The sequence below is a fragment of the Puma concolor genome, chromosome E3, assembly GCF_028749965.1.
Source record: "Puma concolor isolate L17-30 chromosome E3, mPumCon1.1.hap2, whole genome shotgun sequence".
Taxonomy (NCBI): Eukaryota; Metazoa; Chordata; class Mammalia; order Carnivora; family Felidae; genus Puma; species Puma concolor.
Window position 1 is genome coordinate 27071258 of NC_141682.1, and position 487587 is coordinate 27558844.

At 43.4% G+C, this 487587-nt stretch overlaps 7 protein-coding genes, 2 long non-coding RNA genes and 1 other non-coding gene across 29 annotated transcripts; 5 read left to right on the forward strand and 5 right to left on the reverse strand.

Annotated features, from left to right (window-relative positions):
• Window positions 1-32679: 32679 nt before the first annotated feature.
• On the reverse strand, window positions 32680-32751 carry TRNAA-AGC (transfer RNA alanine (anticodon AGC)). Its single transcript has one exon. It is a non-coding gene; the product is annotated as a tRNA-Ala (tRNA).
• A 35793-nt stretch (window positions 32752-68544) lies between these two features.
• On the forward strand, window positions 68545-120398 carry GPRC5B (G protein-coupled receptor class C group 5 member B). 2 transcript variants are annotated; one of them, XM_086692941.1, is made up of 4 exons: window positions 68545-68702; window positions 76865-77878; window positions 117657-117710; window positions 120145-120398. In XM_086692941.1, the coding sequence occupies exons 2-3, from the start codon at window positions 76873-76875 to the stop codon at window positions 117692-117694; spliced, it is 1044 nt and encodes a 347-aa protein (XP_086549067.1). In that variant the 5' UTR covers window positions 68545-68702; window positions 76865-76872; the 3' UTR covers window positions 117695-117710; window positions 120145-120398. The 2 variants fall into 2 exon arrangements, with proteins under 2 accessions (XP_086549067.1, XP_086549066.1); XM_086692940.1 differs by lacking the exons at window positions 117657-117710; window positions 120145-120398 and adding exons at window positions 86507-86619; window positions 87981-91175 and having other exon boundaries at window positions 68546-68702.
• Window positions 91788-214446, reverse strand: IQCK (IQ motif containing K). 4 transcript variants are annotated; one of them, XM_086692944.1, is made up of 9 exons: window positions 214224-214444; window positions 206278-206342; window positions 204791-204920; window positions 202997-203094; window positions 182825-182877; window positions 182612-182689; window positions 160702-160786; window positions 129344-129455; window positions 91788-91981 (listed from the first exon to the last, which is right to left on the reverse strand). In XM_086692944.1, the coding sequence occupies exons 1-9, from the start codon at window positions 214408-214410 to the stop codon at window positions 91947-91949; spliced, it is 843 nt and encodes a 280-aa protein (XP_086549070.1). In that variant the 5' UTR covers window positions 214411-214444; the 3' UTR covers window positions 91788-91946. The 4 variants fall into 4 exon arrangements, with proteins under 4 accessions (XP_086549070.1, XP_086549071.1, XP_086549072.1 ...); XM_086692945.1 differs by having other exon boundaries at window positions 206289-206342; window positions 214224-214355; XM_086692946.1 differs by lacking the exon at window positions 160702-160786 and having other exon boundaries at window positions 214224-214446.
• On the forward strand, window positions 141171-144199 carry LOC147573081 (uncharacterized). The gene is made up of 3 exons (XR_015245447.1): window positions 141171-141415; window positions 142013-142169; window positions 144071-144199. It is a non-coding gene; the product is annotated as an uncharacterized LOC147573081 (long non-coding RNA).
• KNOP1 (lysine rich nucleolar protein 1) lies at window positions 214394-231637 on the forward strand. 6 transcript variants are annotated; one of them, XM_086692935.1, is made up of 5 exons: window positions 214394-214559; window positions 217555-218471; window positions 221820-221888; window positions 228341-228418; window positions 230903-231637. In XM_086692935.1, the coding sequence occupies exons 1-5, from the start codon at window positions 214409-214411 to the stop codon at window positions 231212-231214; spliced, it is 1527 nt and encodes a 508-aa protein (XP_086549061.1). In that variant the 5' UTR covers window positions 214394-214408; the 3' UTR covers window positions 231215-231637. The 6 variants fall into 6 exon arrangements, with proteins under 6 accessions (XP_086549061.1, XP_025772683.2, XP_086549064.1 ...); XM_086692939.1 differs by lacking the exon at window positions 214394-214559 and adding an exon at window positions 214590-214753; XM_025916897.2 differs by lacking the exon at window positions 214394-214559 and adding an exon at window positions 214947-215082.
• Window positions 231638-240416: 8779 nt separating this feature from the next.
• LOC147573082 (uncharacterized) lies at window positions 240417-278570 on the forward strand. Its single transcript, XR_015245702.1, has 3 exons — window positions 240417-241349; window positions 242300-242346; window positions 275433-278570. It is a non-coding gene; the product is annotated as an uncharacterized LOC147573082 (long non-coding RNA).
• On the reverse strand, window positions 247755-366178 carry VPS35L (VPS35 endosomal protein sorting factor like). 2 transcript variants are annotated; one of them, XM_086692934.1, is made up of 31 exons: window positions 366111-366175; window positions 355136-355235; window positions 352763-352918; window positions 350367-350489; window positions 348066-348090; window positions 345084-345157; window positions 341454-341582; window positions 334573-334657; window positions 327734-327793; window positions 319949-320045; window positions 319202-319249; window positions 317691-317784; window positions 313081-313158; window positions 312459-312581; window positions 302891-302937; window positions 302023-302134; window positions 301376-301492; window positions 298198-298251; window positions 295116-295196; window positions 292651-292713; window positions 291451-291536; window positions 289898-289978; window positions 287904-287967; window positions 285095-285193; window positions 283487-283564; window positions 282535-282649; window positions 267269-267408; window positions 260426-260591; window positions 254567-254685; window positions 248566-248712; window positions 247755-248064 (listed from the first exon to the last, which is right to left on the reverse strand). In XM_086692934.1, the coding sequence occupies exons 1-31, from the start codon at window positions 366125-366127 to the stop codon at window positions 247966-247968; spliced, it is 2877 nt and encodes a 958-aa protein (XP_086549060.1). In that variant the 5' UTR covers window positions 366128-366175; the 3' UTR covers window positions 247755-247965. The 2 variants fall into 2 exon arrangements, 1 of the variants encoding a protein (XP_086549060.1); XR_015245701.1 differs by lacking the exons at window positions 247755-248064; window positions 248566-248712 and adding an exon at window positions 257843-257902 and having other exon boundaries at window positions 254578-254685; window positions 366111-366178.
• A 3107-nt stretch (window positions 366179-369285) lies between these two features.
• On the reverse strand, window positions 369286-394857 carry CCP110 (centriolar coiled-coil protein 110). 7 transcript variants are annotated; one of them, XM_086692929.1, is made up of 17 exons: window positions 394629-394856; window positions 394425-394511; window positions 392654-392799; window positions 390252-390407; window positions 387506-387634; window positions 382973-384617; window positions 380781-380911; window positions 380140-380311; window positions 379237-379376; window positions 378874-378990; window positions 378407-378508; window positions 378105-378221; window positions 375959-376032; window positions 375153-375215; window positions 374397-374456; window positions 373818-373903; window positions 369286-371231 (listed from the first exon to the last, which is right to left on the reverse strand). In XM_086692929.1, exons 4-17 carry the CDS (start codon window positions 390390-390392, stop codon window positions 371179-371181), a joined length of 3030 nt encoding a protein of 1009 aa, XP_086549055.1. In that variant the 5' UTR covers window positions 390393-390407; window positions 392654-392799; window positions 394425-394511; window positions 394629-394856; the 3' UTR covers window positions 369286-371178. The 7 variants fall into 7 exon arrangements, with proteins under 7 accessions (XP_086549055.1, XP_086549056.1, XP_086549054.1 ...); XM_086692930.1 differs by lacking the exon at window positions 394425-394511 and having other exon boundaries at window positions 380781-380908; window positions 394629-394857; XM_086692928.1 differs by lacking the exon at window positions 394425-394511.
• A 1506-nt stretch (window positions 394858-396363) lies between these two features.
• Window positions 396364-416773, forward strand: GDE1 (glycerophosphodiester phosphodiesterase 1). 3 transcript variants are annotated; one of them, XM_086692943.1, is made up of 7 exons: window positions 396364-396787; window positions 397003-397089; window positions 405754-405929; window positions 409514-409619; window positions 412022-412114; window positions 414224-414435; window positions 416147-416773. In XM_086692943.1, the coding sequence occupies exons 1-7, from the start codon at window positions 396527-396529 to the stop codon at window positions 416292-416294; spliced, it is 1083 nt and encodes a 360-aa protein (XP_086549069.1). In that variant the 5' UTR covers window positions 396364-396526; the 3' UTR covers window positions 416295-416773. The 3 variants fall into 3 exon arrangements, with proteins under 3 accessions (XP_086549069.1, XP_025772714.1, XP_025772716.1); XM_025916929.2 differs by lacking the exon at window positions 397003-397089 and having other exon boundaries at window positions 396366-396787; XM_025916931.2 differs by lacking the exon at window positions 397003-397089 and having other exon boundaries at window positions 396648-396787; window positions 405758-405929.
• A 6595-nt stretch (window positions 416774-423368) lies between these two features.
• Window positions 423369-472213, reverse strand: TMC5 (transmembrane channel like 5). Of its 2 annotated transcripts, XM_025916829.2 has the most exons (20): window positions 471237-472213; window positions 468847-469016; window positions 464112-464201; window positions 458807-458906; window positions 455847-455934; window positions 455127-455375; window positions 451526-451677; window positions 449653-449797; window positions 448038-448193; window positions 444810-444961; window positions 442356-442434; window positions 441510-441607; window positions 439730-439825; window positions 436388-436463; window positions 436067-436200; window positions 433542-433715; window positions 431240-431318; window positions 425998-426102; window positions 424404-424446; window positions 423369-423661 (listed from the first exon to the last, which is right to left on the reverse strand). In XM_025916829.2, exons 1-20 carry the CDS (start codon window positions 472136-472138, stop codon window positions 423615-423617), a joined length of 3135 nt encoding a protein of 1044 aa, XP_025772614.1. In that variant the 5' UTR covers window positions 472139-472213; the 3' UTR covers window positions 423369-423614. The 2 variants fall into 2 exon arrangements, with proteins under 2 accessions (XP_025772614.1, XP_086549074.1); XM_086692948.1 differs by lacking the exons at window positions 464112-464201; window positions 468847-469016; window positions 471237-472213 and adding an exon at window positions 461073-461596.
• Between the last annotated feature and the right edge of the window lie 15374 nt (window positions 472214-487587).

Below are 487587 nucleotides of genomic sequence, written 5' to 3' on the forward strand. Positions count from 1 at the left end.
TACGCGTTCCATAAATATTTCTTGAAATAAATAAAGTACATACTGAGGAAAATGTGGTGGTGGAATTCCCAGAGTCATTCCCAATAGCTTATTTAACACTACCATAGCTGAAGTCCTCCATTTTATAACTTTTTAAATGGTAGAAAGCAGTTCTGGCAAGTGGTACTAATTCAAATATTAAACAAGAGACAGTCTTAGGTCAGAGGCAAATGTCCTGCATACAGTAGGAAGTGCATCAGTAAGAAGGGCAAAAACCAGGTTTAATTCACAAGGTCACAGAGAAATCAAGGAAGGCATTTGTGTAGATTCTGAACAGAACCCTGAGCCCTTTCAATGGCTTTTGAGGTTAAGAGGATGGTTCTCTTTGACACTGCTACTGCCACTTCAAAAATGAGAGATTTTCATCAAACATAGAAACAGAGTGTAGAATGGTGGCACCAGGGACAGGGGAGATGCTGGTCACAGCATATAAACCTTCCACTGTAAGATGAAGAAGTTCTAAGGAGCTCTGTGAGCTTCATTACAGCATTGTGAATACAGTACAGCATTGTGAGTATAGTTAATAATACTGTGTTATGCACTCAAAATTTGCTGAAAGGGGCACCTGGGTGGCTTAGTTGGTTATGTGGCCAACTCTTGATTTCGGCTCAGGTCATGATCTCACTGTTCCTGGGATCAAGTCCTGTGTCGGGCTCTGTGCTGAGAGCACAGAGCCTGCTTGAGATTCTCTCTCTCCCTCTCCCCAACCCTCTCTCTCTCTCTCTCTCTGCCCCTCCCCCACTCATGTACATGCACGCACGCTCTCTCTCTAAATAAACAAATAAACATTAAAAAAATTTGCTAAGAGAGTAGATCTTAAGTACTGCCCCATAAAAGGAAAAAATGGAGGTGCTTGGGTGGCTCAGTCGGTTAAGTGGCCAATTTCAGCTCAGGTCATGCTCTTGAGGTTCGTGGGTTCAAACATCGGGTTATGTGCTGACAGCTCAGAGCCTGGGGCCTGTTTTGCATTCTGTGTCTCCCTCTCCCTCTGCCCCTCCCCCACTCACACTCTGTCTCTCTCTCTCTCTCTCAAAAATAAACATTAAAAATTTTAAGAGAGAAAAAGTAACTATGTGAGGTGATGGATGTGTTGATTAACCTGATTGCGGTAATCATTTCACAAAGTACACATATATCAAATCATCACATTTTACACTTTAAATATATACAATTTTATTTGTCAATTATATCATTAAAAAAGCTGAATTTTTATTAAGGAAAAACTAGAGATTTTCCTTCACCTTAATACAGACATATTACCCATACCACTCTGCCACTTAGCAAGCCTGTTTATGACCCTTTAGGGCTTTTACATGAACTGGAAAGAATAAAAGGAAAGAAAGCAAGAGATTTGCCTAACATCAAAGAGCTAGGCAAGAGATGGAAAAGAAAGTGGTGGTTAAAGGGACATGTATGTGGTATGTGGACCAGCGAAAGGCCCAAAGTAAAACTAAGGTTTGTTTCAAAGAGGACAAGACTGCACAAAATTCCCTTGCAGGAGCAAAATGGAGCCAGTAAGAAAACAAATCTGCTGTCAGGACAGCCAGTAGGAAGTGCTATGGGTCTAATACAACTTGGGTACCATCCAGTTTTACTGGGAACCAAGGGAAAATTATGGTCCATGTTGGAAACTGTCAAGCCACCTGTGTATCACATCTCCACTATCACCTGATGCACCTTCTTGTCTCACTAAATGACCCACGCCAGGCACATGCTGCATCCCATTGCGCAAATCAGGAAATCTATTAGGAGCCTCCAGCACTGAAGAACAGCCTTTTTTTTTTTTAAACTTTTATTTTATTTTTGAGACAGAGACAGCATGAACAGCAGAGGGTCAGAGAGAGGGAGACACAGAATCTGGAACAGGCTCAAGGCTCGGAGCTGTCAGTACAGAGCCCCACGCAGGGCTCGAACTCATGGACCATGAGATCATGACCTGAGCCGAAGTCAGCCGCTTAACCGACTGAGCCACTCAGGCGCCCCTGAAGAACAGTCTTAATGTCAATTGTTATTATTCATGCCCCATGCCTGCTTCTTGGTCTCAGTCCAGATCCAAATTATCCAGGCCCTCACTGAGTACTTGTTCCCTTTGTTGAGGTCTATCTATTCCTACACTGTTGATTTGAGCCCTGGGTCCACCTCTCAGTCCCACCACATGCCTTGCCAAGGTCTTTACCTCCCAATTCCCATTGCTATCATCTCTTGCTTGAGATACTGCAGCAGCCTTTTATTTTTATTTTTTTTTTAAGTAAGCTCTATGCCCAATGTGGGGCTTGAACTCATGACCCCAAGATCAAGAGTCACATGTTCTACCAACTGAGCCAGCCAGGCACCACTGTTGCAGCCTCTTTATCAGTCTCTCTGCCCTTACTCTTGCCCTCCATTCTCCAAATATCAGCCACAGTGATCCTTCAAAAACCAAAATTAGTTGCTTAAAACCCTCCAGCGACTTCCTGATGCAATTAGAATAAAATTGAACATCTTTACCATGGCCCATGGGGCCCCAGATTATTTGGACCCTGACCACATCTTTGCTACATGGCCATTCTTTCTTTTCTTTGCTTACACTTATTTTCTATCTCAAGATCTCTTCATGAGTCAGGGTTGGTCCTGAAACTTGCTTGACTCCCAGGGGACATACCTTTGGTCCAACAAAATCTATGGCTCTACTGCCCAATGCTCTCTGTATTAACTTAGTACCTTGTCAGGATGACCTTGGAGGATGCACTGGGGACTGATCTGGAAACCAATGCCCACGTACCAAGCTGAGTCACTGGTGCCCTCCCTTTGGGTTACTAGACAATTCCAACCACCACACCTCTATCCTCAGCTTTCATGAGACATAAATCAGTGGCCCAAATCCATCACCTTCTCTGGATCTTCTGAGTATACTCATCACATTGGTATGTGTCAAACCTTTTAGCACTACTCACTTAGAAAGGAGAGAAGGCCAGAAATTGGATGGTGGGGACAAGGGGCAGCAGTTAATCAAGAAAAGATGAAATTACACATGCTGTCTGCAGAGTTCTTTCTCCTGAGCTCCAGGAATGGTCTATGACCTTGTCCTGCCAATCTCTGTTCCTTTGCCACCTGGGAACAAACATTTTCCAAGGAAGGGGCTAAAGTGAAGGGACGAGAGAGACAGAGAGAAAGAGAGAGACAGAGAGGGAGGGAGAGATCCTTGCAATAAAGGTCCAGCCAATGGGGCGCCTGGGTGGCTCACTCGGTTAAGCCTCCGACTTTGGCTCAGGTCATGATCTCACAGTTCATGAGCTCGAGCCCTGTGTCGGGCTCTGAGCTGACAGCTCGGAGCCCGGAGCCTGCTTCAGATTCTGTGTCTCCCTCTCTCTCTGCCCCTCTTCTGCTCTCTCTCTCTCTCTCAAAAATAAATAAACATTAAAAAAAAAATGTTTAAGGTCCAGCCAATGCACTACTATTTGACCTTTGCTCTTTAGATGACCTCCACTGCTCATTCATGAGCCAATGGAAATAAACATTGACTGCTGTCTGCCAAGGCCCCTCTCTTCTTTAAGAAACCATGACCTCACCTTTTGAAAAAAAAATTCTCCTTCCTATTGTGAAAACTAGACAACGGACCCAAAATGGAGTCACTTATGCTAAGCCCTATGTCACCAAATTGAGACTTTTTTACAGCTTTGGCTCTCCCAGAAATGGAATCTCAAGCCTGTCAATCAGGCATTGCTTGATCAGCATTAGTTGAGTAATGTGCCTGATAGACCCTTACCATCTTCTAAGGAAAGTGACCTTGCAATAACAGTCCATTTTTTTGCCCAGTGTAACTTCTTCATTCCTCCTCTTTTCTACCTATAATAACCTTTCATTTGTACAGTTCCTTGGAGCTCCTTTCTTTCTGCTGGATGGGATGCTCCCAATTCATGAATTGTTGAATAAAGCCAATTAAGATCCTTAAAATTTACATGGTTGAGCTTTTTAATACTGTGAAACTCATTCCTAAGAACCTATGCCACAGTCTCCAGACTTCTGTACTGCACACCCCATTAATAAAATGTTGTTGAGCATGCACTCCCACTATCTACATACATGTATATACAGATTATTTGCATGTCCTATTGTATGGATACATCAGATGATTATAAAACATCCCCAGAGGTGGGGTGGGGAATTTTTAAGAATGAAATGAAAAACAAAGAGAGAAGTCTAATTTTTTTCTCATAGCCCAAGAAATGTCTCTATTTAGAAGTCCAGTGCCCTGAACAGTGAAGGTTCCTGCCCCCCCAAAAAAAACTCAATATAAATCATTTATGCAAATATATATTCCTTTTTTTTTAATGTTTATTTATTTTTGAGAGAGAGAGAGAGAGAGAGAGAGAGAGAGATTGGATCCAAAGCAGGTTCTGTGCTGAGAGGGCAAAGCCCAATGAGGGGCTCGAACTCACAAACCATGAGATCATGACCTGAGCGGATCTTGGATGCTTAACCAACTCAGCCACCCAGGTACCCTTATAAATAAATATTCCTCAAGGGGATTCATAATTACCTAGCAAACCTATGCAAATCACCATCTCCTTAAACCTCTAACTTCCAATAAACCACTTAGACAAACTAACATATTCTTTTTTTTTTTTAACGTTTATTTATTTTTGGGACAGAGAGAGACAGAGCATGAATGGGGGAGGGGCAGAGAGAGAGGGAGACACAGAATCAGAAGCAGGCTCCAGGCTCTGAGCCATCAGAGCTGACGCGGGGCTCGAACTCACGAACCACGAGATCGTGACCTGAGCTGAAGTCGGACGCTTAACTGACTGAGCCACCCAGGCGCCCCCAAACTAACATATTCTTAAAGACCCAACAGTTTAGCAGCTGCAGTTCCTTAAGTGTGGTCCATGGACCAGCAATGCGAGGATCACCTGAGAACATATCAGAAATGCACGATCTTAGGCCCAACCTCAGACCTGCTGAATCAGCATCTGCAAGTGACTAAGATATCCAGGTGAGTCTTGACAAGCATTAATGTAAAATATTGTTTCCCAAAATCCCCCATTATAAGAACCACCTGTGATATGTGAACACTACATCCTCCATTCCCACTCCAGACTTCTTGAACCGGAACCTTCTGTGGCAGGCCCTGGGAAACTGTATTTTTGTAATTCTTGTAACTCTCAGATCAGGCAAGTTGGAAACAGTTGCCTTTAAGGGGCTCCTAGCTATGTCAAAGCCTCTTCATTTTTCGGAATAAAGAGTCTATAAGGGGCAGGTGCACAAGAGAATTAAGTATGAAGCCAGAGAGGCAACAACCAGTCTCCTACCTATGCACCCATCTGGCAGAACTCAAGGCTACAAGTTGGGAAAGGATGGCAGGGGATGGACACCCTCCAACCTCAGCATTCACTGCAGGCAGATTGTGGCTCACTTTAGTGAACACCTTCACTTCCACAGGGGAGCAAAGGTTGTTTTTTCTGTAATCAGTGATTAACAGAACTTAAGATGTATATGACATGAGTTTTATGTAAAGCATCTATAATGAAATCACAAATATGGGCTTGAAAGGGAAATAGAATAAATTATTCACAAGGGAAGCCTCAGCTTTGGAAGTCTGAATTGGGGTCTGTCATCTAGTGGGCAAGATCAGTGAGTGTGTGTTCACTTGCTCTAACTGGATATATCAGATATCCCCCAAATACACTGCTATTTAGACCAAAATAATTTAAGTGGATAAAATAAAATCCAAGAAAGCCAGTATCTGAAATGGCATTCAACTGCTACTGTGTCAAAGAACTTCAAGATTTACAAATAATGAGCTTTGATGTATGGGGAATGTTTCCTCTAAAGACTTTCTTTACCTGGTTTATTGTCTCAATTTTACTGTGCAATAGCATGCCATTTCACAAAAAGAAAAATGGTTAACCATCTAGCAATCATAGCAGTTACCATTTATTGAGTGCCTACTATGTGCCAGGCATTGCACTAAGTCTTGCATGAGGAAGATAGTATTATTACCACCACCATCCCCATTTTGACCTCTGAGGCTCAGTGAGGTTAAGTAATTTGCCCAAGGTCATGCAGCTGGTCAGGGGCAGAGCCAGTACTGGAATGCACATTTCCTGATTCTAAAGTTTGGGTTTTCAATCCCTATGTTATGTTGCCTGCTTTTCCCAAAACTCACACACCAGGGGATATCAAACTCTGTCCTCACGTGATGATAACTATCTGGAAGCCCTGTCTTTGATCGGCAAAGATGTATTGAGTGTTTACTACTTGCTATGTACAATGCCAACTGCTAGGAACCCCATAACCTCCACCCTCAAGTGTTCATGGGTAGATGCAGAGATACATAAGCACCTAAATAAACTGTACAGGTACATAAGTATAAGTTAAATGTTGACGCACAAAAAGAAAGCAGATAACTCTCTCTGGATTGGAGGGACTGAGACAAATTTGTGGAAGAGACCTACCTGAAAGATGAGAGAGTGAGTGCTAGACAGAGCACAGACTGCATTTGGGGATCAACTATGCCAAAGTCGGGGCCTCACAAGGGTCTAAAAAGCAATTTGTGCTGCAATATCTGGGTAGAAGGAACAGCAAGAAGTGTGACAGATAAACCCATTGTAGACTATCTACTGTTTTGTCTTCCCCATAACTTTCTTCCTCTGGTAATTGGTTCTTTCCCAGCTCTGTCTGTAACATTTCCATAAGAGCTGCCAAGTTCTTTGCCCTCAAGCCACAACTGATTGGTTAGATGGGCACTTGACCCAAGTTGGGTCAATCAGAGGCCACAAGGTGGCCTCTCTCTAGTTGGTACAATCATGATTTCAAAGTCAACACCTGTGGCCACCATGCTTCCTACTACATGGAGAAAACTCATCCATCATGAGAGAATTAAGCTAACAGGTGGACAGGAACAGAAACAAGAAAACAATAGTCCTGCTTCATGAGGCCCAACTGCCTCACACCCTGCCTGTGGGTATTCAATAGATCCCTATTGGCCTAGGCAACTTTGAGTTGTGTTTCTGTCACTTCCAATCAAACCACTATATATGTGTTATGTAGTTTCCAAAAGATGAATCAATTATTACCAATTCTTGATTCATCTATTCCCTATGAATTCAATTTCATTCTAAAATATCTGTTGAGCACCTAGCATGTGTCAGACCAAGCTGTAACTAGGATGAGGTGATTGAAATTTGCTCCAAGGCACCAAAACTTAGGTTTGAATATCAATGGATTGAGAGGGCTTTGGAAAAATGGGTGAAGCTCTCAAACCTTAAAAAAAAAAATACTCTTTATGATGGTGTTATCAGTCAAATGTGAAGAGAAAGATGTCATATTGTACTGTCACTTAATTTTGGTAGAGAAATATGTATAAAAAAAGGTGATGAATTTTTTGTTTAACCTAAGATTTAGTAGAGAGTTGTCAGTAGAACCAAAATCATATTCAATACATCAAACATAACATAAAACTTAGCTTTCCCAATTCTATATCTCCATCTTTCCATTTTTTCATTGTTGTTGGCCATTTTTCCCCCACCGTCTATAATGAAATCTTGGTCCCCTTTTAAAGGAGATTCACTTTCAGTGGGCTGACCCAAGCACAAATTATCTTTGGATAACAAGGACCTCCTATAGTTAAAATAATCAGTTACCAGATGGTGCATGATGGGAACACATCCTGCTTCTCAGGATAACAAATGACAAGTTCAGCCGGTACTAATGGATCCTGTGGATCCAGAGTCCCTGCCCTCATGGAGCTTTCAGTCTAGCTAGAAGACTGAAACCCCTTCCACTTAAATTACTCTTTTGGTGCTGAAGCTATTCAAAGAGAGGACGTTTGCCCAGGACTTCCACTGTGTCACATCCTTTCTCCACCCTCCCCCATGAGTCCCCAGGCCTAGCAGACTCCCTGGGGGCTCCTAGCCTGCCTTTTTATATAGGGAGGCATTTTTACCATGGATACCTTCCTCTAGAGCAGGACTTTTTCTGCAAACTTTTTCTGCAAAGGGACAGGTAGCAAATATTTTAGACTTTGCAAGCCATATAGTCTTTGTCGCAACTGCTCAACTCTGCTGATGCTCCACAAACGCAGCCATAAGCAAACAATATATAAATACATAGTGTCTGTATGCCAATAAAACTTTATTTACAAAAACAGGTGGTGGGCCAGATTTGGCCCTCAGGCCATAGTTTACTGACCCTTCCTCTAGGTCATTTAGGGAACGGAGATGTGCTAGTCCTAGGCCTGTTTCTGAGACACTCCCCCTACTCCCAGCAGTGCTGACCCCTGCAGGCTATTTCCCAGGCTCCTGAATCAGTTAGAAGTTGACCACAGTTGGCAGGACAATGGATGGTGGGAGGAAGCACAACGCCAGGATAGCTCTCCTTCCCTGCACTCTGGATTCAGTCACCTTCTCCAGCAGCAGCTCTGACGTCTCTGAGGCTTCAGCCCGCAGAAGACGTATGTGCCACTGTTCTTCTAGAAGCTTCTTCCATTGTTCTTCTAGAAGCTTCTTCTAGAAGAGCCCAGCCTTGGGCTCTGCCAACCCTACTCCCTCCCTTTGTCCTTCCAGCCCTGCTGATGGAGGTAGCTTCCTGCTTTGGGTTGCATCACAGTGCTCTGCTTGGCTCCCAGCTCTTCCTTCTCATGTATTATATACCCCCTGAGTATATAAATTCCCTCAGTTTAAAAAAAAACCTGGAGTAGTTTCTTTCTGTCTCCCCCCGTGATTTGGACCCTGGCTGATCCAGGAAGCAATGATTATTATGCCTTTGCTCTCCAAAAGCAAACAGTGCTAAGAAACATTGCTGGCTGGGCCTGAGCAGGTTTTAAAGATGATATCCTTTCCTGGCTCTGTTGGAAGAAATAATGAGTTTAGCAGAGAAAGCACTTTGCTTTGAGAGCGAATCTTTCAGCAGTGCTTGACCTGAGCTGATGGATGGGTGTGTGCACGGAAAGCTGCACCATTCGGCTACTGAGGAAGGATCCAGAAAGCGGGTGGAGAAGTGAAAGGAGGGCTGAGTGCAAGTACCCTGTCCACAGGAGACCGCCTGAACACTTCCCACAGCCAGTTTCTGTTTGATGCAAAAAACAGTGACTGAGATAACGCTGTGTGTTATGCACTATAATTATTAAAATGAAAATAAATATACAGAAAGCTAAGAGTTTTGCATACTTATCTTGGTATTTCCCAAACTTGCTTATTAAAATCACCCATTCCTGCACCCCACCTCAGTTTTATTGACTCCACAGATAAAGCTGACAAGCTGAGTTTTAATAAACAGCTAAGTGATCCAAGGACCAGGTAAGTTAGGGGCAAAAGGAACCATGTCATTTCATTTTACATCATATGTGTGAATTAAATTACTCTTATCTTCAATTTACAGATGGTGAAAATAAAGCTCAGAGAGGCAAGGAGACTTCAAAAGGACCACACACCTAGGAAATGGTAGGGCTTGATTCAAATCCAGTTTTGTTTGGCTCCAAATCCCAGAGTACATGTTCCAGGTAGTTCACTGGCTACCTCCAATGAACTATATGCTTGTCATGCATCTTTATCTTCACCATAACCATGTGGAGTAGGTATTACTAACCTAAGAATAACTAGGAGGTAAAATGGGGATTTGAACCCAGTTCCATCCAGCCTCTTGCCCATGTCCTCCTACACCTTCCTTTTGGCCCCAGCTTTTTACCTACAGTTGTGGCTTCTCTGCACTTTCAGGGATATGCCCAATGTCAACTGTAACAAGGGGCAGGTGTCTGTCTATCTGCCTGTCTATCTATCTTTCCATCCATCCATCCATCCATCCACCCACCTCAGGCAGGAGATGAAGCCAACACAAAGGAGAGGACTGTATGTCAGGTGCTAACCTTTTCCCCACTACATGCATGATCATATCAGTCCTCACAAGCCCATGAAGGAAGTGCTATCAGGAGTCTCATGTCACAAGTGAAGAAAAAGAGGCATAATTTTTTAAGTCACTCAACCCAAAGTCACACAGCTGGAAATGAAGCCAGACAGACCAGCACCCAAGCCCACTCTATGGTATGATGCCTTGGGGACAGGATGTGTGAGCAGGCCAAGGGTCAGAGAATGTGATGCTGAAATAAGGGAAGCCACAGTCAGTCTTCAAGCTCCCTTCATGTCTCTGTCTTTATGGTGGTTCCCAAGCCTTTCATAAAATGTGTCCCAAACAGTCCAGCCTGACATCAGCCACACTACGGAGGGCATCAAAAATGGGGTCTCCTTGGTAGGCACTCAAAAGAAATGAAAACAGGGGCTCTTCTGGGGGTGGCTCAGTAGGTTAAGCATCTGATTGTTTATTTTTGGCTCAGGTCATGATCTCCCAGTTTATGAGTTCAAGCCACGTGTCAAGCTCAGTGCTGACAGCACACAACCAGCTTGGGATTCTCTCTCTCCCTCTCTCTTCCATGTTCTCAATCAATCTCTCTCTCTCTCTCTCTCTCTCTCTCTCTCTCTCTCTCTCTTTCTCTCCAATAAATAAATTTTTTTAATGAAAATATTTCCACACAAAGACTTCACATGAATGTTACAGAGCAGTGTTATTCATGATGACCAAGAAGCAGATGTGATGTAAACACTGATCAAGTGGTAAACAGATAAACTGGGGTACACACACAATGGGAAACTACTCAGCAATAAAAAGGAACAAACTACTAACACACACAACAACATGGATGAATCCCAAAAACATTATGCCACGTGAAAGACAGATGCAGAAAATACACATGTCGTATCATTTCATTTATATGAAATTTCCAGAAAGGGCAGATCTACAGGGAAGGAAAATACATTAGCGGCAGCTGGGGCTGGAGGTAAGAATAAGGATTAGCTGGAAATGAAGGATCTTTGGGAGATAATAAAAATGATGTAAAACTGGGGTGCCTAGCTGTTGGTAGAGCATGTGACTCTTAATCTCAGGGTTGTATGTTCAAGCCCCATGTTGGTTGTGGAACCTACTTAATTAAAAAAAAAATCTAAAACTAAATTGTAATGATAAGTATTAACTAAAAAAATCATTGAACTGTATACTTAAAAAAGAGGCATAATTTTTTAAGTCACTCAACCCAAAGTCACACAGCTGGAAATGAAGCCAGACAGACCAGCACCCAAGCCCACTCTATGGTATGATGCCTTGGGGACAGGATGTGTGAGCAGGCCAAGGGTCAGAGAATGTGATGCTGAAATAAGGGAAGCCACAGTCAGTCTTCAAGCTCCCTTCATGTCTCTGTCTTTATGGTGGTTCCCAAGCCTTTCATAAAATGTGTCCCAAACAGTCCAGCCTGACATCAGCCACACTACGGAGGGCATCAAAAATGGGGTCTCCTTGGTAGGCACTCAAAAGAAATGAAAACAGGGGCTCTTCTGGGGGTGGCTCAGTAGGTTAAGCATCTGATTGTTTATTTTTGGCTCAGGTCATGATCTCCCAGTTTATGAGTTCAAGCCACGTGTCAAGCTCAGTGCTGACAGCACACAACCAGCTTGGGATTCTCTCTCTCCCTCTCTCTTCCATGTTCTCAATCAATCTCTCTCTCTCTCTCTCTCTCTCTCTCTCTCTCTCTCTCTCTTTCTCTCCAATAAATAAATTTTTTTAATGAAAATATTTCCACACAAAGACTTCACATGAATGTTACAGAGCAGTGTTATTCATGATGACCAAGAAGCAGATGTGATGTAAACACTGATCAAGTGGTAAACAGATAAACTGGGGTACACACACAATGGGAAACTACTCAGCAATAAAAAGGAACAAACTACTAACACACACAACAACATGGATGAATCCCAAAAACATTATGCCACGTGAAAGACAGATGCAGAAAATACACATGTCGTATCATTTCATTTATATGAAATTTCCAGAAAGGGCAGATCTACAGGGAAGGAAAATACATTAGCGGCAGCTGGGGCTGGAGGTAAGAATAAGGATTAGCTGGAAATGAAGGATCTTTGGGAGATAATAAAAATGATGTAAAACTGGGGTGCCTAGCTGTTGGTAGAGCATGTGACTCTTAATCTCAGGGTTGTATGTTCAAGCCCCATGTTGGTTGTGGAACCTACTTAATTAAAAAAAAAATCTAAAACTAAATTGTAATGATAAGTATTAACTAAAAAAATCATTGAACTGTATACTTAAAAAAGAGGCATAATTTTTTAAGTCACTCAACCCAAAGTCACACAGCTGGAAATGAAGCCAGACAGACCAGCACCCAAGCCCACTCTATGGTATGATGCCTTGGGGACAGGATGTGTGAGCAGGCCAAGGGTCAGAGAATGTGATGCTGAAATAAGGGAAGCCACAGTCAGTCTTCAAGCTCCCTTCATGTCTCTGTCTTTATGGTGGTTCCCAAGCCTTTCATAAAATGTGTCCCAAACAGTCCAGCCTGACATCAGCCACACTACGGAGGGCATCAAAAATGGGGTCTCCTTGGTAGGCACTCAAAAGAAATGAAAACAGGGGCTCTTCTGGGGGTGGCTCAGTAGGTTAAGCATCTGATTGTTTATTTTTGGCTCAGGTCATGATCTCCCAGTTTATGAGTTCAAGCCACGTGTCAAGCTCAGTGCTGACAGCACACAACCAGCTTGGGATTCTCTCTCTCCCTCTCTCTTCCATGTTCTCAATCAATCTCTCTCTCTCTCTCTCTCTCTCTCTCTCTCTCTCTCTCTTTCTCTCCAATAAATAAATTTTTTTAATGAAAATATTTCCACACAAAGACTTCACATGAATGTTACAGAGCAGTGTTATTCATGATGACCAAGAAGCAGATGTGATGTAAACACTGATCAAGTGGTAAACAGATAAACTGGGGTACACACACAATGGGAAACTACTCAGCAATAAAAAGGAACAAACTACTAACACACACAACAACATGGATGAATCCCAAAAACATTATGCCACGTGAAAGACAGATGCAGAAAATACACATGTCGTATCATTTCATTTATATGAAATTTCCAGTGATACCTCAATAAAGCTGCTTTTACAAATAAGAATAGGTCAAAGGCCATAAAGAGGACCATTGTCACCCTTGAATCAAACCATCTAGCTGCAGCCTCCAGAAGCCATCCAGGGCAAGACAAATCTCCCAGAACAAAAGTTGGGGAAACAAAGGCTGATCCTCCCCACTGAGACTCTCTCTCTAACAGGGGTTCCAGACTGTCTTTTCTTTATTTTTTTATATTTATTTATTTTTGAGGGAGAGAGATAGAGCATGAGCAAGAATGGGGCAGAGAGAGAGGGAGGCACAGCATCCAAAGCAGGCTCCGGGCGCAGGGCTTGAAATCACAAACCACAGGATTATGACCTGAGCCGAAGTGTGACACTTAACCAAATGAGCCACCCAGGTGTCCCATTCTTTTTTTTTTTTTTTAATTTTTATTTATTTATTTTGAGAGAGAGAGAGAAAGAGCATGCACACGAGCAGGGGAGAGGCAGAAAGAAAGAATCCCAAGCAGGCTCCACACCATCAGCACAGATCCCAACGCAGGGCTTGATCTCATGAATTGTGAGATCATGACCTGAGCTGAAATCAAGAGTCAGATGCTTAACCAACTGGGCCACCCAGGCACACCCAGGCATTATTTTCTTAAGAAAGGTAATATGCCCTCCCTCCCTCTCTGGTCTCTCTCCCTTGGGAAATTCCCCAGTGTCCCAACTGAGCAATGTTTTAGAAATCTCTCTCCAGATGAATCAGCTTATCCCTCAGACAACAAGTACCCAGCAAGTGTTTCCAGTGTATGTTCAGATGTCTTTCTCCTCATTGTGGGGGCAGGTGGCCAGCCAGGTGGTAGAGGAAAGCCAAGGGCTCTGGGCTGGAGAGGCAGGCCTCTCATGCAAATCAAGCAGAATACAGACTGAAAAGTGTCCACTGGACTTCAGGCACTGAGGTTACTGGCAAATTTAATGAGAGTGTAGAGCTTACATTCTAGGAAAGGAGTATATTAGTTATCTATTGCCATGCGTTAAATGACCAACAAAACTTAGCAGCTTAAACATCTCACACTTAATAGCTCATAGTTGCTGTGGGTCAGAGAGTCCAGACACATTCAGCTAGCTCCTCTGCTGTAACTGGTCCCTCACAAGCTATACCTGAGGTGTCAGCCGGGCCAGAGTCTCCTCTGAAGACTCAAATGGGGAAGAATCCACTTCCAACCTCACATGGTTGTTGGCAGAATCCCATTACTTGCTAGTTGTTGGACTGAGGGCCTCGGTTCCCCTTGCTGGATGTTGCCTGGAGGCTGGTAATTTCCTTGCCACCAGAGACTTTCCACGTGGCTTCTCACTTCATCAGAACAAGCCAGGTGAGAAGGCAGTAGAGAGAGTTGGCTACCAAGTTGGAAGTCACAAACTAATCATAGAACTGACATCCCCTCAATGTTGGTGCAATCTATTGTCTAGAAGCAAGTTAATCTCAGGGGATTACACAAGGGCATGAATACCAGGAAGTGGGGACCACTGGGGGCTTTCACAGAGGCTACCTGCCACAGAAAACAAGACAATAAGCAAGAGAAACAAGTGAACTAGATTGTATACTGGGGATCCTGTGGATAGGGGAAAATATAGCAAGAAATAGGGATGGGCAACATGGGGGTATAATGTTAAATAGAGATGTCAGTCAAGTCCTTGCTGAAAAGGCAAGACTTTCAGGAAAGAGTGGGAGGAAGTGATGGTACCAGCCTGGCTAAAATCTGGGGACATAGCCTTCTGAGCACAGAGGACAGCAAGCGCAAAGACCTTGGGGTGAGTATAGGGTTGGAGTGTGGAGGACCAGCAAAGAGGCTGGATGGGAGTGAGGAGAGGATAACAAGAGATGGTTCCAGAGAGGTAAGGCCAGATAATATGACCTCACAATGAGACAGTAGCTGCTGCATGGCTTTGAGAAGGGCAGCAGGTGGGTGCTGGGTGATGCACCTATCACAGGGAACCCCTGAGTTCTCCTGTTCTACCTCCCACTGTCACTGGAAAGCATGGCAGGTAAGGCTGGCCAAGGTCCAGAAAACCAGCTGCAAGCAGGCAAACAGGAGCCATGCAGGACCAGGCTCCAGAGGTGGCCTCAGTTGCCTTGGCAACAGGGGCTTCCAAAAACCTCCCCAGGGACTCCTCAGGGCAACAGCAGGCCTGGCTCATTTCTTGTAATCCAGCAGCATAAGGACATAAAGAAATCAATTTATTGGCACAAACAGTCCTTCAGGCTCCTGTTCTTACTCTCCCTAGAATTCCATTCAGTGCAGAACTCATTGGATCTCAGTGTGCAGTGAAATGGTGAGCATTATTACTCTTGGTGGGAATGGGCCTCTCATGAAAGGGACAGGGTGGTCTCCCTGAACTTCACGGACTAAAGAGCCAAGGCTATGTGTGATGGCTCTGCATTTCAATCCCCTCTCTGCCATCTGCTAGCTGTATGACCTCAAGCAAGTCACTTAACCTCCCTGAACTCCATGCTTCTCAGTCCAGTGTTTATGAGAAATAAAGAAGCTGATGCATGTCTTGTGCCCACCTCCTCCCATCATATATGACCAAGGCCCCTATGTGTCCCAGATCCTGACCCCTCCCACTTACTCTCCCTTTTTCCTGAATCATCTTCATCTCCATCAAGTCTTTTCTCAAATGTAACCTCCTCAGTGAGGCTCACCCCTCATTCCCTATTTTAAACTGCAGCATCTGCAATATCCAAATGACCTATCAAATATGGAGAAGGGGCTCAACTTAATTGTGATCAGGAAAATGCAAATTTTGTTTTGTTTTGTTTTTGTTTTTTCAGGAAAATGCAAATTAAAACCACAAGGCACACAGCCCCTTACAACCAAGCTTCCCCAAAAAAGGAATTTACATGTATTTCTATTTTCTACCCTCTCATCCATTCCTCAGTCCCCTGCAATCCCACCTCAGTCTCTAAAGGAACCCTTCATAAAGACTGTCAATAACCCTAAGGTTGCCCAAAGTTACTGATCTAGATTTGAACCCACCTTAGATTCTCCTTGTACAGTGGAGTGAGATATAAACTCTACAAATGCTTCACAAGGAATCTCTTCCCAAGGCCTAAGTGAAAGTCATGCGAAGGTCTCATTTGAGAGCATTCAAAATCTTTCTCCTGTTCATGTGCCTACCACCCACACCCACACACCCACACACCCACACACCCACACCCACACACACACCCTGCTCCCTGGCCCTACATGAAACTAAATGTCTCTAAGTGGGGGAGACACCCCAGACGTCCTCTAGCTGGGCTCACCCTTAATCAGACACCTCTGGTTGAGCTTCATAAACTGCCGCTGCTGCTGTCTGGTTAGATTTTTGTCAGACAGCTCCCCATTAACGCTCATAGACAGTGAGACAGTGCACCACAACATTCCCACGGGGGCTCTCTGCCCCCAGGCCCCACCTTCCTCACTGTGTGCTCCCCTCAAAACCCTGCTCTTTCCTCCCAGCTTCTCATAACAGATGAACAGACTACACATTATCTCAGAACTGAAGGCAACCTTTTATTCAGCAAACAGTTATACCCAACAGACCCAGGATGGATATTGGGACTCCAGAAATGGATCAGACACAGGCCTCAGTTTCTCTATATGGCAGTGGAACTTATGACAGCACCCGCCTTATAGGGTCGCAGTAAAGATTAAATGAGATAATGCACTTAGCACAATGCCTACACATAACAGGGGCTCAATAAACTGAAGTTCTAGTGTACATCTATAGAGGGGCAGGTTGGCACCATTAAGGCTAATGGCACACATGAGCAGCAGAGCCCACGGTCTGCAAAAAAGAACTCCTACCAGGTTCAAATGTAATACTATACACAAAATGCATCACACACAGCTTGGCACTAGTCATTGTTTTATTACTATTACTACGATTTTTAACTAGTATTTCTTAGGCACAGTTACCCAACACTGTTCCAATCACTTTATATATATTGACCCACTTAATTCTCAAACAATCCTATGAGATGAGCATTATTACTTTATTTTTTTTGTTATTATCATAATCTTCCCCATTTACAGGTATGGAAATGAAAACACAAAGAGGTTAATTCATCTACGGTAACTCAGAGAGTAAGTGACAGAGCTAGGATTTGAACCCAGGCAGTCTGATTCCCAAACTCTCAGTCTTAACTGTCATGCTCTGCTATCATGATTAGTCTTATAAACCCTGCCTACTTCACCAGATTGGACAAGGATCAAATAAGACACAGTAAAGTCCAAAATCACATGGAGACTCAGTAGAAATGTTGAAAAATCAGTATTTAAGGCAAACTCATATATAATCTAAAATTTTCCTTGAAAGATATAGGATCCATAAAGTAAGCATGGTTCTGAGTATTACTGTACTATCTCCCTGAGCCAATTTTTCCTCTAGCAACAAAACAGAATGCTGATCCTTCAGTTAAACACACACACACACACACACACACATACACACACACACACACACACACACACACACAAATCCGATTGGGGGTTGTTTTGCTGAGTGAAATTTTGGCCAAGCTTGCATGGTTTAATTCCCACTAAGTAAAATGGGTGTTTAATGTGATGTGTTTCCACTGTACTGTGTATGGATATGCTGCATAAACTGTACAACATAGTAACAATACTGGCTAACACCTATTGTCATGTGTCAGGCACCACTCTGCATATTTTACATGTATGGATGCACTTAATCCTCCTAACAGCCCTAGGAGATAAGTACTATTGTCATCATCCTCATCTTACAGGTGGGGAAACTGAGGCAAAGAGTTTCAAGCATTTGCCTTGATATCACCTAACTGGATTTGACCCCAGACACTCTGACTCCAAGGGCCATGTGCCATGCCATCTCTCCAAGGATCCCAAGATGAAGTGTATTTATGACTGTCCCTCCCCCTCTTCCATGCCCCCAGCCAGCTTCCTCCATGATCCAGCTGCCTCCAAAGAGCCTGTTGGTCTCTGGGAAGAAACAGTCCTGGTGAATCCTCTCTGAAAGCTAATTCGGCCATTTACTCTCAATTTGTAGCGGATGCTGTCGTCTCTCAGATTTCAAAGAAGATGAATGCATGGGTCAAATTGAATTAAAAAATTTAATTGAATAAGACAGAACCAGACAGCTTGATGGAAGACTTTGATCTGATAAAGGGAGAGGAGAAATGCGTGCTCCTAAGGCTGGGGTGTGATGGGGAGCTGTCTGGACCTTGTCTAGCCTCTTCTCATCTGCAGGAAAGCCGGTTATGCCAATTATGGGTGTGATTGCCCTGAGGTGGTGTGGGGAAGACTGTTCCAAGGCATTTACCAGATTACCATGTCCCTAAACAGGCTGAGAGCTCGCCCACCTTCCTGTCTATCCCTGCCTCCAGACCAATACAGCTCTGAGCCCCTGAAAGTCAGGGAGTTTGTCACAGACCTCACAAGACCTCTGTGTCCTGGCCAAAACAGGAACCCTACAAAAGAGATATTTAAAGAGAGATACACAGAGAGAGACAGAGAGAATTAAACCAGTAGCCCACAGGGAGACCAGCACACAGACTTGTTTTAGCATACCCAATGGTTTGTTTTCTAATTAGGAGATTTTCCACTTTAAAATCCGTATTTGTAGCTTCTGTTTAAACACTGCCACTCAAAGTGAGGCCACGGACCAGTAGCACTGGCACCAACTGGGAGCTTTTCAGAAATGCAGAATTTTAGGTCCCATCCCAGACATTGTAAATCAGAATTCACATTTTAACATTAAAGTTTGAGAAGGACTTGCTTTAGAACAGTGGTTCACACCCCTGGCTAAATATTATAATGACCTGAAGAGCTTTTTAAAAATCTAGATACTCAGGCCACTTTCCACCCTTTTCATTCAGAATCTCTAGGGGTAGGACCCAGGCATCAGCATTTTTTTAATCTTCCAGGTGATTCCAATAGGTGGCCAAGGTTGAGAACCAATAGATTAAAATCAGAATATGTGGAAACACTTGGTGTCCTATTCCCATGCGACAGAGTGGCTGAGGCTGAGGAGCCATTCCCCAATCCCACCTGGCCTCAACATGTATTTTCATACATGCAGGTGCCACATGCCTATGATCCATGACTTATTTATATGCTTAAGGTCCTTGAACCTCCTCTGCTCCGAGAACTCTCTCCCTACATTCCCCATCTCCCCTCTTTTAGGAGGGCCATTAGCAAGAAGCAGCCAAGCAGTTTCTAATAAAGCAAATATGCATGTAGCAATTCCACTTCTAGGTTTACAGCCAACAGAAATGAATGCACATGCCCACAAAAAGACTTATACAAGAACATTCATACAACTTTATGAACAATAGCCAAAACTGGAAACAACCCAAATAACCATCAACAAAAGAAAGGATAAACAAGCTGTGGTACATCCATTCAATGGAACACATTTTGGCAATAAAAGGGAACAAACTATTGATTCATGCATAACATGGATTAATCTCAAAAACCCTATGGTGAAGAAAGAAGCCAAACACAGAAATGTATATGCTGTATGATTTCATTTATATGAAATTCTCTTAAAATGCAAAACAGGGCTCCTGGGTGGCTCAGTCCATTAAGTGTCCAACCCTTGATTTTGCCTTCACATCATGATCCCAGGGTCCTTGGATTGAGCCTCACATTGGGCTCTGCGCTGAGCATGGAGCCTGCTTAAGCTTCTCTCTCTCCCTCTGCTCCTATCTCCCACTTGCACTCTCTCTCTCTCTCTCTAAAAAATAAAAAATTTAAATTAAAAAAATTTTTAATGAATAAAATGAACAGGTGTAGCTGACGCCATCTTTCCCTCTCCCCCTTTTTTGCTTTGAAAACAGATATGATGCCTGGAGCACGGAAGCTTTCTTTTGAACATGAGGCAATAGGCAGTTAGAAAAAGCCAAGGGAACTCTGAGAAACCAGTCCTGACATTGCTGAGGTGCTAAGTCAAGGTCAACAGCTAGCTGCATACATCCAGGCTTCTTCTTCCATGATATAAACAACCCCCTGTTTATTTAGACCACTGTAAGTCAGGTTCTAAATTCCTTGTAGCCAAAAGCATCCCTAACTACCCATCACCAATGACTTCCAGGAGAAGTAAGTGAAATAATCTTTATGAAATCAAAAAACTATGTATCAGACAACATTCATGTTCAGTACATACAAGCTCTCTCCTCCCAAACCTCCTTGCAGAAATCTGGACTGCTTAAAGTGAAAATAGTATAATGAGTTAAGGTGGATTTGTTTTTTTCCCTAATTAGTGAACAGGTTAATATAGGCATGTGTGATAGCCAGAATAATGGGGTCCGGGCCATGATGTCCACATCCTACTCCCCAGAATCTGCAAATACATTTCATGGCAAGGGAGGATTAAAACTGCAATTGTGGGGGGACACCTGGGTGGCTCAGTCAGTTAAGCATCCAATTCTTGATTTCAGCTCAAGTAATGATCTCAGTGTTCCTGAGATCAAGCCCTGTGACAGGCTCTGCACTGACAGAGAGGAGCCTGCTTGGGATTCTCTCTCTCCCTCTATCTCTGTTCCTCCCCTGCTCATGTTTTCTCTCTCTCTCTCAAAATAAACAAACACTAAAAAAAAAAAAAAAAAAGAAGACTGCAGGGATGCCTGGGTGGCTCAGTCGGTTGGACATCTGATTTTGGCTCAGGTCATGATTTCACAGTTGGTGAGTTCAAGCCCTGTGTCAGATTCTGTGCTGACAGCTCAGAGCCTATAGCCTGCTTCAGATTCTGTCTCCCTCTCTGCCCCTCCTCTGCTTGTGCTCTCTCTCAAAAATAAATAAACATTAAAAAAAAAAAAAAAGACTGCAGATGGGATTAAGTTTGCTAAACAGCTGACCCTGAAATGGGGAGATTATCCTGGATTATCTGGGTGGGCCCACCTTAATCACAATGGTCTTTAAGTATAAAAGAGGGAGGCAAAAAGCATGAGTGTCAGAGGGATGCAATGTAACAGAGTCAACTGGCACCAATTGTCTGAAGATGCAGGAGCCATGAGCTAAGGAATGGCTCTAGAATCTCTAGAAGCTGAAAAAGCAAAGGAAACAAATTCTCTCCTAGAGTCTCCACAAGGAACACAGCCCGGCTGCCACCTTAATTTTAGCTCAGTGAGACCCACTTCATACTTCTGACCTCCAGAACTGTAAGATAATAACTTTGTGTTGTTTTTTTTATTTTTTTAATGTTTATTTATTTTTGAGAGAGACAGAGCATGAGCAGGGGAAGGGCAGAGAGAGAGGGAGACACAGAATTAGAAGCAGGCTCCAGCCTCTGAGCTGTCAGCACGGAGCCCGAAGCAGGGCTTGAACCCAGGAACCATGAGATCATAAGCTAACCCGAAGTCGGACCCTTAACCCACTGAGCCAACCTAGGCGGCCCCTAACTTTGCATTGTTTTATGCCACTACATTTGTTCTCATGTGTTACAGCAGCCATAGGAAACTAAGGCAGTGAGATTTGGAGGCTGAAGTAAGCAAAACAACCAAGGTCTTCTCTCAGGAGGATGAAAGAAATTCAAACGTTCTAGCCAGATAAACATGCCAAATCTCGATTTGGCTGGCGGTGTACACACATGTAAACATATGTAAATTTTGTTTACCATGTATTATACATCAACTAAAAACTCAAAAAGGCAGTGAATGACATAAGCATACTTTTCCAGAAAAATCCCCCTAAATCCAGCAACTGAGTCAGCAGGCTGGAAGGGGGCAGAGTACAATTTACAGAGGAATGGCCAAGTCCCACTATCAGGTGGTAGGGACTTGAGGCAGAAGCCAGCTCAATCAAGAATTTTCCACCCTCTTACTGCCCTCTCTTGCCTGACACACATGTCAGTCTTGCTTTCATACCACCTTTGACATCATCTTTCCACAAGCATGTTGCCACCCTTACCTAGGAGGATCCTCCAACTCTGTTTGCCCAGTAAAATCTTTATTGCCAACTGTTGTCCTAGTGCAATTAACAGTGTGACCAGGTTAGGATGATAAATCGTACAGCCACCTACCTTAAACAAATTGTTGAAAAAGTGTCATCTGGGGAGAACAAACCCAGGGGAAGAAATCACTGCCCCTATTATACCCCGTTGCAATGCTTCTGAGTTATGGCAAAATAAAGAGGAACAAGAAACCTCACTCACTGTTTGGGTCTGACCATGCTGATACCCTCTGTCCTACTGACCACACCAGCCTCAACATCACAAGGATGAGCTCAGAAGAGCCGTAGATATGGATCTATAAAACCTCACTCACGTCCTGCCCCTGGCCCAAACCAAAATGCCCACTCCATCCTCCCTGGGCAAAAGCCATGTGCTTAAAAGCATCACGTGGGACCCATTCAAGGTAATTAACAACCTGTTAGATGTCATAAACCAGTCCCACTCCCCGGATCTTTCTCCAACCTTGGGACTTAGATGAAAGGCAGACAAATTTGGTTTCCACTTATCTTTGGGCTGAACTTTTTTTTTCTTGAACTGACTAAATGACATCCTGCCTTCTCAGGATCAGAAAACACAGTCTATTTTGTGTTCAATGACTCTGGAGTCCCTGTGAAAGTCACCTTGCAGGAGTGGTCTGGCAAATTCAGCCCAGTGAGGGCTGGTTTCCTAGTAGTGTGAGGATGATTACACTCTGGTCTGTGGCTCAGACACTTCCTGAGGCTAGAGACACACAACAGTGCCATTAAGCTCACCTGACAGCCAGCATCAACAACCAAACATGTGGGCGGATGAGTCTTCAGATGATTCTAGTCCCCAGCTGTGAAGTCTTCCAGCTGATAACACAGTCATCCTAGAACAGGGACAATCCATCCCACTGTGCCTGTCTGAAGTTCTGACCTGCAGAAACTGTAAGAGATAATAAGTAACGTTATTATTTAAACCACCATATTCTACAGTAATTTGTTACATAGCCATTTATAACAAATACAGAAAGAACCTGAATCTTGCCATCTCGTGTGGCGTGCAGACATAAAATCCTATGGAAGGACAGGGATTGGTACTTTTTGAGGCATATAACCACCTCTGGACCAATCACTGAGTCCAGGAGAAAGCTACACTCTGACTGGCCCACCTGGCCAAAATGGGACACCATGATAGACAACTCCACTTGCAAAGCAAGGAGGAGGAAAGGGGTCCTCTCAAGGAAATGATGCTGACAGACAAAAGCAATGTCAAATACAATGACCTCATTGCTTATCTCTTTTCCACTCCTGCCTTTTCTGCTCCTGTTAACTATAGTGATGTCTTCTGCTGATCACAAAACTGTTAGCCCATTCTTATTAAAGATATCTCTACTGATGATTCCCACAGATAACTGTGCTAGGGCCATGGATGCCAATGCCATTGTCAAGGTCAGTCTCTCATTGAAGCTGGAACTCTCAACCCACTGATGCCTTGAGCTGTATTTTTACCTTTTTATGGTCATATTATTGTATTCTTTGTCTTAGGAATCAAGTGTTATTCTGAACTGAACTATACCATCAAACCACTAAATTTCGGTTCCAGTTACTGTGTTGGAATCCAGCACATGATCCTCAGTGATCCTTTTACTTAAAGAAGTGATTCTCAACCTTGGATGCATATTAAAATTACCTGAGGAGCTTTTCAAAACAATACAAATGTCCAGGCCTCACTCCAAGCCAATTATATTAGATTCCTGAGGGGAGAGACTGAGCATTTGTATTTATTAATGCTCCTACAGAAGATTCCAGAGTTACAGCCATGGCTAAGACCACTGATTTAGAGTGAATCAATCATATTCCCCAAAGGTTGGCAGGCCCACTCTCACGGCCACCACAGCTCCCTCCCTGTCCTCACCAATAGTAAGTTTTATCAGTTCTACCTTCTAAACCTCTCTAGTATCTGCCCTTTTCAATCCAGTTTCATCAGCACAAGCCACCATCATCACTTGCCTGGACCACTCTGAAAACTTACTTAGCTTTCCCCCTTTTCTGCCTCTTCCAATTCTGCCTCTTTGCCATGCTTCTCCACACAACAGCCAGAGTGACCCTTTTAAAACATAAATCCGGCGATGTCATTCCCTTGCTTAGAAACCATCAACGACTTCCAACTAGACTTAAAATGCAAACTCTTTATCATGACCTTCATGGGTATAGTCCCTGCTCCCCTCTTTAGCCTCACCTCCTGACATTCCCCCTGATCGCTAACTTCCAATCATCTTAGAACAGCCCCACCCAATAGAACTTTCTGTGATAAAGTAAATTTTCTATATTTGCACTATCCAACATGGGACCCCATAGCCACGTGTGGCCATTAAGCACTTCAAAAGTGGATAGTGTAAGTAAAGAACCAAATGTTTTAGTAATTTTCATTCATTTAAATTTAAATAGCCACATGTGGTTAGTAGGTACCATACTGGACAGTGCAGTACCTAGATTTCAAGCAGGGCAAATTCTTTACCTCATCAGGGTTTTAAACAACAATTCTCTCTGCTTGGAGCTGGACATGAGAGAGGAGTGATTCTCCAAAGGAAAACCTGAGAGAGATATTCCCACACTAAGGGATGGTGTAGAGGTAAAAGCAACAGGTGTCCACCTCAATGAGGGAGAAATCAGGGCTGACTCTAAAAAAAAAAAATAGGGAATGGTAAGGGGACAGCCCAAAATGCTGTGTTCAAGTTACAGCAGTGCTCAAATGTGAATGTGCTACAACATACTGTGGAAAAGAAACTTGCAGACAAATATATACAGTGAGCCCACTGACATAAATTCAGAAATCCACCAATTAAACAACACATTTACAGCTACAAACATATTAGGCAAAACCAAAGAAAAGCAACAGAATGATAAACACAAAATTCACAATAGTGGTGACTTCTGAGGGAAGAGAGGAGACAGAATCAGGGGAAAAACAGGGCATTCCACCCTGGGCACAGGTATGGTGTTCATTGCTGCAGGAAATTTTAAAATAAAACAAGTGAAAAATCAATTGGTCTGTTTTTTACTTTCACCAAGCTCCAGAAATTCTAAACAATTTCAGTGACAAAATACTCTTCCCCTAACTAAAAAAGCTTTTGTTGGTTTAAGTGCTAAACATTGCTGCAATGACTAGATATACAGATATGTGCACATATATACATAGGTAAACTTCAAATTTTCACATTTTATTGCTTATCCTTTGTGCCAGTTATCAATTTTTTGCCTATGAACTCCAAATTTATCCTTCTCTTACCTGCTATGAGATACTGAAGCTGGACCCTGTGAATATTTTTCCTTTGCCAGCTGGCATAATATTAGGTTATGCCAGTAGAGGACACTAGAGGGATACTGCAAAGGGGAGGTGCTTCTGTTACTGGTTCCAAAGTTTTTCTTGCTCCTTGTGCATGGCAGCCAGCAGGTGGCTTCCCAGGGAGTTTCAGGAGCACCCCAAGTGAGAGGATTTGGTGAGTTTTGCCAACATCCCAATGGACTGTCTTCTACTCACCAGCCCTGGCCTTCAGAACTTCAGTGAACTTTGTCACTGTCCCACAAGGTCCAAATCCCTGCCTTGGGGAGTCAGCATGTTACAATTTGTTCCTTCCTTTGTGTGGTAAGCAAAATCCTAAAGTGGCCTCCAGGCAGCCCTCCACCCGCGCCTCCCTGCGATCCCCAGTATACGTGCCCTATGTAATTCCTAACATTGCGAATATGATGAATGCTAATCCTGTGATTAGATTATGTTTTATGGCATAGTTGACTTTAAGGGAGATTATCTGGGTGAAACTGACCTAATCACGTAAGTCCTTTAAGTCTGGGTCTAGAGGTGAGAGGAAAAAATAAGGAGTCAAAGCACGGAAGGATTTGACTTGCCACTGCTGGCTAGAAGATGGAGGGGACCCCATGGTAAGGAATGTGGGTGGCAGGCAGATTAGGGTGACCCCCAGATGACAGCTAGCAGGAAACGAAGACCTCAGTCCTACAACTGCAAGGAAATCAACTCTGACAAAAACAAGTATGATCTTGGAAGTGAACATTCCTCTACAGCCTGCATTCAAGAACTCAGTCTGGCTGACACCTTGATTTCAGTCTTGAATTTCCCTTACCTTGCCATACCTATAGAACTGTGAGCTAAGAAATAAGTGGGTTTTTTTTTTAATTCTTTAATGTGGTAAAATAACATAATATGAAATTTACCATTTTAATTAAGTGTACAGTTCAGTGGCATTAAGTACATTCACATTGTTGGACAGCTATTACATCCCAAACTGAAACTCCGTCCCCATTAAATAATAAATCCCCATGCCTACCCCTTCAAAGCTGCTGGCAACCAGTATTCTACTTTCTTGTCTCTATGAATTTGACTACTCTAGGTACCATACAAGCGTGGGCACACGGTATTTGTCCTGTGACTGGCTTATTTCATTCAACATGTTTTCAAGGTTTATCTACATTGTACCATGTGTCAGAATTTTCTTCCTTATTAAGGCTGAAGAACAGTCCATTACATAGATACACCACATTTTGTTTATTCCTTCATCCACTGATGTATACTTGACTTGTATCCACCTTTTGGTTATTGTGTATGCTACTGCTGTGAACCCAGGTGTACAAATAACTCTTCAAGTCCCTATTTTCAATTATTTTGGGTGCATTCTCAGAATTGCTGGATCATATGTAACTCTACATTTAATTTTTTGAGGAACCACCATGCTGTCTTCCATAACAGCTAAATAGGTATTGTTTTAAACTGCTTTGTGCTAATGTGTTACCCAGCAATTGAAAACCCATATACTTGAGTACTCTCTTTCAACCCTAGAGATAATAACTGCTTCCTACATGTGCTAGTCCCATACTTTCTTTACCTCTCTTTGTAGCTAATCCCCTCTACTAGTTAATAATTCTTTATAAAATTTTCCCTATTCAAATTACTAGTGTGGTGTGTGTCTCCTGAGTGGCCCCTGACAGACTCTTTAATAAACAGTGTGTTCCATACGGAAGGTAATTTGGAGAACCAGTTTCACAACAGCCTCTGACAGTCACAGCAGATTCAGCGATATCCTTTCATTTTCAGGTGTAAGTTATGAATTTGAATTTGTTTGGGTTTGTTTGGGGTGCAATTCATATCTCTAACCTCCATGATATTGTGTATTCCTGTTTTTAAATAACGTATTGGAAATAAATGATAGCACAGTGATCCAAAGAAAAAGACAGAGAGGGATGCCCATGTGGCTCAGTGGGTTAAGCATCTGACTTTGGCTCAGGTCACGATCTCGTTGTTTGGGAGTTTGAGCCCTGTGTCAGGCTCTGTGCTGACAGCTCAGCTTGGAATCTGTCTTGGATTCTGTGTCTCCCTCTCTCTTTGCCCATCCCCTGTTTGTACTCTGTCTCTGTCTCTCTCTCTGTCTCTCTCTCTCTAAAATAAATAAACATTAAAAAAAAAGAATTGAAAAAGAGAGAAAATTTGAGTCTCATCAACTCTGTCCTTCAATTTGACCACTTGGGAGTTTTTGTGTTTAAAATCTAAAACACCAAAAAGGTATGAACTATAGATGTAAATTTTTTTTGGTGGTTCCGAATTTTGATTCATATATTGTTAAATTTGAATACTATGTTTAAAATAGAATTTCACATTTCCCTTAAATTATTTATTTTAAATCTAAGTATGGATCAAGAAAATAGTGATTATTACTGAATATTAAATCTTTACTGAAAATAGTTTTGTTCTATAAAGAAAGAGGGTATATTAAAAAACAAATCTAGCCAGGGCACATGGGTGGCTCAGTCGGTTAAGTGTCCAACTTCAGCTCAGGGCATGATTGCATGGTTTGTGAGTTCAAGCTCTGTGTCAGGCTCTAGGCTGACAGCTCAGAGTCTGGCACCTGCTTCAGATTCTGTGTGTGTGTGTGTGTGTGTGTGTGCGCGCGCGTGTGTGTGTGTGTGTCTGACTGCTCATGTTCTGTCTCTCAAAAATAAACAAATATTTTTTAAATGTTTTTAATTTAAAAAATAAATAAATAAAAATAATCTAGCCCAATTGTGAAACACTAGGTATACCATTGGGGGACTATCCCCAGTAATGGTAGCATTAGATTTGTATTCACTGTATAGTTACAAATATTACTTTGTCTTTATTCAATATATTAAAATAATTTAAAGTCAAACAGCAGAAAGAACTACAGGATAGGTCTAATTCAACTTTCTAAATTCCTTTCCCTAATCTTGTGCTCCCTGAATTTATTTCCTTCAAACTTTCTGTACAGACTCTTCGTTCCAAGCTCTGCTCTTAAGACAAAACAGCAATATTAAGGTTTTAAGTTTCCCAAACTTTCCTCTTCTTGGCTGCTTATTTTTTTTTTTTACATATTATTACTTTGTTGAATATGTTTGCCTGTATATCCAGAACTTTTTCCTTCTTCAAACTGGGCTCTAAGTCATTTACTACTCACTCCTACCCAATTCTTAAGTAGCTATGCCGTTTGAATGAAAACCCCTCTTCAGTAAGCAATCACCATAGGAGATCTCTCCAGTATCTGCCCTTGGAATCCTTACTTTGTCTTGCTTAAGTGCTGAGCCTTCCTGTTGGAGTTTGATGTTGTACTTGATGTTTCAGACTATTCCTTGTTTTCTAGCAGCCTCACTTATTAAGACTGGCTTCAGCTTATATTCTGCTAGGTCTGCAGCAAACAGCCCATTTCATGTACCCCTATTTCTTTTTTTTTTAATATGAAATTTATTGTCAAATTGGTTTCCATACAACACCCAATGCTCATCCCAACAGATGCCCTCCTCAATACCCACCCCCCAGCCCCCATCAACCCTCAGTTTGTTCTCAGTTTTTAAGAGTCTCTTATGGTTTGGCTCCCTCCCTCTCTTTTTTTTTTTTCTCCTTCCCCTCCCCCATGGTCTTCTGTTAAGTTTCTCAGGATCCACATAAGAGTGAAAACATATGGTATCTGTCTTTCTCTGTATGACTTGTTTCACTTAGCATAACACTCTCCAGTTCCATCCACGTTGCTACAAAAGTTGGCTGTTTATTTTAAAATAAAATGATGGCAGGGGCGTCTGGGTGGCTCAGTCAGTTGAGCGTCTGACTCCAGCTCAGGTCATGATCTTGCACTCTGTGAGTTCTAGCCCCGTACTGGGCTCTGTGCTGACAGCTCAGAGCCTGGAACCTGCTTCGGATTCTGTGTCTCCCTCTCTCTCTGCCCCTCCCTGGCTCATGCTCTGTCTCTCTCTCTCTCTGTCAAAAATAAATAAACATTAAAAATTTTTTTTCTAAATAAAATAAAATGATGGAAGGGCGCCTGGGTGACTCAGTTAAGTGGCAACTCTTGATTTCAGCTCCGTTCATGACCTCATGGCTCTTGGGATCAAGCCCCATAGTGGACTGTGTGCTGTCAGCATGGATCCTACTGGAGATTCTCTCTCTCTCTCTCTCTCTCTCTCTCTGCCCCTCCCCTGCTCACATACTCACTCTCTCTCTCTCAAAATAAATGGATAAACTTTTTTTAAAAAGGCAGATTATCCTTAAAAAATAATAAATAGTAAAAAAATAAAATAAATGGAAGCACTGAATTCCTCCAAAGAGAAAGAGAGGAGGAAAGTAGGCACCTTTTTTTTTAAAGTAATCTCTACAGCCAAGGTGGGGATCAAACTTACAACCCCGAGATCAAGGGTTGCATGCTCTACCAACTGAGCCATCCAGGTGGCTTTATACAGTTTCTGGCCTTTATACAGTTTGCCTTTATACAGTTTCTGGCCATGGTCCCTTTGAGCCAGGGGCTTGATCCTCCCAGATCTGTCCTCCGGGAACTCTTTTGGTCTCTGAAGACCCAGCTGTCTGTCAACCTCATGTCCTATCAGGCCATGAAGCCCAGAGCAAGCACACAGAGGCACCAATTCCCAAACCAAGTGCCCACATATTGACTGGCTACCATAGCAACGAGAGCTGAGCCACATTAGCCCCTGAGCCACCTCGTGTGCAAGTCCCATTGAACCCCACAGCAAGGAGGGTTATCGATTCTCTCCCTGCATAACTCTCTCCTTCCTGCCACTGCTGAATACTTACTCACAGCAATACTGAGCAGAAAAAGGCCCCCAGATCACCCATGCCCCCCATTCATAACTAAGGGAACACATCGGAATCAGCCTGGAGGCTCTTTAGAAGTGCCTGACACACTGCACCAGAATCCCCAGGGCTGAGGGCTGCATTCATGTATCTCAAAGATGGTGATCCTCATGCACAACCTCAGTTAAGAACCACTGCTGTACAGAGCATGCACAGAGTTTACAGAAGGAAATACCAATGGATTTCAGACACAAGATGTTAACCTCACCCAGAGACAAAGACCTCACAAAGTGAACCTATATTTTTTACCCATCAGATTTAGATCTATCCAAATATCAAAAGTTTGATCATCTTAAGACAAAGCTAATCCCCCTAGTTTATAAAGTGTTTCTACAAATGAATAATGAAAAGACCAATAACCTAATCTAGTAATAAAAAGACAAAGAAGATGAACAGATAATTGACAGAAAGGAAAATATTTCATTCATAATAAGAAAATCTAATGAAATAACCCATCCAAAGGTACCAAAAGCGTGGTAATACACTGATAAAGTCATAGATGAATAGGTGGTAAGAAGGCAAATTGGTACACCCCATGTAGGCAGTACCTATGAAAATTACAAGCACTTTTCATCTTTGAGTCATTAATTCTACTCCTATGAATTTAACCAACTGATATAATTGCACATGTGTGAAAAGATTTAAGTACAGGGTTATTCATATGCAGCATTGTCTGTAGCAGCAAAAGATCAGGAGACCAGTTAAATCAATTATAGTACAGCCATTCAGTGAAATACTCTGCTAGACAACCATTTAAATAAAAGAAGTGAGATCAATGAAACAATCCCAAGACACCTTATTAAATGAAAACAAATTGGGGCACCTGGGTGGCTCAGTCAGTTAAGCATCCGACTTTAACTCAGGTCATGATCTCACGGTCCATGAGTTCGAGCCCCACGTTGGGCTCTGTGCTGACAGCTCAGAGCCTGGAGCCTGTTTCAGATTCTGTGTCTCCCTCTCTCTCTGCCCCTCCCCTGTTCATGCTCTGTCTCTCTCTGTCTCAAAAATAAATAAACGTTAAAAAATAAATAAATGAAAACAAATGATAAGGTTAAAACGGTATGTGATTAATAACAAAATTATTTTCAGTAATGGTCACTTAATAATCACTAATAATCGTTATTTCCTTATAGTTTAGATTTAAAACAATTAACTATTTTTAAAGAATAAATGTCTATTTTAAAAATATTCAAATTCCATACATACACATATAAGCATATGTATACTTGTATTATACAGATAACCCTGAAAGATAACTTGTATTATACAGACAACACACACACATACACAAACTGATTCCAGGGCAGAGGATCTGAATAGACATTTTCCTAAAGATATACAGATGGCCAACAGGTACATGAAAAGGTATTCAGCATCATTTATCATCAGGGAGTGCAGATCAAAACCACAGTGACTTATCACCCCACACCTGTTAGATCGCTATCACCAAAAAAAAGTAAAATAAAATAACAAGTGTTGGCAAGAATGTGGAGGAAAGGGAACCCTGGTGCACTATTGGTGGGAATGTAAATTGGTGCAGCCACTATGGAAACAGTATAGAATTTCCTCAAAAAATTAAAAATAGAACAACCATATGATGCAGCAATTCCATTTCTGGGCATTTTATTCAACAGAAACAAAAACAATAATTTGAAGATATCTGCACCCTATGTTCATTGCACCATTATTTACAATAGCCAGGATATGGAAACCACCTAAGTGTTCATCAACAGATGAATGAAAAAAGAAAATGGGGTGTGTGTATATACAATAGAATGTTATTTGCCCATAAAAAAAGGAGGAAGTCTTGCCATTTGTAATGACCTGAATGGAACTTGAAGGCATTGTGCTAAAGAAATAAATCAGAGAAAGACAAATATCCTATGATCTCACTTATATGTGGGATCTACAAATCCAAGATCATAGATACAGAGAACAGATTGGTGGTTGCTGGTGGGGGCAAAATGGGCAAAGGGAGTTAAAAGGTACAAACTTACAGTTACAAAATAAGTAAGTCATGGGGATGTCATGCACAACATGGTGACTATAGTTAATAACACTGTATTGCATACTTAAACTTTTTTTTTAACATTTATTTATTTTTGAGACAGAGAGACAGAGCATGAACGGGGGAGGGTCAGAGAGAGGGAGACACAGAATCTGAAACAGGCTCAGAGCCCGATGCAGGGCTGGAACTCACGGGCCACGAGATCATGACCTGAGACAAAGTTGGCCACTTAACCGACTGAGCCACCCAGGCACCCCTGTATTGCATATTTAAAAGTTGCTAAGAGAATAGATCTTAAAAGTTCTCATCACAAGAACAATGATTTTTTTTTTACTATGTATGGTGACAGATGTTAACTATACTTATGGTAGTGATAATCTCACAATATATACAAATATGTAATTATTATATTTGTACACCTGAAACTGATACAATGCTATATGTCAATTATAAGCAAATTTAAAAAAGAAAACAGAAGAGTTACAAGCAAACCAGGAAAAAAACATAAGTGCTTACCTCCAAGCAAGATGATTAGTTTGCAGATTGTAAAGTAAGTGGTGTGGCTGTAACAAAGAAATCTATTTCCCCAAGCAAGGATACAAACAGGATGGAGATGCTGGGGATCGAACCCAGGACCTCATGCATGCTAAGCATGCGCTCTACCACTGAGCTACATCCCCACCTGCTGGTAGTACTGCTTTGCTACACTGCTTTCATGAAAGAAAACAGAAATTTGCTCCCTTAAAAGAAAACTACTGGTTACAGTGATAGCCAGGAGAGTTTCTTTTTTTTTGGGGGGGGGGAGGGGGGAGTGGGGAGTGGGTAATGCAGAGAGTGTATATGGGGAGGTAGGAGTTAGAAATGAAAGTAATTTACTTTTCTTTCTATGCTTTTTGTATACTTGAGTATTTTATCATGCAGGCATTACCTACTTAAAGCAAAAAAAAGATGTAAAATAAAATAAAAAAGAAAATAAAGGTTACACAAAACCACTTTTCTGCAAAAATGCCCTCACTTTATAGATGGAAAACTGAGGCCAAATAAGAGAAGGGTCTCTCCTATCCACAAATCCTCCAGCTCCCCCAAAAGTGGGACCACCTCCCTCTGAGCCCCAGAATCTTTGTTCTTTTCAGGGTTAGAGACTCCATGCCTTGTTGCCATCATTTCCAAGCTTCATCCAACCCTCTACCCTCAGTACCCACCTCAGGGCATCCATAATTTTTGTTAATCCTTTCATCCTGCAAACAAAGTTTGTTGAGGATTGACCATGGCCCAGACATTATGGCTACACACCAGGAGTACACTGATAAGCTTCAAGGTCAAGGTCCCTCCTGACCTTGTAGATAGGACTGTGCTGTACAGGCTATGCATTAACACAATTTCAGGAAATGCCATCCACATAAACTATTATTTAACTGGTACCCCTTAGATTTGTGTCATGCAAATCTAACTATACCCAGTGGCCTTGCCCATATGTCCAATAGTCCAGTGGAGAAAATAAATTAATAAAAATAATATGTATATATATTTCTTTTCATTGGAATCAGGGCAATGAAAGAAAAGAACCAGGAGTTACAAGAAAGAACAAAAGGAAGGACCTATTTTGAGTTTCACATAAGTAATTATGAGAAAGTGATATTTAAGCCAAGAAATTGGATTAGTTAGGAATTTTTTTAGTTGCTAGTAATAGAGACACAACTTAGTAGCTTTAACAAAAGTTTCCAATTTGTCTTATTCCATGAGAAGGCAGAAGGCTAACAGCCTAAAACTAATTTGGCAGCTCCATCAGTTCAGGGGCCCAGCCTCCTTCTGTCTTTCTGCTTTACATTCCTTAATATGCGGCTTCCATTCTCCTCAGGGTCCAAATGGTTGCCAGACCTCCAGACACCACATTGGCATCATAAACACCAGGACAGGGCAAGGACATTAGACAAATAAGGGAACACACCCCCACCCATTTAAGGAGATGAATCTTCTACTTCCATCTCATTGGCCAGAAGCTGGTCCCATGAACACACCATGCTGCAAGAAAGGCTGGAAACTGGAGTCTCTAAAGCATCACCCAGAGTTGTTATTAAAAAGGGCGAATTGTGGCACAAAAACAGACACATAGACCAATGGAATAGAATAGAAACCCCAGAACTAGACCCACAAACGTATGGCCCACTCATCTTTGACAAAGCAGGAAAGAACATCCAATGGAAAAAAGACAGTCTCTTTAACAAATGGTGCTGGGAGAACTGGACAGCAACATGCAGAAGGTTGAAACTAGACCACTTTCTCACACCATTCACAAAAATAAACTCAAAATGGATCAAGGACCTGAATGTGAGACAGGAAACCATCAAAACCTTAGAGGAGAAAGCAGGAAAAGACCTCTCTGACCTCAGCCGTAGCAATCTCTTACTCGACACATCCCCAAAGGCAAGGGAATTAAAAGCAAAAGTGAATTACTGGGACCTTATGAAGATAAAAAGCTTCTGCACAGCAAAGGAAACAACCAACAAAACTAAAAGGCAACCAACGGAATGGGAAAAGATATTTGCAAATGACATATCGGACAAAGGGCTAGTCTCCAAAATCTATAAAGAGCTCACCAAACTCCACACCCAAAAAGCAAATAACCCAGTGAAGAAATGGGCAGAAAACATGAATAGACACTTCTCTAAAGAAGACATCCGGATGGCCAACAGGCACATGAAAAGATGTTCAGCGTCGCTCCTTATCAGGGAAATACAAATCAAAACCACACTCAGGTATCACCTCACGCCAGTCAGAGTGGCCCAAATGAACAAATCAGGAGACTATAGATGCTGGAGAGGATGTGGAGAAACGGGAACCCTCTTGCACTGTTGGTGGGAATGCAAATTGGTGCAGCCGCTCTGGAAAGCAGTGTGGAGGTTCCTCAGAAAATTAAAAATAGACCTACCCTATGACCCAGCAATAGCACTGCTAGGAATTTATCCAAGGGACACAGGAGTACTGATGCATAGGGGCACTTGTACCCCAATGTTCATAGCAGCACTCTCAACAATAGCCAAATTATGGAAAGAGCCTAAATGTCCATCAACTGATGAATGGATAAAGAAATTGTGGTTTATATACACAATGGAGTACTACGTGGCAATGAGAAAAAATGAAATATGGCCTTTTGTAGCAACGTGGATGGAACTGGAGAGTGTGATGCTAAGTGAAATAAGCCATACAGAGAAAGACAGATACCATATGGTTTCACTCTTATGTGGATCCTGAGAAACTTAAGAGAAACCCATGGGGGAGGGGAACAAAAAAAAAAAAAAGAGGTTAGAGTGGGAGAGAGCCAAAGCATAAGAGGCTGTTGAGAACCCAGAACAAACTAAGGGTTGATGGGGGGTGGGAGGGAGGAGAGGGTGGGTGATGGGTACTGAGGAGGGCACCTTTTGGGATGAGCACTGGGTGTTGTATGGAAACCAATTTGACAATAAATTTCATATATAAATAAAAAAAATAAAAAATAAAAAATAAATAAATAAATAAACTCCACATTAAAAGAAAAAAAAAAAAGGGCGAATTGTTTTGGGGAGGCAATAAGCAGTTTCTCCCATGGACTGGGAGAATAACAGGAGTTAACTATGTGAAAGAGTTGGTGAGGGGGTGCCTGGGTAGCTCAGTCGGCTAAGTGACTGACTTTGGCTCAGGTCATGACCTCGCAGTTTGTGAGTTCAAGCCCTGCGTCAGGCTCTGTGCTGACAGCTCAGAGCCTGGAGCCTGCTTCAGATTCTGTGTCTCCCTCTCTCTCTGCCCCTACCCCCTACATGTGTGGGTGTGTTCTCTCTGTCTCAGAAATAAATAAACATTAGGAAAAAATTGTTTTACTAAAAAAGAGTTGGTGAGGGCAACTTACAGGCATAGGAAACACAAGTACAAAGTCTCCAAAAAGAAAAGGAAGTTGGTGTTCTCAGAACTGAAAGGAGGCCAGGATAGCCAGAGCACACTGAGTAGGAGGAGGAGATGAGGAATCAAAAAAAGGCGTAGGAAAAGGACTCAGCCCCTTATGCACAGCAGCAAACCCGGGTGTATACCACCAACAGTGGGCAAAGCCTTGGAATCACACACCCACGTTCATATTCTAACTTCACTTCTTCCTCACTGAGAGCCCTCGGGTAAGTCCTTTAACTTGTCTGGGCCTGTTTCCTTACTTGTAAAACAAGAATTATATGAAAACAATCTATAGATGTAGTGTGTGGATTAAATGAGATAATGTATGTAAGGAAGCTAGCACAGCACCTAACACATATTTAGCACACATTATTATTTATTAATTATGTCTTTGACCAAAAAGACTCACATAATTGTGACATAGTTAATAGTCAGGGTTGTATCCCCAGCTTTGAACAAATCACCTGGCATATAGTTACTGCTCAAAAAATGGTAGCTTTTCCTATTGTGACCAGTGCCAAGAACGGTCACAAGGATAGCTCGTCAGAATTTCTTCCAGGCTCTTTCTTGACTCCTCATCCCATGCCAGCCAACTACAGACCTATCCAATCTTCAGATTACCTACCTTAATGACAAACTAGAAATAAGGGTATGGAGATGGGGGAATGCCATCCCAGGAAGCTAACAGACCCCATAGGTGACTGGTTCGAGTCCCAATCTCTCTGCTTTGTTCAGGTTCTAAGAGTAAATAAGCTCAGCCTCAATGCAGAAATGCTTACTGCATTGAACTTTAATAAAACCCACACTTGGACTCCAGGAAATACTGCCATTTATATCCCCATTGATTTTCTAAGCCTATTTTATTATTCTCCTTCCCGGTGAGGGTGGTATATATTTTTGGGCTATATTCCTTTCATAAATAAGTAAATATGTAGGTAAATACTAATAAGAGCTAACAGTTATTAAGTGTTTGGTCCCATGCCAGGGATGGTGCTGCAGGGCTCTGCCTTTGTTATTTTATTCCCCCATCACAACAACCCAATGAGGCTGGCACTCCAATGGCTCCCATTCTATGGAGGAACAGACTGAGATTCCAGAGCTGAAGCCACTTCCCCCCAAAAGGAGCAGGGAGATGCTATAGAAACAGTCTGGAAGTTCCTCAAAAAGTTATCCATGGAGTTGCCACATGAGCCACCAATGCCACTCATAGGTATATAGCCAACAGAAATGAAGACATGTCTATCTAAATAAAAGGTGCACAAATGTTCATTGCAGCACTAGTCATGATAGTCCAAAAAAGTGGGATAAATCCAAATGTCCATCAGTGGACGAATGGACAGACAAAATGTTATTTATGCACTCAAGGAAATATTTTTCAGCCATAAAAAGCAATGAGAGACTAAAACACGCTACAACATGGATGAATCCTAAAAACATTAACTGATAGAAGCCAGACACAAAACGTCACATATTGTATGATTCCACTGATATATCCAGATTGGTCAAATCCACAGAGACAGAAGCAGACTGGCAGTTGCCAGAGGCTGGTGGACAGAAGGAAATCAGGAGTGGAAATGGAAAATGGAACCAGGGTTTCTTTGGAGGATGATAAAAACATTCAGGAATAAGATAGTGATGATAGTTATACAAATACACTTAAACCCACTGAATTGTACACTTTTATGCTGTGAATTTTATGGTAAATGAATTATACCTCAATTTTTACTGAAAAAGAGGCAGAGCAGAGATTTAACCTTATCTGATCCAAAACCTGGATTACTGCATTCTGAGCAGCCCATGTGGACATGAACCCAAACTCCACTTCGGTTTCTAAGCGCCCTCCTTCCTTCAGTCCCCACAGGCCAAGCTTCTCAAGTCAATGCCCGGCCGGACAGGGAAATGCTGAGTGCCTAAACTAAGGCAATGGTTTGAAAACGCCAATAGTCTTTCATTTCCGCTAACCCCCCCTCTGCGCATGGGGCTGGCTTCCTCCCAGGCCTGGGACCCAGAGCACAGGGTAGAGGAGCTGCATTAATCGAAGCTTTATGGCATGTGGGAGCCAGTGGGGCTGAGGTAATCTCAGTGGTCAGCGTTAATCACAATTGCCCAAGTGAGGCCCATTTACCCATTAATACCAACGAGCCAGTTCCAGAAGGAAGAGGCAAGATGGCTGACATAAATGAATCTTCTGTTTATTCAACAACTACAGTGGCCTGAACACCCAGACTACATCTTCACTGATATAAAATATTTTGTATTTCTGCAAGTGTTCCCAATACACACACACACACACACACACACACACACACACGTCTGAAGGAGACCCCAAGCAAAGAACATAGCCTGGCACAAAGGGCAGGGGTTTTAAAGTTTGAGAACCCTGGGTTCAGATCTTGATTCTGCCACTTAGGGGCAGAGTGACCTTAAGTGAGACATGTGATGTCCCTAAGCCTTAGTTTCCCTATCTGTCAAACGGAGCTAATATTTCTACCTCGTTCATGGTTATACTGGGAACGAGGAGATGCTAAATCTAAATGTTCCAGCTTGCAAGGGGCTCAGCTCATGGTAGGATTTGGTCATTTTACACATTATTGCCCCCAAGACACAGAAGTTTGGGGAGGGGACAGTGGCCATGTGACTAGATTCTCTAATTTCAGTGCATCTAGGATACTTAAATGCAAGAATACTTTAAATATTCTTTACTTTAAAATGCAAGAATCAGGGGCGCCTGGGTGGCGCAGTCGGTTAAGCGTCCGACTTCAGCCAGGTCACGATCTCACGGTCCGTGAGTTCGAGCCCCGCGTCGGGCTCTGGGCTGATGGCTCAGAGCCTGGAGCCTGTTTCCGATTCTGTGTCTCCCTCTCTCTCTGCCCCTCGCCCGTTCATGCTCTGTCTCTCTCTGTCCCAAAAATAAATAAACGTTGAAAAAAAAAAAATTTAAAAAAATAAAATGCAAGAATCGGTGCGCCTGGGTGGCTCAGTCGGTTGAGCGTCTGACTTTGGCTCAGGTCATGATCTCACAGTCTGTGAGTTTGAGCCCTGCGACGGGCTCTGTGCTGACAGCTTAGAGCCTGGAGCCTGCTTCGGATTCTGCATCTCCCTCCCTCTCTGCCCCTCCCCCACTCATGCTCTGTCTCTCTGTCAAAACTAAATAAAGCATTAAAAAAAAATTTTTTTTTTAATGCAAGAAACCCCAGGGGTGCCTAGGTGACTCAACTGGTTAAGTGTCCGACTTCGGCTCAGGTCATGATCTTGCCATTCGTGAGTTCAAGCCCCACATTGGGCTCTGTGCTGACAGCTCAGATCCTGGAGCTTGCTTCAGATTCTGTGTCTCCAACTCTCTCTGCCCCTCCCCTGCTTACACTGTCTCTCTCTTTCAAAAAACAAAAATAAAACATTAAAAAAAGGTTTTAACAGGGGCGTCTGGGTGGCTCAGTCAGTTGAGCGTCCGACTTCGGCTCAGGTCATGATCTCGCAGTTGGTGACTTTGAGCCCCACATCAGGCTCTGTGCTAACAGCTCAGAGCCTGGAACTTGCTTTGGATTCTGTGACTCCCTCTCTCTCTGCCCCTCCCCTGCTCACACCCTGTGTGTGTCTCTCTCTCTCTCAAAAATAAATATTTAAAAAAAGGACAAAAAGAAAAAAATGTTTTAACAAAATGCAAGTATCCCCAGCCCCAGGGTTTCTGACTAGGGAGCGGTGCGGCTGAAGGTGTTGCATCTTTTAATAACCAACTGAAGGTTATTAAAGGTTATAACTTTCAGATAATGGAGGTGTCTGGCTGGCTCAGTTGAAAGAACATGCAAACAACTCTTGACCTCAGGGTCAGGAGTTCAAGTCCCACCCACACTGGGCGTAAAGATGACTTAAATAAATAAACTTTTTTAAAAAGAGAAATAAGGGTGCCTGGCTGGCTCAGTTGAAAGCATGTTTGACTCTTGATCTTGGGGTCATGAGTTCGAGCCCCACACTGAATGTAGAGATTATTATAAATAAATAAATAAATAAACAAACTTTACAAAAGAAATCAGATGCCATTTTGATTTCTAAAAAAAAAAACAAAAACTAAAAAAAAAACTTTCAGATAATGGTTCTCATCCCTGGTTACACACTGGAAAGGTTGGGCTTCTTTGTTTCAAGGCCTGGATCCCACCCCTACAGATTTTGACGTGTTGGGACCCTTGTGTTACCAGGACATTGGTATTTTTTAAAGTTTCCAGATGATTCTAACATGCAGCCAGGGCTGAGAACCCCTGCCAGAAGCCAATGCTTCTCAGAGTGTGGTCCAGGGACGCATAGCATCAGCAGCACTGGAAACTTTTTAAAAATGCAAATTCTCTATCTTTCCCCAGGCTACTGATTATGAAACTCTGGAAGTGGGACCCAGCACCCAGTGGTTTGATAAGCCCGGGGGGGGGGGGGGGGTGCGAGGGGGAGATTCTGATGCACACTCAGGTATAAGAACCCCCACTATAAGGCATGCTATCCCTTAAACTGCATGATGATAAGAATCACTTGAGGTGTGCTTATCACTCACGCAGATTCTGAGAGGCTGGAATGAGGCCTGGGTATGTGCATTTTTTAACAAATACGCCCTTACTCTCTTGCTCAAACTACCAGAGGCTCTCAGGGCCCCCAAAATTAAATCCAAAATCCTCTCCTCACGCTGCTGCCCCTTCTAAGCCTCAGGCAAGTCCGGGCAACTCTGGTTTAAAGAAACAGCCACTTAGGTAACTAAAATCCCCCCACCCTCGCCCTCACGCATATCAGCACCGCGTCTTCAGTCTCGTGGTTTTCTTTAAACTGTTACAGAAGCTGCACCCAGTTTCTCTGAAGAGCTTCTCTGGCAAATGCCACAGCCCTCCCATCCCGGGGGCACATTCGGGACCCCCAGCACACACCTGACCCCGAAGACAGCCCTGAGCACTATAAATACTACGTCTTCTCCATATACACACCTATGAGAAAGTTTACTTTATAAATTGGGCACACTGAGAGATTAACAAAACTATAATAAAATGGAACAATTATAACAATACCCTGTAACAAAAGTTGTGGGAATGAGGCCTCTCTCTCAATCCTCTACTCACCCTTCTTGTGACGACGACGTGAGGTGATGAAATGCTCCCGCGATGAGGCGAAATAAGGTGAGTGACGCAGGCGCTGTGACGTAGGTGACCTGACGTAAGTGCCGTGACGTAGCGCTAGGCGCCTATTGACCTTCTGCGGATTCGTCATAAGGAGGATCATCTGCTTCCCGACTGCCTTTGATCCCCGGGGAACTGAAACTGTGGAAAGCGAAGCCGCTGATAAGGGAAGAGGACTACAATAATTACTATTGCACCCAAACCACTATTATCTCTGCCTCCTGTTTATTTACAAATAACCTCAATCAGGGAATATTAAAATATATCTACATACAGCATCTACATATACACACCACATGCACATACATACACATATACAAATACCCGACCACTTCCTGGAAACCAGCTCTGCCCCTGTCCTACACACATTCACACCTCTGTCTACCCATCTGCATACTCGGTTATCAGAAGCTTTGCTCTTTCCAGCCACCCTAGAGCTTGAGATCTTTGCTGAGATGCTGGAATCCACCATCAGCGGGGAACAGACATCTACGGTCTTCTACCCAACAGCAACCCCCTTTTTCCCTGCCAACAACTCCTCACTTTTGCACAGGGATCAAATGGCCAAGCAGTCAAGAAAGGTGCCCCATCTCCAGGAGATACTTCTAAGCTAAGGGGTCACACTTTCAGTCCCAGTAGCTCCCTTTTTTTTTTTTTTTTTTTTTTAGTTTTGGTTTTATTTCTTTTTAGAGAGAAAGCACAAGTGCGAGCAGGGGAGAGGCAGAGTGAGAGGGAGAGAGAATCCCAAGCAGGGATTCTCAGGGCTCAAACTCACGAACCCACCGTGAGTTCATGACCTGAGCTGAAATCAAGAGATGGACACTTAAGCAACTCAGCCAGCCAGGGACTCCAGCTCCTTTTTTATAATAAAAATGTTTATAATCCCCCCATTACTCTTCCTAAAGGGAAATCCAACACATTGGTTTTTTTGTACATATTTTTTTTTTGTTAAATCGATGTAATGACCTGATTGTAATATAAAGAAAAAATAATAAAAGGATATGCATAATATAAATAATAGGCATTTTAATATATAAATGCTTAGACACCATGACACAAAAAAACATAAGAATGATGCAGCCAGATACTTATAGCTAGACTTAACTAGAAAAGCAACAGCCATGTAAACACGGACAGGCATTGGACCCTGTTGATGGTCCCTTAAATACCACTAGCAGGTTGCCACCAGTGATGTGTGTCCGTGAAATAGACAAGGAGCAACTCTTGTCAACATTCTCAACAAAACAAAGTACAGACTTCCTTTGTTACAGTCTACAGCTGCATCCCTGGAAAAGTTGGTCTATATTAAAACCCTCAAAGCAAGTTGTGTTTATATGAAAGTGGAATTTGGTTCTTGGCTCAGATGATTATAATGAATGTCTAGTAGAGATAATCATCACTGGAGGAACTGACCTGTACATTGCAGGATATGTAACATTGACCGCCAACACTCTAAATGCCCCTGTCACCCTCTGATCGTTGTGACAACAAAAATGTCCTCATATATTTCCAAAGTCACCCTCTGTGATCGGTTCCATTCCTGTGGAAAACTGCAGGTTCAGACAAGGAGATGACCCTCTTGCTCCTTTCCTCCCACCCTTTCTGTTTTGAAAGCTGTTGTATTAGGACATGATGCTTGGAGCTTTGGCAGTCATTTTGAGACTATGCAGTAAAGACTGAGACTTCACAGAGGTACCACCCTAGTGCCTAGCAATCATTGAGTCACTTCCCCAACTCTCTGCCTACCCACAGACTTCAATTACATAAATTAACCAAATGCCCTTATTGTTTAAGCCTTATTATTTGAATCTTTTTTCACTTGCAGTGGAACTTATGTTTGCTGAGAGAGGTAGGACCAAAGGCACCAGTGTGGGTGGGTAGAACAAATTTAAAAGATCCAGGCTTCAGGGCGCGTGGGTGGCTCAGTCAGTTGGGCATCAACTTGGCTCAGGTCATGATCTTGCAATCTGTGAGTTCAAGCCCCAAGCTGGGCTCTGCGCTGACAGCTCAGAGCCTGGAGCCTGCTTCAGATTCTTCAGATTCTGTCTCCCTCTCTCTCTGCCCCTCCCCAGCTTGCACTCTGTCTCTCTGTCTCTCAAAAATAATGATGATGATGATAATAATAATAATAATAAAGATCCAGGCCATAATATGATTTGATTCTTAGAGATTTAAATACTCTCAGCAAAAACAAACAAACACGCAAACAAACAAAAAAAACTGATTCCTATTTATAAGATGAATAAGTTCCAGGGATGTAATGTACAGCACGGTGGTTATAGTTACCTATATTGTATATTTGAAAGTTGCTAAGAAAGTGGATTTTCAAAGTTCTCACCACACCAAAAAAAACTGTAACTATGTGAGGTGATTGACCTCATTATTGTCCAACCTTATTATATTATATGGACCAACCTTATTATGTAATCATTTTGTAATATATACATAGAGCAAATCAGTACATTGTATATCTTAAACTTGCAAAATGTTATATGTCAATTGTGTCTCAATTAATTTGTGGGTTGTAGGGGAATGTGTGGAGGGAGGAGTGTGGTGAGTTCCCCAAAATTTTTTTAAAAGTTAAATCTTGAGAAATTCCTCTTGAGAAAAAAATTTGAATTTTGCTTTTTCTTTTTTTAATGTTTATTTATTTTTGAGAGAGAGAGACAGAGTGTGAGCGAGCAGGGGAGGAGCAGAGAGAGAGGGAGACACAGAATCCAAAGCAGACTCCAGGCTCTGAGCTGTCAGCACAGAGCCCAACTCAGGACTTGAACTCACGAGCTCACATAACCTGAGCTGAAGTCAGACATTTAACTGACTGAGCCACCCAGGTAAACCTAGACTTTGGCTGTGGGAATAGATTCAACAAGACAGCAAATGTTGATAACCCTTGAAGCTGGGCAATGAATATACTACCTACATATGTACTTTATATAATTGTGAAAATTATACTTTAAAAGTGAAAATAAATAAAAATTTTAAAGATTCATTGTTTATTTTTTTTTATTTTATCTTATTTTTAATGTTTATCTATTTGGGGGGGTGGGGCAGGGAGAGAGGGAGACATAGAATCTGAAGCAGGCTCCAGGCTCTGAGTTGTCAAGCACAGAGCCTGATGCAGGGCCCAAACCCATGAATCAAGAGATCATCACCTCAGCCAAAGTCAGACACTTAACTGACTGAGCCACTCAGGCGACCCAGTTCATTGTGTTGTTGTTGTTTTTTTTTAATAAAAAATTTGGTTCACTTCTCTCCTGAAGCCAGGCTATAGTCTTATTTTGTTTTTTTTAGGAGAATTGGAGACTATCTATGAGGGTGAATGGTCAGAATCTGTATCACACAATGGGTCCCTGTAGATTTTATCATCCCAGGGGTACAAATTAGGAAAGCTGAGAGACATTATAGCACAGTGGCTGAGCCCAGTGTCTTTAACATCCTAAAGTTCAGGCTCTGCTGTTTATCACTTGTGCCACCTTAAGCAAGTTACGAACCTCTCTCAGCCTTGACCCCTGCTGTAAAGTGGGTTTAGCAAGAATGCCCACCCCTTGGATGGTTGTGAGACACGAATGAAATAACAGACATACTTAAGAAACAGTAGCTGCTGTGGTTATTATTTTATCTTTATTTCTAGTCTAAAGCCTGGATTTTCAGCCTTCCCTTGCCCAACTAGGGAAATGACCAGGTGTTCCCAAACTTTTTATTTTTTTTTTACATTTATTCATTTTTGAGAGAGAGAGACAGAGCACAAGCAGGGGAGGGACAGAGAGAGAGGGAGACACAGAATCTGAAGCAGGCTCCAGGCTCTGAGCTGTCAGCACAGAGCCCAACACGGGGCTCAAACTCAAAAACCACAAGATCATGACCTGAGCCAAAGTCAGCACTTAACCGACTGAGCCACCCAGATGCCCCTAAGGGTTTGCAAACTTTTACCTTGAGTATATTTCTGAGCCCCACCCTACCTCTATTCTGACCTTAGCTACTCTCCCCTCCCCACTCCAACCCAGTATTAATATATAATGCACAGTTTTAACATGCCAAGGACTGAGCTTTCTCTTTACTGAATTTAATCCATGATTTTATTAGACCCATTTCACTGAGGAGGAAATTGATCCTTAGAGAGGTTAAGATCATACAGCTAGGAAATGGGCTCTGAGGCCAGGTGTACCTGATTCCCCAAAGGTACAGTCATTTTAAAAGTTCTCATGGTGGCTCAGTCAGTTAAGCATTTAACTCTTGATTTTGGCTCAGGTCTTAACAGTTGGTGAGATCAAGTCCCACACAGGGCTCTGTGCTGACAGCATGGAGCTTCCTTGGGATTCTCTCTCTCCCTCTTTCTCTGCCCTCCCCTTGCTCAAGTTCTATTTCTCAAAATAAATACTTTTTTATTTTTTTTAATTTTTTTTAACATTTATTTATTTTTGAGACAGAGAGAGACACAGCATGAGCGGGGGAGGGTCAAAGAGAGAGAGGGAGACACAGAATCTGAAACAGGCTCCAGGTCCTGAGCTGTCAGCACAGAGCCCGACATGGGGCTTGAACTCAGGAACCACGAGATCATGACCTGAGCCGAAGTCGGACGCTTAACCGACTGAGCCACCCAGGCGCCCCAAAATAAATAATTTTTTAAAGTGTGCCCCGGGGTCCATGGGTGGCTCAGTCAGTTAAGCGTCCAACTTGGGCTCAGGTCATGATCTCCCAGTTCATGGGTTCAAGTCCTGCATCAGGCTCTGTGCTGACAGCTGGGAGCCTGGAGCCTCCTTCAGATTCTGTGTGTGTGTGTGTGTATGTGTGTGTGTGTCTGCCCCTCCCCTGCTCACACTCTCTATCAAAAATAAATAAACATTATAAAAAGTTTTCCCAACACAGGTATTGAGGGGTCAAAATAAGATATCACCCCCAAGACTAGTCCACATTTGATCTCTACACACAGGTACCACCCCATTATTTATTCCCATTTTACAGATAGGAAAACTAAGTCCCAAGGTCTACCCCAGCAGCAAAGACCACCTTTCTGACTCCACCACTAACTCAATCTATGTCCCAAGCCTGGGGAAGAAGGTGGGGTGGTACAGCGGGCCAGAACTGGTTCAGAGATCAGAAAGTACAGTTCTGGCACGACTCAGCTGTGTGATGTTGAGTCACTCACTTCCCCTCTCTGAGCCCCTAGTTCCTCATCACAGTCGCAAACTCTCCATCTGTGATCATCTCATCAGCCCCTGGTGGGAAACCCCCACTCTAACAGTCTGAGTCCTGGTTCCCCATTCCTCACCCTCACCTTCAGAGAGTGGAGACACAAAGGGCTATAAAACACAAAGAAGTCTGCTCTTTGGAGCCAAAAGTTGCTGTCCTTTCAAGGACAAAGAGAAACGGACCTGCATTAACCGCTTACTGAACTCGCCCGAGCTGGGTGAGGAGCCATGACTACGGGAGGCACTGCCACCCTGTGGCCACTGGGCTCCACAGCAGGCCACCTTCAGGGGCTTGCAAGGGTAAGTCCGCCATCAGCTCAGAGGCTGTGACATTCAAAAGGAGGGGAGGAAGGCACAGTTGGGCTTTGGTGGGTGTCAAAAACCAACGAACCCTAGGGGAGAGAGAGGGCAACATGGCAACTGGGAAGCACAAAGGCTGTTCCCTCACTTGGAATGCTTTTCCCCAGATACAGACATTGCTCCCTGTCTCAGCTCTCCAAGCCTGGCTCACATGTGCCCTTCTCTTACCTCCCTATTTAAAATACAATCTTGGGGCGCCTGGGTGGCTCAGTCCATTAAGCGTCCAACTTCAGCTCAGGTCATGATCTCATGGTTCATGAGTTCAAGCCCCACATTGGGCTCTGTGCTGATGGCTCAGAGCCTCGGGCCTGCTTCAGATTCTGTGGTTCCCCCTTTCTCCACCCCTTCCCTGCTCACAGTCATATTCTCTCTCTCTCTCTCTTTCTCTCTCTCTCAAAAATAAATAAACATTAAAAAAAATTTTTTTTTAATACAATGCAGGGGCACCAGAGTGGCTCAGTCAGTTAAACACCTGACTCTTGATTTCCACTCAGGTCATGATCTCATTATTCATGAGATCAAGCCCCATGTGGGGCTCTGCACTGACAGCAGATCCTGCTTGGGATTCTCTCTCTCCCTCTCTCTCAAAATAAATAAACAAAATGTAATACCTGCAACTCCATCCCCTTGTACTCCATATTTTCCCCAAAGTACTCATCTCTATCTGAAAGTCTACATGTCTTACTACCCTAGTATCTTAGACCATTACCTCTCCCCTGACTACAATGTTAGTCTTTTTTTTTAATGTTTATTTATTATTGAGAGAGAGAGAGAAGGAGAGAGAGACAGAGCATGAGTGGGGAAGGAGCAGAGAGAGAGGGAGACACAGAATCCGAAGCAGGCTCCAGGCTCTGAGCTGTCAACACAGAGCCCGATGAAGGGCTCGAACCCACAAACAGTAAGATCATGACCTGAGCCAAAGTTGGATGCTTAACGAACTGAGCCACCCAGGTGCCCCTACAATGTCAGTCTTAACAGGACAGTAATTTTTGTCTGTCCTACTCACTGCTATATCCCCAGCACCTAGGATATTGCCTGGCCCATATCCCATTTATGTATTAAGTGAATGGGTGAATGAATGGACTGGTTCATTGCCTTGGGCATGTGCCTAAGGATCTCTGAGCCTCAGTTTCTTCAACTGTAAAAAAAGGGTAAGAAACAACCCCTTTGTGGGGCGCCTAGGTGGCTCAGTCGGTTAAGTGTCCGACTTCAGCTCAGGTCATGATCTCACACTCCATAAGTTCAAGCCCCGCGTTGGGCTCTGTGCTGACAGCTCAGAGCCTAGAGCCTGCTTCAGATTCTGTGTCCCCCCCTCTCTCTGCCCGTCCCCTGCTCATGTTCTGTCTCTCTCTGTCTCAAAAATAAAAAAATTAAAAAATAAAAAAAATTTTTAAAAAAATTTAAAAAAAATTAAAAAAAAAAAAGAAAAGAAACAACCCTTTCGTTATCTTCCTCTCAGGGCCGCAGTGAAGAACAAATTAGTTCTTATTCAGTGGCTTCTGCAGTAGGGTGAATAGTGTCCCTCAAAAATTCACATCCACTTAGAACCTCAGAATGAGATCTTCTTTGGAAATATGGCCTTTGTAGATGCAATTAGTTATATGAGGTCACAGTGGATTAGGATGGGCTCTAAATTCAATAAGTGGTGTCCTGGGGCGCCTGGGTGGCTCAGGTGGTTGAGCATCCAACTTCAGCTCAGGTCATGATCTCACAGTTCGTGAGTTCGGGCCCTGCGTCAGGCTCTGTGCTGACAGCTCAGAGCCTGGAGCCTGTTTCAGAGTCTGTGTCTCCCTCTCTCTCTGCCCCTCACCTGCTCATGCTCTGTCTCTCTCTGTCTCAAAAATAAATAAAAACATTAAAAATAATAATAAGTGGTGTCCTTACATGATGAGGAAAGGACACAGAGAGACACACAGGCACAGAGAAGAAGGCCATGTGAAGATGGAGCAGAGGTTGGAATTACAACACCAAGAGCTAAGGAGCACCTTGGGGCCACCAGAAACTGGAAGAGATGAGGAAGAATTGTTCCCTTTATTTTTTTTTTTTGTTTTATTTAAAAGGCTTTAAGTTTATTCATTTATTTTGAGAGAGAGAATATGCACAGAGAAGGGGCAGAGAGAGATGGAGAGAGAATCCCAAGCAGGCTCTGTCAGTGCAGAGCCCAACACAGGGCTCGATTTCACAAACTGTGAGATCATGACCTAAGCCAAAACCAAAAGTCAGATGCTCTACCGACTGAGCCACCCAGGAGCCCCAGGACTCTTCCGTTTAGAGGGAGCACAGCTTTGCTGACACCTTGATTTTGGAGCTCTAACCTCCAGAACTGTGAGACAAAAAATTTCTGCTGTTTTAAGCCACCTAGTTCATGACACTTTGTTACAGCAGTCACAGGAAATTTGTACAGGTTATTATTTAAAACACTGGAATTACACACATATCCTGTTCAAAGCACTAGTCAGCATAGATCCCCTATGACAGTATTTCTCACCACACTCCAGCCACCCTTTCCTGCTTTCTGTTTCCCAAACACATGAAAATCATGCCCACCTCAGGCCCTTTGCACTTGCTGTTTCTACTATGTGAACCTCACTTCCTTCTCATCTTCCACCTGTGGCTCCTTGTCACCTGTGGTCTCTGCTCACAGAGACCTTCTCTGACCACTTTATCCCTTCCTATCATCTCATTTTACTTTATTTTCTTCATAGCACTGATCAATCTCAAGTTATCTCATTTATTTTATTTTCTTGCTTATTTTTTGTCTGTAAAGAAGGTAAGCTCCCTGGGATCAAGAACCCCTCCCACCTATGCTGTTGCATCTCCAATGCCTAGAATGGTGGTTGGCAAGTAAGAAGTGCCTGTTGTATCAGTGAGTCTTACAGGTAATAATATTTATAACCATTATTATTACCCCTATTTTAGAGATGAGAAAACTGAGACACAGAGAAGTTCTGTAACTTGTCCAAGGTCACAGACCTATGTATTAGCTTCCTAGGGCTGCCATAACAAAGCATCACAAACTGGGTGATTTAAACAACAGAAGTTCATTGTCTCACTGTTCTGGGGCCTGGAAATCCAAGATCAAAGTGTCGGCAGGAATTATGTCTTCTAAAGGCTGTGAGAGACCAGTATGTTCCAGGGCTCTCTCCTTTGCTTATAGGTGGCTCTCTTTTCTCAGTATCTCTTCATATTGTCTTCCCTCTGTGCTTGTCTGTGTACAAATTTCTCCTTTTTATAAGGACACCAGTCATATTGGATTAGGGCCCACCCTAATGACCTCACTCAATTTGATTACCTCTATAAAGACCTTATCTTCAAATAGGTCACATTCTGAGCTCCTGGGGGTTAGGACTTCAACATAGGAATTTGGGGGGAGGGGAGGACACATTTCAACCCCCAAGAAGCTAGTATGTAGCAGAGGCAGGATTCAAACCCACATCCATCTGACATGACATCACTGAAACAGAGATTGAGGTGACCATAGTGGACTATGACATTGGTGACCTCTGTTGGGCTCCTCCTCCTGATATCACACCCTTGTGCAGTGTCCTCCCACTCTGAATTGACCTGACCACATGACTTGCTTCAGCCAATGGGACATTAGCAAGTATGAAGCTCTTAGAGGCTTACATTATGACTTGTCCTTGGGACGCCTGGGTGGATCAGTCACTTAAGCCTCCGATTCTCGTGAGATCGAGCCCTGCATCAAGCCTGCTTAAGATTCTCTCTCTCTCTCTCTCTCTCTCTCTCAAAAATAAATAAACATTTAAAAAAGTGTGTTTTTGTTGTGTCTCAGACCCCAGAGATCCACGGGTCTCGGGGGAGCCCTGAGTAGTGCAGGGCTGTCAATCCATAAAGCTGTTAGGGGTACTCTGACTTCTCCCACTCGATCCTACCTACTCATTTATAACAAAGCCAAAAGCCTGGGACATGCCAAAGATACTGTCAAGATAAAATTAAAGAAAAAAAGAGATGTCAGGCCAAAGCCAAATGCAACAGGACAAAGAGAGATATCTCCCCCAAGTGGGGATTGCAGGAAATGCCTCCCGAGAGAAAGGAGTTCTCTGAATGAGAACCTGAGAGGTAGACAACAGTCCGGATCTAGACCAGGGATGCAAACTCAGTGCCTCCTGGGGCAGGCAGGGGATGGACATGGGGAGGCACGCTGCATGGGGACCAGGACAGCCACCGCTCAGCTGCAACTCCGGGCTCTGCAGAAGGTGGGGTCTTGGCTCCCAGAGGGGAAACATCCCCACCAGGGGACACAGCAAATATCCCATTAAATTTCAAACTGCAGCTGCCATCTGGTCTCTCTGGGCTCCTCCTGGCTCAAGATGAGCAGGCAAAGAAAGAAGCCACTGTCCTGGCAGGAAGAATGGCCTTGATCAGTGGGAGAAGACAGGGCTGCCTTCCCACAAAGGGGTCAGAAAGATGATTCACACTCAGATGATTCCACCTGGGCATCTCTTGCCTGCTTCTGGCAGTGTCTTAACTTGACTATACCAAAGTACCACAGAGTAGGTGGCTGATAAGCAACAGAAATGTATTTCTCACAGTTCTGGAGCCTGGAAGTCCAAGATTCGGGCACCAGCGAGATCAGGTTCTAGGTGAAGGTCCTCTTCCATATTGCAAACTGCCAACTTCTCCTTGTGTCCTCACTTGGTAGAAAGAGGGAGCTCTCTGGGATCCCCTTTAGAAGGACACTATTCCCATCAAGACTGCTTAACTTTAATGATCTAATCAACTCCCAAAGACCCCCCTCCCCCCCACACACACACCTCCAAATACTATCACAGTGGGGGTTAGGATTTCAACATGTGAATTGGAGTGGGGGTAGGGGACACAAACATTCAGCCCATTGCACTTGGGAAGGGTCAACTGCATCAGCCACAGCCTTGAGTAGTGCAAGGAGACCAGGTGTTCAAGAGTCTTGAGGATGAAGATCTTGGTCAGTCCCAGGTAAACCACTGAGGCAGGCAGGCAATACAACCAAGGGCAAGGGGTCAGAGCCAACGGCCAAGAAAGAATTTTTAAAGACAGCTTTGGTGCAAAAAGGTGATTTTATGAAAGCACGAGGATAGAACCCATGGGCAGAAAGTGGTGCCCGGGCACCATGAGGACAGACTGGTTGTATACTATGGAGCTGGGGAGCAGTAAAGTCCAGGGGAAGTTTCCAGTGAGATTTTCATACACTAAAGAAGACTCCCAGGGTACTGGAGGCCTAGCTCTTGTCAAGCTAGGGTTGTTTGCCCTCTAGCAAAGCGTTAGCATTAAGACACTAGGAAGTTCCTGGAGAAACATTTTACTCTGCCGGCCTCAAGTATCTATCAGTGGGCTGCAGGTTGTAAGGAAATTTAATTTTATCTGCCATTTCCTTCTGCCTTTGTTTCCCACATCAAATGGTATCAGAATTGAGTTGAATTGTAAGACACCCAGCTGATGTCAGAGAGTTGCTTGGTCTGGGGAGAAAACATACACTATAAACACACGCGTAATTGTTAAAGCAGATGTGATATACTCTCTTACCCTTTTCACCTATTTCACCTAAGAACATATTCCTTCTCCTAACGTGGGAGGTTCTCCCATGTATTAGGGCACTCTTCCATGAAACTGGAGTCTGGGTTGTATCCTGGTTTCCTTATCAGGGCTAGGATTTGGGAGTAGGGACTCTTTTGACACAGTGGGTGGTTGAGGCTGAGTCCCTCTAGCTGCTGTGGTGTCTGAGTAGGTGCACGTGTGTGTGGGATCCAAGGAATTTAACAAAAATTCCCTACCCCTGGACAAGCAGAGCAAGACTAATTCCATTTTGTGCTACACCCACCATCTCATGTATAACCCTCACATGACCTGCTTATTGCTTAAGACACTCCCCCACCCTAGTCAAGCCGCTGAGTACACCCTTACTGGAAACCGGCTCAAACAGGAATGAGGAACCCCTAACCACCAAAGAACGTAAACCCCGCCTTTTGCCCGCCAAACTTGCGCCAATTTTGACCAGAGTGATAGGCTAGTTCAAACAGTTACTATAGGGTAAATTGTAATTCAATTGGCCACCTGCGTGTGGACTGACATGACTATGCAACTTTCTGTGTGTGTTACAATCTCATTGGCCACTGGCCCCTATAAAACTGCTACGCCTCTTAACCTAGGGGTCCAAGTCCCTGCTCCGCTGTGTTGGGTATACTTGGGCCCAAGCTCGAGCTTGCAAATAAACCCTCGTGCGTTTGCATTGGTATGGGCTGCTTGGTGGTCTCTCGGATGGATTTGAAATCGGGGGCATTACAGTGTGGGGCACTCCCCAGCCCTGGGGGAATATGGCAAGGAAGGGCAGTCCCCTGTACGGTGCTGGGGGGGTAGAGTGCAAAAGCACCTTTTCAGGTCTCCTGGTGTATTCGTTGAGATTTCTCTCTTAGCTAAAGAAAAGTGATCTCCACTTTCTTTTTTTTTTACGTTTATTTATTCTTGACAGAGCATGAGGGGGGGAGGGGCAGAGAGAGGGAGACAGAGAATCTGTCATGCTGTTGGCACAGAGCCTGACTCGGGGCTCAAACCCACGAACCATGAGATCAGGACCTGACCCAAAGTCAGACACTTAGCTGACTGAGCCATCTAGGCGCCCTCCTCTCACTTTCCTTTCTATCGGCCATAAACTTTGTTCTTGCTAAATCAATCCCACCTTCCTTATTCGTTGGCTAAAGGAGGGGGCCTTTGGTAAAAAGAAGTGCTGGGTGAACGGAACTGGTGTCAGAACTGCCTTTCTACCCCCACATTGAAGCTGGCTGACTGCGTGGACTCTGGGTGCATCTATCCACCCTCTTCCAGAAGGGAGGAGGCTGGGAGTGATGTTGGAAACAAAGAAGGAAATGGCAGATAGAATTAAATTTCCTTATAACCTGCAGCCCACTGACAGATACTTGAGGCCAGCAGAGTAAAATGTTTCTCCAGGAACTTCCTAGTGTCTTAATGCTAATGCTTTGCTAGAGGGCAAACAACCCTAGCTTGACAAGAGCTAGGCCTCCAGTACTCAGGGAGTCTTCTTTAGCATATGAAAATCTCACTGGAAACTTCCCCTGGACTTTACTGCCCCCCAGCTCCATAGTATACAGCCAGTCTCTCCTCACGGTGCCTGGGCAGCACTTCCTGCCCACGGGTCCTATCCCTGTGCTTTAACAAGATCACCTTTTTGCACCAAACACGTCTTCAAGAATTCTTTCTTGGCCATCCCCGCAAACCCCACCCCCAAAAACTTCATCACCATTTACCTGGAGACAGCTCAGATTCCACAGATTAAGGTCTCAGTCCCATGAGACTGCCCCTCCACCCACCTCCACTTCAGACGCCAATTCCAAGTCTGCTTATAACCTGGGCTTCTGACCTACCAGCAACGGATGGGAGATTCCAGCGACTCTCTCCTTGTGCTCAATTAATTTGCTACAGCAGCTCGTAGAACTCAGAGAAACATTGTACTTACTAAATCACCACTTTATTATAAAAGGGTATAGCTCAGGAATAGCCAGATGAAAGAGATTCATAGAGCAAGGTGTGGGGAAGGGGCTCAGAGCTCTCTTGCCCTTTCCAGGCCTACCACTCCCCCCACACCTGCACGTCTTCACCAACTTGGAAGTTCTCCAAAGCCTCTCTTTTTGGGTTTACAAAGGCTTTGTTACACAGTCACGATCAATTCAATCATTGGCCCTCCGTGACTAATTCAACCTCCAGCCCCTCCCCGCTCCCCGGCCTCCAGGCAACCAGCCCCCATCCTTAGGTGCGGTCCAAAGGCACCTCATTAACATAACAAAAGACACCTGGCTGCTTTCATCACAGGAAATTCCAAGAGTTTTAGGAGCTCTGTGCCAGGAACAGGGATGAAGTCCAAATATATATTTTTATTGTAAGTCATAATACCACAGCTTGTACTTGAATAAAAAAAATAATAACCTCTGGAAGCAAACAGAAAAAAGGAAGAGCAGTGTTTACTTGTGAAGGAGATTACCTGAATTGATGGCAGCAGGGACAGAGGACAGAGCCGCCACAGACAGGGAGACTGAGCTCAACACGAGATGAGGTTGTGAGAGGGGCTCGGGTGATGCCTGCAGGGCCCCCACCAAGCTTGGTCACCAGTGCAGAGTAAGGTCTCCCAGAAGAAAGAGATGCTTTTTTCCTCTCCCGAAGCACCTGGCTGCATCCACCAAGGGGAATACCTGTCTTCACCCATGCAAAAATTCTGCAGCCCCTGAAGGCAGAGATTTTACACTGGGTATCTCTTTACATGGCTGTTTTTGAACCAGGTGAATATTTATCCACCAAAAGTAAATAAATAAATTCAAAATACAACAGTAACTGGGGTGCCTCAGTGGCTCAGTCGGTTAAGCATCTGATTCTTGATTTCAGTTTGTGAGTTCGAGCCCCGAGTTGGGTTCTGTGCTGACTGCTCAGACCCTGGAACCTGCTTCAGATTCTGTGTCTCCCTCTCTCTCTGCCCCTCCCTCTCTCTCTCTCTCTCTCTTTCTCTCTCTCCTCTCTTTCTTTCTTTCTCTCTCTCTCAAAAATAAACATTAAAAAAATTCCACACTTTTAAACTACTTCTCATAAAATTTAATTTGCAAAACTCGTTTTATGAAAATGTTGTCAAGAGATAACAAGTATTGGCGAGGATGTGGACAAAATAGAACACTTGTGCATTGTTGGTAGTGACGTACATTGGTGCAGCCGCTATTAAAAAAAAAAAAAAAAAAACCAATAAGGAAGAGGTTCCTCAAAAAGTTAAACATAGAACTAAATATGATCCAGCAATCCCACTTCTGAGTGTATAAATGAAGGAAAAGAAAACAGAATCTTTGAGAGATATCTACCTTCCCATATTCACTGCAGCATTATTTGCAATCACCAAGACAAGGAAACACTCTTAAGTGTCTGCTGACAGAAGAATGGATAAAGAAAACGTGAAATGCATACACAATAGAATATTATTTAGCCGCCAAAATAGGAAATCCTGCCTTTTGCAACAACATGGATGACATTGGAGGGCATTATGCAAAGTAAAATAAGACATACACGAAAGACAAATACTGTTTGATTTCACACGATATATGTGGAATCTAAAAAAACCCAAACCCCTAGAAACAGAGTAGAGTAGCAGTTGCCAGGGCCTGGAAGAAGGGGGAAATGGGGAGACATTGATCAAAAGGCACAAACTTCCAGTTATAAGGTGAATGCATTCTGAAGATCTAAGGTATAGCACGGTGACTATCATTAATAATATAATATTGTATACTTCAAAGTTAAGAGAGTAGATCTTAAATGTTCTCACCATAACAACCACGACAAAAATGGTAATTATGTGAGATAAAGGATGTGGTAAACATTTTGCAGTATATACATGTATGAAATCATCACTTTGTACACCTTAAACATGCACAGTGTTACATTTTAATGATATCTCAATAAAGGGGAAAAAACACATTGTCAAGTTAATTGTCTGTCTAGGCTGGTAATTGAATATGATGCAGTCACTGAAGTGTTTTCAAATAACATTCAACCATGTGTCATGATGTTCAGAACATAGTGTAAATTTTTAAGACTAGAATTCAAAACCATTCATAAATTATTTCAAGTATAGACATATAATATAGATAAAATAGTGTGTGTGTGTGTAATAGAAAAAAATATCGAGTCTTTCTGAGTGGCAGGATGGTGTTGAATTTGCTTCATTTAAAATTTATAATATTTTCTGGATTTTCTATAAAAAGCATATAGTTGTTTTGAAATAGAGGAGCTATTGTACTATAAGCTATATTAAAAATAAAATAAATGGAAGGAAGTGAAGGGGTCAGGGGTCTTGGTCTTCCCAGGACCTCCTCGGTCCCTTTGCAGCCATGTTGGTCTTCCCTGTCAGGCGAGATAGACTGTTGACCAGGTGAGATTTGCTAAAATCTAGACACATCAGCTCCCTGTTCTCTCTCTAATTGCAGAGGAGTCAGTCCCCAGTCCATCTGTGCCATGGACTGAATGTTTGTGTCCTCCCCAAATCCATGTGTTGAAGCCCTACCCCAAAATGTGATGGTATTAGAAGGCGGGTCCTTTGGGAGGTGATTAGATGAACTCATGAGGGTGGGGTGCCAAGATGAGATTAGAGCCCTTATAAGAAGAGGGTGACACACCAGAGATCCCTCTCTCTGCCAGGTGAGGACACAGCAGGAAGGCAGCTGTCTACAAGCCAGGAAGAGACACCTCACCAGGAACCTCACAGAACCCATCTTGATCTTGGATCTGCAACCTCAGAACTATGAGAAATAAATGTCTGTGGTTCATAAGCTACTCAGTCTGTGGCATTTTGTTATAGGAGCCCATGTGGACTAAGACAACCTCCCTCCTAACAGCCAGAGTAGAAATTGCAGAACATGAATTAGATGGTGTCACTCAGCTGAAACCACTAGGGGGCCCCACTGCCCTCAGCACAGACCTATACCCCTCCCATAGTGTCGAGCCCTTTCTACCCTTCTGCCATCCTCTAGGGTCACCACCTTCTCTGTTCCAGCCACCTTGGGCTTCTTTCAGCTCCTCAAATGCCATCTAGGCCTTTGTCCATGTGGTTCCCTACACCCACAGTGCCATTTTCCTGATCTTTCACCCAGCTAGCTGCTGACCCCAGTTAGCCTCCAGGGATCAGCTTCGGTGTCACTGCCTCTGTAAACTTGCTCTGACTTCCCAAGTCAGAGAGAAGAATCTTCCTCTGAGCACCTGGGCCCATGCTACCTCTCTGAGCAGGTACTAAATCTCTTATAACTATTCATGGTAGAATGAGCCAGAATCCCAACAAATGAGATGACACTCTCAAAATAGGACAATGTGGAAAATGTAGCTGAGCTGGGCTGGCTGTCCAGGTGGCTCACTGACACAGCTGTTGGCTACAAGCTCATCAGGGGCTGTCAACCACAGCACCTCAATTCTCCAACATGTGGCCTCTCCATGTGATTTGTGGTTCTCAAAGCATGATGGTGGGGTTCCAAACGAGTGTCCCAAACACATGAAAGCGGAAGTTTCATGTCCCTAAAAGTCCAGCCTTAAAAGTTACACAGCATTATTTCCACCACATTCCACTGGTCAAACAAAATTCAAGGCTGGCCCTGATTCAAGGGGTGGGGAAATAGATTTCACCTCTTGATGGGTGGAATAGCTGGAATTTAGAGCTTATCTTTTTTTAATTTTAATTGAAATGCATCTGACATACAACACTGTGTAAATACAAGGTGTACAACATGTTAATCTGACATGTTAATATATTGTAATATGATTTCCATTGTGGTGATAATTAGCGCTTCCCTCATATGGTATAATTATCATTTTTTTCAGTGTTGGCATAACTGAGTTCTAGTCTCTTTGCAAGTTTGCTGATTATAATGCAATACTGTTTTCTATGTTCACTGTATTGTATGTTAGATTTCTAGGAAGGGGGTGCCTGGGTGGCGCAGACATTTGAGTGTCCAACTTTGGCTCACGGTCTGTGGGTTCGAGCCCCTTGCCAGGCCCTGTACTGACAGCTCGGAGCGTGGAGCCTCCTTCAAATTCTGTGTCTCCCTCTCTCTCTGACCCTCCCCCACTCGTGTTCTGTCTCTCTCTCTCAAAAATAAATTAACATTAAAAAAATAAAATAAAGGTTCTAGGACTTATATACTACTCATTTTAAGTCTGTACCTTTACACATCACCTGTCCTATCCCGCCCATGGTAACCACCTGGTAATGACTATTTTACTCTTTGTTTTTTGTGAGTTTGGCTTTTTAGATTCCACATATAAATGATAGCATACAGTATTTGTCTTTCTCTGTCTGACTTACCTAGCTTAGCATAATATCCTCAAGGTCTTTAATTCACTGCAGGGGTTTGTTTACAGAAGGGTTAGTAACAAAGACATAGTTTAGGGAAGCCATCTATATAGGACAGTGTAGTCACTGGGGGTTAGTGGCACCTGAGGTGTCACCACCCCAGGTCTGAAGGGTCACGAGGAAGAAGCGGTTACCAGAACCCAAAAAATAAAGATTTGTGTAGAAATGACTGCCTCACAAAAAGATTGACTTTCAGCAGAGGACCACAGCCAGCCCAAGGCACAGCAAGGGAGCCAAATGAATAAACACTTTGATCTCAGTCTCCTCTCTCTCTCTCTCCAGTTTTCTGCCAGGGCTTCCCTTGGCCAAACCCAACTAGAAGCCGGAAGACAAGGAGCCCACTGAGGCAATCCACACAGCTCAGCTTCCTGGCTCAAAGAGCAGGGAGGAGAGTGGATCTGGGAGGACAGACAGAAAAAAGCACATAGGGGGCGCCTGCGTGGCTAAGTGGGTTAAGTATCCAACCAGCTCAGGTCATGATCTCATGGTTTGTGAGTTCAAGTCCTGCATTGGGCTCTATGCTGACAGCCCAGAAGCTGGATCCTGCTTCGGATTCTGTGTCTCCATCTCTCTCTGCCGCTCCCACGCTCACATTCTATCTCTCCCTGTCTCTTTCTCTCAAAAATGAATAAACATTAAAAAAAAAAAAAGGAGAAGAAAAAGAAGAAAGAAGCACATATGTCCACCTTCTCTACCAGACTGAAAACTCCTGGAAGACTGGCACCATTTGATCAGTTAGGAGGGACCAGACTATGCTGCAGAAACAAGCCTCAATACTCAGTTGAATAAAAGAGCAAAGTTTATTTCTTGTTCATACAAATGTACCTCCTGGGTGTCTGCTCAATGTGGTTACCAAAGCACACAGAACCTCAGAAGAGTCCCGAGGCTGGCAGAGCAACCACCCTCTGCATGATGTCGAGAAAAGAAACCACTGGAAAGTCTTGAACCAACCATGAAATCTTTCTCCCGGAAGTGACACCAATCATTCCCTCCACAACTCACTGATCAGTAGAGGTCACCGGACCTTTCTACCCACAAAGAGCCTGATGGTGCAACCCTACCACATGTCCAGAAGGCAACAAGCTGGGAATTTGGGGTCAAAAGCACTAACATCCTGTTTTCAGTTACATTCCTGGCACTTAGCACAGTGCTTTGGTATGGTTTGTTGACCGACTAAATGACTATGGTAGCAGGTGCATTCTCCTGTTGGCCACAGAGAATAAAAGGGTGAGAGTAACCCACAAGTTTACTTGCCCACCAAAGTGATCTTCAGATAGAGAAAGTATAACAGTAAAACTATTACAAGAAAATGGGTAAATATCCATTGTTTACTTTTTCACTCAACATGCATATAATGAGTACCTACCATGTGCCTGGAAGTTTCCAGACCCCCATATATTCTAGGATTTGAGTAGGAAAGATCTCTGTATCACTCAAGATTCTTGTTTGTAAGCAAGATCTGATTAATTAAGTAGTAAAGGTGTTTGGCTAAAAGATATTGGGGAACTTCTGGAATCATCTATACCCAATGAGGCCACAAAAGGAGAAGCTGAAGTCTCCCAGGGCAGAGCTACTGGGGAGGTGACAGGACACAGGAAGCCCCACCCTTGGCCTTTTCTAGTTGTCTCCTGCAAGGCAGCTGCCCTGGCTGGTGACGGACACGTTTCCTCTGCCCAGTCCTTTTCTGTCTCCTCCCCCAGCTCCTGGTTTCTTCCCTTGCCCTGACTCGCTTCGCCATCTCTGCCTGCCTCCCCCATTACATAACTGTCCCCCGTCCGAAGGGCCCTTATGTAACCCATGTCACCTCAGGCTTCCATCCCCACCTCAGCCTCGCCTGTCTGGTACAATCTTTCACAGTTGGCTGAACCAAGCCCTCAGCAAGCGTGTGGGGCTGGGGAAAAGAAGGAGGGAGGAGGAGGAGAAGGAATTCCTCATGCCCACAGTGGGACTAGACGAAACTTGACCGGCAGCAATGAGCTCTGGAGGAAACTTTCTGCACACAAAGCCTTGGTGCCTGGACTGTTGTCAGAGGACTCAGCCTGGTTTCTATGCTTCATCTTCCACTTTGGCAAAATGTCTGCACCCCCAAGTTCACTGCAGCACCATCCACAATAGCCAAGGCATAAAAACAACATAAGTGTCCACTGACAGATGAATGGACAAAGAAAATGTGGTGTATATATATAACGGAATATTATTCAGCCTGAAAAAAGAGGAATCCTGCCATTCGTGACAATGTGGATGAACCTGGAGGACATTATGCTAAGTGAAATAAACCAGACACAGAAGGACAAAAACTGTATGATCTCACTTACAGGATGAATCTAAAAATACCGAACTCCCTAGGAGTGGAGAGTAGATTGGTGGTTGCCAGGGGCTGGAGGGTGGGGGGCAATGGGGAGATGTTGGTCAAAGGGAAACTTTCGGTTACAAGAGTAATAAATTCTGAGCGTGGCCAGATCATGCTGACTATAGTTAATGATACTGTATTGTGTGCTTGAAATTTGCTAAGAGAATAGGTCTCAAGTGTTTTGACCACCGAAAAATAAAAAACAAAACAAAACTATGCAAAGTAATGGATACGTTAATTATCTTGATTGTGGTAATCACTTCATAATGCAGACATATGTCAAATGATCATGTTGTACACCTTGAACATTACAATTTTATTTGCCAATTATACCTCAATAAAGCTAGAAGAATAATTTTAAAATAAAATGGGGATATATATGCCTCATAGGATTGTCACAAGGATCAGAAAAGTTTCTATATAGAGATATATAGTGTTTAGAATAGGGCCTGGCTATAGAGCTGTTTGCTATTCTTTTTGGAGAGATGGTTCTAGATAAGTGGGCCTTGATTGGTGGTTCTCAGACTTAATGGCCTCAGAACCCCTTTACCCTCTTAAAATTGACAGAAGACTTCAAAGAGCTTTTTTAAGGTGGGTTATACCTACCAGTATTTACTGTATTTTAAATTAGAACTTATAACATATTTTTAAAACAGTTATTCATTCATCTAAAAATAAGCTCATTACATGTTAACATAAAATCTTTTTATGAAAAGTAACTGTATTTTCCAAAATAAGAAACTCTTAGTAAACAGCACAGTGATATTTTACATTTTTGAAAATCTCTGTAATGTCTGACTTAATAAAAGGCAGCTGGGTGCCACATCTATGACTGCATTCAAGCCAGTCGAGGTATCACATGTCTTGAAGCCACTGGAAAATTCCACTGGATGCTTGTGAGAGAATGACAGTGAAAAAGGCAAATAAGATGTTAGTACTATTATGGAAACAGTTTTGATCTTGTAGATCCCCTGAGAGCTTCCCTGGGCCACACCTTGAGAACTACCTGGTAGGTGGAGGAGATGGAGAGAGCAGAGACAAACGGGAATATTTTCATGTTTTCACCCAATTTGTATTCACCAAGGAATACTGAGGAAAAGTCACTAGAGATCAGATTTGCTCTCTTGACCCAAATCTCCTCCAGTCTTTTAAACTAAAACAGCACCACCAGACCAGTACTGGGCACTTCCTCTGTCCAGGCAGGATTCAAAGCCATTGACACACATTGTTACTGCTCACTCAACTCTAATGGGTGCAGACTGTTATGATCACCGCCCCCCTGACCCCCGCACAGATGTGGAAACCAACCGAGGCATCCGACTGAGTGACTTTTTCCAAGGTTGCACAGAATTCCAGAGATTCCGTGTCCAGTATTTCTGATTCAGGAATTCCTGCTCTTAGATACAGAGTTCAAGAGTCTCCCTCCACCCGGCTTAACAATTGTTCAAGTGGATGCCGAAGTCTTCATACAGATCCCTGGGCATCATCCCCGGTGGTTCTAGCTTAATTGGGAAGGTCCCAGGCACCCATTTTGCTTAAGGACTCAGATGATTCTAAAGGGTAGCCAGGATCGAGAACAATTGCGCTAAGGCCTTGCTACCCAAACCACCAGGGAGGGTTTTAGTTTGAAGAATCCTCCCACACACCAGCCTCCAGCAAGACTCTCTGAAGTGAAATTTGCTTTTGACAAGAGCCCCAGGTGATTTGCATTCACGTCACAACATGCATTCAGCCTGGGCTAAAGGAATGTGAGCTGAGATTTCTGCCAGAGATGAGAAGGCAGGATGGGGTAGTGGTTAGAGCCCAGGCTCTGTGACAGGTGCAGCTGTCCTTCTGTCCACAACCCACCCCCACCTCCCATGGCTTCTTTCTTAACCTAGGAACCCACACCACTCCGAGCTTGATAGCTAAGTAAGGACAAATGCTCCTAAAGTTTTTGAGACCTTCACTGCGAAGGTTCATAGAAGCCTGTAAAGAAATAATCTAGGGGCACCCAGGTGGTTCAATCGATTGAGCATCCAACTTCAATCAGGTCATAATCTCGCAGTTTATGAGTTCAAGTCCCATATCTGGTTCATCACTGTCAGCACAGAACCTGCCTGAGATCCTCTGTCCCCCATTCTCTCTGCCCCTCTGCTGCTTTCACTCCGTCAAAAATAAACATTAAAAAAAGAAAGAAAGAAAGAACGAACCTAGGACTTCAACAATTCAAACAATTCTTTGTTGTATTTTAATTCCTTGCATTTTATTATTATATTTTTGTTCCAGTTTTATTGAGATATAATTGACATGCAGCACTGTGTATGTTTAAGTTGTACAGCATAATGACTTAGCTTACATACCTTTTGAAATGATGACCACAATAAGTTTAGTTAAGATCTTATATAAGACCATCTTATACAAATACGAGGGAAAAAAAGAGGGGAAAAAAGAAAAAAAATTTTTTCTTTGTGATGAGGTTTCTTAGGATCTGCTCTCTTAGCAACTTTCAAATATACCATTCAGCTGTGTTTACTGTAGTCATCATGTTGTACATTGCCTCTCCAATTCTTATTTATAACTGGAAATTTGTACCTTTTGACCACTTTTAGCCAATTACCCCTCCCCCACTCCCTGCCTCTCATAACCACAAATTTGATCTCTTTTTCTATGTGGTTTTGTTTTGGTTTAGTTTTGGCTTTTGGTTTGTTTTGTTTTCCTTTTTTTTTTAAGTTTATTTATTTTTGAGAGAGAGGGAGAGAGAGAGAGAGAGAGAGAGCACCTGTGAGCAGGAGAGGGGCAGAAAGAGAGGGAAAGAGAGAATCCCAAGTAGACTCCATGCTGAAAACACTAGGATCATGACCTGGGCTGAAATTGAGTGGGACACTGAAAGACTGAGCCACCCAGGCACCCCTCTTTGTTTGTTTAAGATTCCACATATAAGTGAGATCATACAGCAACTTTTGGGTCTTTGTTTTATACAGAGGTGGGAACTTGAGTTTGCCTTTAGGAGCAAACAATTCCTTTGTTTTGGGTACATGGCAAGGCACCTTCTAGCAGTGAAATGGTGAAGCAGAAATCTTTTCTTGAGAGAAGAGAGCTGCTTTTGTGGAAATGAAGTTGCTTCAGGAGAAACTAAAGGGTGGGGGGCACCTGTATCCCATCCAGCCCTGGGATTGGGGTTTGATCCCTCTGAGGCACAGTGGTGACATTCAGAAGCTTGGAAGCCCCTTTCCTGGGTAGCTAGCTGAGACTCTCAACATGCACGGCTCCCTACCTGGAAGAGACACACCTGAGACAGACATTGAAGTTCCGGTCTCAACCACCTTTCCCTCACCATCCTTCTTTACTGAGTCTCCGTGTGCCAGGTGCTTGGTTCCCAAGTCTCCCTTGCATCAGGAGAGGCTAGGTAACCTGTTCTGGCCAATGAAATGTAAAAGGAAGTCTACAGCTGGGAAGAGAGGGGGAGAGGAGATAGTTCTGGTAATGATTTCCCTCCTGGGTAACAGGGAGGTCATGAGGGGAGCTCTCTTCCCTGAACACCTTCTGTCCTCCATTTGGGGACCATCAAATGAAGACCTGATGCTTGATGCTGTGGCAACCATCTTGTGACCATGAGGTGCCAAGTTCAGAATGGTAGAGTAGACGGCTGGAAAGAGCTGGGCCCTTGCTGACATTGTTGAACCATGAATCAACAGTGAGATCACCCACATCTCAACTTATCATGTGATAACAAAAATCCCTATTGTTTAGGCCATCCTTTGTCCTGTTACTTGAATATTTCCTAACTGACAGCTTTGGGGGCATTGGGATATCACCATGGCAGCCTCACAGGGGACTACAGGGGTTATCATGAGACTACTCTAAGCAGTCTTATGGACCACAGACAAGGAAAGACCTGGGGGAGCCAATACAGGAAAAGAAGAAAAGGTGGCTACCACATGGTGATTGCAGCTAGCACTCTGATTTGTGAACTTCTCTGATGTACCCTGTTGGGGACTCTGGAAGTAACTGATGTGCCCTTTGCAAGAGTGACTGAATCTTCCAGTAATGAGTGGCATAAGTTATAGACCAAAGACATTAAAAGCAGTGTGGTGATCAACTAGTGATGTATGTCACAGGCACAAAATAATAGAATGGTAACAATGGTGTGTCCACATTTGTTTTTTCCTAGCCACTCACTCCAAAGATGTCGATGCCCAGAGATGTCGATGGCCTGAGTGTCCCCCATTCCCACTCCAGAGGGAAAGTCAAGTGCTGGAGTCTCTGAGCCCTTTCCTGAGCTTCCTTTCAACCTTGCCCAGCAAGGACCCCCGTGACTCCATTAATTAGGAGGCCTTCCCACAACACTTTGTGTTAACCACCTCTCTCACACTCTGCTGATAGCAGGACCCACCTCATGTCTATCTGTGAACCATAACAGAATGAGGCACAGAGCCTGGCACTTAGAAGGCACCCAAGGAAAGTGTTAGTGACACCATCAGGGTTCAATATTCAAGCAGTCGCTTGCCTGAGGCTATTATAGAAGTATTGAAATTTCATCCTACCAGGCACCTGAATCCCCATCAATTAAATTCATTCATCCTTAGACTTGCACTGATATTTCTGGAAACTTCATCTGCAAGACAGTGGGGTAGAGTGGAAAGAGCATGGGTGGCTAGGCTTTCATCCTGCCTCTGCCACTTACCAGCTGTGAGAACTTGGAGAAGTCACTCAACTTTTCAAGCCTCGGTTTTGTCACAGCAAGATACAGACACCCACTTCAGAAGGTACCGTGGTTAAAGCAACATGACCTGTGGAAATGAGCTTTGGCAACTCCAGAGCCCTGAGCAGCACTCATCTGGGAGTTGATCTACTTTGCAGAGAAAAGAGGATCTTGACAGGATTGAATACAGAATAGACATACTCTAACAGGAGAAACAAGGCTGGAATTTACCTATTCATGTAGTCAACAAATACCTGATGAGCCATGCCCTGTACGGGGCAAGGAAAACAAGGATGAACAGCAGACATGGCTCCTATTCTTGTTAAGCTTAGAGCTACACTGTCCTTACAATAGCCACTACCCACCTGAGGCTACTTAAATTTAATTTTTTTAATTTAATTTTAAATTTAATTTAATTAAAAACTGACATTTCATTTCCACAGCCATACTAGTAAAATATAAAATGCTCAACAGACACATGTGGCTAGTGGCTACCATAGCTGACAATGCAGATATAGGACACTTCCATCCTTGTAGAAAGTTCTTATTGGGACAGCACTGAGATATAATCTAGCTGGGGAGACAGACACTAAACAAAGAGCCACACAGACACCTAATGACACACTGTGACATTTGTCAGTGGGAATCCAGGGGCAATGCTCTTGTCACTTTTCAGTTGAGGAATAGAGCCAAGGAAGCCTCTGTTCTTCGTTTGCCCAAAGGGGACTGAACATTTGAGAACCTGACACAGCTCCCTATACCTCCTAGAGCTGTTCTCTTCAAGGCTAGAGACTGAAGGAGCCTTCAGGGACATGAAGCTCATCTCTGAAGATGTCTGACCTTGCAACAAATTACACCAGTTTAGCCAGTGGATAAAAGAAACAACCCGGGTTGAACTCCCAGCTCTGACAACTGTATGACCATGAACTGGTAATTAACCCTGCTGGGCCTCAGTGTCTACATCTGTTACACAGGGTGACTAATAATATCTGGTCTAGAGGATTACTGGGAAGCTTAAATATTTTAAAGAACGTTAAGTACTTAGAACAGCGCCTGGCGCACAGTAGCACTCATACCTTATCATAATGGTGATGATGATTATCCATGACTCCTTGAACAAGGGGTGGGGGAAGCTCAAAAGCTTCCTTTATTTTCACTCTTTGCTTCCCAAAGTATCATCACCCAAAGCTAAACGAATCATCCCAGTGAAACTCCATCTGTAAAATAAGTCAGAAAAGGAAATATAACCATATATATATCAAGATGCCAAACTCTACATGGATCACTTTACATGTATTATGTGTTTAATCTTCACAACAACCCCATTAGGCATGTACTGCTAAAGTTATCTCCATTTTGCATTTTTGCAAGAAATTGGGGCTTAGAAAGGTGAACTTGCCCACGTTTACACCGGAAAGGATCTCGGTGTCAGTTCCACTAATAACCACCAGGTGGCGGTGCCTATCCACTTTCCAATTACGCAGTCCGGCTGGAACGCAGAAGAGGGGTCTTCCCGTAAGTATTTGAAGATCGCCTGCTGTATGCCAGGCATTGTTCTAGGTGCTGAGGATACGTAGGCAAATAAAACAAGAAAGTTGTTTTGCCTTTCCCTTCCATTTTTCCTTAAAAATAATAAAAGGTATTCGCGGAGATGTGTAGTTGTCCTGACCAGGAGAAAATCGGCTTGTCTGTGCAAGAAGTGAGGAGACCACAGGCTCTCGGGAAAGTGATGAAAATATCTGAAAGGTCTGTGGTCTTCAAAGATCAGGGCATACACCTACCCCCAGAAGGGAGTGTTATTCTACAACCCACCTCCCTGCCTCTCTATCCCCGCCCCCCTGCAGGGAGGTAGGGAGCAGGGATCATCTCCCCGCAGTGTCTTGTAGGACCCGGATGGGGTGGAGGAAGGTGGTCTCATTCTCAGAAACAAGAATGGACCGTCCTCAAAGTCTGGGTTGGGGGAGGGGGTGCTTGAAAGTCTGTAAGTCACCCAGGGAACCAACCCCTTGGGTGTGCTGGACTGCAGCTCCCCAGGCCCCATCTGAGCAATGCTGATCTCCCGACAGCCAGGTGGACTAGGAGCCAGACTCAAGTGCCCAGGGACGCTGCTGCCTAGGACCCCTCCTTCAAGCTGGTGCTGGGGCCGTCCTGTGGACGTGCATCCCGGCTGTGCCCTGAGAGTCTGCGGAGCGCAAGGCCAGTGGCCCCAGGCGGTTGTGTGCCGTGGGTGTACGTAGATGATGTGTGCAGCGTTCGTGGTGGGGATCCGGCGTAAGGACCTACGTGAGGGGTGCGCAGTGTGAACGTGTATGTTTGGGGTAGCCAAGGACACAAGGGTTGAGCGGTGTGTGCATAGGGACAAAGACACTTTGGGGCGGTTGGGAGGGCGGGGGAGGCAGTGGAGAGAGCCCAGGCGGGAGAAGGCTGCGTTTCGACCAGCTAGAGGAGACCAAGCCGCGCCTGTGTGCCTAGTTGTATACTTTGGGACGTGCGCGCGAGGATCCTGTCTTGCGTCCAGGACCGGGTGTTTGTATGTTGTGGGGAAGTTACTGTTTGTGAACCCACGTTGGAGAGTGTACTGAGCGGAGGAAATCCCCCGCACTAGGACACTAGTGGGATTATCCCTCTGTGTATGTGTTCCTGCAAATGAATCAACTTGGGTATATGTCCGGTGCGTCTGGACTGCTTATGTGCTTATGGGCGTGGATGTGGGGGACGTGTCCCCAAATTTGGGACCTTGGAAGGGGGTCGTCTCAGCGCTCCGGGCAAGGAGCTAGGGGCTTGCAACGGGTGGAGAGGATGGAGAGGCGCCGAGCAATTGGCGCGGGGTTCCGTGAGGTAGAGCCTGTGGGGCAGGGGCAAGGGGCGGAGCTGGGTGCCCCGGGGGCGGGGCCGGCCAGGGGGCGGGGCCGCCGCGGCTGCAGCTGCAAGCGCGGGGCCAGGGGGCGCCTCGCGAGGCATCGGCTCGCGAGGGCTATGCAGTGAGACAGGACCGGCGGGCGGGCGGGCGCGCGCGGGGCGGGGGCCGCAGCCGCGCTGCAGAGATGTGACTTGAGGCCGAGAACCAGCAGGAGCGTCGGCGCTGCGTGGCCGCGGGGGTCGGTGAGTGCAAGCCGCGCCGATGGGGTGGAGGGAGCTTGGACGACCCCAGAAACTTTTCCCGCCGTGGGCTTAGGAGGATTGGGAGTCTGCTTCTTGTGCCCTTCTGAGCGGCCCCGGGGGTTAGTCTGCTGGGGGAGATGGGGGTCGACAGTGGGGGGGTACCACAGTGCCGCGGGAGAAGAGCCGTAGAGGGCGGGGCGGGGGGAGGGGAGGCCTGGAGACCTTTATGGGGGGGGGTGCTGTGTACACGGACCAGGTGGAGATCCGAGTCTCTGAGGAGGGTCTGGGGGCGACCACAGGTAAAGGGCAGCTGGGAGTAGTGGAAAGGAGTCCAGCCGTACCCGAGTAACTCGTCGTGTGAGGGGAGCCGCGGGCAGGTCCGGGGGCCGCGTGGTCAGCGTGGGGGCTGACCACAGACAGGGCAGACGAAGCTGGGGGCATAAGGACCCGGCTTTGGGGGTGAGCTGCCGCACCTGCTGCAGGGGTTGGGGGCCAGGCTCGCAGCCGACAGTGCCTGCGCACTACGGGACAAGGGGGGAACACTGCGGGGGAAGAGAGGCAGAGCCGAGACCTGGGGCCGAGGGACAAATGAGGGGCGGCTGCATACAATGGCGAGGGGTTGGCGTTTCGTTCAGACCCGGCTGGGGCTTAGGACGAGCCCTGTGCTGTGGTGCGTTCGCTGTCCTAGGGGATGTGCCCAGCCCCGCACATCCCGGGATCCCTACCGTCCGCACCCGCCTGGGCCCGGGGGAGCGAGTTAAGCAGGCTGGGAGCGGAGCGCCGACCTTGCCACCGAGGACGGCCCAGCGCAGCTCGCGAGTTCGTTCCGTGGCCCTTGCTCTGTCACACACAGGCCTGGCCAATCTCCCCCTCCCAACTCGCCCCCGGTTCGCTAAGGGGGCGGCTCCTTGGAGCGCGGACAAAGGCCCCTGGAGTGTGGCGGGCAGCGGCGTCCCTGTCTGGGGCCCCGGCCCACGAGCCACACTGGCTGCCCAACTGCGCCAGGATGGGGCGGGGGGGGGCACTTGAGCAGCGCCCAGGAGGAACCGGGGGTCCTCGAAAAGACAAGAGAAGTGAGGGAAAAGTGAAGGAAGGGACCTGGCACAAAAGCCACGGAACTTCAGCCAAGGAACCTTGATTCAGAAGTTTCTTCGGTGGGGTGGGGGGCTTTCGGAGCATTCAAACTTCGAGTTAAGCTGCATGCAAATAGCATGTAAATAGAATGCAAATCATCATCTGTTGGTTGGGAGCACTCCACGAGGCCAGTTTTGTAACTAGGCTGTGGAGTGAAGGGTTTTCTATCTGTTCCTGCTCGAAGTCTGAAAAGGGGTCAGCTGAGTTGAGAAAGAGAAAAATGGAAGGGGAAAGAAGTCGCCATTTAGGGCAGGCAAGCAGCCTTGTTAGAAAGGGCTCAAAATCTTTATTGCTTAATTTGTTCTTTTAGTAAATGTACCACCTACAGAACTGGGTCTGGGGCAGTACAGTGTAGAAAATGGACAAGCCCCCGCTCTCGGGGCACCGGCCAGGTGGGTGAACAAACACTACATAAGTAAATGAATAGCAAGTAGATATAACTTCTAATTGGGGTAAGAGCTGCCAGGAAAATAAAACAGGAGGATGTCAAATAAAGTGACTAGTGTTGATGTGGGTATGGAAGACCTTTCTTGGGAGTGATATTTTTGTGGAGCCTGGCAAGATCTCCCACAGTGGGAGATCTTGGGGGACCACTGTGCAGGCAGAGGGCACTGCAAGTGCAAAGGCTTGGAGGTGGGAATGAGCTTAGAACTGAACAAAGGCCATTGTGGCTGGAGCTCGGAAGCAGATGTGGAGGGGGTGGGTGGGAGAAGGAATGGTACAGACCAGCCAGACCACGATCTTTTGGGCCACGGAAAGGAGTTTAGGTTTTATTCTCCTTGGGCCAGTGAACCCTTGGAGGGTTTTGAGTGGGAACCAAGGGATGTTAATTTTTAAAACTCCCCTGACCTCAACATGGAAGTGGAAAGCAACTCCCCTTTCGTTCTGCCTCTGGGGATGTTGAGGTGCGGGGAGCCTCTGAGGGTCTCCATACAGCCTGTGGGGACTGCTTTGATCCTGGCCTGCCCTGTGAGCCCACTTGAGGAGCTGCTCAGGTTTTAAAATTCACTCCCCACTTTGAGGTAGTTCTTGCCCATCCCCACCCAGAGCCCTTGGCCCCATAAGCACTTCACGCTGAGCTTCCTGGGGGTTCTGAGTTAGTCACATTTTCTTCTCGGAATTGCTGCCCAAGAGGAACCATCCACCCCGGAATGGACAGCCAGGGATGCAATTTGCATTTAAATGATTGCTTTTATTTACAGGATTGGAGCTGCTTTGCATATTCATGGATCACGGAGCTTGTGTTCTGACAGCCCTGTTTACTAACCTAGGAGGCTTATTAAATTCAAGGGCCCCCAAATAGGCTGGTGGTCTGGGCAGCGTTGGGAATGAAGATTATGAGATGGTGTAACGTGGAAAAGGTATCAGATGGTGGGATTGTGGGTCTGGGAAAGAGTTTAATGTCAGGAAACCTTGTAACAGTTTAATCTCACAGAGCAGGAAATGCACCAGCACCATCAGCTCTAACAGGAGTGGGCTGGGACACGGTGTCATGCTGGGGTGTGTGGGGAGACTGGCTTCACAGCCTCATCCTGGCCTTCTGCCAGACGTGGGGTGAGGGCTCAAATCAGAGATGCAGTGGAAAGCCTTGGGTCAGGAGTTCGGAGAAATGGGTTTTTGTCCATTTAGAGAAATGGCCTATGAATTCCAGTAAGCCTCTGGCCAAGCTGCCTCACTTCTCTACCTCCATTTTCTCAACAGGAAAGACAATGGAATCATGATTGTCTTTTTAATAAGACAATTATTTTGTGCCCAACCCTTTGCTGAGTATTTTTCGTGTACTTTTCACACCAGCTTTGTGAAGGCAGCCGCTATCTTTGTTTTATAGAGGAAGAGACTGAGAGTCAGAGAGGTTAAGTAATGCCCCATGTCACATAGTTATGTCTGGCTTCACTCCCACTGCGGTCTTCCACTCTGGATGAGATTGATGGATGGGTAAATTCTGTGCCAGGCATTCATCCACGTACCGAACTACTAACTATGCCCGAACTACTAACTATGCCCGGGAGTGGGACAGCCCCCTCCCCGCCTGCTCAGTTTTGTTTTCTTTTTTTTTTCTTTCCCTTCCATGCTCTAGCACCTCCCCACATCTTTAAAGAAGATAGGTTTAAGATGCCTCTGATCTGCTGGGCACTGGAAGGGGCCTCAAGGTGGAGGATAAGTGGTCTCCTTAGAGCCCTGCTGGTAGTAGCTGAAGAGAGGCTGGTCGGAATGTGTGTTCAGAGTGGTTTTATACATCTTGTATCTCTTTTCATATGGGTAGTGGGCAGATGAGGACACTAGTTTCCCAAGGGAATGGCCAGTGTCTGGTCCCTGGATGTCCTCCCTCTGACTTCTTGACAGAGAGACTGGGCTTCAGGGCACCCAGGCTGGCCTGGGTTTCCCGTGGGAAAACCACCTTCACAGGGAGGCTTCCACTTAGAGCACCTGCTTTGGGTATCAGGTGAGTTTAGAGGTTCTTAGGGTAGACTACTACCAAAGATATCTCCCCTTCTACTCAGGGATCTCTTTGCTTGGCATGATGGGGAAGGCTGGAAACCAGTCGTGGATAAACACTTGGGTGAACCCCCTTCTTCCCCCATCTCCATGGCAACTGCTCCTCCTGGAAAAGCAGTCAGGAAAGTTCATAACCTCAGTTGAAGGAATATTTACCAACCATTTCTATTTATTTAACAGACAGCATACCCTGTGTCAACTACTGTCCTAAAACCTACTATTTTAATCTTCACAACCACATATTGGGTACTGTTAACGCCCCTATTTTGCACATGAGGAAAACTGAGGCAAGATAGGTTCAATCAGCCACCCAGGGTCACCAGGTACCAGCAAGTGGCAAGGGCAGGACTTGAAACCAGAAGACCTCACTCAGCAGTTCACCCTGCTTGATGGGGATCGGGGCTGGGAGAACCAGCCCTGAATGTGGCCTTCAGGCAGGCAGCGCTGTCCTTTCTCACGCAAGGAAACTTGCCTGCATTCTTTCCAGCCTTTACAGGCCCCAGCTCGTGGAGAGATGGAGAAATGGAGCGTGTTCCTCCACCACCTGCCAGAGGCTTCTGGCCCCTCTGCAGGTGGGGGTGGTGGACAGAGAGAGAGAGAGAGTGTGTGTGTGTGTGTGTGACACAGAGAGAGAGATAGTGTATTTAAGGGCCTCTGAATGAGTCACATTTCTGGGAGCCCGGCTGGCAGCAAAGGTAATTAGTATGTGAGCCGAGGCTTGTGCAGTCGCTCACATTTGTTCATTACTCCTTTTGAGGAGCTGCACGCCTCCATCCCATGGGTCTGTTGCCATATATTCATCCCGTCCCAATCAGCCTTGCCTGCGGCTGACTTGAAACCTCTAATCTGGCATTGTTCAGTTTGGGATTCCTGGAGCACTGCTCTTTTCCTGGGGCGGGGATGCAGAGTCGGGGGGGGGGGGGGGGGGGGGGGGGGAGGAAGCACTAAGTGGCTGATGCAGCTGAATGGGGTGCATCCTGACAGTGGGTGCCTCCCGCTTGCTCTCTGGCAGGGTTGGTGAGGCAGAATGTACTGGGGCCGTGGGTCCTGGCTTACCCTGCTGCATGTATGTCTGAGCTTCTCAGCCCTCCGTGTGCCCAGTCATCTGAACACACTTGGAGCTTGCTGCAGGGGCTTGTTGAAACACAGGGGGCTAGGCCCACCCTCTGCGATTCTGCATTTCTAGCAAGCTCCCAGGCGACACTGCTGCTGTTGGCAGTCTGAGGATGAAACTTTGACTTAACCCTCTCAGACCGTCAGTTCTTTCCTCTGTAAGACAGCAATAAGAACATCTGCCCTACTGGGGTCACATGACGGTTTGAGACCATATACTTAAAAAAAATTTTTTTTTAATGTTGATTTATTTTTGAGAGAGACAGAATGCAAGCAGGGGAGGGACAGAGAGAGAGGGAGACACAGAATCCAAAGCAGGCTCCAGGCTCTGAGCTGTCAGCACAGAGCCCGACACGGGGCTCAAACCCATGAACCGTGAGATCATGATCTGAGCCAAAGTCGGACACTTAACTGACTCCGCCACCCAGGCACCCCTGTTTGAGACCATATTTATCCATTCATCCATATTTATCCAGCAGCTGGGTTGTGAGCCCTGCCCATGTGCCAAGTACTAGAGTCTGTGCAGAACAAGACAAACAAGGGCTTGGACATGGGAGAGGGGGGAAACAGACCAAAAGGGTAACAAAATATTTGGAAATTATGGCACATGCTACAAAGATGAAAATCAAAAGTACTGGCATAGAGCTTAAGGGAGGCAGGAAGGACCTAATTTAGACAGACTGGCCAGCAAAGGGCTCCCTCACCAGGTGACATTTCTAGAGCCCTGGTCTGTCATAAGAAGCCCAAGTAACAATAGTACAATTGTTTGCCTCCTGGCTCCACCACTTTCTAGCTGTGTGACCTCGAACAAGCCAGCTGAACTCCATGTTTTATTTCCTGTAAAATGGAAATAGTAATAGTACTTGCCTCGTAACGTCACTGTGCAGATTATAAGTCATTACTATATGTGAAGTTCATAAAAGTGTGCCTACAGTGTTGCAAGCACTAAGAGTTAGTTACTGTCATTGTCACTATGGCAAAATAGAAAACTCTGGAGGGCAATTCTGAATCCCACAGAAATCCTACATGAGCCAGACTCTGCTTCATACTGAGGCAGTGTGTAGCCGTCCAGATCATCCTAGACATTGTTCTGTAGAGTGGGGTGGCTGTCCCCTCATGGGCATCCTTGACAATAATAATAATCCCACTTGAGACAGCTGGATCCCACTAAAACGCCTGGCTGCCATTGGTTGCATCCACATGCCTAGATGTTGGGGAGGGAGGACATCCTGGAAGAAGGGGGGCCACATGATGTGGGAGGAATAATAGAACTTCTTTGTTGGCAAGGAACACAAACCCAGCTCAAACTGGCTTAATACAAAAAGGGAAGTTAATTGGCTGGATGAATAGGGGCCGGACCATGAGTCTGACTGCCAGCCTCTGGCGTGCATCCTCACCCCTAATTTGCTTGGGTGGGATGCTGGGATGCATTTAAGAAACATCTCTTGCCATGGGGCACCTGGCTGGCTCAGTCGTTCGAGCGACCTGAGAATCTGAGCCTGCTTCAGATTCTGTCTCCCTCTCTCTCTGCCCCTCCCCCACTTATGCTCTGTCTCTGTCTCAGAAATAAATAAACATTAAAAAAAAAAAAAAAAAAAGAAGCATCTCTTGCCAGATGCCTTCTGTTCTGAGCCTGCCTTCTCTCATCTATAGGCAAAGGTGACGATCCGTATAGCACCAGGCTCCTCATCCAGTGTCATCAATAATTTATCCCAGTCAATGGCTTCATGGCCAAGGCAGGATCAGTGCTGCTCATGGGATCCCATAAAAGAGCAGAAAGAGAGAGAGAGAGAGAGGGAAGTCGATACTGCATTTACTTAAGGAAGCCCCAGGGATGAGCTGGAGGTGGCTGGAGGTGGCTGGTTATAGCCTCACTCATGTGCAGCCAAGGTGGTAGGTCCAGCCTGAGCCCCCTGGAAATGACCAAGAGAGCACAGCTGTGTAGGCCATGGCTTTCTGTGAAGGCCAGGCTCCCTCCAAAAGCAAGAGCTGGTGCCAGTGGGGTAGAGGATAGGGTCCTGGTGAATAAGTCTGTCGTTCATTCAACATTTACTAAGCATCTATTTTGTGCCAGCACTGTGTGCTGGTGCTTCAGTCTACACCAGTGGTGTTCATCCCAGCGATCTTGCATCCCCACCCCCATGGGACATTTGGCAACGTCAAAAGATTTTGGGGTTGTCACAGTTGGGGGAGTGGGTGTGCCACGGGCACCCATCTAGTGGATAGAAGCCAAGGGCACTGCTGAACATCCCACAATGCACAGGACGGCCCTCACAGCAAAGAATGGTTGGCCCAGAATGTCAGTGACCCCAAAGTTGAGAAACCCTGGTCTACCGTGATGACCTAGACAGTGTCTGTGTCCTCCTGCATCTTGAAGTGGAGAAAGGCAGGGAAAAGAGGAAAAAGAATGAGAGAAACAAAGTAGACAGGGAAGAAAAAAAAATACAGAGATGATTAGAGCAAAGAAAGAAATAGACAGGCTCTGGTGAAGAGGGATGGGGCTGTGACCTTGGCCAAGGTCTCAGAGGGTGACATGGTCAGGGAGGTGGGGGGGGGGTGCAGTTTTCCACTCAAGGGGTCAAGAGTGTTTAAGCAGAAGGAGCAGGAGGGGCAAGATGGGACTTGGGTTAAGCCCATTTGCCATGGCTGCTGTGGGGAGTCCAGAAAGAGTACCAAGGGGAATCCTGCAAGCACCTGGGGAGGGAGGGATGGAGGTGCAGTGAGGATGGGTTCCCTGGTGACCTTTGGGGGAGGTGTGAGGGCAGAGGGAGAGGGGGATCCCAGGAAGATAGTTCATATTGGATATGGCATGTTGGAAATGAGGGCATGCTTCTAGGAGCTTGGGCGAGTATCCTAACCCCTTGGAGACCCTGTTTTGTCACCAGGGTAAGGACTGGATGTGCCTAGTGCCTGGCTTCGAGTGAGTCATGGGTAAATATTAGCCGTTACCATTGAGAGACTGAAAGGAGGCAGTACATACCATTCTCAGCACAGTGCTGGGTTCATGGCTGTCTCTTTAAAGTTTTGCTTTCATTCCCTTATTTTTGAAGAGGTCAGACACAGCACAGAATATAAAAATCAAAGAATACAAAAGAGTATACAGAGAGAGTGAATCTCTCTCTCACTCTCTTCTCCAACCACTAGCAATGATGATTCATGATTGTTCACTGTGCCAGACCAAAGCAGCAGATGGGAGCTGAAATCCGGGTCGTGCACCCCACCCCCACCCCAGGGGCTGTGCTGTCTGGAGAAAGGGGTGCCTTTTTCTGACCTGTCAGAGGTAACTTATGGGCTAGCAGGTTTGAAAGGAGGTGGGTCTTAAAGAAGTCAGGAAAGTGGGAATCTGACAGTGAACTGGTCTTTTTCTCCCTCCAAACATCTCCTCTATCCTCAATATTCTGGAACATTTCTGGTGTCAGAGGGAAAGATGAGAACCCACCAGGTGCTCGCCTTCCTCCTGCTCTTCGTAATTGCCTCCGGGGCTTCTGAGAACTCAAGCACGTCCCGGGGCTGCGGATTGGATCTCCTCCCTCAGTACGTGTCCCTTTGCGACCTGGACACCATCTGGGGCATCGTGGTGGAGGCGGTGGCCGGGGCAGGCGCCCTGATCACGCTGCTCCTGATGCTCATCCTGCTGGTGCGGCTGCCATTTATCAAGGACAAGGAGAAGAAGGACCCCGTGGGCCTCCACTTCCTCTTCCTCCTGGGGACCCTGGGCCTCTTCGGGCTGACGTTCGCCTTCATCATCCGGGAGGACGAGACTATCTGCTCGGTCCGCAGGTTCCTCTGGGGCGTCCTCTTCGCGCTCTGCTTCTCTTGCCTACTGAGCCAGGCGTGGCGTGTGCGGAGGCTGGTGCGCCACGGCAAGAGCCCATCCGGCTGGCAGCTGGTGGGCGTGGCGCTGTGCCTGATGCTCGTGCAGGTCATCATCGCCATCGAGTGGCTGGTGCTGACCGTGCTGCGCGACGCGAAGCCGGCCTGCGCTTACGAGCCCATGGACTTTGTAATGGCCCTCATCTACGACATGGTACTGCTTGTGGCGGCCCTGGGGCTGGCCCTCTTCACGCTGTGCGGCAAGTTCAAGAAGTGGAAGCAGAACGGGGCCTGCATTCTGGTCACGGCCTTCCTCTCTGTGCTCATCTGGGTGGCCTGGATGACCATGTACCTCTTTGGCAATGCGGAGCTGCGGCAGGGAGACGCCTGGGGCGACCCCACCTTGGCCATCACACTGGTGGCCAGCGGCTGGGTCTTCGTCATCTTCCATGCCATCCCTGAAATCCACTGCACCATTCTGCCGGCCCCGCAGGAGAACACGCCCAACTACTTCGACACGTCGCAGCCGAGGATGCGGGAGACGGCGTTTGAGGAGGATGTGCAGCTGCCGCGGACCTACATGGAGAACAAGGCCTTCTCCATGGATGAACACAACGCAGGTAACGTGATCGCCACCCCACCCCCTGGCGCGGGGTGGCCTCTGGGGCCATTTGCCCCAGAAGGACTCCCTTCTTTCTCTCCAGTGGGGATGGGTGATCCGGGCGGGGGTTGGGGGGAGGGTGGGGGTGGGTGGGGGAGGGCAGTGTCCTGGCAGATGGGAGCCCACAAACATTGGCTCCTGTGCTAAATAAAACTGGCCCAGAGATGGGTTTTTATTTAGCATGTTTTCCTATCAATTGCCAACTTATTTAAATATAAAACCCAGGTTTCTCACCTCTTTTGAAAAGTCAGCTCTGGCAATGCTGGGTCGACATTCCCACCTGGCAACGATTGTCTGGAGCTGATGGACGGTGTGTGCAGGAAGGCCCGACCTCTCACGAGTTGTGGCTGCTCCTTTTTTTTGTTTGTTTGTTTTTAATTCCAGTGTAGTTAACATGGCAGTGTTATATTAGTCCCAGGGGCACAATACAGTGATTCAACAGCTCCGAATAATTGCTCAGTGCTCATCAGGACAAGGGTACTCTTAATCCCCTTCAACTATGCTACCCACCCTCCCACCTCTACCCACCTCCCCTCTGGTTTGTTCTCTATAGTTAAGAGTCTGTTTTTGTTTTTCCGTTTGTTTTGTTTCTTACATTCTACATAAGAGTGAAATCATGCAGTATTGCATTGACTTAGCATTCTACTCTCTGGATCCACCCATGTTGTTGCAAATGGCAAGATTTCATTCTTTTTTATGGCTGAGTAATATTCCATTGTATACATACACGTGTTCTTTATACATTCATCTACTGAGGGACACTTGGGCTGCCACTGTGGAAGACAGTATGGAGGTTCCTCAAAAAATTAAAAATAGAATTACCCTATGATCCAGTAATTGCACTCCTGGCTATTTACCGAAAGAATATGAAAACACTAGTTGGAAGGGATATATGCACCCCTATGTTTATGCAATATTATTTACAATACTTAAATTATGCAAGCAGTCCAAGTGGCTGCTCCTTTACATGGGGATCCACTTTGTGTTTACCACACTCCCCACCACTCCCTGTTGCCCCTAACCCAGCCACTGTAACATATTAACATTAATTCTCTGGCTACCTGGAAGTGTTTGAGTTTGTAGTCCAGGTGCTAGACGGATGCAGGGGATATTGGGAGCAACGCTTGTGTCTCCTCCCCACTTTCGTCATCACGAGTGTATGAATTGGGCCCTGGAGTCAGATGTCTGGATTCAAATCCTGCCTTTGTACTTCCTCGATGTGTGGCTTTAAGCAAATTGCTTTACCTCTCTGAACCTGTTTTTCTCATCTGTAAAATACAGACAATGAGAGAATGTACCTCTCGAGTTGTGAAAAGTAACATACTGAGTGTCACATGCTGAGGGTCTCCCCCAGGACCTGGCATGCTGGATGTGTATCTTGTTTGGGTTCCCCTGAAAGCAAAGCCCAAGACTTGGGTACAGCTGTCTTACCCAGGAAGTGTTCCCTGCAAGGGAGAGGGACGGATAACGAGACCAAGAAGGCAGAAATGCCCAAACAAGTAGATCAATATGTTGGTCACTGCTGTGGGCAGCTGGGACTCGGTCCTGCCAGGGATGCATGTAGAACAAGCCTCAGACTTGATCTTTGAAATCTGGAGCCTGTAGCATCTGCCACCAGTTCCTCCATCACTCACCCTCATGTGTGTCCTCGGTCTCCTACTCTCATTGTCACATCTCCCACTACTCTGGCTACATAAGTTCCATTGGCTTCTGAGGCACAAAAGCAGAGATTTAGTGGGCACTAGAGGTGGAGGCTGTCTGGGTACCCAGGACTGTCCACACTGCTGTGGCGGGATTCAGAGGTGGGCCTAGAGGATGTGATGCAGGCACTCAGAGCCCCTATAGATGCTTCAGAAGTATTTCTTAGAGTCATTACTTCAAGTGAGTCGGCTAAGTTCCCAGCACTTGAAATTAAATAAAATTGCCTTTTCTCAGTTACCTGAAGATTTATCAGGGGCTATAATAATAATAGTAATAATGACAGCATTAATAGTAGTAGCAGCAGCAGCAGCAGTAGTAATTATTACCTAGTATAGTCGTTGTTTATTGAGCATTTACTATGTGCCAGGCACTATTCTAAGGCCTTAACCTCTGTTTTCTCTTTAGGCCTCACCTCCACCCACTGAGATAGGTCCCATTACTATCTCCACCTTATAGATGAATTAAGTGGAGACTCTAAGAGGTTCAGTCACTTGCCCAAGGACATACAGCTGGGAGATGGCCCATTCCAGATGGTCACAGTCCCCTTTTCAGTGATGCTCACCAAGGTACCTGGGCAATGTTCACCAGCCAGCTGTATTGCAGAGTCTACTTTTCTGGGTTGAGTGCTAAAGGCAGCCTGCCTGTGCCCTGCAGGCAGGGGGAAGCACATCGAACCATCAGGTCCTCCAAGGCCACCCAGTGCCCTCCTCCCCACCTGGATGTGCCCAGCTTCATCTGTACCCCCGACTCCTGGCCAGACCCTCTGGAGGGAGGCCCCACCTGTGGACAGGGCTGGAAACCCTGGTGTGGTATTTATCAGAGCTGTTTCATTCTTCCTAGAAAGCCTCAGGCCAGCAAGCCCATGTTTGTCAAAGGATTTAGCAGGAGTGTCAGCTCTGGTGGCACTGGTTCACCATGTTACCAGGAAAAGATAGGAGTCAGGATGGGGATAATAACTGGGAGCCCAGAGGGCTCTCCAGGGAATGTGATAAGCAGAGGTCAGGAACCTGGCTAATTCGTGGGGTCCTGGTGGAGCCACCTCTTCCCTGGCTCCTCCTGGAACAGGATCCTCTTTATATGAGACCCATAGACTCCCCTTGGACCTCAAAGGTAATAAGAACTCCTGAAATGGATGTACATTTTTGTACATTCATTGGGGAATTTTTGTCTGTCACTTTGTCAGATTCTCAAAGCTGTCTGCGAACCCCAGATGGTTAAGACTCAGTGTTGTTGAACCTGATGGTCTAGTTTACTTGTAATAAAACAGAGATGCTAGAACTACCCAAGCATTGGGGTCTTCAAAAATAAGAACATTTAACCTTAGTAGGTGTTTACCATGGACCAGGTGCCATTCTGAGCATTTTAGTGGCTAATCTCATTTAATCCCTACAATAACCCACTGAGGTCCATTTTGCAGATAGGACACTGACGCACAGAAAGTCTACACATCTTGCCTAAGAGGCAGAGCCAGGGTTTGAGTCCACACAGGCTGGATCCAGAGGCCACATGCCTGATTAGTCTACCACAGAATTACTCATCTCTCAGGGCACCTGTGTGGCTCAGTTAAGCATCCAACTCTTGAGTTCGGCTCAGGTCATGATCTCACAATCATGAAATCAAGCCCTGCATCAGGCTCTGTGCTGAGCGTGGAGCCTGATTAAGATTCTCTCTCTCTTTCCCTCTGCCTGTCTCCCCCATTCATGCTCGCTCTCTCAAAACAAACAAATCAGTATCTAAAAAAAAAAGAATACTCCTCTCTTCTCGAAGCACTTGAGTGGCCCTTATCTTACTGATGTGCCTGGACAACTTTGTGCCTTGAGGATACAGGGTTTATCAGTCCCCCATTTTATAGAGCAGGAAACTGATGTCCAGGAATATCGGGCAACTTGTTCAAGCTCACACTATAAGAGCAGGGAAGAGGGGGGATGTTGGTTCTCTACTACATGCATCTTTTCTTGTGAAAATGCAGCCAGTACTTCATATGTACGTAAGATCCAGGGACAAAGGTATCTGGGACCCAGGTCGGTACCAATAGTATCAGGCCTGGCACATTGGTGATGAGGGGTCTAGGGGTACGTCACACCCTCCTCTATTTCACGCTCTGACACATTCCCAAGCCAAGTGAGTTGTCTTTCTGTCACCTCTTTCTTTTCCAAAACAAAATAGCTTTATTATTCCTTTTTGATGACAAAAACCAACAATAATCATGTAGAAGTTTCAGCAAGTAAAAATAACAAAAATTGTTCAGAATCCCATTGCCCAAAGGGAGCTGCTGCTGACTGCTCCCATCTTGCCAGACATCTCTCAGTGAACACACACAGTCTGTCTCTCTCCCTCCCTCCCTCCCACTCTCTTTCACACACACACACACACACACACACACACACACACACACACGAGACAATCCCATAGAGCGGTTCTTAACCTAGCTGTACGATAGAATCACTTGGGCAGCTCAAAAAAATTACCAGGGCCTGCTCCCTTGTTCTGATTGGATAAGTCTGTTTGGGCTTAGGTTTTTTGAGCTCTCCAAGTGACTCACAGATGTAGCCACCAATGTATGCAGTGTTCTGCAGTGTGCTTGCTTAAATCAGCATTGTCTCAGGGACAGAGGCCCTTCCAGGCCAGTGACTGCGGAGCATAGTATCCTTTTCATGATGCCGAGCTTCCCATTAGGCACAATCGTTTACTTTTCTCATCCTCTGCTGATGCATATTCATTCCACTTGTTTCTGGCTTTCCGTATAAGTAATGCTGCAGTGAACATTCACCTCTGGGCCCATGATCAATTAACTTAAAAAAAATTCCTAGACATGCATAAAAGAGTCTCTAAATCTTCATATATACAGCCAAATGGCCCCCCAGAAGTTAAACTAATTTACTGTCTTCCCCCTCCCCCGGCTTAATAACTCATGAGAGCCCCATTCCTGTTTCCCCACTTCTTCCCCAACCTTGGATGTTGTCAGACTTAGTTTTAATAGCCCTGTTTTGGATCATCCCAAATGTGTGTCCACCAGAATTCACCTGGGACCAATGGGACCAGGCAGGGTGAGCCCCGGGCAAAGTTCACATAGACTAAATTGGAGTCCTGGCTAGGATTGCCTTTGTTCTAGAAACGCTTGCTTTGCTGGCTGGGGAACATCTGGGTATGCTTCCTTGTCACTGTGAGAACAGCTGTTGTCTTTAGTGCTGACCTCAGCCAGCTTGTATTTTAGGGAACCAGGCCCCACAAAGGGCCTTGCCTAGGAGCTACAGTTAGCCCTGTTTCTTTTGAATTTTAGCCAGCCAGCCTTTTGGGCTCTCTTTCCTTGCAGGTCAAGTCCCAGTGCCCTCAGCTTCTGTATTTCCTTCCCCAAAATGAGACCCTAGGTAGATACCACTTCATCAGCCTCTCGCTTATTAATAAGTATCAACAAGGCATGAGGTATGTGATAAAAGATTAAAATGCACTGAAGGATGTAGCACCTCAGATCACATCTGGGAAAGTGTTAACAAGGCATATTAAATGTTCACCTTTCAAAGGAGCAGTAAAGAAAAGTGTTCTTTCTTTTGGGGGATTTGGGCTCTCAGATCTCATTAGGATGAAGGGCTATTTAAACTCTGACTCTTAGCTTCCTAATGGAAGGCCCTGAAATCAGCTTTTAGGGGAGGGCCAATCTAGCCTCACTTTCAGAGTCTGGGCAAGAGAAAGCCGGCATTCAGCCTGTAAACTTAGATTCCTGTGGGGACACTCTTATGGATGAGCCCTGCTTGTCTTTCACAGCTGACCCAGGTCAGAGTGGGGTGTTAGTTGGGACACTTGACATTGCAAGCAATAAAAAATCTGATTTGAACTGGCTTCAGCAAAAACAAAACAAAATAACAACAACAGCAAAACACTAATGTACTGCGAATCAGGCTTCAGGAATCATTAGATCACAGAGACGTGAGTGATGACTACAGTTGGTCTTTCTCCATGTCTTGGCCCTGTTAGCATGATGACAGCCCCAAACTCTGGGCTTGCACAGAGTCCCAGTGGAAAAGAGGACCATTTCCCAGGATGCTTGAGCAAAAATCCCAGAGTTAACTTTGATTGGAACTTATTGGGCAGGTTGAAGTCACATGCCAACCTCAGGCCAGGGTAGAAGGCAGTCGTAGCCAACACTCAGAATGTGGGAGGGATGTTTACCAGAGGAGAACCACAAATAACTACTACAGAGAGGAGCCCTTGGGCTGAGGCACCCCACAGATGGCCAGTAGAGTCGAGCCTTTGTTTCTTGGAGGAAATGTGTTGGGGCCAGATTCTCCCACCGCAGCTGGCCGGTTCTCTGCATTATCAGGAGAGCAGTGCTGTTTGGTGTTCCCTCTCTTCCAGCAGGTATCGGCTAGGAGTTGAGACTAGTAAGAGTCCTCTGATGCCGCTCCCTGGCTCCCCCTTCTCTACTTCCTGGGTAAGGTACCTCCGTGCTCAGCTCACGCATAATGAGCTGCTTGAAGGCGTGGAGGGAGACGTTAAAGCAAACACTGGCGTATCTATGTCTGGGAACATTTGTTCACCCTACCTCAGTTTCTTCGGTCCAGCTTGGGCTGAGCTGTCACTTAAGTTTAAGTTGCTTCTGGGGCCCCTGCGTGGCTCAGTCAGTTGAGTATCTGACTCTTGGTTTCCGCTCAGGTCGTGATACCAAAGTCGTGGGATCCAGCCCCATGTCAGGCTCTGCGCTGAGCATCGAGCCTGCTTAAGATTCTGTCTCTCTGTCTCTCCCTCTGCCCCTCTCCCTAGCTTGAGTTCTTTCTTTCCCTCTCTCTCTCTTAAAAAGTTGCTTCCAGGTAACTGAATGTGATGGTTAAAAACAGTATTTGGAGCCAGTATGGCGTTAAGAACACAGATTCTCAGGGCGCCTGGGTGGCTTAGTCAGTTAAGCATCCGACTTTTTTTTTTTTAAGTTTATTTATTTTGAGAGATAGAGCAGGGGAGGAGCACAGAGAGAGAGGGAGAGAATTTCAAGCAGGCTCTGTGCTGTCAGTGCAGTGCCCAACATGGGGCTTCATCCCTCAAACCATGAGATCATGACTTGAGCTAAAACCAAGAGCTGGACACTTAACCAACTGAGCTACCCAGGTGCCCCAACCTGGAAATGAGTGTCTGACTCTTGGTTGCTCTGTTTGGGATTCTCTCTCTCTGTCTTCCTCTCTCTGCCCCTCCCCTCTTCACATGTCTCTGTCTCTCTCAAAAATAAGTAAATGAACTTAAACAAACAAAAACCAAAAAAGATTCCCTGCCTGGGTTTGAATGCTCGTGTAGCCTCTTTCCAAAAGTGGGACCTTGGGCTAGTAACTTAATTTCTCTGTGCCCCATGCAAAGTGGACATAATGAAAGCACCTATCATGCTATGAAAATTAAATGAGTTAATATATAAAGTACTTTACACAGTGCCTGGCTCCCAGCTGGCAGTCTATGACGGTTCACTATGTTGCTAAGGTGATTTTGGTCCCTGCCTCAAGTAATTTGTAAAAACCCCAAGTTCTCGCGCTACTTTTCAGGCAGACAAGTGACTCCCTTCAGGGCAGACTCTGAAGTGAGGCTTTTCTTAGCAAAGCAAGATTAGTGCCTTCAAGGAGAATGAAAATTATGACAATGCCATGTTGCTGCTGAGATGGACTTTTGTTTTTATAGTGCCTCTACCTTCTTCATTAGTTTTTAATAGATTGTTTTTCAGAGCAGTTGTAGTTTCACAGAAAAATTGAGCAGGAACTACAGGGAGTTCCCGCATGCCCCTATTATCAATAGCCTGCATTAGTGGTACATTTGTTGCAGTTGATAAATCAATATTGATACATTACTATTAACTGAAGTCCACCATTTACATTTTAGAGCTCACTCTTTTGTTTGTGCAGTTCTATAGATTTGGACAAACGGGTAATCTCATCTATGTACCATTATAGTGTCAGATAGAATTGTTTCCCGGCCCTAAAAATGCCTTGTGCTCCACCTGTTCCTCACTGCACACCGCATCCCCCCCCAACCCCTGACGCCCCTGGCAATCATTAGTCTTCCCACTGTCTCTATAGTTTTGCGTTTAGCAGAATATCTGAGTTGGAATCACAACAGTATGCAGCTTTTACTGACTGGCTTCTTCAACTTAGCCTTATGCATTTGTCCCTTCCATGTTTCTTTGTGTAACTGGGGCTTTCTTTACAAAAAAAGGAAAATTAGATCTCTATAAGCAGAAAGCAAATAGAAACACCATTTACCCACCTTTCTTAGGTTAAAAAGTGCTGACATATTCTGCCCTCTGTGCTACCACACTCCCTTTTTTCCTGATTAGAAATACCCCACCCTGGTCCTTGGGAGTCCCTCTGTTCTCTCCCCCGTCACTTTCCCATGAAGATGACCTCTACTGTGTACTCAGTGTCCACATTCTTAGGGTTGTCTGCCTGCATGTATCTAGAAACAGTGAACAGGGTTGAACGGTGTGGTATTGAACTTGACATGAATGACGTTTTGTGGGGAGAGAGAAAACCCTTGAGGGATGCAGAGGTGCTTCCTTATCGCCCATGGGCTGCAGAGGCTGGGGGTGGGGGTGGGGGGGCTCTGGTAGAGGCTCAAAACCCTGCCCCCCACCCCAGCAGCCTGGCCCTGGATTCTACAAACTTCCCAACCCCACTGAGATGGGTCATGCTCCAAGAGAGCCAGAGAACAAAGCCCCTTTGTGACTTTTGTTTTGAATCTGGCTTGTGACAATGGGGAGGAGTAGGGAGGGGGGTGGGGGATGTGTGCTGGGAGCACGGTGTTGATGCAGGGGAAGAAAACAAAATTGTGGGGTTGTTTTTTTTTTCCTTTTTTTTTTCTTTTCTTCTTTTTTTTTTTTTTTTTTGGTGTTGTGTTGCGGCTTCCCGCCTCCCCTCAGCTCTCCGAACAGCGGGATTTCGCAATGGCAGCTTGGGAAACAGACCCAGCGCTCCGTTTAGAAGCAATGTGTATCAGCCGACTGAGATGGCCGTTGTGCTCAATGGAGGGACCGTAAGTATCAAGAGGTGATGTTTTGGCCAGAAGCCTAAAGAGCAGTCAGTGTTGGGGGACAGTTTCACCGGGACACACCGCTCTGTGGGGGCTGCTTACGGGCCCTGCAAAAACACTGGCTCAAGTTGACGCCCCTTGCGGCTAGAATGCATGCAATGCTTCCATTGTTCTTTCCCTCTCTATCCCCTTTCTCCACGCACGGAAGACCCACCTATACTTAGTTAACTTAGTCTGTGGATTCATTTGAAAACATCCCTGTTTCTTGGGGCTCTTGTACCCAATGAATTATCTGGCTTTCATTATGCACAAGGTACCTCTCCCTCCCTGGGAGGTGACTTTTAGGAAAAGCCCAGAGTTGTGAAACCCTGACAGATTTTGCTGACATCCAACCTAGTGTAACCAACCCCCCCCCCCCCCTCTGCCGCCTGCTGCAGGCCCCTGTCTCTGCCCCAGCTGGGCACCGGATTCCCCCACCTCTACTCCTTAAAAGATGTCTTCAGAAATTGGAGTGATTATCATTTCTATCCTGTGAGCACAAAAATAGGTTTTACTATCTGATGCCAAACAGACCTTCAGCAGAATTGTCATTGTTTACATCTTGCCTCCGTAGAATTACATCATTTTGTTTCTCCAGCAATCCAAAGACACACTGTCATTCCCACATTTAATTTCCAAACATAGCTACATGCTTCTTTCAGAAACAATGCATACCAGTTTACACATGTAAATTGGACTTCCATTCTTTATATCATGTGCCAATTCCATAACTCAAACTGAGCTTTTTTTTTTTTTCCTTTTTTTTTTTTTTAAACGTAAGTCAGGGATGGTCTTTGATCTCTGGAGGGAATTCGGGTTTTCCTGGCCTTTTGAATGGTATGCGAAGCATTGGTTTGCACTGGTTTGGAACAGGCTCAAAGACAAATAGACTCACAGATTTGCTTTCTGAAAACCCCTTGCCATCCACTGGGCTGTTTTATTATTGGGTGCCAAGAAAAGCCTGACTCAAAAGCATTTGGCCTGTGTGTTTTAATAAATATGGTTAGAAAATGGCCCCATCAGTCACTCTTAAGCCCTCCTGGTCTCTTCAAGACCAGTGTCTATAAATACACCCCGGACTTAGAAAGTGAAGGGGGTTTCTGGGTAAGGAAACATCCATTAGGGGTGCGTGATTATAGAAAAAAGGACATGACTTCCCAAGAACAGCGCAATATAACACACAGTGCTTGCTGCTTTTCTTGGGAATTACTCAGCCCATTAGGAGAAAGCAAGGGGACTTCTCTTTGGCACATTGTTAACACATTGGTTTTTGATGTTGACTTTGCAAAGCACAGAGTTCTTAGCTGTGTTATCCTTGTTTCCAGATCCCAACTGCTCCGCCAAGTTACACTGGAAGACACCTCTGGTGAAAGACTTAAGTTCCAGAGAATAAGAATCTCTCTTACCGATTTTATTCCCTGGCTGTGTCTTTCTTGAGGGAGAAATCAGTAACAGTAGCCAAACAAGGCTGCCTCACAGCCAGGAGATCTAGAAATCCTGCACAAGGGGATTTCGTGTAAATGTGAACACTGCTGAACTGAAAAGCTAACACTGACTGCCCTCTCGCCCCCTGCCACACACACACACAAACACGTAATACCAAACCAACCTCAATCCCTGCAAACTAAAGCAAAGCTAATTGCAAATAGTATTAGGCTCACTCGAAAATGTGGCTGGGCAGACTGTTTCATCCTCTGGGGGTAGAACAGAACCAGATTCACAGCCAGTGGGCCAGGCTGGTGTGGGTTGGTTGTGGAGGTCCCCCACACCATTGCCCTCCCCAGCGAGTAGACCCCAGGTGGCCTCTTGGAGATGACTGTTGCGTTGAGAGGACTAATGGGGACTGTTCCATCAGCTTGCCTGTTTGCACGTTTCAGGGGGTCAGGAGCAGTTAAGGAGTTGTGGGTGTGATTCCAAGGTGAGTCCCAACCGAATCACGGGGTGAGCTTTCCAACCAGTGGTGGTGGAGGGATCCTGGCATGTGCCAATACAGAGAAGGCTATCTGGGAATTGAAGTGACCATCACATTTAGAAAGTGGTGACCCACCACCGTGCCCTCTGTGGGCCTCCTGCTCCAGGTTAACGGCCGGAAAACAAGCCCGCCTCCCTGCTTGGTGGAGTCACAGCAGTATTCCGGCTTGGGGCAGCAGTTTCTTTTCCCCCCTCCGCCCGAGCCCTTTCCCAGGCTTTTATTCCCATGTTCATTTCAAAAACTTAGATGGACCATCAGCTTCCAGCCCCCTGGGCTGGCAGGCCAGAAGGCAGGTGCCACAGCAGATTTTCTGTGATGATGTCGCGTAGCAGGGCCTCCTCGGGGAGAGAGGACACGCTGCTGCCTAGCACGCAGCGAGTTCTCCGATCTCAAACGTTGATGGAGTGCAAGTTCCAGGGTGGGGTGGAGCACTTGAGGGGCTCTTGCTGTCTTGGAGGGTATGTGGGGCATTTTTGACTTGTTTTTCTGTAAGTTCCATGAAAATGATTCTCTTCAAAGCCCATTGTTTCTGTCATAGTTTCCATCCGTCCTAAGCAAGTCATTCCTTTGTTATTTGGCATTTCGAACATCTCGGCCATTAAAAAGCCCCATGTTCTCTGCACTGTTTGGCCAGCATAATCACTAGCAGTGATTCGAAGCAAAGAATTTTAACCTGATGGCATGAAATGTATAAGTGAGGGTGAGCCCTTTGGCATCTACGCTAATGACTCTGTTGCTTTTTCTATAAAACAACCCATAAGCCTTTAACCTTTATAAAGAAAATGAAAAAGGTTAGTGTTTGGTGGGGGGGGGGGGGGAACTGACCTCTTCATAAGCCAATATGTCTGAGCTGTTTTAATAAACCTGATTTTTCTCAAGGCCCTAGTCTCTGCTGTGTCCCGTCCTCGTCACAGTCCCCCTCCCCCCCTGCAACCTTGCAGAGCAGCGGGGTAAACAAGGCCAATTTGGCAGTCCCTATGCGGTCAACTTCGAGTTTTCCTTCCAGCCAGCGTACTTCCTTGAGTTGCCATGCATGGGGAAGAAAAAGCATGGCAGCAGAATGCCACCTGTACCTGACCTTTGGGAAACAGCCCCACCCCGGCCCACAGCATGTGCTTGCTTCTAGAGAATCAGATTCCAGTCCTCTCTCAGAGGAGCATCATTGGTGGACTGGAAACCTGGAGTACTGGGGAGGGGAGGGAGGGAAAGAAACTAGGACCTGGGGTGGGGATGGGGGCGGTTGCATGCAGTCCCAGGATTCTGAGAATACAGAAATCTCCAAACACCTCGGTCCAGTCCAGTGAAAAACGACAGCATTACACATTCTCGTGCCAGGAAATGGTTGCTTACCCCCGCTCTCTGGAGTCCTTTGGAGCTCTCTGATCCCATCAGTGATTCCGTCTGCAAGAGCCCCCCCTCCCTTGCAGAAGGGAGCAATTCACCTGAGCGTTTCCCCTCTCAGTTCTTGGTCCGGGCATAGAAGGTGAGCATGGTATAAATGGCTATAAAGGGAAAGTAATGTTTCACCAACATAAAAATGGAACCAGCTTCGAGCCACAGGAAACCTCACTTGATGAGACCTTTCTCCCCCCCTTTCTTTTTAAATCTATGATATGTTATCGTGCTTCTGGGTTTTGTCTTATTTTGGCTTTAAGGTTGAGAGTGGGCTGGATGCCCTCTCAATGGGGCGGGGGGGGAGTGAGGGCAGAGAGCAGAGAATGGGTATTTTTCTAATGACTCCACCTGAAGGGTACAAAGAGACCTCTTCGCCAAGAGACTGTGGCCACTAGCTGCCCCCACGGAGCAAAGTTTAAATACGAAATCAAATAGCACCTCTGTTTAAGATCTATTTATGTAAACAACACTTGTTGAGGGAACATAACCTGGAAGGACAGCATCTGTGATCAAAATACCTAATTGTAAGCACAAATCTTTCTGTGTCCGGTTATTAAAATCACTTTGGGACTATAATAGCCACTCTCGTCCCCCCTTTTAATAGAAAATGGTCATTCTATCCTGGATTTCTCCACTGGATATGGAGGGTGGGGAGTGAGGGAATCAGCTCAGAGAACTGACAAAGTGGGAAGTTCTGGGGATCCAGTGCTTTGAGTACAGATTGTGTCAGGGCCCACTGAACAAGTGTAAACTCGGGGTGATCTAGGTTGGCCAATGCTGAGTTAAACCCCAAACTGAAAGGGAGCGTTGTGGCTTTTATAATCCAATGATGCAATGATTATACCAGCTTACAGGAGTTCTCAGCAGGTGCTTTTTATTAATTGATAAAGAGCTAAGGCTCATTTTTGATAGATAATATATATTTATTAAATGTATTAATGTGTGTTTTATAATGTACCTTTATCCTCCCCTGGCTGACTGTTGCATACTTATTAAAAAAAATCGTTAAAGAAATTTCAAGACAATCAATGTGTACCATAAATGACTGTATATAAATATTACAAATTTAAAGGTTGTAAAGCATGGGCAGATAGGTTTTATTTTCAAAATGCTGTTCTTAACACAAAAATAAAGGCATTACTATTTACTTAAAGATGTGTGGTAGCTTGTCAAAACACTCGGTAGAACTACTAGGCTTTCTTTCGGATCTGCCTGGAGGCTAACTCTGTGGCATTGTGAATGGGGGAATCCTGGATAACAGCAAGCCCCAGAACAAATGAGGGTAATAAGTTAGCTTACCCATCAAATGAGGAACTTTTCTATAATATCCTGGGGACTTGACAACAAACCTCCTTTGTTACTGTTGTTTGGGTTTAAGTGTCTCACCTTGTTGGATCTACAGTCAGAGTTAAGAGTCAGTCTCCTTTGGAAATGATCGCAGGCAGTATGTCTTTTTTATGAAATGAGTAACTTAAAACCAGATCAACTTAAAACCCACTGCAGAGGTTTGGGACTTAAATTTAAATAGTGATTTTTGCAAAGGCAGCCCAGAGTGGGAAACTGGTAACTAAAGCATGTCAACATCTCTTGGAAGCCAGAGTTTGTTGTACATTTTAGTGGTGGCTGGTGCAGAAGAATACACCTGAAACACTGAAGAAATAATATGGATACAAGAATAAAATTTGGAGATACTGCAGAAAGTTAAGATCAGTACTGTCTTAGGATAAACGATACGCACTAAAACATGTGTGCCACAAATGCTATCTTCTGCAGAAAAGATTCTGTATTCACATGTACCAAATGTAGTCATTAAGAAAGTTAACAGAGAGGAAGCATAATGCGTACATTTTCCTCACAGAGGGTCACTGAAGCTCCGAAGGGAAAAGATCCCACCAGTGGCTAAATAAGGTGGTGGAGTCTTAGCTCAGGCCTCCTCCTCTGTCTCCATTTTGCATTTCACTGCAAAGAAATGAAAGAGAAAGTCAGGATCGATTTGCATATCTAGACAGACTTGTCATTTTGAAAACAGCAAATTTTGATGTGTAGAGTCAATGACACCAAAGCCCAATGAGCACCTGCTATGGTTCTGGCGCCACGGGAAGGACGCAGGGCCATTGTGCTCCACGGACAGAACCTGAAGTTTCAAAACCATGCAATGTTGATAGCCATTCTTTCTTCCCCCAGTTTTAATGAAAAAGAATTGACATGCACTACTGTATCAGTTGAAGGCATACAGCACGATGGTTTGATTTACGTAGATTGTGAAATGGTTACCACAATAGGTTCAGCTAACATTGATCTTCTATAGGTACAATAAAAAGAAAAGCAGAAAAAAAACCTCTTGTGATAGAATTCTTGGGATCTACTCAATGACACAGCAGTGTTAGCTATAGTCATCATGTGTGCGTTACATCCCTAGTTCTGATTTATCCTGTAACTGGAGGTTTGTATTGTCCCTGGTAACCACAAGTCTGATCTCTTTTCCTGTGAGTTTGGTTTGTTTTTTGTTTGTTTGGTTGTTTGGTTGGGCTTTTTTAGATTCCACATATAAATGAGATCATACAGTATTTGTCGTTCTCTACCTGACTTACTTCACTTAGTGTAATACCTTCAAAGTCCATCACAGCCATTCTTAATTTAGTTCAGCAGAAGGTCAAAAGGGTGCTTTGCAGGTCAGGGGAACTGAAGAAAGGAAGTTTTACTGAAGATGATGACAGATTCCAGGCTCTTGACTCAGCCCAATCTGTCACCACTCACCTTGCTCCCCCCACTCGCCCAAAATTAAAAACTCAGGGTTACACTGGGGTGAATACAAGGTCAGAAAAGAATCTTTTCACGGTCTGGAAAAGAATGTGATATGGGGGATTTCCTGCATTGGCCAAACAGGAAAGTTCACAGAACACAGGATGGCACTACTTGTCCCAGTAGGTACAAGCCCCTCCCCTGGAAAAATAGGGAAACTCAGTCCCCTGGGGGTTGGGGGTGGGGGTGGGGAAGGAGATGGAATCCTTTCAGAAAGACCCTCTCATTTTTAATAAGTCTTTGCTTCTAAATGTCCAAGTGCTTGTCCTGGACATTAGTGCCTGAAGGTTCTTCTGAACAAGGTCGTGGGCTCTGGTTACACGTGGAGAGCAGTGTCCTAGCAGAAAGGGTATTGGGGCTTGTTACCACGTAAGGCGGATGTTTTGATCCAGCCAGGCCCACGCATGGAGTGAGGTGTGGACACCATCACGTGCAACACAGTTACTTCCTGTTGGAAGTGGGGCGAACGCTTTCATCAGCCCAGGCTAGCCCAGCAGTCTTCAAACTGGAGCTACACAAAGGCTTTCTAAGGGTACTTGGTCATGGTTTATTCAAAGAAAGTCAACCTCTAAATCTGCAGCTTCCCACCGTGGACTTGCAGTTGTGGGATGTATACCAACCCCCTCTCCTACCTCTCCCCGTCCTGGCATTGCCTAGTGTGTACAAAATCCCCAGGTGTCAAACAAGGAGGCAATTTGTCCAACGGAGTCTCCTTTCTATGCTTAATAACTACCAAGAATTATAATGTATTTATTTGGCTTTGTGAACTATTAATGATCGTATTAATAACTCGAACCAGAAAAAGTATTTTTAATACTTGGAACCTGTGGTCACTGGAAAATTCAAAGAAATGTTTTCAATGTGTACATCTTTTTTGTTCTATATATATGGAAGATCTACGGGTAACCACCATGAACACCCCATGTGCATCTAGACCCTACTGATGACAATGATCCTGCATAGCCAAGGATGCTCTACACCCCTGAAGGTGCTCTCCCAGTATCCTGCTGATCCATGATGTGATCCGGATGTGAATGTTTAGCAACTGAGTGGGGATGGCAGAGTCCTGACTTGTAGTATTTGCTGATTTCCATAGTTGATTTTAAGCTACCAGCCTGACCAGGCACAGTACATGGCTGATCTAAGTCTCTACAAGTAGGTATACAGGGAAACCTCAGGAGCAAGATGGTACTCTAGGTGTGATTGGGGGGGACTAGCAACGTTTGCAACACTGGCAACCTGTTAGAAATACAAGCCGACAGCTCAACCCCAGACCTATAGAATCAGAAACAGTGGAGCCCAGCAATCTAGGTTTTTAACAAGCTCCCAGGTGATGCTGATGGATACAAGTTAAAGTTTGAACCACTGTTGGTGGTTCTCTACCCTGACTATGTCTAAGAATCATTCCCGGGCCCCTTCAGAAGCCTGTGAGTGCCTGGGTCTCACCCCAGACATTCTGATGTAGTTGGTCTGAGGCACCAGTATTTATTCAAAGTTCCCATATGTTGCTACTGTTCGCCAGGGTTGAGAAACCCAAACTGCGGTTGGAATGCCTTTAAAAAAACATGACCATAAAGATCCTGACAGCAGTTTAGAAGAATCAAGAATTCCCCTCTTTGTCTCAAAATTTAAGCAGGTTAAATGACTTCTCTAGCCTATAACTGACAGATGCTAGAGGCTACTAATAGCCACACAGAGAAGGAAGGATTGGCTTCTGTGAAGAATTCCCAGCCCTTGGATTTTCTGTAGTTTCTCAGACCTGCCTGAAGTTAGAATTCATCTGCTCACTTTTGTCCCAGTATCTTTTTTTTTAAGTTTATTTATTTATTTTGAGAGAGAGAGAGAGAGGCAAAGGGAGAGAGAGAGAACCCCAAGCAGGGTCTGCACTGTAAACACAGAGCCTGATGTGGGCCTCGAACTCACAAACCGTGAGTTTAATCAAGAGTTGGATACTTAACCAACTGGGACACCCAGGTGCCCCAGCAGTATCTTTTCTTCTTTTTCAAGTTTTTTTTTTAGAAAGAAAATGAGCAGGAGAGGGGCAGAGAGGGAAAGAGACAGGGGATTCGAAGCAGGCTCTGTGCTGATAGCAGCAAGCCTGACGCAGGGCTTGAACGCAAGAACTGGGAGATCATGACCTGGGCCGAAGGCAGACACTCAACCAAATGAGCCACCCAGCTGCCCCTACTTTTGTCCCAGTATCTTAATGAATTCCTGTCCATGCCTTGACAACCTCTCTTAGCCAGCCCACACTTTGACTTCGCCTGGGAAAAAGCCATGTTAGCTCTTTCAGATTATTACACAAAAATCTTCAGAGTAGAGAGCAGAAAGGGATGCTAGGACCACTCCTCCAAACTGAAGAATCAAAAAAATACTTTCTAGAGTTGATGGACTGGAAACAAAGGTGGACATGGAGCCTCATGATGGAACCATCTGGGGAGCTTTGAATATTGTCAATGCCCAGCCCTGCCCTAGCCAATCAGGTCAGAGTCTCTGGAGGTGGGGACTGTCCATTAGTGCAACCACATCAGAAAAGTGGCATTATCAAGTAAAACTGAGTATGCACGTTCCCTGCAATGCAGGGATTCTGCTCCTAGATCCACTGCCTGGAGAAACCCTTGCACACATGTTCTGAGTGACTGAATAAAGATGTTCATGATAGCAGAAAGCTGCAAACAACCCAAATGTCCATCAACAGCTGACTGGATAAATAAACAGTGGTCTCCGTGAATGGTGAGTGTACGGCAATGAACATGAATAAACCACGGCTACACCTGTCGGCTTGGAATAGCTTATCGATGTTGAAGGAAGGGTATAAGGCACAGTGTGATACATGTAGTGTGATTCTATTTACAGCAAATCTAAATGCTGAGGAGTGCCTATAAAGATCAGAAGAACTCTAAAGAAAGGCAAGGGAAAACTGAGAACAAACTGAGGGTTGATGGGGGGTGGGAGGGAGGGGAGGGTGGGTGATGGGTATTGAGGAGGGCACCTTTTGGGATGAGCACTGGGTGTTGTATGGAAACCAATTTGACAATAAATTTCATATATTAAAAAAAAAAAAAGCAAGAGAAGTTAAAAAAAAAAAAGAAGAAAGGCAAGGGAACAATGAGCATAAAAGTTAGGGTGAGCGGCTTCACTGGGTTGGGGAGGAGCTTTAAAGGTGTTGACAGTATTCTATTTTCTTAACTGGGATGGTACTTACATGAGTGTCTGCTTCATAGGTATATATGTACTCTAAAGTCACTATTGTTTGTATACCCCCCATTGTATTGTATGTATACCCAAAAACAAGTAAAAAGAAATAAAGATGGTAGTATATTACTTGAAATTACAAAGTCAACTTGTAAAGGAACAGAAAAGAACAACTTAACTGTTTGGGGAGGGTACAGATGGGGTGTAAGTGAGCTAACCCCCATCTGTCGTAGCAGAAAATCAGTAGATAATGTCAAAAACCATATCTATCATATCTAAAATCATAACCGTCCAGAGAAACAGCCCAGAGTTCAAAGTTATTGCCATAGCAGAGGGTGCCACAAAGATGATGCTCATTCTGTCCTTCTGTTCATCCTGTACAGCAGTCCCCCTGCCGTGTCCTTGGGGAACACGTTCCAAGAGCTCCAGTGGATGCCCAAAGCCACGGATAAGGTGGGGGGGACTACTGTATATCTTTTTAACCGTGGGAACAATGTACAAGGATTACTTTGCTAAAAATTAAGAAACAGATTGAAGTCTCCCCCCTAGTGGTTTTCCTCCTCGTCTTGGCAGGACAGAGCCTTGCACAGGTGGGACCACAGGTAGGTAAAAGGATGGAGGTAGGGAGGAGCCCCAGGGGAAAAGCAGGTAGTGATGACTAAATAAAGGAACCTGGCTTCCATTTTAGTTTTAGAGACATCATCATGGTTGGCCTCCAACACCAATGGACAGATGCCTCCACACCCCTGCACCGTCCTTGTCCCCCTTAGCAGGCTGGTGTGCAGCCAGCTCCGGAAGGGCTAGAGAGTGGAAAATCCCAGAGAGATGCGCCAGCCCTTCAGCTTCAATTAAAGGCAGTGTGACAAGAAAGGCCCTGCATACTAATGAGAGTTGCTTATGGTTTCCTCCTCTTGGTCACCATCCTTCTTTCTTGTTCCATTTAGTGACAAGGCTGAGAACTCCAGACAGTTGGGAGAAGCTGCCCAAGGCTCGAGACGTAGGAAATTCGGGACCACGGGGTAGTTGGGATGTGGCTTCAGCATAAAGGATCATCTGGGGCAGATACCCGGGCTACTCCAGACCTTTAGAATCAGATCTCCAAGAGCCAGGCCTGGGAATCAGCATCCTCCATCTCTGTGCCTTGAGTGATCCTTTTGATGTGACAAGTTTGGGAAAGAGTACTGCATCACTCAGCCAGCACGCGGTGCCTGTCTCCTGGGGGCCCAGGTGTGAGACGGTGCTGGGAGGAGCAAACAAGACAAGGCCTGCAGAGTGCTGAGCACTGAGTCTGATCTAGAGTTAGGCACCCAGTGAGTACTACCTGTTATTATTTTCAGGGCATGCTCTTTGATCTCAAGGAGCTCACGGTCAAGAGGGGGAAACAGAAAAATAAACAGGAGCTTGTAAGAACCAAGAGATGTGCACACACTGCAGAGAGAAGTTGCTTCAATGATATGTTCATCCATCATACAGTTATGGACTCAAAACAGTACTGCATGTTGAGTTACAAAGAGGAGGCTGGTTCACAATCTCAAGTCACCAATATACTTAAGAAATCTTAAAGTTTAATTTGTTATCCAATGAGCACCCAGTTTCTAGGATTCCAGGTAAATAATAAAAGCAAACACTTCTGTGGCACAGACTGGGCCCTTCACACACAGGAAGCGATGGGGAGGTGAATGTTGTGATTTTGCCCAGTCTGACAGGCAAGGAGATAGGGGTGCACACAGGTTATAGCTTGTCCGTGGTCACACCATGGCTGTCTGGCTCCTACATTCATGCTCTTAACCCCTGTAGGGTCATGGTCTCTCGTGGGAGATGAAGATTTCTGTACTCAAAGATACCAGAACGAAGTATGCAGACAATGGTGTTCACTACCACATCATTTACCACAAAAACGGTTTGGGAACAATCTAAAGGCCCAACAATCGGGGAATGATTCAGTATCTGATTTCTTTTTAAGTTTTATTTATTTATTTTTAGAGACAGAGAGAGCAGGGGAGGGGCAGAGAGAGAGAGGGAGAGAGAGAGAATCCTAAGCAGGCTCCCTACTGTCAGTGCAGATGCAAGGCTCGATCGTACCATGAGATCATGACCTGAGCTGAAATCAAGAGGTGTGTGCTCTGGGAATGCAAGCTGGTGCAGCCACTCTGGAAAACAGTATGGAGGTCCTCAAAAAACTAAAAATAGAACTACCCTACAACCCAGCAATTGCACTAGTAGGCATTTATCCATGGGATACAGGTGTGCTGTTTCCAAGGGACACATGCACCCCCATGTTTATAGCAGCACTATCAACAATAGCCAAAGTATGGAAAGAGCCCAAATGTCCACTGATGGATGAATGGATAAAGAAGATGTGGTATATATATACAACAGAGTATTACTCGGCAATCAAAAAGAATGAAATCTTGCCATTTGCAACTACGTGGATGGAACTGGAGGGAATTATGCTAAGTGAAATTAGTCAGAGAAAGACAAAAATCATATGATTTCACTCATATGAGGACTTTACGAGACAAAACAGATGAACATAAGGGAAGGGAAACAAAAATAATATAAAAACAGGGAGGGGGACAAAACAGAAGAGACTCATAAATATGGAGAACAAACTGAGGGTTATGGGAGGGGGTGTGGGCTAAGTGGGTAAGGGTCACTAAGGAATCTACTCCTGAAATCACTGTTGCACTATATGCTAACTAATTTGGATGTAAATTTTAAAAAATAAAAAAAATTAAAAATAAATAAAAAATAAAAAACTGAGCCACCCAGGCTCCCTGGTATCTGATAATTTATAAACTTGGTAAAACATACAAAACCATTAAAAATGTGATGCTTTTGCAATGTTTGAAGGAACAGGTAGAAACCTCAAGGGGAAAATACAGTGGGGCACATTTGCTATAAATTTTGATGAGGCAAATTTGAAATTGCTCAATACCAAAAGCTAACAATGTCTCCAAGGGGAACACTAAAGCTCTGTCTGTTGGTGCTGGAAGTCGACCACGATGATGTTTGTAAAGGTAAGGTGGAAACCAGGTTCTTTCATTCACCATCTCTGCCCCTTTTTTCCCTCCTATCTTTCTGTAAAAAAGTATTTTGGAAGAACAAATGACTCTTGTTTTACATCTATTCCTGATTGAGGCCTTCCACAGTACGTCCTTAAATGTGACTGCCTTTTACAAAATCCAATCATGTCCATTACCGCAACTAAGTTATGGCCCAGCATCTTGACTATGTTTAAAAACAAAAAAACAACTACACGTAAAATGATTAAGAGGAAATGGGTGAATTTTTGTTTTCCCAAATGTCTACAATACACATGTATTGCTATCCAATTGGGAAAAACTTTCTTTCTAGAAGAATTATAAGAAAATATACCAGACAGGGGCGCCCGGGTGGCTCAGTCAGTTAGGCTTCTGACTTCAGCTCAGGTCATGATTTCATGGTTTGTGAGTTCGAGCCTTGCGTCGGGCTCTGTGCTAACAGCTCAGAGCCTGGAGCCTGCTTTGGATTCTGTGTCTCCCTCTCTGTTTGCCCCTATCCTGCTCGCACTCTGTCTCTCTCTCTCTCTCAAAAATAAATAAACATTGAAAAAAAAAAAGAGACAGAAGAATAAGAAGGACTATCAAGAGAATGAATGCCTATATAATATTAGTGCAATCAGAGCTAAAAGATTGGGAAAGGTAGGAAGGAAAAAATTGGGGTCAAATGGCCAACAGGAAGTTAGCTGCAGGAGTCCGGGAGTTGCAACCCTCCCCAGTATGGCTAGACCCGGCACTGGGAGACCCTGAGAGATCCACCTGAAGGTGAAGTTGCCCTCATAGAGGTGACCATTCCAAAAATATTAATGAAATGGGCACTAGGAAGTTTCTGACTGGAGAAATGCTAGAAAAATAATGCTTCCCCTTCAGTTTGCTTGAATGTAGAAGAGTAGACTTTGAAGTCAAGCAGACCCAGTCTTCAAATCCTGGCTCTGCCATTTAAGAGCTGGGTGACCTCCACCTCCAGCCTAATTTGCTCAATTGAACTGAAAGTATAATCATCTCAACCTCACAAAGTCCTTATTAATGTACGGGCACCTGGCCGGCTCAGTCAGTGTGACTCTTGATCTCAGGGTTATGAGTTCAAGCCCCACATTGGGTATAGAGATTACTTAAAAATAAAATATTTTTTAAAAATTAAAAAAATAAAGGATATAATGTATTTAAAGTGCCGGGTGCAAGGATTGACACGTATGTAGTGGGTACTCAACTAATGTGACATCTTTTCCCCTACGTGGACTGTAGAAATATAAGCTAAAATGCTGCTAGAGAGTTCACTTAGCATTTAAAAAAATTCATAAGGGGCTCCTGGGTGGCTCAGTCAGTTGAGTGTCCAACTTCGGCTCAGGTCATGATCTCACAGTTTGTGAGTTCGAGCCCCTCGTCGGGCTCTGTGCTGACAGCTCAGAGCCTGGAGCCTGCTTCGGATTCTGTCTCCCTCTCTCTCTGCCCCTCCCCCACTTGTGCTCTGTCTCTCTGTGTCTATCAAAAATAAATAAAATGTAAAAAAAAATTTTTTTTTAAATTCATACCATCTCACTCATCTGCAAGGTATTTCTCTTGCAAGCTCGCTATCAAAGAGAGTTAAGAACTTGAAAGTAAGCAGAAGCCAGTGTAGATGTTCAGAAACTGTTGTTTCAGTCATAGGAGAGCCTCTGCAACCTCTCTCAGAACAATGTGTGCTCGTTCATTCTTTAAGCCTCATTCTGGCAAATTGAGCTATCAGATATCCCAAGAGTATAACTGAGTTTAGGAACGCAGTGGTGTGTCCCAATGGCTGATAATTACATTAAAAAGTGTGCAACATCATTAGTCATCACGGAAATTAAAGGCATGATGAGAGAGCTAATGCACAGTCACCAGCATGGTTAAAATGAAAGAGATTCACCATACCAAGTGTTAGCAAGGATGCAAGGAAGTGGAACACTCCTGTTTCATGAGTGTGAATGGGAAAATGGTGCAACCACTTTAGAAAATGATTTGGCAGTATCCTCTAAAATTAAATATTATATATACTCCCGGACCCATCAACTCCACTCCTGGACAGTCTGCCAACTGAAGTGAATATTTAAAGCCAGAAAACACATACAGGGATGTTCATAAAAGCGGCATTTTTCATAATAGCCCAAAACTGGACACAACCCAAGTGTTCATCAGTAAAGCAAATGGATATAAAAATTGTAATCATATTCATATGAAAGAATACTACGCATCAGTGAAAAAGCAAACCACTATTACCCTCAACAATCTGGCTGAATCTTCCAGAAAAAGAAGCCAGGCACAAAGAAGTTCATACTGTGTTTTCCATTTATACAAAGTTTGAGAATAAGCAAAACTATTTTATGGTTTTAGGAGTCAAAATAGAGTTTGCCTTGGGATTTGGGGCTACTGACTGGTTGCGGGCATGAAAGAGCCTGCAGAGGTGCTCGGGCATGTTCTTAACTTGATCTGGGTAGTGGTTATGTGGGACATACATATGTCGAAGTTTGGTTAGGACCAGGGGTGCCTGGGTGGCTCAGTTGGTTAAGCGTCTGACTTCGGCTCAGGTCATGATTTCAATACTTGTGAGTTCAAGCTCTGTGTCGGGCTCTGTGCTGACAACTCAGAGCCTGGAGCCTGCTTCAGATTCTGTGTCTCCGCTCTCTATGCCCCGCCCCTCCCCTGCTTGTGGTCTCTCTCAAAAATAAATAAACATTAAAAAAAATTTAAAGAATTTCACTTAGGACCAGTGTATCCTACTGCATGTAAGTTTCACCTCAACAACAAATAAAATAAAATAAAATAAAATAAAATAAAATAAAATAAAATAAAATAAAATAAAATAAAATAATTAAATTAAATTAAATTAAATTAAAATAAAATAGGAAAATAGGTCTCTGAGGACCTTTTAATTCAGATCCAGGGCCAGAAGTCTTAGGTGCCTCAGCAAGCCCTAAGGGCCCCATACACTTGCAAGAGAATATTAACAATATCACATAATTAATCAAGAAACTTGCATTAACTGAATGCTAGACATTATGTTCATTTATCATCTCATTCAATCCACCCAGCCACTCTGGGAAGTAGATGCGATCATTATTTCCCTTTTACTGATGAGGAAACCAAGGCTTAGAGACACTAAGCTACCGAAGATCACAGAGCTGAGTAACTGGCCATGCCAAGATTCTAAGCCTAGTCTATCTGAGTTCAAAACCCATGGTCTAAACCATCAAGTCATAGCACTAAAAAGTAAGAAATGAGGTCCCTGATCCCGACCCAGAATCATCCGATGGAGCTTATAGTCATGCCCCATACTTTCCAATTAGGAAGGCAAGGCATGTATAATATATATTACCAAGACTTTATTTCTCTTGTGTCTTACTGGAGTGAATTTTATTTTGGTGACATGGGGCTCAATCTCGTGAACCATGTGATCATGACCTGAGCGAAATCAAGAGTTGGACACTTAACTGACTGAGCCACCCAGGCACTCCTGGACTGAATTTTATTTTTTTTTTTAATTTTTTTTTCAACGTTTATTTATTTTTGGGACAGAGAGAGACAGAGCATGAACGGGGGAGGGGCAGAGAGAGAGGGAGACACAGAATTGGAAACAGGCTCCAGGCTCCGAGCCATCAGCCCAGAGCCCGACGCGGGGCTCGAACTCACGGACCGCGAGATCGTGACCTGGCTGAAGTCGGACGCTTAACCGACTGCGCCACCCAGGCGCCCCTGGACTGAATTTTAAAATGAGATTATTTTGGGGGGCTCCTGGGTGGCTCAGTCAGTTAAGTGTCCGACTTCAGCTTGGGTCATGATCTCATGGCTCATGGGTTCGAGCCCTGCGTCGGGCTCTGTGCTGACAGCTCAGAGCCTGGAGCTTGCTTCGGATTCTGTGTCTCCCTTTCTCTCTGCCCCTCCCCCACTGGTGCTCTGTCTCTGTCTCTCAAAAATGAATAAATGTTTAAAAAAATGATATTATTTTTCCATTACAAAAAAACATAGCCATTATGGAAAATTGGAAGAACACAGAAAACGTGTGGAAAAATCAATAAAAAATAGCTCCATGTACCCCCAGTGGAGGAACAAATGATGGAAGGTTTTTTTCCTAACAAGAAATAAGTGTTGACATTCGAGGGGTAAATGCCAGTAGTCTGATAATCTCCCTTTCTTGAGAGTCAGATGTTGGCCTGCATTATTTTAAGGAAAGTTGAGCCCTGGAAACCATAAGGCATCGGGGAGAATCTGACAGTCTTGAATGTGCAATAATTAAGGCATATTGCTGACTTCTAAACAGTGTTACTAAAGTAAACTCAGTGAAGTCTCCTTGAAGGCGGTATTTTAAACGGGAACATTTGGTGCTAAAAGTGACAACATTGGTTATATTGAGACAGAAACATGGGGATTATCAAATTCTGACCCTGGAAAGGATCTTGGTTTTTGGAAAGGGAGACATTTAATAAAAGACTCATTTTTTTATAAGTGAAGAAAGCTGAGGCCCCCAAGGGGGAAGGGAGCCACCAAGGCAAAATCAGTGACAGGGCCATTGGAACAGAGCTTAGTTGCTCAGAGCATACCTTCTAGAAGCAAAATCTTACCATCATTTACCACTGGGTGACCTTGAGCAAGTCTCCTAACTCCTTTGAAGCCTCAGCTCCCTCAGAGATAGTGAGACCTTCCTCTTGGTGGCATGAAGGATGAAATGAGATGATTCATTGCCCGGCACACAGTAGGTCAGTAGGTGCTTAATAAAATTCTTCCTTCCTTCCTCCCTTCCTTCCTTCCTTCCTTCCTTCCTTCCTTCCTTCCTTCCTTCCTTCCTTCCTTCTTTCCTTCCTTCCTTTTCTTTCCATCTTTTCTTTTCCTTTCCTTTCTTTTCTTTTCTTTTCTTTTCTTTTCTTTTCTTATCTTTTCCTTTCTTTTTCTTTCTTTCAGATTTTATTTTTAAGTAATCTCCACACCCAACTCACAATCCCGAGATCAAGAGTTGCAGGTCTTCCTGACTGAATCAGCCAGGCACCTCTCAATAAAATTTTTTTTCATGTTTATTAATTTATTTTGAGAGAGAGAGAGACAGGGTGTGTGAGCTGGGGAGGGGCAGAGAGAGAGAAAGAGAGAGAGAGAGAGAGACAGAGACAGAATCCCAAGCAGGCTCTGCACTGACAGTGTGCCCCAATTTGGGGCTCAAACCCACAAACCATGAGATCATGACCTGAGCTGAAATTGAGTCGGATGCTTAACTGCCTGAGTCACCCGGGTGCCCCTAAAATTATTTCTTAATCATACAAGTAACACAGTGTCTGTAGAAAAACTGGAAAATATGCTATTTTTAAGCAAATATTTAAATGATTTTCTTTAAATCATTTTTTCTAAAAATCAAATTTTATCTGCTATTCAGATGTTTATATATCTATGAGCATTTTCTTTCCACATCTCAATTCACGAGGCTAAGTCCATTTCACAGTTAACTGAATTGCATCAAGACTGGAGTTCCAACAATTTAAACAGCCACCGTCTGCTAGGTTGTCCTTCAAAATTCAGTGTCTTCAAAAGCCTAGTGAGTCATGGGTGTGAATGAACAGACAAACCCCATCAGCCGTGTCTTGTGACTTTTTTTATTTATCTCTACATTCTCAGCTGCTGCTGCCAAGACTGAACCTTTAGAAATATCCCAAGCATTTTGAATGAGCCTGGGTATAAACAGTTCTCATCCAGTTCAGACTGGCAGAGGCTCTATATATTAAATGTTGCCTTTAAGTGAAAAGGAAACAAATCCCCCAGTTTATTTTAAAACAGTTCCTTTACAAGAGTAACAATTTAATAACTAATCAAGAAATCATTTCAATCTGTACTGAGGGACTGGGGCAATATTCACTCATTATCTTAGCGCTTGATCCAGAGCCCAGGGCAGGCTGGGCTCAAGTCAAGAAACTCCAAGGACTAAGAAACCAAACTTATCAAACATTAAGAGGAGGGACTGGGATTCTGTTTCTCTCCCTCTCTCTGCCCCTCCTTTGCTCATGTTCTCTCTCTCTCTCTTTTTTCTCTCTCGAAAATAAATAAACTTAAAACAAATTTTTTTTTTAAAAAGGGGCGCCTGGGTGGCTCAGTTAGTGAAGCATCCAACTCTTGGTTTCAGTTCAGGTCATGATCTCACAGTTCGTGAGTTTGAGCCCCACATTGCGCTCTGTGCTGACAGTGTGGGGCCTGCTTGGGATTGTCTCTCTCCCTTTCTCTGCTCCTCCCTTGCTCATGCTCCCTCTCTCAAAAATAATTAAATAGGGGCGCCTGAGCGGCTCAGTTGTTTAAGCGTCTGACTTCAGCTCAGGTCATGGTGAATTGGAGCCCCATGTCAGGCTCTGTGCTGACAGCTCAGAGCCTGGAGCCTGTTTCAGATTCTGTGTCTCCCTCTCTCTCTGCCCTCCCCCACTTATGCTCTCTCTCTCTCTCTCAGAAATAAAACAAATAAATATTTAAAAAATAAATAAACTTTAAAATTTTTTTTGAAGAAAAGAAAAGAGGAGGGCTTGGGAATTAAAAACCCAAGAATTTCAACAACAGGGTTCTTCTTAATAAGAAGTCCCCTGGTATACTGAAAAGAAAACGTGAATGTTTCCAACCACAGACAGTGAGAAACATATTTACCTCCAAACAAAATTGCATTTTAGAAAGGATCATTCATATCACCTATGTCATTCTTACCCCCAAAATGTCTCCTAAATGCATCCACTTCTGTCCATTCCCACTGCCAACAGGTCATCTAATCTGCTCCCCACCTGCAGCCACATTCATCTTTTTAGAAAGCCTATCTGATGATGCCACTGCTCAGTTAAAACCTTTTAAAGGCTCCCTGCTGTCCACAGGATCAAGTCCACAGTCTTTAACTGCTCTCTCTTGGCTCCACGGTCACCCTGCATCCTGCTTGTGCCACACAGGCCTTTTTTCAGTCCCCCTTCCAGACTCAGGGTCTTTGCTTAGGTACTTTTCTCATCCTAGAAAGCCCTTCCTGCCATTCACATCTAGTTAATTCCTAGCTCACTTCTGATCTCAGCCTAAGGGAACCTATTCAAATTCCCCTGCTGATCTCTCATGGCACCCTGAACTTCTTAGAAGCACTGATCACAATTTGTAATCAAGTAGTTATGTGATTACTGGAACAGTGTCTGCTTCACCCCTAGACTTTGAGTTTCTAGTAGAGCAAGGTATTGGCTTATAGTCTCCATTGAATACCCCAACACCTGGAACTATCCAGTCCTACACCCAGAGCAGAAGCTCCATCAATCTTTGTTGACCTAATTAATGAATCCTACTCTAGCTTCCTTTTGTAAGTCCCAATCACCCTCTCTCTCAGCCGCTAGGTTGTCGAAAGGACACACATCTTTCCTGGGAAAAGAACACCCAGACTTTAGTATCAGAGAGGTAAGTGTTTGCATTTGAGCCCCAGCACTTACTTACCAGCACCCCCTCAGCCCAGTCATTAATCCTCTTGAAGCTTCTGTTTCCTTGCCTATAACATTGGGCTCCCCATGGATCTCACTACACAGGTAATCTTGACATTTAAATATATTAACTGAGATTGCATATAAAAATCCACCAGAAGAATGACCAACACACAACGGACGCAACAAGTACATAATAAATGGTGGTTCGTATCGTGACTCAAACTACTGTGTGCCTGGTGTCCTACCTTAAGCCCCTTTAGCCCCTGCTGCTGCCACAACGTAATCCAAAGCAGCAAAATATGTTGGGGGCCTCCTGTTTTCCTTCTAGCATTCCTCTGTCAGCATCTACTGTGTGTTTGTCGATGCTAGACCTAAATCGTAAACAGGCCAGACACAGCCATTGCTCCCTCAGAGCTAATCTATGCTTTAATGAAAAGATAAGGGTTTTCAATATGTAAACAATATCTTCCATAGCTACACAAATGGAATTAAACCATCTCACAGTCATTGCTAAGAAACGATTCTAAGAAACTAACCTTAAATACATACAAAGATTTAGGAATGAAGACATCTATTTGCTGCATGATATTAAAACACTGTTCTTGGGGTGCCTGGGTGGCTCAGTCAGTTGGGCGTCCAACTTCGGCTCAGGTCATGATCTCGCGGTGAGTTCAAGCCCCGTGTCGGGCTCTGTGCTGACAGCTCAGAGCCTGGAGCCTGTTTCAGATTCAGTGTCTCTCTCTCTCTGACCCTCCCCCATTCATGCTCTGTCTCTCTCTGTCTCAAAAATAAATATATGTTAAAAAAATTTTTTTAATTAAAAAAAAACCTGTTCTTTGGTCAATGTGAGAAATAGTTAATGTCTACTCATTTTTTAAAATATACTCTTTAAAAAATTTTTCTTTATTTTTTAAAGTAATCCCTATGCCCAACATGGGGCTCAGACTCGCAACCCTGAGATCAAGAGTAGTGTGCTCCATCAGCTGGGCCAGCCAGGAGTCACTAATGTCCATTTATTATGACTGCAATTCCCAGGCTGATAAGAAAGACCTGAATGCCAGCCCACCATCTCCATTTCTGCTACCTGTTGCAACTTCTAATATAGCTAGCAACAGTAACAACAATGATGAAAATAAGAATGATGATTATTATAAGTACTATTTATTGGGTCGTGTGTGCTAGACTATACATTCCTTTAATCTTTAAAACAGCTCTATTTTTTTTTAAGTTTATTTATTTTGGTGGGGGGGCAGAGAGAGAGAGGGAGAGAGAGAATCCCAAGCAGGCTCCAAGCTGTCAGCTTAGAGCCCGATGCAGGGTTCGATCTCACAAACTGTGAGATCATGACCTGAGCCGAAACCAACAGTCACACTTAACCCACCGAGCCACCCAGGCGCCCTTCAAAACAGTTCTATTATTATTACTATCTGCATGTGTCAGATGAGAACACTGTGGCTCAGAAAGATTAGTGACTTTTCTAAGCTGCAAATGTGGGATTTGACTCTTTTTTGTGACCATTCTACTACTTTTAGGGAAATCACCTCAGAGTTTGAGTTAAAAGATTAATGTTTTCAGTATGTAAAAATATCTTTAATAGCTTCACAAATAAAATTAAACTCTCTTAGGAATGAAGGCAGCCATGGAGGCAATATTTATAATGATGAAGTTCAGAAAGAAGTGTCTGATAGGAAGATAACTAAATTATGTACTATGCATATGTAAAATAAGTTTATAATATAGAAGGATGTTTACAATGTAGAGTTAGGGACACATGGAAATAACTGTTATGGGTGATGATTTCATTGACATAAAATTAAAGCTAGAGTTGCATTTTCAAAAACATTGACAATAAAGACGACAATTGGAAATTCAAAGGTCCCAGAAGTGCCAAAACAATCTTGAAATAAAGAAGGTTGGAGGATTCAAATTTCCTGAATTAAAACTTATTATACAGTTATAGTAATTGAGACTTTGTGGTACTAGCATAAGGATAGACATATATAAAATGGAATTAAAAGTCCAGAGATAAACCCTTACACTCATGTTCAACTGATTTGTAACAAGGGTGCCAACATCATTTCACTAGGGAAAGAGGAGTCTCTTCAACAGATGTTGCTGGATGCCTGGATATCCACATGCAAAAGAATGGAGTTAGACTCTTACCTTATGCCATATACAAAAATTAACTCAGGTCACCTGGGTGGCTCAGTCAGTTAAGCATCCAACTGTTGATTTTGGCTCAGGTCATGATCTTACTGTTCGTGAGATTGAGCCCTGTGTGAGGCTCTTCTGTGCTGACCGAGGAGCCTACATGGGATTCTCTCTTTCTATGTCTCTCTGCCCTTCTTCTGCTTGTGCAAGCTCATGTGCTCTCTGTCTCCCTCTTAAAATAAATAAAGTTAAAAAGAAATAACTCAAAATAGGTCAAAGACTTAAATGAAAGCACTTGAATCATACAACTCTTAGAAAAAAAATAAACAAATCTTCATGACCTTGGATTAGGCAATGGTTTCTTAGATAGGATACCAAGAACACAAGCGACAATTGAAAAAATAAATTGGACATCACCAAAATTAAAAACTCTTGTGCGTTAAGACACCAAGAAAGTGAAAAGACAGCCCACAAAACTGCAAATTATATATCTGATAAGAAACTTGTGTCTAGAATATACAAGGAACTCTCATAACTCAACAACAAAATGATAGTCCAATTAAAAAAAGGCAAAGGATCTGAACAGACATTCCTCCAAAGAAGATATACAAATGGCCAGTAAGCACATGACAAGATGCTCAACCTCATTAGGCATCAGGGAAGCATAAATCAAACCACAATGGGATACCACTTCACACCCACCAGGATGGCTATAATCCAACAGACAGATAATAACAAGTGTTAGCAAGGATGGGCAGAAATTGGAACTCTCCTTCACTGCTGGTGGGAATGTAAAATGGTTTAGCCACTCTGAAAACAGTTTTGCAGTTCCTCAAACAGTTGAACCTAGAGTTACCATATGACCCAGCAATTCCACTCCTATGTACACACCCAAGAGGATTGAAAATACATCTTCACACAAAACTGGTACATGAACGTTCGTGGAAGCATTATAGAAAATAGCCAAAAATAACTCAACATCCATCAACAGGTGACTAGATGGATGAGATGTGATATGTCCACACCATGGGATATATTCAGCCATGTTATGAGCTGAATTGTGTCCCCCCCCTCAAATTCACATGCTAAAATCCTAATCCTCTCAAGTGACTGTATTGGAGATATGGCCTTTAAGGAAGCAATTAAGGTTAATGAGGTCTTAAGGGTGGAGCCCTAATCCCATAGAACTGGCACCCTCATAAGAAGAGGAAGAGATACCAGAGCTCTACCTCCCCTGCTTGAGGATCTTAGCTAGAAGGCAGCTTCTGGAAGCCTGGAGAAGAGCTCTCACTGGCACCTGACCATGTTTGCACTATGACCTCAGACTTCTGGCCTCCATCACTGTGGGAAAATAAATGTCTGTCGCTTACACCAGCTAGTCTGTGGTGTGTTGTGATGTCAGCCTAAGCTGACTGATACAAGCCATAAAAAGAAATGAAGTATACGACATGGATGGACCTTGAAAGCATTGTGCTAAGTGAAACAAACCAGTCACAAAGACAACTCTATAGAGACAGAAAGGAGACTAGTGATTATCTGGGGCTGGGAGGAATGGGGGTCTTGGGGAGTTATGGGTAAGGGGAATAGGGTTTCTTTGCGAGGTGATGAAAATATGCTAAAACTGATGGCAGTCATGGTTGCAAATTTTGTGAATTTACTAAAAGCCACTGATTTGTATGCTTTGAATTGTATGACATATGAATTATGTATCAATAAAGCTGTTTAAAAAAATAAAGCTATTTCAGTAGTGGTCATCTCTGGGTGGTGAGACCTACAATGACCAACTTTTTTTGTTCAACTTTTCCACAAAGGGCAATTATTACTTCTTTTTGCAATTATTCTTTTTATAATCAGTTAAGAAGAAAGTTACTTTAAAAAATTCGTTAAAACAAAGACCAACAGTATTCTTTTCTACAAAGCTGATAAAACTTCACACCTCTGCAAGAGTTGGATACACTGTAATGACAACTCCCCCTGGACCAGGCTTCTCAGTGTTTAATGTTCTTTTGCATACATTATCTCATGTGAGATTCACAGCCTCTGTGTTGTAAACAAGGCAGATGTCTGTTTTCTTTCTGAATATATTTATATCTTGCTTTCTCCCTAAAAGGATTTGAGATAATTCACAACAAAATATAGTAATAAAAGTGGAAGGAAAAAAAAGAAAAAGAAAGAAAACCAAGTCTGAAGAGAAACAGATACGCTTAACCAGAAGAGCCAATAAGCTGTTATACAAGAGCTTTGAAATGAACTCTGAGGTTCCTGGCAGACAAGGTAAACAGGGAAAGTTAGGGAAGAAGCAAACTATTTCCTCAAGGGAAGCAACATTTTTCCTGGCACTATCTGCTGGATAACTTTTCTCATATGAGGATTTTTTTTAATGTTTACTTATTTATTTTGAGAGAGAGAGAGAGAGCGAGTGAGGAAGCAGGGGAGGGGCAGAGAGAGAGCGAGAGGGAGAGAGAGAATCCCAAGCAGGCTCTGAGCTGTCAGTGTAGAGCCCATCTTGGGGCTGGATTCCATGAACTGTGAGATTGTAACCTGAACCAAAATCAAGAGTCGGACACTTAACCAAATGAACCAACTAGGCACTTCTGATGGTTTATTTTTGTAGAAGGATTTAATGGAGTTTGACTCAAACTTTTTTACAGAAGATGCAAAAGTACATTTAATATGGCTATTTCCTAGAGCTACCTTGGTTTTGTAGGCCAAAGATATACCACTTTGGCAAATTCAGGTTAAATCTAAGATCAGAGGACCCAAGTTTATCTGCTCTAAGCCAGTGTCTTCCATACTCACAAACTGCCACCTACAATAAATACAACTTAGGGGCACCTGGGTGGCTCAGTCAGTTGAGCATCTGACTCTTGGTTTCTGCCAAGGTCATGATCCCAGGGTCATGGGATCAAGCCGCTGAGCCTGGAACCTGCTTGGAATTCTCTCTCTCTCCCTCTGCCCCTCTCCCCCACTTGCATGCTCTCTCTTTCTCTCTCTAAAAGAAAAAACAAGTTAAAGAAATACAATTTACATGGGGCACCTGGCTGGCTCAGTCGGAAGAGCACGAAACTCTTGATCTCAAGATCATGAGTCCAAGCCCCATGTTAGGAGTAGAGATTACTTAAATAAATAAATGTTTAAAAAAAGGGAGGGGGGGATGCAATTTACATCGTTTTTACAGTACACAAAACTTTCACTGATGAAAGATAAGATATAGGAAGAGCATTTCTCTTACTATAAGCAACACACACTAATATTTTCTAGGTCTACTCTTTTGTTTTTTAAATGCAGGTGGCAACCCACTAATTGATTTCACCATCCACAGTGGGAAAATGGCTCCAACATGCTTCAAAAATTGTTTGGTTTACAGTAGTCACTGATCATTACTGAGCACCTAATATGTATGAGGCATTGAACTAAGCATGTTATATGGATTGTCTCATACAGGTCTCTCAAGGATCCAGTGAGGGGAGTCCTTCTATTATTTCCATTGTACAGATGAAGAAACTAAAGCATAGAGAGGTTCAATAACTTGCTCAAGGTCACACAGCCAGTGAGAATCTACAGGTAGGCCTTAGTTCAAGTCTTTTAACTCAAATAACCTCTCAGTTGGACTTTTAAAGGGGTATTCATCTCATTTTACAGTTAAAAGATGGAAGATGAGAAAGGGTAAGTGCCTTGCTCAAAGACACACAGTTAGGAAGCTTCCAAGCAGGGTTTGAAGGTAGATTTGGGGACTCCAAAGCCCGGACTTTTTCTGCTATCATTAGCTGCTCTCTCTGAACAGCTTCAAGCGGTCACTTTGAAACCTCTTAAGAGACAAGTCTTTAGATGACATGAAAAGCAAATGAAGGCAACTCCAATGCGCATAGTAACAGGAGGACATTACACAGGACTCAGTTTCTGCTGCCTCCCTCCTACTCAGATGGGACAAAATAAGGCACCTTTCAAACGTTTTTCTATATACCAAAGTATCATCGGTGACAGTCTTGCTGGGTAACTTTTTCTGATGTCTTGATGCTTTTCTGCATTTTCATCATGAGAATGAATGTATTACTTCGATAAAGGGACAATTTTTAAATCCATGTAAAAGGAATCAGCCTGCCCTTCTTGACAGCTACCTTCCAGAGCTCTTTACCTTGAAAATTTTCCATGTCCTGGACTAATGAGAGTTGAATCTGGAAATTGGCAAGACACTTCAGCTACTCAGATACTAAATTTAGATCCTAAGGCGAATACCATGAGTCAACAGGGCTGGACTGGTGCTCACAGAGTGGAGTGGGACAATTAGGCGGGTGGGACCACTGCCCTTTAAACCAGGCTAACAGGCGTAAAGGGACATGAGCTTCTTGCCCTTGGCAGTTTAATCAGAGGTTGGATCCTGATGGATTTTGTATGAAACCAAACACCAAGAGATTTCTCCTGAGCATTTTAACTCCATAAATAACATCTGTACATTGCAGCATAATGAGGTGGGGAAGAGGAAGGACTCTGGAATCAAGCTGCCTGGCTCTGCTACTTCTTTGCTGTTGAGGCCCTGGGTACATTGTTCAACCTCTCTGTGCCCCAGTTTCTTCATCTATAAAATGGACACCACAGTAGTACCTGCTTCACAGGGCTGCTCTGAAGACTGAGTCACTGCTAGGGAAGCACATGGAACAGTGCTTGCCTCATAGTAAGCACACAGTCAATAACCTTTGCTATTATTCTAGAAAACATAAATAATCAAAAAAGGAAAATAATCACCTGCATTTCTATTTTAGAAAAAAATTAAAACAGGCAGTAATCAATCAACCCATCAATCACCAGCATTACTACCACTTAGAAATAATCACTACATAGTGGCACCTGGCTGGCTCAGGTGACGAAGCATGTGACTCTTGATCTCAGCATTTTGAGTTTGAGCCCCACGTTGGGTGTAGAGATTACTAAAAAAAATAAATAAAGTTTTTAAAAAAGAAATAATCACTAGTAGCATTTTGGGGTTATATTCTAGTAGACTTTTCTTTTTGTGTAAGCATTATGTCTCCCGTTTGTTTGCTTAGAAACAGCTCCATTTACTTGTCCTTGGAGTGTTCACTAGGCTAGATAATTTGGGAGGGGGATTATGAAACACAGATCCATTCATTAATCAACAAATATTTCTTGAGCATCTACCATGTGCTGTGCATTGTTCTAGATGCTGGGGATACAGCAGTGAACAAAACAGGAAGGAAAAAGAAAGCCTCTGCTACTACAGAATTTACACTGCGTGGTTACACGGACAATAAACAAAATAAATCTTTAAAATCCTGGGTGATTCAAAGGAAATAAACACTTGAAAAAATTATTAGTGACTAAGTTATGTGTATCATATAGTCAAAGAAAATTAAAAATTTTTTTATTTTATTTTTAATTTTTAAAAGTATTTTAATGTTTATGTATTTTTGAGAGGGAGAGAGACAGAGTATGAGCAGGGGAGGGGCACATTGGGAGAGAGGGAGACACAGAATCTGAAGCAGGCTCCAGACTCTGAGCTGTCAGCACAGAGCCCAATGTGGGGTTTGAACTCACAAGCAGTGAGATCATGACCTGAGCTGAAGTTGGATGCTCAACCAACTGAGCCACCCAGGAGCCCCCTCCTCTTAAGATTTTTTAAAGGAACCACTTTGGCTATACCATTTTACATTCCTACCAACAGTGCATGAGGATGCCAATTCTCTACATCCTCACAAACACTTATTATCCTCTGGGGGCTTTTTGATAGTATTCATCCTATTGGGTGTAAGGTGGTCCGTGCCTTCAATTAAATTTTTTTTGTAGCAGCTTTATTGAAACATAATTCACATACCATACAATCCACCCATTTAAAGCGCACGAAAACTCAATAGTTCAGTATCGTCACAGATGTGTGGAGTCATCACCACAATTGATTTTATACTTCCTCACCCCAAAAATGAAACCCCGTACCCTTTAGCTATTGCCCTCCTTTCCCCCAGCTCTAGGCAACCCCTGATCTACTTTCTGTCTCTGCAGATTTGCCTATTCTGGACATTTCATATAAATGAAATCATATAATATGTGGTCTCTTTGGTGTCTGGCTATTTGCACTTTGCATAACGCTTTCAAGGTTTGTCCATGTTGGGGCAGGCATACATCCTTCAATCCTGTTCAAGGTGTGGCCTTCAATTCTGTATTGGGCTCTTTTTGAGCTTTTGGACACCATGAATTCCAGACCTCTCCCTCAGCCTACCAGTCCATGGACTGGCTGAAAGGAAGGCTGTGAGAACAGCAAGGCAGTATGAAATTGTGGAAAGTTCTAAATTTCCTCAGCTCTGCCACTTATTGGCCTGTGTGACCAAAGGTGAGTGACTTAACCTTTGGGACAGTTTCCTCCCCTGAAAGATAGGGTAATAACAATATGTATTAATAGAATTTGTCATGAAGATTAATCAGAAATAATATATGTAAGGTGCCCAGCACATAGTAGGCCTTCAATAAATTGAGCTCTCATGAGGACCATGCATCTTTGCAGACAGCCAAGGTTTGGCAGTTAAGGACATAGGCAACACTACTCTCCAGGCCGGGACACCACACAGCAGGAGCAACTTCCCATTGCCTTCCCTTCATTAGCTCCAACTTTCATTCAGAGTCACCCCTGGGTGTGACAGACCCAAATATGGTGACAGGAAAGGCCCTCAGTCTAGGGTATATGCTTATTCTAATACATGATCGAACAAAAATCTCCTTTAAACATCCCTGCTCCTTCCCCACAATCTCTCCTAAATGGCCAAATACGCAATCCACCCTTTCCTCTAACCCACCTCAACATCTAAACCTCCCCAGTTACTCTCTGGCCCTCAGCTATCCCACACTACTCTCCCCAACAAAAGCCTACAATGTTCACCATCTTATTGTTCTTGCCCTCAGTGTTGAGACCTACCCCCCAAGCCCATCAATCACCACCAAGACAACCGCAAGTTTTCCAAGGTCTACGTTTGCTCTGCAATAGGCCTCTTGCCCAGGGGGCAGGCGATTCTATGGCAACACCAGTTGGAATTCTTGTTTAGAAAGATTTCCTGGTTTACTCTTTCCATTTTTCAAAGGAGAAAGCAAAGTCCATCTACTTGGTAAATTGCACAGATGGGCCAGGAACTCAGATTCCCTGAATTTTAATCCAAATGAAATTGCATTAGTGAGAAGAGCCTCAAAAGGAAGACTTTGAATCCAAAACCTATCACTGTTGCTGAGACCTTGCAGCTTGTCCACCACAATATTAGGATTTTGCTGATGCGGTTACAACACATTCTCTACTAAGAATAGATCCGTGTAATCACTTTCTCTGGCCTCTAGCCTGATGTATCCTTATAAATTTCTCCCAGGGGTTGCTAATCTGCAGCCAGGATTGAGAACCATTGCTATCAGTAAATTACTTGGAATAAAAATTTTAGGGGTGCCTGGGTGGCTCAGTCCGGTAAGCGTTCAGCTTTGGCTCATGTCATGATCTCGAGGTTCATGAATTTGGGCCCCACGTTGGGCTCTGTGCTGACAGCTCAGAACCTGGAGCCTGCCTCTGATTCTGTGTCTCCCTCAATCTCTGCCCCTCCCCCACTCACGCTCACCCTCTTTCTCTCTCTCAAAAATAAATAAAAAGACATTTAAAAAATTGTATACATATTTCTTGACAGTTTAAAAAATATTACTAAAACCAGCCACCAGGTATTCACTTTGGACTAGGGGTCTATTTAATAGCATACAATGGTATTTAATCTTACTTAATCCTCACAGGAGCCCTCTGCAACAGGCCCTAATTGTCCCCGTTATAACAGAGGAGCAAACTGTGCCTTGAGAGGACGAGCAACTTGCCCCTGACCTCATTGATGAAAAGGGGCAGGACCCCGGTTCTGTCAGACCCCAAAACCAATATCCTTTTTTTTTTTTAAATATCTATTCATTGATTTTGAGAGACAGAAAGAGAGCAAGTAGGGGAGGGGCAGAGAGAGAGGAGAGAGAGAATTCCAAGGAGGGTCTGTGCTCTCAGCGCAGAGTCTGATGCAGGGCTCGAACCCATGAACCATGTGATCATGACCTGAGCCAAAATCAAGAGTTGTATGCTTGACCAACTGAGCCATCTAGATGTTCCCCTCCACCAAAGCAATATTCTTAGTAACAACATGTATTACCCACATATTACTAGTCATTTATTGATATTCTTATTATGAGCCAAGCACTATTCCAGTTCATTTAATCTTCCCAAAACCCTATGGGGTTGTTGCTAATATCAGTATTTCCACTTTATTGCCGTGCCAACTGAGTCAGTGACAGAGATTATGCAACCTGCACAAGGTTATACAGTTGATAAATGGGAAACTTAATCCAATCTGGTTCTGAGAGATCTCCAGAAGTTGGTAGATTTATCCAAATCCTACAAAAGCACTCTGCATCTATGTAACTTCAAAGAAGAATACTGAACAATCAGATGAAGGAATGAAGCTAAGGAGGTTGGAAGCATCCATTTACATAAACTTAAATTTGGGATCTTGAACTTGTGGGGCAAAGCACTTTAATTTTTATTTACTTATTTATTTTTTAGAGATACTGCAAGTGGGGGGGAGGGGCAGAGGTAGAGAGAAAGAATCTCAAGCAGGCTCCATACTCAGTGCAGAGCCCAGTGCAGACCCCGATGCAGGCTCCATCCCATGACCCTGGACTGTGACCTCAGCCAAAATCAAGAGTCAGATGCTCAATCACTCAATCGACTGAGCCACCCAGGTGCCCCATGGCACCCAGAGCATTTCAAAAAAAGGAAACCCTCTTTGATTTACTTTTTAATTTCAGCAGAACAGTAGGGGATCTTTGAGCATTTCAAAAGAAGGCAGTCCTAGCTATGCAGACGTGTGCACATTTTTAATGAAAAAATATGTACGAAAGTTGATGTCATCCAAACATCTCCACCCACGGGTGAGTCTTAAATTAAAACCGATGAAAGTAATATCGAGGCATGAAGTCCCTAGATTTCTTTTAATCAAATTATTATTTCTTTTGCAGGTTCAAATGGAGAAGGAATAAAGTTTGAGGAGATATGAGAGAAAAAATTAAGATGTAAGTGACACCTTAGAGTTACTGATACATTTCTTCTTAAAGAGTAAGCGTATTATCAAAGCAATGACTTCATTTAGAATTACTCTCAAGGCAATAATCATTCTCATTTTACAAGCAGGGAAAATGAAACACCAAGATCACATCACCCATCAACAGTTCCAAAGTGGGTTGGTGGCATTAAGTGCAAATGCAAGCAACAATTTTGGATGACAACATGGCAATCGCTGTCTAAACGTAGTACATGCATGTCCTTTGAACCAGCAATTTCATTCCTAGGACTTTATCCTATAGAAATACTTCTATGAGTAAGCAAGGACAACTCTACAAAAATATCTATGGAAGCATTGTTCACAATATAGGCTGAATATTCATTTATAGGGATTGTTTTTTTTAAAAGCATGGTACAGACTGATTCCCATTTTTATGGATCCACAAAAAAATAATGAGATAGATCTATATATATTGGCATGTGTGATACTGTGATTTATAATAAGAAATATATATTTGCCTTTGTCCCCACTTCTGGCATACAGCTCCTAAAAACCCTTGGAATTTCCCAAGTGAAGAAAAGCTAAAGGTGTCATTTGTTATGTTGATAAAGTGACTTTTGGATCCAAGTTAGGATGGGGGCTGGTTGCCGGGGAAAACCAACCGTGTGATTAGAGGGTTAGGAACTTTCCGTCCCACCGCCCAGGCCTCCAGGGTGGGGAGGGGGGACTGGAGGTTGAATCTGGCACCCTTGGCCAATGATTAAATCAACCATGCCTATGTAATGAAGCCTCCATAAAAACCCAAAGGACAGGGTTCAGAGACTTCCAGATGGGGATACCAGAACAATTCCCCATGCCATCATGCCAGGCCCTAAGCCCCACGAGGACAGAAGCCTCTCTGTTCAGGACCTCTCTCTCTCTCCCTTTTATCTCTCCATCTGGCTGCTGACTCGTATCCTTTAATGTAACCTCTGTAATAAACCAGTAATCTAGTGGGTAGTTTCCTGAGTTCTGTGAGCTGCACCAGCAAATTAATTGAACCCAAGGAGGGGGTTGTGGGAAGCTCCCAATGGCAGCCGGTCAGTCAGAAGAGCAGGTAACAACCTGGATTTGGGATTGTCTGCGGTGGGGACAGTCCTGTGGGTCTGAGCCCTTAACCTGTGAGAACGGATGCTACCTCTGGGTAGACAAGTATCAGAATTGAGTTGAATTCTCCAACCTAGCTGGTGTCAGAGAATTATTTGATGATGTAGAAAAACCCCACAATGAAATTTTTATTAAAACTTTTAGCATGGAAAGATGTCTATGATATACTGCCAAGTGAAAGAAAAAGCACATTGCACTACAGCATTTATAATATGTTTCCATGTTTATAAATATATATGTGCATATATTTATACGTAGATAGATGAAGAAACCCTATGGGTAGACACCCTCAATAGTAACTGCCTCTGGAAAATAAGCCATTGATTATTTTAACATATATCATTGTTAGGTGATCAATTATGTTTATTAGTTACAAAGGGCTACAGCTAATGCCAGAACCCACCTCCTGAGTCACAGGCTTGTGTTCTCTGTACCCGGGTATCCTCTTTGGTGGCGAAGCCCTTCCCTGCTCCTCATCTATGGATGGGTAGGATATTTGGAAGGAGGGAGAAAAGAACATCCTCATCCCTATCCACTTACCCCTGGCTTCCTAAAACATGCTGACAGATCCTGCAGCCTCTGGACAAGGGACTCAGCATCCCCTCTCTCCACACCTCCCTATCCAGTGGCCTGTGGCTATTTCAGTGTTAGCGGGCAGGGTGGGAGGCATGGCCAGATGCTGCCCACTGCCCAGCCTGGGGGTCCTGGTACCCTGTTGGGAAGCTCTGCCCTGGGCCAACATGCCCAGTTAAAGTAACTGGACAACATGGCATGAAATGGCCCTAGGATCCCCGGCATCAGGCAGATCTGGGTTCAAATCCCTGGTTGGGTCCTACTGGCAGTGTGGCCTTGTGTGAGTCATGTTCTCCCAGCCCTGGTTTCCTCATCTGTACAATGGAGATAATGTCCTCTGTGTGACAGAGCAGGTGTGAGGACTACATGGCAACAAAAGGTGCTTAGCGTGGTGCCTGGCACATGGTATGTGCCCAATAAACTACAGCTACTACTTAGTTTCAGACATCCTTCTCTGCTCTAAAACTAAGTTCCAGGGGTATCATAAGGTCATAAGCATGTGGTGTGGCCAAGATGAGATGCTTAAGACTGTCCTTAAAACCCAATCCTAATATAGTTAAGGTTTGTCATTACAATCTAAACTTAAAATACTAGATTAAAAGTCAGAAAAAAAAAATATAACTTATCTGGTCCCTACCCACCTCCCACCCCTCTCAGGCTTTGTTTTTTCCTAGTGCCCTCTTTTTTTTTTTTTTTTTTTTTTTTAATGTTTATTTGTTTTTCAGAGGTGGGGAGGGCAGAGAAAGAGGGCAACAGAGGATCTGAAGCAGGCTCTGCACTGACAGCAAGCAATGAGGGACTCAAACTCACAAACCGCAAGATCATGACCTGAGCCAAAGTCAGACGCTCGAAGGACTGAGCCACCCAAGCGCCCTTCCCAGTGTCCTCTTAATGAAAGAAAAACTTCAGTTCCAGGAATAAATGTGCTTCTAAGAACCTTCTTAATCTTAAAGACACAATAAACAATATAATGATCCTATTTCCTTCATTGTTGTGGCTTCTAGGAAGCTCAGAACCATAGTTCTATTTATTTAGGAACATTTTTGAGGTTATTATTCACATTGCATAATGTATTAGGGAAGGGCCCAGTGTTTCCTGAACAACTAGCTTGTCTTTTTTCTTATAGACACTATGAACTATTTAACAGATCCTATTTTCCTCTTTGCTTTGTCTCTAAGAAATCTCTAGCAAGTGTAGGACTTAGAGTATTTTGCTTACTGCATTTTGTGGCTTAACTTTTTCTCTCCTTTTAATTTTTCCCCAACCCAATTACCACATTTACCTAAAAATGTTATATTATACAAGTTTCTGTAAGCTACTGAAAATGGCTCTTGGAATGAGGTAGGGAATAAACAGGTAAGCAAAGAAAAGTAAATAATCTGTTTCCTTTGACAGGTCAACCTCCTCCATCATTTTCTTTAAAATATCAACAAGAAGTGATAAAGTCATTTAAAGAATACTTAGATGGGGCACCTGGGTGGCTCAGTTGGTTAAGCGTCCGACTTCAATTCAGGTCACGCTCTTACAATTTGTGAGTTCAAGCCCCACATCGGGCTCTGTGCTGAAGGTTCAAAGCCTGGAGCCTGTTTGCAATTCACGGCTCCCTCTCTCTCTGCGCCTCCCCCACTCATACTCTGACTCTCTCTCAAAATAAATAAACATAAGAAAAAAATTAAAGAATACTTACATATATATAAAGAATACACACACAAATATAATCTGATGTTTCATACACATATATGTAAATATATGTAAATATATGTAAATACACCCCAACACACACACACACACACACACACACACACACACACACACACACACACTGTAACCTGATAGTATAGGAACAATTTCTATGGCTTCTTTCTTCCTACATACTAGATTTCCAAATAAAATATCACCATTCAACTACAAAGCACATTTGAAAACAATTACTGAGTATATACATAGCTAAAAATACACTATTAATTGAGAAGGGATTTTTGACCACATCTCAAAAATGACTTAGGCATCTTGTTTGGAATTATATTGGCTGCAATTCTTGTCACACACATTTAAAAATAATTCCTGCAACTGTCCCAGTGGATAGAGACTTAAGGATAACTTCACACCATTTCTGTCCTAGAAGAAAATCCTGTTTGGGAGGGCCTCTGACTCAGTGTAACATGAGATGAGCTATATATGACCACAACTCTACGCTGACAGCGGACACTATTCTCCCTCAGACCTCCTGTCTGCATCAAGGTTGTTCCAAGAAATGAACTTGGCAAAATTTATTCATACTATAAATACCAGAACATAATATGGATAATATGGCATGCACTCAAAAAATATATTACATATGTTTATTGGATTTGTACATAGATCAGTTTGTGGGTTTTTTAGATAAAGTTGAAGAACTGTTTTTATTTGCAGTCATTCCATTTTTTTTCTTTACTGCAAGTCTAAAGGAGAACTAGCATGTATCTAACATAAATTGCTTCATCAGATGTCTTTGGGGTCTAATGATAGTGTCACCTTGGTTGGGGGGATTTATTATCCAAACTGCCACACTACCCTAATTCATAAGGTTTAAAACAGGAAGTAACTCTATAGTGCCTGAGTGTAAGAAATGATTCAGCTTGGGGACTCTGGGTGGCTCAGTCGGTTAAGTGTCAGACTTCGTCTTGGGTCATGATCTCATGGCTCGTTGGTTCTAGTCCCACATCCGGCTCTGTGCTGATAGCTTGGAGTCTGGAGCCTGCTTCAGATTCTGTATCTCCCTCTCTCTCTGCACCTTCCCTACTTGCACTCTCTCTCTCTCTCTCTCTCAAAAAAAAACAACAAAACATTAAAAAAAATTAAAACAAACAAAAAGAAACGATCCCACTCAGGGACACCTGGAGGAAACAAGGAGTTCTACTTCCCCTGGTGAGCAGTCTGTGTGCTGCTCCTAGCAATTCAGCCCTGACTTAGAGGCTTCAGTCAACACAAACAGCAGGAACCCAAAGCCCAGAAAGTCCAGGTCATGAGAAATAAGATAAGCAGGATGTCACGTTCAGGAGGATTCCTGAGGGAATTTGGCTCTGACAGTAGAATCCAAGGGAGCGTCTTAACTCTCTGTGTCTTTCCTCAGATATGTGTCAGAAAAGTGGACAGAAAAAGGGAACGCTTGGACCCCGGCCCTAGGCCCTCCTTTGGCAGTGTGCCCTTAGACAAGTCTCGACTTTCTTGGGCGTCTACTAATTCATTTGTAAAATGAAGCCCAGAGCTCTGTCCACCCTGTATGTGTAGACTGCATGCTCTATGCCAGGCTCTGTGTTAGGCTGGAGGCACCAGGAGTAAGAGAAAGAGTCCCCTCCAGGGAACCCTATGGCACTTAGAGTCTAGTGGAGTAAACCAACAGAATTGTTTAAAAGCACACAGATATTTTAATTATACTAAAATTGTGACAGTAACCAGCCTTTATGGGAATGATATGCCAGGACTTACTCTAAAAATCAAGTCCTGTAACCTTTTAACAGCCATATGAGACAGGTACTGTCATTAGTCCCATTTTGTACATGGGAAAACTGAGGCTTAAGGAAGTTAACTAGATCAGGATCACACAGAGAAAAGTAAAAGGACTCTCTGAACAGGTCTGGCCAATTCCAAAAGCCAGTCCTTTACCCACTGCACTGTACTGACTTCCTTCTTAGCTAACCACAGTTCTGGAGACAGCGTTTAGAACTGGCTTTTTTTTTTTACCTAAGCGCCATTTCACAGTCTAATTGTAAGTGGAAAATTTACCCATGAATTCCCACTGGAGCATTTACTGAACCCCATCTTGCCTGGAAAGGACTGCTCCTTCTGGAGCCCTGGAAAGGCCACAAGGGACACGAGCAGCAGGTGGCTGAGATGGGCGGGTGGTGGTGATGGTAATGCTTTCACTCTGCCCCTCCACTGCTGGTTGGGTTACACACATCAAATCCCGTCTGCTCTCCCTGCTACACAGCAAGCTAAATCAATCTGTCAACCAACAGCAAATCAACTCAAAAGAATAAGAAACAACAGAACTAAATAGGCACGCTGCACTTTCCCTGACCTTTAAACTGATTACAGCCTTGATTGTCTTCCAATTTTGAAGTGAAATGAAACGGCAGTTGTGCACAGAAGAGAGGCCTGGGCTGATCCTGCCAGTTTACAGCTCAAGCTGCTTCTTAGCAAGGGTTAAGTGGTAGCAAATCTTTAAAACCACCAATTTGATGAGCTCTTACTCTGCACCAGGCACTGTCTGTATTCTGGCTCATTTAAGCCTCAGGACTCTACCCATTCATTCATTTATTCACTCACTTACTCATTCAACCAATACTTATTTGGCACTCACTTTATGCCAGGTGCTGTACTAGGTTAGGTCTTTGTCCTCATGAAGCTTATACTTTAACAAGGAAGACAGGTAACTGCCAAGTAAACAAATAACAGATGGACTTCTCTTGCCCGGGGCTCAGGGCATGCAGGCTTAGAGGACTTCACATTTTTAAATTATTACTTTAGAGAGAGACAGAGAGAGAGAGAGCAAGCTGAGGAGAGGGGGCAGAGGGAGGGGGAGAGAGAGAGAGAGAGAGGGAGAAAGAGAATCTCAAGCAGGTTCCACTGTAGGTGCTGAGCCCGATGTGGGGCTTGATCCCACAATCCTGGGATCATGACCTGAGTGGAAATCAAGAGTCGGACACCCAACCAACTAAGCCACCCAGGTGCCCTGAGGACTCCCCATTAAAATTTTTTTGTAACGTTTATTTAATTTTGAGAGAGAGTCACAGAGCAGGAGTTGGGGAGGAGCAGAGAGAGAGGGAGACACAGAATCTGAAGTGGGCTGCAGGCTCTGAGCTGTCAGCACAGAGCCCGATGTGGGGCTTGAACCCACGAACCGTGACATCATGACCTGAGCCTATGTTGGCTGCTTTACCAACTGAGCCACTCAGGCGCCCCTGAGGTCTCCCCATTTTAAAGAGAACACGAAACAACTGCAGATCCAGTGCCTCCTTAGAGTATCAACTCTGGCTGACCATTAGAACTGGGAAACTTAGCATTAACATGCACGCCTTGGGGGCTCATCCCAAAACCATCGGATGAGAACCTGTGGAGGTGAGGCACTGGAATTTTTTTAACTGATAATTTTGAAATAATTTTGAATTTACAGAAAAGTGGCTATCATCATCCAAAGAACCCCCAGGCTCACCAGTTGTTTATACTTTGCCATACTTATATTACCATTTTCTCTCTATGTATGCATACATATACATGCATGTTACACATTCTTTTTTTCTGAATCATTTGAGGTTAAGCTACATACCATATCCACTGATCGTTAAAGTCTTCAGCATGTATCTTAAGAATGAAGAGGCTTCTTATATAGCCCAAGAACATTGTTCAAAATGAGGAACTTTGATAGTGCCATGTATTTATTTATATAAAGACTATATTCAAAGTTTGCTAATTGTCTCAATAATGTCTTTCATAGAATTTTTTCCCATACAGGAGCCAATCTAAGATCATGTGCTGTGTTTAGCTGTCATGCCTCCTTGTTCCTTCCTTGGCCTTTCTTGACACTGCCATTTTTTAAGAATCTGAATCAGTTATTCTGGTGTGTGTCCTTCCTTTTAGGTTTGTCCGATGTTTCCCCATGATTAGATTCAAGTTATGAATTTTGACAGGGATAGTGCATAAGCATATATGATGTGGGTCCTTGGTACATCATACCAGGAGGCACGTTATATCAGCTTGTCCCAATATTGGTGATATTAATTCTCAACACTTGGTGAAGGTGGGTCTGCCAGGTTTCTCTAATGCCAAGTTAGCATTTTCCCCTTTGTTTAATGACTAATTTGCAGAGGGATATTTTGGAATTCTAGATATCATATTCCTCATCAAACTTTCACACAATGGTTTTAGCAAGTACTGATGATTTTTGCCTGAGATAATTATTTACTAATATGGTTACAAGATGGTGACTTTTTAATTTCATTAGACTTTCTTGTTTTTAAGTTTATTTATTTATTTGGGGGGGGGGGTACAGAGAGAGGGAGAGAGAGAATCCCAAGCAGGCTCTGTGATGTCAGCACAGAGCCTGATGTGGAGCTTGAACTCACCAATTGTGAGATCATGACCTGCACTGAAGTGGGATGCTTAACCAACTGAGCCACCCACGCGCCCCTAATTTCATTATACTTTCTCTGTGTATTAGTTGGTATTCTAATGTAAGGAAAAGCTTCCTCATCTCCCTCATTTGTCAAGGAGTTATAATTCATTACTGTCCTATTAATTTTGACACTTAACTGTCCCAGATTTGCTCAGTGAGACTCCCATCAAGCTATAGCCTATATTCTTTTCCCATGTCCCCATCTTTATTTTCTGGCATAAGATGTTCTAGGCTGATCTACTTTCCTTGCCCCAGGCTTGTGATCAGCCATTTTTCCAAGAAAATTTTTTTTTAAGTTTATTTATTTTGAGAGACAGAGAAAGCACCAGCAGGAGAGGGGCAGAGAGAGACGGAGAGAGAGAGAATCCCAAGCAGGCTCTCCACTGTCAGTCTTGGGGCTCAAACTCACAAACTGTGAGATTGTGACCTGAGCTGAAACCAAGAGTCTGACACTTAATCGACCGAGCCACCCAGGCATCCCCACTTCTCCAAGAAACTTAATTCTGTTTAGAGTAAAGTGTACTTAGAAACCAATATCTGGACACTAAGAATGCTCATTACTTTTAGGATTTTCTGTCAATGGCACTGGTATTTTTAGAAAGCTCCCAAGGTGATTCAAATGTGCACCCAGTATTGAGAACCATTGTCTATGAAGAAGGCGCCCAACCACCACCTAAGTAGATGGCTCTAGGAAGGGAAGGGAGAGAAGATATTTAGGAGCTGTGGAGTAGTGGACCAACGCAGTATATCTCAAAGCATGGGTAAAGACACATTAGTGGGCCATATAATTCATTTACTTGGTCATGTCTAGCATTAAAAAAATAAAAATAAAAAACAAAACCTCAATAGAACAGGAGGGCATGTACTAGATTATAATATAAAGCTATTTCTTACTGAGTCACAGTCCAAAAAGATTGAGAATTGCTGGTCTAAAAAGTGCTGGGCTTTTTTTCTCCTCTGCTAGATAAGAGTGGGTGTTTCCCCCAAGCCAAACCCTAATCCAGGGAAGGGAAGAGCCAAGAGAACACCTCAAAAAGGTTGAGGGTGGGGTGCCTGGGTGGCTCAGTCGGTTAAGCGTCTCACTTCAGCTCAGGTCAGGATCTTGTGGTTCATGAGTTTGAGCTCTGCATCGGGCTCTGTGCTGACAGCTCAGAGCCTGGAGCCTGCTTCGGATTCTGTGACTCCCTCTCTCTGCCCCTCTCCTGCTCACACTCTGTCTCTCTCTCACTCTCTCAAAAATAAATAAAACATTATTATTTTTTTTTTAATTGAGGATATCTCAGTATTTAGTTGAACATTTGCTTTAAGGGCAGATTGACATACAGATCATCCCCCTTGCCTGTCTGAGAAGGTTCAGTGTGACCTGGGTAGTCACACTGGGGCAGAGAGAAGGAGAACCACGGAGAGGTCTGCATGTCCACCCATGAGAGTGAGTCAGGTGGACACTGGGAGGCAACTTGAACTATCTTCCTGATGCCTCAACCAAGAGGGCTGGCCACTAGGTAAGGAGATCCCCAATAGCAAAAGGCTGGGAATGGACTGGCAGAGGTGAGATCTGGGGTGGCGGTGGAAGAGGCAGAGACGGATCCAGATCCTCACAGGGGTGTTCTGCCACCTGTTGTTTCCCCCCAGGAAGAACGCATATGAAATACAGGAGTCAGAGAGTCAGCATGGAGATGCCTGCCCAAAGGACACAAATGGTAGCCTTAGCCGGAGAAGCAGTGGCAGCCAAAAGAGGATCACAAGAGACAGTGATCTGTATCTCCCTCCTTCCCACCCGTCCCACCAGAGGAGAAAGGGATTCTGACAAGAAAAGTGTGGAAGTGTGAAAGATCTAATAGTTCTTTCCCTCACTCCCACCCCCACTGATGAAGGGTGGAGGGGGCTGGGTAAGATTTCAATGGGATGTGACATTGAAATTTAAACTAGACTGGGCTTTCTGAAATTAGAGCATACAGAAAAGACATGGAATCCACCCAATATGCCATGAAGGGACTGGAAAGACAGATTCAAGAAGGCAGGATTGAAGACAGTTTCTGGGGAGAAGAGAAAGCTTTTGTTTAGACCCCACCATGTTGAGAGTGTTCAATAAATACTATTTCAAGGAGGCCTGGAAGATGAGAAGCAGCTGAGGATGGGTTATCTGGCAGAAAAAAAAAAGAAAGAAAGTACAGTGTCCTCTGGGTGAGGGAGGTATTGGCATATGGAAAGGACGGAAAAGTCTGGAGGGACTATAGCCTAGTGACAGGGGACAGGCTGGATGGGGAGTTGAGTTGAGAGGACTCAAAACATGGATGGCCTGTAGCCTGCTGAGGTGAGTAGGGTTATTTTTTCATAAATGGTAAAGTACTATGTATTTATTTAAAAGGTTCCAGGGGTGTCTAGATGGCTCAGTCAATTGAGCATCTGACTCTTGATTTTGGCTCAGATCATGATCACAGGGTCATGGGATTGAGCCCCACGTTCAGCTCCACGGTGAGCATGCAGCCTGCTTGGGATTCTTTCTCTCTCACTATCCCTCCCTCTGCCTCTCTCCCTAGCTCATGCTCTCTCTCTCTCTCTCTCTCTCTAAAATAAAAAAAAATTTTTTTAAAGATTCCAACAGTGCACCTCTCCCTACCTCGTACAAATTCTAAAGGTACCATGTATCATTAATGTATTCTTCCAGGCTGTTTAGACGTCTCCGTGTTTCCATGTATATATTTTTAATATATGGATGAAAACTTACGGTTCTGCTATTTTTTCCGCTTGATTATATATCACAAATCTCCTTCCATGTTGTTGGTTGAATAAATGATACTAAATCCATACCATGCACCTGTTAAACTTCATGATGCTGCTCTTTAGTTGTTGACCAGAATGATGTTCTGAATATGTTCAGTGACAGATTGTAACGATGTAAAATCCTATTTTTAACAAAATATCTATAGACACTCATTTGTACCTGTTTGTACCAGAAAAAGTATAGCAGGATATACACCAAAATATTAACAGTGGTGGGATTTCTGTTTTTTTCCCTGTTTTGGCTGTTGTTTTTTTTACTTTCTTTAAAATAAAAAATATATATATAATGTATAATAAAAATAATAAAAAATAAAAAAATATTTTGATAAAAATACATTAAGTCAATTCTAGACCCACATGGGGCTTGCACTCAACCTCAACCGAGATTAAGAGTCACAGACTTTACTGACTGGGCCAGCCAGGTGCCCCTTGGTTGTTGTTTTTCTAATTTTCCTATTGTAAATAAATAGTAAATTAAAGTTTTATAACAAAAAATGTGGAAAGTAAATAGGATGAAATGGTGCTGCTATTCTTTGTTCTTTGTGTGTATGTGTGTGTGCACGCGCGCGCACAAATGTGTGTGTGTAATTTCTCACAAAAGGGGAGAGAACAAGCATAAAGCATCATTTCAGTTCAGACACACAATCAACAACTTAAAAAAAAAAAAAAGCCACCCATCACACCGATGGACACTGTATTTCCAAAATGAGGGGTTATCCTTGATGTCTTATAGCTTGAACAAAAAAGACATGCAGACACAAGATGACCCTGAATTTGTCCCTGAGTGAGGCAAATAGCCATATAAATTATATCACATCACCTCTGGCATTCTAGAGCAGAATCTTAATATGCAGCCACCTCCCCCCAACACAGACTGAGTTCCCTGCAGACACAAGGACCCTATAAGAACCCAGAGGGCTTCTTTCTGAGTCTGGGCTAAGACTCAGGTTTTTCCTAAATAAACTAAGGACTGTGAATCAACTAACCTTTCTGTTCTTGTTTGGCCCAGAAAATCTTGACTCGCTGGTGAATGTGGTTGTCTTCACGCAGTTTCTTCTGCCACTGACGCAATTCTTGAATCTCAGGATCACACCGAACCTGGAAAATGCCCACAAAGCTTTAGTTTCTTTCCTACAACTTCTATACATTAGCTTGTTAACTCTGCATGGGAAATCCTTTACAAACCAACTGGATATGCTTTAGGTTCTAAGTGAATCAGTGTTTTAAAGGATTTATCTAAACTCCTACAGCTTATGTAGTATTTGAGTGTAAATGACGTGTGAAGATTTGCTATACTAATGGTAGGTTGAGAACATTCTAGATCTGTGCTCTTCAGCAGAAATACAAAGTAGCCTCATGTGAAATTTTACATTTCCTTGCAGTTCCATTTTAAAAAGTAAAAGTAAGTTAGTGAGATTATTTTTAAGAACATATTTTATTTTGGGGCATCTGGGTGGCTCAGGTTAAGCGTCCAACTCTTGATTTCAGCTCAGGTCATAATCTCACCATTCGTGGGTTCGAGCCCCATGTTGGGCTCTGCGCTGACAGTGGCAGAGCCTGCTTGGGATTCTCTCTCCCTCTCTCTCTGCCTCTCCCCGACTCACACTCCCTGTCTCTCCCAAAATAAATAAACTTAAAAAAAGAATATATTTTATTTAACCTCAAAGATCTAAAATATTATTTCAACATGTAATCAATACAAAAATCATTTATGAAATATTTTACTCTCCATTTTCCATACAGTCTTCAACATCTAGTGTGTATTTTACAGTGACATCACAGCCCAATGTGGGCTAAACACATTCCAAGTGCTCAATAATAACACACGACTGGTGGCCAGTATATCAGTTCTAGAGGAATCACAGTCAATGTATTAGTTTAATACCAATTGACTAAGCATCTACTGCAGACTGGGCTTTGTGCTATACCTTGGCAATAAACAGATTACTGATGATAATTTTAATTAAGTTTTAGTTTTATTATTCTGTAGCTCATATTTATTGAGCACTTAGGTCCCAGGCATTGTTTAAGTCTTTTACAAGACGTAACCATCAAAACAACCCAATGAGGCAAGAATGATTATGCCCATTTTACGGATGAGGAAACTCAATTGAAGCAGCTTGCTGAGTCAAAGATCTAGGAAATGGTTTTGAGATTTCCAGGTGCTCTTGAGGGGCTGAGAATCTAGTAGGAGACATAGAGTACAGGAATAAGATCACCAAGGTGTGGTAAGAATAAGGATATCAGTGAGTACAAGGGAATACAGAAGGGGAACTGAACTCAGCCTGGAGCAGTCAGGAAACACGTCATGGAGGAGATGACTCCTGGAGTGAGTTTTGAAGCATAAACTAGTGTTAGTCATGGAGAGAGAGTGGGTAGAGTGTCATGGTGGTCCAGTTCTGCCTTACTGTGATCATGTCACAAAGCCAGGGCCCACCCTCCTGCTTTTTCAAACAAACACTGGATCTTGAAACTTCCTGCTCTGGTCATTGGGATATAGCCTTCCTGGATGAGTTTCCAAAGGGTCCTGTTGTCCTCTAGAAGCCTCACAGGGCTTTTTAGAACTAGGAACCTTAGGGAGCAATGTTGGGGTCAGGATGATCTCAGTCCCTTCCCTTCCAGAAAGATCCTTGGTTCTTTATGCAGACTGATCCCATGCACATCAGAGCACTACTCACCACGAGGCATTTGGAGAAATGGCCTTAAAAAACTCAAGAAAAATAAAGTCCTTCCTATTACTTCATTTCTCAGAGCATGGGGTGCCTTAGTTATCTTAAGAAAACTACTCAAGTGATTTTTTTTCCCAAGATAAAAAAGACTGTTTTCTTCTGAACTTCTAAATGGCAGCCACTCTTGTTTAAAGAAAAAAAAAATATACAAATTATCTATAAATGTATATTTTTAAAATTATATATACAAAGTACTATGTATGCAAATACTTTATATGTATATCTTGTGTACACATGTATGTATAGTACTTTGTATATAATGTATACACATATACCAGCATAAAGTTATGCAAATTTCAGAGAGTAAAATGGCCCTTTATTAATGTCATAGAACATAAAGTAATTCCCCAAATCTTTTAAATTACAAACAAATGTTTTTAGTGTTTCCTAAAGTCTTATGTTCAAAAGATTAGGTACCTTCAACATCTCTGTTCTGAGGCTAAGCAAACTCAAACCCTCATGGGCAGCTAAAAAGGAGGTTATCCACATCTTTTCCAGGAACTTCTGTTTATCTGGATCCAAGCACGCAGAAACCCCCACATTTCTGCACCATGACAACTAATACTCATAATGCTAATAAAGATGAAAGATCTTCTGAACCACTAAACAAAGGTTAACACTAATTATAATCAGCAAGTTGACTAGATTTTATTGTAGTCAAATTCTTTCTGTATAACTGATGTATTCGTATAGTTTGGAAGAAGACACAGAGTGTGGGTTCCTCTAGGAAGGAAGTAAAATGGGGGAGGGAGCTTTAGCTTTTTACTCCATATTTTTCTGGATTGGATTGTTTGGGACCTTTACAAAGAGCATATATTGTTTTAGGAATACAAGTGTTTAAATTTTAAATTAACAGGCTGCTGAGAGGCAAACACGAGTTCTTTAACTTAAGAATAACTGATAAATTTCCCCGACAATCCCCTGAACTCTCAATTACCTTAATATTTAACAAACAGAAACACCATTTCCTTCATCATTCCAGAAGGCTACAGATGTTCTCAGGATTCTGCTGACCAGTTTAGGGTGATTTTCCTCTGTCTGGCCAGAGACCCTTCATGTTTTTCTTGATTTCCTTCATTTGGAAAGCAAGGACTGCTATTTACTAAAGTGGAGCATGGCAGCCTTGTTAGTTAACTTCTCATTACCAGGAAAGCCTGGATCCCCAGAGAAGGCTTTTGTGAGCCCTGGGGAAAGCATGCACCCATTGAACAGGGCTAATCCCGGTCATTATAGTCATGATTACGGAATCAATTTAAATGGCAGTGGCTGTGCCAATCAGCAAATACCGTAGAGTGCAGTGTAATGTTTAACACATCAACAGTTTCATTGCTTTTAAAAAAAGAAGTCTCCTTTACGAGTGGCTTCCTACTTTTACTTGTTTAAATTACCACATGGAGTCCATCTGCTCTTCCAAGATACGCACACCGAGTAATACACACATTATTGTGTACTTGACTTTGGGTAAGCCAAGAAAGAAAACTCCATTAAGTGGAAGTGAATTTAAAAAAAAAAAAAATGCCCATGAACCAATCAAATTCTCCTAATTGTCTATTACTCTGATGAAAGCCAAAACAGGACACCATATTGGTTAAGAAATCCAACTCTCTATCGGAAAGACTGAAGTTGAATCTCAGCTCTGCAAATGACAAGCTGAGGAACCTATGAGCAAGTTACTTAAACTGTCTGAGCCTTGATTTCCTCTCCTGTAAAATGGAGGTAGTATACATATTTCCTTCATTGCACTGGTGTGAAAACAAGATGAGATATTGTCTGGTCCATAGTAAGCCCTCCCTGTTTTAGCAATTTCTTACATCAACTAATAAAGTAGTAAGAATAATCTGAGTTCAGCTCTGGGGTTGCATCCTACAACCGCTGGTAGGACACGGAGCCAACTGGCTGAAGAGCCAGTGATTCATAAAATTGGAAGTGAGGTCTCTTCCCAAGGGCTTACAGTTTATTGAATACATAAATGATCTTACAATTATATAACTGTAGGCATTACTCAACCAGTAGAGAGATATCAGGGCCGTAGGATGGTGACTGCAGGCAGGGAAGAAGAGAGGGGCCCTATGGCTGGGACTTGGAAATTACCCTTCATACTTCTGAATTCCTCTTAGCTCAGTTGTTTTCTTTGCTTCTTGGCAAAACAGACAATAACATAGCAACGCCTATTTTCTCTGGAGGATTCCTTGGGGTTTTTCTAGTTGCTTTGGAGGAAGAAACTTTCAGTATAGTACAGTTCCTGGAAAGATGCTGGAGAAACAACACAACGGTCAGCACTTCAGTCGTGTTGGCAAGAGTCAGCCTCCAACTGGGTGTGAGACACCTCAGAAGGTCCTTACCACATCCTTGCCATGACTTGATGTACTAACGATAATACTGAAGGATTTTATACCCAGGAAAAGTGGATTTCAACAAGAAGGAAATATATGTTTGCAAATTCTCTTGCAAATACCTAATGAAATATTCACAGTTCCCAACTCTCTCATACGTTCCATTTTCTCTCTGCAAGTAAGCTTCATTTCTTCATTTCTTCTTTATTTCTTCTCAGATCTTTGGCAAAATGAAACAAAAGTTGGTTTCTCATTCTGGTAGTTATGAGTGTTCCATATTGTTTTTAGGAACAAATTATAAAAACCTGTAGATATAACATATTTCCTGGTATTGTGGAAGTGTCCCAGACATTCATCCATACTAAGATAGTATGCCTCTTAGAAGTTGCTGGGGGCTTTCAGGGAGGAGCAGAAATGTGTTCTAGAGAAATATATACTTTTTTAACTTTTTAAGAGAGAGAGCGTGCAAGCAGGGGAGGGGGCAGAGGAAGAAAGAGAGAGAGAGAGAGAGAGAGAGAGAGAGAGAGAGAGAGAGAATATTAAGCAGGTTCCACACTAAGTGTGGAGCCTGATGTGGAGCTCAATCCCACAACCCTGGGATCATGACCAGAGCCGAAATCAAGAGTTGGATACTCAACCTACTGAGCCAACCAGGCGCTCCTAGAAAAATATTTTTTAAACAGTTGGTTCAGCACTTTAGCGAGTAGTAAGTTCACTTTAGTGGGTTGTGAATAACATTTTAAAAAGTCTAATCCAATAGAAAATACCAGATATTCTTTTATCATTAAGGACCCACTTTATCTCTGAAAATGTTTTTTTCTTTCAAAGTCTATTTTATCTGATGTTAAGAATGCAAGATCACTTTCCTTTTGGTTGGTATTTGTGCCGTATATCTTTTTCATCTCTTTACTTTCAACTATTCTGGATCATTTTGTGTTACCTGTACCTCTAGCATAGAGGCAGATTTCTTTTTAATCCAATCTGAAAAATCAGAGTTTATTCTATTTACACTTATTGTGATCAGTAATCACAATATTATTGTGATTAATAATATTTTATTAATCTAATTCACCAAATGTTTTTATTTATCATGCTTTTACGTTTTTTTCCTTTCCTGCTTTCTATTGCATTGGATTTTCTTTTTTTTTTTAAGATTTTATTTTTTTAAGTAATCTCTACACCCAACATGGGGCTGGAACCTACAAACCCGAGATCAAGAGCCGCACACTCTACCACTGAGCCAGGCACCCCTGAATTAGATTTTTGTATTCCATTTTTCCCCTTCCACTGATTTGTTAGTTCATATTATATATTTTTTGAATATGTCATTATAATGTAATAACTTAAAGTAAAAAATGAGTCTGTCCAACCTCCCCTGAAGCACTTACGGGACTTTAGAAGACTTTAACGTCCCACTCTCATCTCTCATGATTGTTGTCCAGTATTTTAGTTTCCCCTCATTTATTCCCCCACTGGTGTGTGTATATGTGTGTGTTGTGTGTATATATGTATACATATGTGTATATATATGCACATGCAGTATATGTACATAAGTGTACATGTGTGTGTATGTGTATATATATATATATGTGTGTGTGTGTGTGTGTATATAAAATAGTCAATGTCTATTTAGATGTAGTAGCTTCCTCATTCACTATTGTTTCTTGCATTCTGCTCCCACTCCTTCCTTGTGGATTCAATTTCCTTCTAACTCAAGTACATCATTTAGTAGTTCCTCCAGTGAGAGATGTGTTTGAAAATGTATTTAGCCATTGCTCTTGGATGATAATTTAGTAAATTGATTAATAATAAGTTGATTAATAAAATAATTTAGTAAATAATAAATAATAAATCTATTATTAGATAATTAATTTAATATAATTCTCTGTTGAATGTTACTTTCCCATAGAGTTAGAACACACTTCACCATTTTCTGGCATGTGCTACTGCTGCTCAGTAATTTTTTTTTTAAGTTTACTTATTTATTTTGAGAGAGACATAGTGTGAGCAGGGGAGGGGCAGAGAAAGAAGGAGAGAAAGAGAGATCCCAAGCAGACTTCATGCTGTTAGCACAGAGCCAATGCAGGGCTCAGACTCACAAAATCATGAGATCCATACCTGAACTGAAACCAATAGTCGAATGCTTAACCAACTGAGCCACCCAGGCACTCCTGCTGATCTGTAATCTTTTCTTTTAATTTTTTTTAATGTTTATTCATTTTTTGAGAGAAAGAGAGAGCATAAGTGGGAGTGGGGCAGAGAGAGAGAGGGAGACACAGAATCCAAAGCAGGCTCCAGGCTCTGAGCTGTCAGCACAGGGCTTGAACTCATGAACCACGAGATCACGACCTGACTGAAGTTGGACGCTTAACTGACTGAGCCACCCAGGCGCCCCTGATCAGTAATCTTGATCAGTCTCATTGTTCTTCCTTCGTAGTCAATCCTTCTTTCAAAACAGTTTTAAGACTTCCTCCTTGCTTGTGGCATTCCAGTTTCACCAGGTAGCATTTTGCTGTGATTCTGTCCTCATGTATCTAGTTTGGGATTCATGTTTCTTCAACTTTGGGATATTCTCACCCAAAGATCTCTATCAACACTGCTTCTCACCCACTCATTCTGTTGTCACCCTCTGCAATTTCTATTAGACTTGTGTTTGACCTTCTCCTTGTCTCAACTGCTTTCCCCAATTTCCCACTCTAGCTCCCTGCTGCCTTCTTTCTCCCAGATCTCTCTCTGAATAGTAATTACTCCTCCAGCTGTGTCTGTCTACTATTTAATGCACACCCAAAATATGGTCCATGGATCAGCACCATTGGCATTACTTGAGCTCATTAAGACATGCAAATTTATGGGTTCCACCTAAGACCTATGAAGTCAGAACTGAATAGAGAGAGGCCAGGAATCTATGTTTAACAAACTCTCCAGGTGATTCTGAAGCTTACTGGAGTTTGAGAGGCATGGCTTTAGCCTGTTTGCTGAATTGTTTTCTTTTCTTTTTTTTTTTTAAACTTTTTAAAATGTTTATTTATTTATGAGAGACAGAGAGTGTGTGTGAGTGGGGAAGGGGCAGACAGAGGTGGGGACAGAGGATCTGAAGCAGGCTCCACGCTGTCAGCACAGAGCCCAATGTGGAGCTCGATCCCATGAAACGTGAAATCATGACCTGAGCCAAAGTTGGATGCTCACCAACTGAGCCACCTAGGTGTCCCTAAATTGTTTTCATTTCTAGAGGTTGTACTTAGTTCTTTTTCAAATCTGATCCTTTTTTTTCTTACTCCCCTATTTAGCAAGGCTTATATTCTTTAAAAAAATTTTTAGTATATTTCTATAATCATCTTAAACGTACTTATTTCACAGTCTCAAATTGCCACCCTTGAGGCCTTGGATTCTCCAGTTGGTTGTACTTACTAGCTGCCCCCCCCCTTCCCCTGCCTCCATTCCTTGTTGGTTTATTTTTTATTATAAGCTCATAGTCACTGAGGGCCCTAGTTCCATTTCCAGGTCTGAGGTCATGTTTTTTATGCAGGAGTCAATACAGGTTTTTTTTAAACATCAGATAGTAAATATTATTTTTTAATTTTTTTAATGTTTATTCATTTGTGAGAGAGAGAGAGAGAGAGAGAGAGAGCCAGTGGGGGAGGAAGAGAGAGGGAGACACAGAATCTGAATCAGGCTCCCGGCTCTGAGCTGTCAGCACAGGGCCTAACACAGGGCTCACAAACCGTGAGATCATGACTTGAGCTGAAGTCAGACACTTAACCACTGAGCCACTCAGGTGCCCCAATATTTTTGGTTTTATGGGCCATATAGTGTCTGTCCCAATGACTCTGTCATTATAGCACAAAAACAATCATACCCAATATGTATTTTTAAAAATGGGCATGGCTGCATTCTAGTAAACTTTATTTAAACAGTGGGCCAGAGTTGGTCCACAGGCTATAGTTTGTCAGCCCCTGCTCTTATCCTTAAGTGGGCATTAGAATTGTCGCCCCCAGGGGCGCCTGGGTGGCTCAGTTGGTTGAACGTCCAATCATCTTTGGCTTAGGTCATGATCTCACAGCAGTCTGGAGTCTGCTTTGGATTCTGTGTCTCCCTCTCTCTGCCCCTCCCCCGCTTGTACTCCACCTCTCTGTCTCTCAAAAATAAACATAAAAAAAAAAAAAAAAAAAAAAAGAATTGTAGCCCCAAGCTTCCCTTGGTGCCCCTTCCATTTTTCTGTATGTATTGCACACACATTATTCCTTTAAGACAATTCTCTAAATTTACCTGATGATATTGAGATCACTTAGGGCACTTGTTAAAAGTGGAATCTCACGGGGGCTCCTGGGTGGCTCAGTCGGTTAAGCATCTGACTCTTGATTTTGGCTCAGGTCATGATCTCACAGTTCATGAGTTTGAGCCCTCTGTCAGAGGCTTGGGATTCTCTCTCTCCCTCTCTCTCTGCACACCTCCCCCCCCCCCCAATAAATAAACATGAAAAAAATAGAATCTCAGGATCTTGCCTTGTAGGCTCTGATTCATTGCATGTGAGGTGGAACCAACATGTATGTTTAGTAAGAACCCCAGGTGATTCTAATGATCTGAAGAGTTTGAAACTGCTCTAACCAAGGAATATGTGAAGAATGAACTTAATGTTGAGACTGACATCTGCTTTAACACCCGCAGATTTTTATCTCAGTTCTTACACAATGCCACGTTGATTATTCAAATTCTTAAAATCAGAGTCAAGAAGGACTTCTCAGGCTATTAGTGTGTGGTCAGGAGACAGGATCTGTATGACTCATGAACAGCAACTGCTTTTTGGTGGGGTAGTCTTTTCAGTGCAATTCTAGAAAGGCCTTCTCCTAGGAAGCCACACCTATTTTTTATACTAAAGTTCCTTGAACAATAATATCATATTGCAGTATATACTTGGAAAAAGCGGAATTTCCCCCAACAGCTCGGGGATGACAGTTGAGATAAAGTTCATCCAACTTTCCTTGGTACTTGTTTACCCAAATAATCAGGGAATTATTAAGTTGCAAAAGTATTTAAGGGATTTGATGAACTTTCCAATGATTTATGAATTACAGCCAAGTGAATGATGTCAAAGACCATATTATTGCACAATGCTTTGATCTTCTTCTTACCATTGATACCCGTAACTGACATTTATATAGTTATGGCTGCCCAGATGTTTCTAATGTGCAGTCAAGGTTGAGAGCCACTGCTCAAAATTGTAGACACTTCACCCCTCCACCAGTGGCACTCAAAGTGGGGTCCTTAAACTAGCAGCTTCAACATCTCTTGAGAGCTAGTTTGAAATGTAAGTGCTCAGGCCCTGTTGCAATCCTACTGACTCTGATACTCTGGAGTTGAGGCCCAGCAATCTGTGTGTTTAGGAAGCTTTCCAGATCATTCTGATGTAGACTACTGTATGAGAACTGTTGCATTGTTCCCCTAGTGAATCCCAGCTCCCTGGATCCCTGCCCCTTGGAAAACTGTACCACTCTTCTCATTAAGCAGGGGAGTCTAGCCCCCCTCTTTCTTTTTTTTTTTTTAATTTTTTTTAACATTTATTTATTTTTGAGAGACAGAGAAAGACAGAGCATGAGTGGGGGAGGGGCAGAGAGCGAGAAGGAGACAAAGAATCTGAAGCAGGCTCCAGGCTCTGAGCTGTCAGCACAGAGCCTGATGCAGGGCTTGAACCCATGAACCGTGAGATCATGACCTGAGCCGAAGTCGGATGCTCAACCGACTGAGCCGCCCAGGTGCCCCTATCCCCCCTCTTTCGAATCTAGGTGAGCCTCATGACTTGCTTTGACCAATAGAAGGTAACTGAAGAGCTGCTGTGCAAGTTTCAGAGTCTGGGCCTCGAGAAGGCTTGAAGCTTCCATTTCTAGAATGTTTTTTCCATAATGTAAGGAAATTGGTCTGGCCCACTGGAGGATGACAGGCCATGTGGAAGAGAACTGAAGAGCCCCAGACATGTGCCTGGGGCCACCTTGGAACTTCCAGCCCAGCCCAGGAGGTCATCTAGGCCAAGAATACCACAGAGCTGCTGGAGAGGTCCATCATGGCCAAAGGGTGCATGCTGAAAGTGGTACAGATGAGGTTGGAGCGCCAGACTCAGAGCCCCAGTGGGGAGCCATGTAGGGACATCCCACACACAGTTGAAGGTCCTGAATGCAGCATTCACCATTAAATGCACCAACCGAATGCAGCCATGTGAGTGAGTAGAGGAGAAATCAGCAGAAGAACTACCCAGTTAACCCAGAGGGCTGTGAACAAGAATCAATTGCTGTGGTTTAAGTCACTAAGATTGAGCAGCAGGAGGGCTTATATTACAGCTGTACAATTTACCCACATACTTTGCCTTGAAGGGAAATTGATTAGCCCTTTAAAGAGAAACACTCTGGAAAAGTTGTAATTTTGGCCAGTACTACCACCAGGCAGAGTATTGGGTGCATCAGATGCAACTAATACATAGGGCTGGCTTCACGGGCACCCTGTACAGTCACACAGGCCCTGTGCTTAGAAGGGCCTTACATTGTTTTCACACCCTTGTTGTCACCATCTAGAAATTCTTAAAACTTTGAACCAAGGGCCCTGTGTTTTTATTTTACACTAGGCCCTGCAGATTATGAATCCAGTCCCACCAATACATAGTTCCATCATTTATTCATCACAACACCCCCAGAATTTGGCTTATCAGTTTTCACCATGTATTTGGGATGCGTTGCGACTCAGCAAATAAAAAGGGGGGCAGGAGTTGCAGACTGTCTGGCCACAGACATAGCATGGCATAGCATTTTCTGAGCATATTAAGGAAAATCCACTTGCAGAAATAACCCAGAGTATATTTAAACAACCACAGGACGAGGCAGGGGGAAGGGGAAGAGACTGGCCTGGGAAGCTAGGCCCCAAGCAGGCTAAACTCACTATTAATAGTGCTGTGGCCTATTTTGGCCTGCCTGGTGGCCCTGAAAATTGCCCTGAGAACTGGGCCTGGGAAATGACTGTGGAAATCAGGTGCCTTCATTCTGGGGTATCACTGGAACCATGCTGGGCACAGACAGAGGTCTTTCTGACAAGCTCAAGGACATTTTGCAAAACAGGATTTTCTTTGACAGGGAATTAAAAAAAAAAATTAAGGTTGGGACACCTGGGTGGCTCAGTCAGTTAAGCATCTGACTTCAGCTCAGGTCATGATCTCATGGTTCGTGGGTTCAAGCCCTGCATCGGGCTCTGTACTGATGGCGTGGAGCCTGGAAACTTCTGTGTGTTTCTATCTCTCTCTCTGCCCCTCCCTTGCTTGTGCTCTCAGTCTTTCTCTCAAAAATAAATAAATAAACTGGAAAAAACATTAAGGCAAACTATCAGGAAATGATCGGGAATATTAGGGAAGAAAATGCATTGATGAGATCAAGTCAATAAGGAACTAACAGGAAACCCTAACCACGTGTTAGGCACTATGCTAAGCACTTAACATACACCATTTCATTTATACCCTCACATATAACTCTGTGAAGGCAGCACTATTATCCCCATTTTACAGGAAAGAAAACTGAGGCTTGGGAAAATGTGACCTTATTAAAGGTCACAGGGTTGATGAGCCAGGATTCAAACCCACATCATGGTACTCCAACTACTCAGGCTGTCCCCTACAGCTCTTCCTCTCAAACTTTCGTATGCAAAGACTCACCTGGGAATCCTGTTAAGATACAGATTCTGATTCTAGAGGTATGGGGTGGGGCCTAGATTCTGCACTGCCAACGATTTGTCACGTGATGATGACCCCACTGGTCCTCAGACCCCAATTTGAGTAGCAGGGATGTGGATATTACAATAGTTTTCCTGCTTCTACTTCTAACCTCCTACAGTTTGGTTTCTCTACAGCGGCCTGCGTTATTGTGTTCGTTTCCCCTGCTGCATAGTAAGTGACCTCCCAAAATTTGGCAGCTCACAATGGCAATGAACACTTATCTCACACAGCTTCTGAGGCTCAGGAATCCAGGTGAGGCTCAGCTAGGTGGTTCTGGCTCAAGGTCTCTCACAAGGTTACAACTAGGATGTTAGCTGGGCCTGTAGTCAGTCACCTGAAGGTTTGGTGGGGCTGGAGGAGCTGCTTCTAAGATGGTTCACTCATGTAGCTATTGGGTGGAGGTCTCAGTTCTTGTATGTGGGTGTCTCTGTAGAGCTGCTCGTGACATGGCAGCTGGCTTCTCCCAGAGTGAATGATCCAAGACAGAGAGAGAGAGAGAGAGAGAGAGAGAGAGAGAGAGAGACCAAGGCTGCAATGTCATTTATAACCTAATCTTGGAAGTGGCATGCCATTCTTTCTGCCATATTCTATTGGTTACACAAATCAACCCTGGTATAGTTGTGGGAAGGGATGCTTCAGAAATGAGAATACCAGAAGGTGGGGATCATAGGGGAGTCATTGTGGATGCTGGCCTGATGGAAACTAAGTGAGAGAATGCCTCTCTTCTCAGCTTCATTGATGTTGGCCTTGGCCATGTGACTTGCTTAGGCTACTGGAATGAGTGGGGAAGTGGCACATCCCAGACTAGGCCTTAAGACTTGTGTGTGTTTTTCCTCACCCCTTTGAGAGCTTTTGATCTCTGATGTAAAAAGAACATGGCCTTGGCAGCTGCTGATCTCAGAAGAATGACAGACCCTGGACAAAACTACATAGAACCCAACAGCCTAGAGCCAAGCGCAGCCAAACACAATTTGGAACAGCTGAAATCTGGCTGGTCTGCTGGCATGTGAGTAGGAAATAAATATATGTTGTGAGCCACTGAGTTTTGGGGTGGTTTGTTAAGCAGCATTATTGTGACAATAGCTAGCTGACACACTTCTTGACATTATGTATTTATTTTTATCTGTATAGTCTATGGCAAGAATGCCAGTTCCATGAGGGCAGGGACTTGGTCTTATTTCCTGCAGTACTCGCAGCATCTAGACCAACGCCTGCCTGCCCCATAGCAGGTACTCAATAAACACTAGTGAGTGAATATCAGTGAATGAATTGATCTAATTGTAGACCATGCCTGCTTAACCTTTATGCTATTAGACTGCCTTCGAGTTAGCCTAGAAAATTACCAAGTAGTAGAAAAAGAATTGTCTTGAATAGGAGTTCTAGGCAGCATACCCTTTACAAAGAAAATGGGACATGCACCAAGTTGTCTGCCACTGTCTCTGTGCCAGATGCCATCCCTCTTCATCTGGGCCACCCAGGTCACCCCGGACTTCACCCAGAAGCGGACCCTGGAGTCACCCAGAAACCACAATCACCCTCTGCCTGAGAATGGAAGCGCTGCTTTAAATGACACTGGCTCACCTGGTTGGGTGGCTGTCCCCAGAGGAAAGCCAGAGTGATGGCTAATGACGCACACAAAGAGAGGAAATCACCCCCCCCACCCCTGCCCTGAACAGCTGCACCAGGAGACACCCCCCTCTGGAAAGGAGGAAGAGGAAGTCAAGAAAGCTGTAAAGCTGACTAACAATCTGGGGAAGGCAACAGTCACAAAAAAGCAGAAGGAAAAAGTCTGGTCCTTAAGTCACTAATTGTTGGGCTGACTGACAAAATACAAATCAATACCCACTCCTCAGGTTTTCCTCAGGTCCTGCCACTTCAGGGCTCACTTTGGGTTGGGAATATCTTGAATGCGAAACTGGCCAAATTCGTACCTTCCAACTACATGAACAGTGTGTTTTCCTTCAAATACAAATGCTCAGCGGGCACCTGGGTGACTCAATGGGTTGAGCATCTGACTTTGGGTCAGGTCGTGACCTCACGGGTTCATGAGTTCGAGGCCCACATCAGGCTCACTGCTGTAAGTGCAGAGCCCTCTTCAGATCTTTTGTTCTCTTTTCTCTCTGCCCCACATCTGCTTGTACTCTCTCTCTCAAAAATTAACATTAAAAAATCCCACAAATACAAATGCTCAGAATAGATCTACATGTGCTGATGTGGAAAGCTATCCTCAATGCTAAAAGAAAGGCAGGACTCAGGATGTAGAGTGTGTGCCCATATTTATAAAAAACAGAATAAATATACATAAATGTTCACATGTACAAAAGAAAAACACTAAAAAGACACACACCAAATTGTTAACAGTGGTTTTATCTGGGAGACAGGTTTAGAGTAGGACAAGAATGGAGAGTTCCACATTTAACTTTAAAGTACTTGTTACAAAAAATAAAAAAATAAAAAAAATAAAGTACTTGTTATATATAAACTATAAGGTACCACCTGGGTGGCTCAGTCAGTTAAATGTCCAACTTCAGCTCAGGTCACAATCTCACAGTTCACAAATTCAAGCTCTGTGTTGGGCTCTGTGCTGACAGCTCAGAGCCCAGAGCCTGCTTCAGATTCTGTGTCTCCCTCTCTCTCTGTCCCTCCCCACTCTGTCCCTCCCTTGCTCGCACTCTCGCTCTTTCTCTCAAAAAAAAAATTTTTTTTTTAATTAAAAAAAAGTACTTGTTATGGACTGAATGTGTTCTCCTCAAATTGTAGCCCCCAACATGATGAGATTAGGGAGTGGTAATTAGGATTAGATGAAGTCACCAGGATAGGATCCTCATGACGGGATTAGTACTCTTGTAAGAGGAAATCAGAGAACTTGTTCTTTCTGTCTCTCTCTCTCTCTCTCTCTGCCATAAGTGGACACAGCAAGAAGGCAGCCATCTGCAAGCCAGGAAGAAGTTTCTCACCAGACACCAAATATGCCGGCACCTTGATCCTGAGGCTCCCAGCCTTCAGAACTGTAAGAAATAAATGTCTGTTGCTTAAGTTCCCCGATCTGTGGCATCCTGTTATACAGCAGCCCAAGCTAAGACATTATTTCTGTATGGGTTTTGTTTACCATGACTATCTTCCATTTTATAATAAAAATATCAATGAAAGACTTTCTTCATACAAAGATGGCCATCCATTTCCATACCCAAACTGACATGCTCCTCCTTGCAATATGTTCTGAGGTGGTCAGATGTGGTTGTAAAAGGACCTCTTGTTTCATATGACGTTTGCCAGTGACAAGGAGGCCTCTCCTCCATTGCTCTGAGGTGAGGACTGTTATTGAATCCTTGACGCCATGCCTCTGCTTGCCTTGTCCTTTTAGTTACATCAGTGTTTACTTGCCACAAATTAGTGCTGACTTAACCCATCCGGCAGAAGATCGTGGTCTACAGCCATGCCCAGATCTGCCCACATCACCACCCCTCGGGAATGGGTGTGTTTATCCCACTTCTCATCTCCATCTGCTCCTTGGCGTTCCAGCTACTCTCATACCTCAAGCAATCTTCTAATAGCACACATAAAACTGACAGAGAAAGACTACTCTCTCCATCTGCTCTTGAAAACCTCTCTGATGTGTTTAGGAAACAGAACCTCAAATAGGGTACTTTTCAAATAGGGAAGACACTGATAGATAATTACACCCATAGTGATACCATTCATTTCTGCAGCTAGAATTCACAGGACACTTTCTTGTGTGGTGCCACTGAAGAACATTTTGATCTTTATGCTAACGTGGTGAGCTGGGCAGCTATTATCAGTCTCAAAGAGAAAGAAACTGAGATTCCAAGGATAGTGATTTGCACTGGATCATCTAGGAGATAGGTAGCAAAGTGGATTCCAATTCACTGGTGGGTCTTAAATCTGGCTGTACATTAGTGTCACGTCAGGGGTCTTTTAAAAACTGCCAATCTCTTATTCTCATCCTGGCCAGTTGAACAAAAATCTCAGGGGAATGAGGCCTTGGGTATTAGAATTTAAAAAGAAAATCTTTCCAAGGATGACCTTGATATACAGTGAGGCTTGAAACCATTGCAATCCATAGGTAATAGATAAGCCAGTCTTTTGTTAAACTCACATGTGCTAATTCATCACCAGGATTAAGAGCTCTCTCTTATTGGGGTGCTATATTGGGGTGCTATACCACTCAACAGTAAAAAGGAAGAGACTACTGATCTCCACAACCACATGCAGGAACCTAATGCATCAGGTCCAGTGAAGGAAGCCAGATACAAAGGCTATATTTTTTATGATTCCATTTATCTGAGATTCTGGAAAAGGCAAAACCAGAGGGGCAGAAAACAGATCAGTGAGTATCCAAGGCTGGTGGTAGGAACAGGGGTTAACTACAGAGGGACAGCCTGAGAGAATTTTGGGAGATGATATAAATGTTTCTATGCCTTGATTACGGGGGTAGTTACACTATATGCAGTTGTCAAGACTGAAAGACTATACACAACAAAAGGTAAATTTTACTGTATGTAATATATATCTTGAGAAACTTGATTAAAAAACACGTATACACAAAATGAGATTTACTACACACCCACTAAAATGGCTAAAACTAAAAAAGACTGACCATACTAAGTACCGGTAAGGACATAGAACAATGGGAACTCTCATACATTTCTAGTAAGAATGCAAAAAAATAAAAATAGAAATAAAAATAAAAGAGAGAGAGATGGGATTCTGAGGACAGTCAGACCTGGGCTTAAACTCTGGCCTTACCACTTATCACTGTGTGATGTTGGGCAAGTCACTTAGGGTTTCTAGGCCTTGGTTGGTTCATCTACACATGAGATAATAGTAGTACCTACCTGCCTACTTTATAGGATCAGCATAAAGCATAAAGGAGATAATGCTTGTAAAACACTTAATCCAATGCCTGACACACAGCAAAAGAAGCAATAACACTAGATTTTGCTATTCTTCTTTTTTTTTAAATTAATTAATTTATTTTGAGAGAGAGAGAGAGAGAGAGTGTATATATGCACATGCACACAAGCATGCAAGCTGGGGAGGGGCGGAGAGAGAGGGAAAGAGAGAATCCCAAGCAGGCTCCATGCTGTCACTGCAGAGCTCAACATGGAGCTCAATCCCATGAACACTGAGATCATGACCTGAGCTGAAACCAAGAGTCGGATGCTCAACCGAATGAGCCACCCAGGTGTCCCTAGATTTTTGCTATTCTTAACATTATTATCATTCTTCTTGTTATTGCTTCCTCTGAGCTCATCAAGAGGTGGATGATGTTTCTAAAGCACCCAGCACTGTTCTTGGCAAGTTGAAGGTCCTCAATACACATCTGTCAAATGAGAGAGTGAACATATGGAGCCACACGTCAATGGAGGAAGTAGGCCTCTATTTGAGTGGAACCGGCAGAAGGGATACCCACAGCCATCCTTGGGGGCACTCCACTTCACATGCTAGAGGTCTAATATCGGGATCCCCACCTAAAACCAAGACCTCCAGAATGTTGAGAAGTACAGAAGTTTTACTCTACTTTATCAGCTCGTATACATGACCTAGATCTCCCTAATAGCTTATAAACATTCTCCATGTGTTAGAAAATGCTCACAACCAATTTTACTATGGGGGAGGTTCACAAATACCTGCAATACAGCCTAAAGGAAAGGGCATTTGGGGATCTTCTGGTTGGGAAGGTAAGGTGATAGTGAAACTGAAAAATAGACTGAAAATGTATTCATGGGCCAGCAAACACCAAGAAGATTCCTTAAGAAGATAAATCTGTCTATGTGGAGTTCCCACTAGAGGAACCATGGGCAGAGATTTCTTATCAAATCACAAAGGTCGTGACCAACCCTCTGAGGCTATCAAGAGATGGCTGTGCACCATCAAGAGGAAAGCTGAGGGTAATCTGATGCAACGCCCATTTTTAGCATTCCTTTTGCACAATACAATGTCTGACTTTTGCCAGGGAAGTCTGCCCACCTGTCAGGAGATATCAGCACTCAGGACAGAAATTCCGAATGAAGACAATCTTTTCTGTCCAATACTCAGATGAATTAAACACACCCCATTAGCTTTCAGCTGGTGCTCTCCTTTCAAGCCTGTTTGGGGGACCGTAATTTCCCCTCGCACACTTCATTTCTTCACCTTACGAGGCTTGGTGCAGAGGTGGTTCACAAAGTCCAATGCTAAAATGAATACACTTTTCTCAAGAGTGATCTCTTGGGGATTAACAAGCACAGCTGTTGAGTTCAAGGATCCTGGTACAAAAGTACCTTCCCACAAAAGTCTGTGTGTAAGTGCCTGTGTCGATCCCAGAGAAGGGCTTTTAAAATGGAACAGAACAGTTTGTTCTTCTTTGTTTTCAAATGCCTTCATTAGAGAGATAATTTAAGGGATTCAGTTATTCACTAAAATATTTATTATGTACCTAGTATGTGCCAGACAGTGTTCTAGGGGCTGGGGATACAGGATGAACAAGTCAAGCAACCTCTACCCTTACGGAGCTCACATTCCAGTCAGGATGACAGGCAAGAGACAAACAAGTGAATATTCAGTATGATGTCAGGTGATTGGTAAGTGATAGGCAGAAAACAAAGCAAAGTAAGAAGCTGGAGAGTGATGAGGGGGTGCCATTTTGGAAAGGGTGACCAGAACAGATATTCAAGAAGAATCCTGAATGAAGCAAGAGAAGGTACTGTGATTGAGAGTTGCCAAGTGCAAAGAATAAACAGCAAGTGCAAAGGCCTTGAGATGGGAGCATGCATGGTGTCCCTGATGAACTATATAAGAAGGCCACCTGCTGGTTTTTTAAACAGATGCCCTGGGATGCCTGGTTAGCTTACTCGGTAGAGCATGCAACTCTTGATCTAAGGAAGATGGAACCAGTAATAATAACAGCAACAACATCAGCTAATATTTACTGTGGATTTACTATGTGCCTGGCACTGTGCCAAGGCCCAAATGTGGACTAACCATCCAATTCAATCTTCACAGGTGGGAACTATTATTATTCCTGTTTTATGAACAGGAAATTGTGGTTCAGAAGTTAAAGAACCCACCCAAAGTTATCAATAACCTGACATACAGATTCAAACAGATCTGTCTGCTGCTAGAGCCCATATTATTAACAACTGGCCATGAAGCATGTTTTACACAGAATAAAACAAGTCTTTCCACTCACCCACAACATTTAAGAACAAGAAAGTTAAGGCTAATGATGAGAACTTCAAGTTCTCATTTGGGGGGGAGGGTCACGCCTACCAGCCCAGCCAGCTGCCAGAAGTGGATGAAATTTTCTCTTCCCCTAAGTGCAGAGCTTCAACTTGGAATTTCTGATGTCTGCATAAAAATATGGGAGGAACTACAAAACTTTTTCTTTGTATTCTTTGAAGGGCCTTTTCATAGTTGCTTGGCTTTTATCCTGCACTGTTCTCCTCATCCATTTTCTACCTAACTTAAAGAGAAAGGAGTGGTTTTTCAGGGGGAAAATATCAAGTTCAATCAAATCAAACACAGTTGAACACCCATCTCTTTCTTTTCCTCTTATTGTGGTAAAATACACATAACATAAAATTTACCACCTGAACCATTTTTTCATTTTTTTTTAAGTTTATTATTTCGAGAGAGACAGAGTGAGTGGGGGAGGGGCAGAGAGCAAGAATCCCAAGCAGGCTCCATGCTGCCAGCACAGAGCTCAACACGGGGCTTGAACTCACAAAACTGAGATAATAACCTGAGCCGAAACCAAGAGTCTGATACTTATCCGACTGAACCACCCAGGCGCCCCACCACCTTAACCATTTTTAAATGTACTATGCAGTAGTATTAAGTACACTAAGTAACTGTTATGCAACAATCACCACCATCCATCCCAAGACCCCTTCACATCTTCTAAATCTGAAAGTCTGTACCCACTGAACACTCCCATATTTACCTTCTCCCCAGCCCCACAACCACGGTTATACTTTCTGTCTTTATGATTCTTACTATTCTAAGCTCCTCCTATAACGTGGAATCATACAGAATTTGTCTTTTTGTGACTGGCTTATTTCACTTAGCCTTAGGTCTTCAAGGTTCATCCACGTTGTAGCACATTACAGATTTCTTTCCTTTTGAAGGCTGAACAATATTACATTTCATATATATAGCACATTTTGCTTATCCATTTGTCTATTGACGGACACTTGAGTTGCTTCCACGATTTAGGTATTACGAATAATGCTAGGAACATGGGTGTACAAATATCTATTCGAGACCCCACTTTCAGTTCTTTTGGAACACACACCACTTTTTATTTAGAATCTTCAGAATGGTCTAAAGAGGGAAATGCCGGGGCGCCTGGGTGGCTCAGTCGGTTAAGCGTCCGACTTCGGCTCAGGTCATGATCTCACGGTCTGTGAGTTCGAGCCCCGCGTCGGGCTCTGTGCTGACAGCTCAGAGCCTGGAGCTTGTTTCAGATTCTGTGTCTCCCTCTCTCTCTGACCTTCCCCCATTCATGCTCTGTCTCTGTCTCAAAAATGAATAAACGTTAAAAAAAAATTAAAAAAAATAAAGAGGGAAATGCCAATATTTCTCCCCTGCCTTTTAAACTGTTGGCTGATCCAATGGGTTTTTCTCTAGTGAAGTCTAACACATGTGCTGTGAAAGGCTTTCTTTGTTCATGAAATCAAAGAGTTCTCCAAATGACTTGTGGTCTGTTATTTCTTGTTAATTAAGACTGTAACAGGAGAGCTATAGGCAAAATAATCAAACTTCCTTACAACCCAAAAAAATCATTTGAGCCTAGTTCTTTTCTACACATAGACACAAGTGTGTGTAAACGTGCACGCACACACAGACACACACACACACAGAGCCCTAAAGAGGCTGAGGAATAATAGTTTAATGATGCCAAATTTGAAAAGAGGAAAAGGGATCATGGTTAAATGTAGGGTTCCAAGTCTTTATTTAAATAATGTTTTTACAGGTACTTGGGTGGCTCAGTCGGTTAAGCGACTGCCTCTTGGTTTCAGCTCAGGTCATTATCTCATGGTTCATGAGCTCGAGCCTGGCCCTTACTTGGGATTCTCTCTCTCTCCCTCTCTTTGCCCCTCTCCTGCTCACGCTCTCACTCTCTCAAAATAAACATTAAAAAAGAATCATTTATACATGTTTTTATTCCACTGTAAAAATAACATATAATTTTGTTTCTATCTATAAAAACAATATATAATTTGAAAAATAAAAAAAAAAGTAGAGGGCAAAAACGTCACCCTCATCCCACCTCTGAACAACTACAATATTTTTTATATATTTGTTTCTTGTGCATTATCTACATGCACTTGTTTTAACATAATTATAAACAATATATATATACATATATATATAAGACATTTTATTCTTCCTTCACTTAATATACTATGGCAATATCCATCTTGTCACTATGCTCTTTATTATTTTTAGTGTCGGCATAATATTCCATTGAGTAAATGCCCAGTCTTTATTTTATAATTACTACATTATTGAGTATTGATTATTTTACATTTTACTTAATCTAAAAGATGTCATACACTTTCATGAAGAAAATTCTGATCCTGTATCATAACTTTGGTTCTGGTAGAGCTTCACTTATTCAGCCTCCAGCTACCAGAGTAGGCCAAGAGATATGTAGATATAACAAGTGGCCGCTCAATCATCACTTTTCAGGCTTCGTGAAGCCTCAGAGATCTGCTGTACTGGTTGCAAATGGTGTTCCCTAGACAGAGTTGTGCAGTGTACAACTCACACAACTGGTCACACTGCCTTTACCTGTTCATACCCTCTTGCACAGTCCATGCAACTTCAACTTCCCTCGACATACTTTATGGTCCCAATCTCTTACTCTTCCTCTCTTCACTCTCCTGTCTAGACCTACAGCAGGGCATATTTGTCTATATTGCTGGTGCATGTAAATATATCTACAGGCTAGTCTCCAGCCTCTCTAGAGAATAATATAGAAATAATTGTCAAAACTCTGAAAAAAGATGCTTACTTTTTGAGCCATCAATTCTACTTCTAGCAATTAATCTCATAGAGAAAATCAGATAAGGGTGCAGACATATGAACAAGGATGTTTTTCATAATGTATGTTACATAGTAGAGAAAACTAGAATGTCCAGCTATGGTTAAATAAATTATGTATTATAGAGCCATTATAATTTGTGAAACTGACTTTTGTGTGCTGACAAAGAAGGATATTCCCAATATAATCATTAAGGGGAAAAAGCAGGCACAAAACAGTGATTATCATCATAATTTTGTTTTAAAAACTTCCTAATGAATAGGAAAAATTCTAAAGGGATGAATACATGATTGAATTTTTAAAAACTTATATGTATTATCCTTTTTTCCACAATGGAAATCTATTACTTAAGCAATAAAAATAATATATGTGCCTAAGAAAATTTTGCTCCTTGGGGTAGGCTTCCCCTTCCCAACTACGGGCAAGCCGATATGGGCCCCAGTCTTTCCCTGGGACAAAGTGGCACCCAGATTTCTATTTTGTGTCCATATCCTCTTTAATGTGCAACTAATCAAGAGTCTAGAACTTTTTATCTTGAAAATTATCATTGTCAGGACTCCTACTGTGACAGAAACCCTTCTGGAAGAGACTCATTTGTACAGCTGAATCCAGATGTTCCACAGCCTTAAAGGCTCAGCTCCCTCCTGTCTCTCATCTCTCTCGCCTCTGCAGTCACTTCTCCATTGGGTTCTTCACACAGTGGCAAGATGTTTGCGGACAGCTGGGCCTCCCAGAGACCCCCATGCAAAGCAAGCTGCTGCACTGTGTGAACAACTGTAAGACTCCCAGAATGGAGTTTCACTAGGTGTGAGTGGCCTCATTTAGGTCTTGCCCATCATGAACTAATCCCTGTAGCCAGAGGGATACAATATTCTAGTGTCCAAGCCGACACAGACCCACCTGTGCGGTGAGGGGGCGGGGGACTGTCCGACTTCAAACATGCGCTCTTCGTTTACAGCAAGCTATTTCTCCTTGGGGGCACCTCATCCACCCCAGGTCATTGCACAACAGACAAAGGTATAAATGCACAGATTCTCATTGTTCTCTGCAGGTGGAGATCAGGATCTCCAATTTTTTTTTTTCCTGCAAAGCCACAAAGGCGCTGCTGGAGCAACCTTGCTCTGTATTGTTCATCAAATGAACAAAAACGGTAATGATTAGTAGCCTTTGTGATTGTCGGTTGTCACAGTGCCTAGAGGGGAAGTTGATCCTGGGAAGAGGGAAGACTGTGTGCCACACTGGAGTCTAGGCTGAGTTAGACAAAATAAAATAAACAAATGGGCAGAAGGCATAAAACACCTGGAGCTTATTTAGACAGAACCAATATTCAATGGATTTATCTGGTCTCTCTGTCCTAAATCATTAAGGAAATTTCAATCCTTATGGCCCATGAGAACTTCATTTGAACTTCACAGGAGAGCAGAGTTTTCTCTATTAATTGTTACCTATTCTATCCAGTATTTCATAAGCAGAAGAACCATTGATGTGGCAGCTTATGACCAATCACACTTCAGAAAGGAGAGTGTCCAGAGGACCAGATTTCATTCACAGTATCCAAATGGATTTAAAAAATTCAGTTTGCATGTTGAAACAATCTAGACTAACCATTACTCTAGTGTTCTGAAAGAAGGAATAAGAGCATGTCTCCTTTCACAGACATGTTTAATATCTAGTAATAACTACCAGGAATCTATTTATATGGCTAATTATAAAGTCACAGCTACCAAGAATAGTTCAGTACACATAGCTTTTCATACCATGTGACATTTCTTTTAATGTGGTTGGTTAAAATATATTTTTATGATATGTCCAGCTAGTTTTATGATAAGTGAGGATGTCAGATTTCTGGATTTTAAAACTTCCTGCCAAGAATATTATTCAATCTTAAAAAGGAAGGAAGTTCTGGGGCGTGTGGGTGGCTCAGTCAGTTAGTTAAGCGTTGACTTCAGCTCAAGTCATGTTTTCTCAGTTTGTGAGTTCGAGCCCTGCATCCTGCTCTGTGCTGACAGCTTGGAGCCTGGAGTCTGCTTCGGATTTTATGTCTCCCTCTCTCTCTACCCCTCCCTCGCTCATGCTCTGTCTCTCAAAAATAAATAAACACTAAAAAAATTTTTAATATAATAAAAAAAGGAAGGAAGTTCTGACACATGCTACAACATAGATGAATATTAAGGACATTATGCGAAGTGGAATGAGCCAGTCATGACAAAGACTATATGATTCTACTTATATGAGTTATCTAGGTAGTCAAATCCTAGAGACAGAAAGTAGGAGGGTGGTTGTCAGGGGCTGGGGGAAGGAGGGAATAGGGAGGAGTTATTGTTTAGTGGGCACAGAGTTTCAGTTTAGAATGATGAAAAAAGTTCTGGAGATGGATGGTGGTAACGGCTGTACAACAACGTGAATGTGCTTAATGTCACTGAACTCTACAACTAAAAATGGTTAAAATGGTAAATTTCTTTTTTATAGTTTTTAAAAATTTATTTGTTTGTTTTTAGAGAGAGAGTGAGCATGAGTGGGGGATAGGGGCAGAAGGAAAGAGAGAGAAAAAGAGAGAGAGAATCTTAAGCAGGCTCCACGCTGAGCGGGGAGCCTGATGCAGGGCTCAATCTCATGACCCTGGGATCATGACTTGAGCCAAAATCAAGAGTAGGAACGCTTAACCAACTCAGTCACCCGGGCACCCCAAAATGGTAAATTTCATGTTATGTGTATTTTAGCATATGAAAAAATTTTGTGGGAGACTATATTTTTCCTTCATGGTGTTTAAGAAAGTACAAGTAAAGGTTTTCATTAATTGCAAAACCTTCATGGTAAGTGCAGTGAAACTACATGCGAGTGTGTACGGAAAGAGAGTTTGTACCATTGCCAGCTATGAGGTAACACTTCACGAATTCCTGAAAATCCCTTTTTCTGGTCATAGGATACCTCACTGTTATTCACAAATCCAGGCCCAAAATCAAGAACCTGTGTCAGAAGAACACATGGTTAAAAGGAATAAAGTGCCTTGCTTTGTATTTTTCCCCGTAATATTCATGTGTTTATTATTTTTTTAAGTTTATTTATTTGTTTTGAGAGAGAGAGAGAGAGAGAGAGAGTGAGTGAGCAGGGCAGGGTCAGAAAGACAGGGAGAGAGAGAATCCCAAGCAGGCTCCACACTGTCAGCACGGAGCCAGATATGGGGCTCAAATCCATGAACCATGAGACCATGACCTCAGCTGAAACCAAGAGGTGGATGCTTAACTGACTGAACCACCCAGGCTCCCCTCATTTGTTTCCTTATATAGAATTCACATAACATAAAATTCACCCTTTTAAAGTTTACAATTCAGTGCTTTTTATTCACAAAGCTGTACAACCATCCCCACTATCTAATTCCAGAACATTCTATCACCCAAAACAATGCCATTAGCAGTCACTCCCAGTGCTTCTCTTCCTCCAGTCCCTGACGACCACTAATCTGGTATCTTTTTAAAATTTTTTTCTTAATCTTTATTATTTATTTTTGAGAGAAAGAGAGAGAGAGAGAGAGAGAGAGAGAGGCTGAGAGGGAGACACAGAATCCGAAGTAGGCTCCAGGCTCTGAGCTGTCAACACAGAGCCTGACATGGGGCTCGAACTCATGGATTGCAAGATCATGGCCTGAGCCAAATGGGACGCTTAACAGACTGAACCACCCAGGTGCCCCTAATCTGGTTTCTGTGTAGGGATTTACCTATTCCGGACATTTTACTTAAATGGACTATGTGGCCTATTGTGTCTGGCTCCTTTTACTTAGCATAAAGCTTTCAAGGTTCGCCCATTTTGTAGCAGGTAACAGTACTTCACTCCTTTTGATGGCCGAGCAACACTCCATTACATGGATGTACCACGTTTTATGTATTCATTCATCAGTTGGTGGACATTTGGATTATTTTCCACATTTCGGCTACTGTGAATAATGCTTCTGTGAACCTTCATGTACAAGTGTTTGGACAGATGCTTTCCATTACCTTAAATATACACCTAGGAGTGGGAATGCAGAGTCATGGAGTGGTGGCTCAATTTTTAGATTTTTGAGGAACTGCCAAACTGCTTTCCAAAGTGGCAGCACCATCTTCCATTCTCACCAGCACTGTGTGAGCCCTTCCAAGATCTCTACACTCTCACCAACATTTGTTGTCTTTTGGATCCTAGCCATACTGGTGGGTGTGAGGTGGTGTCTCACTGTGGTTTTGCTTTACATTTCCTACATCTTTTCATGGGTTTGCATATAGTCTTTGAAGCAGTGTGTATTTGAATCCTTTGCCAGTTTTGTAATTGTGTTATTTGTCGGGTTGTGAGAATTCTTTATATATTCGAGATATTGAGCCCTTATTTGATACAAGATTTGCAAATATTTTCTCCCATTCTGTGAATTGACTTTTTTATTCACTTGATGGTGATCTTAGGAGCCAAAAGTTTTCCATTTTGATGAAGTCCGATGTGCTTTTCTTCTCTTGTTGCTTGTGCTTTTTGTTATGTAAACTGTTGTTTAATCCAAAGTCATGAAAATTTACACCTATGTTTTCTTTTCAGAGTTTTACCGTTTTTGCATTTTAATTTAGGTCTGATTAATTTTGGATTAATTTTTGTATATTGTACGAGGTGGGAGTCTAACTTGATTTTTTGCATGTGGATATTCAGGCGTTCCATCACTATTTGTTGAAAAGACTATTCTTTCCCCATTGAATGGTCTTGGCACTCTTGTTAAAAATCAATTGACCATAAATTTAAGGGGTTATTTCTGGACTCTCAATTCTATTCTATTGATCTATGCCTGTCCTTATGCCACTAGCATTTGGTTACTGTAGCTTTATAGTAAGTTTTCCAATAGAGAAGTGTGAGTCCTCCAACTTTGTTCTTTTTCAAGACTGTTTTGGCTATTTGGGGTCTCTTATATTTTCACATGAAACTTAGGATCTGCTTGTTGATTTGTTAAAAAAAAAAAAAAAAGGCAGTTGGGATTTTGATAGAGATTGCATTGAACCTGCAGATCAAATTGTACCGCCAGCCATCTTTACAACATCAGGTCCTCCAATCAATGGACACAGGCTGTCTTTTCTTTTGTTTGGGTCTTTTAAAATTTCTTTGCAGTTTCCAGCGTAAGTCTTGCAGTGCTTTTGTTAAATTTATTCCTAAGTATTTTATTCTTTTTGATGCTATTACAAATGGGATTGTTCTGTTAATTTCATTTTCAGATTGTTCATTGCTAAGTATGTACAAATACACTTGATTTTTGTATATTGATTTGGTATCCTGCAACCTTGTTGGACTTGTTTATTAGTTCTTTTGTGTGTGTGTGTGTGTGTGTGTGTGTGTGTGTGTGTGTGTGTGAATTAGTTAGGAATTTCTGTATGGAAGATCATGTCTGTACAGAGAATAGAGATAGTTTTACTTCCTCCTTTCCAATCCGATGCCTTTTATTTCTTTTCTTGCCTAATTTCCTTAGCTAAAACCTCTAGTGCTATGTTGAACTAAAGTAGAGAGAATATCTTTGTCTTGTTCCCAATTTTAGGGGGAAAACACCCAGTCCTTTTTCCCTAAATATATTAGCTGTGGAGTTTTATGACCACCCTTTATGAAGTTATTGAGTGTTTTTATCATAATGTAATATAATCATGTTTACTAATTATAAATTAATGGTTAATTTATTAATTATAAATAACAAAATCATTGGATTTTGTGTTCTGCATCCATTGACATGAAAACATGGTTTAAATAAATTTGAAATTAATGAAAATTATACTATAGCCTGTTTGTAAAAACTGTTCAGTGTATATAAGGCTACGGTCTCTCAAATTTTTCCCAGCTACTCCAAGTTATCCACTGTTGTCAGATTGCTCTGTTTCCCTTTAGATATTTTCCTATCCTTTGTGTGTGTGTGTGTGTGTGTGTGTGTGTGTGTGTGTGTGTAGTTGTCAAAAATATACAGTACATTTAAAAAAATTTTTTAATGATTATTCAGTTTTGAGAGAACAGGGGAAGAGCAGTGAGAGAGAGGGGGACACAGAATCTGAAGCAGGCTTCAGGCTCTGAGTTGTCAGCCCAGAGCCCTACACAGGGCTTGAACTCACAAGCCACAAGATCATGACCTGAGCTGAAGGTGGATGCTTAAATGACTGAGCCATGCAAGCACCCCATAAAAATATACAGTATGTTTTAATAAAATTGGTATTTCACACACACACACACACACACACACACACACACACACACACACACACGCAATTTCCTCCCCTTGGGATATCATCTTGGTCCCAGCAGACAATCCAGTGTTCCATCTTTCTTTTAAGGCTAAGACCAAGTCCTTCCTTTTTTGTGGAAGCTTCCAAGGTCATCCCATATATCAGACCTCTTTTCCTTCTGGCAACAACTTAGGATCTTCCCCCCTCACTTGGTGACCTTTAGTAATATATTTTTAGCACAGGAGATGTTTGGGTTTGAACAACCTGAACTCTCACACAGTATACACTGACCTGTAAACATCTTTTGTACTGTGAGGTACTATATCACTAGTGTGATGATGGTACTATAGCCATGGTTAAATATTGGGCCACTTTGACATCTTTTTATATGGCAGTGTTTGTTGGTGTGATAAGCTGAATTCAGCTGTCTTAAGGACTACAGACAGTCCCCAACTTACGATTACACTTTATGATGGCATGAAAGCCATATGCCTTCAGTAGAAACTGTACTTCGAATTTTGAATTTTGATCATTTCCCGGGTGAGTGATATGCTATACAATATTCTCATGAGGCGGCAAACCACAGCTCCCAGTCAGTCATGTGATCCCAGGGTCAATAACCAATACACTGAGGATAATTCTGCACCCAAACAACTATTCTGTTTTTCATTTTCGGTACAGTATTCAATAAGTTACGTGATATATTCAACAATTTATTATAAAATAGGTTTTGTGGGGGATGATTTTGCCCAACTGTTGGCTAATGTAAGTGTTCTGAGCACATTTATAGGTTAGGCGAAGCTAAGCTATGATGTCCAGTGGGTTAAGTATATTAAATGCATTTTCAACTTACACTAGGTTTATCAGGATGTAACTCCATGATAAGTAGAGGAAGATCTCTATGTTTCTCATGCTGTGTCCATAACACAGGCCCCCTGTGTGTGAAAGTTTTATTACTGCATGGGAGAATCAGGGACAGAACATCCCCTTTTACTGTTAACACAGTGATTACAATTTAGGCTTCTGAGTATGATTTGAAGAAAGGGTTTTGCTGTTTTAAAGAAACAAAATCTGCAAATCACTATTTTATTGCATTTGGCTCTTACTGTCTCATTAAAAGGATCAGAAAATGGAAAAGTAAAACTGCTAATGCTAGTGTAACAAGTTCAAGTCTCACAAATGAAATATGCTGACGGCAAAGGTGGAACTCAAAAAGCATGTGGAAGCCAGGAATCTTTCACCTTGGTTGGACATCACTGGACTTAAACTAACCTGCTGATGTTCAATTACAGAAGGACAAAGACCATATCTATAAAATATGTAGGAAATGCTGAAAACCTATGTAGTTAAAAATTATATCTAAATCGTGACATATCACAGAGGGTTTTATTACTGGCTTTTAACTCTTTGGGAACAAACTGCTCCTTATAATGTGCAAGTCTATTATTTAACCTTCACACTTGACTTTGAGCCCTGTGTTCACTGGACAATATTTCCTGAAACAGTAAGCTGCTTATAAGAAAGGACAGTCCCATTTAACATTTAAATTCTTTTTTTTAACGTTTATTTATTTTTGAGACAGAGAGAGACAGAGCATGAACGGGGGAGGGTCAGAGAGAGAGGGAGACACAGAATCTGAAACAGGCTCCAGGCTCTGAGCGGTCAGCACAGAGCCTGACGAGGGGCTCGAACTCACGGACCGTGAGATCATGACCTGAGCCGAAGTCGGATGCTTAACCGACTGAGCCACCCAGGCGCCCCAGTCCCATTTAACATTTAACAAATATTTTGCTTATTGATTTATTAATGGTATCTCATTAGAATTCATCTAATTTCTTCCTGGACAACCGTTTGCCGGCATGTTCACCTCAGGCTACTTCTCCTACAGCAGCTCTGAGGAGAGCGTCAGGATGGAGATGTTGGCCTCCGTGTAAGTCCACTGAAACCTTTCTCTGTGGCAATGTTCACCACCTCTGAAATCAAATCTAAACTAGTTCCATTGATGTTTAACACTCAGACTTGGGTAGAGACACGCTTTTACCTAGAATAGGAGCTTCATGTTTATTGGAAGCTTCTTAACATTGATGTATGGCCAAAAAATTGGGGAGAATGTATACTTTTTAGCACAAGATACACAGGCCACTCTCATATGTATATTTGGTAAGAATTTTTCAAAGTACATCCTCTGGAAGGGCCACATGACAATATGGATCAGGAGCTTTAGAAAAGAACTCACCTTTTGACCCAGAAATTCCACTTCTAGAATTTGTCCTACATAAACAACCAGACAATTGTGCAAAGATGGCTGCACAAAGATATGTATTACAGCATTTATTATAATAATGATAAACTGGGAATAACCAATAGGAAAATGGCTACAAAAGACAAGTTTCAAAAGAAAAGGTTACTTCTAGCATATGATAAGTGTCTATATGTTATTCTGTCTTCTAAGATTTTTCAAATTTTATATTTTTCATTTATTCATTTTAAAAACTTTTAAGGGGCGCCTGGGTGGCTCAGTCAGTTGAGTGTCCGACTTCGGCTCAGGTCATGATCTCGCAGTTCGTGAGTTCGAGCCCTACATCGGGTTCTGTGCTGACAGCTCGCAGCCTGGAGCCCGCTTCAGATTCTGTGTCTCCCTCTCTCTCTGCCCCTTCCCTGCTCATACTCTGTCTCTCTCTGTCTCTCAAAAATGAATACATGTTAAAAAAAATTTAAAAAAATGTTTAAGTCCCGTTTAGTTATCATAACAGTGTTATATTAGTTTCAGGTGTACAATACAGTGACTTGACAGTTCCATACATGACTCAGTGCTCATCAAGATAAGTGTACTCTTAGTCCCCTTTACCTGTTTCACCCATCAAAATTTTAAGGTTTGGAAAGTTTTACAGCAAAATGCCAACAATGATTATTTTGGGGTAACAGTTTCAGCAATTCAAATATTTTTTTTTTGCTCTAACTGAATTAGCTGAATTTTCTTTTTCTAAAACGAACATGTATTGCTCTCTGTATGTAAATAATATTATTTTTTAGGTAATACAGGCTAGTCGATCCAACATTAAAAGGCTGTAGAGTACTTTTCATGATAATTGCAAAAGAAGCTTTGGTAAAAATACTAAACCACTCTTTGAGATGTATTTTACAGAGAATCCTATTTCTGAGGTTTGGATGTTAGCTATAATACCCTCTGTTTCAAATTCATCTAACAGTTTTCCCATGGGCACTCTGCATCACAAAAATTCCCCACCAGGCCAAACGCCATAATTGCACAAGACTCTTACCAGATAGGCTCTCCAGAAGGACTGAATGATCAGCGCTGCCTCTCCTTCTGTCAGCAGGAGGGAGAGTGGCATTGCCGGCCGTGGGCTGAAAAGCAATAAAATGGTCATATGCCCCTGAGAATCCATCCTTCAGTCTCAGCAAGGCCTTTGACAACATAATGGCCTCTCTGATTAAGTGCCTCATCCATTTCCATTCTTAGAAAGCAACAATGCCATTTTTGATAGAAAAGTTTAAGCTGGGTTAGCGTGTTTTGTTTTAAAATCGAAGATGGATTTTGTTTTGTTTTGCTTTTAACCAGCAAAATCTTAAATCACTATTAACCTGCTCTGCTTTGAAAGGCTCAGGTTGCTAAAGCTGCATGTTACTCCTAAAGGTGCCACATACATAAGGCTGTGTAGACACAAAACAGGAGACACAGCAAGGGCGACTTTTAAATACTGCCTTATGACTGACACTTAATAAAGGGCTCTTTTTCCAACTTCCTATGGACGGGAAATGAAAACAAAATATTGGCATTTATCTCTGATAAATTGTGTGCACATTACAATTTAATGTGGCTTAAATTCAAGCATATTTTTTAAAAAGAATGTTTCATTTATTTAAAACATTTTTAAAAATTTTTATTTACTTTTTGAGAGAGAGAGAGAGCAAGCATGAGTGGAGGAGGGGCAGAGAGAGAGGGAGACAGAATCTGAAGCAGGCTCCAGGCTCTGAGCTGTCAGCACAGTGCCCGACATGGGGCTCGAACTCACGGGCTGTGAGATCATGACCTGAGCTGAAGTCGGACGCTCAACCGACTGAGCCACCCAGGCACCCCAAGCATATTTTTAAGTTAAGTTCTGCTACTACATCTTAATAGGCAATAAAATATGTCAAGTGCTGGGTCAGTTGATACTGTTTGCTCTTTTTGGATTGTGCAGATTGTGATGCGATTTTTGATCACAGATACTACATTTAAAAATCACGGCTAAATGCTCTTTTCTTCTCTTTTCCCTACAAGTTTCATAGAGATACTAACTCCTGACAAGATCTTATGAGTATGACTTAATTCTGGTTCCTTATGTTTCTCTAAAGCACAGCTACCGCTGAAAAGTCAAGTTAAGTCTTTTTAGATATAGTACAAACAAATGAACTTCTGGAAGTATGTGGGTCATAGAGGCTGATCTCAAGGCAAGAACCCTGGAAACGACTTTGCAAGTGAGGGGTTCTTAAGTGCCCTGGCCTCAGAGCTCTCCCTAATAACAACCATCATTTGAATTTATACTAACTCCCATTGTGTAGAGAGGTTGACTAAGCTACCCAAGGTCATACAGCTTGTAGGTGGCCTAGTAGGGATCTGAGCCCAGACCCATCTGATCCCAAAGCCCAGGATGCCCTCACAATGCTCTGCTAACACCAGACCTCAACTGAGCAAACACACGCAGATGCCCAGCTTGGCACAGAATGCAAAGCATTATCAGGCAATAATGCGTGATTCTCCAGGATGTGTGGTTTTATTTCCCCCTAAACTCTGACTTAAAAACAACAACAACCCACCCTTCATACAGTATATTTGTTTGAATGAACATGTGTGCTTTGAAGTATTCCAGAATCGAAGAAATCAAAGCCAGGAAGAACCTTGAGGGTATTAAGACCATTTCTAGGGAGCACAGTGTTGTTGCCAGGTTCTGGGTCTTGGGCTGGGCAGGTCCTTTCGAAGAGACCAAGTCAAGAACAGTCTTCTACTTCTTTGGAGAGATAATTACACCCTCAAAATGACAGAAACCTTTCCCTAACGTCCTGTTTCCATTTTCACTTGCATGATGTGGTGGCTTTTTTTATTTTTTATTTTTTTTGGTTCTGTTTTTGTTTTTCACTTCTTCTTACCTAATATCTGGCTTTCTGGGCTGCAATGGAGCATTCATATTTTGCTGGAGGCTTGCCACCGGAGACACATCGGCTCCCTGCTTTCCACATCAAGTGTCTCTACTCATCCACTGTCCTTATTCTTTAAGTCTCAGTTGTGTGACACCAACAAATCACATCCCTGAAGCAATTCTCCTTCACTAATTAAAAATCAATGGCTTCTAGAGAGACCTTGGGGTTTCTAAGGAGACCTTGGTGTGTTGGCAATGGATTTATGAGACTAATATTATCATGCATTAATACTAGCTGATATCTACTGAGAGCTTTCTGGACTTCCTTCCTATCAGCCTGGCTCCTTGTGCTCCAGCCATGGTGGCCCTTTTCATCTCTTCAAAAGTGCCCTTCCACCCATGGTCTTTGCAGACCCTGCCTTTCCTCTGCCTCCAATATCCTCCTATCTGCAGCCGTATAGCTGTGCAGGTTGCTGTTTAAGGACACCCAGCAGATGGGCCAGAGGGCACTGAAACCCAGCCCATGCTCTGCCCGCTAAGCCATGCTCATGGCCTGGGGTCACATCTGCCCTGGGGTAGGAGTACCTTTTCCTAACTTGCTCAAAATCTAAGGTTGGGGATGAGAGGGCTGACACTCCTCCTGGTTCACTCTTAACTCTTTCTTCTGATCTCCATTCCAGTGTTATGGAGAGGTGTTTTTTGTTTAGGTTAGGACCCAGTGGAGCTCTGTGTAATTTTCCTTCCTAGTCCTTGGCCTAATTCAGAGATAGAAATCTGTGTGGTTATCTAATTAATGCCCTAATCCTCAGCCGGACTGCAGGCTCCAGGAGGGCAGAGACCAGGCCCGTGTCTGCGCCTCTTGGCAGTCCCAGCACTTAGGAATTATTCCAGAACCAGAGAAGTCAAAGCCAGGGAGAACTGACATTTCTAGTGGGTAGTTGATAAATGTTTGTGGAAGGAGCTCTCTGCCTGGCACAGTGTCCTAAGCACTTTCCATACATTATTTCATTAAATCCTCACAATCTTAGCAAGGATAATAAATAAAAGTAATATTAGCTGTGGTTATCCTTCTTTTAGAACAAAGAAACTGAGGCACAGAGGTGTGAAGTGACTCATTCAAGGTCACAGACCATTTCCTGCTGAGAATCTTTTGGCCCAGGAAGCACAGGGAGTGGCCTAAAAGGGGAAGAGAAGACAGCTCAGAAGGTCACTGATGTGGAATTCAGGGTCTCGCAGCTGTGCGTGTTTAATAGAAGAAAACAAGGTCATTTGCCTAGAAGAAAAAACTGGGGAGGGAGAAAAAAGCCGTAATCATAGAAGATGCCCTCTTCATTAATTCTTACAGTAATAACTTGGCAGGTATTCATTTGTCTGATGCTCCACAGGGAAATCCGATGTCAGGACAGCAGAACAAAGTGGAGTTTGTCACTTGTATCGGAGGGGAGATTTGATGGCGCCTTTCTGTTCGGCTGCAATTTCCCTGCCTTAAGTATGTTTTTCTCTGCTGATGTCATGAAATCCTCAAAGTAACAGTATTCCTGTTTTGGAATAGCAGTAGGAAAGGAGACCTGCAAATCTGGGGACAACAGGTTGGGCCAGCCCAACAAAGGGCTTTCACCAGTAATGAAACCTCGAACCACTTTGCATGACAATGAATCTCCAAAAAGCAAAATGAGATTTCTAATAGGCCTTTAAGCAGTAATATGAGGCCACCTTTAGTGACATCCTTGCTTTCATGGCTAAATAATGGGGTGCTGTCTAGTTCCCAAACCAAGAATAAGTATGAGAGAGCCAAATGAAAAGGACTTAATCTTCTCAGTGTAGTCCCTGGGAATTATCAATCATTTCAGCAGGCCAGCGTGAAGGGATAGAAGCCATGTCAGGCCCTTTTCTCTCTTTTGGAATCAGTGCAACTGGCTTCAGGTCAAATAAAAATAGAGATCGAGTAGAGGCAGCTTCTCATCATTGGGGAACTGGGAAGGGGGAGGAGGTGCCATGTCAATCACAGGAGAAGGCGGGCAGGCTCCCTCCTCAAGGGCTTACATGGGACATAACCCAGAGCAGACAGGTTTGCATGTTTCAACGGGCAAAACAGTATCACTGAGTATGTTTCCAAAACTTGTCTTACTGGTCATGCTCATTTGTCATGTCTTTTTCCTTTTTTCTTAAATGTGAATCAAATATATTTGAACATAGGAATCGATGCTATAATTCTGAGAAAGAACAAGCATTTATTTTTCTGATTCTGTGTGTATGCATAAACACACACACAATTCTTTCCCCCTTTTTGGGTGCTAAGTAAAAGATTTGCAGGACCTAAAAGAGATACAGCACGATTTCAAAATATACAAGGGACTCTGAAAAGTTCATCTTTGTTAATTTCTACATCCAGTTCTAAAACAAGAGGGACCATCCTAAAGTGGCACTTAAACAAAATAAAGCAGAAAGCAGAAAAGCTTGCTTTATATTGAAACTTGAATCTTGGAATCCAAATTCTATCCACTTTTCATTAGGTAAGAGACTAAGTTGTTTTCTTGGAACACGAAAGCACAACCCTGATGCCAAGCCATTTACAAAATGACACAGGCCCTAAATCAATCATCATTTATAAAGCCCTTCTAGGGCCTAAGTATTTAATAACAACTACCCATCCTATCCAGCAAAAGAGATTATCCAGTCCCTGCCCAGCCTTAACTGGTTTCCCAAACATTCTGTGTTAGAGGCATCATCAGTCTTGAGTAATAAATTTCAAATATTTGGAAGAAGTACAACAAAGGTTATCTGGAATGACGCACCCAGATATATGGTGACCAGCCATTAGGATGGAATCTCATAGGATTTTCTGTGATGTCAGGAACAACTCTGAAAATCAGTAGCGTAGAGCCAGCTGCATTACTCTCTATCGGCCTTAAAGTGCATTCAGAAACCATGGTTACTAGGATGTGATCTGGCTTCTGCCCCCTCACTAATCACCCTGAGAGACCGACAAGCAGGTATTACCCTGGCATCAAGGTGAATCACTCTCCTAAGTTAAACACAGAATCGACTGCCATCTTACCAGCCCCATCACTGGACGTCGCATATGGGTCTAGCCAACAGAGCTCACCTAAGAATGAGACAAGGCCAGGTGCCCACCCTGTAAAGTATAACCGTGTTGAAAGTCAGGGTTGTGATACTTGATGCGTTTTGATAAACGGGTCCAGGTTGCCGTGTTGTTTAGTCTCTTTGTAACAGATTACATGTTTTCTTTAACGTGACTCAACGAAAACCTGAGGGAGACCTGCCTCCTTCCCAATCTCCCTTTTCCCCCTCCAGAGAGTGAGCCTGAGCAAGGTGGGTATATCAGAAGAGCAGACCACCTCCCTCTTCACGGCTTCCAAATCTCTGGCAGGGGATCTTAACTTGGTTTGTGTCATGGATCCCTTTTTACACTGGCAGTTCGGATTTCTTTTCTAAATAACATATATTTTTTTTAATTTGAGAGAGAGAGAGGGAGAGAGTACACAAGTGACGAGGGCAAGGGGGCAGGCAGAGGGAGGTGCGAGAATCTCAAGCAGGCTCCAAACTCTGACATGGGGCTCACTCCAATGACCCTGGGATCATGACCTGAGCTGAAACCAAGAGTCGGACACTCAAGTTACTGAGCCATCCAGGCACATCGCCACCCCCCCCCAAATAATACTTTTTTTAAATATGAAAGTAAATATATAAGATTTCAAAGCAAACCAATTATACTGGAATACAGTTTTCAAAATACTAAAAAAAAAAAAGACCAAAAACAGGTGGTGGGTCGCCTGGGTAGCTCAGTTAAGTGTCCAACTCTTGATTTTGGCTCAGGTCATGATCTTGCAGTTCCTGAGTTCCAGCCCCTAATGGGCTCTGCACTGATGGCATGGAGCCTGCTTGGGATTCTCTCTCTCAGCCCCTTCCCTGCTTATGTGTGCACATGTGCTCTCTCTCTCTCTCAAAATAAATAAAGAACAAAACAAAACCAGGAGGTGACGTAATAACATATGTGTTTCTAGAGTATGCAGTAAATAGGAAGAGCTAATGGCATGTCAATTAACTTCTGTAATTTAGAAGAAGTGACATGTGTAAACGATATTTCAAGACCATTGCAACTACTGTATCGGGATGTGAAAAAATCTGATCACTATTAGTGACCAAGACACAGGTACCATGGACTCTTCTGAAGCTCGTTGCCCATGCTCATAATTAAAAGTGAGGCTAAATTTCAGTTAAAGGGTAATGAAAATAGAGAGGCAATGTGTCCACCTTCCAAGTTCAGGGACCCCCGAGTCATTGACAGCATGGCTGGAGCTAGGGAAAGGGGAGAAGACGAGGTTTACATCCAGGATGAGACTGAGAACTAAAGATTTAAAACTAAACAGGACGAATTCAAACAGTGAAATGAGACCATCTAAAAACAAAGAGTGACCAGGAAGTTAGGGAATTCGGCCAAAAAGTTATTTAAATGGCTGCCTCCCAGACAGAAGGGAGACCCACCATGATACAGCGGGTCAGTTAGTGGGGAAAAAATAAAAAGAAAGCTTCATATTTTTACTCCCCAAAACTTGGGATTTATCCATAAAGCCGTTAAATTTTCAAAACAGAACTCTAATTTCTGCCACTCCATTTCAGTTTTTTTTTTTTTTTTAACATTTATTTATTTTTGGGACAGAGAGAGACAGAGCATGAACGGGGGAGGGGCAGAGAGAGAGGGAGACACAGAATCGGAAACAGGCTCCAGGCTCTGAGCGGTCAGCACAGAGCCTGACGCGGGGCTCGAACTCACGGACCGTGAGATCGTGACCTGGCTGAAGTCGGACGCTTAACCGACTGCGCCACCCAGGCGCCCCTGATTGTCTTTATACTAAAATGTAAACTCTATGGGGGCCAAGACTTTCTCTTGTTCTCCACTCTATCTACGGTACCGAGAAAAGTATCTGGAAAAGAGTAGGCATTCAGTAAGTGTTTTTGAATGAATGCATATTATTACAGATAAGAAAACAGAGAACTTTCTTTAATGTCAGGATTTATCAGTGGCGGAGCAGATATTTGGTCTTTCTCTTGCTTGGTTACTCTGCCCTCCACGTTTCATACTACTAAAGTAGTGACTGCCATTCTCCTCAGATTAAGGACACAATAAAAGCGATCATTCTTTGGAGACCTCCTATGAGCCCTCGGCAATGGATGTCTTTAATTTTCATCTGCTCAACAGACCCTGCCCCTTCTTGTGGTATCTATCAGCCCTCAGATTTTGCTTTGACAGTTCCACCTCCCTCTGCTGGGGGGTGGGGAACGTGGGTCACAGCACCACACCCTCCAGTAACCGAGGGGTGTACCTGACAGCCAAGCTTAGCCAAACAGATGTGGTTTCCCTAGAACGTGAATCTTGAGAGGACCGGCAGAGACTATAGTATTCTTCCCAGCACTGTTGTCTAGAAAACATGGGTCTATGATTCCTGGATCACCACACCTGCTTTCTAAGGCCAGGTCCTTGCCTTTTCCTTCACGTTTGTGAGTAATCTTTTTTTCTTTCAGTATATACCCTTTTCCTTAAGTAGCCTTTAAATTTCTGTTGCTTGTGACAATTTCTCTGATACCATCTTAGACCTCACGGCAACCCTGCAATGTCATCCCCAAGTAACAGGAGAGAGGAGCACGGCTGGTGAACGGATTATTTCCAGGTTGCCCGACTGTGGCAGGCTATATAACAGTTCCCCAAGATGTCCTCATTCAATCCCCAGACTCTTGAATGGATACGTCCCCTTATATGGCAAAAGGGACTTTGTAGAAGGAAAGGATTTTGAGATTATCCCAGATTATCTAGGTGGGCCAATGATGTAGTCCGAAGGATCTTTGTGACAGGGATGCAGCCGCAGATGGCACCACAGGAGTAGCTGTGATGATGGACACCAGAGGTCAGAGTGAGGCAAAGAAGGGGCCATGGGCCCTCCAGAGTACAGGCAGCCTCCAGAAATCAGAGAAGGCGAGAAAACAAATTCTCCTCTAGAGGCTCTGGAAGGAATTGGTTTTACACTTCTAGCCCCGAGAACTGTAAGAGACGATACCTGTGTTGTTTTGAGCCATCAGTTTTGTAGTAATTTATTAAGCAGCGATGGGAAACTAATACCCCAACTAATAAATGGCAGAGCTCAGGCTGGAACCCATGCTGCCTCCAACAGGCTCTCTGGGCTTGTTACCAAAGAGTCACCTAGAAACAACAGGAAGAAAGGAAGGAAGCAGGACTGTGTGCCGCAGAGAAAAGGGCTACCCACATGCCAAACCTCCAGCGAGAAAGAAGCACATAGCGGATTTATGCATCCCAGTGTGTCCTGAATTCAGGAAACAGCTCTCCTTCCTTCCTATTTGAAGACAAATGCTAATATAAAGAGCAAAGTTGATTTATTATCCTCACGAGGCTCCTAGCCTCTGAAGTTACCCATCTATAAGACAAAATAAAATTAAAAGATTTTTTTCCTTTCAACAGGACACGACAGCAAATTTACTGCCATGCCACCTTTTAATTATGATCCTTAGTGCAACATGCATGCTGTTTCCTGTGCCATTTAGAAGGCACGAACATTTTCCTTCAGATTATTAACCTTCTTGCAAACAGACCATCATACGAATGGCTGGTGCTTGTCCTCAAATGGCACGGTGACACTTTTGTTTTCACCTCAGCTTTTGGTCATAAGATACCTTTCATCGACATGAAAGTATTGTAGATTTTTTCTTTTTCTTTTTTTGTCCACGGGCTGAAATTTGCTGAAAAGACATTTCACCCAAAGCAAGCTTTTCTAAAACACAATCTTTGTTTCATTGAAGGTCTCAGCTTTAATGATGTCTTTCATGAGCCTTCTCCCCTGAGACATGGGACCAGATAGACAGCAGGGCACTTTTGTTCCTTGTGCTTGTGTAGTGATTTCTTTTTGCAAATGCATCTGACCAATTCCTTTTGGTCAAAATAAAAGTGAAACTTTTTTTGTTCTCAATATGATAGCAAATAATTTCCTTGTTTCCAATTGGCTGGTTGAGTCACGACTCTATAACAAAAAAGAAGATGATGCCAGATTCATAAATAGGAGGAAAGGCATCAGAAGATATGATGTAACCCACCACTGTTGAAAGGTAGGGAAGAAAACACCCTCATTAAGCTCTCATGGGAGCATGTAGCACATTGTGTTACTGGTCCCAGTTATTACTCTTCTCCCTGGAAAAAAAGAATTGTATATCTCTGCTCTGCCATATGCCTTGCAGTCTCTGCCGGGGGTGGTGTCAACCTCCCTATAGCACTGCTATTTGGCTTGGCCATGGACTTGTATCGGCCAATGAAACGTGAGCAGAAGTAAGGTTTGCCACTGCGTAGATGGGCCATTGCCCTTCTCTCTCTGCCTGAGAGGGAGGGAGTGGGCTGTTCCTTCAGCCCGGGTCCCAGAATGAAAAGATGAAAAGGGACATGGAGCTGAGCCAAAAGTGATATGCAGCTAACATAAAAAAGGGGGAAGAAGAAACATTTGACATTGTAAGGCACTGAGATTTGAGGGTTGTTTAGCAACAGAACCTAGACAAAGCTACGTTGGAATACTGGAGGCTAGTTGTGGCAATACCATGTCAGAGCACGTATCAGGACTCTTTCATTTGCAAGTAATAGAAACCTACCTCAGGGCACCTGGGTCACACAGTCAGTTAAGTGTCCAACTCTTGATTTTGGCTTAGGTCATGATCTCATGGTTCGTGGGTTCTAGCCCTGCATCAGGCTCTTCACTGACAGCAGAGAGCCTGCTTGGGATTCTCTCTCTCTCTCTCTCTCTCTCTCTCTCTGCCCCTCCCCCACTTGTGTGTGCTCTCTCTCAAACATAATAAAATAAGATAGATAAAACTTAAAAAGAAAGAAACTTAACTCAAACTGGCTTAAGCAAAAAAAATAATTAAAAAAAAAAAAAAAAGGATTAACTAAGAGGGAAGGGATAGAGTCAGCTTTAGGCATGGCCAGATAGAGAGGCCCAAAACAATGCCATAGAAACTCAGGCTCCGGCCACCTCTCAGTTCCACTATTATCTCAGGCACAACCTCTTTAGGTGCTTGCCCTCAGCAGCTCAAGGCTTATAACTTCAAAGCTCCAAGTCTAGAGGAAAAGAGAGAGTCTAAAGTAAGTCTAAAGGAAAAGAGCTTCCTGGTTGCTTCCTAAAAAAATCTTGGAGTTATCGGTGACTCAAACAATTTGGGAGCAAGTATAGTAGTCAGGGGGATTCAATGGTCTGACTGGCCGGGCCTGGGTCACATCCCCAACCCAGAGCCAGAGGGGGAATCAGCTCACTGTCCACATGGACTGAGAACAGGAGAAACGTGATCCTCTCAGTGTCACATGGAGTTCTGTACCCAGAGGAGGAAGAGGAAATCAATGCAGGGTGGGGAAAAACATAAATGTCTACCACAGGAAGCAAGAAATGGAATAAAAAGAAGTAGAATAGAGGTGCCTGGGTGGCTCAGTCGGTTAAGTGTCTGACTCTTGATTTCGGCTCCGGTCATGATCTCATGGTTTGTGAGATCGAGCCACGCATCAGGCTCTGCTAATAGCACAGAGCCTGTTTGGGATTCCCTCTCTCTCACTTTCTTTTTGCCCCTCCCCACTCTCTCTCTATGTCTCTCAAATAAACTTTAAAAATTTTTTTGAAAAGTAGAATAAATACCCTTTAGTTTTGTAATTGTTTTTAATTCTTAAAGTAACTCTGTAGACAATATGAAAGCTACAAAATAATTTAGAAGACAAAATAAAGGCCGTGTTCCTGACTTTGGAGTGAAACATCCTTTTGAAAGATTTTTACGTGTAGAGTTATTTAATTCTATGATTATCCTTGATTTTAAACATTTCCTTTTCACTGTATAGTTTATTTAACAAATATGTTTATTTTCTTTGTGATAAATCTTAGTTATCTTCATAAACCTAAGAAAAAATATTTTTTAATGTTTATTTATTTATTTTGAGGCGGGCAGGGGCAGAGAGAGGAGAGAAAGAGAATCTCAAGCAGGCTTTGTGCGATCAGCACAGATCCTGACATGGGGCTCGAACCCATGAACTGTGACATCATGATCTGAGCTGAAACCAAGAGTCAGGCGCTTAACTGTCTGAGCCACACAGGTTTCCCATACCTAAGAAAAAAATTTAAGGGTTGTCAATGTCTATATAAAATAGCTACAAAAAATGCAGTTACTTGGAAAAAAAGTTATGGAAAAGAAATGGGTAACTGAGAACGCATGGACAGAGTGAAGAGTATGCTAAATTATGGGGAACCTGTAGGAGAAGGGCCTGTCATTTATGTGAAAAGCGATCGGCAGCCATCCGTGACAAATGATCCCAACCTACCAGCTGTGATCTGACAATATAATGACATCACACAACAAAGACAGCTGGGCTTGGTAGAATTTGTCTTACCAAGAACGTTAAAATAAAGCCAAACTCACATTTTAGATGGTTCCCCTGGCTGGTAGATAGGATTCTCTGAGGCAATAAATGCTAACACACACATAATATAAAGAGGAGTTCTATCTTCTACCACAGCTGTACTCTGAAATCAGCACATAAGATGAAAATCACATCTAGTCAAAATTTCCCCTTCACGGCATCCTTCAATCAATGTCACATAGCCAGTGTTCTCCCTGTCTTAGCACTGATCACTCTAAGTAGCAAGTGATCTAAGAGGCAGGTTCTTAAAGGCATGGACTCGGGAGCCAGGTTGCCTGGGTTCAATCCTGTCTTGTTTGCTAGCTTCTGACCTTGGGCAGGTAAGTCATCTCTGCGCCTCAGTTTTTTCTCTGAAATATGGCTGTCACTGGGACAGCCAGTACTCGTGGAATATCCAGTGTCCCTTAAGGATCTCAGCCTCCCTTGCAGTTGGTTTGGAGTCAGGCTCTGTCAGGAGACGGGAGAAGGTTAAGAACATTCTAGGCTGAGAAGGTTTAGAACTAAAATGCCTCTTCCACTCTTTTCTTCCTTTGCTTTAGTGACCTCAAAAATCATTATGTTCCAGATAGCTATAAATAAAAGGGCTGTCTAAACTGTGTCAGTCTTTGTATGAGCAAGAAGTAAACTGTTACTGAGTATTTCAGTATTGTTTATGATTGCAACTCACTCTAAAATAGCCTGACTACTACAACGGGGACAATAACATTTCCTACTCTGTAGGGTTGTCATACAAGTTAAATTAGGTTAATATTTATCAACTGTTCAGAATAGTACCCGAGTACATACTATATAAATGCTTGGTTGGCAGGTAGTTATGTGGGTAGGCAGACATACAAACAGAAGCATGTAGTTGTCTTATGAGCTGCCCATGTTATGAAGGGCACATAACACTGGGAACAACTAAGGAAAGAGCTGAGTCATGTGCCCTATTTATGCTTTTGCCTATAGAGTGGAATGGCAAGGGGGAACAGCTTGGTTTTTTAAAAATCTTATTTCTCTCTCTTTCCCCCAAAGGCATGTCATTGAACTAGTATAAATTAAGTACATGCATTTTGTAATCCAACTATACACAAAGACTATCCATGAAGACAGGTACCATGTTTCTCTGTGTTATATTTCCATGGTACAAAGTACCCAATAAACGGTAGCCAACCAGCTTATGAATACGTCTGTGCTCTATAATTTTAGAGCACATTTGAGCATTCAATAAACATCAGCTAAATAAATGAACAAATAAATAACTACTTTTAAATAGCTGGAACATACCTATTCATAAACATATCAGTACTGGAAAAATGGTATCCCCTTAATGGTTGGCACTAGAATTCCTCTTAGGTAAGAAACTAGCTTTGTTTACTTGAAAGACCATTTTACAGATGGAAAATCTGAGGCTGACAGCAGTTAAGTCATCTTCGTCCAGAGTCACACAACTGGAAATGGTGAAGCTTGGTTTGGAAGGCAGAGTTGTGAATCCAGAGTCCAAGTTCTTTTTTTTTTTTTTTAACATTTATTTATTTTTGAGACAGAGAGAGACAGAGCATGAATGGGGGAGGGTCAGAGAAAGGGAGACACAGAATCCGAAACAGGCTCCAGGCTCTGAGCTGTCAGCACAGAGCCCGACGCGGGGCTCGAACTCACAGACTGTGAGATCATGACCCGAGCTGAAGTCGGACGCTCAACCGACTGAGCCACCCAGGCGCCCCCAGAATCCAAGTTCTAACTCCTACACTTCCACTCCCGCCACTTCTTTGTCCTCTAGGATATTCCTACACCACCCTCGACAGCTCCAGGATTTGACGTGCTGTCATCTTCCCCAACCCATCCCCCACCGGCCTTTTCAGATACTTCATTATTCATACTGATGACACCTCCAACACCATGGCCTCCAATCCACGTGACTCCGTGACTCCCATCTTCCCTTATGTCCATCACTCAATAGAATGGTCACATCTTAGAATGGGCTTCAGATTCCCTGAAGACTCTCATATCTCAATTTTCCAAATTTCTGCTCTGATCGTAACCTTATCCAACCTTCCATCTTTCTCACTCACGCTCATTTAATTGTTTTTAGCTCTTATGCAAAACTAGGATTTGAGAACGTTCTTGGTATCTAGAACAGGGCTCAGCAAACTATAGCCCATGGGTCAAATGTGGCCCATCACCTATTTGTGTAAGTAAAGTTGTACTAGAATCTAGCCATGTCTGTTTATTCACATACTGTCTATGACTGCTTTCCTGCTACAATGGTGGAGTTGAAGTAATTGGATCAGCAATTTGCAGGCCATATACAGCCTGAAAAGCCTAAAAGATTTACCATGTTCTACAAAAAAAGTATTTATTGTAAGAAAAAGTACTAGTAGAACCATGTTCTTTAGGGCAAGCCCAAGGCTCTGATCATGTTAATCCTCCTTTCATTGTTGCTGGGGAGAAGTGGGTTTGGCACCAGAGGAGAATGTGAAGGGAGAATGAGGCTGAGGTAAGGGAACTGGTTGGTGCGTCATGCGCATTCAGAGTCAGGTCTCAGGAAGGGTGACCAAGGCCTCTCCAGCACTAGGCTTTTCACATGTCCCACACCTGCTACTCTCGCCTTGCCCCAGGGCCATTTTCCTTCCATGCCATTTGAGTTTCTCAGCATGATCACATGAAAATTCAGTCTCCTCCACTGTCTGTCACTCCAGCAAACTCCAGTGGAGAACAGCCCCCAACCCTCCCGGCTGACAGCCAGTCAATAAATACCTCCTTGCCCATGGCTCATCCATCATTCAAGTGGTCATGAGGAGCTTTGAAAAAATCTCATTGTTTCTTTTCCTTTTAATTTTTTATTATGGAAAATTTCAAAGATATAAAAAAGTAGACAAGAAAACAAAAATGAACCCACGTCACCATCAGCCAGCTTCAATTCTACTGTTCTGCATGTCAGTTATTCAATGTAACTCCCCGCTCCCAACCCTCCCAGAGACACCATACCATTTCATATTTCATTCATAAATATTTTAGCATATTTCTCTAAAAAGCAGTAACTTTTTTATTGTGACTATGAAATTATTATCATACCTTAAATAAAAGAATAATTCTTTACATCATCAACTATTCAAAAAATTTTTTTTAATATTTTGTTTTTTATATTTGAGAGAGAGACAGATAGAGCATGAGCAATGGAGGGTCAGAGAGATGGAGACAGAATCTGAAGCAGGCTCCAGGCTTTGAGCTGTCAGCACAGAGCCCAATGCAGGGCTCAAACCCATAAACAGTGAGATCATGACCTGAGCCGAAGTCGGACGCTTAACCGACTGAGCCACCCAGGTGCCCCTATATCATTAACTATTTATTAAGTATTCAAATTTCCAATTGCCTCCTAATTTTTCTTTTTATTTTTCCTTTGAATCATGATCCAAATAAAATCTACCTATTGAAATTTCAAAAACCACATGAACCCCATTTTAGTGTCTCCAAGTTTGGTATGTTTCTCACTTCTAAAGTGAACACATAATGTAGTATTTCTTTCTCTTTCTTAAAATTGGTGGTTAAATTGTTAACATAATTCAAAAAATATGGTAGCTTTTGAAAAAAAAAAGTAAGATATTATTCTTAGAAAAGTTAATGATGCTTCCCCTTTATTTAAGATCCCCTAGGTCCAGTCTAGACTTTCCACTTAATATTAGCTTTGCTAGTCTTCAGCCCTGATTTTACCCAACCATCTGCTTTCTCCACCCCCTTTCCAGGGTTGCAGAGGGTTGCTGGTGATAATCACATAAGCAGGCTGTTTACATGCACCACAAATTCAGGCCATCAGCTGGGCCATCCCTATTTATCCCTAGTTGATTCCCTACCAATTTCACCACAGCAGCTGCTGCACACCCCCTTTCCTCCCCCACAAGCCTCCAGAACCTGCCTGGGCCTCCCTCACAGCAGATGCCTCTACACCTAGATGAACAATCAGGATGACAGGACCCACCATGAACTTGCTCAGTTTTTCCGCTTCACCCCAAATTTCCTTACTTGTAGTTCTGGTCTCAGAAGAAGACATACATCTTCTTATACCTAATATATGTGTATATATGCACATAGAAGTCTCTGAAAAGAAGTTCACTAAAATGTCAACAATGGTTACATCTGAGAGGCAGGCTCTTAGGTGATTTGTACCTTTTCCTTCATACTTTTACTTTTTTCTCTGAGCATGTATCATTTTCGCAAAACCCATAATACCATTTCAAAATGTCAGTGATCCCCAAGGAAATGTAGGTGATCCCTACCAGTGAGGGACTTCCAATTTTCCCATATTCTCCATTACTCTTTGAGGTAGGCAGAAAAATGGCACCCAAACATGAAAGAATCATAATTCCTATAACCTATGTTATGTTACAATGGCAAAAAGGACTGTGCAGATGTGATTAAATTAAAGACCTTGAGATGGGGAGAATATTCTGAATTATCTGGGTGAGCCAATGTAACCTAACAAAGAGGGAGGCAAAAGAGAGTCAGAGAAATGTGACTAAGGAGACAGGATCAGAGATATGTAACACTGCTGGCTCTGAAGATGGAGGAAGTCACCACCAGCCAATATAGGCAGCATCTAGAAGCTGCAAAAGGCAAGAAAATGTGTTCTCCCCTAGAGAGACAACACATTTTCCTCCATGAAAGAATGCAGCCTTGCCAACACCTTGATTTTAGCCCAGGGACACCCATGTCAGGCTTTTGACTTCCAAACTGTACAATAATAACTTTTGCATTGGTTAAAAACTTTGTGGTAATTTGTTATAGCAGCAAGAGAAAACTAATATACCCTACTCCCTCCCCACTGAACAACTCAACATAACCTAAGTGGAAACAATGATTTGCTTTGCAGACAAGACAAGGCATGGTCACCATTGCCAACCACATGACTTAGAGTAAGTGCCTCCTTCATTGAACCCTTGGACCAACTCTGGGGCACTCCAAAGTTCAGCTGTAGCTGTACATTTGACATGGGGATCTTGATTCCAAAATCAATGTTTCTCTCCAGACTCCACTTCTGAGCTTCAGACCGATATTTCCAATATGGACGCCTCAATCTCAATGTGCCCAAGACAGAAATCCTCATCTTTACCCTTGAGCCTGATTTTCCAGCCACGTCTCTTTGCTTCTATCATGGGCTTCCATTCACCCAGCAAATCTCCCCTTTTCAGGCACATTTATTCACCCCCAAACTCATCATCCTGTGCCATCCATCCACTGGACCTATCACAGGGTCCTCCTTTCCATTCCTGTTGTCCCAGTTCAAGATCTTAGGGCTGGAACCAGGTGGTCCGCTGCACTCTTGGGAGTTATCCTGCCAAAGCAGCTCGCTCACAGTATGCCTCTGCTCCAAAATCTTTTAATACTCTCTCGTGCTTATGGAATAATGCCCAAACTTGATGGTTTTACATTAAACCAAAATCCATCCCCTGACTCCCTTCCAGCCTTATCTCCTATCCCCTCCCTATATGTCGGCATGCTCTATGAGTCAGCTATGCTGGTTTCCTGTGCCTAGACCAAGTCCTGCCTTCTCCCACCTTCCTGCCTTTGGCCATGAGTACCCTTTTCTGCTGTATGTCTCGTCTAAAGTCCACGGTGTCCTCTGATGGCAACAGTGGCCACTAGGAAGGCACATGTTGCTCCAGACTGGGCCTGTTCACGATTTCATGTGTAGGTGCATCATTTCACCGCACCTTCATGATCATCAATCACATTTCACTAACGAGGAGATACAGGCCTAGAGAGTGACCTGCAGGGGTGCTTTTAAAATATGTCCGCGTGTGGTTTGATACTCCTTCTTTCAAAAGGTGGAGCCTAATCACACTCCCCTTGCATGTGGTACATGAGCTGGACTTAGTGACTCACTTCTAATGAACAGAATGTGGTGGAAGGTGCAGGTGTTTGGCTTCCCAAGTTGGGTCACAAGAGGCACTGCAGCTTCCTTCTTGGTCTCGAGTCTCTCACCCTGGAAGAGGCCAGTTACCATGTGGTGAGGACACTCGAGCAGCCCATGGAAAGGTCCGTGTGGAGAAAAACAGAGGCCTTCAGCCTGTGGGTGGATGTGGCACCGTGTGGTACCGTGTGGATAAGCCAACTTGAAAGTGGCTCCTGTAGGCTCAGTCACGTCTTCAGAAGACTACAGCCCCCTCGACGTCTTGACTGTAGCCTATGAGACACCTTGAAACAGAACCACCCAGCTGAGCAGCATGCACCTCAATTCCTGATCCACAGAAACTTAACAAGTGTTTACTGTTCCAGGCCACTAAGTGCTGGGGTAATTTGTTACACGGTAAGAGAAGCTAAAACACTTACCCGGGGTCATACGACTAGTAAGCTGGTAGAGGAGACATTTGAACACTGGTTTGTCTGTCCCCAGAGCTCATGTTCTTAACTCAGCCCAGAACTGCTGGAAGTGCTAGTTTATATTTTGCTTCCTTTAGAAAACTTTGACAAAGTCTACCCTCAAAATTCATCTTCCTCCAATCTGTACCCTTAAGCCCTACTCAAAATGCCCATTTATTTTGCCCCCAACAATCCCCATATTTGCCCAAGACCAACCTTACTTCGTTTGCAACTTCCAGCTCCTTTCAGTTTTGGGACCTACATCTTAGTGTTGGCACTAAGATTAAATGAGATAATATGTGTAAAAGTGCTTAGCAGAGGAATGGCGAAATTATACTATTTACTACTTCAAGTATACTTTTTATTAATAGTATAATATAATTATATTATTTATTTGAACACAGTATTTCTTCTGCTCTATGGATGAGGTCTCAACTCTGGGTATATATTAGAATCACCCAGGAAGCTATTAAAAACAAACAAACAAACAAACAAACCAATACATGGGCCATACCCTGAATTAAGAGGTCTGATTTAATAGGTCTTGGGGAAGCCAGGCAACAAAAACTCCCCAAATGACTTTAACGTGCAGCCAGGGTAGAAAACCACTGGATTAGGTCAGAGGTTCTCAACCAGAGGCTATTTTGTTGTCTCCCTGCCCCACTCGATCCCTCATGCCCCTGATATTTGCTAGTGTCTGGAGATATTCTTGATGGTGATGGCTTTAGGGAGGTGCTATTGGCATCTAGTAGGTGGAGGCCAGAGAAGCTGCTGAACATTCCACAATGCACAGGCCAGCCCCACATCAGAGAATTATCTGGTGCTAAATGTCAATAGTGCTAAGGTTCAAAAAACCTGGATTAGATATTGTTTCCAGCTCCTGCTCTCATTCTCTTTTTTTTTTTTTAATTTTTTTTTTTTCTTCAACGTTTTTATTTTATTTTTGGGACAGAGAGAGACAGAGCATGAACGGGGGAGGGGTAGAGAGAGAGGGAGACACAGAATCGGAAACAGGCTCCAGGCTCCGAGCGATCAGCCCAGAGCCTGACGCGGGGCTCAAACTCACGGACCGCGAGATCGTGACCTGGCTGAAGTCGGACGCTTAACCGACTGCGCCACCCAGGCGTCCCTCATTCTCTTTAAGAACATTGGTTCTTACTTATCTCTCTGACTCTTCTGGTATCTTTGAGAAAGATACAAGACCTGAGTCCTTCCCTCTCAAGACCAAATGTGGGCACCAACCAGCTTGGCTGCTGCCCCAACTGGGTTGGCTCCAGGCCTGTCAGGAGGGTCTGTGAATGGTCTTGTGCTTCCCCATTTCCCTTCAGTGCTTTAGCATCTGTATTAGAACACTTGCTACAGAAACTATACTTAGTTGTAAATATGTCTCTCTTACTCCCAAAGCCAGAGCCCATATTTTATTCATCTCTATTTATTCCACAATACCAGGCTCTGTGCATTGCACTTGGTAGGTGTTCAATAAAATACTTATTGCATCAAAGTAGATTAATATAATTTAAAGTTTTATCACACTTCTTGGCATCTCTTTGAAAGGTTACAGAAATAGAGGATACAAATGCCAGTTAGGAGAGAGCTCTTATATTTCTGTTCTTGTGGAGTTAAAGTCAAATGGTCAGTTTTGCTACTTCTTAGTGTATTCATATGAGTTGCCAGAGGACGTGAGCAACCATTTTAAATTAAGATATATTTAAAAAAAATTTTAATGTTTATTTTTGACAGAGAGAGAGAGACAGAACGCGAGCGGAGGGGGGGGGGGGGGCGGGCAGAGAAAGAAGGAGACACAGACTCTGACGCAGGCTCCAGCCTCTGAGCTGTCAGCACAGACCCTGATGTGAGGTTCGAACCCACGAACCGTGAGATCATGACCTGAGCCAAAGTCAGACACTTAACTGACTGAGCCACCCAAGCACCCCAGAAGATATTTTTATAATAAATGACTAGGGATTTGAGAGGACTCTTATTTAGAGAAGTTCTCATATCTTTAAGATTCTTTTTCATTGGTTATCAGAAGTGAGAAAATGCTTCATTTTCAAGGCAAAGCAATAACTTGGAGAATGATACTGAAAAAACCTTGTCTTAGAAAAATATATGCAAACTCTTCCACTTATTAATCATTTATACTCAATACATTATGGGCCTTCCACTTTCATAGTGGGCAAAATTAGGCACAGGTTTGGAAGCTAATTAAAAAAATACGGTTTTCCAATATCATTCATTCTCCTTTCAATGTTTTGCTAGTCTCAGATTTTTATTTTTATTTTAATGTTTATTTACTTTTGAAGGAGACAGACAGCACAAGTGGGGGAGGGGCAGAGAGAGAGGGAGACAGAATCTGAAGCAGGCTCTGGGCTCTGAGCTGTCAGCACAGAGTCCAACATGGGGCTGGAACCCACAAGCTGTGAAATCATGACCGGAGCCTAAGTCAGATGCTTAACCAACCGAGCCACCCAGGCACCCCTGATTTTTAAAAAACTGATAACGGGTGCCCCGCTGGCTCAGTTGGTACAGCATATGACTCTTGATTTCAGGGTTGTGAGTTTGAGTCCTTTGTTGGGTGCAGAGAGTACTTTTTCTTAAATAAACAAAAATTTTTTTTTTTACATTTATTTATTTTTGAGAGACAGAGAGAGACAGCGTGAGCAGGGGAGGAGCAGAGAGAGAGGGAGACAGAATCAGAAGCAGGCTCCAGGCTCCAAGCTGTCAGCACTGAGCCCAAAGCGGGGCTCAAACTCACAGACTGAGATCATGACCTGAGCCGAAGTCGGACGCTTTGACTGACTGAGCCACCCAGGCACCCCCAGAGAGTACTTAAAAAAATCTTTTAAAACCCTGGTAAAATCTGGGGTATATTTAATTCTCCAAATTAAGAAAGTCAGTCAAGAGTCTATTCAACTTGGCATTCTCAAGAAGGGCATATCTAAACAAACAAACAAAAAAAAGTGATATTCGAGGGCTAAAGGCCTAATTTAAGGTCTTTCATTCTGTTTAATATGAGGTTTTACAAGCCTTGCTTAATTTTCTAATGCCTTGGTTTCCTTACATTGTTTTCACAAAGGGCTGGCATGAAAACATTTCAAAGCAACAAGTTAAATATACATCATTTTCTCTAAATTGATCTTTCTTCCACCTATGATCTAAAATAGTGGACCACTGCTTAAATGTCATCTTTCAGGTGAGATCCTTCCTGAACACCCTATGCAAAATTAAGCCCCTTCGATATTCTGCATTCCCCCTCTCTGCTTTCTTTTTCCCTATAGCACTTACTTGTTCATTGTCTGTCATCCCCCACTAGGATATAAATTCCATAAAGGCAAGGAAGGTGCTTTACCTCCAGCACCTAGAATGATGTTTGGTGCATCGTAGTACTCAATAAATACTTATTGTATGAATGAGTGAATTATGCAAATCTAGAGATGAAATATACTATAACACCATCAAAGGCAGGAATTAGGTGTGATTGAATCAACAGGGTTAGATCTCAAAAGCATGTATTTGAGAGCAAACAAAAGCAAGTTGCAAAATAATGCATGCATTTCCTCATCTGCAAAATAGGGCTGGTAATGGCATTGTTATCAGGATCAAGTTAGTTCATTAGTGTTAAATGCTGAGAACAATGATATAAGCACTCAATAAATGTTATTTGCCATCATCATCATTACATTGATGAGAAATCACTCACAGCAAATAATACTACTAATTTTATGTGATATAATCTAATTTTACATGGTTAACCAACCTTAAGAACTCTGGAAGGACTATATAGACTAAACTGATTACTTTTGTGAGGAGAGAAGAACTCATATGATGGTCAAGGAGAATTTTAAATTTATCTGTCATGTTCTAATATTTTAAATGTAGAATCAATCCATATAACTAAAAATCAGTATTTTAAAAAGTTTAGTCCTATTTCTTGAGACATAATAACCTTGAGAGGGGGCAGGGAAGAAGGGAGGAAGAGAGAAAGAATGAGGAGACAGAACGGAGAGATGAATTACTTAGGATAAGAATTTTTTAACTTTTCTGATTTATTTCTGAAGTGCTTCTAGAATAATCACCACGGATAGGATGCTCTTAGCCTGGACTGAAAATAGCTAGAGACAAGAACCACGAATAAAACTGACCTGGAGTCCTGGATGGATTACATGAGTTATTTGGATTGGAGAAAACTATCATTAACACAGTCTTAAAATAGGAATAAATTATTTGAGGCCTTGTGTTGGTACTTACTGATGCTTCAGCCACTGCTCCACAAATGGAATGGAGAAGAATTCCGTGAAAGACTCCCCTATCCTCTTTGGATTTTGACTGGTAACGATGCCATATTTTGATTGACAAGAAAACAATAAGCAAAAATTCAAGTCAATTGTTGCTATTCTGCTTGCGAATGAACACTATTGAATCCTTAGGGTCATTGAATATTCAAACACATGCAAAACTTACTTGTATAACCACTCAGTCAGAAAATCACAGGCAATGAATTTGGTTCTTTTTCTCTAAAGAGAAAAAAGAGAAGAGAGAATTAAATTATACTCTTTGTCCACATGTCTGAGTAGGACAAAGAAAGAGAGGTTAATTGATTTTTTGGGTTAGATGAAATATGCATGAGTCTTTTATGAGGTTTATAAGTACATCAACAAACAGTAGCTTGGGGTGATGTAAAGAATTCTGAAGACTTTTCTCTAGTCATCTTTATTTTTTTGTTTTTTGTTTTTAATTTTTTTAATGTTTATTTATTTTTGAGAGAGAGACAGAGTGCAAGCAGGGGAAGGGCAGAGAGAGAGACACACAGAATCTGAAACAGGCTCCAGGCTCTAAGCTGTCAGCACAGAGCCTGACGTGGCGCTGGAACCCATGAACTGTGAGATCATGCCTGAGCTGAAGTCAGAAGCTTAACCAACTGAGCCACCTAGGCACCCCTCTCCAGTCATCTTTGGATTAGCACATTTTCTGATAGCAGGGACTAATAAGAGACAGTGCACATAGTAGGAGGCTTACTACATGCTTTTGGAATTGTCACAGAAGGATTTTATTTAAATCTGGAACTTGATTCTGAGTAACTGTACTTACTGCTTTCTCCCAGTCCACTCGAACCCTCCCAACAGCACTACTTCGGGTCTGGGTACCATCTTGCAATGTGGAAACCAAGCATGCAGGTGCCATTGGCCAGTGTGGCTGACCCTGCCAGTTGTCCACCCAATAGTGGCTCCAGGTCTACACTTCTCCCACCCAGTTCTGTGCCTCAGGAGGCTGATTTTATGGTTCACTTCCACCAGGCTCCCTTACTCACTAGGTGGGTCCAGCCAGTGGGAGGTACCAGCAGGAGATCCGAGACAGGGAGGATAGACAGGGTGTAGTGGATTGAACTGTGTGTCCTCCTCGACCCAAATTCATACGTTTAACTCCTAACTCCCAGAACTTCAGAATGTGACTGTATTTGGAAATAGGATCATTACAAATATAATTAGTTGTGTCCAGCCACTCCTGAAGGGCACAGCAACTCCAAAGAAAATGAATAAATTTGGGGTAATATAGCAAGTAAGAAGGGAGATGCTATTGGCTAAACCATCAATGGCAGATTTCTCATGACACTGTACTAGACCCTAGATCCTGCTATAACCAAATTCCAAAGCCCAAATTCCCTGGACCTTTCAGGTACATGAGCCACTATATTCATTTTTTTTTTAATGCTTATTTATTTTTTCAGAGAGAGAGAACAGAGTGAGTGAGCGAGCATAAGTGGGGGAGGGGAAGAGAGAGAGGGAGATAGAATCCTAAGCAGGCTCCAAGCTCTGAGCTGTCAGTACACAGCCTGATGCAGGGCTCAAACTCACAGACTGTGAGATCATTACCTAAGCCAAAGTCAGGCGCTTAACTGACTGAGCCACTCAGGCATCCCTAGTCTCTGATTAAGCCAGTTTGTATTGGGTTGTTTATTGCTTACAACAGGAAAAGTTTTAACTCCTATTCCTTTTTCTCTCCAATCAGCTAACCCCCACTTGTCCTTCTAGATGCCTCCAGGAAGACTTTCTGACCATTCTCACCCTCCACAGCTTAAACTCCCCAGCCCCCCACCCCCAGTTCCTCATTTGCCACTCTGTCATAGCACCTCAGACATAACCATAACATAATACTTGCCCACATGTCTATCTTCCCCACTTAACTATAAACTTCCTGAGGACAAGGCACATGTCTCTTCTCTTTATATTCTCTTTATATTCTTAGTGCTTAATTGAGTGCCTTGCATGGAGTAGGTGATCAATGGGTGGTAAGTAAATGAATGAATGAATTCACCATTCAACTCTCAAACATCAAAGCAAGAAAGAACTTATTTACAAGAATTCTGACATCTTTTTTTTAAAGTTTATTTATTTATTTTAAGAGTGCATGCAAACGGGAGAGGGGCAGAGAGAGACGGAGAAAAAGAGAATCCCAAGCAGGCTCGGCACTGTTAGTTCAGAGTCTAATGTGGGGCTTGATCTCACAAACGGCGAGATCATGACCTGAGCTGAAGTCAGACGCTTAACCTACTGAGCCACCCAGGCGCCCCAAGAATTCTGATATTTAAAACTAGCGACTGCTTGGGGCGCCTGGATGGCTCAGTCAGCTGAACGTCCGACTTCGGCTCAAGTCATGATCTCAGTGTTCATGGGTTTGAGCCCCACATGGGGTTCTATGCTGACCGTTCAGAGCCTGGAGCCTGTTTCAGATTCTGTGTCTCCCTCTTTCTCTGCCCCTCCCCTGCTCACACTTTGTCTCTGTCTCAAAAATAAATAAACATTAAAAAAAAAAAAACCCAACTAAGGATTGCTAATATAATTCTGGACAGTTTCTCTTCATTTTCTTCTCCTAATATTTTATCATGAAAATGTTCCTTCTTTTTTTTCTTTTTTCCCCCCTTCACTTCAAAATAGCCAACTCAGCTTCATAATCTTAGATAAGGTTGAAAAAAAAAAACTGTTGTGAAATTGATTCTCACCCAAAAGGAAAGTGCTGCTTAAAATTTTTTACTGAAAGCTTTACTATAGCCGTTAGTCCATAAAACAGAGCAGTTCCCGAGTTGCTGGAGATTGTTTGCAGTCTTCTACCTCCTTGCTGATAGCCTTTTATTAAAAAATTGAAACACTGCTGGCCGGGGTAATAAAATTAAATGTACTGCAGCATGTAACAGGGTTTTCTAAGTCTGCCTTGCAACAGTAGGGTTGCCTTCAAAAAGCCATCTTTAACCCAACTAAGAAAATACTTGTACAACAATGCAAATATGTATCTAGCATGGATTGCCGTATAATTTAAACAATTCAGCAATTGTAAGATGGCAGTGTCTCTTTCTTTCCTGTCCATAAAAGATGCATTGTTCCCTTGGCATTTACTGCAGTGTTTGGTGGTAAAGATTCCTTCTACCAAGGGAATGCAGTTTGACTTACTCTATTAAATAGACTTTTAAAATAGCCCAATGGTCTGATGTATGAAGGTCATGCAGACAGATTTAATCACTTTTGATGCAAAGAAATAAAATGGAAGAAATTGTGTTTTCCTTCTGATCTGAGCAAGTGTGGACGTGCCGTGCATACTCAGACACGTGGAACAGTGAGGATATTGTTCAGCTGTTGTTTAGTTTAAAAATTATCTGCCAGGGAGCTGAAAGAGAGAAGGGAGAGCAAATGAAAAGTTGTGGTGAGTGAAGAGATAAGAGAGGAAGTAATAGAGAGAAAAATTAAAGAGTGAGATTAAGAAAGTGTGGGCACCCAGGGTTTATGTAATGCGGACAAACATACTGAGTTCATGATTGTTAAAGGGTGAGTATGTGCAAGTTTCGGCAAGCAGAGGAAACAGTTAAGACAACCTCAAACAAGGTTAAAAAGCAATTTTTAAAAATCCAGAATTAAAAGGAAAAAGACTAAATGACAAAGACATCATCATGTCATCATGAGTCTGCAACTTACTTTAAAATGCACCCAAAAAACAAGGTAGATGGATAGACGGATGGACTGATGGATTGGTGGACAGATATGCAACCAATCCAATAAGCAAAATGGTAACTGTAGAATCTAGGTGGTAAATATGTGGATGTTCCCTCTGAAATTCTTTCACTGTTCTATATTGCTGGAAAAATTTTGTTATAAAATTCGGGGGTGGAAAACATCATCATAAAAGACTGAAACCCCAAAGAGAGAAAAGGCAGAAATTGGAGTTCAACACAGACAGCACCTTGCACCGATGTTCATGTTGGGTACGCCCATAAGAAGCAGACTAGAAGTGCAGAGACTAGAAAGAGAAACTACTTGCATTGGAAAGTCACTGAATCTGCATCTGTAGATTCTGCATCTGTAATGAATGTAATTCCACCCCAGAAAGGTCAAAAGCACATGCTGTGAGGTTAGTGCACTGAAGTGTGGCTTGCTATGGCATTGTGTTTGTTGAGATTCTTTGGGTTTGCAAGGTTTAGAAATCTGTTCGGGTTACCTTGGTTACTGGGTATTTTTCACAAATCAGTTTAGGATAGATTTTGCCGCAGCAAACAACCCCTAAATCTGAGAAGCTTATATCATCAATGGCTTTTTTTTCACTCATGTTACATGAACATTTCAATCAGCTATAGCTCCCTGCTCCACGTTGTCTTTACTCTGGGATTCAGGCTGACGAGCTTCTCTCTAAAATAGCGCTAGTTATCACATTAAGTGAATACGACATGGTGAACCATGCTTTGACTCTTAGAGTGTGTATTTGGAAATGACATATGTCACGTTCACACATTGCTTTGACCTAAGCAGTCACATGGTCAAGCCTCCCTTAGAGAGAGGCCACAAATATTTTTGAACACGAATATAGTCTCGCACACGGGGTTAGTGTAAAGGCAGAAGGTGTGGAAGGAAAATGGGAATTCCTCTGACTGGGGGCAGGTCTCAGGGAGAAGTGGACCAGGGTCCATGGCTGTTCAGGGCGCAGGTCTGGCTAATCACAGTAGCCTCATCTACCTATAGCTTTGTGGCTCAACAACAGTTCTGGTTCTCAATCTACGTGGGACTCAGCCCTGTGGCATCGCTACTCCCCAGAAGGAAGAATCTGATTGGATTGGTAAGATACTACTCAGAATGGGCCATCCCTGTTGGGCAGAGCAATTGTACCAGATCATTTCATAGCCACTTGGCATTCTCAAGTGGCTGCCCATAGGGTGTGACACTTATTCTTGGCTCAATCACTTGTAGCCAGGGTAATGGGGACATGGACAAAGCAGGGACAGAGGGCTGAAGTTAAGGCTGTGGGTGTGGCATGCACTTAGAATGTCATAGCCTCCTTTCCCACATAGCTATTCTCTACAGTAAACTTCCAGACGCCTGAGAACCAGCCCCCCAAGACAAAAGTGATAACTGATTCTAGAAACGAGCACTCACTTGGACTACAGCCAGATGCCAAAATACTTATCACAGCAAACTTCAAACAGAAGTTACATTTTCCCCGACTGCATTGAATTTCATTAAAGAAAAATAATACTTCTCAAAAGAACTTAAAAATACACACTCATGGGGCACCTGGGTGGCTCAGTTGGTTAAGTGTCTGACTTCGGCTCAGGTCATGATCTCACAGTTTGTGGGTTCAAGCCCTGTATCGGGCCCTGTGCTGACAGCTCAGAGCCTGGAGCCTGCTTCAGATTCTGTGTCTCCCTCTCTCTCTGCCCCTCCCCAGCTCACGCTCTCTCTCTGTCTCTCAAAAATGAATGTTAAAAAAATTTAAAAAAAATACACTCATAACACAAAGTATAGACCAAGACTTTCAGCACGGGCCACGTGCTCATTTCTAAAAGTGTTCTGAAGTAAAAGGAATAACGCTAAAATAATTCTACCACACCTTTCCTGTGACAAATCTATTTTTTCCACTCCTTAGAAAAGTTTTTCAAACAAAAGTGGATGGTATTTCTAATTCCCTTATTGGTCAAGGTCAGGAAACAGAGTTTCTTCCTTCACTGACCAGAGCCCTTGTACTTTTTAAAAGATATTTGGGTATTTTATTTAAAAAATTTTTAAAAGACTACAATAAATGACTGTAAGATAGCACAGGACTCTAAGAAGAAATAGATTTGTTTTACTGAATTATTCATAGTAGCAAATTTTAGTGTCATGAGATCATCAAATGACTTATCAGGAGTTAGAAATAGTTTCCTGATACTAACTTTTATTTACAATAGTCTTCATTGTAATGGAATTTGATGAGCAACCAAAGCAAAAGGGAAAATTTTATGCCGTGTGGGATAGAATAGGAAAAGAGGCAGAAAGTCTTATCACCTCTATCCAGACCCTGCATTTAATCCATATTTAAAGCTGAGATAAGATTTATTTTCAGGCATCATTTTAGTCATGCAGAAAACTCCTGATTTCTTTCTAAATTATGCACAGTGCATTGTTCCGGTTTAGTCCTGTTCAGTAAACATTTACTGAGGACCTACTAAGTGCCAAGCCTGTGTTAAACACAAGAGATAAAGAAATGAGTAAGCTATGGCTGCACTGTGGTTATTAATTCAACATCCAGCAGCCAACCTCCGGCTGGAGGTTGCTGTGATGAGTATGGAGGATTAAGTCCATCTCCAGCTCCAGGTATGAATCCCGATTAGGCAGTCCAGATAAGCCCACCCCACCTGCCACCTAGACCTAAACCTGGTCCACATTTATCCTGGCCCGAGGGATTTGCTGAATGGAGAATGGGTGCATAATCAATTTCAGACTGATAAAGTATGAGGGAGACACAGAATCCAAAGCAGGCTTCAGGATCTGGAGCTGTCAGCACAGAGCCCAACGCAGGGATTGAACCCACAAGCTGCGAGATCATGACCTGAGCCGAAGTCGGACGCTCAACTGACTGAGCCACGCAGGTGCCCCAGGTTGCTGTAGTTGCCGGGGCAAAGCCTAGGCCAGTGGCAGTATCTGTTTGGCCACTCTGAGGGAAGCCAGCCTGAGGATAAAACCAACTTTGCAAGAGGCCACCCAGAGAGGCAGAAGAGAACCAAGTCTCTGGTTTTATCATTGAGTTCTCAATCAAACCCATCCTGAAATCTTCCTTCTTTACCTCAGGACCTTTTAGTTTCCTGAACCAAAGAATCCCCTTCATTATTTAAGACAGTTTCCTGCTGTTCACAGCACAATGAGTCCTAGCCAAGATAGCTGCCCAGTATCCTTTCTGCCTTCTTTTGGTAACAGCACCTTGAGTTCCTTTTGGGGATCTGTCTTTCCCCAATTCTAAAGCTATGTGCACTGGGTTAGGGATCCTTCACTTTGCCCAACAGCCCACTGCCCACTAAATTCCCCTAGTTCCAAGGATTGATTCCAAAGTAGGTCATTGACCTGAGTCAGTTCAATTAGAAACTCAGGAAGAGACTTTCTCTAAGGCATGAGACATAGGCTAGTGTCACAAGGCAGGGACCATTTGAGGGTGGAGCCACGCCAGAGGAAACTGAATCAAGAGATGGAGAGGGAACCAAATCGTGAAGACATCATCTGGGTCCCCAGATCAAGCTGTGGAAGATCTCCCCACGGGAGAGGACATATATAAACAAACAAACAAACAAACAAACAATCTTTTTCATTGAAGTCAGTTCGAATGGGGTTTTCTGTCATGTGAGGGACTGGCCCCCAGAGTTAACTAGCAGATACGGGAATAGTGAGTTCTGCATACTTAACACATCCAGCTGGAACAAACTCTTTGAGTTCATCATACTTTTTACTGCTGACAATATAAACTTTTATCAAAAATTGCTTATAGCAAAAATTATTAACTTAATTATTAACCAAAATATTTTCAGAGCTGCATTGGAAAGAAATCCCAAGTGCAGTTTATAATAGCCACTAAGCCAGCTCTGTTCAGTATATCTGTCCAGTTATGTTCTTATTAAGTTCTCACCTCTCATGTTCCAATTAAGCTAATCCAAAGGCAGGGCTAGATGTCAGTGGATCACCAAGAACATGGAGCCAAATGTAATGTCTAATCTTAAGATGATGTTTACATGTCTCAAACTTAATTTGCCACTAGAATACAACCCAATTCATGACAGAATAGGAATGGTATTATGGCCTTTTAATCAATGTTCAGTCTAAGAAAAATGCTATCTTAACAATTGCATAGTTGATTTTCTTTTCACCTCTTCCAAATCACATAGACTCCGGGCTGCCCAGGGATCCCAGGAAAGGCAGCTATAAATATAAATAGAAGATCAGGAAGGTCAATGTCAACAAAGATGCAGCAAGGAACAGGCAAGTCTTCATGAAAATTCTACAAAGACCTGTCTTGGTATAAAAATTATTTGCAACCTAACTTCACAGTTATGCCTCCAAGAGATCAAGGGGTCTCTTGCACTCCCTTCAAGGCCTGCCCTCTGCTCAGAGAAGATGGAAAAATTGATCAGGGCCTATGCAAAAGGAAGCTTCTGGCAGAGGCTCTGACAATCAGGGCTTTCTTAATCCATCTCACTATCCCCGTCTGAAATTGGGTTTATTCTTTTCTTCACTTTCAACCTGGACCCATGTCTCCTCCCTCTGTTTTCTCACTTGTTGCCAGCTGCCTCTCTTCCTGAATCCCTCAAGCACAATCTTGAAAGACAATGGCTACCCCCTACTGAACACTCACCCTGTGCTAAGTACCATACACAGAACATCTTAATCCTCCCAAAAACCCTGGTGAGGTGGGTACTATGGTTATCACCCTCCCCATTTAACAAATAAGAAAACTGAGACCCTTAGAGTTTTAGAGTTTAAGGAAACTTCCCAGATGCCCAGAGCTAGCAAAACTTGGAGGAGGGAGGGCACCTGGGTGGCTCAGTCAGTTAAGCATCCGACTTTGGCTCAGGTCATGATTTCACAGTCTGAGTTTGAGCCCTGTGTTGGGCTCTGTGCTGACAGCTCAGAGCCTGGAGCCTGCTTCAGATTCTGTGTGTGTCTCTCTCTCTTTGCCCCTTCCCCGCTCACACTCGGGTCTCTCTCTCTCTTTCTCTCAAAAGATGAATAAATGTTAAAAAAAAAATTTTTTTTAAAGTTGGAGGAGGGGATTCAAGCCCACCCTTTTGATTACAGCAACCCTACCTTACCTTTCCTTACTGTATTCTCAGAGCCCTCCACATGTCTGAGTTTAACCTCCCACTACTCTTTAACTCCCCACATGGCCAGTCTCAACCCACCTCTTCGTTATATACTGCCCTCATTCTTAGTTTTCCATTCCAGGCCTAAGGAACATTTTTCCAATTCAATTTTGTTCTTATTTTATTGCTATTTTTCACTGCAGCTGTGCCAGTCACTGAGCTGAACACATTATCTTATTTAAATTCTCTTACTATGAATGATATTATCATTATATGTAATAATATGTATATCATTATATATATTATAATAATATATATATATATTATTATTACTATTTCTATTTCACAGAGGAGTACACTGAGGCTTAGAAGGTTAAAATTACAAGGTCCCAGTGCTAGCCAGGTCCAAAGTCACATACCTAGAAAGAGGTAGAACTGGGCTCTCAATTCAGGTAAGCATAGCTCCAAACTCTATGCTTAATCATTAAGCTTCCCTTACACTGCCTCCCACATAACAACAGCAGCAGCTACTACTACAAAAATCTGGGTGTTTTTAGGATTTCAGAACAAGGGTTGGCAAACTTTCTTAAATGGCCAGGTATACATATTAGGCTTGTGTTACAACTATTCAACTTGGCTACAGTGAAAGAGTGCAAAAGTGCACTTTCAGTGCAAAAGTGGCCATAGACAAAAATGTAAAGGAATGGGTGTGGCTGTGTTCCAATAAAATTTCAGTTACAAAAAGAGGTAGCTGGCCCTACAGGCCATAATTTGCAGACCTCTGCTTTAGAACATTATCAATCACTGATAGATGCTTTTTCATGCAGAAGCATGGAAAAATCCATAGTACTTTATTTCTGACCCAGAAATTTGATTTCAAGAAAGCTCAGTTTCACCCATTTCCTGGACAGTCCTTTTATTATTCTAAGGGATTAACAGTTTAAACATCTTTTGGCTCTGGAAGTAGTTTATGACTTGGGTTTTCTTGTTCCTAAAAAGTAGCAGGAGAAATGCAGCTCTCTAAACAACCAAGAGGGCCAAAAGAATCAATTGAACCTTATTTTCACTTTTTAAAAAATGGTTTCCAATCCTTTAGACATTAATTCTCAAGAGAATTTTAGGATACCTTGCAGTCTTTCTTTCTTTTTCGGTCACTATGGCTGTGATTCGAGCAGCTTCTTCAGCATTGGAGGGCCCTTAATAGTGCATTCTCAGGTTCTGAGCTCACCATATTATTTCCAAGGGTTATGTTTAGATTTTTACAAATATATATTACTTTTTAAAGGCACTAGTATTTTTAGAACGATGAGGAAAATCCATCCTTGGCCATCTGTAATACCCAGAAATTAGTAACAAGGATACTCCATTTATTCAAGCAACAACTGGTCACTCAGCAGGGACCATGGGGAATAACATTCCTTTTACAGACTCGCTATTTTCTAGGCATCATGTTAATCATGTTAACAACAGTTAATATGCATTGAATGTTGTCACGCTGCCAGGCACTCTTCTAAATTTTACTTAGCTCATTTATCCTCATGACAACTACGTATTATTAGGTTACTATTCTTATTATTCCCATTTTACAGATTAGGAAACAGGGGCACAGAAAGGTTAAATACCTTGTCCAAAGTCACTTACTAGTAGATGTTCAGAGTCAGAATTTGAACTCAGTTGGACTCCAGAACTTGCTCTTTCACACATTACCTCATTTAACCCTGTCCATAAGCCCACCAGTGGTTTACAAATGAGGGGAGGAGGGAGTTGCAGACAAGTAACTTCCCTGAAGTCACTAGGCTAGAGCCAGAAGTCAAACCTGCCACCTGCTGCCAAATCCATACTATTTCTAATACAGTATATGAGGTGAATTGCAAAAAGGGCCACCATTCTTTACCCCTTCCTGGATCTACAACCTTTGCAGTGTAGTTTTATAGCTCTTCCCATCAAGAGGTGGAGTCTATTTTCTTACTCTCTGAATCTGAGCTGGCCTTGTGACTTGCTTTGGCCAACGTAATGCTGTAAAAGTAGCAATATGCCAGTTCCAAACCTCATCAGGCTCAAGAGGCCTTGAGAACTTCTACTTGAACCCTCGCACCCCTGCCCAGCTACGATGTGAACTCTCCAGGGTTAATTTGATGGAAGCTGAGTGGCCAAGTTGAACAGAGGTGATACATCCCAGCTAAGGCCTTCCTAGATCCAGCCTGACCACAGACACAAGAATGGCCCCAACCAAGGCCAGAAGAACCTCCCAGCTGAGCCCAGCCCAACTGCTCTCTTGCAGGAGAATGAACTAAATAAACTGTTGTTTTATGCCACTAACTTTTGAGGTAGTGTGTTATGTAGCAAAAAATCAACAGATGCCGTGTATAATAAGTGAAATGCAATTTATAGCCAAATGCTCTCCCTATTTAGCAGACAGTCAAGACTGCTACGACAGCCCCCTGGCATAGAGCCATGCCCCTGAAAGCAAGAGGACAAAGCTTCAGAGCAGAAAAGGAAAATCCTGTCACAAAGCCACTGCCCTTTATTTTATAAGGCAACCATGGGGTCACCCTCAGGTCAGAGCCTGTTGACTTTCTTTCTAAAGCCTTGTCTTTTGAGGATGACTTTGATTTTTAGAAACAAAAGCAACTCCTAGCCAAGTTTGGGAATGAAGTGATCAATGCTGCCATTGTTACAAAGAAGAAAGAAAAGAAGTATGACTATCAAGTTATAATAAGATTTTCTTGTATGGTTTACAAACTGGATCGGACAGCAATTCCAAGAGCCTCAGAGCGAAGTATTTTCAACACTAACAGCCTTATTGGCATTCAGCAGTCCCCCCTTATCCACAGAGGATAGGTTCCAAGACCTCAGTGGATGCCTGAAACTGCCGTGAGTACCAAACCCTGCATGTAGTATGTTTTCCCCGTATATACATACCTATGACAAATTTAATTTATAAATTAGGCACAATAAGACAACAATAATTTCAACAATGTTTTTTAAGTTTATTTATTTATTTTGAGAGAGAGAGAGCAAGCTGGGGAGGGAGGGGGCAGAGACAGAGAGGCGGGGGGAGAGAGAGAGAGAATCCCAAGCAGGCTCTCGCTGTCAGCACAAAGCCTGATGCAGGGCTCGAACTCACGAACCGTGAGATCATGACCTGAGCCGAAACCAAGAATCAGACGCTTAACTGACTGAGCCACCCAGGTGCCCCCATGGGTACTTCTTGAACCTCTGTTTCCTTATCCATAAAAGAGGGACAATAAAACCACCCATTCAAAGGGTTACTGTAAGTAACAATGCGATCACAATGTGAAATAATGCCTGGCATATGGAAAGTACTCTACAAATGATTGCCATCAATCACCATTGATTAATCACTTAGAAGGTAACTGTTGGCTAATGGTAGATGATTAAGAAATAGCTCTTACCTTAGAGCTGTATTTCATATTTAGGTACTAACTTCCAAAATGTGAAATTGGGATCTGCTATCTGGACCCACTTAAATGCTGTGACATTCAATCAAATGTAATAAGATCAGGTAAAAACCCAGTTTCCTCTACTGAAAATCTATCCAAGCAATAAAGATGAAGTACTGATACACGTACAACACAGATGAACCTCACAAACACTGTACTAAATGAAATAAGCCAGATGTAAAAGACCATATTATGTGATTCTAGTTATTTGAAATGTTCAGATAAGGTAAATCTATGGAGATAAAAAGTAGATTTGCTGTTGCTTGGGGGTAGGGGTGGAAATGAAGAGTAACCAGAAATAGCCACTAGAGATTGAGATGGGGAGAGGTTATGGAAATGTTCTAAAATTAGATTGTGGTGATGGCTGCACAACTCTAAATGTGATTCAGTTAAAATGAGTGGACTTTTTAAAATCCTTTTTTTAGAGGCACCCAGGTGGCTCAATCAGTCGAGCATCTGACTCTTGATTTTGGCTCAGGTCACGATCTTGCGGTTGTGGGATTGAGCCCTGCATCGGGCTCTGCAATGACAGCATGGAGCCTGCTGGGGATTCTCTCTCCCTCTCTCTCTGCCCCTCTCCCCTACTTTCACTTGCTATCCTAACTCCATTTAACATACAAACACAGGTGGGGTCTTTTTTTCATGGTTTTAATATATATTGATTTTTCCAGGAAAGCAACCACCACATATACTGAGGGAAAAGTGTACTTTGTTCTATTCAGAACCTAAGAGTTTCTCACCATTTCAGAAAAATCCTAATACCATGGGCAATATCACTTACAGTATCTGAATGACTGATACATCATGCGTGATGCAGTCTGCCTTTTGCAGCTATCATATTCATGGTGATTCTTTTTTTTTTTTTTAATGTTTTTATTTATTTTTGAGACAGGGAGAGACAGAGCACGAGCAGGGGAGGGGCAGAGAGAGATGGAGACACAGAATCAGAAGCAGGCTCCAGGCTCTGAGCTGTCAGCACAGAGCCCGACGCAGGGCTTGAACTCACGAACTGTGAGATCATGACCTGAGCTGAGGTCGGACACTCGACCGACTGAGCCACCCAGGAGCCTCTGATTCTATGTATATGTACAAGCAAGTCACTACTCATATCTTCTAGTATAGTTTTACCTGAGATTTTAAAAAATTAAAAAATATTACATATGTTGTAAATGGTTTCCATTTTCTTTCTCCTTTATGCTATAGTCTGCTATAGTATAAACAGCCACTATATATATATATATATATATATATATATATATATATATATGTGTGTGTGTGTGTGTGTATACGTATATATGTGTGTATACATATACACACACACATATATATATATGTTTGAAATTATTGCACAGATAGATGCAATAGATTATTAGCTAATGAGCACCTAATGAATCATGCCTGCTAGGTCCATGCCCCTTATGCCCCTTTGCAATGTGACTTTGCTAATTTTTCTAGAAGGAGTCTATTTCTCACCTACTTATGGGTTGCCATGTGAGTTGCTGGCTTTGTGAATTGCTTTGACCAGTGGAACGTGGTAGAAGGGTTGCTGTTGGAGTTCCAGAGCCCCAGCCTCACATTTCTGCCTTTGCCCTCTTGGAAATGTCCTGAAACCACCAGGCTGTAAAGAAGCAGGGCTGGCCTGCTACAGGATAAGAGCCATGAGGAAGAGAACTGAAGTGCCTAGCCAACACCAGCACTGAGGCCCCAGCCATGTGCCTGACACCAGCTTGGACCTCCCAGCCCTTCCCAGTCACCTGCTGAAAGCAGTCACATGAGTGAGTCGAGGTAAGACCAAGAGAAGAACATTCAGCCCACAGAAATATTAAATCAATGTGTTAAGACGTGCAGTTTCCAGGTAGTTTGTTATAAACAACACACACAGCAGGGGCACCCAGGTGGCTCAGCTGGTTAAGTATCTGACTCTTGATTTTGGCTCAGGTCATGATCTCATGGTTTGTGAGTTTGAGCCCCACATCAGGCTCTGCAAAAAGACTGCGGAGCCTGCTTGGGATTCTCTCTCTTCTCTCTCTCTCTGCCCCCTCCCAGTTCACATGCACTCTCTCTCTCTTTCTCTCAAAATTACCTAAGCATTTCAAGATATGAAAAGGCTCTTTAAAATGTGACAAGGGGGCACAGGGCCCAACAACACAGAGAACCTTGTGCTGATGAGTTCCCACTGCTCCTAAAATAAAACCCTCACTTTTTACTGGCTTATATGATGTGGCCACTGTAGAGCGGCCATCTTACCTCCCACCTCATTAGCTTGCTCTGCTCCCCCCATACTGGCTTCCTTTTTGTCCCTGGAAGAGGTGACTGAATTTGGCAGTACTGGGTCATTAAGAAAGCTTAAGAAGAGTTGTGCTGGAGGATTTCAGGGTCAAAGCACCACAAGTAAAAGAGAGAATAAATGGTGTAAAAAGATGGAGGTGAGGTGTGTCACTGTTACTCAATGTGTCAGTGAAAATGGAAAAGAAAGAAAATCACCTAAATTGGGGCAAGGGCCTATTTATTTATAACATTTTTTATAATTACCAAAGTAATTGACACTTATTTTCAATTTTTCAAATATTATTGAAATACTGAAATATAAGAGAGAAAAGACCTCTAAATTTGCATTTCCCCCCCCCCCCCCCCCCCCCGCTTATTTGTGATTTTCACTTATGGGCTGACAGGTTTAGATACTATCATTTACCTTTGGCTTGGTCTATGTACTGTGCACGTCAGTATATACACAGGAAATGCCTGTGCAGTATCTATTGTCAATTCAGATATAATTCCACCAACTATTTGTACCAAGTAATCATTTCCCACTCTTTATCTTTCACAGAGTATGTTTGTTTAACACAATATAAAATACTGCTAGCAGCCAGCTAATTTCACAGCAACACTAAAAGGTCCATAGACTTTCTTTTTTTTTTTAATTTTTTTTTTTCAACGTTTATTTATTTTTGGGACAGAGAGAGACAGAGCATGAATGGGCGAGGGGCAGAGAGAGAGGGAGACACAGAATCGGAAACAGGCTCCAGGCTCTGAGCCATCAGCCCAGAGCCCGACGCGGGGCTCGAACTCACAGACCGCGAGATCGTGACCTGGCTGAAGTCGGACGCTTAACCGACTGCGCCACCCAGGCGCCCCCCATAGACTTTCTTAATAGATGGTCACTTTAGTGTCCTACAGTTGTCACCTACATCTTCTCTATGACCTTTTTACATGTAGTTGAAAACAATGATCTGGGAAAAGAATGAATAAATTTATTCCACTTGCTAAGAACATCTTAGGACATGCACAGGGTCTTTATCTAATCCTAAGGCTGAGATAATTATTGCAAATCATTCACTTAAGGTTTAGTCTCCCAGTTGTAATCTCCTCCAAAAAAATCAGGACTAGAGAAATAAAGCTGAATTTTATTCTGAGCACTTAAAAGATTAAAATATGAGAGCATCTGGGTGGCTCAGTTGTTCGGGCATCCGACTCTGGATTTAGGCTCAGATCATGATCTCATGGTTCACGGGACTGAGCCCCACGTTGGGCTCTATGCTGACAGTGCAGAGCCTGCTTTGGATTCTCTTCCTCCGTCTCTCCCTCTCTGCCCCTCCCCCACTCCTGTGTGTGTGCGTGCACATGTGCATGCTCTCTCTCTCAAAATAAATATTTAAAAAAACAAAAGATGATAATATCCCATGATGAACAAACTGATTAGGATCTTTATGAAAGTCACCAGAGTTCAATTTATAATATTTAAAATGACACGTATAAAGGAATTGAATTATGAATTAATCAAAATCAAAATCATCAAACTTACACAGCTTGTGTGCGACAAAGTCAGACTAGAAGCAAAGTCTGCCTGATTCTGGAGGCTGGGTTCTGAAGCACTGGATGAGGTACCATAGACTTCCTCTTTTGTGTGTGTGTGTGTGTGTGTGTGTGTGTGTGTGTGTGTGTGTGTGTTTAATTGGCCAGGTGCTCTATGACATAGTAATTAGGTATCACTGATGCTTATCTCTCTCTCTCTCTCTCTCTCTCTCTCTCTCTCTCTCTCTGCTTTATTCCCTCCAGTTTTTCAGTTTTTCTTGGAGTGTCACAGTACTCACGGGGCCAATCTAAATAAACGATCCTGCCCCACGATGTCTACATGAGGGCTCTGTCTGTGTGACTGACTGCCCCAGATCTGCCTCATTTCTTACTGCTCTTCTCCACAGCTTCCAGACCCATCTTTCATATCAGAATCTGGCCTGTGCTTTTGGCAAGCCACTGGACTGACACCAGTGTCAAACTCCTAGTCTCAGGAAGCAGACTGCTTGGCTTGAATCTTGGCTCTACCACATACTGGTTGTTCCCTTGAGCTTGTTGGTTAACCTTGGTGCCTCATAGTCCTCATCTATAAGATAAGGGCACATACGTTGGGGTGCCTGGGTGGGTCAGTTGGTTGAGTGTCCGACTTCAGCTCAGGTCATGATCTCCAGTCTGTGAGTTCAAGCCCTGCGTCGGGCTCTGTACTGACAGCTCAGAGCGTGAAGCCTGCTTTGTATTCTGGGTCTCCCTCTCTCTCTGCCCCTCCCCTGCTCAAGCTCTGTCTCTCTGTCTCTCAAAAATAAATAAACATTAAAAAAAAAAAAAAAAGAGCACCCACATTGGAGGGCTGCTGGGAAGATGAAACTTTCTTCAGACAAAATGCTTAGAACAATGTCCGGCACAAAGCAAAGGCCCTAAAGCGCTAGAAACTACTATTCTTCAATTCCAGCTTCTTGCTCATCCCCCTGGCTCTCCATTGGCTAGGAGGTCCCTTCAATTTTAGAGGAGGGGCTCCTTATTCAGCTCTAGCGCTAGGGGCAGCCTCCCTACAGTCTACCTTCCTCCAGAGGCAGTAAATCCAGACACTGCAGGTATGGTTAGTAAATTACTTCTGGAATGTAATAGCTAGGGCAAACTGACAAGTGTTCCCATAACTTAACTGCTATCTTAAAAGTTGGCTCTCACTTTTGAGGAACCGTATTAATTCATTCATCCGACAAATATTTAGTGAGTCCCTACCACGTACCAGGCACTGCTGGAGCTACATCATAGAACAAAACGGAAAATAATGAAAGCAAGGGAACATAACTATAAGCCAGCATTTTAAGGGCAAAATACAAATCAGCAATTATTTCTTGAGCGACCTAATATGAACACTGCTTCAAGATATAATTTGAATGGTTCCAATAAACAATGAATTACGCTGCTGTTTAAGAGTCATTTGGATGCAAGTTCAGTTGTGGGTGACAGATAAGAATGCTTCAGTTATGTAATTTTGGCTGGAGGCTGGTTATCATTCAGTTTAGCATCTATTCCCACTGACAGGATGTGAGGAACAGCTGAATTGAGAAAATGCAAATCTGTTGTGCAGATCTGGATAAGAGGAGCTCCATTTGGGTCTGACAAATGCTGATGTAATTTTCAAGGCTTCAAAAATAACCCACAAAAGGCTACATGACCAGGGGGTGAAAAAAGAGGGAATCACATTTAATTAACAAATCCCAAGTCAGGAAATGAAAGAAGTAATTCACCCATCTTGCATATTTGTAGCACTCAAGTTACTTGAGCTTCTGGGAAGAGCCTGAGGGCAGGCAGGGCAGGAAGCTAACCTTCCTTGGTGCCAATGAATATCATTAAATACTTCCCCTCATCCTCCTGGTCATCCTTTTAAGAGGTGAGGAAACTGAGGCTCACAGATCCCCTAGGTTTCCCACTGCAAGGAAGTGGCTGAGCAGGATATTGGACTCCAGTGTGTCTGGCTGCCTTTAAAGTTTATCAATTTTCGCAACCTAACAGTTTTAAGAACTCATTTTCTACATTCCCTGATCGTTCATTACAACATTTAAACTTTAATGCTCCATTCAAGCACCCTGCAGCATTTGATGTTTAGACTAGTTTCACTTAGTCCCAGTGGCAGCTCATCTGCAGGATGTCGAAGATGAAATATGAGCTGGCATGAGGATGCCTCATTAATCTCTAATACAAACAGAAATTTTTCTGATTCTTTAAAAGGATTTTATCATTGCTTAGAGGCTGGAAACTGTTTCTAGCCCCCTCATTACAAAACTATTTATGGACAAACATTAGATATAGAACCCTCAATGTAAAATCTTAATTACTGCCCTTTTAGCTGATTTTTGTGTGCTCTGAAGGGGTATAAATTAGAAGGATAACAGCTGAAGAAATTAGAATAAAGTCTGCACGATTCAATAGAGCTGTGCCAAGTCTAGATGTGCATTCACAGCACCTAGATCCCTTCTTGTTTTTTCTCCACGTCCATTCTTATTTCAGAGGCTCAAATAAGAACAGAAACAAAGGGTAGGGAAAAAAGAAACTCCAGCTACTGAAGGCTTTACTGCTCGTTTATGGTTTTCTTGAGGACAGGGCCATATCTGGTCCTCTCTGTGTCTCTCCCTAGGGTCTGGCCCCATAATCAGCACATAGTAGGGCTAAACAAATATTTGTTGAATAGAACTTAATTTGGGTGACCTAATCTGTCTGCAGATATTCCTTACACATATTCAAACAAAGGTTATTCCACTGTGCTCATTTCATTGTTTAATCATTGTGATCCACCCTTTGTTCACTCTAATAAAAGGCAAAGCACACTTAATATACTTTGGCCAACAGCAAGATTAAAAAGAAAAATCCCGGAAATGTGACTTGCGAGACTGTGTGGTCTCCCTCATTTAGCAGCAGGACCTGAGGCCAGAGAGACAAAGCCACTTGACAATGGCAGGGTCAGGCCAAGGCTCTGCTCTCTGGCCCCTGGCCTCACTACCAATCCACATGGCTGCACCTTGCACCTGTTAACACCACATTGAGGAGGGGAAGGTCAGTTATGAATAGGGGACAGGAATGAAGTCCTCAGGAGAAGCCAAATGAGCAAATGAACAAATGCAGGAAGTGGAAGCAGTTCAGATTTTATAACCTGTGGCAAGTAACAATCTGTTCTTCACACAACAGATATGGATTTAAAAATCAGTGTTTCCTAGAGCTATTTAGAGGACAGTCTCCAACTCTCATTGTTTGGGAGGGATGAAATTAGGACTATCTGGGGTTTGGGTGTCTCCTCAGTATATAAAAGCACTATCCAGGCAGTATCCACTTCTCAGAGAGAGGCTCTGTGCTGAAGGGCAACCAAACAGTTCAAACCATTAACTGCGAATGCTCTCAAGATCCTGGGATGTGTCAAACTGATTGGGGTTTGCACTGTAGTTACTGCCAATCTTTTAAGTATCATTTTGAATCATTTAGCCTGGATTTGAATCCCAACTCTGCCATTCATCCTTGATCATCATTCTAAATGTCCTTGTTCTCCTGTTGCCTCATCTACAAAATGCAGACGGCACTAATAGGAATCTCACAAGGCTGTTGCTAGGGATGCATGAAATCATGGATGGTAAAGCACTAAGAAAGTACTTGGTCAATATTAAATATTGTGGCTATTTTATATTCTTCATGTGGGCCATGCCCAATTCTAGGATTCAAAACTGTGCAGGGAACACACACGTCCAAAGTATCCTGTCAGCTGTAGAAAAGAGGGAGCCTCCATAAGGGTGTTTACAGGAAGGTGTGCAGGACTGGGACTCCATTCACACACATAACTGGCTGCAGCGTGACAATGACTACTGCTAACGGAGCACTCACTATGTGCCAAGCCTCTCCTGAAGCAAGCTACATGCACGGTGCTGGACACGAAGTGGAGTAGCGAGAGGCCAGAAGTGGGAAGGCCAATCCAGAGTCAGATAAAATTTAAGGAGAGCTTTAATCTGCACACAAACACAGTCAAAGGGAGTGAAAGATCCGACAGACCTGGTAGATGCCAATTACCCAGGAGAAAGGCAGGCAGGGAGGCCAAGAAGGTGGAAAAGCTCTCCGGAGCAGATGGCAGTGCGTGTGTGTATGCACAACTAGATGTCATGGCTGGAGTGGAGTGAGTGACCAAAACACAGCCTTCCCTCCCAAAGGGATTGTTTTGAGAACAACCACTGGATGGTACTGAGATAATGAAGTACCATCTGATAAAAAGAAATTACTGAGCATTCAGAAATAAAGAAACCCCACAAAGCAACTAACCTCAAAACATTTTTCTTTCTTTGCTTGGTGAAGCAGGCTAGCCATTCCAGGAAGCAGAACTGGAAAGATGAATGTTTCCAAATATTCCTTGGGGGAACCTAAACCAAACAAAAAAATCCCACTGAAAATCCCAAATGGCCCAAATGAATCTGGGAGAAACGTTTGCTTCTGAACCAAAAAAAAAAAGATACCATCCATGAAATAACATGACCTTAATGTTACATTTTACTCCAGACTGCTGAGTCGGGCTGTATTCTTGAAGAAACTTAAAATATCTTTGAGCCTCTGCAGAATGGCAAGGATGGAGATGGGGTCTTGCACAGGGCCAGGGCCACAGGCACAGACAGTAAGGAGGCCAGTGTGGCTGGAGGGAAAGCAAGGCAAGTGTGGTGGTGATGAGGCCAGAGAGGAACAGGGTGGGGGTACGACGTCTAGGGCCTTATGGCCATAGTAATGGTGGTGGTGGTTGTCAAGGCCCGAAGCACACCAGCAGAGATAACAGAACAGAGCGATAGGAGAGGTCTGGCACCAGGGAGGGCCAGAGGAACTGGGCCCAGGGAGATGGAGAAAGTTTAGATCTCTGGCTCCAGGCCACAATGCAGGGCAGTATGATATTTTCTTCCACTTCTTACATTTCCCTCTCTTTGATTTTAATGTAAAATCAAAGTATGCTTGGCTGTTAGTTATCGTCTTCATTATATTTTAACATTCAAGATAAATCAGTGGGATAAAAGATATTTGTCTTAAAAATAAAAATTAGCAGTGCCTGCATGGCTCATTCAGTTAAGTGTCTGACTTCAGCTGAGATCATGATCTTACGGTTTGTGAGCTCGAGCCCTGCGTTGGGCTCTCTGCTGTCAGCAGAGCCTGCTTCAGATCTTCTGTCCTTGTCTCTCTCTGCCCCTCCCCAACTCACTTACTTTCTCTCTCTCTCAAAGATAAAAAAACATTTGGGGCGCCTGGGTGGCGCAGTCGGTTAAGCGTCCGACTTCAGCCAGGTCACGATCTCGCGGTCCGTGAGTTCGAGCCCCGTGTCAGGCTCTGGGCTGATGGCTCAGAGCCTGGAGCCTGTTTCCGATTCTGTGTCTCCCTCTCTCTCTGCCCCTCCCCCATTCATGCTCTGTCTCTCTCTGTCCCAAAAATAAATAAACATTGAAAAAAAAAAATTAAAAAAAAAAAAAGATAAAAAAACATTAAAAAAAAATAGGGGCGCCTGGGTGGCTCAGTCGGTTGAACGTCAGACTTCAGCTCAGGTCATGATCTCACAGTTTGTAGGTTCGAGCCCCACGTTGGGCTCTGTGCTGACAGCTCAGAGAAGCCTGCTTCATATTCTGTGTTTCATCCTCTCTCTGCCCCTCCCCGACTCATGCTCTGCCTCTCTCTCTCTCATAAAAATAAATAAACATTGAAAAAAATTAAAAAATAAAATTAAGGGGCGCCTGGGTGGCTCAGTCGGTTAAGAGTCCGACTTCGGCTCAGGTCATGATCTCATGGTCCGTGAGTTCGAGCCCCGCGTCGGACTCTGTGCTGAAAGCTCAGAGCCTGGAGCCCGTTTCAGATTGTGTCTCCCTCTCTCTCTGCCCCTCCCCTGTTCATGCTCTGTCTCTCTCTGTCTCAAAAATAAAAAAACGTTAAAAAAATTAAAATTGAAATTGAAATTAAAATTAAAACAAGAGCATATTCTTTCATACTTATGTGGTCACCTTGAGGTCTGTCCACCCCATCCCCATCCTGTGGTTTTGCAATGTTACAAGCCCCAAATTACAAAAGACAAAATTTCACTTCCTTACTTACATGTTTTTGGATGGATTTTTTCCAACTTAACTTGAGGACAGGGTACATGTGAGTCCATGGTCAAATGAGGAGTTGAATAAAGGTGCTCTGTATTGAAGCCATGGAAAATCGTTTCCTCCAATGGTGAAACCTGATGGGGGGTGGTATTGGGGAGGGAATCAATTCATAAAATTGTTTAAATAACTGTATTTTCTTTATAACCTAACAAAGGATAAAACTCTGTATTAACTTCAGGTTCAAGGGCATAATGAGCACAAATCTCTGTTCCTCCTCCCTTCTGAGACACCTAAAATGACAATCAAGGAATAAAGCCCTCATAGAGAAAAGAGGACAACCAGAGGATGAAAGATTTGCAAGCATTTCTAAAACAAACAGGTAAAGCCTGTCATCAAATTAAGAAAGAGAAGGAATGGCAGCCCACGATCCACAAGAGGAAATTGCCCCAGAGGATGGGGGTCCCTCATCCCATCAGAACTCCAAAAGGCTTCAATGATTTGGAGGCTCCCTGCCTGCTAATCCCGAAGAAAAGTCTTCCAGTAGACAATCACTTCCCAAGGGCTCGCAGTCAGTTTTTCCACTGGTAGAAGAGACTCATCCAGAAGACAACCCCACATGCACAATAGCAGGAGAAAATCATACCAAAGAAAAATCCACTCAGACCCCTATTTTAAATTTTGAATAAATAATCCAAATTCTCCCACACAGATAAAACACATCAATAGCACAAGAGACAAAGATCAAGACCTACAAAGAACTGACTCTGGAAGAAGCACATACAATTTAGGGAAGAGAACTGTAGTTGGTATCTGCAGAGCAATTTGAGAAAGCATTGCATCCCTAAAGCGAGAAGAGGATGCTATGAACAAGGAACAATCACAGACCAGGAAATTTCTTAGACACAAGAATCTCTAATAATGGCAGCTGCGATAATGTACTAGAAGTGTAGAGACTTAGGTTTGGTCCCATCCCTGTGACCCTGCTCAAGTCGCTGAATGTCTCAGAACCTTGCTCTTTTATTTTAAACTCCATTAAGTCCTGTTTTACTCCAAGTATACTGCCTGAGGGCCCCCCTTCCTAGCTGCCTTGTCCTTGGCCCTCTTAGTACAGTCGTTATTTTGCTCATGCTGGCATGCTTAGGAAACGTGCTCTATCACCTGCTGTCCCCAACATGGACATGTGTTGACTCCTTTGTGAAGACCTTTCTCATCCAGGATCTCATTTGAACCCCACAGAGGTCCTACGAATTAGTCGAGGATCATCTGTTCCATTTAAAAGATATGAAAACTGAGGCTCAGAGAGATTATATGAATGATGCCCTTTAAGTCACACCATTAGGAGTAGAGTTAGTATTGGCCACCATTTCTGGTTTTAACTCCAGTGCCTTCCCTCTCCCACCTCCCTAGCTCATGACACTGACATTCACCAGCCATTGGCACTGTTCTCACGTAAGAACCTTTTATTTGGGTCGGGGTCTGTGTGATACTCACAGTAATCATACCTTCTGGTTTGACTTTACATCCCTCTGGAAAGGGAGGCAGCTCAGCTTCATACTCTAAAGAGTGGGAAAAAAAAATCCTCAATTCCACACTTCATTGCAGTTTGCGATGCAATTTCCCTTCCTCTGAATAAAACATTCTTAAATTTTATTTTCCTTGATGATGTATAGAAATGACAACAACTGGCTATTACAGGTTAGTAATTATCGTGAGCCACCTTATTTAAAATGGGTAAAAGAGGACTGTTCTCTTGCATGACAGAGTCAGGCTTTATGGAAGAGGTTGAGGTTCTTTTGCTGAGAGGGTACAACTTTAGATTTTGCCCCCAAGTTATGGTAACTACCAGGAATGAAAGAAGGAAGAGAATGGAGGGAAGCTAAGGGAAGACATGGATAGCTACAGAGGGGAGGGGAGGGCAGAATAGAAGTGACAGAGAGATGGGCTGTCCTTTGCAGTCATGAGGATGAACATGAAGATGGCCCGGTTGGGGTATGCATTTGGAAGAGCAATCCCATAAAGACCTTGCTCCTCAAAGTACACTCAAGAACGAGCAGCACTGGGCATCCCTAGGAAGTTAGAATTGCAACACCTCAAGCCCACCCCAGACCTGCTGAATTTGAACCTGCATTTTAACAAGATACCAGCTGACTTGGGCACACAAGTGGTAGCTCTGCTGTAAACTCCAGTAGTTTCCTATCCTGGCTGCACACTAGCATCACTGGGAAGGGGAGCTTTTTGAAAATACTAAAGTCTGGGCCTAACTCCAGAAATTCTGATTCAACGGGTCTAGGGCAGAAATGCTCATGGGCTACATTAGTTACATGCCTAAGAGTGGTAAAAATATTTCTGGAATAGTCAATGTTTTAAAGGCAAATGCATAATCACTTTGTAGCGAGGAGGAAAAAACAGTTTCTGGGCAAGATGGTATTGATGGAGTATAACTGAATTGGACACATGCTTTCTTCTACCACCTGGTTCCTTGTAAAACATCTCTTGAATTTTTTTTAAAAACTCCTAGGTATCAGGCTGTGATGAGTATGATACGCTGCAGGAGCAATTTTGATTTCCAATACTAGCTATATTAGTTTTCTACTGCTGTGTAACAAACTACCACAAACTTAGCAACTTAAAACAACACAAATTTATTATTTCACAGTTCCTGTGGGTCAGCAGTCCAGGTATGGGTTAGTCTCATCAGGGTGAAATCAAGGTGTTGGCCATGGCTGTCTGAGGGTTGGGTCTTCTTCTAAGATCATTGGTTGTTGGCAGTTCTCAGTTTCTTGTGGTTGTAGGTCTAACGTCCCCATTTTCTTATTGTTGGTGGGACTCCCGGCTCCTAGAGACCACCCTCGAGTTCTCGCCATGGACAGTTCACACAGGGTTAGTTGCTACTTCGAGATGAGCAGGAGTCTCTTCTGCTTTAATGTCTTTGACTTGTTTTAAGGGCTCATCTGATTAGGTACAGTCCACCTACCATGATCTTCCTAATTTAAAGTCAACTGATGACGAACTTTAATTACATCTGGAAAATCCCTTGACAGCAACGCCTAGATTTGTGTTGGATTGAATAACTGGGAGGTGTGTGCAACTGGGGAGTGGGAATCCTTGGATCTTAGAATTCTGCCTACTGTAACAGCTCGGGCTCTACCACTTTGTTTTTCCTCTCAAGCAAATAAATTCACTCTTCTTCCCCAAACAGTTTGAGAAACACGAACATGGTATGAAAACTATTTATTTAGATTTAAGATATATACATTTAGAGCTCGGATTACAAAGGCAATACATGCTATTGTGAGAAAATTCCAAAGAATACAGACCTGTCTTATGTAGGGAGTGTAAGTCACATCTGATCCCATCACAACCATAATAACCACTGTATTTACTAACATATGTATATAATATGCAAATACATTTATTTACATTACATCTCCTACACCAGGTCAGACCATCAAAGTATAGAACCTCATAGCACAGTCCTTTTTCTTCTTCATTTATATCAGCTTTATCCTTATTTGAAGTTTGTAAAAATTAATGACTATCTCTTCTAATAGACTGTGTATTTTGTGAGGGAAATTGTCTGGGTCTGCTTATGCTCAGTATCATATTCCCAAAGAATACTTGCTGAATGAATGAATGAACAAAATAAAGAGTATAGCAAGTTACTTTTGACCCTTTATCTATCAATTTGTTCATATTTATTGACGGCCCGCTATGTGCCAGGAACCATTCTAGATGTTGAATGTGTGACACCCTTCAACGTTGTTATATACAGGATATGCCACAATTATTTAACCAGTGTACTCTTAGTGGGTGTTCAGGTTTTTTACAATGCTTCATTATTACAAACAATGCTGCCATGAGCATCATTATATATACATCATAAATTGGAAGGGAGATATTTTTGTAGGATTAATTCTTAGAAGTGGAATTGTTCTGTTAAAGAAAAAAAATAATTTAAAATTTGGGCCCAAATGCCAAATGTTCCTACAAAAAGTTTACAACAATTTATACTCCTAATAGTAAGACTCTCTGTTTCTCTGGGTTATTACCAATCCTATATTTAAAATGATATTTTCCTTTTATCTGCATTTCATTGTCATTTATTTTTATTTTTTCTATTTAGATTTTTTCTAAGAAGGCTTCTTAGGAGTTCACTTAAAGTTGATGGAAAAAATGCAAATTTTTTCATCATACAACCACAAAAGATAAACAGTTGAAATGATTATGTAGAAGCATGGGAAAATACATTATCTTCAGGACAATCTGATATGTTTGTGATTTCAAGTCTGTAATATTTAAGAGAATCTGGCATATTTGAGAACTTGTCACTTTTGCCCTGTGATTTCAATTTAAAATATATAATTGATTACAGACTGATGCTTTTTTCCACTGAAAGCCACATGAGTTTGTATAAATTTGATTATGTTTGTAAAGAGTATTGAACTCATTAAAACAATTTGATTCACCATGGTTTGACTCATTCAATTTATTTTTTGAAATAATTTTTAATTAAAAAATTTTTTTTGTGTTTATTTACTTTGAGAGAGAGAGAGAGAGAGAGAGAAAGACAGAGCAAGCAGGGGAGGGACATAGAGACAGGGAGAGAGAATCCCAAGCAGGCTCTGAGCTATCAGCATGAAGCCTGATATGGGGATCGAGCTCACAAACCATGAGTCAGATGCTCAACCGACTAGTCACCCAGGTGCCCCCAAAACATTTTTAATGTTTATTTTTGAGAGAGAGAGAAAAAGAACATGCACATGCACGTGAGAGAGCATGAGTGGGGGAGGGGCAGAGAGAGACAAAGACACAGAATCTGAAGCAGGCTCCAGGCCCTGAGGTGTTAGCACAGAGACAGATGAGGGGCTTGAATTCACAAAACTGTGAGATCATGACCTGAGCAGAAACCAAGAGTTGGATGCTTAACTGACTGAGCCATGGAGGTGCCCAGGAATAATTTCTTGTGGCTAAAAATACACAAGACAGGACAGTAGTACTGTGCTTTGTACCTCACTTGGAGAGCTTATTTAAAATGGAGAGCTTGCGGACTCACCCCCATGAAGTCCCACCTCATTAGGTCCAGTACAGAGCACAGGAATCTGCATTTTAATAAGTAATCTAGATTTGATGCAGGTGCTCCTAGTCTACACTTTGAAGCATGCTGTATGTTGCCTAAGGGTTTGGACTTGAGTGACACACACATCAGAGTTCAAGCCTGGTTCTGCCACTTGCTTCAGGCAAGTTTCCTAAACTCTATCTGCTTCAGTTTCCTCATATGTACAACAGGCAAAACCCTGAGTTCTTGTGAGGTTTAAATGAGAGGAAAAGCATCTAGCAGAGTGCCTGGCACATAAAAAGCAGCTCAATAAATGTTGTCATTAGGATGACTTGAACAAATGGTAGGTGATGAAACAAACAAACAAACAAACAAAAGATCATTAAAGGGCTTAGGTATTAAGGTAAAGAGTTTGTTTATCATGAAAGCTATGAAAATCATTGCAGGTTATGGCATAACGTAATCAGATTTGAATTTTAAAGACATTCCTGTGGAAGATGGTCTGGATGGTGGCCTTCTGCAAATAAAAAGCTACAGCAGCAATCCAAATAGGAAGTGGTAAGGGCCTGATCTAAAGCAGCAGCCATGAGAATCAAGGGTGAGGAGTTGGGGGTTACAAATGTTAAGCAGGTAGAATTTGTAGGGACTGGGGATCATGGAAAGCAAATGGGAAGCATGTTAAGATGAATCTCTGATTTCTGGACTGGGTAGCCGAGTGAATGATGGTAACACTCATTGAGATGGAAAGTTGTTGGTGTCTAGAATAGTGCCTAGAGTCATTACTGGCCCAGCATTTAAAACAGTTCCCAACATGGGTAGATATGTTGACAATATATGAGAATAATTTCATTGGAACCATGAGGTAAGTAGGAGCTAGTCTGTGCTGGGTTAAGAGAATAGGAATGAAAGTGGTATGAACAAGGGCAGTGTCTTCTTTCCAGAAGCTTGGATGAGAGAAGAACATGGGAAGACAAGGGCTAGAACATAATAGGGGCTAACGGAGAAGTTTTTCTTTAAGATGACAGACCAAAGGATGTTTGCAAGCAAAAGCCAGTAAAGAAGTTAGATGTAGGAGAGGGGGTGACAGAGCAGGATCCTGGGATCGCAAGAGGATGGTACCAAAGCACAGATGTAGGCGGAGCTGTGAATAGCAGGGTAAACACTTCTTCCATGCATGCAGATGCAATTATGTTTATTGGTAATATGGAAGTTGGAGGATCCCCTTCCTGCTTCTGATTGCCTTACTATTCTCGGTGAATGCCTCCTACATTTACTAAGTGGTATCACACAATGTTTGAGGAGGGCAGTAGAAACTTGGGACTAGCAGATGGGGGCTGTTGATTGACAGGCACTGTGAGAGCCTCTTGGTGTCATTTTGCTCCAGCTGTACTCAGCTGCTGCGCTAGGGTTACAAGCAGGCATTCAGAGCTGGTCCATACTGGTATCTGGGAGGTGGGATGGAGGAACTTGGTTTTACAATAGCTTTAAGGATTGAGGCCAGAGAGGGTTTGGAGTGATGAACCAATGGCAATAATGAGGATGCTGATGAGAGTAGTAACAGCAATATCAAAATAGAAGATGGGAAACTCGCGATACTTTGACTCAGTCTTCCTTAAAACTATAGTTAAAAATCATGTCACAAGTAAGATTTAACCAGAAGTCTTGGCAGTGAAGGAACTTTATTTATCAATAATACAAGTGCCTTTGAGAATACAAAGGTCAGAGGTAGTCGTCACTGTTAAGATGAGACAGAAAATTAAAGAACATTTACAAGTAAGTTGTCAACTTATACACACACACACACACACACACACACACACACACACAGCAGCAGCAGCATAGGACAGTCTTAAGTCAGATATTTACCTGTTCTGTATTTCATTTTCCTGAAACTGAGTTTCTGACAGGTCTGATTGCTGTGATAATTAGCTTAAAAAATTTTTTTTAACGTTTGTTTATTTTTGAAGGAGAGACAGAGTGTGAGCAGAGGAGGGGCAGAGAGAGAGACACACACACACAGAATCAAAGCAGGCTCCAGGCTCTGAGCTATCAGCACAGAGCCCAACGCAGGGCTCAAACTCACAAACTGCAAGATCATGACCTAAGCCGAAGTCAAATGCTTAACTGACAGAGCCACCCAGGTGCCCCAATAATTTGCTTTTTAAATGGAGATATACTAATAGAATGTAATACTTAACTTCAAACATAGAATTACCACAAAGTCTGTTTTTCATGTTTGTCATGAGACACTAAATCTTACTATCTCTTATAGAAAATTGCATGTTAGAATGTTTAAGAAATTGGGTTCATTCACCTGGGTTGTAATAATCATCACAGCACCTGAGTATATAATTCACCACCTTTGACCTCATTGACTTCTTTAAAAAAAAAAATTTTTTTTTTTAATTTACTTTTGAGAGAGAGACAGAGCACGAGCAGAAGAGGGGCAGAGAGAGAAGGAGACACCGAATCTGAAGGAGGCTCCAGGCTCTGAGCTGTCAGCATAGAGCCCAACATGGGGTTCAAAATCATGAACTGTGAGATCATGACCTGAGCCAAAGCTGGACGCTTAACCAACTGAGCCACTCAGGCACACCAGACCTCATTAACTTTTGGATGTAACTCTGTCACTTTGTGAGCGGCATCAGTTCACTTGCTTTTTAGAGAGCACCAAAACCTTTTGTCTTTGCTTTCTCCCTACAGGGCTGTTTGACCAAAATAAATCCCATGATTCTAAAACACAGTGCAAACCATGTTTCTTTGTTAACAACAACAAACATTTATTGAGCACTTTCTAAATGCCAGACACTGTGCTAAGCATCTTCACATACATTTTCTTATTCGGTCTTCACAACAGCCCTGTGAGGTAGGTAAGCAGTTTCCCTAACAACACACGAGCAATAAACTGTATTATGAAGAGCTGTTTGGCTTGGAGAAGTCAAAATATCTTTCACTTTCCTGGGGAAAAGAGAGCCACAACTACCTTCAAGTAAGAGTGGATTCTTTATGGTAGAGCGAGATCAACTTGGGCCATGGCACCAAGGGGGCAAGGATCAAAGGATCAAATTATAAGCAGGACATTCAAGATGAAACAGATTTTTCTAAATATAATGTAATGCTGGAGAAGGAATTCAAACACTGGATGCAGGTGAAACAGACAGCTGCTGAGGTATCGATCAACTGTGTCCACTAACTATTCTCTTTCTCCTCTGTATTTTTCCACTTGTTTCACCTCCTTGCTCTCTCTCCTTCTATCCGATCCCGTATACTGATGCATTCACTCTTTTTTCCATTCAACATTTACTGGCTTGCACTGTCCAATATAGTAGCCACTAGCCACAAGTGGCTATCTAACTTTGTTAAACTTAAAATAAAAAAACTGAGTACTAAAGTTACACTAACTACATTTCAAGTGCTCAGTAACCATGTTAGTAGCTACCACATATTTTTTTTATTGAGATGTAACTCATATATAACATTAAATTAGTTTCAGGTGTACAACATGATGAATCAGTAGGGCTACCATATTGAAAAGTTCTACTGGGCAATGCTGTTTCACACAGCTGAGGTAGTGACAGTAGCCACAAGAATGAAAAATCTTGAGTTCTTGACCTTGAGGAGCTTACAACCTACAGGAGAAAAAGACCCACCCAATATTATTTTTTCAAGAGCTAACAATGAGCTCTTGTTGGAAATCGGGCAGTTTGCTAAGCACTTTCTAGGACTGTTTAGCTGCAACGCTCCTAATACCATAAAATAGGTGTCATTATTATGCTCATTTTACAGAGAGGGCAGTAACTTGCCCAACATGTGAAGAGTATTGTAAGGCCTCATGACCAAGCCTATGTGTAGGGCCACAAAAGAAGTTGAGCTAACCTCCATTTGAGGATTTTAAGGAAGATTAGAAATGGGAGAAGGATTAAAACCCAAGTCTGTATAGACCACGCTTACCCAACATGTGGGCTACAGACTACATCAGAATTACTTAGGATGCTCGTTAAAAGCACAGATTTCCTGCATCTGATTAAGAGATCTGGGGGCAGGGGCTGGGAACCTACGCTTTAATCGAGCTCGCCTTCTCCGCCCCAAGATTCTTTCCTATTCATTAAATGAGGTTTGAGAGCCACAGTCCCCATCACTGGGTCCCCTTGTTCCGCTTTCCCCTGTCTTCCCTGCCTTTAATCTGACTACGGATCAAGGTTGGAGACTGTGCTGCGTAATCTCGGACAAACCTCTCGGAGCCTCAGTTTCCCCATGCGTGAAATGGAAAGCCCGGCGGGCCTGAGGCGCGGCTGCTAGAAAGCCATTCAAAGTAAGCGCCCAGAAAACGCGGCTCTAGCCTGACGAGCCCCGCCCCTCTCTGCCGGCCCGGACTGCCTACCCTCGCAGATCTGCTCCCACAGGTTCTTGCCCAGCGGCTCCGCACCCTGTCCGGGCGAGACGGGTAGCTCGGGGGATACGGGGGACACGGTGGGCACTGGCGTCCGGGTAGCATCCGACGACTCTGTAGAGCCAGCCGGTTCCTCGCGAGGACCGGTGCTACTGCTCACCCGCCCCGGGGCCGCCATGGCCACGGTTTCCAAGGCAACCGCCCTCCCAGCAGGGCTGCGACCCGGAAGGACCCAGAATTCATGGGGGCGAGCCAGAGACTCGAGATTAACTTCCGGGTCGCGGCGGAGCTGGCTTTCACGTGGAGGCGGGGAAGATTGGCCTGAGGGTGAGTGTTGAGGGGCGGCCCAGGCGGGGAGGCGCGGGGTCTGGAGATTCGGCTTGGGGACTTGCGGGGCAAACTAAGGGAAAAGCGGGCGACTTGCACCCCAAATCCACACCACCAACCACCAGCGCACGCTCCGGCCTGAGGCCGCCGCCTTCTGGAAGTTCTCCCGCCTTGGAGTGGGGCCAGGAATGTGGGTAATCCCTCCGCGCGTGTGTATGCGCGCGGAAGCTTTGGCGCTGCCGGAGCCTTAGAGGTTCCGTTTCTCCTCCCGGCTCCCTTGCTTCCCGCTAGTGAACCTGCCGTGGTGGTGGGGTGTTGGTTCCATTGTGCAGAGCACAGGCTCTGCGGGCTGGGTTCGAATCTTTTTTTGTCACTTGCTGGCTTTAGGACCTAGGACTGGTAAATTGAAGTCTCGAAGCCTCAGCAAGTCTGTGCGATGGGGCCTTCACACCGGTCCTCAGGAGGCTACCGCGAGATTTTAAAAGCGCTTTTGGAGAAAGTGCTGGTTTTTACTGGAGACACTGTAAGGAACATTCCTCTTCCCTTAGAGTGAATACATCTGGGCTCGCTGGGTTAAGGAGGAGCGTATTCAGTGCTAAAGAGGAGGGAAGCTTAAGGGGATTAAATTGACCACAGCCCCCCTTTGGCTTCTTTGTTCCAAACAGGTCTCTTGACTATTCCCCCCACCTGAGGCGCTCTCCGGTCTCTTGACTCCACCCTCTCTAGGTTTGCACCTACTTCTCTTCCTTTGCAGGCCCCTCTTCCTCTGCCCTCCTGTTTCCCTAAGGTGTTGTCTTAGGCTCGTTGTATTTGAGGCTTAGTTATCATCCATGCATTTCTAAGTTTTTCTTATCTATGTCAGCCCCATCACCCCGAGCCTCAGACCCACACCTGTTCACTGGACAGTCTTCTTTTGGATATCTCAAGGCATCTATGCACACCAGCCTGTCTCCTGCAGCCCCTAATCACCCTCCTTCAGTTCCTTTTTCTTAGGATTTAACACCACCGTCCTGTAGTTGCCCAAGCTGGAAACTTCTGTACTAGAAACTTTACTGACAACTGATGGGTCGGATTAGATTTAACTCCATTGCCCTGACCTCACCACTAGCCTTGATGTTATCACTTGTGTCTTCATTATCACACATCTTTTCCTCCTACACCTTCTTGAGAGCAGGTGTTTTTTTTTTTTTTTTTTTTTTAACAGTTTTTAAGTGTTTGTTTTTGTTTTTTGTTTTTTACTTCTGAGGGAGTGCGCGAGTGCGCACAAGTGGATGAGGACAGAGAGAGGGAGACACAGAATCCTAAGCAGGCTCCAGACTCTGAGCTGTCCACACAGAGCCTGATGCAGGGCTTGAACCCACAAACTGTGAAATCATGACCTGAGCCAAAGTCAGATGCTTAACTGACTGAGCCACCCAGGCACCCCATAGCAGGTGTTTTATCTTGTTCATCTCTGTATCTCTGGCATTCATTTTTTCGGTGAGTATTTATTGAACACCTGCTATGTGCCAGGTACAGAGCTAGGCTCTGGGAATAGAGCAGAAAACAGGATAGGAATGAATGACAGGGTTCCCTTGACTTTCCAGGTGCTCCTGGCATGAGTTACAAATGAATTTGAGTCATAGTTTGGTCCTGGCCTGGCTCCTTGAAGCTGCTAATGGTGAGTCAAGTCCAGTCTGCAGGGTTCTGAGCCTGGAGAGCTTCAGGATGGAGAGCCTTTTGAACTATGCCTCCCACTGTCCAAACCTGGGGGATATTTTGTTTCTGGATTCCCTGGGTGTCTCCATGTCACCTAGTTCAGGGAGCAATAGGAACTGGGGTGTGATGAGTGACAGAAGTAGCCTAGCTGGAAGCTAAAGTGTACTTGAGGGCCCTCGCACAGTTGCCTACATGACATTTCCCCAAAAAAGCTGGACGTTGTAGGTTGCTCTGTGTCATCTCCAATTGTTAAATATTGGTAATTTGAAAATTTAAAAACAGTGAAGCAGGCAAGGTGTGGCCCCCACACCTTCTCCCCCTGGCAGCCTTTGATCTGGTTCAGTCCCTGATGATGGATAGGGAAACTGAGGCCCGGATAAGCCAACACTATGTGGCAAGAGAGTGTCAGTCACCATTTGAACCCAGGTCTTGTCTGTCCTAGCTGGGGCTCCTTCCATATCTTGCTGCTGCTCATACTACTAGCCACATGGGAAGGTAATTAGGAGGGTAAGTCATCCAGCGTGCAGGTGGGGGAAGTTAATTTCCACACACAAAGGAAAAGCTACTTAGGTGAACCAAGGTAAGGAGTTAATTGTGCCACAGTTACTGCCTCTGGTGGGAATTGGCAGGAAGAGTTCACCTCAGGATTTCTGTTCCCTTCAGAAATTGTCTGTCTGATTTGACTGCAGTTGTGTCCTCCCTGGCTGGCACAGGGTAGGCAGTAAATTTGTTGGAATGGGTGACTAGGCTCAGAGATCTGAGAAGGGGGGTTAGGAAAAGGAATCAGCAGTGTACCACTTTGCATGGATCACTTCTCCCTTTGAGAAGGAAGTGTTATTTCCCCCCATTTTCTAGATGGGGAAATTAATGTTCAGGGAGGCTAGATGATTAGCTTAAGGTGAGGGAGCAGTTTCAATTTGAACTTGGGCCTGTCTGAATTTAAACTCCATTCTACTTCTTTGATCACATTTTTCCATCCCTTAACATTTCAGACTAGCCACTCAGAAACATGGCTTTTGGGGCACCTGGGTGGCTCAGTCGGTTGGGTGTCCGACTTTGGCTCTTGTCATGATCTCACGGTCCGTGGGTTTGGGCCCTGCATTGGGCTCTGTGCTGACAGCTCGGAGCCTGGAGCCTGCTTCGGATTCTGTGTCTCCCTCTCTCTGACCCGACCCCCCTTTCATGCTCTGTCTCAAAAATAAACATTAAAAAAAAAAAGAAATGTGGCTTTTGGTACTACCTAACTGAATTGTACACGGGGATTTGGTAGGGGATAACGTGTACCATTTCTTTTCAGGAATGATCACTAAAACCCACAAAGGAGACTTGGGCCTTGGGCTCCCAGAGAAAAAGAAGAAGAAAAAGAAGGTGGTCAAAGAACTAGAGACTCAATACTCAGTTTTAAACAGTGACAATTACTTCACTGAGATCTGTCCCACAAAAGCCACATCCCCCTCAAAGAGTGTGGTCCTGGGACAGGCGTCTGAGATGCCTCTAGTGAAGAAAAAGAAGAAAAAGAAGGGACATAGCACCCTCAGTGAGCAGCACTTAGAACCTGAGACCACATTACGTGCTGGACGGACAGAGAAGTTGCCGAGCCCCAGGAAGCAGGCTCTTGGTTCATCTGAGTTCCAAGGTGGGGAGAAGAAAAAGAAGAGGAAGTCCTTATGGCCTCCAGCCATGTCCCCTGGCTCGAGAGTGAAGACCCCGGACCCCAGACAGGGCGAGGAGGTGACCAGCATCGGCAAGAAGCCCAAAAAACACAAGAAGGAGAAAAAGGCCCAGGAGGCTGCAGCCTTTTCAGCCAAGGACCCTTGGTTCTGTGAGTCTGGGGATTCTCTGTATGCTTGCTCGGTGGGGAAGGATGGAAAGGAGCAGACAGCCTCAGGGCGGAAACGGAAGCAGGAGAGCCCCAGGGAGCACAATGTGAAGATGAAGAAGAAAAAGAAAATCCACCAGAAGGGAGACACCTCCCTAGGGCACCTTGAGCTCTCCAAGTCCATTGAGGGCATCCCCAGGAAAGGAAGTAAGAAGCCAGTCAAAGTTGAGGCTCCAGAATACATCCCAATAGAACATAACCCCAAGTCCCCTGCAAAAAAGAAAATGAAGGCCAAGAAAAAGGCAGAGCAGCCAGGCACTGAGGAGCCAGCTCTGAGGAGGAATAAAAAGAAGAAGGAGAAAGAGAGCAGAGTAGCAGGAGAGCCTTGTAAAGAGGTAAGCTTTTCTTCAGAAGTAGACTCTGCTTGGGTGAATAAGGGTGGAAGTGGGGAGTGTGTGTGTGCATTCGTACACAGGCACTCCCCTTTGTAGCTGCCAGAACCCTGATTGAACTGACTTCAGCCAGAAAAGGGTATTTGTTGAGATATGTAACTGGAAAGGTTAAAAGCTATTTAGTTTCAGGTATGGCTGGATCCAGGTACTCATGCACTATCCTCAGTAATAAAGGTATCCCTTGCTATTGAAACTCTACCCAACTTCTCACTATCTTCACTTAGGGTCTGAATAGATACAAATTTTTCAGATGAATCACTCTCTTTCTGAACTCTTGCCACTTGCTGTCCAAAACTCAGGAACCAAATAGTTTGAGATAACATGGTGTCCAAGCCTATCTGAGTTTATTTTCTGTGCTCTGTTTACATGATTTAGAGACCAAATAGGTTTGGATTGCAGGAGATGCCTGTGTGGCTTTCCCCAGCTCTGGGCTTTGTATTTTTTTCTTCTAGTGGGTTTTAGTTACAGACAGGCACCTCCCACCTCCCACCCATAGCAAGACAGTCTCAGCAGTTCCAGGATTTCATCCTAGTAGTTAGACTACCCCCAAAGGGAGAACTGTAGCCCCTCTGAAACGATTACAAGAAAATTCTCAGGGCTGCTGTCACGTGCCTCAGGTGATCATCCAACCTGGAAGCCCTGATCTGAAGCTGGGGGGAGGAAACTAGGGTATTAGTCCCACTGAACCCCACTGTTTGAGGTCGGGGGGAAGACAATTCCTGGGAGGAAAACCCAATCCTAATTACCCGGAGGAAGAGAATAGTTGATGGTCTGGCGAAGACAACAGAGATACGTTGTCTCCATCCTGACAGGCTTCCTTGAGTGGGGGAGAGAAGGGAGGAGATGAGCCAGAGCACTTGGACTCCACAGGTCCACATCTGCCTCTATTTGTGTCAGGACCACACCTTCATTCCTGTTTTTGGAATAAGTGAGTGGATGTGCAGGGGGAAATGAGATGGTATGTGTCCTACTCCAAGCAGATGTCTGGCCTGTTGGGGTAGCCAAGGCTGATGTTGAACACTTACTGTGTGCCTGGCGGTAAGCTAATGCTCCCCATGTATTAACCCGTTTAATCCTCACATCAGTCTGGTGAAATGGCTGCTGTCGTTTTCCTCGATACTAAGGGAGGAGTTAAATACCTTGATCAGGATCATCTACCTGTCAGGGTGGGCTTTCAGCCCAGTCTGGCTTTGGAACTGAAGGTTTCATCCTTTCTCAGAAGCTGCCCTGTAACTTCCTGTAGATGGTAGAGCCATTAGAGCCCAAGAAGTGACCGTCTTCTATTAAACAAGCCCTGAGTTCTCTTCCCAGTTCTGCACCGACCAGCTAGGTAAGCTCAGACCAGCCACTGCCCTGTGGTCCTCAAGTAAGAATGATGGCTAACGTGTATGTAGTTGTTACTGAAGGATGGCCCTGGCACTGGCGGGGGCTCCGTTAATACCAATTGAAGGATGAGCCCCCTGGAGCAAGGTCATCAGGAAGTGTCTGGGCACCCTCAGCTCAGCTTGATAGGGTTGAGGAGGGCAGGGGCGGCCTCCTTTTCAGGGCCTACAAAAGGCAGTTCTGGTTTCTGGATTTTTCCCAGTTTTGTCCTAGTCCATTAGACTTATTTCACTGGTCTCTTTCATTCAGAAGCTCTTGGGGCCAAGAGGAACCCCAGAGGCTGGGAGCCCAACCCCCCATCAGAATCCCTTCTTTCCAGAGTTCAGTGAAAGGTGGTTGGTCCCCTCTGTTTAACATCTCCTGCCTTGGGGGCTCTGCTGCCTCGGACAGCCCTCTGAGTCAGGAAATGCACACATCTTCAGGGTCTGGATGGGTGATGTGAGTAAACAGAGCCTTCCAGGGATCATCACATGTGATGCTGGGTGCCGCGCAGAGCACATTTAAAGTCAGGCTGCGAAAAGATGGCAGTTGTCATGACCAAAGGATCAGGGAAAGTGGCCTGGGGTCTCACTTTTAGAGGGTCCCATGGGAGCTAAGGTCAGTGAGCAAGTTTGACACATGCAAACATGCCCAGGGCAGGCCCAATGAGGACACCACATGGGAGCGGAGTTGTGTGAGGGCTGTTGGCTGTGGGTCATGCAGAGGGAGCAACAGTGCAGAGGTCCTGGAAGGAGCAGAGACTGGGGTAGTAGAAGCTGGGAGTTTGGGAGGGGCCAAGGAATAGAGACCATAGAGGCCACAGGAGTCTAGATTTTTGTGTAAATAGGATAAGAGCCCCTGGAGAGTTTTGCGGAGTAGTGGGGTGATGTGATCTGATTTTTTAAATTTTTATTTTTTTAATTGAGATATAATTGACATATAACATGGTGCAAGTTTAAGGTGTATATACGATATGATAGGTTGAGTTTTTTTTTAAGATTTTATTTTATTCACCTTTTTTTTTTTTAAGTTTATTTATTTTGAGAGAGAGAGAGAGAGTGGGGACCCCAAGCAGGCTCTGCACTGACTTTGCAGAGCCTGACTTGGGGCTCCAACTCATGAACCACGAGATCATGACCTGAGCTGAAATCAGGAGTCAGATGTTCAACCAACTGAGCCACCAGGCCCTGAGATTTTGTTTTAAGTAATTTTTGTACCCAATGTAAGGCTTGAACCTTCAACTGCAAGATCAAGAGTTGTAATGCTCTATTGACTGAGCCAGCCAGGTGCCCCTCCAGTTGAGTTTTTAAAGCTCACCCTAGTTGTTGTGCATAATGGAGCAGGGTTGGGGTGGAAGGGGGTGAGGAAGCAGGAGTTAGAGACTGTTGTGTTGTCCAGGTAGGAGGGAAGGCAATGACTAGGACTGGAGTGGGGGTGGGCACTGGAGGAGAGAACTGGATTTAGGTTTGCTGGCAGGGTCCCCACCCTGCCCACCCTCACCCCAGTCAGGGCCCCAGGCTTACCTGTCCGCTGCCAGTCTGTCCCTCCACCCCCATCAGCAGGGCCCTTGGCCTCTCTCCTCTTGCTGGTGTGGTGCCATGGGAGATAAGATGATGTCTGTGGCAGGAAAGGTGTGCCAAGCCTTAGGAGACCTGTGTCAGTTCTGTCCCTGAGCTGTGGGGGTTACTTCATGATGGTCCTGTCACCTCTCTGAATCTTAGTTTCTTCATATGTTAGGTCAGTGCCGTTGTCTTGAGAGGAGAATCAGAAATGTGGAAGACAGAATGTCAGAAGTTCTGTTGGTGGCAGGGGTTGAGGTGGTGCTGCAGTCTTGGGACTTTTCTGGATTATCATGATCTCATCCTGCTGGGCTGCTGGGGCAGAGGCCATCGTATGCTTGACTCTTCCTCCCTTTGCCCTTTTGTGCAGGAGCCTGACACAGACTTAGAGGTGGTGTTGGAAAAGAAAGGCAACATGGATGAGGCGCACATAGACCAGGTACGGTCCAGGTCCTCATCCCCCTCCCAGATGTCTTGCCACCCACCAGGCACACATTTGTCTCCTCCTGGGCAACAAGATCCTGGTCCCAGAGGTGTCAAGGAACCCAAAAGCCACCAGCCAGCTCTGGAACACCTCAAGTGGCAGGGGACTTGTGGCCTTCCCCACTTGATGCTGGGAGACCCTTTCACTACCACAGCTTTGGCTGAGGGGCTATCTGATCATTGAGAATCTCAGGCTGAGTGTTTCCCTTATGATTGCTGCAGGAGAGACAGGAGTATGACTCCAGGAACTGCAGCCAGAGCAGGGAACATGCGCTCAGCCAGGCCCGTGCATTGCCACCTCCTGTCCTCAATTCAGGAGCACTTAGAGAAGTTATTCTGTTGTGGCTCAGCTTCTGCTTCTGGCGTGCCTGGATCTGTAGGTAGATGTATCCTATAAAGGAGCATGGCTTTCTGGAATTGGGGTCTTTGTATGATCCTGGAGCAAATGAGGCCAGGCAGGACAGTGGTAACAGCAGAGGCTTGGCTTTGGACCATTACTAACATCCTTGGGCAGTCACTGACCTTACTGACCCTCTCGTGTAGGTGGCTGTGAAGACCAGACGCAGTCATGTTTGTGAGGCAATCAGCAGGGGCCTGTCTTATATCTGCTTAATAAGGGGCACCCATTACCCTGACCACATCCTCACGCTTTGTCAGCAAGTAACTGCTGGAGAGAAGCAACAGGGTGTGATGCAGGGATGACCCCTGTCTCGTGGCCCTTCTACTCCAGGAGAGAAAGAAACCAGTGACTACTAGGAAGTGAGCTGAGTATGTGGGAGCCTAGAAGATGTCACAGAATTTCCAAACCTAATGCCTTTGGAGTGCTAAGGAACTCTCCCTGGAGGCAGGGGCATCGGAAGTAGGACCATGCCGATCAGTAAGGGGATGCTGACAGAGCCCATTCCAAGGCCTGGCACAAAGCACAAACCCCTTAGAAATGGGAGGTCCCCAGCCTTTTGCAGGTCCTAGTCATGCGGCTCCCCAGGGTCAGGGCTAACTGTAATGAGGACCGAGAGGACAGAGGCGGGGGGGTGGGGGGGGGCGGCCCTGCCTCTCTGGGCTCTGGGCCCCTTCCCTCAGTTCCTTTCGCAGGTATCCTCCCCCGCTCAGGATGTCAGGATGCAGCAAGCTGCTGGAACTCAGAGTCCTCATGCCCATGTACTTCTTATGGGCGATGCCCACCAGCAGCCCCTTTGCTGCTGACTTGTGCCTACTGTTTACAATTTTTAAGGAAACTTTTAACCGTTATGGGTGACAGATGACCTCAACATAAGTGAAGCTTTCTATTTTACCTCTGCCTTTTTTCCCTGTAAATGCTGAAAGTTCACTATGTTAAAACATTGCAACCTAAAAAAAATAATGTGACCTGAAATCCTATCACCTAAGAATGGTCACTGTTAACCCTCTGTTACTATATTTTTCTAGATTTTTCCTTTGTAACTATGTGTAATTTTAAAGCACTGTGTAATCATGCTACGTTATGTAGACCATTCTCTTTATTTTTTTATTTTTATTTTTTTCAACTTTTATTTTTGGGACAGAGAGAGACAGAGCATGAACGGGGGAGGGGCAGAGAGAGAGGGAGACACAGAATCGGAAACAGGCTCCAGGCTCTGAGCCATCAGCCCAGAGCCCGACGTGGGGCTCGAACTCCCGGACCGCGAGATCGTGACCTGGCTGAAGTCGGACACTTAACCGACTGCGCCACCCAGGCGCCCCCCCATTCTCTTAATTTTTATCATTTAACTGGTGAATTGAATTTCATTTTGTCTTAGGCACATCTGTATCACTCTGCATCTGGAGCATGGCTCCGCTATAGGAATATGTTATCATTTTTTCTCTCATTTTTACAGTTGTCACTTTGTTTTATATAGTTTTCAACTTACATAAGTGGTCACTTTGTCTCGCAGCCTGTGGCAGATTAGAAGGGAGGAGAAAGGGCACAAATTGGGTCAAAGTTATACCTGAACCCTTATGAGGGAGAAGGAGACTCTGGATGCTTTTTTTTCCCTAATTGAAGTACAGCTGACATACCATATTATATTTCAGGTGTACAGCCTAGTGATTCAACAATTATATCCTTTAATCTATGCTCACCACAATAAGTGTAGCTACCATCTGTCACCTATACAAAGTTATTACAAGATTACTGACTGTATTCCCTATGCTGTACTGTACTTCCCTGTGACTTACTTACGCGTTTGTACTTCCTAATCTCCTTTATCTGTTTCGCCCAGCCTCCTATACTCCTCCATTCTGGCAACCACTAGTTGTCTGTTTTTATGAGTCGTTTGTTTTGTTTTGTTTTCCAGATTGCGCATATAAGTGAAATTATATGGTATTTGTCTTTTTTCTGTCTCAATTATTTCACTTAGCATAATACCCTGTAGGTCCATCCACATTGTCAGAAACTGGCAAGATTTCATTCTTTTTCATTGTTGAGTAATATTCCATTGTGTGTGTGTGTGCGCGCGCGCACACGTGCATGTTTGTGTGCACACACACACCATAATTTTATCCATTCGTTTATCAGTGAACACATAGGATGCATCCATATCTTGACAATTGTAAATAATGCTGGGATAAACATAGGGGTGCATATATCTTTTCAAATTAAGTGTTTTCCTTTTCTTTGGGTGAATACCCAGAAGTGGAATTACTGGCTTGTATCATATTTCTATTTTTAATTTTTTGAGGAAATTCCATGCTATTTTTTTATACTGGTTGCACCACTTTGCATTCCCACCAACAGTGCACAAGGGTTCCCTTTTCTCTGCGTCCTCACCAACACTTGTTACCTCCAGTCTCTGATACTAGCCATTCTGACTGGCTTGACATGATACCTTGTTATGATTTTGATGTGCATTTTCCTGATGATGTTGAACATCTGTTCATGTTTTGGCCATTTGTATGTCTTTGTAAAAATGTCTATTCAGGTCCTCTGCCCATTTTCTAGTTGATTTTTAAGTTTATTTATTTTGAGAGAGCATGCCCATGCAAGCAGGGAAGGGGCAGAGAGAGAGAGAGAGAGAGAGAGAGAGAGAGGAAGAATCCCAAGCAGGTTCCCCATTATCGGCACACAGCCCAACTTGGAGCTTGATCTCATGAACTGCAGGATCATGACCTGAGCTAAAACCAAGAATCAAACGCTTAACCACCTGAGCCACCCAGGTACCCCATGTATGAGTTCTTCATATATTTTGGATATAAAGCCCTTATCGAATATAGTATTTGCAGATATGTTGATCCTTGCAAATTAGTTGATCCTTGAACAACATGGGTTTGAATTGCACGAGTACATGAATACATGAATTTTTTCAATACAGTGCTGTAAATGTACTTTTTCCTTTGATTTTCTTAATTACATCTTTAGCTTTATTGTAAGATTATAGTATGTAATACATATAACATACAGAATCTGTGTTAATCAGCTGTTTATATTACTGGTAAAACTTCCAGTCAACAGTAGGCTACTAACAGTTAAATTTTGGGGGAGTCAGAATTTATATGTGGATTTTCAATTGTGCAGGGGGCCAGCGCCCCAATCCCTACTTGTTCAAGGGTCAACTGTATCTTCTCCCATTTAGTAGGTTGCCTTTTTGTTAGTTTGTTGTAGTTCTAATTGTTTTTATTGCCCTTGCCTAAGGATACAGATCCAGAAAATTATTACCAAGAATTTTTTGCCTTTGTTTTCTTTTAGGGGTCCTATGGTTTCAGGTTTCACATTTAAGTCTTTAATCCATTTTGAATTTATCTTTGTGTATGGTCTCAGAAAGTGGTCCAGTTCATTCTTCTGCATGTAGCTGTTCAGTTTTCCCAACACCATTTATTAAAAAGACTGTCTTTCCCACATTGTTAGATCCTTGGATGCTTTGTCATAGATTAATTGACCTATAAGTTATTTCTGGCTTCTCTTCCATTGATCTCTGGTTTTGTGCCAATACTATGCTATTTTGATTACTGCTGCTTTGTAGTATAGTTTGATATATGGGATTGTGCTACCTCCAGCTTTGTTTTTCTCTCTCAGGGTTACTTTGGCTATTCAGCATCTTTTGTGATTCCATATGAATTTTAGGATTGTTCATTCCAGTTCTGTGAAACATGCTATTGGTTTTTTGATAGGGATTGCATTGAATCTGTAGATTGCTTTGGATAATATGGACATTTTAACAATGTTAATTCTTCCAATCCATGAGCATGGTATATCCTTCCATTTATTTATGTCATCTTCAAGTTTCTGTCATCCGTGTCTTAAAATTTTCAGAGTATAGCTCTTTTACCTCCTTAAGTTTATTCCTAGGTGTTTTATTATTTTTGATGCAGTTGTAACTGGGAGTGTTTTCTTAATTTTTCTTTTCAGTAGTTCGTTTTTAGTGTATAGAAATGGAACAGATTCCTGTATATTGTTTTTATATCCTGCAACTTTTACTGAATTCATTTATTAGTTGTAATAGTTTTTTGGTGGAGTCTTTAGGGTTTTCTATATAGATTATCATGTCATCTGCAAGTAGTGTTAGTTTCATTTGTTCCATTCCAGTTTGGATCACTTTTGTTTCTTTTTCTTGTCTATGGTGCCCGAGATTTCAGTACTGTGTTGAATAAAAGTGATGAGAGTAGACATTCTTGTTTTGTTTCTAATCTTAGAGGAAAAACTTGAAGCTTTTCACCATTGAGTATGATGTTAACTATGTGGCCTTTATCATGTTGAGGTATGTTCCCTCTGTATCGACCCTATTGACATTTGTTACCATGAATTGATGTTGAATTTTATCAAATGCTTTTTCTGCATGTATTGAGATGAGTATGATTTTTATTCTTCATTTTGTTAATGTGGTGTATCAAGGATGGATATTAAACCATCCTTGCATCCCTGAGATAAATCCTGCTTGATCATGGTGAATGATTCTCTTAATGTATTGTTGAACTCAGTTTGCTGACATTTTGTTGAGGACTTTTGATCTATGTTTGTCAGGGATATTGGTCCTGGAAGCTTTTATATCAAACAGCAGGGTCATTAGTATGCTGATGGTGGGCTTGAGCCATGCTAGCAGCATTGCATAAGATGTACCTGCTGTGTACCAGGCACTCTATTAGGTTCTTAACATTCTGCACCCAACAATTTAATGTTGGGCAGGGAGGTTCTCCGACACCAGCAATTCTTGGACACCAGCTGGGTGTCCTACAATTCAACTCCAATCTGACACAATATATATAGAGATAGTGTCACATCCCACAGGGTAAGGACTCAGTCTCACCAGGCTACTACCACCCCTTGGCAGCCTGCTATATAGATGGGAGGTTCTGATGACCCTGTCCTTGGGTTCTATTAATTTGCTAGAGCAGTTCACAGAACTCCGAATCATTTCACTTACTAGACTGTTGGTTTATAATAAAAGGATACAAATCAAGAAAAGCCAGATGGTAGTGATACATATGGCAAGGTATGGGGAAATGGCACTAAAATTTCATGCCCTCTCCAAGTATACCGCTCTTTACAAATCTCCTATGTTTTCCACCAACCCAGAAGCCCTCTGAACATCCTGCTCTTTTGGGAGGTTTATGGAGGCTTCATTACATAGGTGCAATTGATTAAATCATTGACCATTTGCTAATTGATTCAGCTTCCAGGCCCTCTTCCTTCCCTGGAGTTTGGAGGGGGGATTGCAAGTTCCAACCCCCTATGGTAATGGGGTTGGTTCACCTGACAACCAGCCCCCATCCTCAGGTGCTTTTCTTCATTAGTTCTCCTCATTTACATAGCATAAGACACCTTGATTGCTTTCCTCACTTTGGAAATCCCAAGGGGTTTAGGAGTTCTCTGCAGAAACTAGGATAACAACCGAATATATATTTATTATACATCATAGCACAATTCTGTTTCTGCCATTTATCCTCCAAGGTAGCTGATATTTCTATTTGCAGATGAATGAATCTAAGTACAAAAAGGTTAAATGACTTATCTAAGTGCTAAGTTTCATACTAGCCTTTTCCTTACTCCAGTGTTCTTTCTAGAAAACAATGCTATCCCGAAAGTTAACTACTGTATCTTCTGTATAGGAAGGCAGGGCTTCAGGCAGTTTGCTTTGGGGAAGTTTCCACCCACTATGGCTGTTACTGACAAAAATGTTCTGCTGAAGGTGGATAAGGCTCAGTTTATAGGAAAGTTCATTCTTAAAGAATGGCAAAAAAAAGAATAAATGAGGCTGCCCATTTTAGGCCAAGGGATTGCAGCCTTGGGATGCTTAGAAGATTGTTCCCGACAAATGCCTGCCCCAATTTGCAACAGAGGAAAGCTCCTCTCCCTCTTGCCACGTCCTGTCCTCCTGCCCTATCTCTGTGCTCTGTTTTAAGCTCAAAGGAAAACTTCTGTGTCCCATTTCCCTCTTTTCTTTGCTCTCCCTTGCTCAGGTGAGGCGAAAGGCCTTGCAAGAAGAGATTGATCGTGAGTCGGGCAAAACGGAAGCTTCTGAACCAAGGAAGTGGACAGTAAGTTCAATGTCTGCTGGGTGACACACCCCGGCATCCTGACTCCTCCTTCCTCGCCTTGTGGCATGAGCAGCAGAGTGATGGGAGACAAGACCATGGGAGTCCAGGCCCCAGAGGCTGTCCCAGTCTGCCGTTGGGCTCTCTTGACTGCAGAGCTTGTCTTGAGCTAACTTTCCTCCTTCTGAAGGGGTGCTTGCCTACCTCCTAGAGAACTGGCCAAGCCAGAGAAGCATCCTGAACCTTTGTCTCCAGCTCTGGATGGATGGGATGTCCCACACATTGGTCTCTGAGGGCATGTGATAAGCGCTTTCCAGCAGTGGATAGTGATCTCAGAAGGCTTCTTGGACCAGGGTAGGTGGCAGAGGCAAGAGCTATGTGGTGGCAGACCTCTCTCAGGACTGCCTTCAAGGTCCAGTTGGAATGGGAGATTCTAAACCAGGCCTGAGGAGATGGGACAGGAGGGAGTACTGTGCGAGGACACAAAGTCAGGCTGAAGCAGGGTGAGAGGGGCTGTGGGCAGGCCTACACCAGGCCAACCTCGACAGCTGTGGCCGGAAGCTTGTACGGAGACTCTAGGTGCAGTGAGAGCTCCTGGAGGGCATGTGTGTAGGGGAAGTGGGGAGCTGGTTAGGAGGCTCGGCCTGCAGGCCTGAGGACTGGGATGGTGGCAGAGGACAGAGAGAAGAGACAGCTTCACAATCCAACAAGACTTGCTAATAGTTAATTGGATTGGGGAGAGGGAAATAAGGATCTAGATGACAAGGAAGGCTTGCTTTCCTGCCTTATCTTAAGCCTTCACAGTTTAACACAGGAAAGAACAATTAATTTGGATCAAAAGACCTGAGTTCAATTTCTGGCTCTGCCACTTTCTCGTTGTGAGACTCTAGGGAAGCAACTTCCCCTTTTGGAGCCTCAGTTTCCACATCTGTAAAATGGGACTTGTACTCTCGCCCAGTGGGATATGGAGAGGGCCTTTGTTATGTGTCTTCCCTCTGGGTGTCTCTTCTCTTTCCATCCTCTTGAGCTGAGCAGAGCTGATAGAACATCCTTATTGAGTTGAGGAAGGCAAGAAACAGGGCAGCTAGTGGCCCCAGAGGCTGTACCTAGAAGGACCTGATGGGGATCCTAGGGCACAGGGGCTGGCATCTGCTGGGGACACTTTAGGTGGCATTGCCTCCCAGGACCTGGGGACACTTGACAGGTGAGGCCTGTGGTGTGGATTCCAGACTGGCTGTGCGCCCCTGTGGGAGGGCCCCTTTGAGTGGGTCAGCAGCCCTTGGAAGAGCTAGTTTCCTCAGACCCAGTGCAGGGCTGTCAGAGGTGGTTTCTCATTCTAGAAATTGTAGGCCTGGGAAGCTGTTAATTATGCCTCCATCTGGGCCGCTGTGAAACTGGAAGAATTTGTCACTGATTCACTCAGGGCAAGTGTAACAATGATTGGTTTTTAGTATTCTCCCAAAACTGATCTAGAAATAAGTGCTAGGCTGGCATTTGTCTTGCAAGTGGAAAGTTCCCAGGCAGCATGGAGGTCAGCAGTCGGGGTGGGGTGGGAAGAATGACCAGTTTTTGAGAACTTAAAGTATGCCAAGCATTGTGCTCTGGGTTGCTGGTGTAAAAACTTGATTTGATCATTAGTTAAAGCCCTGTGAGAGGTGTATTACACTTCTGTATTGTAGATGAGGACATTGAGGCTCAGAGAGGTTAGGTGATTTGAACAGAGTCAGCCAGGGCGGGCTTGATCCCTGGGTCTGTGTGACTTCAAAGTCATAATTTTCTTGAGCTGGGTTTCTTGCTATCTCACAGGTGTGAGAAGGAAAGGGGTCTTTTCTTCTGCAGCCGCTCTTAGGAGCTGTCTTGCATTTTCTTGAACATGGGTGACTCATGTATAGGTGGTAGAGTACTCTGGACATGAATTGGGACCCCCTTAGTCCTGGACTAGCTCAGCCTCTGGCTTGGCTGTGTGACCCTTTACCCCCCTGGGCCTCCACCCCCCACTATAAAGCGCAGTGCTCATGGGAAGCAATGTGCGTTTCAGATTCCCACTTGCTCTCCTCTTCCCTCCAACTGACAGCAACCTGAGGGCAGAGTGGCCAGCTGGGAGGTGAAGTGGTTGGAGGTGAGGTGAGGTGTGCCATACTCTTTGCCATGAGTTAGGGGAGGAATGAAGCAAACAGGCAGCTCCGTGTTTAAAGGTGGGCCCTGGTGTTGGCCAGACCCGAGATGGAATTCTGGCAGGGTCATTGATTAGGCTTGTGCCCCCAGTTAGGCTGCATACCTTCATTTCCTTAGCAGTAAAATGAAAATAAATACAGTATTCCTTACACGGCTCTTGTTAGAATGAAAAATATAGTCTGTTGATGTGCTTGTGAGCACTGTGCCACAGTGAGCATTTAATCAGCTGGATCCTCCTTGTTGAGGCTGGGCTTGGGGAAAGGATGGGGCTTCGGAAACCAGGAAAATGACCACCTTTTTCTTTTAACACAGGGAACTCAGTTTGGCCAGTGGGATACTGCTGGTTTTGAAAACGAGGAACAGAAACTGAAATTTCTCAAACTTATGGGTGGCTTTAAAAATGTGTCACCTTCATTCAGCCGCCCCCCTAACATGACCGGAAGGCCCAATATGGCTCTCAACAAGAAGGCGGCCGACACTCTGCGGCAGAACCTCCAGCAGGACTACGACCGGGCCATGAGCTGGAAGTACAGCCGTGGCGCTGGCCTTGGCTTCTCCACCACCCCAGACAAAATCTTTTATATTGACAGAAATGCTTCCAAGTCCATCAAATTTGAAGATTAAACTCTACTGTCTTGTCCTTCAAAACAGCCAGAATTGCTTTTATTATTCACTTGTGCAAATGAAAGCCATTTTACAGTTGTCTCGAGTCAAACCTCTGCAGAGATTAAGGAAAACTTTGCCCATGTGCTTGGATGAACTGAGGTCAGGGAAGCTCATGTTTCAGAAGTCAAGAGAACATGTGAGTGGCTCACACTTACTATTTTCTGTATTAAGCATTCCATCCCTGTTTGAAGACCTCAGCATATAGAAATAATAGCTAAATGTCTTGAGTGCTTAGTATGTACCACGTACATACTAATGTGTTGCCCCTGCATTAATGTATTTAATCTTAATAATTATGAAATAGGTGCTATTATCCCCATCTTATAGATGAGGAAACTGAGGTTCAGGGATGAAGTAATAAAATTGCCCAGGTTCACCCAACCAGTAAGTGCCAAGTGTTGTACTTTTGTGCCCCAAGTCCTCTGTCACTATTCACTACTCTGAATGTCCCCCTCTAAGGAACTTTACCAGGAATACTCACTGGAGATTGAAATCTCTTTTGATTGAAGAAACAGAAGTTTTATTAGATGTCTAAATCCCAAACAGGAAGTAGAATTAATGATAAACAAGGAAGAGCAAACTCATTTTCTTTTCCCATCTTGGAGAAGCTACTGGCAAAGGGGGGTCTGAATTGTCACCAAGCAGATGTGACTGAGCTTCCTCTGCTGTTAGGAAATGTGTTTCTAAACCAGTTTTGCCTTTTCTGACTTCCTGCTTTCCATCCTCTGTGCTGAGCTTGGATTTAGTCTTGATGCTCTTAACTGAATTCTGAAAAAGGCATTTTTAGAGAGACTGTTAGTCTTCGTGAACCAATGACAAATTCCCAGGGATCTGTTTATTATATTCTTTGCAACCATGAGGAACAGAATCCTAGGTGACTTATGTGGCAGAGGTGTCAGGATGTGTGGAGGATGACACAGGAAGTTGCCTCCTCATGATCACATTTCCATGCCTAGACTCTATAGGCAGCCCCACAGAGCTCCAGGTACAATGACCTGAACGATACGACCACCTTCTTTCCATTCACCTAGCATTTTGCATCCCAACATACAGTTTATGAGTGGGACATTTTCACATCACTTGACGCCTATAGTCATCCCAGCTCAGCAGCCCAACTAAACAGCCAGGATATTTAATCTCTCACTTGGCAGGAAGTCCTTATGTAGGGAATTGATGCATCAGCTCAACAAAGAAACATTCTTCTCCTCTCTGCTCCATCCATCCTGTTGGCTTCATCAAGCTGGTGGAAGAAGGGCTGGACCAATTTTAAGTTGGATATCAAGACAGTAGAACATTCCAGAGGAAGAAGAAAAACCTTATGACTCAAGGAAACTTCCAGAAGACCTTTCATCATAACGCATTGCCCAGCAGTGGGTCATATGCCTATTTCTGAGCCAGCCCCTGGCATGTGGACGAAGATGCACTCCAGGCAGGTCAGAAAGAAAGAGTGAAGAGCAGATGCTGGTGAGACAAACGTGGGGTCGACTACTGTCCCACTGGGTGGGTAGAGGTGAGGCAGGCCTGCCCTGACTAATAAACACTGGCTAGGTCGAGAGTCCTACAGTTCTATGCTAGTAATGTCTCAGGTGGGCACATCAGCCAGAAGGTGAGTTGGGCCTTTGATGGAGTCAACTTTGAGATACATAATGGAAGAGGCCATCTAATTGCCTAGAAAGTAAGGTTCTGCAATTGAGTTAGCTCCTTCAGAGAATCTTGTCCTTTCACAGGGGAATAAATCTCTCCTGGCCTTGATCAACACTACAGGAATTTACTCCCTATACTGTCTGCTTTAATTGTTTTTACCTTGCTGAGAGATCACACTACAGTTAGGGCCTGCCTTGGCTTATCAGGGAAGATTGTGCTCAGCCATCTCTTGGGTGATTCTGGAGACTGGCTGATTGATTGATTGTCCACTGTCTTGTCCTCATAGTGATAGTTCTCATTAGGATGTGATGGTCAGACCTTTCTCCTCCTGCCATTTAGTACTAATAATCTGTGTGTAATAGGATTTGACTTTCAAACTCAGTGTATCCCCATTGGCTGAAGAGATCTGCTGGCTGAGGGGAAGGTTTAGTATAGTCTGTTCCTAAAGCAGGGTCTAGCCAGAGAAGGTTGAACAGCCAAGATAGCAAGATGGGCAGTGTCCTCAGAATGGACTTAATCTTACCTCTGCTGCTCTTACCGGTGCAGATCATTGTCAAGTTAGCAGGTCTCTGTCCTGCAGCAGTCTGCAGTCCCAGGAGGATTTACTCTCTGAGTGTCCTGGGTTAACTGGGCTTCTCTCCTTTGTAAATTAAGCAACATCGGCTTGTGCCACGCTGCCCCTTTTCCCTATGTCCAAGTACCCTCAATCTGTCTGCAAGGGTTTTTGTGGTTTTTTTGTTTTTGTGTTTGGTTTGGTGTGATTTCCCTTGTTCATGATGTCTCCACTGAAACAAGACGGTTTGGGGATTTTTATTCAGAACCAGGGCAGGAGAGATCGGACATATATAGCACAGCCAAGGTCTTGGTTGAATATTTAATAGCCCTGTTCTCAAACTTGTTGGCTGTTTGTCCCTCAGGGATTTCTCAACTGACCAACTTTCCATGACAGGGTCCTTCCCTCCATACAGTTGCCCTTCCTTATCCAGCTGTCTCTGAAACCTCATGATTCTTAACCACTGTATTCCTTGGAGTGATTCCTGCTGTTTCTGCCTTAGCCCACTGGACTCTGCCCTGAGACTTCCTTTCCATAACTAGAGGTTGCCCATCAAAAGTATTTGCTAGATAGCATTCTCTAAAAGAAATTGTGTATTCAACTTTACAGACATAGAATTAGGTTTGTGGTTGGCAGAATAATGAGCCTCCATTGTCCCCCTGGGACAAAATGACCTTGTCCCAGTCACCAGAACCTGTGATTATGTTAGGACACGAAAGGGAGTTTGGGTAACAGATGGAATTAAGGTTGCTAATCAACTGACCTTAAAATAAGATTATCCTGGATTATCTGAGTGAGCCCAGTCTGATCACAGGAGTCCTTAACTGTAGAAGAGGGAGGCAGAAATGTCAAAGAAACTTGTAAGAAAAACTCGGTTGCTGGTTTTAAGGTGGAGGCAAGGGCCATGAGCCGAAGAATGCAGGTGGCCTCTAAAAGCTGGAGAAAGCGAGAAAACAGATTGTCCCCCAGAGCCTCCAGAAGGAACAAAGCCCTGCTTTAAGGGTAAGCCCCCTGAGACCTGTTGGACTTAGGATCAATAGATAATCAAGGTGATAAAATTGTGTTGTTGGAAGCCACTAAGTTTGTGATAATTTGTTACGGCAGCAATAGAAAAGTAATCTAGGTCTCATACAGAACTTTTCCTCATTTTTAAAATCGTATTTCCCAGAATATTTAGAATTTTATTGTTTCATTATCCTTTGTGATAACAGTAGACTTCATCCCCTGTAGGCTATGGTTTTCAGAGTCTGGCTAATTGATTCAGTAATGGGCTGAGGAAAACCACAAAAGGTCACAGAAGATCTAAACTTTGGTCTGGGACAGGTGTGACAGATGGTTCAGAAGCTCCTTTGGTGTAATGCGTATTCACCCTAATATGAAAGTCCAAATTCATATCAATATAAGAACATTACTCAGGCTTGGGAACAATTGCTGTCTGATGTGTAACCTCAGAGTAGAAGGAAATGACTTAAAGCGGGTAATTTGTGAATTTGCCAGTTGTGTTTCATTTAAATAGTATCTAGTAAAAGTGGCATATGAAATAATTTTAATGGAAATAATTTTGTGAAATAAAGATCAGTTGATAATATTTGAGCAGTACCACCATTTTTTTTAATTTCTTTATGTTTTGTTCAGTAAAGGGGAGCAAAAGGGTATCTGCTGTTCTTTGTTGGAGGCTGTTTTCTCAGGCTGGGGACAGGGGTGAGGAGGAAGTTCACTATTAAATAGGCCAGAAAATCCATAGCACATTCTTGGTCCTAAGTGTTCAGTAAAAATATGAGTTTATGTATTTTTTAATGTTTATTTATTTTGAGAGAGGGAGCAAGCAGGGGAGGGGCAGAGAGAAAGGGAGAGAGAGAATCCCAAGCAAGCTCTGCACTGTCAGTGCAGAGTCCAGCTTGGGGCTGGATCTCCTGAGCCAAAATCAAGAAAGAGTCGGATGCTCAGCCGACTAATAATTTTTAATTTTTTTAAATTACTGTAACCACTAATACTGAGATTTTGTGAACCTGTAATCCTGCATTTCACAGGGTAGAGATGAGATGTGATTTATGTCCAGTGAATATCTTCCAGAAGTACAAAAGTTTGGGGCACTTTAATCCACAATTTGCATAAAATGGATGCATTTTCCTGAGCACAGGCTGTGAATCACCACCAATCAATATTAATGCTTTTAGTTATTCGGAATAAAATGTCAGTGGAAGCTCATCAGTAGTAGTACAGACTCAGATTCCAGATTCCAAAAATCTGGTGGTAAAAAAGTAGAATCACATGCAGTTTAGAATTATGGCTGCAAAGCAAACGGGATAATATGTTTAGACAAGTTTTCTTCTGGATGAAGAGAGTCAGAAGTAATTAAATGAACAATCGTGAACATAAATGTTCCTTTGGGAGGTTTATTCAGTTAAAATATAGTTTCTGCTGAAGCCACAGAGGGAATTGCAGATTTGACCTCACTTTCTCCTTTAACCCACCAATGTGTTTTTTTTAATTTATTTTTAATTGAAGTATAGTTGACATGCAATATATTAGTTTCATGTGTGCAGTGTAGTCATTTGACGTTTATATGCATTAAAAAATGCTCCCCACGAAAAGTGTAATTACTGTCTGTCACCATGCAAAGTTATTACAGTAGTATTGACTATATTCCCTGTGCTGTACTTACATCCCTGTGATTGATTTATTTTATAGCTGGAAGTTTGTACCTCTTAATCCCCTTTGCCCATTTCACTCTTCTTCTCACTCCCCTCCCGTCTGGCAACCACCAGGTTTTTCTTTGTATCTATGAGTCTGTTTCTGTTCTTTGTTCATTTGTTTTGTTTTTTAGATTCCACATATAAGTGAAATTACATGATATTTGTCTTTTTCCAACTTATTTCATTTGGCATAATACCATATATGTCTATCTGTGTTGTTGCAAATGTCAGGATCTCATTTTTTTTTTTTTATGGCTGAGTAACATTGCTCTGTGGGTGTGTGTTTATGCACCAAATCATCTTTATCAGTGGACACGTAGAATGCATCCATATCTTCTGTTGTAAATAATGGTGGGGTAAACATAGGGGTGCATGTGTCTTTTTGAATCTGTGTTTTTGGTTTTTAGGGGGTAAACTCCCAGAAGTGGATCTTGTGGTATTTCTGTTTTTAACGTTTTGAGAAACCTCCACACTCTTCCATAGTGGCTGCACCAATTTATATTCCCACCAACAGTGCATGGAGGTTCCCTTTTCTCTACGTCATTGCCAACACTTGTTACTTCTTGTCTTTTTGATTTTAGTCAGTCTGACAAGATGTGAAGAGACGTCTCATTGTGATTTTGATTTTCATTTCCCCAGTGATTTGTGATATTGAACGTCTTTTCATGTATCTGTTGGCCATCTGTATGTCTTTTTTTATTTAAAAAAATTTTTTTTAACATTTATTTATGAGAGGCAGAGAGAAACAGAGCACAAGTGGGGGAGGGGCAGAGAGAGGAGGAGACACAGAATCCGAAGCAGGCTCCAGACTCTGAGCTGTCAGCACAGATCCCAACGTGGGGCTAGAACCCACAAACCATGAGATCATGACCTGAGCCGAAGTCGGATGCTTAACGCACTGAGCCACCCAGGTGCCCCAATCCATCTGTATGTCTTTTTTGGGAAACCGTTCTTTTCAGGTTCTCTGCATTAAAAATCCCAGTTTTAATTGGATTATTTGAGGGTTTTTTGTGTTAAAAAGTTGTATGAGTTTTTTGATATATTTTGGATATTACCCCCTTATTAAATAAATTATTTACAAATATCTTCTCCCATTCAGTAGGTTACCTTTTTGTTTTGTTGATAATTTCCTTTGCTTATTTATTTATTTATTTTTTGAGGGAGGGTGAGAGCATGAGCAGAGTAGGGGCAGAAAGAGGGAGACAGAGGATCCAAAGCAGGCTCCATGCTGTGAGCGCAAAGCCTGATGTGGGGCTTGAACTCATGACCATGAGATCATAACCTAAGCCAAAATCAAGAGTCAGCCACTTAACGGACAGAGCCACCCAGGCGCTCCATTAATTTCCTTTGCTTTTTAGTTTGTTTTAGTCCTAGTTACTTATTTTTGCTTATGTTGCCCTTGCCTGAGGAGATAGTTCCAGAAAAATATTGCTAAGACCATTGTCCAACAAACAGTTTGCTGCTGTTTTCCTTCAGGAGTTCTATGGTTTCAGGTCTTACATTTAAGTGTAATCCATTTTAAGTTTATTTTTGTATGTGGTGTAAGAAAATGGTACAGACTCTTCTGATGTAGCTGTCTAATTTTCTCAACACCATTCAAGTTTTTTAAGTAATCTCTACATCCAGTGTGGGGCTCAAACTCAACGACCCTGAGGTCAAGAGTTACTTGCTCCTTCAACTGAGTCAGCCAGGCAACCCCAACACATATACATATTAAAGAGACTGTCTTCCCCCATTGTTAGATCCTTGGATCCTTTGTCCTAGATTAATTGACCATAGAGGTGTGGGTTTATTTCTGGACTCTCTGTTCTGTTGATCTGTGTGTCTAAAGTTTTTGTGACAGTACTGTTCTGTTTTGATTACCGTTGCTTTGTAGTATAGTTTGAAATCCGGGATTGTGCTACTTCCAGCTTTGTTTTTCTATCCCAAGTTTGCTAGGGCTATTTGGGGTCTTTTGTGGGTCCACACAAATTTTAGGGTAATTTCTTCTAGTTCTGTGGAAAAGCTGTTGGTATTTTGATAGGATTGCATTGAACCTGTAGATTGCTTGGGGCAGTATGGACAGTTTAATAGTATTCTTCCAAACTATGAGTGTGGTATGTCTTTTCCATTTATTTACATCCTTTTCAGTTTCTTTTATCAGTGTCTTATAAATCAGTAGAGTTTTCACCTTCTTGGTTAAATGTATTCCTGGGTTATTTATTTTTTTGTTTATAAGTTCCCATATAGTGTTATGCTGGATAACATAGTGTTATATTAGTTCAGGTGTACGCTGTACTGATTCAGTAATTCTCTACTCAGTGCTCACCTGTACTCTTAATCCCCTTCACCTGTTTCTACCCATCCCCCTCCCTCCTCTCTGATAACTATCAGTTCTCTATAGTTAAGAGTCTGTTTCTTAGTCTTTTTTTTTTCTTTGTTCATTTGTTTCTTAAATTCCACATCTGAGTGAAAGCCTATGGTATTTTTCTCTGACTTTACTTCACTTGGCATTATACTCTCTAGATCCATCCATGTTGTTGCAAATGGCAACATTTTCTTCCTTTTTGTGGCTTAATAATATTCCAGTGTGTGTGTGTATGTGTGTGTCACATCTTTATCCCTTCATCTTTTGATGGACACTTGGGCTGCTTACATTCAAAGTAATTATTGATAGGTATGTCCTTATTGCCATTTTGTTACTTGTTTTATGGTTGTTTTGTAGTTCTCTGTTCCTTTCTTCTTTTGCTCTGTTTTCACTCTTTGCTGGCTTTCTTTAGTGATGTACTTGGATTCCTTTATTTTTGCCGGTCTGTTACTGGTTTTGATTTGTGGTTACCATTAGGTTTGTATATAACATCTTTTTTTTTTTTTTAATTTTTAAAGTTTGTTTATTTTGAGAGAGAGACAGCGCAAGTTGGGGAGGGGCAGAGTGAGAGAATCCCAAGCAGGCTCTGCACTGTCAGCACAGAGCCCAGGGTGGGGCTGGAACCTACGAACCATGAGATCTTCACCTGAGCTGAAACCAAGAGTCAGCTGCTTAACCAGCTGAGCCACCCAGGTGGCCCCTTGTATATAACATCTTATGTTTACATCAGTCTATATTAAGTTGATGATCACTTAAGTTTGAATCCATTCTTTACTCTTCTCCCCTCCCACATTTAAAGTATATGGTGTCATATTTTACATCCTTTTATTTTGTGAATCGCTTGACTGATTTTTATAGATACACTTAATTTTACTACTTTTATCCTTGCTGCTTTTCTTATTCCTATTTATTTTCTTTCTACTCAGAGAGTCCCCTTTAACATTTCTTGTATGACTGGTTTAGTGATCATGAATTCCTTTGTTTGGGAAACTCTTTCTCTCTCCTTCTATTCTGAATACTAGCCTTGTTGGAAGGAGTATTTTGGGCTGCAGGTTTTTTCCTTTCAGCACTTTGAACAATATCATGCCACTCCGTCTGGCCTGCAGAATTTCTGCTGAAAAATCACCTCAAGGGGTTTCCCTTGTATGTAACTGTTTGCTTGTCTGTTTTGTCTTGTAGCTTTTAAAATGCTGTCTTTATTACTACTTTTGGCATTTTAATTAATATGTGTCTTGGTGTGGACCTCCTTAGATTGATTTTGTTGGGGGCTCTGTGTGCCTCCTGGATCTGGATATTTGTTTCTGTCCCCAGATTTGGGAGGTTTATTTCTTCAGATAAATTTTCTGCACCTTTTTCTGTTTCTTCTCCTTCTGGAATTCCTGTAATGTGGATGTTATTATTCTGATGGTATTGCTGAGTTCCCCTAAGTCTATCTTCATTTTTGGTTGTTTTTTTCCTCTCTCTGTTCAGCTTGATTGTTTTCTATTATTCTGTCCTACAGGTCATTGATCCATTCTTCTTCCTCTAGTCCACTGTTTATTCCATCTAGTATATTATGAATTTCACATACAGAGTTCTTTATCTCAGATTGGTTCTTTTTATGTTTTCTATCTCTTTGTTAAGGGTCTCACTAAGGTCCTCCACTCTTTTCTCCAATCCTGTGAGTATCTTTATGACCATTACTTTAAATTCTTCATCAGGAGGGGCGCCTGGGTGGCGCAGTCGGTTAAGCGTCCGACTTCAGCCAGGTCACGATCTCGCGGTCCGTGAGTTCGAGCCCCGCGTCGGGCTCTGGGCTGATGGCTCAGAGCCTGGAGCCTGTTTCCGATTCTGTGTCTCCCTCTCTCTCTGACCCTCCCCCGTTCATGCTCTGTCTCCCTCTGTCCCAAAAATAAATAAACGTTGGAAAAAAAAAAATTCTTCATCAGGAATATATACTATTTTGTTCCATTTAGTTTAGCTCTCTTGTTACGATTTTGTCCTGTTCATTTGTGGTATATTCCTGTATCTCATTTTGTCTCTCTGTGCCTGTTTCTTGGTATTAGGAGAGTCAGCTACCTCTCCTGCTCTTGAAAGTTATGGTCTTATGAAGAAGAGGTCCTGTGGTCCCTGCAGTGCAGTTTCCCGTTTACCAGAACTGTGTGCTTTAGGGGATGTCTGCTGTGTATGTTCTGAGTGCCCTTTTATAGTGGGTGGCTTCAGTCTGGTCATCTGCAATGATGCCTGTTGTGGGCAGGGTTTGGTCCCTGAGTTGTCAGTGGGCCAGTCTGGGGCCGCATCTGGCTTGAGTTGAGTCAGACCAGGTGTTTGCCAGAGATGCAGTAGCACCGAACTACTGGGCAGTTTCCTTGTGTTGTCCCAAGAAGCTTCTGTTGGTGGTTAGGGCCTGCAGTCCAACCAAATATCTGTTCCCAGCCCATTGCTGGGACCATAGAGTGGTGTGTATGGTTATCTTCTCCTTTCCCTGGGGCAGGAGTAATGCTGTTCCCTGTCTGGGCTGCATGCACATTGTCAGGCTTGTAACCCTCACTGCTTTGGATGGGCTCTGGCCAAGGGTGCCCTGGAGGGAGCAAGTCCACAGGAGGATGTGGGGGTGCACTTGGGAGGGGACCTGTGGCCACCCAAAATCCCTGCCGAGGCCTCTGGGTTGGAGGGGGCAGATCCACAGAAGTGTGGGGATGGGGTGCATGTTGTTATCAAGCCAGCTGGAGAGTGTTGGACTCTGCTGGTTCCTGAAGCTGTCCCTGTATCTAGGCTGGGGGGTGGAGGAGGGAAATAGCATTCACCAGTTCCTTTGTTCTTGAAGGACTCTCCCAAGAATCCCTGCCCTGCGCCTTCAGAACATGCTCTGAGGTTAGTAAACGAGTCTCCCTCCCGTACACCCAGGTATTTTTCAGACTGCTGCTTCTATGTTGTATCTCCACAGGGCTGTTTGTTGTGCTATTTAGTGGCAAGGAGTCAGTTGACTATTGTCCTCTCCCAGAGCTGAGCCCTCTGATATTTAAAGTTCAGACTGATTCTAAGAACTAGTGAAATTAGGCTATTTTGATTTTCAAAGCTAAATGTTATGGGATTCATCTTCCCTGTATGGGCTCCTGTGCCTGGGGTGCCTGGTGTGAGGGTCTGTTTCTTGTCCCTCTCCATATCTGGGGCATCCCTCCCTCGCATGAATGGTCTTGTGGTCCATTTAGCTTCCAACCAGGTCTCTACCTTTCCTGTCCTCTTCGGTGTGGACTCTAATCTACATTTAGCTGTGGAGAGTCTCTTCTACCCTGTTCTATTTTTAAAGCATTTATAAACAGTGTTTTTAATTTATCTTCTTGCTAGGTCATTATTAGTTTATAGAAAGGCAGCAGATTTCTGTATATTGATTTTGTATCCTTCAGCTTTTACTGAATTCATTTATTAGAATGGTATTTTTGGTCTTTAGAATTTTCTATATAGAATAGTATGTCGTCTACAAATAGTGACGGTTCTATTTCTTGCTTACCAATTTGGATGTCTTTTATTTATTATATGATCATTATGGCTCAGATTTCTGTACTGTGTTGAGTAAACACGGTGAGAGCAGATGTCCTTGTTCTGTTCCTGATCTTAGAGGAAAAGCCTTCAGCTTTTCATTATTGGGTATGAGGTTAGCTGTGGGTTTGGGCTTTTATTATGTTGAAGCATATATACCCACTTTGTTGAGAGTTGTTACCATGAACAGGTGTTGTTTTGTCATATGTTTTTTCCTGTATTTATTGAGACCATGATTTTGAATCCTTCATTTTGTTAATGTGTATCATCACATTGATTTGCAGATACTGAACTATCCTTGTATCCCTGGAATAAATCCTTTTTGATCTTGGTGAGTAATCCTTTTAGTGTTTTGTTCAATTTGGTTTGCTAATATTTTGTTGAGGATTTTTGCATTGGTGTTAATTAGGGATAATTTTGGCCTATAATTATCTTTTTTTTTTTTTTTTTCCTGTAGTGTCTTCATCTGGTTTTGGTATCAGTAATGCTGGCCTCATAAAAAGAATTTGGCAGTTCCTCTTTAATTTTTTACAGTAATTGAAAAGGATAGGTGTTAACTTTTTATATGTTTGGCTTCACCTGTGAGGCCATTAGATCCTGGACTTTTGTTTGTTGGGAGGTTTGGTTTGGTTTTTGTTTTTTTGAGAGAGTGAGAGAGCACAAGTGAGGGAGGGGCAGAGAGGGGGAGAGAGAGAATCCCAGACAGGCTTCTGTGCTGTCAATACGCTTATCCAGCTGAGCCACCCAGGAGCTTTTTGATTACTAAGTTTTATAACTAGTAATTATTTTGTTCAGATTGTCTATTCTTGATTTAGTTTTAGAAGACTGTACATTCCTAATAATTTGTCCATTTCTTCTAGCTTGTCCAGTTGGCATATAATTTTTTGTAGTAGTCTCATATATAATAATCCTTTGTATTTCTGTGGTGTCAATTGTAACTTCTCTTTCATGTCTGATTTTATGTTTGAGTCCTCTTTTTCTCTTGATGGGACTATAAAGGCTTATGAATTTTTTCAAGAACCAGCACTTAATTTCATTTTTTTTTTTTTTTTTTTTGTGGTCTCTATTTCATTTGTTTCCACTCTGATCTTCATTATTTCATTCCTTCTAGTTAACTTTGGGATTGTTCTTTTTCTGGTTCCTTTAGGTCTAAGGTTAGATTGTGTTAGATTTTTCTTGTTTCTTGAGGTAGACCCTCGATCACTATAAATTTCCCTGTTAGAACTCCTTTTTGTGTGTCTCAAAGATTTTGGAACATTGTATTGTCATTTTTATTTGTCTCAAGGTATTTTTCAATTTCCTCTTTGGTGTCTTCATTGACCCATTTGTTGTTTAGTACCATGTTGTTTGGCGTCTGTGTATTTGTGGTTTTCTAATTTTTTTTTATTGCTACCTGTTGTGATCTGAAGGGAGTGTTGTGGCCTGAAGTGAGTCTCTTGGCATCATACGGAGGGATCTTTTTTTTTTATTAAATCATTATTTCAGTTACCCTATGTCTTTTGATTGGAGCATTTAGTCCATTGACATTTTTTTATTTTTTAGGGAGAGAGAGAGAGAGAGCTAGAGAGAGTGAGAATCTTAGGCTCCACGCTCAATGCAGAGCCTGACATAGGGCTCAATCCCACAACCCTGGGATCATGACTAAACTGAAATCAAGAGTCAGACACTCAGCCAACTGAGCCACCCAGGCACCCCTAGTCCACTTACATTTAAAGTAATTACAGTGGGGTGCCTGGGTGGCTCAGTGAGTTGAGCTACTAGCAGACTTCGACTCAGGTCATGATCTCACGGTTCATGGGTTTGAGCCCCACGTCAGGCTCTGCCAACAGCTCAGAGCCTGGAGCCTGCTTCAGATTTTGTGTCTTCCTCTCTCTGCCCCTCCCCAACTCACTCTCAAAAAGAAACATTAAAAAAAAAATTTAATTACTGGTAAGTACCTACATTTGCCCTTGAACAAGTTCCTGTTCTGACATGCAGTTGCTGACCCCCATGCAGTTGAAAATCCACATACAACTGCCCCCAAATTTAATAGCTGACTGTTGACCAGAAGCCTTGCTAGGGAACATAAACAGTTGATTAACACATATTTTGTATATGTATTACATACTGTATTCTTTAAGTTCGGGAAAAGAAAATATTAAGATCATAAGGAACAGAAAATATTTACGGTATTGTTTTTATTGAAAACCATGAACAGTTCAAACCCATGTTGTTTAAGGTCAGATGTACTTACTGCCTTTTTAATTGTTTTTTGGTTGTTCCTTTTCTGTTCTCTTGCTCTTTTGTGTTTGATAATTTTTAGTATTATGCTTGGATTCCTTTGTATTTTTTGTGTCTGTTACAGATTTATGGTGAGTATCATGAGGTTCTTACATAACAATGTATTATAGTACTCTATTTTAAGTTGATGGTCACTTAAGTTTGAACACATTCTAAAACATTACATTTTTACTGCCCTCCCCTTCCACATTTGATATATTTGGTTTCATATTTTACATCTTTTTATTTTGTGTATCCCTTAACTAATTATAGATATAATAGATTTTACTACTTTTGTCTTTTAACCCTATAAGTGATTGATTTACTATCTTTACTGTGTGTTTACTTTGACCAGGGAAATATTTTCTTTACTAATTTTCTTCTAGTTATGTCCTTTTATTTTAAAAAAAATTTTTTTTTAACGTTTGTTATTGAGAGGGAAACAGAGTAATAAGCAGGGGAGGGGCAGAGAGGAAGACGCAGAATCCGAAGGAGGCTCCAGGCTCCGAGCTGTCAGCACAGAGCCTGACTTGGGGCTTGAACTCACAGACTGAGAGATCATGACCTGAGCCGAAGTCAGTTGCCTAACAGACAGAGAGCCACTCAGGCGCCCCTAGTTATGTCCTTTTAAACAAGTCCCTTTAACATAATCTTTTAAGGCTGATTTAGTGGTGATCGGCTCTAAGTTTTGTTTAGGAAACTCTTTACGTCTCTTTTATTCTGAATGATAGTCTTGATAGGTATTCTCAGCTGTAGGTTTTTTACTTTCAGTACTGTAAATAGATCATGCCATTCTTTTCTAGCCCACAGTTTCTGCTGAAAACTCAGTTGATAGCATTGTGCAGGTTTCCTTTGTATGTTATTAGTTGCTTTTCTCTTGCAGCTTTTAAGGTTTTTTTTGTTTTGTTTTTTTAATATTTCTTCATTTTTGAGATAGGGAGGGCAAGTGGGGGAGGGGCAGAGAGAGTAAATAATCCCAGTCTCCACACTGTCAGCATGGAGCCTGACATGGGGCTCGAATCAAGAGTTGGATGCCTAATTAACTCTATGCCCTGGTTTTCTTTAATTTTTGACATTGTAATTACAGTTGACCCTTGAACAATGCAAGGGTTAAGGGCACCAATTCCCTGTGCAGTTGAAAATCTGCATGTAACTTTTGAGTCCCCCAAAACTGAATAGCCTACTGTTGATGCCTTATATCTTATATAGCCTTATATATGCCTTATATAGCTACTGTCAGATGCCTTACTGACAAGGAGCTGATGAACACATTTTCTATGTTACATATATTACACACTGTATTCTTACAGTAAAGCTAGAGAAAAAATTAATAAAATCAGAAAATATAGTACTGTATTATAAAGAATAAAAATACACATATAAGTAGATTTGTGTTGTACAGGAGCCATCTGTATGTGTCTTAGTGTGGATCTCTTTGGATTCATCTTGTTTAGGCCTCTCTCTGCTTCCTGGTCCTGGATGTCTTTTTCCTTCCCTAGTTTGTCAGTTATCACCTATTCTTCAGATAAGTTTTCTGTCCCTTTTTCTCTTCTCTCCTGTCCTAGGATGCTTGTAATGCAAATATTGTATGCTTGATGTTGTCCCAGAGGTCCTTTAATCTGTCATTTAAAGAAGATTTTTTGGGGGGGCACCTGGGTGGCTCAGTTGGTTAAGCATCTGACTCTTCGGCTCAGGTCAGGATCTCACAGTTTGTGAGTTTGAGCCCCACATGGGGCTCTGTGCTGACAGTGTGGAGCCTGCTTAGGATTCTCTGTCTCCCTCTCCTTCTGCCCCTCTGCTGCTCATACTCTCTCAAATTGAAAATTTTTTTTTTTTTTTTTTTGCTGTTCAGCTTGATTTCTAATACCCTGTGCTCCAGATTCATTTTTCTGTATCTTCTAATTCTGTATTTCTAATTCTAATTTCATTTGTTATTGTATTCTTCAGGTCTGATTTTTTTTTTTTTTTTATCTTCTCTTTGTTGAAGTACTCCCTGAACTCAAGTCCAGTAGGGGGACCTGGGTGGCTCAGTCAGTTCAGCATCCAGCTTTGGCTCAGGTCATGATCTCATGGTTTGTGGGTTCGAGCCCCATATCGGGCTCTGTGCTTACAGCTCACAGCCTGGAGCCTGCTTCAGATTTCTGTGTCTCCGTCTCTGCCCTTCCCCTGCTCACATTCTATCTCTCAAAAATAAATAAATGTAAAAATGAATTCAAGTCCAGTGAACATCTTTATGACTGTTACTCTGAACCCTTTTATTAGGTAGATGGCTTATCTCTGGTTCTTTTGTTTGGAACATACTCCTCTCATTTTGTCTGACTCTGTATGAGGTCAGCTGCGGCAGTTCTGGAAGGTAGCGGCCTTATGTAGGAGGCGTCCTATGGGGGCAGCAGTGCTGTCTCCCCTGGTCACCAGAATCAGGTGCCCTAGCTGTGTCCCCTGTGTGTGCTGGGGAGTGGGGCTAGCCTCTGGTGAGACTGGCTGTGAGGTTTGGCCACAGCTGCAGTGAATACTGTGGTGGGCATGGCTCCACCCTGTGCCATGGTACAGGGGTTGTGCCCGTTGGGAAGGTGTGTCCAAAGGGTAATGTCTAGGCCATGCTGGTGGTGCCAGCAAAGTAGATGAAAAGTGTCACATCTGGCACCCACCAGCCTCGGTCCAAGTAGGCTAAAAGATGGGAGTCTTCCATTCCCAGAAAAAATTCTTACAGATTGTTGCCCCTCCAGCACATGCGCTAAACTGAGTAAATAACCTAGGCACTTTTCAATCTGCTGCCTCTTGAGTGGGCTCTTTTGAGAGTAGAGCCTCAGTTTCCTATAACCTGCTGGAGTGAAGCTCCACAGATTTTCACAGCTAGACATCATGGGAGCACATCTTCCTGGTGCATACGCCAAGGTAGGGGGTACTCAGGGAGGGGACTGACCCTCCACGCTTATGGGTGATATCCCTCCCTCTTCCGGGTCACTGCACCAGGGATTTGCCTCCTGGCCGCATCTCTGCCTCCTGTCCTTCTCAGTGCAGTTTTTTCTTTGTACCTTTGGCTGTGTAAGAGCTGTGCGGCTAGTCTTTGGGTCGTTCTCAGAGGGAGTTGCACTTCGTATAGCTGCACCATTGGTGTGTTTTTTGCGAGCAGCTGAGCTCAGAACCTCCTTACTCTGCCATCTTCCTGGGAGTCCCAGTGGATGCACTGAGGGTCCCCGTGCACACCATGTGCTTCCTCCTCACCTGTGCGGTCCCGCTGTGCGCCTGTGCCACCACACCTGCATCTGTGGTGTTGGCTACAGCTAGGTGTATACCTATATATCCTGAGTCCAGTTGAGCTGCTTGTGATAAAGGTTGAGCCATCTACCTTTCATAAATTATGACAGGGTAGGCAACATTCAATTCCAGACTTGAGGGAAAGTGGCTCTTTAAAAGTAGACTCCTTTTCAAGGTTTCTTCTATTTGAAAAAAAACAAAAAAAACCCAGACACACTGAGAGATGTTACTTGGATTCTTCTGTTTCTCCATAAATGCCAATCTGAAGGCCACTTCTGCAAAGAAACCTACTCTGAACAAGATTGGATTTTGCTCTGACACTTCCCACTTCTTCAATGTCACAATCATCTGGGTAGAGGCCAAAGCTTAAACCAATTTGCGTAAAAATAAAAGCAAAGCAGGTCTTTCTGAACTTGGCTTCACAGTCCCAGAGTTAGGTCCTTGTTTGCAGAGGGAGCCTGAGGGCCAGCTCACTCAGGTGACCCATATCTGGGTGTTTGCTTCGTTTCTTGATGTATTCCAGAGTTTTCACCTAGGAGGAAAAAGAAAGATCAGTATTCCTTTGGTTCAGCTAGGCACCAACAAATCAACCGTATTGTGAGCTGATGCTGTCTTACAGCTAAAGTCTTTTGAAGCATAAAGGAGGGAAAGAAACCAAAAAAGTGTTAAAGTAAAACTTCTTAGTTTACAATTTGCTTATAAAATCAGATTTTGGTATGACCAGGAATAGCTGCTATTTCTATATATGTCTTTTTGTTTTCATTTTGAGAGGGCACGAACAGGGGAGAGGTGGGGGGACAGAGGATCCGAAGGGGCTCTGCACTGAGAGCAGAGAGCGTGACGCGAGGCTCAAAGTCACAAACCATGAGATTATGACCTGAGCTGAAACTGAACGCTTAACTGAGCCACCAGGCACCCTGTTATTCAGAGGGAATAAAAGGAAGATGAGCACTGATGTGATATTGAGGCCAGCTGTGCTTTGGCCAGTGGGTTTGTGTCGCTCACCAGGACCCCCATGCTCCCAGAGCCTCACCATGGTCCTGGTGTCTGCACAGCCGTGCCTCTGTGCCAGGTGCCACAGGTTGACAGAGAGTTGGTTGAGTCTGTTGTTGCGCAGGTCCCCGTGGGCCAAGATGCTATTAAAGAAGGAAAGGCCCAACGAGCTCTGGCGCTTCAGGGCCTGAAATAGAAGAGAGAGATCAGGATCGGGCAGTGGGGCACAGGTGGGGCCCCCGCGTGGACATCAGCTCTACCTTGGATCTTCTGGAGGGGCTGCTTAATCTCTGAGTCCTGCCTTCATCTGTAGGACAGGAAGGTAATGCCAGCTCACAGGGTGAGGACCGAATGAGATGATGCATATAAAGCCCTTTGCCCTGTGCCTCCATGGGCATTTATTACTCAAGTACAGATGAAAACGAAAAGTCTAAAATAAGTCTTTCAGTTGGGTCCTCAAGCCACCCAAAGTGCAGTCACTACCCAGTAACCAAAGGGCAGAAATAAAGGCCAAATGACAACAGCTCCCCAAGAGCAACAGCTAGGCCCAGCTTTTATAAGAACCATTCTATACTTTGATTCCAAATCTAGCCTCTCTTAATCTGATTACAAGTACCTAAATAAGAAAAAGTCTAACCCAAATGTTAAAGGAGACCAGACCTGAATCCCAGCTTTGCATGGTACAAGACAAAAAGAAAGTCAATCTCCAAAATGCAACAACAGTCCTAGGAGAAAAGATACAAGTTCTGAAAGGTAAACAGAGGCATGTGGAAAGCCAAATAAATAGGCGGGTGCTGACAGGAGCCAAGTTCACTCATGTATCCATGTGGACCCTGGACGGTTGATGACCTGGGCCCTTGCTGAATGCCCTTGGCTCACACTGCAGAACATCACTGGGCCCAGAGCCTCATTTATCTGCTTTGCTCCCTGGCGGCTAATGGGAATGGAGCCCTTACAGGGGACCAGGTATTCTGCTCTGTGCTTTACAGAGCTCATCAGAGTTACCTACACAGCAGATCTTTGTGGGAGGCATACTTCTAACCAGTTGCATGAAGCACATGTTTAGCACTGTCTCTCAGGAATCCCAACCCCTAGTTATTTAAGCATCATGCTAGGTGCTGGGGTGAAGGGACTTAGCAGGTGTAAAGTTATGGACTGACTTTACAGAGTCCTAGATTACCTGGATGGGCCCAATTGAATCACTTGAGCCCTAAACAGAGAAATTTCTGAGAGACAAGTCGGCAGAAGGAGGGAGACTGGAGATCAGAAGCATTTGACCACCATTAATGGGTCTCAAGAGGGAAGAAGAGGGGCCAAAAGCCAAAAAAACAGCTTCTAGAAGCTAAGAACCTCTAGCCAAGAGCCAGCAAAGAAACAGGACTTCAGTCCTACAACTGCATGGAACTCAAGTCTGCCAACACCCTAAAATAAGCTGGTCAGTCAACATCTTGATTTTGACCTTGTAAAATCCAGCCAGCGCCAACTCAAACTATGAAATAATGAGTGTTTTAAGCTGTTGAGTTTGTGCCAATTTTCTGAAGGCTGCAATAGGAACCCAGTCCACTCCCATTGTTGTAGAGGCCTCCAAGTTCAGAAAGCTTTGGGGAATTTGCTCACAGATGACAGCGCAGAGGTCCAGTTGTCCCACTCCAGCTGATAAGATATTCCCATAGACTCAGTGCTGGCATCACATTAGGAATCCAGACTCTGAAGAGGCTAAGAGTTGCCTCTGTCAACTACTCTAGGTGGACAAAACCAGCCTACTAATCATGCATCTGTCCATCATTTCACAAATATTCATGGGGCCTGGACTCTGCTAACTGCTGAACCAACTTAACCCCTCCTGCCATCCTCTCCCAAGTGAGAATTTAAAATATCTTGGTGGAGGAAAAAAATAATGACCAAGGAGCAGCACAGCTGGGTGACGGTGGCTGAATGGCAAGGAAGAGACACCCCCACCCCCCGTTGAGACTGCTTTGGCAACAGCCTGGACCAGGTGACAGTCCTAGAAGCTGAGCTGACTCAACATCACAGTCAAAGAGTGGGGTCATCCTGTGCAGGGCCCAAGCCTGCAGGCACAGGGAACTCCTGACTGCCTGCTTTGGGGTCTTTAATGAGACAATACAGTTCTACCCCAACCGGGAACCTGGGCAGAGATGACCATTCATTGAGTTCCAGCCCAACCTTCTTGCCTTTTAAAACTGGCCCTGGTCTGATGCTGGGACTACAAGAGTGCACCCTTTCTGCTTACAAGAGGAAGCTAAAAGAAAATTCTATTTCAAATACAACTAAAACAGTCACCCCTGAGAGAGGCCCTTGAACCACATTTCATTGAAGTGGGAGAGGTTTTTTTTTAAAGTCAAACAAGAGAGACCATATCAAACAAGTGGCTATTTTTCCATTCTGGATCTTCCCAGTAAACATTTTACCCTAAAAAGCTCAGTCGACATGTGGTTTAAGTGCATAGCCCCTTAAAAGTGAAATTATTAGAGACAGATCTGAGGGATGAGAAGTCATACCAGCCAACAAGCAAAGACCCAGAAAACCACAAACACATTATGAGAGGACCAAATCAGGCCTTGAGCCCCCCCCCCCCCTCTTCTCCACGGTTTTAAATAGAAAAGAGCTTTTCATTCTTTGCCTATGAGAAATGTCATTTCCAGGAAGCTCCATGGGTCTGGCATGATTCCCAGCTTCACCACACCCAAATAAACAACTTCATACTCAGGAGTAAAATGGCCAACTCCATGTGGATTAAGGGGACAATTTTGGAAGTAGGTCTGCTACCAGCAACGAGAGATGGGATACTCAGGACTGGCATCAATCAGCATTGGGGTTTTTCAACAGCATGAAGCTTCACTCTCCACTAGGTAGAAGAATCTGACCCCTTTTTCCCAGAGACCAGACTCGAGAAGATCCCATCTCCAGGGATCCTGCCATGACACGGTTGTCTGTGCTGAATTTTACACTGCACTGTTAAAAGGATGATCTGTTCCATTTTAGCTCGATCCACCCATATTTTTCTAATAAATGTGCATATATAGAAGGACATTTTCATTTAATGTCCCTGGTATTTATGGGGAGTTAAAACGTTCTGTTGAAAAATTCCAACTTTGCTGTTTTCTCAGAACCCTGATTCAGAGTCATTATCACCATCAATGCTCCCTCCTTCAAGAGAAAAAGAGACATAAACGTTAAATTACAGCACTGTCCCCTCCCACTCCCTTAGCTGCAAGTATACATTCTAAGACACCCTAGTAAATGTCTGGAACCACAGACAGTACCGAGCTTTATATATACTGCTTTTTCCTATACATACATACCTATGGCAGTTTATAAATTAGGCACAGTAAGAAATTAACAAAATAGAATTCTATAATAAAAAAAGTTATGTTAATGTGGTCTTCAAAATATTGTACTGTACTCGCTCTTCTTAGGATGTAAGGTGATAAAATGCCTACATGAGATGAGGTGAATGATGTAGTGTTAGGCTACTACCAGCCTTCTAATGAGATGTCAGGAGGAGGATAATTTGCTTGTGGATCGTAGTTGAAACCAGGTACCTGCAACTGCATGATGGGGCAGGGAGGTGGGAGGATGATGACCGGACATAACTACATATTTATATATATATAGTTCTCAGGTTTATTTTTATTGTGAGCTTGGGATTTTTCTAGGCTATGGTCGTTTATGCTGTTGGTGGCCACCTGTGATTATACCCAGCCTGTTGCATCAAGTTGAAGAAATGTATTTATTTTCAAGCCATGTGGCAAATTTTTCTTGAGTGTAAGCTGTTAAACACATACCATTGCTCTGAGGGCCCTGGGTTTTAAAAATCAGGAAAAGGTACTAAAAAGAATTTTTCACGGCAGAGGAGCAGAGGGGGACCTGACTAGTGAAGCGAGTGGAAGCTGAAGGTGAAGGACTCCACTCCGTGGGGTAGAAAGAGCTCTCGCCTGAAAACCACCTATTTGTGCAAAGGAAAGCTGGGTCTTTAACCCTAAGAGTGTTTGAGAAAGGCCTCTTCTAATACTCACTGGTTTGATAAACCAGTTTCTCTGAAGAAACTGGGGTTCTGATTCTGCCCCTTGCCCAGACAGCCAGGCGCCCTCAATGTGTTAACTTCTCCAGAGTTCTGTAGCCCTGTGTCCAGAAGGGTCCCCAGGTTGGCGGGACACCCCCAAAGTACACTCCCTCCCTAGAGAGGGCTGTGACCAACTCTGGACCCAGGGCAGCAGTTCTGTATTTTCCTTCTGCCTCTTGGACTGCTAACCCTAAGGCTGGCCCTGAACTTGGCAGGGACTGCTGGAGAATGGAGTCCAGAAAAAATACCTCTGTCTCTAGCACCTGCTTGGACACCCTGGGGATGATGGGAACCCAGAACACAGATGTATGTCACACATGCGTACACCCACAGCTGTGTAATATTCTGGTGGTCTTCTGGTGGGGCAGGGGGATAAGGGCAGTGGTGGTGTTTTATATAGCCCTGGAAATGAGTAATAATTTAACTTGAAATCCAGTTTGATCTTACTCTGTATTCAAAGGACTTGATGGGGTGGGGATGCAGCAGCAAAAACTAGGAACCAGAGAATCTGATGAAGGGAAGGAAGGGGAAGGCTTAGAAAGCTACTGGGAAGCAGGCAGTCCAAAATCTGCCTTAGGTTTGGGAAAGGGAATTGAGCAGGACACAGGCAAGAACAGGGCCTGCCATGATGAAATCCAGAACGAGCCGTCAGGTTGTCTCTTGACAGTTGGGAATAAAAAAACCCAAAATGCTCAGAGCTTCAAGCTGACAGCTTGGAGTAGTAAATAGCAAGACCCCGGGAGCATGTGGAGGCAGAAACAAATTCAAGTGCCAGCTGACCCACAGAATGCAGAGAAAGGTCAGGCGTCAGCTCTGACTCCTCAAGTACTGCCGGCCTCCACCCCCTAACACAGTAACAGAGATGAGCCTCGGTCTGAATAACTAACTGCCTCGGCCAAACCTGAGACGGGCTTCTGGGAACCATCTGTCACCCACATGTTTGGGTTGAAGCTGCAAAAAAGGAAGTCATGATTGGTCTAACGGGAAGGGAACCAGGTAGTTCTGTAGATTGGACTAAGTGAAAATTAACATTAAAATCAGTTAAGCATCTAACTTTATGGAGAACATGGAAAAACTGCTCTAAAAATGTAAAAGATCTAGCATCTGATACATTGGTGTATTCTGTGGGTAAGAACATGGGTTCCAGAAGACTGCCTTGACCACATATCGTGTGGCTGCCACTCCAGGATTTTGTCCTTGCCTGTAAAGTTTAAAGGCACAGCTGTTCCCACCTCACCCGACTGTCCTGAGGTTTAGGTGAGACAATGCATGCAGAGTCATCAACACCACACTTAAGTAGAACAAAGGCTGGAAAAACAGAACCTACCATCATAGGAGGACAATAACCACATGCTTATCTTACAAGATAAGCAGAAAGGCCTTGGTTGAGGAGGGCAATGCAGTCGTTAAAAAACTACTACTGTAAGCTGGGAGGTCTGTAGGTGGGGACCCTGGTGTTCATTCACCAGAGGAAACCCAGGGCTGTGGAGAAACCTCTCTGAGCCTCCATCTCCTTTTCTGTACAGTAAGAACAAACACAGCACTTGTACCTTGGCATGAAAAAAACGCAGGCAAAGCACAGGCTGTTTATTCAGTATGTAGTGGTCAAGGATTTGCTGTATGCCAGCCTCAGGGTGTGGGGATGCTGTGGTGAGTGACAGACCCTAGAGACTTAACCTCAGGCACAAGGAGGTCTCCAAAACTCATGGCGAAAGGTCCCTGTCCCCATGGAGCTTAAATTCTGGTGGGAGAGGCAAACAACTGAAATAAGCAGAACATTTCAGAGAGTGACCAAGTAAAGTAGGAGCAAAAGCCCCGGATGGAGCACTCATCATGTCTGCACATAAACACACTATTCACGTGAATGAGTTTCCTTTCCAGAATGAACCAACGTTTGCCCTAGAAACTTGTGCACTCAGAGCAAGCAGCAGCAGGGGGACAGGCAGAGGGCACCTACCTCATCCTTGGCCAAGGTTTTCAGATGCTCCAGGATCTGAGCCATCACCGTTTCACACAGCTTGTTGTTTTCAGCCAGAAATTTGGTGTCTCCCCCATAGAGGCTGTCGTTGGAGTCAACTGATGGAACAGACCAGAGCAGTGAGCAAAATGTGGTATGCCCATTCAAAGGAATATCATTTAATCATAAAAAGGAATGAAATTCTGACACGTTAAAACATGGATGAATCCTAAAATCTTTGTAAGTGAAATGTGCCAGACACAAAAGGGCAAATACTGCATGATTCCTCTTTTACGAGCTATTAGAATAGGTAAATCCATAGAAGGAAGTAGAATGGAGGTCAGCACAGGCTGGGGAGACAGGGAGGGAACAGGAAGTCACTGTGTATTGGGTACAGAGTGCTGGGATGATGAAAAAATTCTGGAAATGGACGGTGGTAATGGCTTCACAACATTGAATATACTTGATAAAACTGAATTGTACACTTAATGATAGTTAAAATGGTAACCTTTATTACTATGTGTATTTTAACAATTTTTTTTAATGTAAAGTCTTAGTACAAAAAAGTCGAGATCTCTGATTACAGAGACCACTCCAAAGGATTTATTTATTTTAAGAAAATAATCAAGGGGTGCCTGGGTGGCTCAGTCAGTTAAGCATCCAACTTCAGCTCAGGTGATAATATCATAGTTCGTGAGTTCGAGCCCCACATCGGGCTCTGTGCTGACAGCTCAGAGCCTGGAGCCTGCTTCGGATTCTGTGTCTCCCTCTCTTTCTGCCCCTCCCCTGCTCATGCTCATGCTCTGTCTCTCTCTCTCAAGAATAAATATTGAAAAAAAATTTTTTTTAAAGAAAATAATCCAGCAGGTGCCCAAAGATGCACATATGTGATGTTTGTTGTTTTGCTGTAAACAGCAGCATTCGTCATATGTTCATTGTATGTTCATTGTAAACTTGTTTAAAAGGGTGAAATGAGAAGTAATGTAAATGTCGATCAACAGAGTTTTAACTAAATGCTCTGTTACAATATTAAATACTAGGAGGATAATAAATGATGTGATCTATAGTTGCTAATTACCATATACTATGTTATACTATTAGTAACAGTTACAAGATACTATCAATTTTAATTTTTATTTTTTTTAAGTTTATTTATTTTGAAAAGAGAGTGCATGAGTGGAGGAGGGGCAGAGAGAGGGAGAGAGAGAATCCCAAGGAAGCTCTGTACTGTCAGTGCAGAGCTGGACGTGGAGCTTGAACCTGTGAACCATGAGATCACAACCTGAGCCGAAGTCAAGAGCTGGACACTCAATGGAATGAGCCAATCAGATGCCCCAAGCTACTATTAATTTTTAAAAAGTGACAGAACAGTATCCATAGTAGAGCCTTTATATAAATATAGCACACAGATATACATATATCCATGTATATTTCCTAATTTATAGTTGCTTAAGAACCAATTTTTAATTATTTCCTTTCAATTTGTCTGAATCTTTTAGAGAATGGGACAGAGGCGCCTGGGTGGCTCAGTCGGTTGGGTGTCCGACTTCGGCTCAGGTCATGATCTCCAGGTCCATGGGTTAGAGCCCTGCATTGGGCTCTGTGCTGACAGCTTGGAGCCTGGAACCTGCTCCAAGCTGTTGGATTCTGTGTCTCCCTTTCTCCCTGCCTGTCCTCTGCTCGTGCTCTATCTCTCACTCTCTCAAAAACAAATAAACAAAAAAAGAGAACGGGACAGATAATAAGCATGTAGTAATTAATTGATAAGATAATTTCAGACATGTCTTATGTACATTTCTAGTTGCTGTTTCAAAGCAGTACATTGAATACCTGCCTGTCTCCCCTTGAAACACCAGCTGGCACCATTTTGCTCCTTGTGTGCAAGCTCTCTCACTTGCTCTCTCCACACACACACACACTCACACATAATGGGTTTTTCTAGCCAAACCATTTGTGAGCAGATTGCAGACCTGTTGTCTAAGAATAATGAACAACTGCTCCCCAGCAGTCTGCTTGCGCCCCGGCTTCTCTGTCCAAAGGCAATCTCTCATCCAATTCTGCCTGTTTATGGGCCTATGTCTCAACTACTATCCACCATTCAGAGGATGACAGCTATTCTCTTAAAAGAATGTAACAGACTGTGATTCTTGTAAAAGAATGTGATTCAGCCAGTCACCACCACCTGATTTTGCAGGGCAGCAAAACTGCAGCTGGTGAAGGAATTTCTCACATCCACTGCTGAGGACCAGAATAGTTCTTGGCATAAATTCTCAGTCTTACTCCGGGTTGGAACCTACTCTTTCTGATTAGCTCAGCACTGGAAAAGAGAGAAGGTCTAAGACTGCCCATGGCCAACACTCCCCAGGCGGGCCAGGCGTGTGTTCAGAGCAGGCTGCTCGCGTGCGCACACACACACTGCACCTCCTGGGTAAGGGTCTGCTCTGCACCAGATTCCACGCTAGGAGCTGGGGACCCAGTGGGGGCCAAGGCTGATTTGGTTCCTGCCTCAGAGAGCTCACAGACCATTAGCAGATGCAGACCAGCAAACTGAAAAGCCTGTACTGAATGTCAGAAGGGGGCAGTACAAGGGGTTATGGGATCCTGAAATCTAGGCTTGGGATGGAACTCTGGAATTAACAAGGACAGGCTAAGCTCCACAGCTTGAATTCACTGGACAAATGGGAAAAGGGGCTAGGGGGCAGGATGAGTTTTCCATACTTGATAATGATGGAGGGAGCAAAGGGCCAAGTTGAGAATTAAAAGGAAGTTGGTCAGACCAGTGTGTATAGTGGCCCCGAGAGTCCCCTGAGGGAGACATGATATCCCTGGCAGGTGGCCACTAAGAATAGCCCACAATCCCTGCATCTGTCTTGCCCTGCGATCACGACCCTGAACGCTTCAAGGGCCTGGCAGGTGACATGGAGGAGCAAAGGGGCTACACTGGCTTCACAGGGGCATCCTGGATTGTGGTCTTCCAACTAGCTGGATACACACTATCTGCATATTAAATAAACATGCAGGGGCACCTGGGTGGCTCAGCTGGTTGAGTGTCTGACTCTTGATTTCAGCTCAGGTCATGATTCCAGGGTCGTGGGATTGAGCCCCGTGTCAGGCACCGCGCTGAGCGTAGAGCCTGCTTGAGATTCTCCCTCTGCCCTTCTACCCGACTTGCATGCGCTCTCTCAAATAAAAGAATATAATAAAAAGTAAATAAAAAAGGAACACTCCATACACAGGAAGCTTTCCCTCACACATCAAACACATCTACTCTCTCACATTTGTAGGAGAGCACTGGAGTTCTTGCTCCAGGAGATCTCAGAATGTCATCGGATTAATCTAGAAAGAAAGTAGCAAAGGAATTCTTTGTAAATGCAAAAAAAATTTGACCCTAGTTCTTGAGAAGTTCTAACCTGTTTCAACACTGTAAAAGGCTGCCTAGAGTAAGAAAGGGGTGGGGAAAAAAAGCGCCTCCCTTGGCCCCCTGGGCCTCTCTCCTCCTAAGACAATTGTCAGGTCGCACTTGCACATCCAGAGTAAACACAGCTGGGCCAAGAAAGAAGGAAAACAACCCACCCAGGCTTCCATTTTCTTCTCTAAAAGCCAGAAATCTAGACTCCTGTCTATTGCACATAGCCACACTCCCTTTGCTTGCACTCTGGCTCCCAGTCTGCCAGCTGTATAGTTTAGACAGAGGGTTAAACGAATCTGCTCAAATAGGAGGATGAGGAGAGGACAGGAGACAGGAAAGGGCTTACCCCTCTAACAGGGCCCAAAGTTTGCAGACCCAATTCCAGGTCAGTGCCTGGTCCTCAGAAGTGTCTCTACTGTTACATGTGCACTTGGCAAAAAAGGAAATAAAAATGCCAACCAACAGGAGAGCCGGGGTGGCTCAGTCAGTGAAGTGTCCGACTTCAGCTCAGGTCACGATCTTGCGGTTTGTGGGTTTGAGGCCTGCATCAGGCTCTGTGCTGACAGCTCAGAGCCTGGAGCCTGCTTTGGATTCTGTGTCTCCCTCGCTCTGCCCCTCCCCCCCCTTCTCTCTCTCAAAAATAAAAAAAGGCAACAAATATAGGAAAAGGTGCTCAATCTCATTGCTGAGAAATGCAAATTACATTCACTAAAACAGCCAAAATGAAAAAGACTGACCACACGGAGGGAACAAAGGGAACACTCATTCATGCCTAGTGGGAGTGTCAATTGGTATAACCATTTTGGAAAACTGTGAGACAGTATCTACCAAAGCCGAACATAAGCAAATCCAATGAGCCATCAATTCCACCTGTAGGCATATTGCCAGTGGAAATGTACACCAAGAGCATGTATAAAATGTGTTCACAGCAGCACTACCCTCAACAGCCAGAACCAGGACTGTTGGAAACATGCAAATGTTCATCCCGGAGGGAATGAATAAATTCTGGTATGGTCACCGGGTGGAATACTACACGGCAATGCAAAAGGATGCACTCCAGCTATGCACGGCACAGGTGAATCTCACACACACAGAGTATCGAGTGGAAGAGGCTCGACACCAAAGAATGCTTGCTAAACGATTTCACTGACATCAAAAGTCGAAAACGTACAAACTAATCTGTGATGCTGGAAGCAGAGTGGTGTGCCCTGGAGGGGAAAGTGGGGGCGATGACTGGGTGGGGGCATGATCTGGGTGGGGGTTACCTGGGTGTGTTCACTTTGTGATGATTCATTGAGCTTTCCAACTGGCTGTATGTCTGACATATGTTATGATTTAATTAAAACACTGTTATTTTATAAAAGGAGGCAGCATGACGCATGCTCCACAGTTCAGGGTGTGACTTGCACTTCCACCAATAACCGGCCACAGGCCCTGGAGTAAACCATGGCGTCTCTCGGAGTCTCCCCTTGCTCACACATAAAATGGGGATGTAAATGCCTGTCTTACACGCTTCAGGGCCGTAAGGAGTACAGAAGAAAGATCCGTGGAGTCTGGGGTGGGCCTTGGCACGCAGTAGGAGCTCAAGTCTTGGGTGCTGTCATCATCCACATCAACCTGCCTCCCTAAGTTACATCTTAACTATTATTCCCCAAATGCCAGCTAGAGCAAGCGTGAGAGTTGTAGCAGAAGGCCCTCCCTTAGCACTGCAAATGTGTTTCCAGAAATTTCCAAGTGGAGAGACCATTGCTTAAACCCTAACGTATGCAATTACTGGCCAATGCACTTTTCGCAACAATAGGGCCATCGTGGGAAAACCGATAATTAGAACGGAGGGTCTGACAAGCAGGTGGGTGCTTGGGCTCAGTGGGCAGATGTCTGGAATTGGGACTGTCCTGTGTTACATCCAGGATGTGAGAAGTCTGCTTTCAAATTCCTGGCAGCAGATGCAGAATAGCTGGTAGCACGTGGGGGAGGCAAGGCCACCTCCTTCCTCCTGAGCATCTGAAACAGGGATTCCCTGAGCCTCAGCATCACCTGAAGAACTAGGTAAAAACACCCAGGGTCCCACCTGAGTCTGTGATTAGGGGCAGGCCTGGGAGAAGCTCATGCCTGTGGACATCAAACCACCTTTCTAGGTTATTCTGTAGCACACCAGAGAGAGCATGGAGTGAGTGCTTGGAGTGCTCCCCTAAACTTGTCAGGTCGTCAAAATGATTTTGGATATGTTATAGACAAAATTCTCCGGCCTCTTCTTGGGGTTCCCAATTGAGAAGGGGCAGGATGGGGCTCAGGGATCTGCTCAGGTTCTTACTTGGGCACATGTAGTGAGACCCTGGACTAGAAGTTTCTGGTTCGTAAAACACTAAGGGATTTAAAAACAAAAACATTTTACTGGACTTTCGTGAAATTCCAGCTTGGTGTAGTCCAGTGGGAGGGGCCCCCGCTACCTTTGTCTATGTGGTAGAGATAGGTCTCCTGGCTCATGGCGGATAGGAGGTGCAGGACACAGGTGTAGATGCGGATTTTGTCGTCACTGTTGTCCTCCCAGGTGTAGTCCTGGATCACGTTGAGAAGCTCTCGGACAAGGAACAGGACCCCATGTTCTGGATGATCCTAGCGGAAAGCCAAAAAAGGATAAATAATGCTAGATAGGAAGCAGGAGGAGAAACCAAAAAAACAAAAAATCCACCGGGACAGAAGCCCGGGTCCCTCCCTTTAGCAGCTCTCGGGGAATGGAAGTGCCAGCTACTTTGCAGGCGAGCCCACTCACAAGCCTGCTCAAACACCACTGAGAAAATGGACAGGATAACGTTCATCCTGCCGACGAGCATGCCCCAGTCTGGGGAGATGAGCTTGGAGAGCCTCTCTGGGTCCAAGGAATGAGGGAGGTAAGTTACCTGTCAGCTTAATGGCCCGTTTCCAAAATTACACACTGGTTGTATGTGTAGAGCAGTAAAAAGTCCTGCTCCTCCGACTCCAAAAGCAAGATTGTGGGTGTTGTAGCAGATCCAACATCGGAAGCCACCTGCTTTGCGTAAGCCCCCAGTGATCACTGTCACCAGCAAGGGCACCAGCATTAAATATAGCCTTGCTCTTCAGGGCGTTCAGTGACATTAACAGCTAACGTGAGGACGCTCTCTTGGGAGAGGAAAAAACCCAAGAGGCAGAGCGCAGAATGGTGTTCCTCAGATGCTGAAATGAATCGGAAGAAAGTGCCGGATGCCACGAAGCCAGCAACTTAGTTCACTTCCAACAAGCTGCCTGCATTTCTGTGGCTCCCCTTCTGAACATGCTCCATGGAGGCCTACCGCCAAGAGTCAGTGCCCAGCTCTGCCGCCATCGTCTTGCTCACCCGGTGGCCACACCTTGCCCTTCATTCACTCCAGCCAGCACCTTTATGTCTCCTGGGCCCAGCTGGACCACTCAGAATCCTGCCAGGACACAGTGGGCATGCTCAAAATGGTTCTGTGAGGACCAGTTCAAGAAGGATTATTCATCGAGACAGGGGCAGCGTGAAGGGAGCTGGAGAGGAAGGACAGGCGAGGCACCCGGGGCCTCACGACAGCAGGAAGCCCTTACCGACCCTGGACTGAAAGCACAAGGGGGGTAGGGGCGTGACCGGAAGTGCAAGACCCGCAGCTGGAGACGGCACCTAGCAGGAGCCGCAGCCTCGGGTAGAAGAACAAGGCCGCTGCCAACCCACGGCCGCATCAGGGGACGGATGCCCCAAACTCACTCTCCTCCCGCCTTCCAGTCTGCTGTTGGTCCTGCCGCTGGCTGAGCGACTTGGATACCAGAAGGGAGCCCAGGTGAGGCGGTCCCCAGGGGCCGGTCTCCCACACACATCTCCACGGAAGCGCAGAGGATGCTGCGGCCGGCAGCTCGCGTGCCAAGGATGGCTGGCTTCCCGGCCCTACCGCACCCCCCGACTGGAATCTTCATCTGCAAGACTTGGCCACACTGGCTCCTCGACAGCCTCCAGATCCCATCGTACACGCCAGCTCCTCAGCGAGGCCTTCTCCGATCAGCCAGTCAGAGCCTTGCTCACCGCCGGCCCCCAGTCTCCATCACAGACCGTCCTGTCTGTAATTCTGCAGTGCAGTTCTCAAGTGACTTCCTCACTCCCGCAGTGAACTGCCCCACAATATCTCTTGTTTATGCTTATCTTTCATCGTCGCCTGTAACCCAGCACGACAGACACCTCATCTGCCGTATTTGCCGATACACAGCCAGGACTGCCCTGGGAACACAGTGTGAACGGTGCCCCGCCCTGTCCCTGGTTCTAGGACAGTGCTGGGCGCAGGCAAGCACCCAGTAAGTCATGGTGGTTGGATTACAGTTTGAGCACCTTCTGTGTGCCAGGCGCTGAGGTGGCTACAAAGACGAATAACAGTAGCTAAGTTTTATGGTGGCTATCGTAGCTTTTCTGTGTTCCAGTTAGATATGATCATGACCACCCCCCCCACCCCCAATTTCACAGATGGCAGATGAGCCACAGAATGGTTAAGTGGCACTGCTGGTAGGTGGAGGAACCAGGGCTTGAGCTCTGACAGTCTGGTTCCAGAGCAGAGATTCCTAACTGTTAATACTGTATTTTTCTTGCCCCTCTCTGACTTTATGGAGCTGGCTAACTAGGGGAAGCCTTACATGTAAGCCAGCTATTTTGTGACTATTGTTTTTTTAACCTTTGCTTTTTTTTAGCAAGAAAGAGCGTGAGCAGGGGAGGGGCACAGAGAGAGGGAGACACAGAATCCAAAGCAGGCTCCAGGCCCTGAGCTGTCAGCACAGAGCCCGAAGGGGGCTTGAACTCAAAAACCACGAGATCATGACCTGAGCTGAAGTCGGGTACTTAACCGACTGAGCCACCCAGGAGCTCCTCCATTGCCTACAATTTTTAACTGAATCAAAATTAGGCCTCTGAACTGGTAACACTGAACCTGTTCAATCAAGTCTGTATGTCCTACCAAATGTTATAGAGAAGTCTGTCCTCCAAGAGGCTGACCGCTGCTAACACCACAGCAGATTACTTCAAAATGCTCCGAAAGTGACACCGTTTGCCGAAGAGAGGCTGGCCTGGGGAAATGTTTATTTCTGCATTTAAAATGACTTTAAATTTTTTTTCTAAACAAAATGAAGTCTTTTAAAAGCCTTGTACACGGTTGGTAGGACCGCAAAATGGTACAGCCACTATGGAAAACAGCATGGAGGTTCCTTGAAAAATTAAGAGGAGAACTACCAGGGTGCCAGGATGGCTCAGTCAATTAAGCGTCTGACTCTTGATTTTGGCTCAAGTCATGATCTCACAATTAGGAGATCAAGCCCTACAGTGGGCTCTAGGCTGGATGTGAAGCCTGTTTTAAGATTCTTTCTCTCCCTCTCACTCTGCCCCTCTTTCCTGCTCATGCTGTCTCTCTCAAAAGAAAAAAAAAAAAAGAACAGATCATATGATTCAGCAGTCCAGCAATCCCACCTCCGGGTATTTGTCCAAAGAGTTGAAATCAGGATCTGAAAGAGGTATCAGTATTCTCATGTTCGCTGTGGCACTATTCACAGTAGCCAAGATGTGGAAACAACCTAAACGCCCACTAGTGGATGCATGGATAATGAAAAGGTGATATACATACACAATGGATTAATATTCAGCCTTAAAAAAAACGGAAATTCTGTCAAATATGACAACATGGATGAACCCTGGAAGCCAATAAGTGAAAGAAGCCAATCACAGAGAAATACTCATGATTCCACTTACATAAGGCATCTAAAACAGTTATGTTCACAGAATTAAGAATAGATGGTGGCTGCCAGGGGCTAGGAGGAGGAGGAAATGGAGAGTTACTCATCGATGGGCTTATGAGGCACCTGGGTGGCTCAGTCGGTTAAGTGTCCAACTCTTGATTTTGACTCGGGTCATGATCTCATGGTTCATGGGATCGAGCCCTGCATCAGGCTCTGTGCTGAGAGCAAACAGCCTGCTTGGGATTCTGTCTCTGCACGCTCTGTCTCTGTCTCTGCACGCTTGCTCTCTCTCTCTCTCTCTCTCAAAATAAACAGTTTTTTAAAAATGGGCTTAAAGTTTCAATTAAGCAAGACGATAACACTCTAGAGAGCTGCTGTACAACACGGTGCCTGTAGTTAACAATACCGCATCACATACTTAAAAATGTGTTAAGATGGTAGATCTCTTGTTAAATGCTCTAACAATAATAAAATTAAATTTAAAAAATTAAATAAAAGCTGTGACACGAAAGGATATGATCTGAACCAGGTAAAAGCGGGATGCGGGAGTTGCCTTCATACTAAACCTACTCACAAGAGACGTGCCTCACGTGAGGCCCATCCTGGGGCCCCGGAGACCCCAGCCTCGGCTATTCAGGCTGAACATCTTCCATATTTATTACTAATGCTGTATTCCACAAGACGGATGGAGGGTTGCTAAGCCTCAGCCTTGAGCTGATAAAGTGCCCTGTCAACGTTTCAGGCTCAGATGGTGCCGAACAGACTCCGGAGCAGCACAGACCTGCTGCTCTGCTGCTCACTAGCTGTGCAACCTCAAGCTGCACGGGCTCTCCAGCATGGGCGCCTCACGTGGAAAAGGCACAGTGATTCCTACTTTGCAGGGCTTGGAGGAGGAGTCCCAGAGACTGAAGGCTGCTGAAGGTCTGCAGGACAACACAGGACACGGGGCAGGCAGTCACACAGGCTATTCATCTCCTGATCTTTACTAAACCCCCATAGCAGCGTGCACACTGATACCAGGAACGAGACAATCCGCTGAGGCCAGGGGGACATTCTGGTGAATGCCAATGGACCAGGCAGGCGACAGAAATGGGTCCAGAGGCACCCATGGGAATTGGAGAGAGTGCACATGCCTCTTCCTTCCTCCACAGCATGGGCCAGCTGCCGCGGGTCGGAGAATGTGGGCCCCACATGGCAGGATCTGATTTCTCAAGAGGAACTAAAAAGCTGGGTTTTTCTGTGATCTACCAATTTTTAAACGTGGGTAATTCATACCAAATGTTTTCCATCATTGTGTGGCCAAAAACCGTGTCTCTGGGCTGGATGCCACCCACTGGTCATCAGCATGCAACCCCAGGGACAGAGCTTCTGGGTCAAAAGTACTTTCAGATCAACTGTTTCATTCAACCTCATAGCAGCCCCACCAGGCAGGCATTTGGGTGACATTTTAGAAAGGTGACAATTATCTGAGGCTCTGAAGAGTTACAAAACGTTCCCAATGCCATAAGGCTGCTGAGTCACTGGGTCAGACGGCACTCAAGTTTCTGACTCCAAGCACAAGGCTTTCGTCCAGTCTCTGATTTTTAACATGAAGAAAATCTCATGTGTAGAAGGAAAATGCATCCCAATTAACCAACAAACAATGACACTGATCAGCTTAGATTACTCCTTAGAAATGCTGCGGTTTTTTTCTTCTTTTTTTTTTTGGTCCCCTCACTTGACAACTAGACTCTCCAAAATACAGAGAAACTGTTTATACAAAGGACTAAGAAGGTGATTTGAAAACAATGAGGTCAGGCGTTGAGCACTGCCTCCTGACCAAGCCATCTTGTCTCCCCAGAACCTGGGATTTCAACCTGGACACTTGGAAGCTAAGTCACTCTTTGTCTCCTTGGCTCCACTGAGAATTCACACGCCATTCCAAATGCACATTTCAGTGGTTAGTATACTCCCAGAGCTGTGCAACTGTCACCACAATCAATTTGAGAACATTTCTGTCACCCCAAAAAGGAACTGTGTACTCATGAGAGAGAGTTGCTTCCTGGCCTGAGTGCAGAGGGATGTTTTTTCAAGTGCAGTCCTGGACCATCCACACATGAACTACTCAGGAGGCTTTCAAAAGTGCCAATTCAGGGCCCCATCCTAACCTACTGAGTCAACCTCTCTGGAAGGGGGCCCCAAGAATCTGTATTTTAGCACGGATCCCAGATTCCTGTACACATTTGGCTCAACCATGTTTTTACCTGGACCCTGTCACAGCCCGGTGAAGGCTATGGGCTCCTCAGGATATGACTTGTAATACAGAAAATACAATAAATAAAAACAAAAAAATAAAATAAATGCAGAAAATAAAATATGCAAGACCACAAAAGAAATATAAAACATACTCATCAAAATATTTTTTTCAATATATTTGTTATATAATGTATTCTATTAGTTCTTGATGAGTATGTTTGATTAGCAATTATGCTAAAATATACTTGTCAATTTTTTCAATGTATTTGTTATACCGTATTCTATTATTTCTTGGTGAGTATGTTTAATTAAGTCTTCTGAAATATCTGTCACCTTAAATGTGATATGAACAAACGGTTGATTTCTTTGGTGACAAATTCCTAGCCCTGTGACTACCTGCTACTGTGGCTCGTTGCCTATATAACTCACGATGGAAAAAAACCAAAAAACTCACAAGGGAGCAAAGGGCCAGTTTCAGTTTCACAGAGATTTGTAAAAATTGAGATTTTTTTTTTCTCATCTAAATTCATGGTTGCCCTGCCAGACTCTCAGGAAGCAAGCAGGGAGACCGTAGGTTAAGAACCTCTGCTAGGGTGAGGGTCCTGGTGCTGGGTCTGGAGAGACAGAAGCCTGATTCCTGCCAGCCCAAGCCTGACTGCACATCAGAATGTTCCAGAAAAAACCCCAGCATCCTTCCAACAATGTCTTCTTTGATCTCCACTATCTCATTTTGGTTTCTAGTACTTGCCATCAAAAGAACATCACCATCACCTTTTACAGGGTTGGACTATTCTAACCACATGTGTATACTCACTCACTTAATCCTCACAATGACCTGGAGATGAAGACACTATTATTACTCCCATTTTATAGATTAGGAAACTGCAGCCCAGACATGTTATATAATTGCCTGAGCCTACAGGGCTAGGAAGAGGGGGAGGGGAGATTCCACCCTAGGCATCTTGGTCCGAGGCCTGAGTCCTTAACCCCTAAGTGGCACCCACTTGACTATGTACAGAACCACAACTAATACACCCAGGATACAAAATGAATGGAAAAGACATTGAGTAACTTAGGGATGCCTGGCTGGCTCAGTTGGTAGAGCATGTGACTCTCGATCTCAGGGTCTTAAGATCGAGCCCCGTGTTGAGGGAGGAGATTATTTACTAAATAAAAGTAAAACACTGAGCAATGTAAACCTCTGACTAGAAAAGCAGCACATAGACACAGATAGAATGTCCCTGCACTTTTAGGGCTAAAGATGTACATGAGGCAGATCAAAGAAGGACATCACCTATGGCTCTTCTGGCAAAACGTACCGGAACTATTAATAAAGTAGAAAAGAAATTGCAGAGGAATTCCAGAAGGAATGATTCTGACGGCCGCATCTTTCCATCGATATTAATCGTCTTTGGAACTTCCGGAATGAGGCTTATAGCGGCTTTGAAGAAGGCATCGGCTGCAAGACAGAAGAAAAGTCTGTGTATGAGAACTCTGAAAAATTCAGGGTCTGCTTTCTTCTTCACCTGGCTGCCAGGCCTGTCCTGCAAGTTACATGGAAGGCAGGCCATGCTGAGGGCCAGATACAGTGAGCAGGTCCGACTGGAGGGCTTCTGCAACCTTAACCGACTGGTAGAACATTCCGTGGAGAGGGTACTGCTGTTGCCTCACATCTCCACCTCTCTCCCTCCTTCCTTCACTGAGCAATTCAGCTCAAAGAACCTCCATCAGGGTGGCTTTGATAAGTGAAATAAACAAGTGGCCAATTTTTACAGAAAGCCAAGAAATCATAGCTGCCGGGGCAGACAGCTCAACCCAGACTGGTTCACCAAACCCTCCCGTTCACCTTGGGAGGAAGGCCACATGCCTGCTCCTTCAGCAGTGTCCTGGGTATGCTCGAGGTGCCAGCACGGGACGTGGAGTGGGGTGCAAACTCTGGTCTGCCTGGGTCTACTCCAGCACCATGTTTGTTACACCATATTTGTTAAAGTAACTGAACCCTCTGAAGGAATCCACACGTGCACGCCCATGCACATGCACACACAAGCTTCTGAGGCTTCTGACTAGGTAAATAGTTCTGAGAATCACTTGGGAGATAAAGATATATATATATATATTTTAAGTTTATTTATTTACTTTGAGAGCCAGAGTGCGCAGGGGAAGGGCAGAAAGAGAGCAAATCCCAGTCAGCAATGAGCACAACTCAGGGCTTGAAATCACGACCTGAGCCTAAACCAAGAATCTGGCACTTGACCGACTGAGCCACCCTGGAGCCCCAAATATGTTTTAAATCACAAAATTGTCTATAAAACAAGAAGACCTCAAAGGGTGAGAGAAAGCAAGGGAAGGGGCGAGCAGAGGAAGAGAGGGATGGAAGAGGAGACGGGAGGGAGGCAGCAATAGGAGGACAGAGACAGGGAGGAACGGACGGGGAGACAAGCAAGGACTGGAGGTGGGGGTGGAGAGGGAGAGAGTTCTTAAGAGAACTGCCAAAGTATTCCACATGAGAAAAAGCCTCAAGGTCGAAACAGACAAAACACTGACCTGACAAGTGAAATTTTAAACTACCCAACAAGATCAAATGTTTACATGGTCCACATAAATATACTTCCACTCCGAAACGACTTCCAGCGATGCGGAGAGAACAGTGCGCTGGTACACAGCATCCTGAACCCAAGCGGGAGCCCCACCCAGCAGCCTAGAGGGGCAAACCCAACAACAAACGCCTGCCCTCTGGGAACAAAGCCCTGCACTTAATGAGAAGAGTATGTGTCTGCAGCTCGATGTGGGCTTTTTTTTTTTTTTTTTTTTTTTGGTCTTCCCTCCCTTCCTCCTTCAAAGAAAAAAAAAAAAACCCAAAAACAAACATGTTAAGGAAAGACCATTCTCTCAGAGTTTTCTCTATAAAGTTACCTCTGGTCCTGAATACTCCCTTCCCAGGCTCTCTCCCACACTGAACTCACACCCTTACGTTCACCTCAGCAAATTTATTAAGCACCAGCGGTGACCAGGCACTGTGGGCACACAAGGAGAAAAGGGGGTGAAAGTTGACAACATCAGTAGGGTGATGAGACTGACCTGATCACACTGTTTCACACCTACCTACGGGGAACCTATTGTGTCCTTTGGTCTGGGGGTGAAGGGGGGACGGGGAGGACACAAAGCAGCTGATGTCGATCTTGTTGTATAGAAAGAGATTAAATACAGGGGCGCTGGGAAAAGACACTTGATATCTCCACCTACAGATAGTAGTAAATGACACGACTAAAGGGACCAAAGACACTCCTAAGCCCTGTTTTAGGTAGTTTGTATTCTTAGTCCCCAGCAGTCCTATGGGAAAGGCACAATGATTTCAACGCCCACATGAGGAAATAAGCTCAAAAAGGGGGTGGCCAAATCAGAGTAGCCCAGGGATGGTCAAAGATTGAGCTGAGCAGAGTTTAAAGGCCATCACCCGCACTGAGCAATACAGTAAAATTTGCATTATTTTTTAAAAAATGTTTTATTTATTTTGAGTGAGATAGAGAGCACATATGCACGTATGTAAGTGGGGGAGGCGCAGAGAGAGTGGAGAGAGAGAATCCCCAGCAGGTTCTGTGCTGTCAGCCTGGAGCTCAATTCAGGGGCTCGATCTTATGATTTGTGAGATCATGACCTGAGCCAAAATCAAGAGTCAGATGCCTAACTGACCGAACCATCCAGGTGCCCCAAATTTGTGTTTTTTAAAAAAAAAACACAAGCCTACAAATCATAGATCTGATAAGGGGTTTATATCTAGAATATATAAAGAAATTCTCCAATAACAGCAAAACAAGTAACCTGATTAACAATGGGCAAAGGACCTGAACAGACAGTTTTCCAAATACACAAATGGTCAACAAGCACATGAAAAGATGCTCAACATCAATAATCATTGGGAAAATGCAAATCAGTGCAATCCCCCAGAGATTTCATCACTGGGAGAAAACTTCAGGATGGGCACCATAAAAAAACAAAGAACAAAAACAAAAACCAGTAAGTAACAAGTGCTGGCAAAGATGTAGAGAAGCTGCTGGTGGGAAAGTAGAACAGTGCAGCTGCCGTGGGAAACTCTTTGGTGGTCCCTCAAAAAGTCAAACATAGAATTATGCTCTCAGCCTGCAATCCTACTTCTAGGTTCAAATTCAAAAGAAATGAAAGCAGGGACTCAAACAGATACTTGTACATGAATGTTCATGGCAGCATTATTCACATTAGCCAAAAGGTGGAAACAACCCTAGCGTCCATCAACAGGTGAACGGATAGGAAAACGTAGAACATATATACAACAGGATTATTATGCGGCCTTAAAGAGGAAGCAGATTCTGATACATGCTACAACATGGATGCACCCTGAAAACATTACACCAAGTGAAACAGGTCCGACCTGAAAACACTACACCAAGTGAAACAGGTCCAACACAAGGACATATGCTGTAGGATTTTGCTTTTATGAGGCAGAGGTATTGACTGCATGGAGACAGAAAGTAGAATATTCCCCTCTCCCCAGTTACTGTGTAAAGGGTACAGGTTGCATTGGGTTTGGAGGGATGAAAAGGTCTGGAAATGGATGGTGGTGAGGGTCGCGTGACATTGTGAATGTACCTAAAACCAATGAATTGTACGCTGAAAAATGCTTACAATGATACATTTTATGTTCCTCATTCGTAACCACACCACACAAGAAACAGAGCTGAATCGAGCGCTGAGGTTCAGCTCTCTGGGAACAGGCAGGCCTGGACGCCGGCTCTGGCTGTCTTCCTTCTGTGGGAAAAGCTCTCTGTCCCCATGGCTCTACAGGAACTGCTTTCTGGTGAAAACATTAAGTCCGTAATGAACAAGGTGAAGAGCTTCTCTCAGCGGAAATGAAAATTCTGCTCAGAACAACGCCAAAGACCATTTATTTATTCTATTTATGTGCTTGTTACCAAGTGGCCACGAGAAAAGTGCCCATTATTATGCCTCATTAAAGAGGGCGCAGCTTTGTGCAGGGCACCCTGTTCCTCACAAACGCCCCCCACTCAGTTCCCATTCCAAAGGAGAGGGCTAAAATAAACAGTTATTTAGGGGTTGGGGCAATGTTCCAGAGTGTTCCAAAGCAGATTTTTATTTCTATCCTTAGAAGACTTACTCCATATATAAAATCTTATCCAGGAGACTTCTCAATTTTGATCTCGTAATTAGAGCTCAAATCCTATTTTATATGAAAAGTTTTTCCTCCTAGAGTTCAGAATAATGACGTCAATACCATAGAACACTTTTGTGGCTATTAAAAGCCCTGGAAGACAGTCCAAGATAAAATGGGCTACATGTGTTTTGTTTTGTTTTGTTTTGTACAAGACCTACAGAAAAAGGAGAAATCCGATTCCAATCCATAAACACTATTATTCCTGTTTCACCGGGGGGGGGGGGGGGGGGTAAGGGGCGGTGGGGAGGGAAAAGCAAGCATATGTACCAGCCTCCCTATGCTTTATCTTTTTCCACTGGATCTTCTGAGGTTTCACTGGACAACCGGGCTTCTTTTCCACATCTTACTTTAAAAAAGGAATTAAAAATAAAAACCAAAACTACCACTCAGGGTTGCCTGGCCGGACCCACGTCCATTCTGTTGTGAGATCCTTCTTCGTGGGGTGTCCACTCCTCTGCAGAGCAGCATTCTGTTGTTTTCTGTGCCAGAGCCAACATGTCCCTCAGCGCTGCCGGGTTCTGGGTGAAGGGCAAGCAGAGCCACCGTCCCTGCTCTCAGTACGAGGGGCTGAGCTGCTTGAGAAGCCAGTTTTCCAAAATTGCTTTAGCAGAAGCATCAGAAGCTTTGCTAAAAATACAGGTTCCCAGGCCTAATATGGCCGATGGGAAGTACTCTGCAGGACCTGGTGGTTCCTCCAACTTTAAGTGTGCATGGATGCTGTGTACACATGTTACATACAGGCTACAATGCGGACGAACCTTAAAATCATATCCTAAATGAAAGGAATCAATCATAAGAGACCTGTATCGTAAGCCTGCACTTATATAAAATAATGAGAACAGGCAAATCCATAGAAACAAAAAGTAGACAGGCAGCTGCCTGGAGCTTGAAGGAGGAGCAAAAAGGAATGACTACTCAGTGGGTCCAGGGTTTCCTTTTGGGGTGATAAAAATGTGCTGGAATTAGTGATGATAGTTGCACAACTCTGTGAGTGTCCTAAAAACCAGTGAATTGTACACTTAGTAGAAGGATGGATTTTATGATACATGAACTATCAGGTCTCACTCAGCTGTTACTTAAAAAATATATACAAATTCCTAGGTCCTGCCTTAAATGTACTGAACCACATTACTCAAGATAAAGAATGGGGTCAGGGGAGGCACCTGGGTGGCTCAGTCGGTTAAGCATCTGACTTCAGCTCAGGATCATGATCTTGTGGTTCACGAGCTCGAGCCCTGTGTCAGACTCTGCTGACAGCTCACAGCCTGAAGCCTGCTTCAGATTCTGTGTCTCGCTCTCTCTGTGTCCCTCCCCTACTCATGCTGTCTCTCTCTCAAAAATAAAAATAAAATGTTAAAAAAATAAAAAACAAACTGTTGCACTGTCATATCCTGGAAATGATGTGGCTAATAAACAGAACACGGTACATCTATGTAAAGATGCCTATGATATTTTAAGCACAAACCGTTATATACCTGTGTACAGCAGGATCCTATCTTTGTAAGAAAAACGGGTATATCCTTATGTAGATGCATAAAAATAAGTGAGGCACTAGAATGCCAAAGTATTAACTGTGATATAGGAATTGTGGCTGAGGGTGAAAGAAACTGGGATCTTTCACTTACCGCTAAGTTACTGCTTGGAATTTTAATTTACATTTCTAAAAATAATTTTTCTTTAGCATACATACAAAGGCATGTAATGTTTTAAACTTTTCAATCACAGAAATGTGCAAAAGAACAAGTGAGGCTGTAAGGTAGACAAGGCAGGTGATCAAAGGGGGTATCTGAATAGTAACCCCTTCCTTCTTAACCAGGGGTGGGGGCCCACCCACAGCCCAGGGACTCCAGACTCCTGCTGCTCCAAGGGACATCCACCCTCCTCGTGTGCATCAAGCAAGGCACTAAGGGTGGCACACACCTTCCAGAGGCCCAGGTACTGGCCTGCTCCCCACAGCCAATGCGCCAGGAAGGTTCTTCTCTGATTAGTTGCTTGATGAAGTGAGGCATAATTCAGGGTTCAAGCTCTCTAGACAGCTCCACTTGAATGGATTCTTCTGGAGGCTTTAGAAGGTCTCAGCCTGTGCTCTGAAGCCTTTTCCAGATCCCCGAAGGCAACTCAAGAGCTAGTGGCCTCCCACAGGCATACTCGCCTGAATAGACCATTCCTATCTGTTTTGTGCACCAAGGCTCTACATAGGACTCTGTCTGAACGACAGATAGGGTTCCACATTCTCAGAGACTAAAATATCCACTAATTCGACAACTACTGAAAACCTTCAAAATGTTCAGAATTAAGACGCCAGTTGCTCATTGTTGGCAAGAGCAAAAAAACTGGAAAGGGTCCAAATATTTTTCAATAGGAGTTTAGGAGAAAAATGGAGGGGGGCTGGGGAAATAATTTATAGCACTTCCAAAAAGAAAAGGAAATGACATAGAACACTGGACAGCCATTACAAAGAATGGGGTGGATCAGGGGGAGAAAAGACCAATATTTACTGCTAAGTGAAAAAAGCAAATTGAAGGGGTGCCTGGGTGGCTCAGTCGGTTAAGCGGCCGACTTCGGCTCAGGTCATTATCTCACGGTCCGTGAGTTCGAGCCCCACGTCGGGCTCTGTGCTGACAGCTCAAAGCCTGGAGCAGGCTTTGGATTCTGTGTCTCCCTCTCTCTCTGCCCCTGCCCCTGCCCCGCTCTCTACCCACCCCCCTCTCAAAAATAACATTAAAAAAAATTTTTTTTTTTTAATTTTTTTTTTCAACATTTATTTATTTTTGGGACAGAGAGAGACAGAGCATGAATGGGGGAGGGGCAGAGAGAGAGGGAGACACAGAATCGGAAACAGGCTCCAGGCTCTGAGCCATCAGCCCAGAGCCTGACGCGGGGCTCGAACTCACGGACCGCGAGATCGTGACCTGGCTGAAGTTGGACGCTTAACCGACTGCGCCACCCAGGCGCCCCTAAAAATTTTTAAAAGAAAAAATAAAAACATTGCAGAAGACACAATCCCATTCCCAAGGGTGGTGGGGACTACGTGTATATATAAGAATATAGATAGAAGTGGAGGGAAGGAGAGCAGAAGAGAGGTAAAGCATGAGAATGAAGGAGTATTTCTAAATGAACCTATAGAAAAAAAAATTAAGAAAACTATCCCAAATGTTAACAATGGCTGTTTTTTCGAAGGGAGGAAACAGAGCAGATTACTGATGACTTTTATTTTGAGGCCTTTTATGTTTGTTAAGTTCTACACTTCTTAATTTGTGGGAATTTTTTCAAATGAGCGTGAAATAAATTTTTTTAGTAAAAATCATTAAGATTTAAAGTAACGTACAAGCTGTCTATTATTCAGTGGGAAACAAGTCGGTACCCCAAACACCCTCCATACATGGTAACATAAACTCAAGACTTGTGACCTCTGAGAGTCAGGTGATCCTTTTGTGTCCCCAGCATTGTCAACACAGACTAGGATTCAGCACATGAATCTAAACACACAGTCAAGAAGCAATGACCCACCTTCAGAGGTGGCGTTTGGTTTTTTAAATAACAGATTAGGTCACTGCTAATGGAAGTCTATACTACTTGTCAGAGCCATAAAATCCCAGGGCTAAACAAGAGCTCAGAAGCCACTCCACTCCCAAACACACCTTCAAAATCACATGCCCTCCTGGACACGTGAGACAGACAGCCCTGGGTCCAGCTCTCTAAGAAAGGGGGCATCGTGATTTCTTGGGACAAAACATCACAAGAAGGTGAAAGACTCCTTCCTGTCCCTTGAATATACTTGATCAAAGAGGGATTCTGGCTACACTCCACAAGTTCTAACAACCCTGTTGCTAAACATCTTTACAGTCTTCAACATTTTCTGTCTCTTGATGAGTGTAGGCTTGGAGTGACAACATCAATATAATGGAAACTACTGTACAGATGTAATGTCAGGATGCAGCTTACCGCCTCAAACTTTGTATTTTGGACTGTTAATGTCCTTCCACCCTACCCCCAAATCCGTATGCTGGAATCCTACCCCCAAAGATGGTACTGGTGGGAACACTGAGGTGTGAAATCATGAGGTGGAGCCCTCACAAATGGGATCAGTGCCCTTATACGAGAGGCCCCAGAGAAAACTCTCTCTTTCCACATGTGAGTACACAGTGAGAAATTGGCGGTCTATGAGCCAAGAAGTCTTCGTCAGACACTGATCTGCTGGTAGCTTGGTCTTGGGCTTCCCTGAGCGACAAATGTTTGTCACTGAAGTCACTCAGCCCATGGGATTTTTGTTTCAGCAGGCTGAACTTTGGTCTGCACTGAAGATGCACTGTCACCAAGTGACAGGGCTGCCTTTGGGTAAAGCCTCAGAGTCCAAATGGCCAATTGATCGTCCACAGGTGAGTTATCCATAGAGATTTAACACTATTTATGACTACACTGTGTTTTTGTAATAGAATTTGTTATTACAGCAGTTAAGTTTGAGGACTGAAGGAGCCACTAATTTGATAATATGTAATGTACACAGAGTAAGATTTAAAGAAATATGAATGCCCAGAAACAATTAAATACTTTATTCATTAATGCTTAATTGTTATCAATGACAGCTTAATCTAACCTTGATTTTGCCATGTGGTTTATGCAGAATGCCTTTTCAATTCACCGATTATCAACACACTGTGAAAGTCCACTGGGGTCATAGAAATGACTTCTCAGTCCAATGTGCTACCCATGTCACCGGACTCCTGTCTTTGGGGCTAATGCACAGTCAACACACCTTCCTACCATCTCTGCAATGGCTCACAGGAGGTTGTGAAGATGTCTCTGCGGATATTAGGTTTGGATTTCCCGAAGCAGAAAAGATTAACTAACCCTCATCTTAATTCTGGTTGTTTTCTACATAAATTTATCTAATGTTCAATCTGTAACAACTGGTCTCCAGCAACCACATACACCCAGGGTTAGAAATAATACTTTGTATTAGGGTTTAGAGGAACTAACCCATTTCAGGGAAGCTCAGAGGTGGAAAGAGCACTTGAAGTCAGATCAGGCCACTTATTAGCTGGACGGTCCTGGGCAAGTCATGTCACACTTCTGAGCCACAGTATCCTCATCTGTAAAATGAACATAAACCACCAAGCAAATACTACATACTGAATAAGACTAGATAGCTTTGCAGGAATTTTCAGTTCTCATCAGGCCCCAAACTATCTTCCTAACTTGATCTCTTACCCATTCTTTCCAGATGCATTGTTTCCAGCCTGTAGGCCTTTGCACCTGGCTGCTGTCTCAGCCTAGAATGCCCTCTGCCTCATTTCAGCATATAAAGATCCTCCTTTCCCTCCAGGCTCCTCAATGCCACCTGTTTTGAAAAGCTTTGTGTGTTTTTTTTTTTTCCTCTTCTAAGCCAAAGGGTCAGCTTTCTCTCCCTTAAAATTCTATCGCACGTTTTATGAAATCTTGCACAACATTTATCACAAGCTGCCTTGTTTAACTGTAAACAGATTCACTCTCCCCTATTAGCACACAGTCTCAAAGTGCATTCCTTTTCTGGCACAATGCTTGGCACAGTGGCTTGTGTGTAAAAAATGGCCAAGAAATGCTGGCGGGAACAAGAAAATCGTTGATATTTACTAATATAAAGAGCTAAGTGAACTTACAGGGAGACTCTTGCCCTGCTCCTTTTCTGTGGGTTGCACTATGGGTTGCCCTCCATCCCAGGCCCTTGTATTCTGTAAGGTGGATGGACCATGTGAACGTGGATGACGAGTTTCATGCCACGTGCCCACATAAATTGTTCTGGCAAAAATAACCTGCTTTGTCCATGATCACCAGAGGGTTTGTGAGAACAGTCACATCAAACACATTCTTCAGAGGACGGCCTGTCAACAGAACTAGTAAATGTGACCTTAAGCATAAACCCCAGTGACTTGGTAAGTGGATAGAGGATACTTTTCTCCATCACAAGCCACCCATCATTCTCCAGGAGGATAAAAAACGCTCTCTCTCCTCCACCCTGCCATCCAGGCCACCTCCATTAGCCGTGATGGTTCACAGTGGTCAGTGGGCCTCCTAGTAGCAGGCCACAGCCTCTCCTCTGCTTTTTTGGGTTCCTCACAGACCAAACCAGCAAAATAGCTTCATTCAACAGGTCTATACAGCTTGGCATATGTTTGAGCCTAACTTGTTTTCTTTTACCTAAAACTATGAAAAGAAGTTATGTAAAACCTACTAGAAGGCTCTGACGGGACTCTCTTCTCAACAGCAGGGTTACTTAGTAGTTATTTCCGTACAATGAAAAGCTTGGGTACCATTTTACACGTATTGGTATTATTAAGAATTATCAACCATTATTATCATAGGATTGCCACTCATTCATTCAGCCCCTCTTGAGCACCCGTGTGGTAGGCAACGTGCCAGGAGCCAGGGATGCAACGTCCAACAAGACACGTCAGATTTCATGCAGCGGATACTCTTGCAAGGGAGAAAAGTGGACATTTACTTATTAACTTGCTAAATAAAACAGCATGAAGTCCAGTGAGGGAAAAGTGCCAAGATAACACATCTAGAATAACCTGATCTCACTCTTAGTTTGTTTAGGGGTGGAGAGGCCAAGGCTGGTTTTCCCTAAGAACTGGCTTGTGAGTAAGCTCTGAAGGATAAAGATGCAAAAAATAAATAAAAATGTACAACTTAAAAGGAGGGGGAGACAATTCTATAGGAGTGGAAAGCATTATTATTAATAAAAGAACAAAACCATTTTGCTTGTTTTCTCTACTGTTTTGTCTTTGGAGGAACTGCATACCCGTTTTGATTTTTTCCCCCAGGGTAATTCAGCAGGTTAATCTTCAAAGAATAATCATCTTTCCTGTGGATTTCTCAAGGTTGTGCCTCGGACAAGTTTGCTTTCAGAAGCCTGAAACCACAGAGGTGGCATTGTATGGAGAACTCCACAGCATACTTTTGTCTTTTGAGAGACAATTCTATGAGGTTAATATTTACTGAGCAGCTACTGTGTGCCAGTGAGTCAAGTTCTCTGAGTACGTTTTCTCATTTAATCTGTGACAGGTACCATAGCCATCACCTCCACCTGACAGATGAGGAAACTGAGGCACAAAAAGGCCAATTTGGCCAAGGGCACCCTGCTGGAGAGTGGCAGAGTCCAGATTGGGAGACCAGCAGTGAGGGACTCATCTTGACATCCCGCTGCTGGCCAAATACACCATGGGCTTCCCCACCTCCCATGCCTTTGCTCAAGCCCTTTGCCCCACCTGGAGCGCCAACTGTTCCTTCTCTCCTCCCCATCTCCGCCTGAGAAGTTCTCCTTCTAAGCCCCATCTGAAACATGACTTCCATTGTAAAACCATCCTCCTTTCTCAGATTAGAAACTGTAAAGATAAAGGTACCAAGACAAAAGTAAAGGGCAAAAAAATGTGTTCCTGCTGTGGCCTGGTAATAATCTTCTGGGAAGAACCACTCACAAACAAGAGCAAGCACTTATCTAATGAAGTGGCTGAAAGCAAAGATAAACAGGCATCTCCAGGTGAGGGGCACAAGCCCCACTTCTCCTCACTACTGGGACAATGGGCGGCTTTGAAACAAATCCCCCCCACATCCCACTCTATGTACTACCTCAGTACGTCCATAGGACCAGAACTGGGCCTCCCCTGTAAAAAGCCTCCATCAGCATCCCACACAGCGCTGGCTGAGAGTTCAATGGGAGTTTAACGTCAGGCTGGACCCAGTGCTGGCAAAGCCACTGTCCGATAAAGAAGATACATACCACTGAAGCTGGATCAAGGGAGGCCAGAAAGTGGACTGGGGGAAGAGAATTGTTTTCTAACCAGCTGAGAGGGAGGGTGTTTAAGGTGGGGGTGGGGGGGGTGAACAACAGTGGCCCATTTCCACAAGCTTCATTTAATTTATATTTAGCCTTCCCATGCTCAGTAATTGAATGTATTATTTATTTTGGCCACAACCGCTGCATGTGGCTTTCGGAACAACAATCATAGGCTTTTAAGGTTTAGTGCCATAGCATTTAGAGACTAGAGTAAAAATCATCAGATAAATTATTAAACATGAAGTGGATGCCACATTCCTGCTCCTCCTGCAGTGGCTTGAAGTGTGGGATGAGGCAGATGAGGAGGTCCAGAACTCTAACACCGAGGGCACTAATCACCCGCACAGCGGGTACCAGGCTGTTCCGATGCTGCTTATCTCCTGGTGTGGACCGAGGTCGTTACAGGGCAGCACAGGAGAGCAAAAGCCACCCAGGGCTCTTGAAGAACAGTTCTTAGAGCAGCAAATCTTTGATGATAGGGGAGACTTTATTTGGCTTAAGAATTTTTGCCTTAAAAAAAAAAAATTGCATGAAGCCCCATATGGAGTCCAGTCATAATAAGCTTGCCTGGAATCTACAATACTTTAGATCATGGTCTTAGTTTGTAAGTTGGGAGGAGAAAGATTGAGGCTTCTAGAGCCCCCACTTACAGTTCTCTGCTCTGGTACCTGCAGTTCACAATCTGTTCCCAGTGTTTCAAGTTAGGCCAAACTCGAGCGTTCCTACATTAACTGTACTGTTCCTGAACTTTTTAAGAGGGAGCCAGTTTATAGTAAGATGTTAAGTTTCATACATCAACCTAAGCACCTAAGCTAATTAATCCACTCTACTCTTCATTTTGCATGGCATCAGGTTTTTGGTGGTGCCTGTTCATTTTTGTTTTAACTTGTTTCTTGCTAACCCATCATCCTTACCAAAGCAGGCACTAGAAGTGTTTACCCACACACGACAAGGGCAGGTGGGGAGACTGGATGTCCAGACAATAAGCAACATATGCAATAAGAAAACAACAGATCAACAGCATAATGACGATCATGGGGATGGTACAGAGCATGAGAGACTAGGAAGCTGCATTCAGCCAGACCAGTGTTTTGTTTTGTTTTGTTTTTTAATTTACGTCCAACTTAGTTAGCATATAGTGCAATGATTTCAGGAGCAGAATCCAGTGATTCAGCCCCTACATATAACACCCAGTGCTCATCCCAACAAGTGTTCTCCCCGATGCCCCTTGCCCATTTAGCCCATCCCCTCAACCACAACCCCTCCAGCAACCCTCAGTTTGTTCTCTATAAAGAGTCTGTTGGGGCGCCTGGGTGTCTCAGTCGGTTAAGCGGCCGACTTCGGTCATGATCTCGCGGTCCGTGAGTTCGAGCCCCACGCTGGGCTCTGTGCTGACAGCTCGGAGCCTGGAGCCTGTTTCGGATTCTGTGTCTCCCTCTCTCTGACCCTCCCCCGTTCATGCTCTGTCTCTCTCTGTCTCAAAAATAAACGTTAAAAAAAAAAAAAAAAAGTCTCTTATGTTTTGCCTCCCTCCCTGTTTTTATATTATTTTTGCTTCCCTTCCCTTATGTTTATCTGTTTTGTAGACAGAACCTTAAGCAGACTCCACACCCAGCACGAGGGGCTTGGTCCCACCACTGAGATCATGACCTGAACCAAAACCAAGAGTCAGACACTCAACCAACTGAGCCACCCAGGAGCCCCCGGGGGAAGATCATTTTAGAAAGAGGGAACAGCAAGCACAAAGACTCTGAACTGGAATACAGCTTAGCATGTTCAAAGAACAGAAGATGGCCAGTGTGGCTTAAGTGTGGTGGAAGACGAGGACAAAAGGCAGGCAGGCACCAGAACACACGAGGACTCACAGGCAGGGTGTTGGATGCAATTCCAAATGTGGTGGGAGGCTACTGGAGTCCTCAGGAGTCAGAAGCAAAATTAAGCGGAGTTTGAAAAGGCTCATGGGTAGGGGCGCCTGGGTGGCACAGTCGGTTAAGCGTCCAACTTCAGCCAGGTCACGATCTCGTGGTCCGTGAGTTCGAGCCCCGCGTCGGGCTCTGGGCTGACGGCTCAGAGCCTGGAGCCTGTTTCCGATTCTGTGTCTCCCTCTCTCTCTGCCCCTCCCCCGTTCATGCTCTGTCTCTCTCTGTCCCAAAAATAAATAAACGTTGAAAAAAAAAAAAAGAAAAGGCTCATGGGTAGCGATCATATTTGGAGACCTCAGTGCCCAGAAATGCCCCAGGTGAATGAAAATACAGATCAACATACCAGAACTGCCATGCCAAGGACCACTCTCCAACCCACCCAGGGAGCCTATCCAAACCAAAGGCACCACGTGGTGGATCACTAACCTTGGCTTTATCCTGTGAGGTCAGGTGGGAGATGGGAGTGGAGGGCAGACCATGACTGAAAACATCAACCCATTGGTGTCAAAGAAGCCCTCAAGTTAGTCACTGAAGCTTCCCAATTGTGGGCACTGCAAATGCTCTGTCAGCAGTGAGAGGCACGGCCTTGAGTCGGACAGATGAGGGGCTGAGTGCTGGCCACGGAGCCCTGGGGGCTCACTTGGGAAAGCAGGCACCAGCCCCAGGCCTGCCTCATGTGGCCGTCGGGAGGTTGAAATGAGAGTGTGTGCCAAGAGCTCGCCACATAAAAATGCTCCATAAATGGAGCTCTTATACTCTTTGTGTTTCGGCCTGATGGATGGATACTTCCTGTCCCAGGGGGTGACAAGCGCCTCCTGTAGCAAATATGTGCGACCTCCAACACTCCGCCTGAGGGCTTTCTTTTGGGTCAAGTGGAGAACAGGGCAGGGTGCAGCTGATGACCCAGAAGCAGCCCTCAGTCAATGGCCGAATAAAGAGTAAATAACCCAATTCTCCTGGCAAGGCAGTGCCGAGGCCGTTCGACACCCGTCCCAGAGGTCCCCAGGGGGGAACATATCTCAGCCGCCCACAGCAGTAACCTGCCCAGAAGCACACCTTTTGTTGGCTTCCTTCCCTTCCTTGTCTCAGCGCCCCCATCACTCTACGGACACTCTCGGGGATCGCCTCCCAAATAAACCAGTTGGCTCCTATACCTAGTACAGGAATGGGCCTTGAGCACAATTTTTATCACTAAAAGTAACCTGTGGAGAGTATTCTTTCTATACTTATTAGATTCTATGTGTAGGTCTCTGGGGTTTCAAACAAACAAACATCAACAAAAAATAAACAGGAATCTACTGTGAGGAAGTAGTTCTAACTTGTAACATTCTCTACGCGCACTTATCCTGAGCTGCCTGACCTGGCCCGTGTGAGACAGATTTCAGAAGGTCCTTACAGGCAAATAGCTTCCCTCTGTAATCTGATTCTATAAAGGTGTGTATGTCCAATGTGCTTCCTGCTAAAGAAACAGATTTAAAACTCATCAGGTATTGATCAGTTATTTTTTTCTTTCCTTAAAAGAATCTCTCTCTTTACACACACACACGCACACACACGCACGCACACACACACACACACAGCTGAGCCAGCTTTCCTAAGCAGCCAGGAAATGCTCAGAGGTGAGAATGATGGGCTTACCTTGGGAAAGGCACTGGTTGGCCAAGGCAACCTGACCAGAATGCAGGTAGAGGTTGAGGCGCGTGAAGATGCCCACCAGGGAGGGAATGGTAATGAAGCAGTAGGCAACACAGGCCTAGAAGGAGGGGGAGAAACACCACAGGTTACATCAGCAGTACCATCACGGCAGACTGGTCCTCCTGTTCTCATCCGTCACGTATTTTCAAGCAAAAACACTTAATTAGTCTCCTCATTCTGAGCCCCAACTTTCCCCTCTTGAGTCTGCGACATACACTCCAGATGTGTCTGTGGGAGGAGGGGGAGGGGCAAGTGAGGAGAGTAAGGGTGTAAGAAAAATAAATCCTCATCCATCATCGAAGGAAATAGATAACACCTGACGTTGAATAAGAAGCAGAATCTGAAACCAATTACTTAAAAACATGGAGGTAATTACAAGAAGAAACTGCTCAAAGAGGGTTTGAGGTGGTTGTCTCTGAGGAAAGAGGTATGAGGTCAGGGTGGGATGGTATACTTTTTTTCTTGCTGCCTTCTTTTTGGTACAACTCCATTTTTTTAAAAACACAGATATGTATTACTTTGATAAAAATTTTGAGCGGCACACTCAAGAAGGTGGATTTTTTTTTCACAGTTGAGAACTTTTCAAGGGGGATGAAGGTAGTAGACCTTCCAGTTACAGGCATAAGCAGGAGATAATTCGACTGGCACAAAACTGCAATCCATCGTTCAACCACTCCTCCATAACACATATCCAAGGTGAGACATCTTTGATCATTTCTTTTGAAAATAGTAAGAAAATTGGTGAGTCAGTAGATACTCAAGGAAAAGTTCATCTGGAAAATCAATACTGAACCACCCTTAGGACACACTTGTCTTCTGGGAAGAGCAATTTAGAAACTTACAAATCAAACAACTCATTAGGGTTCAAAGTCTGAGTCTTCTCTCTAGAACATACCCGCACAAATGCAGCCGTCTTTCTGGAATGATTTCCTTTCATTACTTTTCTTGTTTCCATTGCCAACCGGTTTACACTCTGGGTTTATTAATTAAAAAACAAAACAAAACAGAAATGGTTATGAAATGATAGCTGGCTCAGATTCATGTCTCCCATAGAGATCTGGATATTAACTGCATACAAGTCAGTAAGAACATGCTATCTGGGGCCCAGACTGGCTAATGCTGAACCCTGAAATGCCAGAGGGGCCATCAGGCCTGATTCCCCCTCGGCTTGAGCAAACATCTCCAAGACGGTAAGAACAAAAGGCACTCCTGCCTATCAGTCAGCACTGGGAATGGCCATTTTCTGGTTTAATGAATAGCCAGGGTTCACTTCATTTCCAGAAATCCCACACACGAAGCTTGAGATCTTAGAGATCCTAAAAGAAATCTCCAAATCTGTGAGCAAACCACACAATTCAGCGATGCAACAGTAACATGAACCGTAAGAACAGAAGTAATAGCTCCCACATTGAACTTAGAGGACACAGGTGCTGGGTGCTGTTCTAAGAGCCGTACCCTCATTAGGTCACTTAACCCCCCAACCCTACAAGGTGAGCACTATTACCTCCCACTAAATTCCAGATGAGGTCTCTACCTTTAGAACTTAAGTTCACATACCCTGATAACCAGCAACCAAATAAAAAGGTTGCTCTCCTTGAGTTTATGTGAAGCAATTCAAGAGCCTTGAGGAATCTTTCCACAAGTTGAGAAGTTCGGTCCTATGGTTCCCAAACTGTGTCGTGTGACATCCTCGAGGGCTGTAGCAGACTCATGGGGGTAGTGCGATTATTTTAGGGCAACAGAGCAATGTTCAATTTTTGAACACTGTGTCAAGAACGGGTATGAGGTGGCCCACAGATTCAACACTGGACCGCACTGTTGCTTACAGCGACATTCTATCTTTGTGAAACGGGTTTTCAGCAGCTGCTCTGATCAAAAGCAAGTAGTGTGCAAAAATCAATGTGGAAAAAAAAATCAATGTGGAACAAGAAACAAGGGTAGTGATGCCAACCCGATTCTAAGGTTTGAGAAGCTGTGCACTGCCCAGTAGACACACACACTTAAGTAATTGTGATTATTTAAGAATAAAGATATGTTATTTCTCTTTCAATTTACATATGGTGTTATTTCAAAGAGCTATCCAATTGTTAGGGTATAAATACTCAAACTGTTTGAGTCTAACTGTCTAATAAGCAGAACCATTATTTCTTTCTTTTGGCCTGAGGGCCCCATGAAAAGCTACCATGATCTAACAATGTTGGGACTCTGGTTAAGCTACAAGGACCACAGGTGAGTTATTTCTATAAGTAACTAATCATGTAACTCACTTTGCCACTGGCATATGGGAATGAGAGTATGCTAATTTCAGAGCAAAAGAGGTCAGTAAAAACCATCCAAAGACTTAAGCAAAATTGCAGACTGGATTAATCTTTGAAAAACCACCTTTTACGCCCTAAAGAACAGGAGTGTTATGGGGCCACAAGAATCCCAGATTAAACTCCAGGCCTGGCATATAAACAATAAATTTGATTGAGAAAACAAACGAATACATGAAAATCCTTACGTGAATCAACTGCACAAGAACAGGTTCCAGGTTGCAAAACATTGACCTAGCCTCAACGTAAAAACTTAGTTGCTGTTCAAAATCACGGCCAAAGGACACCTAGAAGCAAGGAAAACGATGCTGAGAGTGTTATCTCTAGGCAACTGTAAGCACATAGCATGGAAAAGAGTCTACCTGAGGGGCGCCTGGGTGGCTCAGTCTGTTAAGCATTTGACTGCAGCTCAGGTCACGATCTTGCCGTTCTTGAGTTCAAGCCCAGCATTAGGCTCAGAGCCTGGAGCCTGCTTCAGATTCTGTGTCTACCTCTCTCTCCTCCCCTCCCCTGCTCACGCTCTGTCTCTCTCAAAAATAAATCAATGTTGGGGCGCCTGGGTGGCGCAGTCGGTTAGGCGTCCGACTTCAGCCAGGTCACGATCTCGCGGTCCGTGAGTTCGAGCCCCGCGTCAGGCTCTGGGCTGATGGCTCAGAGCCTGGAGCCTGTTTCCGATTCTGTGTCTCCCTCTCTCTCTGCCCCTCCCCCGTTCATGCTCTGTCTATCTCTGTCCCAAAAAAAATAAATAAAAAACGTTGAAAAAAAAAAATTTAAAAAAAAAAAAAATAAATAAAATAAATCAATGTTAAAAAAATTTTTTTAATAATAATAAAAAAAAAGAGTTTTCCCTGAGCGTTGTGTGGGAGGGAAAGTGCTGAGATGAGAAGTCATCAAAATTCCCGCCAACAGCAATGAATAGGTGGAAACGTCAGGGGTACACAAACACACACGAGCACGCTGGAATCTACTCCAATTAGACTTTACATTACTTTGCCCAGTGTGTAACTGAAATATTACCATTACCACCTCATCTTTATGACATGAGCACTGGACTAGAAAATAAAAAGACCAAAGGGTTCAGAGCAGAATCTCAGAATGTAAATAGAGTTTCCCAGGCTAGATGGAAACCACTGGAAAGGAAATAATGGAATTGTGTTTGTTGGCTATGGCCTTTTCACGGAACATCAATTTGGTTATTGAGCACCATTTGTCAGAGGGTTTTCCATAATAAGAGCCACACCTTTCTGCCTCCTGATGGGGAATCCAACCTCAGCAACTTACTGGTGGCTGCTGGAGCCATAGATGGAAGTTTCTCCATCAATAAAAATCCCCTTTCCCCCCATTTCTTCCAATTTATGAACAGCTGGTTAGTAGGATAAACTTTACTGTTACAGCAATCATTTTTGTCCAGAGGGGGTTTAACATTGCTATTTCCATTATAGCTATCAGGTTTCACATCTTATTTCCTCATATTCTCCACTATAACTTGGTGGCTTTCAGACAAAGCCATAAAAGGCTAAAATGCCACCTGATCAGCATCTAAGTCAAGGGCAAGGAGAGTCACCTGGTAAAAGGTGCATTTCCTAACATGGGAATTGGAAGGCTGATTCTGATTTTGCATCGAAATGGATTTTATCTACAGAGTCAGTTGAACAATTAGCACTGACCCTCTTGTTGAACCAGTCACATGTTCAAGGTTATTTTCACAGGGATCTGGTGATTTTCATCTTGGTCAGCTTTTGTCTTGACATTCGTATGAGAAGAGGATACTGGCAGCAGTTGGTATTTTAGCTTTGCGCACCCAGGATTAAAGCAAAGGTGGTTCTGGCTAGGGTAGTGTGGTGGGTCATTCCCAAAGAAGGCTGAACAATCGCTCCCACATGGCTTGTGGTTTTGCAGGGTCCCCGTGGACTCTTCCCTCCCCTCCAAGGCGATAACCCTGTGACCCCTCTGACCAAGAGAACAAAGCAGGAGGCAGCACCGGTCACGGTGCAATTTCTTAACTTTGGTCTTAAAAGGCCTGCGGCTTCCCTCTGTGCCTGCACCACGTAAGAGAGCTCAGCGGAGACAGCTGGACAATGGCAGAAGAGCAGAGAGTAAGAGGCCACACGGATGAGAAATGAGGCCCCAACGGCAAGACCCTATACAAGTGAGCAAGGCCGTGTGGATCCTCCGTGGCCCCAATCCTGCTACACAGAGCAGCCTGGCCACACATTCAACCCACAGGATCGTTACGAATGAATAAAACACCAATATTTAAAGCTGCTAAGTTTTGGGGTGAGTTGTTACGCACCAACAGGTAACTAAAACAATGGGAGAGCAGGTGCTTGGCATTGTGTCCACACCCATCCCCCGCCCAAACCATTTTTTACCATCACCTGATGAGCAGCACACCGGGGGGCTTCAGGGAGCCCCTTGTCCCCACTCCCGGTCCACGTGATTTGGGCTGCCCAGGCGTATGCATGTCTCCCGGGCCTGGCCAGTCCGTGTGCTCATTCCCCCTTAGCGCAGCAATTCATGCAGGGATGAGCCAGTGACCCAAATCAATCTAGAGACTCAGTCCCAGGACTTCTGCTGGAACACTTCCTGCTGGGCTGCAGCGCTGGAAGGAATGGAAACCTAGAGCCCCTGAGGGGAGTGAGGCTGCCTGGGAGGACATCCCGAGAGCAGAACCATGGGCCAAAGACACACAGACGGCAGGTCCTGACGACACCACAGAGACACCCGTGTCCGGCTGCTCCATTCCTGGACTTCGTGTCACATGAGCCAATAAGTCCCCCACCCCACCCTCCCCTTTATTTTTTCCTTAAGCCAGTTTGTCTTGGCTCTCTTTGCCCCCAGGGGAGTGCTGGCTAATGTAAGATGTTTTCTAATTTCATCTTATCTTAATAAAAATGAAAAGCACCAGGGAACATAATGTTAACTGCTTTCCCCAGAGTAAGAGTAAACAATTACATCACATTCCAAGCGCACTGCAACTTTTTCCCCAAGACTTACCATTTTTATAAATCCATTAATCAAATATGCCAGCATTCTTTTCTCATCCTCAAGAGTGAGTGCACTAAAATCAATAATTGTACATAATTAACATCGAGGTAATAAATGCAAGTTTCTAAAGGATACAGAAGAAGCAAACAATTTAACAGGTAAGAACATTGTGCATTTTTTAGATTTAAAAAACTCCCAACAGGCTGTGTTTCTTTTGGTGAAAATATATAATCTAAATGAACATAATTTAAATGTGTGTTTCTCATCTGTCCCAAAGACGGTGTTTCCAAGAAAGGTTCACTTTCTTTCCCTTGGAATTTGGACAGCAAGGTCCAACTTCAAACTTTATATTTCAGAGGAGTTTAGTTCAACAGTTTGTCGTAAAAAATTTCAAACATGCAGCAAAGTCAAAAGACATTTACAGCAAACATCCATACATCCAGCACCCAGATCCCACAATTATCCTTTTACAGTATCAGCTCTATCACATAACTATCCCCTTCCCTCTCCATCCATCAATCCAGCTCACTCTGGGGAGGCATCTTAAAGTACATTACAGATGGCAACTACCTCTATTTAATAGCAATATTAATACTAATATAAATAAGAAAATGCCACGTCCTTAGTTTTCATTACACATGTGAAGGCCTCTTAACAGTTCCCCAAGTTTATTTTTAAAGAAAACTTAAGAGCCTACAGCAAACAGGAGCCAAGTTTCTTGTGTATTGGTTCGTTCTAGGGGAAAGTACTGGCAAAGACTGCTTACCACCCGCTAACAAAGCAATGTCCCTTTCATTCTTTGAGATTCCCATTTCCCAGCCTCCTTTGTAGCTGGGTGTGACCATATGACAGTTCTGGCCAATGGGATGGAAGCACAAGTGGTGGTGAGCCTTCCAAGTTTCCTCCCAGAAAGAAAACTACTGTCCATCAATGCCCATGGGCTATACATGCCCATGGTGGAGGTAAGCCAGCTGCCCCCAGGAAGACAAGGACAACATCCCCGAGGGATAGCAGAGCAACGAGACAGCAGGGACCTGGCTGGTCCTCTAAAGCAGACCTACCTACCCCAACCTTCTGGTCTCACACCTTTAGCAAGAGAGAAATAAACCTGCCATGTTACTGAAGCTAAAACCCAGGATCCTACCAATAAGAGTGCCTTTCTGGATGTGTTTTGTGCCTTTATTTCTATTTTTGCTCAACTAAAAAGTTCATTGGTTCCATTTATTATGAAAAGTCTTGATATTTTTACTTTTATAACTCTTCCTGAGGTTGCAAACACAAAGCCATGAAAACAAAGATTCCAAAATTCAGAAGAAAAAAAAAGAAATACAATTCATCTTGTTGATGGTTAAGTTCCAAAACCATTTTCTCAATTCTTAGAACATTTTCCACTGAATCAAGCTGCTGTGCTTTAAAAATTCTTTGGGGACTAAAATTTAAGCCACAAATAAGCAGGAACTGCTTCAAACACAACCAAGTGGAAACACGTAAGGAAAAAAACAACTAGAAAGCAAAGGAGTCATACTTTGGCCTTTGACCCAAAAGGTAAGGCCAATGGATGGACAGGACTGGGCCTCAAGTCTGCCAAACAACTAGAGCCCTTCATGTAAGGAATATATGCCATTTCATTTGAATTTCAAATAGCTGGCTAATAATGAGAGAAATCTGAAGCTTAGGTTACTGGATGAGTGAACTCATTACTCCCCTATCTGCTGCTCTCAAGTCTCCAGGAGACATGGAGTTTGAGTTCACTTGGATGAAACCAGTCTTTTTCTCTCAACAGAAATCCCTTTGTAAAAACATCTGCCATCTCATGTTTGCAGGAAGGTTACCCTCACTCTCTCTTCTTCTGGGCTGGAATGTCCTCATTAGCAAGAATTTTAATAGACACCACAAAATGATATTATTCACAGTGGCAGCTTAAAGCAGTAATTCCCCAATGTACTATTTACATGGTATTAAGACCCAATCCATGTTATGTTTCAGCCTTTAGTGTGGCTTACTTCACAGAGTCATGCATGGTCTTGCAAACGTGCAAAAGGGCGTTCAGAATGACGGGGTCCTTTGTGGGCTCCTGCTGATGCCTACAAGACATTTAAAGACAATGGTAAAAGCGATGTCCACCCACAGCAATGAAAATATGGATGAGTTTCTCATCTGCACATATCTGAGAAACAGCAAATTACCCAGCTGGCACTGAACATGTAATGGGCAATATTCTGTTTTTCTCTTAACTCTTCTTTCAATAACAAGTTTGCTTTTCTACACATATTCTAACTTCTCCTAAAATTATGGTAAATCCTACAAAACTGCTGCAATTCCTAAGCCAGGCAAAGGGCAAACCTGTTTGTTTTTTTACTACATTTCTTGAACCCTCTAAAGCAGTCTACGACCTGTCTATAACTGTGTTGAGTGCCAGGCAAAATTATTAATTTGGCTTTTCAAATAATATAGAAGGACAAGGTCTTATAACAAGTCCTTATGTGGGGAAAGTAGGTATATTTGTTCCAAGCATATGGAATTAATCTTTTAGGAAGACAACATAAGGAAAGCTTAAAACATACATTATTCAAGCAACATCTAACTCTGTTTTCCAAACTGAGGTTCTTTAGGTACCATCTTAATACATTTTATTTTGCCATATCTATATATTAATCTTTAGAGCAACTTTAACTTTTTAAATTTAACCTTGTCCTAACAGAATACATGAAAACACCAATTAAACTAATTATATTATCTAATATACCTTAAATTAAATATACAATCTTTATGTATTTTTTTAAGTTTATTTATTTTGAGAGAGAAAGGGAGAGAGGGAGAGAGAGAGAGAGGGAGAGGGAGAGGGAGAGGGAGAGGGAGAGGGAGAGGGAGAGGGAGAGAATGAGCAGGGGACGGGGCAGAGAGAGGGAGAGAGCGAGAAAATCCCAAGCAGTCAGTGTGGCGCCTGATGAGGGGCTCAAACTCACGAACTCCGAGATTATGACCTGAGTTCAAGTCAAGAGTTGGATGCTTAACCAAAACTGAGCCACCCAGGTACCCCTAAATTTACAACTTTTAAAATCAAAACCAAAATCTCTCCTCCATGTGCCACCTAAAATAATTTTATGTTCCACCAGCAATATGGCAGTTTGGGGAAACACAGATTTAGTCAACAAAAGGAAATCAACTAAATAGGAAAATTGATCACAAATCTAAACATTGAAGATGGAAAGCTCTCTAGTCCTGAGACCTTGACGAGTATGACTTTATTTTTATCTTTTAAAATGTTACTCCGTAAGGAGTTCATTAACAGAATGCTCCTTCCAAAATGCATATCAGAGTACAACGTAGGTGATGGCCGGGCTCCAGCTAATACTTATTACTCTGTCTTCTTAAGCACTAATTACAAACTTCTATCATGACTGTTCCTTTTATGTGGTTGTCCCTTCAATGCTATTTTGGATGTTAAATACATCCATATCATTAGGCTTCAAAAGTACACAAACCAATTTCTTATCAACAGGTTTCACAAGGTCATCGGGAATCCCAGCTCCCGGTTATGCCGTGTTACACTTACTTGATAAAAACTTCCATGATGCATTTGCAAACCTCCACCCGGACACTCTCTTTTTGGAACATGTCCAGAAATGGCAAAAATTTTTCCTAAAAATAAAAAAAAGCACTCTACATGCAATTTACGCAAGTTACTGGAAGGAATTTGCGGGTCACATTTTCCTCGAAGGTCAAAGCAGAGAAAGAGTTGTTCATCTCTCTAAGGCAGCTCAGAAGAGGACTCCCCTAAAAGCAGGGAGAGGGCCCAGTACTATTAAAACCACTTACATGTTCCCAGGGGTCAGGGCTGGGACAGTTAACATTTTGGGAACCATCTGGCAATCTTTAGAGGACCATGGGCTTTTCCAGAAAACACAAGATGGGCTTCAGTCTTTTTTACAATTGTACTGACCATAGAAAGAAGAGTCAGTTATTCAGAGTGACCTCCACATCCCGACTGTGCATTTACTAACTGTGCAACCTCACTCACATTACCCCACCTCCTCCAGCATCCGTTTTCCCATCTGTAAAGTGGGAATCCTAAGTGCTCCTACTTCCAGCAGTGCTGTGAAAACGGTATGAGACAATGCATGCCAAGGTCCAGCACGGTGCTTGAAGAATATGGCAAATGTCCAAAAAATAACAAGTTCTATTTTTAATTAAAAAACACACACACACTCCTGTGAGTGCACATGAATGGAGCCAGAAGAGGGGGGAGTGGAAGGGAAGTGGATCCCCTAGGTTTGTACTCGCCCAGGGCACCAGAGCCAACTTGAAGGGGCATCATAGGATATTTGAAAGTTTGAAGGAAACAGAAAAATCTCAATTCTGTCAGACACTGAGACAACTATTATTTCAACACCACTTCATAGTTTCGATGTTAGACTGCACGTGTGACATAAGGTCACCTATGAAAATCAATGTGGAAGAGGAGAGGAGGAAGAGAATGTCCAGTCTGACTCCAATGTTTGAGAGGCTGTGTGGTGCTCAAGACAGGCACACATCCCATTAGTAAGTCATGAAAGAAATACAGATGATATTTTTCTTTCAGTCTGTGTACTAATTTTTCAGACGCTGATTAGGTTGTTATGCCATAAATACTGAGGTTGTTTAGACCTAACTACTTTATATAAGGAACCATTAAGTATTTCTTTTGGCCCGGGACACCAAGCGAACCTCTGACTCAGAAACAGATTTCCAAAGGTAATTAAGGCACGTTACTTACCACTGAGAAGAGAACGGAGAAATCATGGAAGTGGGCGATCACTTTCTTAATTATCGACTGAAGCTGCAAAATCACACAGAAAACATATTTTATTTAATAGAACTTGGGTATTTTTAGTTTTCTTTTTAATTTTTAAGTGTTTATTTATTTGTGAGAGAGAGAGAGAGAGATAGAGTGTGAGCAGGGGAGGGGCAGAGAGAGAGGGAGACACAGAATCCGAAGCAGATTCCAGGCTCTGAGCTGTCAGCACACAGCCCAACGTGGGGGCTCGAACTCACGAACCGTGAGATCATGACCTGACCCAAAGTCAGACGCTTAACCGACTGAGCCACCCAGGCACCCCAGAACTTAGATATTTTTAAAAGGCAACCTTCTTTCATTATTTGAAATTACAAGCACAATAAGGGAAACCTGGATCACTCAGGAAAGGGGAATTATTAGGGTGGGTTAGGCCCTGTATTAGTCTGCAGTCTTGCGGAAGCCACTGCTCAGACTCATCATCGTCTTCTGTAAGATGGAGAGCAAAGCAGTGTCTTGCTCACCGTGAGGATTAATGGGACAGCTCACGTAAGAGCCTTAGAGCAGTGTCGTGTGTATCCTCGGGAAGCTCTCCATTCAACACAGCTATGAATATGCAAGGGGCGGGCAAACTTCTTCTTCAAAGGGCCACAGAGTCATCACAACGGCTCAGCTCAGCTATGGAAGCTCAAACGCAGCCCCAGAGAACATGTGAACGAGTGGGTGTGGCTGGTTCCAATAAAACTTTATTCACAAAAACAACTGATGGGCTACATGTGGCCGATGGGTCAGTTTACAGACCCCTGTTCTAGCCCATCATGACCTTGTATTTACTGACTACTTCTGTGGAGAGGCAATGAACTGAGTTTGCCGGTGGAGTCAAAGGCCATGTCACTCACTACCCCGGGATGGTGCACAGTCCGTAAGGTCGGATCCAAATACCCAGGTACCGATGTCCACCAGCCCTCACCCTGAGATGTACCCAGTCCTGCTGACAGGGAGAACCACAGAGGTGCTTTTTCGAAGGAAAATATAAATCCTTGCCCCTGGCTACTGTCAAGAAGAGAGAATTCACTGACAAGTACTTGTGTTTATACTCAAAACACCGCTGTTTAAATCATTTCTTTAAATCACTTAAGACAAGGGGCTCACAACTCATATGGGCGGCTGTCCTGAATGCAGGCTGATCCTTGGGGTACCTTTTACATGTTGCTTCTAGATATGACAGAGTTGTACGGTGTAATTATTCCTCTCTCTTAGGAATGGACTATAGTAAAATTACTGTGTTAAAGTCTTCAATTAAATGGGTCCCTAGGATCAAAGTCTTACCAAATGCTCCTCAACAAAAATTCTAATGCAACTCAGTCTTCATCTGCGCCCAAGATCCTGATGACCCACAAGGGATACGAACTTTGCCCTCACATGCTTTATTCACTCAACGATGCTTACCAAGAGCCTGTTGTGCGCAACTATATATTGTTTTCATCACACCTAGAAAAATGTCAGGTAGTCAGTGCCTACTCAGTAAATTCTAATGATGAACTATTTTAATCTGCAAATGGTGAAAACATTCTTACCAAAATGTTAGAGAGAATTCTAAACTTCTCACAAGAACATGTAATTAATTTTCTTGTATTAAGCTAGAAATTGATCACAGGCAATAAATGCCAGAACATCACATTATTAAATACAAAATCAATTATTAATTAGGTCAAAAGTTACTTTAAATGAAGCTTCACTGGACTCTGTATTGGAGGGGGGAAAATACCTGATATCAAGGACTTTATTGAGTCCGCTGACAAAACTACAGTATGGACTGTGGAGTAGCCAATAGGAAAATGTAAGTGTCAAATTCCCTGAAGTCGATTCCCAAACTGTGGTTACACGGAGAATGTCCTTCTTCTTAGGAAACACTCACTGAATTCTTCAGAGGCAAAGTCACATGATGTATGCAACATACCCTCAAAGGAGTTGGAAAAAATGTAAACACATATTGATGTGCGTGCATGTGTACACAAGATACTGATAAAGCAAACACGGAAAATGTTCACAGCTGGTGAATCTTAGTAAAGAGTAATGGGAGTTCTCTGAGCTATTCTTCCAATTTTCCAAGAAGCTGGACCTTATTTCCAAATAAAAAGTTAGTTTAACTGGAAAACACAGGCCCTTTATTTACTGGTGCCAAGCAAATGTGCCAGAGGATCCCATATGACATCTCACCTAATCCTCACAACCATTCTGAGTGTAGGACTATTATTTCCATTTTATAGGTGAGGAAACTGAGGCACAAGGTTAAGTAACTGAGTAAAGCATGGCGCGGATACGGCGGAGCTAGGATTCGAACAAAAGATTATCTGACTTTACAGCCTGACCCATGCAACATGCCTATTTGATTCAACAGAATAAAATTTCTAACAGTGTGGAAATGAGAGAAGCAAATCCGTTACCTGAGGGTAGGAGTCTTCAAATGCACGATCTGGAGTCATGTGCTTGATGACATCAGCCAAAACGGTATTCACCTCTCGTTTCTAAGAGGGGAAAATAAACCTGTGTTAGACACTGAAAGGCAGTCGCTGTTTTTCTGCTGGCAAAGACAAATAACTTCAGAATATATCACATACCTTCCAGGAAATAGTTTCAAATATTCTGCAGGAAATAGTATAAGGGGAGAAATTCCACCTGTATCACAGCCCTGAAGGGAACTACGTCTGCACCAGGTCAGGACTAAAACGTTGTTCTCAAAGGTTTTGGGGTGTTACAGCTTTCCCTGGATGCTGGTAAAATCAGCGTGCCACTTTCTGCCTGCCTGTCCAGGCTGTTCCCCAGGCACTGGCAGGAGCACCGAGGCATTGTGGGAAGTGCACAGAGTCAGCCCCTCCGAGCTGAGCGACCTTGATGCTCACTTCACTCTTGTCATCTCTATCAGGGGTCGGCCAACCACAGCCCAAATTCAGGCCTGTGCCTATTTTTGCACAGCCCACGAACTGCAAGTGATTTTTACATTCAAACAAAAGAATATTTCATGACCCAAATTATGAGACTCAAATTTCAGTGTGCATAAAGTTTATTGGAACACGGCTGTGCTCACTCTTATTGTCTGTGGCTGCTTTCACATACAATGACAGAGTTGGATACTTGTGACACAGATTGTATGAGCTACAAAGCATCAAATATTTACTATCTGTCTCTCCACAGAAAAGGTACACTGACCCGTGGAACAGTGAAGCCTCCTGGCAAGGTCTCTATGAGGCTGCACAGCTCACAGGTAAAGTGCTTGGTATTTGTTACTTAAGGTATTTGTATCACACATATCTGTCATCTAAAGAGCTGCCGTTATATTTATTCTCTCACTTAATGCTCATTCATCTCCTTGGCATGAACGGGATTATCCCCATTTCACAGATGAGGAAGTGGAGGCTCAGACAAGTTAAGTGATTTAGCTTAGTGGTGATTCTGAAACTGGGATTAGAAATATGCCAGGGCAGCTGGAACATCTTATAACAGAAAGTGAGAAGGGCATCAAAGACTATGGAGAGCATGTCAGAAGGACTCGGGAGCCACTTGATGACACACCCACTGGGCAAAGGGGACAAATGAGCATCAGCAAGAATAATGTAACTCAAGTATATTTAAATCCATGAAAGATACCAACAACTACTCACTGGTCACCTTTGAGGATGCTGAGGAATCAAATCCTTATCCTACAACTAGCAGAGGAGAAAAAGCAGCATCAATCCTGCCTTTTTCTGTACAAACTTGCACTTCAGGGTAACCAAATACCTGATATGAGGAGGTCGTCTTTCTACAAGTATCCCAGCTAATAAACAAAGAAAAGCTGCTAATAATTCCAAGGATCACCAATTTGCAGCCCCTAAGAAACTATGAGATGCAACAAGCTTCGGCGGCTGCCCACGATATAGGGAGGCAACCAGCCACCATGAGCCTCCCAGGAGAAGTAGCAAATCAGCACCCGCAGGGCCAAAAAAAAATCAAATCTGAAGATGATTAAGTTTCTAGAACTAACTGCCCACTGACAGGAAATAGACAGCAGAAGAACACAGTGGACACCACCACAAGACACAACTAGCCAGACCAGATGGGGAAACTCTACAGGACAAAAGACCCAAATTCTTCCACAAATAAATCACAGACGGAGGATAAAAGGGGAAGGGAAGGAGGAGGGGAAAAGAGAGAGAATTTGTAATTTAAAAGAACTCTTAGGAGTCTACTGCCATGTATGGGTCTTATTTTAATCCTGACTGAACAATTAAAAAAAATACAAGACAACTGGGGAAATCTGAACGTTGAATGATTTTAATTTTTTATTAATTACTAATTTTTTTTGTTGGGATAAGATTAAGGGAATCCTCTATTTAACACACATGTGCTGAAAACTGACAGATGAAAACACAATGTTTGAGATTTTCTTCAGAATAATCCAGGGGTAAGGATATAAATGAAACAAGATTTGTCACGAGTTGGTCATTTCTGGGTGAGGATTATAAGGGAAATCATATGTTTGAAATTTCCAAAATAAGGATAAAACAAAAATTGGACAAAATAAACAAAATCAACAGACCAGCCTTATATAATGTTTAAAACGAGGCCAAAACCAATTTATCAAGTTAGAGGGCAGGATGGTGGCCCCCAAAGGCTGGGGGCTGTGACTAGGAGCAGAGTCCAGGGAGCTTGGGGGCTTATTCCTTACTTCTTGATATGGGCCATGATCACGCGGATATACTTTCCTTAGGTAGCAAATTCACAATACATGCATTTTTCGGAATGAATGCCTGAATTCAGTTTTTAACAGTGGATGAAAATAAGCATTTTGGCAATAGGATGTGAACCCAGTCCTGCCTGCTTCTAAGGTCTGCTCTCTGACACACACAGTATTTCCCAGACTGAGGTTCTGGTCCGGGCACAGGGAAAGAAGTCCCTCTGCTTAGAAAAAAATTACACGTAAGTCAAATATGTTTGAGAAATGCTACTTCCTGGACCCCCAGGAAGAGTCCCAATGCACTTTAGAATGTAAGCATCTAAGGGATCCTATGGGGGAAAAACTGCTTCCCTTGGTAATGGAGCATTTCCCCAATTTGCACGTGAGCATGACACTTTTGTGACAGTACGCACATCAACCCTCCACCACACTATAGTATAAAAGGATGCCATTTTTATAAATTACGGACGATTACCACTGTAAAATGCCTAAATGCCTATTCTAGCCTTATTTATTATTATAAACACGAATAAAAACATAATTCTTCCAAGGGCGCTTGGGTGGCTCCACTGGTTAAGCATCAGACCTCAGCTCAGGTTATGATCTCACAGTTGGTGAGTTTGAGCCCCACATCAGGCTCTGTGCTGACAGCTCAGAGCCTGGAGCCTGCTTCGGACTCTGTGTCTCCCTCTGTCTCTGCCCCTCCCCCTGCTCACACTCTGTCTCTCTCAAAAACAAACCAACATTAAAAGATATCAAAAAAACAAAAAAACCCATAATTCTTCCCAAAACGATCCCACAGCCGCACATACCGTGAAATGCTTGCAGGTGTACTCCACCCATACCTCAGCACAGTTAATGTAGTCCTACAGAGAAAAAGTAAAGATGTGTCTACAACAGGAACACCATGGCTAACCCTAGAGTGAAAGCTCATCACATGCAGATCCCTTCAAGGGTTCTGATCATCATTAGAGATGACAAGTGATAGGAATTCCAAGACTGATTGGCTCATCTACAGAAAAGTCTAGCCCACTGATCTATCTTACCCTAAGAAGCAAAAGTTATATAGAAACACAGGAGTTGCTGGAAACTAACTAGACTTCCATTTCTGAATAACTACTTGGGCCATAATAGAAATCTGGGAAAAACTGAAGGGCAGCAGAGATCAAAGTCAGGAGTCCTGGCCACACCTCAACAGAGACACTGACCGTGGATCTGGTTGAAGAGCTTTGCTTAAATGTGATTTTTGCAGGTTCTGAGAAAAAAAAAACAGACATCCTGCCTTTAAAACATAAACTCTGGGGCGCCTGGGTGGCTCAGTCGGTTAAGCGTCCGACTTCAGCTCAGGTCACGATCTCGCGGTCCATGAGTTCGAGCCCCGCGTCGGGCTCTGGGCTGATGGCTCAGAGCCTGGAGCCTGCTTCACATTCTGTGTCTCCCTCTCTCTCTGCCCCTCCCCCGTTCATGCTCTGTCTCTCTTTGTCTCAAAAATAAATAAATGTTAAAAAAAAAATTAAAAACAAAACAAAACATAAACTCTTTTTCTGATAGAGAGGTGATGTACAGGTCGTAAAAAGGTTAAGAAAGCACTGAAGATTTTAGGTAGGAAATTCTGTTAGATTCAAGTGGGGGTGGGGGACCCATGGAGAGACACTGGGATGGTCATGGAAATGGCAGTTAACAGCTAAATAGAGCCGCCTTCCCTGGAAAACACTCATGTGAAAAAAAAAATGCTGGAGGAAAAATACAGTCTGCAAGTGTATCTCTTCTGCTCTGACACTTTAAGGAGAAGAAAAAAAAGAGAAAATGGGAGGGAAGAAAACACTTAATGTCATTCACACAAGAAAATCCAGCTGAGAAGGTGAACTTAATGAGGCCATGTGAAGTTATAGACTGAAGGAAACCATTAACATGGGCTTCTGATGTAAGCGTGCTTTGAAGCACTCAGGGACAGACCCCACAGGCCCAGAGACTTTGGACTTCTGCATCCTAAAGAAGCTTTTTAGTTAGCCACTCGGGTTAAACAGAATTTCAACAGCTGAAGTTTAGTGAGGGTTTTGTTCAACTTAACATAGGTATGTGATTTTGTAAACAAGCTTCTAATTTTTCTAAGTTAGATCAGTATTCTCAACCACTACTGTAAATGCGGTGACTGGCAAGGAGGTTATAACTGAACTCTAATATCTCCTTCTTGGTAAATGACTGTCAAATGCTACACACCCACATTCAATTATTTGCTGTGTTTCAGTCTACATGTTTGTGTCCAAAACGCATATGTTCAGAATCATAGCCCCGCAATGTGACAGCATTAGGCGTGGGGCCTTTGGGAGGTGACGAGGTCATGAGGATTGAAGCCTGATGAATAGGATTAATGTCCTGATAAAAGGGACCCCAGAACACCCTCTCCCCTTCACTCCCTCTCCACCTAGGGAGGAGGAGAAGCTGGCAGTCGGCAATCCGGAAGAGGGCCTTCACCGGAATCCGACCACGGTGTCCCCCCGATTCCAGACTTGTAGACTCCAGAAGGGCAAGAAATCAATTTCTGTTGTTTGCAAGCCACCTGGTCTGTGGTGCCATTAAAGCAGCCAAGCTGAGATATGCTGCTGGCAGGAGAGGAATGGTTTGAAGGGTGGTGAAGTCTGCCCAGCTGGTCCTTCAGCCGAAGACAGGCAGGGCCATTTACCCAGTGGCGGCCACGTAACTTGCTGATGTGTCGCCCACGAGGACGGTGAGACGTGAAACCCAAACTCTACAAGACTGTGGCCATCGCTGCATACTGTTCCAGCACCTAACAGCAGTGAACCCATCTTTCCACAACTCCGTCTAAGGGGCAACAATTAGAATTCCCTTTTGCTAATTATACGTTGGCTGCTGAGCTTCCATTTAAGAATATCCTACTCAGTTGATATTTTCAAATCCAAATACTATAGACAGCTGCATTTGGATGCTGTTTGCTAAGTCAGAGCAGAGGTCTTTCAAAGTTTCAAATATTTTTTCTCACTTTACACTTTTACTACATCTTGAAGCCTAAAGAATTAGACATAATTAGGATAGAAAAAGCAAAGAAATATATCTTTAGAGTTATCAATTCTCCACTATAGGTTAACAAAAATAATTTAAAATAGTATCGGGGCGCCTGGGTGGCTCAGTCGGTTGAGCGTCCGACTTCGGCTCAGGTCGTGATCTCGCAGTCCGTGAGTTCGAGCCCCGCGTCAGGCTCTGTGCTGACAGCTCAGAGCCTGGAGCCTGTTTCAGATTCTGTGTCTCCCTCTCTCTCTGAACCTCCCCCACTCACGCTCTGTCTCTCTCTGTCTCAAAAATAAATAAACGTTAAAAAAAAAAAAAATAGAGGGGCGCCTGGGTGGCGCAGTCGGTTAAGCGTCCGACTTCAGCCAGGTCACGATCTCGCGGTCCGTGGGTTCGAGCCCCGCGTCGGGCCCTGGGCTGATGGCTCAGAGCCTGGAGCCTGTTTCCGATTCTGTGTCTCCCTCTCTCTCTGCCCCTCCCCTGTTCATGCTCTGTCTCTCTCTGTCCCAAAAATAAATAAACGTTGAAAAAAAAAAAAAATTTAAAAAAAAAAAAAAAAAAAAATAGAATAACATTTAAAAAAAAAAAAATAGTATCATTTCTTGGGGCACCTGTGTGGCTCAGTCGGTTAAGGGTCTGACTTTGGCTCAGGTCATGATCTCATGGTTCGTCGGTTCAAGCCCCATGTCAGGCTCTGTGATGACAGCTCAGAGCCTGGAACCTGCTTCAGATTCTGTGTCTCTCTCTCTCTCTGCCCCCTCCCTTCCACCCCCTCAGCTCACGGTCTGTCTCTCTCCAAGTAAATAAACATTAAAAAAATTTTTTTAAAAATAGTATTATTTCTTAAAATAAAAACCCAGACGTAGGATTAGTGAAAATATCTTTTTTTTTTTTTTTAAACCAAGAATTTACTGCCAGACTTGGACAAAAGGCAGTCTATCTGAGGTCTGAATGGTCACCTACCTGTGGATTCTTCAACTTAGTGATAACTTTCCAAGCTTCATTGAGAATCTGGAGTCGATCACCCTCAGGAGGGTCAGCCAAGGCTAAGTTTAACCCCAGTGAGCGAAAAAGAAGATGCTTAAAAAAAAAAAAAAAAAAAAGAATAGCAAACCATTGCAATACTGGAGATTTTAAATCAGAGCACCTTGAGGCTTAGAGAAAAAAAAGGCTGTAACCCTTAGCTCGTCTCATGGCTAATCTTCCAACATCTTCCTGAAGTTCTACCGCAGCCCTACATGCAAGTTAGATACACTCAAAACAAAGAGCTGGCTCTGTGCACTGCTCTGATTCATGAGACACAACATTCTTGTGGACAGAGCTTTTTATAAATCATGAGTGAAAATACATTTTTAAAAAATGGAAGCCCAAGCCTTTCCTAAATACTTCACAGCGAGCTAATTCAATAGACTTAGTTCAATAGACACTGGCAGCAACTTACATGTGTCTAACAATCCCAATCACTAACTCACCTTCCAGCATGTTCTTCGGAAACAATGCCTGTTTTCTCTGTTGGCCCAAGAACCCCCACACAGGACCCTCTCCCTCGAGAGCTGTCGGGTAAACAGTGCCTATCTGTTCTCCCACTGAGCATCTGGTCAAGAGCCTACCTTGGGAAAACCCGACTCATCACACTCTTTAATCATGCCAATGAAATCCATGGACCTCGTGGCGATGAACTCGGCCCGGAAAGCGGACATCACGGAATTCAACAGCAAGGCGCTGCAAGACCCAAGTGCCCCATGTCAGAAGAACTTCCTCTTAATGAAAGGTGCTTTAATTTTAAGCACATATGTTGCTGGGAAGGATGAATGAAAGCTCTTTAAAGGTAAGGCTGGAAAAGAATTTTAAAAGGCTGGAGTAAAAAGGCAACCTCTAGAGACTAACACAGTGTTCTGTACTTATTTGGAACTCAATAAATGTTGAATCGGCTAGCTGGATTGACGGACAGCAAGCAATCACATCCATTTAAACAGATGCAAAATGAGCATGGTGCACTAATAAAACTAAACATCAAGTAATAATATTGATCCAAGCTGCAAATATATACCCTCATCTCTTACAAAAAGCACTGTTCTGGGACCTAGGGACATGTGACTTAGGGACATCTACCACAGAAGGGAAAAGAGAGGGGAAACCTCTTGTGCCTGGAAGACAGGAAGATGGAATTTATCTCAACCCTTCCACTTACCACAGCCCCATGGGGAAAGGACTATTATGAAACCCATTTTACAGATGAGGAGACTGAGGCAGAGAACTCAAGTAAGTGACCCAAGTTCACAAAGCTGAGAAAGAGTAGAGCCAGGCACAGGAAGGCGATCAGACTCCAGTTTCCTGACCTCTGTGCCATCCTGGCGCTCTGCTGACCCTCTTGCCCACGTGAGCATGCCAAGCTCAAAAACCAAACCAAAACAAAACACAACAAAAACAAATGACTTCCATTTCCAAACCATGCTTTATGAATTTAAAAATACTTACTTGTTTCCTAGTTTCTTGCATCTCTCCATCATCTCAGTTAGCAGTGCCTAATTAAAAATAATAATGAAAGCCATGAACTTGGAGAATCTGAAATGACATTTCTCACAAAGACATCTCCAAAGTAATACTCTAAAACAGATGTAGCCACATGCCCATTTCCAGAACTCTGAGTCTGGCAAAGATAGGGAGTCAGGGGCAGGGAGGAGTTCAACTGTATGGCACTAAACATCAGGGGTAAGACCTCAGGCCCTGATGCCCTAGGGCATCAGGCACACTTGGGCTCAAATCCAGTCTCACCAACTACCAACAATGGGGCCTTGGACCAGTCACCTGACTTGGTGAAGCCTGGGTCTCCTCCCCCTTTGCCAGAGGACCCAAGTGCTACCATCACACGTGCAAGATTACCCCAGGATGGTGAGGGGTCTCCTGAACCCTAGACACCAATGAGAATGGAAGTTTCTTGACTCCCCACCTCTCCTGTGATGCACCGTCCCCCTCCAGGTCCTTCCCATTTCACTGAGAATTTGCTAGCGCCCACTGTCCATGGTGAGATGCACTCCGCATTCATGATCCCCCCTCTCACAACCAGCCAGGAGGCAGGCTCTCTATTCTGCCACTGCACAGGTGAGAGACCGAGCCATGTAACAGTGAGTGGCCCGCTTGGACCAAGGTGACACACGGAGCTACTGCGGGCCAGACGTGACCCAGGCAGCCTGGCACCAAAGGCTAACCTCATCACTTTTCCTCCCAACGAATTTTGAGGCATATATTTCCTCCAAAAGGAAGTAAATGTTTTACTCACTGGAATACTGTTAATGGCTTTAGAGCTATCTTAAGACAATTACGTACTTCTAATCAAAGAGCTCTTGTTCTTTAAAAAAAAAAAAAAAAAAAATCAATGGAAGAGGTATCCTTTAGGTCAGTGGTTTGGGTAAGGTTTTGAATGGCACAGACAAGGTCAACAGTAGAACTAAGGAGAAAGAGTGCTCACCAGGCTCCCAGCTAAGCACCACTGCTGCCTTTTCTTGTTTACGCTTCACAGTATCCTTGGGAGGCCCGCCTAAGTCATTCCCACTTCACAGAAGAGAAAGTCCCAGCTCAGATACTTTGACTTTAAGTCACTTCCTAGTAAGTGGTGGTAATGAGATTTGTAGGATTCTGGCCCCCAGTTTTCTTTAGTGCAACTGCACCCCTTCCAGATGTGTCCCTTTGTGTCCTAGTGTTGCCTGAATAATTAAGGTAAAAGCTGATGATGGAGATACTGGCTGTACCCCAGAACCCTGATTTCATTCAGGTTTCTGTCTCTGCACCACAAATAGCAGGCTGGGTGCTGTTATGGACTGAATTAGGTCCCCTCCAAATTCTTATGTTGAAGCCTTAAAGCCCAACGTGGTTGCATTTAGAGGTAGGGATTTTAAAGACGTAATGAGAAATAAGGTCCAAAGTGTGGGGCCCTAATCCAATAGGACTGGTGTCTCTTTAAGAGGAAGAGACACCAGGAACACACACGCACAGAGAAACAACCATGTGAGGACACAGTGAGAAGGCAGTGCAAGCCTCATGAAAAACCAACACTGCCAGCACTTTGATCTTGGACTTCTAGCCTCCAGGACTGTGAGAAAATAAATTTTCCACACATTAACAAAAATTTTTTTTAATGTTTATTTATTTGAGAGAGAGAGAGAGAGACTGCGAGCAACACAGAGGCAGAAAGAGAGGGAGACACAGAATCTGAAGCAGGCTCCGGGTTCTGAGCTGTCAGCACGGAGCCCAAAGCGGGGCTCGAACCCACCAACCAGAGATCATGACCTGAGCCAAAGCTGTATGCTCAACCAACTGAGCCACCCAGGTGCCCCGAGAAAATATTTTTTTTGTTTAAGCCATCCAGTCTGTTAGGGCAACGTACTATGGTCTGAATGACCACCCAACTCCCAAGGCGAGGATATTAAGAGGTGATCAGGTCATGAGGGTGGAGCTCTTACAAATGGGATTAATTCCCTTATAAAAGTGGCCCAAGAAAGCTCCCTTGTGCCACATGAAGGCATAGCAAAGGCAGCCATCTACGAACCAGGAAGCAGACCTTCACCAGACACCAAATCTGTTGGTATCTTGATCTTGCACTTCCCAGCTTTAGAACCGTGGGAAATACCTGTTACTTATCAGTCACTCAGTTGTGGTATTTTGTTATAACAGTCAGAAGGGATTAAAACGTAGCCTGAGCAAATGAACACAGATCCAAACCTATCACAGTGGTCTCATTCCCTTTGCTAATGGGGGATTTATACAACTGACGCATGAGAAAAGGTTTCCTTGTTCTTAAACAGGAACCCAAGGAACTGAAGGCTCCTCATCTTTCTGCCTCTGGATGCTGCCATGTCTGGATGTGATGACTGTAATGGCTGCAGCCACTTTGCTATCTGAGGATGATGGACAGAACCTGCCTCGCCCACGGCCTTTACCTGTTGTGTCAGAGAACACACTGAATTATTTTTGTAGGGCCAGTTAGGTGTTTGTTTCTTATAGTCAGAAGCATCTTAGCTGATGATAAAGTTGCCAATGTCACAAGTGGCTTCCCTAACCCTCTCGTGGGATATTTATGCTTGAAAAGTCATTCTTGGAGACCAATATCAAAGTGGTTTCTGGAAAAGATTGAGAAAGAGAGATTCTACAGGATTATCAGACTGATACTGCCCAACACACAAAAATGATCACACATTCAATACCTACTTATGGAGAAACTTTAAGACACTAAGTAGTATTCTAGGCACTGGGGACAAGGCAGTGAGGAAATCAGAAAACCATGCCCTCATGTGGCTTATTCTCTTACACACCCATGTGCACGCACGCGAGCTCTTGGCCCACTACCTTTGACAAGATGAATTAGGGCAAATGCCAACATATGGACAAAACATCCTGGCCATTAAGACAAGTGCGTCAAAAGTTCTCTTTTTCACAGGATACAAATGCATTACAAATGTATCCAAAAATGTAACTTAAAAATTTTTAAAAGCTCTGTGATAATATAGGAATATAGAAAATGCCCACAAGTGCCCACGGAGCCAAATGATATAGATCTCAGGCAGGTCGGTTAGAGGTTATACATTTCTTCTGAGAAGTGACAGGATTGATTATCTTTGGCAAGAACAAGAGGAACAATAGCTCAAACCAGACTGAGATCGAAACAAGCCTATTGGCTGGGATAAACCATGAAAATGTGCAGCTCAGCATATTAGCTTGTACACACACATCAGAACTTAGAGGACACAGGAGACTCAGAAGGCCCCTACATTTATTTGTATATTCGTTTTTTCATAAAAACTATAAAAATTGGGGCCACCTGGGTGGCTCAGTCGGTTAAACGTCCAACTCTGGATTTCGGCTCAGGTCATGATCTCACAGTCGTGAGATTCAGCCCCGGGGTCGGGCTCCACACTGAGAGTACGGAGTCTGCTTGGGATTCTCTCTCCCTGTCTCTTTCTGCTCCTTCCCTGCTCCCACTCTCTCTCTCCAAATAAACTTAAAAAAACACAAAAAACACTATAATAAGAAATGATTATGGAAAAAAAAGTTTAAACCATACCACCTTATAGTAAGTAAAATGTGAATGCTTTCCTTCCTAACTCCTGCTTCCTAGGAAATCACCAGTGTCAACAGTATGGTGGATATCTTTCTAGACCTTTGTCTATACCCTGTGAATATATAGCTTTTTTTGTAAAATCCCAGCTTGGGATTTTTTGTTTTATAAAAACGAATAATCTTGTACACACTGGGGTCACAAGTTGCTTTTTTTACTCAAGAATCTAGCATGGGCCTCCCTCTTCCCATGTCAGTACACACATCTACCTTATTCTTAACGGCTGAGGAATCCCTACCACACATAGAACATTATTGTTCCGATTGTTGCTGATACACTTTCAAAGTTTTTTTATTCTGAACCAATTACAGACTCAGAAGAAATTGTAAGAATAACAGAGGTCCTGGGTAACTGTTTCCCAGCTCTCCACAATGGTGACATCTTACTTAACTACAATTGCATTATCAAAGCCAGGAAATTGACGTTGGTAGAATACCATTAACTAGACTATTCCACCAGGTTTTCTGTTCACGCTTTATTGCGGGGAAAGGGGAGATCTTTGTGACAATTCATTAATATATATGAGTTTATATAACCACCATCTTATTTAACTATTGGATTTTTAATGTCATCTCCAGATGAGGGTCATTTACCTACTTCAAAAGTACAGGAAACGCAAAAGAAGTTGGACCAATACCGTGTTTCTAAAAGCTTTCTAAATTGAGAGCAACTCTCATGCAGCTAAGAGTGCTCCCAGATTTGTATTTCTGCTTTTGCTACATAACCTTCCAACCAGTGTTTACAAGTACTGCTTCATTAAAAAATATATATAGATTGAATATATACGTATCCTATTTTCCTTATTTCTCTGAACGAAGCAAACATGTAATGGGTGGGCAAAATCATAAACTGATCTTATGTCCCTTCCCCCGCCAGTCCAAGTCTCAAAGAAAGTATTTCAAAGTGAATAAAAAGAAATCCTATACCCCACACATTACAAGGAGAAAATTTTAATTTCTCATATTATTTCTCTTTCACTGGCAATTTTTTCCTAATTCAAAAGAATGAAAGTGATACGCCTATACGCTTCGGCAGAAGTCAGCAATGGCCAAGGCTAGTGCTACATGTGCACCGCCAGCCGCATCACGTGTTAGAGAATTTACAGGGCAACTCGTAGTATGCCCATTAGGTAACAGTCCCATGGGTCAGTTTGTTAGGGCCTTTAAATCCCTCCTCAGGTATAGCCATTAACAGCAGTTTCTAGAAAGAGTTTAGGAGTTGAGAGATCTCCTGGGTTCAGAGTTACCGATAAAATGGCTACATGACTTTGACTGTTTCTAGTGGTGTGACCTTAGCAAGTTGTAAGCCTCGGGGGGCCTCATCTGTATCACAGGGATAACAACAAAACCTAGCCTCGGGAAGCCGAGCATGAGGAAGGCAGACCAGGCAATGGAACTAACGCAGGGCCTGGCACCCAGAGAGCCTCAGGAAGAGGTGATTATGTGAAGGGCTCCAGGGCTTAGCATCTCTGACTCACTTCCCACCTCCACTCCTCACATCCAACAAATTCGACTCTGAACACCTCCTGACATGACTGAGGGTCACAGAACTTAACAACAGGTATTTGTTCTGATGTGAAGTGAGGGAAAAGCACCACAAAATTACGCACACAAAATCCTTACCTCTAAAACAAAAACACAGAGCAAGAACCGGAGCGGACAGAGAAATAGGAGTACGGAAACATATCAAAATGTTAACACGGCAGGATTTTAGGTGGCTCTTTTTCTCCTTTTCACCTGTCTTTTCCAAATTCTTTCCAGTATATGTATTTTTATTAAGGTTTTCTGATTACAGAAATCTTCTCCTTCCCATTCTGCGGCTTACCAACCCTTCTTCTTTCTCTCATCCACCTGGTCTGCACCTGCCAGTCTGAGGTTCGAGTGTTGCTTGTTTCCCATCGTCCTCCTGATGGAAGTTCTTCAAGCTCTGCCTGATCTCCACCACACCATGTTCGCCGACTCTGTAACCCGGTCCACATCCAGCCAGCCCAGTTTCTCCCTGTTCTCCAGTAATGCTGGTTTCCTTAATATGCCTCTTACCTGCCTCTACGTGTACAGTTCCTTCCCTGGGCCCTTCCTTTACTCCCTGAACCCGCCCCCTACTTGTTTCCTGACCTGCAGGTCAGCCCAGACCCCCATCTGCCTCAGTGAGTCCCGCAGAGACCAAACATAAGGATGGCAGCCGCCTGCTTTGCCTGGTGTCCCTATCTCTTGGCCACGCACCAATGTGTATTATCACGGTCACTTCATGACAGCCCTTCAGGGAAGGTTCTAGCATTGGCCCCATTTTACAGCTCGTAAAACTGAGGCACAAAGAGATCAAGGAGCCCAAGGCAACACAGCCATAATCTGAACCCAGCACTGCCCAACTGCCTGTCCGGCCTCTAAAGATGCACTTTCCTCTTCATTCATCCAACATTTACAAACCGCACTGCACAGCTTAGCAAGGGACCACATGGATTCCCCGTCAGACAAGACCCACCACTCATGTCAGGGACCAGAACTTTCTCCTTCTACACCTCCCATACCACCTCTCTGGCAAACGAAAAGCTACTGAAAATGATGAAAAGCTTACCAAGGGATTTGTTTTCACTGCCCAAAAACAGATCTTAAGAGATAGTTACTTTTTTCCATGCAGAATGTGCCTGAAATTGAGGGCATAAGTCCATTTTTTTTACTTACTATAATATTATTTCAGTTGTATGGGGGGCAGGGATCCTGTCTTCAAACAACAAAAAAGTCTTTCTAAATAATGACTGATTTTTTTTTTTTTTTTTTTTTTTTTTGGATTTCAATGTCAATCTGAAATTTCATATGGTAGATATTCATGGCTGAAGCCATTTCTCCTGTCCCCTATCTTACTGCCTGCCCTGTGTATTTTCGGCCAAACTGACAACCCCCTGTTTGGGAGGCATGGCCTAATGTCCCAAATGACACATCCCAGCCACTCAGAGTTTTTAGGCATGAGACACACCCATTTTCAACACCACCTTCCACAATGACATGGATTCTTCTGCATTTTGAAAATGATTAACATTTTTTTAACGTGATGCTGCAAGTCCCGTATTTAAGTGCCCGAAGAATCAGAGTTTATTATTATTCGGGTGACCTAATTTTTTTAATCACTTCTTCTGGCACAGTAATGATTTCCTAGAGTTTTACTCCCTGGGAAAGCTGTGTTCCCAGCTTCCGCCATCCTTTGAGATTACTGGTGCTTAAAATAAAAGGAAGAATGCCTTATGACATGTACCCTTTGTTTTAATCCGATTTGTCCTTTTTGTTAAAATAAGGAGGAAAAAAAAAACAGTGTTCCCATTTTCAAATTTTCAAACCCATCAGGCCTGCTCACAGGCTTTAGTCACTCAACTGAACAGGTGGGGCGCCTCTCTTTCTAGTCAGGCTTGCGGTACCTCTTCCCAGGAGCCTGGGCCACCGTGTGGCTGCTGAGACACCCGAAGATCAAAGAGATCGACCAGCAAATTTTCAATCTTCCATACATATTGACTTGATTTAAAATCAACTTAATGGGAAAAAAGTCACCTGAAATTTAAGATGCCCCTTTTTTTCTCCTCATACTTCAGGATTCAGGAAAATTGAAATGGAAGTAATGCATTATATTTGGTTGAAAAAGTTAGAAAATACAGATAGGCCAAGAAAAGGAAGTTAAGGCAATACAAAATCTCACCTTCCGGTGCTATTTTGACATCCCCCCCTCCCCAGTTCTCTCATACAGATATAAAAATCATGTCCACAGTCCTGAAAACACAACAAACACTCCAGTGCTACGAGTGGGGGACTCCACCAAGCAACGCAAATCGATTGTCCTATTCGATTTGTGCAAAAAACCCCAAAAAACAGGAATTAACGCTTCCGTTTCAAAGATGAAAAAAAAAAGACTCAGAGCGGTTAGGTAGGGACAAGTGACTTGACTGTTCTGTCCTGACAGCTGGAAGCAATGGAGCTGAGATTAAGACCCAGGCACCCCGACTCCAGGGCCCAACGTGAACACCGGGCCATGCTACCACTTAGAATACACACAGCAAGGCACGTAGCCTCCTTGTTGAACACACCGGTTATTGCGAACACCCTTACATCATTATGTACAGATCTTCATCATGGTCTTCCATCGTTTTAAATAGGCCCTGCAACATCCCATTGAACCTACATGGATCCCCAAATCTAACCAATCCCTTGTGATGACAGCTTCCAATGCTGTGCCACCACGAACCCATACACCTGGACGTACGTGTGCATGCCTGTGTCTTTACGCACTTGTCCAATTATTTCTACGTGCTATTCTTTTTTTTTTTTAAGTTTACTGTTTGAGAGAGAGACAGTATGAGTGGGGGAGGGGCAAAGGAGGGGTGGAGAGACAGAGAGAGAGAGACAGAAAGAGAGAGAGAGAGAGAGAGAGAGAATATCCCAAGCAGATTCCAAGTTCAGCACGGAGCCTAACGCAGGGCTTGAACCCAGAAAACCATGAGATCGTGACCTGAGCCGAAATCAAGAGTCAGAAGCTTAACCGACTGAGCCACACAAGCACCCCTTACATTTAATTTTACCGTTGTAAGAGCATTAACGTGACATCTACCTCTTAACACATTTTTTAAGTGTGTGATACAGTATCGTTAACTACAGGTACAGTGTTGTACAGATCTCTAGAGCTTATTCATCTTGCTTAATTGAAACTTTAAGCCCATTTTTAAAAAACTGATTATTTTGAGAGAGAGAGAGAGAGAGAGAGAGAGATAGAGTGCCAGCAGGGGAGGGGCAGAGAGAGAGGGAGAGAGAGAATCCCAAGCAGGCTCCATGCTTGAATCCACAAAACCGTGAAATCATGACCTCAGCCGAAACCAAGAGACCAAGCCACCACCCAGGCTCCCCTACATGATAACCTCCCCCTTTTTGTAATGTTTTTATTTATTTTTTAGAGAGAAAAACAGAGCATGAGCAGGGGATGGGCAGAGAGAGAGGGAGACCTAGAATCTGAAGCAGGCTCCAGCTGAGCTATCAGCACAGAGCCTGATGTGGGCTTGAACCCACAAACTGTGAGATCATGACCTGAGCCGAAGTGGGATGCTTATTAACTGAATGTGCCACCCAGGCACCCCCACTCTGCAATATTCTTTAAGAGGGATTGTTTAGTCAAAGTCATATTCTTTTATCTCTTTCTTTATGGCTGTCAAGGTATTTGCAGCTTCCAGGAAAAGGGAGGTATACTTGAATTTTGCTCTCCACTACGTATCCGTGTTTAGTAGCAAGACCCCTTCTTCCTTCTCCCCACAGACTAAATTCTGAACCATCTGCTGAAGTAGCTTCATCTACCACAGTTACCAGGCCAAGTAGAACTGGTATTCTACTTCTCAGTCTCGGGTAAGAAAAAGAATATTTCTGCTAGTATTCTGATTGTACTTGAATTCCTAACGCTACTTCGATTAGACCAAAAAAAAGAAGGAACAGGAAAAAAATCTTATAAATGCAATTACCTGAGTTTCACTTTCCCTCTGTAAAACGGGGCAACTGTTACCTGTTCTACCAACTTCTTAGATTACTGTAAACATGAAAGGGGGGCATGAAGTTTAGTGAAGAAGCAATGAAACCCACTGGCCCCGAAGCCACATTCTACGGGTTGGTGTCCAGTCACCATGACCTGAGGCACGTGACCTTTCAGAGGTATTTGGCCTCTGTGAGCCTCCCTCCCAGAGTTGTTAGATGAGACAACCAAGGAAAAGTGCTGAGCACAGAACCAGCCACCATGGTGAGCCCTACCCTTTGAGACGGCTGGCTAGCACTGGGGTTGCTGTGGCCATTATCAACGGGCCCTGTTTACATCCCCGAGCACCATGGTGTAGAGGCTGTGACAACACAATGGAAGGGAGGGGAGCCCCAGCATTCCTCCTGTGTGAACTTCACACTGAAGCCACCTGGCAGTTACCTCGGGGGCATGGTAGGAGATGCACTGGAAGATCCAATCCATGGCAGGTGAGTACAAGGGCAGGTAGGATGGGAGCTCCACTCCCTGGACCACCAGCTGGTTCTGGACTGTATCGCCATGAATCTATAGGAGACCAAATAAACACTCAGAAAACGAGGGGAATAATAATCAACGAAGAGCAAGTAACTCACAGACTGTGCATACTTGTAAGCATTTGGGTGGCCTCAAGAGAAATAGCCTGGTTTCTCAGGTTTTTTGTTGTTTTTTTTTTTTAAACTAGAAAAAACACACAGAAAGTTTCCCATGTCGCCAAGCTGAGCTGTTTTGGGAACGCGCGCCGTGCAGAGAAGTAACCTGACAAAAATGGACCCAGCAGATGTGAGGAAGAAAGGCTGATCAACTAGAGACATTTCCTGTTAACACATGCATATTAATTCTCCCCGCTTCCTCAGTACAATCAACACATTTTAATTATCTGTAACAAACGTGAGTACAATTTTGTGGGGTTTACACATTTAAAGAGCTTTAAGGCAATTCTCAACTTGGAAATCCAACTGGGTTTTGTGAATTCGTGATCAAATAACTGTTATATCAATTAGCTGTTCTGACAGTGTTCTCTTACCTGTTTGAATGTGAGGAGGAAGTCAAAGAAGTTCTTATTCAGGCTTTCTTTCAGATGTGGAGCCACCTCCATCCCCACCTGTGGCCAACCAAAAGAAAACTACCTTGACTCTGGACGAACAGGTTGCAAATAATATATACGGTGGGATCCCATTTTTGTAAATTAAAAATAGACACAGGAATAAATGTAGGCATTGAGTCCAGAAAGTTAATTTTTCTTCTTTTTGCTTATCTGTTTTCTTATTCAATAAGCATGCATGCTTTTATAAGAAAAACCACAGAAGCTATTTTTAATGAAAAAGAGGCAAGATTTGCAGTAATCATCTTTGCAATTTCCCAGAGGTAATGAATGTATTTCTGAACAGATGACCAAGAGAACAAATCAATACAGTGCAAAGGAAGAAAGTACCCTCAGGATTGTGTATACAATATTCTCTTCCTCTCAAAAGAAAAAAAAAAAAAGAAACACACATGGCCGCACTTACTAGATGAAGCAAAAAAGACTTTGGTATAAGAGAGTCAGCTGGGATTTCACCGGTGCATTGTGAAAACCTACAGATTCATTCTTTGCTGGGCAGTCATGGAAGCAGACAAGCTTTTTTCAACGTATTTTAAGCAATTTTATATAAGACCAGCATGTGGTGGAACAATGCTATAACCCATTGGCTCCTGCATTCGTTGTTTAAAAAAGAGTGGAACATTCCAGCTGAAAATTTTTGCTAATCATAGAGAAGGCAGCCAGAGCCCTGGGATTGGATGGAAAAGTGAAGGTATGAGCTACGGAGGGGAGTTCATGGGTTAAAACAAAAGCATAGTGGGGCGCCTGGGTGGCTCAATCAGTTCGTCGTCCAACTTCAGCACAGGTCATGATCTCACAGTTGGTGGGTTCGAGCCCCGCATCGGACTCTGTGCTGACAGCTCAGAGCCTGGAGCCTGCTTCTGATTCTCTGTCTCCCTCTCTCTCTGCCCCACCCCCACTCACTCTGTCTCTCTCTGTCTCTTAAAAATAAATAAATCTTTAAAAAATTAAAAAAAAAAATAGGGGCGCCTGGGTGGCGCAGTCGGTTAAGCGTCCGACTTCAGCCAGGTCACGATCTCGCGGTCTGTGAGTTCGAGCCCCGCGTCGGGCCCTGGGCTGATGGCTCAGAGCCTGGAGCCTGTTTTGGATTCTGTGTCTCCCTCTCTCTCTGCCCCTCCCCCGTTCATGCTCTGTCTCTCTCTTTCCCAAAAATAAATAAACGTTGAAAAAAAAATTAAAAAAAAATAAAATAAAATAAAAAATAAAAAAAATAAAACAAAAGCATCGTAATGTTTCTTGAACTGAGCTGCTCGGATACATCTCAATTCCAATTGCTACTTAAGCACAAAACAACTTTGTACGAGAAGGTGCTTTTCTGGGACCCGGTTTCCTCAAACGGGGACAGATTTCCGCCCACTCACCTCCCCCTACTCAAGGTCACGAAGATGAACGATAATGATATTTTTTAGAGACCATGAAGAGTCCCTTTGAGAAGAATCATGCGCGATCTATGGGGCGCTGACTTCCAAGGGCAGCTCCGTGGCTGTTGAGGTTTTCAAGGACAAGCAGCAGATAAAAAAAAATACTAACAAACATCAGATCCAGTTCTACTGTGTTCTACTGTCTTCCCTTCCACTTAATCATACCGTAGAAAAGGCAGTAATTATCTGTTAGGCAACAGTTACGGAAGGCCCAGTGAACAAGTAACAGCAATGAGCTGAAGGGGCGGTGACTTAGCAGAGGAGTTAATCATACTTTCCTTTAATAAACAGCTTTGAGCTCCGCCCACGCCCTACCCACTCACTGCTTTTCTGTGTTTTGTTTCTCTTTCCATCAAGACAAATGAGCAGCTTGGAAATCTGCTTGGGTCTAAAAGATTTCTACCCAGAGTAGCAAGGGTAGTAGCTCATGATTTCCACCTGCTGTTTCCGCCTGCCTGGCGTGCATTCCCTATTTCTGGCATCAGCAAATTGGATTTATCTTTGGGGAAGCAAACCTCCCTCTTACAGCATTAGGTTTGAGGAGAAGCTGGACCCATCCTACCCTGAGTTCCTGGGGTAGGCACAAGATCCAGGCTTACTCAGGTGGCAGATCTCATCCCATGGCCACAATGACTGGTCTACTGAGGGACAAGTGACCCAAGATGGTCCACTGAGAGTCAGCCATGAGGCTCTGGCCCACACTTCTGAGGAAAAGGCATTCTCTTTCCACTGAGAGGATGGAAGCCTGGAGCTGCTGAGTAAGGCACAGAATGAAGTCAACCCAGATGAAGGCAGAGCTGAGTGATGAAGGAGAGGACAGTTCTCGATGACACTCTGAAGGCCCTTGGAACTAGCCATGCCTGCACTGCCCCAAGATCCTTCAGACACATGAGCCAACAAACCCTCCTTTTTGCTTAAAATAGAATGAACTGGGTTTTTGCCGCTTGAGACTGCAAGAATCCTTAGGGATGCACAGGCTGTCCCTTTTATGTCAAAAGACTTAGTAACTACCCAACGTGGGCAACTGATGCAAAACCTGGGTTAACAAACATCATTTCAACAGATCAACTGCATTCTGTCACCAGTCTTCCCGGGTTAGGTCTGCAGTCTCTCTTCACTGTCACTAAGTTTTAAAGTTGCATCTGCCATTGTAAATGCCAGAAACAGATATATCTCTTCCCTAACCTTGCAACTTTAAACTTCAAGCTTTACAACTGAATGGATTTGCAAAGAATGCGTAGTTCCACCTTTTTGATTTCTCTTTAACGACCAGAATCATCTTCATTAATAAGCACAGTGACTAGATCTTTATTACTCTATTATTCAACAGATGTCAAGGGAAGTCTGAATAATGTGCTGTGTTCAAAAAGGGAAAGGCAGTGGAGTGCAGATATGCAAATGACAATAAGCCGGCATTTCCCCCACAGGACCCAACAGTGTTCTGCACACGATAGGCCCTCAACAAACCCTGACTCAGAAGGAGTATTCAAGCTTCAATACATTCCAAAGCTGAAGCTCTAGGAAACATACCTGATACTCCTGTAGGAAAAATTCCAACCCAAGTTTCAAGTAGATGGCAATGCATCAACGCTTTAGCCTCTGTTACCAACGGGGAGTATGCTGCCCTTAAATGAAAAGTGTTTTCTTTCCTTCTTAGGTATTAGGGAGCAGACCTATAAAAAGTGTCCTTCATAATGATGTTTGCTATTTATTCCAAGGGCATTGACTGTTTGATTTCTTTGTGACACTTGAGACCACAGGGCTTCTGTCATTTGCTAGATGTTCTGGAAAGGAAGTTGGTCCAAGACTACCGGTTCTCACCATTCTGATTTAAAAACATGAATGATTGGGGCGCCTGGGTGGCTCAGTTGGTTGAGCATCTGACTTTGGCTCAGGTCATGATCTTGCGGTTCATGAGTTCAAGCCTCACATCGGGCTCTGTGCTGACAGCTCAGAGCCTGGAGCCTGCTGCAGATTCTGTGTCCCCCTCTCTCCCTGCCCCACCCCTGCTTGTGCTCTCTTTCAAAAATGAATAAACATAAAAAAAATTTTTTTTAAATATGAATGATCACCAGCAAGAGCTGGGGGAGGCCCCGTAGCTTTGTCCTCCAGGAAGTCTGCAGTTCATGAGGACCCTAGAAAACAGGGGCAATAAGCCCTCCTTCAAGGCAAATAATGCTGATGGGACTAACAAGGACTCCCTGGGCAAGCTGACAGCAGCTCAGCCTCCCTAGGAGCTGACGAAAAATAACTGTAAACTCTCCATGGGTTGCACTTTTCTAAAGGAAAAGAGTTTCAAGTAGAAGCTTCATGGTGCTTTAAGAGAGAAAAAGGCTGGCGTGCCTGGATGGCGCAGTTGGTAAAGCGTCCGACTTTAGCCCAGGTCATGATCTCCTGGTTTGTGAGTTCGAGCCCTGCATCGGGTTCTGTGCTGACAGCACAAAGCCTGGAGCCTGCTTTGGATTCTGTGTCTTCCTCTCTCTCTGCCCTTGCCCCACGTGTGTCCTGTCTCTCAAAAATAAACAAACATTAAAAAAAAATTTTTTTTTTTAATTTAAGAGAGGAAAAAGTTAAGTGATTTACAGTCGGGACCACCTCCTCCATCAGAGCAGCTCCAAGAAGAGGCTCTCGTAGCCTGTAGCCTTCCGTGGCTGCTGACACTTATCAGCACCTCACCCTGCCGGGCTGCCCCCACCACTCTCACCCTGCACCAACTCTTTAATGTAGGAAGGGAGAAACCAATAACACAATCCAATCCAAGACAAAAGGAAAGCAGACTTCAATTCAATGAAAAGCAACCTACCTATCAGCCGAAATGCCTTGGGAGCCTCCTTCCCGGCAAAAACGGGAGAAATAATTAATTCTGAAAACCAGTTCATTTGTAAGAAGATAACCTTAAACGCCCCCTAATTAGAGTTATTAAGTGGATCTACTTTAAAATTAATTTTTGAGAGAAATCCTACAGCTGTGCTTTCTGTGGAAGAGCCGTGTTCTAAATTTAGCAGCTAACGAAGTCCTTCTTGTGGTGGCTCGTGAGATGCCGGGGAAGGAGAAGCCTATGTGAGCGTGTGAGCAGCCCGTGTGAGCGCCCAGTGACCCGGCGCGGCCTACCCGGCACAGATAGGCCCTCGCGTACACAGACACCAGCGGGTCTCCAATCCCTCGAATCATACACGTCAGTCGGGGCAGACATTCTGAAATCCCCCTGTTAGAAACAAAAAGAGGGCAGCATTATACCCCTTGGGAAAACTCTGTATCTTTTAAAATACAGATAAAGGTACATATGCTTCCTAAACGTAGGGGGGGAAACAATCCAATTTCATAGACAAACCAAGGCCAAACCTTGCATTTTCCAAGGCAACCTAACAAGAGTCTCTCTCTCTTGATACAATTCACTCACTGCTAAAGTCTTTAACCATTTGCTCAGTGCTGGAGTCTAACCTTTACCCTTTTGCCTTTTTGAGGTCACATTTATTTTATTAATTTAACAGGTTTTGTCCCCCAGTTATTTTCCATCCACTGGCTACTCCTTGACCTTCTTGACATTCTCGCCATAGCCATTATTCCTCTGGCACTGACTTCCTATTCTGTGCCCCACTCCGTCCTGGCACCCAGCTCCTGGCACCTCAGGCTGCCATCAATGATCCCCCATCACTGTGAACTGTGATTTACTTCTTTCTCCTGCGACATGGCACTTCCCTCTGCCTTGGGCATCATCCTCCCTGAACGGTGAGGCAAAACAACTATTTCTTTAGCACCAAGGTTATCCCCAACAACTAAACCCAGGTGCCCTTAGATCCAAAAGAAACACCTTTGGTACATATTCCAAACTCAAACTACATCACTACTGAGCACCAACAGTCAGCCTCTGGCTTCAGGAAGTTTATTATCTGCATCAAACAATGCCTTAGGTAACCCAGAGCAACATGCAGCTCAGGGGCAAAGACTTTTGCTTCTGACATCAGCTTCATCACTGTCGTCTGCAGCGCTAGCAAATACTGAGCTGAGCATGAGCCCGCTGTGGGCCAGTCATGCTCTCAACAAACCCTCCTAGACCTCTTCTTACAGACTTATTCGCAGAGATGGAAGGCCAGAGATGCTAAATAACTTGCCAACACCACACAGAGTCAGGATTCTTCCATGAGGTACTCAGCCAACTTCTCCTAGCTGGAGTCTTCTCTTCCATAAAACAGCAACAAAAATGCTCTCTTTGGGGCACCCACGTGGCTCGGTCCATTTAGCATCCGACTTCGGCTCAGGTCATGGTCTCACGTTCATGAGTTCCAGACCCACATCGGGCCCCTGCTGCTGTCCACACAGAGCCCGCTTGGGAACCTCTGTTCCCTTCTCTCTGCCCCTCCCCCATGTTGTGCTCTCACACACACGCTCTCTCAAAAATAAATTTTTAAAAGTATGCATAAATAAATAAAATGCTCTACCTCAACAAGTTTCCATTTAGATGAGATGGGAAAATGCACAGAAGGTGCTTAGCACTAGATCTATTACATGCTAATTAGCTACATGCTAAGGACTCGGCGAATGATAGCTATCATATCGCCATTAGTGTAAGTATGAGATTTCTTGGAAATGTTATGATTCTAGACATATCAGAAGAGCCTTACGTTTTGGAGAGGAACTTGTTACATTTCAGGATGGATGCTTCCACATAACTACGAAAACATTCCATTAAGGAAGACATTTTCCAGATGGCCTGTTCCCTATGGCAAAAAGACTGGACTACTCATGAACAGAACAGAGGCAGGACTTCAGGACAGGGAGGCACAATGGCTCTCACTAGTCCAGAGAACTAAGCTAACGGCTTGTGGCTTCCCTACTTGGTTTTCAAAGTTTCATACTTATTTAAAATAAATTTTGGAAAATGTTACAGGCTGATTCACGGTGGCGTGCTGAACTTTAAGCTGCCTTTTGAGCATTTCCAATCAAGGCTTTATGGGGAAAGAGTGGACTTTAGCTAACCAAGATTCGTTTGTGTATAAGGTGAATTCTGTTCTTCAAAACTTGCATTTGTGCAGGGAACCCTGACCTTGTTCCTTTCAAGTTTTTGAAACCAGGGAAAACACATAAAGATGAAACACTTTAATTGAGAGAATTAATGTGGGAATGTTCCTCTAGGAAACAAAAGCCTGGAACATGGCATCATATTCAAAGTTAAGAAAACAGAACACCATTTGGGGAGAGAGGAGTCCAAAGGTTTCGACGATGTGGCTGGCCCTGGATTTTCAGGCTGGTAACCATAACGGGACCAAATTTTCCACAGGAATTTCAGGGCGCCCCATCACATGGCTTCTATTAGTGGTGCAACTCTTTCAGCCTATCTTTAAAACCATCAGACAAAAAAAAAAGGATACAATCTCGGAATGAGTTCCCTGATGGAAGCAATCTTGAAAAACCAATTTAAGCATGTTTCTTTGGCCGTGTCATTGACATTCTCTGGAGAGAAGTGATCTGGAATGCAAAAACAATACCCATCAGCCCTGCTGTTTCTTCGGATCCGTTACAGCAGCAGGAGTCCTGAGAGAGGAGAACGTTACAATGGAGCAGAAAGCATGCCCTACCCAGTTCTCCTGGGTCTTTCCTTCCACTTATTAATACACAATCCGTGACAGTGAGAGCTTACACACGAGACTTTCTAAATGATGCTCAGAGTGCTTTACACATATCAGGTCACCTCATCGCCCCAATAGCCCTCCACGATACATACTTCCATTTTACTCTTTGATAGATGTGGAGACCAAGGCCCAGAGATGGTAAGGGCACACCGCAGGCAAATGTGAGAGCTGCAGTTCGACTCAGGCTGTCTGGCTCCACAGCCTACATTCTTAGCCACCGCCTCTAACACAAGCCAGAGATTCTTGGTATACCCGCCAGTAACTATGACGATACGGTTGGGAATTCCAGATGATTTAGAAGCCTACAACTGTAATGTGGCATGTGATCCAAGTTTGTGCTCTGCGTATCACCTGGGCCAGACCTGAAGGTACACCAAGCGGCAAGGTGAGAAACCTGCCAGTTAGACTGACAGCTCAATACTCCCTCCAAGACTTGAGTCGTCTTGCGGCAAAACTGCCAGTTTCCCCCATTATCTGTGCTGTTCCTCTTCAGTAAGAGGTCCGGCCCTTTCCTGCTGGGCACACAGCCATCCCCACAGCTAGGTATGGCCACGCAACCAGCTTCTGGTCCCAGGATAGGAACAGTAGTGCAACTTCTAGGAAATGTCTTGAAGGGAACACCTCCACTCCTTCTTTCCTTCTGTCCGTCCTGCTGGATGGAATGCCACTGCGATGCCACAACCTGCATCACGACCTCGAGCCATGAGAGCGACAGGACACAAGTCAGGATCCTTGGCACCAGGCTGGCTGCCCCACCAGCCCTGACCTTGTTATTATTATTTTGAGTTTTCTGGAACTGGCACCCAAGCCTAGTCTTGACATACATCTTAGTAAGGAATGGAAGAGAGTAGGGAACAAGGAAAACAATAAAAAACAACCTCTCCCCCCCACCCCACCCCCGCCGCCCGTCCCACAAACTCATCGTGTGGCACTGGTTTCTTCTAGGGGCAGAAATTATTTCTTTTAGGGACACCTGGGTGGTTCAGTTGGTTGAAAATCTGACTTCTGATTTTGGCTCAGATCATGATCTCAAGGTTCATGAGTTTGAGTCCCACGTCGGGCTCTGTGCTGACAGCACAGAACCTACTTGGGATTCTCCCTCTCCCCACCTCCCCTCTTCTCTCTCTCAAAATAAATAAACTTAAAATATATGATTTCTTCAAAATGATTTCCACATATTAGATCCCTATCCCATTGCTGGATATGCTTTATGCTTTTAATATTTAATCAAAAGGGGGGCCGCATGGCTGGCTCAGTCGGTAGAGTGTGTAACCCTTGATTGGGAGGTGGGGAGCTGGACCCCATGAGTGCTGTAAAGTTTACTAAATACATAAATAAATAAGATTCAATCAAAAAGGGAGAAGTTAATCACTTTAGAATATAGCAAACGAACCCTAGCTTGCTGCCCTAATGCGCTGGGCACAGAATCACTTTCTGTCCCTGATTCTGCTTTCTGCAACTGAGTGGCACACGATTAGGGTGATCAAAATTCTGATAGAATCAGCAAAAAGATAAACCTCTAGGTACTTCGCCAGCAGAGAACAGTCACAACTCACAACTGCAGATATTCTGAAACTGCAATCTCAAGTATTTATCTATTTTTGGACATCATGGAATGCTTCATTCATTCAAGAACTATTCTCAGTGCCATTTCCAGAGGGAAGGGAAGTTACCATTTTCCCTTTCCTGCCCTGAACCCATGCACTTTAAGTAACTTTTCAAGTTCCAAGAGATCCAGACAGGAAAAGATAAGGGATATTCCTAAATTCATTTGTCAATCAGGCTCTGTGGAAAAAGGAGGGGTGGGATTCATTTCCCTTCATATGACCGACTGAATCATGGGACCTGAAACCCCAAAACAAAAATAAGTCTCTGCAGTCAACTAATAAAAACCCCTCACTCTACAGTTGAGGGAAAGGAGATCCAGAAAAGAGCTTCACCATAAGCCATTACCTACCAGCCCTGGCAAGAGCTTTCTCTGGTGAAGCCCAGGGCTGGACACTGGAGACCTCAGAGGCACAGAAAGGCAAGCTGTCCTGCATGTCCACATTGACTGCAAGCTATACATTCGTCTGCAAATGCCAGTACAAAGAAATTAAGAAAAAACTATGTTATGCAGAACTTTAAAATCCTATAGTGAAGTGTGGCCCTGGCAGGCTCAGTCAGCAGAGCATGTGACTCTTGACCTTGGGTCCAAGCCCCACACTAAGTATAGTGTTGACTTACTTACTAAACAAATAAAACCTTGTAGCAAAGTAGATCTTGCATTCCTAGACTTCATTTGCTCAACACAAATGTTTCAAGAACCAACTCAAAGCAGGAGTCTAGCCTCTAAGGAGATAACAATACACAAGACAGACCCTGTCCTCATGAAACTTAGATTCCAGTGGCGGCAAAAACATAATGGGAAAAAAAAAATAAGCAAGCAAGCAAACATATCAGGTAATAGTCAATACCATGAAAGATATAAAACTAAGTATTAGATTAGAGAGTGACTTAGGGGTGCAGACTCATTAGGGTGGTCAGAGAAGGTTCTGCCAGAGTGGCATTTGAGCTGAGCCCTGAATTATATAAAAAGGAGCCAGCCATGTTTAAATGTGGATGGAATATATTCCAGAAAGAGGAAACATCAAGGGCAAAGGCCCTGAGGTAGATATGGTGTCTCGGAGGTCAAAGAAGAAAAAAGCAAGCCAATGTGGCGAGCAGGAAGAGGAGAAGCAGGCATTACAAGCCAGGTCACACTGGTTACAGCCTTGGTGAGCAGTCAGTTTTTTTTTTTTTTCCCCTCTTTTTTTTTTCTTTCTTTCTCTATTTAGAGAGAGAGACGGCATGAGCCAGGGGAGAGGGGGAAGGAGAGAGGGAGGGAGAAGGAGAAAGAGAAAGAGGGACGGAGAAAGGGGGGGGGAGGGGGAGAGGGAGAGAGAGAGAGAGAGAGAGAGAGAGAAAGAGAGAGAGAGAGAGAGAGAGAGAGAGAGAGAGAGAGAGAGACAGAACCCCAAGTAGGTTCTGCACTGTCAGAGCAGAGCCCGATGCAGGGCTCAAGCAGACGCAACTGTGAGATCAGGACCTGAGCCGAAATCAAGAGTCATACCAACTTAACCAACTGAGCCACCCAGGTGCCCCAGGAGTCAGAGTTTTTCAAGGTGCAATGGAAAGTCCATGAAGGAGGTCTAAGCAGAGGAAGAGCTTAACGGGGCACCATTTATACTTTAGCACTTGAGCTGAGACACGGAGAATGAATTCAGAATTTGGAAATCAATTCAGAGACTTCAATGTAACAGAGCAGAGACTCTCCCTTCTGGTTCCCACTTATTTTTCATTTATGGTGCTTCTTCCTTCAACCCTGAACTTCTGTGGATATTTCAGGAGGAGGGAGGAGTCTAGTTCTCTTTAATTTGCCAAGTCTCTACCCTAGCAGCAAGAGGTCTCTTTACATAACAGTGTTTATAGGGATGTCATCTTGGTACCGGCCTCCAAGGCCAGGTCAGTTAAGGACTCTGCTTACCCAGATGCAGCCTTCGGGGAAAAACCGAAGATGGGGATGCCCACAGCTGACGAGAACCACAACGCGATAAACCCAAGTTATTTCTCCCAAGATGGAAATAAAATTCCTTTATCACTTCGAGTAGATGGTCCCTCCATGAATGTGCTGGATTAAGAAATGTTGGGGGGAAAACCACCCCATCTAGTAGTACATACTTCCCATGACCCCAAAGGACACCAGCATCCTCCTCAACTCCTAAGAGGTACGCCTTAGTTAAAATTCCGGAAGGTGAAGGGCTCAAAAGTGAAATTCACCAGTCAGAACTTGATTCAAATGGAAAGAATGAGTACACATGCCACCAGATTTCTCTCTGCACATAATCTCTTTGGGCAGAATTCTGCACAGTAGATTTGAAAAGCTTTCTGCATAATTATTGTTAAAAGACATCCCCAAGATCACTGACATTTTTGAGAGAGATTTGCCCTTCTCTTTCAGGTTCTTGGAACCACAGAACACTACACGCAGATGAAGATTTTAACTGAAAGAAAAAATAAATAAATGAAGAAATTACTTGCAGAAAGCAAAAACCTGGTTTGCATTGCTAAAGGTAAAAAAAAAAAAAAAAAGGTATTGAGGAAGGAAGAGTTTTTAGTGATGTAAGTGCTAATTAATAAATTTAGACAAGGACTGGAAAAGAATAGGACAATAGCCTTTCATCTTGAACTTCTATGGTTTAGGGAGGGAGGAAGTTGTTAATAACTTTTCACAAATTGGCTCTAAAATGTTATTTGTATACTAGTGAAAATTGGGAAGAAGGAAAATTACTGTAGTAGATGCAAACTCAAATACCTCTAGGGATTAGACAAGTAACATCTATGTTCTTAAAGGGTTAGGTGTACCATACAGGGTACCAGAACATGTACCAAAAAGCATTTTCTTTTTATTTTTTTTTTACTGTATACTTGTTTTTGAGAAAGAGTGTGAGTGGGGTAGGGGCAGAGAGAGAGGGAGACAGAGGATCCAAAGCAGGCTCTGTGCTGAGGGCAGAGAGCCCGATGCGGGGCTGGAACTCACAAACTGTGAGATCATGACCTAAGCCAAAGTGGGACGCTTAACCGACTGAGCCACCCCGGTGCCCCTACCAAAAATTATTTTTAAAAATACCATTGTGGGGGCGCCTGGCTGGCTCAGTCAGCAGAGCATGTGACTCTTCATCTCAGGGTTCTGAGTTTGAGCCCGACATTGAGTGGAGAGATTACTTAAAAATAAAATCTTAAGGGGTGCCTGGGGGCTCAGTTGGTGAAACGTCCCACTTTGCCTCAGGTCGTGATCCTGCAGTTCCTGTGTTCCAGCTCCGTATTGCGGTCTGTGCTGACAGCTCAGAGCCTGGAGCCTGCTTCAGATTCTGTGTCTCCCTCTCTCTGCCCCTCCCCTACACGTACTCAGTCTGTCTCTCAAAAATAAATAAACATTTGAAGCAGTTTTTTTAGGAAAAAAATAAAATCTTAAAAAGAATTGTTTTTAATGTTCATTTTTGACAGGGGTAGAGGAAGAGAGGGAGGGAGACAGAATCCAAAGCAAGAGCCAGGCTCTGAGCTGTCAGCACAGAGCCTGATGTGGGGCTCAAACTCACCAATGGTGAGATCATGACCTGAGCGGAAGTCGGACGCTTAAGTGACTGAGCCACCCAGGCACCCCAAAAATAAAATAAAGTCTTAAAAAAAAAATACTACTGTCGCCAAAGAACAGGTCTATTTGGGTTTAATTCTGCCTACAAGCATGCATCTGTCGCTGCTGGTATAGTGTACAAGTTAGCAAGTATCAATTAAGTAAGTGCACCCACATTTCCCAAATCCTTAAAGTTGACAGAGAAGGCCTTTGCACTCTGGCTGGCCCCTGCCTACCTCTCCAGGCTCACCACCTCCCAATCTTGAGACGCCCTAGAATATGGGAAGAGCTGATAAAAACATACAGCTGTGATGTGGTGAAGGGGAGGGTCTAAAACGGCACCTTGCAATGGAAATATCATGTGAGCCATGTTCCAAGAGATAAAACAAGTGAAATTAAAAAAAAAAATTTTTTTTTAATGTTTATTTTTGAGAGAGAGAGAGAGAGAGAGAGAGAGCGAGAGCGCATGAGCAGGGGGAGGGGCAAAGAGAGAGGGAGACACAGAATTGGAAACAGACTCCAGGCTCTGAGCTGCCAGCATAGAGCCAGATGCGGGACTCAAACTCACAAACCATGAGATATGACCTGAGCTGAACTCGGACGCTTAACCGACTGAGCCACCCAGGTGCCCCAAAACAAGTGAAATTTTAATACAATACTTCATTTAACCCAATTCATCCAAAATGTCATTTCAACATGTCATCAATTTAAAAAAATCATTAGTGAGATACTTCCTGGTCTTTTGTTTGTATTAAGTCTCTGAAATCCAGTGTATTTTTCTGTTAATGCTTAGCTATTTATTTTCAGAGAAAGAGAAGCAGAGTGATTCCCATGCAGGCTCCAAGCTGTCTGCACAGAGCCCGACGCAGGGCTCGATCTCACAAACTGCGATATCATGACCTGAGCCAAAATCCAGAGTCAGTTGCTTAACCAAGACTGGGCCATCCAGGCGCCCCCAAGTGTATTGTTAATATACACGGCATGCCTCAGTTTGGACTGGCCAGGTCTCAAGTGCCCCATGTGACCCGTGGCCACCATCTTGGACAGCGCAGATTCAGCATAAGAGCAAGGCTCCCACTAGCTGGCGGCAGGGCCGCATGCAAGTCCCTGGCTCTTCCCCGTGGGTTTGATCATCTGACACAAGATGACTCTTAGAACCCCACAGGTCTCTTCTTCCTGGGAAATAACTGCATTAAATCATTTTAAAATAACAGATAACATAGACGGATGAAAGAAAGGATAAGTGAACAGGTCAATTATGGGCTGCTGTCACTAATGCCATCATCTGGCCGAGACCAGGCAGAGTTGGAGCAGGCTCGTTATCTTAATTTGTATGGATGAGAAGGTTTCCTTACAGCAGCTCTAAAAAACATTTATGTGATAAGAGAGGTTCATAAGCAAGTTGTCCCATTATAACCTCCTGAGAATGTAAAATGGATTGGCAATAAATTTAACGCAAACATCACTTAAGCACCAATTGTAAATTCAAAGCATCTGTAATTATTGATTTATTTGTCATTGTTCTTTAATATATATAAACTTGGTTTCTACAAGTTGCTTCTTGGGAACATTATGTAGGAAAAAATGCCAAGCAGCAAAGGAATTCAAGTTGCTATAAAAGTTCAGCTGGGTGGCTCAGTTGGTTAGCGCCTAACTCTTGACTTCAGCTCAGGTTGTAGTCTCACAGTTCATGGGATCAAGCCCTCTGACTCTGTGCTGACAACGCAGAGCCTGCTTGGGATTCTCCCTCTCCTCTCTCTCTGCTCCTACCCGACATGCATGTGCTAGCACACTCTTTCTCTCTCTCTCAAAATAAATAAACAAACACTAAAAAAAAAAAAAAAAAAACAAATTCACTTAAATCTAGATGTAATACCTTTTTGGTCTCCTAGATTCAAATTACTTGCCCAAAATTCTTAGTTGGGCCATTTGAAAACCTTCTAGTGTTTTTAGGAAACGGAGATGGTCAGAAATCTGTAGAGGTGTTTTTTCTACTTTTAACACATCAAACACAAAAGAAATCTTATACTGAGTTCAATAAATCCTGACTTGATGTAAGCCTTCTTTTTTTTTTTTTTTTTTTTTTTTTAAATTTTTTTTTTTTTCAACGTTTATTTATTTTTGGGACAGAGAGAGACAGAGCATGAACGGGGGAGGGGCAGAGAGAGAGGGAGACACAGAATCGGAAACAGGCTCCAGGCTCTGAGCCATCAGCCCAGAGCCCGACGCGGGGCTCGAACTCACGGACCGCGAGATCGTGACCTGGCTGAAGTCGGACGCTTAACCGACTGCGCCACCCAGGCGCCCCGATGTAAGCCTTCTAATCACACCTCCAGGGCAGAATGACAGAGGCAGAAGAGCTTCAACATCACCTGGTAAGACGCTGCGGTTATCCACACACATGGAGAAGATGCGCTCGTACACGAGCTTTCCTGGGGAGAGAAGGACATAAGGGGTTAGCATTGTGCTCCTCAGGAGCAAACACGAAATAAACATTTGTTAATTAGGGGCACAGAGATGGCATCGCCCAGAGCGCTTCAATTCGTGATAATATGCTGCCACCTAGTGGGACAAACGTTGAGCCCCATTTCTTTTTGTTTTTAATAAAATGAGGGAGCTTTTTACTTTCTGAGATCCAGGAAAGTAATCCTTCTCCCCTTAGAGAGGGAAATGTAGGGCCAAAGGGACCTTAGGCACCTCCATTCACTCGATAAATAGGCAACAGTCCACGTTTTATTTCTAAGGCAGAGGCTGCAAATGGGCAGCCAGGGATCCATTCCATTTGGCCCACAACACAAAGTGCTTTAACATTTTTTAATTAGTTGCCAACAGGTAAAAACTTTCATTTACATGAAAAACCCGATTTCCTGCCTCTTCGCAAATGATCTACCAAAAATGGCCCACATCCCTATAGGATAAAAATGAGCTAAAACAGATTAGCAGCTGCCCCTTCAAATGGTGTATACACTACCCAGTTTGCCCCAGTCTCCACCACTCTGTGCCTCTCAGCAACTGCCTGCTTCACTCATTTATGTGATCTGCCCGTTTGACATTCAACTACCGAGTGCTACGAGAGTAGAAATCTGTGTCTGTTTTGTTCATGGGTATATCCCCAGGACTAGATGAGTGCCTGGCATACTGTCGAGGCTCCATTTTTCTTAGATGCATAAATGAATGTATTTCAGGTGATGTGGGTCACAGGTCCGCTGCGACTATTCAAATCTGTTGTCGCTCAAAAGCGATCACAGGGGCGCCTGGGTGGCGCAGTCGGTTAAGTGTCCGACTTCAGCCAGGTCACGATCTCGCGGTCCGTGAGTTCGAGCCCCGCGCCAGGCTCTGGGCTGATGGCTCGGAGCCTGTTTCCGATTCTGTGTCTCCCTCTCTCTCTGCCCCTCCCCCGTTCATGCTCTGTCTCTCTCTGTCCCAACAATAAAAAAAAAAAAAAAAGTTTAAAAAAAAAAAAAAGCGATCACAGACAATGTGCCAACAGCTGTGGTTGTGTTTCAATAATAATAAAACTTTACTCACAAAAACAAGTGGGCAGGGTAGACTTAGTCTACAAGCCACCCCCTAATCTAGCACTAAAAGCTTTATTTATTCTGTGTATTTTGGAAAATGCTATCCATATCCAAGGGATAAAAATTACACTTCTATTCATTTCCCAGAGACTCCCAAATCACCTTTAATGTTCAAAGTATTTCCCTGAGTTCATGTGTTTGTTTTTTTACACCCCCCCCCCCCATAACCCTGTTGTTCAGGGCACCAAAGAACCACACATCCTGTCCATACACGGAAAAAGAGACAGGAAGTTCTAAGAACATGAAATCCAATGACTTCACCAAGAAATGACACAAGGCTAAGATGAAGGGCAGGAAGCCAACCAAACGGAGAGGAGCCATCTAGGTGGCTCTCCCAGTGTGGACTACTTACGATATAATCACATAAAGACACCTGTTGAAAATCACATTCCTGGGGCTCACCTCAGAGCTAGTGAAAAATAGTATTTTAGGGGGTGAAGACTAGCAATATGAATCTTGAATAACCTTGCTAGGAAATTCTTGTATACACCACGTGTAAAAACTATGGATTTAGGCAAGCACAAGTCTACGAGCTATAACTTGTCTTGCGTATGGGAATCTCTAAAAACAGTGGCAAGCCTCCATCATCCCTCTAAACCAGGGGTCCCCAACCTTGGCTAAACATTCAAGCCACCTGGCATGTCTGAAAATAAGCTGATGTCTGTGTCTGTCCTCAGAGATTCTGATAAAAATGGTCTCTTAGGGCGCCTGGGTGGCTCTGTCAGTTAAGGGTCTGACTTCGGATCAGGTCATGATTTCCCGGATCATGAAGTTCGAGCCCCACGTTGGGTTCTACGCTGACAGTTCAGAGCCTGGAGCCTGCTTCAGATTCTGGGTCTCCCTCTCTCTCTGCACCTCCCCCATTCATGCTCTGTGTCTCTCTCAAAGGTAAATAAACCTTAAAAAAGAAAAAAAAAAAAAAGGTCTGAGGTGGGGCTTGAACATTGGGCAAGTTTTTAAAGTTCCCCATCTTTGGTGTGTACCGTCAGTTCAACTGAGAAGGTCCCCGGAAACCTAGGGAATAAACCCTAGTTCTCAAAGCTGCCTTTTGCCTTCTGGCAGGAAGTGCTTTCCTTATGTGCGGCCCTGGGCTCCCGTGGCAGCCATACGTGGCACTAGGACGGGCTCCGCTGTGATGACCACAGAGCACGGCACTAAGGACTTCATATAATTTTACCCTGGGCCATCACACAGCAGGCCATGCTGGACAGCTGTATAACTTCTCACCTCCTACGGTGCATGGACCAGATTTACGAGCACACAACACCTTTACTTTCTTCACAAAAAGCTTGCCACCCCTCCGAAACCACAAGTAATTGTTACGTTTCACATTCATATGCTAAGGGGCCTTTTAACTACTAAATCATTTTTGGCCAAGCGAGTTTGGTGAATTATTTTTTTCCTTTGTCTTGAGAAATAATACCCAATCCTAGATTGATCTCCCTTCTTGACTCACAATGTTCTCAATCAGTAACACTAAAATGAATACAGTGAGAGCTGCTAATGTTTTCTGAGCACTTACTCTGTACCAACTACCGTTCAAAGTTGTCTACACTGATCCTGCCAGGCAAGTTCTTAGAAGAGGAAAAACATTATATGCTTCCTATGCATTCTCTTAATTCTGTCCCAAACCCCCCCAGAGACAGGGTCTATTATGCCATTTTACAGATGAAAAAAAACAAGGCTCAGATACACATGACTCTGGAAGAGGAGACGCAGGCATGGGACATGGGCAGATAGACTCCAGGGCCCGGCTCCGTGCTTGGTGGGTGCCTCCAGTGAAATCCCACTGGAAGGCCAGCATACACTTTCTCGATGCAGATGCTCAGGGCTGTGTCCCATATCCCTGCCCAGCAAGATGCTCCAACCTACAGCTGTCCAGGTCAACCACCGAGCACCTGCCCCCATACTGTCACGCACCTCCCTAAGGAGCAGTGTTAGGACGATGCTTCCAAGTGGATCTCAGCACTCCCATCTCCCACCTCTTTTGTAAAAGGTGAAAACTGTCCATTATGTTGTGCCCACAGCACAACAGAGTCTCCTTCAGCACCTGCAGACACAGGCTGCCTCATAGTCCTGAGGAATATCATCCGTAACAAATCCTGACAAGGGCACCACTGGGAGCACAGTTCGGAAGCGGAGGAGGGAGTATAGTGTTGAAAGTCGGTACCTCATCTGAATGTTTGGTTTTAACAGGAAAAAAACATTCCCCTGATTCAAAATTCAAATAAGGTTGTGGAAGGTACTGAGGGAAGGTTGTCTCTGGCCCATCCCTGTCCAACCTCACTGCCCCCGCCACCCTCTGAGGGCTCCCACTTTACTTAGTTTCTTGGACATCCTTCTAACGTTTCTTCAGGCAAATACAAATCAATGTCAACAAGGTTTCCAGCGTCTCCTTCTTTCTTACACAAAAGAGAACATACCCTATTCTGCATCTTGACTTTCTCTCGTGATGACACATATACCCTGGAGATCCCTCCACAGCGGAAAATGGAGCACACCCTCCCTCTTTCTTATGGGTTTCCTACGCTCCAGCGTACAGATGGACCGTCATTTATTTAACTGGTCCCCTACCGATGGCCACCTGGGTTGTTGCTGGGCTTTGCTATCATAAATGGGATGAATTCCCAGCGGTGAGGTTGCTGGGTCAAACGTATACCCATTTGTAATTTTCAAAGAGAGTAAAATCTCCCCTGTAAGCCACATACAAGAGAAATAAAACAGGTCTTCGACTGCAGAGAGAACTCACAGTCCCAGCTCTGCCGCTCACTCCCCTTGTGACCTTTGGCAAGCTGTGGCTCATGCCCCTCATCTGTAAAATGGGGTTAATTACAGAACCCGCCTCACATGCTGTGATGACAAGGTCGTGATTTATTATCTCTAAAGCACCCAGAATGGAGTCAGGACCAAGGACATTATTTGTTGAGGGTTGATCACTGCTATTATCAACTCTCGGCCCAGCTAATTTCTGGGATGCGGCAAGGACAGGCACCTGCACTGTATCCTGAGCTTGCCAAGGCAGGAGACTGGGGTGCCACCATTGGAGGCTGGCAAAATGGTTGTGCAAAATTTTCACGAAGTTAATGTCCACATCCAGCTAGGCTTGTAGGTTAGAAACTGGTCCACTGGTGTCCCCGAGCTAGTGTCACTCAGGATGCTGACTCATGCAAAAGAAACTTGCAAGAGGCAGGTGAGGGAAACCAGAGGCCAGCATGTTAACTCACTGTGAGAACCAGACACAACCACCGACCCCTCTCCCTGACTGAAGTCCTCGCTCCTAAAAGCAGGCTGTGTAAGAGGACAAGGCAAGGCCCAAAAGTTATATGACTTGGTATCTCTTCTGAGAGCCTAACTCACCCGTCCATTCTGAAAATCCATTCATTCTCTCCATCCCCACTGCCTCCTCGGCCTCATACCTCAAGTGCAACAATGGCCTCCTAACCAGGCTACCGGCCCTACCTCCGCCCTGCAGTCTAGTCTCAACAAGCAGCCACTAAAACAAATCCCGTCACAGGGCGTCTGAGTGGCTCAGTCGGTTAAGTGTCCAACTTCGGCTCAGGTCAGGAGTCTCACGGCTCTGGAGTTCGAGCCCGGTGTCGGGCTCTCTGCTGTCAGCATGGAGCCCGCTTCAGATCCTCTGTCTCCCTCTCTCTCTGCCCCTCCCCCTTCTGTCTTAAAAATTAACAAGCATTAACAAACAAATCACATCACATTGCTTCTCTGCTTAACACCCCCCAGTGGTTCCTCAGAGTCAAAGCCCAAGCCCTTCCAATGACCTACAAGGCCCACCATGATCTCTGACCCATTCAGCTCCCATGCCACCACCCTGTACACCCCATTCCCAGCCACCCTGGCCTCTCCGTTCTCCAAACCTGTCAGTCACACTCCCACCCCAAGGCCTTTGCACCAGCGGTCCCTTGGCCTAATATGGCCGAATCCCTTCCATACCCAGAGAGAATGTGGCTCATCTCTCCTCTCCTTCAAGCACTTGCTCAAATAGCAACTTCTAGCAGGGCCTCCTGTGACCACCCTATTTAAAATTGCAGTCTCCATCACCCCTCACCGACCTTCCTTCAATTCCCCTCACCTTGCTCTATTTTTTTGTTTTGTTTTCTCCAGAGAGCTGATCATCATGTAACACATAATTGGGTTTACTTCTTTTGCAAATACCCTTTCACTGAACATAAGCCCACAAAGGTGAGGACTTTTGTCTCTTATTACTGACACATCCTTTGTACTCAGCAGAGCTCCTGGGCCGACGGGTCGTTGCCCAACCAGGCCATCTCTTCTTGTAGTCCAGTTAGCTCCCACTCCCCTTTCTTCTGCGAACAGCATCACCTTTCTGCTTTTCGGTGCCCTGGATAATCTGCATCCTCATCCTGCAGATACCATGAATGACTCCGAAACTAACCTGTGAACGAACCAGGCCAAGGAAATGGAATTCTGGAACTTTTTGTTGAATGACGGGATGAAGCTCTTTCCTCATGCTGGGACTACTAACAAAAGAACTGATACCACCTTGCAGAGTGAGAATGAAGTGAATCCTAGGCAAATTACTAGAAAATGCCAACACAACTGTTTGAGTTCCTGAATCCAGAAACCACCCCTGAGCTTTTCAGCATACGACAATAATAAATAAACCCCTACATAATAAATAACTAGTAGGAGTTAGATTCTCTATCATTTATTCCAGCCAATACATGTAGTCCCCGGTCTCCTGTGAAGACGACGGGGATCTCTGCTTGATATTTTGTTTTCTGACACATTAGATCTTTCTATGGGTTACAGATGAGACTTGCTGCTTGGGAGTCCACGGGTCCCTCCTTGGTAAGACAGCCAATGTCTCTGTTCTGGTCCACAAGGGGTTCAGCTCTCAGAAGGCAATTCCATGTGCTAGCTCTCCTGGGGCACCTCACTGCTGAACATCAAACATAGCCTTGAGAGCTGCATGGTTTGATGTCCTGGCCACTGACAACCACCGAGGAGCACAAAGGCCTCCTACTTCTCCAGAGGAGCTCCAGGTTATTCTCTTCAGTCTAGATCATTCTGCCTGAGGTGGGGAGCACGGGATGAGGGACAGCCGTGATGCTACGGGAAAGCTCACAAGAGCTGCAGTAGTCATTTGGGCAGGAGAGCACTGTGGCTTGGACTAAGGTGATCATAGTGAAGACACATAAAAATGGACGAACTCAAGAGGGACTCAGGATACTGAAGAACCTCATATTGGATGAGACATGGGGCACAGGGTAAAAGACTCTCAGATCTCCAGCTTGGGCAATGGGACAGAGGATGCTGCCATATTCCCCAGGAGAGAAACCCACTGGGAGTGCTGGGCAGAGAAGCCATGCTCAGTTCTGACAAAGGGAGTTCCAGACGCCATAAGAGGGCAACAGACAGGAGCTGGCTTCACTCACTTGCTCTTCCAGCCTATCAGAAGTTTAGAAAACATGAAATTTAAGATTCTTTCAAAAATAACATCCTTGTTAATGAGCAGAGGTGGGGAGTGGTCTGGTATCCCTCATGGTCTACCCAACTACTTAAACCTCAAAAGAAATTAAAGCACTGCTACCATCCAGCCTTCCAACAAAATAGATGTCTTTTCTAGATCTAAGATGAACAGAACTAGAACTTACCAAATGTGTCAAGTATGTCGGTGATAAGGACAAATTTGCTTGGGTAGAACTGAATAACGCTTGTGTCCGAAAGCAGCTTTGAACACTAAAAAAAGAGAAGAGAAAAGGAAATTCACTCCATCGTGTCTGACTTGGTTGGAATGCTCCAGGACTGGAAAATTAATTTCTATAAACAAGTGCAGATGCTTACCATGTGCCAAGCCCCATGCTAGACACTGGAGATATAATGATAAACAAAACCACCGTCCTTTTGACAAAGGAGGCCAGACTCTGCTCTCTACAGAGCCTCTTATGGAAAGACACCGTCACTTCCCTCCAAGAAAACCACAGGACTGAGGAATCTCATCCAGAAGGATCTTTGCTCATACAGCGAACTAGGGCCAGCATCAAAGTCACCAAGAGAAGTCAAGGACACCTCTCCCATCAGTGTCCTCACAGATGACTCCATCTTTGTTCCAACGGCTTTTCAGCACAGCCTCCTGTGGTTTATTTCACAATGGTCTTGATTCGTTAACGTTCTCTTCTATGAAATGTTCCCATCAGTACATCTCCAGGGCTTCTAAAACTAGCATCTATTTTTTTTCCTTAATTGAAGTACAGTTGACACACAACGTACGTTAGTTTCAAGTGTACACTATATAAAAACATTGTGCTAAGCTCACTGCGAGTGTAGCCACCATCTGTCACCATAAAACAGTACCATTGACTACATTCCCTGTGCTGTACGTTTTATCCCCGTAACATCTATGATTTATCCTCACTTCCAAACTTCCCTCTAAAAGCAAAGATGACAAGCTTCAGAGAGCACATGTTTGTCTGCAACTGTGATACTCAACATGGGGAACATTCCGGCTTTGCAGGGAATCGCTCAGTCCCCGTGCGATATCACTCATACCAGAGGGCCATCGACACATACGGAACTCTTAATGGAAGACTGCAGCCACACAACGTGGCCCCAAGCACCCCAGATTAAGTCATCTTTTATGATCAAAAGCAAAATATCTATTTCTTCTTGGGATAGTTGGGTGGCTCAGTTGGTAGGTGTCCGACTTTGGCTCAGGTCATGATCTCACAGTTTATGGGTTCAGGACCTGCATTGGGCTCAGTGCCAGCAGTGTAGAGTCTGTTTAGGATTCTCTCTCTCTCCCTCCATGTCCTTTCCTCTCTCTTTCTCTCTCAAAAAACAAAAACCCACAACTATTTCTTCTTTGAAGAACTAAATGTAATGCCCTGAAATCTTTTCCAATTCACAAGTCCATGCAAACAACTAAACACTTGACCTTCAGATACAAATACATCACTTAAAAACAAAAGATATTTGAAATGCCTGGGTGGCTCAGTCGGTTAAGTGTCTGACTTTGACTCAGATCATGATCTCGCAGTTCATGAGTTTGTGAACTCAGACTCTGTGCCGACAGTTTGGAGCCTGGAGCCTGCTTCAGATTCTGTCTCCCTCTCTTTCTGCCCCTTTCTTGCTCGCGCTGTATCTCTCTCTCAAAATAAATAAAGAAACATTATAAAGAAAAGACACTTGACATTTGAATGAGTCCTTTAATATGCATTTCCGACGTGCAGAGAATGGAAATAATGTGCAACCTATCAAAAGGTAGGCTGGCATGGGTTTTCAGGTTGGCGTTTCACCCAATTTCTAAATTGTTAAATTCACCAAGTTTCTCCACAGCATTTGAGCCTAAAAATAAACACAGTGTCTAATGTGCAAAACAACCTCTTACAGCCCAAGTATTATGGGGGGGGAGGGGCAGGAGGGCAGAAGGGTGAGGGGAATGTAAGGCGTTAAAACAATGGTGTTGACACCAAATGTGGCATTTGGATGTTCATAGAAATCCACTTCCTGAGGCCTCGCTTGCTGTTCGTCTTCCGCCCTTCAGGAAAGCTCCAGCTTAAACAACAGCCCCGCGAGATTTCAGGGCTTGCTTGGAAAAAGCAAACAACTCTGAATCCTAGAGACTGTTTATGATACACAGCCTTTGGTTCCTACGGGTGTGACATCTCCAGATTTCCCACCCAGGGCTCCTCAGAGAGGAGTTGCGCCCAGCAGTGAGGTGAGAAGACACGATTCAAACAGAAGATTTCAAACTAAACACAGCTGGCACTTCCCAACGTCTGTGTGTGTGGAGTGCTCTCCCAGGCTGGTATCACAGAACAGACATTTTCCACAAGGGAAGAGGAAGCAGAATTTCTTCAATCCACAGTTCAAGTCATAATGATGTCATAAATTGAAGCCCCCCCCCCCCCCCGCCTTTAAATCACTATTTTGAAGATTCCAGTTTTTTTAAAGCTTTGGTGCAGTTTCCTAAATAAAAATGAGGCAGCCCAAGGTGTTAAAAATACAGAGTCCCTGATCCATGTGAAACCTACTGGTCAAAACCTCCAGCTGAGGTGCCAGGTCATCGGCATTTTTGACAAAGGTTCCAGGTGACCGTTGCCGCGGAACCCAAAACGCACTGGGTGCATGAGATCCATAAGCAGCAGCTAACTCTGCTAACTAAGCATTCTACAGCCTGTATGTTCTCAGCTTTGGAATCATCTGGGAGCTTTTAAAAATAATGGCACCTGGGTCCCAATCCCAGAGATTCTAATTAAGCTGGTCTGGGGGGCAGCTCAGACTCAGGACCTTTTTGAAGCCCCCAAGCGATTCTGACGTGCAGCTGAGGTAGAGAACCACCGAGGCAGCCATTTCCTGAACAACTGACTGATAAATTACTCTGCCTGAAATACTTGCTATGGAACTTATCAGCACTGCTGGAAAAGTACTAAAATGGTGCTTTTCATTTGTTTCCAATTAGTAACATTCTACAAGGCCACTAGCAGTTTCTAGAATTCAGTTAGGAATTAGGCATATAAATACACACACACACACACACACACACACACACACACACACACCCAAATAACCAAAAACAAAAGGATAAAGATAACCGATAGCCGAATACTAAGAAAGGAAGACAGATCAAAGGAAGCAAGCAAACAGACTAATCAATCAGAGGACAATTACCACTGAGAATACGTGGGGAAAAAATCCAAACAATATAATGGAAAAATGAACAAGAGGAATCAATGAAAGCTACTTTCCAGGGAAGGAAACCCACATGGCCGATAAACAAGTGAAAAGATGCCTGATCTTATTATAATCAGGGAATTGCAAATTAAAACCACAATACAATGATTTTATTATCTCTTAAATTGGAAAAATTAAAATAGAAAGTCTGCTCACACCAAATGTTGGTAGGATGCTCAACAACACAGACTCCCACAATCCCACCGCTGCTACCAGTGCGTGCTGGCACAGCTATGCTGGAAAGTAACTCAGCATTGTCTGATAAAGCTGAAGAGGCACACACACCCCACACCCACTCTCAGGTAAGGGCCCTCATCCCCAGAGAGGCCAGCAGGCATGTCCAAGAGTGATCACAGCAGCATCGTTCATAACGAGAAAAGGGAAAAACCAGATACCCATCAACAGAAAGAGTGAGACATATTTTATGCATCAGTAGACTCATTACTGTTAGGTTGGCAAATCTCTCTCTTCTACAAGGTCAACACAATCCCTACCAAAATCCCACAAGGTCTTTTTTTTGGGGGGGCGGGGGGAGGGTGGGTAGAAATTGACAGGTTGATCCTCTAAATCACATGGAAATGCAAAGGACCCAGGATAGCCAAAACACATTTTTGGGAAAAAAAAAAAAAAAGAAGAAGAACCAATGTAAAAGACTTACACTGACCAGTTTCAAAAATTACCATAAAGCTACAGTAATTGAGACAGTGTGGTAATGGCATAAGGAGAGACTTACACAGATTTAAGGAATTAATTCAAGAACCCAGAAATAAACCCTTGCATTTACAGTCAGGTGACTTTTGATAAAGATGCCAAAATAATTCAATAGGGAAAAGACAGCCTTTTCAACAAATGTTGGCGAGAAAACCAGACATCTGCATGCAAAACAAATGAATCTAAGGGAGCCTGGGTGGCTCAGTCAGCAGAGCGTCAGACTTGATCATGCCGCTTAGCTCATTAGCTCAGGTCATGATCTCATGGTTCTTGAGTTCAAGCCCCACGCTGGGCTTTGCACTGAGTGGAGCCTGCTTTGAATTCTCTGTCCCCCCCCCCCCCACCTCCTCCACTCACTCCCCCTCTCCAAAAAGAAACACTAAAATTAAAAAACAAAACAAAACAAAAAAACAAGTCTAGACCTTTATACTACACACAAAAATCACTTCAAAATGGGCCATAAACTTAGATGTAGGAGCTAAAACTATGAAGCTTCTAGAACAAAACATAGGAAAAAATTCTCACCACCTTGATTTAGACCAAGAGTTATTAGCTATTTACTCCAAAAGCATGAGTCAAAAGAGAGACTATTGATAAATTTGATTTTGTTAAAATTATAAACTCCTCCCCTTCAAAAGACACCAGTGTGAAAATGAAGACAGGCCACAGACCAGGAGACACTTGATAAGGAACTTGTATCAAGGATACATAAAGAATTGTCACAACTCAACTAGAACATAACCTGATTTTTAAAATAGGCCAGTCTTATTAAGTACATTTTTCACTAAGAGAGAAAAATGGCCAATGGGCATAGGAAAAGAGGCTTAACATCATCAGTCCACAGGGATTTCAAATTAATGCTACAAATGAGATATCACTTTAGCCCCACTGGGGTGGCTACAATCAAAATAACAGTAACACGGGTGCTGGACAAGATATAGAGGACCTGGAACCCACACACCAAGCTGGTAGGGATGCAAACAGAACAGCCGTTTGGAAAGCAGGTTGGCCATTTCTCAAAAAGTTAAACATACCCTTATCATAGGACTCAGCAATTCTACCCCTAGGAATCGACTCAAGAGAGATCAAAGCATAGGTCCATGCAAAGACTTCTATGCAAATGTTCACAATAGCATCATTCATAATAGCCAGAGTAGAAATGACCTGTGTCCATCAACTTGTTAATGGTTAAGTAAAAATGTGGTCATTCAAGGGGCGCCTGGGTGGCTCAGTCAGTTGAGCGTCCGACTTCGGCTCAGGTCATGATCTCACGCTTTGTGGATTCGAGCCCCATGTCGGGCTCTGTGCTGACAACTCAGAGCTTGGAGCCTGCTTCAAATTCTGTGTGTCTTTCTCTCTCTGCCTTTCCCCTGCTCACACTCTGTCTCTGTGTCTCCCCAAAATAAATAAATGTTAAAAGAAAAAATTAAAAAAAACAAAAACAAAAAACGTGGTCATCCATACAATGGACTACTACTTAGCAACAAAAAGGTACAGGGTATCAATACAACAGCACGGACAAACCTCAAGAAACATTATGCTAAGTGGAAGAATCCAGAGACGAAAGATTACACAAAGAATGATCCTGATACATGAAAGGTCTCCAAAAGGCAGATTTATAGTTAGAAAGCAGACCAGTAGTTTTCTGGGGCTGGAAGTGACAGGGTCTGAGTGCAAACAGGCTTGAGAGAATTTGGGGGAGGGGGTATAAAAATGCTCTAAAACTGAGTTGTGTAAATAGCTAAGTAACTGTTACTAAAAATCACTGAACTATATTCCAGTAAGACTACCACACAACACAATACTTTACTGCAGAGCAAATAAGGTGAACTGGGCTCATTTCTCTCTACCTGCCCCTTGACTCTCTTTTTTGGTTAAAAAAGTACTCTTTAAAGTATGCAAAGTAAAAGAGTTACTATTAACCAGATGTGGAGTTAATGAAACACTTTCATGGTTATTTTCTTTGGGAAGACATGAATTAAATCTTCTCCAGATGTCAAACTCTTGGAAGTCAAGTTCTCTGTACTCCAGTCCTCTTGGGGAGATGTGGCCAATGAAAATATTTTGAAGAAGCGCTTATGAGTTTAGATATTTTCTTACTTGAGCCACTCAGCAAGCAACCCCCATCATGTGCATCCAGGATGAGAGGACTCTTCTTTAGGAGTATTTACTTTGTAAACTAACAACAGTGACTGCAGGGAAATGAGCCCAGGTTTGCCGGTCTTGAAACGCACACACACACAAAACCACCTGACACACAAAGTGTCATCTTTAAAGATTTCAAGCACTCAGTGTAAAGACTCCAGAGGAGAAAACAAAGGTCACATAGCCAAGATATGTTTTTTCCTTTTCTCTCTCTTTTTTTTTTATATTGCCATGATGTTGACCAAGAACAGGATTATCCTTTTGAACTAAAATGGCTGTTCAGAAATTCTTTGTGAACTCTGCTCTGAAACATAATGCACACATTAGTCCTTTTACAGGGTATTTCTCAGCATGTCTTGCCACAAGATGATCTGAAGGGTCAAGAAACAGAATAAGCTATTTTCCTTACAGAATTTGATCTTGTGATCCAAGAGTTGTCATGAATCAACAAATTCACCAACAAAGGGTTCAACAAATGTACGTCTCCTAACACTGTGAACATGTTTTGTCATGTGATTATGTAGAATGAGCCAGAAATGCATATATCAGCGACACACAACCATTAATCCCAAAGATACAAAGGAAATTTGATCAAGGAAACCCAAGACAGTTGGTCAATCTTTAGTCTGTACAAATTGTGATTTGTATCAGATGTACCAAGGCCACTGAACTGCACAATCCAGAGGGAATCATTAATTCTGTAATCCAAGCTGAATGTCCTGGAATGGTGCAGTATACAACCCGTGCAGCTGTACATGGTGGCCCTCAATAAAACATTCATAATCATGGCCTTTCACGGTAAGTATGTGAAAATGGAACAGGTCAAAAAAAGTAGGGTAAGACCCTGAAGGCAGGCCTCTGAAAAACCCTAATTATCTACAAAAGAAGTTTTACATAGGAAATTCTGGGGGAAAAAGAAAAAAAAAAAAAAATCACTAGACCTGACCTGGATGACTATTTTTAGAGCCTTCACTTTCTGGTCCGAGGCCCATGCGTCCTTCAGAGACTGGTTGAGCTCCTCAATGCGGTTCACATAATCCTGTTGAGTCAAGTTCAACAGTTCTTTCTGGGATCCCTGTGGGCAGAAAGTAGGAAGGTGTCGACACAAAAGGAAAAACATTATTTGGTCACCAACCCCATGAATAATACTGAGTATTGACTGAGCTTCAGTATCTAAGTCTTCCTCACAACCCCCCAGGACTGATAGTATTGTCCTGTGACGGAAGAGGTCCTCTGAGTTTTCTGCAAAGACGGACAGAGTGCAGGCACTGAGATGGGCCTTGGAGCAAGTCAGACCTAAGTCAACCCCCTTGTTCACCCACTCACTGGCCATGTGATTCTGGGTGAGCAGCTCTCCTCCCAGAACCTCATCTATACCAGGAAAACAGGATCCACCACCTTATTTAATACTCATTGGGACCTACCGTGGACCAGGCATGGGCCACCATATGCTCGAGATACAAAGGTGAGCAAAAAGACATTATTTCTGTGCTAACAGAGTTTAATGTACAAAGGATGAGATGCGTATTAACGAAAACTGAGGTAAAGGCTCCAGAGGAAACAATTCTATGCAGACCTATAGCATAGTTCACTGAATCTGAGGTGCCAATTATAAGAAGCACAATTCTTGGTGTCCCACCAAGGAAGAAAAAAATACCCATCACGGACATGCATCAATAAGAAACACAGCTCAATTTCAAGGATAGTCAAATGTGGGGGAAAGGCTTTCTCTCAGAAAGGAAGAAATATGGTAACAAAGGAATGGCCTCTAGACAGGTGGTCAAGAATGGTTTCCTGGAGGAAGTGATACTTGGGACAAATGCTCCATGGTGTGCGGGTGTTATCGGACAATGTGGAAAGTGGAGGGCAGGGGCTTTACCTAGACCAGGGAGAGTGCCTTCAGGTCAGAAAGGAGACCATATCAAAAAGCTGTGGTGAGGCCACCTGGGTACCTCAGTCAGTCAGCTGAATGTCTAACTCTTGATTTTGACTCAGGTCAAGATACCAGGGTCGTGGGATCAAGCCCCTCATCAGGTTCTGTGCTGACATGGTGGAGCCTGCTTGGGATTGTCTCCCCCTCTCTCTGCGCTCCTCCCCAAGTTGTGCACCCACACATTAAATAAGCATTAAAAAAAAAAAAAAATACTGGCATTCATTAAAAAAAAAAAAAAAAAAAAAAAAAGCTCTGGCAGAAGAAAGGTAGACCATCCCAAGGATGAATTAAAAATAAAGACTTGGGGCGCCTGGGTGGCGCAGTCGGTTAAGCGTCCGACTTCAGCCAGGTCACGATCTCGCGGTTCGTGAGTTCGAGCCCCGCGTCAGGCTCTGGGCTGACGGCTCAGAGCCTGGAGCCTGTTTCCGATTCTGTGTCTCCCTCTCTCTCTGCCCCTCCCCCGTTCATGCTCTGTCTCTCTCTGTCCCAAAAATAAATAAAAAACGTTAAAAAAAAAAAAAAAATTTAAAATAAATAAATAAATAAATAAATAAAGACTTAACACAGCCTTTGGCACGTGGTACCTGCTCATTAATCCTCGGCTACTGTTAAGATGCTATTTACAAAGTTCACAGGAGTGAGGGTCATGCTAACCCACATGAGACCAGGAACCAAATCTCTTTTCTATCAATCTTCCCTGGAATCCCAAGAACTCTTTACTAAGGAAATACATGTAGGATGTTCAGGAAATTTGGATTGATCCCAGCTGGTCACTTGAACTACGAGACAGGGTCCTCCTTATCCCTCGGCAGTAAGAGGAGCCCCGTGACTAACTTGGGCGAATGGGCCATGAGCAGAGCTGCCTGTGTCCCTTCTGGGCTGAGGCAGTGAAAAGTGACCCTTTTTCAGCTCCTACTGTGATGAACCTGGGAACCATCTGTTGAGATGGCAGCATTACATGATGATGGCGAGTCTGTTGCCTTCACAGGATGAGTAATGTGAGGAAGAAATAAACTTGTGTTACATTAGGCCACTGAGATATGGAGGTTCACTTGTTACCACAGTATCACCTAGCCTTGCCCTGACTAATACACCATGTTTGCTTGGAAGCCATGGGGCAGCCATCTACTGCTATGAGCATGGAGAAGCAAGAAAATCCATCTGCAGGGGGAAAAATAAAATAGAGAACCAGAGAGGCAGTGACAAGAGGCTCTGCGGAAAAGAGAGAGGCAGGACAGTTGGTAGCCATCTGGGCGATTCTTTAGCTCTTGGTTCCAGGCTGCTGTGCCCTTGGGTTCAGGGTAGTGCCCCCGTATCCTGCAACAGAGTCCCCATTTGCAACTTAAGCCAGCTCAAGTGACATTCAGATGGAAGAGCTTTGGTGAAAATGCTCAGCAAGTCCATTCGTACCAGCCAAGGTTGGCTGAGGATACGCAGACCAAGGCTCCCGGTCGCCCTAATTCAAAACGTGTCCTTTCCGAACTGAGGAATAGATGTGGACTAATAGACTTTGCTGGGCACCAAACTCTGGTCTCAGAGCCAGAAGGACCCTGAACCAAGGGCCAAGAGGCAGGACACCGCGATGGCAACTGCCATCACACGGCCCTCTGTGGATTTCAAAACATCAGCACTGGGTCCACACACCTATGTTCTTTATCCCCATGTTACAGTCAGGGAAGCGGATATAGGAAGGGGGAACGCCCAAGGGCACTCTACTAATAAGCAGTTGAGCTACAGCCTCTAGACTCAGGTTGAGCTGGTGGGGACACCAAGTAACTCGTGCAGAACGCATCCCACAGGTGCTGGCTGTTGGGTCTAGGCACTTGAGATACATTAAGTTACAACTCTAAGAAGCAGGTACTATGCAGCATCCCCATTCTACAGGTAAGTAAACTCAGGCACAGAGCTGTTAAGCACCTTGCCCCAAATCACAGAACTGCCACATGGTAGAGCTGAGATTCAAACTCAGGCAGTCTGGCTCCAGAGTCTGTCTTACTCGCAATGTTATGCTGCCTCTCTAAACGCCATCCCAGAAGACGCAAACCCACCTGCCTCCGGGGGCCAGGCTAGTAGTGTTTATGAGTCAATCGGGAAAGGGAGGACTGTGTACCCTGGATGGCGCGTGCCCTGGTTAACTCCAGGAAGGTGGACTCACAATTATCAGGTGGAATTAAAAACAAAAAAAAATATGACTTATATGTGAAACTTACCCATTTTTAAGAGTTGGCAAGTGAGTCATGTTTTTTAAAAGCGTATTTTTTGAATGAGTCCTGGGGGCCACAGCAAGCCAGCAGAGCAGCGGTATGCAGCTTCTGCACAAGGTAGGACCCTTATCTATGCAAGGCGGCTTCCCTAGGAGATGGCTCCCGCTGCATTTTACGTCAAATCCTGTCCCCCCACACGATCTGGGTTTGCTCAGGCATCACAGTGAGAAGACGCCTTCAGAAAACCAGCCCACGGCAACTCCTGTGAGCTCGGCCAACTGCACGGCTGGCATCTTTCCCTGATCAGCTGGTGCCTCAGGAGGAATGAGCACAATGTGCGGCTTGGGAATTAATCAAAGAGCAGCCACCAAGACGAATCTCACTTGGAAGAAGGAACGAAAGCATGATCCTCCCTGTGCTCAGCAAATGACTTGCTCACCTCCTCAAAGTCATCCAGCTCCTCCAGCCTGGTCCGAACCTTCTCCGACATGGCAGACGTGGCGGTCGCTTTGCCTAAACAGAATAGATTCATGTCACACAGAATGGATTTCTCGGACACCAACTCCCCCCCAGGGAAAGGCATCTTTCAGTCTACACTTCGTTGTGAATAAAGAGGCCAGGGAACAATTCATTACAGACAACTCCACGATTTTGAAAACAACGTCCTTACATAACCAAAGTTCCACTGGAAACATTTTTGTTTAAAAGCTGCCCCCCCCAGCTCGGTGGGGCCAGCCTCCATGGTTCCACTCCATTCGGTATTACAAATTTTTCCCTGCATTACTCGCTTGCTAAAGAAAGGCAGTCCAGAGGGGATGCCAAAAATCCATCATGTGATTGTTTTCTACCAACAAAAGGCCCTCTCAGGCTCGCACTCAGTGCAGGACCGAAGCACTCTGATACCACTACAACCACGTCACTGTGTGCCCAGCACGAGGGCTTCAAAGCCCTCTCTTCAAGAGAACAGGGCTGGCCACGCCTCCTTCCATCACCTGTCAGAGATGAAGGGACACCCTCCAGGCTGTGGGCCAACCACAGGGCGAGCCTATCTGTCCAGCATGCTCTCCAGTGACTCTTATCTCAGAACCCTGTCCCCATCTGAAAGGGGCTTCTGTTCTAGCTCTGAGGTCCCCCTGCTCCCACCCACCAAACTCAGGAATGAAAGTTCATTCTTTCAAGGCACTAGCGTCTTAGATCTGTTGCGAACTCACCGATTTGTCTGGGATCAGCTGAGAGCAAGGCACAGTTATTTATTTGCTAAAAAAACTATTTAAGTTTCCCAGTACTGGTTTCTGTTTTTGTTTTTTTACCTCATTTCCACTTTTCCTCTTATTTTGAAATATGTACAGAAAGTGCACATATGTACATTTTAACAGATAATCATAACCTTTGTAACCACCACCTTGCTCATATACCGTCTTACTTCTTTTGTTAACCATTATCTTTAGTTCATGAATTTTACCCTGGTTGTTGCACAGAGCTGTTTCCCTGTTTATTATTTTCCACTGTGTTAATACAGCACAATGTACTTCTTATTCTGTTGACGGATGTCTGGGTTGTTTCCTGTTTGGGGCTACAGTAAATAATGCTGCTGTGAACATTTGTGTTTTCTCGTTTGTATACACATACATTTCTTCAGGGCAGCAGGCAGCGCTTCTCAAACTTTCAGAGGAGTCACTTACAGATGAATTAACACACACAGACTGATTTTTAGTAGGCCTGGCAGGGCCTGGGACTCTGCCTTACTAATGCAGCTGGCCCTTGGACCACACTTTAAGAAAAACAAGGGGACACCTGGGTGGTTCAGTCAGTTGGGCATCCGACTTCAGCTCAGGTCATGATCTCACAGCTTGTGAGTTTGAGCCCCGCCTCGGGCTCTGTGCTGACAGCTCAGAGCCTGGAGCCTGCTTCAGATTCTGTCTCCCTCTCTTTCTGCCCCTCCCCCACCCACATTCTATCTCAAAACAAACAAACAAAAAAAACCCATGGATTTGGGTAGAGTTGGAAAAATACTTTCCCTAAAGGGTCAGATAGAAATATTTTACATTTATGGGGTGCCTGGGTGGCTCAGTTGGTTAAGCATCAGACTCTGGATATCGGCTCAGGTCATGATCTCACAATTCACGAGACTGAGCCCCGTGACCGGCTCTGTGCTGACAGCACAGAACTTGCTCGGGATTCTCTCTCCCTCTCTCTGCCCCTCCCCCACTTATTCATACCCATGCTCACTCTCAAAATAAACTTCATAAATATTTTAGGTTTTGTGAGTCACGTGGTTTCTCTCACACCTACTCAACTCTGCCATTACAACACAAAAGCAACCACAAACAATATGTAAACAAGCTGGCCTGGCTGTGTTCCAATAAAACTTTACTTCCAAACTTAAACAGGGGGCCAGATCTTGCCCTGCAGGATGTAGTTTGCTAATTTCTGATCTAGAGTATATCCTAGTAGAATTGTCGGGTCCAAGGGTTGGCCCAACTTCAATTTTAACAGATAACGTGAAAGTGCTCTTTACACGGTGGTTTTATCGTTTTAACCTCCTACTGGCAACATAAGCCTTCCTGCTGCTCTACGTTCCCACCAACAAGCGATCTCGTCCATCTTTCTGATCCCTCCAAACTGGTGGCTATGCAACAGTAGGATTTACTTTTTCACGGTTTGGGGTCAAAGTTATGGCCCTCACAAGGTGCTCCCACTCTCTTGATTACTCAGGTGCTGCCCCCACCTGCAGACAACGGGGGAGAGTCGCAGCTGCCATACTCGCGATTTGCATGTAAACCACAGCTATGCTCATCTGTACCCCGTGGGTACCTGAGCTGTGTCCGTTGCCTCAGAATTGCCTAGGAGCCTCAAAACAAAACAAAACAAAAAAAACACCAATTCCTGGGTCCCATTCCTCAAGATACATTCAACAAGTGGAACAGGGCCCCATGGTCTTTATGTCTATAAAGGTTGCACAGCTAGTCTGAGACATGCTGGTCAGAGCTTCTGACCGTGTATCCAGGCTGAAGAAACAGCACTGCCGTGTTGCCGTGTTCAGGGACCCGTGGCCAGTAAGACTGTGGCTCCAATCCCTAGCGTGTCTGCCTTCTCACAAGGGATAAAGACTTAAAGCAAAGTAAACGATCTCTAAAAAGGAGAATTTTAACCATTCTACAGCTGCTGAGGAGGGGACGGGGAGCAGATGCTACTGCTCTGTCTAAATTCAAACAGTGAGCTCATGTTGTACTTTTAATAACTTTTGTCTTTTTCCCCCCATTCATCACATGAGTATGTATTTCAGTTCTGCTAAGTCTGTACACAATCTAGGAAGTAACAGCTTTAATGGAATTAAACACCAGTCTGGATACTGCAAACTTTTTTATACTAAAGGTAATAAGCCAATTCCCCATCAAGAGTAACAACAACCCAAACTCACCTTTTTCAGATCCCATAAACAGATTCTGCAGAGGCAAGTAACAATTTGTTAGTATTTTTTAAAACTTAATACCATTTCTATGACAAAAAAAAACTTGTAAGATACTTAAATATTCAAGTTACGCCAAGGCCACATGATCTGTTATTTTCCAGCAAAGCTACTTACTTATCCAAATGCAAAACAATTATTTCATCAAAGGAGGAAAACACAGCTCACCAAAAACTACCGAAGATTCAAATTTCCACTCAGCTCAGAACACTCAAAGTGAGCCCACAAAGAGCAAAATTTTGAGGACAACAGCGTCAGGAGGTAGCAGTTGGCTTACCCTACGTCAGGGCTTCACAATTTGGGCACTACTGATGTTACGCACAGGGAAACCCGGTTGCGTGGGGGCGGTCCTGTACATGCAGGGTGTTAGCAGCGCCTGCTCTCTACCCACTAGATTGCCAGCAACGCCTCCACAGTGCAACAACCAACACTGTCTCCAGACATCGCCATGTGTCCGCTGGGGGGTAAAATTACTCCTGGCTGCAAAATCACTGCTCTAAATTAACTCCGTGCATTCAGAAAATCAGAACCAAACTACCGGTCCAGCAACTCTGCCTGCACACTGCTCACCTAGCGCAAACCCTGAGAGGAAGTGGGGAGGAGAGGCGTCGTCACAGAGCCTTCCTGGTTGCCCCCCGAGTTCACCCCTTCCTCCGTACTCACAGCCCCGATTTCTGATGGGCACATTTGTCGCATTTCCCAGCATCCCCTCCATCTGCATATGGCCCATGACGACCTTCAAGACAAATGCGGGTGTGTGGGTGGGGACACTGGGAGGGGTCCTCGTATGAGCGAGGGTGCATCCTACTTTCCCTTTTCCTCCTCCAACAACCTGGACGTGAGGCGACCCTGAACACAGCAGGGCAGCAGGACAGAAGAGCCAGACCCCTGATGACTCTGGAGCCGCCACACCAGCCTGAACTACCCACCTCTCAACTTCCTTTCAGTGCCAAGAGAGGAACGTCACTGTGGCATATGTCATCACGTCATCACGTCATCAGGGAGGGCTTGGGTCAGAAGCTCCCAGCTCTCGTCCTCAGTAACCCAGGCATTCCCCTGCTCTCCCTGGCCGGCTCAGCTCAGAGCCTTTCATCACGTGAGCAACCTGCACCCCACACATTGTCGGCCTCATCTCCCTCACATCCCCAGGCACAAGCCAACGACTTGGTCCAGAGGCCACCCGGTGAACTTGAGGCCATGGAAGAAAACTGGAGCCACAGGAAGAAGTAAACCTTCTCTGGGGCGTCAGTCTCCTCACTTCCCAACTCAAACCTCCCCAGAGATGGGCTCCAATTCTTTCTCTGAATGGTGCCAGATCCTGGATTCTTAACACATTTTTTTGAGAAACCAACCAGCACATTTGCTCCCAACTAACATGGACATAATGAGCCAAACTCACAGAGCCCAGGAGTTGGGCAACATTAGCTGTGATATTGTGATTTATAAGAAATATATATTGCGTCTTGATCCTTTTCCTGGCCCAGAAGCTCCTACTACCCTTGGAATGTCTTAAGCCCTCAGAGTGGTCAAGGAGACTTTGTTAAGTTAATCAAGTGACTTCTGGACACACCTAAGGATGGGGACTGGTTTCCAGGGGAAACAAACATTTGATTGCAGGGCTGGAACCTTCAGTGCCACTCCTGACCTCCAGGGAGGGGAGAGGGGGGCGGAAGATTGAATCAATCACGTCTATTTATTAAGGCCTCCCTAAGAACCTAAAAGGACTGGGTTCAGAGAGCTTCCTGACTGGTGAGACAGAATGTCCATGCCATCCGGCAGGACCCCAAACCCCAAGGGGACAGAAGGTCTTCTGTTTAGAACCTCGCTCTCTGTCTCTCTTCAAGTGGATGTTGATTTGCAGCCTTTAATATCCTTGTAATCTCGTGAGTAAACAGGTTTCCTAAGTTCTGTGAGCCACTTAGCAAACTGACCAAACCCAAGGAGGGGATCATGGGAGTCTGACGCACAGCCAGACGGTCAGAAGCACAGGTGACAACATGGACTCACAGAGGACTGTGAAGTGGGAGAGAAGGTTTAGGGACTAGGCGCCTGACTTGCAGGAATGGACATGAGCTCCAGGGATCTGGGTGTCAGAACTGAGTTAAGCTGCAGGACACCCAGCCGGTGTCAGAGAATTGTCTGGCGTGGGGGGTGGGGAGATCCTGTACAGGCACCTGGGGGCAGAATCCTAACAAAAAGAAATCCCTACCAGATGGGAAGCAGGCCCTGGGAGAAGAGCGTGCTGGTACTCACGATAGACAGCTTCTCTGTGGTCGTGTACCGGGCAAGGATTTCTCCTCGTTTGCTGGCCCAGGGCTCAAAGTCTGATCCCACGATGGAGTTCTCATCTCGGTCTCGTCTCTTTCTAGAGCTGTCCTATGGAAAGGCAAGACAAGCTCTCAGCAGCAGTATCCTTTTCATCTTTAAAAAGAAAGTACGGGGACACCAGGGTGGCTCAGTTAAGCGTCTGACTTCAGCTCAGGTCATGATCTCATGGTTCGAGAGTCTGAGCCCCGCGTTGGGGTCTGTACTGACAGCTCAGAGCCTGGAGCTGCTTCAGATTCTGTCTCCCTCTCTCTCTATGCCCCTCCCTCACTCTCTCTCAAAAATAAATAAAATGCTAAAAAATTTTTTTGAAAACCACAAAGTATAGGGGCGCCTGGGTGGCTCAGTTAAGGTCTGACTCTTCATCTCAGTTCAGGTCATGATCTCCTGGTTCGTGAGTTTGAGCCCCCACATCAGGCCCTGTGCTGACAGTGCAGAGCCTGCTTGGGATTCTGTCTCTCCTTCTCTCTCTGACCCTCTCCTGCTCGCTCTCTCCCTCAAAATAAAAACAAACAAAAACTACAAGCAAACGCAACAGTTGATTAACATGGCAGGGTAAAATTGATTATGTGCTAGCAAAGCAGAACTTAAATGTTCTCATCAAATTAAAAAAATGTAAATACGTGAGGTGATGGGTGTACTAACTCGATGGGGAAATGGTTTCACAGGTGCATACAAATACCAGGCCATTACGTTGACACTCTAAAAGTCTCACAATTTCCTCTGTCAATTTTATCTCATAAAGCTAAAGAAAAGGGGCGCCCGGGTGGCTCAGTTGGTTAAGCGTCTGACTCTTGGTTTCGGCTCAGGTCATGACCCCAGAGTTCTGGGTTCAGGTCCCACAACAGGCTCTGAGTTTACGGTGCAGAGCCAGCCTCGCATTCTATCTCCCTCTCTCTCTCCTTCTCTCCCTCAAAATAAATGGATAAACTTAAAGAAAAGCTAAAGAAAAGGAAGTATAAGCAAAGGCAGACAGTCCCCCAGTGCAGAATAAAATAGGTCTAAAGGTTTACTAGATAACATTTTTTTCAGGCCAATTCACCCCAAAGGGCCAATAAACAGATCAAAAGACACTCAGACTGAGAATCAAGGAAAGGCAAACGATCATCTTTCAACCACCAAAATGGCAAAGCTACAATGACTGGTAATGTCCCAGCTGGCAAGGAGGCAGGACAACAGACACTCTGAAGTTCTGCTGGGGGTAGTATAAATGGTGAAGCCTTTTTGGAGAATGATTTGTGGGTAGCCATCAAAACCTTAAACACACATTGCCTAGCCGAGCGTTTAACTCTTCTACGTGAGAAATCAGTGGTTTGCTTACAGAATTACATAAAAATAAATGAGGGGCGCCTGGGTGGCTCAGTCGGTTAAGCGTCCGACTTCAGCTCAGGTCACGATCTCGCGGTCAGTGAGTTCGAGCCCCGTGTCAGGCTCTGGGCTGTTGGCTCAGAGCCTGGAGCCTGCTTCCGATTCTGTGTCTCCCTCTCTCTCTGCCCCTCCCCCATTCATGCTCTGTCTCTCTCTGTCTCAAAAATAGGGGCGCCTGGGTGGCGCAGTCGGTTAAGCGTCCGACTTCAGCCAGGTCACGATCTCGCGGTCCATGAGTTCGAGCCCCGCGTCAGGCTCTGGGCTGATGGCTCGGAGCCTGGAGCCTGTTTCCGATTCTGTGTCTCCCTCTCTCTCTGCCCCTCCCCCGTTCATGCTCTGTCTCTCTCTGTCCCAAAAATAAATAAAAACGTTGAAAAAAAAATTAAAAAAAAAAAATAAAAATAAAAAATAAACATTAAAAAAAAATTAAAAAAAATAAATAAATGAAAAAAAAAGAATAATAAAGGGCGAAATTAAAATCAAGAATGAACTTTAAAATGCTTTAATAAAGAAAAGAAGAAACTTCCAGGATCTACACTAGCCTCTCACAAAGGGGGGGTGGGGGGGTGGGGAGAGGAGGGCTCCGTAAGGGGGACCCTGTGGGTGTCTGGATCCTGAAAACTGTCGCAACGACAATGTGGGATCTGTGCCATTTAGAAACAAAAAAGTGAGGGCACCCTGGGAGGCTCAGTCAGTTAAGCAACCGACTTCGGCTCAGGTCATGATCTCACAGCTCTTGAGTTCAAGCCCCGCATCCGGCTCTGTGGTGATAGCACGGAGCCTGGAGCCTGCTTCAGATTCTGTGTCTCCCTCTCTCTCTGCCCCACCCCCACTTGTGCTCTGTCTCTCAAAATGAATAGATGTAAAAAAAAAAAAAAGAAATTTTTTTTTTTTAAACAAAAAGAAAAGCCGCCAGCCCTGCCCCCACAGGACTGACCACAAGTAGGGAGTGTTACCGGGGCTGCAGGGTCAGCCGTGGCCGCGAACATGGAGAGGGGGTCTGTCCCATCCAGCACACTGCTCAGTGGGTCCACCATGGAGCTGGAAGACGAGGAGGACGTGGAGGAAGTGCTGCCTTTCCGGCTCACTTTCTTGGTCTTGGACTCTGTGACCTGTGGGGAAAACCCGAGCAGGTAAAGCGGGAATCTCCTATGACCTTCCCCCAACACTCAATGTGTTTTCCCTCATTCCCTTAGTTGAAGTGACCATTGCTTTGTGGCAGGGACGCTTACATTTTGTGACAAACCGAGAGGACTCGGAATCCCAGCTATGGAGGAAGGGATTAGAAGGTGGGATCGAACTGCACCCTGGTAGGGTCCCCTTACACAAAGCAGGTCCCCAGACAAGCAGCAGCCACATCACATGGAGCTCGTCAAAAAACACGGACTCTGGAGCTCCACCTTGGATCTACTGCATCGGAAGCTGCGACTTAACACTATCTCCTTCCTTTTCAAAGAACTTCGAATGCCACATACTGCTGAGCACTGAGGGACAGGTGGGGTGTCAGGGTGTGAAGCCATGTTTTTGTTCCACTGGCCCCCAACTCTTTCTGACTTCAGATGACCAGATCAGAGGTGAACCCCTGAGCCAAGAGGATCCAACCAGTGTTTCTGCTGAAAATGCAGCACAAAATCCAGAAGGGCTGGCTGGGCTCCACTCTCCTCCTTAAACAAGGAAGCTCTGAAAACCCAGGGGCTGAGGGAGGTAATGGACACTCTGGGCATATCCACAGGAAGGCAGAGAAAACCCGTCTTCAGAGAGGACGGGATGTGATAGAATGAAAGGAAGGGCTGGATAAAAGAGAACTTGACCAGCCTTTGTCCTGGTTCTGGGAAAGGAGGGTCCGGTCCTTGAAGTGTCTGTCATTCACACGCCCCTCAGTCACACATGACTTGATGGTAACAAGACCAGCATGGGGGCTGGTCGTGAGAAAGACCATTCCTGTGAGCACAGTCAGGGGGTACCAGCCTGACCTTAGGGGAGGGAGGCTGGAGATGAGGTCCAGTCATGTGGCCAAGGAATCACTGCATCACGCTGTGTAATGAAACCCCAACACAAAGTGTGGACACACCAAAGCTCAGTGGAGCTTCCTGGCTGGTGGCTGCACCATGTGCCGGGAGGTGATACACTGTTCCATAGGCAGAGGGCAGAGAGCTCTGTCTTCAGGACGTTCCCGGGCCTCACCTACCTGTCTCTCATTTGGCTGCTCATTTGTATCCTTCATATGAAACTGTAAACACAGGGCTTCTGAGTTGTCTGAGCTCTCCTAGCGTATTATCAAGCCTGAGGGGAGGTCTGGATTTGCAGACAGTTGATCAGTGGGTGGCCTGGGGTCCCCCAAATCTGCAGTGGGTGTCTGAAGCAAGGACTGCCTTTTTGAAGAGCTTGCCCTAAACCTGTAGGGTCTGATACCAACCCCGGATGATCTGGCAAAGGGCCTCCTATTGGTACACAATAGTCATTTTGTCTGCCTGGCATCTGTCCCCCCTTCTCCCAGGCTTGGCAGTTGTTTTCTTTGGGAAAGCGGCCCTCCCTGACTCTCAGCTCCTACAGGTCTGGTTGGGGTGGAGGGGTTCTACCCCAACCCAGTCAGTCAGCACATTCCCTTCCCCGGGGCACCAGCCTGGGTCAGGGAGGGACACAGAACCAGAAAAGAGAAACTCCCTGCTCTCGTGTCACGAAAGCTGCAGGATGGAAGCCTGGAGCTGATGTGGCTGGTCTGTGTCCACGGGAGTGAGTTCTCAGATTGGAAACGACCCACTGGTGTCTCAGTTGTGACTCTACAAGCCAGCCCACAGGGCCTGGGGGGGAGGGGGAGGGCAGACACTCCAGCTGTGACCTCCTGCTTTATGCAATGGCCTCTGGGCATTCTAAGGTATGTGTCTGTCACCCTCACCCCCACCCGTGATGAGAGCCACACAGCTTCTATTATCTGCTGGTGAAACAGTGCTAACCCAGAAGAGAGGGACCATCTATATCACTGGCCTGCTTTTCACTTTGCTTTTTAAATAACTCACACAGATGAAGACGCCATTCAGAACAGCATCTTCAGGACAGGCAAACTTAAGAAGGGGTTTCGTTTATACACCCACATCAGGAGCAAAGGCATCACCCGCTCGTGACAACCTCGCAAATGTGAGAAAGGGCACAAGGAACATGATGGTGGGTGAGGTCAACGTCACGAAAACCAGGGCCTGGGAACAAAGTGGCCAATAGAAATGTGCAAAAGCAGCTCCGGCCGGCAAGTGGGAAAGACCCAGGAACCCGGCTTGTCATTTTGAGGAGTGAGAGGTTAGAGAGGTTAGAGAGGGCCTCGTGACAAAACTTACGGTTATGGGCTTCAGCGGGTGATAGTCCCCAAACTCCAGTGGCACAGCCTCCAGCCGGCAGGACGCAAACTCTGCCTTGTAGTTCCTCCCCCGGGAGTGCCTGGCGGACAAATCCCAGACCGCCACCATCAGTTGAGGGGGATACAGAACACATTCAAATCATCTGCTCAGACCTTCTCAGGGCTACAGCGGCTCACGGCACAACAGTATTTCTACCGAGCCCAAGAAACGCTGCAGAGAATTTTAACACTCAGTTTGAAGGTGCACAATGCCACCCAGGGATCCGGGACCCGTGAGGCCAGACGCCAGAACCAAGGGCACTGGATGAAGTGAGGTCAACTCTCCCCCACACACTGTTCTCCCCCCGACAGCCAGCGCCCAAGGAGGAGCTGAAGAGAGGGGCGTGCAGGGGGAGGGAGAAAGCCGGCCCTGCTCTCCCCACCAAGTTCACGAACGCTGTGGAGCCAGAGAAAGTAGCTGAGCAGGAAGTAGACAAAGAGCACCCGATTTCACGGGTCTTGTGAAGGGATCACGAGATAGACAAGGGGACAAAGTATCCACACCGAGGCACGAGAGGAAAACACATGGGAAGAAGAGCAGTGTGAAAGGCCTCGGGGCGGAAGGGAAGGTCTCAGAACAGGCAGAGAAAAACGGGAAGAGGAATGGGCAGCAGCAGTATTTGAAGGGATGGCAGCTAAGATTCTTCCAAACTAGGGGCGCCTGGGGGGCTTAGTCGGTTGAGCTTCTGACACCTGGTTTTGGCTCAGGTCATGATCTCTCAGTTTGTGGGTTCGAGCACCGCGTCAGGCTCTGAGCTAACAGTGTGGAGCCTGCTTGGGATTCTCCCTTGCTTGTACACACGCCTTCTCTCTAAGTAAATAAACTTTAAAAAAAAAAAAAAAAGAGGGGCGCCTGGGTGGCACAGTCGGTTAAGCGTCCGACTTCAGCCAGGTCACGATCTCGCGGTCTGTGAGTTCGAGCCCCGCGTCGGGCTCTGGGCTGATGGCTCCGAGCCTGGAGCCTGTTTCCGATTCTGTGTCTCCCTCTCTCTCTGCCCCTCCCCCGTTCATGCTCTGTCTCTCTCTGTCCCAAAAATAAATAAACGTTGCAAAAAAATTTTTTTTTAAAAAGAAAAAAAATTTTTTTAAACCAAAATAGAATTTTTCCAAACTAAAGACCTCAAGCTATAGATTGAAGAAACATGCATGCCCCAAGCAGGACCCACACAAAAAAGAAACAAAAACCATACTTAGGGCCTTCATAGTAAAATGGCTAAAAAATAGAGGATTTCTTAAAACTAATAAAGACACCTTATTTTCAAAGGGTGACGATTATATTACTGTCTCAGCAGAGAGGAGAGCCAGCAGACAAAGGGATCGTACCGGTGAAGTACCAAAGAAATTAACTGCCAGACAAAAACCCTGCACCTAGTGAAACGGTCCTTCAGTCATGAAGGAAAGAGTTTCTTGTTAAAGAAAAACCAACAACAGCATGTACAGAACTATACTTTAAAAAAAAGCTACACGGATTGGAAGAATAAATATTGTCAAAATGCCAATACTACCCAAAGCTATCTACACATTCAATGCAATCCCAATCAAAATTGCACCAGCATTCTTCTCGAAACTAGAACAAGCAATCCTAAAATTCATATGGAACCACAAAAGGCCCCGAATAGCCAAAGTAATTTTGAAGAAGAAGACCAAAGCAGGAGGCATCACAATCCCAGACTTTAGCCTCTACTACAAAGCTGTAATCATCAAAACAGCATGGTTTTGGCACAAAAACAGACACATAGACCAATGGAATAGAATAGAAACCCCAGAACTAGACCCACAAACGTATGGCCAACTAATCTTTGACAAAGCAGGAAAGAACATCCAATGGAAAAAAGACAGTCTCTTTAACAAATGGTGCTGGGAGAACTGGACAGCAACATGCAGAAGGTTGAAACTAGACCACTTTCTCACACCATTCACAAAAATAAACTCAAAATGGATAAAGGACCTGAATGTGAGACAGGAAACCATCAAAGCCCTAGAGGAGAAAGCAGGAAAAGACCTCTGTGACCTCAGCCGTAGCAATTTCTTATTGACACATCCCCAAAGGCAAGAGAATTAAAAGCAAAAATGAACTACTGGGACCTTATGAAGATCAAAAGCTTCTGCACAGCAAAGGAAACAACCAACAAAACTAAAAGGCAACCAACGGAATGGGAAAAGATATCTGCAAATGACATATCGGACAAAGGGCTAGTATCCAAAACCTATAAAGAGCTCACCAAACTCCACACCTGAAAAACAAATAATCCAGTGAAGAAATGGGCAGAAAACATGAATAGACACTTCTCTAAAGAAGACATCCAGATGGCCAACAGGCACATGAAAAGATGCTCAACATCGCTCCTCATCAGGGAAATACAAATCAAAACCACACTCAGATATCACCTCACGCCAGTCAGAGTGGCCAAAATGAACAAATCAGGAGACTATAGATGCTGGAGAGGATGTGGAGAAACGGGAACCCTCTTGCACTGTTGGTGGGAATGCAAACTGGTGCATCCGCTCTGGAAAACAGTGTGGAGGTTCCTCAAAAAATTAAAAATAGACCTACCCTATGACCCAGCAATAGCACTGCTAGGAATTGACCCAAGGGATACAGGAGTACGGATGCATAGGGGCACTTGTACCCCAATGTCATAGCAGCACTCTCAACAATAGCCAAATTATGGAAAGAGCCTAAATGTCCATCAACTGATGAATGGATAAAAAAAATTGTGGTTTATATACACAATGGAGTACTACGTAGCAATGAGAAAGAATGAAATATGGCCCTTTGTAGCAACATGGATGGAACTGGAGAGTGTTATGCTAAGTGAGATGAGCCATACAGACAAAGACAGATACCATATGGTTTCACTCTTATGTGGATCCTGAGAAACTTAACAGAAACCCATGGGGGAGGGGAAGGAAAAAAAGAGGTTAGAGTGGAAGAGAGCCAAAGCATGAGACTCATTAAAAACTGAGAACAAACTGAGGGTTGATGGGGGGTGGGAGGGAAGGGAGGGTGGGTGATGGGTATTGAGGAGGGCACCTTTTGGGATGAGCACTGGGTGTAGCATGGAAACCAATTTGACGATAAACTTCATATATTGAAAAAAATAAAAAATAAAAAATAAATAGAAGCACATTTAATTGTAGTGTGATTCTGAAAGTAGTAAAAAAAAAAATAAAAATAAAAAAATAAAAAATAAAAAAAGCTACAAAGAGAAACAAAATGATCCCAGCTGAAAACAAAAAACTATATACATAGTATATATGTGCATACACACTGTGTATACACGTATGTACATATGTATAGGCTATGCATGCATATTGAAGAGTAAAAAAAAAGGTAAAGGTGTGGATAAAAAGAGATTAGTGACCACAAAAAACAGTAACTTATAGTATTTAAAATATGTGTAGGGGGCACCTGGGTGGCTCAGGGGGTTAAGTGTCTGCGTCTAACTCTTGACTTCCGCTCAGGTCATGATCCCTGGGTTGTGGGATTGAGCCCTGAGTCAAGCCCCACGCTGAGCCTGCTTCAGATTCTCTCTCTCTCTCTCTCTCTCTCTCTCTCCCTCTGCCCCTCTCCCCTGCTCTCTAAAATAAAAAAATAAATAAAATAAAACAGAGGTAGAATTAAAACTCAGGTCAATCAGCACAGAAGAGGCACTATGGTATGAATGTTTGTCCCCACCCCCCCAACCCCCCAAATTCACTGACTGAAATCCTAACCTCGCCTTTGGGAGGTGATGAGGTCTCAAGGGAGGAGCCTCATGATAACCGGGACCCCAGAGAGCCCCCGCCCGGTGAAGACACGCAGTGCAGGCACTGGGTGAAAAGCAGGAGGCACCGCGCCTCACCGGGCTGGCCAGACGTCCAGCCTCCAGGAGAAACAAATATTTTTTGTTGTAAGTTGCCACATCTGTGTTTTTTTTTTGTTTTGTTTTTGTTTTTGTTTTTGTTTTTTTTACAGCAGCAGCTCGAACGGACTAAGCCTCGGACTGAGAAGTGGGGCTGCTGCCTTAACAAATACCTAAAAACGAGGAAGCGAGTCTGGAGCCGTAACGGGCACAGGCTGGAAGAGTTTTCCAAGACCGGCGAGAAAAGCCACCGCCCCGAGTGGACGGTCAGGGGCGATGACGGTGAGGGCTCGGAGAGCGCACAGGAGAGCTGCAGAGAAAGCCTCAGCCCTCCTGGAGAAGACGTCTTGCCAGTGGTTGCGAACAGAAGCTGGTGGAACAGACGGCCTAGGCCAGACCAGCGAGGCTGCAGACGGAAACGGGGACTGTGCTACTGGACACGGAGAGGCGATCCCGGTCAGGACCCGGCGTCCCGGACTGTGCTCACGCCCTGGTGTCCTGTGGACGGCAGAACTTGTATGCGACGGAACGGGGTATTTGCAGGAGGACGTTTCTGGGCAAAGTGTTGCAGGGAGCAGATTGGCCGTTCTCCGATTACTTACAGTAAAAACCGACCGGAGAGAAATGACTGAAAGCTGGCTCGGCTCATCAAAAGGGAAACAATTTAAAAACATGGAGAATTGGGGCACCTGGGTGGCTCAGTCAGTTGAGTGTCCAACTTCGGCCCAGGTCATGATCTCGGGGTTCGTGAGTTCGAGTCCCACATCAGGCTCTGTGCTGACAGCTTGGAGCCTGGAGCCTGCTTCCCATTCTGTGTCTCCCTCTCTCTCTCTCTGCCTCTCCCCCACTCACGTGTGCGCGCGCGCTCTCTCTCTCTCTCTCTCTCAAAAATAAATATTTAAAAAAGCCTTAAAAACCCCGTGGAGAATTAGGTCTCAAAGAGCGTAAAGCTGGTCCCTTCGTTCATTGGCCTGAGTGTCCCCTGAATTCACCCTCTGCCCCACTCACAGCTGTGTGCCTTCACTAGTACTTAAGGAACCCCAAATCCAACTACACCCTGCAGTCAGCCTTATGGGTGAGCCCACCCACCCAGAAACCTACTCAGTATGAGAGAACAGAGATCCCAGGTCATTTGACTTCTATCCCTTTCTAAATAAATGTGGCTTTGTGAGCACGAAAGGAGGAAGGCCAGTCAACAATACAAATTCATCTCTACTTTTTATGTTTTATTTATTTTTTTAAAGAACTACTGCTTTAACCTCTTTTGGTGGGGGAGGGGGCAGAGAATCTCGAGCAGGCTCGACATTCAGCATGGAACCCAAAATGGGGCTCGATCCCACAACCCTGGGATCATGACCTGAGCTGAAATCAAGAGTTGAATGCTCAACCGACTGAGCCACCCAGGCACCCCACTACTTTTTATTTTTTGGAAAGGAAAATCCCTATCACGATATATTGCCTGGTCTCTCTGGATCCCATTTACCAAGCATACCCAGTCCTCCCCTTCCAAAAATATGAAATATTCTTCCTGACTCCCTTTAATTTTTTTTAAGGTTTTTTTGTTTTTTTTTTTTTTTTTTTTTGAGAGACAGAGAGCAACTGAGCATGAGCAGGGGAGGAGGAGAGAGGGAGAGAGAGAATCCCAAACAGGCTCCACCCTGTCAGTGCAGAGCCTGATGCAGGGCTTGAACTCACAATCTGTGAGATCATGACCTGAGCTGAAATAAAGAGTTGGACGCTTAACCAACTCAGTTCCCCCCAAGTACCTCCCGACTCCCTTTAATATGCTGCCAGCCAATCCCTGATTTATAAAATAAACAAAGACCCCCCCCCCCAAGAATAAGGAAATTGGAGTAACAGTTATCAGTGGCCATAACGGAGTTTAAAAATCAAATTACGCTTTTTCTCTCTTCAGATCATTCTTAACTTTATCAATAGAACTCTGAAAGGTTAATTTAGTGGAATGAGTAGAAATGTAAGCGGACCTGAAATTCAGTTGCAAATGTTTTTCATCCCTGTGATAATCATTAACAAATCAATCCACAGCTGAGCAAGACTGTATCCCAAGAACAGGGTGACTGGATACACAGAATCAAATAATAGTTCTCGTTTACAATGGACTTGCTGTACAGCAGGACCCAGGCCAAGCCCTTTCCCTGCACTTCCTCGTTTAACCAACTGCCTAATGCTAAGATGCTATCATTACGCCCATTTTTCAGAGAAGCTGAGGCTTAGAGTTGAGGGGACAGCAGCACGTGACAAGGACACAAAAACCAAGGCAGCCTGACTCGCATGCAGGAAGGAGCTCTGGAGACCATCCATGGGTCATCTTAAGAACCTTAAGCAATTGTCTACCTTTGTCTTTTCTTTTAAAGAACCAAGCGGTGAAATAATTTATTTGTTTATTTGGATGAGGGAGGAGGGGCAGAGAGAGAGACAATCCCAAGCAAGCTCCACGTTCAGTGCTGAGCCCAACATGGGGTTCGATCCCATAACCACAAGATCATGGCCTGAGCATAAGCCAAGGGTCAGACACCTATCCTACTGAGCCACCCAGGCACCCCGAAATAGTTTTTTGTTTGTTTGTTTGTTTACAAGTTTGAAGGGAAGGAATTCCTTGGGGAAAAAAATAAATACTGTTTCTGGAGACATGTAAAAAAAAAAAAAGGAAACATTTACCCCTTTCGAAATTCCACATCAAACAGCTATATTTTGATCTTTCTATCGCTTCTTCCATTATTCCCTCAAATTCCCAGTCAGGCTCAGCGGTTTACCCAATGTTTGAGATGCTAAAAAGCTTGGTTGTCAAGGCCTGGGTCTTTGCTAATGCCAACAGCGCCCCCCAGCGGACATTTTCTAGAAATCCCTACCTTTTTTTTTTTTCCCCCCCAGAACACAGCAGCTGGTAAAAATCCCCCATCATCCCAGCTTCCAAAGGCTCGTGTGCATCCTTGGCAGCTGCCACAGAAAAAAAGGCCAACATTTCCCACCTCCACTCCTGGCCTGGCCGCTGGCTACTCAAAGTGTGGCTCACAGATCACTTTGCAAGGGCATCACCAGGGAACTGTGGAAATACCACAGATCAGGGTCTGCACATTAGCAAATTCCCTCAGGTGATTTATACCCACGTTAAAGGTTGACAACTCCCTATTTTTAAGTGATTTACATCTGATAACATGGATGCATAGAAATCGCGTTACCAGTTATCAAGTTAATCTCCTTATACTGGAAATACCAAAATCCACCAAATGCTTTTTGTTGGCTATTTTCATTCTCAAGTGATTTTTAAGCAGCTCATGATATATAGTCTGGCCACACAGTTTCTTCTCCCACAATCACGACATACCCCTCTTCCCTACCTACCCCCTCATAAAAAGGTCTTTTTTTTTTTTTTAATTTTTTTTTTCAACGTTTATTTATTTTTGCGACAGAGAGAGACAGAGCATGAACAGGGGAGGGGCAGAGAGAGAGGGAGACACAGAATCGGAAACAGGCTCCAGGCTCTGAGCCATCAGCCCAGAGCCTGACGCGGGGCTCGAACTCACGGACCGCGAGATCGTGACCCGGCTGAAGTCGGATGCTTAACCGACTACGCCACCCAGGCGCCCCCATAAAAAGGTCTTGAAGTAGAAATGCCTGACTCAAAGGCTGGTAGTTTTGTTTTGTTTTTTTAATTTTTTTTAATGTTTATTTATTTTTGAGAGACAGAGTGTGAGTGGGGGAGGAGCAAAGAGAGAGGGAGACACAGAATCTGAAGCAGGCTCCAGACTCTGAGCTGTCAGCACAGAGCCCGATGTGGGGCTCGAACTCACGAACTGCGAGATCATGACCTGAGCCTAAGTCGGATGCTTACCGACTGAGCCGTTCAGGTGCCCCAAAGGCTGGTAGTTTTAAGGGCGCCATTGTCACAGGGATTAGACAGAAAAGGTGATTTGAGGGGGGACTGCTGGACATCACTTGTTAGCCCAGGACACCATCTATCAGAGATATCAAAACGTGTGGGTGCAAAGAGGCATTCTGGGGAGACCCACAACCACGCAGTGGGGTTTGGGGAGCCCTGCAACCCAGACCCCGCAGCCCAGGACATGGGTGGGAGGTCCAGCTGCTGGGAACGGTTAGGATCACAGCCTCTGTACTCCACACCTCACTGCTCCTTGAAGGCTGTACCACTTTAAGGAAACTAACTGCTTCACCTGTCTGCCTCCATGACCTCATCTGAAAAATGGGTTTTGAGGATTAAATGGGATGCTGCACATTCAATACTTAACACCGTGCCTGGCGTGCGCACACACACATCTCTGTAAATGTCAAATTTAGCAACAGAAACACATTTCTCCTCTGTAGACCTTCTCTGTTTCCTCACTCATCCCACAGACTACTACTGCCCCTCCTTTCTGCCAAACCCCATGCCAGGCACGACCAGGGTTAAAACGCAGTTCTTTTAATTTGAAGAACAACAAGTCTTGGGAGACTTTAGGGTGAACACGGGCTGCCACAGGAATGTCGAGAGCACAGTCAGCTTAGGAACTTTGGAAACCCTACAAGTTAAAAGGCGTATGGCACCTCTGTTTGTGATTTAAAGTAAAACTGTCACAGGTAAAAATGTTCTGGGAAGCAGAGATTAAAAGACCATCTCCCCGGGTTTTCTAATCAGAAAATTGCAGACAAGTTAATTGAAGCCAGATGTTTTTCATTGTTCTTGGTGTTTAAACCTTAATGATTCCCTAAAAGGTGCTTCGAATCACTAGATCCAAGGAAACTCAGTGGCATTCAATCCAGATTTAGTGTATCGAGACTTTGGAAAGGGGCGCCTGGCTGGCTCAGTGGGTTAAGAGTCTGACTTCAGCTCAGGTCATAATCTCACGGTTCATGGGTTCAGCCCTGCGTCACGCTCTGTGCTGACAGTTCAGAGCCCCGAGCCTGCTTCGGATTCTGTGTCTCCCTCTCGCTCTGCCCTCCCCCGCTCTGCCCTCCCCCACTCTGCCCCTCCCCTGTTCATGAGCACGCTCGCTCTCTCTCAAAAATAAACCAACATTAAAAAAAAGACTAACTGCTTCACCTGTCTGCCTCCATGACCTCATCTGAAAAATGGGTTCTGAGGATTAAAAAATGAATTTTGAGGAAAAATGGGTTTTGAAGATTCCCTCCTTTGGAAGGAAGCTGCTTAACTGTCAGTATTTCAAGAGTCTAGAGCTGTATATTCTTTCATTTGCTCACTTACTCATTCACGGGAAACCACATTTGGAAAGAAAGATCTGAGTGATTTCCCTACCACCTCACACCGGTCAGAATGGCTAAAATGAACAACTCAGGAGACAATGGACGTAGGCAAGGATGCAGAGAAAGGGGAACACTTTTGCACAGTTGGTGGGAATGCAAACTGGTGCAACCACTCTGGAAAACAGTGTGGAGGTTCTTCAAAAAATTAAAAACAGAGGGGCACCTGGGTGGCTCAGTCGGTTAAGTGTCCGACTACGGATCAGGTCGTATCTTGCGGTTTGTGAGTTCGAGTCCCGCATCGGGCTCTGTGCTGACAGCTGGGAGACAGAAGCCTACTTTGGATTCTGTGTCTCCCCCTCTCTCTGTCCCTCCCGTGCTCATGGTCTATCTCCGTCTCTCAATAACAAAAAGACGTTAAAAGAAAAATTTTTTTAATTAAAAACAGAACTACCCTACGACCCAGCAATTGCACTACTAGATATTTATCCAAAGGATACAAAAATGCTGATTCGAAGGGGCACATGCACCCCAATGTTTATAGCAGTTCTATCAACAAGAGCCAAATCATGGAAAGTGCCCACACGTCCATCGACTGATGAATGGATAAAGAAGATGTGGGGGGTGTATGTGTGTGGACTATTACCCAAAGATCAAAAAGAATGCAATCTTGCCATTTGCAACAACATGGGTGGAACTAGAATGTATTATGCCAATCAAAATAAGTCAGAGAAAGACAAATATCATATGATTTCACTCATATGTGGAATTTAAGAAACAAAACATAGGGGAAGATGAACACAGGGGAAGGAAAGCAAAAGTGAGATAAAAACAAAGAGCGAGGCAAACCAGAAAAGACTCAAACTCAGAACAAACTGAGGGTTATTGGAGGGGTGTTGGGGGGGTGGTGAGCTAACTGGCTGATGGGCATTAGGAGGGCACTTGCTGTGATCACTAAATTCTACTCCTGAAACCATTACTACGCTGTATGTTAATTAGCTTCGATTTAAATTAAAAAAAAAAAAAAAGCCCTCCTCTCCCTTTCTGAGATGCAGGGTAGAGCTCCCATCTATTTCCCAAATAAACCCACTAGAACCATCACAGCTTGTTGACTTCTTCCCGCACACACAGCACGGCTGGACCCTCAGCACGAGCCACTCCCAGCTACTCCAACCACAAGAGCCCTGCCCGGCCGGTCAGCCAGGGCACACGCTGTCCCCGCCTGTTCTGAGCTCCTATTCACTCTCCGAAACCCAATGTAAGGGTCTGCCTTTCTCAAGCCTTCCCCAAGCCCCAGGTGAAATTACATCTCATGACCCTTCTACTCGGTGCGTCTGCTCCACTAAACTAACTCCTTAAGGCCAAGGGGTACGTCCGCAGACTGTGCATCCCCAGTGCCCAGCGGGAAGCCCTGCACACAGTGGGACGAAGGGCAGCCATTTCACAGAGAAGCAATCGAGTGTCGTCCAGGTGAGCCGAGTAGCACTGGAAACAGCTAGGTGTCCCCTATCATCCAGACCGAGCTGAGTCCACCACTCTTTGCACGCAGCGCCCCCAGAACCTGGGACACAGGAAGCCGGGGAACTTGAGTTTTCTTTAAGGAGTGAATGGAGAGGGGAGAGTGAAAGGTGCAAGGAACGGGTAGCCGGGAGGGAACCACCCGTGGGGCCTCAGGGACCTCTTGTGGACCAGGGTAGCGGCCGGGGATTCTGCGGTCAAAACAACCGGGTACGGAATGGGAGGCTCCACCAGCACCTCACCAAGAGAGCAATTCCCGTTGACTCACACAAGCTCACACTCGCAGAGACAGCAGCTATAGTCCCTCTCCCAAACCAACCACCGCTTCTTCCTTACCAGGGAAAGACGGCCATCTTCCCAGTCACATGAGCAGTTGCACCAGGACCGCCAGCCCGTTTTTCCCTCCCAGACCCCGCCCCGCCCCGCCCTGCTCCGCTCTGGCCTCCATGATTGAAAGGGGCAGATACTCAGCAGCTGAGCCTTGGGAGCGCCATGATTGTGAGGGGCGGACGGAGGCGCTGAGCAGTTCGTCGGCGCCATAATCATGAGGGGCAACGCACGTCTGCTAGCCTTTCGTCGGCGCCATGATCGTGCGTAGCAAACGCACTTCCGTTGTGCTGTGACGCCATGATTGTGAAGGGTAGATGCCCTCACTCAAAAACGGTTTTGGGGACGGGAACCAGCATCGAAGAGCCAACGCTGTGGGCACCGTGATCCTAAGGGGCAGGCAAACTTCCGCTGAGTGGTCCGCGACGCCATGATTGTGAAGGTCAGGCATACGTTTCCCCACCCCCATCCCGTCCACCACTTCCGGAGGGTACGTACACTTCTAGAGCGCCTCCCCAGATGCCATGATTGTGAAGGGCAGGTAAACTTCCGGGGCACTATCCTAGAGGCCGTAATTGTGCCACCATGATTGTGAGGACAAACGTCCTCCCTCAGTGCCCAGATAACGCTGTCAGCCAGCACTTAGTTGTGGGGGCGGGCGCCAGTGTCGAAAAACCGATGCTTATGCCGTTTGCCAGCACCGTTGTCGCAATGGGCAGACACACTGCCGCTGCACTGCGACGCCATGATTATGAGGGGCGAACATACTTTCGGAGCGCTGTCCGCGGCGCCATGATTATGAGGGGTGGGCGTGCTTTCGCTGAGGATCTCTATGGCGCCATGATTGTGATGGGCACGCGCCCTTCCTGGTGGGCTACTGTGGTGCCATGATAGTAAGGGGCGAACGCATTTCCCCTGCGTCGTGCGCGATGCCATGATTGTGAGGGGCAAGGCGCCTGTGTCGTCCGCCAGTTCCCATGATTGTAAAGGGCAGACATAGCCCCCCCCCCCCCCCACGGGAGGCGTGTCCACAACACTAATGTACAGCGTGTTTGAGAAGGGGCAGCAGGCTGCCTAACCCACCTTCGCCTTCTGGGTGCTAACAAGAATCCGGAGACAGGCGAAGCGAAGACGCTAACCGTGGCTGGGTGTGGGGAAAGGGTCTGTGGGGTTCGTGCGGTTTTACAGCTAATTCGCTATTTGGCTGGGGTAAACCATGCCGACGCTTTCCCCTCCCCGCGTCTCTAAGGGTTGCCCTGGATCCGAATAGACCGCCTTCATCTGGAGCAAAATCACATGAGGAAGTTGGGGCTAGCTTCTCACCCAGCTTGACAAAGCTGTACGTTTCTGTAAAGGTGGACACCGGCTTCAACCCCAGAACTTATGTTGTCGTGTTCTCTCGGGTTACTATGTATACACACACACACACACACATATATACATACGTATATATGTACACACATACGTACTCGGGTTACTATATATATAATATATATATAATTTCCTAGCAACTACCGCATACTGAACGCCTGCTGTGCCAGGCGCCCTGCGGGCATCTCACGTGCCCCTCACCGCAAACCTGAGGTCACTACCATGGCCACCTGTTCGGGAGCCACTGCAGGTGCACTGCTTGAAGCCAGGAAGTGCCCTTAGCGGGAGCGACTGCGGGTTAACCGACCTGATGGGAGGACGTGCTCAATCTCGAGGCGGCATCTCATCCCCCTTTTCTTTGCAAGAGCCTGGTCTGACAACACGTAAACCACTTTCCCAGGAAACAACGGAATGATATACTCCGGGCCCTCTGACGGCACATGGAGTTTCGCACCCCGGGTCCTGGTGTCTTCACCTGGGAAATTAGTCTAGAACTCATTCTAGAACTAGTTCAAGACTCAGGTGTGGGGAGATTCTGAAATGCCTGGCACGCGGTCAGCACGCCCCTGGCTGGAGCTGAGCTTGCAGGCAGGCAAAGGAGCCGGTTGCGCCTTCAGAGCTCTTCTCTCCGGGGTAACCTGCCGTCGCCTGCGCGTGCGGACCGGCGCGGGCTCGCGTTAACACGCCCGCTGGGGGCCGGGGCCGGGGCCGGGGGCGGCCCGGCTGGTGCAGCGCCCACAGCGCCAGGTGACCGCTGCACCGCGCGCTTCCGGAGCGGGGTGTTAGCACCCACGGGGGCCAAGAAGCAAACCACCTCAAGAAATTGAAGAATGGGGAGTCACAGAGAAACTGGGCCAATAAAGGAAGACAAGTGAAAAGGTAGTATTTTATTGTCCAGGATAATTTTGGTTAGACACGATTTTTGCCCTCAGAGCTGATGGAGAATGGGACTCCACTACCCCATAGTCCAGTTGGTTCGCTGTATTCAGCAACGCCCCAGGTTTGTTTCTAGGTTGGGTTTAAATATTTACGTAAATTCCAGTTAACATACAGCATGATATTAGTTGCAGGGGTACAGTGCAGTGATTCTCCCTTATTTTTAATGATTTTTATGACATTTACCTACGCCCGCTCCGGTTCCTCAGAGATAAAGCAATCCACCTCCCATTTGCTTGCGTGTAACTGTTACTTTTCATTGGGGTGATTGTTCATGGGCCGGTGAGGCCCCTGACAAAAAAGATCTTCCTCTCCCAAACGGGTCCTTGTTTTCAGCTCAGAATGAGTAAGAAGGATTCCCAGTCATACCCTCACGTCCACGTCTCCCCGCGCACGAAATGAACCAGAGTTCAAGGGTGGCCACAGGGAAAGGGAGGGGCTCTTTCCACCCTGCCTTGCGGACTGGGCGGTGCAGCCTCTCCTCTGTGGGAGTAAAAACGAGGAGCACGCGCTGCGCTCAGCTGGGACGAGGGCGCAGGACCAAGAGCCGGATCTCGAAGCCGTGCACCTGAGCGGCTTTGATGGGAGCGACAAGCTGAGCACCCCTCCCCTTTGGCCCCGCGCAGGCGGCCGGCTCCTAAAAAGCCAAGCCCCTTAGCGCCCCGGTGACCTTTTCACCGCCTGCAAAGTACAGTTTGTGCAAAACTCGGATGCTGGACGAAGCACTGGTATAGGTTACACCCTAAATGGTGGGATATACCTTTCGTGGGGCTTTTAATGATTCAAAAAAAGATCATGTTACGGATTGTTTTGGCCAGATACTTTTCAGCATCCATCAACGGTCCTTCCATTGGTAAATAAAGAAGATCAAACTACATTTCTTTTAAGATGAAAAGTTTATTTTGCCTTCTGCCTAGAAGCAAAACTAGTGAAAATTAAAGTATAAAAATAAATACAATTTACATTAATGGGCATTCCACTCAAAGTAAAAGTAACAAAAATAATGTATATAAATTAAAAATCCATCAAAAGCACAAAACGATGTCTGGCACTTTTATGAGGAAAAGCTGTGAACATTAAAATATGTGTAAAACACACAGGCTTTTATCTTTAAAAAAAACAACACTCAAGTTTGTCAACCTTAATCTAAAGCTAGTTTTAACTTTCTCCAAAACAAACTATTTTTTTTTTTAGCTAATTTGCATTAGTGCACACAAAATTTGGAAGTATCTGTCTTTCTGGAAAGACCCACAATGATATGAGTAAGCTGTATCCTGAGTTTTCAGAATGATAAAGCACAATTTATCATATTAAGATATTTTGCTATACTTTATAAAGAATATATCAGTAACTCAGACATTTTTGACCGCCTTCTGATTTCCTGGCTCACTCACTCAACAAATGATACATCTCAATAAAGAAAATCAAGTTTACACCCTGGGTAGATTATTACGGTCTACAGCTGGATGTAATAGCTAACTTTTAAATAGGGCCGAAAACTGGAGAAAACAATCTTTATCTCCACCTTCTTCAAAGGATATTAAGAATATATACAGTCTGCATTTTCAAAATACCAGTATCATTTTAAAATTCAAGTTAGAAAGAGTAAATGTACACAGTCCCGATTTTATGTGAGAAGCACAAAGCCCTTTTTGGAAATGGTATGATAACAGTGGCATTCACTTTCATAAAATCATGTTCCCTTGGTAACATTTTTTGGTTTATATTTTAAATGAATATGTCAGTGATGAAAACCTTAAATGACAGTGCCTCCTCAGTAATGCGTAACTTCAGCTTGACAATATTCCTGTTCCATCTGCAAATCTGAACTTGTTGTTATATAGCCCTTTAGTCTCTCCTAAATCAAGCAAGCTACAAAGAGCAGACCATGAAGAAAGACAAGACGCAGACCACCAAGAAAACAGAAGCGCATGCAGTGTTACTCTATTTTACAGAAATGGATGCACTGATTCACTCCTAGGTGCTACTACATTCCAGAAGATTGTGCTATCTCCCCTAATTTTTTACCCTCCATAGAAAGATTTTATGATTTAGGAGAAGTGTTTCCAAGAGTACTGGGGTAACATACATTAAACCTAACATATCTGCACAAGACAACTAGCTGTTAAGAGGAATGTACTTTTGATCAAAGCAGTGGCCCCCAACCACTTCTATGGTAAAGTTGGGGTGGACCACAATCAGCAGGCGAGTGTTTTCTCCTATGTGGTTATCCCGTAAATCCAAGAATATGAAGACTGAGAGATTAATCAGTTTTTAAAGTTACATAAACCAGGAGAAAAACATCCTTCTGCAGTAATTTCCCCTCAAATACAACAGTATCTAACTTATCAAATTTAGCAATCAGTATGCAGAGATGAATGAAATTTATATTTGAGAACTTAATTTGTAATTTATCACACCTTTTTGACATTTTATAGAAATAAATCCAAATGCCCTTTAAGTTTACAAAAACGTTCTCTGCAGACATCTGGCTACAGAAAACAAACTTAGGTTTGTACAGGTTAAGCAAAGAGATGGTCAATTACTAAATACTAATGTGCCTTCACCCAAACCTAACATTAAGAGGAAAATGACGGTGTAGGGAAGGAATTAACCAGACTGATCAAGTTGCCCAGATAATTGCTCAGCCCTTTGATGTCACTTTGCCTGTGTAAACAGTCCAGGCTTAAATAAAAAGTCCTGGGCAGGGAAAACCGTATGCATGAAACCTCCCATCCACCCCTTGGTTATCCTAACGAATGTTGTCTTCTTAAATTGTCGCAACATTTGGCCGCTTTCTTTGGGTTTTTCCTGCATATGCTCCTAAAAATAGAGCAAAACTAATATTATTTCTCAATGTCAGTTTTTTTATAATACCATTTAATGAGTGTTTACTATATAATGCCAAGCACTGAGCTAGGCAATGTACATTATTATATTTAATCCTTACATAACATAATCCCAAGGTAGAAACTTACTATTTTAAGAATACAGCCAAGACATGGGAGAGGAAGTCACTTGCCTAAGTAACAGATACTCTGAGAACCCAGTTACACCTGATTTGCTGTTTGACCCAATAAACACTGTGCCATACTGCTTCCGACTCTGCTTTAATTAGTGGTTTCTGAATTTCACTATAAACTCCTGAGTCAAGCACCAGACATCAAATGAGCCAAACAGGTCTTAAAACATACAATCAGTGATTGCAATTGAGTTTGTAAGAACTATAAACTTTAAGTGCTCTGCAGCAAGCTGTAAGCCCTTGGCATTCTACTCCAATCTTAGAGTATGAAAGTCTGTCATCACAAAAAAAAACTAGCTTTCTATCAATTGTTTAATAAACATTCATTCTCCATGTGGATCAAACTAAAGCATAAGTTTCAAGTTTGTTTGTAACACAATCCAAGCCACTAAGAATCTAAGCAGGAAAGAAAAATCTTTTCAACTGCAACTATGGGTCCCTGGGTTGAGATTCATACTTAGAATCCTTAATCAGTCATACCATAATTTTTCAATTTACATACAATGATATAATCGTTAGTCTTTTTCAATTGTCTAGGCACTCAGGTATAAATAAATCTTTAGAAAAATAGGAAAGAAATTTTGTACTTGTTTGGATACATAGTAATTGTACATGTTCATTTAAGAGTTAAGTTCATTTGTATTTATAATTATGTTGCAATGCAATTAAACCACAATAGTTCTAAACATTGAACTTGAGGACATGACTAACTGCACTACTCCGTTCCTAATGTGACTTCCTATTCATCCTTCATACTGTTGAGTATTACTTGGCTCTTTTTTTTTTTTTTTTTTTTTTTATTTTTTCAACGTTTATTTATTTTTGGGACAGAGAGAGACAGAGCATGAACGGGGGAGGGGCAGAGAGAGAGGGAGACACAGAATTGGAAACAGGCTCCAGGCTCTGAGCCATCAGCCCAGAGCCCGACGCGGGGCTCGAACTCACGGACCGCGAGATCGTGACCCGGCTGAAGTCGGACGCTTAACCGACTGCGCCACCCAGGCGCCCCACTTGGCTCTTTTTCTTACAAATTCACAAGGGACAAACAGTGGAGATGAAATGCATGAGACAAGAACATGGAGAGTAGTCACTGTGGCAATAAATAATATCACGCAAAACAGTACTAACTCCTCAATCAACTGCCAGCTGGCCAGAATTTATCACAATATGTGACTCTAATATGGGAAAAAATTGAAAATGTCTTGAAATCCCACATAACTTCACAAGCCACAGATCTGGTGTTTGCTTGGACTTCTCCTAGTTACCTTTCAAACCAGGTGATTCTGACCACCTCTGGAGGAAGCAGAATCCTCAACTACATAACCCCCTTTAAAACACCTCCATTGACTGTCACTCACAGTGGCTTCCAAAAGATGACCTTTTACATTATCCTCTACAAGTGCAACATTATAAATTAAATTCACTACATACATGCAAAAAGTCAGCAATCATTTCAAAGCTATGTTCAGTATCTTGTTCCCTCTTTGAACTTATGTGAACAAATGGCAATAACAAAAAAAATTTCTTATGTTGTTCATTCCCTCCTAATTTGGAGGAAATCAGTTAGTAATAAAAGCTCTAAATATGCCTAATTGTATATTAATGGGAAGATTAGAATTGATTAAATAACTCATTGCCTAGTAATTAATTGTATATTAATGGGAAGATTAAAATGATTAACTCATTGCCTAGTGATTAATTTTTGGTTTCTTTTAAATGTTTAGAAAGAAGTGTAGTTAAAGCAAAGCATTTTGAAAGTATGTTTAATGGATCACATAATTTTTGGTGAGCTTATCAAAGTATCTTAACAAAGACACCTACCAAATATTAAAACATTAGCTTAAAAGTTTGGCATGAGTTTCATATTAAATTTGTCTTCTTGCCACCATAAGCAGAATTTAAAAATCCACAAAATAACAGAAACAAAACTTACCCCCTCCCGCCTGGCATATTCACATGTGATCTTGTGGCCAGAGGGAGAAATTTTTCATCACTTTATGTGCAGATACAAATATTCCTGGGTGATACACTGCCCCAAAGCTCAACAAACATGCACAGATTTAGGCATCAGATTATTATACTTTACTCGTTTATAAAAAGGTTTTCTCAATTAGGCACATACAATTCTACAGATTTTTCAGATTAAAAAAATGTATAGCGTTTCCACGCGATTATTACAGAAGCCAAGATTGGACACACAGTTTTACCAAGGTCTCCTGACCGCCACAAAATACTAACACGGTGGTCATTAGCAGGAATGACTGTGAATATGCCCAAATTATGGTGGCAAGGAAAGACAAGACATTGCACTCATATGGCCTGCATCGTGGGGCAGCTCGTGCACGTCCTTCTATTGAATGGGCTTGAAGAACTCATTTGCTACACACCTGAAACAGGCGCTCTGTTAGGCACTCTGCTCTGTGAAGACTTCTGTCTATTTTGCACAACCCCCTTCACTGATGTCTTAGGGGTTCTAATTGAATATAAAAGAATTAATAAGTCACTTGCATCAAGATCTAAATGTTCAACATTCAAAGAAAGCAACCATACTGCAACAGTTCAAAGTGCAAATATGCTTGGAAAGAACTTAAGTCTCACGAATGCGCACAGCAAGGAAGCTACGCTCTCCTTCATCGGGAGACTAGAACCAAGGCTTATACTTTGTCGGAAGGATCACTTTGGTGATGCTGAACTTACTATATGGATGCTTACAATACTTAATGAGCAAAATGGTATGAAATGAAAAGTAAAAGCATGCCAACATAAGATGGTAATTAAGATATAATACACAACAGTACACCAAAGGATTATCTTGGAGCACAAAACTTAAAAGATCTTCGCAATGCTATAAAACAAATCACACTTGTAAAATAGATATCCTTTATGTAAAGATACTAAATTATTTTTCCCTCTCAAAGCTCATCTTGCTTTAGATGTTTTTAAATACCCAGGGGTGGCATTCTTACCCTTGTCTACTAAGTAGCCTATGAACTGGTGCATTCTGTCCTTGGTTTGGCTGAAGGACTCTGTTAACAAAGTAAGTAAAAAATTAATTCAGAAGAGACTGACATAAATTCAGGTATCCCCGCCCCCCCCCCCCCCCATTTTTTAAATAGGTGAAAGATGATTAACAGTGAGGTGACACTGGTCATCTATGCAGATATACCAATGTAATACCACGGAGCAAATCACAATGACTGAAGCATATTAATAGGGTACTTCTATTTTTTTCACCAAGAGCCCAAATCTTAGGTTTTTGTCTGGATGTCTCAAGTGTTTAATTCTTGTGTGTTAGATAGTTTATTTATACGCTTCACAAAAACCAACTTTTCCTTTCAAACATCCAAGGGAAGTAACATCACTCTTGTAAAAGTAGAAAACAGGTCTGAAATATTAAGCTAGATTTCTAAGGTTTTTAAATAATTATCCTAAATAAGTCCTAGACTGTGAGCTGAACTCAGGACATCGGGGGCTCAAATTTCTACCCAAGACAGCATGTCCTATAGAAAGGTCCTGAGACATGTGGTCTGTCATATAGCCAGCTACATGACCTAGTGTTAATATGGATCTTGGCCATTCTTCAGTCCTCCAATCAGCTGGGAGTGTTCTGCTGATGTCAAGTTAGAAATAACTCAACAAAGAGCAAGCTTGGCATTTACAAAGAAAATCTTTTTTTTAAATAAATAAATAGCTTCTCAAGGAGATGAAGTAATTTTTCTCACCTTGTTTCAGAAAGATTTTGTTTAACCAGAAATTTCTTATTTGGCATTCCCATTTCAGCAGCTCTAACACAACATAAAAATAAGGACACACAATGTATTTAGAAAGGGAGAGAAAACCCTTACAGATGTGATACACGATGACAGAAACAAATCATTTACAAGTTTTGTACTACTCAGCTGTACTAAGCACACCAGAGACTACTTTCCAGAAAGAAGCAGCTTGCAACGATAGTCACTTTGCATTAGGTTTCCCTCCCGTGAAGTCTTTCGCATATTAGAAAAAGACTACAGGGTTGCCTGGGTGGCTCAGTCAGTTGAGCATCCGACTTGGGCTCAGGTCACGATCTCACAATTTGTGAGTTCAAGACCCGCATCAGGCTCACTGCTGTCAGCATGGAGCCTGCTTGGGATCCTGCTTCAGATCCTCTGTCCCCCTCTCTCTCTGCCCCTCCTCTGCTGGCACTATCTCAAAAATAAATATTAAAAAAAAAAAAAAGAATATATCCAAAAGAAGTAAAATTGACAGTGAATATAAAGATTAACTATTTTTAAGGCTGAATGGCTATCGATTACACAAGTTGAACACTGTCAAATTTAGTAGTTTATATGTTTTACCTAAAGATTAAATCAGATTTTATCACCTGAGTAATAAAACTATTTATATAAAAAGAGATTTCTCAGCTCAGCTGTCAAAACGTGAACTGTTCTTTTTTCTAATTTGAATACACAAAGAGACCAATAGATGACTAAAATTAATTGGTTTGGCAATAACTGGATTAATGTGATGTGACAGGAAGTACACTTACTTCATGTACTTCTTCCTATCGAGAGACTTCTGTGTTGCAGCTGACAGGGCCACTCGTGGGCTTTTCATTCTGTCCTTTAAAATAGAAAACAAAAAGCTTTAATGGTACCAATAATACCACTAAAATAATATAGGATGATCTCAAACTGCACAGAAAATCTTCTCTTACTAGCATTCTGAATTTTAGTCTGTCTTTAGAACTGAAACAGTCCAATTTGTTAATAATTACAATGATTTTTCCCAATGAAGTAATAAACTTGGCTTTTCTTTTGGCTACCACATGAAGACCAATGACTCAAACCACATTCCTCCAACACCCTGATATATTTCAAATAACTCTGGTTTCCAAAAAAGGCAAAATCTACATGATAGTTTCAAGGAAATTCAATGCGGAGCCAGTGATAGTTTTTTATAAGCCATCCAAACAACAGTCAAAGCTTCAACTCCAAAATCCAATCACAAAACAATATGCAATTCTTTTAAATCTGTCATCAGAGTTGCATGTTGCTGGTAATCCTGGGGATTGTCTGTGCTTAAGAATTGCAGGGAAGCTGCTGAAGTCAAAATAGGGAATGAGGGGCACCTGGGTGGCTCAGTCGGTTAGGTTAAGTGTCAGACTCTGGATTTCGGCTCAGGTCACGATATCATGGTTCGTGGAATTGAGGCCTGCATAGGGCTCTGCACTGACAGCCCAGAGCCTGCTTGGGATTCTCTCTCTCTCCTTCTCTCTCTGCCCCTCCCCACTCTTTCTCTCAAAATAAACTTAAAAAAAAAAAAAAAAAGAGAGAGAGAATGAGATTTAGTATCAATTACCCCAAACCCAGAAGAACCTCATTGTGAAATAAGAAATATATTGGTCTCTGCCCCTAGTTCCTGCTAATATTTGATCTTTGACACCTGTTCCTAACACAGAGCTCCCAAAACCCTTGCAAATCTGAGAGTGAAAGAGTAGAAACTTTTTTTTTTAAATAAGTTTACTTATTTATTTTGGGAGAGAAAGAGGAGAAAGAAAGAGTCCCAAGGAGGCTACACTCTCTCTGTCAGTGCAGAGCCCAATGCAGGGATCAATCCCATGAACCTTGAGATCAAGGCCAGAGCTGAAATCAACAGTCAGTTAACTGAGCCACCCAGGTGCCCTGGTAGAAGCATCTTTTGTTCTAATATTTGGTTTTTTACCTCAGTTCCTGACACACAGCTCCAATCCCCTGTCATTTTCTGGGTGACAGGAGCATCTTTTGTTCTAATCGAACAACTTTTTGGGGGGCCCCCAGGTGCAGACTATTCATCAGAAAGACCAAGCCTGAGTAGAAGCTTGGAACATTCAGCCTTAGCTTCTTATCTTGCAGAGACAAGAGAAGGGCTGGAGATTGAGTTAATCATTGATCATGCCTGTATGAGAAAGCCTCCATAAAAACACCTAAAATACGGCGTTCAGAGAGCTTCCAGGCAGTGAACACATCCATGTGCCAGGAAGATGTCCTCTATGCAGACAGAAGCTCATGCCCCCAAGACCCTTCCAGTCCTTACCCTATCTATCTCTTCATCTGGTGGTTCATCTATATCCTTAATTATGTCCTTTATTATATAATAAACCAGTAAATTCCCTGAGTATTGTAGGCCACTCTAGAAAATTATCAAACCCAAAGACAGGGTTGTGGGAACCCTGTTTTAAAGCTGGTCGGTCAGAAGTATAAGTGACAACCTGAGACTTTGGATGGGGGAATCTTAACTGCCTCCTTACCTTGTAGTATCTGACTCTTAACTCCAAGTAGAAAGAATCAGAATTGAATTGTAGGACACCCTGCTGGAGTGGGGGAAAACCTCACACATTTGGTGTCAGAAGTGTCTTGCGAGCATAGAAGAAATAGAGTTTTTCTTTTTCACTCATTCATTAAAAAATCAGGTAACAGGGGCGCCTGGGTGGCTCAGTCGGTTAAGCGTCCGACTTTGGCTCAGGTCACGATCTCACGGTCCGTGAGTTCGAGCCCCGCGTCGGGCTCTGGGCTGATGGCTCAGAGCCTGGAGCCTGTTTCCGATTCTGTGTCTCCCTCTCTCTCTGCCCCTCCCCCGTTCATGCTCTGTCTCTCTCTGTCTCAAAAATAAATAAACGTTAAAAAAAAATAAAAAAAAAAAATCAGATAACATACCATTTGCCTGAGCATTTTCTCTTTGCGAACTTCTCGGTCATGATGGAGAATAGACATTCTTTCAGCTGCATCCATTACAAAGAATATGTCATGAATACCATACAGGGCAGCTCGCAACTAGGTTCAAAAGAAGAAAATATTGTGCCCATTTAAAAAGATGAGATTAGAATTTAGTAATATTCTATGCACTTTCACTTAGAGAAAAAGGTTAAAGTTTTCATGGAAACCTATTTTCAGTGGTGAAATGAAGGGAGAGATATAAATGTCCATTCCCTAAAAGCCTACAGGATGTGGGCATTTACCTGAGCTAACACTCTTTCCTGAAGAGAAGCATCTTGTGCTGAGACAACTCCTCTCTTTAATGGTGCCTCTGACTGAAAGCTTCTTATGAATTCCATAGTGTCCTGGAAGAAGAAATGCTCCTTCAGAAACCACTCTTCTAGAAAGATTGATGATCACTGGAATTTTCTTTTGATTTTTTCTCAGCCAATTCAAAATCAGTGAGAACATAAAACTATTACTTATCAGAAGGCAAACAGCACTCTCTAAAGCAAGACAAAAATACCCAAACTACTTCATTTAAATATTTAAAAAAATTATCAGACTGAGATTAATCAGATTTCTGTAACTGCCTCTATTGCAGTGACTAAAAAAATGTTGGATCTGCCTAAGTTCTGAACGAATTGGTCAACTCCAGCTAGTGACTAGCTATCACTGAACTGGGAGACTGAGACAGAAGTGAAATACAAACAATGGACAAGCTTCTTACTTTTACGGTTTGGCGAAGCTGTTTTAGCTTATCTGTCTGCATAAGCCTACGAGTTAGAAATCCTTTTGCCACTGCAGTTACTTTGTTAAATTTTGTTTGTACTTCTGGACTGAAAACCTGGAAGAAATAAGACAGATACAATTATTTGAGGATCTGAGCATTATACTCAAGATGTTTTCCCAATCTATTACAATAAGCTAAATTCTTCTCCATATGTGTGCTCTGTGTAGTTTCATCTCTGACAAAAGCTAAGCTATTTGATGTATGGCAAAAATATCCGTCCCCATTTGTACAACCTAAGATAATGTACCTCTTTAAAAAATATAGCTAGACGGATACACAAATATCATGAAGTATGCCCACCTGAGACCATTTAGTTTTGGCCCTTCCAAAAGCCCTTGTTACTGAGAGTTTGGTGAAGCCACTAGTTGATGATCCCCAGAGGTAGAAGGGTGCTTCATTTGCAGAACCAAAGCTATGCTGTAGGGCAGAGTTCGTGAAACCTGGAAAAATAAATATACATAGAGTATTATACTTGATATTATATAATCAGAATATGCAGAATGTCCAAATAAACACTTATGACTCACTAAGAAGAACAACCGCCTCTGAAACTAATCCATGTGCAGACTTAAAATATTTATGGACTTTAAGCTTATGCACCAGATGGAGCTTCTCAACACAAACAGCATCTCTGGATAATTGAAGATGTGAAGATATGCTCTTGCTGGGTCTGAAGAATTAGATGTAATTCAAGATCACTCAGGAGATGGCAAACTGTGTTTTCAGTTAAAGTACATCACCTGCTGCATGAATAAACAAAGCCTGGGCTCTGAGTCAAATTTCCTAGTATTTTCCTCACTGAGGCGGCTTTTCTCATGAACACCTGCTCACTAGTCTTTGATCTGCCATCATTTCATTTTTCACTAGTTACTGGTAAATAGAATTACTTGAAGAGCTACAGTTTGGGGGCACCTGGGTGCCTCAGTCAGTTAAGTGTCTGACTTTGGCTCAAGTCACGATTTCACGGTTCAGGAGTTTGAGCCCCACATCAGGCTCTCTGCTGTCAGCACAAAGCTGGCTTCAGCTACTCTGTCTCCTCTGTCTGCCCCTCCCCTGCTTGCATATGCATGCATTCTCTCTCTCGCAAAAATGAACATTAAAAAAAAAAAAAAAGAACAGAGCTATAGCCTTAAAATGTGCCAAATAAAATACCTTGCTGTGGGATAACTTTCCCAAATGGAAGAGAATTCTAAAAACATTTACCAGAACTATTTGAATTTGAAGTATGGAGTGAGTCCACTTGAGACAGCATTGTTTCCAGCAAACCAGAGTCACTCACTTTTCTCCATTCTAAGTCCACTGCACTGTGAATGCCCAATTCAGAGGCTTCAGCTGCCTTCTTCTCTTTTAACATTTTCTCCTGTTCTTCTATTTCCTGTAGATTAACCATGTATTATAACCTGCTATATCTTTTAATTATATCCCAAAATACCACCATTTTAGGCTTAGCTAAAAGTAATGGGGTATTATCAGCAAATGATTGATTTCAAGTTTTCCTACCTCAAGTGAAATCTTAAAACAAGTATTCTTCCCCTTCAATACACTCATGCAGAATGCATATTTCAGCATCTATGTATAAAATACCTTTGAAAAATATTAAACGTTTTGAGTCAAGGAATCGGAAGTCTCCTTTTGATAAATTATGCATTTATTTTTAGATAAGCTAAATATCAAACCTCACAATTCGGCAATATCCATGTATCAAAATCAATCACCCCCTTAGATTAAGATATACAGGGGAAAAAACTACAAGTATCCTATACATAACGTGTGACCAAAACTCACACATATCCTGGGCTAACTTCCACTTACCAGCCCCATGTCCTTACATTTTAATTCCTCACCTTTTGCAATCTTTCCTGTTCCCTTTCCTGCTCAGCTATGAGTAGTGATAACTGCTGGGCATGCTGTTCTTCTAGTCTCTTCCGCATTTCTTCAAAAGCTAACATCTTGCTTTTTAATATCTCCTCGCCTTCTGAAAAGAAACACATACCCTCAAATTTAGAAAATTTACTAATATCTGATACACAATTTAAATTATGCTTCTGACCAAAGAGCATTCCGACATCTGACATGACACAATCAAGGCACAGCCAGGTCCCCACTGTGAACCACATCCTCTGCCCCTCCCCTCACTGCATGCTACCAAATAAAGGCCTGTGTGTCACCACCATCCACGCTCAACAGATCGCATCACGATCTGAACTGATGGAGCCAAGACCATGTGTTCAGTCTGGATTCTCCTCACTCAAATTAACCTCAAGGTGTGATTCTCATCTGTTTATTCTTCTGACTCTTGTTCTTCCCCAGGATCTCTGGTATTGTGGCTTGTAGTTTTGTTTTGGTTTGGTTTTTTAAATAAATGTTCCTTTGATAGTGCAAAGCTTCTCAGCTTCAGGTTCCAAAACACATCGGAAATTAAAATTACATATATCAGAATTACTAACTAAAAAATATATTAAATCATTACAACTATACAACTTACTGAATAGAAAGGGGTAAGCCACTCTGAAATGTTGAAATACCAAGTATTACACAGACATAGCACATATTCATGGATCCATCACGATTCAACAAAATTCAAAGAATTATTCTTTCTGAATATACAGTCAATGATTTTCACTGAAGATAAGCATACTGTCTATCTTCTATGGTACCCCCATAATTTGTTCCTAAATACATTGTATTCATTTACAACAGTTTGCATTTGTTCATGTGCAATTTTTCATAGGCAAAAGGGACTAGAAAAGCAGGGCTAGAATTACAACTTTTAGCAAAAAAGGAAAAAGCTCCTTAGCCCAACCACACAACCAATAGTGAGAGATCATTCAGCTCTACCTTAAGAATTTCATAAATGAGCAGTGTCCAGGGGCTCATCTGACAGCAAGCCAGCTACCTCCATGAGTGTCCTCACCCCTATTAAAGCACTGCCAGAACTGCCCCATGGTTGGCTTTGTGGGTGTCTGCTACTCATGGGGACAGCCTCCAGCCATGCTGTACTGTCCGTCTGGATTATCCAGGTTGGCTCCCCAGATATCGACTGATGTTTATTTATTAAAGTTCTTATAAAGTTACACAGGCCTTAAAACCCTATTTGTCCTATAAACCCTGTCATAGTGTGCAACTTTACAGAATGTGAAGGTTTTTTTAGGAAGATAGTTATCACATTAGAACTGAAATGTTTATGTCCAAGAACTTCATTTACTTGACTCAGATCTTCCGTATCAGTAATGAAGAATGATGAACCATGACAACAAAATAAGGATTAATGAAGAAGGCATGTTTTAACAAGTTGCTGTTAATATAACACTAGATGAGAAAGAAATTTGAAATATTTTGTATCAATAAAGATGCCATTCTTGAAACGCTACTCACAGGGACTTGTGATTTTTCTCTAATAATTTGATGTTCAGGTGTTCCCTGAAGGACCAATTACATGAGGAGCTCATTACAAATGAAAGGACTGATGAAAATATTAGAAACCACAGTCCAAAAAGAAAATATCATAGTAATACACTAGATTAAAACCGTGAGTGATGTTTCATGCAAGAACTTTTTCCTCCAGTCATTAACAATACTCTCTGTGATACAAAGTGAACTGTGAAAGATTCACATTTTAAATAAGAAAATCCTTGAAGAGGGGTGCCTGCGTGGCTCAGTCCATTAAGCTTCTGACTCTTAATTTCAGCTCAGGTCATGATCTCAGTCATGGGATCGAGCCCTGTGTCAGCCAGAGCTGGGTATGGAGGCTGCTTAAGATTCTCTCTCCCTCCTCTGACCCCCCCCTGCTTGTGTGCTTGCTTGCTCTCTCTCTCTCTCTCTCTCTCTCTCTCTCTCAAAAAAAGAAAATCCTTTAAGAAAGCCTATCAAATGGCAATAAACTATAGCTAATGATATGTTCTCTGACAAGAGAAATGAAATTAAATATCCTGATGAACAAATGAAGACAATTATTGTTTTTCAAAATGTCAATTAAAAGTATTAAATACAGGGGCCATCTGCTGGGAGGGTATCAAACACTTCAGAGTTTCCTTACCTTTGGAACTACTTTCTAACATTTTATTCTTGTTGATGTAGACAGATCCCTTAGGGTATCTTTTTTCTGGCAAATGTTGCCTTTCCTGTTCAGTTATTCCAGTTGTTAAGACAAAAGGGCAGTTTTCTTTTTGCAAACTATCAATATCTAAATCAAGTCTCCGTTTAACTTTCTCAAAACTGTTATCCAAAAATTGTTCATTTCCACAGGACACTGTAGGGGTGTCCATCTGCTGTCTGGTATTCTGGTTTTGCATCAGTAAAGGAGATGGGTTTTTTACATCATAAGACTTATTCAGTTCCATCTGTAAATTGCAGGAGTTTTTCTCTAACACATTGGCTGACTTGAGTGCACTCATGGGTCCAAAGTTTTGACTCACTACACACTGACCGGTGGCATACGGCTCATGCGATCTTGGCATCGCAGTACATGTACTATCCATTTTGTGTGGTCCTCTCCCATCACATGTTAAGTGACCTTCCATGACATCAAGTCCATGAATAACCTTATTTTCTAGGTGATTTCCTGAAGACTGACATATCTGATTTGATTTACCTAAAACCACTTCCTGTATGGCTTCAGATGTATTTTTGGTGACATAAACCTTGCTTGAACAAACTCCTAAATCAACTGGTAACTTTGGCACAGTTTCAGGTATTTGTGTTTTTTCCTCAGTATCTTGAACAACTAAGTCTATCGTCTGTTCTTTTCCTTTAGGACTTAACTCACAGGCGTTTATTGGGTTATTTATAAGTATATGACATGCTGATGATGGTCTAGAATGCCTTCGATGCATTTTAGGACTCAGGCTTGGCTCTGGAGTAGGTAATTTGGCATATGAACCAGTAAGACTTTTGATAACATTATTTTCGGTAACAAAAGTGGGAATGACTTTAAAATCAGAATCAGGATCTAAAATAGTGTGATGGCCAGTTCGTACAGGTATGTCCACTTTAGAAAAGCTACCTAAAACTGATGTATTCATGCTGCTTGCTTGAGCGGAAGCACCTTGGAGAAGAACATTTGATTTATTAAGGCTTGGTTTGTCAGGAATAACTGAACCACAGTGTTTGCCAGTCAACTGTGCCTTTTCCTTTCCATAGTCAGTCACTTTACCAGCATCATTCTCTTTATCTGAATGACTCTCGTTAACACTCCTCTTTGCACTACTTCTCAGACTGCGTCTAGACTGTTCTCTTTCTATATATTCCTTTGACTTTTTCATCAGGTTCTGAAGACTCATTATGTAGGGATCTGGAGTAACTTCCGAAAGTGATGGATCCGGTTCTTCATGTGTTGGCAAGAGACCATCAGATGTAAGAGTCTCCTGTGGAGTTGCTGAGGGGGTTTTTACAGAAGCTTCGTTTTCCACAGGGCTAATATCTGAAATATCACACTGCTTCAGAGAATTAAATTCTTCTGAGTCCCTAGCTAAGTCTATCCCATTGAATTTAAATCGGTCCTCATTATTCAGTGGCAAAATTCCAGTTATCTTTTCAGACTTTCCTAAAGTAGAGTGTTCAGTAGGGCTTGGCAAGATATTTGGAAACATAGCAGGGACATTCAGGTTTCTCTCTTCTGAATTAGAGTAAACCGTTTCAGTCTCCCATGAATCAAAATCACTAGCATTAGGTGCTTTTCTAACCTGAAAAAGGAAATTTAAAAATTAATATTCCCTTACTACACAAAAAAAGCCTTTGCTTTGTTTTCTAAAATAAAATTGAAATAGAAAATTCAGAGTTCTAATATTTGAAAACACAAAAAAACAAAAACTAAGATAACCTTTTTCTATTGTGTCCTATATCACAGGGAGCACAAATTACTATAAAAAATATCCATTGGTCATTCTGGCCTGTTTATTTAAAGATTAAAAGAAAAAAAAGGAGATTATCTAATCTGATACAATATGTATGTATGTGTATGGGTATACACGTATATTCATATATCCATGTGCAATTTAATCTTGGAATAGAAGGAGTCTCATTAACTTTCTTTTGGTTTACATGTTATTAATGTCACCAGCTGTTCCTCCTATGAAAGCTGTCATCGAAGCATACCAAGGTATGAGTTAAAATAGCAAATAAATTTCTTACATAGATGACTCCTTCTTTAACAAAGACTAACATATTTTGTAGTAATTAAAACTAAACATTGTAACTAAAATCCTTCTATATGATGAGGCAAATTTGTAGTAAATGAAAGCTCAGCCATGAAGCTTAAGTTACTTAGAAATAAAATTTTCAACTTAAAATCCAAATCATCAAAGCAAACTTCAATTTGATTAACCGATGGCCATTTTTAAACAGCAACCTGTTAATGAGTTTTGCAACAAGCAAAAGTAAAAAAAATTCTGAATTAAGGGGCACCTGGGTGGCTCAGTCAGTTAAGTGTCCAACTTGAGCTCAGGTCATGATCTTGCAGTTTGTGAGTTCAAGCCCCACATCGGGCTCTCTGGTGTCAGATGGGAGCCTTGCTTTGGATCCTCTACCTTCCCCCGCCCCTCCCCTGCTCACACGTACTCTCTCTCTCTCTCTCAAAAATAAATAAACATTTAAAATTTTTTTCCAGGGGCACCTGGGTGGCTCAGTTGGTTAAGTATCTGACTTCAGCTCAGGTCATGATCTCATGGTTCATGGGTTTGAGCCCCGGGTTGGGCTCTGTGCTGACAGAGCCTGCAGCCTGTTTCAGATTCTGTCTCTGGCTCTTGCTGCCCCTCCCCCACTTGTGCTCTGTCTCCAAAATAAATAAACATTAAAAAAAAAAATCCAAATTAAGAGAACAATTGATACACAAGAGATCCAACAGAAAAAATTAAAATTACACTTTCTATCTAAATCATTTGACTTTGCAAAAGAATAAAAAGTGAACTAGGGGGTGCCTGGGTGGCTTGTCGGTTGGGTGCCCGACTCTGGATTTCAGCTCAGGTCATGATCTCACAATTTGTGAGTTTGAACCCTGCATCAGGTTCTGCACCGAAAGTGCAAAGCCTGCTTGGGATTCTCTATCTCTGTCCCTCTCTCTCTCTATCCCTTCCCCATGCACACAGCTCACCAACCCCCCAAAATAAATAAATAAATGTTAAAAAAAAAGAATAAAAAGTGAACTAGGATGGTTTTTAAAGATTATACAAGTATATGTTAAGCTGACAGAAATTATCATATTATCAATACAGACTCCAGAATCCTGAATATTAAAAGATTTTTAGGGGCGCCTGGGTAGCTCAGTCGGTTAAGCGTCCGACTTCGGCTCAGGTCATGATCTCATGGTCTGTGAGTTCGAGCCCCGCATCAGGCTCTGTGCTGACACCTCAGAGCCTGGAGGCTGCTTCGGATTCTGTGTTTCCCTCTCTCTCTGACTCTCCCCCGTTTATGCTCTGTCTCTCTCTGTCTCAAAAATAAATAAACATTAAAAAAAAAAATTTTTTTTTTAAGATTTTTAGGTCGTTGTGTATGTGTTTTTTCCCTAGACCATATGGCACTCCTGTTTTACCTTACAAATCCCAAGACATATAATAGTTTCCAGGTACTAATGCAATAAACAGTACAACAAAGTATACTTAGTCACAACCTCAGGATCAAAATAAAACAAAAGTGATACATACTCACCAAACCCAGGAACATATTCATAGGTTTAAGTAAAATAAAATGTTTTCTTAAAATACCTCACGTTTCACATTTGTGTATACAGCAACTATGATTTTGTACACTACTAAAATGAGCCTTAAACTTAATATGGACAGTAATTATAATCTGCAAATTAAATTACTACCCACAGAGAAATGAAGGTAGCAGTTGGTGGGAAATAGTCTCAGGTTCATTATACATGTGTCATCTAGTATGAATTATACAGACTGCAAACCCTTAAGATTATGAAGAAAATTTTAAATGTAGCCTGCAGAACAGTGCTATGTATGGTAGACATAATTTGTTCAACATAATTCATTTGGGGTTTTTTTAGTATGATCCAGACCTTAAATTGTTTATACAAATTTAAATTCAGCTAAATAAAAATAATTGCAAACGGCATGAATGTATTGTTTAAATGGTTTCTATTTGGATCTAAGATGAATGTAGACAATTCTACTTATCTAATCTAAATTGCATTTGTGTATTTAAGAGGGTAATTTTCACCAAAAAAAATTGGGGGCAGTTATTTACTTTAGCAGAGAATGAGAATAAGGTCATTGAGTCAATAGTCTGATTAGTTCAGAGTAAACCACAATGGTCAATTCTATCATTTTGTCACTGAGAATTCCATGTTTTTAGAGTCATAAGACACAGACAATAAGCAATTATATTCAGGGTAGGGCTCCATTGTCTAAGTACCCTCTGATTCAAGTACTAGGCATCACTAACAAGCAAGTGAGTGTTCTTTGGAGTAACTGAAATGGAATATTACAAACTACAAAGCTTCTCAAACATTATAGTAAAATATATTGGTAACTAGTAAGTGCAAACATATTTCTGAAAAATTATCATCAATGCTTACCTCATGATTTCTTAATTATAATTTTTAAAAGCCTACATTACACACCTGAACATTTTCAAGAATCTCCTGGACACGAGCCAGTAAATCTTTCTTCTTATTTACATGCTTTCTTGTTTCTACATCAAGTGCTTTCTGCTTTTCTTGTTGCATTTCCTTCCTTCTCTCAATGGTAAGCTGCAAAACATCATAAATATATAATTATTTCTCATAAATATAAAAATATCATAAAATCAGAAAGCTTTGAATCAGAATGATTAAAACATGGAACAGATAAAACCACAGGGAAAGATATCTGAGCAGTAGTGAGGGGTAATGAGGAGGATGGGGCATGGGAGATCTTTCTGTGGGTACAAGAATGTTCTGTGTAGGTGTGAGTTATACAGATGTACGCCATATATGAAAACTCATGGAACATTAGAACTTGAGATCTGTGCATTCTACTGCATGTAAATTATTCTCAACTGAATAAAAAAGTTAAAAAGAAAGAAAAAAACCTGTTCACTTACCCAATGCTCTAAAGTGAGAAATAAAATAAGCCCTTTTGGGGGCTCCTGGGTAACCCAGTTAAGGGTCTGACTCTTGATTTTGGCTCAGGTCATGATCTCACAATTCATGAGATCGAGCCCCACGTCGGGCTCTGCGATGACAGTGCAGAGCCTGCTTGGGATTCTCTCTCTCTCTCCTCTCTCTCACTCTCTCAAAATAAATAAATCAACTTAAAAAAAAAAAAAAAAAAAAACCACAATAAGCAAATGGTATTTTTGAACTCTGACTGGACCCAGATTAGGAAAAAAAATAGTATAACAGACATTTTGAACACAAATGGAGAAATCTAAATATGAACAGAATATTAGATGCTATTAAAATTATTACTAATCTTCTTAGGATGTGATGATGGTATTGGCGATTTTATGTAGGAGGATATCTTATTTTTAGAATATTTATACCAAAACATTTAAGAGAAAATTGTTATACAGCTTCAATTTTCAAACGGCTCCACAAAAAAAAAAAAAAAAAAAAGCATGTATGTGTATATACACATCTACATATATATAAAATCACAAACACCATAAAGCAAAGATGGCAAAAGTGTTAAAAATTATTAAATCTGGGGCGCCTGGGTGGCGCAGTTGGTTAAGCGTCCAACTTCAGCCAGGTCCCGATCTCGCGGTCCGTGGGTTCGAGCCCCGCGTCAGGCTCTGGGCTGATGGCTCGGAGCCTGGAGCCTGTTTCCAATTCTGTGTCTCCCTCTCTCTCTGCCCCTCCCCCGTTCATGCTCTGTCTCTCTCTGTCCCAAAAATAAATAAAAAACGTTGAAAAAAAAAATTTAAAAAAAAAATTATTAAATCTAGGTGGTATACATGTGGGGAGTCACTGCACTACCCTTTCTATTTTTCTGTATGTTTGAAAATGTCATTACAAAAAGTTGGCAGAAAATATTGATCTTTTACCTCCTGTTATATAAAAAAAAATTCTTCATGCAATTTCTTTCAATTATATTAATTTTCTGGTTTGAAATAAAGTCACACACATTTTAAAAACATTCAATCAGTATGAAAGAGTTTACAATGAAAAGTGTGTCTTCCTTCTCATCCTGTATTCCTTTATCATTCCTAAGAAAAAGAATCTTATATAAAAACCCAAATAGTTAACATATATTGAGTACCTCCTATGATCCAAGTAGTGTTCTAAGCATTTTACATGTATTAGATCATTTAATTCTCCAAAGAATCCTATTAAAGTAGACACTATTTTTATTCTCATTTCAAAAATAAAGAAAATGCAGGTGGCCTGAGTGGTTCAGTCAGTTAAGAATCTGACTCTTGATTTAGGCTCAGGTCATGATCTCATGGTTTGTGAGTTCAAGTCCTATATGGGGCCCCGCACTAACAATGCAGAGCGTGCTTGGGATTATCCTTCTCTTCTGCTCTCTCTGCCCTCCCATGCTCATGCTCTCTCTTTCAAAATAACTAAATAAACCGGGAAGGGGAGGGCAGAGAGGGAGGGAGAGAGGGAGGGAGAGAGGGGGAGAGAGACAGAGAGAAAGAGAGCAAGGGAGCGAGAAAAAGAGAGAGAGGGAGAAAGAAAAGAAAAAAGAAAAGAAGTACAAGAAAAGAAAATGGACCTGCAAGTTCACACAGCAGGTAGGTGGCAGAGCAGTGATTTAAACCAAGGACAGCAGGCTCCAGAGCCAGGCTTGTAAGCACTATTTTACCCTGCTCCAGAGAGCACGATATGTGCAGTGATTTACAATAGACTGTGGAGATCCTTCCATGCCTGCACATGTAGGTCTATTGTACTCATTTCAATGGCATGTATGAGATTTCTATAAAATGGACCACAGTCTTTAAACTAGTCCACTACTGGACATTTACGTTGTTTGTTAATCTTTTGATATTTCAAACAATGCTACCATAACCTGTACGTATTTCTTCGGGCACAAAGAGCAGTATAAGTGTAAGATATTCCCAAAAATGGAATTGCTAAATCAAAGGTTACATATACTTTCAAATTCTGATAAACACTACCAAAATGATCTCCAAAAAATAAAATCAGCTGATTCTCTCAGAAAAAATGTAGGATAAGTGCTTTTCCCCCACAACCTAAGGAACGGTAGGTCTTAGCAGAGTTTTGCCAATCTAGTAGATGAAAAAACGCTAACTCTTTTATATTTAATTATGAATACGAAGCATTTTTTCAATGTTTATAACCATTTTTTTGTTTTTCTGTAAACTTACCTTAGTGACTCAGTATAGAAAAAAAGATTATTTAAAAATCATAGAATGTTTACCAGTGGAGAAAGCACAGCCACTCCATGGAAGCGGATAAGTGAGATGTTTTCAGATGGGACAGGTAGAAAGCTCTCCGTGGACAGTGATGCCTGCTGGACTCTAGCAAGACTATTCTCACAGAACTTCTCATACTCCTCCATCTTCCCACAATTACACTGTCAAAGAGAAAAATGTCACTTGCAATGTGCTGAGAAAAACAGATCTTCATGATTTGGGAAATTTTATAGAGCACTTAAATATTTCTAGCATTCACAATTCCTAGAACTGGCCCCCAGAATTTTTTTTTTCACTGATGAACAGCAAATTCTTAAGTAGAGGTAAGCACCTCAAGATCCTACCCAGTGAAGCCTTGCTTCCTATATTAAATATTCCCAAACATATGTATATAAATCAATATTTAAATATGATTTGTTTAGAAAAGTACTAAGAAGTCACCAGGGAAAAATTCTTAAAAGGAACAAAAGTTCTACACCACTTTACTCACTTCAGATTATAAACTAGAATATTGTATTTTCCTTAGCAGGACTTATCTACACAAGAAAAACTAAATCATACAAAGGTAAAAATGCCAAAAGAAAAAAAAAGACAAAAAGGCTATTTACATAAAAGAGGATATTTACCTTTTAAAATTCTTCTGTTATCATGAAGTTCAAAGTCTATTAGTACTTTCACATCTTGAAAATATATCTGGTCTCCACAGTCACCAGACAAATCAGTCACGGGTGGAAACCAGAGTATCTACTGGCTCTCTTAATAATACTATCTTATTGTTGAAAATTCTAAGCACCACCAAACTACTTAAAACAATCAGCCCAGTAATTTCACAACTTCTGGAAAAGTGTGATGATGGCTATGAAAATGCAAGGTAGGGGCGCCTGGGTGGCGCAGTCGGTTAAGCGCCCGACTTCAGCCAGGTCACGATCTCGCGGTCCGTGAGTTCGAGCCCCGCGTCGGGCTCTGGGCTGATGGCTCAGAGCCTGGAGCCTGTTTCCAATTCTGTGTCTCCCTCTCTCTCTGCCCCTCCCCCGTTCATGCTCTGTCTCTCTCTGTCCCAAAAATAAATAAACGTTGAAAAAAATTAAAAAAAAAAAAAAAAAAAAAAAAAGAAAATGCAAGGTAAACAGGAAGGATTAGCCACCATGTTCATTCATTTAGCTAATGTTAAATATTTGATTGCCTGTTTCCATAGCTTTATGTCTGGCATCGTTTCCTTTAAATAAGAGAAAATGAAAAGAGAGACATCAGACTCATAACCAGCAAGGGTATGAACTGTGAAAACAGAAAAATACAATAATGTTCCCTTAGGTGTTCACTTTAAAACAATTAACCAAAAAAGGCGGGGGGTGGAAAATTTAATTGACGATATGGGATACGCAGCAATGAAATAAGATAGAATATGATACTGTCTTAAGCATTAAGGTACTTAAAAATGTAGTACACTAAAATGTCAGGGACGCATTATAGCATAATTAGAAATGAAAAAGCATATTATGATTTGATTATGAAAAATAAGATATATTGCTAATTTTGACCAACCGGTAGTCTTCTTATTAATAAAACTTCTTCCTACCATCCCATCAATTCTAATTATTTCTATATTCAACTTATGAAAAGTGTGAGTTTAATTTCAAAGAAAATTATACTGGAGTGTGAATGAGATTATTTTTCAAGCTTTTATTCACAAAACAAGCAAAAGTAAAAAAAACAAAACAAACAACAACAAAAAAACCACAACACCTTTCTGCATGACATACCAAGGCCTCATTTTTTAGTCTGGATTTCAACCCCCATTATGTTATCTTAACAACCAAAATATGCAGAAGCTAAAATGTAAGAGAAATTCAAACAACTCCATTTCTACTAAAATACTTAAAAATATTTTTTAACACAACCCACGCATTCAGCATTATAGGGCATGTAAATAGATGACTATACAATTATAAGAAATATTTACTTTCTATGTATACACAAGCAAAGTATGAAATCCTATTTTAAAGTTCTGGGGAATGTAAAGAATGAATAAAATGTTTTTGTGGCAAGTTTTATTTTTCTTTCAACAACCTCATACAGATATGCCAATTGCTTTGCAAAGTTAAATTCAGATCTCTTAAACTGCACACGTTTGTCATGCATATTGCAGATGTACCGTGTTAGATTTTTTATTACAGCATAACTAGGGCAGATGATAGGGCTTTTAATACCCAAATACAAGTGCTAAATATGGTGGATTATGGAAATTACCAAATGATCCTAGAACATGAAAGAATTTTTCCTATCCTTCAGCCTCAATGTGAATTTCCCTAACCTCAAAGAGGCCATCCCTGATTATCCCATCTAAATTAATCCTGCGTTTACTCACTATCACATTACCCTGCTATTTCCCAATTTTCATAGCACTTACCACTATCTGAAATTATCTTGTTTATCTCCTTGGGTTTTGTCTGTCTTCCTCCACCAAAATGTAAGCTCCATAAGCACAGGTACCTTTTCAGTCTTGCTCACCACTGAATCCCCATTACATAGAACAGTGTCAGCACACAGTAGGCACTTGATAAAAGTAATGAATAAATGAATTAGGGTAATTGGCTCAAACAATAATGCAAACCAGGAGAGAAGAAAAAAAGGAGACAGTGGACCAGATAAAAAAGAAGCTAGCGAGGAAGAACGGAATTTAAAGACTGGTAGTTTTGGGGCGCCTGGGTGGTGCAGTGGTTAAGCGTCTGACTTCAGCCAGGTCACGATCTCGCGGTCCGTGAGTTCGAGCCCCGCGTCGGGCTCTGGGCTGATGGCTCAGAGCCTGGAGCCTGTTTCCGATTCTGTGTCTCCCTCTCTCTCTGCCCCTCCCCCGTTCATGCTCTGTCTCTCTCTGTCCCAAAAATAAATAAACGTTCAAAAAAAAGAAAATTAAGAAAAAAAAATAAATAAAGACTGGTAGTTTCATGGATGATCCTATTCTCCAAAGAAACTGGTACCTCTCAACTGCAAAGGCAATCATTTAAAAAATGAGCATTGTATCCTATATGATTAGCAAGAAGGCACTTCATTTCTCACACAATTACCTGTCAGCAAAGTTTTTTTTTTTGAACAGAGCCTTGACTACAATGCCACTCCAACCACAAATCTACCGACCCACAGTTTACCAGCAGGCATTACCAGTCCACTTGAATTAACAATTTTCAGCTGCATCAAGTTCAGACATGCCTTGTCTTCTCCATTTATACCATGACCCTTCTCCAAATGAGTCTCTTTGCAAACCCCATAGACGGGTGCTCCTGACCAGTGTTCTACCAGAAATGTCACTAAAGTAACAGAACAGATCTTGCTGTGTTTTCGGATGCTAGCTGCTCGTTTACCCCCTAGTCCTCCCAAAGACAAACTTTTTGTATAGGCAATAAAGAGGAAAGTTTCTTATTCGGGGACATATTAGCTGTGTGTTCTTGGCAATTTACTTACCATCTCTATGCCTCAATTTCCTCATCTGTAATGCAGGGATAATCAGAGTATCTGTCTCAATAATTCAATGAACTAAAACGTGTGTGGCAATTAGCATAATGCAGGACACGCTGAAAGGACCAGTATAGGGGACTGCTTTTATTATTAAGAGGATGATGATTATTATGATTTTTGTCACTAGGTTATGAATATCGGGAGGGTAGCGACGGTACTTTGTTCCTCGTAGGATTCAAATGTAACTTTAAAACACAGAAAGGGGGACAACACCATCCTCATTTCGTTGTTTCCAGACCCCTGTCCATCAAATCAATCTCTGGGAGCCTGTCACTTGCCTAAACTGGGGGTAGGGAACCGGGATTATAACCCTGCAGAATAGGAATCACCTAGCAGTATCAGGGGCAATCAAGAGAATTTGCTTTATTAGCCTCAAGCTTATTCCCCGGGGTCGCACAGACAGAGTAAACAGCACTCCTAGGGCCTTTGGTTGTGGTAACCGGCTTTCAGAATGTCCAGTGCACACCCTGAGGACGCTCCCTCGCCAGTATCTTGGGAGAAGAAAAACGGTCCAGTTTTATCAACGTGAGGCGATTACGGCTCTGTCTCGAGTTTATTTGCTAGGGACCCTCTGCCTTGCCCCCAGCGCCCCACGCCCACCTCCCCAGCTCCTTTGATGGGGCTCCATCCCGAGGGCCCAGGCAGCACCAGCATCCGAGCATCACCTCCGCGCCGAGTGTCGCTGGTCCCCGGGCACCTGTCTCCTCACACTCGGCGCTTTTCTAGAGACTCGAAGCTCAGGGGTCCACCACCTGCATGCGGGTTCGGCACAGAGTTCACCCTCAGCTCTCAGGGCGCCAATTCCGCCTCCCCCGGTGACCTAAAAGCCGGGACCCGCTGAGGATCTAGTTCCCTCCTTAAGCACACACCTGATCTCCCACGGCCTCGTCAGCTTTTTTTTTTTCCCCTCGCCACGGGCCTTGTCAGGAAGCAAACGGCTCAATTGGTACTGACAGAGCGCAGCTCGGTCCGCCGCCGCCTTCTCCTTCTCCTCCCCGCCATATTACTGGTCTCAGGCGGCAACGCGGGATCCTGGCAACCGCCACTGCCGCCGCCACCGCCCGGACTCCACCTCTTTGGGCCGGCACTTCCGGGGGCTGCTTCCGGGGCCGTTGGAACGGTTGGGCCTGAAAAAAAACTACAATCCCCAAGGTGCATTGCGCTCCGCGGTACGGGCCCTATCCTAGTGATGGAAGGCGTAGTACTTGCGGGCGGCGCAGTGCACGCTGGGAAACGTAGTCTTCACTGCAAGCTAGGGCCTGTAAAATTTTAATGTATTACTGTAAGAACGCCCCTCAGGTCTGAACCCCCTGAAGTGTTCCTTGTAATTGCTACTTTTTACGTATCTGTGAAGAGATAACCTCTTTATTTGTGGTCGTTGGAAAACATACAACACTTACCAAATTTTTTTCCCGTAAATAAAAAATTGCTGAATCCCAGATATCAACTCTAAGCCTCAAGACATCCCTACACTTTTGCAAATCAGTGGGAAAACACGTCCAAGAACAAAAAGTAACAGGTTCAAGATGGCCCAAAAAGCCCTGAATGTTTTACCAAAATCTTCTATCTAAACATATTACCAGCTTTCCCCAAAATATGAGGTAGTTAGTTGCCCCTTTCCATTTCCTAACTCTGTTTTACCTTCTGTCTTTCTTGCTGAAAATTCTTCCCGTGCCTATTTTTGCACATGTAATATGAGTTTTAAGAGTGCCTATCACACACACACACACACACCGCCTATCACAAGGGTAGTTGTGAAGAACAAATGAGATCTATTTCTTACGCAGTGCCTGGTACAAAAGTCTCACTATTAGCCCTTAGTAGAAGAAGTAAGATCAGGAGGAGGAGGAGTGGAAGGGCCACAGGATTAAAACTGGGATGGCTTGATGTCAGTCTTGACTGTCATTAATTGCGCAATTCACTTCACCGCTCCTGGCCTCGGTTTCCTCATCTCTAAAATGAAAGAATCATTAAAATCCCCTCCACCTTTATAATTCGATTGTGCGTCTTTTGCTATGCTCTTTCATTCCCTCAGAATCTGAAAAATCCTTCTAAAGTCGATTGAATTCAATCTCTTGAGATAATACTTCTCGACGAAAACTGTTGTGAGAATAAATGAGATAATGCATAAGACAAACGTTTGCTGGCACAGAACCTGGAACATGGTAAGCGCTCTACAAATGTGAGCTGTACTCCCTAAGCACTATTATCCACCCCCGCCCGTCCCCCCACGAGAATGTAAACCCCAGGAAAGCAGAGACCCTGTTGGTCCTGTTCATTCCTGTATCCTGAGCGCCTGGACTGTTGTTTGCACATCCTGAATTGAATAAATAAGTAGTCTAAGTGTCCTGCCCCTGCAAGGCTTCCTGGGCAGTTTACTCAAGGGCAGAATGAAGAGTCAGTAAGATCCCTTCCAGCTGTACAACCATGAGACCGCTTTTGTATCCCACCCGCTTCTGGAGTCTGAAAACCGAGGTTGAGGACCTCGGAATAATCCAAAGCTATTTTGGAACGTGAGCCTAGCGCCTGGGTCCACCTTCGTTGCCATGGCAGCGGTTCCGCCCCCGAGCTCTGCAGATCCCCCACCCTGATTGGCTGAACAGCTCCCTCCCTCTCCGGATGGGGCCACCGCCGCCATTGTGCGGCGCTGGTCCCCTAAGAGGGTTCCCTCTGCGGCGAGTGTCTTGGGCTTTCGCCCTCGCTTCTCGCTTTTATCCGGGAGCCCGGCGGGTCCGGGACTCCCGTCCGTGCCGGTGCGGGCGCCGGCATGTGGCTGTGGGAGGAACAGGGGGGCCTCCTGGGCCCCTTCTCCTTCCTGCTACTGCTGCTCCTGCTGGTAACGCGTAGTCCCTTCAATGCCTGCCTCTTCACCGGCAGCCTCTACCTCTTGCTGCGCCTGTTCAGCTTTGAGCCTGTGCCCTCCCGCAGAGCCCTGCAGGTGCTCAAGCCGCGGGACCGCGTTTCCGCCATCGCTCACCGCGGCGGCAGCCACGACGCGCCCGAGAACACGCTGGCGGCCATTCGGCTGGTGAGTCCCCCACGCTTCGCGCCCCCCACCCCCGCCCCTCCTGGGAGGTTGTACTTCTGCTTGACCTTCCGAAGGTTCTCCAGTATTCTCATGATACCTTTCGTACACAGGGAATATATCCCAGTGGCCGTCTATCCCTCTGAAGTCAGAAATCTCCCAACTTATTTATATCACACAGCAAATACCTACATATTTGCTATATGCCAGGCACTGAGGACACACTCCTAAACAAGACAGAAAGGGCCTCGGCTTTCACAGAGCTTGCGCTGGGATGGGGAAAATCCGCCTTAAACAACACACAAGTGAATACTTTAAGAGAGTGAAAAGTGTAATGAAGAAATAGGGTAACGGGATAAGGAATGACTGGGAAGAGGACTTGGGCTATTTTGGATAGAGTAATCAGAAAAATCCTCTCAGAAGACCTGTCTTGAGCTGCAGCTCGGATTGTGAGAAGGAGCCAGCCTTAGATCTAGGAGAAATGTGTTCCAGGAAAGGAGAACAGCGAGTGCAAAAGCCGGGAGGTGGGGACGATGTTGGAACGTTCAGGTAAGAGACTATACACTATGTGATCTGACTTCAAGGAACAAGAACAAAGACTAGCAAATGAAGCAGGACATGTGGCCAGATTAAGTACAGTCTCTGGCAGTAGTTGAGTTTATTCTAAATGGATCATATTCACAGGAGCTGTGTTTGCTTGTCCTCCAAATTATCTCTCTCCTTATCACCTTTTTCTCCAAACACACAGTTTATGCCAGACAGCCCCTGCAGCTGGACTCCTGATCCAATTTCTGCCTCTTGTTCACAAGCTCTCCTGAGACTCTTGCTCCCTCCAAGCTCCTGGCAGTCTCCCTCCTGACTTCATAATGATAGTTTGCATAGTAAGAGAGATTTACACTTATACAGGCGCTTTTGCATCTGTGGAAGTACATCTCTTCCTCACATTTCTTTGAGAGATTATTTTAACACTGAATGGGTAGGAAAACTGACTCAAACACATGCAGCTCCTTCTAGAATTCAGCCTTCTGGTTCCAAGACCCAGTGCTTTTCTTTGTCAGAGATTAGACCGTGTTCCGGGATGTAAAAACCTGGACTCGCTATCTAGCTAGGGACAGACAGTATTACATAACGAGCAAGTTACTTAAGCTTTTGTGTCCCAATCGGAGTCCCCAGTAGGGTGTGGAAACAAGACACCATCAGGGCACCTTTCTTCACTCTACCCTCCCTGCCTGACTTCAGTTTCCCTATCTGTAAAATGGGAGTGATATTGGTATCCACCTAATAGGCTATATAATTCAGTGAGGTAGTCCACAGAAAGTGCTTGGCCCATGATAACCTCCACAAATGTAAGCTCTTTAGGCCAATAATCTAAAGATGGCCTTCATTTTCAAAATCAGCTCAGTGGGGCGCCTGGGTGGCTCAGTCGGTTAAGTGTCCGACTTCGGCTCAGGTCATGATCTCTCAGTCCTTGAGTTCGAGCCCCACGTCGGGCTCTGTGCTGACCGCTCAGAGCCTGGAGCCTGCTTCGGATTCTGTGTCTCCCTCTCTCTCTGACCCTCCCCCATTCATGCTCTGTCTCTCTCTGTCTCAAAAACAAACAAACATTAAGAAAAAAAATTTAAAAAAAATCAGCTCAGTGTAAATGTAAAAAATTTTAAGTTTGAAGAAGGAAGGGGGTCAGGAAGGCAGCTTTTAATTTAGTGGAGGACACCTGACTCTGTGTTAGTAAACCAAGTTAGACTTCTCTTATGCTTCTTTCCCCTTGGTTCTTTGTGGGGCTTTTGTTTGTTTTTGTTTTTTTTAGTAATCTCTACACCCAACGTGGGGCTCAAGCTCACAACCCCGAGATCAAGTAGCATGCTCTACCGACAGAGTCATCCAGGTGATTTAATATCTTTCTATTTATTTTTAAATAGAAAGCTAGAAAAGGTGCTCTGTCTCCCTTCCATCACAAAGAACCAAGGGAAGGGGCGCTTGGCTGGCTCATTTGGAAGAGCATGCGACTCTTGATCTCAAGGTTGTGAGTTCCAGCCCCGTGCTGGGTGTAGAGATTACTTAAAAATAAAATACTGGGATGCCTGGGTGGCTCAGTTAGTTAAGCGTCCGACTTTGGCTCAGGTCATGATCTCACAGTTGGTGAGTTTGAGCCCCGCATCGGGCTCTGTGCTGACACCTCAGAGTCTAGAGCCTGGAGCCTACTTCAAATTCTGTGTCTCCCTCTCTCTTTGCCCCCTCCCCTTCTCATGCTCTTTCTCTCTCCCTCAAAAATAAATAAACATTAAAATAAATAAATAAATAAAATCCTTAAAAATAAATAAATATAAAGATATTGGAGAATGTATTTTACATTCTATCTTACACTCAAATAGGTCAGGTGAAGTAACATAGTTATACAGGAGAATTGTCATGAAAAGAAAGATAATTATAAGGAAAAAAAGTACATAATTGCCATTGGCTTCCATTTCAACTAACCTTTATGTAAGTTGCCTTAAAGTATAACTCAGTGTTAATTGAACACAGAAGGCATTCCTAAGTATTTATCAATGATGTAGTGGTTTGGCCAGGAACACATTTGACTGAATATTAATCATATTAAACGAGGAAGTATGTATGTGAAATACACATACACATATAGTGTTTCATATCCTGTTGTGTTCTAAGGGAATTATAGTAATTTCCATTCATGTTTGGGTTGTGCATATCTTTAATATGTGTAATAAACATTGTGCCAAGTTGATTCCTGGTCTTAAGAGGAAATGAATTGTGTTAGTTCAACTTGTTTGAATATCGATGAACTTTTTATCTATAACAAAATTTAGCTGCTGAATACAGACTGCAGAAGATAAAGTCGAATCCTCTCTCAGCTTCGAAAGGAACATGTAGTTTATTTCCATCAAAGTTTGTTTTTTGTCCTGTTCTTCCTCCCTTTGTATGTTTGCAGCTCATAATTTATATTCTCAAGCATCTTACTATGTAAAAAATCAGGAAAGACATTCTGAGAATGGTAGAATTTCTGGTAGATTATAAAATTGATATAGAAGGAAAAACTTGAGAGAAGTTAAATAAGTGTATTCCAAAAACAGATACATGATTATAAACAGTGACTGAGTAATTTAATTATACCCACAGTCCATTCTCTGCACAGGAGCCAGAGTGCAGCTTTAAAAGTATAAATCAGATTATGTCCAGCTCTTATTTACAATCCTCCAGTGGTTCTCTACTGGAATTAAATAAAATTAGAACACCTTCTATCTTATATCTTTTTCAAAGCCCCTGTTCTCTGTTCCAGCCACCCTAGGTGCTTATTAGGATGCTTTTGGGTTCATGTAATAGAGACTTTAACTTCAAACACCTCAAACAGTAAGAGGACTTAGTATCTCACATAACAAGAATATGTGGGAGAGGTGACTTCTAGGATGGTTTGTTCAGCTGTTCAATTAATGTTTTTTGAAAAAAACTTTTTAATGTTTTATTTTGAGAGAGACAGAGTGAGAGTGGTGGAGGGGCAGAAAGAGGAGACACAGAATCTGAAGCAGCTGTCAGCACAGCAGCGGGGCTCAAACTCACAAACTGCCAGATCATGACCTGAACCGAAGTCAGACACTCAACCAACTGAGCCACCCAGATGCCCCTCAGCTGTTCAATTTGTAATCATGGGACTCAGGTTGTGTTGATCTGTCTGCTCTTCCATCTGCAGCATATTTACTAGTCTTCCTCATTGCAGCCCCATTCTTACACATTACACCATCCGCTCTCAATCCCTCTTTCCCAGAAGCCTCCATCCTACACACACACACACACACACACACACACACAGAGGGTTTGGAATTAGTTCACTTACTCCAAACACAAGAGAAAGCTGAAAAATGGGGCAAGAATAGGTCTCTACGAGCAGGGAAGAAGGGGAATAGATTTGGGTACACAGTCAACACTTTGTGACTCCATCCTACATTGTGGTCTTTCTATTATACTTGCTATTTCTTTTACTTGGAAACTCTTTGTATGGTTTTTCTCCCTTTGATCATTAAGGCCTCAGCTCAGATGTCATATTCTTTTTTTTTTTAATGTTTATTTTTGACAGAGAGACAGCACGAGTAGGGGAGGGGCCGAAAGAGAGGGAGACACAGAATCCGAAGCAGGCTCCAGGCTCTGAGCTGTCAGCACAGAGCCCGACGCGGGGCTTGAACTCATAGACTGTGAGATCATGACCCTAAGCCGAAGTCGGACGCTCAACAGACTGAGCCACCCAGGCGCCCCTCAGATGTCATATTCTTAGGCCTTCCTTGGCGGCCTTGTCTAGTGACCCTCACCTGCCTTAACCTTCACATTACTCTCTGTTTTCTTTTTCAAAACATTTGTCACCATCATAATTTACATGTAACATGTTTGTAATCTGTTTCTCCCTACTGAAATATAAGATCCATAATCCTTTTCTTTCTTGTTCACCACTGTCTCCTCACTTCTTTTTTTTTTTTTTTTTAATTTTTTTTTTTTCAACGTTTTTTATTTTTGGGACAGAGAGAGACAGAGCATGGACGGGGGAGGGGCAGAGAGAGAGGGAGACACAGAATCGGAAACAGGCTCCAGGCTCCGAGCCATCAGCCCAGAGCCTGACGCGGGGCTCGAACTCACGGACCGCGAGATCGTGACCTGGCTGAAGTCGGACGCTTAACCGAATGCGCCACCCAGGCGCCCCTCTCCTCACTTCTTAAAACAGTACCTCCTATCTCATAGGCACTCAGTAAGTATTTGTTGGTAGGATTGTGATGTATTAATACCCAATAAATCCATAAGAATAGATACTCAACATTATCAGCCATCAGGAAAATAGAAATCAAAGCCACAATGAATACCTATTAGGGTGGCTATAACAGACAGACAATAACAAGTTTCAACAAGGTTGTGGAGAAATTGGAACCTTCATACACTACCAGTGGGGCAAACAGTCTGGCAGTTCCTTAAAAGGTTAAACATAGAGTTATCATCTTAAAACATACATCATGCAAAAACTTGTTCGTAGATTATTCAAACAACAGAAATATCCATCAGCTGGTGAATGGATAAATAAAATGTGATATGTCCATACAATGGAATAGTATTTGGCAAGAAAAAAGAATGATGTCCTGATACATATTACAACATGAATGAACCTTAGAAACATACTAAGTGAGGGGTGCTTGGGTGGCTCAGTCAGTTAAGCATCTGACTTCGTCCGACTTCGGCTCAGGTCATGGTCTCCCGATTTGTCAGTTCAAGCTCCACATCCAGCCCTGTGCTGACAGCTCGGAGCCTGGAACCTGCTTTAGGTTCTGTCTCCCTCTCTCTCTCTCTTCCCTTCCCCTGCTGGTGGTGCTCTGTCTCTCTCTCAAAAATAAACATTAAAAAGAAAAGAAACATGCTAAGTGAAAAAAGCCAGTCACAGAAGACTGCATATTATATAATTCTATTAAATAAAATGTTTAGGGGTACCTGGGTGGCTCATCCTGTTTAGCATTTGACCCTTGATTTGGGCCCATGGTTTGTGAGATCGAGTCCTGCATCAGGCTTTGTGCTGACAGAACATGGAACCTGTTTGGGATTCTCTCTCCCTCTTTCTCTACCCCTCCCCTGCTCATGTGCTCACTGTCTCTCTCTCTCTCTCTCTCACCCTCTGTCTCTCTTTCTATCCCAAAATAAATAAGTAAACCTTTAAAAAAATAATAAAAATAAATAAATAAAGTGTCTAGAATGGGCAAATCCATAGAGATAGAGGGACTTAGAGGGGTCGGGAATGTGGATTGCTAATGGACACACGGTTTCTTTTTGAGGTGATGAAAATGTTCTAAAATTGTGGTGATGGTTGCACAGCTCTGTGAATATAATAAAAACCACTGAATTGTACATGGATGAATTATACACCAAAAAACACTGCCGTTCTGTGTTTTAGTAGTGGAATCTGTGGTTTTCATTATCAGTCAACACAAATGAAGTTCTTTAAGTGAAGTTACAGTATAGTGATGGATATTTAAAACGTACTTTTCAATGAAACAGTTAAAAAGTCATATAAGTATAATGAATTTGTTAAAGCAAATAGTTTTAAAACCAACTTTATCAAAGTATAATTTACATTAATAGAAGAGACATTTTCATTGTACAGTTTGATTAGTTTTGATAAATACATACACCTGGGTAACCACTATCTTAATCTATATCCATCACCCCAGAAAGTTCCTTTGTGCTCTCTTTGGAGTTAATCCCCTACTCACCCCTCTGCCCCAAGGCAACTATTGATCTAATTGCTATTACTATACTACACTGTGCTATTCTATTACTTAAACTATTAGTGTAATTTTAAAATAAATTATTTCATTTTATTTTTTTTTAAGATTTTTTTTTTTAATGTCTATTCATTTTTGAGAGAGAGACAGGGCGAGAGAGAGCATGAGCAGGGGAGGGCAGAGAGAGGGGGGGACACAGAATCCAAAGCGGACTCCAGGCTCTGAGCTGTCAGCACAGAGCCCGACGCGGGGCTTGAATTCATGGACCGTGAGATCATGACCTGAGCCAAAGTCGGACGCTCAACCGACTGAGCCACCCAGGCGCCCCTAAATTATTTCATTTTAAATAAAATAAATTTTATTTTAATTTTTTAAAATAAATACATTTAACATAAAATAAAGTTTTAATAAAATTGCAATGTTTTTATAAACTTGTTTATGTGAAATTTAATGTTTTTGTGTGAAATTTTATGTGAATGTTTTATGTGAAATTTTGTATGTATAGAAGAAAAGATACTATTATAAGGAATTGTTATAAATGAAAAGATGAGTACGAATTATATACTGATACATGAATTAGAATCAGGAGCTTACCTTTTTGCCTCTGTATCTGGAATAACATAAAAGTCCTGGTAAAGAAAGTTGAATATAGCCATTAGAAGATCTGGTCTGAGAAACTCTAATATGGTGATTCTTTTATAAAGCTTTTGTTTGGGCCTTCATAAACTACTTAGAAAAGACAAATAAATGAACTCATTAGTTCTAGTAATCTTGCTAAGATACAATGTCTCCCCATTGTTATTTCTTGCATTGCAACTAAATAAAGATGGCCCTAATGAATACAGATATAATTGAACCTAATTATAGTGCCCGCCTCAAGGACTAAGGAGAACATTTGTGTCACAGTGAGACAGTTGCACTGTGAATACTGAAAATGTCATCTTGTTTTATGTCATAAATGATATAATCCATATTGATTTCCCAGTGTACTATTGTCTTTAATTTAGAAAAGATATCTTTTAATCTTATAAAACGATTAACTTTTTAACCAGTATAAGATGTAATCATTATTGTAATGGCTTTTTCTCTCAGATGTGTTTTCTGAATCAAAACTTATGTTGAGAGCCAACCTCGAGCCAGGCACCAAGCTTGGTAATTTACATGCATTCTTTCTAAATCTTCACAACTCTTAGGATCATTAGAAAAGTATCATCTTAAAAAGGATGAAACTGAGCTTAGAGTATGATAAGTAACTAGATGACACAGCCAGTGAGTGATAGAATTGGGATTTTTAGATGGGGAAAATCTTGGTCATAATGTGGACGTCAAACTTTGAAGCGTAGAAGAAAATATAGTTGTGTTATATCTTTATAAATGTAGGAAAGGATTTAAATAAGGTAGAATAATCTATGCCCATAAAGGACATGACTGATAAATTCAACCATGTTACAATTAAAAATGTGTTAAAAAGAACACAATAAATAGCAACGGCTAACATTTATTGAATGTCTACTGTGCACTGGTACAGAGTTGTACACCATTTCCAGGAACTTAATTGTAATTATGTATGTAGCAAATACATAAAGACCTGTAAGGGAATGGCACAGGAATGATGCACATCAACTTGAAGATGGAGAAAAAGGGGGAGAAATTTCACTCTATCTGTAGGGTCAGTAGTAAACATCTAGTGGTTAAGAGTACAGCCTCTACTCTGTCCTAGTTTGTACAACCGAGAGCAAGTTTCTTAATCTCTGTTTCCTCATCTGAAAATGAATATATCAATAGTACCTACCCAAATATGGCAAGAATCAAATGAGTTAATACATTTAAAGCACTTAGAATAGTGCCTGACTATATAGAAAAGGCTTATTAAATAGTAACTATTACTGTGTTTTAGGGCAGCAAGAGATAGAAGGAAATACGGCAAAATATTAACATCTGTGAAGTCTTTTTTGCTGTATACTGCTCTGGGTGTTTGAATAATTAATTTTTTTTTTTTTTTTTAATTTAAAATCTTGATCGTGGTGAGCATTTCATGTCTTCATTGTGACAAGCCAAGGAAGCAAATGTGGGTTAGCGTGTCTCAGAGGAGCGTGCTCAGGTTGTCTTTTTATATATTCTAATGTTCACATTCTCTTTGTAGATAAATTCTAGTGTACCTTATCATGCTTACCAGCTTGTTGGCCAACAGCCAGTGCTGCTCACATAAACAAATGTAATGTCCCCTAGAAGCAGGCCTGGTGTTTCTGATACAGAAGGTAGAGTTAAACCAACTAAACCCTGGCTCATCCTGTTTATGCCGAAGTAGTGCAATATACAGCTAATCAACAAACACAGGGTAATCAGAGATGCTGTACCAAACAGAGTGTAGGTAAACATGGAATTTGTCTAAATATTTGTAATTGTGAGCCATTAATGGCCCAAAGAGTTAAAGCAACCAAAGAAAACTTAGTTCCAGAAACCTCTCCGTCTACTACCATGGGTGGGGAATTTGAAGTGTTTGAGGAATCCCTAAGTGTGCAGGTTGAAGGAAGGTTATATCATCTGGAAAAGTAGAAACTGGAACTGGATGGGTTGCTATTTGTTACAGGAAGGGGAAGGAATCGGTAAGAGAAGCTGTTTCCTTAGCTAGCCCTGTTGGTTGTCTGGAGCATTTAGATTGTAAAGTGACCTTGGCCACTTGCCATTAATATTGTTGATGTTTTTGTTAAGGCAGCTAAGAATGGAGCAACAGGTGTGGAGTTGGACATTGAGTTTACTTCCGACGGGATTCCTGTCTTAATGCATGATAACACAGTTGATAGGACGACCGATGGTACTGGTCGATTGTGTGACTTGACGTTTGAACAAATTAGGAAGCTTAATCCTGCAGCAAATCACAGGTTAAGGTAAGTGGTTCGTTGTCACTTAAATGTACCTTTCAGCTTTGTTGGAGATCACAGAAAGACACTGGCACCTTCTAATCACATCTTCTCCAGGAAAATTGTTTTGTTGTGTTTTGTTTTGAACTGTATACAGGTTTCCCAAGTAATGAGCACGGTGCCAGAAACAACAGAAATAAGGCATGGATGTTTTTCATCTTTTCCCACTGAGGCCAAATTTGGCTTTGGAATTATTCTCAAGACAATATCTAGTCACTAACATTACTAACATTAGACAATTACTCTGTACTGTCATATAAATTTTATATATATAAAATATACATATATATACAAAAAATTATAAATATATATACATATATATATATTTATATATATATACACACGCACATATATATATGTGTATATATATCAGAACTAGTCCTGTAAGATATTCCACAAGAAAAAGGTTCTGTGATTAACTCAGATCAAGCACTATACTCTAGATGTTCCCCTTGGGGACAAACAGTCCACATCAACAATTCTTACCTTCACTTTAATGTTTCCCAAAAGTGAAGGATCACAGAACCCACACCATTCCCACCATTAACAGCTATAAACACATTGGAATTAGTATACTGGGTAATAAACTTTGGAATGTGGTTATTTAAATCCCTCCCAAAATGTGTGCTCATTGTTACTCATCTTGTATCAGTTCTCTGGACAATGATCAATACTCCTTGAGTATTCAACCCAGTGATTATGTTATAGTCCTCTATAAAAGATTTAGACTTTATTTTCCTAGGATCTGAAAGAAATTACAAATAGGGGCACCAGAGTGGCTCAGTCAGTTGAGCATCCAACTTCGGCTCAGGTTATGATCTCACAGTTTGTGAGTTGGAACCTCACATCAGGCTCTGTGCTAACAGCTAGGAGCCTGAAACCTGTTTCTGATTCTGTGTCTCCCTCTCTTTCTGCCCCTCCCCTGTCTGCACTCTGTCTCTCTCTCTCTCTCTCTCTCAAAAATAAATAAACATTAAAAAAAAAAAAAAGAAAAGTCAAACAAAGGAAATTATACCTTAATCAAGAAAGAATATTGTTAATGGTTGAAAGTTCTAAGTGCAGGCTCTGGAATTGCTCTTTATTTCATTGTTCTGCTATATGCAAGAGAAAGGCAGGTTTTAATACTGCAGTGACATTGCAGCTAATAAGATGTTGGCTTCAAAGTCAACAATTAAAGGAAAAAATGCTTAGGGTCATCATCACCTTTAAAATCCTTTAAGGAGGTATGATATTGTGGATAGATCATCCAGGCAGAAAATCAACAAGGAAACAGTCTTTGAACAACACGTTAGGTCAGATGGATATAACAGATACATGCAGAACATAACATCCAAAACAACAGAATATACATTCTTTCAAGTGCCCATGGAGCCTTCTCTAGGATAGATCACACGTTAGACCACAAAACAAGCCTCGGTAAATTTAAGAAGATCATATCATGCATTTAAGAATTCATATCATGCATCTTTTCTGACCATAATGGTATAAAACTAGAAATCAGTCACAAGAAAAAATTGGGAAATACACAGGCATGTAGAGGCTAAATGACATGCTACTGAACAACTCATGAGTCAACAAAGAAATCAAGGAAGAAATTTAAAAATATATGGAGATAGATGAAAACACAACAGTCCAAAATCTTTGGGACACAACAAAAGCAGTTCTAAGAGGGAAATTTATAGCAATACAGGTCTATCTCAAGAAAAAGAAAAATATCAAACAATCAAGCCTTACACTTAAAGGAACTAGCAAAAGAAGAACAAACAAAGCTCAAGGTGAGTAGAAGGAAGGAAATAATAAACATCAGAGCAGAAACAAATGAACTAGAGACCAAAAAAACAAATAGAAAAGATCAATGAAACCAAAAGAGGATTCTTTGAAAAGATAAACAAAATTGATAAACTTTCAGCCAGAGTCATCAAAAATTACCTGTAATGATTCTGGAAATCCATAGAGGAGAGAAACCACTGTTTGAAAATGTTGGAGTCTATCATGTAAGCTGCTACCCTTAAATAAAATCCAAATTCTGGATTCTAGAGAATGTCTATAATTACAAGGGGCTAAATGTAGGGCGACAAGTTTAGTAAAAAAAAAAAAAAAGACCAGTGGCTAAATTCTTCATGATCATATTCCATAATTCTGTAAACTTTCCAAGTTAGAGAAGTTGAATGATTTGGCAGAGGGGGAGGGGAAGGCAGGGAGGAACCTTAGAAAAGTTTTACAATCCCCTTTAAGGCATTGCTCTAAGTCTTGATTTGCTAATTGACTTTCTGTATGTTAATAGGCTTGACTATATTAATACACACATTAAATAATATATTAATTTGTTTTAGTGCTTTCATTTAATGGAACTACAACAGAACATGTGTAGAAAACTATTCATTCGTTAACTTGCCTAAAAAACATTCACTTTTCCTTATACTCCAGTGCATTCTAAAGAAAGGAATATGTGAAAAATTTTTAACTCACAAAAAACCTCTAGACAGAGAAGGAAAATCAAATGAGAAATATCCTCTGGGTAATCATCCCCCGTTACTGTATTACACTACATCACTGTACATAGTTGTTGTTTTTTTGTTTTTGGGGTTTTTTTTTTCTAATCTGTAATGAAAAACAGACACTAAGAACTAATGAAACACCTTTCGAACTTCAGGGGGAAAAAGGTACGTGCTTGGAGTCAGTATATCATTTCAATGTCTTTAACTCAGCCAGTCTATCCTACGGTTGGAACTTGTTGCATTTTCTTTGTTTGAACACCAAATGAAGTAATAGGCTTGTGTTTAGGGACCATGTTGTAGGAAAAATAGGTATTTTCTCTAGAACTATCCTCAATGCTGTGAGAGGCTCATCGTGAGAAGGGGCGTGGAAACTAAGACTGGCCAAAGGAATAGCAAATTCATGTCTCTTCTCTCACTCCCATGGAATAGGCATTGAGTAGAATGGCTGGCAGAATTGCCTATACTCTTTAAATTATCTTTTTTTTTTTTTTTAGCCAAGATACTACAGTTGAAATGATACGGTTGAATAAACATAAGTTAAATCATGCAGAATGAAATTTCATTATCTGAGAAAAGCAGATTTCTTACATATCAGGCACTTAATTTTCTTTTATCAGAAAATTATGTATAGAAGATTATTTTAAACAGTTGCACATAAGTGTACAATACAGTGAACAGATTTATATATTGGGAATTTCTCCTGCATAAGGTTCTATTAGGGCAATTACAGTCTTAAATTTAAGTTTCAAGTTCTCCAGAGGTGGCATTATATTCTGCCCTTCGGTGAGTAGAGTTACTAATTCTATCATAAACTAGTAATTTCATAAAAATTAAATGATTTTTGTTCTTGTTGCTGTTCTTTGGTCAAGAATATCTAATCTGGTTTAAGGACTTAAAGCCAAGTATCCTTAGACTTCGGTATGGTTAAAGAAAGGAAGTCAGGGAAAACACACTGTCCTGTTGGTTGGGACACATTTGTCAAATGTCTGTTTCACTAAACTTTTATCTTTGTCTTTTTCCTGCAATACACTATTCCTTTTCCCTCTCTTATAGGAATGATTTCCCTGATGAAAAGATCCCTACCCTGAGAGAAGCCGTTGCAGAGTGCCTAAACTATAACCTCACAATCTTCTTTGATGTCAAGGGCCATGCAAATATGGTACAGTTTATACCATAGACTTCACAATTTAATCGCTAGTCACTTCCAAAATTAACTATATATTTTGTTACTTATCTTTCTTACGTTATTTTTATAAATTATATTTGCTTATTGGAAGTTTGCAATGCACAGCTCCACATCTTTAGGGAAATAGTAAATTATGGAACTTTTAACCTTTGATGGAACCTTTTAACAACTCCGATATTCTACAACTAACACAAAATAGGTTTCTCTTCCTTGCATAAAGCATTTACAAAAGATAAACCATAAAGAGGCACTTCGTGAACAAACCATTCAGCTAATCTCGTAAGAAAGAATTCAGGAGTCAGACACAAGACCAGTTGCATCTGGCTGATAAGTTAATGGTTTTAGATGGATAACTCTCAACTGAATTTCAAGAGAACTCCTATACATAAAGTTTCTGATAGCTAATAGGATATTTATCTTAGAGTTATCCTTCTTGTATGATTTCTGTTCTTATGTATAGTTTTGTTATTGTATGATTTGAGTAGATGAACTTTTATGATAAAATTATTATAATTTCTTCAAATATGTATGACATTCCTAAGTAAATTTTGCTTATATAACATATACTTTTATTCATAAAAATATATTTTTGCAATGGAAAATCAATGGGAAAATATGACTTAGATTACCTTTGTTCACTTACAACCAGCTTTTCAAATACAAATGCTTTTTTTCTGCATTTGGACAACTTACAGGTATTTTCCTCCCTTGAAAGCTATAATCAGTAATGGCCACCATTCTGATGATGTCATTTTTTTTTTTTTTTTTATTTCAGCCTATAGTTGAAACATTGAAACCAGAAATAAGAGCCCAAGTATATATCCTTACTGTAGCACAGTAGACTCTGATTTTTGAAGAAAGGAAAATGGTGCTCTGGCTCATTTATTATTATGTTACTGGTAGTTGTATGCATGTAAGTGTCCCAGTCAGCCCACATCTGAATCACCAAGAATACCTATTAAAAATACTAATTGCTGGGCCATATCACCTAGAGAAGAAATTCTGAAAATGTCTGGGGTCGTGAGTCAAGGAACATGTATTTTTAATGAGCACCTCAGGTTTTGTTGATGATATTGCCCACATTGGGATCCCTGATAGGTCCTACATTTCACCCACGGTGTACTGACCTTCATGCTTATTCTCTTAAAATAAGGGGTGGGGGGGGGGAGAAGAAAATATATATTTTTTAATTCAGCTATTTGAGATTTGGTGCTCACAAGTGGTTTGGCAACAATGGATAGAACATAGTGATCCAATTCACAAAATGGGAGTGTAAAGGAACAGGTGTAGTAAGTTAGAGATAGTAGAGCCCAGGAGCCAAGATTATGGGCTTTGGAGTCCAATAGACCGTGATTCAACTCTGTCACTTACTAAAATGTAGCCTTAACCTTGATATGCTTCAGTTTCCTCATGGATAAAATGGGAATAATAAAAGAAACAACTACATAGGGTTGTTATGAGAATTAAATAAATGTTGAAGCATCACACATAAAGCATACATTAGTTCAGACAACAAGAAAACTTTGGATAACTCACACTCTGTCACATTAGTGAAGGGGAAACATGACATGAATAGTTTCTATGTTCTTTTTTCTTTTCTGGAATGCATTTTATTACTTATATTTAGTTATAGGTATGTGTGACTTTCCAGAACTTAGTGGTATTTCAAGAATTATGATACAGCAACATTACACTCCACCTAGTCACCTCTGTTGTTAGTTGCTATTGATGCCAGTGGCCAAATCTATTAATTCACTAGAGGTTACAAAGTATAAGTGTTTTAGCTCCATCATTTCTTCTTCATTTACTCATCTGGCAACTACAAAAAGAAACTTCTGCTCATCTTGGGAAGAATTGGAAGACTTTTCAGCTCTTCCCAGTTCCTTCCTTGTCCCATTGTTTCTGCCTCCATGTTGGTGATGAATGCCATTTCCTCTCAGTCCCCTGGACTGAGCAAATGTACTCTTAGTAGTTCCCAGGCTGGTTGGCTCATGCTTAGGCTAGGAAAGGCAGAGGATGATAGAGTTATGGGTATAAAAGGACTCTTCCTAGTGCCTAAACCAGGTTATAAGGGAAAGGTTTAAAATTTTGCTTTCAGCATCCACTGCCATACCTTCCAAAAGCATGACCAAAGGGGTGAGCTTCTCAACAAATAGTAAAGCAGCAGTACCTCAGTTTCCCCTCTGTCTGCTGTAGGTGTGAGTTTAAGATGTTTCCCAATGGATAATGGAGTCTACCCATACTCCTTTCAACATCCCCATGTATTAGTAAAGTTCTAATTTATTCAGTAGGGTTGTACTTCATAGGTAATAGTTATTAGCTGAGACTGTTGCATTTAAGTAAATTTAAAATACATGAATTTCTCTGCTTTACAGGCTACTGATGCTCTAAAGAAAATATATATGGAGTTTCCTCAACTATACAATAATAGTATCGTCTGCTCTTTCTTGCCAGAAGTCATCTATAAGGTAAATTCAGAATTTTTATTGTACATAATACTATGTTAGTTGATGGTGATCATAGAAGTGGCCCAAGTAAGCATAAGCTAGATGCCTGTGAAATTGAACTGAATTTCAGTTAAGAAACTCCTCTTTTAACAAGAGAAATTCAGAAAGGGGAATGAACTCCTGCCCTATTTTAAGACACCATGATTCCTCTTTAAGTTCCTTCTTTTATGTTGTTCATAGGCTCATTCAGATTACTTTAGTAAGCGCTCTCAGAACAAGGAGTTATGTACCTCTTCATCTCGCTAAGTAACAGCAGAATAAACTTTTATTTTAAAAAAAAATTTTTTTTTCAACGTTTATTTATTTTTGGGACAGAGAGAGACAGAGCATGAACAGGGGAGGGGCAGAGAGAGAGGGAGACACAGAATCGGAAACAGGCTCCAGCCTCTGAGCCATCAGCCCAGAGCCCGACGCGGGGCTCGAACTCCCGGACCGCGAGATCGTGACCTGGCTGATGTCGGACGCTTAACCGACTGTGCCACCCAGGCGCCCCTAAACTTTTCAAAAAACTCTTAATGATGGAGAATTTAAAATATGCACAAAAGTAGATGGTAGTATAACAAGCCCCCCTTTAACCTTGACCCAGCTTGTTTCATCCATACCCCCGTTTATGTACCCCAGCATTATTTTGAAGTAAATTCCACACATCATTTCACCCATAAAAATTGCATTAAATATCTTTAAAAAGTTATTCCCCTTTTTAAAAAATACAGCCACAATACAACCATTATCCTATCTAAAACCATTTAGCCTTTAAGATCAGGAAATATCTAGTGAATATATCATTTTTCATTTGTCTTAAAAAATATTATAAATGGCTTTTGTTGTTTATAATTGTTAATTTGAATCAGGACCCAAATAAAGACTACATTCTGTAATATAAAATCTTAGAACCTGTAAGTTCTCCTTTTCCCTGCATGTATTTATTGAAGAATCCAGGTTGTTTTGTAGAGTTTACCCAAGTCCAGATTTTGCTCCTTACGCCATGATACAGTTAAACACATTCCCCCCCTGTATATATTTCCTGTAAATTGGTAGAGAGCAAAAGACTTGATCAGTGGAGGTTCAATTATTCTTGGCAAGATAATCTCAAAGGTGAGGGTAGTTTTTTCATCAGGAGGCACAAAATAATCTGATTGACTCTTTTGTTGTTGTTTACAGCTGCTATTGATGCCAGCAGCCAGCTCTCAATTTACTGGCAAAATCTTATTATTTTAGTCTATCACTTCTTCACATATTAGCTAGAATACTTATATAAAAATTCTCATCTACTATTTAGTTATGCAATTGGCAATTAAATGCTTAATCCTTAACTTCACTTACCAGTTTCCAAGATATTGAGTTGGTTCTGTAGCCTTGTTCACAGTGACCAACAGAGCATGCATTTAAAGTTTTACAGGAAGAGTGGAACCTATCCAGATACAAACTATCATTGAGATGAATAGCGTCATGGGGCTTTCAGACATTTGGGTCAGTGTTTACCAATCTTACTTGACCACAGAGGACTTCACAATGTAAGCTACCTTGTCCAGAGGAGCACAGAACACAGACAGAAAGAATTACGTCCGCATCTCCCCGTTTCTCCTTGTCCATCCCCAACCCCCACCCCTACTTCTCTCTCTGTTCTCCCTTCTCACTTCCTTCTCACCCCACTTCCCCACCCCCACAACTCTCTCAGCCATTTTCTCTAGAAAGAATCAAAAGCTAACCAACTCATCTGGAAATGATCATGGTTCTATCCTCACTAAGTTCTAATTACTTATCTCTGGCCAGAATTTAAATTGATAACCAACGGAAAGTTAATTCTTGTGACATGAAAATTTGACCCTGAGATTGTAATTTACTCATTTTAAAGGTAGAGATTGTGAAGGAAGTGTTCTTATTTATACTGTATAGTAAATGCTTTACATCCCTTACATTATTTACTCAAAAGGTTTATATCTATTTAGTAGACATGGGGGCCGTTATGGCCACCTCATCAGAAAGAGTAGATTGGCTAAATCCAAAGAAAAATAGAGGTATTAGATTTTAGATATGATACTTATTTTACTTTCCAAAATTCCTTTTCAGATGAGACAAACAGATCAGAATGTAGTGACAGCTTTAACTCATAGACCTTGGAGCCTTAGCCATACAGGAGATGGGAAACCACGCTATGATACTTACTGGAAACAGTCCATGTTTGTGGTAATGGACATTTTGCTCGATTGGAGCATGCATAATATCTTGTGGTACCTGTGTGGAATTTCAGCTTTCCTCATACAAAAGGATTTTGTATCCCCGTAAGTTAAAAGTGTTTTTTTTTTAATCTTCTTCTGACAGATTTCCTGGAATGCTCTTCTTGGAAAGGAAGGATTAACAGTGGACAGCCTGAATTGGGTTTCACCCACCAGATCTCGCCATGCCTTTATATTTATTTTTTTATTTTATTTTTTTAGAGAGAGGGGGTGAGCAGGGTGGAGGGGCAGAGGAAGGGAGGGAAGGGGAGAGAGAGACAGAGACAGAGAGAGAGAGAGGGGAGGAGAGGGGAGGGGAGGGAAGGGGAGGAATCTTAAGCAGGTTCCACACAGTGCAGAGCCTTATTCAGGGCTCGATCCCATGACCCTGGGATCATGACCTGAGCCTAAATCAAGAGTTGGACACTTAACCCACTGAGCCACCCAGGCTCCCGCCCACCATAGCTTTATTAAGTTGGAATGCCACTGGCTTCTTAGGTGGGAAGAGTTCAGACATACTTCACTGTTGCCAAAATAAGTTGATGAAATATTCTCAGTTTTTAGTTTTAAAGAAAAACCTAATAAAAAATAAACCTGCCAAACTACGATGAGAGATAGATTATAAGTCCTTGTGATTGGCTCCCTTTGAAAAGCAACACAGATGCAGGGCAGAGCCCCAGTGAAGACATCCTGTGAGCACCTACCTTACCCCTCCCACTTTTCTTCCTGCTCTGTTCTACATTATAGGCTCTGCTCCATTGCTTCCCAGAAAACTTTCCATTCCTTAACCTACTAGCAGTCTCTGACCTTTATTGCGGTAATTTTATAGCTGTGTATTTCAGCTGATTAGAGTTGTTAGTTTTGGGTTATTTCAGGTATGTGTGCATTCAAGTCAGTCAATATTTGATGTAGGCCTACAGATTTGCAAGGTATTACTAAGAAGCTGAAGATGCTGTGGTAAAGAAAGCCATGGTGTGCCTTCATGGAGTTTATAGTCAAGTAAAAGAGAAGTTGCTAATCAAATCAAATACAATAAATATAAAATTACAATTAAGATAAACGCTATGTAGGAGAGAACAGTGTCCGTTTACTGTGTAATTTGACCTAATCATGGGAAAACATCCCCCAGGGAGGTGACAACTAAGCTAAGATCAGAAGGGTGAGTAGAGGGTGCCTGGGTGGCTCAGTCCATTAAGTGTCCGACCCTTGGTTTTGGCCAGGTCATGCCCTCACAGTCTACGAAATCAAGCCCCACATCGGGCTCTGCACCGACAGCACAGAGCCTGCTTGGGATTCTCTCTCCCTCTCTCTCTGCCCCCCTCTCTCTCTTCAAATAAATAAATACACATTTTAAAAACAAAAAGGGTGAGTAGGAATGGGAGTGTGGAGATCCAAGTCACAGGGGAAAACACATGCAAAAACGTGCTACAGCAGGAAGGAGCCTAGTTCTTTCAAGGACTTGAAAGAAAATCCATTATTCTGCGACACCAAAAGGAAAGGGGGAGCGTGGTGTAAGATGAGGCCAAGGAGATGGGTGGGGGCAAGCCAGTATGGCCTCCAGTATGACTTCTATTTTGGTGTAGGGTGTCTTTAGTAAGTCACTGAAGTGTAAGCTGGAACAACGTGGAGGAGGTTCTGGTGCTGGGTTTTGAAACACTTCCTCTGATTGCACACAGAGACCAGTTACGAGGCTCTTTTTGGGCACTGTTAGTACTCAGTGAATACCAGGAACAGTTGGTCCTTGTTCTGACAGGATTGGTTTGTCCTCTTTCTCCAGGGACTACCTGAAGAAGTGGTCGGCTAAAGGCATTCAGGTTGTTGCTTGGACTGTTAATACCTTTGATGAAAAAAGTTACTACGAATCGCATCTTGGTTCCAGTTATATCACTGACAGCATGTTGGAAGACTGTGCATCTCAGTTCTAGAATTTTCCCCCAGGGAGGAAATCCGGGTACAGAAACTGCCTGCTGGCCTTAAGCAGGGATATCAAAATACCCTTTGTGCTAGCCCAAGCCCTGGGGGATCAGGTGGCTCATACAAGCAATAGTCGGTATTTGCATTTTTACCTGAACCAAAGCAAAACCTGGTTTTGCCACCTTGTTCCATGGAATGCCTGAGTTCAACACTGTTGCTCTTGAAAATCTGGGTCTGCAAAAAAGGGACAACAGTTCCTGCCCTAGCTGATGGGTACACCGAAACCCAGTGAGGATAAGCACAGATTGAGTTGTGCAGTTTGGGGTTGCAGATGCAAATGCATGGGAAATGCATGATCACTCAAAAGTTGACATTTTAAAACTTGACACACTTATGTAATTTACTTATTTAAAATATTTGTATTCAGCTACATTATCAATGTACTATAGACAGCAAACTTGTGACCATACTAATAAAATCATTAAAAGGAGCACTAAGGGAAAACTGTGTACCAAGCATAATGTCCTAAGACATTAGGAATTCAGGGAAGCCGCTCTCTGCAATCCAGTGACCAGAGGCAACAGCCCCTGGTGAGCCTTAATTGCGAAGCAAAGAAAACCGTAGGTAAGTCTTGATACCAGTCCGAGGGATTGTTTATGGTATCTTGAAATAAGAGCTATGAGCCACTAGGGGGCTGAGTTACACTCGTTCGGGCTGTTGTACAACATGACACTAGAACTGCAAGAACCATCTAAGAACATCTAGACTTACCCTCATTTGGCAAATGAGAAAACTCAAACCTGTAGAAGGAAAAGGTCTTCCTCAGAAATGACCCAGCTGGTGACATAGCAGAGCCTGATCTCCTAAAACTAAAATTTCTTAACTATTTGCCACAAACTTTTTAATGGTTTAATATGCCTATCTCAAAACCCAGAAGAATCGTACAGGGGTATTTTCCTTTTATGGATGAGGAAACCAAGGCAATGCAAACTTAAAGTCACCTACCCAAGCTGTCCAAGTCTTCAGTGCAGTTGAGATTCAAATCCAAGTGAATCTAACTCCAGAGGCCCTGCTCTTAACCATTTGCCCTGTCTGCCTTTACAATGTAGAGCCCTTCATTCTCAGCTCTGTGCTCCTCCACGTAAGCTTCTAGTGGTCTTAACTGTGAACTTCAGTGGCAATATTTAAGACGATATGGAGTCTTTAAAAAATTGCAAAGTCATCTGTCTCCCATAGCTGCGTATTCCCACCTTCCAGCCCCATCTGCAGTCTTGACCACAGGCCCTGAGCTTAGTCATGACTTCCTCCTGAGTCCCAGTGGGTCACCAGCCTCACACTCACAGCAGCCAGACCACCAGTCCGCACAGCTAGATGGCAGAGAGAAGCACACCGAGTTTTGCTTCGGTTGGTGTTGGCAAGAGCATGATAGATGGGGCTGGGGATGTTTTCATCAATATTTACAAAGACATTTTCTCGAATCTAAAGATCAACAACAGGACAAAGATTTATCCAATGAATGGAACAAATAACTGCATGTCCTTTCATGTCACATCATGACTAGAATGTCAAGAGGAGGAGGTGACCAAAGAAAACGTCTGCAGACTGAATCCCCACTTTGGCAAACAGACTGCACAGCAACCAACAAGGGAGGAATTCTCTTGGAGACAGCACAGCATTAACCTCCCTTCTGTTGTGGGAAGACTTCTTGAGAGCCTCTTGACCTTTGTCCCAAATCCATTTTGCCCTTGACTCGGGCCCAATTAAGGATTTAGATCCAGTGCTAAGGTCCTTGAAGATTGGAGAATTTGGATGAAGAAAGAAAGTGTTAGTACTACTCTTAAGCACTTGGATGGCTTAGTATAGGGCTTAAAAACATAGTATTTGGGATCAGAGAAAACTAAATCCAATTTTATGTTTAGCAACCTAATACATGACCTTGGGCAAGTTATTTGATTCATTTGTACGATAGGGGCAGTATTGGTACCACCCTAGGGAGTGGCTGATTAAATGACAGGGTGCATGTAAAAGGTTTGTTAAATAACTAACATTTACGGACTCCCTAACATACACTAGACACTGTTTGAAATGCTTTCCATGTGTTTGCTCTGCAACACCACCATAAGGTTGCTACCATCACAATCCCACATTATAGTGAAGGAGACCAAAGCACAGGGAAGTTAAGTAACTTGCCCAAAGTCACACAACAGTAATAGTGTAAGGATTTGGTCCTGGTGATATAGTTCCAGAGCTCACACTTCATACCTCTGCCTATCCTCATGTCCAGCCCATAGCAAGGACTCCCTAATGAGGAACAATCATTCCCAACCCTATAATGGTGCCTGTCACATAATGGATGCTCAGTAAGTGTCTGTTGGAGGAATGAATTATGGGATAGCCAAGTGGAAACTTCTTGAGGAAACTGGAGGTGCAGACCTAGTGTGCAGTGGGAGTTGTAGATAAATGATTCAGAATTCAGCAGATCAGGGGTCATCTAAAGTCACGATAGATGGCATTCTTTCCAAGAAAGTCAATACAAATGAAAATTACATCCTCCGCTGTTCATTCAACTGCCCCTCTGTCCTCAGGCTGCCCCAGACAGGTAATATGGAAAGACTACCTCCAAAGACTTAAGAAATCAACTGCTAATTTAACAATGCTCGTTTTCTTATTTGGAGATCAGTGTCTGCAATCCTGTTTTGATAAGAATTTCACCAAAACAAATACTCTATTTTTATTAGATTCAAATTTCTAAATAAAGTTATACCTACCATTTCCTACAGTGGGAATAGTCCTTCAATGGGACAATAAACCATAGCTCTCAGGACAAATGAGGGTATGAATTAAGTTGCAAACATGCAGGCAAACCTTTAGCATGGAGTGATGGTTACCACAGTACAAGGTTATTTGGTTTCTTTAATCAAAACTACTAAGGGTTGATAACCTTGTATGTTCTCTTATCAAGCTAAATTATGCCTAAAATCTCACAATCTGATCAGCAGAGTATTACCGTATTACCAAGTATTACAAAGAGGTCGGATATCAGCTAGGCACAATGGTCCTCAAAGGACGCTGTCCTTTGAGACCTGTATTTAGTATCAGCCTAAGGAGGACCTTGTTAGAAATGCAAATCTCAAAGCCCATCCCAGAACTACTGAAGCTGGAACTCTGGGCTGGCTCTGTTTCAGCAAGTCCTCCAGGTGGTTCTGTTACTTGCTCAAGTCTGAGAACACCTGAGCCAGAGAAAAATCCAGAAGTCCTCAATCCTACCACTAACTAGCTATGAGACGGACAAATCACTTAACCTAGGTGTGCCCAACTTTTCATCTGTCAAATGGAGACCATATTTGCACCAATTGTCTCATAGCAATAGTGTTATGAGGTTCAAATGAAGGGGAAAATACGGAAGTGATTTGAAAAATGTGTGAACAGTGTAGCATACAAAAAAATGTGGAGGCACTCAAACACCAAACTACTCAGGGTGTGGTGCTCAGACCCAGGAGCTCTAGACAGAAATGCAGAGTCTCAGCCCCAATCACTGAACTCACAAATTAGAAACTGCTTCGTATCAAGAGCCCAGGTGGTTAAGGTGAAGAACGATCTACACAGGTGTAAGGCATTACTTGTATGGGACAGGTGCAGTAATGAGCCAAGCAGAGGGGCCCCCTTGCTCCACACCTGAGCTCCTCCATCTCATGCTATCTCATGGTGGATCAGATATGTAAATGTTCTGAAAAGTTCCAATTTTGAGAATTTAGGAAGGTATTTGTGAAGTGCTACCGTACTGAGACAATCCATATTATTAGTGAGCTGACTTCTTGCCACCTGACCTCAATTCAAAGATTATAAAAACGTATTATCAGTATTATTAGTCACTCCTTTTGTAATTGAACTTCACACAAAATCATCTCATTGCCTCAAAAATGAACTGAGCCATTCACCGCAGCCACATAAAGGATCTGATCCTGCAGAAATTTCAGAGCGGGTACCTATTTTTTATACTTAAAACTATAGGGGTTATCCGGCTTTCAAGTAACTATTGGAAAGCATATGTTCCTTTTATCATTTTGGACTAATTAAAAATTAGAGTTGAAGAGGAGGATGGGGAATATTCCCTGAATATTCTGATGCTCCCCATTGGCACGCTCTGATGCCTTTTATGGTCAGGCAAGTTTGGGAAGAACTACAGCAGTGGTCCCTTATCCCCAGGCAGACACCTGAAACCATGAATAGTACTGAACCTTATACAGATCATGTTTTTCCTATCATACACACCTGTGACAAAGCTTACTTTAGAAGTCAAGCACACTAAGAGATTCACAACAATAATATACTGTAATACACGTTATGGGAATGTAATCTCTCTCAAAATATTGTCCCATACTCACCTTCTTGTGACGACGTGAGATGATAAAATGCCTACGTGACAAGATGAAGTGGGACGAGTGAGGTAGGCGTTGTGACCTAGCGCTAGGCTGCTTCTGACCTCCTGACAAGGTCACAAGGAGGGTCATCTGCTTCCTGACTGCAGTTGACTGTGGATCACTGAAACTTCGAAAAGCGAAACCATGGATAAGGTTCTCTAGATTCTGGCTCGGATCTCAGCCTGGCTTTCCACCGAGACCATTTGGGGAGCTCTAAAGAAAAAGTGCAGGAGCCTGATTTAGTTGGTCTAGACTGGGGCCTGGGCCTGGCTGTTGTCGATCAGCTTCCCCCGGTGATTCTGAGCATAGCCAGCATTGACCCGGAAGCCTAACGGGAGGCCCTGAGAGGACTGGAGGAGAGTTGGCCTCTATTATAGGGCTGAACTGTATTGACCCAAAATTCATATGCTGGAAATCTGAACCCCCGAAACCTCATAATGTAACCATATTTGGATATATGGCCTTTAATTAGGTGAGTTATATTACAGCCATTAGGGTGGGGCCTAATCATATCTGCCCGGTGTCCTTATCAAGTAGAGGAAATTTGGACACGTAAAGGTACATACAGAGCAAAGACCAGGTGAGGACACAGTGAGAAGGTGACCATCTGCAAGCCAAAGAGGCGTCAGAATGAAACCAAAACTGTGGACCCTGACAAGGACCATGACCTTGGACTTCCAGCCTCCAGAACTGTGGAAAAATGCATTTGTGTTGTTTAAGCTAGCCAGTCTGTGGTATTTGGTTATGGCAACACTTGGCAGGCCAATACATCCCCTATCTCAAGCCCAAGTTTTTTGTTTTGGGGGCGTTTTTTTAGTTTATTTATTTATTTTGAGAGACAGTTGAGTGGGGGAGTGGCAGAGGGAGAGAGAGGAAGAGAGAGAATCCCAAGCAGGCTCTGTGCTGTCAGCGCATATGGGGCTTGAACTCATGAAAACATGAGATCATGACCGGAGCTAAAGTCAGATGCTTAACTGACTGAACCACCCAGGCCCAAGCCCAAGTTTTAAAAGCATCCTCATATCCGAATGCATGTGAAACCTACAGAGTAGATCTTTCTCCTTTGTTTATACCTCCAGTAGAAACAGGAGTTAACACAAGCAATGGAGGTTCATGGAAAGGCATTCCAGATAGAGGCTCTTAGAATATGGTAAGTGAGCAAAAATGTTGCTCTCGGAGCGAGTCCATATTTCAATGCAGAAGCCAAAGAAGCACAAAACAGCTTTAAGATGACACTGAGAGGGAAAAAAAATTACTTCAAACATCAGTTCAATGGGCTGCCTTCACTAACCCCACAGATAAGTCTCCCATAGTGTCCTGGGCTTCTCCTTCACAGCACCTGTCACAATTACATTTAATTTCTGTTCAATAGTAATTGAATTGTCTAAATTAATCTGCTAGAAATGAAGCACAAGAGGGCAGAGTGTGTCTTGACTTGCTCAACATCTTATTTATAACCACTTGGCACATATTTGTTGAATGAATGAATGAATGAATGAATACTGCCACCAACTGCTAGCAGGGATGATACCAAAAAATTTTAACTCAGTTGATTAAATTTTGTTGATGAAATGAATTAACGAATAAATAAGTGAATGAAAAAGTGAATCAGTGACTGAGCACTGATTGGATGCTTGTGTTTCAAATGTATGTTAAATGTTTGCAAAATTCAGTTCCAATTAGATTTCACAGTAGTGATTACTCAAGAGGGGATGTCTCCCCTGAGTAATTTGGTAAATTGCACCTTTCTGCTGGATGCTTCAGTTCTAAGTACCGTCACATGCCTTGTGAATCATTTGGCAAATCTGCAAAAAAATGCCATATATTGGGGCATCTTGCTGGCTCAGTCAGAAGAGCATGCCATTCTTGATCTTGGAGTTGTGAGTTCAAGCCCCACATGGAGTGTAGAGATTACTTAAATAAAAAAAAAATAAAAAAAAAAAAAGACTGCTAGGGATGCCTGGGTTGCTCAGTCAAGTTAAGCATCTGACTCTTGATTTCAGCTCAAGTCATGATTTTGCAGTTTGTAACATCGAGCCCTGAGCTGGGCTCTGCACTGACAATACAGAACCCACTTGGGATTCTCTCTCTCTCTCTCTCTCTCTCTCTCTGCCCTTCCTCTGCTCATGCACTCCCTTTCTCTCTCAACATAAACATTTTTTAAAAAAGAATGCTATATATACTGCATGTGTGTGTATACACACACACACACACACACACACACACACACACACACACATATGTTCCACACATCACTGCTGGATTCATGTTTGATTCAACAAGACTTAGATATTGACTTATGTGTCAACCTCACAGGGGCTAAGTCCCAGTCCACACCCACCCCCACCCTAGTCCAACCGCAAAGACTTGTACTTGATACGCAATAAAGTTTGTAGACAAGGCCTCTCGTTGTATTTTACCTTTGGGTAACATGGGATGTTTTTGTTCAAAACCATCAACAAATGCAGGTTCCCCAATTCAGAAACTTCACATTTCTGTTTGAGGATCCCATTTTTATTCAGGCTGGACTATTTGAGCACCAGTTTCCAAACTTTTGTCAGGTCTGGGAGCAGAGATTTCTAAGAACCAATAATTCATATGCACATCTCTTGAAGACTAAATGCATAATTCCCAGGCTATCTCTCCCAGGTTTTTGTGAACCAGTTTAAATGTTACAATAGTCTTTATTTTAAAATCCCAAATATTTTATCTTGGGAAATCAGCAATCCAGGTATAAAAAACCAGCAGGAAATGGCCAAATTTACTTCAGCATTTACACTGTGGTCAGTTTCTGCTCCTGGCTAATGATTTAAATTCCCTCCTGAAGCTCCAAAAGGCCCAGGGGTCATGGAAGAAGTTGTTCCATCTTGGTATTTTCATTTGACGGGTGTGTGGCTGCCGCAATAAACATTACACCTTTGGATTCTCTTCTTGAACTGATCGCCTAAATCGCAGGTCTGGGTTGGACACAGAAAAGAGTCGTTAGCACAGATATACGCCCTGCCTCACATCTCCGAAGTTAGACAAAATTCAAAATCACACAGCTTCTCATGCCTCCTGCCTTCTCATGCTAAGTTTCTTCAATTCTCCCCTGGAACGTCCATCATTTGGATGCCATCAGTAAATGCGATCCCAAAACGATGAATGGGTTTGTTTGGTTCCTCCCCAGTATTCATTCCCCTCTGGCCTCAGCTCCAGGTTTTCTTTGGGAAGCCCCTCTTCCCCATTCTCAGTCCTCGTGGTCTGTTAGGTTGTACCACCTCTATTTACAGATCTCTGATCTGGCAAATGAAATCACATTTTCATGGCCACAGCAACTGGTTCATAGTGCACATGTCACCCAGTTGGATCCAATGAAACACAGTGAGAATTCTGGGTGTCTCATTCCTTCCCACTAGACTTGAACCCGAGAAGGTACAAGAGGCTGACAAAAGGGTCTTGCAATTGTTAGGAAGAACCTATTTGAGAAAGGAGCTAACGTGGAAAAGAATGGAACAGAAAGAAACCAGGTTCTGGTAACATTGCATCCCAGCTTCTGGCCGCACCTCAAGCAAGAATTATTCTTGGATTTTTGCTGAAGCCAGCTTGGGTGGGTTCTTTTCATTGAACGAGTAACTGATACATGAGCAGTTCTGACCCTCTACCTTGAGATACATCATTTGGTTAAATGAGGTCTTCAGTGCCAACGCCCTTACTCACCATGAGCAGCATTGTGTTCCCTGACATGCAAAGGGCTTGTTTGCTGAAAGAGAAGAAAAGCAGTGGCCTCATCACTGGAAAAGAATACAGGCCCACCTCCTGTTGCCTCGTTGGTGGGATTTGTGAGCCCCACCATTTTAAAATTAAGATATGGCAGATGAAGACCAAGGCTTAGCCACAGACACAGCAAAAAGGTTTGGTTTGGTCTTTTAGGGACAGTAATTCCATTAGTTTATCCGTTCATTTACAGACATTTACTGAGCATCAACAATATGCCAGGTAATATATTAGGACCTGGGGCTGTCAGAGTACAGATCAAGACTCTGCCTGCATAAGATTTGCAGTAGGGCCTGTAGATCCCATAACTACCTCGTGCTGACAATATCAATGTGCACAGATAGTGAATGGCCTGGCAGTCTCTTCCAACAAGGTCCTAACTTCGTAAATCGGTGGCATTTGAATTAAGATGGGTTTATGGTTGGGGTGCCTGGGTGGCTCAGTCGGTTGAGCATCTGGCTCTTGATTTCAGCTCAGGTCATAATCCTGGGGTCATGGGATCGAGCCCCACATCAGGTTCCATGCTGAGTGTGGAGCCTGCTTAACGCTTTTTCTCTCTCTCTTTCCCTCTGCCCTCTCCCATGCTCATGTGCTCTCTCTCTCTCCCTCTCAAATAAATATTTTTTTAAATATTTTTTAATGCTTATTTATTTTTGAAGGAGAGAGAGACAGAGTGTGAGTGGGGGGAAAGCAGAGACAGAGGAAGACACAGAATCTGAAGCAGGCTCCAGGCTCTGAGCTGTCAGCACAGAGCCCAACGCGGGGCTTGAACTCACGAACCGCAAGATCATGACCTGAGCCGAAGTCGAATGCTTAACCGACTGAGCCACCCAGGTGCCCCTCAAATAAATATTTTTAAAAAGATGGGTTTACTGTTTATTCATATTTTCCAGGACACCAAGGATGCCAGCAAGGGCTTTGGAATTAGAACAGGAATGAAACTGGTAAAATCTTTTTAAGAGCATGATATGGCAATTATCTATTAACATCATTATGTGCACGCCCTTTGGCAAAAATACTCACATAAAAATAATTAAAACAAAAATATTTCACTACACAGTTTTTAGTATTTAAAAAAACTGAAAACAACCCAAATGTCCATATATGTACAGACCGAAACAATGTCCGAAATACAGTACTAAGTGATGAGGGACGGGATTATGATACTATGTGTATAGTAAAGCCCCAGTTTTCTAATAAACAGAAAATGTTAGCAGATGCATATATGTTTGTGGATGCCCAGGGGAAAAGATCTGGAAGAATGTACACTGAATCATTCACACGGTGGGGTGAGGGCATTTTCCTTCTCGGTGGGATATACTTCTGTATGATTGGATTATAGAAAATATGCGTGCAAACTCCATGAGGGCCTTCACCATGACAGGTTGAACGAATGAGTATTATTTGTTAAATAAAAAATAGAGAAATGTTTAAACAAAAAAAGTGAAGTGCCCCATGTCATTCTAGTTTCCTGATGCACTTTTCCCAAGGAGGCAAGTCTGTGTCACAGGGATCCGAAGGCGACCTTCACTCTCACCTCTACATCCCTCCTTTCCACGGTGAACGAGCTGGTGTTTGCTCTCTTCTCCATATCCTGCAGCTTGGCCAACTTTTCTATCAGGAACATTTTATCTTTGCCCTCCTGCCAAGAAGGAAAGCAAAAACAAGAACAAAAACATGGAGGTTGGTGTGAGCAAACGATGGAAAGAAGGTTTTTTGTTTTTTTTTTTTTTAGGCAGGTAGGGTTCCAGACACAGGATAGAGACTGCCACCATGTTTTCTCTTGATGAAAGAGTAGGAACATTTCACAGCAAAGCCAAATTAACCCATACCTTCCTGAATTGGCACATTCTCCACTAAAGCAATTCCAGCAGTCTCAAGTAGCAGCCTTCTCTATCCCGCAGCTAGAAGTAACTTACACGCCCAGGACTGTCTGAAGGCCCAGGACAAATGGTGTATAGCAGCCCCTTCTCGGCATGCCCTCCATCTCAGAACCCTGTCTGGGCACCCAGCACTGCCTGGGCTGGCCCTGTCTTCCCATTGAGAATGTCAAAGCTTATATAGCTCTGCATCGAGGGACATCAAACATATTTCACCTGGCAAAGTTATCAGTGTTAATGGAGTAGACCAGATAAACATCTCCCAAACTGGGAAGAGGAACAAAGGAAAGGGCTATGTCCTCCCCAGGAGCATGACTCACTTCCCTGTGAATCTGTTGCAGATGAGAGGGTGGTATAATCCACCAGTGTTGAAGTGGGCTAGCAAGCACCATTGATGGGCTGTCCGGTCTAGATCAATGCCATTTCTCACGCCCTTGTTTCTCCTTCAACTTTCAATCACTGATTTTAGCAATTAGCTATTATTATTATTTAGCATCCAACAATTATTGCTGTGGTATTTGCTTCATAATAATTTTCTATTTCCCTCATTCTTTCTACTTTTATTCACTGGAATTCTGCAAAGGAGAGCTGTCCTTGGGAAATGGCATTTTAAACAACTCCGCAAGGGGCGCCTGGGTGGCTCACATTGGTTAAGCGTCTAACTTCACCTCAGGTCACGATCTCACAGTTTGTGGGTTTGAGCTCTGTGTCAGGCTCTGTGCTGACAGCTCAGAGCCTGGAGCCCGCTTCAGATTCTGTGTCTCCCTCTCTCTCTCTCTCTCTCTCTGTCTCTCTGCCCCTTCCCTGCTTGTGCTCTCTCTCTCTCTCTCTCTCTCTCAAAAATAAAATAAACTTTTTTTTTTTTAAAGCAAGTCTGCTAGCAGTCTTGGATATAGCCAACCTGTTTGTAAACTGCTGGTCTGTAACAGCTGTTTCCATACTTTCGTGCCAATTAGAATTACCTGGAGAGCCTGCAAAAATGCAAACTCAGGATTTATCCAACTCATCTTGACTCGGGGAGATAAACCTGCATTTTAGTTAAAAGCACCATTCAAATCCCACCATTTACTAGCCCTATGACTTTGGGCAGCTCACTTTGCTCTGTAAACCTTAGAATCCTTAATTTTAAAATAGGAATTAAAGATGTATATGTCCCAGTGCGAGTAATAAAAATTAAATCAGAATTTTTGTTCATTATTTAGCACATGTCAGGCATCATGTAAGTGCTCAACAAATGTTATCTGTTGCCACTACTGGTTAGAGGAGATCAGGGTAATTAGAATTTGCATTTTTAATAAGCATCCAAGAGTTACTGATGTAGGTGATCACACTTTGAGAAGGACTGTTATTAGCCTATTCACAGCCCCTTAGGCTGGGTTCCTCTGGAGACAATGTCCCTGTCTTTGTGGCGCATCCTCTGGACAAGATTCCCAAGCATGCAGGCCTGCAGTGATGCTTCTGGTGCCTCCCTGAAATGATGCCATCTAAATTCCTCCCCAGTTTACCTGGTACTGCCCTTACAATAGAAGGCTTTAGAAACAAATCTCTCACCTGGTAAGATCTCCGTAAGACTTGCCCAAAACAATTCAAAGTGCTACATCAGAAAAATACAGGTGATGCTTCTGGAGACGAGCAGGGGAGATCATAAGTAAACCATGCCCTTTCTTTACACCATCTAAAAGACCAGCTCAAATGATCTGAAACCCAAAGGTTCAAGCAGCTAGAACCGTGAGGAATCTTGGGCACCTGGGTGGCTCAGTTGGTTAAGCGTTGGACTCTTTATTTTGGCTCAGGTCATGACCTCATGGTCATGAGACTGAGCCCCAAATCAGGCTCCATCTGCATTGGGTATGGAGCCTGCGTGCGATTCTCTCTCTCCCTCTCTCTCTCTGTCCCTCTCCTGCTCACTCACATATGCGCTTGGCGCAGTCTCTTTCACTCCTTCAAAATAAATAAATAAACATTTAAAAAACAAAAGAACCCTGAGGAATCCTGCTTCTTCCCCAAGTTCTTAGATGTAAGTGTTCATGTCACAATTACGTTGCTATTTAGAAGAAGAGAGAACATGGGGCGCCTGGGTGGCGCAGTTGGTTGAGCGTCCGACTTCAGCCAGGTCACGATCTCGCAGTCCGTGAGTTCGAGCCCCACGTCAGGCTCTGGGCTGATGGCTCAGAGCCTGGAGCCTGTTTCCGATTCTGTGTCTCCCTCTCTCTCTGCCCCTCCCCTGTTCATGCTCTGTCTCTCTCTGTCCCAAAAATAAATAAATGTTGAAAAAAAAAAATTTTTTTAAAAAGAAGAAGAGAGAACAAGTCCAGTATCAACGAGCATCCATATTCCCAGACTGTGGTCTCTAAATACCATCTCACCAGGACTCCTTGAATAAATGTCTGACTGGTGTTCTGGGACAGGTAATAAACAAGAAGAGCCTGGAACATCTTGTCCTTTCAGAGAGCAAGAAAACTATCGAAGACTTTCTGGGGTCATGTCAAAAGAACCCGGGAACTAATTCAAAAGGAATTTGATTAGCAACGAATCAATGAGGCTATTTAAGCATAAAAAAATTATTACAATTGAAAGAAGCAAAGTATACTTAAATCTATGAATTCATAATGATAATTTAAAAATTCTCACTGGCCACATTTTGGGGTTGCTAGGAGTAGTTGGTTGAATAGTGTCTCCTTTGTAAAAATATTTGTCCAAGTTAAACCAACCCCAGTACCTGCGAATATGGCCTTGTTGGAAATAAGGTCTTTGCAGACATAATTAAAAGATTGTCGGATGAGATCATTCTGAATGAGGATGAACCCTAAATTCAATGACAAGTCCGTAGAAGAGAAGGAGAAACAGGCACACAGAGAAAAAGAATTTGTGAAGATGGAGGTAGGAATGGGAGTTATGAAGCCCTAAGCCAAGGAACAGCCAGGTTAGCCAGTGGCCACCAGAATAAGCTAGGAGAGGCATGGAACAGATTCTCAGAGCTCCAGAAGGTACCAACTTCCTGACACCTTGATTTTGGACTTTGGCCTCCAGAACTATGAGGTAACAATGTTCTGTTATTTTAAGCCACCAAGTTCGGGGTTATTTGCCATGGCAGGCCTTAGGAAATGAATACCCTAGGGTATCAACTCAGCATTTCAAAAACTGGTCAATGAAGGGGGAAAAATCATGCATTTCTCTTTCCTCTATAAACTTTATTTCAAGGTAATAAAATAGTTGATGAGCAAAAATTCTTTTTTTCATAGAAAAATTCTAGCTAATAAATGCAAAAGAAATTGTAGGATTAGAGTACTACTGTTCTGTCATTTCTAACAAAATCAGTGGGTCTTCTAGGCAATACTCCTCAAAGGCTGCAAAATCCATCAGGTGAAAGGAGAGTGGGGAGCTTTCTGATGGATGGGTCAGGCTAACAAAGCATGGACCCACTGATCACTATTCACATCACACAAAAAGAGACATGTAGACATTTTATGTCTCAAGGGGATACCCTAAGAAGTGCATAGCATCATCTATGAAGTGTTCTGGCTAAAACACTGAAATGGATTTAGCCGGGTTTTTTTTTTTTTTTTTTTTAACGTTTTATTTATTTTTGAGACAGGGAGAGACAGAGCATGAACAGGGGAGGGTCAGAGAGAGGGAGACACAGAATCTGAAACAGGCTCCAGGCTCTGAGCTGTCAGCACAGAGCCCGACGCGGGGCTCGAACTCACGGACTGTGAGATCATGACCTGAGCCGAAGTCGGACGCTTAACCGACTGAGCCACCCAGGCGCCCCAATTAGTTGGGTTTTTAAATCTCCATGCCAGGGTACAGGAAATAAAAAGAAGCATACTAAATACCACCACAAGGCTGCAAATCAGATATATCCAGAATGTGAGAACTACTACAAGACAAAGGACCTGTTTTCTTCAACGATAAATGGCAAAGAAGAAGGGAGGGGTGAACAATTATAGATTAAAGGAAACAACAGACATATGGACCAAATGCAACATGTGGCACTATTCCAGACCCTGATTTGAACAACTCGACTGTAAAAAGACACTTCATGGGACCAATGGGGCAATTTCACCTTTGATTACATGTGAGACGATAATAAGGAATTATCAAGTTTTCTTTTAGGTATGATGAGGGTATTATGGTTATGTTTTTTTTTAATCTCTCTCAGACACATATAAATTTTTACAGATAAAATGATATAAAGTCTAGGATTTGCTTTAAAACAATCCAGATATTTGCAGTGAAGGGTTAGTGTAGATAAAATAAGAATATACCAAAAAAAAATTTAAGCTTATTTATTTATTTTTGAGAGAGAGAGTGTGTGTGCATGAGCAGGAGGGGGACAGAGAGAGGGAGAGAGAGACAGAGAGAATCCTAAGCAGGCTCCGTGCTGTCAGTGCAAAGCCCAACGTGGGGCTCAATCTCTCAAACTGTGAAATCATGAACTGAACTGAAATCAAAAGTCAGACTCTCAACCGACTGAGCCACCCAGGCGCCCCCAAGAGTATACAAATGTTGACGGTAGTTGGTGCTGGGTGGGGGGGCAGATGTAAGTTCGTTGTACTATTCTCTTTTGGAGTATAACTGCAAGTTTGCATTATAAAATGTTTACAGAAAAGTGGGAGGATGGGGCGCCCGGGTGGCTCAGTCGGTTGAGCATCCAACTTCGGCTCAGGTCATGATCTCACGGTTTGTGAGTTCGAGCCCCGCGTCGGGCTCTGTACTGATGGCTCAGAGCCTGGAGCCTGCTTCGGATTCTGTGTCTCCCTCTCTCTCTCTCTACCCCTTCCCCGCTCACAGCTTTGTCTCTGTCTCTGAAAACTGAATAAACCTTAAAAATATATATATATAAAAAAAAAAAAAGAAAAGTGGGAGGAGGATACCAGAGGAGCTAACTGAACTTACATTAATAATCTGTTCATGGAGCAATCTGATCATAATCTTCCTTCCCTCTGTGATCTGCCAGTAAAGATAGGTGATGATTCTGGAGAAGAAAAGAAAGAATGACAGACACTTTTGCCAATATTTTGCAGGCCCCAAATTCCAACTGGTCTCAAAGGAACTGAGATATTCTCTTGCAAGTGGATTTTGTCCCAACAGTTTTCCTGAAAAGTTGTGTCTGGATGAATTACAGGTTCAATACATCCAAGCAACCTGGCTGCACGTGGAATCACATGAAAGATGGAAAAAAGACTCATTCCATGGCCTGTCCTCGGATTAATTAACTAGCATCTCTGGGCATAGGGCCAGACAATAGTATTTTTTTTTTTATGTTTATGTTTTTATTTTGAGAGAGAGAGAACACTTGGAGGAGGGGCAGAGAGAGAGAATCCCAAGCAGGCTCCACATGTCCGTGCCGAGCCCAATGCCGGCCCCATCCCACGACCCTGGGATCATGACCTGAGTTGAAATCAAGAGCCAGACGTTCAACCGACTGAGCCATCCATGCACCCCTATTTTCTTTCTATTTAATATGGAGCACTCCATTGGTAGTATAACCACATCCAGACCTGTCTTCAAACATTAAATTCCAGGGGCGCCTGGGTGGCACAGTCGGTTAAGCGTCTGACTTCGGCTCAGGTCATGATCTCACAGTTTGTGAGTTCGAGCCCTGTGTCGGGCTCTGTGCTGACAGCTCAGAGCCTGGAGGCTGCTTTGGATTCTGTGTCTCTCCATCTCTTGGCCCTTCCCCTGCTCATACTCTGTGTCTCTCTGTTTCTCAATAATAAATAAACGTTAACAAAAAATTTTTTTAATAAAAAAAAACACAAAAATTAAATTCCAGGAAGAGATGATGATTAAGAATCATTCAAGTATTGCCAAATATAAATGTAAAATAAAACTTGGCTGTAATATAACTATCTCACAGACTTCTAAATCAATCTCCCATGTATTTTAAGTTTACAAAATAAATTCCCACAAGAATACAGAATGAACATAGCATAAATTCTCATATGGAATATACTTACCTCCAGAAACTATATCAGTTAAATTGGATAATAAAGGCTTGGAATCAAAAATTTCATAAAAGGAAAAAAAGATGTGCCCAGTGGGTAATATGAAACTCAAAGTATCTTCTTAAAATAGGATCATTTAGGGGTGCCTGGGTGGCTCAGTCAGTTAAGCATCTGACTTCAACTCAGGTCATGATCTCGTGGCTCCTGAGTTTGAGCCCCGCGTTGGGCCCTGTGCTGACAGCTCAGAGCCTGGAGCCTGCTTCAGATTCTGTCTCCCTCTCTGCCCCTCCCTGACTCATACTCTGTTTCTCTCCCAAAAATAAACATTAAAAAAAACAGAAAAAAAGAAAAGTGAATGATAATTTCAATTCCTGTTCCAGTATATCCAGCACATCTACCTTTAACTCGAGCTTGCTGAGAACCACATCTCCACCCCATACTGAAACCTGTAGATCTGATGGCTTTAAATTCTTGATGTAGCAATTCACAGAGCTCATCAAAATTAGAGTCACATGTATGCCTCCGGCATCTTTTCAGGTGCAGAGGAGTAAAAGACAGAAAGCCAAAGAGTACCGTGGAGTCCCCTCCACCTCAGGCATCTGGCACCCACCCCTGGCGGTGGGGCCAGAAATAATTGTTTTTATTTGAAAACAAAAGAACGCTGTCACACATATGAACAATGCCCAACCCATTTGAACATAATGCCAATCTTAGAAAGTATCACACATATAATTTTCCTAAGCATTCTCAAATCCAAATTTTCATTTTGTTTTCATGCTATTTCTTAAAAGGAGACAGAGCAGGTATTGCTTTCTTCATAAAACAGGCAAAAAAAAAAAAAGCTCACAAAAAACAAAAAATGAAAACACCTGGGACAAGATGATAGTAAGCAACTCTTAAACTGGGTGGCTCAGTCGGTTAAGCGGCCGACTTCAGCTCAGGTCATGATCTCACGGTCCGTGAGTTCGAGCCCCACATCGGGCTCTGTACTGACAGCTCAGAGCCTGGAGCCTGTTTCAGATTCTGTGTCTCCCTCTCTCTGACCCTCCCCCGTTCATGCTCTGTCTGTCTCTCTGTCTCAAAAATAAATAAACGTTAAAAAAAAAAAAATTCAAGGGCAAAGTCAGGAGCATCCAGAACACTGAGCTACACTGTAGCCGTTTGCTCTCCTGGGAAACATTCCCCAGACTATCCACATGTCTTGTTAATGACACGTTTTCTCCACCAGTTTCCCAAAGCACTCTACTTACAACACAATGAGGGTGAGGATGAAAAAGAAGTGCACGCTTCCGATGAGGTTCTGGTAGATCCAAACAACCCACAGGTAGCCGGGCCTTTTACTCAGGGTATCGATCCAGCTGTAGATGGAGTGAATGAAGAAGGGCAGACCTCGAAATGGGCCACAATCAGCTGAAGGTTTCAATCTGGTAAAACGGGAGACAGGAAAACATCTGTAGCGTGAGACTCTGGTATAGCTTGTTCTAAAACCAAACTGTCCTTTCTGGGTTCTGGACCTGGAACCAGCAATGCCTGCCTGATGTACCCATACCCTCCCTCCCAAGGAAGCTCTCTCCCTCACGGCCTCAACAGGTATGTTTTGTCCGTGTGACCCCACTGAGGCTCAGCTCCCAGACAGGGTTATATCATCTGATCTAATGGTAGCCGATCCCAAGAGTGGCAGTGAACTTTGTGGTATCCTGGCTTGAATAAATGAACTGGGTGATCAGATTCTTTTTCTTGGGAACTTGAACTAAGACATATGAAGAAGGGACCCTGCAATCTATGGAAGGTGAGGTTGTGGCAATGAGGGCCACATGCAGTCAGTTGTTATGAATTAGCAGAAACTAGCAGGAAACTAAGAACTGGTTAGGAAGAGAGAGAAAAGAGAGAAGCAAAGACATCATAAAACAGAGTAGCCTGCCCTGAAGCCACTTGAGTTCCTGATGGTTCCAGTTCCATCTGTATCCTAAAAATCAACTCCTGGGGCACCTGCGTGGTTCAGTCGGTTAAGGGTCCAACTTTGGCTCATGTCATGATCTCGCGGTTCATGAGTTCAAACCCCACATCAGGCTCTGCACTGACAGTCTGCCTGGGATTCTCTCTCTCTCTCTCTCTGACCTTCCCCCCACTTGCTCTCTCTCAAAATAAATAAACTTTAAAAAAATCAACTCTTTTGTTTGTTTGCTTCATTCATTCATTCTATAAAAGCTTATTTCACCTGTTCCAAGTACTGTGCTAGATACTAAGCCCTTGGGGATTCCATAGCAACAAGACAGACATGGTCTCTGTCCTCCCAGGTTTACATTTTAGTAAGAAAAATGGACAACTAATGAGCTAATGATTAAACAAAGATTCAAGCAAAGGTATTTCTGACTGTGAACGGTGGAGGGAAGAAAAGAAAGTGCCCCTAGAGGGAGAAGAGGTGGGAAAGACAGTAGGCAAGCATGGTCATGAAGGTTAGATCTTGAGGATGACTTCTGAGCTGAGACCCAGAGTGGGGGACAGAAGGCCGCCAGGCAGAGGGAGTGGGGAGAACACACAAAGGACTCCACCTTGTGTTGGGAGAGGCTCACAGGGTCCCAGGAATGGAGCAAGAGTCATGAGGATGAAGGAAGGGTGGAGCCAACGTGGGGTGAGGTTGGAGAGCGAGGAGGGAACCAGCTCAGACAGGGCATTTCGGTTCATTTAGTGGAAGTTTAGTCCCCATTCTGGGAAACTGCAGGCCTCTAGGAAGTGAGGAAGCCCTGCCATCACCTGGTGGGTGATGACCAAACTAAGACACATTCGCTCCTTTGGCTGTTGTGTCTGCTGGTTACCAAGGGGACTTGGGTTCAATACTGTATTAAGCACGTCTTCTTACTGCGATGTTTTGACATCTGGGGCCTTACAGACCCTGGAGAGATAGCCCCTCCCGGGAGCTCCCCTACATGGTATGTTTTTTCCATGCAAAACAACCAACCCAGAGCCCACACCCCACCCTCCACCTCCTCCATCAGGCTCTCACACTCAGGGTCACTCTCCCCCTGCCCTGAACCCCACAGGGCCAGGTAACCAGATAAATCCAGACAGCCCCCAAAGCCACTGAAATTGTTCAAACGAGCCAATCCTAAACCTGCCTATCCTCTCTCGCCCTTTCCTTCCCAGGGAAACCACAATAAAGGTTCTTTTTTTTTTTTTTTTTTAATTATTTTTTAGTGTTTATTTATTATTGAGAGACAGAGCATGAGCATGGGAGGGGCAGAGAGAGGAGGAGTCACAGAATCCAAAGAAGGCTCCAGGCTCTGAGCTGTCAGCACAGAGCCCCACGCGGGGCTCAAACTCACAAACTGAGAGATCATGACCTGAGCTGAAGTCAGACGCTTAACCGAAGGAGCCATCCAGGTGTCCCAACCACAATAAAGGTTCTTGCCCACACTTTTTCCTCACTCCCGCTGTGTCCTGACCAACCCTGGGATTCCCTCATGTGGCCTCCTGTGGTGTGGCATCCCCACCCCCACTACCACTTCTACTGGGATCTGAGTAAAATAAATCATCTTTCCAATGACATTCATCTCCTGATCTGCTGGCCTCACCAAACCTTAATAATAATAAAACCTACATTTTACTTATTTATTTTAAAGTAGGCTACACACCCAATGTGGGGCTTGAACTCATGACCCTGAGATCAAGAGTCTGATGTTCTACCGACTGAGCCACCCAGGTGTCCCAAAACCTACATTTTAAAACACTCACTCACCCCATCTCTAAGACCTCTCCACAAGCCACGGTTTCCTACCTCCAGATGGTGATGGCCAGGGTGCACAGGACCCCGGTGAAGGATGGGAAAAAGAGCAAGAAGATGAAGAAAGTCATCATCTGTGAGGCTCGCCAGGCTTTGCTCGGAGGCTGGAAATTCATCATCAGGCTGATCTGAAGAGAGAGAAGCAGACACCTCCCATCTGTGGCCAGAGGGACAGGCCAGAGGGACCCCAGCCAGGCAATGGCTTCCCGATAACCCTTCCCAGCACCCCTCCCCACTGCCCCCCGACTCAGTTCCAACCACGGGGCCACATGGGACTGGGAGAAGCTAATTCGTTCCACCTTCAGGCTGACTCACGTTTTTGACATAAAACATGATGAAAAGAGTAATCATTTGGATAAAGGGCAGCAGAGGGCAGAAGAAGGTTCCAATCCTATGAGGGAAAAAGGGTGAGTGTCAAAAGTCAGGGGAAACATGAAGACAGAGAATGTGGTGGGGGGAGGGCAGGTACAGGGGATGTGGAGGGAAGGGAAAGAGGGTGTTACAGGCTGAACTGTGCTTCTCCAAAACGCGTATGTTGGAGTCCTAGTACCCCTAGTACCGCAGAATGTGACTATTTGGAGAAGGGGTCTTTAAAGAGGTAATTAAAGTAAAAGGAGGTCCCTAGAGTAGGCCCTAATACAATATAACTGGTGTCCTTAAAAGAAGAGATTAGGACCCAGATACACACAGAGGGACCATGTGAAGACTGTGGAAGCAGGTGCCATCCCACAGGCCGAGGACAGAGGTCTCAGAAGGAACCAACCTACGAACACCGTGATCTTGGACCTCTAGCCGCCAGAACTGTGAGAAAATAAATTTCTGTCGTTTCAGCCACCCAGTCTGTGGTATTTGTTATGGACGCTCTAGCAGACTAATACAGAGGGAGTGTGCTCTATGGCTGTAGACCAGGAGCGTTCCCACCACACCCAGTATACCCGGCTGCTCCCTTCCCAGCTTTGGAAAAGAGAGTTTGCAGAAAGCACCACCCACACACCACCAAATGGTCTTCAGCAAGCCCTAACCTAGGTGTCCCGAATGCGGGACATGTCCTCCTGCTTCCTCCATGGCATTCAAGAAGGTCTGAGGTCCCGCAGGGAGAGGCATTAAACTGCACTGAGTTACAGATGGGAAGGGCATTCTCTCTCAATTCTCCCCAATACTCCTGAATGCCGAGAGAAGAAAATCTCACTTTGGTGGTCCTAACACTTGTCAACCTCCCTTTGTTCCCAAAAGAAAGGTGGGAGGGGGGAGGTAAAGCTTTAAACTGAGAGCCTTGGCAGACGGGAGCATCCAGCTAGAATTTAATGACTGGTGGTGATTGGCTTGGTTTTATTTTATTTTATTTTTCTTATTTTTTTAAAGTTTATTTATTTATTTTGAGAGAGACAGAGACAGCTTGAGTGGGGAAGGGACAGAGAGAGAGAGAGAGAGAATCCCTAGCAGGCTCCATCATGCTGCCAGAGCAAAGCCCCATGCAGGACTGAACCCTTGGAACCATGAGATCACGACCTGAGCTGAAACCAACAGTCAGAGACTCAACCAACTGAGCCACCCAGGCGTCCCTTATTTTATTTTTCTAAAGTGACTGACATTTTTCCTTTTTTTTAACAATTTTTTTTAATGTTTTTTATTTATTTTTGAGACAGAGAGAGAGCATGAACAGGGGAAGGGCAGAGAGAGGGAGACACAGAAATCGAAGTGGCTCCAGGCTCTGAGCTGTCAGCACAGAGCCTGATGCGGGGCTCGAACTCACGAACCGCAAGACTGTGACCTGAGCCGAAGTCGGACGCTTAACCGACTGAGCCACCCAGGCACCCTGACATTTTTCTTTAAGTAATCTCTAGACCCAAGATGGGCCTCAAACTCACGACCCCAAGATCAAGAGAGATCAAGAGTCAGATGCTCTACCAACTGAGCCAGCCAGGTGCCCTGGGTTTTGTTTTATTTTTTAAGTTACTTGCAGTTTCTCTCAAATGACTGATTTTCCATTCTGGTGGTAAAATAAAGACTCCTTTAAAAATGTATTTAGGGGCACCTGGGTGGCTCAGTCAGTTAAGCATCTAACTCTTAATGTCAGCTCAGGATATGATCACACGGTTTATGGGTTCGAGCCCCACACCAGGCTCTGCGCCGACAGCATGGAGCCTGCTTGGGATTCTTCCTCTCTCTCCGCTCCTCCCCTGTGTGCTCTCTACCTCTCTCCCTCAAAAATAAATAAATAACCATTAAAAAAAAATAAAAATAAAAAATAAAACATTTTTAAAAAGGCAAACTATATAAAAGATAATACTAAGTAAAAACCAGTACCAGTGATATGTAGATAAGCCAAAAAATAGGCAGGCTGGTGTGCAAAAGGCTGAAGTTTGGGACACACTTACCTCACCTCATCTCTACCATTGTCCCTAATATACATTGCCTTTCTGTCACCCTGTTATCTTCTTTTAAAGCTCATCATCAAAGGCAACATTCTCCTAAAACCCACAGAGGTTAAATCTATCATTTCCATGGAGAAAAGAAAAGATACATGTGTTTTCAATTGTGCTTATTTGCAATTTATTAACACAAACCATAAAGACCCAGAAGTAATAATGGCCATCTCTGATTGCAACTTTTTCCCCCTTGCTGCTAACATTTCCCTTTGGAACCTTCATTAATGGTCAATAGTATGAGGGCTTTGTTTCTAGGGCTCAAAAACCTGGCCAAAGTAAGCACTCAATAAATGGAGCCATATTGTTATTACCACATCAGCTGATTTATGCACGTCATTTATTAAAAAACAAAAAACTTAAGAGTGCTCATAAGTACAATATAATCCAGCAATTCTACTTCTGGGTATATATCCAAAAGAACTGAGGGGCGCCTGGGTGGCTCAGTCAGTTAAGCATCTGACTTTGGCTTAGGTCATGATCTTGTGGTTTACGAGTTCGAGCCCCACGTTGGGATCTGTGCTGACAGCTCACAGCCTGGAGCCTGCTTTGGATTCTGTGTCTCCCTCTCTCTCTGCCCCTTCCCCACTGGCACTCTGTCTCTGTCTCTAAAAAATAAGCGTAATAAAAAAGAATTGAAAGCAGGGTCTCAGAGAGATATTTGCACACCCATAATCATAGCTGCATTATTCACAATAACCAAGAGGTAGAAGCAACCCAAATGTCCACCCATGGGTGAATGGATAAACATGTGGTATATCCATACAGCAGAATATTATTCAGCCTTACAAAGGAAGGAAGTGCTGATACATGCTACAATATGTATGAACCTGAAGAACATTATGCTAAATGAAATAAGCCAATCACAAAAAGATAAATTGTGTGTGATTCCACTCACATAAAGTATCTAGAGTAGTAAAACTCTGAAAGACAGAAAATGGAATGCTGGTTGCTAGCGGGGTAGGGGAAGGAGGAAATGGGGAGTTCTTGTTTAATGGGTATGGAGTTTCAGTTTTGCAAGATGAAAAGAGTTCTGGAGATCTGTGGCACAGCTATGTGAATGTATTCAACACTACTGAACCATACATTTAAAAATAGTTAAGATGATAAATATTATATTATGTATATTCCTACCACAATTTTTAGAAGGTGCTCATAAGGGTGACAAACAGCCACAATATCCCCACTTAGAAAATATTTCTGAGTCAGTCTGAAGATTCTCAAAACTTACCACACCAGAGTTTGTGCATAGATCAGTTCCAGGACGTTCCTCGCGATGTCAAACTCCTGTAAACCAAGGCTCGTTGGAAACTGCATTCCAATGAGTCTGTGAAAACATCACTGAGTTTAGTGCCCCAACCATCAACCCTCTCCTTCAGAAGATTCCCCACAATCAACAAAGTAGAGCATCACCAGTTTGGAATAAAGTCATAAGTTCTTTTGCAAATTTTTGAAAAGTTCCAAGTGTAAGTGTATTTTTGAAGAAATAATTGAAGGAATTGAGGGAAAATGGAACTATCACAATGCATTCGAGCAGAGGTACTGCTGAAGTGGTTTACAAAATTCTAGGGCCGCCTGGGTGGCTCAGTTGGTTTAACTTTTGACTCTTGATTTCGGCTCACATCATGATCTCACAGTTTGTGAGTAAGAGCCTGGTGTCAGGGTCTGTGCTGACAGTGCAGAGCCTGCTTGGGATTCTCATTCTCTCTTTCTCTTTCTCTCTCTCTCTCTCTCTCTCTCTCCCTGCCCCTTCCCTGCTTGCGTGCGGGCTCTCTCTCTTTCCCAAAATAAATAAAGATTTTTTGAAAAATTCTAGAGACTATTATTTAAGTTATCCCACATATTATTTAAATAGATAGTTAACTATAACTTAACAATAGATATTATATAAATGAGATCATTATTAAAGTTATCCTACCTATTATCACTCTTTGCTTGTTAAACATGTTTTTTCAGGACCAGGTAACTCAGCATTCCCTAACCCCCCCTAAATGGAAAAGTTTTCCATGTTTGGTTACTGCTATCAGATTAATAGGGTTTCCCCATTTTCTAAATCCACAAGAGGAAACCAAGATCTCCATTTATCCTGAGGAAACTTGAGACAGAGAGGATGCTAATAATAAAAAGAAAAAAATGCCATCAAAGATACAAAAACAAAACAAAAAACCTCCTAACCTTTACATCTAGACCTTGGACAGAGGCTGTAATAAAAGTGAGTTTGTGCAGACTGAGTGTAGAAATAGGGCACGCAACCTACCCCTGAGGAAAGAATCATTATTGTGTTATGCCATCTTATCACTGGGGCAGCTTACAGAAATATGTACATGTCTATAAGGAATGAGATGCTCATCATATTATTAACACATAAATGAACAGATCAATAGAAGAGGACTATACATGGGCCAATGACAACACTGCCTCAGTTCTGTACACCTGGTGTCTACCTGGTGTCTAAAATCACAATTAGCACATGAATCAAAGTCAATTAAATGGATCATGAGATAAATCTATAGGTGTCGTCATAGAAAGATGCCACAGCATAATGTTAAAAAAAAATAAGGGCAAAGTCCACAATGATTTTCAGCATGACCCAATTTTTATCTTTGAAACTATACAATACAGTCACACAAAGCAATATGTGCACAGAAAAATCTGGAAGAATATACACTACAATTAAAATGATCTGTGGTGGAAAGTTCTCAAAGACTTTCACTTTCTATGTTTTGCATCCAGTAATGTCTTTATCTCAAGAGAAGTTTGTAAAGGGTTAGCTGAATGAACTTGGACAACAGGACTGTCAGGTCAAAGTGAAATTTTGGTTAATTTCAGAAGCAAGCAACGTCCCAAAGAACAACAGGCAGACTTGTCACAATGCATACTTGAAATAAATAAGGGACGCCTATGTGCTAACTATAATAAGCGTAAGGGATACCCATACTTCCGGCTCAGCCAAGACTCTGGCTCTGGTTCCAACATCAGGTACTAATGACTCAAGGCTGATAAATATTTACCTCCTCAGGAATTCCCCCAGTAAGGAATCAGCTAAAGAGAACACAAAATCCATCAGAAGGAGCCGGTAGATTTCCTGGCCAATGAGAGTTTCCCAACACTGTAAGGTAAACAAGAGTCAGGATGTGGGAAGGGGCTGTTGGTTCTGCCCAGTGCCCTTCTGGCACCCTACACTCATTAGGACATGGTTGCTGGCCAATGTGACTGGGTCCTCGTACATCCAGAAAAGCAGACCCACTCTGGGCAGGGACGCACCATTAATTTGTTGAGTTTGTTTTCAAGGGTGTTTATTCCTTTTCTGTGTTGCTTTTCCCCCATTAAAGCTTGCCCTCCACGTGCACCCCAAACTTTCCCTTCTCACTATCTCTCCTCTTTAAACTTTTCATCCCTGTCCTATGCCCTCTGGATCCCATTTCTCAGCCAGGGCTAGCAGAAGGCATCAATGGCAACAATGCCTTTACTCTTTGTTTATTAACCTTATGAAAATCCGTTAATACTTATTTGACTAAGAAAGAGGCTTAGAGGTTTAGCAGGCTGGCACAAATTGGAAGTCTGACTTAGTTCATGAAACTGGTGATCAATTACCTCTGCAGGAAGTCAGTGCTATGAACTGATGGACCGGGAGCTTTTAGATTTGGTTGAACGAGGAGAGGGATGTTTTGAGTGCACAGCCCAAGGATGGATGGATGGATGGATGGATGGATGGATGGATGGATGGATGGAAGGAAGAATATTATATCAACTCTAAGATCATGAGTAGAAATTCTGAGAAACCAGAGAAATTCACTTCCTCCCTGTATTCAAAGGTTAAGAAAAAAACTCGAGGCAGAACAGCACAGAAATCTCACCTCTTCACCAGCCTGGGCCACAATGTTGAGCCAATAGTAACAAAGAATTCCAATGATTGATATTTTCAGAAAGATGTTTCTAAATAACAGAAGAGAAAACAACTATTGTTACCTTCCATGACAGTCATTAGTACTGTTTGCTAATAATTCCTTTTGGTCAGATGGTAGGACTGAAATTCCCGCTCCCGTGTGGTTTGACTGGGGCCAATATGGCTAGTTCTGGCAAGTAATTTGTGAGCAGAAGTGATGTGTGTCACTTTGCGTCCTTCTAGGCTGGAGCACTGAAATGCCAGCGAGGCTCTCCAGAACTCACTGTCTTCCGTCTGGAATGGCCATCAGCAATATTTGAGACGGCTGCTGCTGTCAGCCTGGATCCCTGCACGAATGACATGACCAAAACCACCTGCCATCCACAGTGGACACATAATATGAGCAAGAACTAAATCTTTGTGTTCGAAGCCACTGAGATTAGGGAGATAGGGGATGTTTGTTACTGCAGCATAACCTATTTCAACTGATATACCCTCTTTCAGTGCATTCCAAACTATCTGATTTCGCTTCTCATTGTAATAATAATAAATGTACATACTTTTAATTGGGTGCTGAGCATGGGCAGTACACTGTGCTAAGAACCTCACTGAATCACCTTAATCTTCACAGCTTAATGTTTACAATTTTGCTGCCATTCTTACTTTCTACAACTCTGTCATCAGGTAGATAGAATTTTTATGTCTATCTTACTGATGAGGATACTGAAGTTCAGAGATGACACAACGTGTCCAAGGGCACACAGCTTGTGAGGGCCATGACAAAGACTGAAACTGAGGACCATCTCTTAAACCTAGTCACTTTGCCAAAGTCAATAGCTGCTGGTTTTAATAGGGCTTCAGCCCTGGTGTGCCAAGAACTGTGTACCACTAGACCAGGGGTTCTCAAAGTGTGTCCTCTGAACCAGCAGCATCAGCCTTGTCCGCAAACCTGCTAGAAAGGCAAATTTTCAGGCCCCACCCTAGACCTACTGAATCAGAAACCCTGGAGACAGGACCAAGAAATCCCTTCAGGTAATTCTGATGTATGCTGAAGGTTGAGAACCTTTGTGTTAGACTCTGAAGTTCCATGAAGGAAGGGCACTAGATCTCTAGATCTTTCTCAGTGCCAGATCCCCAATCTCTTGCCTAGTGCCTAGCCTGTGATACACCCTCACTGTCTACTGGATTAAGGCATCAGGAGACCTTTATTGCAGTGTAGCTTCAAGTTAAACTTGAAAACACACTCTTCTACGCTGAGAAAAATCTCATCTCAGATCAAAAAGAACCGTGTATTTCTGAGAGTTCCCATTTTCTCTTCATGCAAAGATTTTGAATATTTTGTTGAAGCTGTACAAAGGGCTGATGTATATTAAAAGACAACTAAACTCTTAAATGATCAGAAAAACACAAAGAGGAAATTTATTGGTTCAAAATGGCCCACTGAGCATACATGTCTAACCACCTCTTCATCCAAATTCTCCAGATGAGGTTGGAGAGCTGGCCAGGAGCCAGATCTCCCAGGCCATAGAAGGCAAGGGCTCTGGAACTGATCAGTAAAGAAACTCAGTCTACATTGTACTGACCTGTTGTCATAAACACCATAAACAGGAACTGGTCAGGGAACTAGCCAGGAAGGAGCAAGGACAAAATTTGGGTTGTTTTATGCTTTATCGAAACCTTGGGGTCACCTCTAGCACAAAAAGGCACCCCCTCCCAGCCAACTAATTGCCAGAAGCACCCCTTCTACCTCCATTTGGGTGTCTGAATTACAAAAATGCACCTCTTGGGGCTCCTGGGTGGCTCAGTCGGTTAAGCATCCAACTTCGACTCAGGTCATGATCTCGTGGTTCACGAGTTCAAGCCCCGTGTTGGGCTCTGTGCTGACAGCTCAGAGCCTGGAGGCTACTTCAGATTCAGTGTCTCCCTCTCCCTCTGCCCCTCCCTACTTGTGCTCTCTCTCTCTCTCTCTCTCTACCTCAAAAATAAGTAAACATTAAAAGAAAATTTTTTTAATGCACCTCTTTCTCCCAGCTGAGGCAGTGGCTACCAAGGCTCACAGCTTGACTAATGCAAACGCTAGATGAATTTCAGTCCCTACACAACTCATCAGCCAGGCACCCTTCTGCAGTATACAACATGAACATCTGTACATCTCATAACTGAGAAAAACTATGAAAATCCTCAGGCCGATATCAATTTGGAAAGGTAAGCTATTACTCTGATCAAAAGACTGATGTACTTAATTGTATACCTGAGAGCGTTTTGGATTTTATGGCTATTAACCCACCCCATACAAACACACTTTATTCTTGAAATCCTTTCTGGAAAACAGAACTCTGGTACTCGAGCATAACCCTCTGTAGCTCCCACCTCACTTCCCTCCCTGGAAATACCGGCTGGTGGTGGGCGTGGCAGACACACCTACCGGATGAGGAGGATGTAGACTTCGCGCCTCGGCGTCTCATACCTCTCCACCAGCCTGAACAGGGAGTAGAGGCGTGGCGTTGCCAGGTTGATGCAGGACACGAGGAAAGGCAGTAACAGCACTGCTCCAGGGTTCTGGTGGTTCTTCAGGAACTGCAGGGGATGCAGGGAGAGAATCGAGATGCCAAACGTGCACGGAACTCCTCTCTGCCTCACGCAGAAGACCCCACACAATGGGGAAACCCCAGTGGTAGCTCCTCCGGGGTTAGCTCTTAGGCTACCGGTTATTGAGCACTTACCCTGCGCCCAGCAGGACCCACGTGATCACGTTTAATTCTCACTACAGACCAGCAGGTGGGTATTAATAGACTGACTGGCAAATGGAGGCTCAGAGAGGTAAAAATGCTTGCCTGGGGTCACCGAGGCAGATTTGAACTGGGTCCATCTGACTCAGGGGCCTGAACTCAAAACAGCCATTCTGTGACTTTACTGTCCTTAGCAAGAGGTCTGCAGCAATGAGAACGTGTTTCCTGGCTGTTGGAGCAAAAGCTTGAATCCGCGGAAGCTATAGCACAAGGGTATTGAACACTGCAGACTTTCTCCGCCTGTCTCCTGCGTGGCCCTGTTCATTTTCACCAGGCTTTTCTTGGGTGCTGAATCAGGGGAAAGGGAGCCTCTGTTAGCCCATGGCACACCTTCGTATGAGGTCCAAAGAGGCACCCCCTTCCTTCATGTGGATGCAACACCCTGGCACTTGGTTTGGAGTGGGGTGAAGGCTGCCCTCAGCTAGGAATCCTTGGAGTCAGGGATTCCAGTGGATTTATCTTCTGTCTCACACTACCTCCTTCCCACTCCTAGGCCTGACCCTGTCTCCCTTTATCTCTGGGTGGTTTCGAAAGCCCCACTTGCACTTTTGGAAGTATTTTTGTAGCCAGGGTAACCTGGGTTCAAATGTTGTCCCCTCTCCCATGCTTATGAGCTATAAGGTCTGAAGCCAGATGCATAGCTTCCCTGGGCCTCTTTTCCTGTCTGTGTAATGGGGAGATTATCATGTGACCCACAGAGTCATTGCAAGAATTAAATGAGGGGCGCCTGTGTAGCTCAGTCGATTAAGCTTCTGACTCGATTTTGGCTCAGGTCATCATCTCATGGTTCATGAGAATGAGATCAAGCTCAGAGTCGGGCTCTGCACTGACAGCGTGAAGCCTGCCTGGGATTCTCTCTCTCCCTCTCTTTCTTCCCCTCCCCTATTCATGCACACATAAGTGCATGTTCTCTCTCTCTCTTTCTCTGTTTCTCTCTCAGTTGATGCCCTAATTAAAAACAATAAAAGAATTGGGGCGCCTGGGTGGCTCAGTCAGTTGAGCGGCAGACTTCAGCTCAGGTCATGATCTCCTGTTTGCGAGTTCAAGCCCCACGTCGGGCTTGCTGCTGTCAGCCTGTCAGCACAGAGCCCGCTTCAGATCCTCTGTCCCCCTCTCTCTGCCCCTCCCCCACTTGCGCTTTCTCAAAAATAAATGAACATTAAAGTAAATAAATAAAAATAAAAGAATTGAATGAAACCAAATAAGGCCAGGTCTGGCCCCTCAACAACATAGGTGAGACATCATTCACAGAAGATTGTAGCTGCCCATGAATGTGACCCCTAGAGTTGTACAAAGGGTTGCTCCTGCCTGACATACAGCAGATGTTCAAACAATAGGCTCCACTTCTGCCTCCTCACCTCCTTAGCTGCCCTGCTTCACTTCAGGTGGGCGTGGAGAAAACCTTCCAGGTGAAGAAGAAACTCAGAAGGCTTCTTTATGCCTACAGCTGCCTGGTCACAATTTCTACCCTGGGTAGGCATTGCCAGGCCCTTAAGCACTGAGACTTAATTTCCCCTATTTGAGGGCACATCTCAACATGGTTAATGGCAAACTCTTAGTGTTATGTAATCCCACACCCATTTTCTTGCTGGCTTCTCCTTCACTTGTTCATCCATTTGGTTGTGCACCTACTATGTGTCAAATATTGGGCCTGGAGCCCAGCTACTGTCTTTTGAAGATACATAAAGATACCTGCATAAACAGGTATTTTCAATACTACACATGACAAGAGCACAGGGAAAGCTTGCAGAGTCAGGAGTGCCCAACACAGTCTAGTGAGGGTGGTGGGGGTGAGAGAAAATTTGCTGAGGAAACGGCACCATGCTGAGGTCTGGAGGAGGAGGAGGAGGGGGAGGAGGAGGAGGAGGAGGAGGAGGAGGAGGAGGAGGAGGAGGAGGAATTTGCCCAATGAGGGAATTAGGGCAGGTTGGGTAGAGAATGAACTGCATGTTTTCCTACCGAGAGAAAAGGAAAAACATGGTGTGCTCAGGGAACTGTGGACACACCATTTAGTGTTGCTAGTGTAGGATATGGGTAGTTGTGGGGTGTTGAAGCTAGAGATGTGGGCAGGGATCAGATCATACAAGATCTGTCGATCATGCCATGGAGGATAAATTTATATCGAGGGTAAAAATAGGAAGTCATTAAAGAAAGTGAAATAATCCAACCAACCTGTACCACAATTCTAGAGGTCGGCAAACTGGCTACAATTAGTTCCATTTCCAGGGGAAAAGCTGAAACCTACAGAAAAACAGTACTTTGCCCAGACCATCCAGCTAATTAGTCTCAGAGTTTATATCATTTGCAAAAAAAAAAAAAAAAAAAGGTAATATTCCTTTATTAGTCACAATACTGGGCACAGAGTAGACTCTTCACATAACTTTTTTCTAGTCCTGACCACACACCTACAAAGCCAGGTACGATCATTCCTGGTTTGCAAGTGAGGAATCCAGAGCTCAGAAAGGTTAAATGGCTCACCAGAGTCCATCAGATCACAACACTTAGAGTGTCTGCTCAGTGCCAGGGGCAGTGGGAGGTGTTAGGAATATAATAATAAAGGAAGAAACCAAAACTTAATCCCATGTCTGCTGCCCAAAGTTCCCATCTCTCCACGGACCCAGAGCTTCTTACTCTGAAGCGTGCATACACATCACCAGGGGGCATTGTCAGGATACAGATTCTGAGGCTGTGAGCCCAGGCAGGGACACAAGATTCTGCATTTTTTCACAAGCTTCCGGCTGATGCCAGTGCTGCCCGCCACAGAGTCTGAGTTCAGTAGCAGCTCCATACCGCCTCCCTCCAGTATCTCATCCCTTCACCTGGTTTTGTGCTCGGGCCCCCAGTGTCCCTGCCCTTCTGGTTACCTCTGAGTTGTTCTCAGCCAGGTAATAAACAGCTACGCAGCAGGCAATGGCCACTCCAGTAGAGACGACCCAGGCTGCCAGGTGGGCCAACATGTGGATCAGCTGCTGACTGAGCGTTAACTTGACATTCTCCTGACGGATTTCGGACAGGTTTTCCTATACACACAAGGAAGTCAGGTCGGCCTACAGTACCCTATCACCTGTTAGCAAAGACTCAGCAGGTGAATCTCGGCCACTCTGAGACACAACCCACCCCAGATCCACAGGAGAGAGAAAGGGGGAAGTTCATGATGGACGTGGACTATGAGAGACTCATGGGGAAATCTCAAATGGACCAAGAACCTCTATCACTGTGCCAAACACCTTTTCCATCTTAGAGAAACAGGCCCAACAGAGTGGGACTATGCTCTTGAGGAAAGCACTTTGAGGTGTCAAGAAACTCTTTTTTGAAGAATAAGGCTGGGTATCTACACCAACGAATTTAACATCTTCAAACCTCTTGTCAAAGTCTCTTTGCTTACAAATTATTCTCCCTCTCTTTTTTTTTTTCCTATTATGTATCCCTCCACCCACGTCCCCTCTATCAACATCCAGTTTGTCCTCTGTATTTAAGAGTCTGGGGTTGGGTATATTTGTTTCTGATTTTCTCTCTCTCTTTTTCTTTCTTTTTAGTAAGTTTTTTTCTATAGACCAGGGTTTCTCACCCTCGGCATTATTAACATTTTCAGCCAGTAATTCTGTATTGTGACAACTCTCCTGTGCACAGCAGGATGTTTAGCAACATCCAGTAGCACCCTCCCCCTAACTGTGACAATCGAAGTCTCTAGATATGGGGTGCCTGGGTGGCTCCATCAGTTAGGCGTCTGATTTCAGCTCAGGTCATGATCTTGTAGTGTGTAGGTTCAAGCCTCACATCAAGCTCTGTGCTGACAGCTCAGAGCCTGGAGCCTGCTGCAGATTCTGTGTCTCCCTCTCTCTCTGCCTCTCCCCCGCTCATGGTCTGTGCGTTTCTCTCTCAAAAATAAATAAACATTAAAAAAAAATAAAAAGTCTCCAGATATTACTATATGTCCCCTGAGGGGCAAAAACTGTTGTGAGTTGAAAAGCACTGTAGGTGGGGCGCCTGGGTGGCGCAGTCGGTTAAGCGTCCGACTTCAGCCAGGTCACGATCTCGCGGTCCGTGAGTTCGAGCCCCGCGTCGGGCTCTGGGCTGATGGCTCAGAGCCTGGAGCCTGTTTCCGATTCTGTGTCTCCCTCTCTCTCTGCCCCTGCCCCGTTCATGCTCTGTCTCTCTCTGTCCCAAAAATAAATAAACGTTGAAAAGCACTGTAGGGGCGCCTGGGTGGCTCAGCTGGTTAAGCATCCAACTTCGGCTCAGGTCATGATCACATGGTTCATGGGTTCAAGTCCCGCATCAGGTTCTCTGCTGTCTGTACACAGCCCATTTCAGATCCTCTGTCTCTCTCTCTCTCTCTCTGTCCTTCCCCAGCTCGCATGTGTGCTCTCTCTTTCATAAATTACATTTTTTAATTAAAAAAAAAAAAAAAGAAAAGTTACAGACATAGTAAAGGAACTTAGCTGTGGGAAGGTGTTGTATAAAGCAAGCCTGCCTTACCCTTATCTCCGTGCTAAGATTCTTCTGTTTCAACTTGACAGCTCTTTCATGAGTGACGGTGAAGTCCCAGCAGAATATAAGTTTAGTGATCCCTCTGGAGTAGATGTGAGGGTTAATGAAGTTGTTCCGGAAATACCTGGCCATGCTAGGGAAGGCAGAAACCAAAATACTCAAGTGTTATTGAAACAGGCATTGGGGAGTGCAAGAATTAAACAAAGGGGAGTCCTACCATTAACCGGGACAGGCAACATGGAACAGTCAACCTCAGGTTCTACTGGAACAGTGCGATCACAAACATAATGGTTAAGACCACTGGCTTCAAGATCTCATAGGTCTGTCTTATAATCCTGGATTGCCAGCTGGGAGATCTTTGTTATTTTAACTGCAATGAGCCTCAGTTTCCACATCTATATAATGGGGATAATAATAGTACCCACCCACAGAGTTTATATGAGAGTTATATTAGTTTCCTCTAGCTGCTGTACCAAACTGTCCCAAACTTAAGTGGCTTAAAACAACACATGTCTACTTATTCTCTTACTGGAAGTCAGAAATCAGAAACTGTTTCTAAAATCAAGGTGTCAGCAGAGCTGTGTTCATTCCTATCCTTCAGCAGGAAATGTGTTTCCCTGCCTCTTCCAGCTTCTAGAGGCTGCCTGCATTCCTTGGCTGATGGTCCCTCCTGTCTTCAAAGCCAGGAGAGCTGCAGCTTCCATTCTGTCTGACCTTGACCTTCCTGCCTCCCACTTACAAGGACCCTTATGAATAACTGGCCCATTTTAAGATCCTTAACTCAGTCTCATCTACAAAGTCCCTTTTGCCAGGTAAAGTAAGATATTCACGGGTTCTGGGGATTAGGACTTGGACATCTTTGGGAGGCGGGGGGAATTGTTCAGCCAACCACAAGAATCAATGTAGTGGTTAGAACAGTAAGCACTTGATAAAGGCAGATGCTAATATCATGGAGACGTCAGCAGGACTCAGTGAAATCAGCCGAGGAAGCACTCAGCACTGAGCCTGGCATGTAAAAAGTGCTGAGTCAATACCTTTCCAAAATTTGCCACCACTAACAGTAGCTTTAGGAACTTTTCCTGGTTTGATAGGACAAAACGAAATCTCATTTTACTCTGAATTGTGTGCTGGCAGTGAGGTTGTTACAGGCTGAACTATACACTCTAAAAACTCCTATGCTGAGAGCATAACCCCTAACCCCCTAACCTTCAGAAAGCAACAGTATTTGCAGATAGGATCTTTAGAGAGGCAATTACATTAAAATAGGTCATCAAGGCGGGCCCTCATCCAATATGACTGGTGTCTTTATAAGAAGAGAAGATTAGGACTCAGACATGCACTGAGAAAGACCCTGTCAGGTCACGGTGAGAAGGCAGGCATCTATAAGCCACAGGGAAGCCTCGGAAGAAACCAACCCTGCCAGGACCCTGATCTTACACTTCTAACCTCCAGAACTTGAGAAGATATATTTCTGTTGTTTAAGCAACCCCGTCTGTGGTACGTTGTTATGGAAGACAGAGGAAAGGTCCTAGGAAGACCTAGGAAAACGAATACAAAGGTTGAACATCTGTACCTCCTCTTTGACAGTTGTCAAGGGACAATTGCCTATCCATGCCCTTCCTTCCATATAACTAGTGGGGTCACTGCATCCCTATTTTCAGACTGACCAATTTCCTTGAAAGCACACAAAAACCTCTCTTCTTTATCCAAACTTACAGTTTGTGTTATAAAACGGGAATGCTCAGACAGCAATAGAAAGTCAAAATTGCAGAGAAACTGTTTCCTGGGGAACTTTTCAGTCTCTTGAATTTTACCTAAATCCAAAATGAGCTTAGGATCGAGAAATGCAGATACTCCATACCTAAATAGCAAACTGAAAAAACAGACAATCAAACATGCTCCGATTGTGAAGATGTAGGCCAGCTGCATGTTGTAGGGTGCCCCACTGCTCCCGTGTTGGACCGTAGAGTTGGTGTAAAAGCCATAGTACATCACTGTGTCCTGAAAATAACCCTGAAAGAGGCAAGAAGCCAGAGGTCAGGTGGGTCTCTTGAGAAAACAATGACAATGGTCAGCACCCTTCACCTTTTCCATCTGCAAGAAACTTGCATCAGTCAGTTTCGACATTTTGTTGGCAGGGCACCCAAGGTCACTGAGAACGTAGACGTTTGGGGGCACCTGGGTAGCTCAGTCAGTTAAGAGTCTGACTTCAGCTCCGGTCATGATCTCACAGCTCATGGGTTCGAGCCCGGCATCGGGCTCTGTGCTGAAAGCTCAGAGCCTGGAGCCTGTTTCGGATTCTGGGTCTCCCTCTCTCTCTGCCCCTCCCCCACTCGTGCTCTGTCTCCCTCTGTCTCAAAAATAAATAAACATTAAAAAAAAAAAAAACATAGTCGTTTTATCACTAGGCTCTTTGAGTTGGGAAAGGACTCTCAAACCCTCCTTACAGTGGAGGGACCCAGGTGTCACCACCTGAACCCAGTGACCAAGCAAAGCATGACTAAAACCAGGACAGCCAACCATGATGGGCCTCTGTCATCTTAATATGACCATGTTAAGTATTATAGTCAAACATGTTTGATATGAAACAAATCAAGCTGTTAGGTCTAAATTGCAATTTATAGGAAATACGGGCCAGAGGAACAAGTCAGAGAGACTATAAGGAAACAATTGATTCCACAAGGTAGGATGTTGGAGTTTGTATGACAACTGGCCTGGTTTCTGCAACAAGCCAATGTCAAGAAAAGAGAGGGCTGTGTCTGGAGAGATCATTCTTTTTTTCTTATTTTTTATTTAAAAAAATTTTTTTAATGTTTTTATTTATTTTTGAGACAGAGAGAGACAGAGCATGAGCAGGGGAGGGGCAGAGACAGAAGGAGACACAGAATCTGAAGCAGGCTCCAGGCTCCGAGCTGTCAGCACAGAGCCTGATGCGGGGCTCAAACTCATGGACTGTAAGATCATGACCTGAGCTGAAGTTGGCTGCTTAACTGACTGAGCCACCCAGGCGCCCCTGGAGAGATCATTCTAGATTAATTGCAAATTCAGAGAAAAAGCAACTGAATGCAAACTGGGGCTTTAATTGGATCCTGGTCTGAACAAACAAGCTATGAAAGACATTTTGGGGACCACTGGGAAGATTTTAATATAGTCTGGATTTTTAATGATATTTTTAATTTTGCTAGGTGTGATAACTGCAGAAAGTGTCCTTATTTTGCAAAGATGCATGTTGAAGAAATTTGGAGTAAAATGTCCTAATGTCTTTAATTAACTGTGAAATGCTTCCAAAAAATAGTAAGATAAAACAATGTGGCTAAACGTTAACAATTTAGAAACCTGCATAGTAGGCATATGAGTGTTCATTTACTACTCTTTATTTCCTGTATGTTTGAAATTTTTCATAATAAAATGTTACATATATACAAATATAAAAAATACAGATCAGGGTGCCTGGGGGGCTCAGTTAAACGTCCAACTCTTGATCTCAGCTCAGGTCATGATCTCACGGTTCATGGGTTCGAGCCCTGCATCCAGCTCTGTGTTGACAGCATGGAGCCTTGCTTGGGATTCTCTCTCTCTCTGCCCCTCACCTGCTTGTGCTTTATCTCAAAATAAGTAAATAAACTTTAAAAAATAAAGCCCTAGGGGCACCTGGATGGCTCAGTCGGTTAAGCGTCTGATTTTGGCTCAGGTCATGATCTCGCAGTTTTTGAGTTCAAGCCCCGCATCAGGTTTTGTGCTGACAGCTCAGAGCCTGGAGCCTGCTTCAGATTCTGTGTCTCGCTCTCTCTCTCTGCCCCTCCCCTGCTCATGCTCTGTGTCTCTCTGTCTCTCAATTATAAGTAAATGTTAAAAAAAATTTTTTTAAATAAAAATAAAAATAAAAACAAAGCCCTAAAAAATAAGTTAATTAAATTAAAAATGTACATCACAACAAGGAGAATGAAAGTAAATGAGGAAGAAATTTACATAATAATAATTCTCACTTAATGCACTTAACACAAGGGAGAATTTTTAACAGAAAAAGAAATTTAAAAAGATAAGTGGGAGAACTTGATTTTGAACATTCTACTTCAAGAGTCGGCAAATTTTTTTCTGTGAAGAGCTAGATAATAAATATCTGGCTTGGTAGCTATAGCAACAACTCCACTCAGCCACCGTAGCAGGAAGGCATCACAGACACCTAAACAAATGGATGTGACTGAGTTCCAGAAGGACTTTATTTATGGACACAAATTTGAATTTCACGTATAATTTTCATGTTTCACAAAATGTCATCCCTGTTTTGATTTTTTTTCAACCATTTAAAAATGTAGAAACCAATCTTAGTTCATTGGCTGTACAAAACTAGGTGGCAGGCCAGATTTGGCCCCAGCTATAGTTTGTCAGTCCCTGGTCTACAGAATACTAGTGGCAGAAATCTCTTCTAGAAGGTAAACTCACAAGGCAGGGGCTATAAGTGTCAATAGGGAGATGGGTAAACAAATTATAGCTGCTGTTAAAAAGAATACTATGGACTGGGACGCCTGGGTGTCTCAGTCGGTTAAGTGTCTGACTTTCGCTCAGGTCATGATCTCACAACTAGTGAGTTCGAGCCCTGAGTCCAGCTCTGCGCTGACAGCTCAGAGCCTGGAGCCTGCTCCGGATTCTGTGTTTCGCTCTCTTCTACCCCTCCCCCACTCACGCTCTCTCTTTCAAAAATAAATAAATATTTAAAAATTAAAAAAAAAGAGTAGTGTGGATCTATATAGATGCTCAAGATACATAGTAAAACAAAAAAAAAGTTGCAAAAACCTGTAGTATCCTGTTTTCTTTAGGAAAGAAGAAGGAAGAAAAACAGTGGACAAAGATAGGCTCTAAGCTAGACCATTAGACAAGGGAAGAAGACTAATGTGGACCTTCACCTAATTTTCTCTCTTTTACAGTAGCAACTTTTCCCCCCTCTGTCTCTGCCCCTCCCCTGCTCTCTCTGTCTCTCAAAAATAAATAAACATTTTTCAAAAAATTTACAGTAGGAACTTTTCAAAAGGAGCGTTGTATTTTGTACAAAGAAAAAGAAAAAAGAAAAAAAAGGTAGCTCTACAAACACCAATATGACATATCCACCACAGAGCAGATGAAAGGAAGTGAGTCATAGGTGGTATATGTGAATGATTCATCTTTTGTTAAAAAACAAAAGAAAGTAGAAACAGAAGAAAGGGATGTATATGTACACGTATACATGTGTCTGTGTGTGCACAGAAAAGGAGATGGTGAACAACACAAACTATTAATATGACTACCTCTAGAGACAGAAAGTCTCCTGTGTTGTGTATATGTTACTTTTAGGGAAAAAAAGAAACACATTTCCAAGTCCCACTTTGCCTATCAGTTGACTCCCAGGCAAAATGAGGGGTCTGGAAGGTATGTCTGGGGGTTTCTGAGTTGGTGGATTTCCAGGTGGGGGGAAATGGAGAACTTACCGCTCCAGTGAAAAATTCCAATCCGGTGAATTGGAGGGTGTTCTTTTCAGGCACAGTAAACTGAGGGATGATGATGAAGCTGAAGGTCACGATGAACGAGAAAATGTTGAACTTCAAAAGCCATCTCAGAAAGTTAAAATAGGAGAGGACGCTCGTTCCAAACTTGCCTCCAATGACCTTGAACGTCTTCTGCCATAGGCTGATGTAACTGAGCAGTTCTGACAGGCTGTTCTTAGATCTACGGTAAGCCTGGGGTAGGGGCACAAAGCATGTGGTAGACAGTCACTCAACAAACACCTATGAGAAGGTCCCATCCTAGCAAAAACGGCCACTATTTCCAGAGCGTTAGAACGTGCCAGGCATGCGCTCAGCGTGTTTGCAAACGTTATCTCATTTAATCTGACAGGCCACTCTTCCAGGTGAGTGCTATTATTCTCGTATTATTATTTTCCTATATTATTATCCTATATCCCAGGTTTGCTGTTGAAGGTGACGTTCACAATAGCTATGCTGTCCAAATAACTCAGCAACCTCTTATACACCTTTGCATGCCCACCTGGTTTCTCTGCACCTAGACCAACCCAATTTCTATGGCTTTCAATGAAACAGCCCTGAATTTTGGTTCCTCTTCCCCTTGGGTACCTTTCATCCCACTCTGCAAGGGGTACCTTTTTACCCCTTATCATGCCCATTTTGTTGACTGCAATAAAGGCCTCTTACCTGTGAAACGGAGTTCAGACACTGAGCACAGCAGTTGAACTCAAGGATACGGTGGGATTGCTTACTTTTCTCTTTGTCAACCATTTTCCTGTGGGGAATGCCAGAAGAAAGGGAGAGATACCAATGCCGTAATCGCTGCATTCCCCAAATATTTACTGAGTGTCTATGGTGTACTAGGCACAACCCAGGTAGTGAGACAAAGAGAATGATTTCCCTGCCTCATGGAGAAGATATCCTAGTTGGAAGGGAAAGACAATAAAGAAACGGTGATTTATACTATGGAAAGAAAAAGGGAAATAGAACAGGATAAGGCGATGGGAAATACTGGGATGGGGACTGTGTTATAATTTGAAATAGCATGATATTTGAGCAAAATCTTGAAGGAGGGGAGGGGTTAGTTGTATGGATAAGGGACTGCTCCGTGGCAGAGGGAACAGCCAACATGAGACCCCCAAGGAGGCCAGGATGGCTGGAATGGAAACAGCAGGGGGAAGGGCAGAGGGTACGAGTGATAACTGTTGCAGGGGGAGGCGGAAGGGTCCTATAAGTCATCACCCTTGAGTGGTTCTCAACCTAGGGAGATTTTGCCCCCAAGGAACAATTTGGCAAAGTCTGGAGACATTTTTGATTGTCAAAAATCTAGGGGAGAGAGATTTGCTATGACCTCTAGTGGGTAGAGACCAGAGATGTGCTAAACCCCCTACAATAAACTGGACAGTCCCCCACAACAGAGAATGATCCATCCTCCAATATCAGGCATACTGGGGTTGAAAAATCCTGCTGTAAAGTCTTTGGGGCCTTGTGAGGGGAATAAGGCCTTATTCCATGACAGAGGCAGGCATGCAGAGTTTGAAATGGAAGACTGTAGGGGCGCCTGGGTGGCTCAGTCAGTTAAGTATCTGACTTCGGCTCAGGTCATGACCTCAAGGTTGGTGAGTTCAAGCCCCGTGCTAGGCTCTCTGCTGTCAGTGCAGAGCCTCCTTTGGATCCTCGGTCTCCCTCTCTCTCTGCCCCTCCCCTGCTTGTGTGTGCACACATGCACACTCTCTCTCTCAAAAATAAAATAAAAACATTAGAAATGGAAGAGTGTTTTTTAAAAGATCCAGCCACAGTTGGCATCTTTACCTTTCCATGAATTCACCGCAGCTACTTTGCTCTGGTCCTTTCCCGGTTTTCTTTATACACCCAAATGCCCATCCCCACACCATCATCTCCACAGCCTGGTCCACATGGCCTCCTGCTTTGCCCAGGCAGTCTGTATCACTCCAGCTAGTCCTGTCACTGCATTCTCCTCTACCTTGACTTGGCCTGATTTCCTCTTTCTCATGTGTACGTTTCTTGTTGACAAATTCATCTCCGCTGTCAGACTTTGCAAGTTATCTTCGCAACCCCAGAACAAATGCATTATTGACTTATTTATTAGCAATTGTTGCATCCACTCTCCTAGTTTCTGCCAAGATGACAAGTTGCAAAAGAAAAAGGCCGTGGGGCACCTGGGTGGCTCAGTCGGTTAAGCAGGCGACATCAGCTCAGGTCACAAACGTGAGTTTGAGCCCCACATTGGGCTCTGTGCTGACAGCGCAGAGCCTGCTTCCGATCCTCTGTCTCCCTCTCTCTCTCTCTGCCCCTCTCCGGCTCACATACTCTTTCTCTCTCTTAAAAATAAACATAAAAAAAAAAGAAAAAGGCTGAAGAAAAGTAAATGTGAAGTAGTCTGAAGCCTAAAACAGCCCTCACTCTTTCACTATTGTTTTTTTTTTTAATTCTTAGCCTTAGGAAGCTTTTGAGGTCTCCTCCTCCTCCTCCTCCTCCTTTTTGTAAACTTTGAACTTTAGAGTAATTCAAGATTTGTAGAAAAGTTGAAAAAACTACAGAAAATTCCTATATGCTACTCACCATTTTCTCCTATTAACATCTTACATTTCCGTCATAGTTTGTCAAAATTAGAAACCAATGTTAGCATACTACAATTACCTAAACTTCACACGATTCTGATTTCACTCATTCTTCCATGAATGCTGTGTTCTATTCCAGGATCCCATGCCACATTGCATTTAGTTGTCATGTCTCTTTAGGATCCTCTAGTCTGCTTGATTTGGCTCAGGTCATGATCCCAGGATCGTGGGATCAAACCCCAAGTCAGGCTCCATGCTGAGCGTGGAGCCTGCTGAAGATTCTCTCTCTCTCCTTCTGCCCCTCCCCCACTCATGCTCACTCTCTCTAAAATAAAAAAAATTAAAAAATTTTGAAATTAAAAAAAAGAATCCTCTAGTCTCTGACAATTTTTCAGACTTTTTTTTTTTTTTTTAAGTTTACTTATTTACTTTGAGAGACAAAGAGAGATGGGGAAGGGCAGAGAGAGAGAGAATTCCAAGCAGACTCCACACAGTGTGGAGCCCGATGCAGGGGCTCAGACTCATGAACCATGAGATCATGACCTGAGTCAAAATGTAGAGTCAGATGCTTAATTGACTGAGCCACCGGGGTGCCCCAGACTTCCCTTATTTTTAATGACCTTGACAATTTTGAGGCGTACTGGTCAGGTATTTTGCAGAATGTCCCTCTATTAGGGGTTGTCTGATTTTTTCCTCTGGTGACACTGGGGTTACAGTCTTTAGGAGAGAATACCACAGAGGGAATGTGCTCTTCTGACCACATATCTCTGGCAATGCTAACCTTGATCGCCTGGCTGAAGGGGAGTGTAAACTAGACCTCATCACTGGAACGTTTCTGTCCCTTGCTTTTCATACTCCACCCTTTCAAAGCACATCACTAAGCATAGCCTGCTCTCCTGCTGAGAGGACAGAGGAGTATCTATACAGATTATTTGGAATTCTTCTGTAGCAAGACTGTCCTTTCTCTTGAATTTATTTCTTATCTTATCTTTCTGAGATGGGGCAAAAGTAGAAGACTGAGGTTCACATGAAATCTGGGAAAGAAGAAAAGCTTTGGGTCCATACTTAAGGTTCCTTTTCTCTTCCATGGTTCTTGGCTGACTCCTGATGGCTTTAATTCTGTCTCTAGAGGTCATTGGTATCAAAGATGCGATTAACTTTTGTCCTGTGGAGGAAAATAAATGGAGTTTCAGTCTGTTTCTTTCACAGAATATCAGCATTTCAAAAGATAGCACCGAACTTAGAGTATGTTTTTATAAGGGCACAAGGAAAGAATATATGGACTCAATGATCTCAAAAGCCAGAAATGAAAAGAAAATGGCAACATGGCGTATTTCTCAAAGTCAAACAAATGATAATGTTTGTATGCAACATTTGATATTTTCCTTTTTTCCAATGACAAGAAATATCCAATGAAGCCAACAAGCCCCTGCACATCTGGTCAGGCTCACTGTCCTCCCTCACTTGATTGCCTGCACCATTTTCTCTTGACCCCTGTACTCTAGGCACAGGCATCTTATTTACATTAAAAAAATTTTTTTTAATGTTTTTTCATTTTTGAGAGAGAGAGAGCACAAGAGCAGGGAGAGGGGCAGAGAAAGAGAGAGGGAGGGAGACACAGAATGTGAAGCAGGCTCCAGGCTCCGAGCTGTCAGCACAGAGCCCGATGCGGGGCCCAGGCTCATGGACCTCGAGATCATGACCTGAGCCGGAGTTAGACGCTTAATGGACTGAGCATTATCTTGTTTACATTTCTTGACTGTTGTCATATATGCTCTTCTGCCTCCTGGAACGAGTCCCCCATCTTCTCAGTATCATCAGATACTGCTGGCCATCTACCCAAGTTATCTCTCCTTTTTAAAAGAATACGGATTTTGTTTGGGAATCTACCCCCTCTGTCCCAAGGCCCTGAGCTTCTGCAGGGTGGGACCCATCTTCAGGCACAGGGCATGAGTCCCATGATTTCAAACTGATTGTTGCAGGTGACTGATTTAGGCATGAGCATGTAACAAGATGTTGGCCAATGTTCTGCGATGCACGGTCTGCTGAGGAGTTTCTTGGAAAAGGCTTCTTCCTTCTCAAAAAGGAAAAAACAAAAACAAGAAAAAGACAGATTCTTCTTCCTCTGGATGTTGTTGTGGCCACATGTGAAGCCTGGAACTGCTGTCACCATCTTGTAACAATGAGGAAGCCAGTTGGGGGACTACCACTGGGGTAACAACAGAATGGTCTGGCTCCCTGGTTGAGTTATGGAGCTGGAACTCCACAATTGACCTAGTTGGGGTGAAAAGGAAATCCCCAAAAGAGGGCCACCAACTCACTCTGCTGAAGACAAGGAATTTGTGTCTCTCCTGAGAGGGATGGGGGGCTAGACAGAGAGGAAGAAAGGACTAGGAGGAGGAGGAAAGAACACAGTGATGTGAGGAGACAGCAGCATGAGAGGAGACACCCCAGTCTTCAATAAAGGGGCTAAACCCACAAAATGCTTTAGTGAGAATGGATTTTTTCCCCTCTTAGAAATCACTGACAATGCCTGGACTTCATGACTGGAGCATTATGAGATGAAACAGACACAAGCAGCTGAGAAACCACTGTTTGGCCTCAGGAGCAGAAAGGCAGGGAGACAGTATCAGCTAAGACCTGGTGTCATGGCGGACTTGGCAATAAGGGCCATCCTATGTTGCCAAATCCAGGGTGGGGAGGAAATGGACTAAAGCAGGACAGCAGTTAAGGCATCAGGCCAGACAAACCTGTATTTGGGCCCTGGTTCTGCCAGGTCATTTAATTCCTCATCAAGCAAATGGAAGCGACAAATGTGCCAGCCTCAAAGTGTGGGGAATAAGTAAAACTAAATTTGATGGGAAAAAAAGGAAGTGCTTGGCAGACTGCCAGGCACAGAAAGTGAGCTTGGGGGCAGGGGGGGGGGGGGGGTGCTGCCTGAGTGGCTCAGTCAGTTGAGTGTCTGACTTCAGCTTATGCCATGGTCTTGCAGTTCTTGAGTTCGAGTCCCACATTGGGCTTGTTGCTGTCTGCACGGAGCCAGCTTCGGATCCTCTGTTCCCCTCTCTCTGCTTCTCCCCCACTTGTGCTCTCTCAAAAATAAGTAAACTTTAAAAAAAATAAGAAGAAAGAAAATGAGCTTGGTCATGGTAAACTCCTTTTTAGGTGTTAGGTGCTCCCAAAGTGACCCCTTCCTGGGTCCATCCGTAGCATGCTTAGATCATCTACCAAACTTCAACCTATTTCATGTCTTAAAAGTAAAAAACCTTGTGGACAGCTTGGAGGCCTTCCTCATGCCCTTGCTAACTCCTTTCCCCCAGTGTCTCACCACCTTGAATGTTTTCATGTGAAGTGTCTATGCCCACACTTCCTGGGCTATGATGAAGGGTCTGAAGAAATGATTCATTCAAAGATGTGGAAAACTTCAACAACTGCTTGCTCTTTTTGTCATCTGGGTTGCCAAAGCTCTGAGAGTCTGTCACATCGATGTCAGAAATGGATGAGACCATACTGAAGCTTGAGTTCACTGGTGTCTTTTCTGGAAAAACCCGAGATGGAACATTCTCTGCCTCGACAATGATTTCATTCAGTTGGTCATCAGAAAACATCTCTTGCCTCCTCCAAGGCTTGTTCTCCCCTGGAGTGGCCTTCCAGAGACCTCATAGAGCAGTCACACTGACATCGTCAGGAGCCACCAGGAAAAATGATGATGATCACAGAGGGATGCCCCATTCACACTTTTTAAAAGACAAGGATGAGATTGCCAAAGCCAGTCCTACACAAATCATAACATAACTCTCTACATCTGCACAGAGGGGTCTCCTCATAAAGAGGTGTGTTTTCCTGTAGGACTTCTGTCTTGGTAACTAGGTAAGAAATTGGAAACAGAATCCTTCATTAAAGACAATAGGGTTCTAGAAACAGAAGGCAGAGATTCTTCTAAGTGACTCATAATCAAAGGGCAAGATTTTCCTTTTTTAATTTGGTGCCCTGGCCTAAAACTTATATTTTATATGTATATAATTTTATCTGCCTATATAAATCCAGACAGGTTTACAGTAATACAATTAATGGGGCATCTGGATGGCTCAGTCATTTGAGTGTCTGACTCTTGATTTCTGCTCAGGTTGTGGAATTGAGCCCTGTGTGGGGCTCTGTGCTGAGCATGGAGCCTGCTTGGGATTCTCTCTTTCTCTCTCTCTGCCCCTCTCCCCTGCTCATGCATGCACTCTCTCTCAAAAAAAAAATTTATAGTAATATAATTATTATCTCCTGACTGCCTTGGGTAGCCAACCCTGCCATTTGTCTGCCTCCTCATATCCGCCCTCCATTTTTCCCATACCCCCAGAAGCCACCTTTCCTGTGTAGGCACTGTGCTCAGTTAAAATTCTCCTGGCTTCCTTTGTGGTTAAAGATGGACTTGTAACCCCATTCTGGCCAGTGAGTCATAGAGCTCCAGGAATGCTTTTCAAAAGGTGACAGTCTGCCTAGTTTCACCTTTTACCTTTCATCATTTTTCCTTCTTCCTCACCAGAGGCCACCATTTTGAAAACAAGAGGACAAATGCTCACCTGAGAAGGATGGTGGAGAAAGAAGGTATAGAAAGAGCTCAGTCCTTGAGAGCATCCTGACAGAGCTGCCACACAAACTGTGAACCCCTCCCCTCCACACTTCTTGTTACATGAAAAAAAAAATTGCTAAGCCGTGCTATGTCAGAACAAGGCACTTGAACACGATTTCTACCCAATAGACCTGATTTGGAAATCACCTCGGCCAAGTTGTTTATTTAATAGTTGGGGAAACTGAGGTGCACAGAAATGAGTTGACCCCCCACCCTGACTGCCGTCTTCAACACACTTTCATTAAATGACAGAATTGGACCGGAACTCTATTCCTCCTCCCCACCAATGATAATTAACAGTAAGAATACCTGCCATTACTGTAGGCCCAGTACTTAAAATAGAGTATATAATTTAATTTTCATAATCACCCTATGCAGTATATACAACGATAAACCCCTTTTATAGCTAAGAAAACTGAAGCCCAAAGATGTAATTTGCCTAAGGTTACAAAACAAGCAAGTAGGAGAACTGAAGGTCAAACCCAGGTCCATCTAGACCCAAAGCAGGGCGTCTTAATCACTTTGTCCTGGCCCCTTCCTGTAACAAGATGCTGATGTATCATTTATTCATTTATAAATAAATGAACATTTGTGAGTACCTACCACATGCTGGGTGCTTCCTGGGTGCAAAGCATAACCCATCAAAGTGATGTTTTATCAGGAGGCTGTCCACCAACTAATTGTATGTGGTTTGAGAATCCAAACCAATGCAAAGCAAAATGATGAAGAAAACCAGATTCATCTTTGGGCCCTCTATTTCTTTAATTCTCTCTGCCTTCTGGGACTCTTCTTTTACCAGAGGCCCCAACCTCAGGCTGGCTAGAAAGAGCAGGCCAGTGAAGTTAGAAGCTATTCCTTTTCCCCAGTAGTTAAAGTCATTTTCTGCTCTAGTGGGAACCAAATGGAGAGTGTGATTGTCTATACCTCCATGGTTTTCCTCCCAAGTAGCCATACTCAATCCTCGAGGATATACCCCTCCTTGAGAAGGCTCCTAAAGAACGACGCTAAATGCTGCCATATAGGGTAGGGTGCCAGAAGGTGAGACATGGTTTTAGGTCATGAGGTCCTTGAATGCACATTATTGTACAGAGGATCCCATCGGTCTGTTTACTTCTTGTTGTTCACAGATTTGCCTCTTAGCATTCCCTGGCCTCTCTCTTCTGTTGTTTCCTTTTAGTTTCTCAGTCTCTGCCTCTGATCAGACCTTCATCACTGCACACAGTGATCCTTACAGAGCTTCCTAACCGATTTCATAGCATTCTGTCTTTCCCCAGTCCTACTGCTCCTACACTCTAGCATCATATATAATTATATGATTATTCAGAAAAATTTTGATCAATGCAGACTCAGAGGCCCTTGTTCCTGTAACTCATTCACCAATTAACTCGACAAATAGCTCTGAGCATTTACTATACGTCAAGCTCTATACTAGGTCCTGGAAGGTAATTCTACCTTCAATTCTTTGTTTCTTCCCTGTCCTTCCCGCCACACAAGCTGGTACATACACTTTGGGCCCATGTGAGTTGGGTTTCTGTCACATGAAACCAGAAGAGTCCTGATGAAGGTATCTTGATATCCAGGAGAGAAAAAAGTCTGCATATCTAAAAGGAAACCCCGTTATAGTAAATTAAGCAAATACTGCATCGGTTGCCACACCAGCGGCCAAAAGGAAATGGCGATGTCTGTATTGCCTTGAACACACTCCTCTCTAAGGTTGATTTTTTTGGTTACTATTCATGTAAGCCTTACCTTGGGGTGACTTGTGCCAGTCACATCCAGACAATGGCGGGTTTCCATAAACTGGGCGGGCGTTACTTTCACCCACAGAAGCAGGGTTCACTGGAATGAAGGGGCAGGAGACATCACCAATTAATCCCACCACACTAGATCTTACTGAGTAGGATGGTCAGTAAGACCTCAACCTTGACTTCGAGATCCTGACAGACTAACGATTGAGGGCTTGGGTGGAAAAGACGACATACATATGGAATCGATGCTGTTAAGTACAAACAGCTTTGATCAGTGGTTCTCATTTAAGTACAAGCCATGGTTAAAAATACTTGTTACAATGGAATATTACTCAGCCATAAAAATGAATGAAATCTTGCTATTTGCAACAACATGGATGGATCTAGAGGGTATAAAGCTAAGCGAAATAAGTCAGGCAGAGAAAGACAAATACTGTATGGTTCTACTCATATGCAGAATGAATTTAAGAAAGAAACAAATGAGTAAAGGAAAATAAGAGAGAGAGAGAGAGACAAACGAAAAAAGAGACTCTTAACTTTACAGAACAAACTGATGGTTACCAGGGGCAGGGGGGCAGGGGGCAGGTGAAACAGGTGATGGGGATTAAGAGTACAACTATCACAATGAGCACTGAGTCATGTATAGAATTGCTGAATCACTATATTATACACCTGAAACTAATAATAACACTATATGTTAACTATAGTGGAATTAAAATTTTAAACTTGATAAAACTTTTAAAAATTATTACACTAAGATCCAAGACATACCTACACATATATGACCGAAAAATAAGTTTCACTAAACAATACTTTGCTGGACTACATAAAAGGCTCTCCAGTACATTCTCATTCCAGCCCATTCTTTTTCATTTCATTTTTCAGGATTAACTTCACAACTTGTTAATGGGTTACAACTCAAGAGTTTGAAAAGTACTTGTCTAGGGGGTTGGGACAAACGGACAGAGCAGATGGTGTTTAGGGCACTGAAATTATTCTATATGATACTGTAATGGTGACATGTGTCATTATACTTTTGTCCAAACTCAGAATTTACAGTGCCAAGAGTGAACTCTGATATAAACTGTGGACTCGAGGAGATAATGATGTGTCGTAGGTTCATCAGTTTTAAGACATGTACCACTCTGGTGGCAGATGTTGATAATGGGTGAAGTCTATGCATGTCAGGGAAAGCAGTTGTATGGGAAATCTCTGTACCTTACCCTCAATCTTACTGTGAACCTAAAACTGCTCTAAGAAAAATTAAGACACAAAAGTGAAACAAACAAACTTGTCCAGATAATCACAGAAGTTCTTTCTATTTCTAGCATTTTATGATGAGGCATGAACAGATTTGAAATATGACATGATTTTCTTTTTATTTTTTTAATGTTTATTTACTGATTTTGAGAGAGAGACTAAGCAGGAGGAGGGGCAGAGAGAGAGGAAGAGAGAGAGAATCCAAGCAGGCTCTGTGCTGTCAGCACAGAGCCCAATGCGGGGCTCGAACCCACAAATCATGAGACCATGACCTGAGACAAAATCAAGAGTTAGATGCTTAACCGACTGAGCCACCCAGGCATCCCTATGGCATGATTTTCTTAGGGACCAAGTCTACTCTCAGCATCTACAAGACAGTGTCATATTTCAGGATATTTTTGTTCAACCCACAGTAAACATTACAAGATAAACTCAACAGAGAAAATGGAACAAATTTTGATGTGAACAATGCACAAAATTACATTTCAGGAAGTTCTGAACTTCCTCCTGGGGATCAATGCCCAGCTTTGTTTCCAGTTGATGCTCTCAGGCATGTTACCTAACCTCTCTGAGCTTCAGTATCATGGTCTTTAAAACAGGAATAATGATGGGCCCTTCACATAGCATTGTTGAGGGAATTGAATCAGTTAACACATGTAATGTGCTTAAAGTAATGCTGAGACATACCAAACTATACGTGTGTGTGTATGCATGTATATATATAGTAACTGTTGTAGTAGATCAACTGTTGTTCAGCAAATATTACACCACCACCATCCCTGGACAACACCATTGAAGTCGGGCTTGGTCATGTGAATTTTATCTATGGAACAGGGTAGAAATGAAGGTGTGCCAGTTCCAACTGAAAACCTTGGAGATGTTGTGTTGTCTTTGCTCACCACTTTGAGCACTTCCAGCTTGTGCCATGGGACAACAGTGCCCCCAGGTGGCTCCCTGGTCCAAGAAGGGCACTAGGTTGTAGATACAGAATCCATGACCTGGAGTCAAGCACAGCCTAGTTCAATCAAACTCGAAGCAAACCCGCAGATGTGTGAGCAAGAAATATATGTTTCTTTATTGTACAACACTGTTTTTTTTTTCAGGTATTTGTTATGCAGCATTACTGTGGCAATAGCTAACTGATACATCCCTTACCATTACTGCTACTATTAATTCAGTTTGCGCTGCTTAAGCGCCTACTGTGACCAGGCAACGTGACACTAGGAAAATAACCTAGAGCCTTAAAGAATACATAGATGAAGATCCTGAGTCTATCACGATGGCATAGTACAGGGCAGGTGATTGCCAAGGGCTACAATCTTGGTCCTACAAAGGAGTTCAGAAAAAGAAGTCACACTTGACTACTTTTTAAATTTTTTTTTAAACATGAGTGGTCAGGAATCTTTTCGCATTTGCCTTGATCCTAACCAGTAGTAATATAGGATAAGTAAGAGTCAGGTTTTGGGTTAGAGAGACTGGCTCTTTCAATTTAGCAGCTGGGTGATCTTGCATTGAGCCTCTGAACCTCAGTTTTCCCTCTTCGCTTAGTTTTCCCCTCTATAAACAGGGAGATCAGTAGTGGCTATGTGAAATTTGGTTGTTCAGATTTAAACAAGACAATGAAAGTAAAGTGCTTCGCAGAGTCTTCAGGACATAGAAAACATTCAAAATCTCCTTGTCGTTATTAACTCCACTTGCTTTGGGGTAGGGCTGTGTTTCTAAATCTTTTTCATTATTGGCCCCCTAAGACTCCCTAAGGAGTCTATTTGGACATCTCTTCCCCCATTGCCCTGTCCCATGAAATTTTAATACTACAGATATACTTACTGTGTATCTGCTTATATATGTGTATCGGTGCTTCATACATAAAAAGAGGAAGACTTTTCTGGCCTTTCAAGAATAAATTTTACCCCCCTGGGATTTATATTGTCTTCCTCCACCCCATTGAGAATGCATGGCATTCTGCATGGCATAAAGGTTTGGAATAGCCCAAATGAATGTTTTCTATGCAAACGTGTAACAGTCCAAGTTTCTCACCAATGCATGACAATGCATCCCATCCCCTCCTCTCTGCCAGCTTCAAACTCTTCCCCATCCACCCTCTCAGGTGTAAGCAATTCTCCATCTGTGCCAACCAGCACTTGGGCCCCTCATTCTGTTCTTGGCTGAACACTCCTTCCCTTTTCAGGCCCCCATAGGCTCTAGATTTCTATAACATTGACTCTCATGTAATGACCTTGCTTCCTTCACAAGACAGCAAGTCCCTATTCCTCCTGGAAGATAAGAAATTTAGAGTTTCCTTTGCTTCCCAGAGCTATACCTTTACACATAGCAGATTCTGAGGGTTTGCATAGTCTGCTTGCTAATTGTGTGTGTGTAGTCTTGACAGGATGGTGTCACCCACCCACTTATGCTTTAAGTAACTTGAGGACAGAGCTGCCTCTTCATCCCTTTGCCCCCCAGTAGGTTCTGAATACCCAAGTGATGACTGTCTGAATAGTTTAGGATGTGCTAAACTAAAGCTGGCCAGTGACAGCCACATAAACTAAATCTAGCCCACAAGTGATTTTGTTTGCCCAGTTCAGTGCTTTAAATTTTTTTTTAATTTTTTGGAGCATGTAAAAATTGGGAGGTTTCACATAAAAATGCAGATTTCTTGGTGTGCTTGGGTAGCTCAGCTGGTTAAGTGTCTGACTCTTGGTGTTCATGTCATGATCTCATGATTCGTGAGATCAAGCCCCATGTTGGGCTCTGTGCTGACAGCATGGAGACTGCTTAGGATTCTTTCTCCATCTCTCTTTCTCTGCCCCTCCCCTGCTTGCACTATCTCTATCTCTCTCAAAATAAGTATATAAACATTTTTTTAAAAAACAGATTTCTTGCCTCTTTAGAAATATCTGAGGATTGGGGCACCTGGGCGGCTCAGTCAGTTGAGTATGTGACTTCGGCTCAGGTCATGATCTCATAGTTCGTTAGTTTGAGGCCCGCATCGGGCTCTGTGCTGACAGCTCACAGCCTGGAGCCTGCTTCAGATGGTGCCTCCCTCTCTCTCAGCCCCTCCTCCAGTTGTGCTGTCTCTGTCTCTGTCTCTCAAAAACAAACATTAAAAAATTTTTAAAAAGAAAAATCAATAATTATAAAAAAAAAAAAAAAGAAACATCTGAGGATTTAGCCATACTGAGCCTGCATTCCTGCATAACCCCAATGGGCCAAATCTGAACATCAGTCACCTCATGTAGGCACCGGGTGTACACACCCCCATTTTTCATAACCCCTAACCAGCCTGCTTTGACAAGTGATGATACTGCTGGTCTTCTCTAGACTCTTAGTGTTCAACCTTTGTATGGTGGGTGTTTGAAGGCAGGGGAGGGAGAAACCAATTCTTCTCTTCCTGGAACTCTTTAATGACTGCTCCCTTAAGTCCACCGATTTTACTTTCTTCTCAGGACATGATCTTCATCTCAACAAATGCTTACCACAGCCACTGCCAGGAGCCCCGGGCACAGAGTCATATGGATTTGCCGTCTCCATGGATTTCATTGCAATGCTTTCAGGGTAATCATCATTCTTTCTCCCAAGGATGCCCGAGGGGCTATCACCCCTACGACGAAATGAGGGCTGGATTGAAGATGTTCTGCTGAACACCCTGAAATCCCAAAATGATGGATCAATATTCATCTAGTAGCATAGTAAGGACAGTCCTCCATTCATCATCCGTCCACCCATTCATTCATTCCACAAATGCTTACTGAATGCCAACCACGTGTTAGGCATGGTCTAGGGGGTGAGAACACAAAGATAAAAACATGGGCTGTCTACCCTCAAGGAACTCTCAATCCAATCTGGTAGAGCTTCTTAGATACAGCTAAGCAATTATAATACAGGTAGTAACTGGTGAGTACCAGAAGACAGGCCCAGGGAGTTCAGAGGAAAGAGAAAAGAACTCTGGCTGGCAGTTCGGAGGGATATCTACAAGGAAAGAAACATCCCAGGTAGGACTAGAAGGATAAATTCATACATAAAGAGTTAGAAGGAGGGAATTCCAAGGATGAAGAACAGCATAGATAAAAGTGGGAGACGATAAACAAAAGTGTTGAATATATACAGGGAACACTACAAAAATTCATTAATCTGACGCAATGTTCTCAATGTTATGCACATGCCACTTCCCAGGCCCCAGCCCAAACAATGACATCAGAAGGTCTGAAGGTTGGACCCAGGCATCCGTATTATTTTTAAAGTTCCCCAGGTAATAGGGTGATTCTAAGGTTCAGTCCAGGTCAAGAACCACTGTACTAGAGGTAGGGAGGGGTTAGGGGAGGTGGGGAGATGGGAGGAAGTCAGTCAGGCAGGTCTTTGGCTGGCACATTAGACCAGTGGATCCTCCTTCTTAAAAGTTTGCATAAGCAAAGCAATGTGGCCTTTCTCCCAAAGCTTATGGAGAACATGGAAGAGCAGAAACAAAGGAGTCAAAGTATCAGAGGTATATTTTGGAATGATGAATCAGGCAGTGGCGGGGATAAGACCAAGGAGGCCATTTTGGGTTTTGTTTTTTAAATGTTTTATTTATTTGTGAGTGAGACAGCATGAGTGGGGGAGGGGCAGAGAGAGGGGGACAGAGATCGGAAGCCGGCTCTGCGCTAACACCAGTGAGCTGGATGTGGGGCGCAAATTACACTAGCCAAGAGATCATGACCTGGGCTGAAGTCGGAATCTCAACCGACTGAGCCTCCCAGGTGCTACCAAGAAGCCCCTTTTGATCTGGTTCTATTAATCGTCCTATTTACATCTTGAAGACATTGTGACCCTGCTGAGCACCCAAATCTTATATCCTTATTCCTCAAGATAAACACAAGCATTAGTTTTTGTTGTATTTATAAACATTACTAGTAGAACTAGTACATGCCAAATTAGACTCCTAAGGGTTAAATTTTCACAGGGTAAAAATTTGTATAGAGTAAAAATAACCTGACTATACAATCACATCTTGTTGGCAACAGGAACTTAACCCAGAAAAAAAAGTCAGATTTGGTAGAACTAAGTCATCCAAACTAACACTGTCAATGTCCAGAGCTGTACCTAATAAAATTTGTCAATGACCAAAAATTGCTAGAAGATTAAAACGATTTTTGACAAAATTTAAATCTACAGAACCTGAGCCAGGAAAAATGGGACTTAGTGTTTTAGAACGAGCTTAAAGAAATACCAACAATGGGGAGAAACTATGATTGATAAAATCTGATGAAAACACCACCAATGCAGAAGATCAATATGCCAAATCTGCCATAAACATAAAAAATGATCAAACAATAATTTTAGAGTAAAATAAAAATGAAAGTAGAAAAAAATCAGGAGTGGCCGAACTAACTTGAATTAAAAAAACAAAACAAAACAAAACAAAACACAATTGAGGAAGTAAATTGACTTTGTGGAGTTAGATCTCCAAAAGATTTTCTTGGTTAAAATGCATTCCTATGCATATAATTCTGGTTAAAATGTTTGGGTTCATAACTATCAAGTCTTAACCCTAACTTTATTGGCAAAGTAGCAGAGTCAAAACAGTGAGAATCTAAATATCCTGTACAGATTAGATGGGAAGAGGGAGAAGACTGGAGAGGGTGTTATCCAAGCAAGAGGTGATGAAAGATTATGTTCAGGTGAGGGGGTGAAACCTCAGGCTGAAAGCCCATGGCCCTGGTGAAAGTTCATGGCCCTATCTACAGACAGATATGAAAATTTCACCACAACTTCTGGTCAAAGAAACCATCTTAATTGTCCCTAACCCAAACAATAGCAACCAGGTTCCATTAGCCTGATGGTGTAGCATGCAACTCCGACCCCAATGGAGGGAGATGCTTATACTTACTCTCTAGTTGTTTCTGAAGTCTCAGAAGAGCCATAATCATGACCATCCTCAGCAGCTGGGTAATCAGGCTTCCCCCAAAAGTTTGGAGAGTTCTTCTGATAATCCTCAGTCCTGGGATAGTCTGGTTCCCCAAAAAAGTTTGGAGAATTAGGTTGATTCTCAGCACCTGGATAATCAGGCTCTCCTAGAGTGTCTATGTATGGATTGATTCTGGAACCAGCAAATTCTGGATTCCTTCTAGAGCCTGGATGGTTGGACGTGGCTCTGGAGCCAGGGTAGTCAGAGTTTCCCTGAGCTCCAGGGTAGTCTGGTTCTCCCAAAGAGTCCAGATAATCAGGATTTGTTCTGGAGCCTGCATAGTTTCTACTGCTTCGGGAACCTGCAAAGTCAGAATTTTGTTGGGATTTAGAGTAGTCTGGCTCTCTGAATGAGACTGGATGGTATGGTTCACTCAAAGATCCAATGTAATCTGGCTCTGCCAGAAATTTGGGATAGTCTGAACTTCTTCTGGAGCCTGCAGAGTATGGATTGTTCTGGGTGCCAGGATAGCCTGGATTACTCTGAGATCCAGGATAATCTGGCTCTGCCAGAGACCCAGGATACTCTGAACTTCGTCTGGAACCAGTAGAGAATGGAGTGCTTCTGGTGCCAGGCTGATCTGGATTACTCCAAGATCTAGGATAATCTGGGTCTGCTAGAGACCTGGGATAGTCTGAAGTTGTTCTGGAGTCTTCAGAGTATGGGTTGTTCCTGATGCCAGGGTAGTCTGAGTTGTTCAGAACACCTGGAGAATCTGGAGAATCCTGAGTTTTCAAATCCCCCCATGTCCAGTTCTGAGATCCTGAATATTCAGGGTAATCTGGATCTTCCTCATAGCCATAGTTCCTGTAGTAGGCAGACATGCTGGTAAAGCTTCTTTACCGTGGAATGTTAAAATGTTCCTGCATTTGTAGTTACTCAGGGATCTTTTTTTTTTTTTTTTTTTTTACCTGAAAAACAAGCAAAAAAAAAGAAGGTCAGATTTTTTTTTCTTCCCTGTAGAGATTGCTGGTTATCTTCCATTATTATCTATTCTCCTTTCTTTCATGGTTGGGTACACAGCTGCCCAGAATCAGAACTATGTATCCCAGCCTCCTGTGCCCCAAGATGTGACCATGACAGTGGTCAGTGGGATGTGAACAGAAGCAATATATATAACTCCCAGGGTTGTGCTGTTTAAGGCAAGGGGCACTCCTCCCTTTGTCAGTCTTCTTACCTCCGCATAGGCTGGAAGGTGGAAATGATGGTGTGCCATCTTGGGCCATGTACACGAAGATGGCACCCACCCCAGGCATAGCAGCACGAAAGATGGAAGCAGCCTGGGTTGCTGATGACATCACAGATTAGTGCCAGCATATCAGCGAGGGCTTTTATATAAAAGAAATAAGCCTTTGTCTCCTGTAAACCACGGTTTTTGGGGGATCTCTGACACATGTGGCCAAACTTCCATCCTAACCACTATATTCCCTTGGTTGTGGGGGGAGCAGAACAATAAACCAAAAGACTGGAAGAAACAAGGACCTTGTGAACATTTCGATTGCACTTGTGGTTGTAGGGTTTAAAGCATAAATTAGTATTAGTGCACAAGAGAAGAACACTTAATGGTAACTAGAGGACTTGGGTAGGAAGACAATTGCTACCATCCCTTCCAGTTTGAAACTGTGTTTTTGTGAGTTCTCTGAGCTCTAATCTATAGACAGGGCATACTTTCAAATCAGAAATAATGGGATTTTAATTTCTGAGTGTGCTGGATATCTGTTGTGTTTACTTGCCTATTACTCCTTTTCCCTTCTTTTGGCACCAATGCCCTGGTTTTCATCTGGGCACCTGCCCCTCCCCATTCCTGACTCCAAGGACGGTCACACGACCTAGGCTTAGCCAATCAGGAATGGGTATATAACCCAGGATTTGGTTCAGGAATGGGTATATAACCCAGATCCGTCCTCCAGGAGCTTGACTGGACTAACTGGGAAAGATAACCTCTTATTTCACTAAGTTGCCAAGGTGATGGAATGTAAGCCTAGAACCAATGGTGTCGTGTCTATAGGAACAGAGAAGACAATAAGTACAGGAGAAAATTTAAAGGAAAAATCAGTAGGATTTGTGGACTAACCAGATACGGGAATGGTGAAGGGTAAGGAAATGAAAAGACAAAAACAGCTCCACGGTTTCAAGCCACCGTGATTAGATAAGTAGTGATGTCTTTGAAAGAAGGAAGTAAGACCATTTTTAAAGTTCAGCCAATGTTTACAAGTTTATCTCTATACAAACGAAAAAGGTTAGACTCTGTTGAGTAATCAGAGCTGAAGAATTAATCTTCTGCCATTACCTGTAGTCTTAGAATATGCACTCACCAACTCAATTCCACATCCCTCAGCATAGTGGAAGTCAATTATTCATTATTTTGTCCCTGCCTAGCAGCCATTTCTCTCTTTTATGATAACATTTTCCCTTGAGTAATACCTCTTCCCCCTCTTAGTCCATGTGGGCCAGGTGTGGACTTATGACCCAGTCAGAATTCTCTTCTTTCTGGCCACAGACATTGGGTCAGGGAACATAATCCCATCAAAGTCAATGAGATTCAATTCTAAGAGTTTTGTCAGAAATGCTGGGAAGAGAGAGGCTCTCTATTTTGGCTGGATATGGAGTTAGGAAGCTATAAGACTGAGGCTGCCAGGGGTCATCAGTGGAGGAGGCCTGTCTGAGAGTAATGTCGACAGGGAAGAGTGAAGAGCCAAGAGATAAACAAAAGAAAGATCAAATGTGGATGACAGTGTTTCAGCACCTGAATCCAGCCATGCCTGCTTCATACTGGGTACTTGAATAATTACATTCCCTTTATTTTTTTTTAGTTTATTTATTTATTTTGAGAGAGAGCACGTGCACGTGCATGTGCACAAGCAGGGGAGGGGCAGAGAGGGAGAGAGAGAATCCCAAGCAGGCTCCGTGCTATCAGAGCAGAGCCCAGGGCTGGGTTCAATCTCACAAACTGTGAGATCATGATGTGAGCTGAAATCAAGGGTGAGATGCTTAACCGACTGAGCCACCCCGGTGCCCCTCATTACATTCCCTTTAGACTTAAGTTAGTCTAAGTTGGGTTTCTGTAATTTGCAAATGAAAGAGAAAAGTTTTGACTAATATATCTAGTTTTGCAAACAGAAACATCTACACTTGTGAGGGCAATGAAAACTAAACGCTATATGATAATGCAGATTATTTCTCATAACATGGAAAATGAACCCATTCATTTGCTTGTATGTAAGAGCACGAGGAAATATATTTATGATCTAGGATTTCCACAGCCTACCAAAACCCCAGCTCTTACATCTAACTGATGCCTTCTAACAAGCTAACTGATGCCTTCTAAATTCAAGAAAATGAAAACTGATACAATGCCACCTGAAGAGAAATGAGTGTGTCCGCCAAAAGTCAGAGTGTTCACAGCTGCTTCTTGTCCATAAATGCCAGAAATCGAAACAACCAAACGTCATTCAACAGCAAGAGAAGTCAATAAACTGTAGCATATTCATACAATGAAATACGACACAGAAGTAACAGGACTGAACTTCTCTACTACAAAGACATAGTTGTAGCTCACAAACGTAAGGATGACTAGAAGGCTCAAACACAAAAAAAGGACAGACTGCGTGACACTTATCCAAAGCCCAGGAACAGGCAAACTAGTAAATGATGACAGAAGTCAGAATACTGATTACCCTGGGGAAGGGAGGAGATGGGAAATGACATGAGGGGGCCTCTGGGTGCTGGAATGTTCCATATGTTGATCTGGGGGATGGTTACATGTGTGTGATGGTGTGGTGTGTGTGTGTGTGTGTGTGTGTGTGTGTGTGTGTCTGTGTGTGTGTGTGTGAAAATTCATCAAAGACACTTAAGAATCGTGCACATCTTGGGGCCCTGGGTGGCTCAGTCGGTTAAGTGTCCAACTCTGGATTTCAGCTCAGGTCACGATGTCACGGTTTGAGCCCCGTGTCCGGCTCCAGGCCAATAGTGTGAAACCTGCTTGCGATTCTCTCTCTCTTTCTCTCTCTGCCCCTCCCCCACTCACGCTTGCACTCTCTCTCAAAATAAGTAAATAAATAAATAAACATTAAAAAAAAGGAAGTGTGGGGGCGCCTGGGTGGCGCAGTCGGTTAAGCGTCCGACTTCAGCCAGGTCACGATCTCGCGGTCCATGAGTTCGAGCCCCGCGTCGGGCTCTGGGCTGATGGCTCAGAGCCTGGAGCCTGTTTCCGATTCTGTGTCTCCCTCTCTCTCTGCCCCTCCCCCGTTCATGCTCTGTCTCTCTCTGTCCCAAAAATAAATAAACGTTGAAAAAAAAAAAATTAAAAAAAAAAAAAAGGAAGTGTGCACATCTCTGTAAATGTATTTGTCCTTAATTTTAAAAAGGAAAATGAAAAAGACCTAAACCAGAAGCCATAACACAAAACCCTCTGTTTTCCCACAGGGTTATAAAGCAGTTGGGGGAAAGTAAAAAAATAAAAAAAGAATAATCTGGCTCACAAACATTTCCAATTTTCTTATATGAATATACCACAGAAAATCTGAATTAATGAAAATGAAATCTAGGTAAGGACAGGACACACTACCTGGATTGAACCATCTATCTACGTACTGCTGTAAAATGAAAGTGGTCAGGAACCCAGCCCTTGACATCAGATATAACTGTATTTAGTTGCCATCTGCTGGCTGTGCAGAATTGGGCAAGCCATTCAACCTCTCTGAGTCTGTATCTCAGCCACCCAATCCTGAAAAGAATATCTCATAAGGCTATTATAAAGAATGAACAAGATAAGTCACATAAAGCCGTTGGCACCAAGGAAGCATGCACTGAAAAGAAGCTATTATCTACCATTATTTGTATTTATGTGTAATATAAACCTTGGCAACTTCCAACGGAGAGGGGAGTTGGTGGACAATTAAAGTCACACACTCAACCAGGACCTGACTAAAAAAAATAGACCATGTTTTATAACAAAGTACAGGGAGGAGAACTCTGCGTAATTCCTGGGCTGATGTAGTGACTCTAATGAACTAGATTTTGCTGTGAGCTTCTTATTAGCCCAGACTGAAAGGGAATCATGACAGGCTATCTAATATTTACTACTTGTGAAAAAGAGGAAGTATACCAGTTTTTCAAGAGGGCCACACTTCTCTCCCAGGATGAATTTCTGAAAAGAATGTGTCATAAGAATGTTTCCAAAGGGATCAGATAACCACATAATAAAGCCAGGGTTCACAGTCACCAGCAAAGAGCTCAGAAGCTCTAGCGAATACACGCTGAGTTGCGGGGGGGTGGAGGGAGGTCACCGTGAGGTGATCAGTGGCCCCTTGCAGAAAGGCAGCAGCACACAGCTATTTTTAGGCAATGGGTTGCGAACAAAAGTGACTGTGCCACTTCCAAGCCAAGGCATTTAATAACCAAAACACAGCTTTCTAGCTCCATTTTTCCTGCAATGGCACTATCATTTCACATGGGGACCCCATTCATCAGCCTGGGTTCCTGCATGACTACGCAGGGCACTGCCCATGTCCACCAACCCACAATAGCTCTTATGGAAGCTTTTTTTTTTTAAGTTTATTTATTTATGAGAGAGACAGAGACAGAGACAGAGAGACAGAGCATGAGCAGGGGAGGGGCTGAGAGAGAGGGAGACACAGAATCCGAAGCAGGCTCCTGGCTCTGAGCTGTCAGCACAGAGCCTGCCGCGGGGCTCAAACCCACAAACTGCGAGATCATGACCTGAGCTGAAGTCAGATGTTTAACCAACTGAGCCACCCAGGCGCCTCCCCCCACCTACCCATGAACGGTTCTTCATGAGCAAGAAATAAATTTTATGAGTTAAACAACATATTATATGTTCATATAAGATAGGTAGGTAGGTAGGTAGTTAGGTAGGTAGGTAGGTAGATGACAGGTAGGTAGATACATAGATTTTATATGTGATCAGCCACCAATTAGTTCCAAGTTTGTTGGTACAGTTCTATGTTCCACTAATATCACCTGACAAGAGCTTACTTACTCCACATGTTTTTCACAGCCCGGGCACAAATGGTGTTCTAACCACTACCACCTGTACCCAGACAAATTCCTAAACAAAAGGCTAAGCCCACAGATAAGGACTGGAAAGGAGGTGGGAGGAAGAAATAACCACAAGGAAAGTCTTGTATTGATTGTCAAATGAAGTGGGAGTTAATCTTCTGAGAACCTTGCTTATGGTTTCCTGTTACCTCTTAGAGAAACAACGATCCTGTCCTTTCAAAAGAATAATTTTGCTTTGTGCCTTGGGACAGCACTAAGATACTTTTCCCCCCTCCAAATTGTATTGCTCTCCTAACTTTCCAATAAAGGCTATTGAACTATCCGTTCTGAGTCCTCCTTTTGACATCCCATTGATATCCATTTCATCCTTGACATCATCCCATGGGTTTTCCCACTTTACTGTTCCAACGGTTTTCAATCACATCCCCGAGCAAAGCAGATGCCTTCTAAATCTGTTAGGCACTGGACTCCCTGTTTGATCTTGCAAGGCTCCTGGTTTGAACGGGAGACCCTAACAATCCTGCATTTGTCATTCAGCTAGTCCATGAATGTTGGGGGATGAATTACGTCCTACAGTCTTGATGAAGTCTCATTCAGACTGTTTCTCTGCATCTCGGCTGCCTCTTGGCCTTTCTACACTTAGGACACTATAAGCCAAGGCAAGCCACCCACAAGCTTGGTTCTGCAGCTACCACGTGGCCCTCAAATCATAGGGACATGGAGCCATTAGTATTGTCAGGCCAAATTTGGAGTGTGATGACAAAAAAACTGGAAACAATCCAGAAACCATGAAGAGAGGATGGGCCAAGTCAGTAACAGTGCATCTGCACAATGGAATATCATGGAGCTATAGAAAAGAATGTTGAGATCTACAGGAAGGAGCAGAAGATAGCTTGGTATGTAGGGCTCCTCTCTCTAATCTCCTTTTTCTGTGTCCTGCCCCAGGCTAGAATCGTAGCCATGCACAAGTGAATCACTGTGCAAAGGTTAATTTTGCTAATTGAGGTCAGTTATTACCTGAAAGAAAAGGAAAGAGAAGCCAGGGCCTTGTAAAACAGCAGATCTGACCACCACCAAATGAAGAACATCACCCCATAAGAGGCAAAGCCAGACCAAGAATTCTAATTTCAGCTGTACATTTTACCTTTTATTTATTTATTTATTTATTTATTTACTTATTTATTTATTAGCTTGGCTTCACACCCAGTGTCAGGCCCAATGCCCCCAACGCGGAGGGTAAACTGTGACCGTAAGATCAAGACTTGAGCTGAGGTCAAGAGTCAGATGCTTAACCAACGGAGTCAGCAAAGTGTTCCACAGCTGTATGTTTTATCTTTTTTTAAAAAATATTTTTAAGTTTATTTGTTTTGAGAGAGGGAGAGCGAGCAGGCAGGGGAGGGGCAGAGAGAGAGGAAGAGAGAGAATCCCAAACTGCCTCTGCACTGTCAGCACAGAACCTGATGCGGGGCTGAAACTCATGAGCTGTGGAATCATACGCTGAGCCAAAATTGAGTTTGGCACTCAATTGAACAAGCCATCCAGGTGCCCCACATTTTATCTTTTTAAAGAGATGAACTTTGTCATGCCAACAAGTGACAGGGTAAACCTTTCAACCTAAATGAAATCAATATTGCCTATGTTAGCTACATTCCAATAAATGATATAAGATACATGTATATTAAGAGCCACAGTCAAAATTACCAAAGTAATCCTTTAGAAGTTCTTTCTTTTATTTTTTTTTATTTTATATTTAAAAAAATTTCTTTAACGTTTATTCAGATTTGAAAGACAGAGAGCATGAGTGGGGGTGGGGGCAGAGAGAGGGGAAACAGAATCTGAAGCAGACTCCAGGCTCTGAGCTGTCGGCACAGAGCCCGATGCAGGGCTCGAACCCACAGACCGCGAGATCATGACCTGAGCTGAAGTCAGACGCTTAGCCGACTGAGCCACCCAGGTGCACCAATCCTGTGGAAATTCTTAAATAGTTCTAAAAATCCACCAACCATTTGGCTTGAGTGTTTTGAATTTCACTGGTGATGGTCCCCAAATAGTTGCACTAATTTCCAACAACTGTGGGTAGGTAGCCTTTTCACCTGCACACTGTCACCCGAGATGGACCACTGGGAATATTCCCCAAATTGACCTTTCTTCCTTTTCCCTGTATTACACCCAGTCTGACCATATGCAGCTTGCAAAAAGTCAAGTGCAAGATGTGAAGATAGAAAAACAAGAACGGTAGGATTAGCCTCAGTTAAACTAGGTTTTTTCAATCTTTGCACTATTCCTACCGGAGGCTAGAAAATTCTTCGTTGTTGGGCACCTGTCCTGTGCATCCTAAGGTGTTAAGCAGGATCCCTGACCTCTACCCACTAGATGCCAGTAGCACCTCCCCCAGCTGTGACAACCGGAAGTGTCTCAGACATTGCCAAATCTCCTCTGGGGGCAAATCACTACTCCCACCACCCCACCCCTGCATTTGAGAATGGCTGGGTTAAACTGTTATTAATGTGGGAATATCTCAAAAGGCTTTTCCAATTCTTTAAATCACTGATGTGAAGAAAAGATTATAGGGGGGAAAAAAGGATGCAAAACAAAGAAAGACTTTGTCATTCAAGAGAAAGAAGTGGGGGCACCTGGGTGGCTCAGTCAGTTAAGTGTCTGACTTCAGCTCAGTTCATGATCTCACAGTTCATGGGTTCAAGCCCCATGTCAGGTGCTGATAGCTCAGAGCCTAGAGCCTGCATCAGATTCTGTGTCTCCCTCTCTGTCTGCCCCTCCCCCACCTCACTCTGTCTCTCAAAAATAAATAAACATTAGCAAAACCTTTAATCTTCATTCAATTCAGCATGGGGACTCTCCCTGTTCCTATTTAAAGATGAGGAAATTGAGGCTCAGAAGGACTTGGTAACTTCTCTGAGTTTTCACAGATAGTAAGTGGGGACGGGGATTTGAATACATGTTCCTTTACTACACTTGACCACTTCCTACATACACGGGCTTTGTCACTTTTTAATTTACTTATTTAATTGTTTACATATTCGGAGGGGCGTCTGGACGGCTCAGTCAGTTAAGCACCTGACTCTTGATTTTGGCTCAGGTCATGATCTCACAGTTTGTGAAATTAAGCCCCACATTGGGCTCTGCACTAATGGCACAGAGCCTGCTTGGGATTCGCTCTCTCCTCTCTCTGCTTCTTTCCCACTTGTGTTCTCTCTGTCTCTCCCAAAATAAATAAATAAACTTAAAAAAATTACTTACATATTTGCAACAACCAAGGAAGATTGCTGAAGCAGAAAGGGAAATAGAGGCACAGTTTCTCCCCCTATTAAAGATAGAAAATAAAAACAACTCGATTCCGATCCAGGTGAAAAGAAGCCTTCTTTGCAGAAAGGAAAATAGTAAACAAGTTCAATAAAAGGAGGCAAGAATTGGCATAAAGTCAGACATACAGACCAATGGAACAGAATGGAAAGCAGAGGAAATATATAAGGTCATATAGCATATAAGGTCAAATGATTTTTGACCAGGGTACCAAAATGACTCAATGAGGAAAGGACACTCTTTTCAAAAAATGGTGTTATTTTAAGTAGGCTTCAAGCCCAGTGCAGAGCCCAATATGGGGCTTGAACTCATGACTCTAAGATCATGACCTGAGCTGAGATCCAGAGTTGGATGCCTAACCAACTGTGCCACCCAAATGCCCCATCAACAAGTGGTGTTTGAGAAACTGGGTAGCCACATGCCAAAGAATAAAGTTGAACCCTTACCTTATACCATACAAAAATTAGCTCAGAATGTATCAATGATCCAAAAGTAGGACCTAAGACTATAAGACTCTTAGAAGAAAGCATAGGAGAAAAGCTTCATGTCATGGGACTTGGCAAGGATTTCTTGGATGTGATACCAAAAGCACAGGCCAGAAAAGTTAAAATAGATCAACTGGCCTACATCAAAACAAAAAACTTCTGTGCATCCAAAGGCACAACCCAAAGAGTGAAAAGGCACCCACGGAACAGGAGAGAATATTTACAAATCATATCTCTGACAAAGGGTTAATAGCCAGAATATATAAAAAACTACCACAATTCAACAACAAAACAAAGAACTAGACTTTAAAATAAACAAAGGGCTTAAGCAGACATCTCTTCAAAAAATATATACAAAACAGCCCATGAGCACATGAAAAGATGTTCAACATCAGTAGTCACAGGAGAAATGAAAATCAAAACCACAGGGCGACGTCACCTCTTTTCCATTAGGATGGCCACTATTAAAAAACAAATAAACAAAAGCCCAGAAAATAGCAAGTGGTGATGAGAATGTGAAGAAACTGCAACCCTTGTGCACTGCTGGTGGGAATGTAAAATGATGCAGCCATTATAGAAGACAGTATGGCAGGGGCACCTGGGGGCTCAGTCAGTTAAGCGTCCGACTCTTGATTTCGGCTTGATTTCGACTCTTACTATCAGATTGAGGTCATGCTCTCACAGTTTGTGAGTGTGAGCCCCGTATCAGGTTAAGCACTGACAGTGTGGAGCCTACTTGGGATTCCCTCCTTCTCTCCTCTGCCCCCCCCCCAAGTAAATAAATAAACTTAAAAAAAGAATTTAAAGAAGACAGTATGGCAGTTCCTTACAAAATTAAAAACAAAATTACCATCTAATCCAGTAATTCTACTGCTGGGCATATATCCAAAAGAATTGAAAGCAGGGTCTCAAAAATAGACAGGTAGATAGATACACCCATATTCACAGCAGCATTATTCACAAAAGTGAAAAGGTGGAAGCAATCTGTATCCAGCAATGGATGAAGGGATAAACAAAATTTGATGTATCCATGCACTGGAATTGGAATATTATTCTGCTGTAAAAAGCAAGGAAATTCTGACACATGCTATAACATGGATGGACCTTGGGGCGTCTGGGTGGCTCAGTCAGTTAAGTGTCTGACTCTTTTTGTTTTTAATGTTTATTTATTGTTAAGAGAGAGAGAGAGAGAGAGAGAGAGAGCACATGAGCAGGGGAGGGGCAGAGAGGGGGACAGAGGATCTAAAGCAGGCTGTGTGCTGACAGCAGAGAGCCCAATGTGAGGTTTGAACTCACAAACTGTGAGACCATGACCTGAGCCAAAGTCGGGTGTTTAACGGACTGAGTGCCCCAGGCACCCCAGCATTCAATTCTTGATTTCGGCTCAGGTCAAAAAATCCAGCCCTGCATCGGGCTCCATGCTGAGTATGGACCCTTCTTGGGAGTCTCTCTCTCTCTCTCTCTCTCTCTCTCTCTCTCTCTCTGCCCTCCTGTCCCTCCCCCCCACATCTCTCTCAAAATAAGTTAAAAAAAAAACCCCACAAAACATTAAAAAAACAAACATGGATGGGGCCACCTGTGTGGCTCAGTTGGTTAAGCGTCGGACTCTTGGTTTTGGCTCAGGTCATGATCTCATGGTTCATGGGTTCCAGCCCCGTGCTGGGCTCTGCTCTGACAGTGTGCAGCCTGCTTGGGATTCTCTCTCTCTCTCTCTCTCTCTCTCTCTCTCTCTCTGCCCTTCCCCTGCTCGTTCTCTCTCTCTCTCTCTCAAAATAAATAAATAAATTTTAAAAAATGGATGGGACTTGAGGACATCATGCTAAGTAAACCAAACCAGTCACAAAAAGACAAATATTGTATGTGACTCCAGTTATGAGAGTATCTAGAATAGTCAAACTCACAGAAACAGAAATAGGCAGCAGAATAGTGGTTGCCAGGGGCTGGGAGAAGAAGGAAAGGGGGGATTATAATTTGCTGTGTTATGGGTATGGAGTTTCAGCCTTGCAAGATGAAAAGTTCTGGATGGGGTGCACAGCAATGTGAATGCATTTAGCACTACTGACCTGGATACTTTAAAAATGGTTAAGATGATGTGGGGCGCCTGGGTGGCTCAGTCAGTTAAGTGTCTGACTTCAGCTCAGGTCATGATCTCACAGTCCGTGGGTTCGAGCCCTGTGCCGGGCTCTGTGCTGATAGCTCAAAGCCTGGAGCCTGTTTTGGATTCTGTGTCTCCCTCTCTCTCTGCCCCTCCCCTGCTCATGCTCTGTCTCTCTCACTGTCAAAAATGAATAAAAGTTAATAAATAAATAAATAAATAAATAAATAAATAAATAAATAATGGTTAAGATGATAAATTTAATATTGTATGTATTTTGTCATAATTTAAGAAAAAGAATAATAAAGACCAAAAAAAAAAGGAAGCAAGAATTTCTCCAAATCAGTCATTTCAAAACAAAAATCCATTTTTAAAAAAAAGTAAAACACTAAAGCGCTGTGTCCAAGAGAAAACAGGAGAGAAATTACTGGAATAAGCTGACTGCGTGAGGACTCTTTCCCCCCAGTTTCCAAATAAGCCACAGAAGCTTTAAAATAAATCAAAATCGGGGTGCCTGGGTGGCTTAGTCGGTTAAGCGTCCGACTTCAGCTCAGGTCACGATCTCGCGGTCTGTGAGTTCAAGCCCCGCGTCGGGCTCTGGGCTGATGGCTCAGAGCCTGGAGCCTGCTTCAGGTTCTGTGTCTCCCTCTCTCTCTGCCCCTCCCCCGTTCATGCTCTGTCTCTCTCTGTCTCAAAAATAAATAAACGTTAAAAAAAATTAAAAAATAAAATAAATCAAAATCAGCTACAATCAATGCATATTGAGGTTTTGATTTGGGCCACTTACTTCAAGCCTCAAAATAAGCACAATAAAATCATCACTGAAGGGTTGAACACAGCATTCATCACAGCAATACAAGGAAATTGAAAAGCCACAATCCTGAACACATTTGCAGTCCCACCTGCACTTGACAGCGGACAAACATGACACTCTCAGGAGCAAAGGAGAAGAAAAGCCTGGGGGTGCACAGAACAGTGGGGGGATTCCCTCACTTATATAGAGGAAGGCGCTTTCCCGGGGCTCCAGAAAAACTAGACCACAAGACAAAGTTAATACAACACAGAAAGAGAGGGGAGCCTGCGTGGATCAGTTAGTTAAAGCTTCTGACTCTCAGTTTCAGCTCAGGTCATGAGCTCCTGGTTCGTGGAGCTCCAAGCTGGACTCTGCACTGAGGGTGCAGAGCCCGCTTGGGATTCTCTCTTTATCTTTCTCTTTCTGCCCCACCCGTGCAAACGATCTCTCTTTCTCTTTCTCAAAAACGAATAAACTAAAAGAGAGAGAGAGAGACTCTTAATATTTCCCCCACCTCCATGCCAACCCTGCTCAATAGCTTTTCACTGAATGGAGAATAACATCTAAACTCCTTACTATGGTGTGAAAAGTATCCATGAGCTGGCCCCTGCCCACCTCTCCCCTGTTTTTCATCGTCTAAATCAAGGGTTGACACACTTCCTCTGTAGAGAACCAGATAGGAAATACTTTAAGTTTTGTGGATCATAAAAACTCTGTAGCAACTGCTCAACTCTGTCACAAAGTCAGCCCTAGACAATATAAAATTGAAGAGGTGTGCCTGTGTTCCAATTTATGGACACCAAAATTTGAATGTCATATAATTTTTATATGCCATGAATAATTCTTTTGATTTTTTTCAGCAATTTGAAAATATAAAAACCATCCTTAGTTGACAGGCCATATCTGAACTGAGGGGCATAGTTTGCCAAGCACTGGACTAAACACACTGGCCCGTTTTTCTGGGTTATGGTCTTTGCACATGCTGTTCCTTCTGCCTACAATGCTTGTCCCTCTACTCTTGGCCAGGCTAACCCTTCATCCTTAAGGTATCAGCTGAAATGCTGCTTTTGCAGAGAGGTCTCCTTTATTCCTCCACATGCAAATAGTTTCCCATGAGCCTCTATCACAGCATCCCACCTTTCTGCCCATGGGACTTACCAGTTTGCAATTATATATTAATTTTGTATCTTATATTGTTCAATATTTGTCTTCCACTGGACTGAAACTCTATGATGGCAGAGGTTATACTATTTTGCTCACTATATCCCCAGCATCTAGCACCTTGCCTGGAATTCAATTAGTATTTGTTGACTGGGTGCACCAGTGGGGCTCAGTAGGTTGAGCACCTGACCCTTGATTTCAGCTCAGGTCATGATCCCAGGGTCATGGGATCAAGCCCCGTGTCAGGCTCTGCACTGAGCATGGCGCATGCTTTAGATTCTCTCTCCCTCTTCCCTCTCCCTTGCTTGTGTACTCTCTCTCTCATATAAAAAAAAAAAAAAAGATGTTGAATAAATGAATATTGTCCTACAAAGTTCTCATTCATCTCATCTGTCACCTGGAGTCCATCATGGTGATGACCACCCTCACCCAGTGGGAGGTAAAACAAACCTATATTGGGATCAGCCAGACTACTCTGGGGCCGGGGAGGGGAGGGTCCATACAGACTAGCATTTCTCACGCCTGGGTCCATTTTTGGCACAAATATATCCCATTTATAAATTTAGAGTTTTGGAGCAGTTCAAGGATTCTTGAAAGGATCACCTCCCCTGTGGAAAATAATAAGGAATCTCCTGGCGACCATTCCTTCCTTCTTAATTCCCATTCAATATTTCTAACTAACAACTAGGTAAAGTCTCCATTGATGCTAATAAGTCTTTAACACCTGTCTGAATTTACCATAGTCCCTTTTTCAACAAAGAGCAAAGCTCTAAGCTCACAACCTTCATGATTAGACTTTACTTCTGCAGTTAGCATACAATAAAATATCTTTGGTGTATAGGTCTGTAAGTTTGAACACATGCATAACCACCACCACCATCAGGATACAGACCAGTTCCGCCACCCCAAACTCCCTTGCGCCATCCCTCTGTAATCAACCCCTCCTACCACCCTCTGCCCACCACTGGCCTATTCTCTGTCCCTCTAGCTTTGCCCTTCCCAAAATGTCATATAAATAGAATCACACAGAATGCAGCCCTTTGAGACGGATTGCTTTTACTCAGCATAATCTAGCTAGTAATAACACGATTTGGTTTTGTATATGTATATACATATGTATGTATGTACATACATAAATATATAGTCATCTATAGTTACAAGCAAGTGATAGAAATTTTCCATTTACAATAATGACATGTTTCCTTCTAAAATAAATCTGTTAAGTAAAAAGAGTAGGTAAATATTTGTATGCATGGTAAGAAAAGGGGAAAAATCATGAAGGTGGGACACAAATGCCTAAATTCTGGGATATAACAGACATTAGATATATAATGATATAATTGCATCCTACCCTCTTACCCCCTACTCACACACCCAAAATACCAGTCTGTAATTCTACGAATTCCTGAAAGGGAAGGAAAAAGAATTTTAAAAGAAGAAACGGTCTATTCCCAGGCATCTCATTCCAACCAGGCTTTCCTGAGTGCAGTTCTAGAAGCTTTGATTCCTTCCTCAGGCACCTGATCGTGGAAAGACAATTCCAGCACAAAGAGCAAGGGCCACAAGAGGTAGATTTCTTTTGTTTGCAAGCTCTTCTTTGTTGCCATGTTAGTTTAATGATTACTGTGGCTGTCATCATCCACACTACTACAAACAAATGCCTTAGAATCTTTTATCTGTGGTGTGTAACGTTCAGAACACGGAAACAAAGGCAACTTAAATAGTGTGTTATAAGCGTGTGAGAGTAAAACCTTCAATCACCCATTTAACAAAAAGCCTCCTGCTGTCACTAGGCATGTTAGTTCATGCCCTACAGGACTTTTCAGAGGCTGTTTCCGCCTTTGACCCAGGTGCAGTCGTAGCCAAACATTTGGATCCTTCACAAAATAAGGTCTGTGCTTGCAAAAGAGCAACATCGAAGCTATGAACAGGAGGGGAAAATTTAAATAGAACTAAGTGGGTACATCTTTCTGGTCTCTATGTTTCCTCTCCAAAAAATTTGCTTCATTTTAAGACATTTATTTAGTTCCTAAAGAAAGGTAATTATATTTTATGAATGGAAAAAGAATATAAGGTTTCTGGCTTGCTGAATACGTAAGAAAGAGTTAGAGGCTGGAAAATGAACATGAACTTTAATCTCACGAAGGAAAATCACCTAGAAAAATCCATCCAGAGAATGGTCTAACGTGCTACACTTACCATTGAGATAGTAAATGCTTTTTAACATGCCAAATTAAGATGACGCTAACATATTTTTTTAAATACTTTGGGAAACTTGGGATGATAGAGCTATCAAATGTCACCAATTAATCTTCAGAGGAAAATTCAAGAAAAAGCAAGGATGGGATAAATCTTTTATTTACATGGATGTTTTGAAGCCCCTCAAATTTCATCACA

Excerpts from the sequence above, each read along its gene's own strand:
- IQCK (XM_086692944.1), bottom strand. The coding sequence starts at position 214,410 with ATGGCGGCCCCGGGGCGGGTGAGCAGTAGCACCGGTCCTCGCGAGGAA. Across the intron at positions 182,690-182,824 it reads CTGACTGAGTGGTTATACAA|TCAAAATCCAAAGAGGATAG; the intron begins GTAAGTTTTGCA and ends CATCGTTACCAG. Across the intron at positions 91,982-129,343 it reads GGCCAAACAAGAACAGAAAG|TGAAATGCAAAATGGAGACA; the intron begins GTTAGTTGATTC and ends ATTTCTTTGCAG.
- TMC5 (XM_025916829.2), bottom strand. The coding sequence starts at position 472,138 with ATGTCTGCCTACTACAGGAACTATGGCTATGAGGAAGATCCAGATTAC. Across the intron at positions 469,017-471,236 it reads ACTTCAGAAACAACTAGAGA|GGTGTTCAGCAGAACATCTT; the intron begins GTAAGTATAAGC and ends TTGGGATTTCAG. Across the intron at positions 426,103-431,239 it reads TCCATGAACAGATTATTAAT|GAGGGCAAAGATAAAATGTT; the intron begins GTAAGTTCAGTT and ends CCTTCTTGGCAG.
- GPRC5B (XM_086692940.1), top strand. The coding sequence starts at position 76,873 with ATGAGAACCCACCAGGTGCTCGCCTTCCTCCTGCTCTTCGTAATTGCC. Across the intron at positions 77,879-86,506 it reads CATGGATGAACACAACGCAG|CTCTCCGAACAGCGGGATTT; the intron begins GTAACGTGATCG and ends GCCTCCCCTCAG. Across the intron at positions 86,620-87,980 it reads TTGTGCTCAATGGAGGGACC|ATCCCAACTGCTCCGCCAAG; the intron begins GTAAGTATCAAG and ends CCTTGTTTCCAG.
- VPS35L (XM_086692934.1), bottom strand. Across the intron at positions 320,046-327,733 it reads TAACCGCAGCGTCTTACCAG|ATCACTTCTCTCCAGAGAAT; the intron begins GTGATGTTGAAG and ends TTTGCATTCCAG. Across the intron at positions 248,065-248,565 it reads GTGCAGACACCAGGACCATG|GTGAAAACTCTGGAATACAT; the intron begins GTGAGGCTCTGG and ends TTTTCCTCCTAG.
- CCP110 (XM_025916873.2), bottom strand. The coding sequence starts at position 390,392 with ATGGAGGAGTATGAGAAGTTCTGTGAGAATAGTCTTGCTAGAGTCCAG. Across the intron at positions 376,033-378,104 it reads AGAAAATGCTCAGGCAAATG|GACAGAATGAAAAGCCCACG; the intron begins GTATGTTATCTG and ends TCTATTTTAAAG. Across the intron at positions 375,216-375,958 it reads GATAGGAAGAAGTACATGAA|AGCTGCTGAAATGGGAATGC; the intron begins GTAAGTGTACTT and ends ATGTTGTGTTAG.
- GDE1 (XM_086692943.1), top strand. The coding sequence starts at position 396,527 with ATGTGGCTGTGGGAGGAACAGGGGGGCCTCCTGGGCCCCTTCTCCTTC. Across the intron at positions 397,090-405,753 it reads CCGCCTTAAACAACACACAA|GCAGCTAAGAATGGAGCAAC; the intron begins GTGAATACTTTA and ends GTTTTTGTTAAG. Across the intron at positions 405,930-409,513 it reads GCAGCAAATCACAGGTTAAG|GAATGATTTCCCTGATGAAA; the intron begins GTAAGTGGTTCG and ends CCTCTCTTATAG.
- KNOP1 (XM_086692935.1), top strand. The coding sequence starts at position 214,409 with ATGGCCACGGTTTCCAAGGCAACCGCCCTCCCAGCAGGGCTGCGACCC. Across the intron at positions 214,560-217,554 it reads CGGGGAAGATTGGCCTGAGG|GAATGATCACTAAAACCCAC; the intron begins GTGAGTGTTGAG and ends ATTTCTTTTCAG. Across the intron at positions 221,889-228,340 it reads ATGAGGCGCACATAGACCAG|GTGAGGCGAAAGGCCTTGCA; the intron begins GTACGGTCCAGG and ends TCCCTTGCTCAG.